General features: G+C 39.4%; 7 protein-coding genes, 2 long non-coding RNA genes and 3 pseudogenes across 51 annotated transcripts; 8 read left to right on the top strand and 4 right to left on the bottom strand.

Moving 5' to 3' along the window:
• The first annotated feature begins 23,630 nt into the window (after positions 1-23,630).
• Positions 23,631-27,276, top strand: LOC116268846. Its single transcript, XR_004176022.1, has 3 exons — positions 23,631-24,342; positions 26,951-27,056; positions 27,183-27,276. It is a non-coding gene; the product is annotated as an uncharacterized LOC116268846 (long non-coding RNA).
• Positions 27,277-120,206: 92,930 nt separating this feature from the next.
• On the top strand, positions 120,207-167,167 carry KRAS (KRAS proto-oncogene, GTPase). 5 transcript variants are annotated; one of them, XM_031650355.1, is made up of 7 exons: positions 120,207-120,392; positions 125,780-125,902; positions 145,412-145,590; positions 146,576-146,735; positions 156,824-156,939; position 160,303; positions 162,542-167,167. In XM_031650355.1, exons 2-7 carry the CDS (start codon positions 125,792-125,794, stop codon positions 162,656-162,658), a joined length of 684 nt encoding a protein of 227 aa, XP_031506215.1. In that variant the 5' UTR covers positions 120,207-120,392; positions 125,780-125,791; the 3' UTR covers positions 162,659-167,167. The 5 variants fall into 5 exon arrangements, with proteins under 5 accessions (XP_031506215.1, XP_021777812.1, XP_003906170.1 ...); XM_021922120.2 differs by lacking the exon at position 160,303 and having other exon boundaries at positions 156,824-156,947; XM_017945745.3 differs by lacking the exon at position 160,303 and having other exon boundaries at positions 120,214-120,379; positions 156,824-156,947.
• A 232-nt stretch (positions 167,168-167,399) lies between these two features.
• ETFRF1 (electron transfer flavoprotein regulatory factor 1) lies at positions 167,400-177,206 on the bottom strand. Of its 7 annotated transcripts, none has more exons than XM_017945746.3 (5): positions 176,988-177,097; positions 173,644-174,016; positions 171,142-171,335; positions 168,427-168,514; positions 167,400-168,343 (listed from the first exon to the last, which is right to left on the bottom strand). In XM_017945746.3, the coding sequence occupies exons 4-5, from the start codon at positions 168,475-168,477 to the stop codon at positions 168,122-168,124; spliced, it is 273 nt and encodes a 90-aa protein (XP_017801235.2). In that variant the 5' UTR covers positions 168,478-168,514; positions 171,142-171,335; positions 173,644-174,016; positions 176,988-177,097; the 3' UTR covers positions 167,400-168,121. The 7 variants fall into 7 exon arrangements, with proteins under 7 accessions (XP_017801235.2, XP_017801237.2, XP_017801236.2 ...); XM_017945748.3 differs by having other exon boundaries at positions 176,984-177,086; XM_017945747.3 differs by lacking the exon at positions 171,142-171,335.
• CASC1 (cancer susceptibility 1) lies at positions 177,164-257,904 on the top strand. Of its 13 annotated transcripts, none has more exons than XM_003906117.4 (16): positions 177,169-177,248; positions 181,809-181,826; positions 205,985-206,069; positions 208,942-209,033; positions 211,496-211,597; positions 212,441-212,578; positions 216,243-216,389; positions 218,977-219,080; positions 221,090-221,402; positions 243,394-243,469; positions 244,763-244,923; positions 247,048-247,204; positions 251,453-251,667; positions 254,349-254,516; positions 256,061-256,174; positions 257,504-257,904. In XM_003906117.4, the coding sequence occupies exons 1-16, from the start codon at positions 177,246-177,248 to the stop codon at positions 257,777-257,779; spliced, it is 2,169 nt and encodes a 722-aa protein (XP_003906166.2). In that variant the 5' UTR covers positions 177,169-177,245; the 3' UTR covers positions 257,780-257,904. The 13 variants fall into 13 exon arrangements, with proteins under 13 accessions (XP_003906167.2, XP_009178659.2, XP_021777806.2 ...); XM_009180394.3 differs by having other exon boundaries at positions 177,172-177,248; positions 254,349-254,546; XM_003906118.4 differs by lacking the exon at positions 181,809-181,826 and having other exon boundaries at positions 177,164-177,248.
• An 86-nt stretch (positions 257,905-257,990) lies between these two features.
• LRMP (lymphoid restricted membrane protein) lies at positions 257,991-314,759 on the bottom strand. Of its 10 annotated transcripts, none has more exons than XM_031650343.1 (22): positions 313,749-314,758; positions 305,116-305,177; positions 303,877-303,957; positions 302,956-303,052; positions 300,155-300,302; positions 297,201-297,282; positions 287,177-287,223; positions 287,005-287,069; positions 286,698-286,805; positions 282,882-282,952; positions 278,228-278,285; positions 276,744-276,807; positions 276,631-276,658; positions 276,222-276,362; positions 269,348-269,482; positions 265,030-265,177; positions 264,114-264,157; positions 262,474-262,536; positions 262,318-262,367; positions 261,915-262,016; positions 259,266-259,373; positions 257,991-258,497 (listed from the first exon to the last, which is right to left on the bottom strand). In XM_031650343.1, exons 4-22 carry the CDS (start codon positions 302,978-302,980, stop codon positions 258,254-258,256), a joined length of 1,731 nt encoding a protein of 576 aa, XP_031506203.1. In that variant the 5' UTR covers positions 302,981-303,052; positions 303,877-303,957; positions 305,116-305,177; positions 313,749-314,758; the 3' UTR covers positions 257,991-258,253. The 10 variants fall into 10 exon arrangements, with proteins under 10 accessions (XP_031506203.1, XP_031506204.1, XP_031506209.1 ...); XM_031650344.1 differs by having other exon boundaries at positions 302,956-303,049; XM_031650352.1 differs by having other exon boundaries at positions 258,189-258,396; positions 313,749-313,798.
• On the top strand, positions 272,583-273,763 carry LOC110740787 (annotated as a pseudogene).
• LOC101019445 (lymphoid-restricted membrane protein) lies at positions 278,259-363,948 on the bottom strand. Of its 5 annotated transcripts, XM_021922122.2 has the most exons (26): positions 362,513-363,948; positions 362,070-362,183; positions 355,537-355,717; positions 352,220-352,299; positions 352,052-352,130; positions 350,181-350,339; positions 346,606-346,723; positions 343,211-343,261; positions 339,914-339,991; positions 336,826-336,882; positions 334,957-335,016; positions 334,786-334,850; positions 333,173-333,272; positions 331,345-331,479; positions 330,462-330,563; positions 329,028-329,191; positions 313,749-314,469; positions 303,877-303,957; positions 302,956-303,052; positions 300,155-300,302; positions 297,201-297,282; positions 287,177-287,223; positions 287,005-287,069; positions 286,698-286,805; positions 282,882-282,952; positions 278,259-278,285 (listed from the first exon to the last, which is right to left on the bottom strand). In XM_021922122.2, the coding sequence occupies exons 1-17, from the start codon at positions 363,147-363,149 to the stop codon at positions 314,286-314,288; spliced, it is 2,364 nt and encodes a 787-aa protein (XP_021777814.2). In that variant the 5' UTR covers positions 363,150-363,948; the 3' UTR covers positions 278,259-278,285; positions 282,882-282,952; positions 286,698-286,805; positions 287,005-287,069; positions 287,177-287,223; positions 297,201-297,282; positions 300,155-300,302; positions 302,956-303,052; positions 303,877-303,957; positions 313,749-314,285. The 5 variants fall into 5 exon arrangements, with proteins under 5 accessions (XP_021777814.2, XP_031506198.1, XP_031506199.1 ...); XM_031650338.1 differs by lacking the exons at positions 278,259-278,285; positions 282,882-282,952; positions 286,698-286,805; ... (1 more) ...; positions 287,177-287,223; positions 300,155-300,302 and adding exons at positions 290,144-290,522; positions 293,764-293,796; positions 305,116-305,177; XM_031650339.1 differs by lacking the exons at positions 278,259-278,285; positions 282,882-282,952; positions 286,698-286,805; ... (1 more) ...; positions 287,177-287,223; positions 300,155-300,302 and adding exons at positions 290,144-290,522; positions 293,764-293,796; positions 305,116-305,177 and having other exon boundaries at positions 302,956-303,049.
• Positions 363,949-369,761: 5,813 nt separating this feature from the next.
• On the top strand, positions 369,762-372,034 carry C9H12orf77 (chromosome 9 C12orf77 homolog). The gene is given in 4 exon segments (XM_021923225.2): positions 369,762-369,941; positions 370,994-371,222; positions 371,351-371,526; positions 371,528-372,034. Coding segments are annotated over 4 exon segments (696 nt in total). The 3' UTR covers positions 371,639-372,034.
• Positions 372,035-397,324: 25,290 nt separating this feature from the next.
• LOC101016099 lies at positions 397,325-400,001 on the top strand (annotated as a pseudogene).
• Positions 400,002-419,229: 19,228 nt separating this feature from the next.
• On the top strand, positions 419,230-575,855 carry BCAT1 (branched chain amino acid transaminase 1). Of its 8 annotated transcripts, none has more exons than XM_031650335.1 (12): positions 466,612-466,886; positions 467,941-468,027; positions 475,869-476,069; positions 488,967-489,077; positions 492,065-492,184; positions 519,211-519,374; positions 529,085-529,227; positions 534,448-534,533; positions 538,143-538,283; positions 541,236-541,310; positions 552,480-552,544; positions 575,758-575,855. In XM_031650335.1, the coding sequence occupies exons 1-11, from the start codon at positions 466,668-466,670 to the stop codon at positions 552,519-552,521; spliced, it is 1,389 nt and encodes a 462-aa protein (XP_031506195.1). In that variant the 5' UTR covers positions 466,612-466,667; the 3' UTR covers positions 552,522-552,544; positions 575,758-575,855. The 8 variants fall into 8 exon arrangements, 7 of the variants coding, with proteins under 7 accessions (XP_017801228.1, XP_017801227.1, XP_017801226.1 ...); XM_009180383.4 differs by lacking the exon at positions 575,758-575,855 and adding an exon at positions 555,290-559,127; XR_634562.4 differs by lacking the exon at positions 575,758-575,855 and adding an exon at positions 555,290-559,127 and having other exon boundaries at positions 466,615-466,886; positions 552,480-552,601.
• LOC108580928 lies at positions 451,369-453,811 on the top strand (annotated as a pseudogene).
• Positions 520,183-540,711, bottom strand: LOC116268845. Its single transcript, XR_004176021.1, has 3 exons — positions 540,517-540,711; positions 534,403-534,567; positions 520,183-520,261 (listed from the first exon to the last, which is right to left on the bottom strand). It is a non-coding gene; the product is annotated as an uncharacterized LOC116268845 (long non-coding RNA).
• Positions 575,856-576,716: the final 861 nt, after the last annotated feature.

Genomic DNA, 576,716 nt, shown 5'->3' with positions numbered 1-576,716 from the left:
TCATTGGAATGTAAGTGAGTATGCCTGCAAGCCTTGTAGTGATAAATAGAAATACTTCTGCTTTGGTCATCTTTTCATTTTTTAAAAAATAAAATTACTATCTCTTTCAATGGCAAGTTATAAATCAATTTTGTTATTAATTAGGGTTGAAGCCCTTCCTTACAAGTCTTAATGCAAATATACCTCCAATGATATTTTTATATAGGATTAAATATTACAATGGCATGTAATTATCTGTGATGAGTATTAATGAATCAATTATGTTCTCATATAATGATATATGAGCATCTGCTACACATATTACATCTAAGTAGACACAGTAGAGATTGAAAAAAAATAGACACGTAGCACATTGCTATTTTCGTCAAGCAACTCACACTAAAATGGGAAACAGAGATACACATGGAAAGATGTGCCTTCCAATTAAAAAAAAAATCTGGGTTCAAATCTCTGCTACTTTATCTTTCAGATGTGTAACATTGCCATATATATGTGTATATGCCAGATATACACATATATCAATACAGAGAGAAAACTTGGTAGCTAGAATAGCTAAAACTTAGTAGGCCTTGAATAAACTATAGCTACTAAGGAGTTATAACGATAAAAAGCAATACAGAAATTACAAGAGGATACAGTAAATGATTGTCATCAAGTGAGTGATGAAGGTAAGTATCTCATAAAGCATTCAATCATTTGTATTGTAGAAGCTAATTTTAGCATGAAGTGTTAACATTTTTATCTAGACTGATCCATGGAGGTTTGCTCTTGTCAAGGTGAGCTCTGTTAGGGTCACTGCAGTTTTTCTTGGTTTTTGCCCTCTTGTACTCTACCAGTGGCTTATTTCCCTGCCTTGTAATCCAGGTTCTTTCTCACCAAATTCCCCCATCAAATGGACAGGCCATTGAGGGATGGATGGGGTTGTGCAAGGACAGGCTGTTGGGCCAGCATGGGGCAGGTTTGGGGTGTCTTTGGCAAGACCGAAGCCAAGCAGATGTCAGAAACAACAGAAATTGGTTTGCCTGCCTTTAAGGCGGAGACTACTATATGTCTTCTCTGGATAGGTATTCAATATTCTGACAATAAAAACAAGGCCACCTTGCCCATGTGTGTTTGTTTACCATGATATTATCCCCACTGCATATGATTTTTAAAATGAATTTGAGTCTGTTTCCTTGATGCAGATGCCTCTTTATTGTTTGTAGAGGGAGCACACCACCCACATTATAATTTTCCCTAATGTAAAAACTGATAATAGCTAATATTTATCCAATGCTTACTATGTGTCAGTCACTTTTACATACTTTGTTTACTTTATCTTATTTCATTTTAATTTAATGAAGTAAATGAATCCTGATTTTTACACATGAAATAGATTATGAAAAAGCCCATCTTGGAAAAATATTTAATGAATTGAGCTATTTCACTCATGTATACATGTATGTGTGTCTGTTTTATGTGTGTGTGTGCAAAAAAATCTCTGCAAAAACCACGTAAGAATTATACACATGGGTGACATATAAAAAAACTAAGATGCACTCAAAAACGACCCAAAAATGTTTTCTCTGGGTAGTGAGATTTTTGTTTTAGAACCTTTTTCTCATCAAGTTTTCTACAACAAAAATTTTAAAAACTTTTGGTAACTATAAAACTTTCAATAAATGCAGACCATTTTTCTTGACGGCACAGTATAGTTTTCACATCATATAGTTAACTCAAACAGCATACTCTTTGACTAGTTAAATCTAGTACTCATAATTATATATTTATATCAGATTTTGAAGCATAATGTATTTACATTAAAATTCATCCCCTTCTAATGTACAGTTCAATGAGCTTTGACACATGTCCAAAATCATGTAGTGATAACCACAATCAAGATAAAGAACATCTCCATTCCCCAGAAAGTTCCTGCGCCTTTATAGACAGCCCTTGGCAAGAACTGATCTGTTTTCTGTCCCTGGTGTTTTGCCTTTTCCAGAATATGATATAAACGGAATCGTGCCGTCTTTTGTTTCTGGCTTCTTTCATTATAAATCTATTTGATTATCTTTCATTACAATATGAATCTGGGATGTTTAATCATAATAGGTTTCTTTTATTAATTTGAACCGTATAAAGTTGTAATTGGGGTGCCTTTAATTATCTTTAGTCTTTTACTTAAAAACTTACCTTTTTTACCCAAAAGAAACTTTCATATTACAGACAGCCAACACATTCTAGCTCATAGATTGAGGTTTATTTGCTAGATTGCCAGAAGTGAAAAACTGAACAAAACAAAACGAAACTTACATCCACCGTTGTGTACATTTAAGGTAATCTATAGGAAAACAATTTCTTTGTAATCCTTTGAAAGAATTAAAGGCAAAATGTCTGATATAGTTGTGGTTGCAGAAGTCTAAGAAAAGCATGCCTTTCTACTTACAAGAGTTTCAGTTTTCCAATGTAGATTTGTCTTGATAATAACCGCAAATGACTGTTATTAGCCGTTCAGTTCTGACAGTAAGTTCAAAATCTATCAAATTTGTTGTCTGAGCACATGGTGAAGCAAACCTTCAAAGCTCAAAAAAAAGCCTCTTAGTTGTATTTCTTGTTAGAGAGTTTTTTAAACATACCGTTGGGGTGTCTAAAAATTTGATGTGAACTTTAGCTCTGCACATGTAACTGCTTCGATGTGGGAGGAAAGCATTTGAAACATAACCATTCTTTTGGTTACTTTTTGCACATTGCTAATCCTTTAGCTGACTATTTTCAAGGTCATCAATTCCAATTTTTAAAAACAGCTTCATTGAGATATAATTAAATGATCACATATTTTATCCATTTAAAATGTACAGTTCAACAGGTTTTAGCATATTTACAGAACAGTGCAATCATCATCACAATCCAGTTTTAGAACATTTTCATCATCCCAAAAAGAAACTTTCAACCCATTAGCAGTCATTCTCCTCCCTCCCACCCCCAGCCCCAGGCAACCACTCATCTACTTTCTAAATGACAATGATTTTTAACTTGCAGGGTTTTGGTTTCTGTTGCTGTTTTTTTGTTTTTTTGGTTTTTTTTAAATCCCTGTAGTAAAGGGGGGGGGGGCATATTTCCATATTTACTTGATGTTGAATTTTTTTTTTTAATTTTAGACACTAACTTAGGGCAATTCATCATTACCTTTGCAAGCATGCCTAGATCAAGTTAAAGTTTTCTAAAAATGGTTCTCTTTTTAAAAATAGATCTTTTCCTTTCTTCCCCCATTACAATTTTTAACACTCTTTCTTTTCAATCCTTTGAACGTGTAGCTAACGGACAGTTGGTGCTCAGGAAAGCAAATATTAGCATGAGTGGTTCGAAAAACCCCTTCCTTTAGCAATTAACAGGGAGTTTACATTGCTAAAAATATTTCAATAACACACATTTTCTCAACAGGTTACTTAGCACAAGTAAACAACAAAAGTTTTTAAATATATGAACAGCAGCACTTTTGTTACATGTGTTTTTTTAAGGTCTAGGTCTGTTTAGCATTTAAAGGAAAACTCAGTTGGGTGGGGGTGGAGAGATACTGCCTCTCCGCTACTTTGTATTATTTTGCTAGCGACCTCAGCTCTTGCCTGAGTTTCTACTACTGGTGAAGAAAAGCAGTGTTTCTAGTCCTCCCTGCAACAAAGATCTCACTGAGTGAAGACAAATGTCTAACTATTAGAAACACAGTGCCTTAGAGATGCATACTTCTCAAAATAGTACACTCAATAAGAAAAAAGAACCAGAAAATATATTCCATTTGTAGTAATGTGGTCTAATTTGGCTTCTTAAGGTTGACTTCGCATTTCAGAAGAAAAGGTTGCTGTTAAGTTTACTCAGAAATATTTGCTAGATTTTTCTTGTTGGTTTATATATTAGCTCTGCATTGCTTTATAACAAATAATCCAAGAATTTAGTGACTTAAAATAAGGGCATGTATTATTTCTCACTGTAACAATGCGCCAGAGGAATTAAGGAATGGCTTGACTGGACAGTTCACGCTTGGTCTTCTCATGAGGTTTGCTCAAATGTCTACTGAGACTGACACGTGAAAGCTTTATCCAGGTACAGATGGCACACTCACATAGTTGGAAAGTTGGTGGTGACTATAGGTAGGAACTTAGTTTCTCTCCATGTATGCTGCTCTGTAGATTTATTTAAATATCCATAACGTGGCATCTGACTTCCTTGAGAGTAAATAATACAGGAGGACGAGGCACAGCTGCAACGTCACCTAGCTTCAGAAACTATCTGTTTTTACTGGTCCCACACAGCAGCCCTGGCTCCATGTGGGAAAGACTTGATAAGGGTATGAACACCAAGGAGGTGAGAACTGGGGAGGGGGGTTCTCAGAGGCTGGCTACCATAGCTTACACTATAAAACCTTACAGCTAATTCTTATTTTATTTTTTAGTAAAGATGGGGTCTGTGTCCGTAATTGGTGGGTTCTTGATCTCCTTGACTTCAAGAATGAAGCCATGGACCCTCCCAGTGAGCATTACAGTTCTTAAAGACAGCATGTCTGGAGTTGTTCACCCCTCCCGGTGGGTTCGTGGTCTCGCCGGCTTCAGGAGTTAAGTTGCAGACCTTCACCGCGAGTGTTGCAGCTCATAAAGGCGGTGCAGACCCAAAGAGTGAGCAACAGCAAGATTTACTGCAAAATGCGAAAGAACAAATCCTTCCCAGCACACAGCAGGGCCAGAAATGGTTGGCGGTACCGGCTCCCGCAACCTGTTTTATTCCCTTATCTGACCCCCCCACCACCACCCCACATTCTGCTGATTGGTCCATTTTACAGAGAGCTGATTGGCCCATTTTACGGAGAGCCAATTGGTTCGTTTTGACAGGGTGCTGATTGGTGAGTTTACAAACCTTGAGTTAGACACAGAGTGCTGATTGGTGCATTTATAAACCTTCAGCTAGACACACAAGTTCTCCAAGTCCTCAGTAGATTAGCTAGACACAGAGCACTGATTGGTGTGTTTACAAACCTTTAGCTAGACATAGAGTGCTGATTGATGCGTTTACAATCCTTTAGCTAGAACACAAAAGTTCTCCAAGTCCCCACCAGATTAGCTAGATACAGAGTCCTGATTGGTGCATCCACAAACCCCTGAGCTAGACACAGAGTGCTGATTGGTGCATATACAATACTCCAGCTAGACATAAAATTTCTCCAAGTCCCCACCCAAGTCAGGAGCCCAGTCTGGCTTTGCCTGGTGGATCCTGAGCTGGGGCCACAGGGGCAGAGCTGCCTGCCAGTACTGCGTAGGCACGTGCACTCCTCCGGTCCCATGGACTGGGCACAGAGGAGTAGGGGGCAGCAGCCGTCAGGGAGGCTTGGGCCACACGGGAGCCCACCAGGGTGGGCAGGGCTTGGGCATGGTGGGTTGCAGGTCCTGCGCCCTGCCGTGCGGGTAGGCGGCTGAGGACCGGCAGAATTCGAGGGGCACGGGCGGACCGCAGTGCTGGGGAAACCCGATGCACCCCCTGCACCTGCTGGCCGGGGTGCTAAGCCCCTCACTGCTGGCGCTGCCACGCCCACACCTACTGGGAACTCACGTTGGCCTGCAAGCCCTGTGCACAGCCCTGGTTCGTGCCCACGCCTCTCCCTCCACACCTCCCCACAAGCAGAGGGAGCGGGCTCAGGCCTTGGCCAGCCCAGAGAGGGGCTCCCAAAGTGCAGCAGTGGGCTGAAGTGCTCCTCAAGCATGACCAGAGTGGGCGCCGAGGCCAAGGAGGCGCCTAGAGCAAACAAGGGCTGCTAGCACATTGTCACCTCTCATCACTGTGTTGCCAAGGCTGGTCTCAAACTCTTGGATGCAAACAATCCTCCTGCTTCAGCCTCCCCAGCAGCTAGGTACAAGCGTGCACCACCACACCCAGCACAGTTGTTTTTTTTTTTTTTTTTTTTTTTTGGGGAGACCGTGTTTCGCTCTTGTTGCCCAGGCTGGAGTGCAATGGCCTCATCTCGGCTCACTGCAACCTCCGCCTCCTGGGTTCAAGTGATTCTCCTGCCTCAGCCACCGAGTAGCTGGGACTACAGGCATGCGCCACCATGCCCAACTAATTTTGTGTTTTTAGTAGAGATGGGGGTTTCACCACATTGGTCAGGCTGGTCTTGAACTCCTGACCTCAGGTGATTCTCCCACCTCGACCTCCCAAAGTGCTGATATTACAGGCATGAGCCACTGTGCCCAGGCCAAATTTTTAAACATTAGCAAAATGCAAAGGTATTAATTTCTTTTCAAATATAAAAATCTTTTTAGGTATATATTTTTATTTTTAAAATATAAAAATCCCTAGTGAACAGCAAAAACCTAATGAAAACACATACCTATTTTAGATTCCAAGGCAAATAATCAATTATTCATTGAGAATATGCTATATCCTCAGAACTGCTGGGAACATATCTTATGAGATGTGACAAAGGCATCTCGGAATTTTATCTGAAGGGTATCTTTGTAACACCTTTTCAGAATCATGTTCTGTGCCAAAAATTAGGCATGGAATTCAACCCCAATCCCCCAGGATATACCTATACCTCCAGCTTTCTTTGGTGAATTGGTTTTCTCTTGGTCCTAAAAGAAAGTAGAATGCCACCTATTAGAAACAGAGAAGCGCCCCGCGTAGTGGTTCATGCCTGTAATCCCAACACTTTGGAACACTTTGGGAGGCCGAGGCGAAAGGATTGCTTGAGCCCAGGAGTTCAAGACCAACCTGGGCAACATAGGGAGACGCTGTCTCTTTGAAAAAAATTAACCAGGCATAGTGTTACACATTGATAGTACAAGTTACTTGGGAGTCTGAGGTGGGAGGACCACTTGAACCCATGAGGTTGAGGCTGCACGTGAGCTGTAATCACACCACTGCACTCCAGCCTGGGTGACAGAGTGAGACCCTGTCTCAAAAAAAAAAAAAAAAAAAAAGAAGTCTAGATTCTAGCTATGCGTTTTGTTGTTTTGTTTTTTTGTTTTTTTTAGATAGAGTCTCCCAAGTAGCTGGGATTACAGGTGTGCATCACCACGCCTGGCTAATTTTTGTATTCTTTTTTTTAGTAGAGACAGCGTTCCACCATGTTGGCCAGGCTGGTCTCAAACTCCTGACCTCAAGTGATCTGCCTGCCTCAGCCTCCCAAAGTGCTGGGATTACATGCATGAGCCACTATGCCCGACCCCATGCTTTGTTTTGATTATTGGAGTGCCTCCAGCATTCATTGAGATTTTTTCTTACATTTCTAAGTTTGCTCACAATTGAAAAAAACAGTCTGGAAGGAAATGCACCAAACTATTAACAAAGGGAATTGTGAACATTTATTGGTATTTGTTTCACACCTTTCTCTCGAAAGTAACCCTCTGTATCTGAAAAACTGTTCCTCTTTCTACTCTTGTCAATTAGTTCAAATGGGGATGACCATCTTTCTTTCAATTCTATTCCTCTAGCTGCAGCAGTCGGCCAATTGTGCCACCCAAGACCTTCTGGTCATAGTGATTAGTCTAGAGATTAGCATGTGACCCAAGCCAGACTAGTCAGAGTGCTTTCTGAGGGTTCTGCCAACTTACTTCTTCTAAGAAGGAGAGGAAGACTTCCTCCTTCTATAGTCACTAAGATGATCCTTGAGCTGCTGGTGGTCCTTCTTATTCCCAGTGGAAGAGAACCTGTCTAAGATAATAAAGCTAACCTGCAGAGACAAGTGAAGATGACACAGAGCCAGTCATGAGTCCCTGCTTCCCAGGGAACCAGGTCCCACTCTTACCTTTCTGAAGTCTTGGTTATGTGAGCAAATAATTTTCCCTATTTGTTTAAGATGGATCAAACTAGGCTTTTGTTACTAGCATCCTTAAACTCTGACCAGTACGTTTGAGAAGTGGTTGGGAAAATTTCACTTTCAACTTTAAACATGAATTGTACTAATCAGAAATTTTTGGCTACAAATGAGAGGAATGCTATTTGAGCTAGCAAAAGGAAGCGGGAATTTATTAGGGCATGTACCCAAAAGTAGGAAGGCCATAGGTGAAGCTGTCCTGAGGCATATCTAAAACCAAGGATCTAAATGCCATCAAGACTCATTGGTACTTTTCTTTCTAGCTTTCAGCTTTATTCCTCCTTAACTGTGGGCTTACTTTTTTCACCCAGTGGGGACATGGCCACTGCTGGCAGATTCTAGGCTCACATCTTCACAGCATTTGAGAAGAAAATTCTTCCTACCCATGATGAGTTAGTAAAAATCTCAGGAAAGGATTGTGATTGACCTGACTTGGGCCACAGGTCCATTTCTGCCCCCAATTACTGTGGCCAGGAATGCAAGTACTCTCATTGCCCAGACTGATTCACATGCCCTCTCCTTGATCATTCCCTGTGGCTGGGGTTGTGGGGTCAGGTAAAAACAGGGCAGTTCTGACCTAGAAGCAAAATTGAGAAGGAAATAAATGGTTCTTCAAGAAAGGGAGCAAGAAACTGGTTTTGACATGGTCACCGAGAAAAATCTGTATGAAGTAGAGCATCTACCCTAATTTTTGTGTTCACCACATTTTATATTCTTCATATATTTTATAACAAATAGATAGCATTTGATAAGATATTAAAACTGGGTTGGGCGCGGTGGCTCACACCTGTAATCCCAGCACTTTCGGAAGCCAAGGAGGACGGATCATGAGGTCAGAAGATTGAGACCATCCTGGCTAACACGGTGAAACCCCATCTCTACTAAACCCCTGGGCAAAAAATTAGTCGGACATGGTGGCAGGTGCCTGTAGTCCCAGTTACTCAGGAGGCTGAGGCAGGAGAATGGTGTGAACATGGGAGGCAGAGTATGCAGTGAGCTGAGACTGCGCCACTGCACTCCAGCCTGGGCGACAGAGAGTCTCCGTCCCCCCCCAAAAAAATGATATTAAAACGATAAATCTATTTTATATATTATCAAATCTTTGTTTTATATGTAATATATGTTATATACTACATAATATAGATAAAATTACATATATATCATGTATTATATAGATTTATTTGGTTTTAATACTAAATGCTTTCCCCCTGAAGTTACGTCAAGTTTATAAGAAACCTCAGAAATCATGTGGTTTGCAGCCTGACCAACATGGTGAAACCCCGTCTCTACTAAAAACACAAAAATAAGCCGGGTGTGGTGGTGGGCACCTGTGATCCCAGCTACCCAGGAGACTGAGATGGAAGAATTGCTTGAACCCAGGAGGCGGAGGTTGCAGTGAGTGGAGATCACGTCACTGCACTCGGGCCTGGGCGAAAGAGCGAGACTCCATCTCAGAAAGAAAAAAAAAAAAGAAAGAAATAATGTGGTTTGGCAACTACTAACGCAAAATACCCTCTCATGTTGTCCTGGATCAGGAACGTGAATACCTTCCTATCTTCAGTGATGATGTGAAGAATGATGAGCATAGATTTTCTCTGGGAAACAAAGAGTTGAGACATAACAGCAGAGTTGACTAAACCAAGAGTTGTTAATTGATCTGTAATCTTCATATCACCTTGGAAAAATTGCTATCTCTCTGATTTCCTTTTCTTATTAAAAAATTAGAGTAGGCCAGGTGCAATGGTTCACATCTATAATCCTAGCATTTTGGGAGGCTGAGGCAGGAGGATCTCTAGAGTTCAGGAGTTCAAGACCAACCTGGGCAACATAGTGAGATCTCGTCTCTGCATTTTTTTTTTAAATTAGCCAAACATAGTGGCACACACATAGTTTCAGGTACTCAGGTGGCTGAACTGGGAGGATTGCTTGAGCCCAGCAGGTCGAGGCTGCAGTGAGCAGTGATCATGCTACATGCTAACCTGGGTGACAGCTACTGCACTCTAGCCTGGGTGACAGAGTAAGACCTGGTCTAAAAAAAAAAAAAAAAAAGAGAGAGAGAATAATAATAGTAATACTACTCATATGTTAAATATACCACTGGAAGTGGGGGTAATGGGGAAGTAAGGCTGTACTGTCTTACAAACACAATCTATAAGTGCCAGCTTTAATCATTTTCTTTGTGTTGTTATTAAGATGAAATCCGACTGGGCACAGTGGCTAACACCTGTAATCCTAGCACTTTGGGAGGCTTAGGTGGGCAGATCACTTGAGGCCAGGAGTTCCAGACCAACCTAAGCAACATGGCGAAACCCCGTCTCTACAAAACATTAGTTGGTGTGGTGACGCACAACTGTAGTCCCAGCTCTTCGGGAGGTTGAGGTGAGACAATCACCTGGGCCGGGGAGGTCGAGGCTGCAGTGAGCCAAGATTGTGCCACTGCACTCCAGCCTGGGTGACAGAGTGAGACGCTGTCTCAAAAAAATAATAATACTTTTAAAATAAAATAAAATATAATTCATCCGGCTAAGCTATAAAATTATTCTAAAATGCTGAATGGTAATTTAAGTTCAATTGATGTATTATTTAGTGTTTATTAAACACCAGCTTCTTCCAGAACCTTTATAGGTTACAAAATGTGGTCTGTGTTCTCCAGGACTTCTGAGTTTTTCAGCAAGAGTTGTGTTTGGTGTTCTGGGACACTGCAGTCTTTGGTCAGTGAAGCGCTTTCCCCTAAAGTAAACTGAAATGTTAAAAATGTGAGTGGTATTATGAATTGTGAACATTTGAAAGGATATAGATCGACTATATTTGTCATAAGTGTTTAGAATAATATGACATAAAGTATAAAAGTACTAAAAAGGTAAAAATCAATAAGAAAGTAAAAATTAAAGAGAGCAATTTATTCAAAATTGTGTTTTTCCTGCTTAGTAACGAAAATGGTGATGATAATGATGATGCTAATAATAAATGACCATCTCTGTGGGTAAAAACTGTTTCATTCCTGCGTTTCCAGAGAGACACATCTTAGACAAGCTTCTCAAAAACTGGCCTGGGTCTGAAGTAAGAAGGGCACTAGTTGGCTAGGAATTTACCCGAGTGTGCTCTTCTACCGTGGTAAAGTGGTGAAGAACATTGAAAACATAAATTCCAATCCTGGTCTTCCACCTATATGCTGTGTGACTATTGACCTGTGTTACTTCACTTTCATAGACCTTAGTTTTCTCATATAAATTTGAATATAGCCAGATGCAGTGGCTCACGCCTGTAATCCCAACATTTTGGAAGGCCAAGACAGGAGGGTCATTTGAGCCTCAGGAGTTTGAGACCAGCCTGGGCAACAAAAAGAAGATCCTGTCTCTACTTAAAATAAATAAATAAAATTAATTTAAGTATATATTTATGATATTAAATATAAATATATATATTTTATAACAACAACAACTAACCAATCTGCAGATTTGTGCAGATTACAGGAGATGATTAAGTGAACATTTGAAATTGATGATTAAGTGCACATTTGAAATTGATGATCAAGTGCCTGGCATGTGGTGGATGTTCAACGGTTATTAGTTGAATTGCATTTGTATTATTTTGTCACAAGACAGCCTCACCATTGAGTGATAATGTGGTTTAAAAAGCAAACCATGGGAGTGTGAAGATGGGGAGACTGGGAAAACTGATGGTTGGTGGAGCGTTCCTGGAAGAAGGGTTTCAGGCAGTGGTGGTAGATATTCCTCCCCTTGGGTGGAAAAAGGTGAGTTTAGACTCCCTTTGGTCTGTTTGCCTGGGGCATTCTATGTTGCCTAGTGATCTTCTGACATTGCTAAGGTCTTTTGGTCTGCTACGTGGAAAACCAGTGCTTCATCTGAATGGAGTCTGTCCTCAGCCCCCCACCCCTCACCCCAGACCCTTAGGTCTCCATCTAGCTTTAGCCCTGTCCAGCCAGCTTTGACAAGGCAGGGGGCAGAGGCATTGGGAGATACTGCTTAGCACATTGTTGATGTAATGATTTAGTTGCTACTGGTTTGTATTTTGAAATAACTTTAAAACCAATAGGATGTGCAACTTGGGTTGTAAAATTAATTATGGCTGATAAGCAGAAGGATGCATTTTATAATGATTATAATCTGAGGGTTACAAGAGAGAACTCTCATTTAGGGATGGTTTGTGGGGTACATCTCCTTTAATCTAGCAACACCTTGGTATAAGATTTCTATGTTAAACAGAGCGATAAATTCTTCATTTTAATGTGAGAAATGTAGCTGACAAATGGAGGAGAATCTCTAATTCATTTGCTCAGTGCATTCTTTCCCTTTGAGCAGCCAAATGCAGAAGTGAGGACAAGAAACCCAGCAAAGAAGGAAGTCAGGCTTGAGGGAAGCGTCCATCCAGGCCCAGGTGAGGCCGATGAAACACACCTGTCCCTCACAGAAGCACCAAGTCTTTCTTAACTGAAGTGCCAAGTTTTTGCTCTTCAGACACCTCTTTCCAGGTCCCCACCCGCTTTTGTGAAAAAGTCTTTATTCATTGTATATCCACAATTGTCCATTTTGTCTTTCTTAATTATAATCACATCCATTCATATGCTTCTTAAATAATACTTTAAACACCCTGACGGGTAGGTTTGTACATTTTTCCCCCCAAAACTCTTTTTTTTTTTTTTTTTGGATGGAGTCTTGCTCTGTAGCCCAGGGTGGAGTGAAGAGGCGCAAATCTCAGCTCCCTGCAACCTCTGCCTCCCAGGTTCAAGCAATTCTCCTGCCTCAGTCTCCTGGGTGGAATTACAGGTGTTTCACCACCACACCCAGCTAATTTTTGTATTTTTAGTTGAGACAGGCTTTCACCGTGTTGGCCAGGCTGGTCTCGAAATCCTGACCTCAGGATCTGCCTGCCTTGGCCTCCTGGGTTCAAGCGATTCTCCTGCCTCAGCCACCCGATTAGCTGGGACTACAGGCGTGTGCCAACCCGCCCGGCTAATTTTTTGTAGTTTTAGTAGAGACGGGTTTTCACCGTGTTAGCCAGGATGGTCTCAATTTCCTGACCTCATGATCCACCTGCCTTGGCCTCCCAGTGGGATTACATTCATGAACCACTGCGGCCTGGCCCTTTTTTTTTTTTTTTTTTTTTTAAATGCAGGGTCTGTTGCCCAGGCTCAAGTGTAGTGGCACAATTATAGCTCACTGCAGTCTAGAACTCCTGGACTCAAGCCACCCTCCCGCCTCAGCCTCCCAAGTAGCTGGAACTACAGGCAGATGCCACTATGCCTGGATAATTTTTAAAATTCTTTTTAGAAACGGGGTCTCACTATGTTGCCAAGGTTGGTCTCAAACTCCTGGTTTTAAGTGATCCTCCCACGTAGCTGGGATTTCAGGCATGAGCCACCATGCCCTGCTCTCTCTTGGGTTACTCTTATTCATCACTAATATCATCACCCATTCTTTAGAGTAATAAATTAATGTTATTTTTCTAGTTTCTAAGTTTTTAGAGGAACACCTTACTTTCCTCAATCTATCAACATTAGTAATAAGCCATGTTAATGCTTGTTCAATCTTCAAGGCTCTAAAAGCCATAATTTCCTATTTCTAGGTCTATAAATTAGTGTGAAATCAAAGTTTACCTTATGGATTCAAGTTTTACCTTATAGATTTGCCATATAACAGCAGGATTACCATTCAGGTGCCTAGAGTCACTGTTGTAAGCAAACCCAGACAATTTTAAAAATGATTTTAATGACTTGGTACTAAAAGCTTTCACCACTTGTGACTATATAAAGAGGAAGATTTTTAAATTCTACTTATTGATAATGATTATAATCACATAAAATTGTCTTCAAACTATAGATCCAGTGACCTCAGTATCAAAAGGACCTCAATTCTAGGGGCGGTTCTTGAAGGTGCTCAGCTGAAATTACCCTCTTACCAAAATATGTATATTTTTTTAAAGAATTTTATCAAAACTAGGAATTTTTAAGCGTTAGATTAGCAACTAAGAAAGAAACTCTTATAGTCAGGTGAGGTGGCTCACACCTGTAATCCCAGTGCTTTGGGAGGCCAAGGCGGGTGGATCACCTGAGGTCAGGAGTTCAAAACCAGCCTAGCCAACATGGTGAAACCCCGTCTTTACTAAAAATACAAAATTAGCCGGACGTGGTGGCTGGCACCTGTAATCCCAGCTACTCAGTAGGCTGAGGCAGGAGAATTGCTGGAACCTGGGAGGCGGAGGTTGCAGTGAGCCGAGAATGTGCCATTGTACTCCAGCCTGTGCAACAGAGTGAGACTCCATCTCAAAAAATAAAAAGAAAGAAATAAACTTGCTTTACAAATTGTGAGAAACTTTAGGAACTAATATAATATGTGCCCTATAGTAAAGTAAGCCAACGTCTAGAGGTAACGTTATTGTGACATAACAATGCAATAAATATGCATTCTACTGCTGCTATTTATTATTCCTCATTTCCCAATCTTGCTTTTGTCTTTTTATATACTAATACATCATTTTGCCTATTACATAAATACATATCTTCATTTGTAAAATTGGAGATCTAATAAAATCCCACAGATCTCTCCCAGGTCTAACATCCTGTGGTTTCTTAGTCTTTTCCTCAGATCACTCAGTATCTCTTCTTCATAGCAAGATACCCAGCTTGAATTCAGAGAATCTTTAAGGGGTACAGGATACTATGCAAACACAAAAAGTCACTGTTCAACAGAGGAGAAATGAAATGCTAATAATAAATGGGCGTAATTCATGACAACCATTATGATTCGTATGAGCGAATCATGATGGCAAAACCAACTTAAACCTGTATGGGAACTATGCTTGTGTTCTAGTTTTGATAGACGATAGAGCCACATTCTCTTTTTTTGAAACATGGTCTATGTAAATCAGTGATATCAAGTGATAAACTCAATGGCTCTTTGATGCACATTTACTTTTAAAAAAATTGCATCTAACTTTTTAAAATGTAGCTTTGATTTTGAAATAATTGTAAATTCACAGAAAGGTAGCAGAATAACATAAGGTAACTGTTATATATGCTTTACAGATTCACCAACTTTTAAAATTTTGCTATGTATTATTCTTAACCATTTGAGAGTAGGTGGCATGCATCTTCTCCCTTTATCCCTTTATCCCTTTATACTTCAATGTGTATTTTTTTGTTTTTGTTTATTTGTTTGTTTGTTTGTTGTTTGTTTTTGAGACAGAGTCTTACTCTGTCGCCCAGGCTGGAGTGCAGTGGCACGATCACTGGTTCAACCTCCGCCTTCCAGGTTCAAGCAATTCTCTGCCTCTGCCTCCTGAGTAGCTGGAATTACAGGCACCCACCACCATGACCAGCTAATTTTTGTATTTTTAGTAGAGACGGGGCTTCACTGTCTTGGCCAGGCTGGTCTTGAACTCCTGACCTCATGTGATCCACCTGCCTCAGTCTCCCAAAATGCTGGGATTGCAGGCGTGAGCCACTGCACCCAGCCCAATGTATATGTTTTAAGAACAAGGATATTCTTTATGTTGTCACAGTACAGTTAACAAGTTGAGAAAATTCAATAGTGCCAGAATATTTCTACTTGAGAATCTGTGTTCCAATTTTCTCCATTTATTTAACAATGAACTTTATAGCATTTTCCTTCTTCGGTACAGAATTCATTCTAGGTTCATGTGCTGCATTACAGCTAATTCTTCCTTAATCTGAAACAGTGCCTCGGTCTTTGTTTTTCCTGATGTTGACATTTTTCTTACAGATGGTTGCTTCGTGGAATATCCCTCCACATGGGCTTGTCTGATGGTTCCTCATGATTAGATTCAGACTATGCATCACCATATAATGATGTTATGTCCTTCTCAAGGTATTTCTTCTATAAGCACACGATGTTAATCACCTCACTGGCAATTTCTTTTCTCTTTTCTAATTTTTATTTTTATTTATTTTTAATTTTTCAACTTTTATTGTAGGTTCGGGGATACATGCACAGGTTTGTTACATGGGTAAATTGCATGTTGCTGAGGTTTAGTGCACAAATGATTTCATCACCCAGATAGTGAGCATAGTACCCAATAGGTAGTTTTTAGACGTTCATCCTCCTCCCACCCTCTACCCTCAAGTAGACCCGAGTCTATTTCTCCCCTCTTTGTGTCCATGTGTGCTCAGTGTTCAGCTCCCACTTGTAAGTGATAACATATGGTATTTGGTTTTCTGTTCCTATATCAATTCACTTAGAATAATGGCCTCCAGCTGCATCCATGTTGCAGCAAAGGACATGATTTCGTTCTATTTATGACTGTGTAATATTCCATGGTGCATATGTACCACATTTTCTTTCTCCAGTCCACCATTGATGGGCATCTAGGTTGATTCCATGTCCTTGCTATTGTGAATAGTGCTACAATGAACATAAGAGTGTGTGTGTCTGTGATGGTTAATATTGTCAACTTGGTTGGATTGAAGGATGCAAAGTATTGTTTCTGGGTGTGTCTGTGAGGGTGTTGCCAAAGGAGATTAACATTTGAGTCAGTGGACTGGAAGAGGCAGACCCACCCTCAATCTGGGTGGGCAGCATCTAATCAGCTGCCAGCACGGTTAGAATAAAGCAGGCAGTAGCTGGAAAGAGAAGATTTGCTGAGTCACCCGGCCTTCATCTTTCTCCCGTGCTGGATGCTTCTTGCCCTAGAACATTGGACTCCAAGTTCTTCAGCTTTTGGACTCTTGGACCTACACCAGTGGTTTGCCAGGGGTACTCAGGCCTTTGACCACAGGCTGAAGGCTGCATGGTCGGCTTCCCTACTGTTGAAGTTTTGGGACTCGGACTGGCTTCCTTACTCCTCAGCTTGCAGATGGCCTATTGTGGGACTTTATCTTGTGATCGTGTGAGTCAATACTAGTTAATAAACTCCCCTTCAGATATAATTCTGTCCTATTAGCTCTGTCCCTCTAGAGAACCCTGATGAATACAGTGTCTTTTTGGTAGAATAATTTATATTCCTTTGCGTGCATACCCAGTAATGGGATTGCTGAGTCAAATGGTGGCTGTGTTTTTTGAGAAATCTCCAAACTGCTCTCCACAGTGGCAGAACATTCCCACCAGCAGTGTATAAGCATTCCCTTTGCTTCACCACCTCACCAGAATGTTATTTTTTGACTTTTTAATAATAGCCATTCTGACTGGTATGAGGTAGTATCTCCTTGTGGTTTTGATTTGCATTTCTCTAATAAGTGATGTTGAGCATTTTTTATATGCTTGTTGGCTGCATGTATGTCTTTTGAGGAGTGTCTGTTCATATACTTTGCCTGTTTTTTAATGGAGTTTGTTTTTGCTTGTTGATTTGTTTAGGTTCCTTATAGATTCTGGATATTAGACCTTTGTTGGATTCACAGTTTGCAAACATTTTCTCCCATTCTGTAGGTTGTTTATTTACTCTGTTGATAGTTTCTTTTGCTATGCAGAAGCTCTTTAGTTTAATTAAGTCCCTCTTTTCTCTTCTTTTCTTTTATTTTCTATTTTATTTTATTTTATTTTTTTGAAGTGGAGTTATGGCTCTGTCTCCCAGGCTGGAGTGCAGAGGCATGATCTCGGCTCACTCCAACCTCCACCTCCCGAGGCCAAGCAATTCTCATGCCTCAACCTCCTGAGTAGCTGGGACTACAGGCGCCAACCGTCATGCCCAGTTAATTTTTACATTTTTAGTAAAGACAGAGTTTCGCCATGTTGGCCAGGCTGGTCTCGAACTCCTGACCTCAGATGATCTCAACCTCCCAAAGTGCTGGGATTACAGGCGTGAGCCACTGCGCCCAGCCTGAGCCACTGTGCCTGGCTGAGTCCCACTTTTCTGTTTGTGGTTTTGCTGCAATGACTTTTGGAGACTTCGTCATGCAATATTTGCCAAGTCCTATGTCCAGAATGGTATTTTCTAGATTTTCTTCCAAGGGCTTTATAGTTTTAGGTCTTACACTTAAATCTTTATTCCATCTTGGGTTGATTTTTATATATAGTGCAAGGAAGGGGTCCAGTTTTAAGCTTCTGCATATGGCTAGCTAGTTATTCCTGCACTGTTTATTGAATAGCGAATCCTTTCCCCATTGCTTGTTTTTGTCGGCTTTGTCAAAGATCAGACGGTTGTAGGTATGCAGCTTTATTTCTGGATTCTCTATTCTGTTCTATTGGTCTATGGGTCTGTTTTTGTGCCAGTGCCATGCTGTTTTGATTACTGAAGCCTTGTAATATAGGTTGATGTGGGGTAGGGTGATGCCTCCAGCCTTGTTCTTTCTGCTTAGGATTGCTTTGGCTATTAAGTCTCTTTTTTGGTTCCATATGAGTTTTAAAACAGTTTTTTCCAGTTTGATAGGAATAGCATTGAATCTGTAGATTGCTTTGGGCAGTATGGCCATATTAACAATGTTGATTCTTGCAATCCATAAGCACAGAATGTTTTTCTATTTGTTTGTGTCATCTCTGATTTCTTTGAGCAGTGTTTTGTAGTTCTCCTTGTAGAGGATTTTCACCTCCATGATTAGCTGTATTCCTAGATATTTTATTCTTTTTGTGACTATTGTGAATGGGATTGCATCGTTGATTTGGCTCTCAGCTTGGATATTATTGGTATATAGAAATGCTACTGATTTTTGCGCTTTGACTTTGTATCCTGAAACTTTACTGAAGTTGTTTACCACTGTGAGTCTTTCAGCAGAGCCTATGGGATTTTCTAGATGTAGACTCATATCTGTGAAGAGAAATAGTTTGGCTTCCTCTCATCCTGTTTGAATGCCTTTTCTTTCTTTCTCTTGCCTGCTTGCTCTGGCTAGAACTTCCCTCACTGGCGATTTCTTTCTGGTCACCTGGTTATGGTGTGGTCTTGTCTCTATTACTGTTTAGCTATTTATGACTAATAAGCAATTTATGGGGTCACATCTATTTTTTATACTAGTGTTTGCCCCAAATTTGTAAAATTAGAAGTCTAATAAAATGGCAGGATCATCATCATAGTTTTTTAAATTTTTTAGACAGTCTCACTCTGTCGCCCAGGCTGGAATGCAGTGGCGTGATCTCAGCTCACTGCAACCTCCACCTCCCAGGTTCAAGCAATTCTCCTGCCTCAGCCTCCCGAGTGACACCTGCCCACCGCCACATCCAGCTAATTTTCGTATTTTAGAAGAGATAGGGTTTCACTATGTTGGCCAGGCTGGTCTCAAACTCCTGACCTTAATCCGCCCACCTCGGCCTCCCAAAGTGCTGAGATTACAGGTGTGATCCACTGTGCCTAGCCAACAAAGAAATTTTTTTTTTTTTTAACTGTCTCTGTCACCCAGATTGGAGTACAGTGGTATGATGTCGGCTCATTGCAACCTCCATCTCTCAGGTTCAAGCGATTCTCCTGCTTCAGCTTCCCGAGTAGCACCTGCCACCATGCTCGGCTAATTTTTGTATTTTTAGTAGAGATGGAGTTCCACCATGTTGGCCAGACTGGTCTCAAACTCCTGACCTCAAGCGATCTGCCCACCTCAGTCTCCTAAAGTGCTAGGATTACAGTCATGAGCCACCACCAGAATTCTTTTTAAAAATATTTTCTAAGTATGTGATTGAGACTGTAAACTCTAAAGTCAAATGCCTTAAGTTTAAATCCAGTTCTACCACTTTCTTGCTGGAAAACATGGTAAGTGACCTTACTTCCCTTTGCTTCAATTCCCTCATCTATAAAAATTTAGGAGATAAAAATAATGTCCCCATTCATGTTGTTGTTACAGAATTAAATGAGCTAATAATATATATCTGGCACACAAAACACAAAATAAATCTTGGATTTTATATGTAATATATTTATATTTTATATGTAATATATACTTTTTAGGGCACTCTTAAAAATACAGAATAATAAATAAAAACCCAAATAATGAAGTGATTATTTTATTTCTTTATTGTCTCCCAAATTTTATTAATATAGACAATGTATAAGTGGACATATTTGAACCAAATCATTCAAATATAATGATCATTTAGGTATGAATCATGACCTATGATTAATTCCACAGGGTAAACACCAAGATGTTAAAAAAAAAATGAGTTAAAATATATGTATACATTTAAGATTCTCAATGCATACTACAAACCCCCCAAATTTTGTATACTTTCTCAGCAACGAACACAATTATCAGTCTCTTGATACTTACTTTAATTTTAGATTTTTTTTTTTACATATGTGTTTTAAATTGTTTTCCATAGGTTATTAAGTTATAGGTGGCATTTGGTTACATGACTAAGTTCTTTAGTGGTGCCTTGTGGGATTTTGGTGCACCCATTACCTGAGCAGTATACACTGCACCCTATTTGTAGTCTTTCATTTCTTGCCCCTCTCCCACCCTTAAGTAATTATTTTAGACGCAACTATTATTCTTCTACCACTAGATCTAAAACATAAATTTAGACAGATATATTTTTATGAATTACTTGCAAGTGTTTTGATGTTTTTTGTCATTCATTTCTCGAACATATTTGCAACAAGCTCTTATAATGTGCCAGGCACAGATGTATACAGTGCAAGGCACTGGGTATATACAGTGGTGAACTAGATGGCTCTCACGGAGATTTTATTCTACTAGAGCATATAGTTAAGAAATAAATATATAAGTTAGATAATTCCAAGTAGTACCAATTATTCCGAAAGAAACAAAACAGGGTGATGTGATAGAGAGAGCCTGGGTGACTCAGTCAGGGAAGACATTTTGGTGACATACGTATTTCGTGTCTCTTCACTGCTTATCTAACAGACTTTTTCTTTTCTTTTTTTGGAGTAGTCACATCTATCGCCAGAGCTGGAGTGCAGTGGCGATCGGCCCTACAAGCTCACTCAGGTTCTTGCATGCGTTCTCCTGCCTCAGCCCCTCCCGAGTAGCTGGGACTGCAGGCACCCACAGCAGCATGGGGCTAATTTTTTTTCTATTTTTTGGTAGGGGGCGGGGACACGGTGGTCTCGATCTCCTGACCAGTGATCCGCCGCCTCGGCCTCCTAAAGTGCTGGGATTGCAGAGGCCACAGCCCGGCCCTAGCAGACTTTTTCATAGAATTATGGTTTGAATTGAAACAACATGGAACAAATCCTTCCTAGTACATTACGCTCTATAAGAGATTATCACGGTTGTGTAATGTTTTTACTATTGCAGAACATGTATCAGTTCAGCTGATCTTGCACAGTGCTGCTCTTAATTGAAAATGTGCCCCCTTTATCATCATCCCTTCCTAATTAAGCTGCTGATGTCATTGATTATATACTTCCATTTAGAAACTAGTTGCATGAATACCTCTTCCTTCCCTCTGCCGTATTTTCTATCCTAGCTGTTCTGGATGGAAGTTGTCCTTTCAAATATGTTTTGCAGGGTCCAAAAGTAAAAACCACATTGAAATTTACCTCATAGCTTCATCATTCCTTAATTTCTCCACAGTCTCATTTGCCCAACCCCGTGCTGCACTGGCCTCAGAGATGCTTAACATTCAAGGATTATCTTTTGTGCCTTTTGAGATCTTACTCAAGGTTTCTTGTGTAACCCGCCTTGGACTTGAGGTATCTGGGGCTTGAAAGTCAAACAGACTTTCCTTTGAAGTTTTCATTTGCCATTTACCACCTGTGTGACTTTGGGAGGGTTGCTTAACCTCCCTAGTCTCATCTCTAACATGTAGAGTAATTGCGAGGTTTAGATAAGGTGAAGTGAAATTATATATGTGAAAGGCTAGCATAGCCTCTTGCCTGGGGCTCAAGCTGTTCATCAACTACGGTGTCCTCTTCCTCCACTCTTACCCCTGGTGAACTCTGTGGAGCTAATGGAGCTAAGGAATCTCTCCACGGAGTTCCTGAAACTGGCCAACTCCCTTCAAGGCAGAATTTCTTATCCTCAGAGGACAACAAATACCTAGATGATGAGGTAGCTTCCAAAACTACCTCAACAGGCTAGTCCAAGATTTCTTAACCTGGGAACCGTAGACCCTAAAGCACAGGAACTCGGGGTGTGCCAAGAGAGAGCCGGAAGATGGAAAGGCCTAAAAAGCAAGCTTCGCCCATTCTGATTTGTGTGATTTGTGTCCCCAGTAGCCACAACAGACATACTTGCCCTTTCTAGTTCTGCTCCGTAGGAGTTCTGCTCTAGTTCTTGATCAAGTATTTATATAGCGTTGCCATTTCATTTCTAATAAATTAGAATGTAATGGCTTCTTATAGTCCAGAACAGTATTTCTCAAAAATGTGATCTGCTTCAAAATCTACTGATTGTTTGTTAACTACGCAACTCTATGAACCTTCCAAAAGTACGAAATCAAAATCTCTGAGGGTGGAACCCGGAATCTACATTTAATAAACGTCACAAGTGACTCTTAAGGCAGATAAAAGTTATATACCTGGACTCTTACCATATATTTAACATGTACCTTACCCTTCTACGACTAATTTTTTTCATCCAAATATAGAAAAGCAGATGAGATTCTGAAAATGTCTGCTTTGTAAAATGATTTGTAAATTTCTGTAAAACAATTTTGCAAGTTTCTCATGAATTAATGCTTTGCCCAGATAATAATCTTTCTACAATAGGGTGAGTATAAAGTATAAGAGAAACACTGATCAGCCCAGTGCGATGGCTCACACCTGTAATCCCAAAACTTTGAGTGGCCAAGGCAGGCAGACCACTTGAGCTCAGGAGTTCCAGACCAGCCTGGGCAACATAGAGAAACTCCATTGCTACAAAAACTACAAATTAGCCAGGCGTGGTGGTGAGCGCCTGTGGCCCCAGCTACTTGGGAGGCTGAGGTGGACAACTGCTTGAGCCCGGAAGGTTGAGGCTGCAGTGAGCTGTGATTGTGCCACTGCACTCCAGCCTGGAAGCCTAGGTGACAGAGTGAGACCCTGTCAAAAAAAAAAAAAAAAGGAGGGGAGGGGAGGGGAGGGCAGGGGAGAGGAGGAGAGGAGATGGGAGGAGAGGAAAGGGGAGGGGAAGGGAGGGGAGCAGGAAGGGAAGGGAAAGGAAAAGGGAAGGCTGATCAGTTTAGAAATTAGCTATCAGTTTCTGTAAATTCACGAATGAACCCTGCCTCCATCTACTTGGGAAAACAGTGATCTTAAAGGGATGCTCAGTGAGCTTCCTTGCCTTAGCTCTTTTGCTTGGCTTTAGTTTCCATATACAAGGTGTACAGCTAACATGCACATATGCAGTCCTCATATTTGGGAAGCTGGGGCAGACTCGACGCTCTCCACCCCAGCCTGAGGTGTATGATTTCTACAACCACAGACCCCCCTAGTGTTGCTTATGGGTCCTATGGCTTTAAAAGAGGGGTGGCAACCAGGTGGAGATTCTGCACATCCACAGTGGCCAGGATTATACCTATAGGTGTTTCTTTGTCTCTGTGGATTTTAAAGACACCATGTATTATACAAGTATGATCAGGATTCTTCTGACCAGAAATGGTTGGCTAAGTCTGAAGTTTTTTTTGTTTTGTTTTGTTTTAATCTTCTAAACAGAGTTGCATAAAGGTAAGAAATTTAAAAATGGGCTTTCGGGTCCAAAAGATCTGACTTCAGTTCTGACCCTACCATTGCAAACTACATGACCTTAGGTCTCAGTGAGGATTAAATGTCATAATATATATAAAGTGTATGGCATGTAGTAGTCTTAATAAAGGCTGTTACCAGGAGTATTCTTTCACTTAAAGTGGAAACACTTATTCAAATACAAACCTGAGAAGGGAGGAAGGGTGGGATGTACCTAACACTGACAAGGTGTTCTTGCTTTTGGAAGGAGACTGGGAGTCAGTGTAAAGGTGCTTGTCTTTTGGTTAGATTTGGGAGGCCACACCTAGATCCAGGCTCTGCAGCAGCTAAGGAAAGACTTCCTAGAACTTTCCAGACTTAACCGAAGGATACTTAATGGTGGAAGAGATGGAGGAGAGGAAATCTCTGAGGATCTAGGGAAGAGCCCTAAGCAATTGTGCCAAACATAAAATTTCATTCTCTGCAACACACACACATTTACTTTTGTGTAAAAATGATGCTTTGCCCCTGCCCCCCCAGAAATCTTTATGGCAAGTTGGTAGTCTGCAAAGTTACACTCTGTGTATCCTAAAACCTGAAATGCCCCTGGGTGAGTACATACAGAGCAGTTTGAGAAACAGGCATTGAAAGTCGAAAGGATAAGCCCACATCCCTTCATGGGCCCTTCACAGTCTGAGTGCCAGTTACCTACTCTGCCCTCTGTCCCTTCCATCACTTCCCACTTCCCAGACATAGAAGGCCCTTTAGCTGCATGAGGCCTTTATTTCGGTGCTTCTAGCCTGCCTGAAATGAAGGGCCTTCCTTCCAACTCTCCTTTAGGAATTTGTGCTGCTATAATGACATACTACAGACTGAATGGCTTATTAACAACAACCATTTATTTCTTGCAGTTCTGGAAGCTGGGCAGTTCAAAGTCAAGGTGCTGGCAGATCCAGTGTCTGGTGAGGGCCAGCCATGATACGTTCTTGCTGGAAGGAAGACCTGAGGTAGTTCCCTTGGGCCTTTCACAAGGGCACGAATCCCATTCAGGAGGGCTCCACCCTCATGACCTAATCACCTCCCGAAAGCCCTGTCTCTTAATACTATCACTTTGGGGGTTAGGATTTCAACATATGAATTTGCGGGGGACACAAACATTCAGACCACAGCACTCTTCTTCCCTACTTCCCCCCACAGTCTAACTCCCCCTCCCAGATCCAGCTGAAAAACGCTTTTGTGAAGCCTCCCCAGCTTCCCTAGGCAGACAACAAGGCTCCCTCAGCACCCTTCTGGTACATTCCTGTAATTCCTCTCCTGCTCAATAAGGAGATGAACCTAGTCTTATTCACCTTCATATCCCCAAGTGCAGGGGATATTTAGCAAGCATTCAATAAATTACTATAGACAACTAATTAATGAAAGAAAGGCAGTTGGAAATAGAGCTGTTTTAAAAAGATTTTTTCCTTACACCCAAGATTGTCCTTTGGGCATGGAGGATGAGTCCAGTATTTTAAAGAGAAACATCCCGTATGATGTTAACTCATATGCATTAACATGGATCTGGTATATGCAAAAAGGCTGTGCATTAAGTATATAATTTTATTATACTTCCTCTTCATGTAATGTATTTCTAGGGAAAGATAATTTTTGAGTGAAAATTTTTAAATTTTATAGATGGATTTGTTTGGAAAGTGAGGTAAGAGATGGTTTACCAAAACTGTTTTTTTGGGTTTTTTTGTTTGTTTGTTTGTTTTTGAGATGGAGTCTCACTCTGTCGCCCAGGCTGGAGTGCAGTGGCGCCATCTCACTGCAAGCTCCGCCTCCCGGGTTCCCGCCATTCTCCTGCCTCAGCCTCCCGAGTAGCTGGGACTACAGGTGCCCGCCACTACACCCGGCTAATTTTTTGTATTTTTTAGTAGAGATAGGGTGTCACTGTGTTAGCCAGGATGGTCTTGATCTCCTGACCTCGTGATCTGCCCACCTCGGCCTCCCAGAGTGTTGGGATTACAGGCGTGAGCCACCGCGCCCAGTCAAAACTGGTTCATTTTTTATTTCATATTTTTAGTTCGTCAGAGCAGGCTAAATTCAGTCCTCCTGTGATTTTTCTCAGAAGTTTTCCCCTTTAAATAGATAAGTAATGATGTGAAAAAGCGCGCGCACACACACACACAAGCTCACACACAGACACACAGCTGTTAAGAGGAAATAAATTATGCCATTATAGGAATCCAGTATTCTGGGAATCTTGCTATATTTGGCTTTAGATACACAATAAGCACTGAAAATTGTTAGATGTAGCAGCAGTTCAGTTGATTTAATTGCAGATACTAGAAATAACAACAACCAAGAAAAAAGCCAAAAAAAAAAAAATCTACTTATGAAATATGCTGCTGCCCTGGAGGCCTGTGTTAACTTCTAACTATTAGTACGTTAGTAATCCCACATACAATAGTGTTAGGGCATATCAATATCTTAAAGAAATATAGGATCAGGGTTATACGTTTATTTTTAATCTTCATTTCTACTCTATTGATCCATACTATAATCGCCTGTAGGGTCTGTTTGAGAGTCAGTTCAAGAATTATTTATTACGCTTTCACTATCTGTCAGTTCTATGCACACTTAATGCTTTGACTACAACAATGAGTAGGACATGGTCCCTGATCTTTAGGAACTCACAGTATAATCAAAGAGAGATGTAAAGAAATACATGCAATACAGCTCTTTTATTAAGCCCAGGGACCTAATGCCTCCCTTCATGAATTGATCTAATTAGCATACGCTTTACCTTATTAACAAAATTGTAAGCATACATCCTTCTCTACACATCGTGAATTCACTTGAAAACGTGTATCGGTTGAAGCACTCATGAGCACCCACACACCAGCATGCGTGCTGAAGACACTGATAACTACAAAGGCAACAAGAGCATGCAAATTTGAATGCTAAAGTGGTATTTTTTAATCGGGAAATAAAAATGATGAATTATTAGTCACATTATAAGCTTAGCTTTAAAATAAATGCTGCTCTATTTTAGGCAAATATAGTAAGAATTCTTTCCTATTTAAATGGAAATTTTATCTCTAACTTTATTTTTTAAAAAACATGAATATTGGGCCAGGCAGGGTGGCTCACGCCTATATATTCCCTGCACTTTGGGAGGCCGAGGCGGGAAGATGGCTTGAGCTTAAGACCAGCCTGGGCAACATGTCGAAACCCGATCTTCATAAAAAAAATACAAAAATGAGCCAGGCGTTGTGGCGCGTGCCTATGTTTACAGCTACTTGGGGGCTGAGGCTGGAGGATCACTTGGGCCCAGGAGGAAGAGGCTGCAAAGAGCCACTGCACAGCAGCCTGGGTAATAAAGTGAGACTGTGTCTCAAAAAACAAACAAGCAAAAAGAGTATCCTTCTCCAAATTTTGCCCCTAATTCAACCTTATTAAATTAATTCATGTCTTCCAAACTCTAAATTGTCAGCCTTTTCTGGGATGTTTTCTGAGGTTACTCATTAATGAATAACCAAGGAATTTTGAAGACAATTGCTTCCGACTAAGTATTGATCATTTCTAGGTGGTTCCAGCTGAATTTTAATTATGTGTTTTCTTTTGATATAGCATCAGCTGGTAAACCTCCATGAGCAAAGATCACAGAGATGTCTATGGCTGAAAATGGATCAAAGAGAATTCACAATGTCCAGAAAGAGGGGAGTGAGACTACAAGGTGATCATTATCAAACTCCTTACCCCTGAAAACCCAGATATGTAAGCACTCAATAAGTATTGAGGGAGGCTGGCAATCTCCCTGGAAACTCAAGAGAAGAATAACCACTGTGAAATGCTTTTACAGGTTTTCACACACAGGAACCATTGTGTCCGGAATTGGTTCCTTCCGGTGGGTTCTTCGTCTTGCCGACTTCAAGAATGAAACCACGGACCCTGTTGGCGAGTGTTACAGTTCTTAAAGATGGTGTGTCTGGAGTTTGTTCCTTCAGCTGCTCAGATGTGTCTGAAGTTTCTTCCTTCTGGTGGGTTCATGGTCTTGCTGACTTCAGGAATGAAGCCACCGACCCTCGTGGTGAGTGTTACAGCTCATAAAGGTAGTGCAGGCCCTAAAGAGTGAGCAACAGCAAGATTTATTGTGAAGAGCAAAAGAACAAAGCTTCCACAGCACGGAAGGGAACGCGAGGGGGTTGCCACTGCCAGCTCAGGTGGCCAGCTTTCATTCCCTTATTTGGCCCTGCCCACATCCTGCTGATTGGTCCATTTTACAGAGAGCTGATTGGTCCATTTTACAGAATGCTGATTGATCCATTTTACAGAGTGCTGATTGGTGCATTTACAATCCTTTAGCTAGACACAGGGTGCTGATTGGTGTGTTTTTACAGAGTGCTGATTGGTGCATTTACAATCCTTTAGCTAGACACAGAGTGCCGATTGGTGTGTTTTTACAGAATGCTGATTGGTGCGTTTACAAACCTTTAGCTAGACACAGAACGCTGACTGGTGCATTTTTACAGAGTGCTGATTGATGCGGTTAGAAACCTTTAGACACAAAGCGCCGATTGGTGCATTTTTACAGAGTGCTGATTGGTGCATTTACAAACCTTTAGCTAGACACAAAGTGCTGATTGGTGCATTTTTACAGAGTGCTGATTGGTGCATTTACAATCCTCTAGCTAGACAGAAAAGTTCTCCAAGTCCCCACTCAACCCAGGAAGTCCAGCTGGCTCCACCTCTCTCCATGTCTGGTTGGAGATTTTGCTTCCAGGAGTCACTGAATGTAAATACTCCAGGAAGAAAATCAAAATGCTGTTACCTCATTGATATGATTTGGCTGTGTCCCCAGTCATATCTCATCTTGAATTCCCACGTGTTGTGGGAGGGACCTGCTGGGAGGTAATTGAATCATGGGGGCAGGTCTTTCCCATGCTGTTCTCATGATAGTGAGTGAGTCTTCAGCCACATGAAAACCAACTAATACAGTGAATTGGTACCAGTAGAGTGGGGTGTTGCTGAATAGATACCCAAAAATGTGGAAGCAACTTTGGAACTGGGTAACAGGCAGAGATTGGAACAGTTTGGAGGGCTTAGAAGAAGACAAGAAAATGTGAGAAAGTTTGGAACTTCCTAGAAACTTGTTGAATGGCTTTGACAGAAATGCTGATAGTGATATAAACAATAAAGTCCGGGCTGAGGTGGTCTCAGATGTAGATGAGAAACTTCTTGGGAACCAGAGCAAAGGTGACTCTTGTTCTGTTTTAGCAAAGAGACTGGTGGCATATTTCCCCTGCCCTAGAGATTTGTGGAACTTTGAATTTGAGAGAGATGATTTGGGGTATCTGGCAGAAGAAATGTCTAAGCAGCAAAGCATTCAGGAGCTGACTTGGGTGCTGTTAAAGGCATTCTGTTTTACAAGGGAAGCAGAGCATAAAAGTTCAGAAAATTTGCAGCCTGACCATGTGATAGAAAAGAAAAACCCACTTTATGAGGAGAAATTGAAGCTGGCTGCAAAAATTTGCGTAAGCAACAGGGAGCCAAATGTTATCCCCAAGACAATGGGGAAAATGTTTCCAGGGCATGTCAGAGGTCTTCACAGCAGCCTCTCACATCACAGGCCCAGAGGTCTAGGAGAAAATGGTTTTGTGGGCCGGGCCCAGGGTCCCTCTACTGTATGCCGTCTAGGGACTTGGTGCCCTGTGTCCCAGCCATGACTAAAAGAGGACACGGTACAGCTTGGCTGTTGCTTCAGAGGGTGGAAGCCCCAAGCCTTGGCAGCTTCCATGTGGTGTTGAGCTTGCAGGTGCACAGAAGTCAAGAACTGAAGTTTGGGAACCTCCATCTAGATTTCAGAAGATATATGGAAACACCTGGATGCCCAGGCAAAAGTTTGCTGTGGGGGGGGTTGGGGAGGTCCTCATGGAGAACCTCTGCTAGGGCAGTGCAGAAGGGAAATGTGGGGTCAGAGTTCCTGCTGGGGCACTGCCTAGTGGAGCTGTGAGAAGAGGGCCACTGTCCTCCAGATCCCAGAATGGTAGATCCACTGACAGATTGCACCGTGTGCCTGGAAAAGCTGCAGAACTCAATTCCAGCCTGTCAAAGCAGCCTGGAAAGGGGCTATACCCTGCAAAGCCACAGGGGCGGAGCTGTCCAGGACCATGAGAACCCATCTCTTGCATCAGTGTGTCCTTGATGTGAGATATGGAGTCAAAAGGGATTATTTTAAAGCTTTAAGATTTGACTGCTCTGCTGGATTTCAGACTTGCACGGGGCCTGTAGCCCCTGTGTTTTGGCCAATGTCTCCCATTTGGAATGGCTGTATTTATTCAATGCCTGTACCCCTATTGTATCTAGGAAGTAACTAACTTGTTTTGATTTTACAGGCTCTAGGTTGAAGGGACTTGCCTTGTCTCAGATGTGACTTTGGAATGTGGACTTTTGACTTAATGCTGAAATGAATTAAGACTTTGGGGGACTGTTAGGAAGGCATGATTGGCTTTGAAATGTGAGGACATGAGATCTGGGAGGGGCTGGGGTGAATGATATGGTTTGGCTGTGTTCCCACTCAAATCTCATCTTGAATTCCCTTGTGTTGTAGCGGGGGACCTGGTGGGAGGTAATTGAATCATGGGGACAGGTCTTTCCTGTGCTATTCTCATGATAGTGAGTAGGTCTCATGAGATCTGATGGTTATGATAAGAGGTAGTTTTCATGCACAAGCTCTCTTTGATTGCTGCTATTCATGTAATAAGTGACTTGTTCCTCCTTGCCTTCACCGTGATTTTGAGGCTTCCCCAGTCACATGGAACTGTAAATCCAATTAAACTTCTTTCTTTTGTAAATTGCCCAGTCTTGGGTATCTTTACCCAAATGTCTTTATCAGCAGCATGAAAATAGACTAATACACTCATTTGATTTCCCTGGAGGAAAATAAGGCTGATGTTTTTTGTTGTTGTTTGTTTGTTTTATTTTCATTTTTTTAGACGGAGTCTCGCTCTGTCACCAGGCTGGAGTGCAGTGGCACGATCTTGGCTCACTGCAACCTCCACCTCCTGGGTTCAAGCGATTTTCCTGCCTCAGCCTCCCAAGTAGCTGGGACTATAGGCACGTGCTACCACGCCCAGCTAATTTTTTGTATTTTTAGTAGAGACGGGATTTCACCATGTTGGGCAGGATGGTCTCCATCTCTTGACCTCGTGATCCACCTGCCTCGGCCTCCCAAAGTGCTGGCATTACAGGCGTGAGCCACCACACCCGGCCAGTTGGCTGGTGTTCTTAAGCAGAACATGTATACTCTCACACCTTTACAAAAAGATCTATTGAGAGATAATTTACTCATTGAAACTGTGATTCAAGCTTGACTGACAAAATGACTGTAATACCTGTTCTTATTGTAGCTGCCATGCTTGGGTTAGGATCAGGCATTCATATTCACACTTCCGACTGTAGAAAGGAAAAATTCTGACTATAGAAAGGAAGAAGGAAACTGTAATGATACGAATGATGTCTTTGATTTCAAAGGTATGTTTGAAATCATCTGCTACTCATAGAGTGGAATTGTAACATCAGAATCTAGACCCCCATCCAAAATTAAATTGCCAGTAAGTTATGGCACATTTTAGGAAAAATCATGGTGCTCTTCCTCTCACATAGTGCTCAGCTTAGTCCTCTCGACAAATTTGCCATATTTCACTCTATTCTTCAGTCTCACTATACATTATCTTTTTGAGGGCACAGATGGTGTCTTCCTCACCAACAGATTTCCAGTAGCTAGTACACTACTGGGTGCACGTTAAATCCCTTAAAAACGGTTGTTAAAGAAATATAAGGATGTCCATTAAAATGCCTAGATTTTTATTACCAGTCTGCAAAATTAACATAAATGGCTAATCATATTATTAATATAACTGAGGCTATATATAAGACCTGTTGCAATGATGCAAAGCAGCACAGTAGTTCCTTATACATTACCAAAGAGGAGATTTTGCATTCAAATCTTTTCATATGATTCCGACATAATCTTGAAAATCTTTGAACATACTTTCTTTTATAACTGCAGGCGCCATTGGCTAATTTTCTGGAACACACCTTTATACTCTGGTCCAACAGATTTTTTAAGATGTCTTCAAGACCATATCTGGAAAAAGAAATAAGCAAATGAACATTTATGAATGTTACACTATGCTCCCACATGCTGTACTAAATGCTTTCTTTATTTCCTTTGAAATGGTCATTAAAGTTATCTTGTGAAGTAGCCATTAAACTCTCATTTTAAGAGTAAGGAAATCAGTGTCTTTATTTGTAACCTCTGAAGGGATGGAAAATACCTAGAATAGAAGCCATCCAGAGAAAAACTGTGCTCAGTCCTGAGATATGCCAGTACTGGAAGATATCCAGAGCAGATGAAATAGACAAAACACTATTCCTCAAGGAATAACCACATGTCACAGCATCGTCTGTAATAAACACACAGTATTGTTGAGTATATTCCCACAGGGCCTTTTAAAGTAATTGGATGAATCTAGAATTTAGCCTTGTGCGTACAGTTGCTAATGAATGGGTAAGTCTGTTGTCTTTGAGGTCAAGTTGGCCTATGTGGGTCACAACAAAATGCTGGAGTCCTCCCTAAGGCTCTGTCCTTAGACTTATTTATATACACCCCAACCATGTCCATAATTTGGCTATATATATCCTAGATGTACATCTCCAACTTGGACCTCTCTTGAATTTCAGCCTCAGATAAACTGACTCCCTGACATCTCCAAAACATGTCTTATGTTGGGCCCTTGATATTTTCTCCTCAAATCAGCTTATTCTCCATCAGTGACAAATCAACTGTTAACGCTCTTCGTGATCTGGCCCTTCCTTACCTCCCTGACTTCATCTCCTACTGCTCTCCTCTTTGCTCACTCTGCCACAGTCACGTGGCCTTTATTGCTGCTCTCTAAGCACACTTGGCAAGCACCTGCCTCAGGACCTCTGCACTTGCAGTTCTCTTCTTGGGATGCATTTCCCCTAGATACTGACATGGCTTCCTCCTTCACCACCCTCAGGTCTGTGCACAAATGGCACCTTCTCAATGAGGCCTTCCCATCTAAAATTACAACTCCCTTCCCACCCGCCCTTCCAAGTCACAAGCAGTTTCTATCCCCTTCCATCTCTTGCTTTACTTTTCTTAAAATTAATTTATTCTCACTCATTTTGGCAGTGAAAGTTGCTTTACTTTTCTCTTTTGCACTTAACACTATCTAACCACCTACTTATTTTTCTTATTTTCAGTAAAAAACACTTCATGAAATCTTAGATGTCTTTGATTATAAGATGCAACATTATTTTTGTATCGCAAGAAAAGAAAAGCAGCTGCCATTACAAATGTAAGATGGTACTAAGTCAGATTACAATTTCAGAGATTTTGAAGTGTAAAAAATTGTGCATCTTACATTTGATGAAATAAAGTATTTTCTTTATTGTTTTTCTATCTCACTAAAATGCAAACTTCCATATGGATGTGGATTTTTTTTTTTTTTTTGAAACGGGGTCTCACTATGTTGGCTGGGGTGGTCTCAAACACTTGGTGTCAAACAATCCTCCCGCCTTGACCTCCCAAAATGTTGGGGTTACAGGTGTGAACCACTGCACCCAGGCTAGATATGGATTTGTATGTTTGGTTCACTGCTGTATTATCTGGCGTGTGGTAGATCTTTAATAAATATCTGTTGACTAAATGTTAAAGAGCTGATGGAAAAAATGAATAAATAATAGACCCCTATATGAGCAGAGTGTATCTGTTCTAATTGCCTTAGAAGATTGAAATCTAAGAAGAAAAAGATCATAGAGGATGTCAAAAGTTTGATCTGAATTTCCTAGAGTTTTCTGAAACCTCTAGAGAAGATGAGAGACCAATATTAATTCCATAAATGCTACTGATGTCCTTGGGTTGAATGCATGCAAAGGCCATCCAACCTCAGTTAAAGATTTTCTTAGAGTACTCTCTGCCCCCAAAGCTTAGCCTAACAAGCTCCATCTTACTCAGATTCTCAGCTCAAACATCACCTTCTCAGAAAGGAGGTCCAAGATTGTGCAATCTAGAAAAAGTAGCCACCACCACCACCTATCACAGCTCTGCCCATTCATCTCTATCTCATCACTTTGTTGTCTTTTATTCATAGTACTTATCACTATATGAAGTTATAGCATGTGCCTAGAACGGTGTCTCAACAGAAAGTGCCTAAGAATTAGTTGTTGAATGAATTTACATGGAGTGTTGAGATCCCTCAAAACTCTTCTCCCTCCTATCCTGACCTAAAAAAGTTCTAGAGAGTTCTATTGTTAAAGTCATTCCTTTTAGTAAAGTTATAAATATTCAAGAAAACTGATTATAAAGTAAATGTGATATTTGGACAAAGATAACATAAGATACCCATGAACACCTTGATAAGTGCGACTTTTCCTGATGAGCGATTTCTATCTAATCAAAAACAAAGCCCTGAGGGATGGGGAGAAGTTGGTTAGGTGGCTCAGAGTGGAGTTCAGAGCAGCAACTGTGAAAGTGAGAATACCAAGAAGCTGGTTTCCTGGACCTGAATGTGAGAAGGGGCAGGGGTATTAAATGGCTGAGTTTGACCTCTCTAACCTTTTACCTAGGATTTGACCAAGTCCAATGGCTACTAATCCTCCCTTCTCTTCTCTGTGTCTTCACCCTGTGATTTTCTCATCACCTTTTACATTCATCTACTAAGAAAGGATGTTTTTGATGCACTTTAGTTTCTTTTTCCTTCCAAAAAGGATCAACCAGTATATTATTTGTATAATGCAATCTTAAATCTACAAATTTTTCTAATGTCGACCTACAATTTTCTTGCTGTAGCTCATTTTTCCTTTGCTCTATCTGTAAAGGAAAGAAAATGTCTGTTTAGCATAAAATTCATAGAATATCTCTTCCTATATTTAAAGATCCTTAAATTCTACACTTCATAGGTCAGCTGAAGAATTTTTAAAATTAGCTTTATTTGCTTTATAAGGGGGCCAGTTATTGGAAGAACTTCAACCAGTATTTAAAAGCCAACTTTAGTCAAACCACTTTGTCTAGACACTTCACCTCAGTTTTCTGCAGTTTAAATATCCCAGATCTTAAGCCTTTCCCTACGGGGCCTATTTCACAGAACTTTAATTAGTTTTGTGGTTCTTTCATAAAGTCATCTCAATTCTTTTTTCCCCCTCTAGTAATGAAAGCTTTTTTCACTCTAACATAAAAGCTTTCCAACCAGTGGATTTCTTTTGAATCTCTGGATATCCAAAGCATGCATTTGTATCTTCACTGAAGAAAATTATATAACCTTCTATTTTTCTTCTATGTACCTTTAAGTGATTTATTTTTTCACCTGTAATTTCATTATGCTAATCAGCTCATAAACATGGTCAGAGTGTGTGCCCTAGACCTAGACTATTCAAAATTCAGTAAGAAGAGAAAAGAGAGAGAGAGAGAGAGACAGAGACAGAGACAGAGACAGAGACAGACAGAGACAGAGAGATTAGAAAGAAATATTTAAAATGTGTGGTTAAGATAACTGTTTGTGGTTACTCAGGGACAGAGAATTTAAAATTTCAAATATAGACAGCCCAATAGGTACTAAAAGCCTAGAACTGTGCATTTGTATTAATCCTGTGTTAAAAGTGAGTATTATTTTTTGGTATCTTTGAAAGAGAATTTTGTGTGTAGAAAAGATTATTTTGAACTTTTAAATTAAAATGACAAGTTCTAAACAGTAACTCTTCATTAAGGTGTTAAATTCAAAGAATTATTCATAGTCTAGTAATTAATAACGATTATATTTAAGGGCCATCAATTATGTTTGATCTCATTTATAGAAAAATGGGCTCCTTCAAATTCCTTAAACTCTACTTATAGATTTAAAACATCAATTTTCTTTTCAACACTGTAATTGTCTGATCTAACAAACAAACTTTCCTGGTACCAAATAAACCATGAATCTAATAAGCTTATAAACACAGTAAGCTTCAGGATCGTTTCACTATTTTAATACATAGATCAACTCAATAAAATTTCAACTTAAATCGCAAGTCTTAATCCATTAAGCATTACATACATGTTTAAAATAGAAACTAAGAAACTAATCTGTTAGCTGTAATAGGCTAAATTATAAACATTGAAAGTACACATGGTGAAACCCTGTCTCTATTGAAAAGTACAAAAATTAGCTGGGCATGGTGGTGAGCACCTGTAATCCCAGCCACTGGGGAAGCTGAGGCATGAGAATCTCTTGAACCCAAGAGGTGGAGATTGCAGTGAGGTGAGATTGTGCCACTGCACTCCAGCCTGGGTGACAGAGCGAGACTGTCTAAAAAAAAAAAAAAAAAGAAAGAAAGAAAGAAAGAATGAAAGAGAAAAGAAAAAGAAAGGACCAAAAATACTAAGCATACATAGATTTCCTAACACAAAATATGTTAATACCATGAAAAACTTTCTAAATCTTCATAGAGTTGGAAGAGGCTTAGTCATCAAGGAAGTGATGATGTCATCCTTCACAGTTTGGAGGATTACCTCCCTGTGTAATTTATGGATTGACTAGCTGAAGCTTTGTGGGTGCTAGGTGATACAGGCTGAGACGACACTCGATCGCTGTTTATGACACTGAAAGGGCATACTGGCATATTGAGCCCTATTTATAGCCTGAAACAGAGATTTCATCATTTGAAACAAAAGGCCTTAGATGTGAGTCATCTTATTACCTAATTTTCAAATCATATTGGGATCTGTAACACTCACTTTTGAAGCTTTCTCATTTGAATAGATTTTATATTTCTTTGGCTTTTGAGATGTTCAAATGGCTTTTATTTTTTTGAGATGGAGTTCTGTTCTTGGCTCACTGCAACCTCCACCTCCCAGGTTCAAGCAATCTCCTGCCTCAGCCTCCCAAGTAGCTGGGATTATAGGAATGTGCCATCATGCCTGGCTAATTTTGTATTTTTAGTAGAGATGGGGCTTCACCATGTTGGCCAGGCCAGTCTTGAACTCCTGACCTCAGGTGATCTGCCCACCTCGGCCTCCCAAAGTGTTGGGATTACAGGCATGAGTCACCGCACCCGGCCATTTAAATGTCTTTTTAGTCAAACTCCTGAATTCTTTACATGTACTTTTAAGTTTTAGAACCACTCAACTACTATAGATAATAAATCAATAATCCATTAAATTCTGGCTATGTCTTCTGATTTGTCTGATTATTTTATAAGTTCTAAGATCATGAAGCTGACACCTTGCACATCTCCTTTTAAAAATGAATCCTAAGGAAATATTCAGAGATGTGCAAAAGAATTCAACCACAGGGATTTCATCACAGCATTATTTTTAGTAGAAAATGACCTAAATGTCAAGCAAAGTCTTCTTTTGTTATTTTAAAATCCCATAAAGCTGGGAACCAAAATTTGTTCATTTTTGTTTCTCGTTTTGTCTAGGATTTACCTTATGGCACTTCACACAGAAGGTGTTCAATAAATACTGATTAACGGAGTAGGTAACTAAATAGTCTTGTGGACACCCCTCTGCAGCAGTTGAGGCACTAGGAGTGTAGCTTGGGAGGGCTTTATCTTTCAAAATCTCTCTGCGAGCCCTTCTCCAGAATGAATAATTGATGTTTTTCAGGTCTTATGTCACGTGCTATACAAACTCACAGCTTTAATCCTCTCTTTGTAACAAGACATGACTTCTAAGCCCCTCTGTGTAAAATTCTAGATCTGATACACCTCTGTAAGATACAGTCTTGAAAGGAGGGAAGGAAAAGAAACTTCTTGATACCCTTTGTTACATTTGTTCTCTCATAGGAGAAAATGATGTAGAAAGGAGAATGGACCCCAAACCAGCTAAGAGATAAATGCCTCTGCTCTGTTATCAATCATGTCAAATTCTTACATTTTCCAAAGTTTATGCAATAAACATGTATTCCTTTTGGAATAAAGAAACATCACGCTTTAAAAACTATGCTTAACTAATTCTATAATCTGCTTTCAATTTTTACTTATTCAATTTATTTATTTTCTGCCAGCGATCTAAAAGCTTTTGTTGTGCATTGTTCAATGGACACCTTATTACAGTTGCACACCTGGGCAGAGTGCTGAAATTCACTGTCATTGCAAACTTGACTTATACCATATTAAGAGTGTAACTGCTAACTAAGAGTAAAACACAGAAAATAGTCCAGAAAATAGCTCAAAGCTTCAATGACAGGGCTGGTCTGCTTCTTGCAGGCTCTGCTCCCCTCCTCAGAGTGGAAAAGTTCACAGGTTTGCAAATTCAAGGTCTTTCCCAAAGCATCTAGTAAACAATTAGAAAGTTTTTTTTTTTTTTTTTTTTTTTTTGAGATGGAGTGTCATTCTGTCACCCAGGCTGGAGTGCAGTGGTATGATCTTGGCTCACTGCAACCTCTGCCTCCCGGGTTCAAGCGATTTTCCTGCCTCAGCCTCCCAAGCAGCTGGGACTACAGGTGTGCGCCACCACCCCCAGCTAATTTTTTTTTTTTTTTTTCTGTAGTTTTAGTAGAGATGAGGTTTCGCCATGCTGGCCAGGCTGGTCTCAAATTCCTGACCTCAGGTAATCGGCCCACCTCTTCCCAAAGTGCTGGGATTACAGGTGTGAGCCACCATGCCCCGCCTAATTAGGAGGTTCTGATTTCCAAAGTGAGGCAGATAACCAGATAACACTGGACTATAAAGGGGGAGTAGAGAATGTTGTTAACATTGAATTCAAGGAAAGGGTTTACTATGAAGAAAAAGAAAGGCCAGTAGCTGCACAGAGTGACAGGTGAGAGTGAGTCCCAGGAGGTTACTACTGTCCACCCTTGAGGGCTGCTGGGAGTAGTGACAGACACCCTTACCTATAGTCCTGGAAGGCTTACTGGAGAAGACGATTTTCAGTAGCTGCTTTCTCAGACACACATATCAAAGACATTGGCGTGATATCAAGTTATGCTAAAAAAGAATTGAGACATCTAGCAAGTAAAAGGGAAAACAGGAAAAAGGGTTTCAGCATTTCTGGAGTCTCACTGGGAGCCCCAAGGTTGGTGAATTAATGCTCCTTGGACAATTATCTTAGAGTTTGGTTGCCTGATGGTCTGTGGTCTGCTCCCTACCCACTCCCCATTGCAATCTCATGGTTTATGTGCCATATATACCCCCATCTCCACTGTAAGAGCACCTGTATCACTCCACACTTCAATCCCCTCACCCTCAGTGCCCTCTCCCTCAGTTACCTACTTGAAATTTATGAATAACAGCAGAAAATCACTGTGATATGTGATCTGTAGGAGCTGTGTAACATGGTGTAGTTACAGGCAAATACAACCCGGGCTCTGATGCTGGCTCTACTGGGCTCTTTAAGGCCTTTTCCTCATATTTACAATGAGGATAGTACGCACACTTTCCATCATTGCTGTCAGGGTGGAATGAGATAATGTCTGTGAAAATACCAAGTCTAATGCTCAACTTGCTGTGTGATTGGAAGATAAACTAGTGTATTTTTCAAAATATGAAAATATGGCCAATAACAGATGAGTTTGGATGCAGTCTGATTATTTTCCTTCTTTAGTCTTGCAATAGGTCTCCCCTCAGCTAAATAAATTTCAGTAACAATAACTATATCCAACTTAAAATTTGCATTAAGAATATGCCACACTATTGAGTATGAACATGCAGGTTTTGGATTTATAATCCTGCCATGTGGCTTTAGCATCTAGGGGCTTCAGTTCCTAAGTAAAGCCAAAGAAAGGCCCTCTTCTAAACCAAGCTTTGGCTGGTAATAGTTACTCTTCCCTTTGGCTCTCATCAATTATCTATAATCTACTCTCACTCAGGTCTCACCTCTGCAAGGATAAGACCCTTCTGGCTGTTCTAAACAACCCAACTTTTCCCTTGTTGAGTATTACTTAATGGCTGTGAAGCTCCAGTGGAGATTTGGTCATGAAGATAATATTCATTACACAGTCCCCATTTATAAAACACATTGTATTTGTCCAATTTTTACAACAACCCTGCAAGGTAGCTATAATTATCTCTATTTTGCAAATGAAGGCATTAAAGCTAAAAAAGATTAGGTAACAATCAATAGTAGCGCTTAGATTCAAAACATGAGGTTTCACTCCACTAAGCTACCTTCCAAATCTGTTTATTATTCATTCATTTTGGTTTTTTAAATTTGTAGGCTAATTAACTTGTGTCTGTTCCATAAGCTACTAATCACGGTATCTCTGAGTAAAAGACTTACATTATTACACTGCTGATTACTTCTGTTTCATCTGCATTTCTAAGTTACAATCACCTGTTAGACAAAGACAATACCCTCCAGTTCGTAGGTGTTGTCATTGTATACTTTCAATACAAGGCTAGGAATGCTAAACACTCTCTATACATACTTTTTTAACTAACTGCATTAATGAAAAAGAGAGATCATAATGAGAACTCCAGATCATTACTATCCATCAAAATTTGAGCCCAAGATCACCCAAGGTCAGGACTTTGAGACCAGCCTGGCCAACATGGTGAAACCCCATTTCTACTAAAAATACAAAAATTAGCTGGGCGTGGTGGTGCATACCTGTAGTCCCAGCCACTTGGGAGGCTGAGGTGGGAGAATCGCTTGAACTCGGGAGGCAGAGGCTGCAGTGAACCAAGATTGTGCCACTACACTCCAGCTTGGGCGACAGAGCAAGACTCCGTCTCAAAAACAAAACCAAACAAATAAACAAACAAAAATTGAGCCCAGAAACGTAAGTCAGTATGTATTGACCTATGGCAACACTACAGAGGCAATGGAAATACCTAGTATCCAAAGAGGTCAGATCCTCAAAAAGTCTAGCTCAGTGTCACCAGTTTTCCAAATGAAGGATTTGAGTTATTTGTTTTTCATGATGAGGGGAGCCAATGTAGAGCTAACCCAAATCCTTGCCTCTCAAATGTTTTTTTAAAAATAAATTTTAAAGTTGATATTTAGTTATAGCCAAACACGTTCAAAAAGTGGCAATAACAACCAATGTTTTTGTCACCCAGTTTTTAAAAATAGCTTACCTATGTGTTACTCTTTTAGACATTCAGATATTACTAAATATATTCTCTTACTAAAATGTTAACTGCCAAGATTCAACCCACAGGCATATTTTTATAGGCAAGTTACATATCCTTGAAAAATTATAGAAATACACAATAACGCCTACATCCCCAGGGCCAAAATCCACAAGCAGCTTCTACAGACCTTGTGCTACAGGAGGCAGCAGTTTTTCCCAACTAAAAAGGACTCATAAAAATCTCAAAGGAGGTGAAAACACCTTTTTGAAACATGAAGCATCAAACCATCCAGTCCTGTAAAAAGGGAAAGGCACCAGCTAAAAATATATCCCATATTCTTTTCAATCATGTTTATTGTATTCATAAATAAAAATGTCCTACCATATATTTTATTCATGCATATACCATGAATATTTATTCATATTTATTCAACAACAACAACAAGGCTAGAGGTTCCCAACAGTACTCTGGCTTTGTCATTTGTGTTCATTTGCTTCAGTCTCTATGGATGTGGTTATTATCAACAAAAATCATGCCTGTGAATTACAATTAGGGCTTGGAGAAATTGCATCATCAGTCAAATATTAAACATTTGGTGAGTGTTTACGACATGTAAGACACTGCACTAGGCATTGTGCATGTTCAAACTGAAAGATAAAATTCCTCTTTTTAAGATGAGAGTTAAATTGAATACAGATATTACTATGTGTGCTTAATATCGTATAAACAGACATCCGATTTCTATAGACCTTTAAAGACTGAGCTATGGAAAAAAAGAAAAAGAAATTTTGGAAAATCTGAGCTGAAAGCAATTTGCCAGTCAATATTTTGAGATGATTTGTCTTTGAAGTTATGTGGTTCTCTCTAGATGAACTGATTCTAGTACCTAGTGAATTGTTGTTTACATTGGCATTCGCCAAAATACATTGTAGTTTGAACTGAGCAAAACAAAGTTAACTGGAATTTCTCAAAGTTTTTATTATGGTAATGGTTTCCTGGACATATTCAACAATGAAAGTTTTTAAATTTTGTTTTGTTTACAGCATGCCTCCTAATATCTAACAGAACCTATATTTGTTTCCATGTTTGTCTTCTCAGGAGTATAGAAGTCAAAGATAATTGTTTTTTAATTTTGTGCATTTTATTGTTGTTGTTTTTAATCTAAAACAATTAAGATAAGCACGCTGTGAATCATCAGAATAACTATCTTATAGCTGAGTAGTGTCACGTGGTTTTGGTGTCCTCGTTTGCATTTCTGCTTATGAGCAGGTTAATTGCAAGCCAAATGACATCATGCTTTGTTGCACAAGCAAAGGTTCCCAGCAATGTGAATAGAGGAAAGTGGTAGGAAAATGGAATCATTACATTGAGCATGATTTACAGGCTTGTTGAACTCAAGGGAAAATGTGCTGTAGTGGACAACTCTATGCTAGAGCAGGAGTCTGGACAGTACATATTATGTTTTATACGGTACCTCTTATGGCAGTTCATTAACATTAGCATAGTTACAATTTTAAAACTTTAAAAAACTATTATCTTGTTCTTTAATAAATTTATTTATTTATTTATTTATTTGGAGACAGGGTCTCACTCTGTCACCCAGGGTGGAGTGCAGTGGCACGATCTTGGCTCACTGAAACCTCCGCTTCCTGGGCTCAAACGATCTTCCCACCACAGTCTCCTAGTAGCTGGGACTACAGGTGTGAGCCACCACACCTGGCTAATTTTTGTATTTTTTTGTATAGATGAGGTTTCACCATGTTCCCCAGGCTGGTCTTGAACTCCTGAGCTCCAGCAATCCACCCACCTAGGCCTCTCAAACTGCTAGGATTACAGGCGTGAGGCTCCGTGCCTAGCCAAAAAACTATTCTCATGTACTGTATTTTGCAGGAAACTATTAAAATTGTTGGCAGAACAAGATAATAAATGATAAATATTAAAAAGAATTTCAAACACCAAGACAGTGGCAGTGAGTCAAAGGATTCCTCATGCGAGAAAGCAAAGGAATCATGTAGACAAAAACACAAACACATTGTTCTACTATTTAATTCAACATTGACAACTTAGTTTCAGCAGAACAACATCAATCATCACATTAATGTTGTAGACGTACGTTGTAATTTGGTTCTGATTTGTTAATTTTCTTTGGTTTTATTGTCATATGAGAGCCACAATAATTAAGGAGTTTTCCCTCACCTAGTATTTGTATGTATGTGATTTTAAATAATATAATAAAACAATTTAAGTTAATATTTAGAGTCTTCACAGCTCTCTCTCCCTCTTTACTCAATTTTGAAAAACACTGATATTGTGAAAATAACCTTCAAATTGAAGTAAAAAAAGGCTTGAGTTCTAAGCCAACATTTAAATCTGAGTCTCAATTTACTCACCTGTAAAACTGAAATAACATTAAAGCTACTCTTTCACTGTTGTTGAAGGTACCTTGATCAATGTGTGACACATAATAGGAGTTCAATAAATAGTAGTTCATTTTCATCAGCAACATACTGTCAAAATCTGTAACTGTACAGTTTTGTAGCCAAAATCTGAAAATTACATTTTCTGCTGGACTATTTAAGACAGTTAAGTTGGGCAGCAAAGATAACCAACCTGAGAGCAGAAGAATGGCTTAGCCAGTAAGCGCATCATGATTCTGTACAGAAAATAAACATAATAAATATATATATTGCCATATATAGTGTACCAAATACACATTTTTGTGCCTTATGTTAAAATCAATATTCAGCAAAGATGAATGCTATTATCATCATGGCAGAGTCAACTTCTGGGATACAAAAATAAATCAGAAGTATTATTCTTTAAAACTGTATTATGATTGCAATTATATTGTTAAAAATTAGACAAATTTTCAGTTTGATATAACAGTTCAGGAACAATCATTTCTTAGCAAAGTTGGCTAAGATGGTTTTAGCGCCTGCATTTGTATTATTGGAGAGACACCCCCTTTCAAGTTGCACATATCATAGCAACACTCACCTTTTCTGTGCAAAGCAGAAAATAATTTTCAGTAACATGTTTTCTGGAAGAAATTTTATACCTAGGACTCACAGCTTGGGTAAGTCTAAAATATCCTTTATCTTTACATGGTTAACAATCTGTAACAATCATTTTATCAAGCTTTTAAAATATTTTTTGAATCCATACATTCAAAACCCTAAGAAAGTATCTTAAATCTCTCTTATAAAGGCTACTGCTTTGGAGTTTGAGTAGTGAGTACAAGGTATGTTTTGAGTGACTTCTCTTTCTCTAAGATTCTCTTCTTTCCATCATGTGCCTTATCTTTTTTTTTTTCTTTTTAGTTTTTCTTTGGCTATCATATGCTTTATCTTTGAGTGTTATTATACATAATTTTGGAACTTTTCATTTTTGTGAAATTTGTAGATGGTAACACTGTATTATTTTAATTCATTCTGCAAGGCTTAAAGTAATCCCAAATAGGGACTTTTTTTTTTCCCTGAAAAATGTGGAATTAAATGACTACAATTAAATGCAATCCTAAAAGTTTATTTTTGTTTAATGTTGAAAATTTCACTTCACAAAACAACTCTTAAGATTGGCATTATGGTGTAATTTTAACAGTATCTCTATTTTTCTGTCTTATGTTATTATTTTTATGCTTACAAACATTTGTTTATAAATAATTTGTTATTTTTCCCAAAGTTATCTAGGAATGCCTCCCTTAAAATATCCACGATCCTTTATGTCCAATTTAAACATCCAAAGCTCTGAGAAATGGAAACATTTTCATACCTCATTTGGCCACAGAATCTGTGTGATCTGATGTGAGGCTTCGTGGGAATGGTCACACATTTTACCATATAGTAATGCCCTACATCAACTTGTTTGCTAAACCCCCGACCTCTGGGAAGGTTGATAAATACAGTGCATGCAATCTACTATCTTCCTAAAATCTGAATAGTTCTGCAGTTCAAAAGATATATGGTCCCAGGGAATTCAGATAAGGGATTATAAATCCATTTTCATAGTAACTGTCAATCCTATTCTCCTACTTAACTATTTGAAAGCTGTTAATAATTGAGGGACTTTTTTGGTAGATAAAATTAGTAACTTTATAATCATTAATTATTATAGCATCTTACTCTCAGAATAGTAAAAATGCATTTATACTTCAACTGTCAAAACTTGAACAAAGCACACAAGTGAATTTTTACTCAAAGTACTATCTGGAATACTTACATTATAAGCAATATAACAGAAATCTTATGTATTCATATGATGTAATATATATAATATTTTAATCACATATTTAAAAGTGAATATTCAGATATTAATATTGATCAGAATAACAAACTTTGTGTTACTGACATTATATTATAGGATAGGCATTCAACTATTCTGCCTTTCAAAAGTCAAGGTCAAGTCTGAAACTGAAACCAAATAGTAAATGTTGTCTGAATTGGGAGGCTGAAGCCAGATTTCAATGTATCCTGAATTATATATGTATGTGTATTTTCCAATTTTGCTCAAAGACCATTACTACATTTTAAAAAGTGGTTTAGATTCTCATAAAAATTTAACAGAGTGAACATTGGAAACATTGGAACTTACCTTTCAGAAGTCAAATCTTAGAGCTCTCTTCTTCAGGACTTTTTAAGCCTAAAATTTAGAATTATTATTATTAATTGTTTTTTGAGATGGAGTCTCACTCTGTCACCTAGACTGGAGTGCAGTGGCACAATTTCAGCTCACTGCAGCCCCTGCCTCCTGGGTTCAAGTGATTCTCCTGCCTCAGCCTCCCAAGTAGCTGGGATTATAGGCACATACCACCGTGCCCTGCTAATTTTTGTATTTTTAGTAGAGACGGGGTTTCACTATGTTGGCCAGGCTGGTCACGAACTCCTGACCTCAAGTGATCCTCCCACCTCGGCCTTCCAAAATGCTGGGATTACAGGCTTCAGCCACCCCGCCCTAGAATTATTATTGTTTTTTTAATCAAGAGAAAAAGTAAGATGATCTCTGGATGGAGGGCTATAGTATATGTGTGGGTAAGGGTAGGGGGAGTCCACGGATAAGCTTCCTTTGGTGGAGCATGGGCTTTGCATCCACACGATCTGCGTTCAAATTTCAGTTTCTCTGTTTTCTAGCTAAATGGCCTTGGGAAATCAGCTTATTTTCTAGACAGTCGGTCTTCACTTTTAAAATCGAGGCAACAAAATGAAGCTTTCAGAGTTGTTGATAATATTACATGGGTTAATTTATGTAACTGTCTAACATAGAGTTACACTATGCATAATACAGAATTCACTATCGCCTAGTAAACAGTAAAACAGTGCATGGCTCTTCCTCAAGGGAAAAAGTTTTGAAGAGGGAAAATGCAAGTATGTGATTAAACCTCTGCCTTTCCTAAACAAACTAAATACATCACTGAGTGCCTCTTCTGTCTTTTCTTTAATCTTGTGCTAGTTACTATGCCTGTCCACATACAGAATTATCTGGAGGCCAAAAATATCTGAGCTCCTCAAGATGAAAAGTGTTGTTCTAACCAGTTCTTTCAGCCGCATCAAAAATGGGCCACACATGAAAGTTTGATCTCACCATCCCCCTCTCACTTTTTCCCCTTAGCTTTCAGCTAAGACGGCTGCTGGACTCAGCCCTTTTCTGTGTCCCTCGGAGAGCTATGAGAACTGAACCAGAGCAGCTACACACCAGTCATTTCTCCATGACTAGGAAAATCCCTGAGCATGCCCACGGCACTAAGCATATCTCTGGAAAATAGATGAGTAGGGAAGCATTTTGCAGTGGGTGGGCTGGAATTCATCCCATTCTGCATGAATTTCAGAGTCTTCCCTTTGAAGTTCAGTCCCTGACCTACAGTTTGGAAGAACTGGGAATGTTTCTATTACCGTTATCATCAGCAGTGGTTTTATTGTTACTTACATTATGAAAGATATTTTTTCTTATCTTGAAACAGGGCAAATGAAGTATGAGGAACAATTCTTGAAAGTAAAAATATGCTTCTCATTTTTCTGGGATAATGCTTAGAAAATGTGATGGCCATCTAAGACAAAGCTTACTTAAGTGATTTAACTATCATTTTAAGGAATTCATTTTTAAAAAATCTCATTTATGGTTCATCACTTCAGTATTTTTACGCTAAGTTGTCATATCTTATTTATTTAACTAATTTACTTATTATTTTGTGATGATTGTATCCTCTTTCGATATTCTCACTTTTTACATGAAATAGTAAGTATATTTCCTAAGTGCCAGGAAAAAAATGAGAACACTTTAAAGAGCTGGAAGTATGCTATATCTCACGCTGGATGCCAGTAAAAACAACCCACAAGCCAATAAAGAGAAGACAAAGGAAATGCAGTGTCTGCAATGAGTCACTTAACAATATGGCAGTAAAAGGTAAGAGAGAAAGCCTTGGACTGTTTACACTCTTCTTCTGCCCCTCAAATACCCCATCGAAGCCCTTCAACTTTAGCAGATCATTATTTACATCTACTTTTTTTTAAGGAAAGGAAGATCAGGCAACACGAGTTTCCTTTACTGCCTCTACCCTGAATTTCTTCAGATCGCTAAAGAGGAAGAGACTAAACCCTTCTACAGGGAAAACTCCTCACCTATGCCCTGTTCTCTTTCTTTCCACTCTTCTCCACGGCCTTGCCCTCCATCAGTCATCCTTCTACGAAGTGTCAATCACTCTTGATTCTCCTTGATTTCTCCTTGACCTATTAATGGAAACATGCTGGGTGTTTCCCATACTCATTTTAACATCCCCTCTGCTTTTCTACCTTCATTACCAAATAGTTACTTTAAATCTAGGTCTTCCACTCTACAAAAATGGTTCTCCTAAGGGTCCCCAGTGGCCTCCCTAAACACAAATTCATTGGACTTTTCTCTATTCTTACCCTCTGATCTCGGCAGCATTCGACACTGCTGACACCTACTCCCTCTTGAATTCTCTTCTCTGAAGTCTTAGACTCCCCTCTCTGAACCTTTAACCTCACCTCACAGATTTTCCTTCACTTCTACTCATTAAATGAAATACTACTAAGAGTCTTTCTTGACCCTCTTTTTATCTTACTCTCTTTGGTGATCTTTTTGGAAAGCTTATTTATTCAACTTTTTCAACTTTCTGCAAATGACTCCAAAATACGTGTTTCCAAGCCTGACTTCTCTCCTAATTCAGCATCTGAATTTCCAATTGCCTGCTAAACACTGCCGTATCTCCAAAACAATTAAAATTTTAAATTTCAAAGCCAAATGAAGCATCTCATCTTTGAAACATTCTCATCTAAACTAATACATTTTCAGCCTCCAAGAGCATTTGGGAGCACATTCAGCCTCTCCCTTTGTCTCACACCCTACATGAATTTAATCAGTGAAAGAAAGATGGGACTTTGAAACCAGACTGACTTGGGTTGAATCCCTGTTGTACCACTTTCTAGAACTGTGACCTCAGGTTAATTGCTTGATCTCCCTGAGTTTCTTCATCTGAATTAATCAGGCACCCATATTTACTCAGCCCAGGTATTGCACCAGTTAAATGAGACAATGTTCACAAAGCACCTTGTATGTGCCTGACATATCACAGCCAGGCAAATAATTTTTATACATTTTTAGTTTTGCTTACAAATAGTCTCTTTTATTGTAACATTTTCTCTTTTGATATTACTGACATTGTCACCACCTTTGTTTTGCATCTCATTACCACTTGCCTAGAAGATTGCAACTTTTCTAAAAATATTTTCTTTCTTATCTCCCAGCCTCCTGTCCATCCTCGTTACTACTGCTAGAACTCCTTCTAGAGCACTCTATCAGCCACATGGCTTACAGAATAGATGATAAGCTCCCCATCTTGGTATTTAAGTTTCTCCGCAACTGTTTCTTTTCACCTTTTAAAATCACTACTACATATGCAGCCCCCTGAGCCCAGTGCTTTGGCCAGACTGGACCCTTAATTTGACATTCTTTACTTTCCTAGCTCCTTACTTTTGGTCACTCATGCTCTTTGCCAACTGGTGGTGTCTGGTTAGGCCATGTGGCCACGGGGCCAATTGCCTGCATTTATTAAAATGATACCAAGAGGAAACCACAGGAAATAGCCTTTATTTGACATAAAAACTATGTGCCAGAAACATTTATAAGTGCTTTGGAGATATTAACTCATTTAATCCTTATAACAACCTTATGAGTTAGGCACTATTAGGATCATAATTCAGAAGATTAAGAAACTGAAGCATACACAAAAAGTTATGCCAGATGCCCAAGATCATTAAAAATAGCACAGCCAGGCTTCAAATACAGGTAGTCCAGATAGTCAAGAGTCTGTGCTTAACTCATCACTATGCTGTCTCTCCTAAAGGTTTGTCCAGGGCAGCACCAATGTAAGTAGTTTTAACTAAGGTTGCCAGTCTACGTGAAGCTAGACACCAATGGTTAGGACCAAACAGGTCAAGAATGAGATGCATTGATGTGTGAGGAAGTTCAAGGTTGACAGTTACAAGATGAGCAAATGGGAATTACCTGAGCCAAGTTCAGGAGCTCATGACAGCTTTAAACACAGTACCCATGACCTCTGTGACAGCCCAGTTGGGAAAGCTAAGGGATCTGACACAAGCAAGTCTGTCTTGTTAACAGTCATCTGTCTTACCCTGTCCCCATAAGGTGTGAGCTTCCCAGGAGGAGGAATTATGCATTCCTAGCCTTTGTGGCCTCCTAGTATCTGACATAGCACTCATATTTAGTCAGCACACATCAGGAGCCTGTGTGTGTTAGGAACGGCATGGGGGTTGGGACATTTCATGGTTTCTTCCCCTAGACTTGCTACGGTACTTTTTCTCTGATTTGATCTGTAAATTGTATTTGTACAAGACATGTGATTGCCAAGAGCTTTCTCCACAGTCTTTGCAGAAGCAATATAAATCACCTTAAAACCACAGGGCTTTCTGGAAATGAATTAGGGTTGAGACTTAAAGAACCGACTCTGGGGAATTTTAATTAGAACTGCAAATTCATCACATAGATTCTTTGCCATTTGGTGAATCAAACCTATCCCAATAAAATCGCTGTGCTTGGCTCAATTACAAGTGCTGCGCCTTCTCCTCTGTATTCCTTCTGGTATCCTGCATAGTGTCTAAATATAGTAGGTTTGCTATACATGCTAGATGAATGCATGTTTGATAAGAAATGCTAGTGAAACTTTCACATCTGAGCACTTCTCGTTTTTGTCTCTGAAGTTTAAAGTTGTTTTCCTCAGGGGGAAAGTTGGCTGGTACAATGGAGAAGTGTCTGGGCTATTGATCACAAGTCTCTAACTCTAGAATTTAGCAAACAACAAAAAAAGTTTGAGATAAATATCTCTATTTTAAAAGCTTACACAGCGTAAAGTTCATTCTGTACACTATTGACCACCAACCTAGACATTCAATGTTTTCTTCCACTTGGGATTAAAAAAAGAGGTTTTCACTGCATTTTCTCCTAAATTATATAATTATAGGGTTTTTGAAATTACTGGATCTAGTCTTTGCCCTTCAGGCAGAAAGTATGTTTAAAAATTTCCCTGAGTAAAAATCATTATAGTTGTGTCTTGAATTTTGTATGTAGCATTAGTTTGTACAGACATAGAGGGCGTAGGTACTGGCTTGCTTTATTTGCAGTGTCATGAAGAAGTCAGATGTAGCTAAACTTTTTCTTTTGTGTAGTCCTTGAAGTGGCATAAAAAAGGAATTGATGTGGTTTCATCAGTTCTAAAGCAGGATCTGTCCCCAACACTGACCCATTGAGCAAACAAGAAATAAGTCAACTTGGTTGCTTCTTGTCCATTTATAACCTGAACACTTTTTTAATGGTTAGGGACAACTTTTGATGAAGTAAAGACAAATTTCAGTATCAGCAGAGACTAGATTAACACATGCTTTATAGTAATTAAAATAAATTAATGGCAATGATATAATAAAACTCCACTGTTCTTTAAAAAAAAAAAAAAAAAATTCCCTGAGCAGATTAGTTTGTCTTGTTTTTTAGATACGTTTAGAGATTGCACAACTACCACCAATAGCCAGTTTAGTGTTTAATAGCTCAAGTCTGTCTTTCTTTCTTTCTTTCTTTTTCTTTCTTTCTTTCTTTTTCTTTCTTTTGAGATGGAATTTTGCTCTTGTTGCCCAGGCTGGAGTGCAATGGCGTGATCTCAGCTCACTGTAACCTCTGCCTCCTGGGTTCAAGTGATTCTCCTGCCTCAGCCTCCCGAGTAGCTGGGATTACAGGCACACACCACCATGCCCAGCTAATTTTTTTGTATTCTTAGTAGAAACAGGTTTCACCATGTTAGCCAGGCTGATCTCGAACTTCTGACCTCAGGTGATCTGCCCATCTCTGCCTCCCTGGGATCACAGGCATGAGCCACCGCGCCCAGCCTCAAGTCTTATTTCAAATCGAAACTTTCCAATATTTCTTTCTCATCTCTTCAGTGGAGCTGGAGAACAACTGGGTAACTTTGTGTAATTACTTTATGAAGTCATTTCTCTTTCTCAAGAAAAGACATTTAAAAATTTAGAAAATGTAGTTAGTGAACTATAAACCCCTACATTGCAGGACCTTCCTGTACATAAAAATGCTTATATTAATATAAAGACAAATAATATGGATATATGTTGTAACTAAACAAATATTTGAGATTGAGTCTTGGTTCTAACTCTTACTAGCTATGTGGTTTTAAAGGAATGTAATATCATCTTTATGAAACCCTATTTCTTTATGTAATTTATCTTTATGAAATTCTGTTTCTTTATCTGAATTAATGTGCAAAATGGAATCACAATAACCTAACAGAGAGGTTTTCTTATACCATGAAACCATGTTGCTTTGGGGATGGGAGCATGCCAGTTTAGCAATAATCCAATACTACTCAATTATCACAGCAGAATAGGCAATTAGACTTGTATGCCTACTTTCTTCATGAAGCTGTAAATTCTTCAGGATAGGGATTCTGCCTTATTAATCTTCATAGCCTCTGTTACCTGTGCAATGTACAGTGTAGGTATTTAGCAAATATGTATGGGATTTTAAAATTGTCTGATTGAAATATTTATAATACTTTAAATATTCGCTGGGCTGTGCAAAGTGTCTCATGCCTATAATCTCAGCACTTTGGGAGGCTGAGGCAGGAGGATCACTTGAGCCCAGGAGTTTGAGGTCAGTCTTGGCAACATAATGAGACACTGTCTCTACAAAAAATGGAAGAATAAAAAATTATCTGGGTGTGGTAGCATGTGCCTGTTGTCCTAATAACTCAGGAGGCTGAGGTGGGATGATTGCTGGAGCCTGGGAAGTTGAAGCTGCAGTAAGCTGTAATCATAACACTGCACTCCAGCCTGGGCCAAATAAATAAATAAATGTATGTTAGCTGGTTAGCTGAAGGGAGACTTGATATACCAAAATAACTCCTTCTCATCTTCAAGTGTATAGAAAGACATTTTCCTTCTTGTACTTCATATATATCAGCATGAAGATTTTAAATTTAGCAACAAACTAAACCCAAATTGAGTAATATAACATGTTCTAAATCCTGGAAACGCTTCTTTGCCCTGAAACTGTATGTTCATTCTAAAAGGAGAAAAAAAAAATAGATCATACAGAGCAACAAGATTAAATATTAGACAAAGAAGCAAGTAAGATATTTGAAAACTGACATGACTGAAGGAAGCAATGCACATTTAAATGGCAAATATTTTACTCCAGGGACTTGGCTAAAGCATTTGAAAATCTAGGGGCCAATTATGTGAACTCTGGAGACTGTCGGGAGGGTAGTTACGACTATGTGGGTGCTGGAAAAGAATATGTCTTTTCTTTGCACAGGCTTCCAGAACTAGTTCTCATGAATGCCTAAAATATTTGTTGTGGTGTTTTATAAAGTCATGTCAGGAGCTTTTTTTTTTCCCCCTTGCTTTTAGAGAAACTATTGTCCTCTTGAGCTTCTTTTCAAACATAGTGTATATTTTTGGATATTTGTAGCAACTTCATGAATTCTTTTAACTTTTTTAGTTTAGCCATGTGATATAAAACTTTTCCATTTAAAATGCAAGTTTACCAAAAGAGAAGGTGTTAGTAAGGAAATTTCAGTTTTTCCTCTTCCTTCTGGTTGACCTTGTCAAACAAAAGAACTACTTGAGTTTACCTTCCAAGGCCTTGATTAGAGAATGAATAGACTTTCCTTTCTAGACACCCACATACACGCACACACACACACGCACACACACACGCACACACCCACATACATGCGCGCGCACACACACACACACTCACACCCCCTCACACTCTTTAAACACACAGATATTTAGAAAAAGAATTTTTTTTTTTCGAGATGGAGTCTCGCTCTGTTGCCCAGGCTGGAGCACAATAGCGCGATCTCGGCTCACTGCAAGCTCCGCCTCCCGGGTTCACGCCATTCTCCTGCCTCAGTCTCCCAAGTAGCTGGGACTACAGGCGCCTGCCACCACACCTGGCTAATTTTTTTGTATTTTTAGTAGAGATGGGGTTTTACCATGTTAGCCAGGATGGTCTCGATCTCCTGACCTCATGATCCGCCTGCCTCGGCCTCCCAAAGTGCTGGGATTACAGGCGTGAGCCACCTCGCCCAGCCAGAAAAAGAAAATTTTTTGAGACAGCTTCTCTCTTGCTCTGTTGCCCTGGCTATGATCTTAGCTACCTGCAGCCTCAACCTCCTGGGCTCAGGCAATCCTCCCATCTCCACCTCTTGAGTAGCTGGGACCACAGGAGCATGCCACCACACCCAGCTAATGTTTGTATTATATGTAGAAACAGGGGCCTTACTATGTTGCACAGGCTGGTCTCAAACTCCTGGCCTCAGGCGTTCCTCCTGCCTTGGCCACGCAAAGTGCTGGGATTACAGGCATGAGCCACTACACCCAGCTATAAAAGAATATTTTCCAAAAGGGCTTTTTCTTCTAAAACTCCCTGGGATTGGGTATCTTGTGCCTTTGTTCCAGATGGGCTGATGATCAAAGAACCTGAGGCGATACCAGAACCCACCAACTAGACAATGCTTTTAGGGTGAGCACAATCTATTCATGACACTTGGGCTACACAAGGCCATTCAGACTCGGCTGCAGGAATTTCTGTCCAATCGTAGAGGTTCTTTGTTACTCATCACGAATGCCACTTTATCACTCCTCACTGTATAGCAATCCAGGCAGGAAAGCCTCTTGCTATCTCGGGTGCAGAAAATACTGACACAAAGTATGTGAACTACAGATTCAGATGACAGGTATTTTGCAGAGGAAAATACATTCTGAGAGATGCTTTTCACAGCAACGGGCATCCTGTGATTGGAGCCTGTCCTCCAGAAACTTCAAACCCTTTTGAAAGTTCTAGATACCATTTGTATACTTAGCGCAAACCAGGGAGATACAGCCAGAGTTAAATCTGTGAGTGGAAATTAACTTGGAATCTACTTGGAATCACTTTTTGTTTGTTTGTTTGCTTGTTTGTTTCAATAGGTTTTGGGGGAACAGGTGGTATTTGGTTACATGAATAAGTTCTTTAGTGGTGATTTCTGAGACTTTGATACACCCATCACGCAAGCAATATACACCATACCCAAGGTGGTCTTTTATCCCTAACTTCCTTTCCACCCTTTCCCCTGAGTCCCCAAAGCCCACTGTATCATTCTTTTTTGTTTTGTTTATTTGTTTGTTTTTTATTGAGACAAGGTCTTGCTCTGTCGCCCAGGCTGGGGTGCAATGGTGCAATCTCCGCTCACTGAAACTTCTGTATCATTCTCTTTTTTTCTGAAACAGAGTGTCTCTCTGTCACTCAGGCATGATCTCTGCTCACTGCAACCTCCACCTCTGGGTTCAAGCAATTCTCTTGCCTCAGTCTCCCGAGTAGCTGGGATTACAGGCCTGCTCAACCATGCCGGGTAATTTTTGTATTTTTAATAGAGACAGGGTTTTGCCATGCTGGCCAGCCTGGTCTCGAACTCCTGACCTCAAGTGATCCTCCCACCTCGGCCTCCCAAAGTGCTGAGATTACAGGCCTGAGCCACTGTGCCCAGCCAAAAACTTGTATCAATCTTATGCTTTTGTCTTTATAGCTTAGCTCCCCCTTAAGAGTGAGAACATATGATGTTTGGCTTTCCATTCCTGAGTTAATTCAATCAGAATAATGGTCACTAATTCCATCCAGGTTGCTGCAAGTGCCATTATTTTCTTCGTTTTTATAGTTGAGTAATATTTCATGGTATATATATATACAGCACATTTTGTTTATCCACTTGTTAATTGATGGGCATTTGGGCTGGTTCCATATTTTTGCAGTTGTGAATTGTGCTGCTATAGACATGCGTGTGCAAGTATCTTTTTCATATAACGACCTCTTTTCCCCTGGGTAGGTACCCAGTAGTGGGATTGCTGGATCAAATAGTAGTTCTACTTTTAGTTCTTTAAGGAATCTCCACACTGTTTTCCATAGTGGTTGTACTAGTTTACATTCCCACCAACAGTATAAAAGTGTTCCCTTTTCACCACATCCACGCCAACATCTACTATTTTTTGATTATGGCTATTCTTTAAGGAGTAAGGTGGTATCGCACTGTGGTATTGATTTGCATTTCCCTGATAATTAGTGTTGAGCATTTTTTCATATGTTTGTTGGCCATCTGTATATCTTCTTTTGAGAATTGTGTATTCATGTCCTTAGCCTACTTTTTGATGGGATTGTTTGTTTTGTTCTTGCTGATTTGAGTTCCTTGTAGATTCTGGATATTAGTCCTTTGTCGGATATGTAGATTGAGATTTTCTCCCACTCTGTGGGTAGTCTGTTCGCTCTGCTGATTATTTCTTTTGCTGTGCAGAAGCTTTTTAGTTTAATTAGGACCCATCTATTTATCTTTGTTTTTGTTGCATTTGCTTTTCAGTTCTTACTCATTAAGTCTTTGCCTAAGCCAGTGTCTAGAAGGGATTTTTCCGATGCTATCTTCTAGAAATTTTATGGTTTCAGGTCTTAGATTTAAGTTTTTGATCCATCTTGTGTTGATTTTTGTATAGGATGAGATATGAGGATCCAGTTTCATTTTTCTATATGTGGCTTGCCAATTATCCCAGCACCATTTGCTGAAGAGGATGTCCTTTTCCCACTTTATGTTTTTGCTTGCTTTGTCAAAGATCAGTTTCCTGTAAATATTTGGCTTTATTTCTGGGTTCTCTATACTATTCCATTGGTCTATATGCCTGTTTTACACCAGTAGCATCCAGTTTTGGTGACTACAGCCTTATAGTATAATTTGAAGTTGGGTAGTGTAATGCCTCCAGATTTGTTCTTTTTGCTTAGTCTTGCTTTGGCTATGTGGGCTCTTTTTGGATTCCACATGAATTTTAGGATTTTTTTTCTAGTTCTGTGAAGAATGATGGTGATATTTTGATGGGAATTGCATCAAATTTGTAGATTGCTTTTGACAGTATGGTCATTTTCACCATATTGATTCTCCCCATCCATGAGCATGGGATGTGTTTCCATTTGTTTGTGTCATCTATGATTTCTTTCAGTGGTGTTCTGTACTTTTCCTTGTAGAGGTCTTTCACCTCCTTGGTTAAGTATATTCCTAAGTTTTGTTTTGTTTTGCAGCTACTGTAAAAGGGGTTTAGTTTCTTACTTGATTCTCAGCTTGGTCACTCTTCTAACAGAGCTATAGCAGAGCTGCTGATTTGCGTACATTAATTTTGTATCCTGAAACTTTGCTGAATTCATTTACCAGTTCCAGGAGTTTTTTGGATGAGTCTTCAGGGTTTTCTAGGTATATGATCATGTCATCAGCAGACAACAACAGTTTGATTTCCTCATTACCAATTTGGATGCCCTTTTTTTTCTTTCACTTGTCTAATTATTCCAGCTAGGACTTTCAGTGCTATGTTGGATAGAAGTGGTAAAAGTGGGCATCCTTGTTGCATTAGTTAGGGTTCTCTAGAGGGACAGAACAAACAGGATAAATGTACATACGAAGGGGAGTTTATTAAGGAGTACTGACTCATACAATCACAAGGTGAAGTCCCACAGTAGGCTGTCTGCAAGCCGAGGAGCACAAAAGCCAATCTGAGTCCCAAAACCTCAGAAACAAGGAAGCCAACAGAGCAGCCTTCAGTCTGTGGTCAAAGGCCCGAGAGCCCCCTGGAAAATCACGGGGTAAGTCCAAGAGTCCAAAAACTGAAGAACTTGGAGTCTGATGTTCAAGGGCAGGAAGCGTCCAGCACGAGAGAAAGAAGAAGACCAGAAGACTCAGCAAGTCTAGTCCTTCCAACTTTTTCTGCCTGCTTTATTCTAGCTGTGCTGGCAGCTGATTAGATGGTGCCCACCCAGATTGAGGGTGGATCTGTCTCTCCCAGTCCACTGACTCAAATGTTAATCACCTTTGGAAACACCCTCACAGACACACCCAGGAACAACTCTTTGCATCCTTCGATCCAATCAAGTTGATACTCAATATTAACCATCTCAAGTCTACCCCTTGTCGACTTGAACTCATACACATCTCCTGCAATCATACATAATTTTCAAATAAAGGCAATAATAAGGTCATAGTTACACCTAACGTAATATGGCTATCCTTCATACAATCAGAAGTACACTAATCCTTAGTCTAAATGCTATTATATAAAGTTAACAATACTTAAATACTGATATGAAGTCAATAAATATTATGTCACAGGATAAAGAAAAAAGAAAGAAAATAAAATGAAGATATTTTCTTAGTACAAGTGCACAAACATGTTCCTAACAAAATAAGGAGGAAATACTTATGACAATTACAGTCCTTGTTTCTGCAACTGGTCGTGTGGTTTTAGCTAGCACTGATGACTACCTTCTTCTACCACCCATTCTGTATTCCCTTTGCCTTCAGCAAGCACCTCAGTGGGTTACGGTTTTTTACCTGATGGAGTGGCCCAAACCTTCATTCCTAAAGGGTCTGGGCCATTTGTAGTCCTGCCTGAATTGGGTTGTTGTAATTTCCCATTGACCTTAATCACAGGGTATGGTAATACTAAGAGACACCCTAAGAGATCTCTTGTATTCCACACATGCTCTTCCTTACCTCCACTGTGGACTTCCTTACCTCCATAGTAGACCGATTTCATATTGGTAGTCTGGGTCAGTCACCCCAGCCAATACTGTAATGCCCTTCTTAGCCTGTTGACTTAGGGATAGGAGGAGCCCAAAGTGTCCAGGTGGCAATCTTAACTTCCAGTTTAATGGAATCATTGTGTCACCTGGTGGCTGCATTCCTCCTTCTGGAACTAAGACCTCTAGACTAGCAGAACACAATGTTGCAGAACAGGAAGCAAAAATTTTGCTAGTGGGTCACTAGGGGTAATGGTGAGTGATGGCATTTCCACTTCTACCCCCTGATTCCTGGACCTATGAATCCTGGCTATGAGAGAAACAGTACCATATATTAAGTGCTGATTCAGGGCATACACAGCCTTCTGGAGAACTCTGCTCTAGGCCTGCAAAGTATTGTCACCTAGTTGACATTGTGATTGTGACTTCAAAAGGCCATTCCACCGTTCTATCAATCCAGCAGCTTCAGGATGATGGGGAACATGGTAAGACCAGTGAATTCCATAAGCATGAGCCCACTGCTGCACTTCTTTAGCCGTAAAGTGAGTGCCTTGGTCAGAGGCAATGCTGCATGAAATACCATGATGATGGATAAGGCATTCCATGGGTCCATGAATGGTAGTCTTGGCAGAAGTATATTGTACAGGATAGGCAAACCCACATCTGGAGTATGTATCTATTCTGGTGAGGACAAATCTCTGCCCTTTCCATGATGGAAGAAATCCAAGTAGCTGACTGATTACCTTGAGGAATGGTACAATATTGAGGGCTCCATGTTGGTCTCTGCTGCTGGCAAATAGGGCACTCAGCGGTGGCCATAGCAAGGTCAGCCTTGGTGAGTGGAAGTTCATGTTGCTGAGCCCATGTGTAACCTCCATCCCTGCCACCATGGCCACTTTGTTCATTGGACCATTGAGGGATGACAGGGTGGCTGAGGAAAGAGGCTGAGTCATGTCCACAGAATGGGTCATCCTATCCACTTGATTATTAAAATCCTCCTCTGCTGAGGTCACCCTTTGTTGAGCATTCACATGACATACAAATATTTTCACAGTTTTTGCCCACTAGATAAGTTCATCCACATCCCTCTTCCCCAAATTTCTCTGTCACTGATTTTCTAATCATGCTTCTTCCAACTCCCTGACCATCCAGCCAAACCATTAGCTACAGCTCATGCATCAGTATATAATCGCACATATGGCCATTTCTCCTTCCAAGCAAAGTGCACAACCAGGTGCACTGCTCAAAGTTCTGCCCACTGGGAAGATCTACCTTTGCCACTGTCCATCACGATTGTCCTAAAAAGGGGCTGTAGTGCTGCAGCTGGCCACTTTCGGGTGGTGCCTGCATATCGTGCAGACTCATCTGTAAACCAGGTCCTAGTCTTCTCTTCCTCTGTCAACTGATCAGAGGGAACTCCCTATGAGGCCATGAGTTCAGGCTGGGGGTGAGAAGGCAGAGTGGCAGGAGTGGAGACCATGGGCATTTGAGCCACTTCCTCATGTAACCTTGTGCCCTCAGGACTTGCTTGAGCCCAATCATGTATATACCACTTCCATTTGATGATAGAATGCTGCTTTGCATGGCCCACTTTATGGCTATATGGCTCAGAAAGCACCCAGTTGATGATAGACAGTTCAGGTTGCATGGTCACTTGATGATCCATAGTCAAACGTTCAGTTTCTACCAAAGTCCAGCAACAGGCCAAGAGCTGTCTCTCAAAAGGAGGGTAGTTATCTGCAGAAGACGGCAGGGCCTTGCTCCAAAATCCTAGAGGTCTCTACTGTGATTCACCTATGGGGGCTTGTCAAAGGCTCCAAACAGCATCCCTGTCTGCCACTGACACCTCAAGCACCATTGGATCTGCTGGGTCATATGGCCCAAGTGAAAGACAAGCTTGCACAGCATCCTGGACCTGCTGCAGAGCCTTCTTTTGTTCTCGGTCCCACTCAAAACTGTCAGCCTTTCATGTCACTTGATAAATGAACCAGAGTAACACACCCGAATGAGGAATGTGTTGCCTTCAAAAACCAAATAGGCCCACTAGATGTTGTGCCTCTTTCTTGGTTGTAGGAGGGGCCAAATGCAGCAATTTATCCTTCACCGTAGAAGGAATATCTTGACAGGCCCCACACCACTGAACCAGTAGGAATTTGTCTGAGGTAGAAGATTCCTGAATTTTAGTCAGGTATTTTTCCCATCCTCTGGCATACAAATGTCTCACCAATAAGTCCAGTGTGTTTGCTACTTTCTCGCTCACTGGGCCCAATCAGCATAATATCATCAATGTAATGGACCAGTGTGATATGTGGAAAGGAAAAGTGATCAAGATCTCTGAGAACAAGATTATGACACAAAGCCGGAGAGTTGATATACCCCTGCAGTAGGACAGTAAAGGTATATTGCTGACCTTGCCAGCTGAAGGCAAATTGCTTCTGGTGGGCCTTATGGATAGGAATAGAGAAAAAGGCATTTGCCAAGTCAATGGTTGCATAACCCGTACCAGAAGCTGTATTAATTTGTTTCAAGCAATGAACACATCTGGTACAGCAGCTGCAATTGGAGTCACCACTTGGTTAAGCTTACAATAATCCGCTGTCATCCTCCAAGATCCATCTGTCTTCTGCACAGACCAAATAGGAGAGCTGAACAGGGATGTGGTGGGAGTCACCATCCCTGCATCTTTCAAGTCCTTGATGGTGGCACTAATCTCCGCAGTCCCTCCAGAGATGAGATACTGTTTTTCATTTAGTGTTTTTCTAGGTAGAGGCAGCTCTAATGGCTTCCACTTGGTCTTTCCCACCATAGTAGCCCTTCACCCTACCAGGCAGGGAGCCAATATGGGAGTTCCGCCAGCTGCTAAGTATGTTATGCCAATTATGTATTCTGGCACTGGGGAAATGACCAAAGGATGAGTCCAGGGACCCCCTGGACCCACTGTAAGTCAGACCTGAGTGAAAACTCCACTAATTACCTGACCTCCATAAACCTCTACTTTAACTGGAGGACCACAATGACATTTGGGTCCCCTGGAATCAACATCAGCTCAGAGCCAGTGTCCAGTAGTCCCTGAAAGTTCTGATCATTCCTCTTTCCCCAGTGCACAGTTACTCTGGTAAAACGCTGGAAGGATCCTTGGGGAAGGATGGGAGAAAGATTAACAGCATCAATTGTTGGTAGTGTAGTGTGGTCCTTCCTCAAGGGGATCCTGGCCTCCCCTTCATTCAAGGGATTCTGGGTCTGTAAATTGTTTCAAGTCTGGAAATTGATTGAGGGGCCATTATTCTTTATTTTTATAATTCAAATTAGTTTTGTCCACTCGGCCTGGAAGCTTTTGCTTATACAAATTACTATAAGTCAGAATGAGGTAGGCTTCTTATCAATTTCACTTCTAGGAACACCATGATTAGCCAGTGCCAGAGCTCTTCACGAGTCAGACTATTCTGATTGCTGCTTTGCCTCTGCTGTCTCTTACGGTAACTACACCTTGCCTTTGAAGGTTGAATGCCATCACTTGGCCCCTGCCACCTCGACATTCGATTATTTCCATTGCATTGAATTTTCTTATTAAGTGGCTGTAGTTCCCACTGTAAGACCCGGCCTACAGAGAAGGGCAATCACAGAGCTCTTCAAGGATGAAGGTGCTGCCCTCACAAATCTATTTAGCAAAGTATTGGTGAAGGGTATGTCTTCTGTACACTCTAGCTGGGATGAATAGGTCTAAAACTGCTAATCCATTCCAGCATCCCAATCTCCCTAAGCCTTTGGATCCCTTCCTCTACATTAAACCAATGGAGATCGGTCATTTCATTTCCAGCTTGCTCACAGTGGGCCATCTTTTGATCCATATTTCAGCTAACCAAGCAAACGAACTATTAGAACTGTTTTTAACTCCCTGAGCTGCAACATTAAATGCAGGATCCCTGCTTAGTGGACCCATGTCAATAAATTCAGTCTGATACAACTTTATGTTCCTTCCACCATTATCCCACACCCTTAATATCCATTCCCATGCATGTTCTCCAGATTTCTGCTGATATAGATTAGAAAACTCAAGCAGTTCTTTGGGAGTGTAGCGTACCTCCTTGTGGGTCACACTCTAAACCTTACCTCTAGGGACCTGCTGTGACTTGAGTCTAGTTACAGGCCTAGAAGCAAATAGAGGTGTTGGGAGTGGGTCCTGAGGAGAATAAGTATTTTTTTGCCTGGCAGCTTCACTGTTGCTTCAGGCAGTGCAGGATTATCTCCTCAGACAAAGGTAGAAAGGCTGATGGCAGTGTGGTGAGGGAGGGGATATTGCCACTACTGGGTATCAGGAAGCTGTTCCTTCTGGCAAAAAAGGTTCATCAGAGTTTATGAGCTGCGTCTCTGGCTTCATCAGGGTCCTCCCACCTGACCCTATTCCAAGTTGCAGGGTCCCATTCCTTTCTTTTTTGTTTTGTTTGTTTGTTTGTTTGTTTGTTTGTTTGTTTTTTGAGGCAGAGTTTCACTCTTGTTGCCCAGGCTGGAGTGCAATGGCATGATCTCGGCTCACCGCAACCTCCGCCTCCCAGGTTCAAGCAATTCTCCTGCCTCAGCCTCCCTAGTAGCTGGGATTACAGACATGTGCCACCAGGCCCAGCTAATTTTGTATTTTTAGTAGAGACAGGGTTTCTCCATGTTGGTCAGGCTGGTCTCGAACTCCCGACCTCAGGTGATCCACCCGCCTCGGCCTCCCAAAGTGCTGGGATTACAGGCGTAAGCCACTGCGCCCGGCCTGGTCCCATTCATTTCTAATCAGTGCCCTCATTTTAACAGTAGACACCTGACAAGACTGAGCATGCACCTTCCGTTGCAGGTCAGCCACCCTCGTGATAAGAGCTTGTGTCTGATTTTCTGCAATTTCAGACCTTTGTCTAGAGGAGATAAGACACTCACTAAGGGAAATCTCAGAAGACTTGAGGCTCTGTATGTGCTTCTGGAGTCAGGAGTTAGAATTCCTGAGCTCATCCTTTTCTTTCATCACTTTTCCAGCAAGCTTATGAGCAAGCAACCGTCTTCATTATATTCCTTGGTTCTCCACATATGGTCAAAGGTATTATGTATAGAGTCACTAAATTCCTTGCCGCTCATGAGCAGTGAATCAGGAGTATCAAATGCATTTATTTTGCATAACTCTCTAAACAGTGCATGCCAAGGACTATCAGTGTTCTTCATACTATTAGAAGTAGAGTGCTTAGCATTTTTGGGTTTAATCAGATTAAACAGCCAACTCCAGAAACCTCCAAACCAACTAAAGAAATCCGTTCTTAAAATTCTGTTCCTCTAGAGCCACTCCTGGTACTAAAACCTGCATTAGTCCGGGTTCTCTAGAAGAACAGAACTAATAGGATAAATGTATATATGAAACGGAGTTTATTAAGGAGAATTGACTCACACAATTACAAGGTAAAGTCCCACCATAGGCCATCTGCAAGCCAAGGAGCAAGAAAGCTAGTCTGAGTCCCAAAACCTCAAAAGTAGGGAAGCTGACCATGCGGCCTTCAGTCTGTAGTCAAAGGCCCAAGAGTCCCCTGGCAAATCACTGGTGTAAGTCCAAGAGTCCAAAAGCATAAGAACTTGGAGTCTGATCTTCAGGCAGGAAGCATCCAGCATAGAAGAAGGATGAAGACTGAAAGACACAGCAAGTCCAGTCCTTCCAACTTTTTCTGCCTGCTTTATTCTAGCTTGCTGGCAGCTGATTAAATGGTGCCCACACAGATTGAGGGTGGGTCTGTCTCTCTTCGTCCACAGACTCAAATGTTAATCTCCTCTGGAAACACCCTCACAGACACACCGAGGAACAATACTTTGGGTTCCTCAATCTGGTCAAGTTGACACTCAATATTAACCATCACACCTGTCTTGTTCCAGTTCTCAGGGGGAATGCTTTCAACTTTTCCAAGTTCAATATAATGTTGGCTGTGGGTTTGTCATATATGACCTATATTACGTTAACATATGTCTCTTCTATGCTGATTTTGCTGAGGGTCTTAATCATAAAGGGATGCTGGATTTTGTCAGATGCTTTTCCTGCATCTATGGAAATGATCATGTGATTTTTGTTTTTAATTCTGTTTATATGGTGTATCACAATTATTGATTTGAGGATGTTAAACCATCCCTGCATTCCTGGTATGAAACCCATTGATCACAGGGGATTATCTTTTGATATGCTGTTGGACTCAGTAAGCGACTATTTTGTAGAGGATTTTTGCATCTAGGTTCATCAAGGATATTGGCTTTTGTTGTTGTTGTTGTTGTTGTTGTTGTTATATTCTTTCCTGGTTTTGGTATTAGGGTGATGCTGGCTTTATAGAATGATTTAGGAATGATTTCTTCCTTATTTTTTGGAATAGTGTCAATAGGATTGGTACCTAATCTTCTTTGAATGTTTGATAGACTTCAGCTGTGAATCCATCTGATCCTGGATTTTTTTTTGTTTGTAACTTTTACATTACCATTTCAATGTCACTGCTTGTTATTGGTCTGTCCAGAGTTTCTATTTCTTCATGGTTCAGTCTAGGAGAGTTGTATATTTTTTACATTTCCAGGAATTTACCCATCATCTCTAGGTTTTCCAGTTTATGCACATAAAAGTGTTTTTAATAGCCTTGAATAATCTTTTGTATTTCTGTGGTATCTTGTTGTAATATCTCGTGTTTCATTTCTAATTGAGCTTATTTGAATCTTCTCTCTTCTTTGTTAATCTTTCTAATGGTCTATCAATTTTATTTATCTTTTCACAAAACCACCTTTTTGTTTTATTTATCTTTTGTGTTTTGTTTGTTTCAATTTCATTTAGTTCTCTGATCTTGCCTATTTATCTTCTTCTACTGGATTTGGGTTTGGTTTGTTCTTGTTTCTCTAGTTCCTTGAGGTGTGTCCTTAGATAGTCTATTTGTGCTCTTTCTGACTTTTTGATGTAGGCATTTAATGCTATGAACTTTCCTCTTAGCACTGCTTTTGCCATATTCCAGGGCTTATGATAGGTTGTGCCATTACTATCATTCAGTTCAAATAATTTCCATCTTGATTTCATTGTTGACCCAATGATCATTCAGGAGCAGGTTATTTAATTTCCATGTATCTGCATGGTTTTGAGGGTTCCTTTTGGAGTTGATTTCCAATTTTATTACACTGTGGTCTGAGAGAGTAACTGTATAACTTATAAGAGTACTTATATAATTTATATAATTTTGATTTTCTTAAATTTGTTGAGACTTGTTTTGTCACCTATCATATGATCTTCTTGGAGAATGTTCCATGTGCTGATGAATAATAGAATGTATATTCTGCAGTTGTTGGGTAGAATGTTCTGTAAGTATCTGTTAAGTCCATTTGTTCTAGTGTATAGTTTAAGTCCATTGTTTCTTTATTGACTTTCTGTCTTGATGACCTGTCTAGTGTTGTCAGTGGAGTGTCGAAGTCTCCCACTATTATCGTATTGCCATCTGTCTCATTTCTTAGGTCTAGTAGTAATTGTTTTATAAATTTGGGAGCTCCAGTCTTAGGTGCATATATATTTAGGATTGTGATATTTTCCTGTCAGACTAGTCCTTTTATCATTATATAATGTCCCTCTGTGTTTGATTAACTGTTGCTGCTTTAAAGTTTGTTTTGTCTCATATAGGAATAACTACTCCTCCTCGCTTTTGGTGTCCATTTGCATGGAATATCTTTTCCCACCCCTTTACCTTAAGTTTATGTGAGTCCTTATGTGTCAGGTGAGTCTCTTGAAGACAGCAGATGCTTGGTTGGTGAGTTCTTATGCATTTGCCACTATGTATCTTTTAAGTGGAGCATTTAGGCCATTTACATTCAACATTAGTATTGAGATGTGAGGTACTATTTTCTTCATTGTGTTATTTGTTGCCTGAATACCTTGTTTTTGTTCATTGTGTTATTGTTTTATAGATCCTGTGAGAATTACGCTTTAAGGAGATTCTATTTTGGTGTATTTTGAGGATTTGCTTCAAGATTTATAACTCCTTTTAGCAGTTCTTGTTGTACTGGCTTGATAGTGCCTAATTCTCTCAGCATTCATTTGTCTGAAAAAGATTGTATTTTTCCTTCATTTATGAGGCTTGGTTTCACTGGATACAAACTTCTTGGCTGATAGTTATTTTGCTTAAGGAGGCTAAAGATAGGACCCCAATCCCTTCTAGCTTGTAAGGTTTCTGCTGAGAAATCTGCTGTTAACTTGATAGGTTTTCCTTTGTAGGTTACCTGATGCTTTTGCTTCACAGCTCTTAAGATCTTTTCCTTCATCTTGACTTTAGATAAACTGATGACTATGTCCCTAGATGATAATCTTTTTGTGATGAATTTCCCAGTTGTTCTTTGATCTTCTTGTATTTGAATATCTAAATCCCTATCAAGGCCAGGAAAGTTTTCCTTAATTATTCCCACAAATATGTTTTCCAAACATTTAGATTTCTCTCCTTCCTCAGGAACACCGATTATTCTTGGATTTGGTCACTTAACATAATCCCAAACTTCTTGGAGGCTTTTTTAAGATTTTTTTTTCTTTGTCTTTGTTGGATTTGGTTAACTCGAAAGCCTTGTCTTCAAGCTCTGAAGTTGAAGTTCTTTCTTCTGCTTGTTCATTTCTATTGCTGAGACTTTCCAGTGCATTTTACATTTCCTTAAGTGTGTCCTTGATTTCTAGCTGTGATTGTTTTTTATTTATACTGTCTATTTCACTAGAGATTTTTCCATTCATATCCTGGTGTTTTTTGTTTGTTTGTTTGTTGTTGTTGTTGTTTTTCTTTAAATTGGACTTCACCTTTCTCTGGTACCTCCTTGATTGGCTTAATAATTGACCTTCTGAATTCTTTTTCTGGCAATCAGAGATTTCTTCTTGGTTTGGATCGATTGCTGGTCAGCCACTCTGATCTTTTGGCAGTATTAAAGAACCTTGTTTTGTCATATTACCGGAATAGTTTTTCTGGTTCCTTCTCATTTGGGTAGACTATGTCAGAGGGAAGATCTGAGACTCAAGGACTGCTGTTTCGATTCTTTTGTCCCATGGCTTGCTTCCTTGATGTGGGGCTCTCCCCCTTCCCCTAGGATGGGCTTCCTGAGAGCCAAACTGCAGTGATCATTATTTCTCTTCTGGATCTAGCCACTCAGTGGAGCTACCAGGCTCTGGGCTGATAATGAGGACTCTCTGCCAAGAGTCCTGTGATGTGATTCATCTTCAGGTCTCCCAGTCGTAGATATCAGCACCTAATCTGGTGGAGGTAGCCAGGGAGTGATATGGACTCTGTGAGGGGCCTCAGCTGTGTTTTTGTTAAGTGCACTGGTTTTGTGTTTGTTGGCCTCCAGCCAGGAGGTGACACTTTCAAGAGAGCATCAGCTTGCAATAGTATAGGGAGGATCAGGTGGTAGGTGGGACCATAGAGGTCCCAAGAGATTATGTCCTTTGTCTTTGGCTACCCAGGGTAGGTAGAGAAAGACCACCAGGTAGAAGCAGGGTTAGGCACGTCTAAGCTAAGACTTGGTGGGGCTTGCTATGGCTGCAGTCGGGGATTGAGATGTGGTTCCCAGGCAAATGGAGTAATGTTCCCAGGGGAATTGTGGCTGCCTCTGCTTCCTCACACAAGTCACCAGGGAAGTGGGGGAACCCCGGCAGTCACAGGCCTCACCCAGCTCCCACACAGCCAGCAACCTGAAGGCCGGTCTCACTCTCACCGTGCCCCACAACAGCACTGAGTTATATATTCAGGCAGCTGGTGAGCAGGGCTGAGAACTTGACCCAGGCTGCAAGCCTCCTGGCTGAGAAAGCAAATGGACTCACAGTTCCTTGGCTGTCCCACAGAGTCTGCAGCGGCAATCCACCTCCTTCAAAGGGTGTGTGAATTCTCTTGGCTTTCCTGGTATGTTTCTGTGGCAGTTTTTGGAGCAAAAGTTTATGATGTGGGTCTCTCTACATGCTCTGTTCACCTGAGTGGGACCTGCAAGCTAGTCTGGCCTCCTGTCTGCCATTTTTCCCCATCTTTCTACCCTTCATTTTTGAAAGCATGTCATGTTCAATTTAATGCCAATCCTAGCAGGAGAAACTAAATAAAATAAATCTGTCAAAATGTTGTTGTAGCTATTTTCTGATTAACTCTGGGAATGATCCTCTCAGTATGGATTGGATTGACCTGAAATTACATGAAAAATTAAAATAATTAAACACGGTCATAGTTTAAGAAAACAACTTCCAGTTTCTGTATCACTTATGTGAATATTGGGTTACTGCACTTGTTGAGAAATGGTTATCAGGTTAAATCTGACGAGGACAGAGCCACCATTCTTTGGGTTTGGAAGTAGTGATTCCCCTAAAGGGCAGACAGGTCTTTCCTGGTATATTCATGAGAAGAGGCAATTCCTAAAGCAGAGAAACTGTGACCTCTAGGTAAATAAGAGAAAAAAGCTCCGCCTCCCTTCTTGCTAAACTGTGAAGAATGTAGGTGTCCAGGAAAGTGAGCCCTACAGCCTGGGGTTAATAATAGCCTTTTCCAGGTGGATGCAAGGAGGTAACCAGTAAGCACAGACTAGCATTCAAAGTGCCATACAAGATGAAAGTCTCTAAAGTACTTTGTTTGCTAGATTTTCTACATTTGTTTTACTCTTTTGTTAGGTTTCTTCATAATTGTCTAGCCTTGCAGTAAAATCTGGTTGGACTATTCCATATTTGTGAGCCCTACTAAAGATTATAAAGAGAAAGTATGAGTGAGAGTGTTGGAGATGGTGTCAGAAAGCTCTAACAGCAGACCGGTGTTTATTCAAGTCAAGTTTTCAGAGGCTGAAGTCTTGGCTGTTTTTCTCTCTTTCTTTCTCTCTTTCTCTCTTTCTTTCTCTCTTTCCTTCCTTCCTTCCTTCCTTCCTTTCTTTCTTTCTTTCTTTCTTTCTTCTCTCTCTCTCTCTCTCTCTCTCTCGGGTTCACCATGTTGCCCAGACTGGTCTTGAACTCCTGGACTCCAGTCCACCTTCCTCTGCCTCCCAAACCGCTCGGATTCCAGGAATGACACCATGCCTAGCCAGTCCTGGCTGTTATTGTGACTGGAGTCTCATGCAAGACCCTGAGCCAGACCATCCAGCTAGATCACTTCAGATTTTTGACCCTTAGAAACTGTGAGGTAACAAACGTTTGTTGTTTTAAGCTGCTAAATGATGGAATCTTTGTTGCACAATGATAGATAATGAAAGCATCACAGTAGAGAGCTAAGAAGTCCGGGAAGAATGTGAACCAGAAAAGGGAGACTCGGATCTTACCAATAACCCAGCTCCTTGCCACCACATCTTTCCTTGGGGACTTTTGGTTGGACTCTAGTTGGGAGATGAGATGGTGGATTCACTTTTATCCTCATCAGACTGAGGGAAGAAAATGCCCACTCTAGACCATAGAAACACAACTGGAAAGAGCCAAGTGGAGTCAGGGTCTAGGCTTAGAGAAGATCTAGGAAATCTGTTCAAGAGTAGAAGGAAGTACCTACCAACACGAAGCAGGAATGGGTTAGTGGAAAAACTTGCTTTCCATAAATCCTCCACTTCAAAAGGGAAAGAAAAATGACCATTCAGGACAAGAAGGGCCTCAGCGTGTTAAACAGTCAGAGACCCTTTGGGGAGGCCTGAGAGCTACGTATCCACGGCGAGCCTCGCCAAACAATCTTTCTGCTTTCTGGGAAAAAGAAGTGCTGAACGGCTTCTCATATGAACAGCCTCATCATATCAGGGAGGGATTTAAAAGCCCGATTTGAAGGGATCATTCTCTTTTTTTGATTAATAACTTTCAAATTTCCATATGGGTGAGATGGACAGAGCAGTGAATTGAAATACTTGTCTTGCTCGAGGATCCCTACCCAGCTAGATAGACGACTCCATGGAAATATTGAAAGCAAAATTTAAATTTATGGCCGAGCACAGTGGCCCAGGCCTATACTTGCAGCACTTTGGGAAGCCACAGCAGGAGGATTGCTTGACACCAGGAGTTTGAAACCATCCTGGGCAACATAGCAAGATCCTATCTGGTGCTGAAAAAAAAAAAAGAAAAGAAAAGAAAAATTACTTGGGCATGGTGGTGTGGCACCTGCAGTCCTACCTACTTGGGAGGCTGAGATGGGAGAATCACTTGAGCCCAGGCGATTGAGGCTTCAGTAAGCTGTGATTGCATCACTGCACTCCAGCCTGGGTGACAGAACAAGACCCTGTCTCAAAAAAAAAAAAGAAAAAATTAACATCAGAATTACAAAAATCAACCCAAGCAGAAGCACGTGGGATGAAATGCTTGGAAAACTAACACAACTCTGATCAAGTAGGAGCTGGCTGAGGGCAGGTTGGCTACTGGTTGGATTCTGAGACATCCAACAGGTCCCTGTGAAATAGAGGTGGTGGTAATGGCAGTAAGTCTGCCTCTGAGATCGCAATTAAAAGATGATAGTTTAGGAACGTCTCCCACGCTGCTAAGAGAGGAGTAGACTCCTTCTGAAGCCTTCCCCCCTGAGGAGGGTGATAAAGTGGGAGGAGCTGAACTGGAGGGAAGAGGGTTGGGGGAAGGCATTGAAGACTGAGCTACAGGGCTCTGCCTGCTCCATTCCCAGCCGGAAACTACCTCAGCAGACCAGCAGGGCATTGGGGAAACTGAGGAATGAGTACTAAATAGTAATCTATGGCTATTCTGAGAGGAAAAAATGAATAACACAAAAGAGTTGGAACAAGTTTCCTTTCAACATCAAAATGTGAATTCTAGATTTATTTTTATTAGAGAGAGTAGCATTGCATTACAGGGTTCCTTGTCTATTTTTCACATTTGTCAGTCACTTACTTAGGCTTTAAACAAAGTAATTAATTAATTATATTGTAAAACAATATGAATTACATACTGTTAAGTGGGAAATAAAAAGTACATTACAAATAGTGTATGCAATACAATTCTACTTTTGTTTTTAAAATGTATGTATATTACATTAAAAGATGCTCAATATCATTAGTAATCAAGGAAATGCTAATTAAAACTATAAATGAGATACCACTATATACCTATTACATTTTTTATTTTTTTTATGCGAAAATACCAAGTGCTGGCAATAACCTGGAACTAGAACTCTCATTCATAGTTGGTGGGAATGAAATTGAAAACAGTTTGGCAGTTTTAATTAATAAAGTTTTTTTTAACTTTATAACATTAAGAATTTTAAAAATACTTTATAAAGTTAAACACACATACTATATGATCTCGTAGACTCACTCCTATGTATTTACCGAAGAACAATAACAACACTGGTCATATATGTTTATAGTAACTTTTTTCATAACTAACAAAACCTAAATGTTCTTCAACTGGTGAATGAGTGAATTGTAGCACATACAATAGAATATTGCTCAGCAATAAAAAGGAACTAACTACCAATACATGCAATAAAATGGAGAAAACTCAATGCATAACATTAAGAAGGTTAAACACTCTATCATCCTGTTTATTAGACATTCTGGAAAAGGCAAAACTATAGGGGCAGAAAATAGGTCAGTGGTTTCCAAGGGCTAGGGTGAAGGATAGGTTGGCCTTAAGGGGGAACAAGGGAACTTTTGTTGATGCCGAAAATATACCATATCTTAATTATTTGGTGTATGTATTAGTAGTGGTCTATAATTCAGTTTTAGCTTTTTTCTTTTCTTCTTTAATGTTTACATATTTTATTTTATATATACCATGGAGTAAAAGAAAAAATAAATTATCTTTATTCAGTTCTATAACTTGTTTTGACAAAGGCATATGGTTGTGTAACCACTACCTTATCTAGCTTTCTAAATGCCATTCTCCACTAAATAGAACAAGAGACCTACCAAAAAAAAATTGATTCCAATGATTCCAATGATTGAGCGGAGAGATATAAGATGAATCTGGAATATCTCACTGCACCAGAAAGCTAGGATTCACTCAAAGAATGGAGGGACTACATTAAAAGGACACAGGAGACAGCTGGAAAGAGTTCCCCACTGGCCAAATGCGGGACAATTTAAACGTCAAAATACATAAATAATTATAGCAATGCATTATAACCTACTGAGCAAAATAAAAATCTGTGAGCTCATACTGACATACATGCATACATGCAGGAAAGCGCTTCCTTACAGTAGAAAGTTGACTAATAAATATAAAGAAACAAGACTTTTTAAATGTTTAATGGATGCTAAACCAAGAACACAAACTTTGATCTGGAACAGAATATTTGCATGGTTTCACAGTGGAGAAATCTGGAGAGCACCACCCTATCCAAGTCATCATAGTCAATATTACCAATGCTATGTGCTACTTGCTATGATTGCTACAAAACAAAGGCCAAACCGTGACTTCCATGGTTTTCCTGGCAAAATGCATAACCGAAATCTAAACATGAGGAAACATCAGACAAATACAAGTTGAGGGACAGTCTCCAAAGTAATGAGGGACAGTCTCCAAAGCCATTACTTTGTCTCTTCAAAAATAACAAGGTAAAAACAAAAACAAACACAAACAAACAAACAAAACAGAAAAGCTGGGGAGCTATTCCAAACTTAAGAAGACCAAAGAGACATTACAACTAAGCACAATGCCTACCATTGGACTCCTAGATTAGGAAAAATAATAGCAATGATGTATATTAGAGAACCGTTGATCCAATTTGAATACAGACTATGGATTTGGCAATAGTGTGACAGCTATGTTAAATATCCTGATTTTGATTACAGGAAATGCACAGTGAAGTATTTAGAAAGAAAGGGACATGAGGTCTCCAACTCATTACTATGTTTCAGAAAAAAAATGCGTGTATGAGTTGATACAGTGGTGAAGCCAATAGGGCAATATGTAAAAATAAATAATTAAATAAAAAGATTGGGTGAATCTGGAAAAAGGGTATATTGGAGACTCATCTACTACTGCAGCATTTTCAAGTTTAAAATTATGTCAAAATGGTAAGTATTTTTTAAGAAAAATATTAAGGATATGCTGGAGTTGTTTTGTACCGATCATCTGCTCCCCGTGAGCAAGCAGAGATGCAACTGGAGTTTTCAGAACTGTTTAAGGGAAAGTTACCAGAATATCTACAGGAGCTCTGAATGCTTCTCAAATCTGGTAGCATCTTTATTTAGCAAAGGTGGTATTATACATTGGTGTACATTCCTTCGGGAGGTCTATATTCAATTAGAAACATGAGGGATTACTGCATTACTTATATATCCTTCTTCGTAACTTTCCTTATCTTTTGCTATTTTAAGACAAAGCCTTAAAATGATGATTTATTGGTTAGCATATATACCATCTACACATTTAAGTCCTCTGCTGCTACCATATTTTGCCTGGCCTCAAGTGTATAGCACAAAAATTAGGCCAGAGGAGGTGTAGGAATATTAATCAGTGGAGAAAAGGCTGCATGAGTGGCAAAGTTGGGAATATTTGCAAAATATCCTTCTACCTCTGGCTGAGGGCATGAGGCACGTGTGGGAGCTTTGTGAGCTTTTCTTATCCTTAAGTACCACCACCTGCTTCTCCACACCCTTAAAGCTTTGTACTACATCAAGTGATGAGGAAAGGTCAGTGACCAAAATAAGTAACAATTTTTTTTAATAAAAAATTGACATTAGCATGGTATAATGGAAATAATGCAGACTTTGGTGTCAAATATCTAGATTCAAGTTTAGCAAACCACTCCATCTCTCTCTGTCTTCATTTTTTCATCTGTAAAAAAAACATGGCTTCCTGTTTTGGGGGCAAAGAGTTCTTATACAACAAAAAATACTAGTCATAAAGGAAAAGATTCATAAATTGGACTACATTAGAATTAAGAACTGTTCAAAGAAGACACTATAATGAAAGTGAAAAAACAAGCTGTTAGCCTACAAAAAATATCTGTAATATAACTGAATTACAAAGGAATGTATCCAAGATATACAAAGAAACTCTCTAAGTCAATAAAGATAAGGACAGATAATAGAAAAATGGGTGTGGGATTTCAACACACACATCACACACACGCAAATATCCAAATGGCCACTAAACACATGAAAAGAGGCTGGATCCCAGTGATAGTAATCAAGGAAATGAAAATTAAAATTACAAAATGACAGTTCTACATACCCACCAGAAAGCATAAAATTAAAGACCAGCAACAGCAATATGCTAGTGAGTGGCCAGAATGAGGAAGTGTGAATTGGTACAACTGAATGAAAACAATATGACATTTCCTAGTAAGTGCATAATCTATGACTCAATAATTTCACTACTCCATATCTACCCTAACTGTGCACATGTGCACTCCAGGACACATGTACAAGAAAGTTCATAAAAGCATTATTTATATTTGCCAACTTTGAAGCAATCCAAATTTCCATCATTAGTAAATGGAATCTAGGCACAGTGGCACATGCCTGTAGTCTCAGCTACTTGGGAGGCTGAGATGGGAGGATCACTGGAGCCCAGGAGTTCAAGGCCAGCCTGGGCAACACAGCAAAACTATGGGGAAAAAAAAAGTAAATGGATAAATAAATTATGACATATTCATTTAATGAAAATACTCCATAGCAATGAATATGGATGAACTATAGCTGAAAACAACATCAATAAATATCAAAAAACATTATCTCGGGTCAGAGAGGCCAGGTGCAAAAGAATACACATAGTACAATTCTGTTCAAATCAAGTTAAGGCCGGGCGCAGTGGCTCACACTTGTAATCCCAGCACTTTGGGAGGCTGAAGTGGGCAGATCATGAGGTCAGGAGTTCGAGATCAGCCTGGCCAACACAGTGAAACTCCATCCCTACTAAAATTACAAAAAATTAGCTGGGCATGGTGGTGGGTGCCTGTAATCCCAGCTACTCGGGAGGCTGAGGCAGGAGAATCGCTTGAACCCGGGAGACAGAGGTTGCAGTGAGCCAAGATTGTGCCACTGCACTCCAGCCTGGGCGACAGAGCTAGACTCCGTCTCAAAAAAAAAAATCAAGTTAAAAAGACAAACAAAAACTACAGAGTTTAGGGATGTATCTGTGGGTGGCAGCACTGTAAAGAAAAGCAAGGAAGTGATGGCCATACGTGTCAAGCCATAAACATACCTACCTGTGGTGTAGAGGTTGGGATAATTGTTGAAAAGGGCGCGAGAGGCACTTTTGGGACCTGACAATGGTCCTCGATCTGGAGGTGGTTACCCAGGTTATTTTCTTAAGTCCTTGAACTGTACATGTTTTGTGTACCTTATTGTAAGTATATTATATTTTATAATGAAGAGGTTAAATTTCATTTTAAAAGATGTAAATCTATCAGCCTTATCTATGTCAAATATTTGTTATGAGTCAAATAAGAAATGTAAAGGCACTTTAAGCCTATGACGTACCATACATTTATACTGCTGTTTTTTCTATTAATAACAAAATAAATAACTACAAAGGACCAAAGAGACATCTTCACAATGAAAATACTAAAGCAGCATATCTTAAATTGAAATATCACATTTCTAAGGGCAAAATGACTACCAGCCTAAAACTGTGCTGAAATGAATTCGTCCTGTCTAGACCAACTCAGCATCAAAAGTGAAAACAGATGACTTAGCTATTTCCTTTTCTTTTTAAATTTGACTAGTAATGCTCATCGAGATGACTTTGGGCCTATGTGAAGATTAAATCAGAAAACTCGAGGTAAGAGTTGAAAACCAAGAAGGAAAATTCTAAGTGAAGACTTAGAAGCACAACTTATATTATCACGTTTCCTCTAGCTTCTTGTGTAGAGCTGATATTTTTAAAAATTACTATTTATTATTATCAATATCATCTATAAGATTAATAGTAATAAATAATAACTATATATGCTGAATTTCAGAGAATGTTTTATTTAAAATTATTCACTTTGTGAGCTAGGTGGAAATCTTTTCTTCAATGTACCCTACCATGTCTAGGATTCTGTTATCTGCTACTATTAATAAATTAGCAATTTATTCATAAATTAATTTCATAATACTCTTCTTTCTTCAGTAATTTAGTGATATACATAAAGACAGGAGTTTTTATGGAAGAAATCATTTGTAGATCTCCTTGGACTTTATACTACCTGCATAAACCTAGGAATAATCTTTAACTTCCCTTTTTCTCTCTCCATAACTAACCTGGTCCTCCTGATTGTGCTTTCTTTCTATTTTTAATTGTCTCCAGATTCTGTATTTACCTCCTTCCCCCTGGAAATGGTTTTACTTCAGAAAGCCACCATTCCCTCTGAGGAACTAGTAAAATGACCTCCTCACTGACTCCTCCTCTCTCCTCTGCTTCTAATTCATTCTTCCTCCACTAATTCATTCTTCCCATGATATACGATTTAATCATGCCAGTTCCTCTCTTTGAAATCCTGATGGCTCATTCCTGCTTCTAGTTTCATCTCTTTCCACCAATCCCTCCTCTCCACCCGCCACCCCACCTCCCCATGGACTCCAGAGATACATTACAATTATACTGAACCTTTGAGCATTCTCCCAACCCGGCCTTCCTTTGCCTGTAGAAGCTTCCCATTTCTTTCTTGCCGGTCAAATGCCTACCATGGGCACATTACTAGTCATTTTATAAATATTCATTGACTGCAAAGCTGTTACACCTTAATGGAAATGCACCTGGCTCTCCCAGGCAATTAATTGCTTTCTGTTTTGGGAATCCCGCAGTGATTTGTTCCTGTCATGATTATTGTTTTGTAACTCTTTATTCTTCAAGAACAGCAGCCCTGGTTTATTAATTGTTGTATTCAAACAGTACCTAGCATATAGTCAGTGCTCAATAAAATGTAATGCTTTCTTCTTATTATTTTTCTAATTTTTGTAAATGGCAAAACCCACAAGGGCAAATGAATAAGGAAACTCTTTTGGGGGTTGTGAGAATGGCTACTCTTAAAGGAAAATTAACCCTTTTATTTCAGCCTTTCAACTGCATGGATATCCAATAAATAACTATTGTATACGTCCTCTGTACCAGTAACTATGGTAGGTATTGTGCACAATGACTCATGATTGCTTTCTCATGGTGCTTTATATCTGGTGGAATAACAGAACTACCATGACTAGTCTGAGAAAGGTGTTTCCCACTTGCCTTCACTCATAGGAAATGCCTGGAATGTCCTATATGGAAAGGATCAGCTTTTCTTTTGTATCTTAGCCTTTAAAATAGCTCCTTTCATCATAAATGCTCATAAAAGCATTTCTCTGCTTCTCTGTCACTTGACCTGAGGTTTTCAAAGTATCCCCCAAAGAATCTGATTTGAAAGAAGAAATCTTTAGTCATGATGATGTGAAATTGATCCACAGTCACATGCTCTCCTCACTCAGACAGCAATATTAACCACCATCCAATTAAGTGGCACCAATTACGTTTGAAAGCCCATCATGTGATCATAGTGTTGGCTAGCCCCTATTTCAACATAGTCCTTTAGGTTTTCAAGCCTTGTAGAAAGTAAATAATCACAGACTGTCAAACAAGCTTTACTGTTAGCAATTAGTTCTTTGTGGGGTATGCAAGACATGATAATATTCATTTTGGTTAGGAAAACGATTTTCCTTCCTTTCTAATTTAACTATATTTTGTATATTTTTAACCCTAATGAAAAAGACTTTAGGGAGTGGTTTTATGTTAATTATTTAACACACACACATTAAATTCTTACTTTCCATACCAGGTTGAAAATAAAAATTAAAGATTCCAGTTAATTATATTCCTATATCTGCCATTCACAGATGATCAGCTGTCCAAGATTTAGAGTTGATAAAATCCACATAACATTTTATATATGTTTTTAGCAGTGTATTAGTCCATTTTCATGCTGCTCATAAAGATATACCAGAAACTGGGAAGAAAAAGAGGTTTAATTGGACTTACAGCTCTACATTGTTGGGGATGCCTCAGAATCACGATGGGAGGTTAAAGGCACTTCTTACAGGGTCGTGGCGGCAAGAGAAAAATGAGGAAGAAGCAAAAGTGGAAACCCCTGATAAACCCATCAGACCTCATGAGACTTATTCACTATCACGAGAATAGCATAGGAAAGACCGACCCCCATGATTCAATTACCTCCCCCTGGGTCCTCCCACAACATGTGGGAATTCTGGGAGATACAATTCAAATTGAGATTTGGGTGGGAACACAGCCAAACCATATCAAGAAACAAGTAACAGAAAACTTCGGTTAAAATAGGCTTACACAGAGGTAAGGCAGGTTACAAACACATAGAGTCTAGGTCCACTTCTCTGTAATCTCTTGCCTTTGCCTTCTCTGTATGCTGGCTTTATCTTCAGCTTTGTAGCAAAGAGACTGTAACAATTCCAGATGTCAACTTCAGATGCAACACAACAATATCCAGAAGAGGATGGCATTGTCTTTCTTCGTGTCACAATGGATGGCTAAACCCTTCCCCAAAGCCCCCAGCAAGCTTTCTTCTTATGAGAATTATGTCACAAAGAGGTGCCTAAGCCAATCTCTGGTCAGAGACTAAGAATGTTATGATTGCCTCAAGATCAACAAGAATTTAGCCCCTAGAGCTAACTTGGTGGAGCCAATATCCCTTGAAGTCCCTAGCCCCATGGAAGAGAATGGATACCTAAACAAAACTAGAGTTCTGTTAGTACAGAAGAAGCAAGAAAGTTGGTTGTTGATTAGGAATCAGCATCTGCTACAAGCCTGAAGGATACATTATTCTTTGAAGTGGAGAAGACCTGGGAAGACACTCTAAATACAAAATTCATAAGCTTCAAATTTTTGCCTGGGGTTCTAATCTGGTTTTAAATTCATTGTTAACTAATATCTATTATTGTTGTACATCAGTCCCAGAAACATGTGTCAATAGAGATTTTCTAGTTACCAAATACTTGCTAATAGAAACAATCTACTAATAGAATTATTGAGTATACTAAGTCATCATGCTTTCCATTATGGAGTAACTAAGGGATCCATCATGCTTTCCATTCCCCACCAAAGCTGGTATAAAGCAACTAACTTTTGTGTTAATGATTTCATGGACAAAATACAACATGCATCCTGTAATTTACTGAAGGGTTATTTGATAACATACATGGGTGTCTAATGTTTTATGCTTTAGTTCTAAGAGGGGAGTATATGTTAGCTTAATATTTAGATTTATAACCATTAGTTGTATTGTCTAGTATTTGGGTAGTCTGGTTGTTGTTTACTCATTAATTTATTTATTAAAATTATATTTGTTGTCTAGATATATTTCATGTCAGGCACTAGACAAAACTCTGGGAATATAAAATTTAATAAAGATGGACTAGATTCTCTTGAACAGATAGATGTTTTACTCAGTAGGTTTAGAAAAGTAAATCTCCTGAGGGATACCCATACTTTAAAAATCACCCAAATCAGAAAAGATTCTACAAGAAGAAAGAAAGAAAAAGAAAAAAGAAAAATAAATAAAAAGCCAAATTTTCTTCAAAGGGAGAAATGGTCTGGAACATAATTAATACTGTGTTTTAAGAATTATTTTCTTAAAAGCTTTTTGTGGAAGAGAGTTTGCAGTTTGGAGGGAACTGTTGGGAAATAGAAGGCTTGCTCAGTCCTTTTGTTTTATCTCCATAGATGGTAAACACTTAATGTGCCCAAACCTATGATATCATCTACCATTACACCTTTGCAAATAGTTATCTCATTATCAAATGGGAATAGAAAAATGAGAGGAGGGAAACCCACAGAATCTAGCAAATACATGTCTTTACAGCTAACAAAGCATAAATTTCAAAGAATTCTATTTGCGTTTCATAAAATGTACGTATTGTGACTGTCAAAACCTTGGAGGCATGGGTTATTATTTATAATTAGGAACTTTCTGCAACTCCCTAGTGTTTATTACAGTCTTTTGTATTCAACATTTGCTTAAATATTTTATACTGAGAAACATAAAGTGAATTCATTGCTCATTACCCATTTGCAAAACTTACATGAAGTCTGCTCCTTGCTTATTTGGGGATAAATTCAAAGTAAGGCCCCAAGGCCTAGAAACAAAGATGCAATTTGGAAGCTACCCTCCATTGGAAATGCATTCAAACAGTAATTTCTATTTACATGCAAAAAAATCTCAAAGTTGCCTGACATTAAAGCAGGAAAAATTATGTAAACTCACAGGAAATATAAGTGCATCCTTTGTATCTTATTCAGTTCAATCCAATTTGATAAAATAAATACATTGCAAAAGCCCAGATGAAGGTTAATGAGGGTATGACTGAAGATGGTAACAACGAGAGTAGAAAGAGTTGAGCAATATTGCTGCACAGGATAAAATACAAATTCCTAAGCATGACATGAAAGGCCCTTCACAATCAGACTTCTGATTGTCTTTCCTGCTTCATCTTTTGCCAAACTACTTCATGTTCCAGCCACTGAACACCACCTGAGATTCCCCACATCCTTCACATCTCCATGCTATTTTCCCCAACATATTATTTTGAATATTTTCAAACAATGTTTTAAAGAATGTTACAGTGAGCATCCAAGTGTCCACTACCTAGATTTTATTTTACTGCATTTACTTTATCATTCATCTACCCTTCTATCTATTCTTCTATCAAAGTAAGTTGCAGACACCAATGGTCTTTCCTCTAAACACTTCAGCATGCATATATTTAACAAGAGATCAGTATCTATGTTGGCCTTTTATCTTCTTTTTGCAGTAAAAATTTACATGTAGTAAAATGTATAAATCTTAAGTGTACCATTCACTGAATTTTGACAAATATACACAGCTGTGTGATCCAAATCTATGTTGAGATATAGAACTTTACCATGCTTCTAGGATTTTCTTCATAGCCTTTTCCAGTCAAACCCGGTCTGTCTTCCAGAGGGAACCACTGTTCAAATTTTTGTCCCAGAGGTGAGATTAGTCTCATGTAAAAGGAATCACACAGAATGCACTCTTCTCTCACCTAGGATAGTGTTTTTGAGTACAGTTGAGTGTATCAGTTTATTCCTTTCTAATTGCTGAGTTGTATTCCTTTGTATGAATATATCAGAGTTTGATTATCTATTCTCCTGTTGACAGATACCTAAGCTGTTCCCAGTGTTTGGCTATCACAAATAAAGCTATTATGAAAATTCTTGTACACTTCTTTATTTGGACATATGTTTTCATTCTCTTAGGGTAAATACTAGTGAAATTGCTGGGTCATATGATAGGTTTATGTTTAGCTTTCTAAGTAATAACCAAACCTCTTCTCAAAGTGGTTGTACTATTTTACACTTCTCTGCCAATGTATGAGAGTTCCAGTTGCTCCACATACCCATCAACATTTGATGTTGTTAGTCTTTTCAATTTTAGCCATTCTGATAGGTATGTGGTGGCCTCTCATTATTGTTTAATTTGCATTTCCCTGGAAACTGACAATGTTGAGCTTTTTCTCATATACATTTATTATGTATTTGTATACTTCCTTTCATGATGTGTCTGTTCAAATCTTTGCCTTTTTATTATTGAGTTTTAGGATTTCTTTATAATCCTGGTTACCAGTCCTTTGTCAACTAATTTTAAAAACATTTTCCCCAGTCTGTGACTTGCCTACTTATTTTCCTAATGATGACTTTTTTTAATAATTGAAGGTTTCTAATGTCATAAAGTCTAGTTTATCAAATTTTTATGTTTGGGTTATTGCTTTCCATATCCTGTCTAAGAAACCTTTGTTTCTAAGGCACAAAGATATTCTCCTGTTTTCCTTTGAAAGCTTTATGGTTTTATCTTTCATGTTTAGAACTATAACCCAACTTAATTTGGTTTTTGTGTATAGTGTGAGGTAGAGGTTGAGATTCATTTTTGCTATATTGATAGTTATTTCAAAAGTTGGTTGAGAAGAATTTATTCCCATAATATTGCTTTGGTCATTTTAAAAAATGACTCTCTAAACGTAGATATATTTCTGGGCTTTCAATTTCATCCCATTGATCTATTTGTTGATATTTATGCCAGGACCGTAATTTACTGATTATTGTAGCTTTATAGTAAGTATCTAAATCATGCAGTATAAATGCTTCAATTTATTTTTCAAGTTTACTTTGATTCAAGATCTTTTGTATTTTCATATAATTTCATATAATTTTAGAATCAGATTGCCAATTTCTACCAAAGAAAAAAAAACCCTGCTGGGATTATGATTTAGATGGCATTCATCTATAGATAACTAGGTTCTTTTAAAAAAATATATTTTTTTTCTCCATGCTTTTTTGCATGCTAGTTCAACTGCCTGAAATTCACTTTTCCTATCTCTATTAAAAGGCAGCTCTTGCTCATTTTTTAGGACTCAGTTCAAATAGCACTTCTGTTAAATATTTCAGTCAACCTTCTCTGGGGGTACAATGAATTTATTCCTTCCTCTGAGATCCATAACTAGTTGCATCCTGTATATTTCAATACCATTTATCATTTTATGTTATGATTGTTTTGGGTTCCAGTATCTTTCTTCTCAACTAGCCTGAAAGGTCATGAGTAGGGGCTAATACCTTATTCAGTGTTATTTCCTATCACATAGCACAGTAACTGGTACATCGTAAACTTTCTTTAATTTTTATCCATGAAACTCTTCATCATGTGTCTACATATACCAGAGATTACATCTTACCTGGGGAACACAGAAACAAACCTACATAGATAAATGAATAAAATAATTGCAGATAATGCTAAGTGACATAAAGATAATAAAACCAGGGAAAGGGGTAGAGGACATTGGAGGATATGTTGCAACTGCTTCACCTCAGGTGGTCATAGAAGGACTCTGAGAAAGTGACATCTGAGTTGAGAAAAGTAATGAAAATGGAGCATTTGTAAGGATTTGTGAGGGGTCAAGAGCCTTTCAGGCAAAAGGAACAGAAAATGCAAAAGCCCTGAGGTGAAATCAAGCTTAGACCAATGAAGAACAATTACTGAGCAACTGAGTGTGTCTAGCAAGAAGGGTTTATGAGAAAGGTTCACAGAGTTCAGACTTGAGAAAATAAATAGATGTTATTCTGTCAGTGAAGCCAGAGGGAAAATATTCTAGGCAAAGGCAACTATATATGGCAAGGAGAAATATACAGTCCAAGGAAAGAGTGGTAAGAAATGCAATTACAGAGGTAGGCAGGAGCCAAATACTACAGGTCTTATGGACCACAGAAAGGAGTTTGGACTTTATTCTAATTGCAAAGAAAGTTATTAAAATCACAATATGATATAGTAAGACTTGTCATATATACTATAGATGACATAGTGTATGCTTTGTAAAGACCACCATGGGTCCTAAGTGGCAAATAGACATGGGTGGGTGGGGCAAGAGAGGGAGCCCTGAGACCAGTTGGGAGACTGTTTCAGTGGTCTGAGTGGGAGAGAAGAGAGACTTGGTTCAGAGTTCCTCAGTAGAATGGATAAATGGTGGTCACCTATGGGCTATATTGGAGGTGGCATAGACAGGTCTTGTCTATGGATTGAATAAGGTATAAGGAATAAGATCAGGGGCAGTTACCACTTTTTTGGGCCTGGGTGTATGATGGGGCCATTTACTGAGATAAGAAGGAGGAGCACATTTGGGCAGAGGGAGTGGGAAGGAGGAGAGGCCAAGAATCAGGAGTTCCATTTTGGAAATGTTAAGTTTGAGGTGCCTGTTAAATATTCAAGAAGAGATGTTGAGTAGATAATTGGATATATGAGTCTGGAATTCAGGGGAAAGGTCAGAACTGGATGTACTTTGGAGTCATAAGCATATGGCAAGTATCCAAAACCATGGGCATGGATGAGATCACTAAAGAAGAAAAGAGGACTGAGGAACAAAGAAGACTAGAAAAAAGAAACTATTATGATAGGATAAAGCCAGGAGCCTATGATGTGAAGGAAGCTTAGAGAAGAAAAAAAAAATGTTTCAACAAAGAAAGACTAGGTAAGAGATCAAGTCAAATGATGGGTGGAAAGTTGACCTGTAGAAATTTTCCAAGATAGAATTATCTGATGACCTAATAAAAGCCATTTCAGTAGAGTGGTCTTCACAAAGGTCTGTTTATAGTGGATAGAGGAGTGATTACAAGGTGCAAAAGGAGACGGGTAACATAAATAACTTCAAAAATGTTGTCCTGAATGTGCAGAGAAAGATTGAATGAAAGGATTTGTTTTATTCATTAATTTTTAACTTGGGATGATATTAAGGCATATTTGTATGCAGATGGAAATAAACTAGCCATGAGGGAGAAAGTGAAAGAAAAAGGAAATAATTTATGAAATAAGATCCTTATTAAAATGACAGGTTGAAATCAAGAGCACAGAAGGAAGACTTGGCCTTAGGAGCAGGAATCTTGTTGCAACAGGAAGGGAAGCAGAGTACATGGGTACTAGTGTATTTCACTATTACATGGGTAGTACTACATTAGTACCATGTCCAATGTTAACACTATAGGATGGTAGATTTGCTGGAGGGAAAACATAAATAAAATATATGAAAGGATGAAAAACTTGTGAGAGACTCCTTAGGATATAAAGATTGATTGGATTTAATAAAAGAGTGAAAAGCACTCAAACATTTTCAGCTTTATAGGTAAATGTGGTAGGGAGGGGTGTCGCTGACAACACTTTTAAGCAATTCATTCATTCATTCACTCATTCAACAAAAGGCAGCATGGACAGAACTGATGCCATCTCTGTCCTCAAGAAGCTTGCCGTTGAGTTTACATAATAGTTTTTGAGGACCCCATTATTGTATGAGACACTAGAAGAAAATGGATGGCTAAAACATTGCTCCGTGGTCATGAATAAAAACAGGGGCTATTTGTTGTTCCTGAGATACATTCTTCAGGTAGGCTATCTACAGATACTCTTTTTTAATTATTAGATTGCTTTTTATCATGTCTGTACTACAAAACTTAAAGTCCATTGGCCCCAAATGTTTGTCCCTATACAATTATAGGGTGGGCACAGTTACTCTGTCCTTTTGAAAGGACAACTTTAGACACGTAAAGTTGTGCACATATTTGTCGTTACAATCCTTCTTTAGATATGCTGATATAAGCATTCAAGTTATTGCAATGCACTACAGTAAAGATTCATAATTGAGAGTATGGACTCTGGTACCAAATTGCCCAGATTTAAAGAACATCTTCACCATGGACAAATTCAGTGACCCTTCTTTCTAAGCCTTTCTAAGCCCGGTTTCCATCTTCTGTAAAATGGAAATACTATATAGAGCTAGATATATGTACACAAATAAGTGTTTGTATAAAAGGTGAAGTCTGAATAAGCTCTGTAGGTTGCACCAAGATTAAAATCTTGGTTTTGGTATTATGTAATAGTTGTGTAAATGTTAACATTGAATCGGGAGAAGTGTGCTTGGGACTTCACTGTATATTTCCTTGTAACTTTGTGTGAATTTATAATTATTCAAAATAAAAAGTTAGAAAAATGGTCGAACATGGTGGCTCACACCTGTAATCCCAGCACTTTGGGAGGCCGAGGCAGGTGAATGGCTTGAGGTCAGGAGTTTGAGACCAGCCTGGCCAACATGGTGAAACCCTGTCTCTACTAAAAATACAAAAATTAGCCAGGTGTGGTGGCAGGCGCCTGTAATCTCAGCTACTCGGCAGGCTGAGGCAGGAGAATCGCTTAAATATGGGAGACAGTGGTTGTAGTGAGCCGAGATCGCACCACTGCACTCCAGCCTGGGTGACAAAGCAAGACTTTGTCTCAAAAAAAAAAAAAAAAAAAAAAGTTAAAAAAATGTGAATGATAACAGTACCTACCTCATAGAATTTCAGAAAAATTAAATGATTTGATATATATGTGTGTAAAGGTTTTAGAATAGTGCCTGATATACATTAAGCATTATATAAATGTTAGATATCATTTAAAAGTAATTTTTATTGTATCTGCTCTCATTTATTTTTATACTTTAACTCTCTGGGGATAACCATTTTTTAAAATTTAATAGTCCTTGGGTGAGCTATATGTAATATGAATATTACATATACCATATACAAATGTATAATATATACACATTTACAATTTAGTATAATGTCAGGCACCCAATAGGCTTTCTACAAATGTTCATTTTACTTTCTCCAAATGTTAACATCTTACATAACTATAGTACATTTGTCAAAACTATTAACTACAGACATTATTCTGTTTCACCAGTTTTTCCACTAATATTCTTTCTCTGTTCCAGGATCAAGTCCGGGATCCCACATGACATTTAATCATTGTGTTTTCTTAGCCTCCTCTTATCTGCCTCAGTCTTTCCACGTCTTTTTTCTTTTCTTTTTTGAGATGGAGTCTCACTCAGTCACCCCGGCTGGAGTGTGGTGGCGCAATCTTGGCTCACTGCAACCTCTGCCTCCTGGGTTCAAGGGATTCTCCTGCTTCAGCCTCCTGAATAGCTGGGACTACAGGTGCACGCCACCACTCCCAGCTAATTTTTGTATTTTTAGTAGAGATGAGGTTTCACCATGTTGGCCAGGCTGGTCTTGAACTCCTGACCTCAGGTAATCCACCCGCCTCACCTCAGCATCCCAAAGTGCTGGGATTATAGGTGTGAGCTGCTGTGCCCAGCCTCCATGTCTTTCGAAGAGTATCAGTCAGGTAGTTTGTAGAATGTTCCTCAATTTAGATGTATCTGATGTTTTCTCGTAATTAGTTTAAGACTGTGGATTTGGGGAAGAATTCCACAGAGGTGAAGTTCCAGTTTCATTATGTCATGTGACAGCATGCATAATATCAGCACGACGTATCACTAATAAAACTGACCTTGATGACTTGGTTAAGGTGGTGTCTTCAGGTTTCTCCACTGTAAAGTTGCTGTGTTTTTTCTTTTCATACTTATTTTCCTTTCCATACTTTGAAAGCAAGTCACTAAGCCCATACTGAAGGGGAGAGGAACTACGCTCTACCTCCTGGAGCAGCAGTGTCTCTCTGTATACTATTTGCAATTTCTTAGAAGAAAGATTTGTCTCTTACGCACGATTTATTTATTCAGTCATGTATTTATATCAGTATGGACTTGTAAATACTTATTTTTTTCTTTGAATTACAATCCAATACTATCATTGTTTATTTTGGAAGCTTCTTTTGGGTTAACTCATCTGTCTTTTTAATTTTTAACTATCCTTTTTCATTTTTAACTATTCTTTTAAAGCATAATAAATGACAACACACAAAAAAAATGTATACACTTTGAGCACACTGGCAATCTTTAAAACTGTAAAACTTTGTGTCGGCAAGGACCTTTAATTATGGCATTCTGGCAATAGATGCCTTCTGATACCACTACATAGATTTAAACTTTTGTTTTAAAACATGAAATTCCGGCCGGGCGCGGTGGCTCAAGCCTGTAATCCCAGCACTTTGGGAGGCCGAGGCGGGTGGATCACAAGGTCAGGAGATCGAGACTATCCTGGCTAACATGGTGAAACCCCGTCTCTACTAAAAATACAAAAACCTAGCCGTGCGCGGTAGCGGGCGCCTGTAGTCCCAGCTACTTGGGAGGCTGAGGCGGGAGAATGGCGTGAACCCGGGGGGCGGAGCTTGCAGTGAGCCGAGATCGCGCCACTGCACTCCAGCCTGGGAGACACAGTGAGACTCCGTCTCAAAAAAAAAAAAAACATGAAATTCCTTGAAAATGTTCACATATTGTTCCACTACAAAAAAAGAACTTGAAAACAACTGATAAAACGTTGAGTATTTCCTGTACTTTTTCACTTCCTGCTTCTCACTCTTCTAGAAAGTGAGAAATCTGTGAAAAGAATTCTTTCTTTTTTTTCCTATTAAAAAAATAATAATACGGTAAATAGATCCGCTTGGTTGGGAAGTATGACGTAGTGAGGAAGGCCTCCTGATCGCGGTATCTAGCTGCTTTAGAAATTCTGGAATAGCACTGCCAAGTGCTCTCCTAATGCCTTTCTAAATATTTATCTGAGGTGTTCTAGCAGAGGCTTTTCTGAGCCACCAGGCGTTCATGAACATGACTATACTGGCAGTCAGGCAATTTTCTGGGGAGAGATGCAAATGTGATGAAGATATTTGTATCATCTATAAGTAGTTCTGAAACAAGCCAGAAAGCTGAGCTAGAGGAGGAACAAACAAGTTTATTTAGAAACTCATGGAGTTTAGTGGATTTTAATATACTTTTAAAAATTCTAACAATATGAAGTGCTTATTTGTACAAGGCATTAGAATAGTCACTTTCACCTTTGATTCTTATAACCTTAGAGGTTAAATCTTTACTCAAGGTCATTGTATTAGAGTGCTTGCTGTGACAGAAAATCCAACATTATGATGGCATAGATAGAAGTTTACTTCTCCTGTGGAAAAGTCTGTGAGCTGATATGGTGTTTTGAGACACGCATGGCCTTGACTTTCTGGTCCAAGGCGGTAGCATCTGCGTTCCAAGCAGAAGGAAGGAGGAAGTAAAACAGGACACACACACTGCTCTTTAGGAAGGCTCCCAGAAGCTTTCCCGTGACACTTCTGCTCACATTCTATGGGCCAGAACTTAGGCATGTGGCCATATCTAGCTGCAAATTAGGCTGAAAAGCATAGTCGTTCTTTTTCTAAGTGACTTTGTGCCAAGTTTTCTATGACTACAGAAGGGGAGGACAGATATTAGGAACAACTAGAAGTCTCAGCAGTAGTCATAAGTAGAAAAGATGGGATTTGAACTCAGATGTGTCTTGCCCTCACGCTCTTTCTAAGCCAGATTTGTTTATGAAGAAAGGTCTAGAAAATATGTTGAATTGGCCCCTTTAGCATTATGAAGTTAACCAAAAGGAAGGAACATGTATGTGACATGGGATGGAAAGGAGCTGAGAAATCAGAAACTGGGGTTTGTAAAGAATCACAGCTCTGCCCCTTTTACATGGGCAAGAACAATCTTGCTAAGTCTTCAGGTCATCCTGAAAAAGAAAAACAATATTTTGAGGACCTCTTTTCTGTGACCTTAGACTCCAGCTATGCTGTCCAGTACAGTAGCCACTAACCATTTGCGGCTACTGAGCCCTTGAAATGTTACTAGTTACAATTGAAATGTACTAAGTTCAAAACACACACTGAATTTCAAAGACTTAGTACCAACAAAAAATAAAATGTATCTCAATAATGTTTTATACTGGTTACATTTGAGATGATAATATTTTAATATATCATAAATAAGCAAAAAATTGAATTAATTGTACTTATTTATTTTAACCTTTTAAAATATGGCCACTAGACTTCAAATTTCATATGCGGCTTGCATTTGTGGATTGCATATTTCTATTGGAAACTGATTTGTCTAGAAGACAAAAGATTGTCCTATGACTTCCCTGTCATGAAAATCGTTTTCTAAAAGTCTCATGGGATGTATGAGAAAGTTTTCTCTCTGAAGGTTTCCTAAAAGAGGGATGTGGCAAGTCTAGCTCAAGTAAATGACCCCAGGTTCTTTCTGAGGTCCCTTTCCCAGCTTCTGTGAAATGTGGATGATGTTGACTATCCCCTGGGCAACTTGTATGGACTGAGTCCAGCACTTGAACTGTACTGAACCTCTCTCTAGGTCTCACCTCTGAGGTATACAGCCCTTGTTATTACTAGATGGATGAGGTGCTTTATTGCTTTACCTTTTGAAGGCACTCTGGTTTATTCACATCCATAGTAGGAAATGCTTCTGGATTTGACTCAGGAATAACAGTTGGTCAGCATAACCTACTTGAAAAACCTCATGATTTCTGAAAGATTACTGAAATCGAGTTTTCAAGCACATTTGCAAGATATGTAGTAACTTTGTCTCAGCCAGAAGTATTGAATAGATTAAAGTAATTAGATGTTTTCTTCTTACTCTCTTATCTATCTTTGGCTTCAGGTTTCTTTTTTTCTTGTTTTGAGACAGAGTCTCGCTCTGGCACCCAGGCTGGAGCACAGTAACGCAATGTCAACTCACTGTAACATACGCCTCCTGGGTTCAAGCAATTCTCATGCCTTGGCCACCCTAACAGCTAGGCACATGCCACCACGCCCAGCTAATTTTTGTATTTTTTAGTAGAGACGGGGTTTCGCCATGTTGGCCAGGCTAGTCTCAGACTCCTGACCTCAAGTGATCCACCTGCCTTGGCCTTCCAAAGTGCTGGGGTTACAGGCGTAAGTCACCGCTCTCAGCCAGCTTCAGGTTCCTTGTAGCAATGATTGATCTACATTTTCCAGTTGAAAGTTCAGTGTTCTCTATGTAGAAGAAAGAAGGAGGGTTTGAGGAGTTCTGTATTTTTTAGACCATTAATATTTCACCATATAGTGTCAGCAGTGAGTATATCTTTTCCTTGTTTGTTCTGAATACATTGTAGGATTATATGTGTACATACACACATATATGTAACCCACATGCATGTACACACATATGTAAATACTCATACATGTATACAGCACATAAATACGTATGTATTTGTAAAAACATATTTAAGTATATAGATATATGTTAGTGGGTATACATGTGGTATCTTCTTACTTCAAATATTATCAAAATGTAGATAGAGAACCAATTTTGACGTCCTTAGCATTTTCTTCAAATCTCATCTTCTTCCAGATTTCAAATATTCTGTTTGTTCCTTCTAGCATTATAATTATCTTTTGTTGACATCATATTATTCAGCACCTGCACTGTTCATTTGAAACATTTGCAAATCACACTGATATCAAATTAAACTAATGTATAATCTATAACTTTTAAAACAAAACTTTGAAATAAAATTTAAAAGGTGTTTTTGTTTAACAAAGATTGTACCTGATAAAGAAAGAACAGTATATTCATGGTAAAATTTAGTAACAGGAAATTGTGGCAGGGAGGAGAGGTATTTGTTGCCTGCTCACAGCAGAGTAGTGAAAAAATAAAGGTGCTAAAGTGCTCAGTTTTTATGTAACTGATGATATTTAATTTTTGTAGACCACTATGATTTGATTGTCTCCCAATCCTTCCCTTCTTCTGGGAATAGCACTACTTACTTCAGGAAACTTCTCTGCCTTGAAGTCTAACTAGATGATTCTGGGGGAAGAGATAGCCTAGTACCCAAACCAATGGCCATTGGAGTGATCACATGAGCAGGTTGGGCCAATGAGAGTTTTTCTCCAGGACTCTTCTAACTGGAATTCATGGAAAAGAGTCAGTTCTTCTCCAAAGGCAAAGGTGAAAAGGATAGACCTCACCATAAGATGGCCACGTGGAAGCAGGCAGTTTGAGAGCGTACCACTGACATACAAAGAGCAGTATGTGCATGGAACGGACAGAGAGTTCTCAGGGTTTCTTGTTTCATTAATATTCATGGCACACATACATGCCACCTCTAATGACAATTCAGTTATGTGAGCCAATAAGTTCTCCTTTGTTTAAATAAATTTGAGTTGTGTTTCTGTCAATTGAGAACCAAAAAGAGTCCTGGCTAATACACTGTCTTTTTGCTAGCCAGGCTATAAGATAGCAGCCAATGGTCCTCAACTCTGGTAGTTATATCCTTGTGTAGAACCCTGATTGACTAAATGGGAATGTGGAAATGGCGGTGTGTGACTACTGAAGCTAGTCACAGAGAGTACTGAGGCTTCATCTTGGTCTCTTGGATTGCTTCCCGATGAGAAAGCTGGCTGCCATGTTGTAGAGACACTAAGGTAATCTCATGTAGAGACCCACATGGAAAGGAACTAAGGCCAAGTGCTAACAGCCAGTGTCAACAAGCCACCTTGTGAGTGAGCACCTTGGAAGCAGACCTTCTAACTCTAGTGAACGCTTTGAATGATCCTAATCTCATGAGAGACCAATTCAGGATCAATTGCCAAGCCACCCTCACAGTCCCTACCCATAGAAACTGTAGGAAATAGTAAATGTTTATTGTTTATTTCAAGCCACTAGATTTGGGGGTCAGGTTTTGCCCCAGGAATATTTTTTAGCTATGTAACAATAAGTAAGTCATACAACCTTGTAGGAATATTACCAAAGAGATAAAGGAGAGTGAGAATCCTAATACAATAAAATGGTTATTTCCCAGGGAGATGGTAGTGACTAAGTGGGCAGCCAGGGCTACCCGGTACTCCAATTTCCTATCTGCTTTATACACTTACCTGGTTATACATATTAGCATTAACCATCATAGAAACTAATGTCTCATAATAGATGAAAAATAGCAAATTGATTCATTCAAATTGCATTTCATGACAAAGAATAATCTGACAAAGAATAATCTGTTAGTTTAATTAAGATTCTATATTGACACTTACTTAAACATATTAAATCTCAGTCACTGTTACTCATAGAAAAATAAATATTAACTTCTTGTAGAAATTTAAACACATTTTCCCTCTGGTTAATATAACGAAGGCAAGACTTTCTCTAGATTAATGATTGAAGATTTCTGTTATTATTGTCTAAAGAGGACTCTAATCACTGAATTTTTAAATTGGCTTCTCTACTAGAAGATTGGATTTTTACTTTGATGTAGAATATTATACAAATACAATACAATTTTTTAAAAAAGTTTTCATGTGGCGTTTTAGGCTTGTTAAATAGCATTAATTTTTTTTCTTTTCTTTTCTTTTCTTTTTTACTTTTATCCTTCAAATTTTCTAGTTTTGATAATTGGTTCATACTTTCTTTTGGGATCCATTCAATTTCACATTCAAATGCTTACTCAGCAAATGATGCAGGTGGCTGTTCCACTGGTCTTGATGTGAGGCAGAGCTCTGTGAACCAGCAGATCAATGCTTGATCATGGCCCTAGCCTGAGTGGTGGTGTACCATCATGTAACTTCTTGGCACTTGATTTCCCTCATCTATCAAATAAGCGCCTTGAACAACTACATCTTAAAATTCTCCAAAATTGAGAAAGTCACTGAATTTTTAATATTCAAGTTACCCATCTTATAAACCAGTAAAACAGAAACACATACACTTGTTGTATGTGTAAAGCAATATATTTTTAGTCATGTTTGCGTTCTTGACACCTGGAGTTGTACTTTGCATGATAATTTCACTGCTGGAAAGATTTCAGAAAGGAAACATTATCAAGAAGGTAAAATTAATGTTTTAAAATGCTGTTAAGAAAAAGTACATAGAAACCAGGAGTGAGCCAGAGTTATAAAACAGATAATACCTTGTATTTGAAAAACAATCGTTTTCAAGGAATTATGATTTAAATTACAACTAAATTGTATCTTAGTTAAGGAATGTGAATAATCGAATGAGGTAATGTCTCTTCCTTATGTTCTTCTTAATTATTTGATCCTGTAATGAAAAATTTCCAAAACACTGGATTTTTACAATAAAAGTGTATTTAAATAGCTATAACATAAATATTTATACAGCAAACACCATATGTAAATCTCAGCCAGCATTTTATTTAATGCTGCTGAAAATTCCTCTAAATCAGCAATGAAAGATTAAGAAATGACCAGTAAAATTTTACTGTTATTTATTTATTTATTTATTTATTTTATTTTATTTTTTTTTTTGAGATTTAGTCTTGCTCTGTCGTCCAGGCTGGAGTGCAGTAGCACAATTTTAGCTCACTGCAAGCTCCGCCTCCCGGGTTCACGCCATTCTCCTGCCTCAGCCTCCCGAGTAGCTGGGACTACAGCCACCACGTCCGGCTAATTTTCTTGTATTTTTAGTAGAAATAAGGTTTCACTGTGTTAGCCAGGATGGTCTCGATCTCCAGACCTTGTGATCTGCCCGACTTGACTTCCCCAAGTGTTGGGATCACAGGTGTGAGCCACTGCACCCAGCTGTGTCTAGTATTTAATGTAGACTGGAGCTAACATTTACCTAGGTACAATAATCCCCATGCATTGTATGCTATATTTCTTTAGATCCACACATCAAATCTATGAAGGAGTACCGTTATGCCCATTTTTTAAACAAAGAAGGACTGGCAAAATAAAGTAATTAACTTAGGCATTTTGACATGACAAGAAAGAGGAGCAACTGGGATTTGAACACATATCTCTAACAAGAGTTTTCAAACTTTTTGTTAAGCTATGGAATCTTTTCCAATAGGAAAACCTTCTGTTCATACGAAAAATATAAAACAGACAAACTCCTGGATGCTCTGCTTGTGCAGCTGGTTTTGCTGTTTCACTTCTCTCTCTGTCTCTGCCTCCCTCTGCCCTGCAATACCCCCCAGTTTGAAAACGAGTGCGTTTTGCCTTGATGCGGTCTTTTCCTAGTTTTTCTAAAATCAACAATCCTCATTTAGTGTACCAAACCACTCTCTATAAACAAGAATACTTGACAAACCAGAGTGACACATTTTTGTAAGATAACATTTGTGATGCTGTAGATACTATATAAGGTAGATATGGTGGTGGTGACGACAACGATAATAATGGTAGAGTTTACTCTGTGTAAACACTGCACATTTGTTTAGTTTCAAAGTTAAATAACAAACTATGTGCAGGTCTTTACAGTTCCTAGCCAGTTTCATTGCTCTGTTCTGAAACTGAAAAGCATCAGAGTGGTTTTTTTGAGAGAGGTTCCCTGTTGTTGCCATATCACCCTACTAATTAAACATGACCTGAAGACTAATGGCCTATGATGAAGCCTGGCACAAGAGGAGAGCCCTTTCTTCTGTCTTACAGGGTCTGAGTGTGAAACATCCAAGGAGGGGTCAGCATTGGGTAAATGCAGAAGTGGAGAGAGGGAAGACAGGAAACAGAAGCCGTGAATAAGCAAAGCCATGAGGCAGAGAGAAAGTGAGTGAGTACAGTCAGTAGCAACGGTTGGAAAAATAAGCAGGTACAGAGAAATGGAGACAGAAGAGCTGAGTCATGTGCATGGCAAGGAGCCAAGAGTTTGTGTGAGGTCACCAGGGGGTAAGTTATGCTACTAGATCAGAGCTATTACTCAATAGTGGCTTAGTGACTATAGTGCAATTCTAGTTTTCCATGAGCCTGTCAATAAGACCTTTATACATTTTTTTACTTTTCCACACTATATTCTTTTTTTTTTTGAGAAGGAGTTTGGCTCTTGTGGCCCAGGCTGGAGTGCAATGGCGCGATCTCAGCTCACTGCAACCTCCGCCTCCTGGGTTCAAACAATTCTCCTGCCTCAACCTCCCAAGTAGTTGAGATTACAGGCATGTGCCACCATGCCTAGCTAATTTTGTATTTTTAGTAGAGACAGGGTTTCTCCATGTTGGTCAGGCTGGTCTCAAACTCCTGACCTCAGGTGACCTCAGGCCCGCCTTGGCCTCCCCAAGTTCTGGGATTACAGGCGTGAGCCACTGTGCCCAGCCATTATATCCTTCTTAATAAACCTGCATTACTTGAGCCAAGGGGTCATTTCTCTATTCTTTGCACTCTGAAAGAATCTAATTGACACAATATTGAAAGAAGCTTGCACAGCACCTGGAACACAGGGTGTGCTTATCAGGATTTTAAAGAGCTCCTATGAGCAAAAGCAAACCTGCAGACTAACTCTCAAATCCGAGTCACAGTTGGTTTGGATTTTCAGTTTGGTAGCATTTTTCCCCTCTTGCTTTAAAGGTTTTTTTAATTCTAGGAGAAAGCCCAAATTGGATAAATTTAGGTGTGGAAATAAAACACATGTTCTCATAATTTGGGAGAGATGGATGTATCTCTTGGGATATGGGGTTTCACAAAATATTTCAATATTTTTAAAATATTATGGGCTTGGCAAAACCAAAATGATTTTCTAAAAGAACTTGTCTTCTTAACATTCAGATGGGCTCAAGGGAAATGTAACGTACATATTTCTGACTCATTTTACATAACTCAATATTGTTTAATAGGAATTGATTGATGTTTAAAAATTCAATAAGTGTTTGAACTAAAGTATTTTTGGATGGTAAAACTGTCTTCTGAGAAAAAGGTTGAATTAGATGTTTTCTTAAAAGGGTCTCGGTGCTTGGCCTCAAACTTCCCCAAATATTTTTTCTTCCTTTGTATAACAGAAAAAAGTAATTCTGAATAATCTCCCTTTTTTTTCCCAGTTACAAACAAAAAGACAGTAATTTGAATTCCAGAATATTAATATATTATTAAGCAACAGGGAAGAAACCAACCATGTAATTAATATGGGTATAAAAAGAGAAGAGAAAAGGGGAAACTGAGAGAGAGGGAGGAGAAAGAACTACTGAGATGTTAAAGGATTATATGTTGGTGAACTAAATGACATATAATCAACAACCCAAATTTCTCTATGGAATGCATTAAGTTTCAGAGCGACCCGGAGACCTCAGCTGGTATAAAATTCTACTTTCACTCTACTCTCTTAACACCCTATTCTTTTCCCATTGTAATACTTATCAAACTTCATTGAAATTACTTCCTAGTTGTCTGTCTGTCCTCTGCATTGTAAACTGTATGAGGGTAGGGTTTGTGTCTGTCTTGTTCTCCACTATTCCCTGAGCCAGTATAATACCTAACAGAGTTGTTACCACCTATTCCGAGCTCAGAAGTATGTGTTGAATCAAACTTTATAACACAGTCATGTGTACAGGTTAAAAGCACAGGCTCTGAAATCAAATTCAGTATCAGTTTTGACATCTGTTTAGTGGATACGTTAACGGCACCTACCTCCCTGAGCTGTAGGGAGAATTATATGAGGAAATACGTGTACAGCACTAGGCATGGCATTGGCATATTGTTGGCATACTGTTCCAAAAAATGTTGTTCATAAAAATAATAACTAGGGCCGGGCACGGTGGCTCACGCCTGTAATCCCAGCACTTTGGGAGGCGGAGGCGGGTGGATCACCTGAGGTCGGGAATTCAGGACCAGCCTGACCAACATGGAGAAACCCCATCTCTACTAAAAATACGAAATTAGCCAGATGTAGTGGTGCACGCCTGTAATCCCAGCTATTTGGGAGGCTGAGGCAGGAGAATCACTTGAATCTGGGAGGTGGAGGTTGCCGAGCCGAGATCGTGCCATTGCACTCCAGCCTGGGCAACAAGAGCAAAACTCTGTCGCAAAAATAAAAAAAAAATTTAATAATAATAATAATAATAATAATAATGAGTATTTCCCCTTAGCAATGAATCCAAGCATTTTTCTCTCAGCAAAATAAAGATTATACAAAAATAAAAATTGATTTTTTTTTAACACACACATTGTGATTTAGTCATGCACATTTTATCAACACAGCCTGAAACATTACAGGTAGTACTCCTAAAAATCTTTTTTTGGCCGGGCGCGGTGGCTCACACCCATAATCCCAGGACTTTGGGAGGCCAAGGCGGGTGGATCACGAGGTCAGGAGATCAAGACTATCCTGGCCAACATGGTGAAAACCCATCTCTACTAAAAATACAAAAATTAGCTGGGCGTGCTGGTGCAACTGTAGTCCGGCTACTCAGGAGGCTGAGGCAGGAGAATCACTTGAACCCGGGAGGTGGAGCTTGCAGTGAGCCGAGATCGCGCCACTGCACTCCAGCCTGGTGACAAAGCGAGACTCCGTCTCAAAAAAAAAAAAAAAAAAAAAAAAAAAAAACCTTAATTGTTTTCCTCCCAATTGGCTGATTGGCCATTCTCCCCATTAGTGAATCATTTGATCTTACTCATTTCTGGATGAATTCAGCTGGCTGTGGAGCAGCATGCTGGAGAATATGAAGGTTTGTGATTCTACATTCTTTCGGCCTAATAAGTATGTCAGTCATTTAAAAGAATGACTGTGATTTAACGGTTACATAGTTAAGAATTCCTAGAGTAGGGTTTTTCTTTTTTTAACACTGGCATGACTCTGACCCTAAACAGAGTATAATCAGGTCGGTAAATGTGGCCACTGCCCAAGTGTCCCTTGGGCAGATGACACAGAGATTGAAAGGCCATAAATGACTGACATGTACATCCAGGAATGACAAGCTTAAACAGAACCCAGCAACACGGCTGGAGGGCAATAGGGAAGAGCTAACATTGACTGAACACTTACCAAATACAGATGTTTTACATATAGTGTTTCTAATTCTGAAAACAAAACTTATGAAAACAAATCTATATTTCGCATTTCACAGATGAGAAAACTGAGGCTCAAATAGGTTGAGTCTTTGCTCAAAAGTTCACATAACTAAAATCACAGGACAGTATTGTTTTCACAATTTGTATGTAAATGCAAAACTGCTCTAAAATATAAAGCTTATTTTAAAAATAAAAATGTTTTCTTTGTAAATGGAAATCCTTAGAAGAAAAATTTGGTTAAAAAATAAATTTCTAAGGAGGCTGAGGCAGGAGAATCGCTTAAAACCTGGGAGGCAGAGGTTGCAGTAAGCCGAGATGGTGCCATTGCACTCTAGCCTGGGCAACAGAGGGAGACTCTGTCTCAAAGAAAATAGTAAATAAATAAATAAAGTAAAATAAAATAAATTTCTAAAACATAGAATCTGCAAAAAAAAAAAAAAAAAAATCACTGGGCCTGAAATAAACCCACTTCTTTTTAAAAATTAATTAATTTTTAAATGAGGTCTTGATCTATTGCCAAGCCTGGAGTTCAGTGGCAAGAACTTGGGTCAATGCAGCCTCTAGCTCCTGGGCTCAATCGATCCTCCCACCTCAGCCTCCCAAGTAGCTCTAAGTACCGGCACATACTATCATGCCCAGAAAATTTTTGTAATTTTTTTTTTATAGAGATGAGGTCTCACTATGTTACCCAGGCTGGCCTCAAACTCTTGGGCTCAAGCAATCCTCCTGCCTCAGCCTCCAAAAATGTTGGGATTACAAGCATAAGCCACTGTGTCCAGCCCCCAGTTTTGTCTTAATCTTAATGCAAACAGCCTATGTTTTGTTGCCTTCCTAGTGGGTGTAATGGGATTTGTAAAAAGACAGAAACCATTACGCAGATGGGGTCTTTATTTTGCTGGTAGGCTGTACACTTTGTAAGACCGAGGTGTTGCCTGTTTTGTTCACTGTTCCGTCTTTGCCACTCAGCCCAATGCCTACCATAAAATAGTGCACAATAAATGTGTATTGAATGAATAAGTAAATACCTCTTTCTCCTTGGATGCCCCTGGGAAATAGAATGGTAGGTATCATTAATTAATCAAATGTATTGTCAGGCGTTGCTTTCATAAAGATCTTCAATCAGCACATAGTACAGAGGTTTACTGCTCTAGGGGCAGGAGTGACCTTGTGATGGGTGAGTCATTGAGGAATGCTGCGAGTGAGCCCCTGCATCTCACCCCCATGGCCCTTACACACACACACACACACACACACACACAAATTCTCCCATTCACTAGCCATTATCATCTAACTTGCATCACTTTAAAAATTGCTCTCAGTGAGTAGATGCTCATTTAAGGAAGGTAATAAGGAGAAAGTCTCTTACTGGATAGTTAGACTTAGAGGGAAGAAGAACTTGAATAAAGGGAGTTGTGGCAGCTAAAAAAACCCCAAAAAACAACCTCCTGGGGCCCAGACAAGGAAAGCCAAGGAGTATCATGCTAGAAAGTAGGTCAGAGGAGTTTACGCACCAGTGGATGTCATGAGACCTGAACCGCAGCAACTGAGTTCCTCACTTGGTGGCTTCCTAGGCAAAACGCTATACCCACTTCTGCCTGATTCCAAAGCTGGGCCATGTTCGGCTCCATTATGGGATAGATGGTGGCAAACTGTTTGATGGTTCTACTCTTAGGCTCCCAATTCAGTAAGAGGAGGTACTTGTGTGCCCTGAGCATTTAACATGGTACCTGCACCAAGTAGGTGCTCAGTAAATATGTGCAGCTTGACCAAGTAAGCCATATTTTGCATTAAGGATTTCATTCCTAATCACTTTGAGGAAAAAAAAATAGATACATGAAAGGGAACCCCCAAAATTGGCTGCTATAAACATTACAAAGCCCTTTAAGAGCGATTTTTATTTCTCATTTCCTTTGCTTTTTATTTCCATTTTTATAAGCCATGCATTGTTCTATTATTTGAAAAGTAACAAAGTTATTGTTAAAATTTTTAAATAATTAAAAACTTTTCATTTCACCATCCACCATATGCATCATATTCATCATTACTAGTTTAATAAATAACCTTCTAAACTTTTTCCATACGCATGTGTAAATATTTCTCATTACAAAAATGGGATCATGCAATTTTATAATCTATTATTTTCACTTAACAATATATTGAAAATAATTATAATAAATATACTTTTATATCACCATTCTCAGTGGTCATATGGCATTCTTAGATGGCTATATACCATACTTTATACTAAAAATCCCTGGTGTCTGCTTTTTTTTTTTTTTTCGCTAGTACAACTATGTTAAATACGTATCTTACTTGTTTTTAAACATCAGCAAGGCTTTATGGACAGCTAATTTTTTTTTTTTCTTTTCCCGAGATGGAGTCTCACTGTGTTGTCCAGGCTAGTGTGCAGTGGTGTGATCTCAGCTCATGGCAACCTCTGCTTGAAGAGTTCATGTGATTCTCCTGCCTCAGCCTCCCGAGTAGCTGGGACTACAAGCATGTGCCACCACACCCAGCTAATTTTTGTATTTTTAGTAGAGACAGTGTTTCATCATGTTGGCCAGGCTGGTCTCAAACTCTTGACCTCAGGTCATCCGCCAGCCTTGGCCTCCCAAAGTGCAAGGATTACAGCTGAATTTAACAGAAGAGAATAACAACACAGAAAGCTTAAAACTGGATGCTGGAGCCGGTAACTCTCAGAGTCTACAGACCCAAGGCCATACACATGGGTCCCCCAAGGGCCTAAAAGCCATTTCTCACTTTAGTCATAGCCTTCTGCCCCACTGCAGAGTCCCCTCACTCTTATCCATGTTTTATTTATCTTTAGAATAGCCCTCTACCCTTTATTTTTTAGGAGAGCCTCACGGTCTATTGCTTAGCTCTGCCACCCTCCTCCCTTTACCTCCATTCCCAGCCAGAAGACGTAATCCTGGCAGGATAGGAGATTTTCCATTACTTTAAGACAAACATTTGTGTCTCTTAGAGTGGCCTACCTATTTACAACCAGCTCATTGACCTCTGCCTACCTCTTTTCAGCTTACACATTTAGGCAGTGCTATGGTTTGGATGTGGTTTGTTTGTTCCTGTGAAATCTCATATTAAAATATGATCCCCAGTGTGGCAATGTTGGGAGATGATGCTTAGTGGGAGGTTTTTGAATCATGTGGGTGGACCCTCATCAATGGCTTGGTGCTGTTCTTAGGGTAGTGAGTGAGTGCTCACTCTCTTGAGATCGAACTGGTTCTCTGGGGAATAGATTAGTTCTGCAAAAATGGGTTGCTATAAAGCCAGGACAACCCTCAGGTTTGGTCCCACTGACTCATGCCCACTTCCCCTTTTACCTTCTCTGTCATGCTTTGACCCAACACAAAAACCCTCAACAGAAGCCAAGCAGATGCTGATGCCATGCTTCTCGTACAGCCTACAGAACCATGAGCTAAATAAACCTCTTTACTTGATAAATTATCCAGCTTCAGGTCTTCCCTTCCAGTAACATCCAATGGACTAAGACATACAGTGAAAGGGAGTTTCCTGGTACCTCTCAAATTCCTCTTCTATGCCACCAACCCCATCTGTGCTCAGTGAAGACCCTGAGCCCATCTTGGACAGGCACAGGCCATGTCACCACGACCCTATGCCACTCCTTCTGCTTGCCACACCTGAGTCACCCCCAAAAGTCATTCTCTCTTTTCAGGTCCCACGTTACCTATGAATGGGCCGCACAACAGTATATTGGTGTCTTTCTAACTCAAGGAATGTTATAGGCTACATCTCCATTGAATGCAGAGAAATAGTTATTCAATTCAACACATGGTTATTGACCACCAGGCTCTAAGATTGGATTGGAACAGGGTCAGGGAGTAAAAACCTTGAGGGCACAAGAGACATGAAGGCAAGGAAAACACCTGATTGAGAAGGTCTGAGAAAGAGAACACAACGCTGAGCCTCTGATGCTGCATGAAGGCAGGGACTTGTGTGTGTGTTTGCTGTTGCACTCCCAATACCTGATACAGTGACTGGTACCGAATAGACATTCAGTTAATATTTTACAAATCAATGAATGAACAAGATATGACTCTTATCCTACAGAAGTGTTCATTCTGGTAAAGTAAAAACAAAGGCAGTGCTCCCATAGGGATAAGCAAAATGGGAACAAAGGTACCAGATCCAGGCTTGAGGTGGTTTGAGAGGGTGGGGACTGCAGAATTTGGTCTCCCCAGTTTGCCATAGGCTGTAGGAAGACTGGGAGGATGATAAATGAGAAATCAATGGTTCTACCTCCTAGCCAAATATGTTGAGCCGAGTCAAACTTTTTATTCTCAGTCAGTTTGCTGCTAGTATGTATCTAAGACCTTAGCTTTTCTTCATGACTGGCCTTTAATACATCTATTTCCATTTTATTAGCTATCATGGCGTCCAAATACAAAATTTGACAAATGATTTTAGTATTAACCTTCCTTTTTATCATGGATGTAGACATTGTCCTTTCTGATCGAATATTACAGTGAGGCAGAGAAGGAGAAGAGAAAAAAAGCAGTGTGGGTCCTTAGGAACAACAAAACCAGAGGTAGGGCGTCTGTGGGTCCCTGAGTTACTAGGGGGACCTAATTTCTGAAAACTGCTCTGAGAACTTAAAGGGAAACCTTCCCTTCAGAGAACAAACTAGAAAGTAAAAGTAAGGTTGTCCAGTTCTTTCACTACATCTTTCTACTCTAAAATATAAATGAGAAAGCTGAGGGACAGGCTCAGTTACTACCTGTGCTTCTACTTTAGGCTGTTATAAAATAACTTGTGTTCCACCTTTAAAGTCACTTGGCTTGGAGCCTGAAAAGAAAAAAAGATTATTTTTTTGGCTAGCCACGGTGGCTCATACCTGCAATCCCAGCACTTTGACTTAAGGTCAGGAGTTTGAGACTGGCCTGGGCAACATGGTGAAACCCTGTATCTACTAAAAATTCAAAAATTAGCTGGGAGTGGCGGCATGTGCCTGTAGTCCCAGCTACTCCAGAGGCTGAGGCAGAAGAATCTCTTGAACCTGGGAGGAGAGGTTTGCAGGAAGCCGAGATTGTACCACTGCACTCCAGTCTGGGCGACAGAGTGAGCCTCCATCTTAAAAAAAAATAATAATAATAAAATAAAATAATTAGGAAAGAAGATTATCTCCTAAAATGAAAGCAAATGATGCTGTTGAACATCACAAGTCCTCGTTCCCAAATAAACGCAGAAAATGATTTTTTTAAGAGAGATTTTCAACCACAAGGGTAGTTCTTACTCTAAAATATATTGTTAGCTCCTACAGAATCCTGCAGGAGCAATGCACAGATGGTGTGTGATACTGAGATCTGTGAAGGGCTCTCTGTATGTTGATGATATTAGTTGATGCACATGATCAGCATTGCTTAATCGGCAAATAATAGACAACAAGAACATTTAGTGATAAAATAGAATGCCATTTGGGCTATTAATGTTTTCATTATGCAAAATTCAGGGTAATATGTAAAGCTTTGGATAAATATGTTTATCTTTGTTAACTGTATGGATGCTTTGTGACAAAGACTTGCTGAATAGAAATCAAGGCTAGTGGTGGTGATATATTATGTATAATATTGGAGAGCTATATCACAGGAATCTGAATTTCTTGGGTAACAAAACATTGAATATGGAAACTATGTATATAATTTATCAAGTCAACAGAAGAGGTTAAAACTGATGGATCATAATATACTGAAATAGAGCTGCCTGAAGAATTCATCCTGATTTATTTTTCCAGTAGAAAGGCAAAATATTCATTTATTTAATTTGTTAATGTTTTAGACTAGAATTATTCTAATTTAAACATAAGTTACTGCTGTTTCATATACCCATAAAAAAATTCTTACTGGGCATGTAACGTTCATTCTTCTCATTCTTTCAGTTCAAGCAGCAATGTTTCTAATGAAAAAATTTCAAACTAAATGTCTAACAAAATGATTTTGTGTTTCTCTTTTCACATACTGAGGTAATCATGCAGGAAAAGCAAATAAATCATTTTCTTTGGGGTGAAAGCATTCATATTTGGTAAGTGTTTTGAAAGTAAAATGAGATTTTACATAAACATTTTACATTTTTTATGGACTTATCTTTATTGGTATTCTTTTCAGGAAAGAATCATTACTAAAAGAAATATGCACATATAAAAATATGTATGACAAAGTACAGTTATGAATAATTTGTGTTAGAGAAATAAAGAAATCTTGCAGAGTATAAACTCAGAACTTAATGAAAGAAGAATATGAGAAAGAACCTAATGATAAATATGTTCCAGGAGAATAGTATTAAAGACAATAAAAAAAAGTTTTGTTTTATATAAAGATAGGACTGCTACCTAGAAATACAATCCAGAAGACATAAGAGGAAACAACAAATTACTGAGAGAGAAAAACATAAAACAAAAAACATGTTAGTAAATCTCTGTTTTAAAAAATGTCATCTACATCTTTTTTTTTTTTTTTTGAGACGGAGTCTTGCTCTGTCGCCCAGGCTGGAGTGCAGTGGCCGGATCTCAGCTCATTGCGAGCTCTGCCTCCCAGGTTCATGCCATTCTCCTGCCTCAGTCTCCCGAGTAGCTGGGACTACAGGCGCCCACCACCTCACTCGGCTAGTTTTTTGTATTTTTTTAGTAGAGACGGGGTTTCACCGTATTGGCCAGGATGGTCTCGATCTCCTGACCTCGTGATCCGCCTGTCTTGGCCTCCCAAAGTGCTGGGATTACAGGTTTGAGCTTAATGTGGCCCCTCTGGATGGCTGCCAAGTCAGAGTTAGACTAGAAATGTGCTTCGGAGACCTAAGATAGAAACTTTGTTTCTCATTCTTGCTCCACCCTGAAATTTTTTTTTTTTTACTACATTTAAAACATCACTTGGTAATTACTGCAGCATTTCTTATGTATGCAGGGGCAGTAGGCTCTGGTGAAATCTTATAAAACTGTTCATAACATATTTTATAGTGGATAAAAAAAGCAAATGACAAACTACCCCCACCTCTACCCCTACGTTTGGTTGCAGCTTTGTACCCTTCTGGCTAGAATTATATATGAAATAGTGAAACTCTATTTTAATATGACTGTTACTGAGAACAGGGGTAATAAATAACCACCATGAAGAATAACCAATGCCAGATTATACTTCACATTATTTTGTTGGGAGGGATTGGGTTTATATTCAGGGTATAATCTGGGTACATGTTAATATATTTTTATTGAGCATATACTCTGTGCTGGGTACTAAGCTACTCTCTATGAAGGATGCAAAGACAAATGGAACGTGATTGTATCTTTAAAGGGCTTACGGTCAAGTAGGGGTTATAAAACAATACATACAGCTATAATAAAGGTCTGCCCTGACAAGCAATGCTCTGATTGTCTAATATATTCATAGTCAGCTGCTATGGTTTGACTGTGTTAATCAAAGTTTGTGTGTTAGAAACTTAGAGAGTGTATCAAAAACCCACTCCTGAGATAATGGCATTCATTGTATCAGGAGTGAGTTTTTGACAAAAGTATGCACTTGGCCCCTTTCTTCTATTGCTCTCTCTTGCTCTGTTACCTTTCTGCCTTCCACAATGAATGACACAGCAAGAAGGCCCTTGAAAGATGATGGCACTGTGATAGTGGACTTCCCAGCGTTCAGGACTGTGAGAAATTCATTGTTTTTTATTATAAATTTTCCAATCTGTTATTCTATTATAGCAGCATAAAATGGAGTAAGATTTTAAAAAATTGGTATCAAGAACTGGGGCTGTTGCTATAACAAATGCCTGAAAATGTGGAAACAGTTTTGGGACTGGATAATGGGTAGAGGCAGGAAGAATTTAGAGGAGCAGGCTAGAAAAAGTCTAAATTTCCATGAGTGGAGCATTAAGGACAATTTTGGTGAAGGCTCAAAAGACAAGGGAAGTTGTAGGGAAAGTCTGGAACTTCTTAAAGATTACTTAAGTGGCCATGATCAAAATGTTGGTGGAAATATGTACAGTAAAGGCCATTCTGATAAGGTCTCAGATGAAAACGAGAGATAACTTATTGAAAGCTGGAATAAAGGTCATTTTTGTTATAAATTGGCAAAGAACTTGACCAAATTGTGTCCATGCTCCAGGGCTTTATGGAAGGTGGAATTTAAATGCAATGAGCTACCACATCTGGTGGAAAAAAATTTCTAAGCAAAATATTGAAGAAGCTGCGTGGCTACTTTTAACAGCATACAGTAAGATGCAAAAGGAAAACATGACTTAAAGACAGAATTTATAATTAAAAGAGATGCAGAATGAAAAGATTTTGAAAGTTTTAAGCCTGGCCATGTAGAGAATAAAAAAGTGTATTCAGAAGAACGAGTTGAGGGTGTGGCCAAGTGACTGTTTTCTTAGGAGATTAATACAGATAGAAGGGAGCCAGGTGCTATTCATCAAAACAATAGGAGAATGTGCCCAAAGGCATTTCAGAGCTCTTAGAGGCTGCCCCTCCTATCACAGGCCCAGCTTCTAGAAGGGCACAGTGGTTTGAGGGAACAGGCCTGGGTCAGTTTTCATGGACCCACTGCCGGAGCCACACTGAGTCTCTGTGGATTCTGGTGCAATGCTCCTTGGCCACCCCAGCCATGGCTCAAGTGGGTCCAGGTGCAACTCGACCTTCCTCTGTGGAAGGTACAAACCATAAACCTTTTGGCATCCTTGTGGTGCTAATTCTGCAGGCAGGCGAAATGCAAAAGCTATGGGGGCATGCCTTACCTCACCTAGTTTTTTTTTTAAGTTAGAATTATTTAATGTATACATTATGCATCTTAATGCTTAGAAGATTGGATCTGAGATGAGCAACCTATTTCCAGAGCTGGTCTGGGGCATCAACTCTGTCCAATACAGGAGTTCAATGTTGGTAAGTCACTCACTGGCTAGCTCGTTCAAAATCACCCTCCAGAAATTTGAATGAGACATGCAGACAGAGTAAATTTGTTGATAATGTTGCTGGAGTTGAGAAGCAGAGATGGAAGGTTGCTAAGTCATGGTGATAGTGGAAAACTAGAACAAGGGGTAAGTGATGATGTGTTGTTTGAGTTGAAGGGATGAGGATGGCCAGCTGAGGCAGATAGCTAGTGCTTCTGAGCCTGGAGTGTCCCAAGCATGGCTGTGTCCTGGGAAAGGTTCTTTTCTCAATGGATGTGGCTATTGAGACAGTTTCTTGTTCTTTCTTTCACTTCCCTGCAGAGCTTCACAATATATTCCTATTGATTAGGAGCTAGCCTGGGTGTGCCTGTTTTTTGCACACTGAAAAGACCCTTCCAAACACAACAAACACAGAAGAGGGTTAAATGCTTAGCAGCAGGATGCTTCTTAGTCTTGCAGTTTCAGCACTAGACACTCAGAGGCCCCACAGATGTTTGAATGAATAGGAGAAACAGATAAAGTATAATGAGAGTCAAGAAGAGTGGAAATTATTTCTTTTTTTTTTTTTCCTGTAAACTCTGCAAAGAAGTAGAAAATCATTTCTTACTGAGAGAATCAGAGATGAGGCTTTATGATGACAGTGTCATCTGAGAAGAGCCTTGAAGTAAGAGGGTGCCAAGTTGGGTGTGAAGGGGGGAATTGCTTCCCCCAGACATATTCTGGAAAAATGAGACTTTTATAGTGTTTTGAAGGTATTATGTTGTCATGAAAGTTTTTTTCTTTTTCTTTTTTTTGAGACGGAGTCTCGCTCTGCCGCCCAGGCTGGAGTGCAGTGGCCGGATCTCAGCTCACCGCAAGCTCTGCCTCCCGGGTTCACGCCATTCTCCTGCCTCAGCCTCCTGAGTAGCTGGGACTACAGGCGCCCGCTACCACGCCTGGCTAATTTTTTTTGTATTTTTAGTAGAGACGGGGTTTCACCATGTTAGCCAGGATGGTGTCGATCTCCTGACCTCGTGATCCGCACGCCTCGGCCTCCCAAAGTGCGGGGATTACAGGCGTGAGCCACTGCGCCCAGCCTGTTGTCATGAAAGTTTTTGAGGCTATGATAAAAACACATCAGAGAGAATATTGTAAAACTAGTTTAGAGTTTTGCACTTTTGGAAAGTTTTCACTTCCCTATAAATGGGAATAGGTATAAACACACAGGTCTAGAACCATCTCCCCATTAGAATCTGCTTTGCTAATGCTTAAAAATCATGGAGGATTCTGACATGAAGCAAGAATTCCATGCAGTGGGCAATCCACAGTGGCAGGACAAGTAGAGGATGAGTAAGTTTAGCTTCGAGTAAGGCACCTTAAGGGAAAGGGTAGTGGCAAATAAGGTTGAAATAGCAGACTCCAGTTTGAACTTTATTCCATAGATATTAATGCTGTAGGCACTTATGATTTCTAAAAGGAGGGATGTCAGCAGTGTACTTCAAGAGGATTAATCTGAAAATGATATATGAAGTGGATTTGAAGAAGGAAAAATCATAGTTGAGGGGACCAGTTAGGAGCCCAGTGCAAAAGCCTAGATGAGAGATTATGTGTATTATCATTATAAAACTACATATACTTTTCAATGTTAGTATTGAGTATGTGTGTCAGTGTCTTGCATTTATACACATCATTATTTATTTACTATAGCTCTCTCTGGTAAGCTAGTGTCACAGCAATACTACACATCTTTCTTTAATCTATAGCAATGGAATCACATATAAGATGCAGTTCCCTAACAGCTTGTTTCTTTAGCACATAAGGAAAAATAATAACTACTCTACTACATATTGTTTACTATTTTGTATAGAGATGTTACTGGAGGCCTAATCAGCCCCAAGTTCTCTTACAAAGTAATACTTTTTGTTTTTTTCTGATGCTCTGAGAAATCTTAGATTTTAAAGAAAACCAAAAGTGATCTACCTTTGGATGTAGAATTTCATATATTAATGAAACAATGCATAACACTGCACCATTTGGAAATTTTGAAACTCCCATTTCACCCTGTGAACTTACATGCATTACAGCAGCTTGCTTCTAACCCCATCTGAAACCATGGTCATGATGAATGACTTTCGAGTGTTTCACTCTAAAATTATTTGAAAATGATGACCCAACAGCTTATTAATGATGACATCAAAGCTTTGCTTGCTTTCTTCTTTATTTTGTAGGGTTTCTAATTTTCCTTGGAAAATGAATCAGACCAATAAGTCTCAGTCTTTTCTCTCTGAGACACAAATGATTGAGGATAATCACATTCATAATATACTCCCATGGGAACTAACTGCAACTCCCACTCAAGAAAGCCATATGATAATTCAAACCAGCTTGAAAAGCATTGTGCTAGGGGTAACCTTGAGCATGAATTAAAAATTTTAAAGCCAACTGAAGTGTGAAGTACTTTAACATTAGTTACAAATGACTTGTAGATATCCTCACAGTTAAATACATCTCAACAGTTTGCTAGTTCAGAGCTGCTAGACTTGATGCTACCACCACTAGGCATTATTGAGGGTTGGTAAGGTCTACACACACAATACACTCCCCCATCATCCACACACATGTGCATATTCCCAGTATTAATTATACTCTGTCTTTAGTCCCTTTTATCTTGCTATAAAAAAAGATGTTGAACTGGGTTATTTATTTATTTATTTATTTTTTTGAGATGAAGTCTCGTTCTGTCACCCAGGCTGGAGTGCAGTGGTGTGATCTCAGCTCACTGTAGCCTCCGCCTCCTAGGTGCAAGCAATTCTTCTGCCTCAGCTCCTGAGTAGCTGGGATTGTAGGCACCTGCCACAACACCTGGCTAATTTTTGTATTTTTAGTAAAGACAGAGTTTCGCCTATATTGGCTAGGCTGGTCTCAAACTCCTGACCTCAGGTGATCTTCCTGCCTCGGCCTCCCAAAGTGCTGGGATTACAGGCGTGAGCCACTGCGCTCGGCGGAACTGGGTGAAGAGAAATTTATTATCACATGGCTCTAGAGGCTGGGAAGTCCAAGATCAGGGGGCTGGCTTCCGGCAAGGGCCTTCTTGCTGCACCATGCCATGGTGGAAGGGCAAAGAGAGAGGAAGAGAAAGAGACAAAAGGGAGCCACATTTGCTATTTTATAAGAAACCCACTCCCTAGATAATTCTATTACTCCATTCATGAGGGCAGAGCCCTCATGGCTTAATCACTTTTGAAGGTCCTGCTTTTTAATATTGTTACACTGGGGATTAAGTTTCCAACACATGCTTTCTGGTGGACACATTCGAACCAGAGCAGACTCAGTTTTTCATTCATACCTCTATTTTCTGAACTTTGATTCTTCAAATTCTATCAAAAATGATATACAATTGCCTAGTATGTGCTCTTTGATTTTTATAATACATAAGTACCTTTACTCATAACACATTTTCACTTAGAAAATTAGATTGGTTATTGAGGATTTGTTTGTTTTGATAAAACTGATTTTAGGCCAGTGGCTTTCTTAAACTATAAAGAGAAAATAAGAAATGTACAAAAATAGGTTCAAAGGTAGTTAAGTGCCTTCTCTCATATAATGTTTTGAGGAGAATTTCCACTCAGCTCACAAATTTATCTATTAACAGAATTCGTTTTGGTAGTCCTGCCATTGACTTTTAAAAAAACAATACAAGTTATATAATATTCTGAAGCCAGCAGAAAAAGTTCAATGGGATATCCATTTATCCTTGATTGTTGATGAAATAGCAACTTTAGGATGATTTTCTGGAAATACCTGTTTATTACACTTTAGCATGTTTTCTTAGTTGGCTACATTCTTATTAATTCTGACACATGTCAAAGTGCATTTTAGGATTTCTTTTTTTTTTTTCATTTAACAAATATTTTTTGAGTGTCTATTATGTATTCTAGTGATGGGAAATCCACAGTGAATAAAACAGACACAAATCCTAGCTCTTGTACAGCCTAATTTCTAATTGGGGGAAGACAGACTATGAACAAATAAATAAGTGAAACATATTGTGTGACAGATGGTGATAAGTTATATGGGAAAATATGCAAATAAAGAAAAGAGAGTTCTGGGATGAAAGTTTCATTTTTTAAGAATAAGGTGGTCAGAAAAGTCCTCAATGAGAAAGTGGCATTTCAGCACAGAGCTGAAGGAGGTGAGGGAGCAGATCATGAGTTATCTGGGGAAAGAGCCTTCCAGGTAGGGAGAACAGCAGGTGCAAAGGCCCTGAGGTAGGTGTCTGCCTGGTATGTTCAGGGGACAAGAGGTCAGTGTGACAGTGAAAGATCAAACCAGGAGGAAAGGAGTAGGATATGGAATTGGAAAGGTAAGAGGCCCTTTGTAGGTCATCTGAGGTTTTTACCTTTGAATGAGATGGGAAGCTATTGGAGGTTTTGAACAGAGGAATCACAAGATTTTATTGTGACTTGAACATCAGTGGATGGGATACAATGAGTTTAAGGTCACTGAAGTGATGACTTCTAGAGAGCTGGATGTTTCATGGAGGTGGGTTAAGATTTCATGATTAAGTTTGGAGGAATTTTATGGTTTTGGTATTTTTTTCTGAAAAATATTAAGGAAGGAAAGATGGAAGGAGACAGGAGGGTAGGAAGGAGGGAAGAAGGGAGAGAACAAGACAGGAAGAAAAGAAGGCGTAAAAAACAAAATGAAAGAAATCAAATATTGTCAACACATTGAGAGTAGTAACTTTCATTATAACAACATAGCCCATTCTCCTGACAAACATGGTAAATTAAAACAGTCTGGGCCGGGCGCGGTGGCTCATGCCTGTAATCCCAGAACTTTGGGAGGCTGAAGCGGGCAGATCACCTGAGGTCAGGAGTTCGAAACCAGCTTGGCCAACCTGGTGAAACCCCATTTCTAATAAAAATGCAAAATTAGCTGGGCGTGGTGGTAGGCGCCTGTAATCCTAGCTACATGGGAGACTAAGGGAGGAGAATCGCTTGGACCTGGGAGGTGGAGGTTGCAGTGAGCTGAGATTGTGCCATTTCACTCTAGCCTGGGCGACAACAGCGAAACTCCGTCTCAAAAAAAAAAAAAAAACCAATTCTGGAGACAATATAGTATGTTTACAGTCACAATAAATACACAATAATTCTTTGGTTTTGCTCACAGCTTTCCTTCAAGCTAGGACAAGCCCTGTTACCCTGTCAAACTGTTTACAAAGTGCACAAAATTGTATTTGGAAACGTTTTATTGGCATCCTGGGAAGTTCAATTCATTAAAATTTGTAAAGTACTTCAAGACACTCAAGAACACAAGACTGACCTAAAAACAAGAAATTTCAGTTATTTCAAAGAAGTGCATTATTTGGGGCATCTGTTTTACTTTATATATTATCTTAACAATAATTTCTCCTGGTTACCATTATCAATAGATACTGTCTAATAGAGAACCAGATAACCTGTTCTAAGGAGTAAACAATAATTTTGGAAAACTTAATTATTGCCTTGGTCTTTATTCAATTTGGCCCTGTTTTATTAGCCAAAAAAAAAAAAAAAATTAATAAGTTCTTTAGAAGAGTAGTTCTCAAAGTGTGGTACAGGTACCCTTGTTGAGGGGGGTGGGGGTTCTAAGACCTTTTCAGGAGGTCTGGAAAGTCAAACCTCTAATCATAATAATACTGAGATGTGAGATGTTATTTTCCTTTTTCATTTTCATTTCTCTCATGAGTGTACAGTGGAGTTTTCCAGAGGTTATATGTGATATCTAAACAGATAGAATACAGGAGCAGATTTGAGAGTCTACCTTCTTCTATTAAATAAGGCATTAAGGATTTGCAGATATGTGAAAACAATGCCACTCTTCTCATTATACATTTTTAAAAATATAATTATTTTCATAAAAATGTTATTTATGTTAATATGTGATGGGTTTATTATTGTTATTCTAAATAAATAACTTCTAAATATGTGAAATGATCCTGACATCAAAAAGTCTGAGGAGCACTGCCTTAGAACGTGAGTTTCAAGATGGCAGAGATAATGTGTCTGTTTGGTATATTGATGCATCCTGAATATCAAAATGGTGCTGGTAGATTAGCTAATATTGAATATTGGCTTCCTTTTTTTTTTTTTTTTTGAGACAGAGTCTTGCCCTGTCACCCAGGCTGGAGTGCAGTGGCACAATCTCGGCTCACAGCAACCTCCACCTCCTGGGTTCAAGTGATTCTCCTGCCTCAGTCTCCCTAGTAGCTGGGATTACAAGCGCCCATCACCATGCCTGGCTAATTTTTGTATTTTCAGTAGAGACGGGGTTTAACCATGTTGGCCAGGCTGGTCTTGAACTCTTACCTCAAGTGATCCACCCTCCTTGGCCTTTCAAAGTGCTGGGATTACAGGTGTGAGCCACCATGCCTAGCCTGCTAATACTGGTTTCTTAAGGGCCTGTAACAAATGGCAATGTTTGAGTTTGTTGAGGTTTTCATACATTAAGATAGAATTAATTTATGCAGGCATTAGAATTATTTATGAAAGTAATTTAGACTAAAGTGAAATAGTCATTTATATCTCCATTTACCACCTCTCTACATTTATAGACTTCTAATATAAAAAATTATTTGACAAGGCAGAACAATCTTCCAAAAAGAACTGAGCTCAAAGGTGCTTCATTCAACTGAGGACGTATGGATCCTAAGTGAGATGTCTGGTCCCAAAGGGTTAGTGCCCCAGACTCCATAATGTTAAACTGATGTGCACAAAAAAGCTCTGTTTGAATACATATTACCATGAATGAACTAGAAGCACCTGACAACATGTCCAACAACTGTGATTACAGACAAGAGACAGAAAGTAGGAAAATCAGGCTTGTAATCAGTAGGGAGTCCAATTAGCACATCCTTGGGGAATTAAAAGGAAATGATTTTTTAAAATACTTCTGATTTCTGATATCCTTAAAAACAAAACCAAGCATTAAGGCATTTTTTTTTTTTTTTTTTTTTTTTAAATAGGGTCTCACTCATTGCCCAGGCTGGAATGCAGTAGCATGATCTCAGCTCCCCTTAGCCTTGACCTCCTGGGCTCAAGCAACCCCCTTCCGCAAAGCTGGGACTACAGACGCACGCTGCCATGCCTGGTTAATTTTTGTATTTTTTATAGAGATGGGGTTTTGCCATGTTACCACATTGCCAGGCTGGTCTCAAACTCCCAGACTCAAGCAATTCTCTTGCCTTGGCTTCCCAAAGTGCTGGGATTATAGGCATGAGCCACTAAATAGTGAATTTAGTGAATTCACTATTCACTAAATGAAGTACTATTGTATTATGTAGATAGAAACAAAGCCAAGAGATCTAAATTGACTTGCAGAGACCTCACTTAGAGTGGATTATTAGTCCTATTATTTTCTTTATGACAACTTACCAACAAATCTTTATTAAGTGACTACTATGTGCCAGGCTCTCTCTGGACATTGAGGATTCAGTGGTCCCTGGCTCATGAAATTTGTATTTCAGGGGAGGAAACAGGCAGCAAATGATCAAGATAATTTCAGATATGGTAAGCATTAAATAAAAGAATAACTTAGTTAGGAACTAAGGTAAGGATTGCTGATTTAGACCTGGTGTTGGGGAGTCTCTCACTGAAGCAGTGTCTTTCAGCTGACACCTGAAAGACAGAAAACCTGGCTGGCAGGGGCATGCCTGACTGAGAAAAGAGCAGTCACAGGCCCAAGGAGGGAATGAGCTTTGTTGTACCAGGAACAAAAAGGTGGTGGGTGAAGTCGAAGCCTAGTGCGGATAAGGGTCTTGCATGGTGCAATCAGAGGTAGGCAAAAACTAGATCATGAAATGGCTTGAAGGAGTGTGAATTTTATTGTAAGTGCAACAGAAGCCAGTGGAGAGCTTGATCTGGTCACATGACCCATTTTGCATTTTTAAAAGAACCAGTCTGGCTGCTCTGTGGAGAAGAGATTGTAGAGGAACAACACCAGAAGCAAGGATACCTGTTAGCTGCTATCTGCCTGCCTAGGGGAGGGATAGCAATGGCTTGGACTACACTGGGAGCAGCGAAGAAGTTAAGTGGATTTGTGGGATAGATTTGTTTGAAATAGTGTAAATCTGCCCTGGTGTGGTGGCTCACACCTGTAATCCGGCACTTTGGGAGGCTAAGGCCAGCAGATCACCTGAGGTCCAGAGTTCGAGACCAGCCTGGCCAACATGGTGAAACCCCACCTCTACTAAAAATACAAAAATTAGCTGAGTGTGGTGGCAGGTGCCTGTAATCCCAGCTACTCGGGAGGCTGAGGCAGGAGAATCGCTTGAACCCAGGAGGTGAAGGTTGCAGTGAGCCGAGATCGTGCCACTGCACTTCAGCCTGGGCAACAAGAGCGAAACTCCATCTCAAATAAATAAAATGAAATAAAATAAAATAGTGTAAATATTGTCTGGCTCATAGGAGGAGTTTTAAAAATGGTAGTGGTTATTGCATTACTCCATTCTTAAACATGAATCTTGAAGGGATTCTGAGATTTGTTCTAGCTCACAGGACCAGTACATTAAGCCAGGGCACCATACCCACTGCTACTAGGTACTGTTACGCTATCCACAAAATACTTTACCTGAGGTCTTTTTCCTTCCAATCTTTTCTGCATGTAGCCACCATTCTAATCTTCCTCAAACATTGCTTTCATCATGTTTACCTTGCTGATAAGCACATTATGTGTATTCATGTGGTTACTGAGTAATTGCTATGAACTAGGCTGTATGGGTGAGTGGGGTTCACACACCTGAGATACGACTCTTACCTCTAGGATTTTAGAATTTACCTGGGGAGACATGATTAGCCCACATAAAATAATAGAGAGAGAGATAAAGAAGAGGCAGCATAATCAACAAAGCATTCATGGAGGAAATAGGTCTTATTCTACATCTTGAATGAGAGAGAACTGTAGCAAAGAGAAAGGCAAAAAGGTGCTGGGTGAGAAAAGGAGCAGAGACATAAAATATCCAATTTTAATGGTATAGAGAGGGGATTCACTCGAGGAGAGGAGAGCATCTATCTGCTTTGAGAAGCTGGGAAACAAAGTCATAGGGTCAGGACGGTGCCTGACTATGGATGTTCTCAAAAGTTAGGCACCAAGGATTTGGACTGGATTCAGCTGGATGTAAGAAGTTACTACAGACTTGGAAGCAAGATTAAGTCTCTGGGAAGGGGAGACTTAACTGGGACTAGAGATCATTTTCCCCTATAATTTCAAAGGTACTTATCATCTTTAGGTACTTATTAGGTATTTAGCTTGTAACTCTTTCCACTGTTCAAATATATACCCAGTATGCATGTAGCCTATACGGAGCAGGCACAGAGTAAATGTTTGATGATGATGATGAAAGACATGTGGAAGAAAGGTTAATTTGGCAACATCATAGACCTGAATTGAGACAAAGTAAGCCAGGAGGTAGGAAAGTCAATGAAGAAGTTGTTCCAGAAATGTACCTGAGAAGGAAGGAATACAGAAGAGGCAGATATGGGAAAATACTCAGGAAGTATAATTAAAAGGAGCTGTGACTAATTTTAATAAAGAGTGGGTTAAAAATTAAGTTTTCAAGTCTAAATGTTCTGGAGGACTATGTCACTCAGGTAAGATGGAGGAACTGAGAGAGGGAATTTGTTAGAGGGAATAACATGGGGAATTTGGCTTTGGACAGGTATTTGCCGTGATAACAGAATATTCATTTAGAAATGGTCCAGGAAATTGGTTCAATGAGAATGAAGTGCCTATGAAGAGAGAGGACTGAAACTTGTTATAATTTCATTCACTTCAACAATATTTACAGAGGAGCCAGATGTGCTAAGAACTATGAAAACACAGAATTAAAAGAAACAGGGAACTGGAAGAATATACATCTAGTAAAACAGTTACGGGAAAATGTACTTGCCAAAAAGGTATACAAAGTGAAATGAGTGAGTGTCCAGTAAGGATAAAGTGCTGAGTAAGTGAATTAAGCAGCACCCATTTATCTGTTCAGATTCCTGCCAGAGTCAAAAGGTTGTGCTGAAGTTGAGTCCATGAAAGCACCGCAGATGGCTCCTCCTGCTCAAGTTCCCCTGCTCTGCATCCTGCTACTGTGGCCACAACTGTCTGGACCCAGGGTTGGCACACAAACACACACAATAATCTTTTAGCCAGACATAAAGAAGGCCAGCCACCAATCAGGAAAATTGTGTCCCATAAAGGCCCTTCCTATTGAACAGTGAATGTCAGACATGGCCAGATCCTCTCTCTTGGAATGCTTTCAATGTTAGTCACAGAGAGTGACCACTAGAAGCATAGATAGCAGTAGAAGCTGACACTACATGAAAAAGCAGTGGACAGATGGTGATTTATGAGAATGGCAAAATTACTAGAGTTATAGGCAATGGATAACTGTTAATGAAGGGACGAGCAGGGCCCCACAGCCTGCTGCTGGATCACAAGTGCAGTTGATTCCCGGACTGAACAGCAGCTCTCTGGCTGATGACAGTGTTTTCTAAAGTGTCCTTATTGCCTTAGAGTAAATCCTTTGCGTTTGCAGTGCTCTGAGGGTGTCCTAGCATTTTATACCTTTTCTAAGAGCCCGGGTAACATAAAGGTACTCCTGTTGTTCTGGATTTAATTTTATCTGCAGAAGAAGGTTTGTGAAAGAAAGGGTCAGTACATGTGCACCTTTGTACGTGGCTACCTTCCCAGGACAGTCTAACAGCAGAGGGTAGAAACTTCAGTTTTAGCTTAGAGCAGGCCTGGAATCCCCACGCTTATACTTTCTATTTCCTCCCCCTTTTCCCACTGTGATCACAGTCTGGTTCAGTGTGCTTGTCCTTGGAGAGAGCAACAGAAGGAAGAGCCAGGGAGACTGTTCAAGGGAGCCACCAGGCTTGAGAAAGAGGAACCCCTGAAGACAGCAGAAAGTGTGGGTGCCAAGAATTTGAATATCTACATCAGAGTTTCTCAATGTGCACACAGTGGACCACCAGTTTAGGATCATTTGATTTGCTAAAAGTGAAGATTACTGATCTACCTTAGACCAACTGAATAAAATATATGGGTGAGGGGCCTAGGAACTTGCATTTTTGGTAAGCATGGCAGGTGATTCCTAAAGCATTTACCCTTGAGACCTCTATGGTAAGGAAAGAAAGGGAATGTTGCAAGGAGGTGGTGCTGGCTTCTAAGTAAGTACCCAGGACTGAACGGCAGAAAGACCTGACATACCATATGTATAAATTGCTTTGGAAGTGAAAAGGAAAGAGAAAGTGTCTGAGATAAAACGGGAGTGTGGGGTGCATGGAACAAATGGTTGGATGCAGATTTGCTTTGCGAATCATGAGCCTAGATGATAAATGAGACCATGTGGATGGATAAGGTTTCTGCTAATGCCAGAATTGTCATAATCAGCATAAAAGTGCTATATAAAGCTTTCCCCTCTTCAATATTATAGTCCTTTTAAGATGTATGTAACACCAACTATAGGAAGAACATCATATTCACAGCTGTAAGAGGAAACAAGAACTTATCATGCACTTGATGTTGCACAAAATAAATCTGTGATTTATGCTTGAGTGACCACAAGGTAGCATACACATAAGTGCAAATTCATTCATTTAAGAATTCCATGTGTCTATTGTGTACGAGATAAGTATCTCTCGGCTGCATAGAATGTGGCTTATCAGAAGGTGACCTAAGTTTCAAAGCAGATTGTTGTTAATATGAAGACAGAGATTGACAGGAGGTTTAAGACACTCTGTCTAAGTAAGGATTTAGAGTCACAGAGTTCATGGATTAGGATTTACAATCCACAGAGGGTCCATAGATTCACTCATTCAACATTCCATAAATATTTGTTGAATGCCTTTTTGTGTCAGAGACTGTCTTAGGTGCTGGAAATTTAGCAGTAAATAAAACAGATCAAAACCCATGCCCTCATGGAGCTTACATTCTGGTGGGAGAGAGACAAGAAAACAAAATAGTGTATTATTGAAGGTGATGAGAGCTCTGGAGAAAAAGTAGGAAAAGAGATCTGGGACAAGGGGGAAATTACAGTATCAAAGATGATCTTTTTAGGGAAGATCTCATTTTAAAAACACTTTAGAACAAAGATTTAAATGAGGTGCCAGACAGAGGGGTAGCAAGTGCGTATTCCCTGAGGAAGCAGCCTGCCTGGCATTTTCAAGGAACAGCCAGTAACCAATGTGTACCTACGGACAGTAGGATGAGAGTTCAGGGAAGTAAGAGGGTAGGGGATATCAAATAATTTAAAGCCATGTAGGATTTTTGAAAATAATTTCGCTTTTATGTCAAGTGGAATGAGGGCCACTGATGATCTGGGAGTAGTGACTACGATCTGACATGAAGGACACTCCACTTTTTAACGATGTGAACTTGGGCCCAGGTTTTAACCGCTAAATCTGTTTCTTCATTTGTAAAACAGTAAAAAGTATTTTACCTCATAAGGTTGTCGTGATGATTAAATAAGATGATACGATACGTGCAAAAGATTTAGCTTGTACTTAACATAGATTAGGCACATTTTCTCCCCTTCCCTGTCTTTCACTTCTCTCTTCTGCCCCTTCCATCTGGCGCTAGCAGGGGGAGACTGGAATAAACCTTGCAGAATACAGCCCGTACAAGAGTAGAAAAGATGACAATTAATGTAAAGCCTTGGTTAACAGACCTAATAGCTCGGATTTAAATTCAGCTTTATTGGTGGTTTATGATGTGGACTAGAGAAATGGAACTGAAAGTGGAGTCTCGGAGGAGGGGCGATCCTATCAGGCACAGGCGTTGGTTTTCCACCCCTCAATCCTCAAGTCTTTCCCAACGTACCTTTCTAGGTAGTTTATCAACACAGACTCCGGGTATGCTAGCATGTTTAATTGCCCCATTGTTTAATATCTTAACTCTACAAACGTTAACTGATTAATCTGTCTTCTAATTAATGTTTGAATGACTCTCCTCAGGTCTAAACTACCGAGGGCACCTCTACTTAACAACAGTTGTCTTTTGTTTGTGATTTCAGGGGCCATGGGTATATGCGAAGTCCCTGTTTAGAGACCTTGTGATGGGTTCAAAATATCAAGAAAGATAGCAAAATATCACACACCTTCTACCCGAGATTAGCGCTGAAAGGGTCTGTCGCGTTTGTTTGGGCCTGGGGCTAAATTCGCAGCCCGAGTGCTGAGGCTGATAATAATCGGGGCGGCGATCAGAAAGCCCCGGTGTGGGAAATCGTCCGCCCGGTCTCCCTAAGTACCCGAAGTCGCCTCCCACTTTTGGTGACTGCTTGTTTATTTACATGCAGTCAATGATAGTAAATGGATGCGCGCCAGTATAGGCCGACCCCGAGGGCGGCGGGGCGCTCTTCGCAGCTTCTCTGTGGAGACCGGTCAGCCGGGCCGCTCGTGGCGTGGCCGCTCGCGGCGTCTCCCCGGTGGCGTCCGCCCAGCCCTCCGCGGTCGGGTCCCGCTCAGGGTCAGAATCCGCGGCTGCGGGGACCGCCTTGCGGCGAGGCAGGGGGCGGGCCGCCGCGTGGGTCCGGCAGTCCCTCCTCCCGCCAAGGCGCCGCCCAGACCCGCTCTCCAGCCGGCCCGGCTCCCCACCCTAGACCGCCCCAGCCACCCCCTCCTCCGCCGGCCCGGCCCCCGCTCCTCCCTCGCCGGCCCGGCCCGGCCCCCTCCTTCTCCCCGCCGGCGCTCGCGGCCTCCCCCTCTTCCCTCTTCCCACACCGCCCTCAGCCGCTCCCTCTCGTACGCCCGTCTGAAGAGGAATCGAGCGCGGAACGCATCGATAGCTCTGCCCTCTGCGGCCGCCCGGCCCCGAACTCATCGGTGTGCTCGGAGCTCGATTTTCCTAGGCGGCGGCCGCGGCGGCGGAGGCAGCAGCGGCGGCGGCAGTGGCGGCGGCGACGGTGGCGGCGGCTCGGCCAGTACTCCCGGCCCCCGCCATTTCGGACTGGGAGCGAGCGCGGCGCAGGCACTGAAGGCGGCGGCGGGGCCAGAGGCTCAGCGGCTCCCAGGTGCGGGAGAGAGGTACGAGGCGGACCACCCCTCCTGGGCCCCTGCCCGGGTCCCGACCCTCTTTGCCGGCGCCGGGCGGGGCCGGCGGCGAGTGAATGAATTAGGGGTCCCGGGAGGGGCCGGCGCGGGGCGCGGGCGCGGGGCCGGGGCGGGCGGGGTGAGGGGGCTCTGCAAGGGGAGGCGCGCGGACGCGGCGGCGCGGGGAGTGAGGAATGGGCGGTGCGGGGCTGAGGAGGGTGAGGCTGGAGGCGGTCGCCGCTTGTGCTGCTTCCTGGACGGGGAACCCCTTCCTTCCTCCTCCCCGAGAGCCGCGGCTGGAGGCTGCTGGGGAGAAACTCGGGCCGGGCCGGCTGCCCCTCGGGGCGGTGGGGTGCGGTGGAGGTTACTCCCGCTGCGCCCCGGCCTCCCCTCCCCCTCTCCCCGCTCCCGCACCTCTTGCCTCCCTTCCCAGCACTCGGCTGCCTCGGTCCAGCCTTCCCTGCTGCATTTGGCATCTCTAGGACGAAGGTATAAACTTCTCCCTCGAGCGCAGGATGGACGGATAGTGGTCCTTTTCCGTGTGTAGGGGATGTGTGAGTAAGAGGCGAGGTCACGTTTTGGAAGAGCATAGGAAAGTGCTTAGAGACCACTGTTGGAGGTTATTGTGTTTGGAAAAAAATGCATCTGCCTCCGAGTTCCTGACTGCTCCCCTCCCCCATGTATGGGCTGTGACATTGCTGTGGCCACAAAGGAGGAGGTGGAGGTAGAGATGGTGGAAGAACAGGTGGCCAACACCCTACACGTAGAACCTGTGACCTACAGTGAAAAGGAAAAAGTTAATCCCAGAAGGTCTGTTTTGCTTGGTCAAGTTAAACCCCGAAGAAAACCCGCAGAGCAGAAGCAAGGCTTTTTTCTTGCTAGTTGAGTGTAGACAGCAATAGCAAAAATGGTACTTGAAGTTTAATTTACCTGTTCTTGTCCTTTCCCTTATTTCTTATGTATTACTCTCATCCCTTATTTCTTCTATAATATCCTCATTTTGCAGATGTGTTCTACATCTCACGAGTTATTACAGTACTCCAAAACAGCACTTATGTGATTTTTTTACATGATTTTTTAAACTTACAGAGGAATTGTAGCAATCCACCAGCTAACCGCCTGAAATAGACTTAAACATGTGCATCTCCTTTTTTATTTTTTATTTTTTTGAGATGGAGTCTCGCTCTGTCGCCCAGGCTGGAGTGCAATGGCGTGGTCTCGGCTCACTGAAACCTCCGCCTCCAGAATTCAAGCGATTCTCCTGCCTCAGCCTCCTGAGTAGCTGGGACTACAGGCGCACGCCACCATGCCCAACTAATTTTTGTATTTTTAGTTGAGAAGGGGTTTCACCATGTTGGCCAGGATGGTCTCCATCTGCTCTGTTGCCCAGGCTGGAGTGCAGTGGCGCCGTCTCGGCTCACTGCCACCTTCGCCTCCTGGGTTCAAGCAATCCTCCTGCTTCAGCCTCCCGAATAACTGGGTTTATAGGTGTCTGCCACCATGCCCGGCTAATTTTTTGTGTTTTTCATAGAGACAGGGGTGTCACCATATTGTCCAGGCTGGTCTCGAACTCCTGACCTCGTGATCCGCCGACCTCGGCCTCCCAAAGTGCCTTATGCATCTTCTAGCTGAAGTCTAAGCCTTCTTAAATCTTGAGCTCTATCAAAACAGAAAGGTTTTCTAATTGTTATACAATATATACGTTATGTTTATAATAGAAAGCATTTAAAAACTAAGTGATAAAGGGGAAAGGTCTATTTGTAATTATCAGCTCAGAATTAACCATATAACTGGTGTCACTGAAGTGACTAAGGCCCAAAGTGCTGACTCCTACATGTGATAGACTACAGATATCAAATATGGTTGCTAACATTAGTTTACTTTGAGACTGTAGCCATAGACAGTGTACTTGCTTTTAAGAGATGGTGGATGGTAATTCAGTTTTATGACAAATAAAAATGAATTTTCTTCCATAACAAAATTGTTGGATTTGAGTCCAGTCCACTCCTTATTAGCTTTTCTAACTGTGAGTAAGGGAGCTCCTCCCAGCCCATGATCTTCATTTGATAAGACTACTTGGGAGCCCAGTTCTCTCTAGTGAATTTAAATGTGACTTGGTTTTAAAAATCTCATTCAAAGAATTATTTTTTTGTTCTGGAAACAACCACCGCATAAACAAGTAAACCAGAAGATATATGTGGCTGTGAATTCGTACATTTACACAAACTCTAATCCAGTGTCTGTCCACAGTATTTACTAGGCTGGTAAACTTTTTGGCCTTAAGGACCCCTCTACGCTCTTTTTTTTTTTTTTTGAGAGAGTGAGTCTCACTCTGTCACCCAGGCCAGAATGCAGTGGCGCTATCTCGGCTCACTACTACCTCCGACTCCCAGGCTCAAGCGATTCTCCCGCCTCAGCCTCTCGTGTAGCCGGGATTGCAGGCTCCCGTCACCTGGCTAATTTTTGTGTTTTTAGATACGGGATTTCACCATGTTGGCCAGGCTGGTCTCGACCTCCTGACCTCAGGTGATCCGCCCGCCTAAACCTGCCAAAGTGTTGGGATTACAGGCGTGAGCCGCCATACCGGGCCTACACTCTTAGAAATTAATTATTGAAGGGGCCGGGCAAATTGGCTCTTGCTTGTAATCCCTGAGGCAGGAGGATCGCTTGAGGCCAGGAGTTGGAGACCAGCGTGCTCAACGTAGTGAGACCTTGTTATAAAGAAAAAAAAAATTGAGAATTAAAAAAATCTTTGATTTGTGTGGGGTTTATTAATATTTATCATATTGGAAATTAAAACAATTTTTAAAAAATGTATTAATTCATTTAAAAATAGAAATAATCCCATTACTTAGTAACATGAATAAAATATTTTATGAAAAATAACTATTTTCCAAAACAAAACCAAAACTTAGAAGAGTGGTATCGTTTCACACTTTGGTAATACCAATCTCTTTAATGATGTGGCTTAATAGAAGACATGGATTCTTATATCTGCATCTGCATTCAATCTATTATGATCACACATCTGGAAAACTTGTGAAAGAATGGGAGTGAAAAGGGTAAAGGACATCTTAATGTTACTATGAAAACAGTTTTGACCTCTTGCATACCAGAAAAGTCTTAGTAACCTGAGGGGTTCCTAGACCACCTTTTGAGAACTGTTTTAGGCTATGCAAACTGGTTGGGGGGAGGTTGGGGTAGGCAGAGAGCTAGAGGATACATTTTAGTGTAATTCTCCTCATCCATTCCTAATTGCTTTGGCCTACATTTGAAATAAAGCATGGAGGCAAATAGGATAAGATATATGTTTGTAGTGGTTGTTAACTGACCCTAGACAAGCAGCCAGTAAGTCTAGGTAGAACAGAGTAAGGCGGGGAACTATACTGTGACTGTGTGTGACACAATTTTTCTAGCCTATGGTGCTTTTTGAGGCAGGGCTTAGGAGTAAGGTTAGTATGTTATAATTTGGAAAACCAAATTATTATTTTTGGTTTTCAGTAAATAGGATATGGTGTATATTTAGTGGTTTTTTTCTTTTTTCTTTTTTTGAGACGGAGTCTTGCTGTGTCGCCCAGGCTGAAGTGCAGTGGCGTGATCTTGGCTCACTGCAAGCTCTGCCTCCTGAGTTCACACCGTTCTCCTGCCTCAACCTCCCGAGTAGCTGAGACTACAGGCGCCCGCCACCACGCCTGGCTGATTTTTTTGTGTTTTTAGTAGAGACGGCATTTCACTGTGTTAGCCAGGATGGTCTTGATCTCCTGACTTTGTGATCCACCCACCTCGGCCTCCCAAAGTACTGGGATTACAGGCGTGAGCCGCCACGCCCGGCCTATTTAGTGTTTATCTACAATACATGCACATTCATTATATGGAGCTACTCATCCATAATAAATAATTGTGCAGTTACTCCCGTTTTTTCCTGCATTTCTCTCCTTATTTGTAATTATGTGTTACATGAGGGAAAGGAGATGAAATTAAACATTCATATTATTTCAAAAAATTTGAAACAACTGACTAGAAAATATGTTTTATTTTCTATGTGGTGCTTGTTATACAAGTTGTCAGTATTCATGCACCTGTGGGGAGACAGTGTAGGAAAAGCAAAGAGTAACAGTCATGTGGATTACTGAGACATATTCACTTGCATCTCTTAACAACTGTTTTACTAAAAACAGTGTTTATCTCTAATCTTTTTGTTTGTTTGTTTTGAGGCAGAGTCTTACTCTGTCACCCAGTCTGGAGTGCAGTGGCTCCATCTCAGCTAACTGCAACCTCCGCCTCCCGGGTTCAAGCGATTCTCCTTCCTCAGCCTCCTGAGTAGCTGGGACTACAGGAGAGCGCCACCACGCCTGACTAATTTTTGTATTTTTGGTAGAGATGGGGTTTCACCATATTGGCCAGGCTGGTGTTGAACTCCTGGCCTCAGGTGATCCACCCGCCTTGGCCTCCGAAAGTGCTGGGATTACAGGCATGAGCCACTGTACCTGGCTTTCTAATCTTTATCTTTTTGTGTGCAGCAATGATACAGGATTATGTATTGTGATTGATGATCACATCACCTGGACTGAATAGTTAATTTGGAGTTCTCTTAGTTTTTACCTTTATTTTCCCCAGAGAGTTTTTTTTTTTTTTTTTTGAGACGGAGTCTTACTCTGTCACCAGAATGGAGTGCAGTGGCGCGATCTCAGCTCACTGCAACCTCCGACTTCTATTTTCCCCAGAGATATTTCACACGTTAAAATGTCGTCAAATATTGGTCTTCTGCCTTAGTGTTTAAATTTTTATTTCCCCATGACACAATCAACTTTGATACTCATTCTCCCAACCCTCATCTGATTCTTACTGTTAATACTTATCCAAGAGAGCTACTGCCATGATGCTTTAAAAGTTTTTCTGTAGCTGTTGCATAGTGACTTCTAACTCTTAGAGGTGGGGGTTCACTTGGAAAACTAACAATAGGAGTGGAGATAGCTGTCAGCAACTTTTGTGAGGGTGTGTCTACAGGGTGTAGAGGACTGTTCTAGACACTAGCATGAGTGAAGTCATGATCTTTTGAGAGCCTTTAGCGGCTGCAGAACAGCAGTGTGGCTGTTTAGATACAACAACTTGAATTTAAAGATAAAAGAACTATCTATGTAGCAGTTATGTATTTTTCTTAAACGTTGATGGAGGAGTTTGTAAATGAAGTACAGTTCATTACAATACACATCTGTAGTCAACTGGAATTTTCATGACTGAATTTTGTAAGGTATTTTGAAATAACTTTTCATATAAAGGTGAGTTTGTATTAAAAGGTACTGATGGAGTATTTGATAGTGTATTAACCTCATGTGTGACATGTTCTAATTTAGTCACATTTTCATTATTTTTATTATAAGGCCTGCTGAAAAATGACTGAATATAAACTTGTGGTAGTTGGAGCTGGTGGCGTAGGCAAGAGTGCCTTGACGATACAGCTAATTCAGAATCATTTTGTGGACGAATATGATCCAACAATAGAGGTAAATCTTGTTTTAATATTATGCGTATTACTGGTGCAGGACCATTCTTTGGTACAAATAAAGGTTTCTCTGACCATTTTCATGAGTACTTATTACAAGATAATTATACTGAAAGTTACTTTAAGTTTTCTGAAATGTACCTTGGGTTTCAAGTTATATGTAACCATTAATATGAGAGCTTTCCTTTCCTTGGGAGTATGTCAGGGTCCATGATGTTCACTCTCTGTGCATTTTGCTTGGAAGTATATTTCAGAGTTTTGTGAGAGGGTAGAAATTTGTATCCTATCTGTACCTGAAAGGCAATCTTTTTAATGTAACTTTTATTTTTATGGGTTTCTTGGTATTATGACATCATATGTAAAGGTTAGATTTAATTGTACTAGTGAAATGTAATTGTTTGATGGTTGATTTTTTTAAACTTCATTAGCAGTATTTTCCTATCTTCTTCTCAACATTAGAGAACCTACAACTACCTGATAAATTTTACAAAATGAATTCTTTGCCTAAGGTGTGATTTATATAAAGATGCTATTACCAACTTTACCTTTGCTTTGTTGTCATTTTTAAATTTACTCAAGGAAATGCTAGAATTAAAAAAAAATTCCTTGACTAAATTTAAATTATTATGTTTTGAGGATTATTTTCAGCTTTTTTTAGTTTAATGAAAAGTAACCAAAGTAAAGGCCAGCAGCAGAATAAGTAAAGACCTGTAAGAGACCTTGAGAGGTCAGGTAGTAGAATTCCCTTCCATCCCAAGCAGATGAGGATTTATTTAATCTCAGAGACCTGCAGGAGGGGACATTCCCCAACTGTCCTTGTTAACCCATTTTCAGAACATACTTATTAGCATATTTCACACGTAATTTGAATCTTCATGTTAAATTTAACATCAGTGGAGATGGAAAATAAGCATATCACCTTGTTTTTGAAATAGCCCTATATTGTCAGATTATTTCTGAGGCTTCTTTACCCTTGATTAAGCAGTCCTAATCCTTTAGCATTTATTCTACATCTGATGTACTAGTTTAAAAAAATTGGCTCTGAAAAATTTCTGAGAACTTTCTTCAAGTCCCAAGCTGTGAAATCTAGAACAGGTCAAAGTGCCCTATTAAGGTACTGTACTGTGTAATGTCTTGAAGAAACACTTTGCACTGAGGCAAGTTCTGAGGGCATTGGTGGCCTTGGAAAGATGTGTATGCAGTTTAGAACCTGGAGAATTGATTAGATAACTAATCATAGGGAAATGTCACATATTTTTGGTACTATAAAAAAGTGAAGAAATAATGCCTATTAGCAAAGATTTGATTTAAACATAGAATCAACTTTATTTGGCTTCCAATTCTGAGAATTTACAACAGTAAAGGGGAACAGTCTAATTGAAGTAGACTGCCTATGCAGTAGTCTCTGTATATTTACTTTTGACAAGTTAATTCAATGTATACTACAGTTTTGTTTGTTTCTTTAAGGAGGTTTGAATAGTGCACCCATTTCAATCTGTATTGCAAATTCAGGGTTACTTGGCAGACTCTACTATTTAAATCAGATGTAAAAGGAAGTTTTAATAGAATTCACTTTATGCATGAAAGTTTTCCTGGGATTTTGGAAGGTAGTTTTACTGGAAATGCTGTCTGTCTTCCCTGAAAATCTGAGAAATTCCATTACACTTTGTTTCCAATCAGAGGTCATGAATGCTATATGAGTGTATATATAGCATGACGTCATGAATATGATAAAGTGGGTTAGGACACCTTTTGCTAACGATTGTTAAAATGCAATATAAATCTTGAAGAAACAAAGCTAACAGTTAAGACTTTATTTGTGGGGAAGGTTGAAAAAGTTTATAAACTTAAACCTATAACTCTGATTATGATTTCTGTCAAACCAGAAGACTTGACTGTGGGAAGCATTGATTACCTGTGAACTTTGAAACTGACAGTCCCTGACGTAGTTTAGTCACCTGGGAAAAGGTATCAGATTATCTGTTATCTCCCAAGTTACAATGAGTCTCTGAGGGAACTGACGTATTACATTAAATTCTTGGTATAAACTGTAAGAGAGGCAAGAGAACTTAGTAGTTTAATAGTTGGCTGAATGGAAATGCTGACTCCATGTTATTGTAAAAAGTTAAAAATTTAGGAGGATATGGGGATTTCACTGCCATTGTAGGTTTTGATTGGTATTCACCAATCAGTGTGGGTTAGAGAGAAAATTAGAAAGGATATGACTGCACATTTTGGAATTATTAGCAGTTTTTCTACATTTAAGATGGAAATACATTTTTAAAAAATTTAAATCAAGTAATACTATATTTTTTGGTGACTTAGATTTTGCAAAATTTACACTAAGAGGTAGTGAGGAGGGTGACTATTGTTTCTTTCAATAATGTATCTGAGAGGTGGTAACTCACCTAAGGATACGTAGCTAATGAGTGGTGGGATTTGAATTTAAATTCTCTGAGACTAAGTTAAATTTCCACTATTCTCTTGTGTAACTTTTTAAAACTGAGAATCAGCTGTCTTTCAAGTTAAGAAAATATTTACTTATGGAGACTAATTCAGATTTGTCAGTATATCAAAATTTGAACTTAGCCTACTATCTAATGGCAACTTAGTGGCAGAGATATGATGTAAAATCATTCAGGCATGACACATAGATGGAGTACGTTTGTATTTGAGGCTGTCTTACTATGAAAACCCTGAAATTTTTTTTCTAAGGTAAAATTGGGTGGAACAGGAAGAGTCTCATTTTAAAAAAATGTAGATAGTTACAGAGATCAGAATGATTAGTTGATCACTTACCAAGTATATATTAAGTATCTACTGTATATAATATGCTAGTGAGAATAAATATAGCAAGATGTATTTTTTCCCAGGCTCTAATTGTTTGACATCTGCATGCTTTTATTGTGGCGCTTATAATTCAATTCAAGTATTATGCACTTCTTTGATGGAACAGTTTCCTATTCAGTAAGGAACACCAGATTAATAATTGGATTGGTTTGTTTCATCTTTAGTGTTCTAAGCTGTAGAGTATTTATTTACCAAGGTTTATCAGTTTTCAGTTTCTTTTGTTTTTCCATGTTCATTATAGAATTCATTTTACCTACGAATGAAGTATGTAGATTATAGGGAGAAAATTTGTAAAATTAAACTGACACTGAAGAGTGGTATAAGAAATGCCTTATGTGATTTGTAAGCTGTTATTCTTTTGAGTTTATACATATATCTGTAGTCATCAGTGAGGGATGGTTGGGTGACTGCCCTCCAGGGGACATTTGGCAACATCTGGAGACATTTTTGGTTGCCACAACTTGGGGAGAGAGGGCTGCTACTGGCATGTATTGAGTAGATGCTATTACTTTTAATGGCAAAGCTGCAATTACCTGTGCACCAACCTAGTATTAAACTTCCTGCAGTGCACAGGAAAGCCCCCACAACAGAGTTATCTGACCCCAAACCTCAATGGTGTTAAGGTCCAAACCCTGCTATGTTAAACTGTAGCTTTAAACATCCTTTGAATTGTCAAATTCATGTCCCTGACATAAGGTTTATGTCAGATTTTCAAGCATAACAAAGATTTAAACTTTACCTTTTGTAAATTAATAATATGTTAGCTTACTCCAGTGTTCTATTAAAACATTCTGTTTTTAAAATCAGAGACACACAGCAATTTTATGTCACTTCTCTTCAAGGCTGTGAAGCTCTCCCCACTTTTGTGAGTGCCCTCTACTGGTCAAATTCTTTGCTTTATAACAAGTAACAATGAAATCCTAAGTTTGGGTAGTTTCCCTATTTAAACTATGGGTGTCATCAATTTATAAATATATCTGTTTTATTTAAAAGTCTTATTTTATATGATTGATTTTTAAAAACTTAAAGTTATCAGTTGTACTTTCTGCTAATATTAATATAAACATTACCGTGTGTATTAGTTAGGTACTATATTTAGGTCAAATTAAGAATAAGTATTTATTTAGACCTGAATATAAAACTTCACTGGTCATGGTTTTTTATACCTTGGGTTTTTATAAATCCAAAGCTTTATAAACATACAAATGGAAGTTGGTAATGGAAATAAGTGAAAGGAAAAAATGATTTTATGGTTTGGAATCTCCTAAGATTCTGGTTTTAACAATACAGCTAATTCCTTCATCCCAGAAATGTTCTTCACTGCCACTTTGTACCATGCAGTCTTCGTATGGATTAGGCATACACTGAGGCCTAAAACAGACCAGATTCCTGCCTTCATGGAGCTTACTAGTTTTAGGTATCTCTAGATTTCTTATAATACCTATTACAGTGGCTCACATTAGTTCATTTGTGTGGGTTCAACATAGTAGTAAGTACATGGCAAATTCAAGTTTTACTTTTGGGAACTTCATGAATTTTTTTCCTCAGATATCTTCTATCCTCAGATATCTTGGTTGAATTCATAGATGGGGTACCCGTGGATATGGATGGCCAACTTTATTTTGAAGAGCAATGTTTCTAGGCACTCATGCTAATTATGTATGACTTAATTTAGAGGCTTTATACTTAAGAATATTACATTTCTTGCGTCTCTTAACCATTATTATTTCATAATGTGTACGTTATGGAACAGTTAAATTATTGGGATCTTACCATATAAATTAGTAGAAATAAGCCAGGTGTGGTGGCTCATGCCTGTAATCTTAGCACTTTGGGAGGCTGAGGCAGGCAGATCACGAGGTCAGGAGTTCGAGACTAGCCTGGCCAACATGGTGAAACCCTGTCTCTACTAAAAATACAAAAAGTAGTTGGGTGTGGTGGTGCATGCCTGTAATCCCAGCTACCCAGGAGACTGAAACAGGAGAATGGTTGGAACCCGGGAGGTGGAGGCTGCAGTGAGCCGAGATCACGCCACTGCACTCCAGCCTGGGCAACAGAGCGAGACCCCATCTCCAAAAAAAAAAAAAAAGGCAGAAATAGTGAAAATAAAATACTTGAAAGAATTAAGGAGGGACACAGTAACTACCTTAGATACTTTTTTTTCAATGTTTTATTTTGAAAAAATTTCAAACCTATAGAAAAGTAGTAAAAAAATAGTACAGCGAATAGCTGTTACTCTTAAACTAGATTCACTAACATTTTGCCATAGTTGCTTTCTCTATGCTTTCACAGATCTATTCATCTGTGTATATAGGTATACACTTATGTGAATGTATATTCTTTATTTTTGCTGAACTATTTAAGATTAAATTGCACGTGTTGTGACCCTTCACCACTAAACTTGGTATAACTTCTAAGACAGGGGTCTGCAAACTATGGGCTGCTTGCTGGCCAAATCCTACCTGCTGTCTTTTTTTTTTTTTTTTTTTTTTGAGACAGAGCCTCACTGTGTCACCCAGGCTGGAGTGTAGTGGCGCAGTCTCGGCTCACTGCAACCTCTGACTCCTGGGTTCAAGCAATTCCCCTGCCTCAGCCTCCCAAGTAGCTGGGACTACAGGTGCCCACCACCATGCCTGGCCAATTTTTGTATTTTTAGTAGAGATGGGGTTTCACTGTGTTGGCCAGGCTGGTCTCGAACTCCTGACCTCATGATCCTCCCACCTTGGCCTCCCAAAGTGCCAGATTACAGGCATGAGCCACCACTCCTGGCCTCCTGCTGTCTTTTTTTATATGATTTTGTTGGAGCACAGCCATGCATGTGTGTTTACATACTGTGTATGGCTGCTTTCACACTGCAGTGGCACAGTTGAGTAGTTGTAGCCAAAATGACCAAAAGCCTGAAATATTTACTATCTTTAGATCTTTATAGACTTTTTACCTTTACAGAAAAAGTTGGCTGACCTTATTCCAACAACAGGAATATTTCCTTGTATAACTACAGTATTTTCTTGTATAGCTACAACATAATGATGAAGTTTAGGAAATTCAACATTGTTACAATACTTTGTCTCATATATGGTCTGTATTAAAATTTTGTGAGTTGTTCTAAGAATGTCCTTTTAGCAGTTACTTACTTTTTTTCTGATTCAGGATCAAAAATTAGTTGTCCTGTCTCCGTCTGTTTTAATCTAGAACCATTTCTCAGCTTTTGTCTTTTATGACAATGATACTTTACAAAGAACTCAGGTCAATTGTTTTGTAGAATGTCCTCTAGTTTAGGTTTGTCTGATTGTTTCCTCATGATCAGTTTTAGGTTAAACAATTTGGGCAGGAATGCTCCATAGTGATGTCGTGTCCTCCGCCTTGTATCACAACAGGAGGCACGTGATGGTGGTTTGTCCCATTATTGGTAACATTGATTTTTTGGTTAAGGTGATATCTATCAGATTTCTCTCTGCAAAGTTGCCTTTAATTGCTTTATAATTAGTAAGTACTCTGTGGGGAGATACTTGGAGACTGTAAATGCCCTGTTCAATATATTTGCATCCAGTAGGATTTAGCATCCACTCATTATTACTACCTTAATGGTTGCAAAATGGTAATCTTCTAACTCTGTCATCACTTCTCGATTAATTAATTGGCATCTGCCATTAAAAAGGGCTCTCTCTTTTCTCTTCTCTTCCCTTATTTATTTGTTTGGTTTGTTTTATTTGTATCAGTATGGATTCATGAACTCTTTAATTAATGTGTTGAAGTCTGTTATTGTAATTACTGATTTTGTTGCTCAAATTTGTTTTGATATGGCCAATGGAATCCCTTTTAAGCTGGCTTCTGTATGCTTTTAACATGTCCCCTTCAGTTTTTTAGTTTCTTCATACTTTCTGGCACTGTGTATTCCAGGTTGACCTTGTTCTTTTCCTGTCCCCACCCTGGATTCAGCCATTTGTCTAAGGATCCCTAGTTCCTTTTAGTGGGGAATGGTGTTTAGAAATCAAGATCTGGGTCTTAGGTGCATTTATATAATGTGTTTATATAGTGACAATGGGGTGTCACTGCTTCTAGACCCTTTTCAAGGCACAGAGCTCAGAAATGCATGTTTTTAAGAAATCAAGAGTTAACTGTTCTTCACCTTCTTTCTCCCACAGTGAGAACCATGGATCTACCCTGTTTCTCCTTGTGTAAATTTTACTGCTAAATTATACACTTGTGAAATAAAAATGATAATGTCGTTCTTAAATTATGGATCTTGTAGTATTATCTAAGTAACATAGATTGAGTGACTTAACTTTAGGTTTCCTTATTTGTGGAATTTGGATTAAGTATTTTTCTCCCTTGAGAAAAGTGAGAATCTTTTCTCGTTATCAGAGTATTCTTAAACCATTAAGGCAACATTTGGGCAAAAATTAAGCTATCTGGCCGCATAAAAATTAAGTTATCTTTAACAAAGATAGAAGACAAATGAAAACCTAGAAAAACCATTTGGTTCATGTAACAGGAAGCTGTCTTATATATGAATTAAAAAAAAATAAACACACAAATAGAAAAAAAGGGATGGGGGTACTAAAGATATAAATAGCTTGTCTACCAAAAAAAGAAATAAAATAAATAACATAAACATATAAAAAGATACTTCATGAATATGATGCAAATTCAAGCAATAAATAACATTTCTGTACTTTCATATTGGCTAAGGTTAAAATGATAACTGCTAGGAAGGGTATGGAGAAATGTGCGCCTTGCACTGTACTGGGAGTATAGACCCTCAGACTTAATCAGTCTAGAAATATGTTTCAAAATGTAAACTACATGTCCTTTGACCAGGTAATTCAGCTTCTTGGAATTTATCCAAGGATTTAATTGCGTAAATGTTTAAGATGTATATATAAGAAGGTTTATTGCAGTGTTGTTCATGATTTTAAAAAAATGGAAATAATCTTCATGTCTACCAATAGAGAATGGGTGAATAAATTATGGTATCTTTGTACATATAAGTAACATAGTTGTTGGAAAGATTAGGTAGATTTAAATATACTGACGTTCAAGAATGTCCATTATGTAAGTGAAGCTGGGTCACAGCACCTTGTGTTGAGAATGATTTCATCTAAAAACAAAATTACTCCCTCACTCTTTGTAGTGTTTTAGTTTTTTAACATAAGCTTATACTGTTGGAGCTGGGGGAAAAGTAAATACTCATTTTGGAGAGAGAAAAGTTTCAGATACCATTAGATTATTTCATGCTTCTTTTTCAAGCCTCAATAAATTAGATAATTCACACGTAGTCTTGGATTAAGGAAATTGCTATTAAGGCTAAATAAATATCTGAGAGGTATATAATATAAAATGTGAACATTATATTGGCAGCTGTAATTATTAAGATTGGATCCATGGTCATTCCAGCCTCTCATTCTTACCTAGACTTCAAGTGATCACTTGTGGGCGAATGCCACGTGATTTCAACAGGTTACATATGTATGCTCATAATATGCTTAGTTTCAAAGTTTGTCATATAAATTTTCCTTGAGCTCATTTAGATTTTTGAACTAGTTTTTTCTCTTGGGAGTAGTACACATTTAATTCTCTCTAGTGCTAAACTAATGTTCACCATTCTTATAATTTTAAGTATCCAGCATTTGGTAAAGAAGTCTTTGTTTTCTTTATCCTTATTTTTAGTGAATGTCTTAGTTTTTAATTGAAAATTCTGCCATGAAAATAAGCTCTTTAACATCTTCACTCCCTAATCAAAACAGAAATCCTTCATAACCCTCAGTTTTAGCTCTCCTTCCCTTTGATTTGTCCAGCTCCATAATACTTATTTTGAAATATGGTGACCAGTTTTGCAAAATTATTATTATTATTATTATTATTTTGAGATGGAGTCTCGCTCTGTCACCCAGGCTGGAGTGCAGTGGCCGGATCGCAGCTCACTGCAAGCTCCGCCTCCCGGGTTTACACCATTCTCCTGCCTCAGCCTCCCGAGTAGCTGGGACTACGGGCGCCCGACACCTCGCCCAGCTAGTTTTTTGTATTTTTTAGTAGAGACGGGGTTTCACCGTGTTAGCCAGGATGATCTCAATCTCCTGACCTCGTGATCCGCCCGTCTCGGCCTCCCAAAGTGCTGGGATTACAGGCTTGAGCCACCGCGCCCGGCCTGCAAAATTATTTTAACTATAGATGCCCAATGATTTTGTAAGGACAAGATACTGTTTCTGAACAGTTCCCAGTAGCCAGTGGCATGCCCCTACTTTTTGTGTCTGCGTGTAGTATATAAAATAATGCAGTTAACTTTTTATAGCACTTTCCATTTTATAAAGAGATTTTCATGGTCTTTAATACTAATCTATGTATAAAATCCTTTATGCAATTTTTTGCCTACTTTCACAGCTGAAGGAGCAATATCTTAGAGAAGATGTGAGATAAAGTAGTTTGCCCAAGCCCATAGCACAAATAAGTGAAGTTCTTTGGCTGTCCATAGATTGAAGACTCCCAAGTCTGTCTCTAGCCTGGACTTCTGTCCTGAGCACCAGACACGTATGTATATCAAGCTGCCTGCAGGTCATACCCACCAGGACAACCCATGAGTATAGGGAATTCAACATGCCCTGTATCACTCATCTTTTCAACTTCGCTCTCCCCTTTGTACTCATCCCCTGTCAGTAAACTCTGTTATTTTAAAAAAAAATTGAAATGTATTCACATAGCATACAATTCACCCTTTTCAAGTGTATGTGGTTTTTAGTATATTCACACGGGTTGTGCAGTCATTACTACTAATTCCAGAATGTTACAATCACCCCAAAAGAAGTCCCACATCCATTAGCAGTCACTACCCAATCCCTTCTCCCACCAGCCTCTAAAAACCACTAATTTTTCTGTCTCTGTGAGTTTGCCTACTCTGATTATTTCATATAAAGAGAATCATACAGTACATGACCTTTTGTGTCTGGCTTCCTCCACATAGGATGATGTTTTCAGGTTTCCTGTGTGTTTGCTTTTTGATCATTCCTTTTTCTGGTTGAATAATACTCTGTTATATGGATATACCTTATTTTGTTTATCTGTTCATTTGATGGGCATTTGAGTGATTTCCTCTTTTTGGCTATTTTGAATAATGCCATGTAAACATTTATGTACACGTCTTTGTGTGACCGTATATTTTCCGTTCTCTCGGGTATGTATCTAAGGTGGAATTGCTGGGTTATATGGTAGCTCTGTCTTTGACTTTTTGAGGAACTGCCAAGTTGTTTTCCACAGTGATTGTACTACTTACATTCCTACCAACAATTTTACCTAAGTATTTCTCCAGTCTGTTTAATCTCCTCGATCCATACTGCTGTTGCTGCCTTAGTTCAAGTTTTGTCATTTCTTGTAATAATTCCTAGATCATCTCCCAGTCTCTGCTCTCCTCCTTCTCTCCCCTCTTCTTCTCTCTATTTCCTCCCATTTTTAACATTTATAGAAGTCAAAAGTCTAGTCCAGAAAGCAGAAACCACACTAGATATTTCAGCATGGAGAACTAATTAGGTGTTGGAAGACTGAAAGGCAAAAAAACACTGAAGTAACACAGTAACATCAAGAATGGCCACTACTCCTAAGATTCAGGGAGTGCTGGGAAGATTTGGGGGTTATCAGAACTGGAATCTCAGAGGAGGGGCCCGTTGTCGCTGAGGCTTAATCCCTGCAGAGGTGGTGCCTTTGGCTGCTACTGGTGCATCTGAGTGGGTATGATGAGGCAGTGTCTGGGAAGGGCCAAAAAATTTTGTCCCTTTCTATAATTTGTCATAAAAATGCTAATAGTGAATCTGATCTCCCTTCCTATTTTAAAAACCTTTTAGTGATTTTTTGTAGGATAAAGTTTAAAACTCCTTAATATGATACGCATGATCCTCCATAAACTGGCCTCTGCTTGATTGTCCAGTTTCACTTCTTAGTGCTTATTCTAAGGCCTCTAAACCAGGGATCCCCAAACCGTGGGCTGCGGACTGGTACCCACCTGTGGCCTATGAGGAACTGGGCTGCACAGCCGGAAGGAGGGGTGAGCATTACTTGCCTTAGCTCCTGTCAGATTGGTGGCATTAGAGTCTCATAGGAGCGTGAACCCTGTTGTGAACTGCCCGTGCAAGGAACTAGGTTGCATACTTGTTAGAGAATCTAATGCCTAATAGTCTGAGGCGAGACAGTTTCATCCCGAGAGCACCCCGACTTTGTCCATGGAAAAATTGTCTTCCACGAAATCGGTCCCTGGTGCCAGAAAAGTTGGGGACTGCTGTTCTAAGCTGAAGTTATATGGAGCTCCTTGGTTCTGTGTCCTCAACATGTTGTTTTATGTATTTTACATTCTCTTTGCTCCTTTCTGCTTGGAATGTCCCTCCCCTCCCGTCTTTCTTAATTCATACAAGTTGATCTCTCCTGTGTGCCACCATTGTACTTTATCTTGCATATGGTGTTACATTCATTTTATTTTAATTATTTATTTATGTTCATGTCTCTTCCACTCACCTTAGTTGCTTGAGGTCAGAAACTATATAATGTGTGACACAGAACGTGACACCTAGATTTTCAGTAAATGTTTCTATGATACAAGGGAGACTGATGTGAGTAGGTGGGAATGAACTCATCAACCTCTGTTTACATACCCTAAATTCCCTGTTTCTTCCCTGTTATAATTCTGACAGTCTACAACAGTCTTTGATGGCTTATAAACTAAAAGTGTGGAACACATCATTCTATAATGGATTTAAATAACCTTTCAGAAGAGTAACTTAAAGTACTTGAGCATTAGTTGAGTAAAAGTTTCTCATCTTTTGCTACAGGTGTTATTAAGCAGTATGTGAAAAGTTCTTAGAATACTTAATACATCAAGAAAACTTACAATTTCAAAAGGAAATCACCAAGTAATACATTATTGACATTTTCAGCAGTTCTAGTCATGCTGAGAAGAGCATCTCATGGAATTGGCAGCATGAAGGTGGAGATCAAATGGGATGATGTTTGTAATATGCTTGTGACAGTATCTGGCATATAAGTAAGGGCTCAGTAAATGTTGACTGCTGTAATTGCTATTAATAGTAATATGATTACCTTTAGTAAAAGTTATTAGTTTCTTTAGGTTTTTCGTTTACTACAATATAGTAATCAAAATCTATACTTGGAATGTATATATTGTTTTGTTTTGATACATGGAATATGTCTTTCGGTGTCAGGGTCACTGCCTGAGTTGGAAAACCCATACTCGAGTATGTTAAAAGGTGAACACACTGAATAATTTTGTTATTAATTATAATAGAAAAATGACAAACTTAATGTTCTGGTTAATGAGGTTATCTTATCTTGAATGAGTTAGCTTTTAAATTCCTCAAAATAAAGGCATTTAGTAAACCAGGAAACACTTCATTAATATGCAAATCAGTGTAAAAGAAGATTAAAATTCCACATGGGCAAAGGACACACGTTGGCAATAAATATGAAGATAAGAAAAAGAAACCTATATAGCATTATTACTCCTCAAAGAAATTGGTATGAAAGCAATAAAAATTTGTAGCTTTTCAAACCAACAGAAATTTAAAGAAAAATACAAAATCCTTTTTAAGTAATGATAAAATGGGTGCACTCTTAGTGCTTTATAGAAAAGTGGTATAATGAACTTCATGTGTGTACCAGCCAGCTCTGTCATATCTTAACATTAAGCTGTATTTGGTTTAGCTCTTTTTTTTTTTTTCCAAGATAGAAAAGTTAATACTGTTGAAGACTCCTACATTCTTTTCCCTAGTCTTACTCTCTTCCCTCCCATAAGTGTATTAAAATCTCTGTGTGTATTGTCTTGATTGTATTTTTACATAAAACTTTACATGTTATATACAATTTAATTGAAGTTAAGAATATTAAATTATTCTTAATATATGTTGTAATTTAAAAATTAACAGCTTGTCTTGGTAAAATTTATAGTATCTTAAACCTATGCTTGTTTTCCTAAGATAAGAGAACATTGCGACATAGATTTTAAAACAAATTGTTGAAAGATTAAAAAATCCACCTTTGCAAACTATTACATTGAAAGTGGGGCATTTGTTGTGAGCGTTCATTTCAAATATGTAGTATCTTCAGACTATTTGAAAAGGATTTGTATTACATAATTGAAAAATCTGTTAAATTGTGTTTATGTTAACTGTTTAATTGTAATAAAAATTTCCATTTATTTTTTAGTATCTACATATATTTACATTGAATGGATTAATTCACTTATTTAAGAGGCAGTACTGATTGCCTGTAGTGTTCAAGACTGTTAGGTACAGGGTGTGTAGTGGTGAGTAAAACAGGCGTGAGTCCTACCATCATGGAGTTTAAAGCCTAGTACGGGATATAGACTTAAACAATTTCACGAGTAAATACATAATTACAAATTATAATACATGCTATGAAAGAAACATAGGAGGTACCAGGGAAGGAGGAATGCTTTGCATTTTTATTTTTAAGACTGAAGAGTGCTATTGGAGGACTTTGAGCAAGTGAATGACATGATCTAACCTTCATTCATTCGTTCATTTATTCCTGGCTCAAGCGATCCTCCCACTTGAGACCTCCCAAGTAGCTGGGACTACAGGCATGCACCACCACACCTGACTAATTGTTTTTTGTATTTTTTGTGTTTTTGATGGGATTTTAGCATGTTGGCCAGGCTGGTCTTGAACTCCTGACCTCGGGTGATCCACCCGCCTCGGCCTCCCAGAGTGTTGGGATTATAGGCGTGAGCCATGGTGCCTGGCCCTAACCTACATTTATAAACTATCGTGGTGCCTGGTCCTAACCTACATTTATAAACTATCACTTGCTGCTGTGTGGAGAATATATTGTAAGATTAATAGCAGGGATACCTGCTAGGAAGCAATTGCTGCAGATTGCCTGAGACAAAATAGTTATGGACTAGGGGGATGGTGGTGGTAGGTGGTTGGATGTAGGATATATTTTGAAGATAGGTAAATGGTGCAAGATTGTGGGTCAGTTTTAAATGCTTAGGTAAATTTTCTTTGTAAGACGTTTTAGGATGCCATGTTAAGAATCACTTTATAACTGTCATTTAATTAAAAAAAAAAACGTATTTTCTTAGCATAATTTCCCATAGCGGCATTACTGTGTCAAAGGCTATGAACATTTGAATGACTTTCTTTGGATAAATACTGTAATTGCTTTCTAAGAATATTGTGCTTATTTATTATATCACCAGAAATGTTTGAATTCTGTCTACAGTTCAGTCTTGGCAGTATAGTACATTTCATTTAGAAATTTTTTTTATTACTTACGTAGATGGAAAAAATAATATTTTAGCTGGGAGTGAGGGGACTATGGGGAATCACTTTCCTTCATTTAATATTTTATTGTGAGTTAGTTTAAGTTACTTTATTTTATCCTAGTTTCGTAAGGCTACAAATTAGTAACTTTGGTAACTTATGTACCTAATTTAAAAGTTTACTTTTTTGAAAGGCTGGAAATACTAATTAAAAACGTAATACCTTCATGCTTGTCTTTGCTCCATTATTAAATAGTTTCATTATAGAATCTCCGTGTTTTAAAATCATTTTGGTTTTCATAACCAGTACTTCCTCAGAGTGGCAAATTTAAAAATATATATAAAGACAATGAATAATATGTGTTGCGAATACTTCAAATATGTGAAGAGTTATTAACTTACAGGAGGACTTGGCAAACTGTTCTATAAAGGGCCATATGGGTCTTTGTCACATAGTCTTGGGTTTTTGTTTTTGTTGTTTTAAACAGCTATTTATTCCTAGCTAGTGGGCAATACAAAAACAGTGGGCAAGGTTTGACCTGTGGGCAGTAGCTTGCTGAACCCTTATTTACACTCTGATTATTTTGAAAGAGTCTACATTGATGCATAGCTTTTTTGTCCCTCCAAGTACAGTTGACCCTTGAACAACATGCGTTTGAATGACATGGGTCCACTTACACAGTTTTTTTCCCAACCAAATGCAGATATGGAGGGCTGACTTTTCATATACCTAGATGTTCCTGGGCCAACTGTAGGACTGGAGGCTGGGGGGTCTTGGAACCAATGCCCTGTGTATACCAGGGGATGACTATTTCTTATGGCCTGACCTGAAGTTGGAACAGAATCTTTATTAATATATAATTTTTGTTGCATTCGTTTTCTCTTTATATTATCCGTTCTTTTTAGATCATATTTCATTTAACACTTTTTCTTCTTTAGTTTTTACCAAGTTGCGCTGAAAATAGCTCAGTGACTAATTGCACTTCTAAGAATAAGTACCCTAGTTAAAATTAACTCTAAAATACTGAGTTTTTAACCTAAACCTTTTATTTCTAATCAACAGTATTGTTTGTGAGTAGGTTGTAGATTACTTTGAAACTGAATGTGTCTCAGAACACTGCTATCGGTATTTTTAAGGTCTGGTAGGGAAAAGATAATAGGAATGAGATATATCAGTGAATAGGGGACTGCTTTCCCAGTTTCTCGGTCCCACTGGTTTAATCACCATGGAAGCATCTTATGAAATATGTGCATAAACTGCTAATATCCCACATTACAGGTTGACTATTCTTTATCTGAAATTCTTAGGACCCAGAAGTATTTTTGGATTTTGGTTTTTCAGAGTAGGGATACTCAGCCTACCTTGGTAAGTAAAGAATGTGAGGTGACAGGCTGGGCGCGATGGTTCATGCCTGTAATCCCAGCACTTTGGGAGGCTGAGGCAGATCACCTGAGGTCAGAAGTTCAAGACCAGCCTGGCCAATATGGTGAAACCTCATCTGTACTAAAAATACAAAAATTAGCTGGGCACAGTGGCACGTGCCTGTCGTCCCAGCTACTCGGGAGGCTGAGGCAGGAGAATTGCTTGAACCCAGGAGGCGGAGGTTGCAGTGAGCCGAGATCATGTCACTGTATTCCAGCCTAGACAACAGAGCAAGACTCCATCTCAAAACAACAACAAAAAAGAATGTAAGGTGGCAGCAATAGGTAGGAAAAGTCTTTGGTCAGCTTAACATGCTCTGTAGCCATGCCTGGGTAATGGGTTGACTCTAAGACTCTGTACTTTGCTCCCACCTCCTGCTTTTTCATTACTCTTTAGAATGAACAAACAACAACAGAAAAAGGATACATTAATACTATAGCCCACATGTGGAACATGCTAGGCTGGAGTGCAGGTTTTTGATTTATGATCTGTAGGAGTTCTTTCAAGTATTTAATTAAAAGAATAGGCTAAAATAAGTAAATGTCAACTGAATGCTCAAATCTCTACTAAAGAGCCTCTTATTTAGAAAATAAATAGCCATCCTTTTTTTCTGACTGGTGAGATAATTAAATTTTATTGTAGACAGTTTGGAAAATACCATATGCTTTAAAAGACAAGCACAATATTATAGTCTAATATGGTAGGTTTTCACACTTTAAAAAATTGAAAACCAAAGAAAAACATATTTAACATAGCATCTAGTACAAAGAAAAGAGATAAGCAAGAGATAAATGTCTTTTTTTTTTTTTTATGGAGTTTCGCTCTTGTTGCCCAGGCTGGAGTGCAATGGCACAATCTCAGCTCACTGCAACCTCCACCTCCCGGGTTCAAGTGATTCTCCTGCCTCAGCCTCCCGAGTAGTTGGGATTACAGACATGCACCACCAGGCCCGGCTAATTTTGTATATTTAGTAGAGATGGGGTTTCTCCATGTTGGTCAGGCTGGTCTCGAACTCCCGACCTCAGGTGATCTGCCCACCTTGGCCTCCAAAAGTGCTGGGATTACAGGTGTGAGCCATTACACCCGACCGAGATAAATGTCTTTTAAATTATCTCCATCAAAGACATAACCTTTATAACATTTTGATGTATATATTAACCAATTTTTAAATACATAATACATTTATATAAATACGTATTATTGTGATCATGCTGCACTTACATATTTATGTTCTCCTTATACTGTAAACATTTTGAAATATTTTACTAACAACATTTGTAATGACCATTCTTTCTTTCTCTTTTTCTCCCTCTGATAGAATGGTCTACAGAGTAATTCATGAACTAAAGATACTTTAGAGGCTGGGCACAGTGGCTCATGCCAGTAATCCCAGCACTCTGGGAGGCCAAGGCGTGTGGATCATGAGGTCAGGAGTTAGAGACCAGCCTGACCAACATGGTGAAACCCCATTTCTACTAAAAAAAAAAAAATACAAAAATTAGCTGGACGTGGTGGCATGCGCCTAGAATCCCAGCTACTCAAGAGGCTGAGGCAGGAGAATTGCTTGAACCCAGGAGGCAGAGGTTGTAGTGTGCCGAGATTGCGCCTCTGCACTCCAGCCTAGGCAACAGAGCGAGACTCCATCTCAAAACAACAACAACAACAAAAGATACATTAATACTATAGCCCACATGTGGAACATTAAGAAAATAATTGTTTTTATGTTTATGCTTTATACCTGTTGTTAGCCCTACCTCTTATTTCATGGCTTCACATTGTAACATCCCTGTACCGTATTTTTTGAGAACTGTTTTGGCAGAATGTGTGAAATCTTAGGCAGAAGTATTAGCCAAAAGTCGGAAGAAAATCAGATTTTTATTTCAAGATTCTGTTAATGTTACCCACTCCCTTCTGTTACTCAATCTTATAGTTACAGTTCTCTCTTTCTCTTTTTAGAAAAGAAAAAAAGAGGTCCCTCAGGATTTGCAGATGAAACAGTATTGCTCTTTAGAGATATCCATCTGGCTGTTAGATTCCTTTTTCCAGTTTTCAGAGGTGGATGAGGGCATTAGAATCTTGAGTATTGACCATTTCCTTATGTATGCCTTTGACAATAAATAAAATAGATGCATGACAATTATTTATAAGTTGATTGATTTTTCTTGTCATTTAAATCATCTTCAATAATAGAGTTGGTAGAGCTATCCCATTTTTGAAATTATTTTCTTTTGTCGATAACTTTTTGTTACCAATATGTACACACGCATTGTTGACTCTCCATATAATACCTTAAAAACATTTTTTCTTGTGGTAAGATATACATAACATAAAATTTACTATGGTAGTTTTTTTTGGTTTGTTTTGTTTTTTGAGACGGAGTCTTGCTCTGTTGCCAGGATGGAGTGCAGTAGAGCAATCTCTTACTGCAGCCTCCACCTCCCGGGTTCAAGCAATTCCCCTGCCTCAGCCTCCTGAGTAGCTGGGACTACAGGCACATGCCACCATGCCAGGCCTATTTTTTGTATTTTAGTAGAGACGGGGTTTCACCATGTTGGCCAGGATGGTCTTGATCTCCTGACCTCGTGATACGCCCGGCCCATGGTAGTTATTTTTAAGTGTTCACTTCAGTGACCTTAAGTGTGTTCATAATGTTGTGCAACCATCACCATGTTGTCTAACCATTAGCACCATCTGTTTTGAGAACTTTTTTTATCATCCCAAACTAGAATTCTATACCTGTTAAATAGTCCCCAGTAATCCTCCCTCCCCCAGTCCCTGGTGATCTGTAGTCTACTTTTCATCTTTTTGAATTTGCCTGTTTTAGGTTCCTCATATAAGTGGAATTATGTCGTATTTGTCCTTTTGTGTCTGACTTATTTCATTTAGCATAATGTTTTTAAGGTTCATCTGTGTTGTAGCATGTAAATACAGGTTGAAGCATCCATTACCCAAAATGCTTGTGACCAGAAGTGGTTTGGATTTCAGATTTTATTTTTTTTGATTTTGGAATATTTGTAGATACTTAACTGGTTCAGCATCCCTAATCCAAAAATCCAAAATCAGATGGAGCCCAGTGGCTCATGCTTGTAATCCCACCATTTTGGGTGGCCAAGGCAGGAGGTTCACTTGAGCCCAGGAGTTCAACACCAGCCTGAGCAACATAAGACCCTATCTCTCCAAAAAAAAAAAAAGATGAAGGAAAAAAAAAATCCAAAATCAAATGCTCCAGTGAGTATTTCTTTTTAGCATCATGTCAGGCTCTAAAAGTTACAGATTTTGGAGCATTTTGGATTTCAGATTTTTGGATTAACCTGCATTAATGCTCAACCTATATGAAATTTTATTCCTTTTTATGGCTGAATAATGTTCCACTGTATGTATATACTACATTTTGTTTATCCATTCATCCGTTAACAGACACATAAGTTACTTCTACATTTTGTGTATTATAAATAGTGCGCTGCGAACATCGGTGTACAGGTATCTGTTTGAGTCCCTGTTTTTGGTTCTGTTGATTATATACTTAGGAATGGAATTACTGATCATATGGTAATTCTGTGTTTGACTTTTTGAGGAACTACCACTGTTTTCCACAATGGCATCACCATTTTACATTCCCACCAGCAATGCACAAAGATTTCAGTGTCTGTATCCTTGCTAACACTTATTTTCCGTTTTTTGAGTGTTTTTGTTTTGTTTTTTAATAATAGCCAATTCTAATGGGTATGTGGTAGCATCTCATGGTTTTGATTTTATTTTCCTGACGATTGATGATGTTGAGCAGCTTTTCAGGTGCTTAGTGGCCATTTGTCCGTCATCTTTGGAGCATTGTCTTTGGCAAGTCCTTTGCCTGTTTTTAAATTGGATTTTTTGGGTTGTTGTTGAGTTGTATATAACACCTTTTTTAAAGTAAAAGGTGCACTGTAATAATCCAGACTGTGTTTCTCCCTTCTCAGGATTCCTACAGGAAGCAAGTAGTAATTGATGGAGAAACCTGTCTCTTGGATATTCTCGACACAGCAGGTCAAGAGGAGTACAGTGCAATGAGGGACCAGTACATGAGGACTGGGGAGGGCTTTCTTTGTGTATTTGCCATAAATAATACTAAATCATTTGAAGATATTCACCATTATAGGTGGGTTTAAATTGAATATAATGAGTTGACATTAAGGAGTAATTATAGTTTTTATTTATTGAGTCTTTGCTAATGCCATGCGTATAATATCTAATAAAAATATTAAAATAATTTTTGTGAGGTAGGTAATATCCCTGCTTTATAAATGAAGTTCTTGGAGGATTAGAGCAGTGGAGCAGCTTACTCCAGACTGCATCAGTAGTGGTGTGCTGGGATTCAAACCTAGGCCTGTTTGACTCCACAACCTTCTGTACTCTTGACTCTTCTACACTGAAAAAGCAAGACTTTAAAATTTTTAGATGCATCATTAAAAAGGAAAACCATAAAAAAGAATATGAAAAGGTGATTTGAGATGGTGTTACTTTAACATTCTTAAAAGCAATCGTGTGTATAGTGTAGAATTGCTTGGATTGGATAAAGAGTGGCATTATACATTTTAAAAAATAAAAGTTTTGAAAGATTGAAGAATTCGGGCATTACAGTTTTCTTAAATCTGACAAAGCTGCATAAAACTATTAAAATAATCATTATTGTACTATTTTATATTCTGCTTCTTTGAGGGTTTAGTTTTCCTAAAACTACATATTAAGCAAATAAATTACTCACTGGCTATGTCATGTAATAATGAGTTAGCCTAGTTATAAGAAGTTTAACATTTTATTTAAGAACATTGTTATAGCATGTTTACTGTGTAGTCTAGTAATAGAGCAGAAGACATTCGGGTGGGTGGTAGTGGTAGTATTTTTATAGAGGAGTTACCAAATTTCACCTCTATTATCCAAGCTTACCCAGCTAATAGTGGAGGAACTGGGAATTTGAGCCAATTCTGACTCTGTTGTCTGCTCTGCTCCTTCTTTTGTGCTGCATGGAAACCAGGAATTACATTGTTTTCTTTCACCCAAATTTTATGACAAAAGTTATGGACAGGTTTTGAAAGATACTTGTGTTACTAATGCCTCTGCTATAACTTTTTTTTCTTTCCCAGAGAACAAATTAAAAGAGTTAAGGACTCTGAAGATGTACCTATGGTCCTAGTAGGAAATAAATGTGATTTGCCTTCTAGAACAGTAGACACAAAACAGGCTCAGGACTTAGCAAGAAGTTACGGAATTCCTTTTATTGAAACATCAGCAAAGACAAGACAGGTAAGTAACACTGAAATAAATACAGATCTATTTTCTGCAAAATCCTAACTGTTATGTCGTTTAATATATCAGTTTTTCTCTCAATTATGCTATACTAGGAAATAAAACAGTATGTATTTAGTAAATGTTTTTGTCTCTTGAGAGGGCATTGCTTCTTACAGTGTCCTTGATACTGCTTTTGGCTTTGGTTTCTTTCTACATTGAAAATTTCTCTTCAATTCTGAGCACATGTTAACATTTAGAATTCAAGAGATGTGGGGATTTTTTTTCCCACTGTTGTGTGTTTGTGTGTGTGTATATATATATATACACACATATACACAAACACACACAAAGAACAGGGCAACACATTTTTGAATTTTCTATTTCAGTAGTACTTTTAAACCATTATGTCGTGTTTCTAGGTTAAATGTTGTTGCATTTGAAGAATTTTATTTTGGCAGAATTTTTTTGAGGATATGTTTATTTTTGGAGAAAGGTCTCATTAAAGAAAGAAAATACCCAGAAAGCAAATAGAAATTCTGTTATTCATTTAATGCATTTTTCTGACAAAAATTGTTGTTAGAGGGAATTTTGTTTCAAAAATCATCTTTGTTTTAAAAATGACTTTTTCTTTAGGTAAAATAAAATAATTTCAGTTAGTGTTATTTAACCTGTTTGTATGAAGAGTTTAACATACAGGAAATGAATACATAAAGATAGGAAGGAATTAATTGTTATATATAGTCATATGTCTCTTAATGACAGGGATATTTTCTAAGAAATACATTGTTAGGTGATTTTGTCATTGTGCAAACATCACAGAGTATACTTACACAAACCTTGGTGGTATAACCTACTATACACCTGGGATATATAGTACAGTCTCTTGCCCCAGGGATACAAATCTGTACGGTGTGTAACTGTGGTAATGACTATAGGCAATTGTTAACACAATGGTAAATTTTGTGTGTATAAATATACACTTGGGCTACCCTAAGTTTATTTTTTTTTTAAATTTCTTGTTCAGTAATAAATTAACCTTACTTTCCTGTAACTTTTTAAATAAACTTTAAAATTTTTCCTAACATTTTGACTTTTGTAATACAGCTTAAAACACACATTATACAGCTATACAAAATTTTTCTTTCTTTGTATCCTTATTCTGTAGTAAGTTTTTTTCCATATTTAACATTTTTTATTTTTTTTTTACTCATTAAACTTTTTTGTTAAAAACTAAGACATGCATGCACATTAGCCTAGGCCTACACAGGGTCAGGACCATCAATATCATTGTCTTCACTTCCACATCTTGTCCCACTGGAATGTCTTCAGGGGCAGTAACACACATGGAGCTGTCATCTCCTATAATAACTTTTGGAATACCTCCTGAAGGACCTATCCAAGGCTGTTTATAGTTAACTTTTTTTTTTTTTTTAAAGTAAATAGGAGTACACTAAAATAACAATAAATAGTATAGTAAATACATAAACCAGTAATAGTCACTTATTACCATTATCAAGTATTAAGTATGGTGTATAATTGTAGGTGCTATACCATTATACAACTGGCAGTGTGGTAAGTTTGTTTACACCAGCATCACCACAAACACATGAGTAATGTGTTGTGCTACAATGTTAGGATGGCTATAACATCACTAGGCAATAGGAACTTTTAAACTCCATTATAATCTTATGGGACCACTATCACATATGCAATCTATTGTTGACCAAAATGTCATGTGGCACATGACTGTACTAAGAAATTGATCCATCTATATTCCATAAGTTTGTTTAGGGCTTTTTCTGGTTACATTTACCTGTGAGCCTAGAAAACCAGTTTTGTAGAATTTCTGTAATGCTAGGAGTTAAAAAAAATTGATGAACAACTTTTACGTTGTTAAACATAAAAACAAGCATTCTAGAAGTTTATCAAATTTTATAAAGGTGCAAAAATGTAAATGTAAATCATTATCCAGCTAATATATATGTTATATTTCCCTAGTAGGAGAGCATATGTACCTCTTCCTAGTTATACGAATTTGATACATAGTAAAGAAAAAAATTCTACTTCGAGTCATTTTTGGGGGATTAAAAACTAAATTTCTCTAGTTTGACCAGTATACAAATTTCTCTGGCAGTTTTACTGAAACCTCATTTATAGGTTAAAATTGGTATAGATCATATCACTTTACTTTAGAGGAATTAAGATTTCACTTAAATCCATTTCCATGTCCTGAAGACTAGGAAGAGGCTTTGTTTTTGGTTTTCTTTTTACTGGTCTCCTATAACCAGCCTCCTTGATTTTTCTTAGGACAGAAGATACTGAGAATACATGATTTGTTACTTTTTCTTCCAATGTTTTCTTATGAAACATTTTCAAATACAAAATTAAGTTTTATTTAAAACATTTGCAAATATACTACCTAGATTCTACCATTGTTGTTTTACTATATTTGCTTTACTTGTAACTTTTAAAAGATGCTTTTCATACTACTGAACATACTAGCCTACATTTCACAAAAAAAAGAAAAAATTTAAGAGACTTTGCATAATGTTTTAAGGGGTTGCAGTAAAGAAGTGCTTCTTACATTTTCTTATGCATACAAATCAGCTGGGCTTATTAAAATCCAGATTCTAATTCAGAAGGTTTAGGTTGGGATTGAGTCTGCATTTCTGACAAGCTCCCAGGTGGTATTTTTCTTGGTACTTGGACCATACTTTGAGTAGAAAAGCAGTAGAGGACATAAAAAGAGTCTTGTTAGTCCCACTTGTTGCTGTCCACTTCTCATTTGATAAGATCCTAAAATAGCTGTGTCTCCTTTTTGGTGATTGTATGATTACTACCTCAGAAGTACTAATTGGTTCTTGCTATTTGACCTTAATACTTTAATACAACACAGCATTCATATTTGATCAGAAAACTATCTGGCTTCCTTTTATAAGAGATTTTTAGGTTTTTTACAGTTCTGTGGCCTTGAGTTTTTTGTTTTGATTTGTTTTTTGGAAGGTATATAATATGTAAGTAGATGAACTTAAATTTGCTTTGTAGACATTTATATGTGGATCATCTAATTAAAATATGGAGGGATGTAGTATAAAAGAATACTTGTACTCCTTAACAGAGCACTCAACCTTTCTTTTATATCCTGTTTCACTGATGTTATTATATAATTTATGCTGCTAAACTATAAATTAGATATTTAATTTCTATTCTTCGATTTCCTTTTATTATTAAATGGACTTGTTGATTTGCCTAGAAATTAATTTTCCTTTCAAAAGTCTATTAATCTTCCTCTATTGAAATTAATTTGATATTTGCATGCTTCTGGAAGACTTTAAAGAGCTATTCTAAGTAACTAGAGATTATAAAATGAAATATGGAAATTTTAATAAATGTTACATCTCCAATTACTGGTGAAATGTCAAGCCCTCCTTTCTGGAGAGTATTTTGTTACTTATCTGTTATTCAGCTTATTTATTTATTCTTTTTTTTTTTTTTTTTTTTTTTTTTTGAGACAGAGTCTCGCTTTGTTGCCCAGGCTGGAGTTCAGTGGCACGATCTCGGCTCACTACAGGCTCTGCCTCCCGGGTTCACCCCATTCCCCTGCCTCAGCCTCCCAAGTAGCTGGGACTATAGGCACCCACCACCACGCCTGGCTAATTTTTTGTATTTTTAGTAGAGATGGGGTTTCCCGTGTTAGCCAGGATGACCTCAATCTCCTGACCTTGTGATCCGCCCGCCTCAGCTTCCCAAAGTGCTGGGATTACAGGCATGAGCCACCGCGCCCAGCCCTTATTTGTTTTTTAAACAAAATTAGTGTGCATATCCTTGTTGTATTTTATGAGCAAGTTGTTTTATGCCCTAATTTTTAGGGTCTTGATCATGAGACTAAAACACGTAAACACTCCCAAAAAATTATATTCAGGTTAAAGGAACAAAACATTCATTTAGAAGTTCTCATCTGTGTAAATTAGAGGCTGGCAAACTTATTTTCTGTAAAGGGCCAAGATAGTAAATGTTTTAGGCTTTGAGGGCCACAAGTGGTATCTGTTGCATTTTTTTTTTTTAAATTATAACCCTTTAAAATGCAAAAATAATTGTTAGCTTGTGCATAGTACAAAAATAGGCTGGCCGTGCGCTGTGGTTCATGCCTGCAATCCCAGAAATGAGGTGGGAGGCCGAGGTGGGCCCATCACCTGAGGTCAGGAGTTCGAGACCAGCCTGACCAACATGGTTGAAACCCCGTCTCTACTAAAAATACCAAAATTAGCCAGGCATAATGGTGGGTGCCTGTATTCCCAGCTACTCAAGAGGCTGAGGCCATAGAATTGCTTGAATCTAAGAGGCAGAGGCTGCAGTGAGCCAAGATCAAGCCAGCCTGGGCAACAGAGCGAGACTCGTCTCAAAAAAAAAAAAGCTGTTGCTGCATTTGGCCTATGGGCTGTAGTATACTGATTCCTAATTCTCTGGGTAACTTTAGTGTTTGATTAGATACTAGAAGTTAGGTTAAACCTTTGTATTTTACAGGCTAACCTTAATAATCTTAAAGTAAAACTTACGTATTTCATGAAAAGGAGATAGAGATTTTACCCTAGTACTCTTTTTTTTTTTTTTTTTTTTGAGGCAGTGTCTCCCTCTGTCACCCAGGCTGGAGTGCAGTGGTAGGATCTTGGCTCACTGCAACAACCTCCTCCTGGGTTCAAGCGATTCTTGTGCCTCAGCCTCCTGAGCAGCTGGGACTACAGGCATGCGCCACCACACCTGACTAATTTTTGTATTTTTAGTAGAGACAGGGTTTCGCCATGTTGACCAGGCTGGTCTTGAACTCCTGACCTCAAGTGATCCTTCCATCTGAGTCTCCCAGTGTGCTGGGATTATAGGCGTGAGCTACTGTGCCTGGCCCCTAGTACCTTTTCTTTTCTTTTCTTTTCTTTTTTTTTTTTTTGAGACAGAGTCTCACTCTGTTGCCAGGCTAGAGTGGAGTGGCATGATCTCGGCTCACTGCAACCTCCACTTCCTGGGTTCAAGCAATTCTCCTGCCTCAGCCTCCTGAGTAGCTGGGACTGTGGGCGCACACCACCACGCCCAGCTAATTTTTATATTTTTAGTAGAGACGGGGTTTCACCATGTTGGCCAATATGGTCTCAATCTCTTGACCTCGTGAACCACCTCCCTCGGCCTCCCAAAGTGCTGGTATTACAGGCGTGAGCCACTGTGCCCTGGTGTACTTTTTAAGACAAGAATTGCAGAATATATATTTTTACCAAGTTAATAACTTATAATTTTAAAAAGCTAATTACTTGACTAGAATATAATGCCTTACATATTCTTTACACTCAGTTCAGTCCATATCTGAAAGGCAAATAGAGTTATTTTCTGCTAGTACATTGTGTGGTCCCTATGTTCCTAGTGTATAAGGACTGTTACCTAGTTCACATTTATCTGGGTTGTTGACAGATTTTCCTGGTCCCTTTGGACAGTGCATGGCCATGTTGGCAAAAGCTATCAAAATTGAAACATTGACACCATGAGAATTGTGTATTTTCCAGTCTGCTAAAATCAAAAGTGGGAAGGTTCAGTAAGGTGAATGACAGAAGCAGTCTTCGGGGTATCTATTACTCCTCATCTGGCTTTTTTGCTTTCTGGGGGTCTCAATTTAAGTATAATGTGAAAATTAGTTTTACGAACCTAAAAATGTTGAGTGATTAATTTCCTGGGTTTGTTGTTAATTTCTAGGTATTTAAATTAATTGTTAGAAGAACTCCATTAAAGAAGGCTTTGCAATACAACCTCCTTATGTGCTATGTCTCTGTTTAATAGTAGTTGAGTTTGCCTACATGAGATCAATATTTTGCACTTTAGCTTTTTATGAGTTAAAAATTGACAGAACAGTTACTGTGCACTTGGTGTGCACCATGGTAGTCTCCCAAGTAGTGGTTTTTCTGCATTTCAATAGTACATGAGATAGGCTGTGGGTGGCAAGGTTTCTTGAGAAAGTCAGGGATGCACACAGTTGGGTTTTAGAATACAGCTTGTTCCTCCATGCCCTTCTGCCCCAAAAGGCTGGTAGTCTTACATCTGTATATAGTTAGGGTATTTGGTGTGTTGTTTCCTTGACAGAGTTTTGCAAGAATTTGCAGATTCAACAGGAACAAAAACTTACTTAAACAAAATCTCTTAGTAAAAGCATAGCCTAGCAAGATTTAGAATACTTTTGGTTAACGGTTCTTTCTCTTTATGGAGTGCTTTGTATCCATGGCCTCACAAGTATGTTTTCAGATAATAGTTGAGTTGAAAATGTTGTCAGTCTCTTGATTTTAAAAAATTTACGTATTTAAAGTTGTATACTTTTATTCCCACGTATTTTCAGTTGTTCTTAAAGTTCAATAAGTGACATTTGAAAATGAGTATATGTGTATAAAAACAAAAGTAGGCTGGGCGCAGTGGCTCATGCCTATAATCCTAGCACTTTGGGAGGCTGAGGCAGGCAGATCACATGGTCAGGAGTTTGAGACCAGCCTGGGCAATATGGTGAAACCCCCCTCTACTAAAAATACAAAAATTAGCTGGGCGTGGTGGTGCATGCCTGTAGTTCTGGCTACTCAGGAGACTGAGGCAGGAGAATCACTTGAATCCGGAGGTGGAGGTTGCAGTGAGCCAAGATCGCACCACTGCAGTCTAGCCTGGGCAGCAGAGTGAGACTCCATCTCAAAAGAAAAAAAAAAAAAGAAAAAGTTAAAAAACAAAAACAAAAAACACAAAATGAGTATATGTGGCAACAAGTCCTATTCTCAGAAAAATCATTGTGTGCCACTTAAGAGCTTAGTGAGTAGTCAGTGGATATTAAATACCTGTTTCAGCTATATTTTATCTTTAAAAATTATCTACAAATTTCGGAATGTGAAAAACCAGTGTTTTGTTTCATAGGTATATACTGTATGCATTTTAAAAAATAAGAGCCAGTGCCAGTGGTTTACAGTGTACACAAGGATAATGTTCTCATGTTCTCTTGATGTCAGTATGACTTTAAAGCATATTATGAAGAAATAACTAAGTCTGAAAAACTGTGGTAAATAACGGATACTCTAAAACCTAAATTTCTCATTACTAAAAATTAGAAATGGAAAAAGTCACCCTTTGCTGTTAATTATATGAACCACTGAGGTCCTGACACTGAATTCTTGGTTGTGGATAATAATCTCTTCTTTTTAATTATTGGCTTCCAATTCTCTCTCTGCATTGCTGGAAACAAAAATCATGTATTTCACTATTGGTGGTGGGGATGCTGACGCTGCAAAAGTAGACACATTCAAACTGATTTTAGAAATAAGTTAAAATCAAAATTTGCTTCTGCTAAATTAGTAGAGGACCAATACTGTTTTTCTCCTTCATAGTATGTTTTGGTTCTTCTACATTGACCTTATAACTTTTTTTTTTAAAACAGGAATAGAAGTTAACATTCTTAGAAAATTTATGAAAATATGAGCTTTTACCTGGTTTGTGTGTGTATATGTATATACGTATTTTTAAATTTTTTACATTGATTTTCAAATTGAAAGAGAATCATTTGTGAAAATATCTTACAGAGCTCATGCTTTACATTTTACATGCTACAAAGTTATTTCAGTGCCTTTATGTCGCTTATTAATGAAAATTTTGGATACATAATATTTTGAAGACAAAGGTAAAAATAATAAACCCTTTCCTTTTGAGGGTTAATGATAAATATAAACTGTAAAACGATTAAAAAAATTTTTTTTTAGAGACAGCATCTTGTTCTGTTGCTCAGACTGAAGTGCAATGGTGCAGTCATAGCTCACTGAAGCCTCAAACTCCTGGGCCCAAGCAACCCTCCTGCCTCAGCCTTTTGAGTAGCTGGGACTTCAGGCTCATGCCAACATGCCTAATTTATTAATAGAGATGAGGTCTCAAACTCCTGGCATCTCTTGCCCTCTCAGAATGGTACTAAAATGGTACTAAAGCATGAGTCACCACACCTGACACTTAAAATCTTTAATATACAGGTTTAAGTAGGTATCTAATTTAAAGTGCCAACAAAGGTAGTTGAAAATTTGTATTTATACTTGGCTTAGCGAACTAGTTCACTAAATTGATTCCATTAAAAATAAGAATGTTCTTAGAATATAATGATTTTCATTATTAAATAGAAATATATCACTGGATGGTATATGTTAATGACTTGAGATACGCATTTTAATATATAATCATGTTACTTAAATGCCTGCTTTTTGAACTGAAACTTAACATTATGAATTTTAAATTAAAGTTTGACTTTAGAGGTAAATTTCTGTACTTTACTAAAGCAGTTCTTAATACACTTCTGAGATTTCTACAAATTAGTATGCCTTAAAGAATTGAGGTGTGTAACTACCGCAGGCAGTAGATGTACAGATGACTTCTGTGTGCAAAAATTAAGCCCTAGCCATTGGTTGACTTCAGCTAATACTTAGTTGCCAATTCTCTGTGTGTGATTGAGTTTAAGACTACAAATGGTACTTGTGATATATTAACTTTTTAGGTGTTAGGTCCACTTTGTTACATTTGGTTCAGTAGAAACATTGATGTTACGGATCTCAGAAAGTTAAAATATGTATGCCAATCCCCAAATTAGGTAATTCATTCTTAATTTTAAGATAAAAGAATAGAATTCCCTTAAAATTAAATGTGGAATAAAATATACCAGCTTCAAAAAATATTTACCTCCCTTTTAGAATAATAAACACAATATTACATCTTTTAATTTGCACTACATATAGATTAATATTTCTGTGCATTTCTCTGTGCTCCTACTTTGATGGTATGCTTTTCTGAACAAACTAGCAGCACAGTTAAGGAAGCCCTTTTCCCCTTTGACGACTGCCTAATTTTCTAGATTGGAAAAGATTAGAAACTTTTATCTCCATATGGCCAGTATATGATTGTGCCTGTTGTCATAGCTTTCTTATCATAGGCTTAAGCAGGAAAAACTCTATTAAGAGTATTTAAATTAGAATAGAAGGTACAAAACCAGTATGATTGAACACTGTTCTAAAAATTATTTTTAAGACTTGTAGTAAGGCCAGGTTTGGTGGCTCATGGCTGTAATCCCAGCCCTTTGGAAGCCAAGGTGGGCAGATCACTTGAGCTCAGGAGTTTGAGACCAGCCCCGGCAACATGGCAAAACCCTGTCTCTACAAAAAATACAAAAATCAGTCGGGTGTGGTAGTGCTTGCCTGTAGTCCCAGCTATCTGAGAGGCTGAGGCAGGAGGATCACCTAGCCTGGGAGGTCGAGGCTGCAGTCATGATCGTGCCATTGCACTCCATCCTGGCAACACAGTGAGACCCTGTCTCTAAAACAAAACAAAAAAAATAAACAACAACAAAAAAAGAGCTTGTTGTAAGGATACAAAATGCTCCTATTTTGTGTGTGTCCTTTAATTCATGATGTTTTTATATTATGGTAAGCAGCTCTCATTTAAGATTTTAATTTAATAATGTAGTTAAACATGTACAGAAGACCCAGTCTCAGCTTTACTTGTAGACTCTGGAAATAGATTGGAAGGTGTTAAAATTTAAAATAAAACTCAAGATTCCAGTTTCTTGACTCATCTTTATTTTGATATTCTTTTATGTTTTTGTTGTTTTTTAACAAAGGTTGCACGTCCATATTTTACTATTTTTCTTCTCATTCTCCCCTGGGGGAAGGTGTGGGAATCAGTAGTACATAAATCACCTTTTCCCTAAGTCAAAGAAGTAATTTAAAGCTAACTTCAGTTTAGTCTTTAATTCCAAGCAAACTAAAATGGTTGCATTAATTGACAAACAGATGCTAATAAATGTGTTTAGGCTTGTCATAATCTCTCCTAATTCCTAATTTAAAAATTTTTAAATTTAATTCCATTAGAAAACAAAACTGACTTTTAAGAACAAACCAGGATTCTAGCCCATATTTTAAAACTGCATCCTCAGTTTTATTCAAACAGTCTGATGTCTGTTTAAAAAAAAAAAATCTCAAGCTCATAATCTCAAACTTCTTGCACATGGCTGTCCCAGTAAATTACTCTTACCAATGAAACAGACTTTAAAGTTGTGTTTTACAATGCAGAGAGTGGAGGATGCTTTTTATACATTGGTGAGAGAGATCCGACAATACAGATTGAAAAAAATCAGCAAAGAAGAAAAGACTCCTGGCTGTGTGAAAATTAAAAAATGCATTATAATGTAATCTGGTAAGTTTAAGTTCAGCACATTAATTTTGGAAGAAAGCAGATACCTTTTAAAGGTAACAAGGTGGCAACCACTTTAGAACTACTTAGGTGTAGTATTCTAACTTGAAGTATTAAAAGATAAGAAACTTGTTTCCATACTTAGTACATTTATTTTTAATCTAGTGGGAATTATAATTGAGACAATTTTGATGGCTGTAGTAGACTAATCTATATTTGGCATAAAGTCTAATGATTTAATGAGTCTTAAGTAAACTAAATATTTGGGAACTGATATTTACCTTTATTTTTAAGGGAAATCATACTCAAGTTTTGAGATAATAAGCAGCTTTTTGTTGTTGTTGTTGTTAGGTAGCAAGAAAAAAATATGAGAGATAGTAGAGAGCAGTAATATTGAATGGTCCAGAAGGTGGGAGAAAGCCACTCTTAAATGTATTTTTTCTTTTGGATATTTTACAAGCAAATAACCATTCTTCTGCCTAAGTTCTCCAGCTCAGTGGCATCAGCAGCACAGCACTTTCTTATTCCAGTGAGAAACTTGGGAATTTTAGGATGACTCCTACTGCCCTCTTTTCCGCCTGGTCCCCCATTTGGAAGTATCCACAAATTCCTGTGATGTTACATTGTGTGTCTTTTATGTCATCATTAATTCAGGCCCCTATCATTTCTTGTTCGACTGTTAGAACCTCCTATTTGATTTACCAGTTGCTGCCATCATTCATTGTGCAACCAGGGAGATACACTTTAAATAAATGTCATTTTCAGCCGGGCGCGGTGGCTCATGCCTGTAATCCCAGCACTTTGGGAGGCCGAGGCAGGTGATCACCTGACGTCAGGAGTTCGAGACTAGCCTGGCTAACATGGTGAAACGCTGTTTCTACTAAAAATACAAGAAATTAGCCGCGCGTGGTGGCACATGCCTGTAATCCCAGCTGCTCGGGAGGCTGAGGCAGGAGAACCTGGGAGGCGGAGGTTGCAGTGAGCCGAGACTGCTCCATTGCACTCCAGCTTGAGCAACAAGAGTGAAACTCCGTCTCAAAAAAAAAAAAAAAAGTCATTTTAGCTATAGGATAAAATCTCATGTTCCACAGCATGTCGCAGATAGTCCTTACTACCTTCCCACCACTCCAGCTCTTTTTTGGTCTTATATCTAAAAACTTCATCTTGCCTGAATTTCTTTTGTTCTTCTATAAATAAATAACATGTTATTTCTTACCTTCCCTTGAGTTTGAGTCTTGGCTCTTGTTTGGAATGCCAGTATTTTTATCCCTAGTCTTACTAATTAGCTAACACTCTCATGATTCCCTAGTCTCCTACTCTCTAAAAATCTTTCTTGAAACCCTTAGACTAGGCATGGAGCCCTTCCTGCGTATTCCCAGAATACTATTCTTAGCTATTATATGCTTCCCATGTTATGTTGAAATAACCTCTTCTGTTTCATTCCTATATTATTTGACAGCAAAATCTTAGCCAGAATTACATATTTTTAATCTTTGCATGCCCATTGCCTAGTAAGGTTCCTGGCACATAGTAACTACCCCGTAAATATTTATTGTGTGGAATTCTCATTTTCATTTCTAAACCAACCCATATTAAACTCTGTCTTGCTAAGAAAATACTTCACTAGGTATCATAAAGTTCATGGCGAAGCTTAAGCTTTGGATGCATATTGTTTGTAATATATCATGTTCTTAATAGGCAATGAAATTACAATTTTCAAAAACTAGCATATCATTTATTATATTTATTGCAAGTTGGTGTTCTTTATTATATGAATTTTAGGTATTTCACAAAAGTATAAAATACACATTTGAATAGTAGACTCAATCCCGAAAGATATCATGTGGCATACTAATTTACTAAACTCGGAAACAAAGTATGACTGGCATTAATTTTTATTGAAATTTATGAACTCTTAATAGTTTTTGAGTATCATTGTGTAAAGCAGTATTTTGCAATTAAAGCAATTTTGCATGTTAAATTTTACCACAACCTTTAAAATACTGCAAATTTAACAATGCAGTTTGAAAAGTTACACATTTTAAATAACAGTACCATGACCAGATTTAGGTGGTGGTTTTAAGTTTTTATTTTCTCCTCCTATTGTCTCACCATTAGATGATTTTAAAAATAGAACTGTTTAGAGTAAAATAAGAAATAAGTGTTATGCTCTAATTTATATTTAAAACAAAGGTGTAAGCATATACTATTCTAAAATTTCTAATTTGTACAATTATGTTTTATACAGTGACTGTAGGTGAATGTCTCACAGTTGTTTGATGTGATGATTCCTTGTTTTTTCAGTACACATGGAAGTAATTTATGTAAAAGAGAAGTATACTTGGTAATTAAAAATTTTAAATGAAATACAATTTAAAAAAATTTATTTGACAAGCTGGCTGTAGTGTGTGAGTCTGTAGCATCAGCTGCTTGGGAGCCTGAGGCAGGAGGATTGCCTGACCCCAGGAGTTTGAGGTTGAAGGGAGCTATGATGGTGCCATGGCACTGTAGCCTCAGGCAACAGAAAGAGACTCTATCTCTAAAAAAAAGTAAAAATAAAAAAGCTTTGGCCCAGGGACAGTGGCTCACACCTATAATTCCAGAACTTTAGAAGTCCAAGGCACGAGGATTGCTTGAGGCCAGGAGTTCAAGATCAGCCAGGGCAACGTAATGAGACCCCACCTCTAGCAAATAAATAAACATTTAACAATGACAAACATATATAAATTAGCTTTTCTTAGTCCTGAAAAAGATAATGTGTAACCAAAATAATTACTGGGCTACTTACGTGTATGTGTGAGAATGATTAGTTCTCATAAGAGAAAAAAAGAATTCATTGCTCTGTGTAGGTTGTGACATTTCCTTCATGATTGAACTTAGTTACTTAATTTGTCTGTTTGTTTATTTATTTATTTGTTTTCAAAATAGAGACAGGTTCTTGCTGTGTTGCCCAGGCTGGTCCCAAACTCCTGGCCTCAAGCAGTTCTCCTGCCTCAGCCTCCCAAATTGCTGTGACTGTAGGTGTAAGCCAGTGTGCCAGGCCAAAATTACTTAATTTTAACAAGATGATGTAGAGGAGAGTTCAGTGCAACAGAAGCCTAGAATCTTTGTTAGAATCTTAGAAAGTAATGTTATCAAATTCTGTGTTTTCACCATAAAATGTGTCTTCTCTGTATCCATCACATGGTTTGTCATTGTTTTCTGCTTTACCATTTTAGTACCATTGGCATTTTTCTTCATTGTAAAAGTAGTAGAAATGGAGTAGATTACATAAGGATCTGATCAGAGGGAATTAATTCATGCAGTACGGTAAGGGAGTTAGATTAGATCCTCTTTTAAGATTCCATCACATTCTAAGGGTTTATGATTCTAAACTGTCAAGTAAATTGTCAAGTGCTGGCAAGCTACAGAATAATTTTTATTATATCATTGGAAATTTTCCCCTCTGTGTGTTAAAGAGTTTAGCCTGAAGGGACACATACACATACATATATGTAATCAAACCTTGATGATATTGTATTGCTGATAGATTATTTCTTACCACTTTTCCTTTCTCCTTTGGGAGAGACGGAAGCATATGTTTGTGTGGTATCAGTAATGATGTTAGAGACTGGGAAACATCAGTAAGTGCAGTTTGGGGACTTTACTGGAGACATTTATTCACTAGTGCTCAAATAAATAATGCTGGTTTTTATCCTGCTGTTTGCTTAATGTGCACAAGCCTCTCATTCCCATTCTGTGTTTACCTCTCTTAAAATATTGGTCATGCTTTCTTGAATTATAGATCTATTAGGAAAATTCACTAACTGCAGCCAATTTTCATTGTTCATGCTCCAAATTTTATTATTTTGAAATATTGTTCATCTTAGTAGTACAGTAAAAGAGAAATACCACTTAACATTTTTTGTTTCTTTTTCTTTGAGACGGAGTCACGCTCTGTCACCCAGTCGAGTGCAGTGGTGCGATCTCAGCTCACTGCAACGCACTCCGCCTCTCTGGGTTCAAGCAGTTCTCCTGCCTCAGCCTACTGAGTAGCTGGGATTACAGGCACCTGCTACCACACCCAGCTAATTTTTGTATTTCTAGTAGGGGTTTCACCATGTTGGCCAGGCTGGTCTCAAACTCCTCACCTCAAGTGATCCACCCATCTCAGCCCCCCAAAGCGTTGGGATTACAGGCATGAGCCACTGTACCTGGCCCACTTAACATTTTAAATTAATTTCAAGATAATATAACTTGAATATTTTTACACATGTAATTTTTATAATATATTTATTTACATAGTTTATAATATCCAACAGAAGGGATTACAATGAGTAAAAACCCAGTTTTTATTGTTCTTAAAGTGGCTTGATTTATACAACTTAATGTGTTGGGTATTTGTTTCTAAGACTCCCTCTGCTGTCTAGGTTTGGAAGTATTGTGAGGTTAACAGATTTTCTTTTTATAGTTACTACTCAGTTGAACAGGCTTTAAAATACAGAGAGAATCATATTTTTTTTTCATTTTTTGCTTTTATTTATATTTTTTATTTTAATTGGAGACGTGACAAGAATTGACTTCTGTATGGATCTTGCATAATTTAAGTATTGCAGGTTTGAAATCTCTTCTGCCACTTTGAGAGTGCCGTTTTTCACATTGTATACTATTAGGTTGAAAATTATTATGGCTTAAAATCATTTTTAGCCATTAAATTTAAATAACTTTGCTTTAGTCATAAATAGATGGTGGTCACAATGACTGTTAAACTCTTTGAAGACAGGATATTTAGCTTTATATGGCAAGCTTTAGAATACCTAATATATTAAACAGAAATTAAAAAACTTTATGGGATAAAGAGAGAATCTCCTCCAAATTGGTAAACTATAAGATCTTTCAAATGATTTAGCTAATTTCTCCACAAATCTGAGGTATTAGTTTTTGTTTTTTTTTTTTAAGTGGTATTCTCCTGTATTGGGGTCACTTTAAACCTTTTTCTTAATGATAAATATATGAATTGAAACTAATCCCTTAATACATATTATTTGAAAACTGAAATAATATGTTTAGATACTGTTTACTTCTTGATAAATTTATTGGAATAGGATGTTCGAATACTGTTTACTTCTTGGTAAATTTTTAAATCCAATGGATTTTACGTAAGTATAGAACCAGAGCTCAAATACTGTTACTGTGTGTGAAGACTTATGAAAACAGTTCACAGTTGCATGGCTTATATCTAAAGTTCAGAAACATAAGGACAATTAAGTGTGCACACACACACATGCGTTTGGATTTTGGTGACTTAGGTTTGCCAATGTGGAAAAAATAGCAAATTAAGTTCTCCTGTGAAAAAGTCATTACCTTATTTAAAATTCTGTGCCATTGGTTATCCTTGTCTTTTGTGAATATTGAGTGTTCCTGTTTATAATACTGACATCTATGCGGATGACTTAGGAATTCTAAAAGTCTAACATATGTAATATATATTCAGTTGCCTGAAGAGAAACATAAAAAATCCTTTCTTAATATTGTTTCCATTAATAATGGAAATTTGTTACCTGTACACATGAAGCCATCGTATATATTCACATTTTAATACTTTTTATGTATTTCAGGGTGTTGATGATGCCTTCTATACATTAGTTCGAGAAATTCGAAAACATAAAGAAAAGATGAGCAAAGATGGTAAAAAGAAGAAAAAGAAGTCAAAGACAAAGTGTGTAATTATGTAAATACAATTTGTACTTTTTTCTTAAGGCATACTAGTAAAAGTGGTAATTTTTGTACATTACACTAAATTATTAGCATTTGTTTTAGCATTACCTAATTTTTTTCCTGCTCCATGCAGACTGTTAGCTTTTACCTTAAATGCTTATTTTAAAATGACAGTGGAAGCTTTTTTTTTCCTCTAAGTGCCAGTATTCCCAGAGTTTTGGTTTTTGAACTAGCAATGCCTGTGAAAAAGAAACTGAATACCTAAGATTTCTGTCTTGGGGTTTTTGGTGCATGCAGTTGATTACTTCTTATTTTTCTTACCAATTGTGAATGTTGGTGTGAAACAAATGAATGAAGCTTCTGAATCATCCCTATTCTGTGTTTTATCTAGTCACATAAATGGATTAATTACTAATTATAATTTCAGTTGAGACTTTCTAATTGGTTTTACTGAAACATTGAGGGAACACAAATTTATGGGCTTCCTGATGATTCTTCTAGGCATCATGTCCTATAGTTTGTCATCCCTGATGAATGTAAAGTTACACTGTTCACAAAGGTTTTGTCTCCCTTTCCACTGCTATTAGTCATGGTCACTCTCCCCAAAATATTATATTTTTTCTATAAAAAGAAAAAAATGGAAAAAAATTACAAGTCAATGGAAACTATTATAAGGCCGTTTCCTTTTCACATTAGATAAATTACTATAAAGACTCCTAATAGCTTTTCCTGTTAAGGCAGACCCAGTATGAAATGGGGATTATAGCAACCATTTTGGGGCTATATTTACATGCTACTAAATTTTTATAATAATCGAAATAATTTTAACATGTATAAAAAATTCTCATAGGAATTAAATGTAGTCTCCCTGTGTCAGATTGCTCTTTCATAGTATAACTTTAAATCTTTTCTTCAGCTTCAGTCTTTGAAGGTAGTTTTAATTCTGCTTGTGACATTAAAGAATATTTGGGCCAGTTATAGCTTAGTAGGTGTTGAAGAGACCAAGGTTGCATGGCCAGGCCCTGTGTGAACCTTTGAGCTTTCATAGAGAGTTTCACAGCATGGACTGTGTCCCCGTGGTCATCCAGTGTTGTCATGCATTGGCTGGTCAAAATGGGGAGGGACTAGGACAGTTTGGATAGGTCAACAAGATACATTCTCACTCTGTGGTGGTCCTGCTGACAAATCAAGAGCATTGCTTTTGTTTTTTAAGAAAATGAACTCTTTTTTAAAAATTACTTTTAAATATTAACTCAAAAGTTGAGATTTTGGGGTGGTGGTGTGCCAAGACATTAATTTTTTTTTCAAACAATAAAGTGAAAAAGTTTTACAATCTCTAGGTTTGGCTAGTTCTCTTAACACTGGTTAAATTAACATTTCATAAACACTTTTCAAGTCTGATCCATATTTAAGAATAATGCTTTAAAAATAAATATTAATAAAAATCCTTTTGATAAATTTAAAATGTTACTTATTTTAAAATATATGAAATGAGATGGCATGGTGAGGTGAAAGTATCACTGGACTAGGAAGAAGGTGACTTAGGTTCTAGATAGTTGTCTTTTAGGACTCTGATTTTGAGGACATCACTTACTATCCATTTCTTCATGTTAAAAGAAGTCATCTCAAACTCTCAGTTTTTTTACAACTATGTGATTTATATTCCGTTTACATGAGGATACACTTATTTGTCAAGCTCAGCACAATCTGTAACTTTTTAACCTATGTTACACCATCTTCAGTGCCAATCTTGGGCAAAATTGTGCAAGAGGTGAAGTTTATATTTGAATATCCATTCTCGTTTTAGGACTCTCCTTCCATGTTAGTGTCATCTTGCCTGCCTACCTTCCACATGCCCCATGACTTGATGCAGTTTTAATACTTCTAATTCCCCTAACCATAAGATTTACTGCTGCTATGGATATCTCCATGAAGTTTTCCCATTAAGTCACATCAAAATGCCCTATATCTTCCTTCCTCAGGGCTCGAGAATCTGACAGATACCATAATGGGATTTGACCTAATCACTAATTTTCAGGTGGTGGCCGATCCTTTGAATATCTCTGCTGCCCAATCCATTAGCGACAGTAGGATTTTTCAGACCTGGTATGAATAGACAGAACCCTATCCAGTGGAAGGAGAATTTAATAAAGATAGTACTGAAAGAATTCCTAAGGTAATCTACAACTAGGACTACTCCTGGTAACAGTATACATTCCATTGTTTTAGTAACCAGAAATGCTTTTTTTTTTTTCTTTTTTCTTTTTTTTTTTTTGGTGTCAGAGTCTCACTCTGTCACCCAGGCTGGAATGCAATGGTGCCATCTCGGCTCACTGCAACCTCCATCTCCCAGGTTCAAGCGATTCTCGTGCCTCGGCATCCTGAGTAGCTGGGATTACAGGCATGTGCCACCACACTTGACTAATTTTTGTAGTTTTAGGAGAGACAGGGTTTCACCCTATTGGCCAGGCTGGTCTCGAACTCCTGACCTCAAGTGATTCACCCGCCTCAGCCTCATAAAGCTGTTTTGCAGAACTCATTTATTCAGCAAATATTTATTGAGTGCCTACCAGATGCCAGTCACTTCACAAGGCACTGGGTATATGGTATCCCCAAACAAGAGACATAATCCTGGTCCTTAGCTAGTGCTAGCGTGGTCTGTAGTATCTGAGTAAGGCTTTTAGCCCATGGCCCAGAGATAACACAGTGTGTATTTTAGTTTTGCAAAGAGGGGTTTGGTCCCTGTGCCTGCTCTATAATTGTTTTGCTATGATTCCAGTGAAACTCTTTGATCGAGCTACTTTATGTAAATCACTTCATTGTTTAAAGGAATAAACTTGATTATATATTTTTTTTAATTTGGCATAACTATGTGATTCTATTGAGACAGTTACTGTACACATTAAGGTGTATGTCAGATATTCATATTGAAATTCCCAAATGTGTAATATTCCAGTTTTCTCTGCATAAATAATTAAAATATACTTAAAAATTAATAGTTTTATCTGGGTACAAATAAACAGGTGCCTGAACTAGTTCACAGACAAGGAAACTTCTATGTAAAAATCAATATGATTTGAATTGCTATGCTAAACTCCAGATCTTTGGAACATTGTTTAGATAGGGTGTTAAGACTTACACAGTACCTCTTGTTTCTACACAGAAAGAAATGGCCATACTTCAGGAACTGCAGTGCTTATGAGGGGATATTTAGGCCTCTTGAATTTTTGATGTAGATGGGCATTTTTTTAAGGTAGTGGTAATTACCTTTATGTGAACTTTGAATGGTTTAACAAAAGATTTGTTTTTGTAGAGATTTTAAAGGGGGAGAATGCTAGAAATAAATGTTATCTAATACCGCCTTAAAGATAAAAATCCTTGTTGAAGTTTTTTTTTTTTTAAAAAAAAAGCTAAATTACATAGTCTTAGGCATTAACATGTTTGTGGAAGAATATAGCACACATATATTGTATCATTTGAGTGAATATTCCCAAATAGGCATTCTAGGCTCTATTTAACTGAGTCACACTGCATAGGAATTTAGAACCTAACTTTTATAGGTTATCAAAACTGTTGCCTCCATTGCACAATTTTGTCCTAATACATACATAGAAACTTTGTGGGGCATGTTAAGTTACAGTTTGCACGAGTTCATCTCATTTGTATTCCATTGATTTTTTTTTTTCTTCTAACCATTTTTTCTTCAAACAGTATATAACGTCGGGGGATTTTTTTTTAGATAGAAATCTTTGTCAAAAAGTAATGATTTCTTGATAATTATGTAGTAATGTTTTTAAGAACCCAGCAGTTATTTAATAACTTCTGTGTTAATACTGGATAGCATGAATTCTGCATTGAGAAACTGAATAGCATACAACTGATAGCTGTCTGTCAGAAAATGAAAATTTCTTTCTAAAGATACCCACATGAGTTCTTGAAGAATAGTCATAACTAGATTAAGATCTGTGTTTTAGTTTAATAGTTTGAAGTGCCTGTTTGGGATAATGATAGGTAATTTAGATGAATTTAGGGAAAAAAAAGTTATCTGCAGAAATTTTGAGGGCCCATCTCTCCCCACCACACCCACATAGAGCTAACTGGGTTACAATGTTTTATCCGAAAGTTTCCAATTCCACTGTCTTGTGTTTTCATGTTGAAAATACTTTTTTGCATTTTTCCTTTGAGTGCCAATTTCTTACTAGTACTATTTCTTAATGTAACATGTTTACCTGGAATGTATTTTAACTATTTTTGTATAGTGTAAACTGAAACATGCACATTTTGTACATTGTGCTTTCTTTTGTGGGACATATGCAGTGTGATCCAGTTGTTTTCCATCATTTGGTTGCGCTGACCTAGGAATGTTGGTCATATCAAACATTAAAAATGACCACTCTTTTAATTGAAATTAACTTTTAAATGTTTATAGGAGTATGTGCTGTGAAGTGATCTAAAATTTGTAATATTTTTGTCATGAACTGTACTACTCCTAATTATTGTAATGTAATAAAAATAGTTACAGTGAATATGAGTGTGTGTTTATTCATGGAATTTGAATTGTTTGCCCCGAAATGGATATGGAATACTTTATAAGCCATAGACACTATAGAATACCAGTGAATCTTTTTATGCAGCTTTTAAGTTAGAAATATCCTTTATTTCTAAAAGGTGCTGTGGATATTATGTAAAGGTGTGTTTGCTTAAACTTAAAACCATATTTAGAAGTAGATGCAAAACAAATCTGTCTTTATGACAAAATAATAGATAACATTATTTATTTCCTTTTATCAAAGAAGGTAATTGATACACAACAGATGACTTGGTTTTAGGCCCAAAGGTAGCAGCAGCAACATTAATAATGGAAATAATTGAATAGTTATGTATGTAATGCCAGTCACCAGCAGGCTATTTCAAAGTCAGAATAACTCCACACATTATTTCTATAACTATATTTAAATAATTGTCAGAAACTTTGTTTTGGAGTGAACCTTGAGTATGTGCTGTTAATGTATCAAATTGGGTCAAAAAAAAAAAAAGGGATTCCTTTCAAAAGTTAAGAGAAATAAGAAATTATTTTGCTGATTAAATATTCAGTAAATGGCATTCTCTTGTCAGTAAAATGGAGAAATAAGCTAAAAATAATTGGCTAAGTCCTATTAAGTTACAGGATTAAGTGTATTGTATTTTCATTCAAAATTGGGTGTTCATTAATTTATAATCGGTAATATAGCTAAATTGCTATGTTTGTATCAAAATTGAGCATTAAGTTGCTGATAATTTCTCAGCATGAACAGAAGTTGAAACCTATTTAGTTCAGTAGGGCAGCTCAGGGATTTTTTACACAATATGTATATCTTCCCATTTTAAGTTAGAATTAATTCACATTATCTGGTACACATAAACAGCTGGCACTGATTGTCAGCTAAATTAAAGTAGTAATGATCAATGGCTGTTTGTCAGCTAAATTAAAGTAGTAATGATCAATTAGTTTTGTTGGTATCTGAATAATAGCGTTGTTTCATAGCTCTGTATTTCCTAAGGAAGTACAAGGCTTCTAGCTCTTTCATTACAAATTCGCCCTGTGCAATAAGTTCTTTGATCTTCTCTGGATTCTTCACATCTTTGTTTTTAAGGAAAATGTTCTTCAAACGCTTTTTAAAATAGTCTGCTCCTTTTGGATAGTCTCGTCCAAGATACAGCAGCTTCAAAAAGAAAGATTATGTATTTCTAAACAATCCATGTCAGATAATAACATTTTAATAAAATTGGCAACATAATTACTTACATTTTTATAAAGTTTTAGTACTTCTCCTCTTAAAGAATTGGCCATTTTCATTTACCATGTAAATTATCCACTTTTATGCGTAACATGCCTAAAGAAAGGAAAATTTTTTGCAGTTAGCTGCATTGTAGTCTTAAAAAAATCAAAAAAGGTTATATACACTGAGAAAATAACTTCTGAAAAATTCAGTAAATATTTCTTGAACTTTTTTGTTCCACGTACTGGGATATAGTTATAAACACTTCAGATAAAATAACCTGCTGTCACAGAATTGACTTTTTCCTACGAGACACTAAGCAAAGACGACGATGATTATGAAAGGTCAGATGAAGGAAATAAGATGAGAAAGTGGATTGTTACAGATAGGTACGTGTACCCCCTTTTATGCCACAGTGGAATGAGCTACATTTAAATCCTAGTTGCATAACGTACAGATTAATTAACCATGCTGAGCCTGAGTTTTCTTTATCAAACGAGACATTATCTTTACCCTGCTCTCAAGGCAAGGCCAGATCCACTTGAAGGACATTGAGCAGAAGCCTGATCAAATCTTGATGGCTGCTTATCCAAAGGGAGGCTAAAAACTAGCAGAAACTGGGTGAGTTAAACAGGTTGGAATAGATGGGCAGTAAGATTGGTGGTGAACAGGCCAAATGAACCTGTAAGAGGGTGTCCCTGAGGAACAGGTGACATCCAATGGGATAAATCATGCTTCTTTATGTGTAATATGTTAATGCTACTGAGTAGAGGAGGCTCCTTAAAGGCATCCTGACAGCCTAAACCTGGAAAATAATTCCCACTACCTGTTACAGTTGAATAGTAAGCTCTTAACATTGCATCCCATCAGGTGGATGCAACTGAAATTTGTTCCATTGTGATTGATGTTAATTTTGATTACCCAATTAGAGTCGTATTTGCTAAGATTGTCCATTATAAAATTGTTTCTCTGAGGAACCTAGTCCTTTTAATGGAGAATAGCATTTAGAAACTATAATCTGGATGGAATGTTTTAGAAACCGAGGTCTGGGTGCTAGAAATGCTAATCACCATGGGACTGTCACTGTTCCCAGGTCCTCTAAGTGACAAAGCTGCAAGTGTACATACATGCAGATTTAGATGTTGTGTGTGTGTATGACTTTTATATTAATTTCCATATAATCTACTACCTAACATTCAATTGCAATACTACAGGGTTTATTTTCATTTCCCCTCTTTACATGGGTTTAATACTCTTGCCTAACAATGAGAAGTCTGGTTCCCACTTGTCCTTAATAAATTTACTTTTTATAATCATCACCCCTCCTCTCACTATGTAATCAAATTCCTCTTGCTCTCACCATTCAGTGCACACACACTACTCTCTGAGCTCTGCCACCCAATGCCAGAGTGCCACTGCCACCATCTCACATGCATGGTCTTCTCTTCATCCCCCTTTTTTCCAACCTACCCTTCTTGGGCTCAAGCAATTTATACTGCACCACTTCCTCCCTCCTGGATAAGGCTCACCTTTTGTTCCCATTCCAAAAACCTGTGCCACCATTTCCTTCACCCTAACAAGATGCCCTCCTCATCCCCTGCTAGGCTGCTGCTGTGCACAAGTCCCTACCCCCAAAGGCCCTCATTGCATTTGGGCTCCAGTACCCCCTCTCTGGGCTACTACCTTGCCAGTCTTTCTCTCGCCCCCCACCCCCCTTCCCCAGATGCCTACCTTGCTCAGTGCCACATAATGACTTTTGGGCTGAATTACTCTGAAGGGCAAGCAGGAAACAACTTTTTTTTTTTTTTTTCTGAGACGAATTCTCGCTCTGTCACCAGGCTGGAGTGCAGTGGTGCCATCTCAGCTCACTGCAACCTCCACCTCCTTGGTTCAAGCAATTCCCCTGCCTCAGCCTCCCAAGTAGCTGGGACTACAGGTGTGTGCCACCACGCCTGGCTAATTTTTTTTTGTATTTTAGTAGAGACGGTGTTTCACCATGTTGGCCAGGATGGTCTCGATCTCCTCACCTCCTGATCTACCCACCTTGGCCTCCCAAAGTGCTGGGATTACAGGCATGAGCCACTGCGCCCGGCCGCAACTTATATTTTTAAAATAGCCTTTTAGATCAGTTTTAACGGTTATTTTATAGTTAACTAGCAGAAAGTGTGGATTAAAATGACAGTACCATACTCAGTTAAAAATCATTATGGATTAAAATTGCAGTACCATACTCAATTAAAAATCATTGTGCTACATAATTTAAGTTCTCCTGTTACTCTCCTGTTTTGGTTGGACCCCGTAGTACAATAGTGTAGATTCTCATTGTGACTTCACCTGCCCCTTTAGGCGTTTTGCAAAATTTACACCTTTTACAATTTTAAAGTCAGGGTACCAGTGCCTTCATGTATTTCATCTTAAATTTTTATATGTATTAGACATAGAAACTGCATAAAATATGAATGTACAAATATACATCTGGGTACCCATCGTTCAAGTTATGAAACAGAAAATTAGAAGTCTTAGAAGCCCCCTGTGCCCCTCTCCAATTGCTTCTCCTTCCCCATCTCTACCAAGATAGCCTCTAGTGACTTCCTGCTTATTCTCTTTAGTTTTCCCACCACTCATGAACATTGCCCTAAATATTTAATTCCAGCAATTTGAGCAGCAAGTACGAATCTAGCAAGGAAAGGGGCAACAATACTGCTGTTAATTAAAAGCAAACAGTCCTAGTCTGGCTTTACCTTCTCCAGGCTTTATGAATCCCTTCTGGAGATGTTAATTTGCAATGTCATGAGTGAATACTGGGGTCCTCACAACTGAAGCATGTGGGAAGATCAGAGTGTAGAACTGATACTTGATTTCCAGCCAATACATAGCAAAAACGGGAAGAAGGAAGACTATTTTCTGCTTTAAGCTCACCAACGCCCAACATCAGCTTTCAGGAATAGGTTGAAAAAGAAGGGTAAAAGTAAGTGTCCTCAGTTGGTCCAGTCAGCATAGCACAGAAGACAGCAGGAATTTCATCACCACATGGTCAAGGCAAATGGCGGTAAGAATCTGAGCCAGGCTTGCCTAGGCATAATGTCCTCAGGTTAAAAAGATGGTACAATGGCAGCAGGGATCTTGGTGGTAACCACCACCAATGTGAGTCATACTGCTTGATTCTGGACTGACTGCTCTCTACATCAAGAAGCACAACTGTAGTACTGGAATCTCACTTGACCATGCTCCCAGAAATTCATTTTGCCTATCCTCTATGTTGATTATCCCATTTTCTACATTTCAAAGTGTTCCATTTACTGGTTTTATTTTTGTTTCTGCGGAGCACATCCTAACTTCTTGAAAAGGGTACATGGAAGGTAAATGAGACCCTGGATGTCTAAAAATGGCTGGCTCCCTCTACTTGTTTGATAGCTTGTCTGAGTATAGAATTGAAAGCTGGAAATAATTTTCTTTCAACATTTTTAAGCAGTCGCTCATCTGTTTGCTTTTACCATTGCTATTAAGTTCAAGGCAGTCCTGGTAAGTGATCCTCTGGATGGATGTATTTTTTCTCTCTCCCCAGAAACTTACAGAATCCTCTCCATGAAGATTTTGAAATGTTAGTGATGTGTTGATAATGGATTTATTTTCATCCATTGTGCTGGACACTCAGTTGGCCCTTGCAATCTGGACGCTTGTTTCCTTCAATTTGGGAAAAAATTTTAAATGATTTCATTCATGATTTCCCCCCTCCTCCATTTTCTTTTTTCTCCCTTCTTGGAACTTTTATTATTTGGATGTTTGAACTTCTAGACACGTTCTCTTCCTTTTTTCTCTACTATTTTCCATTTGTCTTTTTTTTAAGCATGGAGTTTTGCTCTTGTCACCCAGGCTGGAGTGCAATGGCCTCATCTCGGCTCACTGGAACCTCCGCCTCCTGGGTTCAAGCGATTCTCCTGCCTCAGCCTCCCGAGTAGCTAGGATTACAGGCATCTGCCACTAAGCATGGCTAATTTATGTATTTTTAGTAGAGATGGGTTTTCACCATGTTGGCCAGGCTAGTCTCGAACTCCTGACCTCAGGTGATCCACCCTCCTTGGCTTCCCAAAGTGCTGGGTGGGATTACAGGTGTGAGCCTCTGTGCCCGGCCTTTTATTCAGTTTTATGGGGGATTTTCTCATTTTCATCTTTCAAGTGTTCTATTGAGTTTTTCACTTCTGCTCTTCCTGGACAGTTAATTTTGACCATTCAGATTGCTCTCAGCATAGCTGGAGACTACTACAGAGATGTTAAAAATACTAAGAAGTTAATAATAGAGTAGCCTGGGAATGGGAGTACGGGCTGGAGACCAGGAAGGAATCAAAGATGCACGAGGCAACCTTTGTGGATAACGGATATATTTATTGCCTTGATTGCGGAGATGGCTTCATTGTGTGTGTGTGTATACATATGCGTATATGTGAATATATACATATCTATATAGTTAGAATAGATACTATATAGTATATAGTATGTAGTTTTCCCACCACTTAGCCCTGTTCTTAGACTTTTGCTGGCATTTCTATTCTTTGCAAAAATATATTAAAATATATATTTACAAATAGAGGTAGCCATTTTCAGTATATAGTATACTATGGTATATATATATCTACTATGTAGTAGATAGTAGACATATATAGTATATAGTACATAGTAATTCCTTTTATTTTTGTTTCCATGGAAACAAAAATTATATGTATACTATATATGTATACTATAGGTAGTATATATACTATATAGCACATATATATCTATAAATATGCATATATAGATGTGTATATATGAACCAAATTTATCGAATTATGCTTTATAAGTGTAATTCAGTGTCAATTCTATTTCAGCAAAACTTAAAAAAATAATAGAAATGCCAGCCAAAGTCTAAGAACAGAGCTAAGAGATGCTGAGGTAACACATGGAAGTAGAAATCGATCTAAACCACAAGGCTACCAATTCGTGGGTAGGAGAGGTGACTCTACCTGCCCCCAGTCAATGGCTGCACAGAACTTGGGGTATGCCTCGCTGGGGAGGGAACCCTGGGACTATACACTTGAATCAGTGAAAAAATCTGAAAGGCACTTGCCACCAGCATAGCAGTGAAGCCATAACCTTTTCTTGCTGAAGGTCATACATGTACTGCTTTTCTGGCTCCTCTTTCGTAGGGAAAAAAAATCACACAGGAACCAACATTACTTCTACATTAATACTGGTAAAATTGTACTTACTACTAGTTAATGAGCTAATTCATATAACAAGCATACTATGTAGGCATTTTTTTCTTTCCAAGTGCACTGATTCTTGCTTTCTTGAAATTTTCTGTTGTTTTACTTCAAATAGCTTTTCTGCTTGCTTTCGTCTCTATCACTTCTGAGCTTTCTTCCAAAGTCTGGTCATTCTTTTCTGTCTACTCTTATGAGTGAAAAGACACAAAAGCTTTTTACATCTGTATATATGGGTGAAGCATACAGACTCTGGGCTTCACTTAGGGTGCTCTGAGCGGGCCTTTACTGAGGAACGTCTGATGTCAGTATCTTGGATTGCTCCTCCTGGGCTGGGCAGTTCCTCAGAGTTCAGTCTTCCAGTCTTCTAAGCATTTGCCTATTAAACATTAAAAAGTGAAAGAGGAATGCAGGCCCTGTATCCAGCATTATTATACCTAAATTCACTTAATTTTGTTTCCAGTGTGCTTCTCTAGAATGCCTGAGGGTGCCCCCGTCCAGGGACTAGTATTACTTTGTCCAGAAACCTCTAGTCTTTTATGGGAGTAAAGGGGTAGAGTTACTTAGAGGTGTTTCTCAAATAGCTTTCATGTAGTCCACTTCCAATTTCAGGGCCCCTGTTTCAGTGCCTTTTGAGAATTCTGCAGAGTAAATTGGGTTTTTCTGGTGTGCTAAGTCACATTCATTCACCTGTTTTCCAGCTTCTGAAGTTTTATTGCTGTTATCTCCTGTACCAATTTTTCCAATTTATTTTTATATCATTTTACTATAGATTTAGTCATTTTGGAAGGGAGTAAAATTAGATGAGGGTATTTAACCCACTATATTAACTACTTCATTTTTTAAACTTCTTTTTCTTTTGGCAGACAGCCATTAGCAGTGTGAAATAATCTTACTAAGAATGATTCTTAGGCTGGGCATGGTCACTTGTACCTGTAATCTCAGCACTTTGGTAGCCCAGGGCCGGAGGATGGCTTGAGGTCAGGAGTTTGAGACCAGCCTGGGCAACATAGTGAGACCTTGTCTCTACTAAAAGTAAAAAAATATTAGCCAGGCATGGTGGCGTGTGCCTGTAGTCTCAGCTATTTGGGAGGCTGAGGTGGGAGGATCGCTTGAGCCCAGAAGGTTGAGGGTGTAGTGAGCCATGATTATTCCACCACTCCAACCTGGGCAAAATTCATTTTGAGACCCTGTCTCAAAACAAAACAAGCAAGCAAACAAAAAACACCTCTTGGGAGCCATGTTCTTTTCACATAATTTAAAATTAAATCTACATAGAAGTAATTTCAAATTGCAAACTATAACCTGTTTAATGCCTAACAGCACACCTTCATTTAATTCACAATTTGTAACTTGTGAAAGCTTTTAGGGACCTGGCTTAAGTTGTCCTTTTTAGTTGTTGGTCTTTTTACAAATTATGTATTATAAAAGACTTGCCTAGCAAAAATGTAACTAGTGTGGCTAACGTAAATTTGTTCTTCTTTGATATGTTAACTTACATGAATTAATGCAGTTTATCTTTTTTTTTTTTTTTTTGAGACGGAATCTTGCTCTGTTGCCCAGGTTGGAGTGTAGTGGTGTGATCTTGGCTCACTGCAACCTCCCTGTCCTGGGTTCAAGCGATTCTCATCTCAGCCTCCAGAGTAGCTGGGATTACAGGTGCCCGCCACCACGCCCGGTTAATTTTTCGTATTATTTTAGTAGAGACAGGGTTTCAACGTGTTATCCAGGATGGTCTCGATCTCCTGACCTCGTGATCTGCCCGCCTTGGCCTCCCAAAGTGCTGGGATTACAGGTGTGAGCCACCATGCCAGGTAATGCAGTTTATCTTTATGCAGTTGACCTTGAAGCATTTAGGTTTATTTTAGCCATTAAGAGAAACAGGTCTCCTTGGGTTCACAATGTAGTGAATAAACAATTTGAGTTCAGCAGGGCCTGAGGCTGCTCCTGAACTCTGCACGAAGTCATGGAGGTTACTGTTTTAAGTAAAGAGCCAAGAGTTAAGGACTAAGAGAAGCCCCCTATTATTCTGAAAACTTGGATGTGTGCGCTGGATGAGACAGCGGTTGCAGTCCCCATTGATAGTTTTTCCCCGCTGCCATTCTAGGCTAAGGAGTTAAGACTTTACCAGTTTCAGTTCTAGGCTAGTGGAGAATTGTCATTTTACTGGGGGTTATGTGGTGCTCAAAGTTGTTAACCATTCTTCCCCACGGGGTAGATACAGTGAGAGCTTCAGTAAAGCCTTTCCTCTAAAAGCCCACTATTTTAAGGTAACTTGGGATTACTGTACTGTCTCCTTACCCCCAAGAATCCTAATTTGAGTTGACTGAGGTGTTTTATCATTAAACATTAGTTTTCCTGAAACTAATTTAAAAGGAAACCTTAACTTCCATACCAAACAGCCACGGCAAACTGAGTAAGAACTCTGTACGAAGTCGCTATTAAAATGTTTTTATCTTGCTACCAGGATACGGATGTAAAATGCTAATAACTATTACACAACCTGTAACAGTTACAGGTTACAATGGGGATAATAACACTTTAACCCATAAAGACTAGCTTAGTCCTACTACTTATCTATGAATAATGCATGTAGCCAATAACACTGGAAGGGATCGAGCATTATAAACTTAGAATTCAGAGATGAGAAATGGTGCCAGTAATTTAAAAGTATTTTCAGGTCTCATAATGCTAAAACAGGGTGCCCTACAATTACAGAGAACTCAGTCGGGCTTGAGAACAGCCTCACTTAATTGTAGTTTTCCTGGCGGTGTAAGGTGCCAGCGTTTCTTCGTGTGGGAGGAGACTGAAATTCTGAAGGTTGTGCTACTCATTAGTACAATTAGTCTGTGACCTTGGGAAACTAATGAGTATTTGGGGCCTCACCGATCTTCATGTTAAGGAATATTTTACCCAGGAATTGCTTCATTTTCTATTCTTGTTTAGGGCGCTCTTAGGAAAAAGGACACGTACGCTGCACAGAAAGTAAACAATAGAGCAGAGAGAAGAATCCGAAGGTCAATAATCTTAAAATAAACAACCCTCTGGAGTCAACTTACTTCCCTCTTTAAATTGCCGAATGAGCCCCATCCCCCTGCTGGCTTAAATCGCAGTGGCCCGGGCCGCCCACCGGGTGTCCGCTGCTTGAACCAGTCCCATGCCGGTTCCCTTCTCGAAACCCTCCCAGAAAGACTGAGCCCCAACACACTCTAGGAAATAAACCGTCAAGGTCAGGAGACGCTCAGAACCCTCTTCCCACAGCCGGTGGTCCTCGCCCAGAGCGTATTTCGCCTGCAGACCCCAGGATCCGGGAAATGGAACAAAACTCCCCGGCGCCGGCACTCACGCACTTTCCGGCACGCCGGAGCCGCAAAACCTTCGACCGCTTCGACTCCTCTGTACGTCTACTGCGAAGCGCGGTGGGGTTTGGGGAGGAGGGCAACCTGTCAGTAAAGGGGGCGGGGCGCCGGCCGGAAGAGTCTGCTGCGGCTGCGCTCTTTTCTTGGCTCGCAAGTGGGCGGGACCTGTCGTCCGGACAACCCGGGAGCATTTGTTCACATAATTTCAGCTTCGACTCTGCTGACTGCTGCGGTGGAACTTGACTCCTAATGGTGAGCAAGGCAAATGAGGCAGACAGGTGGAGGGGCGACCATTGATTCTGCCTCACCAGTGTTAAATGATGTAATAAGAGCCGGTCATATTTTACAGAGAAGCGGGTCGGTTTGGGAAATAACTCATACCTCGGGGTGGGTCGGCCCTCTTCTCAGCAATAGCTTTCCTTACCTGGATCGGGCGGACGGGTAGGAGTCCCAAACCGGTTTCTGCAAACGGGAGATGGTCAAAGCTGTCACACGGTATCCTGATCTCGAATGTTGCTGAGCTTGAAAATTGGTCCCAACCTAGTAACTTCCAGTAATGATAGACGTTCCCACTAAATTCTCTTATAGCAACTTGGCGGAAATGTGTTAGTACCTCTCCAGCAGTTAATTAAAAGCTAATGCAGTTTACTCTGCTTTGGAAAGATACTTTATGTCGTCTTTTGTGGGACTATGAATTGTTTTGTGATTCAAGGTACTCATCCTGCGTTAAATATGATAAAGCTTCTCATTTTGTTTTTCTGCACTCTTCAACTGCCATGTTTTCACCAAGGAGACAGGCCAACATGTAGCTATGAGAGTATCTCGGTCTGGTTTTCTTAAATGTGGTTTCCATCAAGACATTTTCTGTAATTAAAACCAGAGGAAGTGGAGAATGTCATTACTTAATTATTTAATTCATTAATTAAGGGAAAATATGGAGTGCATTCTTTATACTTGGCACTAGGCTAGAAGCCAAGAATTCCAAGAAGAACATGATGACAGCTCTGCTTATGGGATACAGATTAAACAAATTAATTACGATACAGTTTTACAACTGTAACAATTGAAGTATCTAAAATGGGGTAACACAAAGTTGGAAATGATGAAATCAGTGAGGGGAAACAAGGTAAGGAAAGAGTGGTGCTTTTCAACCTGTTTTAAAGTATAAATACGAGTTTCCACGAATGGTGGGAAGAAATAGGAATGGAGGCCTGGCGCGGTGGCTCACCCCTGTAATCCCAGCACTTTGGGAGGCTGAGGCAGCGGATCACGATGTCAGGAGTTCGAGACCAGCCTGGCCAACATGGTGAAACCCCATCTCTCCTAAAAATACAAAAATTAGCCTGGCGTGGTGGCGCGCGCCTGTAATTCCAGCTACTCAGGAGGCTGAAGCAGGAGAATCGCTTGAACCCGGGAGGCGGAGGTTGTAGTAAGCCGAGATTGTGCCACTGCACTCCGGCCTGGGCTACACAGCGAGACTCAAAAAAAAAAAAAAAAAAAAGAAATGGGGAGTGGAGAGCATTCCTGGCAGAATACAAATGGAACCTAAGTCAATTTACAATTGCTAATAAATTGGGAGAACAGTAAGCACTTACTTGTTACCTTCCAATTTGTTACCTAAGTTTCTTCTTCGTCTTAGATTCTTCTCCCAGTGTTTCTCAAAGTGTAGCCCCTGTAAGCACTTACTTGTTACCTTCCAATTTGTTACCTAAGTTTCTTCTTCTTCTTAGATCCTTCTCCCAGTGTTTCTCAAAGTGTGGCCCCTGGAACATTTACTTCTAATGCACCCAGAGTACTTGTTAAAAATACAGATTCCAGGAACCCACTCAACTCCAAATCTACTGTATTAGTTTCCTAAGGCTGCCAAGTAAGGAATTGCCACAAACTAAGTGCTTAAAGAAAAGCATTTTATTGTCTCGCAGTTCTGGAGACTGGAAGACCACAAGACCAAAGTGTCAGTAGGTCTGTGATACCTCTGAGGGCCTTAGGGAGAGATCTGTTCAGACCTTTCCTGGCTTCTGGTAGTTCCTTGGTTTGTGGCAACAAAACTTCATTCTTTACATGGCATTCTCCATCTGAGTATATATATCCAAGTTTCCTTTATTATTATTATCATTATATAAGGACACAAATCATATTGGATTAGGGGCCCACGCTATTCAGTATGGCTTCATCTTAATTTAACTAATAAAATCAGTAATGACCTTATCTCCCAGTTAGGTCAAATTCTGAAGTACTGGGGATCAGGTTTCAACATATGAATTTTTTTTTTTTTTTTTGAGACTGTCTCACTTTGTCACCCAGGCTGGAGTGCAGTGGCACCATCATGGCTTACCAAAGCCTCAGCCTCCCTGGTTCAAGCAATCTTCTCAACTCAGCCTCCTGAAGAGCTGGGAGTACAAGGCACGCACCACCACACCCAGCTAATTTTTAATTTTTTTTCAGAGATAGGGTCTCGCTTTGTTGCCCAGGCTGCCCTCAAACTCTTGGGCTCAAGTGATTCTCTTCCACTTTGACGTCCCAAAATGCTGGGATTATAGGACTAAGCCAGTGCACCCAGCCAAAATAGGATTTTTTTTTTTTTTTTTGAGGCAGAATTTTGCTCTGTTGCCCAGGCCAGAGTGCAATGGCGAGATCTCAGCTCACTGAAACCTCTGCCTACCGGGTTCAAGCAATTCTCCTGCCTCAGCCTCCTGAGTAGCTGGGATTACAGGCTCATGCCACCACACCCAGCTAATTTTTGTATTTTTAGTAGAGACAGGGTTTCACCATGTTGGCCAGGCTGGTCTTGACCTCAGGTGACCCACCCGCCTCTGCCTCCTAAAGTACTGGGATTACAGCTGTTAGCCACCGCACCCGGACAACATGTAATTTTTTGAGGGATACAATTCAATCCATAACATCTACTGAACCACAATGTAGGAAGAGGAGTGAGAGTATACACGTTTAGTCCATAAATATGCATTTCTAACAAGCTTCCCGTATGATTCTTATGGCCTCTGAACTTTGAGAACTACTTCACTACATAGTGAGTAGCTCTTATGACATATAGGAGGAGTGAGGATATGTACTTACCCCAAACCTGATTTATATTAAAAGCACAAGTGAGAAGTGATAATTTGCCCCTCTTTAAAATATGGCTACTTGAGAACCGGAGCAATGCTATTTACATATTCAGCTGTTTAGTACTTATTTCACGATGGAAGTATGTTAACTCTTAATTGATAGAAACTATGATAAAAATAGAATCTATTTGTAAAAATTATATGGCAGCAAAGTCTGTACTATTCTATCTCCAGTGCCTCAGAGTGCCTTGTGTGTAAATCATTAATTAATATCTGCTGAGTGAATTACTGTAATATATGCACTCTTCAAGAAGATGGAATCTACTGATCTGTGTTAAACTTCAGTTTTACATGGTATAATCTTGTGGGATGAACCAGTATTTCCCACCTATAACTCTTTAAATATGTAAAGTGTCTTGTATTCACATGATCTCCTACATATTCCTTACCAGAAATCTGATAAACACGTGAGCCTAATCAGGAAAGTGTAAGTGGTATTATTGTAACTATGAATCTTTTTTGAAATGCTGTGCTTTCCAAAATAATTTCCAGAAAAGAATAGATTTGCCTTAAAACACGTTGCTGAATAGAATCTTCATTTTATCATAGCTTTGACTGCTTTATTTATTTGTTTGTTTATTTATTTATTTATTTATTTATTTATTTCTGGGTCTTGCTCTGTCACCCAGGCTGGAGTGCAGTGGTATGATCTTGGCTCACTGCAACCCCCGCTTCCCAGGTTCAAGTGACTCTCCTGCCTCAGCCTCCTGAGTAGCTGGGACTACAGGTGCATGCCACCACGCCCGGCCAATTTTTTGTATTTTTAGTAGAGACGGGGTTTCACCGTGTTAGCCAGGATGGCCTCCATCTCCTGATCCCGTGATCCACCTTCCTCAGCCTGCCAAAGTGCTGGGATTACAGGTGTGAGCCACCACACCCAGCCGCCTGCTGTATTTATTTATTCATTTTTTGGAAATGGGGTCTTGCTCTGCTGCCCAGGCTGAATGTCATGGCTCACTGCAGCCTTGACCTCCTGGGCTCAAGTGATCTTCCCACCTCAGCCTCCCAAGTAGCTGGGACCATAGGCATGTGCCTCCATGCTTGGCTAATTTTTAAAAATTTTTTGTAGAGACAGGGTCTTCCTGTGTTGCCTGGGCTGGTCTTGAACTCTTGGGCTCAAGTGATCCTCCCGCCTTGGCCTCCCTGAGTGCTGAAATTACAGGAGTGAGCCACTGTACAAGGCTGCTTTGTGTGCTTTAAATAACTGATTCCCTTTCTATAAAAATCATCAATCTAACTTTACAGAAAGGTTATTTCTTTATGAGATCATTCCCACACTTGCAAATTTGACATTAGCGCATATAATTGGTCAATAATTTATTGTCCTTTGAACCCTTTAAACTAGTGCCTTCTTGACTAGTACTCTGTTTAGTAACAGGGCATTTCATTAAACATAGATCATTGATTGACCTAAGAAATAGTGTAAAATCTACATACAAAAAAAATGCTTCAGTAGGTGAACTTAGTTTTCCTATACTTATTTGTAGTTTTGTCTGAACTGTTTTTAAAAAAGCATTTTATTTTGGGATAATTTTAGATTTGCAAGGAAACTTACAAAGATGGTACAGAGAGTTCCCTTATGCCCTTTACCAAGTTTCTTCTAATTTTAACATCTTACATAATCATGATACTTTTGTATCAGAATTCTCTTTAAAATTGATCAATTCTTTTGTTTTCCAACTTTTAGGGTCCTAAAGCAAAAAAGGTATGTAGAATTTTTTTCAAAATAGATAGTTGTGTAATCACTTACAGTGTGTGAACAGAATATTTACAGAATTATAGTTTTAGTTTGTACAGTTTACTAAGCTTGCTTTTTAGACATTAATGTGGTTTAAATCATGGAATCATCCTTTATAACAATAGGACACATGTCAAATTTGACATAAGAGAGTTTAATTTCACGAATACTTTAAAAAATAGCTTTTAATTTTTACTTGTGTGTAGATTTGCACCTTTTTGTTAATTCTGCTCTAGAAAATGTTGGATTAGGAACCCCTTTTTCTTCACTCCAGATACATATATAAAATTTTAATTATAAAATGTGCTATGGCTTTAAAGTGAAACCTAAGGTAATACGACTTTAAATGGGTTGCATGGTAACACATACTTGGTGTTTTTTTAAGAGCGAGATGCCGTCACCCAGGCTGGAGTGCAGTGGCATGGTCTTGGCTTACTGCAACCTCCACCTTCCAGGTTCAAGCAATTCTCCCACCTCAGCCTCTTGATTAGCTGGGATTACAGGCACACGCCACTATGCCCGGCTAATTTTTGTATGTTTTGGTAGAGACAGGGTTTCACCTTGTTGGCCAGGCTGGTCTCGAACTCTTGACCTCAAGTGATCCGCCAGCCTCAACTTCCCAGAGTGCTGGGATTACAGGCGTGAGCCACTGTGCCCGGCTTTTACTCTGTTTTCATAGCACATGCATTCGTGCATACCTCAGTTATAACCCTTCTATCATTTATTGTAATTATTTATAATGGTGAGCTTTTCATGGTCAGGAGCGTGTCATATTTTTACATCTATAATGTTTAGCACAGTGCCTGGCACATAGTAGAAATTCAATCAATATTTGTTGAATGAATATGTGAAACCCCATTTAATCTACCACCCTTAAAAACACTTGGGCTCTTTAAAGGAGATTATATAAAGTGTATTCGGTATTTATACAGTCAAACATTTCTTCAAGAAATACCATTGAATGCCTTCTTTGTTTGCTTCTGTCAGTCACTTGGACCCATGACCAACCTGATATTCTTTTAGGAACTGTGGATATAACGGAACAAAATTTATGAAGGCTCTGGAAGCATTTTTATGGGGGAAGCATTCTGGAGGGCCTCTGTGTCTCTATAATCATTCATGGATTTGTATGGACGTTCATTTTGTGCTTTAGACTGTGAAATCTTAGAGGGATCATTTTAAACCTGAAAACTCATTGTTTTAAATTACCTTGGTGCTTCATGATATACATGGGTGGGCTATTATGTCGATGGTATTGTTTCTCCGAAAGAATGACGAGATTCTTCCTATGAAATTTGCAACCAAACCCAGAGAAGAAATCATTTACTTTTTTTTTTTTTTTGAGACAGAGGCTCGCTCTGTTGCCCAGGCTGGAGTGCAGTGGCACAATCTCGGCTTACTGCAACCTCTGCCTCCCAGGTTCAAGCAAAGAAATCACTTACTTTTTAATTATTTTACTTTTAAATATCGCAGTTTGGAGATGAGGTGTTCTATAAAGGGAACTTACAGTGTAGGTAGGAAAACATTGAAGGATATATTTTATACTTTCTGGCTTTTTAAAGTTTTCTTAAGGGAAAATTAATAAATATACATGGTACAAAATTAAAATAGCATTAAAAAATTGAAATTTTTTTCCACCCAAAACATTAGATCTGCCTTCTTAGAACCACTGCACATCTTTTCGTACATTTTCTAAATGTTAAAGGGTGCACTTATGTACACACATACAGACCCATACAGACCCCCTTTCTCCCCGCATATGGGAGCATTCTGCACCTTCTATTTTTCACTTAATATTTTATTAATTACAGGATACTCATCTTTTTACATTTTAACATTACTGAAATTGAGATGTGTCTTATGATAGTATCTTACAATCATTGTAGTCCTGGATTGACATCCACTTCTTCAACAGAGAATGTTTGCTTCTATCTGTCCCTTGGGCTTCTTACCAGTCTGATACTACTTAAATTCTATACTTGAGGGTTTTGGACCACACCAACGGTGTGAGTCAGACTGCAAATCCACATGAACTGCCTTGTGGTTTAAATTCTCAGGAATTTTTTTTTTTTTTCTTCTACCAGTGTCAGAGTTGAGATATGCAAGTTTTTGTTTGTTTGTTTGTTTGTTTGCTATGCATTACTGTGTTGTGGGATTGTTTTTTCTTCTACCAGTGTCAGAGTTGAGATATGCAAGTTTTTGTTTGTTTGTTTGTTTGCTATGCATTACTGTGTTGTGGGATTGTTTGTCTTTCCCTATATCCAGTTTTATACAGGTGTCGCCTTTAACTGCCATCTTAGGCATTATTTCCTTTTTTGGGACATAATAAATACATCTTACATCTGATGACGTCTTAGGTTCAATGGAGTAAGTATACCTTGGGGACCTTTATGTTTTGGTGTATTGAAATTACCTCACTCTTTTTCATGACGGCATCATATCCCATTGAAAGTACGCAGCATGATTTTTATGTTAGCCCTTATTTTGCTATCACAGTCAAGGCAGGAATGAAGATCCTTATATATAAGTTCTTGCAAACATGGAAGAATATTTATTTCATTGATTTAGCAGTGTTCAAGGCATTAAGTGAACAGCAGCAAGACCAAGTTCTTGCCTTCATGAAGCTTACATTCAACTTGAGGGTGGGAAGTGAGACAGGAAAATAATAATTTCAGGTAACTTTTAATACATAGAAACTAAGAAGTCATGAAAAATGTGGAGTAGGGCTAATGATGATCCTATTTCTTAAAATATGATTAAGGAATAAAATTTAAGAAGAGATCTGGATGAAGCAAGGCAATAGGTCAGTAATTACCTGGGGGAATGAGTAGCCTAAGCAGGAGAAACAGCTGTTGCGAGTAATCATAGTTTAGAATGACCTTGGTGAAATGCCGGTGTGGTGAGAACAGACTGAGTGAGGTAGAAAGTGAAAGATAAAAACACGGCATGGAGATCGTGGTTAATCAGGAGCTGGTTTGTAATTCATGGCCAAGTAAGCCATGGTAAAGTATTTGGGTTTTACTGTGAGTGTGATGGGCAGCCTGGGAAAGTTGTAAACAGAAGAGTGCCATGATCTGATTAACATTTTTAAAGGATCCGTTTCATTGCCATGTGGAAAATTCACTGTAGGGGGACACAAGGGTAAAAGTAAGAGTACCCTTTAGGAATCCATTACAGCAGTCTAGGTTATAAATCCTCAAACTGAGAAGTAAAGCATAGTCTGACAGGTGTACAAAGATTTTCTAAGGACACAGTTTTATGGAAATCAATCTTCAGATGATTGACTTCCATATTTACCTTTTCCTGAGAAAATGTAGTTATAAAGTCCTGCCATTTTACCATTTCATCCTCTTCTGTCACAATCACCCTTCTTAGTAAAGTTTATCTGTTATCTACTCCCATTCTCACTGTGATTCTTTGCCCTTGCGCCTGGGATGTGAAACCATCAGACAATTCAAAACGCTGATGTTGGCAAAGCTTTCTTTAATCAAGACACCCAAGGACCTCCTGGTTTTGTCTGCCTTACCTGTCTTTTTGGAAGTGGTGAAATGTGTCATTAGAAGTATTGAGATACTGTGAATTTATACATATTGTAGTGTGAAGTGGTGATCATTTTTGTTTAGTTACATTGCCCCTGAGATTATTATCAAATTATGGTACCAAAAAATTTATCAAGTTACATTGTGAGAGACTTTTTGGTACTATCATTTGATAACAATCAATGTTTTGGTACCAGACTACAAAGATAATAATTTTTTAATGAAGAAAGATTAGCGTATTCGTAAAAATGTGAGTGTAATATTTTTACGCAGATTTCAAAGTTTTGCCTTTTGAAACTTCATGTAATTTAAATTAGTATTGTTCATTGCAAAAGTTAGAAAATTGTGTAAGACTATAGAAAAGGTTACGATACCTGATGTACTGTTAAAAAACCCATCACTTCCTTTATATTAATATATTTTTGTCAGAAACCACTGTACTTCACAGAATACATGAAATACAGAAAACTGTGATTAGACTATGAGAAGAATTGCCTTACAAATTGATGAATACATAGATGATTCCAGTTAGTCTCAGTTTATGAGTTTTCTTCCAGTGAAGAAAATGGCATTATTAATACAAATTTGATATTCAAATTATTGTTTAGGAATACAACTGTGAAGAGATTTTATAAAACTTTTAATACTTTTATTTGAATTGATTGTATTTTATTTGATTAAAATCGTGCTCAACTATCTCCAGAAATGGGAGTGTAATGAATGGGCAAAAGGGGGTGCTTATTGCTATAGTCTGTACTTTAAATTCTATTTTCATTTAGGAACACTGTCTTCACAAACAGGCTTCAGTTGCCAAAGAGTTAGTCCTGGTTTTTATGGAACATTCAGTGCTGACACTAAAATATAAATGGTATTAAGTTCAGGACATTAAAATTACATCTTTTTAAAACAACATACGAGGGAATTAAATCAATTTACATCTGACTCATAATCAAAAATGAGATAGGTTGCCATGAAGATGCATATCAACATATTTATTTGTCCAAAAAAATGAAGTCAGACTGTCTGATAGAAAGCAAGTCTGATATGGCCATTTAGTTTAAGTTCGAAAACAGTTTTGCCAATTAGGTAAATGGTAGACATTTTTTATACTTCAAATGAGCTAAATCTGTAACTTTAAGATTTTGGTGAAAGTGATAAGATAAAAAATTATCAAAAATAATATTTTGATCTTTCGAATTTCATTAATATTAGGCTTAAGATTTTTGGGACCGCCATTTCTGCTAAAAACAATAAATAATGCTCACTACAATATATACATACAGATCAAAGCTCTCATCTTAAAAGCATTTAAGAGGCGATAATATAGGACGAAATTATCAGGAAAAAACCTGAGTGAAGACATGAACCAAAGAAGTAATGGAAGCACTACAACTGTTTTTGGTTTTTGTTTATTTTATTTTATTTTAGAGACAGGATCTTGCTTTCACCCAGGCTGGAGTACGGTGGTGTAATTACAGCTAACTGTAGCCTCAACCTCCCAGGCTCAAGTGATCCTCCCACCTCAGCCTCCTGAGACTACAACCATGTGCTACCATGCCTGGAAATTGTTTTTTCTTTTTCTTTTTCTTTCTTTTTTTTTTTTTTTAGAGATGGGATCCCACTGTGTTGTCCAGGCTAGTCTCAAACTCCTGGGCTCAAGCAATTCTGCTTTGGCCTCCCAAAGTGCTGGAATTGCAGGCATGAATCACCATGCCCAGTCCAAAGCAATTTTTATCATGAGGGTATTTGCAGAGCTGGGCAGAACTTGAGCTTTGGTCTTCATAGCAAAAATGAAAGCCAGACAGTGGAATGATGTCTTCAATGTGCTGAAAGAAAATAGCTGCCAACTTAGAATTCTGTACCAACTTAAATAAGTTTTCAAAAATAAAGGTGGAATAAAAACATTTTCTCACAAACAAAAACTGAGTTTGCCACCTGCAAAACAGATTATATATGTATGGTATAAAACAATAATCATAATTTTAAAATGTGGGTTTAACAGTAATTAAGATACATGACAACAAACAACCCAGATGTTCATCAGTTGATTAATCAATAAACAAAATTTGGTATATCTATGCATTGGAATATTATTTGGGCATAAGAAGAAAGTACTGATGCATGATATAGCATGGATGAACCTTGAAAGCATGCTAAATGGAAGAAGCCAGTCACAAAAGACCACTTTTTATATGATTACAGTTATATGAAGTGTCCAGAAGAGGCAAATCTACAGAGACAGAAAGTAGATTAATAGTTTCCATGAGCTAGGGATTTGGAAGAAGTGGAGAGTAACTACTACTGAGTATGAGATTTCTATTTCGGGGTGATGAAAAATGTTCTAAAATTGATTGTGGTGATGGTTACACAACTCTGTGAATATACTACCACATCTAGCTAATTAAATTGTGCACTTTATATGGGTGATTTGCATGGTGTGTGAATTATATCTCAATAAAACTATTGTTAAAAACATGCATGATAATACTAATGTATAATTTGGTAGGGGAAGGATGGATTGAGTTAAGACATTCTAAAGTCCTTGGGAAAGAGGATACAGGTCTTGATATAGTAGGCGTATTTGTTGACTTTCTATAGTAGCCATTAAAATTACACAGTGTATAACTTCTAAACTGGTAGAGAGAACATAGTGGAATAATTAAAAAATCAATCAATTGAAAAGTTACCAAGAAATAATACAGAATAACACCCAAAAGTAAGATAGTATATTTAAGCCCAAATATATCAGTAAATATATGGAATATAAATGGATCTATTACTCTTGTTAAAAGATAAAGATTGTCAGATGGGATAAAGAATGAAATCCAACAATAATCTTTTTACAAACAGCCACCTTAGGAATAAAGATTCCAGCAATTTGGGAGACTGAGGCAGGAGGATCACTTGAGTCCAGGAGTTTGAGACCAGCCTGGACAACATAGACCCATCTCTACAAAAAGTAAAATATTAAAAAAAAATTTAAATACAGAAAAGTTGGAAGTGAAATGATGGAAAAAGTCATACTATGTAAATTACTAGAAAAACAAGAGTTGATATAGCTGTATTAATATTAGACATAATAGACTTTAAGACAAAAAGCACTTCTAGAAATAAAGAGGGACATTTTGTGGTGATCAAGATTTTTGTTTGTTTTGTTTTGAGCATTGGTTTCACCAGAAGCCCAAATCCCAGCACTACCCAGTATACCAACGTGCAGGTTGTTACATGAGTATATTGGATGATGCTGGGATTTGGGCTTCTGGTGAAACCATTGCTCAAATAGTGAACTTAGTCCCAGTACGTAGTTTTTCAACCCTTGCCCCCTGCTCCCTCCCCTCTTTTAGAGTCCCCAGTGTCTATTGTTTCTACCCTTATGACCATGTGTACTCATTGTACTTATAAGTGAGAACATGCAGTATTTGATTTTCTGTTTCTGCTTTAATTCACTTAGGGTAATGGCCTCCAACTGTAGTCATATTGCTGCAAAGGACATAATTTCTTTCTTTTTATGGCTATATAGTATGCTATGATGTATATGTACCTCATTTTCCTTCTTTCCTTCCTTTCTTTCTTTCCTTCCTTTCTTTTCTCTCTTTCTCTTCTTCTCTCGTTCCCTTCGTCCCTTCCTTTCTTTCCTTTCTTCTTTTCACTTTGTTTCCGGGGCTGAAGTGCAGTGGCATGATCTCGGCTTACAGTGGGCTTGACTTCCTGAGCTCAAGCGATTCTCCCACCTCAGCCTCTCGGGTAGCTGGGACCACAGACATGTGCCACCATGTCTAGCTAATTTAAAATTTTTTATTTTTTAGAAATGAGGTCATTCTGTGTTGCCCAGGCTGGTCTTAGACTTTGGGGCTCAGGTGATCCTCTTACTAGGGCCTCCCAAAGCACTGGGATTACAGGCATGAGAGCCACCACGTCTGGCTTTTGTGTGTGTGTGTGTGTGTGTGTAGACAATCTCACTCTGTCACTCTGGCTGCAGTGCTATGGCACTATCACAGTTCACTGCAGCCTCAACCTCCCAGGCTCAAGCGATCCTCCCACCTCAGCCTCCTGAGTAGCTGGGACTATAGGTGTGTGCTACCACACTCTACATTTTCTTTATCTAATCCACTGTTGATTAGGTTGATTCCATGATTTTGTTATTGTGACTAGTACTACAATAAAATATGAGTACAGGTGTCTTTTTTTTTTTTTTTTTTTGAGATGGAGTTTCGCTCTTGTTGCCCAGGCTGGAGGGCAATGGCACTATCTCGGCTCACTGCAACCTCTGCCTCCCAGGTTCAAGCGATTCTCCTGCCTCAGCCTCCCAAGTAGCTGGGATTACAGGCATGCACCACCATGCCCGGCTAATGTTGTATTTCTACTAGAGATGGGGTTTCTCCATGTTGGTCAGGCTGATCTCGACCTCCCGACCTCAGGTGATCTGACCGCCTCGGCCTCCCAAAGTGCTGGGATTACAGGCGTGAGCCACCGCGCCCAACCTACAGGTGTCTTTTTGGAAAAAAAAAAAAAAAAATTCTTTTCTTTTCAGCAGATACCCAGTAGTGAGATTGCTGGGTTGAATGGTAGGTTTATTTTAAAATCTTTAATAAATCTTCATACTGTTTTCAATAGAGGTAGAACTAATTTACATTCCCACCAATAGTTCCCTTTTTTCTGCATCCTTACCAACATCTGTCTTTTTAAAAAATTTTTTAATAGTAGACATTCTGACTAGTGTGAGATGATACCTCACTGTGGTGTTAATTGATATTTCTCTGATTAGTGATCTTGAGCATTTGTTCATGTGTGTTGCCTTTTTTGAGAAGTATCTGTTTGTGTCCTTTGTACACTTTTTAATGGGGCTTTTTATTTTCTTACTGATTTAAGTTCCTTATCGATTCTGGGTATTTGTCCTTTGTCAGATGCATAGTTTGAAAATATTTTCTCCTATTTTGTAGGCTGTCTGTTGACTGTGTTGTTTCTTTTGCTATGCAGAAGCTCTTTAGTTTAATTAAGTTCCATTCATCAATTTTTGTTTTTGTTGCAATTGCTTTTAAGGTCTTAGTTACAAATTATTTGCCTAGGCCAATGCCCAGAAGAGTTTTTCCTGGTTTTCTTTTAGGGTTTTTATAGTTTGAGGTCTTGGCTGGATGCAATAGCTCACACCTGTAATCCCAACACTTTGGGAGGCTGAAGCAGAAGGATTGCTTGAGGCCGGGAGTTCAAGACCAACCTAGGAAACATAGCGAGACCCCCACCTCTACAAAAAATGAAAGTGAAAAATTAGCCAGATGCAGTGGCATGCATCTGTAATTCTAGCTACTCCTAAGGCTGAGGTGGGAGAATCGTGTGAGCCCAGGAGTTTGAGATTACAGTAAGCTGTGATTGCACCATTATACTCCCATTCTTTCCTGAATGACAAAGTGAGACCCTATCTCTTAAAAAAAAATTATAGGCCAGGCGCGGTGGCTCATGCCTATAGTCCCAGTACTTTGGGAGGCCAAGGTGGGCGGATCACTTGAGGTCAGGAGTTCGAGATCAGTCTGCCCAACATGGCAAAACCCCATCTCTACCAAAAATACAAAAAATTAACTGGGTGTGGTGGCAAGTGCCTGTAATCCCACCTACTCAGGAGGCTGAAGCAGGAGAACCTCTTGAACCCGGGAGGCAGAGGTTGCAGTGAGCCAAGATTGCACCACTACACTCCAGCCTGGGTGATAAGAGTGAAAAAAATATATATAGTTTGAGGTCTTGTATTTAAGTTTTTAATCCATCTTGAGTTAATTTTTATATATGGTAAGAGTTAGGGGTCCAGTTTCATTCTTCTGCAAATGGCTAGCCATTTTTCCTAGCATCATTTATTGAACACAGTGTCCTTTCCCCATTGTTGGTTTATTTTTGCTAACTTTGTCGAAGATCAGTTAGTTATAAGTGTGTGGCTTTATTTCTCGGTTCTCTATTGTGTTCCGTTGATCTATTGTTGTACCAGTGCCATGTTATTTTGGTTGCTACAGCCTGTAGTATAGTTTGAAGTTTGGTAATGTGATGGCTCTAGCTTTCTTCTTTTTGCTTAGGATTGCTTTGGCTATGTGGGCTCTTTTTTGGTTTCATATACATTTTAGAATTGTTTTTTCTAGTTCTGTGAAAAATAACGTTGGTAATTTGATAGGAATTGCATTGAATCTGTGGATTGCTTTGGGCAGTATGATCATTTTAGTGAAACTGATTCTTCTAATCCGTGAGCATGGATTGTTTTTCCATTTGTTTGTACTATCTGTGATTTCTTTCAGCAGTGTTTTGTAGTTCTCTTTGTAGAGATATTTCACCTCCTTGGTTAAATATATTTCTATTTTATTTTTGTGTGTGTGGCTATTATTGTAAATGGGATTGAGTTCTTGATTTGGTTCCCAACTTGAACGTTGTTGGTGTGTAGAAATGCTACTTGTTTTTGCATGTTGTATCCTGAAACTTTACTGAATCGTTTATTAGGTCCAATAGGCTTTTGGAGGAATCTTTAGGGTTTTCTAGGCATAGGATCGTGTTGTCGGTGAACAAAGATAATCTGACTTTCTCTTTTCCTATTTGGATGCCTTTTATTGCTTTCTCTTGACTGATTGGTCTGGCTAGGATTTCCAGTACTATTGAATAGGAGTAATGAAAGTGGATATCGTTTTCATGTTCCAGTTCTTAGGGGGAATGCTTTCAGCTTTTGCCTATTCAGTACGATGTAGGCTGTGGGTTTGTCATACATAAATTGTTCTTATTAGTTTGAGATATGTTCATTCGATACCTGGTTTTTTGAGGTTTTTTTTTTTTTTTTAATCATGAAGGGATATTGGATTTTATCAAAAGGTTTTTCTGTGTCTATTGAGATGATCATACGGTTTTTGTTTTTAATTCTGCTTATGTGGTAAATTACATTTATTGATTTGCATATGTTGAAGCATCCTTGCATGATGATAAAGTCTTGATTAGCCAAGGAAATCTAATTTTAAATTTGTGTATACCTAATTACAAAGCCTTGAAATATACAATGCACAAATTCAGAGAACTACAAGGAGAAATAGACACATCCACAAATAGACACATCCACAATCATAGTGGAAGATTTTCTCTTTCAATAATTAAGAGAATAGTGTTTAAAAAATCAGTAAGGATTTAGAAGATTGGAACAGCATGATAAACAAATCTAATGAATTAAGCATATTTAGAACACCACACCAAACAAGTAGAGGATTCTAAACGCACATACGTTTCCCCCCAAAATTGCTAGTATACTATGATACAAAACTATTCTCAAAGTTCAGTGCATGAAAACAATTCAGAGAATGTATCAGAATGAATATTATATTGAAGCTAAAAATAATTCAGTAGTAAACAGGAAGGCACAATATGCTTGGAATTTTTAAAACATGCTAAAGTGAGTCAAGAAGTAATATAATAGAAATTAGAAAATATTTTAAACTTATTGTTAAGGAAAATACTTAAAAATTTGTGGAATGTATCTAAAGTAATACTTACAGGGAAATATGTAGACCTAAATATTTATATTAGAAGAAGAAAAAAGGCTAAAAATTGATGATCTTAGGTATCCTTCTCAAGAAGTCAGAAAAAGAATAAAACCCAAAGGAGAAGGAATGAAATAATAACAAATGTAGAAGGAAGGAGAAGGAAAGGGAAGGAAATAATATGAACAACTACGGACATTAGGCCGGGCGTGGTGGCTCACGCCTGTAATCCCAGCACTTTGGGAGGCTGAGGCGGGTGAATCACGAGGTCAGGAGATCAAGACCATCTTGGCGAACACAGTGAAACCCCGTCTCTACTAAAAATACAAAAAAATTAGCCGGGCGTGGTGGCGGGCACCTGTAGTCCCAGCTTCTCGGGAGGCTGAGGCAGGAGAATGGCGTGAACCCAGGAGGCGGTGGAGCTTGCAGTGAGCGCAGATCGTGCCACTGCACTCCAGCCTGGGCAACAGAGCGAGACTCTGTCTCAAAAAAAAAAAAAAAAAGGACATTAATAGAAAATACAAAGTAGAGTGGGTCAGTAACCTCATATCCTTCAAGTCTTCACCCAAATGCTGCCTTCCCCATGAGGCCAATCCAAACCACTGTATTTAAAATTGTGATTTCATCCCTTTCACAGCTACACCAGCCATCTGGGGTCCCCCTACTTTCTTCCATATCACTTATCACTCCTTAAAATATTTTCTAATTTCTTTTAAATTTTAGTATATTGTTTTTGCCTCCCTCTTTACATTTGAATTGTAAGTGTGAGGATTTTTGTTTACTTATATGTCTCAAAAAAGAGGCACATGTTAGCCTCTCAATATTTATCGAATAAATGAACAAGCCACAATAGATTTCTTTGAAAACTGATAAAATTGACAATTATCTGATATGTCAAGAAGAACAAAAGGCATAAATAATAAATATTAGGAATAAAAAGGGAGACATGACTTTAACAATAAATGACATTATTTGAGCAACTTTATATGCCAATATATTATAAAACTTAGATGAATTAGACAGATAGCCAGAAAAAAAATTAAACTGTCTTCATGAAGAAGTAGAAAATCTGAATAGTCCTATAATCATTTAAGAAATTAAATCAGTGGTTATAAATATTCCCAGGAAGAAAATTCTAGGTCCATAAGTCTTTATTTGCTAGTTTTTCATTCAGAGGTAAAGAAATAATTTCATACTTAATACAGATTCTTCTAGAACATGACAAAAGGGGGAACACTCGTTAAGTCATTTTGAGTTACCTGGGTAACCTGAAGATATTATGAGAAAGAAAAATGGAAGCTCATTCATGACACAAATACAAAAGTCCTAAACAAAAATGTTCCCAGGCTCAATCTGGAAGATGATAATAAATCATGACACAATTCAGTTTATCCCAGGAAGGCAGAGTTGATTTAATATGAGAAATTAAATAGATACAGTTAGATTGAGTTAGAAATTCATTTAATGCACTTTACCATTTCATAGGTTACAGGGCACTTTCTTAGTCTGATAAAGATGTCTGTATTTTTTAACACCTTTTAGATAAGCAAAAGTGCTGAAATCAATAAACACTGACTGGGATAATAATTGTGGGAGTGTACATTGGAAATAATGACTGTGGGAGTGTAAATTGGAATAACTACTCTGGATAGTTCATCTTTAATAAAGTTGAAAATGTACGTACCCATCAGTTTTATTTCTAGGTACATACAATAGAAAACCCCTTGCAGACGGACAGCAGGGTAGATATATTGAAAGTTTTATAGCAGCATTAATGATAGTAAGAAACTAGAAACAATCCAATGTCTAGCAATAGAAAAAAGGATAAAATCAATGGATTACTATTCAGCAGTGAAAATATACAGCCATAGCAATATCTATCAACGTGAATGAATTTTACAAACCATAATGTATATCTAAAGAAGTAAATCACAAATAAGGGCAAATACCGTATTTTTCCACTTAGATATCTAGAGTAGTCAAACTCATATAGACAAAGTAGAATGGTGAGTGACAGGGCTGGGGGCAATGGGAAGCTATTGTTTAATGTTTAATATCGTTTAATGGTATACAGGGTTTCAGTTTGGGATGCTGAAAAAGTTCTGGAGGTGGGTTGCGGTGGTGATTATACATCAGTGTGCATGTGCTTAAAACCACTGAATTGCACACTTGAAAATGGTTAAAATGGCTGGGCAAGGTGGGTCACACCTGTAATCCCAGAACTTTGGGAGGCCAAGGCAAGTGAATCACTTGAGGTCAGGAGTTCAAGACCAGCCTTGCCAACATGGAGAAACCCCATCTCTACTAAAAATTAGCCAGGCGGGGTGGTGGGCACCTGTAATCCCAGCTACTCAGGAGGCTGAGGCAGGAGAGTTGCTTGAACCTGGGAGGCGGAGGTTGTAGTGAGCCGAGATCGCGCCATTGCATTCCAGCCTTGGTGACAGAGTGAGACTCTGTCTCAAAAAAAAGAAAAGAAAAGAAAAGAAAAGAAAATGGTTAAAATGGTATATTTTATGTTATGTATACTTTGCCACAATTAAAAAAAAGCAAATCACAATAATATACATAAAGTATCATTAAATTTATGTAAGGTTCAAAAATCTGTATTTTTGAGATATATATACGTAAGAAAACTATAAAGAAAAATAAGGAAATGATCACAAAGTCAGAGATTATCTGTAGGGGTAATTTTTATTGTAAATCAGTATATAATTTTTGGCATGGGAGGTGAAGGAATTCAAAGAATTGCATGATGTTACTATAACCTATTTTGATTGACTTTTTAATATAAACCAGATTTCTCTCTCATGTATTTATAAAAATTAAAAATAAAAATAGAATTAATCTGAATTTCTGTTTCGTTCAGCAATAGCTAGCATTTATCCATGGATTATGAGCTAACCAGAAAAAAGAAAAAGCCCAACATTTCATCAAGAGATGTACATCCAGGAAAATGTTAGTTTTTATGTTTAACATTTAGTTATCAAAATTTATAATATGTTACTTTATTCAGTTGTATAGTGAAAATAAGATTAACTCAATCTAGAGCAGAATTTTTAATACTTAGAGACAAGGGAAATAAATTTTTTAATTTAAATTTTTATTCATATTTTTATAACAAATATAAAAGGAGCAACAAAAGTTTTTCAAGTATATTAATTAGGATAAGATTCCGTGAGGGAAGTGGCATGGAAATATGAACTCAAATAGAAACAGATTAACATTTTTCTTTTTAAAAAGCTTGTTTATATTTTAAATTGGTCATTAAATCGCTATGATATGTAGATTCCATTGGATATATCTTTTTTTGAGATGAAGTCTCCCTCTGTCGTCCAGGCTGGAGTTCTGTGGTATGATCTTGGCTCACTGCAATGTCCGCCTCCCAGGTTCAAGCCATTCTCCTACCTCAGCCTCCCGAGTAGCTGGGATTATAGGTTCCTGCCACCATGCCTGGCTAATTTTTTATATTTTTAGTAGAGATGCGGTTTCACCATGTTGGCCAGGCTGGTCTCAAACTCCTGACCTCGTGATCTGCCCGCCTCAGCCTCCCAAAGTGCTGGGATTACAGGCATGAGCCACCGCACCCGGCCTACCATTGCATATATCTTAAGCAGTGGTGGATATACTTCAAAGAGTACTGTAAAAGTTTTATTTTAAGCATCATATACTTGAAAGGACAATATTCACAGCTATTTAAACTCGTGATAAAAAGTTTTCAGTGACACCTTAAAAATGTGTAGGGCCGGGCGCGGTGGCTCACGCCTGTAATCCCAGCACTTTGGGAGGCCAAGGTGGGTGGATCACTTGAGGTCAGGAGTTTGAGACCAGCCTGGCCAACATGGTGAAACCCCATCTCTACTAAAAATACAAAAAATTAGCCTGGAGTGGTGGCAGGCACCTGTAATTCCAGCTACTTGGGAGGCTGAGGCAGGAGAATCCCTTGAACCTGGGGGGCGGAGGTTTCAGTGAGCCAAGATTGTGCCAGCCTGGCACGACAGAGCTAGAGTCCGTCTCAAAAAAAGAAAAGTTTAAAAGAGAAACATATTGTTCATCCACTGCGATGGGAAGGAAGGCAGACGAAAATATAGATAGGCTCAAAGATTTGGTGTGTAAAGATTTTTCTCTTCTGAAAGCTTCTATTTTTTCAGTGACAAGAGGTAAAGTCAACAGCTGAGAGTAGTGGAAGAGAGGATTTTGGAGGTTTGAAGTGAGAATGAAATAGTTGTGGGAATTCTGGACAGTGCTTAGAGTCTATTTTTTTTTAATTTATTTTTTAAATTTTATTTTTCCATAACTTATTGAGGTACAGGTGGTATTTGGTTACATGAGTAAGTTCTTTAGTGGTGATTTGTGAGATTTTGGTTCACCCATCACCCGAGCAGTATACACTGCACCATATTTGTAGTCTTCTATCCCTTGCCCTCCTTCCACTCTTCCTCCCAAGTCCCCAAAGTTCATTGTGTCATTCTTATGCATTTGTGTCCTCATAGCTTAGCTCCCACATATTAGTGAGAACATACAATGTTTGGTTTTCCATTCCCGAGTTACATCACTTAGAATAATAGTCTCTAGTCTCATCCAGGTCACTGCAAATGTGTTAATTCATTCCTTTTTATGGCTGTGTAGTATTCCATCATATATATATTTATTTATATATATTTGTATATGTATGATATAATATATATATACACACACATATATGTATATCACAGTTTCTTATCTTTATCTACTCATTGATTGATGGGCATTTGGGTTGGTTCCACGATTTTGCAGTTGCAAATTGTGCTGCTGTAAACATGTGTGTGCCAGTGTCTTTTTTGAATAATACCTTCTTTTCCTCTGGTTAGATAGCCAGTATAGGGATTGCTGGATCAAATGATAGTTCTACTTGTATTTCTTTAAGGAATCTCTACACTGTTTTCCATAGTGGCTGTTCTAGTTTGCATTCCCACCAGCCTTGTGGAAATGTTCGCTGTTCCCCATATCCATGCCAACATTAACTGTTTTTTTTTATTTTTTGATTATGGCCATTCTTGCAGGAGTAAGGGGGTATCACATTGTGGTTTTGATTTGCATTTCCCTGATCATTAGTGACACTGAGCATTTTTTCATATGTTTGTTGACCATTTGTATATCTTCTTTTAAGAATTGTGTATTCATGTCCTTAGCCCACTTTTTGATGGGATTGTTTGTTTTTTTCTTACTGATGTGCTTGAGTTCATTGCAGATTCTGGATATTAGTCCTTTGTCAGATGTATACATTGTGAAGATTTTCTGCCACATTGTGGGTTGTCTCTTTACTCTGCTGACTGTTTCTTTTGCCATGCAGAAGTTCTTTAATTAGGTCCCAGCTATTTATCTTTGTTTTTATTGCATTTCTTTTGTGTTCTTGGTCATGAAATCCTTGCCTAAGCTAATGGCTAGAATGGTTTTTCCAATGTTAACTTTGAGAATTTTTATAGTTTCGGGTCTTAGGTCTAAGTCCTTAATCCATCTTGAGTTGATTTTTGTATAAGGTGAGAGATGAGGATCCAGTTTCATTCTCCTACATGTGACTAGCTAATTATCCCAGCACCATTTGTTGAAAAGGGTGTCCTTTCCCCCACTTTGTTTTTGTTTGCTGTGTCGAAGATCAGTTAGCTGTACGTATTTGGGTTTATTTCTGAGTTCTCTATTCTGTTCCACTGGTCTATGAGCCTATTTTTATACCAGTACCACACTGTTTTGGTGACTGTGGTCTTATAGTATAGTTTGAAATCAGGTAGTGTAATGCCTCCAGATTTGTTCTTTTTGCTTAGTCTTGCTTTGGCTATGTGGACTCTTTTGGTTCTATATGAATTTTAGAATTGTTTTTTCTAATTCTGTGAAGAATGATGGTGGTATTCTGATGGGGATTGTGTTGAATTTGTAGATTGCTTTTGGCAGTATGGTTATTTTCACAATATTGATTCTACCCATCCATGAGCATGAGATGTGTTTCCATTTGTTTGTGTCTTCTGTGATTTCTTTCAGCAGTGTTTTGTACTTTTCCTTATAGAGGTCTGTCACCTCCTTGGTTAAGTATATTCCTAAGTATTTTATTTTATTTTTGCAGCTATTGTAAAAGGACTTGAGTTCTTGATTTGATTCTCCGCTTGGTTGCTTTTGGTGTATAGAAGAACTACTACTGATTTGTGTACATTAATCTTGTGTCCAGAAACTGCTAAGTTCTTTTATCAGTTCTAGGAGCTTTCTAGGGTTTTCAAGGTAAACTATCATATTGCCAGCAAACAGTGACAGTTTGACTTCCTCTTTACCAATTTGGATGCCCTTTATTTCTTTCTTTTGTCTGATTGCTCTGGCTAGCACTTCCAGTACTATGTTGAAGAGGAGTGGTGAGAGTGGGCATCCTTATCTTGTTCTAGTTCTCAGAGGGAATGCTTTCAGGTTTCTCTATTCAGTATTATGTTGGCTGTGGGTTTGTCATAGATGGCTCTTATTACATTAAGGTATATCCCTTTTATGCTGATTTTGCTGAGAGTTTTAATCATAAAAGGATGCTGGATTTTGTCAGATTCTTTTTCTGCATCTATTGAGATGATCATGTGATTTTTGTTTTTAATTCTGTTTATGTGTTGTTTCACATTTGCATATGTTAAACCATCCCTGCATCCATGGTATGAAACCCAGTTGATCATAGTGAATTATCTTTTTGATGTATTGTTGAATTCAGTTAGCTAGTATTTTGTTAAGGATTTTAGCATCTATGTTCATCAAGGATATCGGTCTGTAGTTTTCTTTTTTGGTTATGTCCTTTCCTGATTTTGGTATTAGGGTGATGCTGGCTTCATAGAATGAATTAGGGAGGGTTCCTTCTTTCTTTATCTTGTGGAATGGTGTCAATAGAATTGGCACCAATTCTTCTTTGAATGTCTTGTAGAATTCTGCTGTGAATCTGTCTGGTCCTGGACTTTTTTTTGTTGGTAATTTTTAAATTACCATTTCAATCTCACTGCTTGTTATTGGTCTGTTCAGAGTATCTAATTCTTGCTGATTTAAGCTAGGAGGGATGTATTTTTCCAGGAGTTTATCCATCTCTTCTAGGTTTTTTAGTTTATGTGCATAAAGGTGTTTATAGTAGCCTTGAATGTCTTTTGCATTTCAGTGGTGTCAGTTGTAATATCTCCCATTTCATTTTTTAGTGAGATTATTTGGATTTTCTGTCTTCTTTTCTTGGTTAATCTTATTAATGATCTATCAATTTTATTTATCTTTTCAAAGAATCAGCTTTTTGTTTCATTTATCTTTTGCATTTTTTTGATTCAATTTCATTTAGTTCTGCTCTGATCTTGGTTATTTCCTTCCTTCTGCTGGGTTTGGGTTTGGTTTGCTCTTGTTTCTCTAGTTCCTTGAGGTGTGACCTTAGATTGCCTGTTTGTGCTCTTTCAGATTTTTTGATGTAGGCATTTAGGGCTATGAACTTTCCTCTTAGCACCACCTTTGCTGTATCTCAGAGGTTTTGATAGGTGGTGTCATTGTCATTCAGTTCGAAGAATTTTTCAATTTTCGTCTTGATTTCATTTTTGACCCAATGCTCATTCAGCAGGTTATTTAATTTCCATGTATTTGCATGGTTTTGAAGGTTTCTTTTGGAGTTGATTTCCAGTTTTATTCCACTTTGGTCTAAGAGAGTGCTTGATATAATTTGAATTTTCTTAAATGTATTGAGGCTCATTTTATGGCCTATCATATGGTCTATCTTGGAGAAAGTTCCATGTGCTGTTGAATAGAATGTGTATTCTGCAGTTGTTGGATGGAATGTCCTGTATATACCTGTTAAGTCCATTTCTTCCAAGGTATAGTTTAAATCCATTGTTTCTTTGTTGACTGTCTGTCTTGATGACCTGTCTAGTGCTGTCAATGGAGTATTGAAGTCCTCCATTATTATTGTGTTACTGTCTGTCTTCTTAGGTCTATTAGTAATTGTTTTTATAAATTTGGGAGCTCCAGTGTTAGGTGCATATGTGTTTAGGATTGTGATATTTTCCTGTTGGACAAGGCTTTTTTTTTTTTTTTTCTGAGATGGAGTCTTGCTCTGTTGCGCAAACTGGAGTGCAGTGGCGCGATCTCGGCTCTCTGCAACCTCTACCTCCTGGATTCAAGTGATTCTCCTGTCTCAACCTCCTGAGAAGCTGGGATAACAGGCACCCACCACCACGCCTGGATAATTGTTGTGTTTTTATTAGAGACAGAGTTTCACCATGTTGGTCAGGCTGGTCTTGAACTCCTGACCTCAGGTGATCCACACCCCCCTCCGGCCTCCCAAAATGTTGGGATTATAGGCGTGAGCCACTGGGCCTGGCCTGGACAAGGCCTTTAACCATTATACAGTGTCCTTCTTTGTCTCTTTTAACCACTGTTGCTTTAAAGTTTATTTTGTCTGATGTAAGAATAGCTACCCCTGCTCGCTTTTGGTGACCATTTGCATGAAATGCTTTTCCATCCCTTTAAGTTTATGTGAGTCCTTATGTGTTAGGTGAGTCTCCTAAAGGCAGCAGATAGTTGGTTGGGGAGTTCTTATCCATTATATGGTTCTGTATCTTTTTTTTTTTTTTTTTTTTGAGACAGAGTCTTTCTCTGTCGCCCAGGCAGTGGGCATACAGTGGTGTGATCTCAGTACCCTCCACCTCTGGGCTTCAAGTGGTTCTCCTGCCTCACCCTCCCAAGTAGCTGGGATCAGAGGTGCATGCCACTACACCCAGCTGATATTTGTATTTTTAGTATAGAGTTTCACCATGTTGTCCAGGCTGGTCTCGAACTCCTCACCTCAGGTGATCCCCCTGCCTTAGCCTTCCAAAGTGCTGGGATTATAGGCATGAGCGATTGCTTCTGGCCTCTATGTCTTTTAAGTGGAGCATTTAGGCCATTTATATTCAATGTTAGTATTGAAATGTGAGGTACCGTTGCTTTCATCATGCTCTTTGTTGCCTGTATACTTTGGTTTTGTTTTTTGTTTTTGCTTTTAAACTTGCATTTTTGTTTTATAGGTCTTACGTGATTTATGCTTTAAAGAGGTTCTGTTTTGATGTGTTTCCAGGATTTGCTTCAAGATTTAGCAGTTGTTGTAGTGGTAGTTTGGTAATGGTGAAATGTCTCAGCATTTGTCTGTCTAAAAATGACTATATCTTTCCTTCGTATATGATGCTTAGTTTCGCTGGAGACAAAATTCTTGGCTGACAATTGTTTTGTTTGAGGAAGCTGAAGATAGGTCCCCAGTCTCTTCTAGCTTGTAGGGTTTCTGCTGAGAAATCTGCTGTTAATCTGATGGGGTTTTCCTTTATAGGTTACCTGGTGCTTCTGTCTCACAGCTCTTAAGATTCTTTTTCATCCTAACTTTGGATAACCTGATGACAATGTGCCTAGGCAGAGATTTTTGCAATGAATATCCCAGGTCTTCTTTGTGTTTCTTATATTTGGATGTCTAGGTCTGTAGCAAGGCCGGGGAAGTTTTCCTTGATTATTACCCCGAATATATTTTCTAGCCTTTTAGAATCCTCTTCTTCCTCAAGTACACCAATTATTCTTAGGTTTGGTCATTTAACATAATCCCAGACTTCTTGGAGTCTTTGTTTATATTGTCTTATTCTTTTTTCTTTGTCTTTTTTGGATTGGGTTAATTGGAAGACCTTGTCTTCATTCTCTGAATTTCTCTCTTCTACTTGTTCAATTCTATTGCTGAGACATTCCTGAGCATTTCGTATTTCTGGAAGTGTGTCCGAAGTTTCCTTAATTTTTTATTGTTTTTTCTTTAAGCTATCTATTTCCATAAATATTTCTCCCTTCACTTCTTGTATCATTTTTTGGATTTCCTTGCATTGGGCTTTGCCTTTTCTCTGGTACCTCCCTGATTAGCTTAATAACTAACCTCCTAAATTCTTTGTCAGGTGAATCAGGGATTTCTTTTTGGTTTGGATCCATTGCTGGTGAACTAGTGTGATTTTTTCCAGGTGTTGAAGAGCCTTGTTTTGTCATATTACCAGGGTTGGTTTTCTGGTTCCTTTTCATTTGGATAGGCTCTGTCAGAGGGAAAGTCTAGGGCTGAAGGCTGTTGTTCAAACTCTTTTGTTCCATGTAGTAATATCCCCCTTTTCCTATGGACGTGGCTGCCTGTGAACTGAACTGCAGTGATTATTGTCTCTCTTCTGGATCTAGCACCCAGCGACTCTACCCAGATCCGGGCTGGTACTGGGGGTTGTTTGCACAGAGTCCTGTGATTTGAACCGCCTATGGGTCTCTCAGCCATGGATACCAACACCTGTTCCAGTGGAGGTGGCGGAGGGTGCAGTGGACTCCGTGAGGGTCCTTAGGTTTGGTGGTTTAATGCTCTGTTTTTGTTCTGGTTGGCCTCCTGCCAGGAGGTGGTGCTTTCCAGAGAGCCTCATCTGTGGTAGTATGGAGAGGGACCAGCGGTGGGTGGGGCCCTAGAACTCCCAAGATTATATGCCCTTTGTCTTCCACTACCAGGGTGAATAGGAAAGGACTATCAGGTGGGAGCAGGGCTAGGTGTGTCTGAGCTCAGACTCTCCTTACGCGGGTCTTGCTGTTGCTGCTGTGGAAGATGGGGTGAGATTCCCCGGTCACTGGAGTTGTGTACCTAGGAGGATTATGGCTGCCTCTGCTGAGTCATGCAGGTTGTCAGGGAAGTGGGGGAAAGCTGGCAGTCACAGGCCTCACCCTGCTTCCCTGCAAACTGAAGGGCCGGTCTCACTCCCACTGTGCCATCTGAACAACCCCGAGTCTGTTTCCAGGCGAAGGGTGAGATGGACTTAAAAACTTGCCCGAGGCTATCTGCCTCCCAGCTGCGAGAGAAAAGGACTTTAGCTTTCCCCCACTGCCTGTGAAGTCTGCATGCCAATTCATGCCCTCCCCCAAGTTCTGGCCAGGAGGCTTTTTGCCCCATTCAAATTGTTACAAAGTTCAGCTAGAGAATTCCTTCTCCCTATGGAGTTTTACCGTCTGCTTCTCTGGCCACCCTCCCAATGGATCCCTGTGGTGCCAGGCAGGAATGGGCTGCTTGGGGACCCAGCGAGCTCCCAGGGCCTTTCTGCTGCTTCCTCTACTCCTGTATGTCGCTCGGCGTTCCAACTTGACTCAGCTCCAGGTAAACTGGGAAACTTCTCCTGCAAATAGACCCTCAGCTTCTCCAGTGGGAGTGTGTGTTTGTGAGAGGAGGGTCTGCCTTGCCCACTCACACAGTTCGGGCACTCACAGTATTTCGGGTGTCTCCCAGGTCCTACAGGAGCAGTTCGCTTCCTTCAGGGTGTCTGTGGGTCCTCTTGGGATTGCTGGTTTGTTCTTGTAGTCGATCTGGAGCTAAAATTCACAATCTGGAGTCTATTTTAAAATTATGGTGATAAATTTGAGCCCATGTGTGTTTTTCTCTGATAAGGTTCTGCTGCTCGTATTGCTAGCACAGAACAAATGTAAAGTTGAGTTTCACTAGAACTATGATTTAGCCAACTGAGCTTTTTAGAGGAAGAGGAGAACAGAGGAAGTGGAGGTATATAAGTTAGTGATAAGGGCGATGAACTGTGAAATCTAACCTGGGAAAGGAAGAAATGAAGGTGTGGAGGAGGTAGATGAACAGTGAAAAAGTGGTAGGGGCAATAGATTAGAGATCCCAGTGGAGCTAATGGAGTCTATGATCATCTTAGAGAAGGTGAACCAAAAAGGGAAGATCCAAGAGTCTATACATCCCAACAATTAACCACTCTTTCTATGGCTTCTTCTCAAATTTAGATGGTGCTCTTCTTTTTAGCTTTCCCCTGTGAATATGGAGGAGAGATCGTTATCACAGAAATTGCTTTCATAGCTGCTTCTGTAGCAATGACCTCTTTGCTAAACCTCAATTCTACAGTTCTAGTGCCTGCAAGAATTGCCTGAATGCTCTACCAGCATTTTCTACTAATTATATGTAAATTATTTTTAACAATTCTTCATTCAGATTCACCTGTTCTGGATGCCATTCTCCCTCTAAGTCTCTCTCCTGACTCTTTCCTCTCCTTGCCTCCAATTTTAATCATTACTAAGTAAGTTAGCTTGTAAAATATTTATTGGATCTTCTCTACATTTCCAGGGCCTACCGACCTTGTTGGCCCATCCAGTGCCCATTCAGCTCCCTATCTTGCACCTTTGTTTCCCTCTTTTTGGGATATCTTCCCTTGAATGTTAAAATCCTTTGGCCACAAATTTAAATGACATCTATTCTATAAACACTGCCACGACTTCAGTTTATTGGATTTTGTTAATTGTTGCCAAAATGGTATCCTCTTTATGTTTTTTTTCTCCAATACCAGGTTAATTTTCAAAATTATATTCTTTATAGCCACAGCCCTTCTCAAAAACTTTTAGGAGTTTTCTGTTTCTCCTAGAATAATGTCCAAACTCTTTAGCATAGGCTCTAGCCTTCTTTCACATTCTCATTTTCTTCACCTCTTCTTGGAGTCTTTCTAGGGCCCACTGAACTTGTTGGCCCATCCATTGCTCTTTCGATCCCCTATCTTGTACCTGCATTTCCCTCTTCTTGGAATATGTTCTCTGACTGGTAAAAATCTTTTGAGCACAGATTTAAATACCACCTACTCTATAAACATTTTACACGCTCCTCACTGTTGAAAATAGTCTCTCCTTCCTCCAAACTTGCAAAATAACTCTGTGTATACCTGTTAGTCATAAGAATACTTTTCAATTTTATAAGCGTACAGTTTTCAAACTGCTTTTACATATGTTTTACTTTATTCTCTACAACAAGAGGAGGTTTTCTTTAGCACCATTTTAAAGATATGGAAACTGGGAATGAGAATTATTTAAATTACACGTACTTGTCACTGTCACCCTTTGAATAATTTATATTCTTATTTTTCTTGTTCCCAGACTTTGTCCTTCAATGCACTGAATCAAAGCTTTCACTAATAGGCAGTCTTATTTGTTGAATGAATGCATGAAAGGCTGGTTTTATGAAAGCAAAAATGTTTATCATAATTAGTATTTGAAAAGATGTGTTTTTCAAGTAACTTGCATGTTAATGGCTTTTTTTAATGATGTGGACTTTGTTAAGTCTGGCAGTAAGAAAAAGAAAGTCACCAAAGCTGAACGATTGAAGCTGCTACAAGAGGAGGAAGAGAGACGACTGAAAGAGGAAGGTACAAAATAAATAGTGATACTATATACATATACAGGTAACAGTCACGATAGGTTGGCCTTCTGTAGTACAGTCAATATTTTTTTCAAAGTTCTTTAATTTTAAATTTTAATCTGTTTTATAATAGATACCTATCATTTAGAAAGTATCCAGAAAGATGTTAGTACATGCCAGTCTCTTTCAGATATATATTGAAATAGGGTTGCCAGAGATAAAATACAGGAGCCCAGTTAAATTTAACTTTCAGATAATCAAATGGATAATTTGGGATAATTTGCCCCATGCGATACTTGGGACATACTTAACTTTAAAAAAAGAAAATTGTTTAAATAAAGTTTCGGTGCTGTAGAAGAAATAGCACTCAAATATAAAATTTTCTTTTTAATTCTCAGCAAAGCAAGGTACTTCTATAGAAGGGTACGCTCTCACCAATGGAGCAATGGTGGGCACACACCTGGACAAGGGAGGGGAAGGGGTTCTTATCCCTGGCGCATGTGGCCCCTGCTGCTGTGTTGTTCCCCTATTGGCTAGGGTTAGACCGCACAGGCTAAACTAATTCCGATTGGCTAATTTAAAGAGAATGACGGGTAAGCGCTTTGTCGGGAGTCAGCACAGAGCAGGTAGCAGGAAACCGGAATGAGTTAGGGTGGAGCAGGTGATCAGAATGAGTCGGGGTGGAGCAGGTGATCAGAATGAGTCGGGGTGGAGCAGGCGATCAGAATGAGTCGGGGTGGAGCAGGCGATCAGAATGAGTGGGGGTGGAGCAGGTGATCAGAATGAGTCGGGGTGGAGCAGGTGATCAGAATGAGTCAGGGTGGAGTAGGTAGTTGAAAAAGGTTGCTTTAGGAGGAAGTTTAATTTAAAAGTAGAAAGCAAAGAATTGAACATACTGACTTATTCTTTGAAGAGAAATTTAGAATTCATATTCAGCAAATGTTTATTGTTCATCTAAAATTCAAATTCAACTGAGCATCCCATGTTTTAATTTGCTAATTCTGGTAACCCTATCTTGAAGTGTTTATATTTACTGATGAAATTAGGAGCACTGGTGCTGATTGTTCGGTAAAAATTCTGAAACTCAAATTCATTAAATGTGGGAAATATACACTAGCAAGAAATATGTAGAGCAGCCTAAATTTTTACAGTTTAATAATATTTATTTACCAAATTTAAAATACTAATTTTATTTGTTAAAAAATTAAACATTGATAAAAGTGTTTATTAATTAAAGTACCAAAAAGTGGTTTTTAAAATCTGAGTATTTAGATATAGGTTTTTAAAAGACTGTTCCTAGGTTCCATATTGATTTTTTGTGTATAATTTTATACATCCTTTTTTTAGGTGACTCCTGATACAAATACAGTATCAGGATCTATATCTTGGGGCATGTTTTATTTATATTGGATTAAACTAATACTCTTCAATATGTACTTCACATTTTGTTTTTAATAGTGAGAGCAGGAGAAGATTAAGGTAATTGCATTTGAAGATGTAGATGTCACAAGATTATGGAAGTCTTCTGAAGACTTGACTTCCTCTTCATTGCCATGATAGGTCTGCCGTACTTTATTGGTTAAAATCACTATTGGATTGCTATAAACCTTTTGGAGAAGAAAAATATTATTGTGGACTTTTTTTTTTTTTTTTTGACCAGAAAGTTTGAGTCATGTTACTTTTTTTTTTTTTTTTTTTTTTGGGAAACGGTAATTTCAGCCTTTATTTTAAGATTCAGCAGTAGATGATGGATGTTTTAAATTACTCTTGATAAGAAGCTATCAGTAGGAGTTATTTTGTTTCACAGATACCTGGCAGGTCAAAAATATACTCAAATTGAATAAATATTCTCAAGTAGGAGAATAGTAAGCCCGAGTAGCTGACGCTGCAGAGAGGAAGCACATCTAAAGCTACAATGAGTGCTCCAGGGAGCCACTCCTACACCATTTCCACAAAAAGCAAAGAAGAGACAACGGCTGGGAGTCATGTGTGTTTATAGCAGCGTGATTTATAATCCTTTGGGTATATACCCAGTAATGGGATTGCTGGGTCAAATGGTATTTCTAGTTCTAGATCCTTGAGGAATCGCACACTGTCTTCCACACTGGTTGAACTAGTTTACAGTCCCACCAACAGTAGTGTTTCTATTTCTCCACATCCTCTCCAGCACCTGTTGTTTCCCAACTTTTGTTTTGTTTTGTTTTTTTGGTTTTTTTTTTTGAGATGGAGTCTTGCTGTGTTGCCTAGGCTGGAGTGCAGTGGTGCAATCTTGGCCCACTGCAAGCTCTGCCTCCCGGGTTCATGCTATTCTCCTGCCTCAACCTCCAGAGTAGCTGGGACTACAGGCGCCTGCCACCACTCCCAGCTAATTTTTTTGTATTGTTAGTAGAGATGGGGTTTCACTGTGTTAGGCAGGATGGTCTCGAACTCCTGACCTTGTGATCCACCCACCTCAGCCTCCCAAAGTGCTGGGATTACAGGCGTGAGCCACCATGCCCAGCCGTTTCCTGACTTTTTAATGATCGCCATTCTAACTGGTGTGAGATGGTATCTCATTGTGGTTTTGATTTGCATTTCTCTGATGGCCAGTGATGATGAGCATTTTTTCATGTGTCAGTTGGCTGCATAAATGTCTTCTTTTGAGAAGTGTCTGTTCATATCCTTCGCCCACTTTTTGATGGGGTTGTTTGATGTTTTCTTGTAGTTACTTTCTCGAAGAATGGAGAACTGACACTTTTCTCATATCTACCATGTAATAAAGACTGTGACTTCTATAAAAGATTCCACCACTACATCTTGAAAATATTAGGAGTAATTTTAAGGGCTTAAAAATGCAGTGATCTGTTCACTGAGAAAAAAAAATTTTTTTGGTTCTTTAGAGGAAGCCCGTTTGAAATATGAGAAAGAAGAAATGGAAAGGCTTGAAATACAACGAATTGAGAAAGAAAAATGGAATCGACTTGAAGCAAAAGTAAATAAACATTAATAATGTTCTTAATGAATACTTTAAACTATGCCTATCAGATCTATTGTCATTTAATGTCCTTCTCAGTCCATAGTTACCAGTAATATTTAGGCCTACATGAACTTATTCCTATCATAGAATAAGTGACATTGTTATCTAGATTTCACTGATGAGGAAATCGAGGTACGGAGAAATTAAGCATCTAATCAGTGGCATAGTCAAGACTTAGATCTAAGCAGGTCTTGCTAAAGAGCCTATACTTATAACCTTAAAGCATATGTGAATTCATTTTATAGACAAGTTAACAGCAACCAAAAAAAAAAAAAGCAAAATATTCAAATTTTACCTCTCCTTTTTTAGTTTCACTTGTCTGTTTCACTAGAATCTTTTAGATCAGTAATTCTGAAATATTCTGGTCTCAAGACCAAACTCCATTACTATTAAAAACTGAAGACCCCCCCACCCCCGCCAAGGAGCTTATGTTTATGTGGATTACATCAATCAATATTTTACCATATTAGAAATTAAAACAAAAATTTTAAACTGCTTACATTAACAGACATTACATGTTGATAAAAAAAACTTTATTAAACACAAGTAAATACATGAACATTTTTAAAGAAACAACTTTTTTATTAAATTGAGGAAATGAATGGCATTGTTTACATTTTAAAAATTTGATATCTGACTTAACAGAAGACGGCTGGATTCTCATATCTATTTCAGTATTCCATCTGTTGCAATGTGTTGTTTTGTATGAAGCATATAAAGAAAATCTGGCCTCATACAGATACGCAATTGGAAAAAAAGTAATATTGTAGTAGCCTTTCTGATAATTGTGGATATTCTTCTTTGATACTATATCAAAACTCTACAAGTCATAGTTTCTTAATGTGGAATATGAAACCATATCAATGAACTATTCATACTCTTATTTTAAAACATTGATCTATCTTACCCTCTGAATAGATCTTGTTTTCATATATGATTTAGCATTATCATGTGTTGCTTGCTTGAAAAGGTTTGGTTCACTGAATTATTTGCTTCCAAATGTTGATGTAATTTATTATTCATTATCAGAAATCACATATGTTAGTATAATCACCAAACAAATCAGAAGTTTTTTCGTTTTGTTTTGAGACGGAGTCTTGTTCTGTCACCCAGGCTAGAGTGCAATGGCATGATCTCAGCTCACTGCAACCTCCACCTCCCAGGTTCAAGTGATTCTCCTGCCTCAGCCTCCTGAGTAGCAGAGATTACAGGTGCTCACCACTGCGCCTGGCTAATTTTTGTATTTATAGTAGAGACAGGGCCAGGCTGGTCTCAAACTCCTGACCTTGTGATCCATGCACCCCTGCCTCCCAAAGTGCTGAGATTACAGATGTGAGCTGCCATGCCAGGCCCAAACCAGAAGTTTTTAAAGATTGGAATACTTTTAAGCTTACAGTGATAGATACAAGTTTTCTAAAATTTGAATTTTTGCCTGAAAGCTTGAATTTTATCATTGGCAATACATATTTTGAGTTGTATCCTTGAAGTAACACACTCCATTCATTCATTTTTGAGAGAATGTCTGCCAAAATAGTCAAATAATTGCACAAGTGGCATTTCTCGAAATAGTATTGTCATTTGATATGCAACAGAAGAGCTTTGTGCTTACTTCCCATTTTATCCAGCAGGATATTAAAAAGACATGTACTTAGGGTTGAGGTTTAATACAATTAATAATTTTTCACCTCTTCATCAGGGCATTCTTTTTTTTTTATTTTTATTTTTTTAATGTGATTCAGAGTCTTGCCCTGTTGTCCATGCTGGAGTGCGGTTGTGCGATCTTGGCTTAGTGGAACCTCTGCCTCCAGGGTCAAGCAATTCTCCCGCCTCAGCCTCCTGAGTAGCTGGGCTTCCAGGCACACGCCACCATACCTGGCTAATTTTTGTATTTTTGGTCGAGACGGGTTTTCACCATGTTGGCTGGTCTCGAACTCCTGACCTCGTGATCTGCGTGCCTCGGCCTCCCAAAGTGCTGGGATTACAGTTGTGAGTCACTGTGCCCGTCCATCCGGGCATTCTTTTGTGAAGCTGGTTCCTTCCCCTCACCTCTCCCTGTAGAAATAGTACAGTTTGGGGTCACTGTCTGATTTGTGCTAAGACATCAGCACTTTCACATCATCTTGCACAATCAGTGCAAATAGGTACACGATGAAAAAGTCAGATAATGTTAATATTATTATGGAAATAGATTTGACCTCACAGATCCCAAGTTCTAGAGCCACCAAGAGTCTGTAGATCACACTTTGTAAGCCACTGTTTCAGATGAAACCTTTTGGAGATATCAGTTATATTCAAACTAATTTTAATGTTCATTTTGGAACTACAGTTATATATTTAGCCACATGTTTTAGATGCTAATTGTGAAACAAAAAGCTAAAATTAAAGAGCAGATCAATGTATCTGTCCTTGTGCAACAGGATCTAGAAAGGAGAAATGAAGAACTCGAAGAACTTTATTTATTAGAGAGGTGTTTTCCTGAAGCAGAGAAATTGAAACAGGAGACTAGAATGCTTTCTCAGGTAAGACTGGTTTCTCTTTTTTAGCTAATACTTTTGTCACCACAAGAGGGAGTTGTAGTCCAATTTTGATGCCAAGAAACTAAATTTATCTGTTTTAAAAAACCCTCTCATCTGACAAATTGATTGCTTATGGCAAAGTAAAGTAACATAACTTTGTAGAAAGCTATTTGTCAGTAATAACGTCCTTGAAATGTTTATATTCTTTGACACTGACTCAATTGTTGGGAATGTATACTAGGGAAATTATGCTAAATTAAAACGTAAAAGCTTTGTGCTTAAGGCAGTCTAGTCTTGCTCACAACAGCATAACTTTGGAAATAATGTAGGTGAATATCAGAAGAAAAATGAAAAACTATTATATGGCTAAGGATTGTGGTATAATCTTAAGTGAAAAATTCTAAGTACAGTACAATATGATTACAAATGTGAAATTTGCATAAACCACAAAATGAATGGAAGGCCTTGTACTAAAATGCCAGTCGCAACTAGACATTAGTAATAAGGGAAGTAGAAATTAGCCCAAGTGTTGGCCTTTGCAAATAAGCAGCTCTATGATTAGAGAGGAAAACTAAGCAAAACAAAAACTACTTATAAATAATGCTTTAAAAATAAAAATCTGAAAGTAATTAGTGCTTCTATGTATCTGAATGTTAAGGATTAGAAATTACTTGGATAAATAAGAATTTGGTTATTTTGGAGCTCCCTCAAGTTAATGGTTAAAGCCATCATGTTTTTATCTAAGTTGGTTAAACTAGGTTATAAGAATATACTTCAAAAAAGAAGTCATTTAATCTTTGGTTGAATCTTCATCAATGTGAACCTTTAAACATTTTTATTCCACAGTGGAAACACTACATTCAATGTGATGGGAGTCCTGATCCTTCAATAGCCCAAGAAATGAACACGTTTATTAGTTTGTGGAAAGAGAAAACAAATGAGACTTTTGAGGAAGTGATTGAGAAGAGTAAAGTAGTGCTAAATGTAGGTGTTTTATGTATTTTCCTATAAACTGGCTATTACAGATAGTCTGATATTAACTCAAAATAAAAATAAATTAATAGATTACTTGCCAAATAATAACACTACTGCTTCTGAACCCTTAGCAAAAGAAGTAATTGGTCAGCTTTTTCATTTTCTTTTTACAAGTCCTAAGAATTCCTTACCACATTAGCTAAGGTCACCATATCATAACACATTATTTGTCTGTCTAATCAAGAAAAAAAATCAAGTTGCATGCATTCATGTAGATAACACAGGTGGGGGTAGTGGGTAATTTTATCCCCAGTTGGAATATCCACTGTTCAGTAATTTAGTACCCATGATTTTTAATGTTTACTTAGTGCAACCTCTGCCTCCTGGGTTCAAGCAGTTCTCATGCCTCAGTCTCCCGATAGTTGGGATTACAGTCATGTGCCACCACACCCAGCTAATTTTTGTATTCTTAGTAGAGATGAGGTTTCACCATGTTGGCCAGGATGGTCTCAAACTCCTGCCGTCAAATGATCCACCCACCTTGGCCTCCCAAAGTGCTAGGATTACAGGCATAAGCCACTGCACCTGGCCGAGAATTTTAAATCAGGAGTGAATCAAAAGTTGGATTGGAAAAATTTACCAGAAGACAGCGCAGAGATGAAGAGATAGAAAATATGAAAGAGCAGTTGACAGGCATGTATGATAGAGTAAGAAGGGCTAAAAATATATGGAAAAGAAGGGATACGGAAGAATGGAAGAGAGATAATATTCAAAGAGATAATGGCTGAAAAATTTCCAGAATTGATGAAAGATGTGAATCCTCACATTCAAGAAACTCGACAAATTCTAAGTAAAAAGAAAAACTAATGTTTATACTTTTAACACTTCTGACACCAAATGTATGTGGGGTTTTCTCACACCAACCAATTATCCAACTCTCCAGATACCTGCTAAGTGTCCTTCGATCCAGTGCTGGTACTGAGTACTTAGAGCTAGTGCAGACCCCAGTCCCACAAAACTGCCTCTTCCTTCACTTCCAGTCACAAGTCCCAGCTTGTCACCTGTACTTCTGATCAGCCTGTTATAAATCAGCCACAAGCCATTGGTCAGGTTATTTGCTATAATGGCTCACAAAACTCAGGGAAACATTTACTCGCCTCTACTGGTTTATTATAAAGGATATTACAGAGGATACAAGTGAACAACTAGATGAAGAAATACAAGGGGTGAGGTCCGTAGGGAGGAATGTAGAGCGTCCATGCCCTCTTGGGGCACACCACCCTTCCAGCACTTCAATGTGTTCACCAACCAGAAAGTTCTCTGAACCTCGTGTTTGAGTTTTTTATGGAAACCTCATTTATGTAGGCATGATGGATTAAATCATTTGCCACTGGCGTTTCAGTTCATCTTCATCCCCTCTCCGCATCCTGGAGGCCAGGGAGTGGGGCTGCAGGCTTCAGCCCTCTAATCTCATGGTTGGTCCCTCTGGCAGTCAGCCCCCATCTGCTAAGACTCATCATACTAGCATAAACTCAGATAAGGTTGAAAAGGGCTTATTATAAATAACAAAAGTTGTTTCTCTCATTCCTATCCCTCAAGAAATTCTAAGAAGCTTATACCAGGAACAAGGGGCAGAGACCAAATACTTACTTCTTTTTATGTCACATCAAGTTAGGATAAATAAATTCACATTTAACACATGTACATGATAATAGAAACTAGAAGGAATTCACTACTCTTATTCCTGTTATTATCCTTTAGTGCTTTTTTGGTCTAGCTCCTCACAGTTTTATGCTTCCTGTCATTGCTGCTATAGTTTAACTTCTTCATGTTGTCATAAGAGAGTATAACTGTAGACTCTTTTAAGTTCATACCGTGCATTGCATGATTTAATCTGAACAACAAAGTTATGAGAGTCCTTTAACAAATAAAGAAACATAGATGGTGATTTGCTTACAGTCCACTATGAGACCTTAGATGGACCTTACTCTGACTTTCCAAAGGCCCAAGGAGTCTCCCATACAGTCTGAGCTATTTAAATGCCAGTGGATTAATCATACAGTGTTCTTGCTACTACACATCCTCTTTACCAGAGAAGCTGCCATGGCATAATGTCAGCTTAGGAATCTGGTATTTTGCAATTAGCAGGGAGGTAGTGGGAAGTAGTACTAGAGTTCACCAGTGATGAGCTGCAAGGAACATCTTCCTGTTACAAGAATGAGTCAGAAGTAGAAGTAATAAAGAGCAAAAAAGATGAGAAAAGGATAAGTTCAATAACACGGGAGACAGAAGAGGGAGTAATCACAGCAATAGGAAACGAAAGCAGAAAGCTGCAGAACAAGTGGACTTGGATAGCAGTAACAGAAGGAAATGGCCCCATAGTAAACACCGATTTCCAAATTTTCAAATTTATTTAATAAACTCTTATGTAGTACTTAATCTATGCCAAGCTTTGGAAATACTAGCTTTCTGAGTTCTCATGATAACACTAGAAGATAGGTACTATAAACCCCATTTTTCCAATGGGGAAGTTAAGGCACAGAGATGTTAAATAACTTGTCCAAAACCACACTGCTAGTTGAGAGGTGGCCAGGATTGAAGCCTAGCATTCTTGCTTGAGTCCATACTACCCTACACTACGATGCTGCCTGTCTTAATTCAGAAAATTTCTGTGTATTATCTGTGTCAGTGTTCAAAATTTAATTCTGCCACTTACTAGTTGTTCCTTCATCACACTGTGCCTCAGTTTCGTCATCTATAAAATATATACCATAACAATATCTACCTCATAGAATTATAATGAAGACTAAATGCATTAAAACATATACAATATTTAGAACAGTTCCTGGTGCATAGTAAGCATTCAGTAAAAATGGTAGTAGTTCTATTCCACCTCCTTCTCCTCATCGTTGTTATATTATTGTTGTTTTTTCTATTGTCTCTCAGTCTTAGATAATGACAAGTTGCCACTCATTTATTAACTTGCTAATGAAAACTCTGTCACACATAGTTAACTGGTAGGTCCGAGGGTTTAATTAGATTCAGAGCCACCATTTTCAGCAAGAAGGCATCATAGGTTATGTTGTGTTCTTCATACTGCATCCTATCAGAAGCCATATGATCTTCCATTATTAATTTAATGATGCGAATTTGATCACATGGTTAAGGTGTTTGCCATTAAATCTCCACATTGCAAAGTACATTTTCCCCAATCTGAGGTCAGATACTTTGGCACTGGGAGAATTATGTATTCCTCAACAGCTTTTCACCTAATCATTTAGATAGTCATTGAGGATCTTTATCTGAAGCAGTTACTACACTGGGGATTGAAAAATGGTGATTTGCTAACTGATAATTGCATCCACATTAGATAGATGGCATTCTTCTGTAAAGAACTGTTCTTTCTTCACCCCACCTTCCCCTTTCATTTCTGAACGTCTAATACTATATACTCATGGATTTTTATTTATTCAGTGTGTTGTAATTAATTTTAAGGGAGTTTGGGAGGAAATTTTTGTTTATGATCTTAAATTACATAATAAATACTGGAAAGGATTTCTATATGTTTTGCTAAGTATGTGTTCTTCAATTCAAAAGGGATAGAACATTCCCTTTTTCACTTGTCCTTGACTATTTCTCTGAGAATTAATGTAAATATTATTTTACTTTACAGTTAATTGAGAAATTGAAATTTATTTTATTGGAAACTCCACCGTGTGATTTGCAAGATAAAAATATAATACAGTACCAAGAATCAATTCTACAACTGCAGGAGCTCCTTCATCTTAAATTCAATGTAGCCACAGAAATACTTCTGAGAGTAAGTGTGATATTTTGCTTATATATTAAGTTTTATAAGAGCTAACATTTTATGTTATATATAAAATAATTCAGTATTTTTTAAACTGAAAAATCAAGAGTTTATGGAAAAGTTAGTAGAATAATTTAAAGTACATATATTTATTCAGATTTAATAACTGATAATATTTTATTTTTAAATGTAGTTTATTTTGTTTTGGTTTGATTTGGTTTTTTTTTTACAGATAGTAAATATGGAATCTCCCTGTGTTACCCAGGCTGGTCTCAAACTTCTGGACTCAAACAGTCTTTCTTCCTTGACCTCCCAAAGTACTGAGATTATATGTGTGAGCCACTGCTCCCCACCAGACATTTTATTTTTGAAGAAATAGAATATTATTTCTATTTGCCATTAAAAGTAATGGCAAAAACCACAATTACTTTTGCACTCACCTTATATTATTATTTTTATTCTTAGGATAATAATATATAAGGATAGGATAAGAGACCTCATCCTAATATATATATATATTAGCCAGGCATGGTTTGCCTGTGGTCCCAGCTACTTGGGAGCCTGAGGTGGGACCATCGCTTGAGCCCAGGAGGTCAAGGCTGCAGCGAACCATAATCGCGCCACTGCACTTCAACCTTGGCAAAAGAGGCAGACTCTGTCTCAAAAAATAATAATAATAAATAAAAGAGGAAGAAGAAGAGGAAGAAGAGGAGGAGGAGGAGGATTAGAAAAAATACTATAATGTGATATTTCAATTTGAAATATCAGCATGAACCAGATTTCTTTTTATTCCATAAATAGGATTTGGGATTTCAGTTCTGGGGCAGGAAAAGTGAAAGATGAGGCTGGATTGTCTTCCTGTGCTAGAAGGCAAGCAAACGCTCAGAGACTAATGACATTGTATGAAAGCGATGCCGTTAGCTAAGAGGCTAGCTTAGAAGTCCCACTGATCAACTTTGGAATAATTTGAATATCAGAATAATGATTATAATCAATTATAAAAAATTGAATATATAAAAATTTTTGAGTTTATAGTGATATTTCAGAAACAAAGGGGAAGGTGGAGTGAAGAAAGAACAGTTATTTACAGTAGAATGCCATCTATCTAATGTGGATGCAGTGATCAGTTAGGAAATCACCATTTTTCAATCCCCAGTGTAGTAACTGCTTCACATAAGGATCCTCAATGGCTACCTAAGTGATTAGGTGAAAAGTTGTTGAGGAATACATAATTCTCCTAGTGCCAAAGTATCTGACCTCAGATTGGGGAAAATGTACTTTGCAATGGGTAGATTTGGTGGTCAGCACCTTAACCAAGCAATCAAGTTCATATCATTAATAGTGGAACATCGTATGTCTTCCGATAGGATGCAGCATGAAGAATACAGCATAACCTATGATGCCTCCTTGCTAAAAGTGGTGGACCTGAATCCAGTTAAACCCCTAGACCTTCCAGTGTACAAAAATAAAGAGGATAGAGGAGCAAGTTAAACAATGCCATGAGGAAACAATAATAGAAATCCACAATGTGGGACAATTCTACAAGATAACTGTCCTGAACACTTCAAAAAGTTAGTTACAGAAAACAAAAAGTGTGCAAGAATAATCACACTTAAAAAATAAATGTAGTCTTCAACAGTTTAAAGTTTTACGTTCTAGCAAGCGCATATTGACTTATTCAAATCCTTTATGACAGCTGATTTCTTGAGCAATAGGCATCAAACTATGTTAGTTTTTATTTTAAAATTCTTAAGAACATACTTGAATTTTATGGTTAATATTGGATATTAAAGTATTAGACTAGTGAAAACATGACTCATCTGGATTTTATAAGCTGTATATTTTGTTTTCTAAACTTGATGTGTTCTGAGATAGGTTAACTTTGCAGTAGAATAGTCTACATTTTAATAAGATACAGATAAATCAGCATGTGTATAGTTAAAATGAAAAGTCATGATTCTGATGTTATGACTGAGAAAGGTAACATAATATTAATCCACAGGTGCTACCTGGAATTATAGAAGTAACTTTATTTTTTACTTTTCTGAGACCCAGTCTCACTCTGTCACCCAGGCTAGAGTGCATGGTGCAATCATGTCTCACTGCAGCCTCAACCTCCCAGACTCAAGCAATCCTTCCACCTAGGATCCTCCCAGCTCCCAAGTAGCTGGGAGTACAGGCGCACACCACCATACCCAGCTAATTTTTTGTAGAGATGAGGGGTCTCATTATGTTACCCAGGCTGTTCTTGAACTCCTGGACTCAAATGATCCTTACAACTTGGCCTACCAAAGTGCTCAGATTACAGGTATGAGCCACCTCACCCAACCTAAGAGCTACTTTAATTCTTAGACACCTTAGGAGAAACTGAATGGAAAAAGGAGATGCATGTTTAAGTAAGTAAATACATTTGCATCCTTTAGAGAATTTTTTAAAACAATCCTTTGTCATGTTGATTGAACCTGATTTTTACCCAAGTTACTCTTTTAGGTGGTTAATAAAGGGAATCCAACACGTAAGTGATAAAGTAACTTATCTAAGTTGCATTATTTATGAGGCCTGTGGCCCTTTGTAATGTTTTCTTTTTCTCTTACAGCAAGCTAGTACTTTGGCAGATCTGGACAGTGGAAATATGGAAAAAGTCATTAAAGATGAAAATGTTACTCTATATGTGTGGGCAAACCTCAAGAAGAATCCAAGGTACCCTTGTGGATAATACTTTCCCTGTAGGTGGAAAGACATTGAACCACATCATGATTGCCAGACAGATGCCTACTGCATAGCAGCATGGTGTGTTTGGAAAAGCCCATTTTAGGAAATTAGCCCACTGAAGGTTGAATCACGAACCTGCCATTTACTTACGCAAGTTACTTAACTATGTTGAGCTTCAGTATATCATCAGTAAAATGATGATTATGTCCCTTAATAGGATTGGATTGAAGATTAAACATTAGTGCATGTAAAAGTTATAGCATAGTGTTTATTACAAATATATAATCATTAAATACCAGGTCTTCCTCTTCTCTTTACCCACTTAACCCCTCTACCCTCCAAAAAAGTAGAAGTGGTAGGTGCTTTCTTTTTCTTTTCTTTTCTTTTTTTTTTTTTGAGACAGAGTCTCGCTCTGTCATCCAGGCTGGAATGCAGTGGTGTGATCTCGGCTCACTACAACCTCCACCTCCTAGGTTCAAGCGATTCTTTGTGCCTGAGCCTCCTGAGTAGCTGGGATTACAGGCGCACACCACCACACCTGGCTAATTTTTTTTTGTATTTTTAGTAGAGACAGGATTTCACCATGTTGGCCAGGCTGGTCTCAAACTCCTGACCTCAAGTGATCAGCCTGCCTTGGTCTCCAAAAAGTGCTGGGATTACAGGCGTGAGCCACTGCACCTGGCTGATAGGTACTTTCTACATGGCAATCTGGATTTTTTTTTTTATGAATCTTTGTGAACTGTTAAAAATAATAGATTTTCATATGTGTATTTCTTGGACATTTAAGTGCTGTTTCAACAAAGAAACATCTCTGAGAAATGACAGTGATGATGGCAAATTCACGACCACTTGGTTGCTGCTTGATCTTTAAACATTTTAAGTTACTTGCATTAGTATAGCAGTGAGTTTTAGAGAAAAATAACCAGAATAAAAATTAGGAGGCCTAGGTGTGGATCCTACCTCTGAAAAGACTAGCCATGTGACATTTAAAAAAAAAAAAAAATTGGACTTTATTTTTGATGTTTAGTAAAAGGGAAGAACAAAATATTTCCCAAGTTCTTTCCATTTGTTATGAAAAAAAAAAAAAAAAACCTCCGGTTCACATCTAATCGGGGACAATATAGTAACCTTTCTTATTGTAAAATATGTCAAGTACAGAAAAGTGAAGGAAATTAATCTGTATAATTTTAAATGAATAAAAATAAAATGAATAGCTTTGTACTCACTACCCAAGTTTAAGAAGAGAATTAGTTGGTGTCTTTTACGAGATAAGGAATAGTGCAGGCAGAACAAGTTTCATTTTGATGACGATTGGGGTGGGGGTTGTAAGGATGATGAGTTCAGTGCTGAACTGGCTGAGTTTGAAGTACTTATAAGATACCAGAGTGCAACTGGCTGAAGGCATGGAGAGAAATCTGAGGTGTAGTATATTTTGAGGAGTCATCAGCATGTAGACCAATGGTTCTTCACTTTTTGGGAGTCATAGATTCTTCTGAATGTCAAGTAATTACAGATGCTTGCACTTGTGGAAGGGCATTTTTGGACCTCTTAAAGTCCATTCAGAGATGCGTCATACCCCTACCCAACCCTAGGAAAAATAAAGCTCATATTAAAAACTTCTGATAGTATAGATAGTAATTGAGGCCACAGAAGTAACAATACCCAGAGAGTGTGTGTTGAGGGAGAGGAGAAAGAGGGCTTAGGATGGAGCACTGAGTAATATCAACATCGAAGGGATGGTCAGGAAGAAGGCCGTATAGAGGAGACAGAAAGAACTGCCAGAGATGGAGAAGACTGTGGGGTTATGGATCCCAATAAACTGTTTTGAGAAGGATAGCATCAGCAACTGGGTCCAAATGCTGCAAAGAAAGCACATGTGATCAGACTAAAAATTGGAGCAAAATTAAATGAAGAGAAATACTGCTTAGTTATAAATTTGACGCAGATCTGGAGTTTTCTAGGGTCTCATCTTTTTTGTTGTAATTAATTATTAACAGGCACAGAAGTGTCAGATTCTCTGAAACACAAATTGGATTTGAGATTCCAAGGATATTAGCAACAAGTGACATTGCTGTACGACTCCTGCATACTCACTATGATCATGTTTCTGCACTGCACCCTGTTTCAACACCATCAAAAGAACACACTTCCTCAGTAACTGAGCTTGTCAAAGATGATGTTGAGAATGTAGAAAAAGCAATCAGCAAAGAGGTCGAAGAAGAGTCCAAACAACAAGAAAAACAGTCTCACTTAATTCAGGAGGAAAAATTAAAAGTTGAGGAGGAACAAGATGATATTGAAGTGAAAATGGTAGGACACATTTAAATATACACATTTTTTTTTCTTCATGCAACACATGTTATTAGATTCCCTTAAAGTATTCTCAAGATTTTTCCTAAACAAATAGAAATTGTCTGGGAGCCACTTTCTTGCCAGTGCTTCAATTTTTAATGTGTGTCTTTTTCTTGTCTTCCATTAATAGTCAATTAATAGTTGAGCCACTAGCTTCAACATCCTAAAGTTCAGCACAGGAATTGCTCTTTTTTTTTTTTTTTTGACACGGAGCCTTGCTCTGTCGCCCAGGCTGGAGTGCAGTGGCCGGATCTCAGCTCACTGCAAGCTCCGCCTCCCGGGTTTACGCCATTCTCCCGCCTCAGCCTCCCGAGTAGCTGGGACTACAGGCGCCCGCCACCACGCCCGGCTAGTTTTTTGTGTGTTTTTTAGTAGAGATGGGGTTTCACTGTGTTAGCCAGGATGGTCTTGATCTCCTGACCTCGTGATCCGCCCGTCTCGGCCTCCCAAAGTGCTGGGATTACAGGCTTGAGCCACCGCGCCCGGCCGCTCATTTTTATATTAGGTGCACAACCGGGCAGCTTTGATGCCGTTTAATTTTTGTGTGTTTATTATATATTTCAAACTCACTCAAGGGAACTTGCCATTAAATGGAAACTTTAGTAAATAATCTTATATTACCCTGTTACTTCCTCAGTTTTTGGTTTTATAAGAAAGAATTTTATAAAGTAAAAATTTATTTTCTCAAAATATCACTCTTCTCTGAAACATTGACATCTTTAGATATAGCTTTTGACCAATTTAATAATCATATTCCTTTAGTTAGCTTCTGCTCTTTTTTCTGTTGGCAAGATTGTCAAGCTTATTTATGTTAGAAAAAAATGTCTCTTAAGAATTTAGTAATACTTTCTCAGAGCCAAGCAGATTCTTTTTTTTTTTTTTTTTTTTTTTTGAGGCGGAGTCTCGCTCTGTCGCCCAGGCTGGAGTGCAGTGGCCGGATCTCAGCTCACTGCAAGCTCCGCCTCCCAGGGTTACACCATTCTCCTGCCTCAGCCTCCCGAGTAGCTGGGACTACAGGCGCCCGCCACCTCGCCCGGCTAGATTTTTGTATTTTTTTTTTAGTAGAGACGGGGTTTCACCGTGTTAGCCAGGATGGTCTTGATCTCCTGACCTCGTGATCCGCCCGTCTCGGCCTCCCAAAGTGCTGGGATTACAGGCTTGAGCCACCGCGCCCGGCCCAAGCAGATTCTTTAATAGCCTATTTGCATGTTATGAGGGACCAAAAAATCTCAAGTTTTCTAACAAGTGCTTAAGACATGAAATGTATTAGTTTATTGATTTATTTTCTTTAAACACAGGAGAGGATTAAGGATTAGATTGAATACAAATTTAAAATCAGAATAGGAATTATTAGATACTCTAAGAACACCTGATTTATTAAGAATTCAATTTAAAATATTACATTGGTATCAAAAATTATAGACTGGGCATGGTGGCTCAAACCTGTAATCCCAGAACTTTGAGGTCAGGAGTTCGAGACCAGCCTGGCCAACATGGTGAAACCCTGTGTCTACTAAAAATACAGAAAATTAGCTGGGTGTGGTGGTGTACACTTGTAATCCCAGCTATTTGGGAGGCTGAGACAGGATAATAGCTTGAACCTGGGAGGCGGAGGTTGCAGTGAGCCGAGATCGTGCTATTGCACTCCAACCTGGGTGACAGAGTGAGACTTCATCTCAAAGAAAAATAATAATAATAATAATAAAGACTGTAGCAATGTAGAAAAATGGATATGACATAATGCTAAGTATAAAAAAATTGTATTTAGACTCTAATGACAAGCACGTGAAAAATTTAAAGGCATAAGGAAATGAGAACCCAGAAATCTCTGCATACCTGATATTTTAGAGAGGTGGGAAACGAGTGATTTATTCCTCTTTAAAAATTTGTCATTTTTGTTTAAATGTTTTTTGGGCAATAAGATCGTTTTTAAAATAAAAATTTCATTTGAACTCTCAGGTAGTGTAGAAGCTTTACTAGAGATAATAGTATTTCTAGTTCTCTTCCCTTTCCTGGAATATGGAAGGATTATACTCCTCTCCACGTTGAAGCTAGGCATGACCATGTGACTTACTTTAGCTAATGAGATGTGATTAGATTTGACAAACTCATTTATTTCCAAGGGGGAAAAAAAAGAATGGGTAAATAGGTCTCGTAAATAGGTAATAGGTAACATTGTTTCAATATGGAGTAAAATAAAGTAAAATAAAATAAAAAACCCCATTAACGTAAAATAAAATTTGGGAGGATTTGTGATTTTAAATTCCTGAAAACAAAGAACCTGTCAGTGTTTTACATGAGAATTTCATATTATTGATTTTAAAACTGTGATATAATAATTTGAAACCATTTAATTTGAACTATTGCATTTACACGGCTAAAGCAATTTTTTCTTATGCATCTATCTCAAAGTGGCCTCATATGGTAATAATTCATTATAGTTCTGTTAATTTTGGCAGTAGTTTTATTTTATTTTTTTATTTCAAAAGGTTTTTGGGGAACAGGTGGCATTTGGTTACATGGATAAGTTCTTTAGTGGTGATTTCCAAGATTTTGGTGCACCCATTACCCGAGCAGTGGATACTGTACCCATTGTGTAGCCTTTTATCCCTCATCCCTCCCCCACCCTTCCCTTGAGTCCCCAAAATCCATTGTATCATTCTTATGCATTTGCATCCTCATAGCTTAGCTCCCACTTGTGAGAACGTGTGATGTTTGGTTTTCTACTCCTGGGTTACTTCACTTAGAATAATGGTCTCCAATTCCATCCAGGTTGCTGCAAATGCCATTATTTCATTCTTTTTTATGGCTGAGTGGTGTTCCGTGGTACATATATACCTCATTTTCTTTATCCACTTGTTGATTGCTGGGCATTTAGGCTGGTTCCATATTTTTGCAATTGCAAATTGTGCTGCTATAAACATGCATGTGTAAGTGTCCTTTTCATATGACTTATTTTCCTCTGGGCAGATACCCAGTACTGGGACTGCTGGATCAAATGATAGAACTACTTTTAGTTCTTTCAGGAATGTATTAGTTTACATTCCCATCATCAGTGTAAAAGTATTCTCTTTTCACCACATCCACTCAAACATCTATTTTTTTTAATTTTTAAATTGTGGCTTTTTTTTTTTTTTTTTTTTTGAGACAGAGTCTCGCTCTGTCACTCAGGCTGGAGTGCAGTGGCATGATCTCAGCTCACTGTAACCTCCACCTCCTGGGTTCAAGCAATTCTCTTGCCTCAGACTCCTGAGTAGCTGGGATTACAGGCACGTGCCACCACACCTGGCTAATTTTTTGTAGTTTTAGTAGATACAGGGTTTCACCATGTTAGCCAGGATGGTCTTGCTCTCCTGACTTCATGGTCCATCTGCCATGGCCTCCCAAAGTGCTGGGATAACAGGCATGAGCCGCCACATTGTGCCTATTATGGCCATGTTTGCAGGAGTGAGGTAGTATCATATTGTGGTTTTGATTTGAATTTCCTTAATAATTAGTAATGTTGAGCATTTTTTCTTATGTTTCAGGACCATTTGTATATCTTCTTTTGAGAATTGTCTATTCATGTCCTTAGCCCATTTTTTGATGGGATTATTATTTTCTTGCTGATTTGAGTTCTTATAGATTCTGGATATTCTGCATCTGATAATCTTTGTCAGATGCATAGTTTGTGAAGATTTTCTCCCACTCTGTGGGTTGTCTGTTTACTCTGCTGATTATTTCTTTTGCTATGCAGAAACTTTTTCGTTTAATTAGGTACCATATATTTATCATTGTTGTCTTTGCATTTGCTTTTGGGCTATTGTTCATGAAGTCTTTGCCTAAGCCAGTGTCTAGAAGGGTTGTTCCAATGTTATTTTCTAGAATTTTTATGGTTTCAGGTCTTAGATTTAAGTCTTTGATTCATTTTGAGTTGATTTTTGTATAAGATGAGAGATGAGGATTCAGTTTCATTTTTCTACACATGGCTTGCCCATTATCCCAGCACCATTTGTTGAATCAGGTGTCCTTTCCCCCACTTTGTTTTTGCTTGCTTTGTCAAAGATCAGTTGACTGTAAGCATTTGCCTTTATTTCCAGGTTCTCTATTCTGTTCCATTGGTCTATCTGCCTATTTTTATACCAGTACCATGCTGTTTTGGTGACTATAGCTTAGTATAGTTTGAAGTCAGGTAATGTAATGCCTCTAGATTTGTTCTTTTTGCTTAGTCTTGGTTTGGCTATGTGGGCTCTTTTTTGGTTTCATATGAATTTTAGGATTTTTTTCCTAGTTCTGTGAAGAATGATAATAGTATTTTGATGAGAATTGCATTGAATTTGTGGATTGCTTTTGGCAGTATGGTCATTTTCACAATATGATTCTACCCGTCCATGAGCATGGGGTGTATTTCCATTTGTTTGTGTTATCTATGATTTCTTTCGGCAGTGTTTTGTAGTTTTCCTTGTAGAGGTCTTTCACCTCCTTGGTTAGGTATATTCCTAAGTATTTTATTTTATTTTTTATTTTTTTGCAACTATTGTAAAAGGGGTTGATTTCTTGATTTGATTCTCAGCTTGGTCACTGTTGGCGTATAGCACTGCTACTGATTTGTGTACATTGATTTTGTATGCTGAAACTTTACTGAATTCGTTTATCATATCTAGGAGCTTTTAGGATGAGTCTTTAGGGTTTTCTAGGTGTACAGTCATATTATCAGCAAACAGAGTTTGACTTCCTCTTTACTGATTTGGATGCCCTTCATTTTATTCTCTTGTCTGATTGCTCTGGCTAGGACTTCCAGTACTATGTTGAATAGAAGTGGTGAAAATGGGCATCCTTGTCTTGTTCCAGTTCTCAGGGGTAATGCTTTCAGTGTTTCCCTATTTAGTATAATGTTGGCTGTGGGTTCGTCATAGATGGCTCTTATTGGCCTAAGGCATTTCCCTTCTATGCCGATTTTGCTGAGAGTTATAATCATAAAGAGATGCTGAATTTTGTCATATGTTTTGTTTTTAATTCTCTGTGGTATATCACATTTATTGACTTGCACATGTTAAATCATTCCTGCATCCATGGTATGAAACCCACTTGATCATGGTGAATTATCTTTTTAAAAATTTATTTATTATTATATACTTTAAGTTCTGGGATACATGTGCAGAACGTGCAGGTTTGTTACATAGGTATACATGTGCCATAGTGGTTTGCTGCACTCATCAACCTGTCGTCTACATTAGGTATTTCTCCTAATGCTATCCTTAACCCTATTCCCCCACCCCCCAACAGGCCCCAGTGTGTGATGTTCCCCTCCCTGCGTCCATGTGTTGTCATTGTTCAACTCCCACTTATGAGTAGAACATGCAGTGTTTGGTTTGCTGTTCTTGCGTTAGTTTGCTGAGAATGATGGTTTGCAGCTTCATCCATGTCCCTGCAAAGGACATGAACTCATCCTTTTTTATGGCTGCATGAATTATCTTTTTGATATGCTATTGGATTCGGTTAGCTAGTATTTTGTTGAGGATTTTTACATCTATGTTCATCAGGGATATTGGTCTGTAGTTTCTTTTCTCCTTATGCCCTTTCCTGGTTTTGGTATTAGGGTGATACTGGCTCCATGGAATGATTTAGGAATGATTCCCTCTTTCTCTATCATTTGGAATAGTGTCAATAGGATTAGTAACAATTTTTCTTTGAATGCCTGATAGAATTCATCTGTGAATCCATCTGGTTCTGGACTTTTTTTTATTGGCAATTTTTTTTATTACCATTTCAGTCTTGCTGCTTGCCATTGGTCTGTTCAGAGCTTCTATTTATTTCTGTTTTATTCTGGAAGAGTTGTATACTTCCCGGAATGTATTCATCTCCTTTAAGTTTTCTGGTTTGTGTGCATAAAGGTGTTCATAGTAGCCTTGAATGATCTTTTGTATTTCTGTGATGTCAGTTGTAATATTTCTCATTTTGTTTCTAATTGAGCTTATTTGAATCTTCTCTCTTCTTTTCTTGGTTATTCTTGCTAATGGTCTATCAATTTTGTTTATCTTTTCAAAAAACAGATTTTTGTTTCATTTATGTTTTGTATTTTTTTTTGTTTGTGTCAATTTCATTAGTTCTGCTCTGATCTTGGCTATTTGTTTTCTTCTGCTTGGTTTGGGTTTGGTTTGTTCTTTTTTCTCTAATTCTTTGAGGTGTGTCTTCAGATTATCTATTTGTGCTCTTTCAGAGTTTTTGATTTAGTTATTTAATACTATGAATTTTCCTCTTAGCATCACTTTTGCTGTATCCCAGAGGTTTTGATAGGTTTTGTCACTATTATCGTTCAGTTCAAAGAATTTTTTAATTTCCATCTTGATTTTATTGTTGACCCAATGATCATTTAGGAGCAGATTATTTAATTTCCATGTGTATGCGTGGTTTTGAGGGTTCCTTTTAAAGTTGATTTCCAATTTTATTCCCTGTGGTCTGAGAGAATACTGAATATAATTTTGATTTTCTTAAAATTATTTATTTATTTGAGACCAAGTCTTACTCTGTTGCCAGGCTGGAGTGCAGTGGCGTGATCTCAGCTCTGCCTCCCGGGTTCCAGTGATTCTCCTGCTTCAGCCTCCTGAGTAGCTGGGATTACGGGCACATTCTACCATGCCCAGCTAATTTTTGTATTTTTGTAGAGACAGAGTTTCACTATTTGGCCCGGCTGGTCTCAAACTCCTGACCTAAGGTGATCCGCCTGCCTCAGCCTGCAAAACTGCTGGGATTACAGGTGTGAGCCACCATGCCAGGCCTGATTTTCTTAAATTCGTTGAGACTTGTTTTGTGGCCTCTCATATGGTATATCTTGGAGAATGTTCCTTGAGCTGATGAATAATAGAATGTATATTCTGCAGTTGTCGAGTAGAGTGTTGTGTAAATATCTGTTAAGTCCATTTGTTCTAGGGTATAGTTTAAGTTAATTATTATTTTTTTAATTTTGTGTCTTGATGACCTGTCTAGTGCTGTCAGTGGAATATTGAAGTCCCCCACTATTATTGTGTTGCCATCTATCTCATTTCTTACATCTAGTAGTAATTGTTTTATAAATTTGGGAGCTCCAGTGTTAGATGTGTATATATTTAGGATTGTGATATTTTCCTGTTGGACTAGACCTTTTTTCATTATGTAGTGACCCTCTTTGTCTTTTTTAGCTACTGTTTATAGTCTGTTTTGTCTGATGTAAGAATGGCTACTCCTGCTTGCTTTTGGTGTCTATTTGCATGGAATATCTTTTTCCACCCCTTTAAGTTTATGTGACTGTTTACATGTTAGGTGAGTCTCTTGGAGACAACAGATTCTTGGTTGGTGATTTGGTTTTTTTGTTTTTTTGTTTTTTTTTTTTTTGAGACAGAGTCTCCCTCCGTCAACCAGGCTGGAGTGCGGTGGCACGATCTTGGCTCACTGGGTTCACGCCATTCTCCTGCCTCAGCCTCCCGAGTAGCTGGGACTACAGGTGCCCGCCACCACGCCTGGCTAATTTTTTGTATTTTTAGTAGAGATGGGGTTTCACTGTGTTAGCCAGGATGGTATTGATTTCCTGACCTCATGATCCATCTGCCTCGGCCTCCCAAAGTGCTGGGATTACAGGCGTGAGCCGCCACACTTGGCCCTATTGGTGAATTCTTATCCATTCTGTAGTTCTGTATCTTTTAAGTGGAGCATTTAGGCCCTTTATATCCAATGTTAGTATTGAGATGTGAGGTACTATTCTATTCATTGTGCTAGTTGTTGCCTGAATATCTTGGTGGTTTTTTTGCCTTTTTTTTTTTTTTTTACACTGCATTATTGTTTTATAGGCCCTGTGAGATTTATGCGTTAAGGAGGTTCTATTTTGTTATATTTTGAGGTTTTGTTTCAAGATTTAAACTCCTTTTAGCAATTCTTGTAGTGCTGGTTTGGTAGTGGTAAATTCCCTTAGCATCTGTTTGTCTGAAAAAGACTTTATCTTTCCTTCATTTATGGAGCTTAGTTTTGCTGGATACAAAATTCTTGGCTGATAATTATTTTGTTTAAGGAGGCTAAAGATAGGACCCCAATCCCTTTTCTAGCATGTAGGGTTTCTGCTGAGAAATCTGCTTTTAATCTGATAGGTTTTCATCAGATTAAACCTGGTACTTTTGCCTCACATTTCTTAAGATTTTTTCCTTTGTCTTGACTTTAGATAACCTGATGACTGTGTGCCTAGGTGATGATCTTTTTGTGATAAGTTTCCCAGGCATTCTTTGAGCTTCTTGTATTTGGATGTCTAGATCTCTAGCAAAACCGGGAAGTTTTCCTTGATTATTCTTTCAAATATATTTTCCACACTTTTAGATTTCTCTTTTTCCTTGGGAACACCAGTTATTCTTTAATTTGGTTGTTTACATAATCCCAGACTTCTTGGAGGCTTTGTTCATTTTTTAAAATTCGTTTTTCTTTGTCATTGTTGGATTGGGTTAATTCAAAAGCCTGTCTTCAAACTTTGAAGTTCTTTCTTCTATTTGTTTAGTTCCATTGTTGAAAACTTTCCAGTGTATTTTGCATTCCTCTAAGCGTGTCTTTCTTTTCCAGAAGTTGTGATTGTTTTTTATTTATGCCATTTATCTGGAGATTTTTTAATCCATAGCCTGTATCATTTTTGCAATTTTCTTTAAGTTGGTTTTCACCTTTCTCTGATGACTCCTTGAGTAGCCTAATAATCGACCTTCTGAATTCTTTTTGTGGCAATTCAGAGATTTTTTTTCTTGGTTTGGATCTACTGCTGGTGAGCTAGTGTGATATTTTGGGGGTGTTAAAGAACCTTGCTTTTTCATATTACCAGAATTGTTTTTCTGGTTCCTACTAACTTGGGTGGACTGTATGAGAGGAAAGATCTGGGGCTCAAGGGCTGCTGTTCAGATTCATTTGTCCCGTGAGGTGATCCCTTGATGTGCTCTCCCACTTCCCCTACAGATGAGGCTTCCTGAGAGCCAGACTGCAGTTATTATTATTGCTTTTCTGGATCTAGCCACCCAGTGGAGCTACCAGGCTCCAGGCTGGTACTATGGAGTCTCTGCAAAGAGTCCTGTGGTATGACTCATCTTCCAAGCTCTCAACTGTAGATACCAGAACCTGCTCTAGTGAACGTAGCAGGGGAATGAAGTGGACTCTGAGGGTTCTTGGTTGTAGTTTGGTTTAGTGCACTGGTTTTCGCAAATGCTGGTGTGCTAGCTGTTCACTGGCCTCCAGCCAGGAGGTGGCGCTTTCAAAAGGGCATCAGCTGCGGTAGTGTGGGAGGATACAAGTTTGCCCTAAGGTAATCTGGATAAGTATTCAGGTTTCTCAGGTGATGGATGGGACCATAGAGCTCCCAAAAGATTATGTCTTTTGCCTTTGGCTACCAGGGTAGGTAAAGAAAGACCATCAGGTGGAGGCAGGTATGGGCATGTCTGGGCTCTGACTCTCCTTGGGCGGGAGTTGCTGTATCTGCTCTGGTGGATGCGGGTATGCTTCTCAGGCCAGTGCAGTTATGCTCCCAGGGGGATTATGGCTGCCTCTGCTGTGTCATACAGGTCGCCAGGGAGGTGGGGGAAAGTCAGCAGTGATGGGCCTCACCAAGCTCCTACACATCCAGCAAGGCCAGTCTCGCTCCCACCATGCCCCACCAACAGCTACTGAGTTTATATCCAGGCAACCAATGAGGAGGGCTGAGATCTTGCCCCAGGCTACAAGCCTCCCCGCTGAGAAAGCAAGCAGGGCTTTCAGACTCTGCCCTCCCTGCCCTCTGTGGCTTCTGTGCTTGTGTCTGTACTTCCCATTTCCCACTGCCCCCCACCACCCTTGATCCCCCGTTCCTGGATCCTGCCCAGGAAAATTTGTACTTGGTGGAAATTATTGCAAAGTTCAGCTAGAAGTTTCCTTCTCCCTGTGGTCCTTCCCCAGTTCCACTGGCAACTCTCCCCAAGGACCCCTGTGAGATAAAGTCAGAAATGGCTTCCCTGGAGACCAGGAGCACCTCCCGGACTCTTCCCACTGCTTCTTCTACTTCATTCGGCTTTCTAAATCCACTTCCGTTCTAGTTAAGGTTAAATCCTTCTCCCATGATCTGGATTTTCAGGTTCCCCAGGGAGGGTGTGTGTTTGGAGGCAGATTATCCCCCCTCACACTTTGGACACTCATAGTATTTCAGCTGTCTCATGGACTTTGCAGTGGCAAGCGCTTCTTTCAGAGTCTGTGAATTATTTCAGTTTTCCTGCTGTGTTCCTGCAGCAGTACCTAGAGCAAAAGTTCACAATGTGAGTCTCCATACACTGTTCTGTCTGTCCAAGTGGGAGCTGCAAGTTAGTCCCGCCTTGTATCTGCCGTGTTTCTTGTAAGTCTGGCAATAGTTTTATATTAAATATATAAGCATATGAACCTACTACAATACTGACTGAATAGTGAATTTGTATCTTCTTCTCAACATTCGTCATCAATTACTGTAGAGAGCTAGTGGGCCTGAAAGTACCGAACTAAGCTTTTCTTAGTTTGAATGGCCCTTACCGATGAATTTAACTACATCCAGTTTTTGTTATTATTTAATGTTGTATTGAACCATTTTAGGTTATAATGATGAATAAAGATATGCAAATGATGATGTTGAAAGTGCCACAAAAGTACACCAAGGAGGCCGGGCGCAGTGGCTCACGCCTGTAATCCCAACACTTTGGGAGGCTGAGGCAGGTGGATCACCTGAGATCAGGAATTTGAGATCAGCCTGGCCAACATGGTGAAACCCCATCTCTATTAAAAGTACAAAGATTAGCTGAGCATAGTGGCATGTGTCTGTAATCCCAGCTGCTCGGGAGGCTGAGGCACGAGAATCATTTGAATCTGGGAGGCAGAGGTTGCAATGAGCCGAGATCGTGCCACTGCACTCTAGCTTGTGTGATAGAGTGAGACTCTGTCTCTAAAATGTATGCCAAGGAAAACCATTATAGTGAGTGGTAAGATGCACATTTTATCAAATTTGAGTCTATGTTCAAATACATATTCTAGGCTGTTATGGCTCAAGCTTATAATCTCAGTAGAGATTATAGGCAGGCCTAAACAAGAGGATCCCTTGAGCTCAGGAATTCAAGACCAGCCTGAGCAACATAGCGAGACCTCAGCTGGACTAAAAATAAAAAAAAGTAGCCGGATGTGGTGGCATATGCCTATAGTTCGAGTTGCTAGGAACCCTGAGGTGAGAGATTGCCTGAGCCCGGGAGGTCAAGGCTGCAGTGAGCAGTGATCATGCCACTGCCCTCAAGTTTAGGCAAGACTGCAGGACCCTGTCTCAAAAACAATAAAAACAAAACAAATACATAGTCCAAGAAACCTCAAAGATCAGCAGGCAATTAGTGATATGGCAGAAATAATTTTACTTTATAAAAGGCAATGAAAACTTGTCCAAAGTCTGTGAATGGTAAGAATTGTGTGAATGGTAGATACAGGAACCTGGCTGGAGGAACCGTATATCAGGGGATTTAGAAAGAGACAGGTGATTGCCTAGAAAATGAGAGTAACATTGACTCAGCACCCTCATTTCTAGGAACAAATCTTCTGACCAGCACCAGACACATGTGTAGATGCTTATGCTTATGTACGTGTGCTCTATCCTTCTGCCGAAAACCCCACAGCATTCGGAAAATGCGAATATGAATAAGGCTGAAGTATGTATGATTTCCACAGAAGCAGAAGAACCCCATAGTACTGGTGAAGTATGCCAGGGCAGGAGGGGGAGGCCATCTCCTGTGCTGAAGCGGGAAGGGTGGTGGGTGACTGCCTAGAGCAAAGAATCCCCCAACGCAAAACTACTTGTCGGATGGTCCTACACTTTCCACAGATTCTGAACAGTGTAAACTGTCTTTTGTAAGTGTGAGTAGACTGCAGGAAGCAAAAATCACTAGATTTATAAAGACAATCAGCAGCTCAAGAGAGGAAGACAGAGATCATTTGATGGGATTTGTCAGGGAAAAAGAATGAGAGATGATGGTTAGAAATAGGAAGTGTAATATCTGTATAAAAGAAGCTTCAGAAGCCGAGAATGGACAGGATGAGTTTGATATAATAATTGGTGCTGGGGCAGCTGACTACGATTTAAAATAAATTTGATTTTCACTTTACCCTAAAGACTAAAAAGAAAACAACAAACCATAGTTTCCAATATAAAAACAAACTAAACTATTCAAAAATTATAAAAATAATGAAAGTATTTGAAGAGAACATAGGAAACTTATCTTTACTAACAAGATCTTTCTTATCAGTGCATCAAAACCAAAAGCATGAATGAAAAAGAGATTGGATTCAAGTATTTGTGTAGCCCCATACACCTCATTATAAACAAAGCTGAAAGGCAAATAACAGACTGAGAAAAATGTTTCAACATACATGACAAAGGGTTCATACCCTAATATAAAGAATTTGTACACATCAGTGAGAAGACAATTTCTTAATATAAAATTAAGCAAAGGACATGAGCAAGCAGTTGAGAAAGGAAATACAACTAGCCAATAAAAATATAAAAATGTACTGAACCAAATAAGTAATCAAATTAGAAAAAAAAAAGGTCATTTGTTTTCCTATCAGATTAAGCAGGCAGGCATCTTCACATACTGTTACTAGAAAAGTAAATCTGTACAATCCTTATTTGGCACCATGTAAACATGCCTATGATTAGTGATTTTTACTTATAGTAATTTATTATTAGAAAATAATAGAACAAAATAAATAAAAATGATTGTGCCAAGATGTTCATTGAAATTTTTTTATAGTAGCAAAAACAGTCCACAAATTAAAAAATTATAAAATATCCAAACAGTACTAGTTGGTTTGGATATTTGGATATTTTATCATTTAAAATGACAAAGATTTTATATACCTTTCTATAGAAAGATGCCTAGGATGTATTGTTAAATTTTTTTTAAAGTTAAAACTCTATTATCAATATGATTGTCTTTTTTTGAATGCACAGAAAAAATCTAGAAGCCTCTCTACCAAAGAGTGGTTATCTTTTGGTGGTGGGGGAAGAACAAGAGAAGGATGGGATGGTGGTATATTATCAGTGATTTTTTTTATTCTCTGTACTCTATTGTATTATTTGGATTTTCAATAAATGAGTACTGAACACACATTACTTTCCTCATAGGAAATGAAACAATGTATTTGCCATTTTGGCTTTAAAGGGGGGAAAGTTCATGATAAGCCTCTGTGCTGAGGTGAAATGCCCTTCTTCCCATCACACTAATTCCTGTACCTAACTTCTACTTGTCTTGATTCAAAACTTACCTTAAATTTTATCTCCATAGAATCCTCCGTTTCCTCAGATTAAATTAGATGTCCGTCCACTATGCTCTTGTCATTCTGTTTAATTATTAGAATTCTTACCTTAAACACTAAATTATGATCTTGAGGACAAGAACTGCTTGATAGACTTCACATTTAAGCAGAGAGAATAGAGCTCATAAGGGCTCAATGAATGTTTATTGAATGAAGGAAGAAGTGAATGAATGGATGTTTAAGTGATGAAAAGCAGGCCCTGACTTGAGTCTGATTTGTTGTGAGCAGCCTACATAAATTGGGGATTTCAACCACTATCCTCCTCAAAGTTATCCTGTCTATTGAGAGATACTTAAGATCCTCTTCATTACAGTTGGGTGTGCTAGAGATCATTTCTGCTACCTTTACGGATTCTGCAAGCTGGTCACTGGGGATTCTTGGGACTCTTCTCCTCTGCAGTTCTGATCCTCCACCCCTTTAGTGATCCGGCATAGTATGTGGTGATAGGAAGATTCTTGCTGTCACTACAGCAGCCTTAGGAAAGGTGTGCTCTTCCTATTCCAGTTGGAACTCAGTGTGCATTTGAAGCAATAGTTACAGACAGTGGTTAAGTTTGTATTCCTATATAATCACGGCTACAGGGGAACTAACATAACCCTAAATTTCATTTGTGACATATAACAATTTGTGTGTGACAAAATGTTTTCTAAATGTTTTAAACTGCCATATAAACTCATGATACTCAACTTTTGTGTGTATGTGTAAATTAGGGACTACATGTAAGATCAGTAGGCAAACTTAACTATGTTTTGGATTTGGAGAAAAAATTCTGTATTTTTCCAGGTTTTTTTTTTTTTTGGTTGGGGGTAAAATGCTTACCTCACAATTTTAGGTTATCATATTTTATTATAAATCTTATATTTTTTATATCTTTACATTGACTTTAGAGACTGATACAAGGCAAATATGATATAATAAGGCAGGCAATTATGGCCCGCAATATTTGAGTTATGTTTGATGCGTCAGATAATCACAAATAACAAGTATTTAGTATTTTGGTCATTTAAAAATTTAAATCTCTTACATTAGAAGATGTACACATTGTTTTCTTTTTCATGAGTGCAGCAAGAAGTGTGCCACTAGAGGGCTCTTAATACCACATTTTAGATCATTTAAATGTGTAATACTAATAATATTATAGGTATTGGGTAATACTGTCTTCCCAATTACTATATCATGCGAACTTTTTAGAAAAACCTAATTTAAGTGTAGCACATTTGCGAGAAATTAATTTTTAATGAGAATTACCTTCAGAACTACATTAGTGATCTAAAGGGCATGCATGATAGTATGTGGGTCTTTGAACTTTTAAAAGTTAAAGTAGTCTCTAGCTTTAAGATAGTTTAAACAAATATATACAGGATTAAACATAAATATTTTATATATGTAATGTATATGTTATTTGTCAAACATTTACTAAATACCTGCTATTGATAAGGGATTCAACACGATCTTGTTTTTAATGAGCTAACAATCTTGTGGATTAGAAGAGTTACCATATATTCTAATATGTGCAATGAAAGAGATTCTACTTGGGGGTTAAGATATCAAAATAGGCTGGGCACGGTGGCTCATGCCTGTAATCCCAGCACTTTGGGAGGCCAAGCCAGGGGGATCACCTGAGGTCGAGAGTTTGAGACCAGCCTGACCAACACGGAGAAACCCCATCTCTACTAAAAATACAAAATTAGCCGGTGTGGTGACAGGTGCCTGTAATCCTAGCCACTCAGGAGGCTGAGGCAGGAGAATCATTTGAACCCAGGAGGTAGAGGTTGTGGTGAGCCGAGATTGCGCCATTGTACTCTAGCCTGGGCAACAAGAGTGAAACTCCATCTCAAACAAAAACAAAAACAACAAAAAAGGAGATCAAAATAAACCCAAAATAAAAACAAATGAACAGATTGGAAGTCTTCTCTCGTGAGGTAGCATGAGCTGAATCTTTCAGTGTAGCATGGAGAAGTTTAGCTAGGAAGGAAAGGAAGTTATTCTGGCCAGAGGGAAAAGTATGGAGACATGAAATAGCCTGAGTAATTTGGGATGTTTTGTGATAATCATGGATAAATTAAAAATCCATGGGAATAGGTTATATAAAAAACCTAGCATCAGAGCTCCTTAACATTCAACAACCTTTAACCTGCCACAAATGTATGTTTTCAGTGCATTTCCAGGTCATACCCTGGGAGTTGTTCTCATTTCCTTACTCACTTACTGAATATTTATCATATGCCTACCTCTATGTGGTAGGCACCATTCTGGCCCTCAGGGGAGGATGGCCAAAGGACAAATAAGGCTCCTTCTCTCATAATTTACATGCAAGTTAAGAGAAATCAACAATAAATAAGAAAAAGTAGCAAATACCATATAGTAATCATTTATGCACAGAATTAAACAGGATTAAACTGGGAGTGACTTTACATTTCGTTGTTAGGGAGGGCCTGTTTGATGGCGTATTATTTAGCTGAGACCCAGATGACAAGAAAGAATCAGCTATAAAATGATGAAGGTAGGCCGGGCGCGGTGGCTCAAGCCTGTAATCCCAGCACTTTGGGAGGCCGAGACGGGCGGATCACGAGGTCAGGAGATCGAGACCATCCTGGCTAACACGGTGAAACCCCATCTCTACTAAAAAAACACACAAAAAACTAGCTGGGTGTGGTGGCGGGCACCTGTAGTCCCAGCTACTCGGGAGGCTGAGGCGGGAGAATGGCGTGAACCCGGGAGGCGGAGCTTGCAGTGAGCTGAGATCCAGCCACTGCACTCCAGCCTGGGCGACAGAGCGAGACTCCGTCTCAAAAAAAAAAAAAAAAAAAAAAAAAAGATGAAGGTAAAAGTAGTCTTCAGTCACAATTATTCCAGAAGTCATAAGACAAGTGAGAAGGAAGGCCAGCGACTGATGTATGATGGGCAAGAAGCAAAGTGGTAGGTAATAAAGTTGGAAAAGGAGGCACAAGCCAGATAAAGTCAGGCTTTGCAGGCCAGAGTGAGAATTTAGGCTTTTATTATAAATGCAGTGGGGAGCCATTAGAGGGTGGTAAGTAGGAGTGTGACATGATGTGATGTATGGTTCTGAAAGGTTATTCTGGCTACTGTATAGAGAAAAAATTGTGAGGAGCCAGAATAAAAGCACAGTATCTAGTTCAGTAGTACTGGTAAGTAATAAGAAGCCATGGTGGTTCTGACAGAGGTTGCAGTAAGAGCTGTAGAAAGATGAATATGTTTGGGAGATGTTTTGGAGGTAAAATATATCTAACTGAGTTTTTATTTTGAGAAATGAGGCATGTGGTCGTACAGTTTACAGAGATGAACAGGAATAGAGTGAAACAGTTGAGAGTGGCTGTGAAACAGAGTTCTGTTTGGGTCATGGTAGGTTTGGGGGACGCAAGTGGAAATGACAGGTAGGCAAATGTGAACCTGGAGTACAGAGGAAAGTCAGGCACAGCTCCACGTACATGTTCATGTGCAGGTTATGTTCTGAACTTGTGCAATCAAGCAGTACACAATGTGTGTGACCTACAGAGCATCACTAGCTTATGTTTGGGTACTATTGGTCTATAGATAGTATTTAAAGCCACTGGAATGAATGAGACCAGTAGTCTCAGGATAATTATTCTTAATTAATGCTGTATTTTCAAAATTCATTTTCAATTCCTTATCAAGAATCAGTTCCAATAATTTATTTTGAGTTATAGTAAAATTGAAATTATCTTCTGATGAAAAAGTATATTTCAGATCAATGAATTTCTTTTGCATAGATCTTCTGTTGATGGATAATAAAATTCAAGACATTCTGTCAAACTTGTGTTCAGTGCTGACATTTTGCAGATATTATCAAGATCATTTACTTCATTAATAATTGTTGGCATCAGTTTCCTATATTCTCTTCCAATACTTTCATGATTTTTGTAGCTTTTGATTGGTTTAGTTTTGTTTTTACATTGGAATCTTACCATCTGGAATTTATTTTAGTGTAAAGTGAGAAGAATGAATCTAAATTTATTTTATTGCAAATCTTAGCCAGCTGTCTCAGAACACATACCATATAAACCTAGGCTTTTTCCATTGATCTGAAATGCCATATGCTAGATTTTCAAGTGGATCCTATGATCTATTTCTGGAATCTATATTGTTTTTATTGATCTACCTGTTAATGATAGGTTATGTTTTTATATCAAATTCAAATTGCACATTTACTAAGGAATTTCTGTGTTATCTGTGCATTTATCAAGTTGCAATGAAAATTATTTGCTAGTGTCCCGTGACATTCTTTCATGTTATAAACCAGTTCTTGTATACATTGAGCCAAGATATTATTGAAAAGTTATTTTAACTTCCTTCTCTGATTCATATTCTGTCAAAATTTCCAAGCAAACATCTTTTAGAAATTGTTATTTACTCTCAATCTATTATAAGTCTATAAATTTGATACAATTGAGGTAAAAATTCCAGTTGTCAATTTTTGAGGCTTGACAAAATACTCTTAAAGTTTATCTAGAAGAAAAAAATACTTGGAAAACACCCAATTTTGTAAAAGAATTATGATGAAAGAGGACCTTCATTACCAGATGTAAAACATGATGAAAATAGGAATAAAGAGGTATTTTTTTGGCTTCATTGCCAACAAACACAAGGAGTTTATTATTATTATAACATACAAAACTTATACATTATACCCGTATTGTCAGCAAATGAGATTTGAAGTTTTTGTGCAGGAGCACGTTCTGATGACACTGTTGCAGTTACCGGAAGACATTCTAGAGTAGTTTTCAGAATTAAGGAGCTTGTGCTAGAGTGTAAGTTCACTCATTGCATCTTTCTAGAAGTCTAACTTCAGAAAAGAGTCAGTTGAGCTAAAGACTAGTACAAATTTTTAAAAAATTGACTATGTAAAGGCAATGTGTCATATGCAAGAATATCCTCTTTATGATGTGGTAATATTGAAAGTGATAAATTCCTGTTGTTGTGTGCTGAGGTGAAGTACTCATGTTTATCAGGGGAAAAGTTCTGGTGAGAAAGTCTGAATTCCTGGTGTTCCTGCAAGATAAGAAGCCAGTTAGGTCTAAACTCTTTGAAGAGTTCTCAACTTTTTGAAGATATAAATTAGACTGACTTGCCTATTGGTCTGATATCTTTGGTATTTTTATGGGTCATAATCCTCCCTGTAAGAAATAAATGCAACTTGGTTTTTAAAGGTAAGTAATGCCAAAGGCTACCTGGCTCTCCCACAGGCACCTCAAATTCAGCATTCCACAATCAAATTCATTACTTTTCCCCCAAACCTGTCCTTCCTCCTCCTTTTCTTTTTCGTGCTAATTGTTATCACCCTCTACCTTAATTACCTAAATCCAACACCTGAACATCAGCCTTAGCCTCTCTCCCTTGCTTTACTTTTATATCCAGTCCCTCTTCAAGTTAAGTTTTTAATTCCTTATCATCTCTCCTATAAGCTCCATCTAGTGGCCCTGGTTGCTTCTGCCTTGGGTAGGTCCTGATCGTCTCTACATTGGACTTCTAGCACTTCACTGAGCAGCCCAGTGATCAGGTGGCTGCCAGAATACTCTTTCCAAATGCAAATATCTTCACATTAGGTTCCTACTGAAGGCCTTTTATGAGCTTTCCTTTACCCATAGGAGAAATTCTAAAGTCTTTAGAGTGGCATTCAAAGCTCTCCACAATCTGGCATTTCTCCAGCCTCAGATCTTTACACCCTCCTGGCATGCCTCACTCCAGCTATACCTGACCACTTGGAGTACTTGGAACCCTGTTTTGCTTCATGCCTTTCACTCACATTAGAATTCTCTCCCACCATTTTTGGGGGAGGATCTATTAATAATTCTCTTTCAATATTTAGTCCAAAAAACCTGGAAGCATCATGTTACCTGACTTCAAAGTATACTACAGGTCTACAGTAACCAAAACAGCATGGTACTGGTACAAAAACAGGCACATAGACTAATGGAACAGGTAAGAGAGACCAGAAATAAGGCCACACATCTGCAAACATCTCATCTTCAACAAAGCTGACAAAAACAAACAATGGGGAAAAGACTCCCTGTTCAATAAAAATGGTTCTGGGATAACTGGCTAGCCATATACAGAAGATTGAAACTGTACCCCTTTCTTATACTGTTTACAAAAATCAGCTCAATATGGATGAAAGACTTAAATGTAAAACCCAAAACTATAAAAACCCTGAAAGACAACCCAGGCAATGCAATCCTGGACATAGGATGGGCAAAGATTTCATGAAAAAGACACCAAACGCAATTGCAACAAAAGCAAAAATTGATAAGTGGCATCTAATTAAACTTAAGAGTTTCTGCACAACAAAAGAAACTATCAACAGAGTAAACAGCCTGCAGAATGATAGAAAATATTTGCAAACTATGCATCTAGCAAAGGTCTAATATCCAGCATCTATAAGGAACTTAAACAAATTTAGAAGAGAAAAACAACCCTATTAAAAAGTGGGCAAAGGACATGAATAGGCACTTTTCAAAAGACATATGTGTGGCCTAGAAGCATATGAAAAGAAGCCAAATATCACTGATCGTTAGAGAAATGTAAATCAAAACGACAATGAGATACCATCTCACACCAGTCAGAATGGCTACTACTAAAAAGTCAAAAACTAAAAGTTGCTGGTGAGGTTGTGGAGAATAGGGAACACTTATACACTGTTGGTGGGAGTGTAAATTAGTTCAACCATTGTGGAAAGCAATATGGTGATTCCTCAAAGAGCTAAAAGCAGAATTACCGTTTGACCCAGCAATCCCATTACTGGGTACATACCCAGAGAAATATAAATCATTCTACCATAAGGACACGTGAACGTGAATGTTCACTGTAGCACTATTCACAATAGCAAAGACACGGAATCAACCTCTAAATGCCCATCAGTGACAGATTAGATAAAGAAAATGTACATATACACCATGGAATACTGTGCAGTCATACGAAAGAATGAGATCATCTCTTTTGCAGGAACATGGGTGGAGCTGGAGGCTATTATCCTTAGCAAACTAATGCAGGAACAGAAAACCAAATACCACATGTTCTCACTTATAAGTGGGAACTAAATGATGAGAACTCATGAACACAAAGAAGAGAACAGCAGACACTGGGGCGTACTTAGGAGTAGAGGGTGGGAGGAGAACAAGGAGCAGAAAAATAACTATTGGGTACTAGGCTTAATACCTAGGTGATGAAATAATCTGTACAACAAACCCCTGTGACCTGAGTTTGCCTATACAACAAGCTTTCAGGTGTATCCTCGAACCTAAAATAAAAGTTTTAAAAAAAAATTAGTTCAAACTTACTACCTTTAGGTAAGAGAGGTGTTGCCTGTCTTCATCCACCCATTTTCCCACATAATTAACTCTTCTTCCTTGTGCTCCTATTGTGGATCCCTTACTTTCTACTACAACACTCACACAAATACAACCATTTGTTTACTTGCTTCCCTAATAGACTGGAAGTTCCTTACGTCAGGGACCTTGTCTTTTATTTGCCAGTGTCTAGCAATGCCACTACTATTTAGGAGCTCCGTAATTTTTTTTTTTTTTTTTTTTGAATGAATAAACAAGGGAGAAGGTTCAGAGGCGTGATGGAAAGGGTTTGCAGAGAATGCAATAGTGTTAAAGCTGGTCAGGAGGAAGACACATGGGGCAATATGGTGATGAGAGATGGGAAAGACTAGTTTACTGTGGGGGACTTGTCTGTGTATGATGGTTAAGAGTCATGGGAATAACTAGTTTTAAATATCTGACTAGAACCCTGGTATAAGGTTATTCTGTTGCTGCAGAAGTGCAGGTACTACCTGAAGTCAAATGAAGTTTACTGGATGTCATTCAATTTGCAAGTATTAGCACGCATACACACACACAATTTTTGTACTAGCAACACTGCATTTGTCTAGTGCTTTACATTACCCAAAGTTCTTTTATTTCCATTATCTTATTTGACCCTTAAAACAGTTATCTCCCTCAGCTTCAGTTTCCTTATTCTTCGGATTGTTTGCAAGATGTGTTATATATCTGATACACAGTTAAATACCAAATATGTTACCATTACATCAGGAATTTGAGGCTCATAATAGTTAAATGACTTGCTCAAGGTCAGAAAAGTAAGTTAGTGGCAGATTTAGACATAGAGTCTAGATTATTTTTACTGCACTAGAGTACAGTGAGATACTATCTTCTACATTACTTGAGGTGCAACATCTTTAATTTCCTTGAGAGACTTACCCCAAAGCAGGCTTTGGGATGACTCTATCAGAGCTGATTATCAAATGTAAGCAAAATCTACCTCCTGGATAAACCAAAATGCAAATATAAATATTTTTTATAGCTTGTATTGCTTCCTAATCTCCATCTTTTACACTTAAGGGTTTTCAGCAGAGAATCTGAGCAGGATAGCTTCTTGCCCTTGTGAAGTTTTGTGGAGATTTTAGTTGCTCTTTAAAATATTGCTTTTGAGTCCAGTTTTATGGTAGAGCAAGTATCAGTTTGGGGTTTTCGGCCCTAGAATTAAGGTACCAGACATCTGAAGTGAGTACTGGAACACAAAGACAATAACTGTGCTCTGTAGACACTGACAATCACACCCATATGTCTGTGGTTTTTTACAGAGTTCTGCTGAGGAAGAATCTGAAGTCATAAAATGTGAACTAGAGATGAAAGTATTAAGTGAAACTGTTTCAGCAGGTATTCTAAATTACATTTTAATAATTTAACTTTATTGAGATTTTCTTCTTACAGAAGAAATACAGGATCATGGTTTAAAATATTCAGACATTGCAAAAATATATTTAAAGTGAAATTCTTCATAGTCCCTTTTCTAACAGTGTTAACAGATTTCTTTGCTCAATTTATCCCTGTCTCTCTTAATTTCTGATAAAACCATGGGATTATATTATACAAATGTTTTTGTTGAGAATACTTTTCTCCCACCTAACAATAAGTTACATACATAGAACTCAATATATATTTCATATAAATGAATATTAAACATTATTCTAAGAATACATTGGTAACCTCACTTTTTAAAGTAATTGTATAATTCCATCCAATAATGGAACACTATTTAAATCCCTATTGATAGGTTGTTTCTAATTTTGTATTATTACAATGTTGTAATGAACTTTCACGAGTGCACATACACAACTGAAAGTCTCTCAACACTTCTGGGTATTCACAAGTGTTTGCATTCAGTGTAGTCCTGGCAAATAGCAGTTGGATATAGTTTAGAAATGTCAAGGAAACGTGATTTAGAAATGTGATGTCTAATATGTCAGTCTTTTAGTTTGAGATTTATATACATCTTTTCTGTTAACTTTATGTTTCTTTCCCAATAACTTCTAGGAATCTATTTCTATATATTTCTTAGCATATTTTTTCATAACAGGCCTTTTCTCCTTCACTTTTTCTTTCTACTTCTTCTTTTTTTTTTTTTTTTTTTTTGAGACGAGATCTTGCTCTGCTGCCCAGTAGTGGTGCGGATTATGGCTCACTGCAGCCTCAACTGCCCAGGCTCCAGTAATTCTCCCACCTCAGCCTGCTGAGTAGCTGGGACCACACAGGCATGCACCACCAGGCTAGCTAATTTTTTTAATTATTTGTTGAGATGGGGTCTTGCTATGTTGCCCAGGCTCATCTTAAACTCCTAGTCTCAAGTGATTCTCCCACCTCAGCCTCGCAAAGTACTGGGCATGAACCACTGCCCCAACCTGTTTTCATTTTAATAATAACACATGCTTATTGTATGGTTTTGTAGATGAAATAAAAATTGTGTCCTCCCCTATGCCCCACCATTACCCATGCCTATTTCCACTTCCAAGGTCAGCTCTATGAATCATTTTGAGTTAACCACTTTTTGAAAAGTCTTAGTAGCTAGTTGAATAGAAACATCCTTTACCAGTATTAGAATTTTAAAATTTCTTTCCTAAGAGCATACTAAACTGTAATCTATTTGAAACCTGTTAATCTGATTAATTTTAGCACAGTTGTTGCTGGTAGAGAATTCTTCTGAAAAGCCAGATTTCTTTGAAAACGATATGGTGGATTTATTCCAGTTCACAACTCTGGGTGGAGTATACCACTTGGATATTTTGGAGCTTCCTCCACAGTGTAAACCAGTGAAGGGATGGATGATTGTGGAAGTAGGTTGATGCTTGAATCAAAACTTATGAGTAAAATAATTGCTCATGCTTTTACTTTATTTCATATTATCTAACATCTAAGTTTTAACCCTATTAAACAAACACAAAGGAAAAAATGTAATTTTAAACTGTCTTAAATGTATTGGTATTGAAAATTTGAATCAGATACTAAAAGAATGTAAAATAATGTGAAGTTTATACTAGAATTCATATATGCTAACCTCATTGTAAATTTACATCATTATGTTTTGTTAGTGCCAATTTTGTCTTAATAATAATATTCTAGATCAGAGGTTGGCAAACTTTCTCTGTAACAGGCCAGCTGGTAAATATTTTCACCTTTGCGGTCCCTACCAGCTCTGATGCAACTACTCAACTCAGCCATTGCAGCACTAAAACTGCTGTGTATAAACCAATGGGCACAGCTATGTTCCAATAAAACTTTATTTACAAAAATCGGTGGTGGATGGGATTTCCCAGGGATGGTAGTTTGCGGACTCTAGTCTAAATCAGTGGTTGTCAATATGTGTTCCCTCTAGCAGAGGCATCACCATCCTCTGGCATCATCTGGGAATTTGCTAGAAATGCAAATTAATGAGCCCCACCACAAACTTACTAAATCAGAAACCCTGGAGGTAAGGCTCAACAATCTGTTTTGGAAAAACACACCCTGAAGTTTGAAAATCACTAGTCTGAATCCTTGATATACAAAATATGGTCCTAAATCAACAGCATTGAACCCAACAGCATTAGTGTCAGCTGGGAACATGCAAGAAATGCGTAATGTTGGGCTGCACCTCAGAGCTACTGAATCTGCAGTTGAACAAGATCCCCAGGTAATTCCTATGCACATTGAAATTTGAAAATCAGTCCACGTGATGCCAATGCTGCTGATGCACTGACCACACTTTGGTGATAACGGTTGTTAGATCATCTTTCAAGGAGTTTCTCGCCCCTGTTTTATAAGTAGTAACACTTGTGCTATTATTGACTTGGTTTATTTTTAACTTAACCTCATGGTGGCTTGCTTCCCATAGAATGCTACCATACATACCCAGTTATGTTGTCATAGGCTGCCCCTTCCTTCCTCTCTCTCTTTCTCCCCCTCTTCCTGTCTCTCTCTCTCTTTTCCTCTCACCCTCTCTCCCCTAACACAACCTGTACACAGATTGCTGGGTACTTCTCACCCACAATCCTATCCATTAAGGACCTTGGTGCATTCTTGTATTTGAGAAGTATTTCCCAACCTTTTTTCCCCCCTGTTATTGCCCTAATCACCTCCCACTCCAACAAAATTTTAATATTCTCTTTATCCATAAGGTCCCAGACTGAGCTGGGGTCTTCAAGAATCCATCTAAAGATCTGTTGTTGTTGACTTTTGTCACAGTGTCCTGAGACCACTTCATGCTCTCCCCTTGAACCCAAGGAATCCTCCTTCATAGCTGTTTTTCTCTCCTGCAACAAAGAGGCTTTCCTCATTTTCAAGGCTTTTTCAATAACTTTCCACCTCTTCTAGAATCTTGCCCTAATTTTTCTTCTATTTTCTAATATTTTTTAATCTTTCTTCCTTCCCTAGATCCTTGTCTGCTGCATTCAGATAATGCACAAATCTTCCTTATCCCAGAAACATCTGCTGTCTGGTTAATTCACTTGCATTCATTCATTTCCATTCTTCTCAAAAGGTCGTCTATGTTTCTGTCTCTTTACCTGCACACCCTTAGCATGGTATTAGAGCATGTGATTTAGGGTCCCATGCACCTGGTTTTGAGTTCTGGTGCCCCTTTGAAGTCATTTTGTAATCTTTGTCAAATTACTTGATTTTTCCAAGTCTTAGTTATCATCTCTGTTAAATATAGGCCTTTAGGATTGCTTAGAGGAATATAATGATGAGGAAGCCCCACCACACAATCTGGCCCATAGGAAGTTCTGTACATTCATCTTTAGTAACTTTTTTTCTCAATCATTTATCTTTTAAATTTTGTTGTGACATTTTGTTAATCTATGTATAAATGGGATCAAACTGCAGTGCTTATTAAAAATAACTATATAGCTTATTCAGTACTATTTACATTTTTCACTGTTACCAATCAACTAACTTGATGTTGTTTTGGTCATTTTTAAAAGATACTCAAAGAAGGATTACAGAAATACACATATCCTCCAGAAACTACAGAAGACTTTGAGACAGAAAATGCTTTCCCACCTATAGAGGTCACTCTTGAGGTTCATGAGAATGTCATCTTTTTTGAGAATCCTATGGTTGTAAGGTGGGATGCTGAAGGTACAGCTTTTATAATTATGTAATAAAAAGAGGGATAACAATAAAAACCTTAAATTGAAACAGGAAGTGTAGTGTATTAACTGAGCTTATTATTTTACATATTTCTTTGCCAATTCGAGGGTCTCGTTTTGTTTGTTCTTAATGGAAATGAATAGGGGTTGGAGCTTAGAATTTGCTGAGTGTTGTAAATATTAACTCCTAAAGTATCTATATCTGCCATTGTCTATGAACAGTTACTTTATGGTTATACCGTTATGTTTCTAAAAAACGAGTTAAAGGCTGGGCACGGTGGCTCACGCCTGTAAATCCCAGGACTTTGGGAGGTCAAGGCAGGCAGATCACCTGAGCTCAGGAATTCAAGACCAGTCTGGGCAACATGGTGAAACCCCGCCTCTCTACTAAAACATTACAAAAATTAACCGGGCATGGTGGTGTGCACCTGTAATCCCAGCTACCTGCGAGTCTGAGGCATGAGAATCGCCTGAACCTGGGAGGTGGAGGTTGCCATGAACTGCCATGGTGCCACCTGGGCGACAGAGTAAGACTGTCTGTCTCAAAAAAACAAACAGGCCAGGCGTGGTGGCTCATGCCTGCAATCTCAGCACTTTGGGAGGCCGAGGCGGGTGGATCATCTGAGGTCAGGAGTTTGACATTAGCCTGGCCAACATGGTGAAATCTCGTCTCTACTAAAAATAGAAAATAAGCAGGGCGTGGTGGCACACACCTGTAATCCCAGCTACTCCGCAGGCTGAGGCGGACAATAGCTTGATCTCGGGAGGCGGAGGTTGCAGTGAGCCAAGATGACGCCACTGCACACCAGTCTGGGCCACAGAGCAAGACTTGTCTCAAAACAAAACAAACAGGCAAAAATGAGTGAAAATATTAAAATCAGGCCAGGCACTGTTGCTCACGCCTGTAATCCCAGCACTTTGGGGGTGCCAAGGCAGGCGTATCACCTGAGGTCAAGAGTTCGAGACCAGCCTGGCCAACATAGTGAAACCCCCATCTCTACTAAAAATACAAAAATTAATGGGGCATGGTGGCGCATGCCTGTAGTCCCAGCTACTTGGGAGGCTGAGGCAGGAGAATTGCTTGAGCCTGGGAGGCGGAGGTTGCATTGAGCCAAGATTGCACCATTGCACTCCAGCGACAGAGTGAGACTCCCTCCATCTCAAAAAAAAAAGAGGAAAAAAAAATATCAAAGTAGTTTAGCAAATCAAAAACAGATAAAAAGTCTACTCTTCTGGAATAACCAAATAGTTCAGATTTGGATAATTAATATTTGATTAATGTTATTTATAAATTGTACACAAGTATTGGGGATGAGGAATGGGCAAATGGGAAACTTGAGAAAAGGAAAACTAGCCACTTTTGTATACCTTTTTATACCTTTTATTTTTGAGCCGTGGGACATTATTGCTTATTCAAAACTTAAATATTAATAAAATTGTAAGTATCTACAGTGATGTAAGCTAATGATTTGTTAATCTTTAACAAATACCTCCTTTGGAGTAGGCTTGCTGAATTTTGAGAGATCTTGGTCTGATGAATTAATATATGCCATTTTAAGGATCCTGGATGAGAGTGCACCTTTGTTTTTAAGGTTTTTCTATATTCATCTGTTGGTGAAGGGATTTATATACTTGGTGATAGGCTGGGAACAAATATCACTAAGGCATAGAGCTTTTATATAATCTACTTATTTAGTTATGGAAAATTTAGGAATAGAGAATTTAGGAATTTATACCAGGAAGTTTAAATATTTTGTTTTTAAAATTTTTTAATGAATGCCCTGGTGCTCTACATTTTTGTCTATATAGACAGACATACAAGATGTATTATTTATATTCTAGAAGTAGTCTATGTATTAAAAACAGTAGGCCAGTCGCAGTGGCTCACACCTGTAATCCCAGCACTTTGGGAGGCTGAGGTGCGTGGATTGCTTGAGCTCAGGAGTTCAAGACCAGCCTGGGCAACATGAAGAAACCCCATCTCCACCAAAAGTACAAATATTAGCTAGGCATGGGGGCATGTGCCTGTAGTCCCAGCTATCCCAGAGGCTGAGATGGGAGCATTGTTTGAGCCCAGGAGGTTGAGACTGCAGTGAGCTGTGATCGTGCCCCAGCACTCCGCGGGTGACAGAGTGAGACCCTGTCTCAAAAAACAAAAAATAAGTTAAAAAATCTAGTAAATTCTTACATATTAAACTATAAAATACATCAACATGAACAACTTTATCTCTTTTGATATTGTTTCACAGGTGTCACTTTAATGATAATATTCCTAAGTATTTATCACATTAAAAATTATTAACATGGCTGGGTGTGGTAGCTCACACCCAAAGTAATCCCAGCACTTTCGGAGGCCGATGCGGGCAGATCACCTGAGGTCAGGAGTTCGAGACCAACCTGGCCAACATGGCGAAACCCTGTCTCTACTAAAAAAAAGCCAGGCGTGGTGTCACGTGCCTATAATCCTAGCTATTCAGGAGGCTGAGGCAGGAGAATTCCTTGAACCTGGGAGGCGGAGGTTGTAGTGAGCTAAGATCGCACCATTGCACTCAAGCCTGGGCCACAACAGTGAAACTCCGTCTGAAAAAAAATTATTCACATGAAATTAGAATTAGACAAGGTAAATTATTCCACACAATTCAGGAAAATAAACTTGTGCAAAATTTCACTCTACAATTTCAGCAATTAGACAGCAGTAATTTACAACTCTAGTAATTTTTAAACCATGGGGAAACATTTTGCCTGGAAATACTAGCAATTTGGAGAATTTATTTATAGGTAATAACTTTTTACCTTATAAATTAAAATTATTTGCTAATGTAGAGACAAAAAGAGGAATTCAAAATAATTCTGTGAATGTAATTGTATTTATTAGATGAAATCTAAGAGTAAAAACTAGTCAACAGAACCCTCCAATTGAGAACAGGAAAGAGAGCTAAGTAGAAATGGAGAGCACATACAGGAAGAAAATGGTTCATTTATTTGTCCTATAAAGATGACCCCTCTCCCACCCAAAAAAAAAGAAAGAAAGAAATATAGAGATAAATGAGGCATAGTTTCTTCCTCTTGGAGTTTCAAAGTTGTAGGAGAGGCAGACAGGAAAACACCATATTGTAATACAACGTAGTAGGGTGCTAGCATAGATGTAAAGCGCTGTAGAGCACGACAGAGATGGCTCAATCTTTAGAGTATTGGAAGGCTTCTCACAGGATGGAATGTTGAACAGGGCCCTCAAAGATGAAGAGAATGTTCGCATGCAAGTCTCTGTGTGGTCATGTTTTCAGTTCAGTATGTACCTAAGAGAGGAATTGCTGGATTGAGTACTGAGTTTATATTTAACTTTCAAAGAAACTGCCAAATTGTTTTTCAAAGTAGCTGTACCATTTTACATGTCTGCCAGCAGTATATGAGGTTTTCTGTTTGTTCACAACATTTGTTATCTTTTTGATTATAGCCATTCTAGTGGGTGTGAAGTAGTATCCCACTGTGGTTTTATTTCCCTAATTACTAATAATGTTGATCATCTTTTTAAGTACTTATTAGCCTTTCATATCTCTTCTTTGGTGAAATGTTTATGCAGATCATTTACCCACCTTTAAATTAGGTTGTGTTTTTTTATTGAGTTGTAAGAGATACAAAAGACCACCTACAGGAAGTACGTTAATCATTGCCTGGGGCTGGAGGTGGGAATGGGAATTAACTGTAAATGGACATAAGGATCTTACTGAGGGGATAAAAATGTTCTAAAACTGGATTGTGGTGATGATTGCACAACTGGGTAAATTTACTAAAGATAATTGAAGTGTATACATAAAACACATGAATTTTGAAGTCATTTTAAAGCAAAGATGATGAGAATTTCCTGAAAGATTAGGGAAGAGTATTGTAGGAGGAAAGAACTATATGTGCAGAGACCCAGAGGTATACATACAGTGTTAAGGAAAGAAAAAAAGTGGGGCTGAAAAGAGAAAAACTTTTTCCCTTGAGGAGTGGCAAGGGATGGAGCCAATAAAGTGAGTCAAGGCGTCATTCTGAAGGTCTTACCATGCTGAGGAGGTGGGACTTGATCCTGTAGGCAGGGGAATGTCTCAGCAAAGCTGGCCTTCTTTTGAGTGTCTGTTCTAAATATGAACAATCAATTTATACACAAAGCATTTTTTTTGGTGGTTTCATTTATCTTCTTTTTTTAAATAGGGAAAAATTGAAACTAGTGTCACTTTCTTCATTAATTATAAAGGTAAACATTGGAGAACTGATGGCATCAGCAATGTATCCTACAAACCAAACGAAAGACTTGTAACATTCAGCCTGGACACCTTTGGCCCTGTTACCTTGATTCAAGATGCTCATATTAACATGCCGTACCAGTCATGGGAACTAAGACCACTTGATGTAAATAAAGTACTTTTAACTGTGACTACAGTATTTACTGAGATTCAGATACAAATTAAGGTGAGTTACTATTATAGTTGTTATATACTGTCATATCAGAGGTAAACCATTTTAATGGAATACTAGTTTGTCAAAAGCAATCAATGACTTCTGATTTATATATTGAAATATGTGTCTTATAATCATTTATATAATGAAAATGTGACTTATTGAAATATGTGTCTTATAATTTATACATTGAAATGTGTCTTCAATTTATATATTGAAATATGTGTCTTCTAGCATCTAGCGTAGTCCTAGAATATAGTAGATACTTAGTAAACATTTATGATATATGAAGACACAAAGTAACTTCTAATCATGAAAAAATGTACCTTGAGCTATATTTCTAAATGAAATATTAGTAGAATAATTAAATAGGCAATAAACATGTAAATAGCAAGGCTCAAACTTAAATTTGTACCTTAAAGTTACTAGGGATAGATCAACTGATGAACCAACAACCCTGGTTGCAGTATGAATTTCAGAGTTTTTTTATCCACCCTAAAGGGGCTACCTGATCTTTATCATCCAGCCATTTGAAATCCTTTTTGAGATTGGTTTCTCTCTCAATGATCCCCTATTGCTCATCAGTCAGAAATTATGTAGCCTGAGCTGGGGGCGGTGGCTCACGCCTGGAATCCCCACACTTTGGGAGGCCAAGGTAGGTGATCACCTGAGGTCAGCAGTTCGAGACCAGCCTGGCCAACATGGTGAAGCCCTGTCTGTACTAAAAATACAAAAATTATCCAGGCATGGTGGCATGCACCTGTGATGCCATCTACTCGGGAGGCTCAGGCAGGAGAATTGCTTGAACCTGGGAGGCGGAGGTTGCTGTGAGCTGAGATCGCACCGCTGCACTCCAGCCTGGGCAACAGAGTGAAACTCTGTCTCAAAAAAAAAGAGAGAGAGAGAGAAACAAAAAAAAAAGGAAAGAGAAAGAAAGAAAGAAAAGAGAAAAGGAAGGAAGGTAGGAAGGAAGGACAAGGAAGGAAGGAAGAAAAGAATTCTTGAGAGAGAGAGAAAGAGAAAAAGAAAGAAAGAAAAAAGAAAAAAAAGAAAAGAAAAAGAAAAGAAATTACATAGCCTGAAATGTATGGAGACAAAAGGAGATTAGCCATTGCCTGGGGCTGAGGGTGGGTGGGATTAACTGTAAATGAGCATGAGGGATCTTATTGGGAGGGATGAAAATGATCTAAAATGGATTTATGGTGATAGTTGTACCACTGTGTAAAGTTACTAAAAATCATTGAATTATAACTTGAAATAGGTGAATTTTATGATATGTAAAATATATCTTAATAAGTTGTTTTTAAAAACAGAGATAACCTAGAATTCATTATGAATACAGAAAGCCTAGAATATTATTAAACTTTGCTTTTAAAACTAGATGAGGGCTGGGTGCGGTGGCTCATGCCTGTAATCCCAGCACTTTGGGAGGCTGAAGTGGGTGGATCATGAGGTCAGGAGTTCGAGACCAGCCTGGCCAATATGGTGAAACCCCATCTCTACTAATAATACAAAAATTAGCTTGGCATGTTGGCACGCGCCTGTAGTCCCAGCTACTTGGGAGGCTGAGGCAGAAGAATCACTTGAACCCGGGAGGCGGAGGTTGCAGTGAGCCAAGATTGTGCCACTGCACTCCAGCCTGGGTGACAAAGCAAGACTCCGTCTCAGAAACAACAACAACAACAGCAACAACAAAAAACTAGATGAGATGGGAGATGGAATGCCTTAGAATCATTAGTGTGCAAGTGCCCTTAAAATGCTTCTGGTCTACCCTCCTGTTGTATATATAGAGAAACTAAGGCCCATAGAGATTAGGGGTTACATGACCTTTCTGAGATTGTGTAAGGGCATTGTATTGCTGGAGCCTCCTTTCAGGCTTCCCTGCACCATTCCAGCAGCCCTGATGACACTTGTGCAAAGGTTCTTCCTCTAGACTCATGGAAAAATAACAAGCATCTTCACAAAGTTCACTTATTAATATGATGATCGAAACACCCAAGACTGCTCAGTGTGCATTTTCAGGTTAGTAGATCTGTGCTGTCTAATGCGGTAGCGACCAGCCATATGTAGCTACTGCATGTGACTAGTCCAAGTTAGCACATGCTCTAACTGTAAAATAAACACAAATTTTGCACACTTGGTATGAAGAATGCAAACTCGCATTAATAACTTCTATACTGATTACATATTGAAATATTTTAGATATAGTGGGTTAAATGAAATATATTATTAACATTAAAAAAATGAGATGTGAATTCTACACACCTTCAAACTGTCACTTTGCGAGACTTTAAAACTGGATAATATTGCCTGATTATGTTAACTTTTATGAGTGTGAAAAGAATGATCCCTAAAAGTAGAATCATAATTGTTACCTAATAACTGTTTTAATTCAATGTGAACATGTGCATATTCTTATAACTTATAAAATAGGAGGCTTGAGAGATGCTGTAGCCCATTCCTTTGATTGTTCTGATGAAGCCCAAAGAGTTGGTCAACTGCTTAAGGTAACATGGGGACTTTGTGTCAGAGCATTCAGATGAGGCCTAAGATATACTTGCCCTGCATTCTTTCTAGTATAGAGGGATAGATGATTTTTAAAAATGTAGAAAGCATCTAAAGGCTGCACCTGGAGTGATACTGAGGTAATGGTTTCTTTAACCTACATAAAACCTTCTTTTTTCTTAAACTAGGAAAACCTCTGCATGTTATCTTCAGTCAAACTGAAAGACAAGAAACACATCTCTATTTTGGAAGGGACATGGATGACTCCTATTCCTTTCATTATTGCTTTGAAAGAAGCTGGACTGAATATTTTTCCTACTAGATACTCTCATTTTTATGTTGTGATAAACAATAAGGCAAGAATGAATCTTTCCAAATTTAATGTGGTAGGCATTTAAAATGTTAGCAATTACTAAATGTTATATAATTTAATATTATATACACTGTGTTTTATATGTTCATTTATACAGTATTATAGTTAGAAAGAAATAAGTGAAAAGATCAGAAATCCAGGGTTCTCTCAAGTTTAATAATTTTCCCTAAGTAAGCCTGTAGTACGATCTTCATATTGACAAATGGAGCATATCCACAGATGGTCAGTTTAGTGAAAAGGTAGTTTAAGCAATTCTCATTTTGTATACTTTGTTTTTGCATTACTGGATATTATATAAGATTTCTTAAAATAGTAAATAACTCTGCACTTTCCCAAACATGGTAAGTTAGGCAGAATTAAGAATACAAGGACCACCAATGTACAAAACCCACTTCCTTTGGTTTCTTGGCAGAGCCTCCTTGTCTATGTACTGTTTCATGTTCCTCATAAGGCTTTAGTTCAGTAAGATCCTTCCAGGTTAAACTGTGAGCTTCTTGAGGATGGGGGTCATTTCTTAATCAACGTTGATTCTTCTAGCATCTAGCATAGTCCTAGAGTATAGTAGATACTTAGTAAACATTTATGATATATGAAGACACAAAGTAACTTCTAATCATGAAAAGTGAATTTGTAGGCAGAAGAGTTCTATACTCAAGAACATTTATGAATGTATCAGAAAATGACAATATAAGTAGATATTCATATAACATTTAGAAATAATAAGTGTATGTACATATATGCATAGGAAAAAAACCCTTGGTTTTAGTAACTCAAATTGCCTGTTACTCTGTAATGTTGAATGTAGTGTTCTGTTCATGCTTTCAGAATATTCTACTCAAGGAAATACTATTTTCTGAACACTATGTGCTAGGCACTATTTTAGATGATTAGGATACATCAATGAATGAAACAAAGGTCCTTACCTTTGTTTTCCTTCCCAGTCAAAGGAAAAAATTTTTAAATAAATGATTAGTATGTTAAAAAGGTGAAAAGTGCTATGGGAAAAAGAAAAGATAGATCAGGAATAGTGAGGCTGAGGCCATATGACACCCATATTAAATAGGGTGTCAGGGAGGGCAGCTCAATGAGAGATAACACTTGAGCGAAACTCAAAGGTGGGGACTTTAGCCACGTGCCTCATCTGGGGAAGCAGCTTCCTGGTAAACAACTGGAGCAAGATCCCTAAGGGAGTGGCCTGGGGTGCTGGAGGATTGGAGGAACACCAGGGAAACCATGGAGTCTGGAACTGAGAGAGCAAAGGGAGAAGAAAAAGAGGTCAGCAGGTAATGGGATATACATGGAGTTGGGAGTAGGGATGTCAGAGGGCCGTGCAAGTCATTGTTAACTTTGGACTCTATTCTCAGAGAAAGGAAAGCCGTTGCCCAGTGTTGAGAGAGGAGTCATGTACTCTGATTTACAATTTCAAGTGGATCCTTCTGTGTTGAGAATAGACTGAAGGAGGCCAAAGATGGAGGAAGACTTGTAGGGAGGCTCAAAGATCAATTCTATTTGTTTTTACATTGACAGGTTCCTCTGGTAGAAGTGAAAGCTTATCGACAGATGGCCCTACTAAGTTCCACTTTTGCGTTTGGTTGGAGCAAGTGGAACCTACTATGTAATTCTACGAAAGTTGTATTTAAGGTATAATATGTAGAAACCCATAAAACTACTTTGTCCTCCAAAAGAAGATAAAGTACTCTAAGACTAAATGAATGTAGACCATGGTTTCCCCTCTTAGAAAAGTAAAAAAAAATTATTCAATATGAAGTTTTAAAATTTCAAATTTTTGGCCAAGCACGGTGGCTCACACCTGTAATCCCAGCACTATGGGAGGCTGAGGCGGGCGGATCATCTGAGGTCAGGAGTTCAAGACCAGCCTGACCAACATGGTGAAACCCCATTTCTACCAAAAATACAAAATTAGCCAGATGTGGTGGCACATGCCTGTAATCCCAGCTACTCAGGAGGCTGAGGCAGGAGAATCGCTTGAACCTGAGAGGTGGAGGTTGTGGTGAACCAAGATTGTACCATTGCACTCCAGCCTGGGCAACAAGAGCAAAACTCCATCTCAAAAAAAAAAAAAAAAAAAAAAAATTTCATCAAAAATATAAATCCAAATTATATAAAATTTATGCCTTTGTTGTCCAAGCTCTTGACTTCAAGCCAGGCCAGAGTCCTTGTATCTCCTTACAAATTGACTCAAGAACAAATGGAAGTCTTGCCGGGTGCAGTGGCTCATACCTGTAATCCCAGCCACTTGGGAGGCTGAGGTAGAAGGATCGCTTGAGCCCAGGAATTTGAGGCTGAAGTGAGCTATGATCACACCACTGCACCCCAGCCTGAACAACAGAGTGAGACCCCCATCTCTTTAAAAAAAAGAACAAATGGAAGCTTTTAACATGAATATATCTGTGACTTACAGGCCCTCTCCTCTGAGAGGGTTAGTCCTCCAACTTAACTTCCTGATGCCTTGTTATCAGGTAGCAGTAACTATATCAAATTCTAAAAGCTGACTGATGAATGTTTTGGCCTAAAAAGGCCACCATATTTCTGTTTTTTATTGTGTGTTTCCCCCCCCCGACTCAAATATAAGCTCCTTGAGGGCAGGGCTTTGTTGTTGCAGTTGTTATTTCTATATGTTGTATGTCTATATGTTTTCTGTGTTTTCTTTCCCTGTTATATCCCCAGCACTTAGAACAGTACCTCACACATGATAGGCACTCAATAAATATTTGTTGCATGAATTAATACATGTGGATAGACTCCATAATCACCAAAATATAAACAGTGTCATGGTTTTTCAAAACCCAGTAATGGAACATATAGACTGTTTCTTTTAACCTTTGCAATTTTAGGGGATAAATTGAGCCCTTCAAATAATAATCTGCTATCAAAATACTGAATAGAAGAGAAATTATTAACAAGTTGCTTGAATTTCCTTTATTTTTTTTATTTTTTTTTTATTTTTAGGTGAGGGAACACCTTCCTGAAGAATGTACTGAGAATCCTAATTGGGCCCTTTTAATGTTTAGTGGTGACAGAGCACAAAGACTCAAGATCAAGGAAGAGAGTGAGGCATTTTCTGAAGCGCTTAAAGAAGAAACTGAGTTTCATTCTACTTTATATCACATGGTGAGGGATTTTGCTTCTAAAGAAGCAATGGAGAAAGTCAGGAGTTCCAACTGTCAGTTTGTCAACTCTGTGTGCCACATGCTGCTCTCTACCAGATTGCTCAGCTACTCCTAACCTCCACTTACAAACTGTATTCAGTATGAAGAACCAAGCATGGTGAAAGACAGGTATTTCTGCAACAGAATGTAATGAGTGAATGAATACATTTCACATCAACTATTAAAATTTTGTAATCAGCATTTTCTACTCAAGTTTTATTTTAAACACAGTATGGCTTTTTTTCCTTTGAATACTTGGCCTGTTAAGAATTTCAACTTTCACTCTATGAAGATTTAAATGATTCTTTATTTCAATAAACTTTAACAAACAATATATAATAAAAGCTCATTCAAAGATCATAGGCAGACTTCTTCCCTGTTGTATTTTAGTTGGGGAGATAAAGGCAAAAAGAGGAAATGTAAGCTATCTTACAGTCATTCTGAGAACCTCTGGTTTCATGCTATACTTTCCCAGCTAAAAGTTACTAATTTACGAAGTTCAGATACTGAAACTTAAAAATCAAGATCCATATATTAGGATGTCCTGCTGTCACACTGGTGGTGGCCCATTGTGTCGGAGTCTGGTAAATGGCCACAAGATGTGTTCTAGAGACGTCCATGAGTCCTCTTGCTGTGTGGGAGCAGCATCCACAGACTTCTGGAAAAATCGGCCTGTGAGGAAGCTCATCAAAGCTGCAAACAGTACAATGAATGCAATAGAAAGCCAGAGGGCCTTATTAGCCTTTCTGATGGAGGACTTGAGATTTGTTGCCCAGGAAGCTATTGTGTCATAACTATAAGGAAAACACAAACAGAATTTGATAATTGGTAATTTGTCATTAGAAACATTCCTTTTGCTAACACCACCAATCAGTGATCTGTCCTCCATACCCACAAAACTGCCTTTTAATCTGCATATTATGATTTATCATTTTAGTTTTGGAAACAATTTGCCTCCCACCCTTTGTAACTATTAGGATTAAAGAAATGATGTGCTATGATGAGAATCTGAAAATTACGTGATGTAGGCATATCTTCTAACAAGTACATACAAGTATCTCATTCTTTCAGTAAGGTAAGGCAACATACTCCTACAGTGGAAACAAAATGTTCTTTGCTGGGTAGAGTGGATGTCTGTGTATGTACTTATGTGTGTGTACAGTAGTCCCCCTTTGTTCTTGTGGGATAGGCTCCAAGACTGCCAATGGATGCCTGAAGCCGAAAATAGTACTAAACCCAGTATATACTGTTTTTTCCTATGGATACATGCCTATAATAAAATTGAATTTATAAATTAAGCACAGTAAAAGATGAACAATAACTAACATAAAATAGAATAATTTATAACAATATATTACAGTAGAAGTTATGTGAATGTAGTCTCTCTCTCAAAATAGGTAACATAGGTTCAAGGATAACTAGACATACAAAGTTTGTTGTTCATCTTAAATATAACAATTTGGTAAGTCTTTTAGTAATTTGGTTAAGATCAATACTGTCAGCCCTGCCTCACCCTTTCCCATTCCACTAAAATGGTAGAATCTATCAAGTAGATAACTTACACTGAAGAGACATCCCACTTTGATGGATTATTTTTCTTTTCAGAAAGACTTGGCTTCCTTGTCCTTTCTACTATTTCTTCTCCAGGTGGCTCTGAGTCATCTTTAGTTCTGTAAATAAATATTGTTTTTAATATTTGAAACTAAGGATAATATGCTATAATTATTCATAAAATATTGGTAAATCTTACTGTAACTCGAGACAAATGTTCTGTTTTAGGGAAACTTGATAAATATCTAACTCTAAAAATCAAATCACCAGATTTATAATGTAAACCTTTTATAGAAATTTAATTAAAAATAAGTTCCTCTATTTAGAAAAATAATAAATGTGTAGAAAGTTAGAATATTAGCCAAGTATATACAAAAAGGGGAAATTTAAAAAGAACATTCTGAAGTTAGTCTCACCACTCATCATTAACCAATGTTATTACTATGATTTCTTTGTCTGCATGCATATATATATATGCATGTTTAACCATACTTTATTAAACACTTTAATCTCAGCACTTTTGGAGGCCAAGGAAGGGGACTCCTCCCAAGGATCTCAGGATTCCAGGGATTGCTTGAGCCCTGGAGTTGGAGGCTGTAGTGAGCTATGGTTGCACCACTGCACCCCAGCCTAGGCAACAGAGTCAGACTCTTGTCTCTTAAAAAATATATATATATATTCTATATACACATTTATAGATTATATACACATTTATATTGTACATTATGCATATATGTATTTATATAATACATATTTATACTCATATTTTTATATACTACATAACACATTTATATTTTTTATGTGTGCATATATTATATATAAATATATGTATGTATAATATATATTTTTTTAAGAGACAGAGTGACTCTGTTGCTATACTGGAGTACAGTATATATAAATATATACTATATATAGACATTTATAATATATACATACACATTTACATATATGTACACATAATATATACTATTCAAGCTTATAATATAGAATATGTATATATTATATGTGTATATATAGTATATATATTTTATGTATAAAAATATGTATATATTATATATGTATAATACATATTCATAGGTATATATATTTTATATATGGGTATGTACATACACCTGTGTGTGTGTGCGTGTGTGTATGTGTATATATAAAACAAATGTGGACACCATATTTCTTCCTTTTAAATTTGATTGTATTTAACATTAGTAAAAATCTTTTCTCATTATTATTGAATGTATTCCTTTCTCTGTATGATTTCCAATCAGTGCTAACTTGGAGTAACATCAGAGTTTATTTTTTTCTCTGAAAATCTTAATAATTTAAAAAGTGTTTTTGAAAATATTCTCAATGTAAAACGAGTTAAAATAAAAGGTTAAAATAAATTAGTATTCAGTGAACTGGGAAATAGCAATTGATTGACTGCATTTTAAATCAAATCATATTATTTAAAGAGGTGTTCCTCCACTTAAGCAAAACGTAATTGTTCCACTATATTTGCTGATGAGTTCCGAGTTGGATTGGAATTTTGAAATCTCAAGCTCATAATACCCTGAGAATTGCCAAAGGGAAATGTGTCTCAAAGATCTTTTTTTTTTCATTCAAACATCTATAGGAAATAAATATGATAGACTTTAGTTTTTAAAGAAAACAAGACCCAAAAGCCAGGATAAATTGCATTTCTATAAGATTCTCAAGGTTTCAGTCTTTTGTTTACAAAGACTTCTCAGTGGAAATCATACCATACTAACAAAAAGCAAAAACTAGATAATCTTTTGAAGGAGACTCTTGAACTGATTTTTTTTTTTTCCCAACCAGCTCAAAAAAGATTCATTATGTTAACTCTAAATCTGAAAAGAATTGTAACACATGCAGTAGGCAACCAGGACTTTAAGGGAAAAAAAAAGAAAAGAAACCAAAACAGATTATCTGAAGTTTGCACCATGTCATGCTCATCTTTATATTCCTTAGAATTAAGCAGAGTATTCATCACATGGTAGGCACTCATGAAAATGTATAAAATAAGCATAAAATCATCTCCTTAAGATCCCTCACTTTAACAGATATGAAAACTGAGAGCAACTAAGGTTAGGCACTTTTTCTAATGTCACCCAAGGACTTAGAGGTAGCATTTCTGCATATCCCTCCTTCTTGCCCTCTACCTTTCACTATAGGAGTATATTTGTTTAGTTTGCTAGGTACAGAGATAGCAATTCAGTATTCCTCTACTCTTCATTTACATAAATGGTAGATGTACATACATGTTACATATGTGCCTATATGTTATATAATACATATGTTATATATCTCATGTTTTAAATATATATATAAAAATAGATGGACATTTTACTTCTGTGGCTCTTTATTGACCTTTCCCCATTATGGACAGACACCTGGACAGGAAAAAAATTATCTTCACAAATATGGCAAATTCCAGGGTCTTTTCTAACTTAAAACCTCAAACTTTGCCATTCTGAGAGCTATGAGAGTGAATGTATTACTATTCAGAAATCACATTTCTATTGTGCTTTAGTTAATAAAAGCATTTTACAATGAATTATCTTTTTAATGATACAGCATTATTGCATCTCCGTGGAATAAAAGTGATTCCCACTGTTTATGTCCCAGTTCATGTCAGATTAATAAACACACTGAGCTTCACCTACTTTAGTTCACATTTTTCTTCTTCAGCATCTGCCCAGGAATAGGTGCTAATAAATCGAGGTAATGAGGGACGGTGTTCACTCTGCTTTGACCCCAAAATACGCCTAAATAAAGATGATTATAGCCACTTGTCAAATCAAATACATCTGTCGCCATTATCAATTTATTTCCTACTGCTTAAATAAATACAAAATTATATGTCCTAATTTTTTTTTCTTGGCACATTCACAGATTTCCTACTTCATGATAAAAAACTTCATAATTATATACCAATTTACATAATTATTCTGTTTACACTTTGTACAAATCAAATATTACTATATCACTTAATTGAAACACTCATTTAGTTTAGCCCAAGTGTAAAATAGTAAGATTCCCAAAGAGGAACCATAAAATTACACTTACCAACTGCTTGACCTCCTACTGAATCGATCATTATTTTCCATCCCAGCCACCTTTAGAAGTTCAAATGTTAAAAGAAATGATAAAATATACGTTTATATTTTCTGTCATATGAAAATGAATTTACCTTTGACTAAGAACACTTAGGAATTGTCTTACCATTCCTGCATTTCCAATATTTCTGGGTAAAGAGGCAATAGTCACTCTTCGAAGAGAAGGTGGCTACCAGAAGGAGGAAAGTGTACATTTAGAAAACTCTCAATAATTTATCATTGTATGCAGCACCAATGAATATCCTTCCACATGCACATTCATGCACTTGACCACTGCTGAGTTAAACAGTAGACATATCTTATAGGATCCTCTTGTGGCCAAATTGTCTTCCAGAACTATTTTACCAGTTTATATTCCACCTAACTCAATGTTGGATTATTATAATTTATGCCAATCAAACAAATATAAGATTTCTTGTTTGGGTTTGCAATTATTTGACTTCTAGTAACATTGAACGTTGCTTTTTTACATTAAATAATCATGTGTTTATCTTCTCTGAGAACCACCTGTTTATGTTTACCACCTTTGTCTAAATTTTGTTTATATTGAATTTTGTCTAAATTGAATTTTCATATTTCTGGCAGAAATGTTTTATTGTTAATCCAGCCAAATCTGTTCTTCTCTTTTGCCACCATTGCTTCTATGCTTAGAAAGATTTCTCCCAACTCAAGAGGAGATAAATATGCACCTACATGTATAGCTTTTTTGTTCATAGTTTCATTTTTTCCATTTAACACATTTAAGGATTGTCATGATGTTTTAATGAATGAATGTGTTTCTTGAGATTTGCACAGAAAAGCATTATGTACAGAAAAGTATTATGTGGTTCTTAAGGTTTAAATAAGTACATCAGGATACAAAATTTTTAAAAATGTAATAAATAAACTAAAGGGGTTCCATGTGAATCATTTTCTTAAACCATCATCCCTACTTTAATTTCATAGGTTAGTTGAGCATCAAGAATATGAAATCGTGGCCCAGGAAACTTGGTTTCTAATCATGCTCCTACCAATACATGATCATAACTGATCACTTAACTTCTGTGTTTCTCTTCCCTCGTCTGAAAAAGAGGGATTTGTATGGAATGATTTTAAAATCACTTATTGAAAAATTCTGTATATCTATGAAACCCTCATTTTTACACTGTGACAAAACCTGCTGGTGACCTTTAGTATCACATTCTTCCTTCTTAGTAATAAGCCTCCCAAATACAAACTGTATTTTCCAGTCTCATTCGCAACAAAGAATGGAAAGAGAAATGTTATTTTGGACTTCTAGGGAGTGTCTTTACAGGGAGAGGGAACGCTTGTCATTGCTTCTTTTTTTTCTCTTGGAATGAGATGATGTAATGATGGGGGCTTGGTGCCTGGATCTGAAGTAGCCATTTTAGACCCTGAGGCAGAAGCCAAGGGTTGAGGGTAGTGAGGCAGCAAGAAAGAAGGAGGCTGGTCCCTCAGGATCTTGTGAAGCTGCTGTGCCATTGTTGGGTTACCCACTTCCAATTTCAGTTTTGCAAAACAGAGAGAAACCATTGTTATACTGACTTTCTTCATGCTGCCAGGCACACTTAATTGATACAGAAATATAGCAGAGAGTATAAAAGCATACTTAGATAAACAAATACATCTATATGAATTAAAATCACTATTTGGTTATTTACATATAAAGGCCTGAAGCTTCGAATAACATTTTAAAACCATCTTACAAGTGTTTGCTAGACATTTGTTAAGTGAATTGCTAATTACCTTGGAGTTTAGAGAAGCTGAACGTTTTTTAATTTGGCAGTCATCTGAAAGGAAAAACAATGGACACGTTTTAGCTATTACACATGCCATTTATGTTAAAGCAATGTTTTAATTCTTTAAAGGTAAAGCAAAATTCAGAAAATATTTATTAAGACTTTAGAGACTACCGAGCAATATAAATATCTGTTTATCATTCATTTAATGCTTCATAACAATTACAATCTTAACCAATGTAATACAGTCCTCTGTGTCACTGTGATGTCCACAATGCCTAGCTAGCACAGGGTAGGCACTACATGTGCGTCTGCTGGAGAAAGGAATCCAAAAGTACAGTTCAGAAGAGTATCAAATAAGGTTACTGTTCTAGAACAGGGAACAGATTCTCGAAATAAGAATTCTGCTCAGAAAAGTTCATATTGCTTATGTTAAATAAAACTATTGTAAGATTTATAGAAACCACATGTTATTCCCCATGGCCTCATATGTTTCTCTCTTTTCCAGTTCATCAATCAGCTTACTGTGCCAGGGTCATTCCTTCCGTGAGGAATCAAAACCATTGCTAATGGGAGCACCCATTTCAGTTATTTCTCCTTACTTTTTACATGTGGAAAAATTCGAATGTATTCTAAATAGGGGAACACTAAGGTCAACTTCATGAGTTGGATTAAATATATTCTGTCATCTCAGTAATCTACATTGAGTTAATAAATTTTTGGTGTCGTTACCAAAGAATCCTTCATGTGCCCCAACCTGTTTTCTGGCACCTTACTTTTAGCTATATAAATAACAAGAATGAGTGATTTTTCTAATATAAACTTAGCCTAAGAGTTTTATTATACTAAAGTCATAATAAGACTTAGCAAAAAAGAGAACGTAGAAAAACACAACTCATACTATTTTCATAAACTTTTATTACCATCATCTTCAAGAGGATTGAAAGACCTTTCATTCTGCAGAAGAACCTGTTTCAGTTCTTCTAATTCAGCATGCTCTTTGGCATACATCCTCTTCAAGTTTTCTACATGCTGAATCATCACTTCAACTGCTTTACTGACCCGGCTTTCCTAGCAGGAGAAAAACAAGCACATTTACATTGAAAATACTACTCTGAATTAAAAGATGGCAATTAAACACATTTACCTTCACTCCATTCCTAAATCCCATTAAAATGGCAATAAATGGTTTTTTTAAAAAAAGACATGCATCTACAGGGGCAAACAGAACAGAATATGACAACAAGACTTTGAAAGCTGGATAGAAGGACTAGTGGCAAATGACTAAGACCTGGAAAAGCTGAACCCTAAAAAAGGCAATAAGAAAAGCCTAGAAGCAATCTACATTGCACCTCAGTAAGGTTGAAGGTGGGTGTGTGAACAGAAGAAATAGTTGAAAGTCTGTGTTTAAAAAAAAAAAAAATTAGGTCCAGAGATCCCCTTCCTTGCTCTGGCCAGCAGAGCAATTTTCCCCACTATTTTGGTGAAAGACTGTATACAGGTGGATATCTAGAGAGAGTTGACTTGAGGTTCGTGGACTGGGAAAGAACAGATAGCTGATGATGGATCAATCATGCTGAAAACAATAGATTTAAGCAAAAATCTATATGCATATTGAATATTGAGATCCAGCCTTATTCCTCCTTCCAGCTTCCAAACACTGGCAGCCAGAGTTACACCCTCAAGGCAGGCAGTTGGAAGGTTTTTCTCTGGAGATTCTAATATTCTAAGAAAAAAGTCCTATAACTAATGACATTAGGAGTACCCCCCAGTGAAACATTTGAATGTTCATAGTCCTGTGAATATTTGTTTACAAGTATCTGAGTGTCTGTTTTTAATTCTTTTGGGTATACATCTAGGAATGGAATTGCTGAGTCATATTAAAAGGTAAACATATTAGTTAAAAGTTAAACAAAACTAATATGTTTAACTTTTAACTATATTCTTAAACTTTTAAACATATTATTAGTAAACATATTCTATGTTTAACTTTTAAGGATCCACCAAACTGTTTTCCACAGTGGCTGAACCATTTCACATCTCCCAGCAACGTACAGTGTTTGCAGTCTCCCCACATCCTCACCAACACTATTCCTTCTTTGCTTCCTCCCTCCCTCCTTACTTCCTTCCTTCCCACCTTCCTTCCTTCCTTTCTTCTTTCACAATAGACATCCTAGTGGGTGTGAAGTGGTATCTCATTGTGGTTTTGATTTGCATTTTCCTAATACATATAAGCATCTTTTTACCTGCTTATTGACCATTTGTGTATCTTCTTTGAAGAAATGTCTACTGAAGTCTTTTGCCCTTTTTTTTTTTCCAGACAGTTTTGCTTTTGTTGCCCAGGCTGGCATGCAATGGCACGATCTTGGCTCACTGCAACCTCTGCCTCCCAAGTTCCAGCGATTCTCCTGCCTCAGTCTCCCGAGTAGCTGAGATTACAGGCACGTGCCACCACGCCTGGCTAATTTTTGTATTTTTAGTAGATGAGGTTTTGCCATGTTGGCCAGGCTGGTCTCAAACTCCTAACCTCGTGATCTGCCCGCCTTAGCCCCCAAAAGTGCTGGGATTACAGGCGTGAGCCACTGCACCTGGCCACACATCCTTTCAAACCACAGTAAGACATTGGGTTTTACTCCAAGTAAAGTGAGGACCTTTAGGACACTGAACCAAAAAGTAACACAATCTAAGTTTTAAAAGGATTACTGTGGCTCCTTTATTAAGAACAGACTATGTTGGGAGGAGGGATTGGAATTGGATGGAAGCAGGGAGACCATATAGGAACCTATTGCATTAATCTGGACAAAATAGAATAGAGGCTTAGATCAAGATGGTAACAGTCGAAAGGGAAATAAGTGGTTGAATTCTGAATATATTCTGACAATTCAGCCAATAGGGTTTCTGTAGGATTTAATGTGAAGTGAGAGAGAAAGGTGTTGAGAATTACTCCAACTCCCTCTGCCCCTATTTTGGCCTGAGCAACTAAAAGGACAGAGCTGCCCTTGAGTGAAGTAAGGAACTTATGCATGGGGTAAGATTTGGCGGGGGGACCGTGAACACTTCAGTTTTGAATGTTAGGTTTGAGGTGATAAAACATCCAAGTGGGATTGTTGAGTCAGCAGTAGCATACCCTGGTCTGGAGCTCAGGGGAGTGGATTAGGCTAAACATAAGAATTTGAGAGTCCTCAGGTGACTGCACGGGATCACAGAGGGATGGCGTGCACATGGAGATCAGATGCGCACGAGTGGAGTCCCGCGGCTCTTCAATACTCAGAGGTCCGGGAGAAGGGGTAGGACTGCAGGAAGCCTGGAAGGAGCAGTGCATGATGTACAGAGAAGCCAGGGGGCGTGACGTCTGGAAGTTAAGTGAGGAAAGCGTTTCCAGGAAGAGGAAGACATCAGCCATGCCAGATGAGGACTGAGAAACTGAATTTCATAATGTGGAGGTCACTAATGACCTTGGAAAAATCTGCTTTGTGGAAGCAAAAGGCTGATTTAGATTGGGTTTGAGAGAATATGGGAGGAGGAAGACTGAACACAGTGAGTACCATTCTGTCGAGGTTTGCTGTAAATGGGAGCAGAGAAACAGGGTGGTGGCCAGAAAAGAAAGGATGAAAGGTTATTTTGTTTGTGTTTGTTTTGTGTTATTATTCTCATCTAGAAAACAACATATTATTTGTGTGCTGACAGAAATGGTTCAGTAGAGTGGAGAAAATGTAAAAGAAGAAAAGTCAGGAGAATTTGGTCCCATGACTCTGAGTAAATTACTGGGGAAGGCTCTCATCTACAGAGGGGATAGGGTTAGAGACAATGCATCTTCAGGAACAAGAGCAAGGGAGTGTGTAAGGGTTCACACGCCGGGAGGCTTTGCGGCAGTTTCCTTTGATTGTCCCAGTTTCCTCAGTGAGGTTGGAAGCAAAGTCATTACCTGTGTTTGAGAGAGAATATGGGGAAAGACATGAGAGTGGTTTGAGGAGAAAGGAAAGGCTGGGAAACTGATGTTTAAGAGAGAAGGAGGGTGATTGAGGGGAAGCCCCACGAACCCACTTGAGGCTGGTGATAATGAATTCAAAGAGAAACAGGTCAGCATGGGAATGTGACATTTTCCAGCTCTGCAGGCATGAGAGGGAGAAGCAGATTTACTTGTAGATTCACCAAATGAGTAAGACAAAGCAAGAAAGGGAAAAGTGTTGAGGGGTCGTGCAAGGTAGTGAAAACTATGTTTAACTGTGGAGTATAAGCTTGGCCAGGAAAGCAGGGTGGCCAACAGTAGCGTGAGGGACAGTGAAAAGGTGTGAGGGGCCAGAGATTGATACAAGAACTAAATATCTTCATAGCAGAAGAGCAACAGATAATGCCTAAAACTGAAAATAAATCACTAAATGACTGCATGAGCATGTTATTTAAAAATGTGAATGCAAATACAAAACAAATAAGACAAAAGAGTTGAAAGTTGTTTCTCTGGATCATACAAAATTAGTAAGGCTTATAGAGCTGATTGACCTTTTAAAAAACTATGTGCATATATAACTTTAGTAAAAATGAAACAAAGAATAACAGTATTCTCTAGTGAGGGGTTAAAAAGGAGCTAAGTTGTAAAAATGTATAACAAATGATCAAACTAAAATTACCACCACAATTAAATTTCTCCTTAAGAAAATATATTTTAACAAGTCTGCTTAGGTATAGATTTTAAAAATTTATACCTCCCCAGGTTTGCCTACAAAGAAATTTTGGAATTCTACTTCTCTAAGGACAAGTACACACAGATGCATATACAAGGATATTTACTGTAATATTGTTTATATCAGAAAAATATCAAGAACATCCTGAAATGATTGAATACAAAGAATTGGTTAAATAATTTATGTCTACTCAACCAGTAGAATACCATAAAATGGTGATATGTGCATATATATTTATATCACACAGAAAGTTACCTATGTTATATGATGAATAAAAAGCAGATTATAATACTATATAAGGGATTATAAACACTATATATAACACTATACATCTTGAAGAATTTATCACAAAATTTTTATGATTGTCACTGGCTCGTGTTATTAGATTTTTTTTACATTTTTTATTTGTACATTCCATTTCTTTCTATATTAAACACATATGTCTTATACAACAAAAATATTTTTAAAACTTATTCCTAGAAATGAGAAATCCATAGTCTCAGGAAAAATGAATCTTTTTTGTAATTTCATTCTAACCAGAGAAATGAAGACAGGTTACCTGATTGATGGCTCCCAACATCTCAGCCCTACTGGCCACTCGTGCTGTGCACTGGCTAAGAAACTTTATACTCTTCTCCAGCTTCTTAATGATTTCCTGTGCCTGGTTGTCATCTTCACACAGAGATGTTAAAGACTGTACAGAAAATAGCATATTAAAAGATATCCAAAACAAGCATTCAGCGAGTGATTCTAACACTAAGTTGCAAATGTGGATGACATTCTAATCTCAATTATTTTGGTGGAAGATGAAAAGCAGCAGCAAAGGCCAATAATGAATGATACTGATATATTATTATCTATGTTGGGTACTGGGTAGATATATGCAGGTGATCACAAATCTTTCATGTCTATTCTTGATCCCTTTTTTCTTTACTTCCCAAATTTGCCACATCTTTCTTTCTACAGCTAATAGGATGGGCTACAATTAATTGACAATGGTAAAGAGATTATGCTTATAAAAGAGGTGAATATCATATAAGGAGCATAGGTTGGAATTTTAAGAAACGTAACCAAACATACTGGAATTAACAATGTCTCTGACAACTATGCTTGTTCTTCCATGAATGATAAAGTATGATTGGGATGGCTAGGTGAATATGCATTCATTGCCTTATGAATTTTCCTCTCAATCCTGTGCCCTTTACACAATATGATGCCCTTCCTGATGAACATCCTTCTCACCAGAGTATAGACAGGATTAAGTGAATAACAGATTTGGAAGCAGACATGACACTGCTCATTACCTATGTGATTGTGAGCAAGTTTCTAAAACTTTCCCAAATCTAAAACAACATGAATTATAAGAGATACCATGATTTTTGTATATCATTAAGAAAGAAAAGGCTGTCAATAAAACCATTAGGCACCACCAACTATAAATTGCATCATAATTTTAGAAATGTTAAAAAAAAATTCAACCTTTCTGATTTTCTGTTTCCTCATCTGTCCAATCGGGACAGTCACATATCCTCTCCAGGAATACTGTCATATGAGAGGTAAGAGATGCTAACTGCTTGTTGCACATTTGGTGCTCAATGAAGGACAGGCACTTTTGAAACAGACAGATATGGATAAGTTGTAGTCAGAGAGTTGCTAACCAACTAGAATGGCAATTGTCAGACTACAGTTTATTAAGTGGTTTAAACCACTACCTGCAGTCGGGAAGGAAAGAGCAGATATTAATTGTTAGCAAAACAGAGTATGGTCACCCAGGATTAAACCATGAAGAAATAGAGAATCTGAACAGGCCCATAACTAGTAAGAAGATTGAATCAGTAATCAAACATCACCCAAAAAGAAAATCCATGGCTGAATGGCTTCACTAGGGAATTCTACCAAACATTTAAAGAATTAATGCCAGTCTTCATAAAACTCTTCCCAAAAATTGAAGAGGAATACTTCCAAGCTCATTCCATGAAGTCCACATTACCTTAATGCCAAAGCCAGAAAAAGGCATTAAAGAAAAAAAAACTACAGACCAGTATCTCTGATAAATATTAATGTAAACATTCTCAACAAAATACTAGTAGCCTGAATTCAACAGCACATAAAAAGGATTATACATCATGTACAAGTAGGGTTTATTTCTATATTATAAGGGCGATTTAACATATGAAAATCAATTAATATAATATACCACATTAACAAAAAGGAGGACAAAAGCCATATGGTCATTTCAACTGATGCAGAAAAAGCATGTGATAAGATTGAACACACTTTTCTGATTAAAAAACACAAAAACTAGGAATACTAACAAAAAGGTGTGAAAAACCATACAGATTATTTTTACTATGTCACTGAAGTGCTAATTAAGAAAACTAGAAATAGAAGAAAATGTCCTTAACCTAATAAAAGTTATATATGAAAACCCCACTACAATTATACTCAGTGGTGAAAGACTGAAAGCTTATTCCTTAAAGTCAGGAACAAGGTGAAGATGCCCACTGTCACCACTATTATTCAACATAGTACTGGAAGTTCTAGCCAGAACAATTAGGCAAGGAAAATAATGAAACGTTATCCAAATCAGAAAGGAAGAAGTAAAATTATTTCTGTTTGTAGATGATATGATCTCATACATAGTAAACACTAAAAATTCCACCAAAAAATCTGTTAGAACTGATACACACATTCAACAAAATTGTAGGGTACACAATTAACACAAAAAATTAGTTGTCTTTCTACACACTAACAATTTCCAAAAAGGAAATCAAGAAAAAAATTCCCTTTACAATAGCATCAAAATGAATAAAATACTTAGGAATAAACCTAACAAAGGAGATAAAAGAGCTGTACACTGAAAACCACAAAACATTGCTGAAAAAAATTAAAGAAGACATAAATAAATGGAAATACATCTTGTGTTCAAGGGTTGGTAGACCTAATTTTGTTAAGATATCTATACTACCCAAAGTGATATACAGATTCAAGGGTGTCTCTATCAAAATCCCAATGGCATTTTTTTTGTTTTTTTTGTTTTTTTTTTTGCAGAAATAGAAAAATTTATCCCAAAATTCATATGGAATCTAAAGGGACTCTAATAGCCAAAACACTTTCGAAAAAGAAAAAGGAAGAGGGCTCAGGCTTCCTAATTTTAAAACATATTACAATGCTACAATAATTAAACAGTGTGGTACTGGCATAAAAACAGACATATAGACCAATGGAATAGAATTAAAAGCCCAGAAATAAATGTATATGAAATGATCTTCAACCAGGGTGCCAAGAATGCACAATGAGGAAAGGATGGTCTCTTCAACAAAATATTGCTGAGAAAACTCAATATCCACATACAAAAGAATGAAGATGGACCCTTACCTTACATCATATATAAAAACCAAAAATGGATTAAATACCTAAAAGTAAGACCCCAAACTAGAAAACTTCTAGAAGAGAACATAAGGGAAAAGCTTCAGGACATTGGTTTTGGCAATGATTTCTTGGATATAACACCGAGAGCACAGATAACAAAAGTGAAAATAGACGAATGAAACTACATCAGATTTAAAAGTCTTTATGCATCAAAGGACCCAGTCAACAGAAAAGGCAACCTATAGAATGGGAGAAAATATTTTCAAACCATACAACTGATAAATTATGGGTTAATAGCCACAATATGTAAAGAACTTCTGCAACTCAACAATTAAAAATCCAAATAACTCAATTAAAAAATGGAAAGAGAGTGGTCTGAAGGCCCTGCCACATTGAGTGCAGCCTCCCGGGCATGCAGGTCCATGATATTCAAGAACATTTTATGAAGAACACATTCTATGAAAGATAAAGCTTGTCAAAAGTGCAAGCCTACCAATGTGTTTGATTTCCCTATGTAATTCTGCCGTCTGAAGAATTGGCAGGCTTGTTGAAAATAAGAAAGATGAAGAACCTTATGAAACCTTTGATCCTTCTTTACACAGCTCATCTATGTATGCCAATGAAGAATTCTCCAAATATTGTGGATTATCTATCACTTCAACTCCTCTAGGAAAAGAAGCAAAAAGAAGCTCAAGCACTTCTGAAAATGAAGGAAGTGAAAATGAATCTGCAAAAATGAGTGCAAAAACGCCAGGAAGAAAACTCAAACCCATTAGCAATGAGTCTGAAAGCACTGAAGAAAGTGATGTGAGAAGAAAAGTTAAATCAGTGGAGAAAATAAGGACCCAACAACACAAGGCTATTCCAACTGCAGCATCTTCAGACCTTTCAGAGAAACCAGCTGACTCAGTCACTTCCAAAAAGATAGGACCCATTAGTGCCCAGCCATCTGTTGAAAAAGACACACTGACAACAGAAAGTCGAGCAAAAACTCAGAAAAAAAGGGAATACATCTTATGGCAAAAGAAAGTTATCAAGAAGTGAAGCCATAGTCTCAGATATTTCCAACATTGTGCATATTTAGTGTCTAGAAGGAAAGAAAACCAACAACATCATGGAATTGAATATTGTTTTGCCTGCATTTGAGAAAACCCTCGTCCAGTATAAACATAGAATAGAATCTAAAATTTGTAAGAAAGCCATCAATAAATTTTATTTTAATAGTAAATAATAACTCAACAAAATGTTTAAAAAGTCCAGATATTGAAAAATCTGAAAAAGAAGAATGCTAAGGTAATTTCAGATATCAAAAAGAAATGGCAGTGTTTGACTGATGTCCAGGATGAACTGCTTTGGTTAGAGTCACCAAATGAAGCAACTACAAACAAAATATTATGAACATAAGGAGAGAACAGTCTTCCCTTAGGAATGCAGCTATTTCATCAGAAGTATTCAGATGTTCAGGAGAAAGAACCAAACGTAAAGGAAACATATGATTCATCCAGAATTCCAGGTGTTATTTAAAGCAGGAACACTTTTGGGAGCTGAAAACCATCTGTAAAATATCAACCATCAATGAGAGAAGTTCCTCCACCAGGAATGAGAGACCAGTCTACTAAAATACGCCTCTAGAAAGATTACTTTTATGCTACTATGTTACCTTCTAAAACTGTACTTTTTTTTTTTTTTTTTTTTTTTTGGAGATAGAGTCTTGCTCTGTCGCCCAGGCTGGAGTGCAATGGCGCGATCTGGGCTCACTGCAACCTCCACCTCCTGAGTTCAAGCAATTCTCCTGTCTCGGCCTCCCAAGTAGCTGAGATTATAGGTGTGTGCCACCATGCCAAGTTAATTTTTTTTTCTTTTTTAAGACGGAGTTTCACTCTTATTGCCCAGGCTGAGTACAGTGGTGTGATCTCAGCTGACTGCAATCTCTGCCTCCCAGATTCAAGTGATTCTCCTGCCTCAGCCTCCCAAGTAGCTGGGACTACAGGCGCCCTCCACCATGCCTGGCTAATTTTTGTGTTTTTAGTAGAGACAGTGTTTCACCATGTTGGCCAGGCTGGTCTCAAACTCCTGACCTCAGATGATCTACCTGCCTTGGCCTCCCAAAGTGTTGGGATTACAGGCGTGAGCCACCACGCCCAGGCCCAGTTAATTTTTGTATTTTTAATAGAGACAGGGTTTCACCATGTCCAGGCTAGTGTCAAACTCCTGACCTCAGGTGATCTGCCCACCTCAGTCTCCTGAAGTGCTGGGATTATAGGAGTGAGCCACCGTGCCCAGCCCTGAAACTGTACTTTTATAAATAAATTTTTTTTCTGCAAAGAAAATAGAAAGGGACTTTAATAGATATTTTTCCAAAGATGATATACAAATGGCCAACAAGCACATAAAAAGAGGCACAATATCATTATCCATTAGAGAAATATAAACCACACCACAATAAGATACTACTTCACACCCATTAGGGTGGCTATCATAAAATCAAACAGAAAATAACAAGTGTTGGTGAAGATTTGGAGAAACTGGAACCTTTGTGCACTTGTTGGTAACAATCTAAAATGATAGAGCTGCTATGAAAAACAGTACAGTGGTTTCTAAAAAATTAAAAATAGAATTACTATATGACCTAGCAAGCCCACTCCTGAGTCCAGATATACTCAAAAGAACTATAAGCAAGGTCTCCAAGGGTCTCCAAGAGATATTTACACACCTATGTTTCTAACAGCACTATTCACAATAGCCAAGAAGTGGATGCAACCCAAATGCCCATCAATGGATAAATAGATAAGCAAAAATTGATAGCTACAAGAGAATTTTATTGAGCTTTTAAAAAGAAGGAAATCCGCTCACATGCTATAATATGGATAAGCCTTGAAAACATTATACTAAGTGAAATAAGCCAGTTACAAAAGACAAGTAATGTATGAATCCACTTATGCAAGTCCCTAAAGTGGTCAAATTCATAGTCAGTAGGATAGTGGTTGCCAGGGGATGGGGTAAGGAGGAAAAGGGAAATTAACAGGTACAGAGTTTCAAGATCTGTTTTGCAACAATGTAAATAAACTTACATTGAACTGTGCACTTGAAGATGTTCAAGATGATAAATTTTATGTTACATATTTTATCACAGTAAAAAATAACATGATTCTTTTCCATGGTTTCTGAATTTTAATGTCCTTCATCCAAAACTAAGCCTACTAATTTTCCAGCTCATCTCTAAATGTATGGTAACTTCACTATACGGAAGGATAACAGTAGTTGTTACACTCCTATGCACCCCCATTCTTCTCTCAGTACCCTACAGCAGGCTTGCCCATCATCTGCAAGACTGAATCAGTTACCATTCCCTTTCCTCAGTTAATCATAAATGGAAATAAACTCGATTCTCTTCTTTGAAGCTTAAAATTGATATTATTTCCTATTGCTCAGTTTTTTGCATGATTCCTCTTCTGCCTGAAATTTGAAAATCCAGAGAAAAGGCAGATGACTCATGCAACCTACTTTAAAAAGACATTTTTCATTTTATTGCTGATACTCTTATTAGTGAAACTTTTATTTCAGCCTGGTCCTGCTTTTTTACTTTCTATGATTCACATTTGGGTCAGGCAGAGCTTGGTACCTGGTAGCGGTTTGGGTCATACAAGTAATTTCTTATGTACTTACGAAAGTGTTATTAAAAATATGACCAGATGTTTTCTGTGGGTGTTTTTTGTTTTGTTTTTGAGACAGGGTCTCACTTTGTCACCCAAGCTGGTAGGCAATGGTGTGATTATAGCTCCCTGCAATCTCCAACTCCTGGGCTCAAATGATCCTCCTGCCTCAGCCTCCCAAGTGGCTGGGACTACAGGTGCACAACACCGCATCTGGCTAATTTTTTTTTTTTTTTTTTTTTTTTTTTTTGTAGAGATGGGGTCTCACTATGTTACCCAGGCTGATCTTGAACTCCTGGCCTCAAGTGATCCTCCTGCCTTGGCCTCCAAAAGTGCTGGGATTATAGGTGTGAGCCACTGTGCCTGGCTTAGACCAAATGTTTATATCCCAAATGTTCTGATTCTCACCTCTAATAGTTTTAAACAGTTAGTGATTTCTTTCTTCAAATTTTCTTCTGCCAAGTCACGGGACCTCTCTTCAAGCTTCACTCTCTTCTCCAAGGTAAACCAGTCACACTTAAATCCCAAAGATAATCTGAGAAATTCTGCCTGTTGTCAAAATAATGTGAGGGTGAGGAGGAGGAGAGAAAACTGGATGTGGTGAGATGTTTCAGTTTAATACTGTTTTATACAGAGGCATTTCTTTCTGCCCCCAACAACATAATGCTGACATACACAGGGTTCACCTGCACTGAGTCACAGCCAAGCCAGACCGACACCGAGCACATGAGAGCTTGTGCCAAAGCATGAAGTGACTGTAGCAGGTGAGTCTGGAACACTTCTTTAAAAGGAAAAAAAAAATTTGCTTTAAACTCACCTCCACCTCCTTCTCATTAGCAGAAGTGCTGTAGGATAAGACAAAAAATATATTTGAACATAGTCCAACAGAAAAATAAAACACGTTAACCTGCTACATGAAGAAGCACTTACTTCTCACTTTGTCTAAAGTTAACCGATTTCACAGTGGTTACAGGAAGAGGGGAAACCACAGAGTCTATTAAAAGACAATAAAATATTATTTGGTTAAAAAGGCTTAACATATAAAAGCACATTTGATCTAATGTTGTATCTCCACTAAACAAAAGTATTTCATTTAAATATGTCTGAGATGATAGCCAGCTAATAATGTGTGCACTTAAATTATAATGTTATGCTAAGCTATTGGGATCACAATGACATTAAAATCATTGGTTTATACCTCAGCATGTGAATAGTCTTTCAGACTTAAAGATGTTTCAGAATCAAGCAACAGCCCAATTTGTTCTCTTTGCATTTGCATGTTTGTCATACTTGATCCCATGGCTAAAAGCCTAAACTTCCTACTGGTATCCTGGTTCTTCTTTGGATCGAGGCTTTATTAACAGTAGCAGGAACAGTAGTAGTAATAATAGTTGTAGTAATAATAATACTGGTAACAATAACAGTGACAATAAACATGGCATCAACCATGGCTTTATTATATTGCCAGTCCCACAGCAAAGCATTTTACACATATGATGTTATGACAACTTTACCAAGAACTATGTATTAGTTATTAAGAGCATTGGATTTAAAGTCAAACAAACTTGGTTTAAATCTGAGCTTTGTTTGAATCTTACAGTTATGTGATCTTGAACAAGTCACAAACTCATTAAGCCATCTACAAGATGATTGATAATTTTTTTTATCATATTAACTAACTTTTATGAGAACTTTGGTGCCGGACACTTTTCTAAGTGCTTCATACATATTAATTTATTCAATCCTCACAGCAAATCTTCTGTTGTAGATACTTTTATTGTCCACATTTTATAGGCTAGGCAACTGAATCACAATTTACCACCTCACATAGTATTTGGAGGACTAAATAAAACTATGCACACGGAGTTAGCCTAGTTCTTAGCATAGAATGTATTCTCAGTTAAGCGTATTTTCCTTCTCTTCATTTTCCTCTTGCAAATGAGAAAATTGAGACTTGAGGTTAAGTAACTTTCCAAGATCACATAGCTAGTCAGAGATTGATCCCATGTAGACTCTCTATTTCTCCAAAGCCTGAACTCTATCCCCTATTCCATCCTAATGGGGGTAGGCTAAGGGGGAAGGCATATTAGCACTTATTCTGTAAATAGTGGCTTTACTTTTAGATGGGATACTGAAAAAGAACTCAAAGTAGACCATAGCATTTGCTACCAATATTGACTTGGTTCTTAGTTCAAAATAGAGCACCAGTTATTACAAATTTTCTGGGATCGAACAGTCAACACAATGCAAATGTGGCTTTTTGAAAATGATACAAATGGAATCAATAATTGGTCCTATTAACCTTATCCAGAGATGCAGAATTTGTGATATACCTTTATTCGGACAGATTTCACCCACACAAATATCAGTAGAGAACAAAAATTCACATGGGGATTGACAGAAATATTCCTTACCTCCTGAAGCACGTTCTTTTTTATGTTCTTCTATTGTTTCTGGCTCCTCTTTGGCTTCCTAAAATCATAAGATTTTACCGCTGTACATAAGTGGAAATACTTCATAACCAGTCATTTTCCTACTTCCTGTCCTCTCCTAAGCCTACTCTGACAAAAACACTCTATAACAGCAGTCCCCAACCTTTTTGGTCCCAGGGACCAGTTTCCTGGAAGACGGTTTTTCCACGGGGGTGGAGTGAGGGGGAAATAGTTTCGGGAGGAAACTGTTCCACCTCAGCTCATCAGGCGTTATTCTCCTAAGGAACATGCAATCTAGACACCTCGCTTGCACAGTTCACAATAGGGTTCGTGGGAATGTAATGCCACCGCCGATTTGACAGGAGGCGGAGGTCAGGTGGTCATGCTCCCTGGCCTGCCGCTCACTTCCTGCTGTGCGGCGCAATTCCTAACAGCCTCGAATGGGTTCTGATTCCTGGCTCAGGGACTGGGGACCCCAGCTCTACAGTTTTTAATGCTGTTAAGAAGGAAATAAAATTGGCTGCAAGGGGCCTTCCAATCTAGTTGAAGCCAAAAGGACGTAAATACCCGAAAATATGCAAACATGCTGCGAATTACCACAATGCAAACTAGGATTAATTGCCAAATAAATGAGATAAACAAGTGCTCTGAAAAGGAAGGAGACGGCCGGGCGCGGTGGTTCACGCCTGTAACCTCAGCACTTTGGGAGGCTGAGGCAGGTGGATCACCTGAAGTCAGGAGTTCAAGACCATCCTGGCCAACATGGCGAAACCCGGTCTCTACTAAAAATACAAAAATTAGCCAGCAGCGGTGGTCCGGGCCTATAATCCCAGCTAGGCTGAAGGCTGAGACAGGAGAATCACTTGAAATGGGGAGGCAGAGGTTGCAGTGAAACGAGATCACGCCACTGCATTCCAACCTAGGCAGCAGTGCAAGGCTCTGTCTCAATTAAAAAAAAAAAAAAAAAAAAAAAGGAAGGAGAGTGGCACCATGACAGCACGACTTGAGTAGCATGGAATTTCTGCAGACAAGAAACATGCTAAAGTTTGATGAAGAGGTAGGACTGGATGGATGAAGAGGTAAGGTGTGGGTGATATGGGGCTAGCACATGAGGCTGTCTAGATAGTTTTTGGAGAAACTGTGACAAAGATGGCTGCGTCTTTAAGACAGTGTTATGTTAGGCTTTTACTGCATACAGATATGTTTTAAGGTCACACATAAGGAGCTGTGTGTGGCTGCTGTTTCCAGTTCTTCCTCTGCCATTCGTGATCAATTAACTGTTCTACTCCCTTACATAACACTCCAACGAAAGTGTTCTCACCAGCTATCTGAACTCCCTATTGCCAAATCCAGTGGATAATTTTCAATCTTTATCTTACTGACCTTACTATAGCATCTAAAATGATCGATACATCTCTTCTTCTTGAAGATTTTTTTTCCCTCAATTTCCCTCTTCTGATGCCCCAGCCTCACATCACTACAACAGCCACTTCCCAGTCTCCTCTGCCTTCTCCAGCAGATATTGTTAGCCATATCCTCAGTGCTCCCTTCCTTCCTGCCACAGTCCTTGGGAAATCTCATCCACACACTTGGATTTTTGCTGATAACACACAAATATATGTCAGGTTTCAAAAACCGCACAGGTGAGTTTGTGAATATGGGTGTGTAGCTGTATATAAAATCTCCTTACAGACTATCAATGTCTCAGTTCAGCCTGAAATTTGACTTGTCTCAAACTGATCTTATTTTGCCTCACAAATTCTACTCTCCTTCCTCCTTCCCTACTGTCATGTTATTCTATTCATTCTGGAAGTTAAGCCATAAGTCTGGGTATCTACCTTTTCCCATACCCCTGACATGTCATCATCCTCTGTGAATTCTACCCCTAAATATTTCTCAACTTTATCTCCTTTTCTCCACCTTCACTAAATTCATACTACCTTCGTCTCATCTGAATTATTGCCATAGCATCCTAACCAGTCCCACAACCTCCAATGGCAAATTGATCCATTATTTTAAAAAGTGTCTTTATGTCTATATATTTTTTGAGATGAGAAGGAATTTTCTTTTCTCAGAGGATTCTCCTATGAAAGACTAAAGGACTTGAATCTTCTTCTGTTCGTTTTTTACTAGGGGCAACCATGTTCAGCATATATACTAGCCAACACTATATCCTACCTATACAGCTGGCCCTCTGTATTTGTGGGTTTGCATCTATGGATTTAACTAAAAAAAAAATCTAGTTAGGCCTACAATGGTTGTATCTGTACTGAACACACACAGATTTCTTGTCATTATAACTATTTACATAGCATTTATACCGTATTAGGTATCATAAGTAGTCTAGAGATGATTTAAAGTATATAAGAGGATATGTTAGTGATACGGGAGGGGGCAAGGAAGTGCTGGATAGAGAAAGGCAGGGTGCCCGGTGAGGGCTCCACCCTCAGGCCTGTGCCCACAGACCTAAGTGAGAACAGGCACTCCTGTTCTGTGTCTGAATGTTGTATTTTCCAAGAATACTCTGGCCTACCACGCCCCTCATCATGTGCCAACATAAACCCGAGACCTTAGCAGGCACACAACACAAGCAGCTGAAGTGAGCACACAACACTGGCAGACCAGCAGACTGGCAGACTGGCAATAGTGGAACGACCTGGCAGAGAAAGAGAGAAGAGGCGGGATGTCTGGATGCCAAGGGGAGCTTAGCCTGGGGCAGTCTTTGAAGAGTATGGCCTCTGGGCAGCCTGACTCCAGGGGAATGCCACCTTCCCATTCCATACCACCTTCCCACTCCATCCCCCTTTCCAGCTCCCCATCCATCTCACTGAGACCCACCTCCACCACTCAATAAAACCTTGCACTCATCCTTCCAGCTCATGTGTGATCCAATTCTTTTGGGACACTGAGCAACAGCTCAGGATACAGAAAGCTGTCACACTGGCCCTCTGCCCTTGTGATAAGGCCGAGGGTCCATTGAGCTAATTAACACAAGCTCTCTGTAGATGGCAAATCTGAAAGAGCTTTGTAACACACACCCACTCGGACTCTGGGAATCACAGACACTCACCCCCAGATGCTGCCAGTGGGGCAGAGCCCAAAAGCGCTTGCCCTGGCCTCTGCACCTGCTGGTCTGCATGCTCCCCCTAGGGGTTTGAACTATGGGGTGACCAAGCAGGTGAGCCACACCACTGCTGCACATCCTGCAAGGGGAATCAGGGAACTCTCCCATTTCATTAGGTTATATGCAAATACTATGTGATTTTTATATAAGAGACTTGAGCATTCTCTGATTTTGGTATCTGTGGGGTTCTTGGAATCAATCCCCTGTGAATAACAAAGGAAACAAATGACATCATGTCACCATTCCAAATCACAAATCCAATCATTAACTATCTTCAGAATGAAATGCTGAAAATTTTCATCTACTTTTTTGCCCCAAGTCTGCGCCATGGCCCCCTCTTGAGTTAGCTTGCATGGGTCTCTGTTTCTTGCAACCAAATGCTTAACTAGAACAATGCTTGTATATTGAGGAGAAGGAAACAATAGTACATACACACACACACACACACCCCTCCACGCATACAACAGAGGGACCAAGACATAAGCAAGGCCTTTGAAGAATCATGAAATTAGGTCCGTAGTTACTCTTTAATGATTATTAATTCATCAAGTAGAAATGAGTCTTCTCTCTCTCTCTGTTTGTTGTTGTTGTTGTTGTTGTTGTTGTTTTCCTTTTTGAGACAGGGTCTTGCTCTGTTGCTCAGGTTGGAGGGCAGTGGCATGCTTATGGCTCACTTCAGCCTCAACCTCCCAGGCTCAAGCGATCCATCTGCCTTGACCTCCCATATATCTGGGACAACAGTCAAGCACCACCATACCCGGCAGATTTGTTTTTATATTTTGTAGAAACAGGGTCTCCCTACGTTACCCAGGCTGGCCTTAAACTTAGCCTCAGGCAATCCTTCTGACTCGATCTCCCAAAGTGCTGGGATTACAGGCATGAGCCACCACTCTGGGCCTAATGAATTTTCTCTTTAAGGAAGGAATTTAACTCTTTTCTCTAATCATTTCCAGCTATCCTTATGTTTTCTAGAACTTTACCATGCAACTGTAAAACATTCAAGGCCACTCACGTGGTACTTCCTCCCTGACATGTTTTCTGGCCTGCCATCTCAAGCATTTTTTTCTTTCAAATCACTAAGCACACTCGAATTATTCAGTAATTATCTGTTTCTTCACCTGATTAGAACACATCATTAAGGTAGATATCACCTTTTTATTCAACTTATTAATATATTCATTTATTTAAGCAGTCCTCTAATGAGAAATATTTAGCTTGTTTCCAATTGACTTTTGATGAATAAATGAGTGAGCGAATGAATGAATGAATGATAAATTAAGGTGGAACTAGGAGGTCCCAGCTCTGACCCTGTTGTGTGACTTTAGACAAGTCACAAAAACACTTTGGCCGAACTACTTTGCCTATAAATTATTAATTAAATTATATGAACTTCATAATATTTTGAAAGGATAAATGAGATAATACTTTAAAGACTACTTTGCAAACTTAAAGGGGTAGTTCTACCATTGTAAGATATCACTACCTTTGTTGTGAACATATGTATTTCCTTACCAGATTTAATGTGGTTTTATCCTTACTCGCAGAGTCTTGGAATGCAGTATTGTCATGAGCTGGATTCGTGCCTGTGAGAAACAGGAAACACACACAACAGTTAGGGGAGCAGGAGCAAGTAAAAGAGGAGGTAACAGTGAGGGTGGCAATATGGGCTGACCAGTAACTGACAAAGGTCTTAACATATGAGACAAATGATGAACTACAAAAAATGTGTACGTGCCCACTGACTCAGAATTGGGAGGGAGCCGCTAAGGCCGTAGAAGATTTCTTAAAAGAAGTGAACATCTGTAAAAATGGCCTTCTAATAGGATTTTTTAAAAATCATTTTTTAGGCTGCTGCTGCTTTTTTTAATCGAACACATCACTGGTGCAATAATAGAAAATGGAGGGCGGAAGGATGAACAATTAGTAGCTTAGCAGCTTTTTTAATAGCTTAACAGATTTTCTTTCAAAATTATATATGCAAGGCTGATAACAAAAATATGATATCCTTCTAAAACATGGTAGCTTTCTAAATTAAATGTCATGAAACCAAGAAGAAAAGATGCACTTTTAACTTGTGCCATTCCTTTTGCTAATTTCTGTTTATTTTTATGTACTTTATTTGTACTGAAATGTACCGGATAATTATTCTCCTGTTGACTCAGTCCATTGTCTTACATTTAGTTCAGTACAGGCACAAAGGTCAGCAGATACAGACAGGCTTTGTTTCTTTCTTTTTAAGAGAAACAGTATTTAAAGCATGTATGATAGTTGTACAATTTATATGGAAATAAGAACAAAATGGTAAGCAATTTCTTCACAGCTATACAATCAATTTTTTCCCTTATGAAAATTTTATTTTAGTTTTTTTTTTTTTTTGAGACAGGGTCTTACTCTGCCACCCAGGCTGGAGTGCAGTGACACAATCTCAGCTCACTGCAACCTCTGCCTCCCAGGCTCAAGCGATCCTCCCCGCTCAGCCTCCCAAGTGCCTGGAACTACAGGCATGCACCACCACGCCCAGCTAATTTTTGTATCTTTTGCAGAGACGGGGTCTCACTATGTTGCCCAGGCTGGTCTTGAACTCCTGAGTTCAAGCAATCCTGCTGCCTCAGCCTCCCAAAGTGCTGGGATTATAGGCATGAGCACTGTATCCAGCCCTTATTTTAGCTTTAAAAAAATTTTTGGACAAGTAGTAGATTCATATGGGTCATAAATCAAAAAGCATAAAAATGTTTTACAGTGAAATTTTTTCCTCGCATCCATGACTTCCAGAAATCCAGTTTATCTCCCTAGACACAATGTTATTAAATTTTGTCTAGTTTTCCAGGGATATTTTATGCATACATAAAAACTTTTTCTTTGAGATCAGCCTAGGAAACATAGTGAGACCCCATTTTCACAAAACTTTTTTTTATTAGTTGAACGTGGTGGCTTGCACCCGCAGTCCCAACTCCTGAGGAACCTGGGACAGGAGGATCGCTTGAGCCCAGGAGTTTGAGGCTGCAGTGAGCTGTGATTGTAACACTGCACTCCAGCCTGGGCAACAGAGTGAGACCGTCCCTACGTGCACCAAAAACCAACTTTTTCTGTCCTTTTTTTCCCCACAAAATTATGTACACCATACATAACATTCTGTACTTTTTTCCCCAAGAAACAGTAGTCCTTTTATGTTATTGTAAGAAAAAAGTCTCCTTATTTATGTTTTATGCCTGCATATTAGTATTCTATTATATGGATATGCCAAAATATAATCTTCTATTGGTAGAAGTTCTAACTTGTTTCTAATATTTTGTTATTACAGACAATGCTGCAATATGTAAGCATTTGCATGTGTTATTTGGGATGTGTGTACACATTATCTATAGGATAAATTCCTAGAAAATGAATAGTTGTATCAGAGGATATATACATTCAACATTTTGATAGATATTAGAACATTTTTCTCCATATTACAGTAGTCCTCCCTTATCCAAGGTTTCACTTTCCATGGTTTCAGTTACCTGCTGTCAACTATGGTCTGAAAATACTACATACAATAATATATATATTATAATATATATGTATATATTATATATATGTTTGTTTTGTTTTGTTTTTTGAGACAGAGTCTTGCTCTGTCGCCCAGGCTGGAGTGCAGTGGCGCGATCTCCGCTCACTGCAAGCTCCGCCTCCCGGGTTCACGCCATTCTCCTGCCTCCGCCTCCCGAGTAACTGGGACTACAGGCGCCCGCCACCGCGCCAGGCTAATTTTTCATATTTTTAGTAGAGACGGGGTTTCACCGTGTTAGCCAGGATGGTCTCCATCCCCTGACCTCGTGATCCGCCCGTCTCGGCCTCCCAAAGTGCCGGGATTACAGGCTTGAGCCACCACGCCCAGCCGCAATAATATTATTTTGAGAGCGAGACCACATTCACGTAAGTTTTATTACAATACATTGTCAAAATTGTTCCATTTTATTACTAGTTATTGTTGTAAATATCTAATTAATAAATTAAACTTAGGTATGTCTATATAGCCAAAAACATCGTGTATATAGGATTTGACACTATCATTAGTGTTGGGACTCCACTGGCGGTCTTGGAATGTAGCTCCAGTGAATAAAAGGGGACTACCATATTTACAAAAAGTTACATTCCCTGCAGCACTTTTCTTTTGTCCTTACAACTTTACCAACAGAGTGTAATCAAATTTGTGCATCTTTGTCTATATGATAGGTCACAAATGGAACCTCGATGTATTTTTAATTAAAAGATTTACTTATTAGACGTAAGGTGGAGTATAAAGACATTCTGTAATTAACCCATGAAATGGATTCGATTTCTGCAATTTTATGGCTATTCTTTTCTAGCACCTATATCTCAAACTTAAATGTCAAGTTCAAACAATAGAATGTATTTTCCTTGGCCGGGCATGGTGGCTCACGCCTGTAATCCCAACATTTTGGGAGGCCAAGGTGGGTGGATCGCGAGGTCAGGAGATCGAGACCATCCTGGCTAACACGGTGAAACCCCGTCTCTATTAAAAATACAAAAAAATTAGCCGGGCGTGGTGGCGGGCACCCGTAGTCCCAGCTACCCGGGAGGCTGAGGCAGGAGAATGGCGTGAACCCGGGAGGCGGAGCTTGCAGTGATCCGAGATGGCGCCACTGCACTGCAGCCTGGACGACAGAGTGAGACGTCGTCTCAAAAAAAAAAAAAAAGAAAAGAAAGAAAAAGAAGAAGAATGAATTTTCCTTGACTGATTTATTACTATTATTATTATTATTATTATTTTGATGGGGATTAGAGCCTATTCCTCCTATGAATGTCGACTAAAGTGGTGTCTCACTGGGAATGGTAGAGAATAACTATGTTGTTTTCAGAGTCAAGAAGTAGAAAAGGACCTAACAAACCATCTGGTTAGTTCTCTTGCCTCTGGGTGGACCATCGCTAATTGCTCCATCCTTCTAACCTGATAAATTCGAACTAGGATTCCAAGAATTTCCTAAGCAGGTGATGTCACTTCTGTGCTACAGTTGAAACCCAGTAAATTCCAGTCAATCTTTGCCATAGGAAATATTTGTCCCATTACAATATATCATAATTTTTGTTCTGGCTACAAAATCGAAAAAAATTGATACCATCCTTATGTGTGAAGGGCCATGGTTAGTTACCACTTGGATTTCTTTTCTGCAGACTATATCTTCAAAATTGTTTTATAAGAATTATTTTACAAAAAATTAATAGTAAATAACATTATTGAGCTAGTGTGGATAGTTACTTCACTAGCTTATAGACTTGCTTAGTGTTTTAGAATGAAAATCACGCTTATACCTGTCAACATTGTACCTTGGGCCTCTGTCATGGGAGAAGCTGTTCTTGTATCCTCCTCTTTCTTACAGAGTGAGTTACTGTCAAGGTCACAAGAAGCCATATTCAGAATTTCTAATCCAGGATCTGTCAAGAGGAAGAAACAAATGGTGTGAATACTATGCACATACTATTATAGTATAGTATATTTAACTATACTATACTATGCAAAAAGAGTTTTGCCTATGTTCTTCTCATTTGCTCACACCCCAGCAGGTCACAGAACATTAGGCTGAAAGCTATAATACTAACAGTCTATTTTAATATTATTTCCAAATCCACTTACCACTTGAAGTTATAGTACTGTCTGTCGATGAAGTGTGTCTGGGGAATGGTAGTGAGGAATATTCCCTGCCAAAAAGATAGCAAACATATTTTGGAATGTCAGGTCCAAATAATTCTCTTAAAACCAACTAAATATGCATACAAATTCACACACACAACACAAACAAGCAAACCTGGACTGCAGCAGGCTCTCAGAACACACACGTTCAACACCATTCTCCTTAAGGAAAAAGAAAGGAGACATAAGTTCAACAATTTGACATTTTCCATTCCAAAGAGGTTGTTTTAAGCAAACATTTTCATACAATTCTAAACGAACCCATATTTACTCTGCTCTTTTGGAAAGGATATGGGAATGGGATGGTATAGGGCAGATGGATATACACACTTCCTCAAAGCTGTACTTACCCAAAAATACAATATTAAGTATATTTACAAGTCTCATATTTAAAGAAAATCTGATAAAATTTTGGGCAAAACAAATTCTAAACTCAAATGGCAGACAGGGTTTATTTCATATGCTTAAGTCAAGTTTTCTTTAAACAGAAAATTCTACAAGGGCAGGAAACAACATTTCTATGTGTGGGAATAGTACTCAACCTAAAATTTTTGACCTGGTGATTTTAAAATTGCTCTCAGTTTTCTAGCTAGAAAAATCATGCATTTCAAACTTAATCCATATCTCAGAAATCTGAAGAATTACATCTAAGTCAGCACCTATTGATGATCAAAAAGAGGTTAACAAAATTGTAGTCCCAGCCTGCCAAGGCAAGTGTTTGAAAGTTTCATATGAACCTCTTAATTTCTACAAGGAATTCTTATTTTGGGGGTAACTTTAGGGCATTAAAGTTGTACAGCTTTCTTTTTCAAAAAATACAGTGAGAACGTAGTTTCGTTTCTAATAACAAGATTTTCTAGTATATTATTTTAATTATTTAGTTCAGAAAAATAAATTAAAATTCAATAAATGAAAACTGAAACCATTCAGACACATCAAAAACCTGCACAAAGTAAAAAGAAGGCATTTAGTTATTCCATAATCAAACAGAACTTATTAACTGTCACAACCAACAATGGGTTCCCATGGGGGAATACTGTATATCACACATGGTATTTAGAATCAGTCCAAGAAGGTAGCTCCCACAGTCACAGACAAGTAAAGTACAGGTTTACTAAGGGTTTGCTGAATGTGTATTTATCCAGTACAATGACAGCAGCTTATATATGTTTAGCACATTATAATTTACAAGAACCCTTTAATGTATCATCTCATTTAATTCTCCCAACAACCTTAGCAGTAGATTTTAGAAAGGAAAGATTTACTTATTACAGGTAACGAACTGAAGGCCAGTTAATAAAGTAATTTCCTGAGACCAGTCAGAATGGTGGAGTCAGCTTTCAAACACATATTGAACTAAATACAGTGTCCTCTCCACTGTAAACAAAACCAACTTGGGCATACCCTAACTTACGCTATTGGAGAGGAGAAGACTTCCCAATTATTGTCTTAGACTGGTAGGTGATTTTAATGTGAACTTGTAAGATGTTCACCTCAAATGTTTAGAAAAATCCACAAACTTGCAAAGCAAGGATTTATACCTAACACTCCTGTATCAATGATGTTGGTCAACTTTTTCTCTTTTTTATTTCATTTTGTTTCTGCCTTAAATGACTTTGAGTCAGATCATATATGACTGAAACCTCTCATGACACCAGTTTAATTTAATTCAACAAACTTTCATCCAAAGTCCACTTTGTGCTAGGAACAGTGACAAGGGCTAAAGATTATATACAAAAACACAGTTCTTATCCTGAAGAAGCCTGTAGGCCAAGCATGGATTGAAATATATAATACAAATCCTACTCTATAATTTATAAGCAGCATGCCACAGAGGAAAGTAATATGCACAGGGCAGAATTAACAGAGTGGTGATATCTGAATTCAATTTTAAAGAGAAATTATACCTTAAATTGTAGTTAACTGATAATGGCCCTATTTTTTAAATATTTAAATAAATTATCTTAGTAATTTTTATATGTTTAACTATACTATCATATATATATATATATATAGAACCAGGCACGGTGGCACACGCCTATAACCTCAACACTTTGTAAGGCTGTGGTGGAAGGACTGTTTGAGGTCAGGAGTGTGAGACCAACCTGAGCAACATGGCAATACCCCATCTCTACTAAAAAATTAGCAGGGCACAGTAGTGCACACCTGTGACCACAGCTACTTGGGAGGGTGAGACGGGAGAATTGCTTGAGCCCAGGTGGTTAAGGTTGCAGTGAGCTGTGATCATACCGTTGCACCCCAGCCTGGGTGACAGGGCAAGACCCTGCTTTAAAAAAAATAAAAAGAAAGAAAGAAAACAAAGGAAGCTATAAAGTGGAGAAAATTAAATATCCTTCAGTTTTATTGAGGGTAACACTTCATAAAAATCAATAAGAATTGATTTATTAATACTAAGGTATAATATCCTAACACATATAAAAACATTGTTACTATATGTAGCATGAAATAACATTTATTATTGCGCTATAACTAAAAAACACTACACATTGTCAGAAAAGGCTTCATTTTGTACCTGTCAAAATCATGGATATTCGCATTTAAGAAATATAAATGAGAATGCAGTTCTTATTTCCTATTCCATTATACCAGCTTCCAATTTGGGGAAAAGGGAGAACACCATTTCTGAAAACCTTTTCAACAAAGGTCTAATTATTATTTAAAGCCAAAGTAATAAATACAGTAAAAATACAGTTTGCCTCCATTATGTTACATATCAGTCTCATTTGCCCTAATGCTCTGTGTAAGGCCTTCTTTTGCCCTATACCTTAGATGTGAAACATTGTAATTAGAAGTCTTTCAATAAATACAACACATTTATTGATTAAACAAATATGTGATTTTGGAGAAACTTCCTGTTTAGTAGCCATATACCACCTTGTTCTGGAACAGTAGCAAAGCAAGCAACTGCACGTTATTCTCGAAGTACTCATCTTTATAAAACGCAGTGATCAGAAAACAGCCCAATATACAACATATCCGAATCCTAAGTTTTCATAAGTTTGGTCTAATGACAATTTTTTTTTTCTTCTTGTGAGAATAACTAGAGTAAAGAAGATTTTGGTTTTTTTAAGTCTGGTTTCAAATTTAGGATGATGGTTCATGAAAGTTGGAGATGAAACCCTCAAGGGGTTGGGACAAAAACGTTCCACATTTGGTTTCTTTTCTTCCAGCTTCTAAAGTCACCTCTATTTAAACCAGCAACCCAGGCCCACAGCAGAACATAACCAGCACGCACCAACTGTGACACCTGGACAGATCAAGTGAAAGATAATCTACTAGATATAATTTAAAATCAAAGAAAATAAAGAACAAGAAAAAGAAAGTTCAGATGAGAGATTCACTTACATATAGAAGATTGGCTCAAGTCAATGAATCTAACACATGCCGATAGCACAGAGCAGGAAGAATGCTCTTTCTGTCCAAGCCATTCAAATATTAACCTGCATAACATTTACATGAAAAATCCATGGTCCAGCCCATTTGCTTTTGACAGCAAGAGTCTAATGTAGGGTGGGGTAGCAAAAGTACTCATGGAAAATATGAAACAGATTCTCCCATGGGCTGGGTCAGCAAACACAGGAGACACACACACACACAGCAATATTATTTCAATATTTAGATTGAACAACATAAAGAACAATAAAAAATAACTTTTAAGATTAATTGGCCTAATCTCCCAGGATTATTTTATTTTTGCTCTTTTATATGAAATACTAAACTACAGATTTTGTGATCAGAAACCTTCTACTAATAAACATTTATGGTTCCAACATAATGTTTACTATTTGACCCATTTTAGATAATTGTTAAGTAAATTAATGTGATTTTCTGAGAACAAAAAAATAACAAAAAGAGTCTATATAGGCTTACTTCTGACTTGACCCAGTGTCTGTTTAAATGTTCCCCAAAGAGGAAGAACGCTAAGTTGAATTTTAAAAGATTAGAACTACTGGAACCTAAACAAAGCTAAATTTGCTTATAGGTTTGCATTTATTTTTTCTCTTTCTAACTAAAGGTATACCACACCCTCAGATCTACAGGTCACACCCACTACTTTCAGGTTCATTTATAATATAGTTATCAGTCAACTTCTACACATTCCAATTTTGCAACTGGCAATGTTATTTATTCTCCAAGGTTATTAATGCTGCACCTACACACAACTTGGAAGAACAGGACAGACAATAGCCAGAAAATCTTCCGAGATATTTTTAAATTGATCCTGTTCTTGGCCTTAATAAATCACCTCCCAGTGATAGTATATCTTAGACAAAAACATGTAATAACATGAAGGATAACTCAAAGAGAGACAAGACACTTAATACTTGGTCTATGGAAATTTTTTAAAAACCAAAAGAAAAACAGAGAAATTCATCTCCAGATCATTGGCTTGTTTCAAGATATCCTCTGCCTTCATGCTACCGATAATTCTGATTGTAGGTAATATAAGCAGCTAATTTTCTTTGTGAGTGTTCACTATGATCCAGGTATTTTGCATATGTTACAGAGTATCTTGGTAGGGTCAGAGCTGAGACTGAAGTAAGATAGAAGGAAGAATCAATTCTGTTGTTATAGGACAGTGTGGACAACGACCCAAAAGAACTGCAGAGATGTGAGTGGTGAAACCAACTTCTTGGCCCCACAATTTCTCGAGAGGTTGAAAATCTACATGGAAGCCACTAGTCGGTGAGGCCTGAAGAACATGGGGATATATTTGGTATGCACATCTGGTGATCACTGGAAATTTGGGAAACGACTCCATGAAAGGAAAGGCCTTCTTAGTCATCAGCAAGTGGGGAAACAAGGCATTGAGAGGCAGTGTCTTGCCTCTAAATATGACCTACTTGGTTTGTTTCCATGGACAGGTTAGGCCAGAACTCAGTGATATAGATATGTGGAAATATATGTATATATGTAATATATTTGTGTGTGTTTATTTGAATCCTCAAAAGAACTATGAAAATCAATGTCTATTTCACAGGGGACACAGCAAATTCAGATAGGTTAGGCCATATGTCCAAATTCACACAGCTAATAAGTAATAAAGCCAACCTTGCATCTAGGTGTGCTTCATTCTACAGCCTATGATATGTGGGGCTAAAGATTCTAGAGCATTACTAGGAAAATTTTCAGATAAATACAAAAGTAGACAGAACAAAGAATCTAATGAATCCTGGTATATCCATCATGCAGATTCAACAATTACCAACCTATGGCCAATCTTGTTTCAAACTCTGACCCTCTAAACCTACACCTGCCTTGTTTTGAAGCAAATGCCAGATATCATAACATTTTTGTCCATAAATAAATTTCAGAATGAATCTCCAAAAGATAAGGACTAGAAATATTTTGTTTCCTTCTTTCCTAGCTACACCAAAACATCCCAAATAAACTAATTTATTGGGTCAATAAAGAAGTTCTTTTTTTCTCAAGAATGTCCCAAACAGGGCTCCAAATTATTTTACTATGAGATGCTCTTCTTGAGACATTAATCTTGTTAGCATTCTTTGCTCTCTCAAAGACCTGTTTATGAATAATGATGTTCACTTTTATCTTGCACTGTGCCTTCTGGGAAAGATATTAGAAGACAGCTTCCTCTGTGAATATGGGGAAGGAACAGAAAGTAAATCTCAAGTTCTTAGGAGCACCAGCCAAAAGAAATGAGTCAGAAAGCAGTAAGCTAATTGAGTGCTCACTCTCAGTGTTTTAAACAGACCTTCTAGTGAATACAACCTAAATAAATAGGCGTTCAACAAATATTATTGGGCAGCTACTGTATGGAATCCTATGCAGGGTGTTACATGTGCATTGGTTAATGGCCAAATAAGGGTACTGTACAGCAATTTTATCACCTAATACACAAATAAATATAAGAAAATAAATAACTCCAATGCAAGTCAGCATACAGGTGACAAGAAATGGGGGGAACAGAGAGTTACAAGGGTCTCAAAGAAGGGAGTGAGCTTAGTTTTTTTCTGAGTGGGATCATTGAGAAACGAGAAACAGGTCTGAAAACACAACTTTCCCAGAGTCACACAGAGACCAACCCACAGAAAAACCTCGTCTCCCCACTCTTAATCCATTATGATTTTCACCTCAAGAAGGACTGGAGATGCTTGAATGTCAACATTGTGTGCTACCACAAAAAAATGTTTTTATTGGTTTTTGAAATGGGCCTTGACAGTCTAATAGAATTTTGATAAATGGAAAAGCATACATTGTTCTGGGCAAAGAAAACAGCACAAACAGGTTTGTGTGATATATTCTGACAATACAGGCTACCTGGTTTGGCTGACGTACAGGCACAATCATACACAACAATGGGGAAATAAAGGTAAAAAGGTAGACTGCAACCAGTTTAGAGAGGGACTCGAACACCAGGTCAAGTTGTTTGTTATAAGGCTGTAGAGATTGACAGAATCTATCATGTAGAGACAAGGAGTTAAGAAAACACCCATCGTTTGGGGGTTCCACTGGGATGATAAACATATATTATGTTTTTAAAATAATTTATATCATATATTTTACTCTAATTCCCTGTTCTTATTACCAATGACAATGCTTAGAAAAGCATTTTCTAAGGAGAACTTTCTATTTTCTTAAAAGATGATGTGAGTATAAAATGATGGTAGGTGGGGAGTTGCTCAAGGGACAAGGGGTGGAGGCAGAGAGTACAGTTACCAGGCTGTCGAGATTCTCCAGTGGAGTAGAAACCTGGAATGGGAAGGTTGAGAATTGGCGGGATCAGTCAGAAGGTACAGCCAACAGACTAATTCCTGGACTGTTGCAAACTACAGAAGACACAAGAAAAACTTCAGGGAACCTACAGGAGCATGTGACTGGAGGCTCGATTGTGATGTCTGTTAGCTCCTATTCCTTTTTTTTCTCTTTTCTTTCTTTCTTTCTTTTCCTTTCTCTCTTTTTCTCCCTTCCTTCCTTCCTTTTTCTTTTCTTTCCTTCCTTCCTTCTCTCTTTCTCTGTCTCTCTCTCTCTCTTTTTTTCTTTCAGATGGAGTTTTGCTCTTGTCACCCAAGCTGGAGTACAATGGCACAATCTCAGCTCACTCAACCTCCTTCTCCTCCCAGATACTTTCAAGTGATTCCCCTGCCTCAGCCTCCCAAGGAGCTAGTTTTACAGGCACCTGCCACCATGCCTGGCTAATTTTTGTATTTTTTAGTAGAAATAGGGTTTCACCACATTGGCCAGGCTGATCTCAAACTCCCGACCTCAGGTGACCCACCCGCCTCGGCCTCCCAAAGTGCTGGGATTACAGGCGTGAGCCACCGCACCTGGCCCAGCTCCTATTTCTTAATGGGTGTCAGGACCATAGACAAAACCACACAGTCACATATCCTAATAAGACTCAATATGGAGGTCCTTTTAGATGAGAAAGGCAGTACATTTCTTAGTCAAAAAAACACTTTCAAGGTAATGCTAAGTGATAATGATTAAAATGTCTAAATTCAGTGTACTAAGAGTGGCTATGAAAAAGACCCGTATCATTTGAAGCTAGACAAATCTGAATTTTAATCCCAGGTTTGTTATTTATTAATTGAGTGATCATGGGCAAGTTATTTAACTCCCTCAACTTCAGTTGCCTCCTTTGTAAAAAGCAGAGACGTGTGGAGAAGATTAATCACATGGCATGTGAAAATGCTTTTGTACAAAGTTCCTGGCACACAACTGATATTTGTTTTTTCCTTCTTCTTAGTAAACTCAGTGCCAGATAAAAGGGAAATTACTAATAACCAAACATCCTGTAAGCTTCCAAGTTCAACGTCCTTTACTAAAACTTTATAAGAATTGCTAGGTAAGAGCAAAATATATTTTTTAAATTTTTAAATTTTTTCAATTTATTTTTATTATTTGAGATGGAGTCTTGTTCTGTCACCCAGGTTGGAGTGCAGTGGGGCAATCTCGGCTCACTGCAACCTCTGCCTCCTGGGCTCAAGCAATTCTCCTGCCTCAGCCTTCCAAATAGCTGAGAGTATAGGTGCCCGCCACCTAATTTTTGTATTTTTAGTAGAGGCAGAGTTTTACCCTATTGGCCAGGTTGGTCTTGAGCTCCTGACCTCAAGTGATCCGCCCACCTTGGCCTCTAGGTAAGAGCAAAATAGATTCATTTCCTTTTTCTTTCTTTTTCTTAGCTACTCAGACAGGTATTTATAAACAACAACAACAACAACAAAACGCCATACACACACTTAACAGGAAGAATAACAACTTGTACAATTCAATAGTAAAAAGAAATATAATCCCATCTTTAAAATGAGCAAAGGATCTGAGTAGACATGTCTTCAGAGAAGTTATACAAATGGCCAACAAACACACGAAAAGATGTTCAACATTATTAATCATTAGAGAAATGCAAACCAAAAATGCAATGAGGTGTCACTTTGCACCCACAAAGATGGCTTTAATAAAAAACAGACAAATATTTAGTGAGGATACAGAGAAACTAGAATCTTCATACCTTGCTGTTGGAAATGTAAAACGACAAAGCCACCCTGGAAGTCTATTTTGCAGTTCCTCAAAAACATTAAACGTATAGTTCCTGTGTGATGCAGTAACTGCCACAAGAACACACCCAAAAGAATCAAAAACATGTTTACACAAAAACCAATACTCTAATGTTCATAGTAGCGTTATTTTCAATAGCCAAAAAGTAAAAACAACTCAAATGTCCATCAGCTGATGAGTGGAGAAACAAAATGTGGTGTGTATCTATACAGTGGAATATTATTCAGCCATAAAAATGAATGAAGTACTGATATCATGCTATGACATAGATGAGTCTTAAGAACCTTATGCTGAAAACCTTGAGAACCTTAACTGAAAGAAGCTGGGCACAGGTGGCCACGTATCGTATGATTCCATTTATATGAGATATCCAGAATAGGCAAATATATAGGACAGAAAGTAGATTAGTGGGCCGGGCGCGGTGGCTCACACCTGTAATCCCAGCACTTTGGGAGGCCGAGGCGGGCGGATCACGAGGTCAGGAGATCAAGACCATCCTGGCTAACACGGTGAAACCCTGTCTCTACTAAAAATACAAAAAATTAGCCGGGCATGGTAGCGGGCGCCTGTAGTCCCAGCTACTGGGAGGTTGAGGCAGGAGAATGGCGTGAACCCGGGAGGCGGAGCTTGCAGTGAGCCGAGATCGCGCCACCGCACTCCAGCCAGGGCGACAAAGTGAGACTCCTTCTCAAAAAAAAAAAAAAAAAAAGAAAGTAGATTAGTGGTTGCCTAGAGCTGGGGGTTGCAGACAGGAGGAAATAGGGAGAGACTACCAAAGGGTATGCAGCTTATTTCTGGGGTGATCAAAGTATTCTAAAACCGATTTTGGTGACGGTTGTACAACTCTGTGAATATACGGAAAGTCATTTAAGTGAATAATTTAAATTAATGAATTGTCTGGTGGGTGAGTTATATCTCAATTAAAATGTAAAAGAAAGAAGAATGATGTTCTGCCAGATCCTGAAACAGAACTGCCTGCTCCATTTGATTGAGAAGATCACGAGGCTCAGGCTGCAGACTGAGGAAGGCATTCCAACCACATCTCGATGATAGAGAGAGTGACCTAAGTGACCTTCTCAGGTCATTTAGTATTATTCTTTTCTTGTGGGTAGAATAGTGGCATTAGCACCTAACTTTGTCAATTAGTACCTGACTACTCTCCATGGGCATGGCCCTGCTTTGTGGTCTTTGACAAAGGGTACCAGCCCTTCAAAGATTATCCAGCCTTGACCTCAATTCTTGGAGAATCAACAGAATCTGAGGCTTCTTACAGTCACTAGTGAATTTAAGTCCCACACCAGCCTGCCTCTCAAACCAAAAGTCTAGCCCACTTCATTGAAATCTATTTTTGGTTCTATAACCCACAGAGTATACTAAACACAGGGTAGAAAGCCCTCAAATTAAATAATTTTAATTTCTTGACTTCAAAGGTTGCTATTTCTCATGCATCTGAGTTTTGGAATAGCAGACTCAGACTTGCTACAAGAATATCCATAATACTTAAAAAAATAAAAAAGACAGGGAAAAAGAATACCCATAGAAGAAGAACAGGATATGCAAATACTGAAAATGAAACCAAAATCCAGTCCAACACTCACTTCCATGCTTGGGTCATCATTCATCCTGATGTAGCCTGAGAGATTTGTTCCTGGGTTGGGGCCACTTGTGGGGCCTGGGCACCTGGCAGTAGAAAGTAGAGTTATCTACTACAGGTGAAAAAACTGCAAATCTTAGCAGACACTAAACAATAACACAGTTCTCACTCCCCTATGCCCAGTCCCAATTTTATCAAATTTCTAATGAAGTTCATGGTTTAAGTAACACATAATGAAAGAGAGCTCCCACCTCCATCAGAGAGAGGTTACAAACAACAGAGAATCCAGCCAAAGATGAAAATGAAGCATTTGCAATTCAAAGTCATTCTTCCTCACCCTCAATACAGAAGGGAAATTTTATTGAGGTAGATTAGTTCCTCACAAAATGCACTGACGTTTTTGAATGTTTCCTAAGGAAGATGAGTCTGTATACTTTGAAAGGCAGGTGCAAATGAGCACCGAAGGAGGATGAGGGCAGGGACAGGTATAGGTTCCCAAAAGCTTGTTAACCTTGAGTGTGAAAGAAACAGAAATAGGATCAAAACCTGTCTAAGTTAACTTAGCAGGATGTTGTTGATATTGTGATCTATGCCCCCAGTTCCTGAGACAGACCTCCTAAAATCCTTGTAGACAGAGGTGCTAGGGGAATCTTTAATATTTGGTCTCTGATCCTGGTTCCTGATACAGTGTGTCTAAGACCTTTGTAATTCCCTGAGTGATAGGAGTGTTTGACACAGAGCTCCTGAATCTCTTGAAATTTTCTGAGTATTACGAGCATCTGTTCTAAAGAGGTGTCTCTTGGTGGGCTTCTGGATAGCCTCAGGATGAGGGGCTGGTTGCCGGGGAACCAATCTGTGGTTGGAGGGTTGGAACTTTCAACTCCACCCTGCCAAGCTCCTGGGAGGGGAGACGGGCTGAGATGATCACCAATGGCCAATGATTTAATCAATCTTGCCTAGTAAAGCCTCCATAAAAACCTGAAAGGACAGCACTTGGAAAGCTTCTGATTTGGTGAACTAAAACATAGCCATGTGCTGGGAAGATGGCACACCCCAACTCCACAAAGACAGACCCTCCTGTGCTTGAGACATTTCCAAACCTTTCCAATGTATCTCTTCATCTGGCTGTTAATTTGTATCCTTTAAAATACACTTTGTCACCTGGTACAGTGGCTCACGCCTGTAATCCCAGCATGTTGGGAGGCTGAGATGGGAAGATCACTTGAGTCCAGGAGTTCAAGACCAGTCTGGGCAACACGGAAAAACTTTGTCTTACAAAAAATACAAGGCCAGGTGCTGTGGCTCACACCTGTAATCCCAGCACTTTGGGAGGCTGAGGTTGGTGGATCACCTGAGGTCAGGAGTTCAAAACCAGCCTAGTAAACATGGTGAAACCTTGTCTCTACTAAAAATACAAAAATCAGCTGGGCGTGGTGGCAAGTGCCTGTAGTCCCAGCTACTTGGGAGGCTGAGGCAGGAGAATCACTTGAACCCGGGAGGCAGAGGTTGCAGTGAGCTGAGATCATGCTGCTGCACTCCAGCCTGGGCAACAGAGTGAGACTCTTGTCTCAAAAAACAAAAAACAAAAATTAGCGGGGCGTGGTGGCAGGCACCTGCGGTCTCAGCTACTCAGAAGGCTGAGGTGAGAGAATCACCTGAACTCAGGAAGTCGAGGTTGCAGTGAGCCCAAATCACTATCGTACTCTAACCTGGGTGACAGAGTGAGACCCTGCCTCCAAAAAAAAAAAATTTAAATAAATAAATAAAATAGACTTTGTAGTAAGTGGATAAATGTAAGGAAAGTGTTTCCCTGAGTTCTGTGAGCTACTCCAGCAAATTATTTGAACCCAAGAAGGGGGTCTTGGGAACCCCCAATTTATAGAGAGTTGGTCCGAAGCACATGTCACAGTCTGGAACCCGCAAGTGGCATCTCAAGCAGGGACCGGCCTTGTGGGACTGAGCCCTTAACCTGTGGAATCGGATGCTATTTCCAGGTAGATAATGTTGGAATTGAACTGAATTACTGGACGCCCATTTCATGTCTGCTGAAGAAGTGATTGGTGTGTGGAAAATTGCTTGGAGTGTGGGGGAAAAAGCCCCCACACATCTGGTATCGGAAGTGTGGTGTTGAGACCACAGTAGGAAAAAACACTCCACTGGTGAGTGTGCTTTTCCTTTAGATTGAAAGATTAGTCTGTGTACTTAAAGAGGAAGAGGGTAGGGTGCAGGGACAAGGACAGGTTCCCAAAGATGTGTTAACCTTGAATGTGAAAGAAAGAGAATGATGATCATTCTCTTTCTTATGTTAACTTATGTTAACATGTTACCTATGTTAACTTAGCAGTCTATGGTATATTCCTAAAAACTGGAAACATTTTACGTAGTCTAATTTGTCTTTTAAGCTTTAGAGTGGCATTATGAAATTCGAGGAAAGCAAGAAAACTACACTCCAAGAAAACTACAGCAATAACTTTATCTCAAAGTTGTAAATTTTCAGCTGGGCGTGGTGGCTCACACCTGTAATCCCAGCACTTTGGGAGGCCGAGGAGGGCAGATCACTTGAGGCCAAGAGTTTGAGACCAGCCTGGCCAACATGGCAAAACCTCATCTCTACTAAAAATACATAAATTAGCTGGGCATGGTGGCGTGTGTCTGTAGTCCCAGCTACTTGGAAGGCTGAGGCATGAGAATTGCTTAAACTCGGGAGGCAGAGGTTGCAGTAAGCCGAGATCGCATCACCGCACTCCAGTCTGTGCAAGAGAGCGAGATTCCATCTCAAAAAAGAAAAAAAAAAAAAGAAAGCAAAAAGAAAGAAATTGTAAATTTTCAGGAAGTTAGAGAAGTTCCATAATAAAGATGTGATCTCACGTTATGAAAAATCCAACCAATTAAAATGTTAGGCAATGGGAATAGGCCACCCATGAGGAGTAGAGTAAGTAAATTTTGCTCTTAACCTACTTGTGTTGTCTTGTTATATACAAAACACCGTCCTTTACTTCTCCATACGTGGGCCTTTCACACAGAGCGTGGGTTTGGTTGGCTACACCTGAGAAAGGTGTTGATTCCAGGGTTGGAACTGCTGTAAAACTATCCAGAGATAAGGCATCTGCAGTAGAACAGAAAAAAATAAAAATAGAGACCAATTTCTGGTTCAAACTATCTTGAAGCATAAAGTCTTTCCCTCTTGAGAGACTGAAAAAGTGAAAGTTGACCCACTTCTAGTAACATTTTAACATAAACTCCCTTGATGCCTAATCACAGAGGGTAAAAATGTCAAACGCTTAATTTTGACAAAGCATTTGCGAATGACAGTAATATTTATATAAAATAAGAATTTTAGTTCTAATAATAATATTTTAAAAGTAATAATTTCAAAAAAGCTTTTTTAAGTGTGGGAGAGACCAGAAAACCCCTGTCCACTAAGCAACTAGAGGGATTAACAATCTATAGCCAGCAGGCGAAAATAATCCAGTAAGCTGCCTGTTTTTGTCAAGTTTCACTGTGACCAGGTGTGGTGGCTGACGCCTATAATCCCAGCACTTTAGGAGGCTGAGGCAAGTGGATTGCTTGAGCTCAGGAGTTTCAGACCAGCCTGGGCAACATTTTTTAGAATTACAAGTTTTGTAACTCTACAAAAATTACAAAAATTAACTGGGTGTGATGGCATGTGCCTGTAGTCCCAGCTACCTGGGGGACTAAGGCAGGAGAATCACTTGAGCCCAAGAGATTGAGGCTGCAGTGAGCCGTGTTTGTGCCACTAAGTGACAAAGTGAGACCCTGTCTCAAAAAATAAATAAAATAAAGTTTTACTGGAACACGTCCGCACCCATTTGTTCCTATATTGTCCATGGCTGTTTGTGTGATACAACAGTAAAGTTGAGTAATTACAGCAGAAACTAAAATATTTACTATCTGGTCTTTTACACAACAATTTTGCAGCCTCCAGAAGAGAAAAGCATCAGACATGGTCATTAGAACCCATCAAAGACTGGTAGGGGAAATAGGTTGAGATGACAAATCATTTATTAGGGAAAACCATCTTGTTATGTGTGTTTCTGAGTATAGGAGGCAGCAGAGTTTAATAGAAGAAACAGAGTTTAGACTCAATCAGAAATTTTTGGTTCACATCCTGGCTCTGCCACATACCAATTGTGTGATGTTGAATAAATAACTAAGCCACTCTGAGCCTCAGTTTGCTTATGTATAGTGACAGATGACCTGAGGCAAATTATTAACTCAATGTTCCTCTGTTTCCTTATCTTTTGAATGGTAATTATATTAACATCTACCTCATAGGGATATGGTGAGGATTAAATGAGTTAATAGATATGTTAAGAGCATAGAACTGTGTCTGGCACATAGCACTCGTTCTCTTTTTTTTTTTTTTTTTTTTTTTTTTGAGACGGAGTCTCACTGTGACACCCAGGCTGGAATGTGATGGTGTAATCTCGGCTCACTGCAACCTCCAATTCCCGGGTTCAAGTGATTCTCCTGCCTCAACCTCCCGAGTAGCTGGGACTACAGGTGTGCGCCATCATGCCTAATTTTTGTAGTTTTAGTAGAAATGGGGTTTCACCATATTGGCCAGGCTGGTCTCAAACTCCCAACCTCAAGCGATCCGCCCACCTCGGCCTCTCAAAGTGCTGGAATTATAGGCATGAGCAACCACACCTGGCCAGCAAGCACTGTTTAAGTACTCCCACTGTTGGCGGTGGTTATTAAGTTATTGTGAATAATCTCTATAAAGCACTAATCTATATTGCCTGACACAAAATAGACACTCCATTAGAAATAGTTTTTCCTTCTCAAATTTAAATGATCACCAAATCACTCTACTTTTCTCTTTATTCCTTCTTTTTTTTTTTTTAGAATAATTAAATCAAAATTTATTAAACATAAAAATAAACATCTCTGCATGTGACATAGAAAGTAAATTTTAGTATCCAGCAAATGTTTCTTAAATTTACTTTGACAATCATTTCTTTTGTCATTTCAGAACTAGACATTAATTTTGGCTTTTAACTGCATCCATGTTATGCTGAGAGGTGTCACTACTTTGACCATTTCTTAGAATAAAGCTCTTTCTCTTGGCATTGACTATAAATTTGGCCCACACCCCACTTTTCCTTCTCCAAATATCTCTTCTACTGTATCTGAACCCGAATCCTCTTGTTTTCAAAATGACTTGCCTACCTTTGGCTCTTTTTCAAACACTTAAGGCTTTTGATTCTTACTTCTCTTCTTATTTTTTTGTTTTGTTTGCTCATGTTACTCTCACCCATTAGAATACTTTTTTGACGCTTTTTGCTTTTCCAAAGCCAACTAATCTTTCAAGGCCAATTCAACTCTAACCTCTTCTATGGAATCATCTTTGACTTCTCTGAGCCCAGGTCTTGTCTCCTTGCTAGTCTGTGACCTACTTTAAGACTTACTCTTTTTTGTTTGTTTGTTTTATAGATGTTGCCCAGGCTGGTCTCGAATTCCTGGGCTCAAGCAATTCACCTGCTGTGGCCTCCCAAGGTGCTGGGATTATGGGCGCGAGCCACCGTGCCTGGCCAGGACTTATTCTTTATCATGCATAATATGGCACCTTGCACAGAGTAGGTACTCAAATATATATTGATTGACTGAATTCAGGGATAAATATCCAAGTATTCAACAATTTTTCCTATACAAATGTAATAACAACTAGTTATTTTCCCTTTCAAATAGAATTCTACCCCTACTTGTGTCTAAGCAGGTATAGAAGGGGGGCTTACCCAGCAGAGGTGTGTACCAGCACATATGTTTCAAGGTCAGGGGTGTCTGATGTATTCTTCCTTCTTGACCACCATATAATTTGTGGCAACACTGCTTCTGAACAGAAAACCAACTATTAGTAGCCATCTAAAGGAATGTAACATATATTTCATAATCTACTACCTCCATTTTCAAAGGTAGAAAGAATATCACGAGCCTCAAATGACCCTGTGAGAGACATCGAGAAGAAAATAAATGATGTCAAGTAAAAAAGCTTTCAAGTGTTTGATCAAAAGGTATACATGAGTAAATTATAATTCTTATTTAAAATTCACAATTTAATAATCTAACAGAATGCTAACATCATCAACTCCAAATAATTGACACTTTGACGTAAACAAATGCTTTGAGGAAAGAGGTATAGGTGAGGAATAAACTTAGTTACATAATTCTTCATGATACTGCAATTTAAAAAAGTAAAACAGGCTGGGCGCAGTGGTTCATGCCTGTAATCCCAGCACTTTTGGAGGCTGAGGTGGGTGGATCACTTGAGGTCACCAGCCTGGCCAACATGGGGAAACCCCATCTCTACTAAAAATACAAGTAGAGTGTATTTTAGTGTGTGGTGGCGTGTGACTGTAATCCCAGCTACTCGGGAGGCTGAGGGAGGAGAACCTCTTGAACCCGGGAGGCAGAGATTGCAGTGAGCTGAGATCGCGCCACTGCACTCCAGCCTGGGCGACAAAGGACAAACCAGGTTTGTGTGTATGTATGTGTACATTTACGAAAATAGCTATCTGTTGCCTCATTTGATAATCTCTTGATAAAAGCAATATATACAGTTCTAAGGTTACTGATACATACTGGATTTAGCTTTCTATTAGAGGATAGCTGTTGATTCACAATTACTACCTAAATACTTTCAAAAAGCTTGCAATTACCAATTTTTCTTGAAGAGGTTGTTGAATTGCATCTGTGCAGGACAGGGAATCATAGTGAGGAAATTCCTCATCTAAAAAGCTCTGTCAAGAGAAAATGGTAGAGTGTATTCAAAGACAGAATGATGAAAGGGTCAAAGATCCCAAATATATTAGACTTAATAGAAGATATGACACTACCTAAAGTGGGTGAAATTGACAAGTTTTTTATCTTGTATTCTACTCCAAGGGAACACATTTGTAATTGTAAACCTCCTATTGTGTTTTCCCCATTACTTGATCTAGGAATGAAATCCGAAGATCAGGAACAAGAAACAGAATGGCTTTGTCATTGAAATCTTGAGGCAGAGGCTAAAGAAGCTTGTTAGAGATGTAACTCAGAGTAGTGAAAATGGTGTCTGTGGAAATTTGATAGCTATGAAATTATTGCCTTAATCCAAGAGGTAGATTCACATCTATCATAGTTATATTATAATAGAAAATGTTGTTGGTGTTCTTGAGATGATTAAAGCATCTTTAGATATGGAGGTTTTTCCAGCTCAACTTATTGCAGAGGGCTTTTTAGGCACTCTGCCTAGCTTCATTTTTTTTTTCCTGGTTTAACAGATGTGTCTGCATTATGCCCTGGAAACAGATACATGCAAATATCACCCTTCTTTCTTTCCTCCTCCATCATCTTCCTCCAGTGCCAACCTTGCTGCTTTGCTATTCCCTTATGTTCTTCATTTCTGAACAAAAAGGAGATTCACCAACTATCATAAGGGAAGGAAATACACTTAACTCTACCGGGGATATCTTAAGATGACCCATACAGAAAGAAATAGAAAGTTTAATTTAAATATGAGAAAGAAAAAAGAGACAGTAACTATCAAAGCCTATTCAAGAATAGTCAAAATTTCAGCATATTATAAATTGAATGATATGCCCTTACTATCAGAAAGGAGGTCCCCAAGACTGAAAAACTGGCTCTTTGCTAATAGATATAGCGGTGGGGCAAAGAAAATTCTGAAATGCTTCCTCTTTAGAAGATATTGTCAGTAGCCACTCACTAACGTAAGATCTCCTTTCTTGTTTTGCTGAATACTTTAAGTGCACAAGAGAACAAAGTACACCAAAACATTTTATTCTAAACTGGTTAACTTAATGATTAAAGTCAGTGTCTGTTATAAATTAGCTTCAAAACCTTACATGAATTGAACATTTTCCTCTACAGTAACTGAACATATATCAGAGATATCTTACCTGAAACAGCAAGCCATGGTGTTCCCCTTCAATTAACCTCTTTTGAAGTGACTCAATTGTTGCTACAAAGAGAATTTATAACCAGCTCAATACGACTATTTTTATTTAATTAATTAATTTATTTATTTCCAGACAGGGTCTGGCTCTGTTGCCCAGATTGGAGTGCAGTGGCATGATCTCACCTCACTGCAAACTCTGCCTCCTGGGCTGAAGTAGTCCTTCTGTCTCAACCTCCCAACCTCCATGTGCCTGGAATTACAGGCACATGCCACCGCACTCAGCTAATTTTGGTATTTTTTGTAGAGATGGGTTTCACCATGTGGTCTAGACCGGTCTCAGACTCCTGAGTTCAGGTGATCCACCCACCCCAGCCTCCCACAGTGCTGGGACTACAGGCATGAGCCACCGTGTCCAGTATGAGCATATTTAGCCTTGTCTTCCTTAATTCATTTCATTGCTTCATAAACTTTTAATGGCTTTAAATTTGGGGCCTGAAGAAAAGAAAATAATGATTTCTGAGAATGGCACTCTGAACTTATGACGGGAAAAATGGAAAAGCAGGCTAGAACAGATAAGCCATTATCTCCCTTGGGTATTTAAATTTTACTTTGATAGATACTTGTGAATTATCTTCTAGAAGTGAGTCACAGAATTGTCTAATCTTAAGAATACACCTTAGACCTGGTGCAGTGGCTCACACCTGTAATCCCAGCTCTTCGAGAGGCTGAGGTGGGTGGATCATTTCAGGCCAGTACTTCGAGACTAGCCTGGCCAACATGGCAAAATCCCATCTCTACTAAAAAAAAAAATATGAAAATTAGCTGGGTGTGGTGGTGCGTGCCTGTAATCCTAGCTGCTCAGAAGGCTGAGGCAGGAAAATCGCTTGAACCTGGGGGGTGAAGGTTACAGTGAGCCAAGATCATGCCACTGCACTCCAGCCTGGGCAACAGAGCGAGACTCCCTCTCAAATACATACATACATACATACATACATACATAAATACATAAATAAATAATACATCTTAGAGGTCATTCAGTCTGACCTCCTACTGATAAAGAAATCCTCTCTCCAATACGCCTCCGCTTGAGCCCTCAAATTATAGCCCTAGGATCCCAGAATCCTACAAGTAGACCTCAGGATCATGAGAACACTGACGTGCACAGGATTGAAAAGGTAATTGGTAAGTCATGGAGCTGAGATTAGACTCATGGAACAGAGCTTAACTCAGGGTATCATTCAGTGAAACTAAAAATATTTGTTTTTCTGCTTAAGTAAAATCTCCAAAGGTCTTATGGCTGGAATAATGGAAATGGGGGGAAAGTACCTAATATTTAACTAGCTCTTTGATGTACATAATAACACATTATTTATTTGACAAATCCTACTCTCTGAAACATAGCCAAAACCGGAAAATAAACCCAAATCTTTTGAACAACTAGAATAGATACTGATATTTATGCCCTTTATTCACGTGGCAAATCTCACACTTCGACTCGGGCAGTGGGCTCTGGGTATACACATAATTCTCAGCAGTTTGACGGCCTTCTCAGCCCACAGAAGATTAAAAGCAAAACTTAAACAAGGATAAGGAGCTCTATGGAAGCATATTAATAGCTACCGCTTTTTTAAAAAAATCACTCACAGCCAGGAAAATTATTAACAGCAGATAATCTGGCATCCAAAATATATAGAAATCTGGTGCTGCTTATTTTATAAACCAACTGTTTTATATCTTAATAGCCTGAAGAAATTCTGAGTCATGAGCATAACACTAATGAAAAGAAGTACATAATCTAATTTTTAAAACTTTTTCAGGAAAAAAGGCTCTAAAAGCTTCAATTATGTAGAAAATTACCTATGTAAATTTTTTATTTTATAGGACTATTGTTTTGGTAAAAATAACTTATTTCTCAATCAAGCTTGACATAGTGTTACTAGGCCCACTACGAGCAAAACAGATGTTTGTTTTTCAAACATCTCCCTTACATAGGAAGAAAAGCATATTTTAAAAAATGTATTTCTAGGCTGGGTGCGGTGGCTCACGCCTGTAATCCCAGCACTTTAGGAGGCCGAGGCAGGTGGGTCACCTGAGGTCAGGAGTTCGACACCAGCCTGACCAACATGGTGAAACCCTGTCTCTACTAAAAATACAAAAAAATTAGCCACGCATGGTAGTGCACACCTATAATCCCACCTACTCGGGAGGCTGAGGCAGGAGAATTGCTTGAGTCCGGGAGGTGGAGGTTGCAGTGAGCCAAGATCAAGCCACTGCACTCCAGCTCTTGGTCACAGAGCAAGACTCCATCTCAGGGGGGAAGAAATGTATTTCTAACCTACAAAAGTCATTTAAAATTTATTTCTTATTAATACTTAGGACTCTGGTAAAGATGAAAATTTTAAAAAATTCTGTCTTAACTGTATTAAGAAGGAAGGCCCTGTCTTCCTTCTGACCTATGTCTAAACAATAGAAACCAAAGCTATAAGAAGTGGCCATGGTGTGCTTCTGAAGGTCGTGTATCTCCAAAATACAAATTCAGAATACTGTCTTACAATTGCCAATGAAGCCGTGTTTCAGAAGCAATGATGAGTTAGTATAAGATTGTCTAAATTGTCCATCTGCTTGCTCACCAGGCAATCTTGGTTTTAGAAACAGTCTATCTCAAAGCATTCAAATTGAAAGCCTTATTTCAACAGATGTTTTGTGCAATGTGTAGCAACTATTTCCATATTTTCCACATGGCAAAACAAGTTGGCTTATGACCACAATTTGCATTCACCTTTGCATTCTGCTTTACATGTTTGGAGTTGGACCTGTAACGCCTCTAGAACAAATATATGCTTCATATAGAAGGAGGTAAAACAATGGCCACTGTATCCCCTGCTGTTGCCATCTGCCATGTAGGATGGGACCAGGTGTCTTGGATGCATTGCCTCTGAAGAAAGTTGAGACAAAGCAACTTTCTAAATGACTATGCAATGAGGTCTCAGGCAAAGGCCCCACAATTAATTGGCTATTGAAAATGAAAATTATAACATTATTAGAGCCGTAATCATGTTAGCTATCAATGATGGATGACATTTTATAGAGTACAGGACTTGTATAATACTATCTATATGTTACTGGAAAAAAACCTCATGTTCTGTAAAATTGTATATTAAAAATATCAGGGTTCATTAAAGAACCCCAGACTAAGATCAACTATTCATAGCACATATCTGTCAAAGGACTTATATCCAATAATAAAAGGACAGAAAACTTAATTTTAAAATGGGCGAAAGACTTAGACACTTCACAAAGAAGATATACAATGGCCAATCAGCACATGAAAAAGGGCCCAACATCATTACATCTGAAAAACATATATTAAAATCACAATGAAATACCCATTTAGTAGAGTGGCTAAAATGACGAAGATTGACACTACCAAATACTGAAGATGTGGAACACTTAGAACCTCCCACACTGCTGGTGGGAGCGTTAAATGCTATCAACACTCTTGAAAACTGTTTGACAGTTTCTCAAAAAGTGAGAGTCACAGCTATGCTATGACCTAACAATTTTACTCCTAGATATTTATTCTAGGTGACATGAAAACTTATGTGCACACAAAGACTTGTACACAGATGTTCATAGCAGCTTTGTCCATTGTAACCCCAAACTGCATATACTGCAGATATCCAATAACAGCAGAAAAACCAATCAAATTTTGGAATATTCATACAAGGAAATACAACTCAACAATGAAAAAATACTGCTAAGAAATACAACATAATCCCATCATGCTGACAGGAAAAAGACCAACATACAAAAAAGTACATACTGTGTAACTGAGTTCTAGAACAGGCTAAGCTATCAGACCAGTGGTTGTTCCTTAGGGTGCTAGAGGTGGGGGCGGGGCATTGACTGGGAAGTTGCACAAGGGAAGTTTCTGGGGTGATAGAAATTCTGTGTTTTGATGTGTATTTATCTACCTAGTTGAATAGCATACTCGAGATCTGAACATTTTATGACATGTTAAATACACTAATAAAAAAGAAGTTAAAAGCATAAGAACAAAATAATGCCGGGATTATGAAATAGGGTTAGGAAGAAACCACTAAAAAAATACATGCAGCCGGGCAGAGAGGCTCACACCTGTAATCCCAAAACTTTGGGAGGCTGAGGCAGGAGGATTGCTTGAGCCCAGGAGTTTGAGACCAGCCTAGGCAACATTGTGAGATCCTATCTTTACAAAAATTTTAAAAATTAGCCAGGCATAGTGGTGCTCACCTATAGTCCTAGCTACTCAGGAGGCTGAGGCAGGAGGATCACTTGAGCCCAGGAGGCTGAGGCTACAGTGAGCCATGATCCCACCACTATAGTCCAGCCTGGGTGACAGAACGAGATCCTGTCTCAAAATAATATAATAATAATAATAATAAAATCTGTCTACTTACCTACCTACCTGTGTGTATGTGCAACATTGTAACCAGAGTACTAACAAACACAATTATTGAATTATTAGTACTAAGAAGATTACATGCATCACTCAGACATGCATCTTTAAATGCCTTGCAGGATATCAGAAATACACAGAAACAAGAGAGTGGAAATGCTGGTGATGCTTTCACTAGAACAGTGTTGGTGGGGATGAGAAGCAAATGCAGATGGAGACAGCGAGGCTAACAAGGTGAACACAGGAAGGAGTAGGATTGGACACAGACTATGGCTCTACAAAGCTGGGGCAGAGCCCAGAGTGGCTCTGGGGAGGGAGGCCCAGGTGCAGACACTTATTTTTAATTTTCTCAAAATAAAGCTGAAAGGGTTCCTGTTGCCTGTTCAGCAGTCAAGCTAAGGGCTTTTTCCTTTCCTGAGGAAGGTGAGAGTTCTGTTCCTACCAATCCAGATCCAAGTCCCAAGAAAATCGTGAATGAAACAATATAACTTCTATACTATATAACCACAGCATTTCCCATTTACAAATCACAAATGAGATGATTCATGTTATAGAAACGTGTTCCAGCAGAACACAAATATCAACCATGGCCAAGCGTTAGCTACTATTTTGCATTTATTATGTTATTTATATAATTCACAACAACTACATTTAACAGAAGAGGATACTGAAGCTCAGAGAGGCAATGTAATTTGCTCAACTTTACCCAGCCACTCTTTTGTAGACTTTGAGTGAGAACACAGGTTTGTTAATTTCAAATGCCACGTTCTTAATCATTATACTATACTTCCCAGATTACTTCTCCATATCTGCATTTTTCATTTGGGAAAACTGGGGTCCCTATCCCACCAGAGTTGTTGAGCAAGCCATATCTGGCTTTGGTTTTCTCCTTGGCCGTCATCCCAAAACCTTCTGTCTTTAAGTATCTCAATCACCTGGATCCCTGCGCCCGCCTTCTTTGGCTCATTTCCCTCCTGTTTACTGACTGCTTAGGACACGGCTTTCATCCTGAATCCATGCTCCAAGCCCTAAGGGTTTTACCTCTCCCATACCTCCTGCCCTCCATGCTAAGAATAGCAAGCTAGAAGAGTGTTTGCAGTGATATCATCTAGGTGAAAGCCTCCTCTAAATGATGAAGTTCTTATTTGAACATAAGAAATTATGCTATATTGGAGCTTCCCAGGATCTGTCTTCAAGCAAAAATTTGTGATGCTTAAAGGTAATTCTCTCATTGTCTGTTAGAGGACTGACTCCATGAAGATCTTATGTCAGATGGGAACAAGAGATGGTGAATAGTAAGGGGGTGATAGTTTTGGATTCTATCAATTAGTCCATGATTTCTGTACATAAAATTCACCCTAATATGTTATATACACATCCTATAAGCTTTTAAACATTTCCTTTGTAGATGAATTCATGTCCTTTGTAGTGACATGGATGAAGCCGGAAACCATCATTCTGAGCAAACTATTGCAAGGACAGAAAACCAAACTCCACATATTCTCACTCATAGGTGGGAATTGAACAACGAGAATACTTGGACACAGGGTGGGGAACATCACACAGTGGGGACTGTCGTGGGGTGGGGGATGGGGGAAGGATAGCATTAGGAGAAATAACTAATGTAAATCACGAGTTAAGGGGTGCAGCACACCAACATGGCACATGTATACATATGTAACAAACCTGCACATTGCACACATGCATCCTAGAACTTAAAGCATAATAAAAAAATTTCCCTTTTAAAGCAAACACCAATTATAATCCAGTCATGTATATATTAACAAGATACTTAGATATAAACAAAGTTTAGATGCAGAAGAAAGAAAATATATCAGTAACCTTTCAAGCAGTTGAACCGTTTTCACGGCACATTTCTTGAAGGACATCATGCACACGAATTGCCTTATAAATCAGCCCAGTTCTGATGGCAATTGAAAACTTGAACAATATTATTTATTCAAGATAAAGTTCAGGATTTCTGATCAAATGTCATATATAAATTTCCAGTGCTAGTGTGAACATTATGCACACTGATCTGAACATTTGGACAAACCAGCTGCATCCCCACCCAATGTGCTGATGCAACTTAGATGGATCAGAAAACAATTGTCTGAAATACTTTGTGAATTTATTAAACTAGCCAGAGAGTTTCAGAAAAGCTAAACAGATATAAATATGTTTTGTTTTCTGACTCAGAATCAGATGTCTGACTCAGAACTCAAATAGCATGGGGTGGCAGTGGTCACGGTGGGATGTGCGTGGACGTGTTTGTGTGACAACTGTACTCACTGACATTTGTTCGCAGTCTATCTGGAACATCTGCTACATAGACCGTTTTGAAAATATGTGCTATCTAAATTTCCCTCTTCTTTCAAAGATTGAATTTAAAGGGCATTGTTAGAAAGATCATAAGCAAATGGTCATACGAGCAAAATCCTGGTTTCTACGGGTTTTTGGGGCAGCAAAAGATACAAGTAACAAGTAAGAGATTTCATAAATCTGGACAGGTTATAAATAACTCAAGACAGAAAGGAAGTGTCCACTTTACTTTATCCAAGCAGAAAAAAATACACGTATTAACCCAGGGCAGCTTTCATATTTGACTTTTAAGTGTATTTGAATCTATTATGCTGTGAAGATAAACTGGGAAGACAGCAATAGCAAGTTCATAATATCAAGAACGTGTACTTTGGGATAAGTTAGAAAAGTTAGCTCTTCTAAGAAAATACTGCAAGAAAATCGTAGTGAGGAAGGGGAACAAATTCTTAGCAGTTTATAAGACTCAGATTTAATGTTGATTTAATCAAAAGCCAAACTGGAGCAAAAGAATAGTCCTGGGCACAGTGTCTAAAGCAGACACACCTCAAACCAACTTTGGAATGCCTGATGATTCATGTCTCAACATGAATAGTTCTAATCACAAGGGAACCTTCTCCAGTGCCCTCTGAGCAGTAGTAAAATAATACATAGACTATGCAATTTAAAGACTGCCTTGCTAGCCTAACAGAGTGAATCACAATATTTAGAATTATTGAAAACTGGCAACTTCATAAAGGTTTAAAAATTATGACAATAACATATTGAATAACCATTGCTATTTTGACATTTTATTTATTTATTTATTTGTAATTTTTGTAGAGACGGGGTTTTGCCACGTTGTCCAGGCTGGTCTCAAACTCCTGAGCTCAAGCAATCTGCCCACCTCGGCCTCCCAAAATGCTGGGATTACAGAGGTGAGCCATCGTGCCCGGCAAACCATTGCTATTTTAAAACTAGACTATTTCTTAAACTCCTAAATAGCTTTCTCGGATAATAGTAGAAAGGGTACAATAAATCCAAAATAAGCACAAGTCTGAAATTTTTCATCTCTAGCCTACCTTAAGCTTATATTTAATTGTTTATTTCTCAAACCAAATAACTTTCTATAAAAAGAGCATTTATACTGCTAGAACAAGAAACTGGCTGAACAAAAGCAATTGTCTGATAAATGACTAAATAAGTAAGGTTTATTTTTACCATATTATGTTTCTAGAATGAAACAATTTTATACCTAATCTGACATGTGTAATGTGACAATTGTCTTCTCACATAAATCTCTGGTAAAAGTTTATACACTTTTGGGTAATACAGAAAAATGACAAATATTCCAATTTTTAAAATGCAAAATATGTATGTAGAGAATGCATTAAAACTTTAAAATAATTTTCACACGTTTGATATTTTGATAAACATTGAATTCATAATTATTTTGCCCAATCCCCCAAGATTACCAAAGAAAATAGACGAGCAAGGCCTTTTCTACCATATGAGAGGAAAAAATTAGCTAATAAAATCAGAGAATAATATATAACAACTCGCAAGTTCAAATATACCATGCATACTAGATTTTTCTCCCTTTTTACTTTTAGAAATTTTGAGAAGTTTTATTTAATTTTAAAAGAAAAAAACAGCCACAGACAAAACCAGCTTATAATAAAAAAGCAAAAAGGGAAGTTAATGGTTAAACCCATGCATGCACCTAGCTACTCAGCAAACCTCTCTCTGAAAGCCTCACAATATTGCCTTCTCAAACCATTTCATTGTCATAAATTCAGGAATAATATCCTAGCTGTAATCTAGAAAAACATCTGGAGTCCTATGCCCCGCCTCAGGGTGAACAAAAACTGGGGCATAAATGAATATTTGCTACTCACTCTTCAGTTTCCTTGTCTTCTGCTGAAGTGCCTGGCAAGTGTTCGATAATTCAGTATTTATAGTTTGAAGTTTCCGTTGTTCCGAAATTGCTTCCTCTAATTTATGCAGTAAAGACGTAGCTTTTTCACTGGCAGAGTGAGCTTCTCGATCTCGATCCTTGCCCTGGATATGGACAGTTAGTACTGGGTTGTAGCAGTGTGGCCAGGAAAGAAAGCAATGGAGTGCTCACTCTTGTGATGCAGGCGAAACTGAAAATGTGTTTTTCTTCTCAGGGAAGTGATAAGCCTCTCCTGAACTTCTGCAATTCTGTGTTTGCATGGGCTTGGTATGCCTGAGCTATTTCTACAGCGGTTGAAGTCCTGATATGTCAAGTTGCCTCTTTCTGCAGAGTCGCCTCTTTCATCAGCAGGCTGTTGACACCGCCTCTCTCACAACTCCCCCTTTACTTCCTCTGCTCACTGTTAGTCGCTAGGGACTGAACTTGCAGTTCCTCTTTGCTTTCTTTTTTGTTTGTTGTTGTTGTTCCTCCTCCATTTTTATTTCATGGTTTGCAGGGCATCTAAGGAGATGTCCCCTGAATCTAATGTAGCCATGAGCCACCCTACCTGCTCCTTCGCATCCTCCAGCCATTGGCTGGCTTCTTGGAGTCTCTTCCTAAGGATGCCTTCCTGGTTGACAGCATCTTCTTGCAGTTGTTTAATGGCTTCTAGTTGTTTCTGACTGGAGTTAAAAAAAAAAAAAGTCCAAACCACAAGTCGTCAGTGACATTTCAACTAAGAGTCACCCTGTGAAACTGTGACAAATTCAAACTTAACACCACTTCCTTAGAGATCAGAGGAAAAAGTGAAAGTATTTACATATAAATGCTTCACAAATATAAAATCTTAAGCAAAGCATATTGGTCGCTTAGCCTGACACCCTCACTTTACAGATAAGGACTTCCAGTTTCATCTTTTACATTGGTGTGTTCGGTTCCCACCCGTTGCATTCATAGCACTTAACATCAGTTGCCAGTTGCTCAGAAGATGGCTCTACAATGAGGTCAGGGTGACAGGTGCAGTATTTACACATCACAGCTAGCTTTTACAGAAAAAGAAAGGAATGGGGTAAAGGTGGGGGGAGGGAAAAGAAAAGGAAAGAGAACTTTGTTTCATGACCTTAAACTTTCTCCTTAAGGGTTGCCAATCATAGTATAAACACGTGCCACGAGCACAGGAAGGACCGCCCCCAGGCACAGATGAAAGCTGGCGGTTGATATTTCCACTTTAGTCCTCTCTTTGCTGAAGCTCTTCTCCCCACCACCCTTCCCCACCACAAATCTCATGGTGCCATTACACTACACCTCATTTGGGTCCAATTCTATAGAACATGTAAAAATGCACTTACTCTCTGTTCGCAGATGAGATTATTTAATGTGTGTTACATGCCAGCACATCAATGATTATCTGGAAACAATTTGACTTGAATATGGACCTTAACTCAAAGTGGTGATAAATGTTGGGAGTTGCAAAACAACAAGGAAGACATTGTCAGCTGTAGGCCTTGTGCATGCCTCTCAAACGTTAACATTTAGTCAGAATGCCACTGCACACTGGCACAAATCCAGCCCTGGTTTCAAGAAGGACCACGTGAGAGGGAAGAATGTTCTCACAGAATGCTTACCATACTGGTAAACAAGTAAACAAAATCCTAAGCAAAAATAAAAACTGCCTACATCACCACACATTCCACTGAGCATCCTTCAATAGCTCATAGTTGTCACTCTCTCTCTCTTTTTTTTTTTAACTGTGGTAGGAACATTGAACAGGAAATTTACCCACTTAACAAAACTTTAAGTGTACGATACAGTGTTAATAACTATAGGCATAATGTTGTACAGCAGATCTCTAGAACATCTTCATCTTGCATAACTGAAACTTTATACCTATTGTATAAAGTTTACATGAGTAGCAACTCCTCATGTCCCCTCCCCTAGCCCCTGGCAACCACCATTCTTCTTCTATTTCTAGGAGTTTAACTGTTTTAGATACCTCAGATAACTGGGATCACGCAGTATTTGTTGTTCTGTGACTCACTTATTTTACTTGGGATAGCGTCCTCCAGGTTTATCCATGTTGTCATATGTGGTAGAATTCCCTTTTTTTTTTTTTTAAGGCTGAATAATATTCCCTTAAAAATTTTCTTTAATCATCCGTGGACATTCAGGTTGTTCCCAAATCTTGGCTATTGAGAATAATGCTGCAATGAACATGGGAATGCAAATAGCTATTCCAGGTCCTGATTTTAATTATTTTGAATAACTACCCAGAATTGGGGTCCCTAGATCAAATAGTAGTTTAATTTTTAATATTTTGAGAAAACTCTGTAACTTTTTTTTTTTTTTTGAGATGGAGTCTTGCTCTGTCTCCAGGCTGGAGGGCAGTGGTGCAATCTCGGCTCACTGCAACCTTCACCTCCTGGGTTCAAGCGATTCTCCTGCCTCAGCCTCCTAGGCAGCTGGAACTACAGGCGTGTGCCACCAAGCCCAGCTAATTTTTTGTATTTTAGTAGAGATGCGGTTTCACCATGTTGGCCAGGATGGTCTCAATCTCCTGACCTCGTGATCCGCCTGTCTTGTCCTCCCAAAGTGTTAGGATTACAGGCATAAGCCACAGCGCCTGGCCCTCCATAACATTTTCTATAGCGCCTGCACCACTTTCCATTCCCACAACTGTGCCCTCGGACTCCAGTATTTCTACATCCTCACTAACACTTTTTTTTTCTTTTTATTTATTTATTTATTTATTTATTTATTTATTGAGACAGAGTTTTGCTCTGTCGCCCAGGCTGGAGTGCAGTGGCACAATCTTGGCTCACTGTAAGCTCCACCTCCTGAGTTCACACCATTCTCCTGCCTCAGCCTCCTGAGTAGCTGGGACTACAGGCGCCCACCACCATGCCTGGCTAATTTTTATTTTTTGTATTTTTAGTAGAGACGGGGTTTCACCGTGTTAGCCAGGATGGTCTTGATCTCCTGACCTCGTGATCCAACTGCTTCAGCCTCCCAAAGTGCTGGGATTATAGGCGTGAGCCACCGCACCCGGCCATCTTTTAAAATAATAGCCATCCTAAGAGGTATGATACAATATCTAATTATAGTCTTAACTTGCATTTTCCTAATGATTATTTGAGTATCTGTTCGTACACCTGTTGGCCATTTATTGTCTTCTTTTGAGAAATGTCTATTCAAGTCTTTTGCCTATTTTTAAATCTAGTTATTTGTGGGTTTTTTTGTTTTTTTGTTGTTCTTGAGTTGTAGGGGTTTCTTATATTTTCTAAATATTAACCCCTTAAGTGAAAGACCTCTTCAAGGAGAACTACAAACCACTGCTTAAGGAAATCAGAGAGGACACAAACAAATGGAAAACATTCCATGCTCATGGATAGGAAGAATCAATATCATGAAAATAGCCATACTGCCCAAAGTAATTTATAGATTCAATGCTATTCCCATTAAACTGCCATTAGCATTCTTCACAGAATTAGAATAAACTAGTTAACAATTCATATGGAATCAAAAAAAGAACCCAAATATCCAAGACAATCCTAAGAAAAATTAACAAAGCTGGAGGCATCATGGTGCCTGACTTTAAACTATACTACAAGGCTACAGTAACCAAATAGCATGGTACTGGTACAAAAACAGATACATAGACCAATAGAAGAGAATAGAGAACTCAGAAATAAGACTGTACACCTGCAACCATCTGATCTTTGACAAATCTGACAAAAACAAGCAATGGGAAAAGGATTCCCTATTTAATAAATGGTGCTGGGAGAACTGGCTAGCCACATGCAGAAAATTGAAACTGGTTCCCTTCCTCAGACCTTATACAAAAATTAACTCAATATAGATTAAAGACTTAAGTGTAAAACCCCAAACTATAAAAACCCTGGAAGAAAATCCAAGCAATACATTTCAGGACATAGGCATGGGCAAAGATTTCATGATGAAAACACCAGAAGCAATTGCAATAAAAGCAAAAATTGACAAATAGGATCTAATTAAACTAAAGAGTTTCTGCACAGCAAAAGAAACTATCATCTGAGTCGACAGACAACCTAGAGAATGGGAGAACATTTTTACAATCGATCCATTGGACAAAGGTTTAATATCCAGAGTCTGCAAGGAACTTTAACAAATTTACAAAAAAAAATAAATAAAAAACATTAAAAACCACTTTTTTAAGCCAGATGCAGTGGCTTACACTTGTAATCCCAGTGCTTTGGGAGGCTGAGGTGGGCAGATCGCTTGAGGTCAGGAGTTAGAGACCAGCCTGGCCAATGTGGTGAAAGCCTGTCTCTACTTAAAATACAAAAATTAGCTGGGCGTGGTGGTGCGTGCCTGTAGTCCCAGCTACTCAGGAGGCTGAGGCAGGAGAATTGCTTGAACCTGGGAGGTGGAGGTTGCAGTGAGCTGAGATCAAGACCATGCCATTGCACTCCAGCCTGAGCAACAGAGCAAGACCCTGTCTCAAAAAAATAAAAAAAATAAAAAGTGGGCAAAGGACATGAACAGATACTTCTCAAAATAAGACATTCATGCAGCCAACAAACATGAAAAAAAGCTCAACATCACTGATCATTAGAGAAATGCAAATCAAAATCACAATAAGATACCACCTCATGCCAGTCAGAATGGCAATTATTAAAAATCTCAGAAATAATAGATGCTGGCAAGGTTGCAGAGAAAAAGGAATGCTTTTATACTGTTGGTGGGGTATAAATTAGTTCATCCATTGTGGAAGACAGTGTGGTAATTCCTCAAAGATCTAGATAGAGGTAGAAATACCATTTGACCCAGCAAGCCCATTACTGAGTGTATACCCAAAGAATATAAATCATTCTATTATAAAGATACATGCATGCATATGTTCATTGTAGCACTATTCATAATAGCAAAGACATGGAATCAACCAAAATGCCCATCAGTGATAGACTAGATAAAGAAAATGTGATACATATATACTATGGAATACTACACAGTCATAAAAAGGAACAAGGTCACGTCCTTCGCAGGGACATGAATGGAACTGGAAGCTGCTACTCTCAGCAAACTAGCACAGGAACAGAAAATTAACATCACATGTTCTCACTTATAAGTGGGAACTGAATGATGAGAACACATGGACACATGGAGGGGAACAACGCACACTGGAGCCTGTCAAGTGGGTGAGGAGGGAGAGCATCAGGAAGAATAGCAAATGGATGCTGGGCTTAATACCCAGGTGATGGGTTGATCTGTGCAGCAAACCACTGTGGCACATATTTACCTATGTAAACCTGCATATCCTGCACATGTACCCTGGAACTTAAAAGTTAAAGGAAAAAACAAAAACAAAAAACAACAAAAAATTAACCCCTTATCACTTGTATAGTTTACAAATATTTTCTCCCATTCCATAGGTTGTCTTTTCATTGCATTGTATTCTTTGCTGTGCAGAAGTTTTTTGGACTGATGTAGTCCAACATGTCTATTTTGCTTTTGTTGCATGTGCTTTTGGTGTCATATCCAAGAAATCTTGCCAAGACCAACATTATGAAGCTTTCCCCCATGTTTTCTTCTAGGTGTTTTCAGTTCCAAGTCTTACATTTATATCTTTAATCCATTTTAATTGATTTTTGTTTATTGTATGAGTCCAATTTCATTCTTTTGTCTGTGGATGTCCAGTTATCCCAGCACCATTTGTTGAAGAGATTATCCTTTCCCTAGTACCTATGTTGAAGATCAATTGACCATCTATGCATTGGTTTATTTCTAGACTCTCTATTCTGTTTCATTCTGTTTCACTGGTCTATATGTCGGTCTTTATGCTAGTATCATACTGGTTTAATTACTGTAGCTTTGTAATATATTTTGAAATCAGGAATGGTAATGTCTCCATCTTTGTTCTTTCTTCTCAAGATTGTCTTCGGCTATTCAGGATCCCTCATGGTTCTGTAAGAATCTTAGGGCCAGGCGCAGTGGCTCACGCCTGTAATCCCAGCACTCTGGGAGACTGAGGTGCGTGGATCACGAGGTCAGGAGCTGGAGACCATTCTGGTTAACACGGTGAAACCCCATCTCTATTAAAAATACAAAAAAATTAGCCTGGTGTGGTGATGGGCACCTGTAGTCCCAGCTACTGGGGAGGCTGAGGCAGGAGAAAGGCATGAACCCAGGAGGTGGAGCATGCAGTGAGCTGAGATCATGCCACTGCACTCCAGCCTGGGCAACAGAGCGAGACTCCGTCTCAAAAAAAACCCCAAAAAACCAAAAACAGAATTTTAGAATTTTTTTTCTATTTCTGTAAAAAAATTCCATCAGAATTTTTGTTAGGGATTGCATTGAATCTATAGATTGCTTTGGGTACTATGGACATTTTAACAAATTAACTCTTCCAATCTATGAACATAGGATGCCTTTTCATTTATTTGTGTCTTCTTTAATTTCTCTCATCAATATTTTGTAGTTTTTATTATATGTGTTTTACCTCTTTAAATTTATTCTAAAGTATTCTTTTTGAAGTTATTGTAAATGAGAGTGTTAATTTCTTTTTCAGATAGTTCAGTGTTGCTCATATATAAATAAAACTTACTATTGTATGTTGATTTTGTGTCATGCAACTTTACTAAATTTTATTCTAACAGGGTTTTTTGTGAAATCATTAGGGTTTTCTATAAATAAGATCATGTTATCTGCAGAGATCATTTTACTTCTTCCTTTTTTTATTTACATGCCTTTTTTTTTTTCTTGCCTGAATGCTATGGCTGGAACTACACTGAACAGAAGTGGTGAGAGTGGGCATTCTTGCTTTGTTGCTGATCTTAGAGGAAAAACTTTGTCTTTTACCATTGAGTGATGTTCACTGGGTTTTTCATATATTACTTTTATTATGTTGAGATAATTTTCTTCTATTCCTAGTTTCTTAAGAGTTTTTACACAAAATACTGTTAAATTTTATCAAATGTTTTTTCTGCACCTACAGAGATGATCACACACAATATGTATCCTCCATTCTGTTAATGTGGTATATCACAATAATCAGTTTGCATATGTTGAACCATCCTTACATCCCAAAAATAAATCCTATTTGGTCGTGGTATATAAGCCTTTTAATGGGCTTTTGAATTTGACTTATGTTTGCTTATATTTTCTTGAGGATTTTGCGTCATCAGGGATACTGGCCTGGCTTTGGTATCAAGGTAATGCTGGCCTCATGAAATGAATTTGGAAATGTATCTTCCTTTTCTTTTCTTTTCTTTTCTTTTTTTTTTTTTGTGTGTGTGTGTGTGTGTGAAGAATTTCAGAAGGATTAGCATTAATCTTCTTTAAATGTTTGGTAGAATTCACCAGTGAAGCCATCTCATACTGGGCTTTTCTTTTTTGGGAGGTGTTTAATTACATCTGGCTGGTTGTAGATCTTTTCAGATTTTCCATTTCTTCACGATTCATAAAGAAATATGATGGGGTGTACGTTTCTGGGAATTTTTTCCATTTCTTCTAGGTTATCCAATTTGTTGGCATAAAATTGTTTATACTAGTCTTTTATGATCCTTTGTATTTCTGCAGTTCTAGTTGTAATTTCTCCTCCTTCATTTCTGATTTTGAGTCCTCTTAGTTTAGCTAAAGGTTTGTCTGTCTTGTCTTTTCAAAAATCCATCTCTTAGTTTTGCTGCTTTTTAATTGCTTTTCTATTTTAAACAACTTTTTGCTCTAACTTTTATTATTTCCTTTCTTCTGAGAAGGAACTTTGGGCTTAAGTTGTTCTTTTTCTAGTTCATTGAAGTGTAAAAAGTTAGGTTTATCTGAAATCTATCTTCTTTTTTAATACGTGTTTATCACTATAAAATGTCCTCTTAGTACTGCTTTTTCTACATCCCAAAGTTTTTGGGATGTGCTTTTGTTTTCATTTGTCTCAAGTGTCATTTTAGTGTCATTTTCTTTATTTCTTCATTGACCTATTTGCTGTTCAGGAATCTGTTGTTTAATTCTCACATATTTGTGAATATTCCGTTTTCCTTCTGCTAGAGATTTCTAGTTTGATTCCATTGTGGTAGGAAAAAGATAATTAGTATGATTTCAATAATCTTAAATTTGTTAATATTTGTTTTGTGACCTAATGTATGATATATCCTGAAGAATGTTCCATGTGCATTTAAGAAGGATGTATATTCTACTGCAGTTGGGCAGAATGTTCTATGTTAGGTCCATTTACTCTCTAGTGCTACTCAAGTCTGCTATTTCCTTATTTTCTGTCTAGATGTTCCATCCATTATTGAACATGAAATACTAAAGTCTCTTATTATTGTATTGCTGTCTATTTCTTCTATTTCCCCTTTCAGTTCTGTCAGTGTTTGCTTTATATATTTAGGTTCTCTAATGTTGGGTGTGTAGATATATTTTCCTGGTGAGTTGATCCTTTTATTATATAATGTTCTTCTTTGTTTCTTATGACAGTATTTGACTTAAAGTCTATTTTGTCTGATATAGTTACCCATACTCTCTTTTGGCTGCCATTTGCTTGGAATATCTTTTTTCATCTCTTCACCTTCAGCTTATATATGTACTTAAATCTAAAGTGAGTCTCTTGAGCCAGCATATAGTTGAATCTTGGCTTTTTAAAATTTAATATGTTCAGCCCTCTATGTCTTTTGATTGGTAAGTTTAATCCTTATATTTGAAGTAATTATTGATAGGGAAGGACTTACTACTGCCATTTTATTATTTTTCTGTCTTGTAGTTATTTTGTCCCTCTTTTCCTCTCTAGTTGCCTTCCTTTGAGTTTTGTTGACTTCTCTGTATTGATACTCTGACTCCTTTCTTTGTGTGTGTATCTGCTCTATAGGTATGTTCTTTGGGGTTATCATGGAGCTTACATAGCTCCATGTAATTATAAGATCTTATAATTATAATATTATCATTATATTATTATATTATTATTATATTATTATATTATATTATTATATTATAATTATAATTATATTATATTTATAATTATATTATATATAAATATATATAATATAATTATACCTTATAATTATAATAGCCTATTTTATTATAATTATAATTATAATATCTTATAATTATAATTATAATAGCCTATTTTATTATAATTATAATTATAATAGCCTATTTTAACCTAACAACCTAAATTCCATCACATATAAAAACTCTATACTATGTCTTCTCTCCTTCAAACACTTTGTTATTGATATCATAATTTACATATCTAACTAAATTTAACATAATTTACATAACATATTTAACATAATTTACATATGTAAACTAAAATTTACATATTTTAGTTATGTATCATAAACATTTTATAGTTTTTTTACTTATAATACTTTTAACTTTTATATAAGAATTAAAACTGATTTAACCACAACCATTACAGTGTTACAACATTCTGTGTTTGTATTTTCTTTTTGTTAAAATTCTAACTTTGCACAGGCATTTTCTTCTGACCTCGAGGATTTCTGTGGGATTCTCTGTCAGGTAAGTCCTTTATCTGTTTCATTAGGGTCAGTTTCTGGAGACTTATTTTGTCCCTTTGTTTGCAACATATCTTGCTACTTCGTTATTTTCCTTGACTCTTTTTAACTGTGCATGAGAAAAAATAGCCAACTCTCTCAGTCTTCACATACTGGTCTCATACAGGCGAAAACCCTTAATCAATCCAGGAAGAGATTCTGGAGGCCAGCGGTGGTCTCAAACATTCACACTAATCCAAACCACTATTTTTGTTTCTAGCAGCCCCAAGGCATCTAGAGCATGCTGGGTCTCATAGTACTCTGAGACAGGGAAGACAGAAGCCAATTCTTTGGACAGCATCCAGAAAAATTGAAACATTGGATACACAGTCCAATTCTTCCATCCTTTCATCCCTGGAAAGAAGCTGAGACCTAAGGCTTTTCACTGAGCTGGGAGTAGGGGCTCCAGCAAGCTCATGCATGCTAGTTCAAACTACCTTCTTCATTTTCAGTGGTATCCAGGCACCTAGAGTATGCCAGGTCCTATTAGCACCGTAAGACAAGTGAAACAGAAGCTAGTATCTTAGGCAGCCCCCAGGAAAGTTGAAATGTTGGTTGGACATGTGGTTTGATTCTTCCCCCCACCCCACCACACTAGGGAGAAGCTGAGACCTGGAGGTTTCTTTCCACTGACATGGCACTGAACTGGGGATAGGGATTATGATGAAGATTCCTCAAATTTTCCTACCAGTCTTGATGAAGTTGGATTCACATTCACTCAGGATTCAGAAGCCTCTCAACTAGTTTCTGGGTTTCTCACAATAGGAATTTGTTCATGTATTGTTGTTGAATTCATGTGTTCCTGGAGAGAAGGAGAGTCCAGAGCTTCCTATTCCACCATCTTGCTGGAATCATTTTTTTTTTTTTTTTTTTTTTTTTAAATTTTAAAGACATCACTTTTATCTACTTTTCTCTCTTCTAGGAATAGTCTATGTTCTCAAGAGTGTCCATTATCTTCCAAGAGAAAGCAAGAGGACTTTAAGGACCATCATAAATCCATATTTATTAATACTCATACTTTCAATTACTTATATGTATTTTCACCAATAGAACAACATGTCTTATGAACTTTATGAATCCTAAGTCTTAGAAATAGCTTTTTAAAAATGCCAGATGGGGGCCAGGTGCAGTGGCTCATGCCTGTAATCCCAGCACTTTGGGAGCCTGAGGCAGGTGGATCACGAGGTCAAGAGATCGAGACCATCCTGGCCAACACGGTGAAACCCCATCTCTACTAAAAATACAAAAAGTTAGCTGGGCGTGGTGGTGTGCACCTGTAGTTCCAGCTACTCACGAGGCTGAGGCAGGAGAATCACTTGAACCCGGGAAGCAGAGGTTGTAGTGAGCCAAGATTGTGCCACTGCACTCCAGCCTGGCAACACAGCGAGACTGTCTCAAGAAAAAATTAGATGGTATCATCTGTTAAAGATATTCAACAGATGATAAACCTTTGAAGATTTTTCTCCTATATAATTTTTTTTTTTTTTTTTTTTTTTTGAGACGGAGTCTTGCTCTGTCGCCCAGACTGGAGTGCAGTGGCCGGATCTCAGCTCACTGCAAGCCCCGCCTCCCGGGTTTATGCCATTCTCCTGTCTCAGTCTCCCAAGTAGCTGGGAGTACAGGCGCCCGCCACCACGCCTGGCTAGTTTTTTGTGGTTTTTTTAGTAGAGACGGGGTTTCACCTTGTTAGCCAGGATGGTCTCGATCTCCTGACCTCATGATCCACCCGTCTCGGCCTCCCAAAGCGCTGGGATTACAGGCTTGAGCCACCGCGCCTGACCAGAAATTTTATTATCATGTAAAGAGGTATACATTAGCTTGTGTGTATGTTTAAATCTAACAGTTCTCTCTGCCAACATGTTCTAATGATAAATCTTGATTTCTATTCCAGTCTACATCTTTCCCAGACTTTGCGGTCTAAATAGCACACCATTTACCTGGTTTTCAGATCAAAAGCCTCTAAGTCAAGGATGACTCTTCTCTTTCTCCACACTATAACTTGCCACCATGTTTGATCAGATCCACCCTCAAAAATACAATTCGAATTTAATAATTTCTTACCACTTCCGTGACTATTACTCTGACCCACACTACATCCCTCGTCTGGACTACTGCAATTGTTCTTAACTCTATAACTTTTTCATCATGAAATATTTTATATTTCAATTCAGTATACAAACAGACACACATACACACACACACATAGCTGAAACAAAAATTCAATTCGGCACTACTTATTCTTATTATATGTAATGCACTCTATTATTTTATATCTTACTTTTTAAAAAATGAGTCACAAATCAGTAAATTGATATCAGAATATCTAAATGATTATCTGTTGTTGAAAATCTCTTCTCTGGCTGGGTGCAGTGGCTCACACCTGTAATCCCAGCACTTTGGAAGGCCTACGTGGGCAGATCACTTGAGACCAGGAGTTTGAGAACAGCCTGGCCAACATAGCAAAACCCTGTTTCTACTAAAAAAAAAAAAAAAAAAAAAAAAAAATTAGCTGAGCATAGTGGCACACAGCTACTTGGGAGTCTGAGACAGGAGAATTGCTTGAACTCGGGAGGTGGAGGTTGAACCGGGAGGCAGAGGTTCCAGTAAGCTGAGATCGCGCCACTGCACTCCAGCCTGTCTTGAAAAAAAAGAAAAGAAAAGAAAATTCTTCTCACTGGTCTCCCTGCTTTCACTTTTGCCCTCTATAAATAATTCTTCATCCAGCAGATCTTTCAAAACACAAATCACAAAAAAAAAAAAAGAAGAAAAAAATAAAAACAAACAAAAACAAAACACAAATCACATTTCTTCTCTGCTCCTAACCCTCTGATGGCTTCTCACCACACTCAATAAAATCCCAACTCCTAAACATGGACTGCAAAGGCTGTGTGTGGCCTGGCCCCTGTCTATCGCTCTGGCCCCACATCCTACCACTGTCCAGCCCCCACCCCGCCCCAGCCACACCGGCTTCTTGCTGCTGCTCAAAAACACCAAGCTCACTACAATCTCAGGGTCTTTGCACCAGCTCCTTCCTCTGCCTGGAACACACCCGGATGGTCACATAGCTCACTCCCTCACCCCACTCAGGTCTCCACTCAATTCATTACTCCTCAGGCAGGACTTTCCTGGCTATTCTCTCTAAAATGCTCCCAGTCATTCTCTGTCTTCTTATCCCGATTTAATTTTCTTTATACCACTCCCTGACATTATATGTTTATTTGTTTGTTATTTGCATCCTTTACTAGATGTTAGTTTCAAAGAGGCAGAGATTTCTGTCTTATTTCCTATAATTCCTTAGCACCTGGGTTTGGGGAAGGGGTGGCAGACTGGCGAAGAGCAGACATCCTGACGGATGTTGTACGAATCAAGATTTGCTTTCCTCGCCAAGCCTTCCGAGAGAACTTTCCTGTCCATGCCTCTCTTTGGCCCACTCACTGATTTCCATTCTCCAGCACGAGGGCCCAATTGTCCCACAGCAGAATGGGAGCCTCTCTTCCTCAGCAAATAGCCCCTAAAAATTTACCTTTAATAAACATTTCCTACCTCATCTAAACAGAATTTCTCTCTCATCCTCACAAAATACTCCATTTTCTTTTCTCTTTTCGTTTCTCTTTCTCTCTTTCTTTTTTTTTTTTTTTTTACGAGGCAGTGTCTTGCTCTGTCTCCCAGGCTGCTAGAGTGCACTGGCACAATTATAGCTCACTGCAGCCTCAAACTCCTGGGTTCAAGCAATCCTTCTACCTCAACCTCCCAAGTAGCTGAGACTACAGGCATGCATCACCATGCCCAGCTCATTAAAAAGATTTTTTTTGTAAAGACAGGGTCTCGCTATGTTGCCCAGGCTGGTCTGAACTCCCAGGCTCAAGCCATCCTCCTGCCTTGGCTTCCCAAAGTGCTGGGATTATAGGTGTGAGCCAGGGCACCCAGCTATTTACTTATTCATAGCTGAAATCCACAGTCAAATTATTTTGTGTGTAGCCTTTATGTGGCTTTGTGAGTTTTAAATTGTGTCCAGAGGCCAGAGGTTATAACCATCTTATGCTGATAAGGAGTATTTTGCCCAATGCTAGGTTCCCAGAATATTTTTAAAGAATCTTGTATCAGATTTAACAAGTTGATGGTGGGAGATAAGCCATTGAAAGGACACAGGTTTTGGAGTCAGACAGAACTAGGTCTGAATCTCAGCTATCACTTAATCCCAGCTGGGTGACCTTGGGCAAATGATGGAACCTCTCTGGAGATAAATAGATGTCAAATTCTTAGCACTACATCTGACACCGTAGCCTCTAGACAAATGACAACTACTGTTATTTAACCAGGCTGCTTGTATGTCTAAGTAGGACAATACAAAACATTCACTCATTTTGAGATGACATTAGTGAAGACCTCTCTCCAAATAGTTCTTTGTTGCTAAATAGAAGAATGTTGATGCTGCCTTTTGTGGAGATGGTATCTGCGTAAGGAAGCTGCGTGTCCACTTAGCCCACATCTTTTACCACTATGGGGAAGTGTGGGTTCTCTGCTTCTTAGGGAAAGCAGAAGACCATTTTCTTGAGAGTTCCTCTGGTATTCTCTCTCTCTGGTATCTAGTTTCCTTATATTTGGGGGGAATAAAATAGTTTCTTCTGGCTATTTTCTTCAAGCTTTCCTCAGTCTCTAATTACATTTTAAAATTTTGTTCAAGTGCAATATATACCTATGTTCATTTGCTCATTTACTCCAAAAGTATTTCTTAAGTGAGCGCTAAGTATGGTCCTAGCAGCTCTATAAATGGTGGTTAACAAAAGATATAATCGCTGTGCTTATTGTTTCCAGGGCGTAAAAATTTCAAGAATTTCACCATTATCATAAGAATTGAGGGTACAGAAAGGATAAGAAGGTAAGTTATTTTATATTTGTTATCATCTATTCCCTATGACTTCATTTAACTGACATTTAGTTGCCCAGTGCCCAACATGATACACTGAGGTCAAACATAAAACCCAATGGGGAGTAGCCAACAGACTGGCTTCAAGTTCCAGAGCTTCCATTAATAAGTCTCAGGCCTTTAGTTCACTTTATCTCCTCATGCCTTAGTCCTCTGTAAAATTATGAGATTACTAGAGGATCTCTAAGGCGTCTTCTGGTAAAAGACTATATTTCATAATTACAAATTTCTTCTCCAGGGAAAAAATAACTCATTATACTAGTTTCTACAGAATATTTTTTTTTTTTTTTGAGATGGAGTCTCACTCTGTTACTCAGGTTGGAGTGCAGTGGTGCGATCTCAGCTCACTGCAACCTCTGCCTCCCCGGCTCAAGCAATTCTCCTGCCTCAGCCTCCCAAGTAGCTGGGATTACAGGCATGCACCACCATACCAGGCTAATTTTTGTATTATTAGTAGAGATGAGGTTTGACCATGTTGGCCAGGCTGCTCTTGAACTCCTGACCTCAGGTGATTTGCCTGCCTTGGCCTCCCAAAGTGCTGGGATTACAGGTGTGACCCACTGCGCCTGGCCAGTTTCCACAGATTTTATAGTTTGTCATTTGCAATTTTGAACATGTAAGTCAATTTCATACTGTTTTACAATTCAGAATTGTCAAACAGGATGTCTTCTCTGAAAAAAAGTCTCCTCTGAAATCAATGTATACAACTTGAAGAAAGTAAACTGAATGCAGTGGCATGATCATAAGCATGTCATGTATACAAAGCATGGATTTCTCATACATAAATGATCATCACCTGGTAAGAAATTCTTTTCTGAAATAAAAATATTCCTGCCTGAATCTCTTCAAAATCTCTATTAATTTGGCAAATTCTTGATCAAGAGACTCCTTGTGATTTCCCAAAATGTTCAGCATTAATATGCAAAGATCTAGCTTCTCTTCCATGATATTGTTGAATTCCTACAAGAAAAGTCACAAAACAAACCCCAGTACTCCAATGTTAAACACAGACAAATGACAGAGGCAATCTAAAAAGCTGTGGACATTCCATCTCAATGGCATCACTGTACGTCAATGAATACCAATTCTCAATTGTATGTCAATTAATACCAATTCCCAATTGCCCAGAGATTGACTACCCTATTGGTTATGTCAATGTAACATGTATGTATAAAGTTCTTATTGTGTCCCTAAAACTGAGCTTCGCTTTCTTTTTCTTAAATTAGTCCCTGACAACTTCAGCAGTTATCACAATTGTTTTAGAACAGGATGGGACAAGATAATGCAATAATATCAGTATTTATTGATTATCATATTCACATGTTACCTTAAAAAAGTTAGTTTGACTATAATCCCAGCACTTTGGGAGGCTGAGGTGGGCGGATCACCTGAAGTCAGGAGTTTGAGATCAGTCTGGCCAACATGGTGAAACCCCATCTCTACTAAAAACACAAAAATTAGCCGGGCGTGGTGGCGCATGCATGTAATCTCAGCTACTTGGGAGTCTGAGGCAGGAGAATTGCTTGAACCCAGGAAGTGGAGGTTGCAGTGAGCCTAGATCACGCCATTGCACTCTAGCTTGGGCAACAGCGAGATTCCATCTCGGAAAAAAAAGAAATTAGACTGGCAAAGGTGTTGAAATCATATTACAGAGTTTACTTTTTTTCTTTAGCTTAACTTAAGCGGCTGATGGATGCAAGAAACTGGCTGGCAGTCAAGAAATAGAGGTAAATATGTGATGGACAGATGAAAGGGATACCTTCTCATGTGCTTCCTTTCTAACAAAGCTGGGAACAGCTACCTAAGAAGTTGCTGCTTTTCCAATGTTCTGCAAGTTCCTGAGTTAATAAAACCATCAAAGTCTCAGGAATAAGATTCTTTTACACAATCATCATTCTTTCAAAGTTAGGCAATTTTAATAGGCTAAGGAAAAATCTAAATTTAGACTAGCCAATTCTTACAAGGAGATAAATGCATTTTTTTCATTAAATCATCGTATTTATTATTTGTCTCTCCATCGTATCTCACATGTCTGCACACTCACTCTCTCTCACATTCTTTCCTTACTCTCACACTCGTACACACCGCTGGATACACACTCTACACTCATGATCAGACTAAGATAGCAGAAGACTACAATAAAGTCTTAGAAATGGTACTGTATACACTATTACCTGGCTTAACAAAGTAGAAGAAAAACCAGGAAAATCACAAAATATAGAACACTTACAGTAAGCTGCTCCTCCCACTTTTCTTTCACAGTTATTTCTGGATTATTTACCCACCGTCGACAGCTTTCAGTGAGGGTTGCAATTTTAGAAATTTCTTCGTGCTGTAAAAAGAGTTCCACATCTTCAACTAGGAATTCAGATGAAAGACACATGCTATTATACAATCAGAATCCATTGAGACCAAAGTTCTACTCTATAGGTAATTCAGGAAAATACCAGAGTACGTTCGTTTGCATCTAATGCCGCCAGTGACTTTCTTTTATTCCAGGATGTTGCCATGTGTATATGCTATATTGTCAGGTGCTCTATACATGTTGAATGTATACAGAGATAATCATTTTCCAGAACAAAACCTATCTTTTTAAATAGAAGAAAACAACCATTTTCACTTATTTTTACCATTCTAAAATGTACCAAAATGTACCAAACTAAACGCTACCTACTATATGCTAGGCACTGTGGAAGGGACTGGCAATAACAGCATGAAAATGTTGTTCCCTGATTTCTCCAATCATCCAGAGTTTCCAGTGAAAAATCAAAACAGAGAAAGAAATACCAGCCATTAACCAAAGAAAATTGAAAGAAGGAAACTGTTCAATAGATACCATGTCTTCAGCCCTTTGATTCTAAAGATTAGCCCACAGGAAAAAATAGCCTCAAGCAATCCATATCTAATGGTCAATCTGTTAGCCCTGATTGACCCAGAACTAACAGGCCAGCTTCAGAAAAGTTTGAGAAAAACCTTCACTTTTCAGAGTGTATTAATTTGGGTCTCAGCAGCACACAGATGCATTTGGACTCAGCAAACAGGTTGCAGGTCAGTTGTCTGCAGATATTCCCAGCCAAAGCGGAACACCACAATACAGGTATATTACACGATACCAGCTTCTGAAGAGTGGCTGTGAATTCCACTCCTTTTTGCTCAGGCTCTCTCAGTAACACCAGCATTTCTTGATCCATCATGGCGTCCAGAGATGACAAGTTGATTGTATTGCGCTGCCTTTCAGTGTCAGTGTTCTGAAACAATGATCGAAATGCCCACAATTGACATCTGAATAGAGAACATTCATTATTTTTACTTAACAAAAATGATGCTCATGAGTTAATGTCATTATCATTTGGTTCTAAATAGTCTTGTGGAATTCTCTTACATCCTAAAAATACTGTTGACATTTTCTCTCTAGGATGGCTTCAGCTGAACATTTATTCTGTCTTAAGGAAAACTCATTTATCAACAGATGACATTTACATGCTGATGATATAAACTGTTATGGCTCTAATTTTAACATAAAAATAGGTAAAGAAATACCCAGTGGGGAAGAATTGGTGGAGAAGGGCTGCTCAATCCATCCCACTGAAAACAGGTTGGCTTCTTTTGTCTCCCTTCCATTCATAAAAGACGATATGATGTTTCACAAAGTACATTCCCTATACTTCTCTCAAAGTCTCTGCCTCCTATCATATTTTAAATATATGACCCAAGCCTTCTCTTTTTGCTGCCTGTTGAAAAGGCCACAGGACTCTTATTTCGAGATTCTAGTTAGAAGACAAACTTCCCAACTCATCATCGGGTCAACCTCAGAGCCAGAACTTTGCTGGCTGATAACCCCCGCGTTTAGAACTATAGAACTTTCTGGGCTGGCATCTTGACATCATTATTATCTCAGAGGACTGAGGATAAAAACACACTGCTGTGGCAGATTTGCCACAGTTTCATTCAGTCTGGCAGTTTGGCTTGGTTTCAAAAACACAGTGAAATGATGAGTATTTGAAACAGAATGTCAGGAAAGCACAGCCCTCAGCAGAATGTCCAGGGCTGCCGGAGATGGCTTCAGATGAAGGCAGCATATGTTGTCCCTGCATCCTTGGCAGAAGCAATTCAAATAGCATTTGCCCAAAGGCATTCTTTCTCTCCCTTCAAGGTCGCATCACAGCTGTCAACAGGAGAACATTGTGACATATCCATCGTCCGCAGATAGGAAGAGACCATCAAATGGTGAAAAGAAAGCATTTTTCTAAATAAAGCATTTCTGAGCATAACAAGCATAAAACTGGAAAATACAAAGGGATGAAAATATAGCATAGTGGAGTCAGAATGTCTTTATCTACGAGAAGGTTTTTAAAATATTTCTTCCCATGTTATAAAGTACTGGGTCTACCAAACAAATGGAAATTATTTAAACTAATACATTCATTTTGCCACTTATTAACTGAAACACAGGTAAGAAAATGCTTGTTTCTGATCAGAATGTAATAATGTCATTAATTTGGGTTGACACAATTATAATCTAAAGCAAATAAATTTGGTATTGTTTCTGGGCATCTTTATTTTTTGATAAATATATTTACTTTGAGGGTTTGGAAAATTCTAAAAAATAACTCATGGATATCTACGGCTACCTTTGTTACCCTAGGCTGGGGATCAGCACAGGTTGTCTGTCCTGTCAAGAAAATAAACATTTCTAAAGTCCCAAAGTCCCTGAATGCACACTTCCACAAACCTTGAACCTTGCTGTAGCTTTCGGCCGTAACTTGAAAATGGTCCTTTCTCCCCAAGCTAAGAAATTTTAGACTTGGATTCTAAGAACTATCAGTACATTCTCTCAGTGTCCCTGGTAGTTTTCGGCAAGCTGTGAACCTTCGTTTCATCATAAGCTATCACATGGAGTAGTTCTCTTTCAAAACTTTCCATCTTCTTATAATGACCTACCTCTGCAGACTGAGCAAGAGTGAGTTCATAAAGTAAAGATTTTTCTCCTTCAGAGATGATACTGTTACGCTCTCCCTTAACATTCAACTGGATCCCATTTCTTGAAAAAAACAAAAACAATAGTCTAGTTAGGTGTGTCTCCAACATTACATTTGAAGTCAACAGAATATAGGGTCCATTTACCACCAAACAATCAGTCAGCACCCATGTGTGCCAAGGATTGTAAAATGTGCTTGGGAATAGGGAGAGTGGTCAGAAATCGTCTCTATCCTCCAGGAGCTGCACAGATCGGTGAGTCTACGAGGTCATAAACCAGGCCACATTTTTTAAAAAGAATTGGTGCCAACAGTTAAAAATCAGAGAATGCCACTTAAAAATCTGGATTTCTGGCTTTTCTTCCAAAATCAGAAGATATAGCCAGACTAGGTCCATAGAATTTTGATGTCACAATTAGTTGAAGCTAAACAGAGTAGCCCCCTCTACCTTTATGTGGGTAATGCACTTATCTCCTTTGCCATTTGCATAATGTAGGTGTGTGCATATTCCATTAGCTTTACTCATTTTTGTTATCTGAGTGACTCCTATGGATCCCGGACTAGCATATTACTCACATTCAGAAACAAATGATTATCATACACAATGATGTGTGTTAGGAGAGAGGTGAGAACAAGGTGCCATGCTTACATTCAAAACAATTACTTAGGCCAGGCACCTTGGCTCACACCTGTAATCCCAGCACTTTGAGAGGCCGAGGCAGGCAGATCACAAGGTCAGGAGTTCGAGACCAGCCTGGCCAACATGGCGAAACTCCATCTCTACTAAAAATACAAAAATTAGTCGGGCATGGTGGCACATGCCTGTAGTCCCAGCTACTTGAGGGGCTGAGGCAGGAGAATTGCTTGAACTCAGGAGGCGGAAGTTGCAGCAGGCCAAGATCGCACCACTGCACTCCAGCCTGGGTGACAGAGCAAGACTCCACCTCCAAAAAAAAAAAAAAAAAAAAAGGAAGAAAGAAAGAAAAAAAAGGGTTACTTAGTTCCAGGGTAAGGCAAAAGCAAGCAAGGGAAAGTCAACACAATGGACTGAATGTTTATGTGCCCCCCAAATTTCATATATTGAATTCCTAACCCCAATGTGATGGTATTTGGAAATGGAACCCTTGGAAGGTAATTAAGTTATGAGGGTGCAACCCTCATGAATGGGATTAGTGTCCTTATAAGAAGAAGCCAAAGAGTTAGCTAGCTGCCTTTCCTCCATGCTTGTACAAGGATAAGTCAGCAATCTGCAACCTTGTACGGGGCCCTCACTAGAACTCAACCCTGCTGGCACCCTGATCTTTGGAGTTCCAGCCTCCAAAACTGTAAGAAATAAACGAGTATTACTGAAGCCACACATTCTATGGTATTTTGTCATAGCAACCTGAGCTGTCTAAGACAATCAGGGAGGTTGGGGTCATAGGAAACTCATAAAGAAGTTCTCATGGAGAAAAAGAGAGAAAATGTCACACACAAAGGTATAGAAGAAAAGAATGTGGCACATACAAAGCTCAATTTGCCAATAATGTAGGGTAGAGGAACAAGAGAGGAGTCCGGCAAGGGTTGCCCTCTACTTACATGATGAGTTCCTGTTGCAAGTGCTGTAACTCATGAGCCAGTTTATTTTTATCCCCTCGTAAATTCTGGAATTGCACACAACATTAGGCTGTACATGTTACTCTAGTGGGGAATTTACATTTAACAAGCCTACCTTGCAAGCTGTGAGATTATTAATAACAACAGGTATACCTCTATAATGCTTCCATATTCTATGATGGTTGATTTAAGTTCTTCTATATATAAGCCTTTCTGAAAAGTAGAAGAGAGAAATAATAGCAAAAAAGTAATGGGTCCACCAAATCATATTTATTAGACTATCGATGTGAGCCACAGAAGAATTGTAAATGCCCAATCATCATGCGATTCTACAAGTCTCACTATTTGAAAACTGAACCAGTCAGTGTTTGTGATTAAAAACACACAAGGATGGCTGGGTGCAGTGGCTCACGACTGTAATCCCAACAATTTGGAAGGCCAAGGCAGGCAGATCACCTGAGGTCGGGAGGTCCAGACCAGCCTGACCAACATGGGGAAATCCCGCCTTTGCTAAAAATACAAAATTAGCCAGATGTGGTGGCACATGCCTGTAATCCCAGCTACTCGGGAGGCTGAGGCAGGAGAATCACTTGAACCCAGGAGGTGGAGGTTCCGGTGAGCTGAGATCACGCCACTGCACTCCAGCCTGGGCAACAAGAGCGAAACATCGTCACAAACAAACACACACACACACACACACACACACACACGGACAAAAAGGCAGCAATATGTAACTGGTGTCAATATAATCTGTGTTTGTCCGATCCAGTGGAATCAAACTCTAAAAGGTGATTTTTAAGCCCAAATCGAAATTATATTTATCATCATGATGTGTTAAAGAAAAATCAATCTTGCAAGTGACCGATGAAATTAAGGCATCTGATTTTTTCCAGTTCTAATGATACCTCCTTAAAATCATTGTTTTGTTCTACAAGACCAAAAGGTACAGGTAGTGAGTACCTGATCTCTAATTTTATCCCATGGCTAGCATGGTGGCTGGCACATGGGAGATGATCAATCAATGCCTGATGAACCCTGAGCAGGAGTGCAGAATGGTGGGAAGATCAGAGTTAGGGAGAAACTGAGTAGCCACTACTATCGCAATATCATTACACAGAGAACACGCACAATGAAGACATCAAGTTAGGACAATATTCAGTATCCCAGTCAAAGTCCACAGCCCTGCATGTTTCTTTTGAAACTTCAAAATGTGCAGGGAAAAGATGAGTGGCAAATATCATGCTTTCTTCACTTCCCTGTCTTGGACTGTGAAAGATTATTGTAGAAGATTAGGTTGTGTTCCTTCCCGTGTCTCTTAAAGTCACTGTAACCAGCACCTTTGTAGCCTTGGCTACAATCATAGGATACAAGAATAGAATGATATCTATCTACATGTCTATCTAATCAATCAATCAAATTAGGTTTCAAATAATTTGGGTATATATTCTTCTTCCACTCTTAAATGAATGGCTGCAGACTCATTTATGTTGTTAGAAATTAAAACAACATCACCAGTATCTAGCCAGTGACTGGTAGACTGGCACACTAATATTTGTCACATATGTGGATGAACACCACCAGAATTTACAGAAGATAAGTTCAAACTTATTTTTATAAAGTACTATAAAGGAAAGTCTCATGACATCATATTAGAATCCGATTTTTTAGGCTGGGCACGGTGGCTCACACCTATAATCTCAGCACTTTGGGAGACTGACACAGGTGGATCACCTGAGGTCAGGAGTTCAAGACCAATCTAGCCAACATGGGGAAACCCCGTCTCTACTAAAAATGCAAAAATTAGCTGGCGTGGTGGCACATGCCTGTAATCCCAGCTACTCAGGAGGCTGAGGCAGGAGAATCGCTTGAATCTGGGAGGTGGAGGTTGCAGTGAGCTGAGATCACGCCACTGTACTCCAGACTGGGCAACAGAGCAAGATTCCATCAAAAAAAAAACAAAGAATCAGATTTAGAGAGAGCTAGCCAATTCCATGGGCCTTTGTGGTAAGGAACAATACCAACCTTCTGCAAACTTGTATCTTTATTAAGCAAAGTGTTCTCATATGTGTGTAACTGCATCTGAAAAGAGACGGATTTAGGGAAGGCTGTCGGGACACTGCTTTGGTGAAAGGACAGTGCCATAAAATCATTCCAATAAGGTGTTTCTGAAGCACCTCTAACACGCATGTATTTTTCACTTTACAAAGAACTTTCACATCCAACTCTAGAGGCCAACTCACTTTACCAATGAGGAAACCAAAGCTCCACACTACCCAGAAACTCACCCACCCAATGTCACACACTGTCAATGGCAGAGCTGAGCCTGGAATGCAAGTCTCCAGCTCCAGCCAAGTGCCCTTCCCACCATTCCACACTTAACATAGTAAGGGAATGTTCAGAATCTTCACTTTTTTGGTGAAAATAAAAAGTCTACATAGAATATGAACATAGAGATTCCATGAGGACACATAGAAGACTCTTCCCCTTTTAAAAACAATGTAGCCCGGCGTGGTGGCACATGCCTGTAGTCTCAGGCACTCGGAAGGCTGAGGCTGGAGGGTGGTTTGAGCCCAAGAGTTTGAAGGTGCAGTGAGCTATAATTACACCACTGCACTTTAGCCCAGGTGACAGAGCAAGACTCTCATCTCTAAAACTAAAATTTAAATTAAAAAAAAAAACAACGTAGTTTAACAATGCTTAAGATTTCTTTTAGCTAAGTGAATATAAAGGATATATCAATTTATTCAAATCAAAAGCAAGCTTGTTGGCATATGCTGCTACATATTATAGAATGAATAAAACATATATTGACCGAATTGAGAACCTGGAAAAATAATCATCATGGTCAGAAGCAGAATCATCACCATAATCTTATACACTGGATATAATCACATCATCATCTGAGTTTATAACAAGCTTGTGGGATAGGTACGAACATCACATCCATTTAGTAGATGTGAAAATTTAGACTTAAAGCTTGCTTGAGGTTATAAAATTTTTAAGTACAAAAGACAGGATCTGAACCCGTGTCTTCTGGCTCTTTCCACTAGTTTATCACAGTTGTGTTTTGCAAAGACAGCCACTCCTAGTGTAGAATTAATTTTAATGTCTAAGAAGGCTGGGCATGATGGCTTACAGCTATAATCCTAGTGCTTTGGGAGGCCAAAGTAGGAGGATCATGTGAGGGAAGGAGTTCAAGATCAGCCTGGGCAACATAGCAAGACTTCATCTATACAAAAAATTTAAAAATAAATTAAATGGGCATGGTGGTGTGCATCTGCAATCCCAGCTACTTGGAAGTTTGAGATGGGAAGATCACTTGAACCCAGGAGTTCAAGGCGGCAGTGAACTATGATAATACCACTGCACTACCACCCAGGTGACAGAGATCCTGTCTTTAAATTCATAATTAACTAATTATTTGTTAATTTTTAAAAAAATTGATGTTTAAATTATAACTGTTGTTTTATATATATATATGTAAACACACACATGAAATGTTAGTTTCTGCTAGGAAACTGGAAAACTCTACATATAGATATGAAATTTAACTATATCATCATTTCAGACACATACAACAACAAAATATCTCAAATAAGCCATTAGAGATGACAATAAGAATGACACAAATTCATGAATTAACTAGTCATTGTCATCTGTTTCCTGATGAAAATGTATGACAGATAACAAAAATATGTATGAAATATAGACTTTTTAGACACTATCTAGACAAAAAATATTTTTGTAAAGTATAATTTCTTAATTTAATTAAGGATAAATTTTTCCCATCTCTCCTCATTTTTAGCATTAAGAAGGTACAATATCTCAGGCTGAGGTTGGTAAACTACAAAAAATAAAAATAAAAAGAAGGTACAATATCTGAAGTATTTCCTGAAATTCATAAAATCAGATACAATTAAATTAAAAATTGCCATATAATATTAAAAGATAAGAAATTTGGGCAAGAATGTAGAGAAATTTGAGCCCTCATGTACTGCTGGTGGAATATAAAATGGTGCAGCCACTTTGAACACAGCCTGGCAGTTCCTTAAAAGTTTAAACATAGAAACAAGGCCGGGTGCAGTGTTCCACCCCTGTAATCCCAGCACTTTGGGAGGCCGAGGTGGGCAGATCACTTGAGGTCAGGAGTTTGAGAACAGCCTGGCCAACATGGTGAAATCCCATCTTTACCAAAAATACAAAAATTAGCTGAGCATGGTGGTGCACGCCTGTAATCCCAGCTACTCAGGAGGCTGAGGCAGGAGGATCCCTTGAACCTGGAGGCAGAGGTTGCAGTGAGCTGAAATCGCACCATTGCACTCCAGCCTAGGCAACAAGAGCAAAACTCTGTCTCAATAAATAAATAAATAAACAAACATAGAAACATCAAGTGACCCAGTAATTTCACTCCTAGGTATATATCCAAGAGAAATCAAGACATATGTACACATAGAAATTTGCATACAAATGTTTATAGCAGATGATTCATAATAGCCAGAAAGTGAAAATAGCCTGAACGTCCATCACCTGATGAGTGGACAAACAAAATGTGATATATCCATATAGAATATTATCCAGCCATAAAAAGAGGTAGTAATACATGCTACAACATGGATGAACCTTAAAAACATTATGCTAAGTGAAATCAGCCACACGCAAAAGGCAACATATTATATGATTTCATTTATATAAAATGTCCAGAATAGACAAATCTATAGAGGCACACAATAGATTAGTGGCTGCTTAGGGTTGGGGTGAGGACGGTGGATGGGGGGTGGTTCCTGTTAAAGGGATTTCTTTCGGGGTGATGAAAATGTTTTAAACTTGATTTTGGTGATGGTTGCACAACTCTCTGAATGTACTAAAACACACGGACTTGTATACTTTAAGTTGATGAAATTTAAGGCACGTGAATTACATATCAGCAAAGCAGTTGCCAAAAAAAAAAAAAGGAAAAGGAAACTAGCTTTTATATAACTCAAATATTTTGTAGACAAGTTTCAGAATTTATAACCAAAGCTTAGTTTGTCAATGAGGCATAGACATTTTCATAAAGTCATATTGGTTTGACAGAAAAAAAATATTTTACCAGTATTTGGGAAGTGCTTACTTGGTGCTCTGTCTCAGTTTTAGACAAGTCTTCAATCTTCTTTTCCAGTCTGTCTATATCCATGATGTTCTTGATATTCTAACGTAAAAGATAGTATTCTTGGATTTAGCACCAAGAAAAATAAAACTGAGGACAATCAAAGTCTCTTTTAGGAGGTGGTATTTCATCACTCTCAGTATTGCCTTTTTAGCTTCCATTCAACCTCAGCTGCTACTCCCATAGTCATAAATTCAAACTTGTTATTACCAGTCACTGCAGCCCCTCCATTACCTTAATTGCAAGCATCCCGCTCTTCAAAAACCACCTCTTGCCTTTCCAGATTACTTCCTCTATACCCACAAACCTTCAATCCCCTCTGGAACTTGCAATCCATTGATCCGACCACCTTTTCATTATCCTTCAACCTTCCCATGAACTCAGACCCCTCTTTATTTAGCTTCAGTTCTTCCCTGGGCAATCATTATAATCATTCTCTTCCAAATGCCATTAGGCCATTCCCTGCCTAACTCCTGCTTCTTAGCATTTACCTAAATTAGCTTACCACCCACTCCAGCACCCTTTCAGAAGAACATGCTTAAAGAAAGCATGAACAGACAGGTCACACGTTTAATTCATGGTCTTTAACCTCAGTGTTTACTGGTGATCATATCATATCATCCTGGTATACCTATACTGCCTTTGACCTAAATCAGGGGGTGGCAAACTATGCCCAGCCCCCTCACTTCACCCCTAAAGGCCAAATCTCCACCCCTGAAGGCCTAAAGGCCAAATCTACACCTGTTTTTGTAAATAAGGTTTTATCGGAGCACAGCTGTGCCCATTTGGGTACATACTGTCTATGACTGCTTTCACAATACAAAGGCAGAGGTAAGTAGTTGACGCAAAGGTGACTTTTGTGGCTACCAAAGCCTAAAAATATTTATAATCAGGCCCTTTACAAAAAATTTTCCAACCCCCAGCTCATTTCATTCCTTCTCTTTCCTCAAATTTCCAATACCCCCTCCAACATCCTCTCAGCTGATGATTTTGCTTTGTATTTCACTGAGACGCTAGAAACAACCAGAAGAAAATTTCCTTCTTAACTGAAAACGTAATAAATATCTTTGGATATATTACAAAGCATTTCCTGATCCAAACACTTCTGTCCACCTCCACTGCAACTGCTCAGTCCAAGCCCCCATCAGCTTTTGACTGGATCATTTCAAAGGCCTCCTAATTGGTCTTCCTGCTTTTCCTCTTGCCCCACTACAGTGGGATTCTAAACCCTGCAGCCAGAGTTGTCTTGTTAAAATGGAATTAGATCACACTACTCCTTTTCTCGAAACACTTCAATGGCTCCCATCTCACTGAAGTGTGTGTGTTTTTTTTTGTTTGTTTTTTTAAAGCCAGAATCCTTAGGATGCCTGTGTAAGCCCCTTGTGTCTGGACCCTCCAGCTCTTGGCCTGCGTCTCTTGCTACTTGTTCACTTTGCTCCAGACACTCTGGCCTCGCTGTCCCTCCACAATAGCAGGCAGGCTGCAGCCTCACGATTTTGAGCTTACTATTTCTTCTGCCTGGAAGGTTCTTTTACAGATAAACCTCCTTTCCCAGTTTTGAATCAAAGGATTAGCTTCATAAGGCTGCTTTTCCTAACCACCCTAGTTTAAATTGCACTCCTCTCTGCCTTAATTCTGTTTTCTGCTTTTCCTTTCTCCATAGCTCTTATTACCATCTAACACACTAGTTCCACATGAGCTATTTTGCTAAGCTCATATACTCAGCACTTACAATAGCTCTAAGGTCTTCCAATGAATATGTGTTGAATGAACGAAATGAATGAATGAATAAAAGTGAATCACTACCCAAACCATTGTGATGTTACTCTTCACAATGCATCAGATTTTTACCTCCCAAAGGAATCTTAGCTAGTGACATTTATATATTCATTTTCTAATGTAAGTCAATAATTGTAATGCTATTTCATGATGAAGGGCTTTCAGTCTTCCTTCTATCTCAATTCTGAACTGGTTTGGTACAATTCTTTGATACTTGTCACTCATTTAAACAAGAGGAGAATCATTTAAATAGGAGGAGAAAAATATCTTACATCAGAAATTTAACTGTAAAGCACTAGTTTCACAAAAGCCTGGCCTTGTGGCTATACCAGCTCTGAATCTAATGTAGGCTTTCTTTCCAGTCTTTAGTTGTTCCTTTCCAATCCATTATAAAATTTTAAAATACCCACCTGGCCCACATTTTGAATAACTCTCCAGATTGTGCAGCACAGCTTCATAAATACTTCTGATAGCCTTATATAAAAGCAAAATTTTTAAACTGGCATACTACTTGATATTCAAATAGTATCTATTAGAAAAGGAATTTTCCCTGCAAAATAGTAACTTACTAGTAGCTTGTTCCCTGTTCTTCCAATGCTTCAATTTTGTTGCTTTAAAAAAATTATACTCTTTTTCTTTGAGATTGTACTAATATTTCCTAATACTTATAAGGTACATTGTGGTTTACCAGATGGCTTCACATGAATTATCCTAGTTAATCTCGAAAATAATTCCATGGCATAGGTACTGTTAGCCCAGAAAAGGTAAATGGTCTTTCCAAGGTCCTTTTTTCAGTGAATTTAAGATTTGAATCTTAGACTTAAGACTTTTGCCACTTTGTTCAATGGAATTAAATGGAAAATCATTGGCCGGGCGCGGTGGCTCAAGCCTGTAATCCCAGCACTTTGGGAGGCCAAGACGGGCGGATCACGAGGTCAGGAGATCCAGACCATCCTGGCTAACATGGTGAAACCCCGTCTCTACTAAAAAATACAAAAAACTAGCCGGGCGAGGTGGCGGGCGCCTGTAGTCCCAGCTACTCGGGAGGCTGAGGCAGGAGAATGGCGTGAATCCGGGAGGTGGAGCTTGCAGTGAGCTGAGATCCGGCCACTGCACTCCAGCCTGGGCGACAGAGCTAGACTCCGTCTCAAAAAAAAAAAAAAAAAAAAAGGAAAATCATTAGATAACATCCATATTTTCCTTCTTCATTTGGATATTTTTTAGATGGGTTCATTGTATTTCATCTTAAATTTGAATTTCTTAAATCCCATTTCTTCCAAGAATAATTGCAAAAGTAACAGTTCCTCTGTTCAGACATGAAAATCCCATCCACTCCTCCTCACTTGTAATTTGACAAGTCAACCTGCTCTCTGGCCTATAGAGCCTGACCATTTACATGATTTTTATTTAACCCACAGCCATAAATCACGATGATATGATTTGCATGTTTGTCTATGCCAGTGTTTAACGATTCTGACATACCTCTTCCTGTAGAATCCGAATCTTAAGAATCAGAGCCCGGTTTTCTGTCTCCTAATTCATTGTGAGAAAAATAATTAAAACGTATTTAAGATGTTTATGAAAATACCACATATTTACCTCCAAGGCTATTGACGTTCTTTACCAACTTTAAATGTGGCATTCACCTATCACAAATGAGCCTATTCTGAAAATATTTTCAATGTGGGGTTAAGCCTTGGCTAACAGGTTCTTGGGGATCTAAATGAAGTCGTTCTCCTCCTGGACTCTTTGTAACTATGGTTGTTAGGGAGGAAAGGGCAAAAGAAACAAAAAGTAACAACCTGCAACCTGCCTTCTTTCCCTGCTACTTCATTTATGACAGGTAGTGGTAAACTCAGCTATTTAAACAGCACCTTGAAATTACAGAGCTCTAGCATTCTATTTGAAGCTGTGGATATTCTCAGATTCAACATCATCACAACATATGAGCATCAAAATTGTTTTATAATTAACAGCCTCAAATTCAGAACCATCAGAAAAAAAAAAAAAAATCAATATATTTCAGGACAGGTTATTTGCCAAAATGTTAACAGTAAATTTCACAGGTAGGTTAAGAATGTTGTAGGCCGGGCGCGGTGGCTCAAGCCTGTAATCCCAGCACTTTGGGAGGCCGAGATGGGCGGATCACGAGGTCAGGAGATCGAGACCATCCTGGCGAACACAGTGAAACCCCGTCTCTACTAAGAAATACAAAAAATAGCCGGGCGAGATGGCGGGCGCCTGTAGTCCCAGCTACTCGGGAGGCTGAGGCAGGAGAATGGCGTGAACCCGGGAGGCGGAGCTTGCAGTGAGCTGAGATCCGGCCACTGCACTCCAGCCTGGGCTACAGAGCGAGACTCCGTCTCAAAAAAAAAAAAAAAAAAAGAATGTTGCAAAACTTTTTATTTGTTAATATGCATTTTTTTTAGTTTTATAAAGTAAATAGGCATTACCCTTATAATATAAAAACGAAAGAAAAAATATCTCAAGCTAGGATTTCATTGACACAATAATAAACACCCGCCCCAGCCCCGTGTACTTAAAATCTGAATACCTGAGTTCAATTCTGGCCCTACCTTTTTTTTTTTTTTTTTTGAGACGAAGTCTCGCTCTTGTTGCCCAGGCTGGGGTGCAATGGTGCGATCTCGGTTCACTGCAATCTCTGCCTCCCAGGTTCAAGTGATTCTCCTGCCTCAGTCTCCCAAGTAACTGGAATTACAGGCGCCTGCCACCACACCCGGCTACTTTTTGTATTTTTAGTAGAGACGGGGTTTTACCATGTTGGCCAGGCTAGCCTTGAACTCCTCACCTCAGGCGATCCACCCACCTCAGCCTCCCAAAGTGCTGGGATTACAGGCATGAGCCACTGTGCCCAGCGGCCCTACCATTTTTTTTAACAAATTGACAGATAAATAACATCATATGCTTTTATCATGTATAATATGATGTTCTGAAGTACATATACACCACAGAATGGTTAATTTAGATCTATCATTTATTAGACAATGGACTTTGAACAATTAAAAACTTTCTCTGAATTTTATTGCTCTATTATATTTTTTAGTATACAAAAATACAGCAACTTCTGTTTCTACCTTACAGATTTTCTATTATTACCTATGAGATGAAGTATGAACTAAATCTTTTGAAATTATAAAGCACTACAAAATGCAAATGATTAGGGTTCTGTATCTAGGACTCTGCACTTTCCTTTTATTTATTTATTTATTTTTTGAGACCAAGTCTCACTCTGTCACCCAGGCTGGAATGCAGTGGAACAATCTTGGCTCACTGCAGTCTCCACCTCCTGGGTTCAAGCGATCCTCCCACCTCAGCCTCCCAAGTAGCTGCGATTACAATTGTGTGCCATCATGCCCGGCTAATTTTTGTATTTTTAGTAGAGACGGGGTTTCACCATGTTGGCCAGGCTGGTCTTGAACTCCTGACCTCAAGTGACCCACCTGCCTCAGCCTCCCAAAGTCCTGGGATTACAGGCATGAGCCACCGTGCAGGCCAAAATTCTGCACTTTAACCAATAGCAATTTCACATTATCAACACCTAAGAGGAAAAAAAGGACACTGAATGCTTTACATGCCCTAGCTCATTTATCCCTCCCAGCCTTAGGATAAGTAGTATTGTTATCTCCATTTTATCTAGGAGGACCCAGGGGCTTAGAGTGATTATGTAGCAGGGTTAAAGTCACACAGCCCTTGGAGCCAGAACTTGAATGCAGGCAGTCTGACTCCCAAGCGTGGGCTCTTGACCAGTTCTCTCCATTGCCTTCAGTTAGAAGCTCCTCAGTGGTCCCAGATGGAGTCTTTCCTATAATGCATCCATGTAGACTTGCAGGGTCACAGAAGACCTGGCATTCAATGGGCTAGTCCCCACATTTTACTACTGAGGCAAGAGCTAAGCTAAACGAGGTTATTTTGTTTGTGGGAAGTCATAAGGGACCGCCATAGGGCTGGAACCAAGTCTCTCCGTGATTTAGAGACTAACAACAGTTTTGCAACTGACACCTGAAACAAATTAGTCGGAATGACTTTCAGCCACTTCTTACCACAGTTAACCATGCTAGAGTACTGCTGGACTCTATCAGGATTATGAAGATTATTACTAATTCTCTATTCAACAGTTGAAGCTTCTCAATAAAAATGATCACTTCTCTGGCATCTGAGTTAAAGTTTAGTCTAAATGAATCTTTTGCTCTGAAATTACAAGCCTGTGCTTATTTAGCGTAAGGAATGATTTATGGGGCTTCTCAGTAACCTGTAAGTACTGAGAGAACTGACTTTTTTTTAATCTGAGAAAAAAGGTGAAAGTTTCACAGATTTTTTTTTAATTCAAGTGGTTTTTAGTATCAGATATTTTTGAATTCTCCTATTGACTTTAGGAGGCATTCCAAATATTTTCTGGATTTTCACAAACTATTGTGAATGTGACTGAGAAACATGTAAAAAATTTAAATCTTGATTGAAAAGGAGGCCAAGCACAGTGGCTCACGCCTATAATCCCAACACTTTGGAAGCTGAAGCAGGAGGATCCCTTGAGCTTGGGAGGTCGAGGCTGGAGTGAACCATGATCCTGCCACTGCACTCCAGCCTGGGCAACAGAGCAAGATCCTGTCTCAAAAAAAAAAAAAAAAAGAAAAGAAAAGAAAGAAAAAGAAAGAAGAAAGAAGAAAGAAGAAAGAAAAGAAAAGAAAGAAAAGAAAAGCACAGATTTAAAAAAATCCTACCTGCCTTTACTTTTCTAAAGTATTACCAATTCATTCATCAGCCTATTGACTTCTGATGTTCCACCAGATAAGTCCTCTTGTATATTTCAGTTATGTAAATTATATGCCAAATTCAAAGTACTATAATAGATGACTTACTAATTGTTTGCTCTGGGCTACAATCATGCTCTTCTGCTCTTCTGAAGCATTCATACTAAGTTTCAGTTCCTCCAGTTCTTCTTTTAACAGATTTGTTCTCATAATAGCTTGGTGGGCACTGTGGGGGTGGGGGGAGAAGGCCATGAGCAAAACCTCAAATATAACCGTCAAAGACACTAAGAACAGCCAAGGACTATTTTGGACCCAAGTTGAAAACCACTGAAGGCTTAAACCAGATGCCCACAATAGTAAAAATATACCCATGATCTTTCAGTCCTTGGAAAAGGAAGGAATTTGGAGAAAGTGGGGAGTGGGGAATGGAGACTAGGGGGAAAACAGACAAATGTATTCCTGAAGCTAAAGATTTAGAGGATCCCTTTGAAATTCATCACTGGCTGAATCACCTGGTTCTTCCCCCTACTAAGACGTAATGTTAGTTAATGCTGTTCCACAAATATTTATTGAATAATACCATGTTCTCGGTGCTCTACAATGCAGGCTACAATGGTGAACAAAGGGACATGGTCCTTGGCCTTATAAAGCTTACATACTATGGAGAGATATGACAACTAAACAAATAAATAATTACCAAGTCTCTATATGACATATCCTATAAAGAAGTTTATCATACTGTTGATTATAACAAAGCATTGGAAAAAAACCTAAACATCCACCAACAGGAAACTGATTAAATGAATTATGGTAATCCATATCATGAAATTACCTATTTGCAGCTCCCACTAGATTATAGACTGTTCCCTTAGGAACAAAGGCTTCAAAGAAGATATACTTTTTTTCCTAAGAAATTACATTGATCATTTAACAAATACTAATTGAGGGCTGAACCTGTCCCAGGCACTGAGCTAGGCATCAAAGAAGGGAAGAATGACTGAATCCAGAGAACTCTACTCATCTGGAGTTTCTAGCCTAGTGGAGTAAATAGACAATCATAATGACAATACAGTATGATAAGAATCAAAAGAGATAAGGGTTTCTGGCTTGTAGGCAACTGGAAGGAAGGTAGTGCTGTTCTACAGTAGATATTCTACTAAGCACTAGGCTAAACAGGATGAATATGACATAGTTCCTCCCATCAAGGAGGTTACAGTGATATAAACAGGAGGCAGGGAAATACTAGGTAGAAAAGGGCAGGGTCCCTGGCAAGGGCTCCATCCTCAAGCCCGGACCCATGGCCCTAAATGAGAACTTTGCATCCCCGTTTTCCCACCTGAATGTTGCCTTTTGGCCCACCACGCCCCCATCCTGTACCCATAAAAACTCCAAGCTCCACTGGCAGAGGAGCAGAGCAGCATGAAATAGAAGGAGAAAAGAGAAGAAGCTCTGAATGTCAAGAGGAGGAGAGGCAGTTGGACATCAGAGACTAAGGTCAGAGAGGAGTTTGGCCAGGGACTGTCGGGCAGGAGTTTGGCTGGGACAGCTAAACTCCAGGGGAAGATTATCTTTCCAGGCCATCCCCTTTCCAGCTCCCCATCCTGCTGAGAACCACATCCACCACTCGATACAATCTCCACGTTCACCATCCTTCAAGTCTGTGTGCCCTGATTCTTCCTGGATGTTGGACAAGAACCCAGGTACCAAGAGGGCAGGATGAAAAAGGCTGTCACCTTGATCCTCCACTGAGCTAGTTTAACTCTTAGCTGTCCATGGACGGCAAATGCTAAAAGAGTATTACTTGTAACACATGCCCTCTGGGGCTCCAGAGGTTGTGGGCAACCCCTAGATGCTGCCACAGGCTGGTACAGGGTTTGTGCCTGCTGGCACCCAAAGGCACTCACGCCAGCTCCTACACCTGCTCACCTGCATGCTCCCCCTCCTTCAAGGGTTTGGAGCGTAGCAGCTGTGCAAACAAGTCCCACAAGGGGGTCAAGGGAACTCTCCTGCCTAAACATTTAATACAGAAAACAAATTACACTATGACGGGACAACTAGACAGTATCAAAACTAGGTTGCGGGAACCCAAAGGAAACAGACACTCTTCAGAAAGGATTAGGGGAAGGAGAAAAGAGAAAGACACATGGCTTAATTTTGTAGACAGTGGCGTTCTGATTGCCCATCTGGATTCTCCAGCCTTTCTGTCCATTATGTAAGTTACTTAATTCCTTTCAGATATCTTTCTTGACTGCTTATTTAACCAGAGTTAGATTCCAGTGCTTCCAACCAAAAATCCTGACCAACACATTCATTCAAAGCAGTTTTGTTAAAGAAACTTTGAATTTTTATATTTCCATTAAATAATAAATAAGCCATTGTGAAATGAAGAGGACTTGAGGTAAACAACTTTTTTAAAGATTAGTTTGGAGACTGGACTAGACAAGGTCAAAGATTCTGAGGATGAGAATGCTTTAGTGAAACATATGACTGGGCATGGAGGCTCACTCCTATAATCCCAGCACTTTGGGAGGACGAGGTGAGCAGATTACTTGAGACCAGGCATTCAAGACCAACCTGGGCAACATGGCAAGACCTTGTCTCTACAAAAACACAAAAATTAGCCAGGCATGGTGCACGTGCCAGTAGTCCCAGCTACTTGGGGGAGGGAGGGTGAGGCCGGAAAAGCACTTGAGCCCAGGAGATGGAGGTTGCATGCAGTGAGCTGAGATCATGCCGCTGTACTCCAGCCTGGGTGACAAAGTGAGACCCTGTCTCCAAAAAAAAAGAACGAAAGAAACATTTCCAGTCAAAAACTCATGCACGAATGTTCATGGCAGCATTATTCCTAATAGCCAAAAAGTGGAAACACCCCAAATGTCCATCATCTGAAGAATGGATAAACAAAATCTGAAATATCTATACAATTGAATATTATTCAGCCATAAAAAGAAATGAGGTAGTAATACACACTATAACATGGATGAACCTTAAAAACATTATGCTAAGCGAAATAAGCTACATACAAAAGTTCACATATTGTATGATTCCATTTATATATAATGCCCAGAATAGGCTAATCTATAGAGACAGAAAGTAGAATAGAGGTTGCCAGGGGCTAAGAAGAGAGGAAATGGAGAGTACCTGCTGATAAGTATGGAGTTTCTTTTTGGAGTGATGAAAATATCCTGGCATTGGATAATGGTGATGATTGCACAACCTTGAGAATATACTCAATTTTTGTTTGTTTGTTTTTTGTTTTGAGACAGAGTCTTGCTCTGTCACCTAAGCTGGAGTGCGATGGCACAGTCTTGGCTCACTGCAACCTCCGCCTGCCAGGTTCAAGCGATTCTCTTGCCTCAGCCTCCGGAATAGCTGGAATTACAGGATCGTGCCACCATGCCCAGCTAATGTTTGTATTTTCAGTAGAGATGGAGTTTCACCATGTTGGCCAGGCTGGTCTCAAACTCCTGACCTCAAGTGATTCACTTGCCTCAGTCTCCCCAAGTGCTGGGATTACAGGCATGAGCCACCATGCCCAGCCAGAGAATATACTCTAAAAACACTGAATTGTATACTTTAAGAGAGTGAATTTTATGCTATGTGACTCTCAATTTGTAAAAGGTATTTTTAAAAAGAAAAAAGAACTGAAAGTTCCCAGCACACCGGACCCTACTGTGGCTCACCTTTTTACCTGAAGGCGCAATTCGGTACAGTCCTCTGATAACTGGCTGTTAGTTTCTTCCAGGTTTTCTAAAGCCAACTTAAACTTATTATTTTCTTCTTCAAGTTTTTGTTTGTTGAAATGAAGGTCTGCTACGTAGGCAATCAAATCAGACACCTCTCTGCAAGTGAAATAATAGATGAAAATAACCTTCACGTCACTAATGCCTTCTAATAAAATAAGGTATATGGTTAAACAAACCAAACTTTGAAGTTCTGGTGAGTTTTTTTTTTTAATTTTACCCTCATCTGTCATCATAAACATAATTGATTGATATAATAGTTATTCAGATGTTTATTACAATAGCGTCAAAGATGTTTCCCAAAATTTCCAAGTAGCCACCATTTGCCAGTTGTAAAATCAACTTCCACAGTTTTTGTTGATTCTTTTCCCCCTCACTCTCAACATCTGTCTTCTAAACTGAAGAGTTCCTATTTTTGCCTGGAATATGAGAGATCCTGAAATAAATGGACACGATATTCTTTTTTTTTTTTTTTCTTCATTTTTTGGGACAGAGTCTCGCTCTGTCGCCCAAGCTGGAGTGCAGTGGCACAATCCTCTGCCCCCCAGGTTCAAGTGATTCTCCTGCCTCAGCCTCCAGAGTAGCTGGGACTACAGGCGTGCGCCACCACACCCGGCTAATTTTTGTATTTTTAGTAGAGATGGGGTTTCACCATGTTGGCCAGGCTGGTCTTGAACTCCTGACCTCAAGTGATCTACCCTCTTCAGCCTCCCAAAGTGCTGGGATTAAAGGCATGAGCCACCCTGCCCAGCCTATATTCTTTCCGTGAAGGAATCTCGGCAGGTTTCCCTAGGAAACAATTCCCAGAGTCTTATCATTGTAGTCTGTGGCTCACAATTCAGTACTCATCTTTCCTAATGTTTTGTATAACTTGTCAATGTTTATGAGCATCATTTGCCATGACATCAGTTCACAAATCCTTTCAGAGTCCGGACTGTGTGTTTCATGGAACCCCAGGCCTCCTTTTCTTTTTTGCTATCTTATCCCAGGGCCTAGCTCAGTGAGAACATAGTTCCCACTGCACTTTTCTTTTCTTTTCTTTTCTTTTTTTTGAGATAGAGTCTTGCTCTGTCGCCCAGACTGGAGTGCAGTGGCACAATCTCAGCTCACTGCAACCTCCACCTCCCAGGTTCAAGCTGTTCGCGTGTCTCAGCCTCTCAAGTAGCTGGGATTACAGGCACGTGCCACCATGCCTGGCTAATTTTTGTATTTTTAGTAGAGATGGTGTTTCACCATGTGGGCCAGGCTGGTCTCAAACTTCTGACTTCAAGTGATCCATCCACCTCGGCCTCCCAAAGTGCTGGGATTACAGGCATGAGGCACCGCGCCCAGCCCACACCACTTTTCTTTATGGATAAACCCGAAGTGGCAAAGATAAAATAAGGGAGAGGCAGAACCACTCTCCTTAATATCTAAAACGTACACATGTCATGGGAAACAGCTTTTCTCATTCATGTCTAAAAGATTCTACTAAAGAAGTGCTTTAAAATAATTTCCAAAAGAGCTTAAGGTCAATATCATAACCCTACTTCAAGTGGAACTTTTTCCCTACAAGAAGCTCATGAAATTAATGAAGGAGAAGGGCTTCATGAGAGAGCAAGTGATTTTGGGATTACTAGTCACACGAGAATTTGTGTTCCTAGTGAAACTGTAATGCAGGCGTTATTAGAATCAGTTAAGAATTTAAAATCAATTATGTTAACTCTACTGCAAAAAAAGAGCAAAGTGACTTTATCGTAACTGAAATACATAGATTTATATAAACAAGAAAAATGAAGTTGAAACACTTGCGAAAGCAGAGTAAGGCTTACAAGACTCCCTTAGATGTGTCTCCTCCCAAAGCCTCGAAGCTCCCCGACGTAGAATCTGTTGTATCTGTGCTCATCTTCACTGAAACACATACAAGAGTTTTATGAAAAGAAAATCATTTTCTCCAAACCGTAAGAAAACAGAACAATCCTGAAGAAACACATACATACTTGTTCCATCTGATTTTATGCCATCCTGTTCAAAAACAGAATCATCAATGATGCTGCTTAATCTATGATTCACTCCTTCCCTGTAGCCAAAAAAAACAAAACCAGTGAGCTAGGATTCTTTGCCTGACCACAGTTTTGTCCTCTTTTTTTTTTTTTTTTTTTTTTTTTAGATTTATGCTCTGTACTTTCCTTTTCAGGTATTTCCTTCTGAGTTAAAAAAATACATATTAATTCAACAACTATTTGGAGCCCAGTCCTATGCTAGGTACTTAGAGTGACAGAAAAGAATTTGTGTTCCTAGTGCAACTGTTTCTAATGTAGGTGGTACATTAGGCATTCCTCCACCATCCATACACTTTTAGCTAATATGAAAAAGAAAACACGTAGGCAGCATATGATTAGGAGATGTGGGGTCTTGGTGGATTAGGAAATAGACATAGGTTGGAGTGGTAAGTGGAGATTTGTGGAGGTTGCAAGATCATGGGGCTTAAGAGATTGAGAAGGAAATACATGAACAACGAATACTTTGGGATATATTGACAGGGATACATTTTCCCTTTCTCATGGAGAACCAAATAGAACCTCGACTAATTTTACTTCGAGCATTTTACTTCTGGAATCTGGGAAGCCCTCTGTACAGGGTGTGCAGCACACACACTCTAGCTTGAACTGCAAAATAAACATATTAACATTTCAACCATTTCCTTTCAGAGTCTTATAACTCAAGTTTTGTTACTTGACCTAAGCACCTCTCTGGAGCAGCCACAAAATTCAAAAATATATGTTTACATCTCATTGTTTGTCATTGTGAGATATCTGTCACACGTTGGGGGAATGAAAGAACTCACAGTGTTCTGACTTCCTGTGTTCACGTCCATCCCCATGTCTGAGTTTCTGCTCTTCTGTATTTCTACCGCCCATGTTTTTTCCTTTATACTTGTTATAAAAATGGTTTTCTTTTTTCATGCTGTTTTATACTTATTAATATCTTTATTATACAAACCTACATATTTTAGAAATATTAAATTCATAAGAAAACAAAAAATTAAAACCATTATGCAAAAATAATCATTTTGGCATAAATTCTTTCTAACATTTTCCTATGCATATTTTTATTTCTTCCAAAAATGGGATTATACTACATGTACAGATCTATGACCTATTTATGTGAAGTAATTACATATGAATTTCTCTTATCAAATATTATTACTTTGAATGACTAGTATTCTAGTGTATGGAAGTACTATAATTTGTCCAATTGTTTCTTTTTAAATATCTAGATTGCTTTTATTTATCACTGTCATAAACTACCTTCTACCTTCTATATTAGTGTTTACAATTAATTATCTTTCTTAAAGTTACATTACTTCTCAAAGAGGCTGCCTTTGGTTTTGGTTTTTGTTTTGGAGACAGGGCCTCACTCTCTTGCCCAGGCTGAAGTGTAGTGGCTCTGTCACAGCTCGCTGCAGCCTCAAACTCCTGGGCTCAAGCAATCCTCCTTCCTCAGCCTCCCAAGTAGCCTGGACTGTAGGCGCATGCCACCACACGTGGCTGATTTTTTAATTACTTGTAAGACAGGATCTTGCTAAGTTGCCCAGACTGGTCTGAAACTCCTGGCCTCAGGTGATCCTCCCACCTTGGCCTTCCAAAGTGCTGGGATTACAAGCATGAGCCACCACACCTGGCCAAGACTGCATATTTTTAAGGGCCTGATACACATTCCTAAATTGCTCTTTAAAAAAGCTATGCCAACTTGCACTACTCCCAGTGATATATGGGAGGGCTTATTTCTCCACCCTTTTCACAGCCCACAACATGGGATACAGTCATTTTTTAAAATCTTCATTAAACCCATGGGTAAAAATGGTATATTATCTGTGTTTGCAGTTTTTGATTACACTAACATTACTTATTTCTATATCTTTATCTTGCCTTCATGAATAACCTGTGTATGGCATGCAACATTTCAGTCATATTTTCTTATCTATACATCCTAATCCTACCAGAAATCTGGTAAGTTTTTCCATTCCTTGGGCTTGACATTTTCTCTTTTTTGAGATGGAGTCTCACTCTGTTGCCCAGGCTAGAGTGCTGTGGCACAATCTCGGCTCACTTCAACCTCCGCCTCCTGGGTTCAAGCAATTCTCCCACCTCAGCCTCCCAAGTGATTGGGATCACAGGCATGCACCATCATGCCCAGCTAATTTTCGTATTTTTAGTAGAGACAGGGTTTTACCATGTTGGCCCGGCTGGTCTCCAACTCCCAATCTCAGCTGATCCACCCTCCTCAGCCTCCCAAAATGCTGGGATTACAGGTGTGAGCCACCGTGCCCAGTCGACATTTTCTTCAAGCAAATCCTAGCATGCATCGGCAGATAGGTGAAGATTGGTGGCTGAATAGGAGGCATAGGAATTAGGCTTCTTGACCAGGTGCAGCAGGTGGCTCACACCTGTAATCCCAGCACTTTGGGAGGCCAAGGTGGGCAGATCAGCTGAGGTCAGGAGTTCGAGACCAGCCTGGCCAACATTGTGAAACCCCATCTCTACTAAAAATACATGAATTAGCCAGGCATGGTGGCGCACACCTGTGATTCCAGCTACTCTGGAGGGTGTGGTGGGAGAATCACTTGAACCCAGGAGGCAGCGGTTGCAGTGAGCAGTGATTGTACCACTGTATTCCAGCCTGGGCAACAGAGTGAAACTCCATCTCAAAAAAAAAAAAAAGAGGAATTCACTTTCTGTGGAAGAAGATACACATCTCCAGCATCTGCCAAGGGCACCTGAGATCATGGATGCTCTTCTCCTCCTTTACCTTTTTCTTTTTCCAATTCTACTATTCTTTCTTTTTCCCCTTAGCCTCCCTATATTCTAGGATTCCAAATTACATTCACTGACTAGTCCCACTGCTCTTAAAAAGGAGTCTATTATTGAATTTAAATACATTTGAAGATTTGAGAGTATTAATAATTCACCTGACTCATGTATCAGCTCAATTCTCTGTGAGAATATAACATGTGCTCCCCACTAATCACAAGAAATGAATGACAGCAGTGGTTCCCAAAGCATGTCCAGCCCACTCCCAGCATCAATATCATCGGAAACTTGTTAGAATGTAAATTATCAGGCTTCACCCTGGATCTACTGAATCACAGTGGTGGGGCCCCAGCAATCAGGTTTAACATCATTCAGGTGATTCTAATGCACGCTAAACCACTGGATGATAGTATTTCCATCAACGCAGGAAACAGTGATTAGCATAATTATAATCAATTGTTAAAATAGAACCTTAAACTGCATCCCACTAGGACTCTGATTACCATTTTTTTCCACAGTAAGCCATCCATTCTTTCATCATGGCCTGGAAAGTTTCCAGGTCCACATGTGGGTCTCTCTTCTCAGGATCAAGCATGTTCCACAACTGCTGAAGGCCACTGTCTTCAGAATTTTGGCCAGTTGTCTGTCTCAGGAAATCAATTATTTTGGCCACTCCTACTGAGCCTTTGGAGAAAGAAGAGCAGATCAGTTCTGAAAGATGGAGAAAGTTATATTTTTAACAAATGAAGTACCTCTTTTATGTCTCCTGATCCTAGAAACATGCTATAGAACCCTGGCAGTCCTGTGGAGCTGGCATGTTACAGTGTAAAGAACACTGGCCTTGGGCTAAAGTCTAATGGACCTAGGTCAAATCTTGGCTCTGAAGATTACCAGCTGTGTAGCTTTGGGACCATTACTTAACCTCTCTGAACCTGTTTCTTTATCTGAGATGGGGACGATGATACCTATCACACAGAGCTGTGAGCTTTAAATATTGATGATATACGTAATCAATAATTTCTCGTGAGACGTGACCAAAATAACATTACATTTTTTTCCTTTCAGTTCCTTAAAAAGCATTCAATGAAGGAAGTTTTTTCTCTGCTGTAGTTAAAATTTCAATCTCAAGTGAAAATTTCTACTTTTTAGGGGGTGGAGGTGGCATTTTTAGACAGTCATCCCTACTATCACATTCAGAAAATAAAATCATCCACACTATGTTAGTCATTGAAGCACCAATCTTTTTTAAACATAAGACTTTTCTTTTACTCCCATCAAAGGCCTGCCTTGGGCTGGCTACTTGCAAAGGAGAGGGAAAAATTAAGTAGAAGTTTGAAAAGGCATATGCCACAGAGAAGGTTCTTCCCTTAAGGAAATAAGGATAGACCATGACATCAGAAAAAAAAAATCTCATAATTAGAAGGAGGAGATACTCATAAAGGAGGCTGAATAACTTCAAAGTTATTAATAACTTTAATGTTATTTAAACTTCAGCATGTCATTTAGATGTGACAGTATTAGAAAGATAAATAGGCCGGGCGCAGTGGCTCAAGCCTGTAATCCCAGCACTTTGGGAGGCCGAGACGGGCGGATCACGAGGTCAGGAGATCGAGACCATCCTGGCGAACACGGTGAAACCCCGTCTCTACTAAAAAATACAAAAAAACTAGCCAGGCGAGGTGGCGGGCGCCTGTAGTCCCAGCTACTCGGGAGGCTGAGGCAGGAGAATGGCGTGAACCCTCCGGAGGCAGAGCTTGCAGTGAGCCGAGATCGCGCCACTGCACTCCAGCCTGGGCGACAGAGCAAGACTCCGTCTCAAAAAAAAAAAAAAAGAAAGAAAGAAAGAAAGAAAGATAAATAAAATGACTAATACAGTTATTTAGAGAGAGAACTGTACTTTTTTTTTTTTTTTGAGACAGGGTCTTGTTCTGTTGCTCAGCTGGAATGCTCCCGGCTCACTGCAACCTCAATCTCTTGAGCTTAAGCGATCCTCCCACCTCAGCCTCCCTAGTAGCTGGGACTACAGGCATGTGCCACCACACCCAGTTAATTTTTGTATTTATTGTACAGATCGGATTTTGCCATGTTGCCCAGGCTGGTCTTGAACTCCTGGACTTAAGGGATCCACCTGCTTGGGCCTCCCAAAGTGCTGAGATTACAGGTGTGAGCCACCGTACCCAGCAGCGAATTGCATTTTTTATTTGTAGAAGAACGGAAAGCAAGCTGGAAAGCCAGCAATAATCCATTTATCATATTTTCCTCCACTAAAACTCTAAGCCCTCTGTCATATCAAAACTAGAAAGGCTTCCTGTGATGGTTAATTTTGTGTGTTAACCTGAGCCACGGGGTACCTAGATATTTGGTTATACATTATTTTGGGTGTCTCTGTGAGGGTATTTTTGGATGACATTAACATCTAAATCTATAGACCAAGTAAAGCAGATTGTCCACCTAATTCAGGTGGGCCTCATCCAACCAGTGGAAGGCCTGAACAGAACAAACAAGTTGACCTTCTCCCAGGTAACAGAGAATCTCTCCTGCCTGCCTACCTTCAAACTGTGATGTTGATTTTTTTTTTTTTTCTGCTTCTAGACTTGAATTGAAATGTTGGCTCTTCCTTGCCTCAAGCCTGGTGGCTTTTGGATGGGAACTACACCAGCAGCTCTCCTGGTTCTTAGGCCTGTGGACTTGGAATGGGACTAAACCACTGAATCTCCTGAATCTCTGGCTTGCTGACACCCTGCATATCTTGGGACTTGTCCGCCCCCATGATCGCATGACCCAATTCCTTATGACAAGTCTCTTTAGCTAGCTAGATTAAACTGATAGATACAAATATAAATATCTCTTCCCACCGGAGAGCCCTGGCTAATACACATCCTATTTCCCTTCAGTGAAGCTTTCTTATTTTCTTCAGAGAATTAATTTCTTAAATCCTGTCCAAGCAGAGGAGCTCTCTGGGAACAAATAAGCCCCACTCATCCTAAAGAAATAAATAAGGGTACAGACAAATATTTTGCTACAGATGCTCAATATAGTGATTTTATATGTAAAATATTTATTACAGTTTTGGGATTTTTTGAGACAGAGTCTCACTCTGTTGCCCAGGCTAGAATGTAGTGGCATGATCATAGCTCATTGCAGCCTCAGCCTCCTGGGCTCAAGGCATCCTCCCATCTCAGCCTTCCAAGTAGCTGGGATTACAGGCATGTGCCACCATGCCTAGCGAATTTTTACAATATTTTTTGTAGAGACAGGGCCTTGCTAGGTTGTCCAGACTGGTCTTGAATTCCTGGCCTCAAGTGATCTTCCCGCCTTGGCCTCCAAAATCGCTGGGATTATAGGCATGAGCTACCATGCCTGGCATATTATAATTTTTAAAGCAGAAAAAAAAAAAATATTCAACTGAGATGGATTGGTTAAACATGTTACCTCAAAAAACGGTATAGGATATGAAGAAAATTTTTTTATGTGAAGACAGGTACTCAAATTATTAAATGAGAAAAAGCAGATTATAAAACAAGTTTGAAAACATTCTCACACATACCAGAGAATACATTAGTATATCATTTAAAACAAAAAAAGGATGACCAAGAAAATATCTCAAACTATCTTTAGCAATTATGTTGCTCAGCTAATTTTTCTTTTATTTTGAGATGGAGTCTGGCTTTTTCTCCCAGGCTGGAGTGCAGTGGCACCATCTCAACTCACTGCAGCCTCCACCTGCTGAGTTAAAACGCTTCTTATGCCTCAGCCTCCCTAGTAGCTGGGATTAAAAGTGTGTGCCACCATGCCTGGGTAATTTTTATATTTTTAGTAGAGATGGGGTTTCACCATGTTGACTAGGCTGGTCTCAAATTCCTGGCTTCAAGTGATCTGCCCACCTCGGCCTCCCAAAGTGCTGGGATTACAGGCTTGAAGCACTGCACCCAGCCTAAATTTTTCTATTTTTAGTAGAGACATGGTTTCACCATGTTTCCCAGAGTGGTCTCAAACTCCTGGGCTCAAGCAGAGCCTCCACCTCGGCCTCCTAAACTGCTGGGATTACAGGTATGAGACACCCCACCTAGCCTCAATTTAGTATTTTTAAAACTGGTAGATAAAGAGAATCAATCAATCTTTTATCCTGCCTCTCTCCTTCAGGACACCAGTATAGCAAAATAGTTGATAAAGCAGAGTAGAATTTCTCATTATAGATGTATTTCAGGTGATACATTTGGAAGGAATGATAGAATATTACCATTTGCAACATCTAATGAAAATATAAGTCTAGGCCTTCATCATCAGTAGTTAGCCTTCTGTTGAAAACACATAACACCATCTATGTATTTAGGTTGATGCAAAAGTAGTTGTGGTTTTTGCCATTACTTTCAATGGTAAAAACTCCAGTCACAATTGTACCAACCTAATAGAATTCTTGCCCCCCTACAAAACAAAAAAAATAAAAAATAAAAACCCTCAAACTTTTATCTGATTATATTTCTAAATATAGGAGACAGAGAAACAAGTTGTGTTCCTACAGATACACAATCACCAAATTTCAGATTGTGGTAAACTATGAAATAAAAGAATGGGCTGGGTGCAGCGGCTCACGCCTGTCATCCCAACACTTTGGGAAGCCGAGGTGAGTGGATCACCTGAGGTCAGGAGTTTGAGACTAGCCTGGCCAACATGGTGAAACCGCATTTCTACTAAAAATACAAAAATTAGCTGAGTGTAGTGGAGGGCACCTGAAATCCCAGCTACTTGAGAGGCTGAGGCAGGAGAATCACTTGAACCCGGGTGGCAGAGGTTGCAGCGAGCCAAGATCACACCACTGCACTCCAGACAGGGACACTCTGTCTCAATCAATCAATCAATCAATCAATGGATGGGTTTCTTTAACAGACAACAAAACACAAAAAACAAATGGAAAGCGAAACAGAGATAAGGCAGACAACCAACTGCAATGAACAAATCTTTCTTGGATATTGGCTTGAACAGTAAAACTGTTTAAGGAAAAAAGGATATGTATCTATCACACAAATGAGAAATTTTGACTACTAACAAGACTTTTGATAATATTAGAAAAGTATATGACTTTTAAAATCATGATAATGGCATTGTAGTTGTGTTTAAAATTAGTCAATTATCTTTTAGAATTATCTTTACTGAAATATTTATGGATAAAATACTGTGATCTCTGGGATTTGCCTCAAAATAATCCAGAGTAGAGGAGAGGAAAATGAGCAGGGTGAGAAATGAGACATAATTGGTTATGACACATATATAAGGGTTCATCAAATAATTCTACCTCTGTATATGTTTAAAATGTTCTATAACAAAAAAATTATGAATTCAAATAAAACAAAACCATATTGACAGGAGTTGTGGAAAGATATACAACAAATCACTAACAATGGTTACTCAGGGGAACAGGATTACCAATATTTTTCCTTCTTTTTGCTTGTCAGTATATTATTAATTTTATTACAATGAGCATGAATCATTTATATACTTAAAATTACTTGTGGAATTCTTTTTTCTGTCTCAACTTTTAGGTTCAGGGGGTATATATGCAGGTTTGCTACATGAGTGAATTGCGTGTTGCTGAGGTTTAGTGTACAAATGATCCCATCACCCAGGTACTGAGCATAATACATGATTGGTAGTTTTTCAACCCATGCCTCCCTGCTCAAGTAGTCCCCGTATCTACTGTTCCCATGTATATACAATGTCTAACTCCCACTTAAAATTGAGAACATGCAGTATTTGGTTTTCTGTTCCTGCATTAGTTCGCTTAGGATAATAGCCTCCAGCTGCATTCATGTTGCAGCAAAGGCCATGATCTTGTTTCTTTTTTTTGGCTTCCGTGGTGTGTAGGTATCACTTTTTATTTATCCAGTCTTCTGTTGATGGGCATTTGGGTTGATTCCATGTCTTTTCTATTGTGAACAGTGCTGTGATGAACATATAAATGTATGTGTCTTTCAGGTAGAATGATTTATATTCCTCCGGGTACATACCCAGTAGACAGATTGCTGGCTCAAATGGTAGCTCTAAGTTCTTTGAGGAATCTCCACACTGCTGTCCACAGTTGCTGAACTAATTTATATTCCCACCAGCAATGTGTAAGTGTTCTCTTTTTTCCATAACCTCACCGACATCTGTTGGTTTTTGACTTTTTAATAGTAGCCATTCTGACTGGTGTGAGACAGTGTCTCATGCAGTTTTGATTTGTATTTCTCTAATAATTAGTAATGATGAGTATTTTTTTCATATATTTGTTGGCTGCATGTATGTCTTCTTTTGAGAAGTGTCTGTTCATGTCCTTTGCCCACTTTTTAATGATGTTTTTTGTTTGTTTGTTGAATTGTTTAAGTTTCTCATAGAGTCTGGATGTTAGACTTTTGTCACATGCATGGTTTGTGAATATCTTCTCCCTCTCTGTACATTGTTTACTCTGTTGACAGTTTCTTTTGCTGTCCAGAAGTTCTTTAATTAGGTCCCAGTTGTCAATTTTTGTTTTGTGGCAATTGCTTTTGGGAACTTATTAATAAATTATTTGCCAAGGCCAATGTCCAGAATGGTATTTCCTAGGGTTTTTGTAGTTTTAGGTCTGGAAATTTTTTAAAAAACACATCTCAAAAATAAAAATTAAAGAAAAACAGAAGTGAAAGCCCAAAATTAACCAAAAATTCTAAGTTAAACTTGTATAGTGGTTTTACATATTTGAAAAGCATATTTCCTGTGGGGCACCACCTGTGACATGTAAGTAGCTTCAATAAATAAAGATGGTAAGTCAGCTGATAAGCTCAAAAAGAATCATTCAAGTCACTGTTAAAATATGCTGATGCAAAACAGGTACAGGGAAATTATAGCGAAATAACCAAACCCTACAGAGCAAACCTTATTCCCAAATTAGGTGGCATCCATCACATATGCAGACACAGACAGTGAGCCCCACACACGAATCATTTCCCTTTCTCTCACAACAGAAAGTTCAGATGACTTGGCGAGTCCTACCAAACATTTGAACAGATAATTTTCCGCTTACCTTTCCGTTTTATGTCACATGCATTAAAAATATTGGTGAGTGCCTCTTCTTTGCAGGCCCTGTTGATGCTGTATGTTACATCTTCTTTACTATCATCAGCTTCTTGTTTCCATCCTATTAGAAGAAAAAGTTTGTAAATCCTGATGCTTTCTGTGCTATAATGATTACTTTTCCTTTTTGTGGTTTAACAAAGAAAACCTATCACAATAAATGGCCTTCCCCTTAGATATAGGGAAATACTCCCCTATATCTAAGTAATCCCATCATGACGTTCTGTTTTGTTCTGGAAACAAACATAGTTAAAACAGAAAGGGAAAGATGGATGATTCCATCCAAACTTTAATAATGTAGTTTTTTTTTTTTTTTTTTTTTTTAGTTTAGGTATTCTAAAAGTATATATGCTTATTGCTCTACTGGAAGAACATTAAAAGATGAATATTTACCATGTCCATTCAGAGATAATTTTTTTACCACTGAATCCTGAGGATCAAAACACTTCAAACTTTGACCAAAGGTGGAATCAAAGTCAGGTGTTAAGGTACTAACGTTATTTTCACTACAATAGTTATTCAAATCCTTGTTAGAGAAAAACTCTGCTTTTCTGATCTGTGACATCAAAGATGTATAATTCTTGTTGCTCTGTGACTTCAGCTTTAAGACGTTTTCAGAACTTGTGAGAATAACAGAGTATGTTGCAGTCTCAGGGGAGCTGAGGTGAGAGATGGATGGGGTTCTTGGGGATATTATTTGAGGCGATGAAATGAAGGCATCCACTTCCTCAGAACTTGACCAATGAGAGTCAGGCGTAGGAACACAAGCAGCAGTCATTTTCCTCAGTACCTCTTCAAAATCTTTCTTGGTGTTGGTCTGTGGGCTATCAAAACTGCTAGACTGGTATTTGATAATCTGCTGAACTGGATTTGAAGTTGCTTCTCTCTTGTGGATGGCTCTGATCTTTCTACAAATGCTTTCCACTGGGTTATGCCGCTTCTCAGTTGTCTTCCTTGGAGATGCCATTGTTGACTTTCCTCCAAGTATACAGATGAAGGGGCTAAAGTGTAAGCAAAAGTAGATAAACATATTTAAACGTCGGCATTTTCCTAACAATAATTTAGCAATAGGTGATTTATTTCCAAGTCAGCTTTGGAGGGATCACAACAAGATGTTCAGTTGCTCTAAGCAAATTTTCCACGCATTTAACTGTGGCCCCCAAATTTCAGGAAAATAACAGCTAACATATATAAAGTATTTATCAAGTACGAGGCATGGTACTAAGCTCTTCATACCCATCAACTCATTTCATCCTCAAAACAACTTTTTGAGATATACATTCTACTTTCTCCATTCTCTGGCAGAAAGAGAATAAGCAACACACCCCAAGTCACCCCAATAAGTGCCGCAGCTCAGGCAGTCCAGCTCCAGAGCCTAGATAACCATATTGCTTTTTAGTTTTTAATAGGGCAGGTGACAATGATGCTAACAACTCTCATTTGAATACCTACCATTGGTACTGTACTGGTTGCCCTCTATTCAGAACTTAATATGCCCCATATTAGGTGTTTTATGTGTATTACGTCTAAACTTCACATAAACCCTATCAGTTGTGTGGAAATATCCCCCTTTTATAGAAAGAGAAGCTAAGACTCAAAGAGGCCAAGTAATTTGCTAATGGTCACATCTCTAAGATTTGAGTCAAAGGATGTCTGACTCCAGCATCGTTTTATTGCATAGCAAGATATATGACCTTTAAAAAAAAAGAAGCATAATCTCACTTCTTGGAGTAACTCGGAAATTTGGAAATACACTCAAAATTTTCCCTAAACTAGTAAGAGTTAAAATAACACAGGCTGGGTGTGGTGGTGTGTGCCTGTAGTTCCCGCTACTCAGGAGGTGGGGGTGGGAGGGTCACTTGAGTATGGGAGGTCCAGTCTGCAGTGAGCCATGAAGGTATCACCACATGTACTCCAGCCTGGGCAACAGAGGGTTGGATGGATAGATTAGATTAGATTAGATAGATATTTTTTAAATACTCTAGGAAAATGGTTAAAATAGTTTGAATAGTTACAAAAGAATAGTTGAATAGTTATGGAATTACTGATTTCAAAAACTATGATTTTTTAGGACATTAACAGAAATTTCCATGAATCTTTTTTTTTAATCCCCTAATAGAGAATGAACAATAATACAGAAATTTTAAAAGCACTATAATTGGAAGGGGTATCTAGAATTACTGGGAAGAAGAAAACACTTAAAATCCTCTGAATCTGACTTGATCTTCCTTCAATATGATGACCACCAGTTCTGGCCAGTGTAGTTTCCACCAACAGAATCCTTTACCACTTAAGTTAATGACCATCTCTCAACCTTTACATTGCTTCCTGACAATACTCTCCTTTCCCTCTATTCAAGAATGATCTCTTGGCTGGGCATGGTGGCTCACGCCTGTAATCCCAACACTTTGGGAGGCTAAGGTAAGTGAATCACCTGAGGTCAGGAGTTCAAAACCAGCTTGGCCAACATGGCGAAACCCTGTCTCTACTAAAAATACAAAAATTAGCTGGGCATGGTGGCAGGCACCTGTAATCCCAGCTACTTGGGAGGCTGAGGCAGGAGAATTGCTTGAACCCAGGAGGCAGAGGTTGCAGTGCGCCGAGGTCATGCCACTGTACTCCAGCCGGGGGGACAGAGCAAGACTCCATTAAAAAAAAAAAAAAGAATGATCTCTCAATGTGAACCCTAAAACACATTCCTCTCTTGAAATTCTAGAATCAGTTTTTAATCATGGACTCCATTCTTTCTGATCTCTTCTAGGATTTATAATTGTAACATACATTTAATTAAATGTCTTCTATTCTTGGATTATTTCCAATGTGTATACATGCCTTTTCCTCAAAAATACCTTTTAATTCTTGTACTCAAAACCATGATGTTACTTTTTCTAGATACTCAATATATTATTGTTGGCACAACTGATAATCTACAATTATATATAATGTATATAATTACCAGGCTTACGGACTTATCCCCCAGCTGCTGTGATTGTTGGCTCCCAACTACTTTCAGGACCACCTTTTCTGGAGAACTTCCCACCTTGAATACATAAGAGCTGCTCAGTTGCTCCAGGGGGAAGGTACAAGTGCAGCAGTAGTAATGACAGAAGAGACTTCACCCTTGAATACAAAGCATTCGAAATCTACAGTTGACTGACTTAGCAGGAATACATCTGACTTCCCTATGTTGAGCAAAGAGCCTTATAAAACAGTAGTTAAGGCCGGGCACAGTGACTCGCACTTGTAATCCCAGCACTTTGGGTGGCTGAGGCGGGCGGATCACAAGGTCAGGAGTTCGAGACCAGCCTGACCAACACGATGAAACCTCGTCTCTACTAAAAATACAAAATTTAGCAGAGCGTGGTGGCACATGCCTGTAATTCTAGCTACTCAGGAGGCTGAGGCAGGAGAATTGCTTGAACTGAGGAGGTGGAGGTTGCAGTGAGCTGAGATTGCGCTGCTGTACTCCAGCCTGGGCGACAGAGCAAGACTCTGTCTCAAAAAAATAAATAAATAAATAAACAAACAAACAAAAAAACCCACCAAAACAGTAGTTAAGTATCTGTCAATGTTCTCAGTGTGAGTTGACCGTTTTTCCCTTATAGAGCCAGAAAATTTAGACACAGGTTGGGCATGAGGTTAAAAGAGGCCCCAAAACTGGAACCTCAGGTTCCCAAATCCTGTCTACTCCTGTCACTGAATGATGACGTGGTATGCTGTTCAAGCCATAACAAACAGTCTCGCTTTGTAGGCATTTGTAACTGACCTAGATTAATGTTCCTAGTATATAAGGCACATGTTTCTACTTGCATTTCCAAGGCATTTTTTCTCCTTTAACCATCTGTTTTCGTTTATTTATTTTTGAGACAGGGTCTTGGTCTGTCACCGAGGCTGGAGTGCCGTGGTGCAATCATGGCTCACTACAACCTCCAATTCCCCAAGCTCAAGCAATTGTCCTACCTAAGCCTCCCAAGTAGCTGGGACCACAGGCGTGCACCACCATGCCCACCTTTTTGTATTTTTAGTAGAGACAGGGTTTTGCCATGTTGCTCAGGCTTTCTTCTACTGTCTGTTTTCTGAACTTTCCTGACTTGCCTAAGTGAACCCTGCTTGGTGGTTAAGGCTAAACCTTACAAAGAATGCACTTAAAACAAAGGCTCTTCATGAGCTACCAAAGCTGCATGTGATTAACTTGTTTTGCTTCTTCTAATTAGAGCAGAACATGGTGGGAGTTTAATAAATAAGATGGGGTGATAAAGATTTCAAAATTTGTGTCATCTTCTCCATATGCAGCTTGGAAATATCTCTTGTCTCTTCTGTCTAAACCTCTTAACCTCTATTTTAATTTTAGATCCTGGTAGAAAGGATTAGCTGCAATCTGCCAGAATACTTAAAAATACAAGCCCAGTTTGCTTTGTACAGTTAACTGCCTTTGAAAAGGCATTAAGTGAAAATTAAGAACTGAAAGTGAATTGTACTAGGAGAATCAGTTGCTTGGAGTCTATCTCTTTTAAAAGGAATTTCCCCCTTAGCGATCTTAGCTGATTATTTACTACATAAAGATGGTACACTTGTAGATATCCCAATGGAAAGAAGTGCTTCTTTTGCTTTCAAGTTCTATGAACCTCAGTTGCATTTTCCATGTTTTTTTTTTTTTTAATTATTTTTAATTTTGTAGAAATTGGTCTCTGTTGCCCAGGCTATAGTGCCGTGGCTATTCACAGGGGTGATCATAGTGCAGTGCAGCCTCAAACTCCTAGGTTCAAGTGATCCTCCTGCCTCAGCCTCCCAAGTAGCTGGGATTACCACACCTGGCTCAGTTTGTATATTTTAATTAAAATACTTTTTTTTTTTTTTTGAGATGATGCCCCCTCTGTCACCCAGGCTGGAGTGCAGTAGCACAATCTCAGCTCACTGGAACCTCCACCTCCCAGGCTCAAGTGATCCTCCCACCTCAGCTTCCTGAATAGCGAGGATCACAGGCACGTGCCACCATGCCCAGTTAACCTTTTGTATTTTAGTAGAGACGGGGTTTACCATGTTGCCCAGGCTGGTCTCGAACTCCTGAGCTAAAGTCATCCACCCACCCCAGACTCCCAAAGTGCTGGAATTACTGCTGCGAGCCAATGTACCTAATACAGTAAAGTAGTTTTAATATCCATTCCTTTAGGCAGTCAGCCAATATTGATTGAATTCCTGCTAAGTGCTAAGCCCTGTGCAAATACTGGGGATACAATGATGAGGAAAATAGTATCCTAAAACTTATAGTGTGTGGAAGATACAGCTATGAACAAGTAAGCCACTAGAGCTGCCAGGTTAAATTTAGGAAGCCCAGTAAAATTTTAATCTCAGATAAACAATGACTAATTTTTTTGTGTAAGTATGCCCCCAAATGTTGCACAAGACATAGTTATACTGGAAAATTATTTGTTGTTTATTGGAAATTCACATTTTACTGGGTGTCTTGTATTTTTTTTTTTTTTTTTTTTTTTTAGCTAAATCTGACAACCTGAAAAATGTCAAATAAATAATTACATAGTCAGGAGCCATGAGAACCTAAAATAGGAGATTATCCCAGCTTGGGAGTGAGGCTAGGGAAAAATTTAGGAACATCTATTATGTGGCTATTATATGCAGTGCACAGAATGTTATACATATTGTTTGCTATTTCTAGGGTTATAAACAGAAAATTAAGAATTGGAACTATAACTGTTATAGGAATTTCCACTTGGATTCATGTGAGCTAAATGTAACGTAAAATGATGTTAGAGATCATCGATACTGTGTATGTGGCTAATCTTTTTTATTTCTCCTTTTGATTGAACTATGCTTCATTGCTTTGGCTTACAGATTCTGAGTCCCATTATTATTATTGCCTCAATTGTCTTGTTCTATACAGTCAAAGCTCTTGAATCAACACTTTTCAACCATCTGCCTGATCCAAAACTATAAAGTAACAAGTAAAATCCTCTAACACATGGCAACATCTGTAAAACAAGTCTGATTTGATTCTTACCTAAAGTTATTCGTTACATATTTGATTTTCACCACTGGTGTAACTGCAGACTTCAACATCAACCTCTAAGACATCCATACTCTTTGGGACTGATAGAAATCTACATTTGTTCTGACTTCAATAAGTTCATCTACGATGTATGTATGATGAATATTGTCTAATATTTCTTATTCTTTAGGAATGTATATGTAAACAACATGACATAATTTGTGTTTATCAACATCTGTATTCTTCAATCACTGAGAAAGTTCATTTTATTGCAAAGAAAGGTGTCTGATATATACAGAGGTACAAAAGCAGCATCCTTGAAAAAACTGGCAGATTTCAGGGTGATTCAAAAGGCTCTCTAGAAAGCTTTCTGAATCAAATTCTAATTCCAAACAGATTATGTTAATAATGTAATTATCTTTCCTTACTGTTTTTTTTCCTTAAAAAATGTTTCCTCCCTTTACTAAAGTTAGTTATTGAACATTAAACTTCCAAACCTTAGATCAGGCAGGCTGATTTTTAAAATCATTCGAAACTTGATTATGAAAGCTAGTCAATCATCATAACTCACCTATGTGAGATCCTATTGGTGGTTCATTAATGCAAAATCCTTAATATATGTAAAAAATTTTAATTATGTGTGTAGATAGACAAGAGATTCCTTTTGCCAAAGCAACCCTTCGCTAATGATTAGATGCCACTAAACTCTTCATCAAAACCTAAGAAGAAACATCTGTTCACCAAGACATTCCCAGGAAACCATCTTTAGTGAGCTCAGTGGGAGGGCGGAGCACGGCTTTCTGCTTCACCAGTGAATTTTAGATCTGCCAGATTAAACTGTTTTCATTCTCTTTGTGAAGACTATTTTATGTGATAAAATAATAACACTTCTTCCTGCCATTTCTAGGATAGATGATAGCAGCTGTTAATAAAATGATTTGCAAACCACAAGCACCAGATTTAGTAAATGCTCAGCAAGTCTTTCATCCGCAACCTTTCTGATTATTAATAAATGCAAGCTGGTATAGACTAGAGCCTTGCCTCCCACCATTCAGTTCACCTTGTTATATTAAGCTTCTTGGCTGGGTCACACCAAACTTACTATAAACATCTCTTATTGGAACAATTCCTAAAATAGCAGAGTGACACATGCTTCTGAAAACTGTTCTTCTGTCTCACTTCTTGTTATATGAAGTCTGGTTTTCTTCTCAGAGAACAGAAGACCTACCATGAATCTCTAAGAATTCAGGTGCCCCCAAGATTCTTACGGTCTATAAAACTACATCACCGCGTTTCACCAACGCACATTCCAAACGACCGAGCCTGAAAATGACAGGGCTAATTTAAATTTCCAAAAGCTCCATTGAAAACAATTTGAGATTTGCCTGTGGTGATGGCAACATATCTGGGGAATGAATCTAACTTTATCATCCTCAGCTACCCATCTTTTTTCCCTATTTGTAGAGTTTTTCTTTCCAGATTTGTTTCAAGTTTTCAGTTAACTCTGTTGAACCCCTAATATAGACGGATTGGAGGTTTGTCCCTTTTGCCACAAGCATTTTGAGGTTGAGGGACAACAGAACAGCCTACGTCTGATATTGCTTTTCCCTGGTTAGGGCGGTAATTTCTTGGCATTCGATGACTAAAGGCCAGCATCAGCCAAAGTCTAATTATTTAGTGGGGGAGAACTCACCACCGTATTTTCGCTTGACTTTCCCAGCGCTCCAAGAACCATCTGAGAACTGGGGAGAGAGAGTGGAGACCTACAGGTCAGATGATGTGGGTGGAGCCCTTTTCTATAGAGTGGCTTGGGCTGAGGTAAAAGAAGCTGAAGAAGAGAGTGCTGATGCACTGCACCTGCCTAGGTTGGAATTAAGATACTAATCACAGTAGCAGTGCCGGGAAAGATGCGTAGGAAGGATGAGGATGACAGGCACCATTTTGGTGTGCTCCCCACCACAGCAATAACAGAAAAATAGTCCGGGTGCAGTGTCTCTCACCTGTAATCCCAGCACTTTGGGAGGCTGAGGTGGGAGGATCGCTTGAGCCCAGGAGTTTAAGACTAGCCTGGGCAACATTGTGAGACCCCCGTCGCTACAAAAAACAACACACTAAATCTCACCCTGCGTATACTCTCTAATCAGATGAAGGAAAATTATTTTTAAGTTAAAAGTTAAATCTCATACTTTTTTATTTTTATTTTTTGGAAATGGAGTCTTGCTTTGTTGCCCAAGCTTGAGTGCAGTGGCATGATCTCAGCTCACTGCAACCTCTGCCTACTGAGCTCAAGCCACTCCCTCACCTCAGCCTCCCAAGTAAGTGGGATGACAGGGGCATGCCACCACAGCCAGCTAATTTTTGCATTTTTTGTAGAGACAGGGTTTTGTTATGTTGCCCAGCCTGGTCTCAAGCTCCTGAACTCAAACGATCTACCTGCCTCATTCTCCCAAGGTGCTGGGATCACAGGTGTGAGCCACTGTGCCCGGCCTGGTCATCATCTTTTCTATTACCAGGTGAGAGCAAAGGGGAGTCAAATACTGGGGAATAAGAGCTGGGGCTCTGAGTTTAAATAACCTGAGTTCAAATCCCAGTTCTGCTGCTTACTAGCTTTGTGATCTTGGACAAATTATTTAGCTATATGTGCTTCAGTTTCTTCATCTGTAAAATTGCATCAATATCATGCAATGACCAGGTGGGTGTGCTGCAGGGATTAAATGAGGTAATACACAGACGACCCTCAGAACCATGTAGCACATTCTGAGCTCTCAGTCATGTTGTTATGATGCACTTTCTGAAACTCCTTTAACTTATCCAATACTAGATGTTCTCTTAAAACACCAAATAGCACCTAGAAAGAAATGACCAAGTAACCTGCTCCCTCATTAGACTTGCTGTGTTTAATTTCCCATGAAATAACCTATTATAACATCTATGCTTGCGATCTGCTTATCAATCCACAGATACTGAAACTAGCAACACCCAGAGATATTTCCCTCCTAGTCATAAAGGAAGCCAGCAGCAGAGCCAGAAATAATATTCAAATTCTGGATCCACTAGACCACATCGCCTGTCTGATAAATTACATGCTTACTTCCTGCTCAGGTGAGTCTATTATACCTGATGTTTCTCAGAGCAGTGAAAGGAATAACCTGAACAATAAATTCCAACGGACCTGTAATGAATTGCATTAACATGTTATTTCATTACTTATGTAATATTACCTCCTGACAGTTCTAATAAGGTACCCACAATGCTGGGTTCTCTGCCCACTGGGAGCAAACAAGGGAACGTGCAGACGCTGGACAGCGTACGATGGATGTCTGCAACTCTTGTACCTACCCCTGAACGCCGTGAGAAATATGCCGTCTCTACTGAAACAGCTTTTCCAACCCTGAGCACGTTTAGTGAACACAGAAAAGAGTGTAAAGGGGTCAGATGCAGACTTTACAAAAAGAAACCCAAGATGGAGATTCATGTTCGGTTATATACTGCAGGAAGGGTTCATAACAACATAGTCCTTTACTTGCCAAGTAATCCGAAAGCAACTAATTAGAGAACCTGTAACAGATGCCAATCCCAGTTTTCAAAATGGCGTTTCAAGGAAATTAAATCTTATCATGTAAATAGGTCAAGAAATTCGTTTAAATAACATCTGCTTCTCTCTAGGTAATCTTCAATGTTGTTAGACTATCAGGCCAGTAGTTTTAAATACGTGTTGGAGCTCCAGGATTAATCTCTGGTTGATCCGAGGGAGTCACTTTGTCTAACCAAATATAAATGACGTGGGAGGTATATGGTTGAGAGGCACTATTAGAAGAAAGGGGCCAGGTGCAGTGGCTCGTGCCTGTAATCCCAGGTCTTTGAGAGGCCCAGGCAGGTGGATCGCTTGATCCCACGAGTTTGAGACCAATCTGGGCAACATAGAGAAACCCCATCTCTACCAAAAATACAAAATTAGCCGGGCGTGATGGCGCATGCCTGTAAACCCAGCTACTCAGGAGGCTGAGGCAGGAGAATCACGTGAATCCAGAAGGCAGAGGTTGCAGTGAGCCAAGTCATTGCACTCCAGTCTGGGCAAAAAGAGTGAAACTCCGTCTCAAATAAAATAAAATAAAATAGTAAAAAATAAATTCGCCACGCATGGTGGCACGCACCTGTAGTCCCAGCTGCTTGGGAGGCTGAAGTGGGAGGATCAGGCTTGAGCCTGGTAAGTTGAGGCTGCAGTGAACCAATCGAGATTGCACCACTGTGCTCCAACTCCAGCCTGGGTGACAGAGCAACATCCCGTCTCAAAAACAAGCAAACAAACAAAGGAAAGAAAAGAAGAAAACCAGATAATGGAATCCTTCTCCTCCAGTATATGCATGGCCAAACATAACTTGTATTTTTCAAAACCCACTCTCTGTAAAATGCACTATTCGTTTCTCATAATATACTCTTTAATGTGCTTATACTCTAGGTGTCATTGTCTTTAAATTGCCTTTATAATGGATTGTTATTATTATTTGAGACAGATTCTGGCTTTGTTGCTCAAGCTGGAGTGCAGTGGTGTGATCTTGGCTCACTGCAACATCTGCCTCCCTGGTTCAGGCAATTCTCATGCCTCAGCCTCCCAGGTAAGTGGGACTACAGGTGTGCGCCACCATGCCCAGCTAATTTTTGTATTTTTAGTAGAGACAGAGTTTCACTATGTTGCCCAGGCTGGTCTCGAACTCCTCAAGTGATCCGCCTGCCTCGGCTTCCCAAAGTGCCTGTGCCTGGCCTTTTAATTGGACATTAATGAGCAAATGCAGTGTCTTCGGAAAGCCTTTTATTTTTCTTTTAATCAGCCTATGTAATGCTATGACAATTTTCATATAAAGATGCTTTCTCGGAAAGAAAAGAATTGGGAATTTGAATGATCTCTGGCTTCCATTCCAAAAAGGAGTACCTCAGAAGTAATTACTTTGAAAGAAAAAGTGATAATTTTTTTTTTTGGAGAAAGGGGGAAATGAAGCAAGGCCCTGAATGTACTACCAAGATGCATATTACACTGAATGAAATCATCCGTTGCCCTTCCAGATCTACCCCGTGGGTGCAGAGCAAGAGCGACCCATCTTTGTTCAGCGTCCCAGGAGACCGGCCTCTATTGGCAGCATCAGTCTGGCTCCTTTGGCCTCTGATTTCCCATTGAATGTGGCCAGTGGGAGGCCCCAGCAGATGGAAGGCCAGGAGGAGGAAGGGCCTGCAGCGTTTGTTCTCCTGGTTCTCACCCTGCCAGGCCTCTGTCTGACAGTAGCTCACGCTTTTCCACAGCTCCTGTCAGGTGGCCTCTCCTAAAGTGACAGTGCTCACTTGGTTCTGTGTTTTCTCCATTGCCTCTTGCCAGGGAGGGTAATGGCTTCCTAAAGTCAGATGCCAGCACTTGAGGGTGTGCACCACCCCGTGCTGTTTCCTTTAACCCTGCCTACACCTTCAAGAATTGAAACTCTTTGCAGCCTCCCTTTTTTAAAAAAAGTACTATCGATTTCCTAAAGGACCATGAGTGATATACACTCAGAGATTCTTTTGTCATGTTACTTTCCATATCTCAATATGGTTGTTATCCACATTATACAAAGAACATAATACCTACCTTAAATTTTTAATATTTTGTCTTTATTCTTCAATTCTGTGTAGCATTTCCTTCTGATTAAGAACATGCAGATAATCCAAATAAAGAGATTTGACTAAAAGAAAAAACACTCTCCAAACTTTCATGTAATTTTTTTTTTTTTTTTTTTTTTTTTTTGAGTTGAGGATCTCACTCTGTCACCCAGGCTATAGGTGCAGTTGTGGCTCACTGCAGCCTCGACCTCCTGGGTTCAAGCCCAATCCTCCCACCTCAGCCTCCTGAGTAGCTGGGACTACAGCCTTGCTACACCTAGCTAATTTTTGTATTTTTAGTAGAGATGGGGTTTCACCATGTTGCCCAGGCTGGTCTCAAACTCCTGAGCTCAAGAGTCTACTGCCTTGGCCTCCCAAAGTGTTGAGATTACAGTCGTGAGCCACCAAACCTGACTAGTTTTAAAAGTTTGCTAGCTGATGCCAAATTGGTTTCCATAGAGGTTGTACCAATTTACAGTCTCACCAACAAACTGTGAGCCTGCTTGTTTCCCCACACCCTCACGAACACAATATGTTGGTCTGTGCCAATCTGATAGGTGAAATCTAGTATCTCACTATTTTAATATGCATTCCTCGAGGGGCGTGGTGACGCACACCTGTCATCCCAGCATTTAGGGAGGCAGATGCAGGAGGATAGCTTGAGTGCAAGACCTGCCTGGGCAATATAGTGAGACCCCCCAATATTCCACAAAAAGGATAAAAAAAAAAAAGACCAAATAAAAGTGTAATTTGCAATTTCTCTCCTTACGAATATGGTTTCATATGTTGAAAGCCATTTGTATTTCCATTTCAATGTTTTATTTGTTTGTATGCTTTGGTCATTTTTCAGTGGGGCTTGATTTTATCAATACACAAAAACTCTTTATATATTACAAGACTTAGTTCCTTGTAGGATGTGTTACAAATACATTTTTACCAGGGGTTATTTGTATTTTTTGTTTATGGTGGTTTTGCCACACAGATTTTTAAAAATATACAGTCAAATTTCAATCTCTTTCATACACCTTCTGAGTTTGTGTTAGCCTTAGAAAAGCTTTCCTGACTCCAAAATCACAAATTCTCCTGTTTTTCTCTAGTGTCTTTGATTTAATACATTTGGAATTTATCTTTGTATAGAGAGATGAAACTATACCTTCATTATTTTTCAGACGGCCAGCCAATTTTCCCCAGGAAATTACCCTACAGATATACTTGCACATATTTACAAAGAAAAATGTAAAAATACACTTAATTTACTAATGTTTGGAATTGCAAAATATTTAAAATAACCTTACCGTCTATCAACAGAGGACTGGTTACATAAATTTCTGTTTATTTTACACAGTGGAATAAAATAGAGCTGTTTAAAAGAAAGATGTTCTGTAAGTGCTGACGTGGAATCCCAAAATGATGGGCTTGTTTATAAATTAACCCTAAGCTGAAGAGTGGCACTTACAGCATTTCTGATTGAAAACACAAAACAGAAAACCCATACAATACAAACACAAAACATAACAGACACACACATAAATGCAGAAGAAACTGGACACAATGATAACCTTGAAAGAGAAAATTGAGGAACTAGAGGACTGGGGTAGAAGAAAGAGTTAATTCTTTCTGTATATTTTTGTACCATATTCATGTACAGGATCATCTATTTAAATTCACAAATAAGGAAAAGAAAATTATAGATTTTTTAAAAACTGAAGGTATTATGTTTATGTCTGGGTGGCTGATTCATGATCACACAATACAGATTTGTAAGATAGTGTCATTTACAGTACTGAAGCCTGCCCATGAGTTCAGCAAAACAGGCTTTATACATGTGAAAATATGGATAAGTAGCACCCTCTGCTGGTAACTAGTTGGAAGTCATTAATAAACCTACCTATGATTTATCTTATTCTCAATTTTGTGATTACTGGTTCGTGAGCTCCAATTGTGTATCATGAGAAAGATTTTTTTTTTTTTTTTTAAAAGAAGGCCGGGCACAGTGGCTCATGCCTATAATTCCAGCACTTTGGAAAGCCGAGGCAGGTGGATCGCTTGAGCTCAGGAGTTCGAGATCAGCCTGTGCAACATGGTGAAAACCCCACCTCTACTAAAAATACAAAAATTAGCCAGGCGTGGTGGGTGTATGCCTGTAGTCCCAGCTACTCGGGAGGCTGAGGTGGGAGGATTGCTTGAGCCAGAGAAGGTCAAGGCTGCAGTGAGCTGTGATCGTGTCACTGCACTTGAGCCTGGGTGACAGAGTGAGACCCTGTCTCAAAAAAAAAAAAAAAAAAAAAGATAATATTTGGTATCATAATATTTAAAATGTCACTGTGGGGACTTTTTTTAAGTTACAAAAATCACACATTTTAGTCGCAGTCCACAATTCCAGTGCCTTAACTCTTGTCTGGGTGCTGAACTCTATTTTGATGATGTGGGAACACTGAGGATAAAATAAGAACTTTTTAACAATAGTGGCAACTTACAATTGTCACCAATGTGTATCAAAGTAAGCATTATTGTATGTGTTTGCCTTGTCTGTCTGCATATTTTCATCATGCCCATCACCATTATAATTCATTCATTCAACAAATACTGAGTACTTGGTAGTAACAGGCATGTTGTAGTGCTAAGGACAAACAGTGAACAAAACAGACAAACTTCCTGCTCTCATACAGCTTACTTTTTACAGGGGGAGACAGAAAATTAACATAATAGGCCAAAAAATATAGCTTGTTACGGGCTGATAAATGCCAAAGGAAAAACATAAAAATACAAAGAATGAGTTTGGTGGGAGGTTTGCAGTTGTAGATGGGGTAGCCCAGGAAGGGCTCTCCAGGAGGCACATTTGAATAAAGACCTGAGGAAGTGAAGGAACTGGGCAGAGGACACCCGAGGAAATGTATTCAGGCAGAAGGAAGGGCAGATGCACAGGACCTGAGGTGCAAGTGTGCCTGACATGGCCAAGAAACAGCGAGGAGGTCAGCGTGGCTGGAGTGACCTGAATACAGAAGAGAGTGGCAGGAAATGAGGGCGCAGCACTAATGCCAGGGGAAAATTATACAGGATCTTAGGGTTATAGGACATTGGCCTTTGCTCTAAGGGAGATGGGATGCCTCTGGAGAATTTTAAGCAGAAAAGAATTGTGCTCTGAATAAATGAATAAATTGAAGAGAGTCTGAAGAGAGTTAATGGCAGAAATAGTGAGACAAGTTAGATGTTTACAGCAATAATCCAGGGCCAGGCACAGTGGTTCATGCCTGTAATTCCAACATTTTGGAGGCCAAGGTAGGAGAATCATTTGAGCCCAGGAGTTTGAGACCAGCCTGGGCAACATAGTGAGACCCCATCGCTGCAAAAAATAAAAATAAAAAAATTAGCTGGGCATGGTGACATGCACCTGTAGTCCCAGCTACTCAGGAGGTTAAGGAGGGAGGATCCCTTGAGTCTGGGGGGTCGAGGCTGCAATGAGCCATGATTGTGTCACTGCACTCCAGCCTGGTTGACAGAGCAAGACCCTATCTCAAACAAACAAACCCAAAAAACTCCACAATAATTCTAAAGGATAAATGATGACAATAAATTGTAGATAGATAGATAGATAGAGAGATAGAGAGATAGAGAGGTAGACTGTTAAATGAGACAGAATATGCCAGCAGACCAAATGTGGGTATGAGAGTAAGAGAGTAATAAAGAATGACTTCAAGATTTTGACCTGAGCAACTGGAAAAATGTAGCTGCCATTGATTGAGATGGTTTAGGAAACAGGAGGAATACTAGGAACTGTTTCAGAATGTGAAGTGTGAGATGCTATTAAGGCCAGGCATGGTGGCTCAAGCCTATAATCCTAGTACTTTGGGAGACCAAGGTGGGAGGATCACTTGACCTCATGTTTGAGACCAGACTGGGCAACATAGTGAGACATTGTCTCTATTAACTTCAAAGAAAAAAAAGAGGCTATTAAATATTCAGGTGAATGAAAAGCCCCTTATGGTTGCTTTTCACCCTAATTCACTCAGAGTAATTTGTTTTTCTTTGTTTTAATTGAGAAGTCAAAATTGCATGCATTTGTGGTGTACACCGTGGGGTTTTGATATATGTACATATTGTGAAATGACTACATCAAGCTATTTACCATATGCATTATTTCACATGCTTATCATTTTTGTGTGTGTGACTAGAACACCTAAAATCTACTGTCTTTAGCAATTTTTAAGAATACAACATATTGTTGTTAAATATAGTCACCATGATATACAATAGATCTCTCAAACTTATTTCTTCTGAAATGTTATGCCCTTTGACCAATATCTCCCCCAATCCTCCCACCAAACCCAGAATAGTTCTTTATTGTCCTATTTTATGTATTAATCTTGCACATAAAATGCATTTGTAGGCCAGGCATGGTGACTCACACCAGTAATCTCAGTACTTTGGGAGGCCGAGGTGGGAGGATTGCTTGAGCTCAGGAGTTTGAGACCAGCCTGGACAATACAGCGAGAACTTATCTCTAGAAAATAATAAAATAAAAATAAAAATAGAATGCATTTGTATAAAGTACAAAGTCAAAAAAATGAAGTGGAAATGTCAAATAGGCACTTAGATATATGTCTGGATTCAAGAGAGAGGTTTGGGTTGAAGATAAAAATCTGGGAGTCCTGAGCCTACTGGTCAAGCTGTGAGAGCTCTTGAGATCACCCAGAGTGTGAAGGCAGACAGAGAAGAGAAGTCCAGGGCTGAGCCCTACTGCACATCAGCGCTTACCAGTCTGAATGATGACATGAGGAGGAACTACCAAGAGACTGAAAAGGAACAACAGAAAGGTAGGTGGAACATCAGGTGAGTGCGGTGTCCTGGAAGCCAAGTGGACAAAGTGTTTCAAGGAGAAGAAAGTAATTGGCTGCTGATAGGACAAGTAAAATGAGAACTATGAAACAACCTTGGATTAGTAATGAAAGAGGAGGTAACTGGTGATCTTGATGAAAGCAATTTTGTTATAATTTGTTTAAAAGTGAATCCGGGGAGAGAAATGAGAAACTGCAAAGATGGATACTGCTTTTTAAGAGTTTGCCATGGGCCAGGCACGGTGGCTTACGCCTATAATCCCAGCACTTTGGGAGGCTGAGGCAGGCGAATCATCTCAAGTCAGGAGTTCGAGACCAGCCTGGACAACATAGTGAAACCCTGTCTCTACTACAAATACAAATTAGCTGGGCGTGGTGGCTCATGCCTGCAATCCCAGCTACTTGGGAGGCTGAGGCAGGAAAATTGCTTGAACCCGGGAGGCGGAGTTTGCAGTGAGTGAAAATTGTGCCACTACACTCCAGCCTGAGCAACAAGCGCAAAACTCTGTATCAAAAAAAAAAAAAAAAAAAAGTTGCTGTGAAAGGAAGGAAAGAAATGAATACTAGCAGACAGATAAGGGGAGTTAATGGAGTTTTAGTTGGGAGAAATAACCGCATGTCTGCATGTTTATGGGAATTCTCCAATCAGGAGGGGGAAACTGAGGATGCAGAAGCGAAAGATGAGAATGGCAGAACTTGTCCATGAGCGTGAGTCAGGGAATGCCTCTTAGTGCACAGGTGGCAGGACTTCGCCAGCAGCAGAGACAGGTGATTCCCAGGAAGAAGCGAAGGTCCGAGTGTGGGCACAGGTGCAGATAGGCAGGTATAGGGGAGGGAGGTGTGGATGGTTTCTTCTGATTGCTTCAACTATCTCAGCAAAGCCGTAGAGAGGAAGTGTTAAACAAGGGAGAGGAGAAAGTATGAAATAATCTAGGAGAGAATGTGAGAGAGAAGGGATTAGGGAAACACTGTACAATTGCTGGGCAGTATGAAAGACTGCATGAAAATTCATGGTCCCAAATTTAACAGGAGACCAGCTAGCACAGTTATATGTCTTTTAACTGCATGGCTGCAGGCACGGAGCAGGCGGAGAGTTGCAGTTAACTAGGGTTGTGATCTATCCAAGCAAGTATGATGTGAGAAGAGGGGCTTAGTAGAGTTGAATGTATGCAAAGCAGTGACTCTACTGATGGCCATAGGATATAAACTAGGTAGGGAGAAAACAAATGACACAATGGTGGGGATGATGGACATTATAATAGTAATAAAGTCATTGGATTAAAGATTCTGGTAAGATAGAAGGCTGGTGAATTTGAGATACTACAAGGAGTGAGCTGGAAAGTTAGCAGGTGTTTGTCAAAATGTGGAATACAGCATTTGAGATAGGACAGGGCTGCAGCTATTGGTAATAAGGTTAAGGGTTTACGGCAGTATCTATGTGGTGCTAATTCTGTAGGCATGCAGAAAGCAAGAGTTGCAGAGGCTGTGGAGTGAATGGCTGTATGCGCACTCTACTTACCTCTGCTGGTTGCCATTTCTTTCCTTTCTTTCACAGCAAACTCTTTTTGAGAGAGAGAGAGAGTCTCTATCGCTCAGGCTGGAGTGCAGTGGTGCGATCTTGGCTCACTGCAAACTCCGCCTCCTGAGTTCAAGCGATTCTTCTGTCTCAGCCTCCAGAGTAGCTGGGATTACAGGGGTGCACCACCATGCCCAGCTAACTTTTGTATTTTTAGTAGAGACAGTGTTTCACCACGTTGGCAAGGCTGATCTTGAACTCCTGACCTCAGGTGATCCGCCCGCCTCGTCCTCCCAAAGTGCTGGGATTACAGGTGTTACCCGGCCCAGCGAACTCTTAAAAAGCAGTGTCTGTACTCACAGTCTCTAATTTCTCTCCACCCATTCACTTTAGAACATTATAGTGAAATTGCTGTCATCAAGATCACCAATTGCCACCTCATTTATTATTATATAAATCCAAGGTCATTTAATAGTCCTTATTTTACTTGTACCCATAGTGTATGTTCTTTCTCCAAGAGGGGGCCTCATAAGGCATCTAGTGACTGAACTATATGATTTAGGTGCACTGTTTATACATCTGTGTTGTGTGTACTTTTGAAAATAGTTACTTGGGTGGTTCATGTGTCCATATTATATACTAGACTACCAAATAGAATGCATAATAGGATTTTTTAAATGAAAGAGGTATTTCATTCTTCCCAAATGTGCAATCATAAGTGCTTGAACTAGAGCCCTATTTAGTTTGTAAGACAAACGTGTTTTTATTTTTCCTGCCTGGTAGGTAAGAATTAGTGTTATACAAGTATTGCGTTTACTTTCTTATTTTTTACAATGTGCAAAATGGAATTACTTAATCACCATGACTTTTTCCCCATAAAACTACTCACAAAGTAACTAGCACAAAGAGTTGTATAATAAATCAAGCACCCTACATAAAATCTAGATATTTTCTACATACCAAAATTAACAGACTTGCCTTTGTCATTTTCATGGAAGCGAGGAAATTTGCCAGAGAAGAACTTCTAGTCCTGAATATATGGATTTGGAAATCAGAAGCCCAGGGTGAAGTTTTTATAATGGAAGGATGATCCTACTACTGTAATATATATCAGCACCATGTAGGTTATGAGAGGAAGACAGCATTGCTTATACCCGCATTAAAATTCTTTCTTCCAGTTTGCATGTCCATTGTCTACAATATATTACTAGGACAACTTTGCTGGGTGTCATTCCCTGACAGTCAACAGGGCATTTTTATCAGCAACGACCAAAGGATGCTGGGGACTTTTTTTTTTTCTTTTACTTGTTCTTTTTAGACAAAGTCTTGCTGTGTCACCCAGGTTGAAGTGGGGTGGCGTGATCTCGGCTCACTCCAACCTCCACCTCTCCAGTTCAAGCAATTCTCCTGCCTCAACCTCCCAAGTAGCTGGGATTACAGGCACCCACCACCACACCCCGCTAATTTTTTTTTTTTTTTTTGTATTTTTAGTAGAGACGGGTTTTCACTATGTTGGCCAGGCTGGTCTTGAACTCCTGACCTCGTGATCTGCCTGCCTCAACCTCTCAAAGTGCTGGGATTATAGGCATGAGCCACCACACCCAACCAGACTTATGTTTTTTACTGATCAGGCCAGACAGTGCCCAGAGTAAAGACACCAGGAATCTCTTGGTGTCATCTGCAAGGGCAGAACTGGGGTGCAATGTATTAGGCTCTGCTAAGACTCCCAGGTGCCTTCTTTCTTCACACCATTCTAAATGCCAGATATAGGCATGTGAAAGTCACTATGGAAAGGAAGATAAATAAAACAAAGTAGCCTATGACTTTCAATATTTGTTTGTGAAAAATTGCAATAATAGATTTTATTTTATCTTGAAGGAGGGCCATATGGATCAAACTGTTGGTGAGTTTATTTCTCTTGAGTAAATCAGTTGGGGTGGAAATGTCAGAACATACAGCATCACAAAAGAGTATGGATGGATATATCTGTTGTGTCTATTACTTGGGCTATATACCTCCTTTGAAAAGTGCCCTTCCCAGCCAATAGAGGCAGATTTCCTCATAGCCTGCTAGTTGTTCTGAGTGGGAATAGGGTGCTATGTTGGCATGTGCAAAGTTCATGCATTGGAAATTTAATCCCCAATGCAACAATATTAGGAGATGGGAACTTTAAGAGGTAATTAGGTCATGAAGGCTCTGCCTTCATGAATGAATTAATGTCATTATCACAGGAGTGTGTTAGTCATCATGGAAGTGGGCTCCTGATAAGTTCAGTTTTCTTCTTCTCTTGGTCTAGTGTGCTTGCTTCCACCTTCCTGACTTCTGCCATGGGATGTCCTTCATGAGATACAGCACCATGTTCTTGAACTTCCCAGCCTTCAGAAACGTGAGCCAAATAAACTTCTTTTCTTTATAAATTATCCTGGTATTAGGCCGGGCATGGTGGCTCAAGCCTGTAATCCCAGCACTTTGGGAGGCCGAGATGGGTGGATCACGAGGTCAGGAGATCGAGACCATCCTGGCTAACACGTTGAAACCCCGTCTCTACTAAAAAAAATACAAAAAACTAGCCAGGCAAGGTGATGGGCGCCTGTAGTCCCAGCTACTCGGGAGGCTGAGGTGGGAGAATGGCATAAGCCCAGGAGGTGGAGCTTGCAGTGAGCTGAGATCCAGCCACTGCACTCTAGCCTGGGCGACAGAGCCAGACTGCGTCTCAAAAAAAATAAAAAATAAATTATCCTGGTATTTAAATATTCTGGTATTTTATTTTAGCAATAGAACATGAATTAAGACAGAAAATTAGTACCGAGGGTGGAGTTGTTACTATAACAATTACCTGAAAATGTGGAAGCAGCTTTGGAACTAGGTAGTGAGGAGAGGCTGAAAGAATTTAGAGAAGCAGGCTAGAAAAAGCCTAGATTGCCATGAATAAAACACTAAGGAACATTCTAGTGAGGGCTCAGAAGATCCCAGAACTCAGGAAAGTCTGAATCTTCATAGAGCTTACTTAAGTGTTGATAGAATGTTGATAGAAATACGGACAGTAAAGGCCATTCTGATGACATCTCAGGTGGAAATGAGGAAAAAGGTATTGAAAACTGGAGTAGGGTCATCTTTGTTATACCATTGCTAGGACTTTAGGTAAATTGTGTTGATGTCCTAAGGCCCTTTGAAATGTAAAATTTAAAGAGCAATGAAGTAGGATACTTGGCAGAAGCTAAAATGATTACCATGGATAGAAGGGAGCCAGGTGCTATTCATAAAGACAATGGGAGGAAGATCCCAAAGGCATTTAGAGTTCTTTGAGGTTGCCCCTCCCTTCACAGGCCTAGGGCTCTAGGAAGGCAGAGTTGGTTCAGGGGATGGGCCAGGGGCCTCCTGCACAGGCTCATTGCCCGGAACCACCTTGGGTTTCTGTTCCCTGCATTCCATCTAAGCACCCCTTGGTGGCCCCAGTGGTGGCTCAAGCAGCTTCAGGTGCTGCTTGATTCAGTACTCTGGGAGGTATAAGACTTAAGCCTTGGTAGCATTCAGGCATGCAGAATGCAAAAGCTGTGGAAGCATGGCTTCCTCCACCTAAATTTCAAAAGATGCCACAGACCTCCTGGAAGCCCAGGCAGAAACCTGCCACAGGGATGGAGGTACCACAAAGAGCTCCTATTACAGCAATGCCAAGCAGAAATGTGGGGTTGGAAATGCCACAGAGAGTCCCCACCAAGACAATATCTAGTGGAGTTAAGGAAGTGGGGCTACCTCCAAGACCACAGAACTGTAGGGCCAGCAGCATGCAATTCCAGCCTGGGAGAGCTGAAGCACAGCTGAGCACAGAAATGCTATAGGGGTGGGACTGGCAGAGGTCTCAGGGGCTCAACTCCTGCCCCAGTGTGCCCAGGATGCAGGACATGAAGTCAAAGGAGATTATTCTCCAGCTTTAAGATTTTTTTTTTTTTTTTGAAACAAGTTCTCACTATGGTACCTAGGGTGGAGTTAGTGGCTGTTCACAAGTATGATCATAGTGCACTACAGACTTGAACTCATGACTTCAAGCAATGCTCCTGACTCAGCCTCCTAAGTAGCTGGGATTATAGGCACACACCACCACACCTAGCTTAGCTTTAAAACTTACTGTTGTTTTCCCTTATAGGTTTTGGACTTACTTGGGACCAGTTACCCCTTTCTTCTTGCCTATTTTTCCCTTTTAGAATGGAAATGTCTATTTTATGCCTGTCCTACCTTTTTGAAAGTAGATAACATGTTTTGATTTCACAAACTCACAGTTAGAGGAGGAGTTTGCCTTGGGATGAATTGTGTCTCAGATTTTACTCATATCTGATTTAGATGAGACTCTAGACTTTGAACTTCTGAGTTGGTGCAGGAATGAGTTAAGCCCTTTGGGATGCTTGAATGCAATTTACACTGTGAGAAGGACATGAGTTTTGAGGACCAGGGGCAGAAAGCTGTGGTTTGAGTATGTCCCCTAAAGTTCACATGTTGGAAACCTATCCCCAGTGCAGCAATATTGGGAGGTGGGAACTTCAGGAGGTGATTAGGTAATGAGAACTCCACCTTCATGAATGTATTAGTGCTGTTATCACAGGAGTAAGTTAGTTATGACGGGACTGGGCTCCTGATAAGTCCCCATCTTTTCTTTGTCTAGTGCACTTGCTTCTGCCTTCTGCCAGGATGACATTCACCAGATAATAATGCCATGCTCTTGGACTTCCCAGTCTCCACAACCATGGCCAAATAAGCTTCTTTTCTTTATAAATTATCAAGTTTGTGGTATTCTGTTACAGCAACAAAAAACAGACTAAGACACAGGGAATAGGTAACATAATTTATATAGATTCTTCTTATTAAATTTAAATTTAGTTTTCAGTGAGCTTTTTCAACTTTTTATCTCTGTTCTTGCACCTGTCCACCCCTGCCCATAATGGCCTTTTAACAGAATTTGATTCACTTCATCTGCCATAATGGACTGTGAGGAGCAGCATAGCAGGGGTTAAGAGCATGGACTCAAAATCTAGATTGCCTAGGTTTTCCTCCAAACTTTGCCTTTGGTCAAGTGATTTAACCTCTCTATCTGTAAAATGGTGATCTAATAGGATCAAAGTTAGGATAAAATGAATTGCTATATGTAAAATACATAGAACACTGCTTAGCACATACCAGGTACTCTGAGGTGTTAGCTATATTATTGCCAAAAACATATCAGACACTGAATAGTTTCTCTATGTCTTACCCATTTTTATTATCTACTAATGTGAAGCAAATTGCCCCAAGATTTAGAGATCCAGATCAATAAACACTCATACTCTCAGTTTCTGTGGCTTAAAAATCTGGTACTGTTTAGCTAAATGGTTCTGTTTCCAAGATCACTCCCATGATTATTGGCAGGTCTCAATCCCTTTCTACATGGGCATCTCTGCAGGGTTACCTCACGGTTTGGCAGTTGGCTTCCCCCAGGATGAATGCTCAAAGAGAAGGAGACAGAAAAAGAGAGAGAAGAGGGGAGAGAAAGAAAAAGTGTGCAAGAATAGTAACAATCTTTTAAAACCTAATTTTGGAAGTGACATTTCATCACTCTGCTACATTTTATTCATTATGATCAAGTCACTAAATTCAGCCTACACTTAAAAGAAGAGATTACACAAAGACAGGCATCTTTGGGGCCAACCCACCCTACCATAGATTGTGACCTGATTTAGGGAGTGTCCCTAAATTATTTTACCTATACATGTATAGAGAGAGAATATTATTTTCACCAATGAGAGTCAGTTTTCAGCATCTACCCTCCTAATAATATACAGACACTAGTTCTGCCAATAAAACCCATTTTTGACATCCAATATGCTAATTAACCAAAGCCTGGTTGGTAGAGGGGATGGGATAATGGAGAACCTTGCAGGAATCATCTGGGCCTGGCCTCTTCTGTGCAGTGTTAGATGACCATGTTGGAACACATCCTTGATGGCAGGTCAGCTGGTTGCCCCTAGAGTTATAGCTTAAACTAATTGGCATGATATAATGATATGCCAATGACACTAAAATTTTTTAAGTAAATTATAGCTGGGCACAGTGGCTCACACCTGTAATTCTAGCACTTTCCAAGGCTGAGGCGAGAGACAGGATTGCTTAGGCCCAGGAGTCTGAGACCAGCCTGGGCAACATTGGGCGACCCTGTGGGACTAAGTGGCTCACGCCTGTAATCCCAGCACTTTGGGAAGCCAAGGCAGGTGGATCACTTGAAGTCAGGAGTTCGAGACCAGCCTGGCCAAAATGGTGAAACCCTGTCTCTACTAAAAATACAAAAATTAGCTGAGAGTGGTGGCAGGTGCCTGTAATCCCAGCTACTCAGGAGGCTCAGGCAGGAGAATCGCTGGAACCCGGGAGGTGGAGGTTGTAGTGAGCCTAGATCATGCCACTGCACTCCAGCCTGAGTGACAGAAGAAGATGCTGTCTCAAAAACAAAACAAAAACTAAAACAAACAAACAAAAAACCTTGGGTGACTCCACCTCTGCAAAAAAAATATTTTTAATTAGCCAGGTATGATGGTACATGCCTGTGGTCTCAGCTACTAGGGAGGCTGAAGTGGGAGGATTGCTTGAGGCCAGGAGGTTGAGGCTGCAGTGAGCAGTGCTTGTGACACTGCATTCCAGCCTGGGCAACAGTGTGAGACTGTCTCAAAATACATGCATACATACATACATACATACATACATACATACATAGCAGACTATATAATGCCTTCCTCTATGATTTTCTGTAGGTCTTACCAACTCTGAAAACCTCCTCTCATTTTGAAAATATATGGCTACGAATAAAAGAATAAATGAAGGATATAATAAAAAGAAAATGGTTGAACTTGCATATTTTTCTAACTTACATGAGTCTCAAAATAGAAAATCCAGACAAGTGGCATGTCTATGTTGAATCCCACTGCCTGGTGACTGAAAGCTGAGAAAGTATTTTGTTGACTTAATAAAGCCCTCTCTGGCAGTTCCAAAGGCTGTTGTGGCATTTCTGCTTCACACACTTCAGAGAAGTTGATCTTCCATCAACGCCGAAGTGCAACTGAAAGAAAGGGAGCATCCGAAACTGATAACATAAGAATAGTACAAAAATTATCTTTAAATTTTAAAATGGAGGTTTTAAGTGAATAAAAACAAATTATATACACTATGATCTCAAATATATAGACCGCGGGAAGAAAAGCCCCAAAAATATTAGTAACAAAGAACGTTCTAGTAGTGAAATTGTGGATGATATTTTACTTTTCTTCAACTTCTGAAATTTCCAAATTTCCACAATAAAGCCTTTTTGGGATGCACATGTGTGTGTGTGTCCACATATCCATGCTTTAAGTAGGGTTCTTCCATATTGAATTTTTAGTGTTAATGCAGAAAGTTCATTCTAGAAAGCTAAAAAGGCAGAATTCAGCTATCCTTGAATCATAAAGAGGTTAACATCTGGATTAGTCAGCCCCGATTGCCACCACAAATACCTCAGTCTGGGCAGCTTCAACAACAGAAATGTATTTTTGCACAGCTCTGGAGGCTGGAAGTCCCAACTCATGGTGCCAGCTGCTTTGGTTCCTGGGGAGTCCTCTCTCCTTGGCTTGCTGATGGTGGCCTTCTTGCTGTGTCATCCTGTGTCTTTTCCTCTGTGGCGAGTGGAGAGAAAGCTGTCTAAGATCCCTTCCTCTTCTCACAAGGACAGCGGTCCCAGAGGATGAGGTCCCCACCCTTATGACTTCGTTTAACCACAGTTACCTCTCTACAGCCTCTATTTCCAAATACAGTTGCGTTGGTGGTTAGGGCTTCAAGGTATAAATTTGGGGGGAGTGAGATGGACACAATAGCAACATCTAAACCTAGAAAATTCCTTCATGGCCTTTTTTTTTTTTTCTTGATAAGGTCTTGCTCTGTCTCCCAGGCTGGAGTGCAGTGGCATAATCACAGCTCACTGCAACCTCGACCTCCCAGGCTCAAACATTCCTCCCACTTCAGCCTCCCAAGTAGTTGGGGCCAAATGCCACCATGCCTGGCTAATTTTTTGTATTTTTTGTAGAGATGGGGTCTCTCCATGTTGCCCAGGCCAGTCTCAAATTCCTAGAGTCCGGAGATTCCCCTGCTTAGCCTCCGAAAGTGCTGGGATTACAGGCGTGAGCCACCGCGCTTGGCCCGTCACATCATTATATAGGCACCCTGTTCTGTTCTAGGACAAACACAGTGACCATCTAATCTCTCTCAAAATCTATAGCCCAACTAAGAACCCGTGTCTTTTCCAGATTTCGGGTTGGTTGGTCATTCTTCTATGGACCCAGCATGTCTGAAATGCTGCCTATTTTTCAAAGTGTTTTCCCAAGTGGCAAAAATTAATTAATTAAATAGGAATTAAATATGTTCTCAAATCTATCATTCCACCTTTATATTTCCTAAGCTTGAGGAAATTGCTGTGACAGTCACTTCCAGACTAAAAGCAGTTCTACATTGGCCCGTCTGCGGAGTAGTGCCCAGTCCACACACCACCCATTATCTGGAACCACACCAGAGGTTTGGAAAGAATTGAAATTCATGTAACAGTCCATGCTGCCAAGTGTGGCTATTTAAATTTAAATTAATTAAAATGAAATAAAACTGAAAATTCAGCTCCTCAGTCACACGAGCCACATGTCAAGTGCTCCACAGCCACACGTGGCCATTAGTGACGCAGTGCAGAGTAGAGAACATTTTCACTATCACAGAAAGTTTTACTTCACAGAGCTTCGTTCTATTATAAAAAGATTGCCCGCTATCAGAAAATACTGGTTACTTACTCTCTGACACAGATGTGTACATGATATAGGAGTTTTTTCTTAGCTCTTGGAACCGAGACTGCAAAAATGAAAGAGACTTCAGGAACGCCTTCGGGGCGTTCACTGTCTAGAACTGTGATGTGAATTATAGTAATCTGTTACCTTACTTTTCACTGGCGTTCCAAATTTCCTATAGACCCCTTCAGTGGAGGTTATGACATGAGTGAAAAATAATAATGATGTAGGACTTCTGTAGATGCAGACGTTTTCCTGCCGTTTTGCATAAAAGGAATTACTCTTTTAACATAGGATTCTGCTTTTATAGGGAGACTCTGTTTAAAGACCAGTTCTTGGCCAGGCTTCGTGGCTCATGCCTGTAATACCAGCACTTTGGGAGGCCACGGTAGGAGGATTGCTTGAGCCCAGGAGTTTGAGACCATCTTGGATAACAAAGTGAAACCGTGTCTCTACAAAAAATTTAAAAATTAGCCAGGGATGGTGGCTACATGGGAGGCTGAGGTGGGAGGATCGCTTGAGCCCAGGAGGTTGAGACTGCAGTGAGCTGTAATTGTTTTAACGCACTCTAGCCTGGGCAACAGAGCGAGACCCTGGCTCAAACAACAAAACAAAACTAAACACAAAGACCTGTTCTTTCACATGGAGCTCCCTGATTCCACTTCTTCCTGCAACTTCCTTCCTTCCATGATGGCAGAGCACGGTGGCAAAAGTCCTGACTTGCAATGCCTGGTTTCAGATCTCAGTTATGCTATTAATACTTTCTGGCTGTGTGATTCTGGGCAAGTTACTTAACCTTTCTGTGCTTCAGCTTAATCATCAGTAAAACAACAATAATGCTACCAATATTAAGATGTTCTGTAAACATTTCATAGCTTAAAACATAAAGTGCTTAAAATGGTACCTGCCATGGAGGTAGTGCTGAATGAATGTCAGCCAAAATTAAGTTATTCAAGTTTTTGCAGCAAGTAAAATATCAAATGTCTTGAGCTAAAAGCACAAATCTCTCTCTCTTTCCTAACCTTCTAGAATGCTTCTTTATTCAGCAGGTATCAAATCCTGCCATCTATTAGAGAGGTCTCTGCATATATCTATCTCCATTACCTGATAAACTCTTGGAAAGCAGCTTGTCTTTTTCATCTTAGCAGTCTGAGTACCTAGTGTAATGCCATCGCCATTCATTAATGGGTTTTTAACTTTTTTTTTTTTTTCCTAAAGATAGGGTCTCACTATGTTGCCCAGGCTGGTCTCAAACTCCTGAAGTCAAGTGATCCCCCTGCCTCAGCCTCCCAAAGTGCTAGGATTACAGGTGTGATCCACGCCTGGCCATCTGTTAAAGAAAGTGTAATATCACATTCCTTCCTGAATATCGTGGATCATCAAAACCCCCATATCAAATTATATTTCTATTTGAGAAATTATTTTGCTATGTTATTTATTTATTTTTTTTTTGAGATGGAGTTTCACTCTTTTTGTCCAGGCTGAAGTGCAATGATGCTATCTTGGCCCACTGCAACCTCTGCCTCCTGGGTTCAAGCGATTCTCCTGCCTCAGCCTCCCGAGTAGCTGGTACTACAGGCGTGCACCACCATGCTTGGTTAAAATGTTGTTGTATTTTTGGTAGAGACGAGGTTTCATGATGTTGGCCAGGCTGGTCTTGAACTCCTGACCTCAGGTGATCCACCTACCTCAGCCTCCCAAAGTGCTGGGATTATAGGCATGAACCACCGTGCCTGGCTATATTTTTATTTTTTTAAAGACAGGGCCTCACTCTGTCACCCAGAGTGCAGTGGCATGATCATAGGTCACTGCAGCCTCAAACTCCTGGCCTCAAGCAATCCTTCCTCCTTGGCCTCCCAAAGTGCTGGAATTACAAATGTGAGTCACTGCACCCAGCTGGTATTCTAGTTTAAACTTTAGTTTAAATAATCATGCCTGGGTGACATAAGTTGAAGAGAAGGTTCCTGAAAGAGCCCCAGCAGCTTCAATTTTGCAACAATTCTTTTCAGGCATGTTCTCTCCCTAAGTATTTAATTTTTGTTACAGACCCACAGGCTCTTAGGCTCCCCATGTAATGGAAAATAACGCGGGACGAAGTACATTTCCCAGACAAGGCTCTACTTTGGGGCTTGTGCTCAAGCACAAGGATGGCAGGAGAGGCACAAGGGTTCTCTGGCTGGCAGCCTGAAAAGAGCCAGTAAGGAATCTTTTACGAGGCAAAGTGTGGGAATCGACATCAGGGGTAGGGTAAGCAAGGCGAGGCTGGGCTAGAGTGTGCAGGTCAGCATATCTGGTTGCCATGGTTATCTTGAGTAATGGGCCATCTGTGGTCTGGCTGGCAGCAACAAGGCCATAAATCAATTGTTCAGCATTGTTTTCCAAGGTGGGACACTCAACAACCTTGGTTTGCTATTTGGCTAGCCTAATGACAGTTTCTAGAGTTATTTAAGTAACAGGCCTGGTTAGACACTATGAGAGCACAGAGGAATGGCGATTTTCCTTTTATGACTAAAGCCTCAGGGTTAGCAGGTACAGTGTCAGCAAGGTACTAGTGTAAAGGAGGTTTTGTAAAGAGAAGGAAAAAGAAAAAGAAAAAAAATATGTAAAGGAATAGCCGCATCTCACTCCAGTTCTGTCTCATTACGACACAAGCCTACCTTAAAAGGCACCAATAGGACAGAATTGGGAGCAGTAGCTCTCTTTATAAGAGTGTACCCATGGCCGGGCGTGGTGGCTCACGCCTGTAATCCCAGCACTTTGGGAGGCCAAGGTGGGTGGATCACCTGAGATCAGGAGTTTGAGACCATCCTGGCCAACATGGTGAAACCCCGTCTCTACTAAAAATAAAAAAATTAGCCGGGCGTGGTGGCGGGTGCCTGTAATCCCAGCTACTCGGGAAGCTGAGGCAGTAGAATTGTTTGAACCTGGGAGGCGGAGGTTGCAGTGAGCCACGATAGTGCCACTGCACTCCAGCCTGGGTGATAGAGTGAGACTCCAGCTCAAAATAAATAAATAAATAAACAAATAAATAAATAAATGCAGATTTTAAGCTGTCCCAAAATGAAGAGAAATATTGTGTCTTACAATTTATACAGCTATTTTCATAGACTTTTTATTAATTTTATAATGCTTCTGATATTTGTCTATTCATTCTGCAAAAACATATTGGGTTCATCTATGTGCCAGTCATTGTACTAGGCACTGATAATACCATTGTCTTACCCCTCCTGCTGCCTTCAGTCCAACGGAGGGACAGGTTTTAAATAAAATTATATAAGTAATTATTTAAATTACTATTGTGAAAACTGCTGTAAACAAGTGTTAAGTGGAATAATTCATTTGGCTAGAACCAGGATTGGCTTTCCTGAGACATTAACACTTCTTATTATGTCTTAAAAGGTGAATAATTACAACAACCAAAAATTTTCCCCTGGGTCATCATTGTCTTGTTAAATAGGAACTTAAGCAGGATTAGATGTCCAATTTGCCTCTTTCCAAAACATCCTCAACAACATACCTCCACTCATTAGGTTTTCACAAAAATTCTAAATATTTTACAACTGAAGAGCTGAGATAGCGAATTACGAGGGGCCCCTCATGCTCACTTGTATCTTCAGAAAATTTGCACTTGTTCTGCTAGTTACACATTAAAATTTAGACTTGTAGGCTCTTAACTGCATGATAAATAGGCTGGTGTTCCAATGTCTCACCAGAAAGCCATGGAGGTGGAAAAAGTATAATTACCTGAGTCCAGAACCTAATTCCATTTTATATCCAAACTCAAAATATGTTGTGCATCATTTAATAAACAATTTCCCAGGACTGTAACAACCATGCAGCAGAGGACAAATTTCAAACTTCGGAATTTGGAAAAGGCTTTCACTCTTTGGAAAAACACACCACTTAAAGGCAACACACTTGGGGCCAGGTGCAGTGACTCGCACCTGTAATCCCAGCACTTTGGGAGGCTGAGGTGGGCAGATCAATTGAGGTCAGGAGTTAGAGACCAGCCTGGCCAACACAGTGAAACCTGATCTCTACTAAAAATACAAAAAGTCAGCTGGGCACGGTGGCAGGTGCCTGTAATCCCCAGCTACTTGGGAGGCTGAGGTGGGAGAATAGCTTGAACCTGGGAGACAGAAGTTGCAGTGAGCCGAGATCGTGCCACTGCACTCCAGCCTATGTGACAGAGCTAGACAACATTTCAAACAAAACAAAACAAAACTATATATATGTATGTGATCATATATATCTGTTCCTTTCACTATCCCCTACATTTTCTGATGACCATCTTATGGCCAGAAACTATTGTGATTTCAGTGTCCACATTTAAGTGTGTATACTTTATTCCTGTTTATCTTTTAGCTCCTGAAGTCTCTCTTTGGTTATTTATAATCTTCTGTTATTTATGATCACATGATTGAAGGATTCACCTTAAGTAACAATGTTTTAATTTTTGATATGGTTTGGGTCTCTGTCCCCACCCAAATCTTATGTTGAATTGTAATCCCCAACATTGGTGGTGAGGCCTGGTGGGAGGTGATTAGATCATGGGGGTGGTTTCGAATGGTTTAGTTCCATCCCCCTAGAGCTGTCTTGTGATAGAGTTTCACAAGATCTGGTTGTTTGAAAGTGTGTAGCATTTCCCTTCTCTTCCTCCTGCTTCAGCCACGGAGGAGGTAACGTGCCTGTTTCCCCTTCCTCTTCTGCCGTGATTGTAAGTTTCCTGAGGCCTCCCCAGGCATGCTTCCTGTATGGACTGCAGAACTGTGAGTCAGTTAAACCTCTTTTCTTTATAAATTACCCAGTCTCAGGTAGTTCTTTGTAACAGTGTGAGAATGGACTAATAAAGCTTTTAGTGAAGTGTTGCTAAAGCTCAAACATTCTTTGTGTGTGAGTTCAAATTTTGATAAACACTGATCTATTCCATATTTTTCTACAATCTCAGTCACTGTTAATAACAGAAACCAGATACATCTACAAGGAAAAATAGCTGTGACATCATCTTTGTATACAACATCCCAATTAACATTAACATTATTAGAAGCTAATTTTTTTCTTTTCTCAGGGGTAGGAATCTATGGCAGAATGAATATTTTTCTTCTCTTCTTTGCCAGGGTCCAGCTCAGACAAAGTAGAGATGCAAGAAACAGACTATTTAAACAAGGTTATTCAAGTGAGATAATAATTACAGCTATTATTTACAGCTTTCATAGCTGATGAAATATTTATTTTCCCATAGGCCCTGTAGGAAATTGACTAGTTTGTATCCAACTTTGTAATCTTATTTTTGCATTTTTTCTTTCATTGACTATAAATATTTCTGTTTCTTCTATACTTTTTTTTTTTAGGCGAAAGCAAGTTTATTAAAAAGCAAAGTAATAAAAGAGTGACTGCTCCACAGGCAGAGCAGGGTGGGAGGGGGCTAGTTGCCTATTTTATAGCAATTTCTTGATGATATGCTAAACAAGGCATGGATTATTCATGAGTTTTCTGGCAAAGGGTAGAGGAGCTCCCCACACCTGGGGTTTCTCCCCATCCTCACCATATAGGATAACTTCTGGACATTGCCACAATATTTGCAAATTGTCATGGCACTGGTGGGAGTGTTTTTTAGTATCCTGATGCATTATAATTAGCGTATAATGAGCAGTGAAGGTTGCTGTCATCACCTTCTTGGTTCTGGCTGGTTTGGGCTGGTTTCTTTACTGTCTCCTCTCTTATCAGCAGGGTCTTGTTACCTGTTTTTTACTATCTCTTGTCTTACTAGCAGGGTTTTGTGACTTGTTTTTATCTGTCTCCTGTCTTATCCGTAGGGTCATGTGTCCCATTGTCTTGGGAAACAGTCCTTGCAGACATTATTAAGCTATTTCTTTAGCTGTAAACATCTTATAATCATGGGTTCTGACTGGCAAGGAATGTGCCTTGATGGTTTTAAGATGGAGTTGATTTTAAAATGGTGTCACCTTGGCTCTCCTATGCTCTTGTTTCCCTAACATAATCCCCCCTCTACTTATGAGACAATTCTTCATCTTAAAGGGAGATGAAGGGCAAAGGTTGATGTTGTTGTTGTTGTTGCTAGTTTTTTTGGTTTGTTTGTTTTGAGACAGAGTCTCACTCTGTTGTTCAGGCTGGAGTGCTGTGGCGTGATCTTGGCTCACTGCAACATCTGCCTCCCAAGTTCAAGCGATTCTCCTTCCTCAGCCTTCCGAATAGCTGGAATTACAGGTGCGCCTGCCACCATGCCTGGCTAATTTTTGCATTTTTAGTAGAGACAGGGTTTCACCATGTTGGCCAGGCTGGTCTCAAACTCCTGACCTCAAGTGATCCACCTGCCTTGGCCTCCCAAAGTGCTGGGATTACAGGTGTAAGCTCTTGTTGCTGAGACAAGGTCTTACTCTGTCAACCAGGCTGGAGTGCAGTGCTGCAATCACAGCTCACTGCAACCTTGACCTCCTGGGCTGAATCCATCCTCCCACCTCAGCCTCCTGAGTAGCTGGGACCAAAGGTACACTCCACTATGCCTGGCTAATTTTTGTATTTTGTGTAGAGACAGGGTCTCGCTATGTTGCCTGGACTGGTCTTGAACTTGTGGGCTCAAGAGATCCTACTGCCTCGGCCTCCCGAAGTGTTGAGATTACAGATGTGAGCTAACACACCCAGCTGAAGGTCATTGTTTTGTAACTTCTTCTTGCTGACAGTGAACATTGACCTTAGGGACAGGATTCTCTCATAAGAGTTTGCAGTCAGCCTCTAGGGAGGCAGGGGAACTTCTTGTTTGTGTGATGGCCTGATGATTTGATGGGCATAGGCCTTGCCTAGTATTGGAGGTGTAAAAATCTCTGGATGCCTGATCTAAGGGACCCAAAGGCAGGATATCTTTACTTCTTGGGTCAGAAGATGGCATGTGTTAGAAGCCTTGTGCCAGCATCATCTTTATGTGGAATTGTTTTAATCTAGAAGACACAGACTTTTACCAAGAGATTAAACAATCAAGGACCAGATTAGTAATAATAAGATGGCTATCAAAGGTACTAGGAAGGGCAAAAACCAAGTGAGACTTGGGAGAATGCTTTCAATGGTTGACCAGATATAGTTGGAATGGTACCTTGGTTATATTTATGTAAAATTTCTTCTATATGTCTTTGAATGAGCTTGACTCCCGTGTTGGTTTTCTCATTGATAAATTGAAAAAATTTTTTGACACATATTCATTCTATATTTATGTGAGAGTCATGTTATTAGTTTTTGCAATTTATACTTTAAAACCAGTTTGGAGGTCTCACTGAAATGTCCCGGTATACTCACTAGGCAGAGCCAATTAAACTGCCTACAAATTTACCTTATGGGTTGCTGAAATCCAGGTATGTGGCAACAGAAGTTTGGGCTGGCTGACTGTTCCCCTGCTTCCTTTTTTTTTTTTTTTTTTTTTAACATTCTATGTTTTTGTTTTTGTTTATTTTGTTGGACAACTGTATTAATCTGTCTTATCTAATTTGTGATTTGGGCCATTTCTTTTTCCATTACCAGATTCAGGAACTAGTCAGTAAAAGAAAATAATATGCAGGTAAATGTTTAACAATTGGTTCTTTCATGAGAGGAGAAAGGAAAAAACCCAGTCAGGCAGGCAGTAAGGGTGGGTCCTCGGTTGCATTCTCTCAAACAGAAGAACAGCCTGCAGGCACAGATAAGGGAGCTTATACAGCAGGACTTGCCTAAGACGTGCCCATAGCCACACAGATAAGAAAGGCTACACGAGTGACTTGCCCAGGTATGCCCACAATGGAAAATTTTGTCCCCTAACACGTGCACAGCAAGGGGAACAAAGGAATATGGAGTAACTCAAGCTAAGGGCCTGTATGTGCTTTAGGAGGATGGGGTGGAGCCCCCAGAAGTTTGCACCTTATGCAAATGAGATGCCCAACCCTCATGGGTTTCTTATCAAAGCCTTTGCATTCAACTGTAAAAAATGGCAACCCTTTTTCCTGGACCCCTCTCTATTGCAGAAAGCTGTTCTTTATTTCACCTATGAAATTTCTGCTGTAAACCTCACACTTGGTGTGTCCACATCCTTGATTTCCTTGGCCGTGAGACCAAGAACTTGGGGTGTCATCCCAGACAACATGGCTGCTTCACTTTGAGGTGGCAGCAGGGGCTGATTTTCAACATTTATTAAATTCTGTGGTATAAATACTGGTAACATGGACCTTTTAACCTACCAATGTGACGTCACTGAATGCAGAGTTAGGAAGAGCTGAGCATAATCGTCTCTCATGAGCCAATGGGGCCCAGCCACAGCACACCTCTGCTAATGAACCAGTAGGCCAGTCTTGGCTTCATAATCAAGAGAGCACCTCATATATTCATGTGTTCTTAGAAAACAGTGCTGTGAGCCATGCCTTTTTCTACAGCATGGTCAAGGAAGTTGTGTGTAATGCACTACCAGGCTGGTCATCAGGCACCCGCTATGTGTATGAAAACCTGAGCCTCTCTGGGTTCTGAACATGACTGATAATTAATTCCTCACTGTTGGCAGCAATAATTAAGAGTCTGGTTTTATTGCCTATCCCCTTGGAGATCTCTCTTAGGATGAGGAGGAACTATTTTCCTTTGGGGGAAATATGACAAACAGAAAATATGGTTTATTAGTCTTTTTTTTGTTTCTGTTTGTCTATTGTGAGTGCAAGTCAATTAAAACAATATTTAATGCTCACTGGAAAGGGGAACAAGTCTTTGAGATCTAGCCAGAATATTATTGTGTTACCATGTTGACTTTTGACCTGTGGATGAGATTGTAAAACTCAACTGCGTGCTCTCTGATGTCTATGTGTTTGCAATTGAAACAGCCTTTATCTCTTTTGAATGGAAGATGAAATATTAGTAAATTAGGGTAAAAAGTATTATTAAATTAAATTCTTTTTGAAAAAATGAGCTCTGATTTTATTGGTTTATGGAGAATAGTAAGTGCTTATATAAATTTAATATTCCTAGAAGTCCTTGAAAATAAAGAAATGAAACTTGTAATACATTACTCAGGAAGTGCCAAGAAAAAAAAAGTATTCTCATAGAAGGTTTTGCTCAGGAGCCTTTTGATATAAGAAGCTGAGTTCAAAGATCACCAAAATCCTTAGACAAATTAGTATGATAATGGCTTAAAAAACAGCATTGTCTTTCCACAATTTTATCAGTATGGAGTATAATACAAATGTATAATTTTTAAAAATAAAATTGAGTTTGTTTTCTAATGGAGAGACTGGTTAATCTGAGTTTCCTAAACTTATTCTATTTATAGATCAGATAACATTATACCCCACATAATGTTTAAGAATACTGAAAATATAAAATAATACAATCAATGACATTGAATTATAATATATTTATTTATTTTTTTGAGACAGGTCTCACTCTGTCACCCAAGGTGGAGTACATTGGTGCAATCTCAGTTCACTGCAGCCTCAACCTGCCTGGGCTGAACTGACCCTCCCACCTCAGCCTCCCGAGTAGTTGGGACTACAGGTACATGCCACCATGCCCAGCTAATTTTTGTATTTTTAGTAGAGACAAGGTTTTGCTATGTTTCTCAGGCTGGTCTTGAACTCCTGAGCTTGAGTGATCCACCTCCCTCAGCCTCCCAAAGTGCTGGGATTACAGGCATGAGCCACTGCGCCCGGCTGAATTATAATTCTGATACATGTTTTTATATCAGCATTAATTATATTTTGTATTGTGTTAGATTCAGCATAATACCTAAAATCTTTAGTTAAATTAAGCCTTTGGACTGTAGTAAATTGAATTAATAGATAATCTTTGGATAGCTGGGGAATTTTGAAGTAAGATAAAATATTGAAGCATAAATCACCAAATGTAATTGTGAGAACTAATATATACTTTTGCTCTTTATTTTTATGAAATAGGGTGGCTATTAATTTACATTATGTAATTGTGCATGTACTCAATGTTACCTCTTTAAAAGGCATAAAAAGCACATATCCGATGGCGGGGAGCAGTGGTCATATTAGGCGCGCTTAGCAGCTTTGCTGTCGTGCCAAAATGCTTATTTGTGACAAATAGTTCTAAATTACTGGCCACCCCAACCCTGCCCTCACACCTAGTACTTTCTGTAAAAAAGATGGAGTAACAAGACCAGATTAATTCTCTTGCCTTAAATAACTAAAACACCAAAAAGTATGTATTTGAAACAATGGTTTTCAGACACTGAATAACAGAAGAGAGCAGTAATCCCTGAGAGCAGGAAAAACAAATGAAGTGAGCCTAATGATGGACCCAGCTTCCTGCCTAGAGTCTCCAGACTACAGCATAGAGAATACACCTGGGTTGTCAATAAGTTGAGGAGACATTGTTGGGAGTATAGGGAGGCCAAGGCAGCCAGGATTTGCAGAACACAGTGCTGAAGAGGAGTGGGGAGAGAGAACTCTCGAAATCTGCAGTGAGTGGATCCCTCCTCCCTTATGTAGGTACTGGTCAGCACACATCTGTGAGGAAACTCCTCAAGATTAGGGTCACCACTGGGGCCGACCGAGCTCAGTGGGTCAGCCGTGGACCACAAGCCCCTGCTGCAGGAGCGGCTGTTGGCCTACAAACTGCAGGCCGTCCAGGGCAACTGTGCATGCACCCTGCACAGCTATGGTGCCACCCTTGCCAGCCCCCGCCAAAGCCCTACCCCTACCTCATCACAGGGGTACCCACCCGCCACCCCAGGGTCTACAACATCTACAGCCGGACTGCCACCCAGTACCCTGCCAACTCCATCACGGTCGTGGGAAGCTGTCCCCTCTGCAGGGTCAGGGGTGCTGGAGGACTGCTTCACCTTCCTGGGCATCTTCCTGGTCATCATCCTGTTCCCCTTTGGGTTCATCTGCTGTTTTGCCTCGAGGAAGCGAAGATGCCCCAACTGCCGAGAGACCTTAGCTTAAAGGGAACACCACTCCCGGCTTTCCTACACCCAGCTCTCTTTTTCTAATGTAAATTTCGTGTATAATAGTTTCATTTGATTAAGCTTCAGAACTGTTTTGTTGTTGTTGTTGTTGTTGTTTGAGTCAGAGTTTCACTCTTGTCACCCAGGCTGGATTATAATGGCGCAATCTCGGCTCACCGCAACCTTTGCCTCCCAAGTTTAAGCCATTCTCCTGCCTCAGCCTCCAGAGTAGCTGGGATTACAGGCACCAACCACCACGTCTGGCTAATTTTTGTATTTTTAGTAGAGATGGGGTTTCACCATGTTGGACAGACTGGTCTTGAACTCCTGAGCTCAGGTGATCCATCTGCCTTGCCCCCAAAAGTGCTGGGATTACAGGTGTAAGCCACCGTGCCCAGCCTCAGGACTGTTTTGTAAAGCAAGATGGGATAGATGTGTCACATGCGAGCCGCGGTTTCCTGGAGCGTGGAGAGGCAGCTCTGCTGCTCCCTCCCAGGGTTAATGACAACTCAATAAAGCACTGCTTTTATTATTTGCAGTCTTCAATTTGAGAAAGGTGAGAAATAATATTTTTAATAAATGAGATTCATACCATTAAAAAAAAAAACAACAAAGGCCAGGTTCAGTGGCTCACACCTGTAATCCCAGCACTTTGGGAGGCTGAGGTGGGTGGATCACAAGGTTAGGAGTTTGAGACCAGCCTGGCCAATATGGTGCAACTCTGTCTTTACTAAAAATACAACATTTAGTCGCATGTGGTGGTGGGCACCTGTAGTCCCAGCTACTCAGGAGGCTGAGGCTGGAGAATCGCTTGAACCTGGGAGATGGAGGTTGCAGTGAGCTGAGATCACGCCACTGCACTCCAGTTTGGGAAACAGAGCAAGACTCTGTCTCAAAAAAACAAATAAACAAACAAACAACAAAAAAACACAGAGCCTAGAATAGTGGACATTCTCACCAATTAGAGTGGGAAAACTTTGTAATACATGGAATTTTGGGTATGGAACTCAGAAGAGTATTTCCTCAGAAGTGGGACAAAATCACTCTTGACTAAAGACTGCTCTGGTTACATCTCACAAAGTTTAAAAGTAAGGAAAGATAGGCTGGGCCTGGTGACTCACACACCTGTAATCCCAACACTTTGGGAGGCTGAGATGCGCAGATCATTTGAGGCCAGAAGTTGGAGACCAGCTTGGCCAACATGGCAAAACCCCCATCTCTACTAAAAATACAAAAATTAGCCAGGCATGGTGGTACATGCCTGTAATCTCAGCTACTTATGTGGCTGAGGCACGAGAATTGCTTGAACCTGGGAGGCGGAGGTTGCAGTGAGTTGAAACTGCACCACTGTACTCCAACCTGGGTAACAGAGCAAGACTGTTTCAAAAAAAAAAGAAAAAGAAAGGAAAGGTAAAACTGGTTCCAACTGACAGTTGTGTCCCAGGACAAGGCACAAGAATATTGAAACGAAAGCAATACAAGAATTCCTATTACTCAACAAGACAAAATTCACAATGTCTGGCATCCAGCAAATATCATGTGACATGCAAATAAGCAAAAAAATATGACCCAAAGTGAGGAGAATTATGAATAACTGAAAGGGATCCAGAAATGAGATGGAGAATAGAATTCATAAGCAAGTATATTAAAAGTTATAATGAATATTTATATTACATTATAAATTATATTTTACATGTTCACAAAGGTAGAGGAAACATAAGTATGTTAAAATAAAGAAGATATTTAAATGACTCTTTCATCCCTGCAAGTTCTGAGGAGAGAAAAAAAGACTCAAATGAAACTATAAGAAATAAAAAAGATAATATTTGAGATAAAATAGAGACTATGTTAACAGTGGATTAGATGCTACAAAAGAAAAAATGTTAGTAAACTTAAAGAAATAGAAACTATTGAAAATGAGACAAAGAAAAAATAATGGAAAATAAATACAGTATTAGCTATGGGACAACTTCAAAAGGCCTAACATATATAAAATTATAGTCTCTGAATTATTCAAGAGACAAGGGCATTCAACCTCGGAAAGCTGAAAGAAAAACTAAAAAGCAAAATAAAGACAAAAATTAAGAAAAAATAAAAATATGCCAGGTGTGGTGGCTCACACCTGTAATCCCAGCACTTTGGGAGGCCAAAGCAGGAGGATTGCTTGAGCCCCAGTTTTGGGGGAACCAGCCTCCAATATTTCAATGTAGGTTCTTTTCTATTTTCCCTAAGTGTTGGCCGGTCTGAGAAATAGAGAGAAAGAGTACAAAGAGAGAAATGTTATAGCTGAGCCTCCAGGGTGACATCACATATGAGCAGGTTCTGTGATATCCACCTGAGCCACAAAAACAGCAAGTTTTTATTAGGGATTTTGAAAGGGGAAGTGTATACAAACAGGGAGTAGGTTACAATGATCACATGCTTCAAAGGGCCATAAATATCACAAGGCGAAGGCAAAATTAGAATTACTGATGAGGGTCTGTGTCCTGCTTTGCATGCATTGTCTTGATAAACATTTTAACAGGAAACAGGGTTCAAGAGCAGGCAACTGATCTGACTCGGATTCACCAGGCTGGAATTTCCAATCCTAGTAAGCCTGAGGGCACTGCAGAAGACCAGGGTGTATATTATCCCTTATCTCAACTGCATAAGACAGACACTCCCAGAGCAGCTGTCTATAGACCTAGCCCTGGGAATGCGTTCCTTCCTTATCAATTATTAATATTCCTTGCCAGGAAAAGAATTCAGTGCTATTTCTCCTACTTGCACATCCATCTATCAGCTTCCTGCAAGAAGAAAAATATGGCTCTATTCTGCCTGACCCTGCAGGTAATCAGATTTTATGGTTATCTTTCCTTGTTCCCTGAAAATTGCTGTTATTCTGTTCTTTTTCAGGGTGGGGTGCACTGATTTCATATTGTTCAAACACACATGTTTTACAAACAGTTTGTACAGTTAACACAATCATCACAGGGTCCTGAGGCAACATACATCCTTAGCTCACAAAGATGACAGGATTAAGAGATTAAAGTAAGACGGGCACAAGAAATCATAAAAGTATGAATTGTGGGAATGAATAAATGTCTGTGAAATCTTCACAATTTATGTTCTTCTACCGCAGCTTCAACCAGTCCCTCCATTTGGGGTCCTTGACTTCCCACAACACCCAAGAGTTCAAGACCATCTTGGGCCACAGAATAAGGCCCCATCTCTACAAAAAATGAAAACCATTAACCAGGTGTGGTGGCATGAACCTGTAGTCCTAGCTATTTGGGAGGTTTAGGCAGAAGGATTGCTTAAGGCCAGGAGTTCAAGGCTACAGTGAGCTATGATTGTACCACTACATAAGCCTGGGCAACATGGAAAGACCTTGACTCTATTTATAAAAAGAAAGAAAGAGAGAAAGAAATAAAAAAGAGAAAAAACTGAAAAAATGTTAAAAAATAATTGCTAAAAACTCCAAATTTGACAAAAACTGTAAACTCATAGATTGAAGAAGCTCAACAAACCCCAAGTGAAAGAAACATGAAGAAAACTATGCCAAGGCTCCTCATAAGCAAATTGATTAAAATATGTGACAAAGAGAAGATATTAAAAATGCAAGAGAAAAAAAGGCATATTACATACAGAGGGATAAACATAAAAATTACAGCAGATTCTCAGTGTAAACATTGCAAGCCAGCAGACCACAGAACAATGTCTCTAAAGTATTAAAAGAAAAACAGTGCAGGCCCAGTAGCTCATGCCTATAGCACTTTGGGAGGCTGATACAGGAAGATGGCTTGAGATGGGGAGTTCAATACAAGCCTGGGCAACTTATCAAGACCTCTGTCTCTATAAACACATTAAAAAAACAAAAAACAAAAACCATTTAACTGGGCATGGTAGCATGTGTCTTGAAATCTATTTTATCTGATGTAAGTATAGCTATTCCTACTCATTTTTGGCTTCCATTTGCAGGGAATATATTTTTCCATCCATTTATTTTTAGTCTATATGTATATTTATAGGTGAAATGTGTTTCTTGTAGGCAACAGATCACTGGGTTTTGTTTTTCAATCCATTCAGCCATGGTATGTCTTTTGATTGTAGAGTTTATTTCATTTACATTCAATGTTATTTTTGATAAGTAAGGATTTATGCCTGCCATTTTGTTATTTGTTTTCTGGTTGTTTTGTGGTCTTCCTTTTAGTGAATGTGATTTTCTCTGGTGGTATCTCTTAATTTCTTGCTTTTTACTTTTTATGTATTGTGAACTCAAAGTGTCTGAGACAGGCCTCAATCAATTTAGAAAGTTTATTTTGCCAAGGTTAAGGATGTGCCCTCAGGAGGCTGTGTCCTGGCAACATGTGTTCAAGGTGGTCAGGGTACAGCTCACTTTTACACATTTTAGGGAGACATGAGACATCAATCAATATGTGCAAGATGTACATTGATTTTGTCCAGAAAGGCAGGACAACTCAAAACAGGGCAGGATGGGTGGGGGGGCAGGGAGGGGACAGTTCCAGGTAGATAAGGTGTGGTACCAGGTAGATAAGAGACAAAAGGATGCATTCTTCTGACTCTTTGATCAGTCTTTCACTGAATATACAATTTACATGTTGGGGAACATAGAGGAATAGTCACTTATGCCTTAGTCTGGCTCAATGAATCTGCATTTGTCTCAGGTGAGCAAAGAGATGACTTTCTGTCTGGCACCTGTGAAGATAAGGTATCAATTTACATCACAAGGGTGAAATTCAACAGAATTGTTTTAGGGTAAAGATTTTGAGGCCCAGAAGGAATTTCCTTGTGAGTGAATTGTGATGGAGGTATATAGCTTTTAAAACATCTTTGTAGTTATATTATTTAGGAATAGAATGAGAGGCAGGTTTCCTGATTTAGTTCCCAGCTTGACTTTTCCCTTTAGCTTAGTGATTTTGGGATCCCAAGATTTATTTGCCTTTCACAATGTCTGTTATATTGTCTTTGATTTGACATTACCATAAGGCTTGCAAATAGTACTTATAACCCATTATTTTAAACTGATGACAACTTAATACTGATTGCACAAACAAACAAGCAAAGAGAAAGCAAATAAAAGCTCTACACTTTAACTTCATTCCTCCACTTTTTAACTTTTTGTTTTTTCTGTTTATGTATTATTTTACTGTCTATATCTTGAAAAGTTGTAGTTTTTTTTTCTTTTGAATGGCTCATCTTTTAGTCTTTCTACTCGAGATATGAGTACTTTATACAGCACAAATACAGTTTTATAATATTCTGTTTTTCTGTGTACTTACTATTACCAGTGAGTTTTGTGCCATCAGATGATTTCTTATTGCTCATTAACATCCTCTTCTTTCAGACTGAAGAACTCCCTTTAATATTTCTTATAGGACAGGTCTAACATAGATGAAATCCCTCAGCTTGTCTTTGTCTAGGGAATTCTTTATTTCTCCTTCATGTGTGTAGTATTTTTTGCTAGATATACTATTCTTGAATTGAAGTGTGTGTGTGTGTGTGTGTGTGTGTGTGTGTGTGTTTCCAGTTTAAAGACATCATGCCACTCTCTACTGTCCTGTAAGGTTTTTACTGATAAGTCTACTGCCAGATGTGTTGGAGATTTATTGTATGTTACATGTTTCTTTTCTCTTGCTGCTTTTAGGATCCTTTCTTTATCCTAGACCTTTGGGAGTTTGAATGTCTTAAGGTAGTCTTATTTGGGTTAAATCCGCTTGGTGCTCTATAACCTTCTTGTACTTGAATACTAATATCTTTATCTAGTTTTGGGAAGTTCTCTGTTACTATTCCTTTGAATACACTTTCTATCCCTTTCCCTTTCTCTACCTCCTCTTTAAGGCCAATACCTCTTAGATTTGCCATTTTGAGGCTATTTTCTAGATCTCTTAGGTGTGCTTCATTCTTTTTATTCTTTTTTCTTTTGTCTCCTCTAACTGTACGTTTTCAAATAGCCTGTCTTCAAGCTCACTAATGTTTTCTTTTGCTTGATCAATTCTGCTATTAAGAGATTGTAATTCATTCTTCAGTATATCAATTGCATTATTCAGCTCCAGAATTTCTGCTTGATTCTTAACTATTTCAATGTCTTTGTTAAATTTACCAGATAGTATTCTGAATTCCTTCTCTGTGCTATCTTGAATTTTGTTGTTTCCTCAAAGCAGTGATTTTGAATTCTCTGTCTGAAAGGTCACATATCTCTGTGTCTCCAGAGATATGTGCCTTATTTCATTCATTTGGTGTCTTCATGTTTTCCTGGATGGTCTTGATGCTTGTGGATGCTTATTGATGTGTGGGCATTCATGAAAGTTAGGTATTTATTTTATTTATCATAGTCTTTGCAGTCTGGGCGTGTTTGTACCTGCCCTTCTTGGGAAAGCTTTCCAGGTATTCAAACAGACGTAGGTGTTGTGATCTAAGTTTTTGTTTACTGCAGACTTATCTTCATTAGGGGACACCCCAAGCCCAGTAACACTATCGCTCTTGCAGACTCAAGAGATACTGCCTTGGTGGTTTTGTATAAGATCTGCAAGAATTATCTGGATTACCAGAAGGAGCCCTTTTTCTTTTCCCTTACTTTCTTTAAAACAAATGGAGTCTCTCTCTCTGTGCTGAGCTGCCTGGAGCTGGGGGAGAGGTGACATAAGCACCCCTGTGGCCACCACTGGGACTGTGCTGGGTCAGACCTGAAGCCAGCACAGCACTGGGTCTCACCCAAGTCTCACAGTAAGCCTGCCTGGTGACAGCCTATGTTTGTTCAAGACCCCAGGGTTCTACAATCAAGAGGTGGTGAAGCCAGCCAGGCTTGTGTCCTGTGTTATCTTGAATTTTGTTCAAGAGTGACTAGCTCTCCAGATTCCAGGCAGGACTAGAGAATCTGGGAGCCAGGTCCTAGAGTTGGAAACCTGGGAATTTACCTGGTGATCTATTCTACTGTGGCTGAACTGACACCCAAACTGCAAGACAAAGACCTTCTCACTCTTTTCTCCCCTTTCTACAAACAGAGGAGTCTCTCCCCATGACCACCACCACCCCAGGCCCATGGCAAATACTGTCTGGCTACCATCGATGTTCACTCAAGGCCCAAGGGCTCTTCTGTCAGCTTTTGGTGATGTTGGCAGTTCTGATTCTGTCCCTTCAGGGAAGTGAATTCCCCTCTGGCCAAGGACAGGTCCAGAAATACTGTCTAAAAGCCAAAACCTGGAATCAGAGACCCCAAGAGTCTAGTTAGTACTCTACCCCACTGTGGCCAAGCTGGTACCTAAGGTACGAGACAAAGCTCCTTTACTCTTCCCTCTCCTTTTCTCAAACAGAAGGAGTCCCTCCCTGTAGCCACCACAGATGGGAATTTGCTGGGTCATATCTGAAGCCAACACATCTCTGAGTCCCACTCAAGGCCCATGGCAAGTATTGCCTGGGTAACACTACTAATTATTTAGGGCCCAAGAGTTCTCTTTTTGTTTTCCAAGACAGAGTCTTGCTCTGTCACCCAGGCTGGAGTGCAATGGCATGATCTCGGCTCACTGCAACCTCCACCTCCTGGGTTCAAGTGATTATCCTGCCTCGGCCTCCCGAGTAGCTGGGATTACAGGCATGTGCCACCATGCCCAGCTAATCTTTTGTATTTTTAGTAGAGATGAGGTTTCACCATGTTGGTCAGGCTGGTCTCGAACTCCTGACCTCATGATCCACCTGTCTCGACCTTCCAAAGTGCTGGGATTACAGGAGTGAGCCACTGCACCCAGCCTGGCCCAAGGGTTCTTTAGTCAACAGGTGTTGAATTCTGCTAGGACTGGGCCCTTCCCTTTGAAGTAGTGAGTTCCTTTCTGGCCCAGAGTGTGCTAAAAATGTCATCTGGGAGCTAAAGCCTGGAATGGGGCCGTCAAGACTCTGCCTATCCTATTGTAGTGCCCAATCCTATTGCAGCTGAGCTGGTATCCAAGTTGCAAGACAAAGGCCTCTTTACTCTTCCCTCTCCTCTCCTCAAGCCTGAAGGAAGGAGTCTCTCCCAGAGCTGCAAGCTGTGCTGCCTGGGGTTAGGGGAGTGGTAGCACAAGCACTTACTTGGCTGCCCTGGCTGGTTTCTCACTAAGTCACATGCTCCTTAAGTCCACTAGCTCTGAGCCCAGCACAGCACCAGGACTTGCCCAGGAATTGCAGTCCTTGTGGCCTAGACTGCCTTTCACATTTATGTAGAACCCCAGAACACTTTCACCCATTGTGGTGAGGCTTGCTAGAACTCAGATTCCAACCCCTGGGGTGGGTGATTCATCTTTGGCTAAGGCTGATCTAAATGCTCCCTCTGTTGGTGCTGGCTGAGTTTTGCCCGGTGTTGTTTTCTGCTGACAGGGCAGCACTGAGTTCCAATGCAAAGTCCCACAATCTCTATGTTCTTCCTCCCCTAAGCATATAGATTCTCTCTCCACACCATATGGCCTCTGCCAAGGGATGAGGAAAGGGTGGTGTTGGCAATTCCAGACTGTCTTTCTTTCTTACCCTCTTCAGTGCCTCTTTCAGTGATGTGAAGTTAAAACCAAGTACTGTGATTTCTCACCTGATTTTTGGTTCTTATGAAGGTGTTTCTTTGTGTGGATAGTTGTTCGATTTGGTGTTCCAGTGGGCAGGACAATCAGTGGAGGCTTCTATTGAGCCATCTTGCTCTGCCTCTTCTTCCCGAAGGATAACATTTTAATGAAAAATTTAGAGATATAGTAATTCTGGGAGATGAAAAGATCTAGTTCAGTTGTGTTAAACTTCGGTATGCACAATAATATATCAGTGTCTCAGGTGATTACTAAAATGCAGATGTTTGTGTTTTACCCCTATACCTCACTCCCTAGTAATTATGAACCAGTAGATCTTGGTTGGGACCTGGGGGAGAGCATCTTTAGCAGAAGTCAAGTGTATAACTATGGAAAGGAATGGTTTATGTAGAGTAGAAATAAAGATCATCCAGATTCTAGGTGTTGGTCCTCACTTGAAGACCTAAGATAATGGCAAGGTTCTGGATAGACAGGAAACTTGTGAACCAAATAAGGAAACCTTCATCTTTTTCAAACAGAAAACCTAAGTAGGTAATAAATAATAGTATGGAGAGGACATAAAAGAGAGTGACTTGAACCGAATTCAGTATGCTCTAAGCATTATCTTTAGAGCCATCAGTAAATTGGATTTGGGTAAAGGGAAGAGTATTTGGGCAATGGTGATTGAGTGAAAAGTGCTTTATTTTATAGAAAGAAAACCTCATAGAATAATTTTTAAAAATTATGATCAAAGATGATAATAATAGCTAATATTTATTGAACATTTACTATGTGCAAGGCACTATTTTGATTACTTCATGCATATTAAGTCTCAATACTCATAAAAACCATGGGGTTTATTTTCCCCATTTTACAGGTAAGAAAGATAAGGCTAAGATAGGTTAATACGTCAAAATATCGGAGAGGATACTAGTTAGGTAGCTAATGTCTGGGCTGGGTGCAGGGGCTCACGCCTGTAATCCCAACACTTTGGGAGGTCAAGGCGGGTGGATTGCCTGAGGTCAGGAGTACAAGATCAGCCTGGCCAACATGGTGAAACCCCGTCTCTACTAAAAATACAAAAATTAGCTGCGCATGGTGGTGGGCATCTGTAATCCCAGCTACTCGGGAGGCTGAGGCAGGAGAATTGCTTGAACCCAGGAGGTGGAGGTTGCAGTGAGCCAAGATGGCACCACTGCACTCCAGCCTGGGCAACAGAACAAGACTTTATCTAAAATAAATAAATAAATAAATAAATAAATAAATAAATAAATAGCTAATGTCCAAAGGAGAGGTGACAGAAGTTTGAAATAAGACATTCTAATGAGTGTGAAGAGCGAAAGACAAATTTAAGAAATCATAAAGGAAAACGTTTGTAATAATAAAGGGACATCATAAATGATCAGATCGGAAGAGTTCAGGAAAGGTAGAATCTGATGCTGACTGACTGTTGTTTAGGATACTGGTGTAATAGTGTTGTTATTAAGAAAGATCGAAGGTTGGGCCCGGTGGCTCACGCCTGTAATCCCAGCACTTTGGAAGGCTGAGGCTGGCAGATCACCTGAGGTCAGGAGTTCAAGACCAGCCTGGTGAAACTTCATCTCTACAAAAAAATACAAAAACCAGCTGGGCATGGTGGCGTGTGCCTGTAATACTAGCTATTAGGGAGGCTGAGGTAGGAGAATTGCTTGAATCCAGGAGGTCGACGTTGCAGTGAGCTGAGATTGCACCACTGCACTCCAGCTTGGGCAACACAGCAAGGCTCTATCTTAAAAAAAAAAAAAAAAGAAAGAAAGAAAATTCAGGAAGAGTCTACCAAGCATGCAACACATAGTAGCAAGACACACACACACACACACACACAAACACACATGCATACACACAGAGAAGGATTTAAGAGTAAATATAAGTTAATTATATATACGATAAAAGTCTACTGAGTTACACATGGCTTTGGGTCAGACATGTGGAAACGTACATGAGTCAGAATTATGAGTAGAGCACTCTTGAAGCAGGTGACACTGGAGTATGTGTGTTATTGAAGCCAAGAAATGCTTCTGGTGATAGTAATAAAATATTCAACCAGAAGTGGCAAAGCAGTAAAGATTAATTATGTCATATAACAAAACTTTTGAAGGTAGGCAACTCCAGGTTTGGCAAGGTGGCTTAGTGATGTCCGCAACAGCCCAGTCTCTTTCTTTTTTCTTTGCCATCCTCAATATTTGGTTTTTGATCTTGGGCTTGTCACTCATGGTTGCAGGATGGTTGTTGGCAGCACTCTGAAACATGTATCTATACACAACATTTAAAACAAGAAGAGAAGAAGGTGAGAAACAAAGAATAGAATTGTGATTGCCAGGGCTAGGGGAAGGGGAAAACGCTGCTAACCAATGGCAACAGGTATAAAATTTCTATTATGCAAGATGAGTACGTTCTAGAGATCTGCTGTATATCATTGTACCTATAAATAACAATACTGAATTGTACACTTAAAAATCTGTCAAGAGAGGCCAGGCATGGTGGTTCATACCTATAATCCCAGCATTTAGTGAGCCTGAGATGAGAGGGTCACTTGAGCCCAGGAGTTAAGACCAGCCTGGGCAACAAAGTAAGACCCTATCTCCACAAAAAATACAAAAGATAGCTGAGTGTGCCGGTGCACGCCTTTAGTCCTAGCTACTTGGAAGGCTGGGGCTGAAGGATAACTTGATCCCAGGAGTTCAAGGCTACAGTGAGCCATGCCACACCACTGCACTCCACCCTGGGTGACAGAGCAAGACCCTGTCTAAATTAAAAAAAAAAAAAAAAAAAAACCCTTGGGCACGGTAGCTCACGCCTGTAATCCCAACACTTTGGGAAGCTGAGGCGGGTGGATCACCTGAGGTCGGGAGGTCAAGACCAGCCTGGCCAACATGGAGAAACCCTGTCTCTACTAAAAAATACAAAATTAGCTGGGGGTGGTGGCGCATGCCTGTAATCCCAGCTATTCGGGAGGCTGAGGCAGGAGAATCATTTGAACCCAGGAGGCGGAGGTTGTGGTGAGCTGAGATTGTGCCATTGCACTCCAGCCTGGGCAAAAAGAGCAAAACTCCATCCCAAAAGAAAAAAAAAAAGAAAAAAATCTGTTAAGAGGATAGAGCTGTTAAGCATATTTACTATAATAAAATTAAGAAGAAGGCAGAAAGAGGAAAAAGAAGAGAAAGGGAGGAGGAGGTGGAGGTGGAGAAGAAGAGGGAGTAGGGGGAGGAAAGGAAGAAGGGAAAGAAGGAGGCATCAGTAAGCTCTCCTTGCCTGATTTATGTTTTCCTAATCAAAAGGGAAATCCTTAAAAGCTCCTCGGGTGACTTTCCCTTAAGTCTCATTGATCCCAACTTGATTACTTGATCTTCTATAGCTCAAGACAGTATGGGAAAGTAAATATATTGCCAAGTACAATGAGATTGTCATCACTGCCTTAGATTAAATATTCATCCCCCAGGACTAGGCATATTCTGTATCCTTACCCTAGAGAAAAGAACCAGGGCTCTATTAGAAGAAAAAAGAAAAACAATGGATTTTTATTATTTTTATATTTATTGTTTGAGACAGGGTCTCTCTGTGTCACCCGGGCTAGAGTGCAGTGGTACAATCACAGCTCACTCAACCTCCCAGGCTCAAGTGCTTCTCACACTTCAGCCCCCTGAATAGCTGGGCCTATAGGCATGCATCACCATGCCTGGCTAATTTTGGTATTTTTTGTAGAGATGGGGTTTCACCATGTTGGCCAGGCTGGTCTCAAACTCGTGGGCTCAAGCCATCCACCTGCTCTGGAACCCCAAAGTGCTGGGATTATAGGTGTGAGCCATCATGCCTGGGAAAAATGAACTGTTGCTACATAAGTAAGAGTATTAGCCAAGGAGTAGATGGATTTCCCTATGGAGAGCATTTTAAATGAATTAGAAAAAAAAATAGCCAGCGCGGTGGCTCACGCCTGTAATCCCAGCACTTTGAGAGGCCAAGGTGGATGGATCACCTAAGGTCAGGAGGTTGAGACGAGCCTGGCCAACATGGTGAAACCCCATCTCTACTAAAAATACAAAAATTAGCTGGGCATGGTGGCAGGCACCTGTAATGCCAGCTCCTCGGGGGGTTGGGGGGAGCCGGAGGGGCGAGGCAGGAGAATCGCTTGAACGTGGGAGGCGGAGTTTGCAGTGAGCCGAGATCACGCCATCACACATCAGCCTGGGGGACAAGAGTGAGATTTCGTCTCAAAAAAAAGAAAACAAAGAGAAAAATTAAGGCCATGAGATGAAACCCTAAGAGAGAACACTATTTGAAGAGATGTTAAGAGGTAAAAGAGATTGTGAGGGATTGAGAAGGCAGACTCTGCGAGGTAGTCAGTAGGCTAACACCATGGTCATGACAAAGAAAATGGTTCTGTGTTTTCACAGAATGTATCCCAGAGAAGAGTAACTAAGACTTACACACCAGTAATTATAGAAACAGTACTGTATTAGTCTGTTTTCATGCTGCTAAGAAAGACATACCCAAGACTGGGTAATTTTATAAGGAAAAGAGGTTTAATGGACACACAGTTCCACATGGCTGGGGAGGCCTCATAATAACGGCAGAAGACAAGGAGGAGCAAGTCATATCTCAACATGGATGGCAGCAGGCAGACAGTGAGAAACAAGCAAAGGGGATTTTTCCTTATCACACCATCAGATCTCATGAGACTTACTACCATGAGAACAGTGTGGGGGAAACCACTCCCATGATTCAATCACCTCCCACTGGGTCCCTCCCATAACATGTGGGAATTATGGGAGCTACAACGCAAGATGAGACTTGAGTGGGGACGCAGCCAAACCATATCAAGTACAAAAGTTGGTGTGGGTCTATAAGCAGGGTTTCTCAACTTTGGCACTACTGACATTTAGACCAGATAATTTTTTTTTTTTTTTTTTTTGAGACGAGTCTCGTCATCCAGGCTGGAGTGCAATGGCATTATCTTGGCTCACTGCAACTCTAATTCTCCTGGGTTCAAGTACCTCCTGCCTCAGCCTCCAAAGTAGCTGGGATTGTGCCTGCCACTTCAGCTTAATTTTTAGTTTTAGTAGGACGGGTTTCTACCTATGCTGGTCAGGCTGGATCTCGAACTCCTGACTCCTGTGGTGATCCTCCTCCCACTGGCTTCTCCCACTGGGATTACAGGGGAGCCACCTGCCTTGGCCCAGGATAATTTTTATTGTGGAGCCTAACCTGGTGGCATCGAGATGCCTGGCAGCTTCCCCTGGCCTCCTACCCAAGCAGGGCAGTGCCAGTGCAGCAACATCCCTCCCTAGTATTGAGGCCAAAATGTCTTCAGACATTGCCAATCTCCTGTGGGGACATAATCACTCCTGATTGAAGGAACTCCATTTGAGTAATAAGGATGCTTCCAGGAAAGCCAACAAAGAGCAACAGTTCGAACACCAGCACTGGATATCATTTAAGCAAGCAAAGTCAGAGGAAAAGAAATTCCAAAGAGCATTTGTGCAGAAGCAATGATGGAAAATTTCAGGAGTGCTTAGGCACACAACATGTACTCATGTCAGGCTCTCACCAGAGCATCTGAGTGCAAGTTGCATGATTTTGAACAGGAGAAAAAAATCTAATCAGAACGGAGGACTAGGGAGATTACTAGCCATCTGTGTGTTGGGTGGATTAGGGCAGGGAGAGATTAAAGGCAGGGATAACAGTAATCCAGGGTGAAGGTACAATGAATGACCAAACTAGGGCAGTGACAGTGGTAACTGAGGGGGATGACTGTGAGAAATTTTGTGTAGATAGAATTGGGACGGCTTAATGATTACTGGATGGGGGAGGCTCATATCTTTCTCTCTTGCTTTAAGTACTATCTATAAAGATAGGGACTATATGAAAGTTTGGAGGCTGGATAATTGGAAACACATTAATGACATCAGCAGAGAGAAGGAAGCAGGTTAAAGAGGGAAGATTATGTGCTTGGATTCAGATTAATTGGGCTTGTTAGAATAGAGATGAACGAGAGATCTAGTATAGCTTTAGAAGTTATCAGACTAGAGGTCATAGTAGAGACACTAGAGAACAGTATAAAGAGGAGATTCAAGATGAGATACAGGTGGATGAACACCTTGCATATATTTACAGGGCATGAGGTGATCATAAATAAGGTATAAGTACCTGCCAGAGAGGCTGGAGGAGATTCAGAATCATATCATGGAAGGGAGGAGTTTCAAGGAGAAGGAGGACAGCTTTGCAGGTCAGAGTGGGAAGTACCCTGAGAGGTTCTAGAGAACTAGCAGAAAGAAGACTTTTACAATATCCTTTCAAGATAGATAGGAATTAATTTATTTTTATTTTTATTTTTTTGAGATGGAGTCTCGCTCTGTCGTCCAGGCTGGAGTGCAGTGGCACAATCTCGGCTCACCACAAGCTTCACCTCCCGGGTTCCCGCCATTCTCCTGCCTCAGCCTCACGAGTAGCTGGGACTACAGGCGCCCACAACCACGCCGGGCTAATTTTTTTGTATTTTTAGTAGAGACGGGGTTTCACCGTGTTCCCCAGGATGGTCTCGATCTCCTGACCTCGTGATCTGCCCGCCTCGGCCTCCCAAAGTGCTGGGATTACAGGCATAAACCACTGTGCCCAGCCCGGTGAGTCTAATTTTATGTGGGGATTAGGTACTAGAGTGTGTACAACAAGGCTAAAAATAAATCCAATGAGTCAAAATTGTCGTGGGAAATCTCCCAAAAAGTATAGTATAAATGATTTTCTAGTATTGAATTTGGTGTGTGTGTGTGTGTGCCTGTGTGTGTGTGCATGTGTGTGTACACATGTATGTAATGGGCAATGAATGCAAGTATTGTAGGAAATATAAAAACGATACAATTTTGAAGTCTTTTGTGATGAGAAACAGAGAAAGAGAATGACATTGTTTTCTGAGTGTGCAGAGTAGAATTTTAGAGTAGATTTTCCTCTTTAAGACAGAGTATCATTGCCTTATGTAAACTCTCCTATTCAAATTCCAGGAACTGTTAATAACTCAAGGCAGAGAATATTTGTGTTTCTGCTTTCCTACAGAAAATTTAGTAAGATACAGGGAAACATTCTGCAGGTAGTTGGCACATATTTTTCATAATGGTGGCAATAAAAGACTTTGTTAATAACAGTGAGGACAAAATGAAGCTGGGCTGTCTGGGGCCCTGAAGTCAGCCTCAAAGTTAGTGCCTATTAGAAATGTTAGAAATGCTATCTCTTCTTCAGTAAAAGACACTGCCTGCAAATAGGTATATGGTATATATCCAGTTTGGTGAATTCTATTTCCTTAAATATCTTTTACTGTGACTTGTCTGAAGTACAGTGCCACTGGCAGAGTAACAACGTTGGTTGATGATGACCCTCATCATTTGGGAAAAGCATGTGTGTTGTATGGGAGAGAAGCTTTGGGAGTTTACAGTTGACAATGAGGGAGAACTGTGGGGCCTTTCTATCAACACTAGAGGGAAATGGGAGGAGAGAGACGTAGTCACATTGTTCTTATATTCTTTTTTTTTTTTTTTTTTTTTAGATGATGTCTTGCTCTGTTACCCAAGCTGGAGTGCAGTGAAGTGTGAAGTGATCACAACTCACTGGCAGCCTGGATCTCCTGGGCTCAAGTGATCCTTCCACCTCAGCCTTGGGAGTAGCTTAGACAGCAGGCACATACCACCACAACTAGCTAATTTTTGCATTTTTTATAAAGACTGGGTTTTGCCATGTTACCCAGGCTGGTCTTGAACTCCTACTTTGACATCCCAAAGTGCTGGGATTACAGGCATGAATGCTGGCCCTCATATTCTTCCGTGGATGTTACTTCCCTAACTTTCTCACTTCCCTTCAAGTTCTTTTTCTTTTTTGTTTCTTTCTCTTTCTTTCTCTCTCTCTCTCTCTCTCTCTCTCTCCCCTTCCTTCCTTCCTTCCTTCCTTCCTTCCTTCCTCTCTCTTTCCTTCTTTCTCTCTCTCTTTCTCTCTTTCTTTTATATACTACCTTCTCCCTTCCTTTGTTGCTAACATCAAAAGAATCCTTATATAGGGGTGACAGTGACAGGGATGGAGGCAGAGGTGAAATCGTACCTTCAAGCCAAAAACAGCCTGAAGGCTGAAAGACCAGACTGCTGGTCCTGGATGAAATCCATGATGCAGAGTAAGAATTTCTGTTCCTGTTTGCCTGCCCCTCTCCTATTCTGAGCCCATAAAAAGCCCCAGGACTCAGCCTCATGGAGGGGACTTTCCTGCCTTCAGGTAGGGGGACCACCCCTGCTTCCCTCTCTGCTGAAAGCTGTTTCATCACTCAATAAAACTCCCTGCCTTGCTCACTCTTGATTGGTTGTAGCACATCTTTCATTTTTTTCTGGGCATGTGGGATAAGAACTCAGGGAACCTGGCGTGTACAAGGCAATGGATCAGGCGGATACCAGGCAGGGCGCCCCTGTGGCAGGTGTGTGCCCCGCCAGGGCCTCCATCATGCCGGCCTGAGATCCCGACCGGGCGTGGACTGAGAAAAATCCTATGGCCGGGCGCCGTGGCCTGCCAAACTCACACTTTGGGAGGCCCAGACGGGTGGATCGGCCGAGATCTGCACCATCCTGCCAACACGGTGAAACCCCGCCCTACTAAAAAATACAAAAACTGGCCATGGTGGTGCCCAACAGCCACTCGGGAGGCTGAGGCAGAACATGAACCCCAGGAGGCGAGCCTGCAGACATCCGCCACCGTGACCCAGGCCTGGGCCACAGAGCCAGACTCAGTCCCCAAAAAAAAAAAAAAAAAAAAAAAGAAAATCCCTGCTGGGGAAGCTAGTGAGCTCACTTGATCTGTGGGAGAATTGCCAGGCTTGCTCTAGAACTTGTTAATGCATTAATGCATTTATGTCTATGACTCCATCATTTTCTATCCCCTTATCACTCTTTCTCATAACATTTACCACATGTTTTTTTGTTTTGTTTTGTTTTGGTTGTTTTTTGAGACTGAGTCTCACTCTACTGCCTAGGCTGGAGTGCAGTGGCACGATCGCAGCTCACAGCAACCTATGCCTCCTGGGTTCAAGAGATTCTTGTGACTCAGCCTTGAGAGTAGCTGGGATTACAGGCACCCCACCACCACGCCCAGCCAATTTTTAGTAGAGATGGGGTTTCACCATGTTGGCCAGGCTGGTCTTGAACTCCCGACCTCAAGTGATCTGCCTGCCTCAGCCTTCCAAAGTGCTGGGATTAGGTGTGAGCCACCATGCCCGGCCATAAAGTAACATCTTTATTGAGATATAATTCACAAAACATACAATTCACCTATTTAAAGGGTATAATTCAGTGGTTTTTAGTGTGTTCACAGAGTTGTGTAACCATTACCACAATCTAATTTGAGAACATTTTGATCAATTCAAAAAGAAATCCGATGCCCATGAGCATTCACTCTCCATTCCACCCTGTCCCTAGATTGAAAACGACCATGTGTTTTCCGTCTCTATGGATTTTCCTGTTCTGCACATTTCACATAAATGGAATCATATAATATGTAGTCATTTGTGAGAGGCTTCTTTCACTTTGCATAGTTTTCAAGTTCATCCATGTCACAACATGTAATCAATACTTCATTTCTTTTTATTGTGGAATATAATAATATTCCGTTGTATGGATTATACCATGTTTTATTTACTCATTCCTCAGTGGATAGACATTTTGCTACCGGATTTAAAGTGTACTTTCTGTTTCTCACGCTAATATATAAGCTTCATGAGGGTAAGAACATTTTTGTTGTTTCTCACTCAGTCCCTAGCATTTTGCACATTGCCTGTCTCATGTCAGTGTCAGGTTCAAATCTATCTAGCTGTGCTTACGCTGACGGGGGCCAGGAGGGTTCACAAGGACTCAATGGCTGATTAAATGCTTACAGATTCAGAGTTCTCAGGGGAGAACTTCTGCAAGCATTTTGGCTGTGGTCAGTTACTTTCAGGTTTTCATTACTTTTCGGTTTTCACAGCCGTCTGGACGTGCCCATAGCCATTATCTCAGCTGCCTCTCTCTTTACTCTCTTGCCAATGGTGCCAGGCCACAGCAGGTGTTATCTTATCACCTCAGTCCACCAGACATATGCTTATCACTTTGAGGGGTCAACAATTTCACTGGAGGCTGAATTCCCTTGTCATAAATGGCTCCATTTTGAGACATTTCAGATTACACACCACTATTATACATCAGCCTAGCATGTAGAAATCACTCAGTACATTTGTTGAACACATAATTTAACCATTCATTCACCTGACCAACAGTCATTAAGCACTGACACATTTGTTTTCAACACTCCCTCTCTTCCAAGGCAGGCCACTCAGTATGGGAGATAAATATGACAAAGGATCTGCCCTTAAGAATCTCATAATCCACTGAAGTGACAACTGTGCAAACAAATAATTAAAGTAAAATTAAGAAGCTGGGCAGAGTGGCTCACATCTGTAATCCCAGCAATTTGGGAGGCGGAGGTGAGGGGATTGCTGAGGCCAGGAGTTCAAGACCAGCTTGGCCAATTTAGTGAGACCCCATCTCTATTAAAAAATAATAAAATAAAATAATTGATTTTGAGAAAGGATATGGACAAAGTGCAGCACATAGACAAAGGGCCCAATTCTGTTTGAGGGCATCAGAGGCAGCTTCCACAGCAAAGGCTTGGGTTGAAATTTACAAAAATAGGAGTTTGCCAGCTTGACAGAGAGGGAGCGGAGGTCAACCAGCTGCACACTTAAGCAGTCATGGAGGCTGACCTAGGAGCTGGACATGGAAAAGTAGCAATCCTGGAGCTTTGTATAGATGTGGGGAGGGAACATACAGCGGACTTTCACATTATAAAGAATTTTATATGCTCAAATTAAAGGATGAAAAATGTTCCCCCATGTACATAATAAATTGGCAAAAATGGTTATATTTGAGGGTGGACTAAGGAACTCCAGGAAAGAGGTTGGCAAACCAGGCACATGTTCTTGACTATTGCAAAAGTACATTTAAAGTAGCCGCGGGGGATACATGTATACTTTTGGGCAGGATTGTGCTGTGGTCCTATCAACATGCAGCAAAGTGACTTTGGGGACAGTAGGGAGGTGGGCAGGAGCCAGTGATGAGGGAATGGCAATCACATTTGACCTCTGATCTGTTTCTTTCCTCCTTCTCCTTGACTTCCCCATATAAATGTTACACGGGCATTCCCACACTCGGGTACGCACCTACAGAGACTGATTGGGGGTAACCGTGTCACTTGCTTGCAACGCTGGCACCTCCGCCCTGCATCCCAGGAGTGAGCAGTGAGTGAGGCTCGGGGCTGGGCCCTGGCTCCGAATCTTCGGGCTGGGAAGAGACTCCACCATCTGGGGGCGGCCTGGGGGAGTAGCCTCAGTGTCTTCCTGCTGATGCAATCTGCTAAATCGCGAGTCTCCGCCGCGAGAGGGCGGGTCTGCAATCCCGCCCGCCACGTGTACTCGCCGCCGCCTCGGGCACTGCCCCAGGTCTTGCCGCAGCCGGAACCGCGCTCTGCAGCCGCAGACCGGGTCCACGCGGTCAGGGGCTGCGACCCTTGGGATCTGCCCTCCGCTCAGCTCCAGCTTCCCTCGTGGCCGACGGAACAATGAAGGTAACTACTTAGGATTTTGTCTGTGTTTTACAAAAATGTATGCATGAATCGAACCGGCGATTTCTCCAAGAAACACCGTTGGTAGGGAGGGGAGGAAGGCGAGACAACCATGGCTTATACCCCCGCAAACGTCTGCAATATCTTTTTTATCAGTCGTAGTTTGCAGGGACAGTGCATTCTGTTCAGATTTCGGTTTAACCTCCGCTCGCAGGATGTGCTTTCTCGAACTTTTTCACATTCGCTTTTGGGAACGGAGGTAAAAGGCTGCCACAGCTCCCTCCCCTGCTTGTGAAGTTTGGAAAGGAAGTGGGGGCTTCTCTCAGTTTCTCCTATGCACAGGAGGTGGGGAAGTTTGGAGAGGAGGTCTGGGGATGTCCCGGGCTGTAAATGGGCTTTCCTGCAGCGTGTGTGTGATGCAGGAGGGAGCGGCTGGAAGAGTTGACCCGGGTGGAGAGGGGAGGAAAAACCGTCTTTTCGCTGTTAAAAGCAGAAGGCTTGTCTTATTTTGTTTCTTGTGGAAATTAAAGCTTCTTGGAGTTACAAATGATAGACGCCTAAGGGCATTCATTTGTTAAACCAGTGAGCACCCTTACGGCTCTGATCTTGCTAATCAAGGATAATTAGCCTAGCTGCCTATTATTTCTGATGATTTAGGTGTAGGTATGTACATCGCTGAGTGTTTTGCTTTCCTGGTTTCACACACTGGAAAACTGCAATCGCATGTAAAATCCGAAGAACAGCGTTTTCTAAGGAAAGTGAAGGATGGGCAGATATTCTTGCCATCTAATATTTTGGAATTGAGATGACCATAATGCAATCTGAACTTGTGGTAGAAATAAAGCCACGTTTCGGAGTTTCGAAGGAGGGAGATGAAGCATGGTTCTCAACTGCTCTTATCTACAACCCATCCCAGACCATAGTTTCAGTTAGAAGAAATAATATGTAAATAGTGCGTTTGTTCCAAACAAAAACTTTCACTACAGTTAAACAGTAACCGAGTGGAAACTGTGTATTTTGTATTCAACAGAGATCATGCAGCCTTTCTTCTATAGTTAGAGGTTCTATTTCTGGCTTCCTCATGCTTGTTTCATTTTAGATGAAAAACACACTTTAGTTGATTATAGCTTTAGTAAGTAAAAGGAGAAAACTAAAAGAATGAACAGTCTTGCTTTTGCAGCTTTTTCCTGTCCATGTGGAGTTGTGGCTGATGACGCATTTTTGTAGGTCCAAAAACCCCTGTCCCTTTCACAAGGTATTTTTATAACATGGGAAACTAGATACCTACAAGTTGTCTCTTTTCTGTTCCCTGATATTTCCTAAGATTAAGAAAGAAACGATTGTATTCTAGGTGTGATCGAAGAAGTATGGGAGGTTCCGTTAAGTTAGTTTTATCACAGTATTTCAAACATCTTTCCACTTACCTCTTAAATATGTATTGCTATCACATGCTTAATTTTTTTTTTTTTTTTTTTTGAGACGGAGTCTCGCTCTGTCGCCCAGGCTGGAGTGCAGTGGCCAGATCTCAGCTCACTGCAAGCTCCGCCTCCCGGGTTCCCGCTACTCTCCTGCCTCAGCCTCCCGAGTAGCTGGGACCACAGGCGCCGCCACCTCGCCCGGCTAATTTTTTGTGTTTTTAGTAGAGACGGGGTTTCGCCGTGTTAGCCAGGATGGTCTCGATCTCCTGACCTTGTGATCCGCCCGTCTCGGCCTCCCAAAGTGCTGGGATTACAGGCTTGAGCCACCGCGCCCAGCCCACATGCTTAATTTTTTAAAAAAATGTTATTTGCACATGGCATCTTGACTGCCTTTGTCCTCAGCAAATTCTCCAGGCTTGAGTCATGCATGAGCTTGTATTTTAAGATGGACACATACAGAATGGGCAACTGGATAAGAAACAGCATATACACTGAGTAGCATGTGTACCAAAATGGTAAGTCTGTATTATGACTTAATAAATTTAGATGGAGATTTAAAAATAATACACATGTGAATGGGATGGAGGCAAGGGAAGTCTCTGTGTGTGTGTGTGTGTGTGTGTGTGTGTGTGTGTGTGTGTGTGTCTAGGGAAGACCGGAGGCCTAGTGGGAAGAGGGGTTTTACATTCCAGACACAGGATGTGGCCCCTCAGGCTAGGCTCAGAGATATAAAGCTAGTTAAGCTGGCCTAACAAAGGGGTGGTGGTTAGAAAAAAGAAAAAAAGAGGTGGGGGTTGAGGAGGACAAGAATTTAATGCTGGTCGATATTTTCTTCTGATAAGTGTCAATAATGAGTAATTTCATTTGATTTCAGAAGTACAGAGAGAAAGGGGGAAAAAGAGCTTTTCCCATTTGTACGCAAGAATTTCTCTTGCTTTTCAGCTCATTAGAACCAGATCTAGTTATATGAAATGAGTTTAAAACCTTATTATGAAAGGAAGTTGAAAACATTTGATCACAACTGAGGTTTGGACTGTGAACTAAAACCAAGATGTGCTTTCTGACAGTAGTTGCGCAACTCTCTGAAAAAAGAAAAATAGCTCAGAGCGATCTGAGCTTTGTGAAGGCTACACAATTTATCAGGCCCAGAGACACAGGAGTGTGAGACTTCAGCCACACCCCCTGTAGCCGTGCTTGGGAGCAATTATTTAAAGACGTTTTGTTCCTGACTGACTGCCTCACTCATTATGTTCCTGGAATTTGTGATACAAAAAACAATGTTTAGCCTATCAATAGTTTATATAGTTTATGTTATTTTAATATAAATTCTTCTCAAACAACTTAGAAACTGCCTCTTTTTTCTTTTAAAAACCCACTAGTAACTGCTGTATATATTCAGGGCAACTTGATTTGGTGTTTCCTTGGTTGCAGTCCTCAAATATGACTTCAGTATACTCTCTCCTTATATAAATTTTGTCTCAGTTTTGTCTGTAGGCTGACATTCCAATTGTTTTCATAATTATATATTTTGTTCCTTATTCTCCTTTCTAGAAATAAAGCAAGGGAAGTAAACAGCTGGAAAGCTGAGAGTGGTGTTATTAACCTAACTGAGAGGGCTGGGCTTATGAGTAAATTATTTCTGTGCGTAAATGAAAGATTGTTTCTAAATGGTGGCTATCTTGAGCCTTTCGACTAGTTACATCTTTTGGGGTTTCAGGTTGCCAGCTTCTTTAAATGGCCTCTTCTCAATTGGTATAGGAAGTTGGAAAATAAACAACTTTCTCTGTTTCCCTTTAGTGTCGATAACCACAATTTCTTTAAATAACAGACACCCACCCCAGGGAAACCCAGTGGCATGATCAACCTTATGCTCAGGAAGGTTTGGTTACTATATTGGAGAGTGAGAATCTGGGACCTTCCACTACAGACATAATTGTCCCGGATATCCTCTAGTTTCTATCTGATGCTGTCATTCTTTTTTCTTTCCTTTCTCTCTCTCTCTCTCTCTTTATTTATTTATTTTTTGACAGAATCTCACTTGTGTTGCTCAGGCTGGAGTGCTGCAGAGTGATCTCTACTCACTGCAACCTCCACCTCCTAGGTTCAAGCAATTCTTGTGCCTCAGCCTCCTGAGAAGCTGGGATTACCACCACACCCAGCTAATTTTCATATTTTTTTGTAGAGACAGAGTTTTGCCATGTTGGCCAGGCTGGTCTGGAACTACTGGCCTCAAGCGATCCGCCCATCTCAGCCTCCTAAAGTGCTGGGATTACAGGCATGTGCTATCATTCTTTTTGAGCACAGAAGGAAACTGTCATGCACGTCTGTGTGAAGAGACCACCAAACAGGCTTTGTGTGAGCCACATGGCTGTTTATTTCACCTGGGTGCAGGCGGGCTGAGTCCAAAAAGAGAGTCAGCGAAGGGAGATAAGGGTGGGGCCGTTTTATAGGAGGTAAAGGAAAATTACAGTCAAAGGGGGGTTGTTCTCTGGCGGGCAGGAGTGGGGGTTACAAGGTGCTCAGTGGGGGAGCTTTTTGAGCCAGGATGAGCCAGGAAAAGGAATTTCACAAGATAATATCATCGCTTAAGGCAAGGACCGGCCATTTTCACTTCTTTTGTGGTGGAATGTCATCGGTTAAGGCGAGGCAGGGCATTTGCACTTCTTTTGTGATTCTTCAGTTACTTCAGGCCATCTGGGTGTATACGTGCAAGTCACAGGGGATGCGATGGCTTGGCTTGGGCTCAGAGGCCTGACAGAAACGATGGCTGATCTGCTCATTTTATGGTCAAAAATATAGGCAGCCTTTGTATTGTAACATTATCCCCTTAACAGCTGTCCAAACGCTCTATACATTTCACCTAACATATGGTAAGTGTTCCTATCAGTTCAACTAAGGCCACGGTAATGGGATTGTATGCAGTTCAGCCAAGACATAAATGTGAGGTGCAACTCACATTTTTTAAATGTTTCAAATTAAGCATTTACGCGCTTTTATTCATAAACTCGACTTTGCAAATATTGGTAAACAGTTTCATCATAAGATCTTGTCGGTGACTCACAATGTCAATGGTGAAGGCAAAGGAGAATCTATCTTTCCTGGCACACCAGGGTTCAGGCATCAATTTCAACTATGCTTATAATTTGTCCTCTGAAGTCCACAAAGCTAAATTATCTTTCCCCTAAAAATTGAGTACTCATATCCTTAAAATAGCTTAGAAATTAGACTACCTTATGAATACAGCATAGCATGTCACATAAACATTTTTCTACTGTCATACCTTTTTGGTGGGAAAGACTATTCTGCAAAACATTTTTCTTGTGTTCAGTAATTAATGGGAAAAATAAAATCTAAAAGAAAGAGACAGTTACGTCGCAAAAATACAGGAAAATGGAAGAATGGAAACAGGGAAGACCAATAAAGAAAAAAATAGAGGAAATTACAAGTAATAATCCGAAGTCATACTGAAAAACATTGGCTCTTTTTGATTGAAAGTTGTGAAATACTTGTGAAACCCAGCTAGTTCCATTGAGAATAGTCTTTAGTCTAAAAAGAACCAATTCATTTGTCAGTTCTTTATTTCGATGTGTAGATTTGAATGTTTGATCAATTGCATTTACAGTTTGTCTCTCAGTGTGAGAACTGTTTTTGCTGTTTTGACTATAAATGGATATCTGCTTTAGGAAGACTTAGGAAGCCTGGACATACGATTACAGATCAAATTCTATTTGACTCCATAGAAATCGAGACGGAAGGAGCACCTGTTGGGATATTCTAGACCAAACATTCCACAACTGTCTCTTAACGTGACTGACGAAGAGACACAGTTGAGACGAAGTTTGGGTATATCCTGGGATGAGGCCAAGGGTGGATTTGCACAGGATGGTCACAGGGCAGTTGTTAGCATTCCACCACTACATGAAAGGGTGATTTTGCCGAGTGCATTTCATTTCATTTCAGTTGATTTAGATACCAAGTTATATTGTTTTGACTTTAGGACTACATGTGAGTTCAGGAATTTGAAATCATAATAAATGTTTCCTTGAACTTTGAAGATAAAAGGTAGAGTTAAAAGACAGCTGCAAAGTCTACATGGGGAAGCATAACACATGACTCAGGGTTCCATGGTTTTCAGTGTCAGTGAGTGCTCTCTATACGTACAAGAATAGTGCTGGTGTTTATAGAAGAAACACATGCAGGTTTGAGGCAGGACTTCCTTGCTTAACTGGTGCTTTTGCTTTCCATTTTCTAAATGTCATGCAAACTACTTTTTATTTATTTATTTTTTTTAAGACGGAGTCTTGCTCTGTTGCCCAGGCTGCAGTGCAGCGGTGCGTTCTCGGCTCACTGCAAGCTCCGCCTCCCAGGTTCACGCCATTCTCCTGCCTCAGCCTCCTTACAGGTGCCTGCCACCATGCCCAGCTAATTTTTTGTATTTTTAGTAGAGACGCGGTTTCACCGTGTTAGCCTGGATGGTCTCGATCTCCTGACCTCATGATCCACCCGCCTGGGCCTCCCAAAGTGGTCGGCTTACAGGCGTGAGCCACCGTGCCCGGCTGCAAACTACTTTAACTGAAAACATTCTTCTAAGGAAAGCATCAGAAAACTTACTAGAATTGCTTAATAATAAATAAATAAATAATACAAATAAAAGAGCAAAATGAGAAAGTAGACAGACTCCTAGTCTATTGTGCTATTGATCTCTCCAGGTTCTAGGCTTTCTTGGGTCTGACACCGCTTTGTAATTTTTTTTTTTTTTTCCCCAGTTAGGGTCTCTTTCTGTCACCTAGGCTGGAGTGCAGTGGTGCAATCATGGCTTACTTCAGCTTCAACCTCCTGGGCTCAAATGATCTTCCTGCCTCAACGCCCTGAGTAGCTGGGACCACAGGCATGTGCCACCACGCCCGGCAAATTTTTGTATTTTTTTGTAGAGGTGGGGTTTCTCCATGTTGTGCTGGCTGGTCTTGAACTCCTGGGCTCCAGTGATCCACCCACCTTGGCCTCCAAAGTGCTGGGATTACAGGCATCCGTCACTGCACCTGGCCAGTTTGTAAATCTTGTGAAAAGTATGGCCAGTCTTTTGCGAAATGTACAAACACATTTAGACACAAAGTTTTATATCTAAATTACTGGTTATTAAAGCCAGGACAATAGAGTGCATATAGCATGGAAGATAGGTAGAAAAGACTGAAATGATTTATTTTTCAGAGCAGTGGAGAGCTATTGGCTCTTGCCTTTGCAATCAGCTTAGATATGAAACTATATAAGCAGAAGCTTCACGCCTTCATTTGAATGTTGAAAATCTCCAATCACTTGCCTTTTAGTTCGAGATAAACAACCAATGGTTTGTTTGTTCACAGCACGTAAGTTATCACTTTCTTCTTTGTTTCATCTCATCAAGATCTAAGGTGTATAGTCACAGAATAGAACTCGGTTCATACCATCTGCACCCCAAATTCTTTGATCTTCAACTAGTTTGGAAGTGTGTGTGGGTGTTTTCTTAGCCAAGGTTAATATGCAATTTCTTAGTGGAGTGTAGGAGTTTGGGGTGCCTAGCCTTCCTACTTCCCACTTAGATAATTTCCCCTACCTGTAGTACCCGTCTAAGGAGAAGGCCAATATGGCCATGTTCCTAGCAGGTGACCCCACCTTAGCCACGGCTGATTGTAGGAAGGGTGTATATTTGGCCCAAGACCAGTCATCCTTTTTTTTTTTTTTTTTTTTGAGGCAGAGTGTTTCTCTTGCCCCGGCTGGAGTGCAGTGGTACGATTTTGGCTCACTGCAACCTCCATCTCCTGGGTTCAAGCAATTCTCCTGCCTCAGCCTCCCTGAAGGGGTGGCCTGCCCCTCCACACCTGTGGGCGTTTCTCGTTAGGTGGATCAAGAGACTTGAGAAAAGAAATGAGACACAGAGACAAAGTATAGAGAAAGAAAAAGTGGGCCCAGGGGACCGGCGCTCAGCATACAGAGGACCCATGCCAGCACCGGTCTCTGAGTTCCCTTAGTATTTATTGATAATTATCTTTACCATCTTAGAAAAAGGGAAGTGACAGGATAATAGGATCATGGTAGGGAGAAGGTCAGCAGTAAGACATGTGAATAAAGATCTCTGTGAAGTTTAAGGAAAAGTGCTGTGTTTTGATATGCATATGCAAACATCTCCATAAACCTTTTTAGTGCATAAAGAGCAGCATTGTGCTAGCAAGTCCCACCTTTCACCCTAAGGCGGTTTTCTCCTTTCTCAGTAAACAGAACATACAATCGGGTTTTACACCGAGATGTTCCATTGCCCAGGGACGGGCAGGAGACATGCTTTTCTCTATCTCAACTGCCAAGAGGCTTCTTTCCTCTTGTACTGGTCCTCCTCAGCACAGACCCTTCATGGGTGTCAGGCTGGGGGACGATCAGGTCTTTCCCTTCCCACGAGGCCATATTTCAGACTATCACATGGGGAGAAACCTTGGACAATACCTAGCTTTCCTAGGCAGAGGTCCTTGCGACCTTTGGCAGTGTACGTGTCCCTGGGTACTTGAGATTAAGAGAATGGTGATGACTTTTCACAAGCGTACTGCCTTCAGGCACTTGTTTAACAAAGCACACCCTGCACAGCCCAAAATCCTTTTAACCTTGAGTCACCACAGCACATGTCTCTTGCAAGGACAAGGTTGGGGGTAGGGTCACAGATTAACAGCATCTCAAATACAGAACAAAATGGAGTCTCTTATGTCTACTTCTTTCTATATAGGCATGTTATGCCCAGACCGTTTATTCCCCGAAGAAGACCACCAGAGTCCAGAGTCAAAGCTAAGCAGCAAGGATCTTTATTACAGGTTCGAACCTGGAACTCTCACTCGCTCGCGAAACGAGACGGGCAGGAGAGCTCCCCTACTGAGCTCCGAGCAGTGTTATATAGTCTAAGAAAAGTGGGCATAGAATTATTATACAAATCAGATATATGATTGGCTAGTGTTTGAACAAGGTGATTTGGCTAACTATGATTGGTTCCCGCCATTTCTGATATTTCGGTTCAACCTTTGAGGCGGGAGAGCAGTTTTACGCAAAGGCAGTTAATTATATTGCGTCAGGTTGCCCAACTGGTTTATGGCAGCAAGAGTTTATCTTACTTAAACACATCTTGTGACCTTGCCTCAGAACTTACAAAATCTCTGGTACATGCAGAAAAACAGGTACTCACAGAACTTACGAAATCTCTGGTATGTGCAAAGATTAGAGAGCAGAAAAAAGGGTTTAGCAATAGGGTGTAGCGGGGGGGGGGGGGCGGGGTGGGTACACATCTATCTTTGTGTCCTTTCAGGCACAGAACAGTCTGATCTTTCTTTTCCCCACACCTCCCCAGTAGCTGGGATTACAGGTGCCCACCACCACACCCGGCTTTGTATTTTTGTATTTTTAGTAGAGATGAGGTTCACCATGTTGGCCAGTCTGGTCTAGAACTCTTGACCTCAAGTAATCCGCCTGCCTCGAGCTCCCAAAGTGCTGGGTTTACAGGTGTGAGCCACCACGCCCAGTCAACCATCTTTTACTTCTTTCTTATTCTCTTATTCTACATATTCAATCAGGTACCATGTCCTGTGGACTCTGTCTTCTCTGAAACTACAAGTTCGCTCTTTCCCATTGCCGTGCATACTGGTTTATGCTCTCACTACTTCTTGCTTGAATTATTCCAGAAGTCTCCCAACTGGTCTGAAGCTTAATTTTCATTACGTGCTGTTCGATCTCACTCCACCACTCAAAATCGATGGCTTCCCCGTTGTCTCCTGAGTTTAGCTTAGTGCATGAGACCTTTTAAAATCCACCTACACCTCTTCTATGTGCATGCATTTCTCTGGTCATAATAGAGGATTTGATCTACCTCAAAATGAGTTCTTATATTTACATTTACTGGTTTTTAATTCCCTCCATCCTATCTATAATTTGCACCACATTGCTCACCATGCAGCCCACTCCCCAGACACCTTGTGAGAACAGTGATCATGTTTTTGCAGTGGAATGAACATGGGCGAAAGGTGAGAAGGTGTGCATAGATTTACATTTTGAAGTCAGGAAATAAGATACTGATCAATGCTTTCATTCCACTGTGCTTATTATCTTTTCCTCTGTTCTAGCATGAACCTTGCACTAATAAGATATTGATCATACGCTGCAACTCCTCAGCACTTACCTTTTCTTCTACTCTGCCATGAACCTTGCACCATTGTTGGTGCTTTACAGATACTAGTTGAGTTAAATCAAGTGCCTGTTTCTGAACCTTTCAAGATTCAGATTAATTGATTCTGTTTTATACTTCTCTGTTTTTGAACGGTACATATATCTTTCCACACTTGGATTTCGTTAAAGCTTTAATTGATTTCCAAAAGATAGAGTATTATAAAAACACAGAGAAAAGTAAAGTATTTACATGGTCTTAATGCCTATTGCCAAACTCATATAGCTGCTATATGTATCTACTGGCAAACTCACACATCTGGTTGATTTTAAATTGATTGTGGGAAAATTCATACAAAAAGATGCTACATAGGAAGGTAAACTGAACACCACAAAAATCATAATGAACAAACTCAGTAATGCCAGACTGTTAAATCACTAGTTTTCAGATTAAGGCAGTATGTAAAGGCAAACATCCTTGGAATGGTCTTAGAATCTAGAACAAAGTCATGTGTTTGGGAATCTTAACCAATTCCGATACTGTTCAACATGTTTTTCTTTGTTGCAAACAATGCAGTTTTTAAGCAAACTAATGAATGCATACCCTGACAAACAAATCCAACAAAAGAGGCACTTAGAGCAGTGTTCATTGAATCCTAGAATTTTGAAAGAAAAAATCTATTAGGTCATTTTGAGCTTTTACTTCTGCTGAAGAAGGATTGTTCTTTTGAGTTTATTTTTCTAGCTTTCGGTTCTATTCCATTTAAATGCCTCGAGAAAAAGGATTTCTCAAACTCCCTGTGGAAAGTTCTGGCACCTACTATATTCACTTTCAAAAGTCTCCTGATAACTTATTTCCTTTTTCTTTTGGTTATACACATCAACCATTCATGGTTCTGCTGATAGTTTTCCATGAGTCTTTATGCTTATTTAAAAGAAATCATATAACATTAATCATATAACATATAACCATTACTTGGTTATAAAGCATGATATTAACTAAACTGGCTTTTAAAAATTCAGTAACATTAGAGCAAAAATTTTTTTATTTGTTTTTTTGAGACGGAGTTTTGCTCTTGTTATTACCCAGGCTGGAGTGCAATGACGTGATCTCGGCTCACCGCAACCTCTGCCTCCCGGGTTCAAGCGATTCTCCTGTCTCAGCCTCCCGAGAAGCTGGGATTACAGGCGTGCACCACCACGCATGGCTAATTTTGTATTTTTAGTAGAGACAGTGTTTCTCCATGTTTGTCAGGCTGGTCTCGAACTCCCGACCTCAGGTGATCTGCATGCCTCAGCCTCCCAAAGTGCTGGGATTACAGATGTGAGCCACCACGCCCGGCCATACAGCAAATATTTTATTAATAACATCAGTAGTTCCATGAATATATAGATGTAGGATGTCAATAAAGTCTATGCCCCTTAATAACTGAGTGTGTTAATGTTGTATTTGCTGGTTAACTGGCACCTTCCTTCTTGATCAATGTTCTTAGAACAGTATGTACAGGAGTACTTCAGTCTACTACTTGATATTCAAGGACAACACTTCAAAGCTTGAAATGAGAGACTGTTTTAACCATATTAACGTAACTGCATAGTTTGCAATAGATTTAATGATTCAACATCATTGTTAATATTTAGTTTAATCAAAAGTGACTTTTTTTTTTTTTTTTGAGGCGGAGTCTCGCTCTGTCGTCCCCAGGCTGGAGTGCAGTGGCGCGATCTCGGCTCACTGCAAGCTCCGCCTCCCGGGTTTACGCCATTCTCCTGCCTCAGCCTCCCGAGTAGCTGGGACTACAGGCGCCGCCACTACGCCCGGCTAATTTTTGTATTTTTAGTAGAGACGGGGTTTCACTGTGTTAGCCAGGATGGTCTCGATCTCCTGACCTCGTGATCCGCCTGTCTCGGCCTCCCAAAGTGCTGGGATTACAGGCTTGAGCCACCGCGCCCGGCCCAAAAGTGACTTATATTAACTTGTACACATGTGAAATGACTTATGAACAAGATTATTTATTGCAGCATTGTTTGTGATTACAAAGATTGGAAGTTATTTGCATAGTCATTGGGTGTAAATAATAATGACATTAAAAGAAAACAATTGAGGAAAGAACCAGTAAGCTCTCTCAGGTAGAGATAGAAAGAAAGTCACCCTGAGCCTTTCACTGTATATATTTATATATTTGATTTTTGACACATGTGAGTTTATTATAATCAAAATTGAATTAAAATTGAAGCCTTATAATGAAATTAGCTTCACACCAGAGCCATTATCAAGAAAATCTGAAATACTGGTACCTATGCAAATTTTATTTTATTATTTTTATTTTTATTTTTTTTTTTGAGTCAGAGTCTTGCTCTGTCACCCAGGCTGGAGTGCAGTGGTGTGATCTCAGCTCACTGCAATCTCCAGTCTCCCGGGTTCAAGCAATTCTCCTCAGCCTCCCGAGTAGCTGGGATTACAGATGCCTGCCACCACGCTTGGCTAATTTTTGTATTTTTAGTAGTGACAGAGTTCTGCCACGCTAGCCAGGCTGATCTTCAACTCCTGACGTCAGGTGGTCCACCTGCGTCAGCCTCCCAAAGTGCTGGGATTACAGGCATGAGCCACTGCACCCGGCCATTTAAGCAAATTTTAGTTAAGACCAGTAACATATTTTTTGACAATATTTCCAAAGTGTTGTATTTAATTTAACTAACTGAAAATTATCTATTAAGAAAGCAAGTTAAATATAATATGTATACTTCACAGTATACACACTGTAATGATTCACAGTAAACATTATATGAAGAATGTCTAAACTTTTCTTGAAATCTACCATATATATAGTACAATAATGACCAGCAAACAATGGCTAAGTTTTACTTAATTAAACATTTATGTAGCTCCTACCAAGGCTACCAGACTTTGTACCCAGTAATAGGAAAACAGAAATAATTCAAGCATTATTCTCACTCTTGAGAAACAATTCTATTTAGGGAGAGATACAAAAAAAGCAAAGGTGGCCGGGTGCAGTGGCTCATGCCTATAATCCCAGCACTTTGGGAGGCCGAGGCAGGCAGATCACTTGAGGCAAGGAGTTCGATACCAGCCTGACCAACATGGTGAAGCCCCGTTTCTACTAAACATACAAAAATTAGCTGGGTGTGGTGGCGTGCAATGCAATCCCAGCTACTCGGCAGGCTGAAGCAGAGAATTGCTTGAACCTGGGAGGTGGAGGCTGCAGTGAGCCGAGATTGCACCACTGTACTCTAGCCTGGGTAACAGAGCAAGACTGCATCTCAATAAATAAATAAATAGTAAAGGCAATAGAGTGCATATAGTAGGTGCTACAGTAGAAGTCTGCACAAGGTTCTGTGTATGTGGAAAGGCAAGTCAGAAAAATTAGGAAAGGCTGTATTGGGAGGTGACATTTAAGCAGAACCACGAGAGGAGACCGGATGAACATGGCGGTAAGAGCACTTTTACACAACCCCACACTCCCGGGCCCAGACTCAGTTGCTCATTCCCTAATCATAGAAGACTTTGAGGAAAAGCATGCTGGGCTTCCCTTCCAGCCCATTGGTAAATACAGAGAGGCCTAAGCATCCAACATCGCCCACGGAATGCACTCTTGGGACTTAAAGCATTGGCAACCCAGCACCCAGTTAAATTCCCCATGTCACTGTTTCCACATTGTCCCCATCACCTTTACTCTCTTGATGCTCTGCATTTTCTCTCTTAACTCGACCCACAATAGACCCTCCCACTCAAATCTGCCCACAATACCCTTTGCAACCAATATTACCACACTCCACTTTATCTTCCCTCAATGTTTCCTGCTCCTCCTGGTCTTAGGCGAGGTCATTTCTCTGCCAATCTTTAAAGTGGAGGCTGCTCATTTTCTCTGCCCCTCATCCAGGGCTGGAGTGGAGCTGATGCCCTTCACCCTGCCCAGTACTGTTTCCACATGAGACTCCTCGCATAGCATCTGCTCTCTGCTACTCAGACCAGCAGTCTGTGCTCTCTCTTCCTCTAACCATCATTGGAAAACATCCCAGTCCCTCTGGCCCCATTATCCACTGTAGATTTTAGCACTTACCTCCTCTCTTCCCTCCCATGTGCTGTTTTCCCATTTATTTTAAGGTGCATGTGGATGGCCCGTTCCCATTCTTGGCATCTTAGTCCCTTTAATTTCTCATTTCCGTTAATTTGCTACATTCCTCACATGCCAGCTACCCCTATGGCCATATCCCAGACCTTTGAATCATACACGAAATTCCTTCAAGTCTTATGAGTCACTTTTGGCCCAAGACTTATCTTACGTCTATGCAGTCCTATCTATTTTAACTACTATAATGTGCCCAGTTTAGGCCACTGTCTTCTCTTCACTGAATATATGTGTTTCCATTTTTTCTCATCCCCATTTGTCTCTCAGACCCAATTTGTTCTCCAGAGCAGAGGGATCACATCAGTCACCTGCTTTAAAACTCCTCAACCCGGTGGGGCATGGTGACTCACAGCCCCAGCACTGTCATCCCAGCACTTTGGGAGGCTGAAGTGGGAGGATCACTTGAGCCCACGAGGAGCTGCAGTGATCTGTGATCACGTCACCGCACTCTAGCCTGGGCTACAGAGTGACACCCTGTCTCAAAAACAAACAGACAGACAAAAACCAACAAAAAAAAAATTTTTTTTTTTTTTTTTGAGAGGGAGTCTCGCACTGTCGCCCAGGCTGGAGTGCAGTGGCCGGATCTCAGCTCACTGCAAGCTCCGCCTCCCGGGTCTGCGGCATTCTCCTGCCTCAGCCTCCCTATAGCTGGGACTACAGGCGCCCGCCACCTCGCCCGGCTATTTTTTTGTATTTTTTAGTAGAGACGGGGTTTCACCGTGTTAGCCAGGATGGTCTCGATCTCCTGACCTCGTGATCCGCCCGTCTCGGCCTCCCAAAGTGCTGGGATTACAGGCTTGAGCCACCGCGCCCGGCCCAAAAAAAATTTTTAAGCAAAAAACCTCTTCAACCTCTTCCTGTTAGGTTTTGAATAAAACCCAAAGTCCCCACTGTGCTCCAGAAGTTCCCAAGGGATCTGGTCCTTCTCATCTTTACAGTCTCATCTTGTTTTGCCGTTTCCACCTCCCTCATCCTCCAAACTGTTTTTCTTCAGGGCCTCCGCACTTGCTGATGCCTCTGCCTAGAAGGTCGTCTTCTGAGTCCCCATCCAGCGGTGCCTTATCACCCTGCCAACCTCAGATTGGATGCTACTTCCTCAAAGAGACTCCTGGGACTCCCGTGTTTCCCAGGCCTTCAGCGCCCTCATCTCAACTTGCAATGATTGTATTGGGATGATTATTTGTATGATTTTGGGATTGATATCTGACTCTTCCACTAGACCATATATTTCTTGAGAGTTGAGAGCATGTCCAGTTTTTTACCACTGTGCAACAATATGTCGTCCAATGCTTGGCCCATAATAGGGGGTTGGTGAATGTGGTAGTCTGAATCATAGCCCCCAAGGATGCCCATAGCCTCATCCCTAGAAGCTTTCCTGGTAAAAGGGATTTTGCAGATTGTGATTAAGTTATGGAGAGATTATCCTTGATTATCTAAATGGGTCCAGTACAATCAGTAGGGTCTTTGTAAGAGGGAGGCAGAGGGTCAGCAGCAGAATCAGAGAAGGAGATGCCACAGTGGAAGCAAGGGGTGTGTGTGTGTGTGTGTGTGAGAGAGAGAGAGAGAGAGAGAGAGAGATTGAGAGATTGAGATTTAAAGAGCTCCATTACTTGCTCTGAGGATGAGGATGAGCCAAAGAATGCAGGCGGCTTATAGAGGCTGGAAAAGCCAAGAAAACAGATTCTCACTCTAGAGCCTCCAGAAGGGAATGCAGCTCTGCTGAAACTTTGATTTGGAACTTCCAGAACCATAAGATAATAATTTTGTGTAGTTTCAACACTGGGCTTGGTGGCTCATGCCTGTAATTTCAGCACTTTGGGAGGCCAAGGTGGGTGGATCACTTGAGGTCAGGAGTTTGAGACTAGCCTGGCCAACATGGTGAAACCCTGTCTGTACTAAACATACGAAAATTAGCCAGGTGTGGTGGTGCACACCTGTAGACCCAGCTACTTGGGAGGCTGAGGAAGGAGAATCACTTGAACCCGGGAGGTAGAGATTGCAGTAAGCTGAGATTGCACCACTGCACTCCAGCCTCGGCTACAGAGTGAGACTTTGTCAAAAAAAACGGAATAATTTTGTGTACTTTCAGGCCACAAAGTCTGCAGTCATGTGTTACAACAGCAGTAGTAAACGAATACAGATTTTGGTACCTGGAAATGGTGTGCTACGGTAACAAATACCTAAACAATGTGGAAGTGGCTTTTGAATTGAGTGTTGGTCCACATATGGAAGAATTTTGAGGAGCATGATAGGAAAAGCCTAGCTTGCCTTAGAAAGACTGTTAGTAGAAGTAGGGATATTAAAGGTGCTGCTGGTGAGGACTTGGAAGTGAGCGTGGTAAAGAAAATGTGTTTCATTTTAGAGAATATCAAAGTCATTGTAGAAGGTTGGTAGAAGTGTAGGTTTTCATAATGTGTTGTTGGTGAAGGCTGAGAAAGGTTTGTTTAGGGACCCTTTTTAGGGAACATGTTTAGGGAAACTGGAGGAAAAAGGATCCTTGTTATGCAGTGGAATGAAACTGTGGAATTGTGTCTTACGGTTACATGGAAAGCAGAATTTGTTTGAACTTGGATATTTGGCTTAGCTTTCCAAGTCAAGTATTGAAAGTGTAGCCTGGTTTCCTCTTGCTGTTTTATAGTAAAATGCCAGGGAAAAAGGGATAAATTGCAGTAGGAACTGTTAAGAAAAAGGAACAAAGACATGATGACTTGGAAATTCTCAAGATACCTGATTTGTAAAAGATGCTAAAATTAGGAGATTCACTGTCAGGAAAGTGTGCTCTGGAGAGGAAGCCAAGGGTGAGTTCCTTGTGGCGTAGGCTAGGGGCTGTGGCAGGGATGCAGGGAAGAGACGATGGTGACTTGGACTCGGGGCCTGGCGGGGTGTGGGAAAATATAGAGGAATGAGTTGATTCTGTTGGGACTTGGTATTGAGTTCCTTAATTCCATGAGTGGAAACACATGGAGAGCTCTGTTTCCTGGTCACCTAAGCTCTCTGACCATCTCCCTGACTCTCTCCAGAATGCCCTGCCTTCATATCCACTCGAGGACAAATCATCCTTTTCTGCATTTTTGCAGGCTGGATTCCTCTCTGGACTAAAGAGCTAATGAGGGGTGGTTTCTAGCTTTCTGCTCTTTCCCACAACACTCCGTCAGTGAGTCTTCTGGATGTCCTACAGGCAACTCACTGGATCCACTTGGTCCGTGGAAGAATCACTACCACATCCATTTCACCTTGGGCACAGACCAGAGGGTGGGGCAGTCATGTCCTGCAGTCACTGGGTAGCTTACAAGTGCTAATACAGCAATAGCTTAATTAGAGAGAGAGAGAGAGAAGAAGAAGAATGTTATGGAGCCTTGTTTCTATAGAGGAAACCAAAATATCTTGATCAAAAGACCCTAAAACTGGAAGAACCAGAGCAGCTGGTGCCAAAATGTAGGAAAAAACTGAGATGTGGCAAGTGGTACAACTGATAGCCAAGCAGGAAAAATTCGTATCCCCCTGTAACCAGCATTTTGGGAGGCTGAGGCAGGTGGATCACCTGAGGTCAGGAGTTCGAGACCAGCCTGGCCAATATGGTGAAACCCTTTCTCTACTAAAAATACAAAAATTAGGCTGGGCGTGGTGGCTCATGCCTGTAATCCCAGCACTTTGGGAGGCCGAGGTGGGCAGATCACGAGGTCAGGAGATCGAGACCATCCTGGCTAACATCTCTACTAAAAATACAAATAAATAAATAAATAAATAAATAAATAAATAAATTAGCTGGGTGTGGTGGTGGGCACCTGTAGTCCCAGCTACTTGGGAGGCTGAGGCAGGAGAACGACTTGAACCTGGGAGGTGGAGCTTGCAGTGAGCCGAGATTGTGCCACTGCACTCCAGCCTGGGCGACAGAGTGAGACTCTGTCTCAAAAACAAAAAACAAAAAACAAAAATTAGCTGGGCATGGTGGTGTGCACCTGTAGTCCCAGCTACTCAGGAGGCTGAGGCAGGAAAATCGCTTGAACCTGGGAGGCAGAGGTTGCAGTGAGCCAAGATCGCACCACTGCACTCCAGTAACAAGAGTTAAACTCTGTCTCAAAGAAATAAAAAGAAAAATTTGTACCCTCTTCTTTTCTGTTGCCTCAGGATAACTGAGATTCTTATAATGCATTTATTGAACAAATATTTGAGGAGTACCCATTATGTAGGCATCAGACACTGCTCAAGGTCTTGAGGCTGTGAGGGTGTATTAGTCCATTTTCACACTATGAAGAACTACCTGAGACTGGGTGATTTATAAAGAAAAGAGGTGTAATTGAATTACAGTTCATCATGGCCAGAAAGGCCTCAGGAAACTTAAAATCATGACAGAAGGTGAAGGGGAAGCAAGGCACATCTTACATGGTGGCAGGAGACAGAGAGAGAGAAGGGGGAAGTGCCACACTTTTAAACCCTCAGATCTTACGATGATATAGGAGTTAAGAAGAAATCACTTAGGCAGATAGTGAGGATACAGGAGTCCTTGGTAAGGCTTTTCTTTTTAATGAAAACCTAAATTATTTTCTAACGAAGAGCAGCCTGTAAAGTCGAGCTGCATACATAGACAAGCAAGCTGGGCGCTTGCACTGGAGAATGCCGGCAGAAACTAGAAACCAGACACGTTCAAGATGGCGTCTCCATCTTCCCTTCTCTGCCAGTGAAGTGTACAGTAAGGTGCAGACAAGCTGGTGCCCGCCAAGAGGAGAATTCATGTGCATAATAAGATTAGGGTGGGGCAACCAGCCTTCCCAGTGTGCTATGTAAACATCATACCTGATTGAACCAATCTGTGAGCCCTATGTAAATCAGACACCACCTCCTCAAGCCTGACTATAAAATCCGGGGCATCCGCCACCCGCCGGTCTTTCTTCTCAGAAGTTCCCCTCTCTTACTAGAGAGAGAGAGAGCTGTTTTCCTTTTTCCTTCTTCTGCCTATTAACCTGTGCTCGTAAACTCCCTGTGTGTGTCTATGTCCTGAATTTTCCTGGTGTGAGAGGATAAACCCCTGGTGTATACCCCAGAAAACAGCCACTTCAAGTGAGAACTCACTCACTGTTCACCCCCATGATCCAATCACCATCGACCGGGTTCCTCCCCTGACACGAGGGGATTAAAATTCCACATGAGGTTTGAGTAGGGGCACAGAGCCAAACCATATCAGAGGGTGAAGAGTAGGTAAAGTTGCAGCTCTCCTGCACCTTGCAGGGAAAGGCCATATAACACATGGTTACAAGCACAAACTAGGACTGGACTGCAGGTGTGTGAGCCCCAGCTTTGCTATTGAGTGACCCCCAGCAAGTTATTAAACTGTGCCTCAGTTTTTTTGTTTGTGAAATGGTGGTAATAGTATAAGCCACCTCTCATGGATGATGTGAGGATTAAATAAAATAACAAATGTTGACAGGCACAGTGGTGTGCACACCTGTAATTTTAGCACCTTGGGAGGTGGAGGCCCGAAGTTTACTTGAGGTTAGAAGCCTGAGACCTGCCTGGCCAACATAGGGAAACCCCATCTCTGCTAAAAATACAAAAAAAAAAAAAAAAAAAAAAAAAAAAAAAAAAAAAAAAAAGCCAGGCGTGGTGGCTCACCCTTGTAATCCCAGCACTTTGGGAGGCCGAGGTGGGCAGAGTTTGAGACCAGCCTGGCCAATATGGTGAATCCCCATCTCTACTAAAAATACAAAAATTAGCGGAGCGTGGTGTTGAGCACCCGTAGTCCCAGCTACTCGGGAGGCTGAGGCAGGAGAATCACTTGACCCTGGGAGGCGGAAGTTGCAGTCAGCCGAGATTGCGCCGCTGCACTCCAGCCTGGGCGATGGAGTGAGACTCCATCTCAAAACAAAACAAAATAAAACAAACAAACAAACAAATTAACCAGGCGTGGTGGCACACACCTGTAATCCCAGCTATTCAGGAGGCTGAGGCATGAGAATCATTTGAATCCAGGAGGTGGAGGTTGCAGTGAGCCGAGATTGTGCCATTGCACTCCAGCCTGTGCGATAGAAAGAGATTCTGTCTGCAACAAAGAACCAAAAACAAATATAAATCACTTATAACAGGGTCCGGTCTGAAATAAGTAGTATGTAAGTATTGTAAGTATTAACTAATATTATTATAATTTATCCTCATATAGTAACATATCAAATATTTTCAATCAGTGATGCAATATGAATAAAATGAAATGATGCAGTAGTTACAGAGCTGAGAGAAACTGGTACTAAGTTTTATTGACTGGTCAGGGAAAGCTTCACAGAAAAGGTGAACTTTCAGCTGACACCTGAGTACCATGATCTGGAGGTAAGAGTGTCCCATGCGTATGGAACAGCAAATGAAACTTCCCAGAGGATAATCCGAGAGGGGGGATTTCAGGAGTGGAGTCACGTCATTGAAGTTCCTTAGTCCTGGTAAGTGTGGATTTTATTCTAAATGTGGTGAAATGCCCCTGAGAGGTTTTGAGTAGCAGATGGAATTCCATTTTTAAAAGTCACTGGCAAGTCAAGTAGTGTACTGTGGTTACATTTTTTTCCCCTTATACCTCATTTTGTTTTTCCTGCAGTTAATTCCTGCATTATTTCCTTTTATTTACTTACCTTACTGTATATTTTTTATGAATTATTTCCAATTCCCAACTTCCTGACAGCCTCTCAATGTAATTTTGCTTAGGTTAGATATATCTGACAGTTCGTTTTCTTTTTTTTCTCTGTACTCTTTCTGCCACCATTCTCATTCTTGCACTAATTTGTGCTGGTTTCTCTCTGAGCCAGCTGCACAGCTGCCTGCCTAAGACTTCCTCTTGGCATCTTTTACCCTCTCTCTGTGTTACATCCCCGGTTTTCTGAATCTTGTGGTGTTCTCCTTTTTACTTACTTCCTCATTTGTGTTGCACATATGCTCCAGTTGTTTTTAGATTAAGAGCACATGAGAGGTAGATGTTTTGATTCTTTACATACCTGACTTTTTGTTCTACTTTTGCTCTAGGTTAATACTTGATTTTGAATAATATCCTAGGTTAGAAATGGTTTTTCACCAGAATTTTAAGGGAATTGCTTTACTGTTTTCTAGTTTCCTGTGTTACTGATGAGAAGTCCAAAGGGGCTCGTATTTCAGGTCCTTTTTATGTGTAACCTATTTTTTGTTCCTTGAGGTATTCAGGGTCTCTTTTTATTGCTAATTTGGGGAGCTTTATCATAACATGGGTCCTTAGTCATTCATCCTAGAAAATTTTCTTTTCCTATATCTTTACTGATTTCTTCTCCTCTGCTTTCCCTCTTTTCTCGTTCTTAAACTTCTATTTGTTTAATATTAGACCTCCTTGATTGATCCTCTAATTTAATTTTTCTCTCCTAGTGTCCAATTTTTGAGGTGGGAGAAAGACTTCATCAATGTTATCTTTCAACCTTTCCCTTGAATTTTAAAATTTTACTCTTCATATTTCTTCTGATTAATCCTTTAAAAAAATAGCATCCTGGGCCGGGCATAGTGGCTCACACCTGTAATCCCAGCACTTTGGGAAGCTGAGGGGTTGGATCACCTGAGGTCAGGAGCTCAAGACTAGTCTGGCCAACATGATGAAACCTTGTCTCTACTAAAAATACAAAAACTTAGCCAGGCGTGATGGTGGGCTCCTGTAGTCTCAGCTACTTGGGAGGCTGAGGCAGGAGAATCACCAGAACCTGGGAGACGGAGGTTGTAGTGAGCTGAGATTGTGCCATTGTACTCCAACCTGGGTGACAGAGCAAGACTCCACTTCAAAAAAAAAAAAAAAGAAGAAGAAAAAGAAAAAAAGAAAAAAAGGGCTCTGTTCCACTGAGACTTCAGTGCTGAGCACAGAGGGATGCTACCTCCAAATTCCAAACACGTTTGACAAATCTAAAGAACTTTCTAAAGGATGACTAAACTAATTCTGCAAGCTTTAGCCTATAACTTATCTCCATTGTATATTTAATAGAAGACTGGCGATTGAACAGAAAGGAAATAAGAGTATTTGGAAATAAAAAATTGCCAGCCAATCAAGGAGAGCTTGGCATTTCTGGAAACTTCTTTACCCTGGAAGAGGTAAACAAGTGATTCTCCCATTCTCCCATCATAGCATTCACTAAAAATTAAGTGAGAAGTGCTTTGCCCAGAGGATCTGTAGCTTGCGAACACTTGACTTGTGCCACTGGTGTATGGGACATAGCAGTGTCAGCTCTCCCCTGGGACAGTCCAGGCTGGCTGGTGCTGCCTGTGGTTAGAGTCAAGAGAGGGGTCTTCGGTGGGTGCAGTTTGCAGTTCCAGAGTTTAGTAGGGCAAAAATGTCATGAACTATGTGAACTCTGAGGAAAGGTGTCATAGAAACACCTCAAAAGGACGCTGTCTAAGAAGGCTGCTTGCTGGGGCAAGGAGACCCCAGGGTTCAGAGGCTGTGTAGGGTATAATGCCAGAGCTGTGGTTGAAGGAGAATCCTTAGAGGTGAGACAGAATGTGCATCATTGCAGTGGGGCTATGCAAGGCAGCGGTCTCCATTGGAGGTGGGAACAAGGGGGAGGGGAGGTTGTAAAGAATCCATAAGTGACCATGATGCAATAGAAAGCCAGAATTTGGGCATTTGCCATAGGAGAGGGTCCCCCGTGCCAGATTATAATGGTCATGGACCAATGAGATTGTTAACCATTTCCTCTAATTCATGATCCACACTTAACTCCGTGAGTCCTGGAAACAGCAGCTGGGGAGTGGAGAGGAAAGTCATGTGGGAGAGAGAAAACTTTCTTTACCCTTTTCATAAATGAGTTAATGAAGTAAACTGACAGTAGAAAGATAAATAGGAGAAAAGACATAGATGTATTTTGTGCATACACATGGGAGTCCCGTAAAATATGAGACTCAAAGAAAGGCCAGAGGATTGAAGTTTATGTAGTATTCCTGAGCTACAGAAAAGGAATCAGGGCTTGGGGCTTATTGAGGGGAGGAGGTGACAGGTTGTAGGAGGGTGAGGAGAGGAAGTGTATAGCAAGCATAGGTTGTCTTGTTATGCAGATTAAAAGTCTCTCAGGTGATAAAAGTTGTCTCAGAGTCCCCCATCAGAAGAATAAGTAATAGCCTGTGACAAGGTCTACCTGGGCAGGATGTCCAGTCTTCTCCCTGATGATAAAATCTTCCCTGGTTGATGAGATTCTTATCAAAAGTTTTTTTCTTTATAGATATCAATTTTGTTTACAAAAAGACAGTTTTTCAGAGCTACTCCTGTGTCTACAGTGTCTCAGAATAACTAACTGGAAATATGTCAAATAAGTATAATCTGATGTGGCATATTCTGGTCATATTTTGGGATGGTGTGTCCTGAGCTCCAATGCTGAAAAAACAGGAACCCCATTTCTGTTGGATGTGCCAACCTAAAATAATCAAAAGGATCAGAATCTAGTTTAAAGAGAGTTTATTCAAGTGCAAAGTTTAAGGACAAGTGCTAGGGAAACATGGATCCCAAAGAATGGAAGTCAGTGTTCTGAACTGTAGAAGTTTGGGATGGTTTATATAGAGAAAGTTTAGGTAAGCTTAACAAAATTTCAACATCTTTCTGTGTAAGGCTTAATGCCTACTTACAATGATCTGATTAGTCAAGGTAGTCTTCTTCATTTGGGAAAGGCATATTTAACATTTCACGGGCCGGGAGCGATGGCTCACGCCTGTAATCTCAGCACTTTGGGAGGCCGAGGCGGGCGAATCATCTGAGGTCAGGAGTTCGAGACCAGCCTGGCCAATATGGTGAAACCCCATCTCTACTAAAAATTACAAAAACAAAAACAAAAACAAAAAAATTAGCCCAGCATGGTGGTGCACACCTGTAATCCCAGATACTCGGGAAGCTGAGGCAGGAGAATTGCTTGAACCTGGGATGTAGAGGTTGTAGTGAGCTGAGATTGCACCATGGCACTCTAGCCTGGGCAACAAGGGTGAAACTCCATCTCAAAACAAAACAAAACAAAACAAAAACCATTTAGCACTTAAAGTGTGACAGTCATGGGTTTGTATTTTTGTTTTTTCTTTTTCTTATTTTTTATTATTATTATTTTTTTTGAGACTGTCTCACTCTGTATTGCAGGTTGGCATGGCACAATCACAGCTCACTGCAGCTTTGATCTTGTGGGCTCAAGTGGTCCTACCACCTCAGTCTCCTGACTAGCTGGGACCACAGTCATATGCCACCACGCCCGGCTAATTTTTTTTGTTTTTTATTTTTTATAGAGACTGGATCCCCCTTTTTCCCAGGCTAGTCTCAAACTCCTGGACTCAAACAATTCTCCTGCCTCAGCCTCCCAAAATGCCTGAATTACAGACATGGGCTACCGTGCTTATCCCAAGGGGTCTTTTGTGTCATCTGGTGTGAGTTAGGTACAGGGCAATAAAGGAGGCAGTTAATCCATTAATCCATAACAAAGATCAGTGAAGGGGGAAGGTCTGATCTCTGGTCTCTCCTAGTCATTTACAGAACTAGAACGATGAGAAGAGAGTGAATCCATAACCTAAGAAGCAGAATTGCAAACATGCTATGTGACTCAGTTTCCAGGACTTAACTTCTCCCTTGGCATAATAAATAATTTTAGAGAATTTTGAAATTTTGTTTTCTTTTACAGATGTTACCACCCTCAGCTTGTTGGGGGCTGGTGGTGGTGGCTGCTCAGACAGTAAAGTATTGAATGCAATGTGAGGTCAAAGTTTTATTACAGATCATACTGGTCTTTTAAGTACTTGCAGCAAGATTTTCCTAATACTTAAAAGTGACTGGAAACTCAATAGGATCAGTGTGATCATCTCCAGATGGGGATGGTAGATTTTTGAAAGTGGGTATAAAGGGCAGTAATGAGAGAAAAATAAAACTATTCCTGGTCGTACTCTCCCAAGACAATGTCATTCAATGAATGGTTATATAGATTGGCATCAAAAGTCCCTTTTTTCAGCCTTCCCTTTGGAAGCACCTGGATCTTCTATTCTGAGCCTTTCTGAGATGAGGGAAAGGTGGCTTCTCATCAGTATCTCCTTCTTTGTGCAATACAGTTTCAGTTCTTTCTAATCTACAGAGTTAGTTCCTTCTCTGCTATCAGCTTTCTAACTTTCAAAATGTTAATGTCACTCATTACCATGTTTCCCATTCTCTTTCTCTTATGGATTAAACTTTAAAAGACAATGGTATTAGTTTAGGTGAATATCTAAAAAGATGTGGAGAAAGGTTCATGTGTTCAGTCTGCCATGTTTAACTGGAGCCACTGGCAGATTTTTAAGGAAAAATAACATTCTAGGTTTTTCCAGCATTGCTATGTAGCTTGTCTATGTAGATCACCTTGCATTCTTCTCTTTCTCTCTTACAACTTGATTTTTTTCTTTTCTTTCTTTTTTTTTTTTTTTTTTTCGACAGAGTCTCACTTTGTCACCCAGGCTGGAGTACAGTGGCACGATCTCGTCTCATTGCTACCTCCGTCTCCCGGGTTCAAGCGATTCTCCCACCTCACCTTCCCAAGTAGCCGGGATTATAGGCATCTTATAACTTGATTTTTACTCATTTCATTATCATCCAAGAGGTGAAATCTAACTCAAAGCAAATGACTATTGCTTCAAATATAAATCTCAATCAGGGAGAAAAGCTTGTAACTTATAGTTGAACTGGGGTTTGGAGATGATTTGTGTTTTTAAAAATTATTCTGTCCCACATTTAACAGACAAGTGAAGATTTTAAAAATAATTTCTCTGCAATTTTTTATTTAGCAATTTCCAAACCTATTGTGTTAGGCAGGGTTCTCCAGGGAAATAGAACCAATAGGGCATATCTGTATCTATATTTATATCTTTATCTATATCTATAATCTTTCTAGCTCTCTATCTATCAAGAGATCGAGAGAGAAAGAAAGAGATTTATTTTAAGGAATTGGTTCACGTGATCGTGGGAGCTGGCAAGTCTGAAATCCATAGGGCAAGTTGGTCAGCTGGAAATTCTGGTAAGAGTTGATGTTGCAGTCATGAATCTGAAATTTGCAAGGCAGGTCAGGTACAGTATCTATTGCAATTGCAGTCCTGAGGCCAAATTCCTTCTTCAGGAAACCTGCATCTTTTTTGCTCTTAAGGCCTTCAACTAATTGGATGAGGCCCTCCCACATTGAGGGCCATCTGCTTCACTCAAAGTCTGCTGATTTAAATGGCAATCACATCTAAAAAATGCTTTCACAGCAACATTTGAACTTGTGTTGTCTAAGCAATTGGGCGCCATAGCTTAGCCAAGTAGACACATGAAATTAACCATCACACTTACTGTAGAGATGAAAGAACTACTATTTCAAAAAACAACTGTTTTTGAATCTGTCATTTATCAACTGATTCACCAATGGTTAACCTTTCTATATGCTTTCTCTTTCTCCCAAGTACTGAATCATATGAAAATAAATTATGGTTGTGATATTTCCTATCTAAATACTTCATATGGGACATTCTCCTCCATAGCACACCTGAGAAGATTAATATTAATTCAGTGAGATCACGTCATATCTAGTTCATATATAATTTTTCCCTAGTTGACCTCAAAATGTGTTTGTTTTGTTTACACATTACTCTTCATAGTTATGTCTCTTTTAATATGGATCAATATTTGTGTGTTTTTGCTGCTATTGTTTTTTAATGACATTGTCTGTTTTGAATAATTCAGGCTCATGGGCTGTTTCACATCCTGAATTTCTCTAATTTTATCTTTATGACTAGAGCCAGGCTCTACTTCTTGGCAAGAATACCACTGAAGTGAGGTTGTGTACTCCTAATTGCCTTGCATCAGGAGACACATGATAAGCATTGGTTCCTGCATTAGTCATGTTAAGTTTGGTCACTTGGTGAAGGTGGTGGCCACCATTTCTCACCCTTGTAAAGGGACATTTTCTCCTTTTAAATTAATATGTAATTTGTGGCACAAGACTTGAGGCTGTGTAAACATCCCATTCTCTGACAACCTTTCTTCTGATGACTTTAGCATTAATGGATCTAATTATATCATTCTGGGCACTGAGTAGCATTCTTGTGTAAAGAAGAGGTTCTCTTTCTCTGCCTCCTCTCATTATAATTTGTTACTGTTATTTTCTTACAAGTTACTAAGAATTACTCAAAGGCAGTATTTTTCAATAAATCATTGGTAATTTATGGTCTTCTCACTCTAGAAAAGGGAGGATGGGTCAGAAAACTGAGGGGGGAAAAAAGGGAGGAAATGAGAATGTATATTATCGACATAATCGGTTGAAAATGTCTAGTGCTATAATCATGCCATCATGCAGATTAAAAAGTCACCTGTGAAAAATCAACTTGTATTGTTTTGTTTTGTTTGATTTTAATAAATCCTTATAGTGTATGAATAAAAATTAAATTGATTGATCGGTATCTTCACTAATGGCAGAGAAGGGAATGGACTGAGCAGATTCTGCTTTTCACTCTGATATTTGTTAAGTGCCCTGTGTGGTCTGAAGACCTGGGTTCTAGAACCAGCTCTCCCTCTGCAGGTGTGTTACTTCAGTCAAGGCAATCAATCTTCTTGATACTGAGTTTGCTTCTCTCTGATGTGAACATAAGAAATATACTTGAAGGCCGGGTATGGTGGCTTATGCCTGTAATTCTAGCACTATGGGAAGCCGAGGTGGGAGGATTACTTGGGCTCAGGAGTTTGAGACCAGTCTGGGCAACATGGCAAAACCCCATCTATACAAAAAAACCAAACAAAATAATTAGGCAGTCATGGTGGTGCATGCCTGTAATCCCAGCTACTCAGGAGGCTGAGGCAGGAGAATCGCTTGAACCCGGGAGGCGGAGGCTGCAGTGAGCTGAGATTGCACCACTGCACTCCAGTCTGGGGGGCAGACAGAAACCCTGTCTAAAAATATATATATATAATGTGTATATATAATGTATATATAATGTGTATATATAATGTATATATAAAATATACAATGTGTATATATAATGTGTATATATAATGTGTATATATAATGTGTGTGTATATACACACACACACACACACACTTGAATGCTTCATGTCCCTTGCTCAGTGACAGCCCCGTCCTCTGCCTCTGCACAGTTGACCAAGGCTTCTCAGGCTACTCCTGTGTAGAAAAGAATTAAAGTAGGCCTGAGGCTGCTAGTCTTAGAAAGGCTTGCAAGGCTGGCCCTTGTCTGGTGTCTGGGAACTTGAATTTCTGGAGGGTTCTCACCATTCCCTGAGAAGAATGGCTCACGATGCCTAAAATACTTGTACAAACAATGAAGTTTCTGCTGAATATCTGCTCCCTTCTGGGAGTCTGGAATTTTAGGATGTGCTAGGTAAGAGTGTTTACATGACAGCCCCACATAAAAACCTTGGGCATTGAGTGTCTAATGAGATTCCCTAGTAAGTAATGTTTTACACGTATTATCACAACTCGTTGCTGGGGGAGTTAAGTGCATCCTGTGTGACTTCACTGGGAGAGGACTCTGGGAAGCCCATGTCTGATTTCCCTTTCCCACACGCCTTTTCCTTTTGCTGATTTTTGCCTTGTAAAAAAAATTTTTTTTTTTTTTTTGAGACGGAGTCTCACTCTGTTTCCCAGGCTGGAGTGCAGTGGCCCCATGTCGGCTCACTGCAGCCTCTGCCTCCTGGGTTCAAGCCATTCTCCTGCCTCAGCCTCCCGAGTAGCTGGGATTACAGGCACACACCAACACACCCGGCTAATTTTTGTATTTTTAGTAGAGACGGGGTTTCACCATGTTGGCCAGGATGGTCTTGATCTCCTGACCTTGTGATCCACCTGTCTCGGCCTCCCAAAGTGCTGGAATTACAGGCATGGGCCACCACGCCTGGCCATAATTTTTATACTGTAATAAATTATAGTTGAAAGTATTGAGTCCTGTGCATCATCTTAGAGAATCACCAAACTGCTTGCAATTTTCTCATCTGTAAAATGGGTTGCTATAGTAATGATGATATCTACCTTATAGGGTTGTTTTAAGTATGAAAAATGTGGTGAAATGTGTGTGAAACTAAGGGCCTGATGTAGGATGAGTTATACAGAGGGTGGTTATTATTATGGATTATATTAACTCTTCAGGTAAAAAACATCTTGTAACTGGGCAAGGTGGCACATGCCTGTAGTCCCAGCTACTTGGGGGACTGAGGCAGGTGGATTGCTTGAGCCCAGGAGTTCAAGTCTGCAGTGTGCTATGATCATATCTATCAGCAGCCACTGCACTCCAGCCTGGACAACATAATGAGACCCTGTCTCAAAAAAAAAAAAAAAAAAAAAAATCTTTTGTTTGTGTGTATACTTATGTCTTTGTTGGAATAATACTGACACATTCACTCAAATTAACTCTCAAATCTTTGATGATTCATTTGATGGGAACAACAGGTTTATGTGCCAGCTTATCAGGACCCCTAGGTCTTTCTCTAAAGTGTGTATGTGTGTGTGTGTATGTGTGCGCATGTGTGCTAGTTTTCTTATCTAACAATGAAATCTTTTGGGAGGTTTACTTTTTCTTTACTATTTTTTTCATGCTTTCCTTTGATGTGCACCTGGCAATTTGTAGAGCCAGTATGTACTACATATTCTACTGCAGAAAATTACAGAAGTGAGGAAGGAGCAGGAAGCAGATTTAGAAAGGAATGTTACAGTTTAACAAGTTGTGACTAATAAAAGCTATTAAAACGAAAGGTACCAACCCATCTTAAATATTCACTGCCTGTACAGCTATTTTTTCTATAACTGTTGTTCTTTGTCAGCTCTGGGGTGGATGGAATATTCCCGAATATTTTATTAAGTAATTCAGAGATCTTCCTAGATATGTGTATTAAAGATCCTGTGATGTATCTGTCTTGTAAATTGAGACTGGAATATATTGGGCTTACATTGTTGGGAAAAATGCCTGTCATCATCATTGGTGAAAAAGAGTTTCCATACCAGTTTTTTCTAAGTAGAGAGACAAATGAATCAGACTTTTGGAGGAGGTACATTTTAACTCACAGGAGGATCACACCAAGTCTGAACATCTAAAGAACCCTAGTAGAAAATTGGTTTTCCTGTATGCTGCTCTAGTGATCTGAGGAAAGGCCTCAAAAAAGCCAATGGCCCTGTGATATTGTGAAATACATGTATTTGGTCTTTGTTCCTGTTTCCTGGCATATGATTACTAAAAATCCTTGAATCTCCAAAGGCTGTCTTTTTGTATGTTAGTGTTGACTGATAGCTTCACAGTGGGGCTGGTCAAGTTAATCACCAATGGCCAGTAGTTTAATCAGTCATGCCTATGTAATGAAGCCTCCATGAAAACCCAAAAGGAATGGATCAGGGAGCTTCTAAGAAGTGTTTTTTACCTTCCCATGAGTCTCCTGTGCTGAACACATGGAGGATCATGGGAAGGTAAACAAAAACTCATTCACATGCTGGCAGGGTGACACATCCCCACTCCACGAGGACAAAAGCTCCTGTGCGCAGGACCCTTCCAGACTTTGACCTTCTTGTATCCCTTTCATTGGCTTTTATTTGTATTTTAAAAAATACCCTGAGTGATAAACTGGTAAATGTGTCTTCCTCAGTTCTGTGAACCACTCTAGCAAATTAATCAAACTCGAAGAGGGGGTCATGGCAACCCCACCTTGAAGCCTGTTGGTCAGAACTTCCAGAGACCTGAACTTATGACTGGTTGGAAGGACAGGGTGCTCTTGTGGGACTGAGCCCTCAACCTGTGGGATCTGATGCTATCTCTGGGTAGACAGTGTTGGAGCTGAATTAGAGGACACCTAGCTTGTGTCCGCTGCAGAACTGATTGCTTGCTTCCTGCTGGGGAGAAATCCCCATATATTTTGGAGTCCAGAAGTCTTCTATGTTGATTGTTTTTGTGTGAGAGCAGAGGAAAAATAGTTTGAGAGTTTTTCTGGAAACAGCCTCTCTTAGTATAGTGGTAGAAGCACTCAAAAAATAAAATATGCTACTCCAAAAATAAAAAATGAAAGTAAAAATAAAAATCTGGAGTGGTCAGTTTGCCAAGAGGATTTATGGAACATGTAAGGTCAAGTATTACTTCTCAGCCCTGCAGCAGGCCTCTAATTAAGCCATGCCACAGAGTGCAGTTTATAGAGAGGTGGAGTTCTGGTGGATTCATTTTTCTCTCTAAAATTATAAATAACTCAGCTTCCAAACAGGCCGTATTACCTCAAAAGGCCCACACACTTAATACAAATCTTCAACTTAACAATTATAACTGACATAGATTGAGATCTTCCTGGATGCTAAAATAGGCTTTACATGATTTATCTCATTTAATCCTCATAAAAACTCTATTATTAATATTATTTTACAGATAGAGAAATGGAGGCACAGAGAGGGTAAGTGTATTAGTCCATTTTCATGCTACTAATAAAGACATACCCAAGACGGGGTAATTTATAAATAAAAAGAGGTTTAATGGGCTCACAGTTCCACATGGCTGGGAGGCCTCACAATCATAGCGGAAGGCAAAAGGCACTTCTTACATGGTGGTGGCAAGAGAAAATGAGGACCAAGTGAAAGGGGTTTCCCCTTATAAAACGATCAGATAACGTGAGACTTATTTACTACCACAGAAACTACGTGGGGGAACTGCCCCCATGATTCAATTATCTTCCACTGGGTCCCTCCCACAGCACATGGGGCTATAATTCAAGATGAGATTTGCATGGAGACATAGCTAACCCATATCAGTAAGTAATTAGATAAACCTTGCAAAGCTAGTAAGTGATATTGCTGGAATTAAATCTGCCAGTGTCACTCCAGAGTCTATGTGATTTACTGGTGTGTTATAGGGTCCACCTATAAGCTTGATAACCTTATGTTAGAACAAATAACCATGACATATTCTGTTCAGTAGTTTGCATTTCCTTTTGACTTCTATAGGGGAGGAAGCTGAGGTTCAGGGACATTAAAGTGGGGTTTAGAGACATTAGGTGGTTTACCCAAGCTTTATCTACTAGATACTAGATAATTATCTATCTGATAATAAAGCTAGAACTTAAACACAGCTAGACAATGGAGCTAGAGCTTAAAACAAAATCTTCTAATGAGCTCAGAACTCATGGCTTAATAAGATTTAGGAAAAGTCCTGGGGACATTTCACTGTCTATCCAGAAATGTGAAGAAGTTAGGAGAAAAGGCAAAGTATCTCATAAATAGATAAAGGCAGTTCAGTAAGTAGCCTGAATCAATAGCCATATTTAAAATATAATTTGGTTCTTTTGTGCCTAACACAATTGACTTTATGCTGGTATCTATTTTCTGCTCTCTCTCTTTCTGTCTCTCCGTATGTGTGTATGCATGTGTTATAAAATATATCAGCCCATTGATCAATTTTTAATTTAAGCAAAACATGGTAGATTAATATATTCAATCAATTTATTGAGTAGATATTTATCGAGGCTCACACATTTACCTGATTGTGTACTAAGCACTGGAAACCCAAAGAGAATGAAGTCACTGCCTAGACAGGTGGAGGCTGATACATAAAGGAGCAGGGTAATAATCAAGTGTCATAACTAGCCTATTACATGCAGTGTTAAACTAGCATCTCTACCATGCAAAACTCATGCTCTTGGGGATACAGGAAGACTTTCCAGAGAAGTACACAGGACAGGAAGGTGTTAGGAAACCAGTCAATTTCCAGGTCCTCGATCAGGTCACAGTGACTTGTGATTCTATTTTGAACGTGGGTCTTAAATCTTTCTTATTTTGATAGCAAGGGTTTTAAACTTTTGATACTTGATATACTTCCTAAAATCAAATTTCATATTCTAAAATTAAGTATTTTTGCCCCTAACTTGAACATAATCTTATAATACATTAACATATGTTATTAATAATAAATAGGACCCCTGGAAGTCCAAGAGAGACATGAGGCTTATTTGGTATGTTAAAATCATACAGGAAGCGTTGTTAATTAAGAAATGGTGTTACACTTTCTTTGAGTTATATTTGTATGGATATGTTGTTAATATGTGTTCCAACATTGTATGAGATTCCTAAAAATCTGATATGGACATTTGGTGTGGTTACTGGGTCCTCTACGAACCTAGGGAGCGCTGGCCGGTGTACCTTGCAGCCATTCATGTCAGTGCCAGTAGTGTCAGTCACTTGATGGTTCTTAGAAGAGTACTTGAGCTCTACTCTGTAGTGTCTGAAGTTGCTGGATATATACCTGCTATATATACTGTTGACTAGGGCGCTGCAATTCACTTACTGTCTTCTCATGGGGACCTTCCCCTTCAACTCTTCCCTCTTGGGTTTCACATCTTGTGTGGGGAGTTTCATTGTAGCAGTTTGCCTGAGAATACAGGTGAACCCACAGAACAAAGTGGACTTCGAAGGCATCTCCTTGGAGTGAGACTTTGCTTCTTTCTTTTTGCTAGCACCATCTTGCACCTTATCGTCATGAACTTGGTGGGCTGAATCATTCCCATTTATTTAATTGAAGAGTAAGAGACTGGAACAAAGTTCACTTTGATTTTCCTGCATAAGAGTTCTTGAGATAGCAGCTTGTTTGACACATGGATTTTCTTCAGATTTGTACTTACTACCAACTCTGATTTGGTACGCAAGTGGAGAGCCCAGAGAAGTTCCCTCTCTCTGTGTCAGAACAACTTTGTAACGAACATTTATTAACCTGACCTCTGCCTTCAATTAAGTGTAACCTTTTGCCTTCCAAATTAAAAAGTTCCACGTTACTCCAAAAATAAAAAATGAAAATAAAAATAAAAGGCTGATATGTCATGGTATATACAGTAAATTGCTTTATTCTGATGTTTTTTTTTTTTTTCTAAAAGCCTTTTGCAAATCCTAGAGTGCTGTGTCTTCAAGGAAATTCATGAAAAGAACCTTGACAAGTAGTCTTAAATACAGGTTTCTGATAACTTTGGAGATCACACCTTTGGATTGGTAAAAACATCCAAAGCTCATCAGGGCGAGGTGGTTCACACCTGTAATCCCAGCACTTTGAGAGGCCAAGATGGGTGGATCACGAGGTCAGGAGATCGAGACCATCCTGGCTAACACGGTGAAACCCTGTCTCTTCTAAAAATACAAAAAATTAGCCGGGTGTGGTGGTGGACCCCTGTAGTCCCAGCTACTCGGGAGGCTTAGGCCAGAGAATGACGTGAACCTGGGAGACGGAGCTTGCAGTGAGCCGAGATGGTGCCACTGTACTCCAGCCTGGGCAACAGAGTGAGACGTTGTCTCAAAACAAACAAACAGAAAAAGTCCAAAGCTCTAATGAAAAACTGATGCATTTATGCAGATTGCTAACCCAACATCAAGGAGAATGAGAATTACATGGGACTAAGTGGATGAAGGACTGAAATTATTTTTTTAAAGCGCTTTTTGTTTGAAACATTACTGATTTTTTTATGTTTTGTTTTCCAGACTCAAGGACATTTTTTTTTTCTTTTGAGCTATATTTATAGCTTACAGCATTGGGGTAAAGTATACTTCTGTGGGCAAAATGGAAACATTTACCTTTCTTTCTACCTGAATTCTTCAGAATTTGGAAACTATTCATCAGTGTTCTTACTTTCTGGCAATATAGTTATTTGCATAAGTTCAATAAGGAACATATTTTCGGCCGGCCACGGTGGCTCACGCCTGTAATCCCAGCACCTTGGGAGGCCTAGGCCAGTGGATCACAAGGTCAGGAGTTTGAGACTAGCCTAGCCAAGATGGTGAAACCCCGTCTCTACTAAAAATATAAAAATTAGCCAGGCACGGTGGCAGGCACCTGTAATCCCGGCTACTTGGGAGGCTGAGGCAGGAGAATCGCTTGAATCTTGGGCGGAAGAGGTTGTAGTGAGCGGAGATCGCACCACTGCACTCCAGCCTAGGCGACAGAGTGAGACTCCATCTCAAAACAAACAAACAAAAAAACAAAAAGCAAACAAACAAAAAGAGCCTATTTTCTTTTGTAACTGGACACATTGGAAACAGTGGTTATTTTACCAAGGCTTTCACTGCAGTATCATTTTTTGAATGCAACCAGACTGCTTCAAGGGATTGATGTTGACTTTTTAAAGCCAGAATATTGACTTGGAAAAAGACAGGCCTGGTATCTTGCCCACACAATTCCTTTATAGGGTTTCTAACTTTGCAATAAGTAAAGAATGTCAGGAACCTCAAGATATTTTGGAGACATTGAAAGGAGAGAAATTCACCAATTCATACAGGTTTTATAGGCACAGTCTGATGGTGAATCCTTGCCTTGGTTTCATTGCCTCAAGAGTTTGTTTTTTTGACCCGGAATCTCACTCTGTCACCCAGTCTGGAGTGTGGTAGTGTCATCTTGGCTCATTGAAACCTCTGCTTCCTGGATTCAAGCGATTCTCCTGCTTCAGCCTCCCGAGTAGCTGGGATTACAGGCACATGTCGCTGCACCCAGCTAATTTTTTGTATTTTTGGTAGAGATGAGGGTTCACCATGTTGACCAGGCTGGTCTTGAATTCGTGACCTCAGGTGATCCACCCGCCTCGGCCTCCCAAAATGCTGGGATTACAGGCGTGAGCCACTGTGCCTGGCCCTTGAGAGGTTTCAAAAGTCTTAATCTGAGATTCCTTATGAAAAAGTTCCAACAAAGCCAACTTAAGAGCCATCCCTGCAGAAAATATATTTAAATATCGTCTGTTTTATCCCACAATGTTTGTTTTGCGCTGCAAGTCATTATCTCCTAGGTGGGGGTAATCCACTTTGAGAGGAAAATCCACACCTCATTGTGCCTAATTTGCTGCCACCTGTGTTTTGCCGGATCTTGCCAGTATTAGCTTCATTTTCTTTCAACTGGCAAAATTCTGATAAAGCATGTAGCTTCACAGTAGAGCAAAAAGAGTAATTTTTTTTTTTTTTTTTTTTTTGAGACGGAGTCTCGCGCTGTGTCACCCAGGCTGGAGTGCAGTGGCGATCTCGGCTCACTGCAAGCTCCGCCTCCCAGGTTCACGCCATTCTCCTGCCTCAGCCTCCGAGTAGCTGGGACTACAGGCGCCCGCCACCACGCCCGGCTAGTTTTTTGTATTTTTAGTAGAGACGGGGTTTCACCATGTTAGCCAGGATGGTCTCGATCTCCTGACCTCGTGATCCGCCCGTCTCGGCCTCCCAAAGTGCTGGGATTACAGGCTTGAGCCACCGCGCCCGGCCGCAAAAAGAGTAATTTAATTGAAAGTCATGACTTTCAGGAGTCTAATGATGCTAATGTTATATTTTCTTCTAGAGAGGTGTCTTTATTGTATGTAATTCCCTGAAGAAATGTAAAGATTTATGTAATTCCTATTGCTCTGACAGTTGTGCTCAATAGAAGCACTGAAGTAAAATAAAAATAACCTTTTTAATCTGTGTATTTCTGTTGCCCACCAAGATACTGAATTTTTTTCTTGATCTTTGCTTTTGTTTATGTGAAAATATTTACATCGATATCATTTCTGTATATATCACAGAAAAGTTTTCAGTTGCTGGACATTTTATCCTACAATGATTTTTAGTTTAAGTTTAATGAATGTCTACATTCAGATTTGTTTTCACAACTATAGTCCTGCTAATCTGCCTTTGTTGAAAACTCAGTTTGTATAATAAATAAAAAAATCAAAGCAAAAAAAAAAAAAGAGAGCCTTTATGGTAAATCACCATTCTTACTGCACTTTAGCAGATAATCATGTCAGAGACTAAATTGACTTTGCAAATAAGTTAGTCTTATTATTATTATCTTTGTGATAAAAATTGGGATGACTGTAGAAGATGAAATTATATTTCAGAAGAAAATTACACCATACTTGTTATTAGATTCTAGTCCTGACCATTGTTTTTTTGAGTTTTTATTATTTGCCTACAATTTGGACTGAATCCTGAATTCCTTCCTGGTTACGAGTCTCCAAACTCATGTTTCCCAATTTTTCTATTGTTTTTCTGACTTGGAATCACCAAGCCCTACAGGCTTTAGCTAGACAACTTGATACAAACTTTGGAAGAAATAATGACAGCAACTTAATATATGAGCAGCGTTCATATCAGCTGATGTATGGATTACTCAGAAAGTTTACTTGAACACCTGATTCAAACTATAATCCAGAAATATCTGTCAGATTGCCACTGCAATCTGAAGCTACTTCAGAGACTCTAGGAAAACTAGTTTATAGACAACTTCAGATGTTAATCTTTGTTTTTCTTTTGTTTTCATAGAAATGCCTTTTCTTAAATATCTGATTGCTTGATTCATGGGGAGGCCTGACTTTGGTGGAAGCCCATCTGCGACACCACTGCCTGAAATGAGAGATAACTGTTAACCGTTTAATTGGACTGGCCTATTCTCACGATTGCAAGACTAGTTCAATGGCTTATTAAATAATCCACCCGCTAGGCACAGTAGCTCACACCTATAATCTCAGCACTTTGGGAGGCTGAGGTGGGCAAATTGCTTGAGCTCAGGAGTTCGAGACCAGCCAGAGCAACACGGTGAAACCCTGTCTCTACCAAAAATACAAAAAATTAGCTGGGCACAGTAGCGTGTGCCTGTGGTCCCAGCTCCTCGGGAGGTGGATGTGGGAGGATTGCCTGAGCCTGGGAGGCAGAGCTTGCAGTGAGCTGAGATTATGACACTGCGCTCTAGCCTGGCCAATACAGTGAGACCCCATCTCAAAAAAAAAAAAAAAAAAAGATAATCTACCAACCCAGTTTCTCAACTGGGGAATGTTGGGCTCCTGCTCTCCTGTCTCTGGCCCTTCATTCTCCCTTGAGGCTGGCCATCGAGACTACAATCCCTCTTCCCCAAGGTGGGCCACAGAAACCAAACCCCTTTTCCCCAAAACCAACCATAAAACCTAAAAATAGTACTCTAACTTCCCCCACCCCCTGCCTGTCTGTGTAAGGCCATAAAGAAATTATCTGACTCACCTTGTCTGACTGTAGGTTATAAGACCCCCATTCCAGAGAGGGTCCAGCACCAGAAGGAAGAAATGCATGCTCAGAGAGGCGAGGAGGGTCCAGACAGACAGGCTGGGCTGGATTTCCCTGCCCAGTCTATTAGCATTAGACCATACGTTTTTTATCCAGTCATATTTCTACATGGCTCTACATGACTCTCCATACTAAGGGGGCTCAGGGTTTTGGCCTGGGCATCGCCTGTTGGGGAACAGAGTGAGTCATCCGCAGCTCATGGGTTTGCATCTGGTTCTTGTTGTAAAAGGCCCAAAGCCTGTTGGATGGCAACCCTGAGCCATCGTGGAATGGGGGTTCCAGTTAAACAAATAGATACGCAGACAGCCAAACTACCATCTTCTTGGTGCCAACGCTTGCACTGTGGTCAAAGACTTACCTAGCACGGACTGAACAAATCTTCCCGTCTGTCACGTAAATGTCCCCAAGCAATGTTGAAGCACATGCCAGGATCGGCCCTGCTAGGTCCTGCTTGATAGATAAGCAAATGGCTTCCTTGTGGTGTTTTTATTCTCTTTTGTCTCACTAACACTACAGCTTTGTGTTATCTATCTGATAATCTGTAATCGTAAATACATACAGGATTGTGTAATTTGTGTAAATACGTAATGACAGACTTCTGAAAACTCGTATTTTTTTACTCGGTGTCCATTTGAAACTGCTTTAGGTTCTGTGGCACATGAACCAATGGCATTTAAAAAACATACTCTCCTTGCTCTTAAAAAACAAACAGCTGGGCACGGTGGCTCACGCCTGTAATTCCAGCACTTTGGGAGGCCGAGGCAGGCAGATCACGAGGTCAGGAAATCAAGACCATCCTGGCCAACATGGTGAAACCCTGTCTCTACTAAAAAATACAGAAATTAGCTGGGCCTGGTGGCACGTGCCTGTAATCCCAGCTACTCGGGAGGCTGAGGCAAGAGAATAACTTGAACCAGGGAGCCGGAGGTTGCAGTGAGCCGAGATGGCGCCACTGCACTCCCACCTGTCCACAGAGCGAGACATCTTAAAAAAAAAAAAAAAAAAAAGGTCCATAAAATTTTTTGTATTTTTAGTAAAGACAGGGTTTCACCATAAAAATGGACAGTTTCCCCTGTATCTTTGGGTCTTCATTCTGAAGGCTCTTGTATCACATAAAATTATGATCAAATAAATTTGTGTGACTTTTCTCCTATTAATCTGCCCCTGGTCAATGATTTTGAGTAACCTTCTGAAGAAGGTGATGGGGAAGTTTTCCCTTTGCTGCCACAAGGGATATATCGGATAAGTCAGTCTGTTTTCTTGAACATATGTCACATTCATAGGAAAAACACTTTTTCCAAAAGATTACTGTCTTCCCAAATACCCACTTTTTTTTTTTTTTTTTTTTTGAGATGGAATCTCACTATGTTGCCCAGGCTGGTCTCAATCTTCTGGACTCAAGCAAACCTCCCACCTCAGCCTCCCAGAGTGCTGTGATTACAGGCATAAGCCATCATGCCTGGCCCCATTTTCTCCTTTTGGTGTATGTATTTTGCTGGAGTGCAGTGGCACGATCTTGGCTCACTGCAAGCTCTACCTCCCGGGTTCACACCATTCTCCTGCTTCAGCCTCCCGAGTTGCTGGGACTACAGGTGCCCACCACCACGCCCGGCTAATTTTTTTGTATTTCTTTTTTAGTAGAGACGGGGTTTCACCATGTTAGCCAGGATGGTCTCGATCTCCTGACCTCGTGATCCACCCGCCTCAGCCTCCCAAAGTGCTGGGATTACAGGCGTGAGCCACCGTGCCAGGCCTTTTTCTCATTTTTAAAATTTACCATGTATTTACTAGAATTGGTTTATTTTCATGGGCGTATGTTGTGGATTCTACTATAAATAATGCACTTAATAATCAGTAATAAAAACTTAAATCCTTTCTGTCTTGATTGTGGCCTTTTCTTTTTGCTATTAATTTCCTCAGCATAGATTAACCTGAACTCTTAAAAGCTACTTAGGTACTGGTGTAAAACAAAATGTTCTCCAAAGCAATCCAGTATATAATATCTGGATTTTAAAAAACCAGCCTCATTTAATTAGGATTCATTTCTCCTCTCAGAAGTTAAGCGATTCTATTACTGCAAAATGCAAAATTATAAGCTTAATTATTTTCCAGACAGGAAATGAAATTCTTAATCTTTTTATCCAGAATATTCAGGTGTTTGTCTCTCTGTCCATCTGTCACTCCTTTTTTTTTTTTTTTTTTTTTTTTTTTTTTTTTTGTTTTTTTTTTGAGACGGAGTCTCGCTCTGTCGCCCAGGCTGGAGTGCAGTGGCCAGATCTCAGCTCACTGCAAGCTCCGCCTCCCGGGTTCACGCCATTCTCCTGCCTCAGCCTCCCAAGTAGCTGGGACTACAGGCGCCCACCACCTCGCCCGGCTAGTTTTTTGTACTTTTTAGTAGAGACGGGGTTTCACCGTGTTAGCCAGGATGGTCTCGATCTCCTGACCTCGTGATCCGCCCGTCTCGGCCTCCCAAAGTGCTGGGATTACAGGCTTGAGCCACCGCGCCCGGCCCATCTGTCACTCCTTTTTAAGGTACTTGGAGATGACCTAGAGGCTTGCCACGCTTAGGGTTTCCTCCCTGTGCAGAAGAAAACTGGGAAGGGCAAATGAGGAGGGGGGGTGGGGAGGGAAGGCGGAGTCAGGTGATTCAGAAAGTGCAGGAGCCCACAGACGAAGCTCAGGAATTTGCACTTTGTCTGCTGGCAGAGTGGGTTTCATCGTGGTGTGTATATATTGAGATATGCAACAGACTCCACTGGAATGTCAGAAGAACTTATGTTTGTTTTTCCTCTAACATGTGGGAAAAATTAAATTGTATTTGTATTTAACTCACATAGATTGGCATGTGCTCATTCTGCGTGTCACCCTGCCACACTGTCACAAATTTCGAGCGGGGTCCTGAGGGGAGAGGAGGGCCTAGCTCCCGCTCCCACAGGGTCGCCTACATGAACGCAGCCCTGCGCATTCATTCTCTTCCAGAGGGTCGTGATTTGTGGCGGTTTGTGTGAGAGTTACAGACTGTGTCATCTAGTGTTAATTCGTAATCTTTGCAAAAGGGACATTGGCTTTAAGAGATTTCTGCAAAAAACCGTCAAAACAAGCATAAATACAAATTTAAAGGGATAAAGCCAGAATAATGAAATATTAATAATAATAATGAAAATATTAGTAATGTAAAACAAGGAAATGTGTCATGTTTTTCAGGATAACTAATATTTTTTCGGTTTCTTTTTTTTTTTTAAAGACTGTCTCACTCTGTCACCAGGCTGGAGTGCAGTAGTGTGATCTCGGCTCACTGCAACCTCTGCCTCCCAGGTTCACGCAATTCTCATGCCTCGGCCTCCTGAGTAGCTGGGTTTACAGGCATGTGCCACCACGCCCAGATAATTTTTGTATTTTTAGTAAAGACAAGGTTTTACCATGTTGACCAGGCTGGTCTCAAACTCCTAACCTCAGGTAATCGGCCGTCTTGGCCTCCCAAAGTGCTGGGATTACAGGCATGTGCCACTGTGTCTGGCCCCGGTTCTTATTATAAGTTCTCCATTAACCATATCATGAGATTAAAAAAAAAAAAACAATGGTTTCATCAGAACTGACAAACAGTGGATGACACAATTTTGATCATTAAGAAGACTTTAAAAGAAGGATTTGTGTCACTGTCATTACTGATTACTAGGCCCTTGTGTATACTGAGCCATTAGCTAGGGCTGGTACAATAAAATAACCATAGTTAGAAAGATATTTTAAAGTACTACTTATTTCATGTTTATCTCACCTTTTTATCCCTATTTTTGGGCATGACTTATTATTACTAGGTTTTTAAATAAATAGTGAAATAAGCGTGTTAGGTTTGCATGCTGCTTTGGTTAACATTGCTATATAACCAACCGCCCCAAACTTTGTGGCCTTAAAACAATAATTAATTAATTTATTTATTTTTGAGACAGAGTCTCGCTATGTCACCCAGGCTGGAGTGCAGTGGCACAATCTCGGCTCACTGCAACCTCCACCTCCCAGGTTCAAGTGATTCTCCTGCCTCAGCCTCCCGGAGAGCTGGGATTACAGGTGTTTTGCCACCACACCAGCTAATTTTTGTATTTTTAGTAGACAGGGTCTTGCTCCAGCCCGGCCACAATAAAGCTTTTTAATCACCTGGGTGCAGGCGGGCTGAGTCCAAAAAGAGAGTTAGCAAAGGGTGGTGGGATTATAATTAGTTCTTATAGGTTTGGGATAGGCGGTGGAGTTAGGAGCAATTTGTTGTGGGCAGGGGGTGGATCTTACAAAGTACATTCTCAAGGCTAGGGAGAATATTACAAAGTACCTTCTTAAGGGCGGGGGAGGATATTACAAGTACCGTCTCAAGGGTGAGGAGGGTGTATTGTACAAAGTACATTCACAAGGGAGGAGAGTATCACAAAGTACGTTACTGCGAGGGCGGGGAGGGTGTACTGTCACAAAGTCAGTTGATCAGTTAGGGTGGGGCAGGAACAAATCACAATGGTGGAATGTCATCAGTTAAGGCAGGAACTGGCTATTTTCACTTCTTTTGTGGATCTTCAGTTGCTTCAGGTCATCTGGATGTATATGTGCAGGTCACAGGGGATATGATGGCTCAGCTTGGGCTCAGAGGCCTGACAGACATGAATTTCCCATCATAAAATGAGAAGAGCATTAATCAAATGATTAGAATAAAATATTACCATTATTTTGACATGGCAAGCATTGTATGTAAATAAACAGCAGAGGGACGCACTGTAGCCTAGACAGGGTTCAGAGATATTCCTGCCAAGGACATGGCACAGGAACTGAACAAGGAAGGATGACAGTGCCTTGCTCTGTCTGGGAAAGGCAGGGGAATGTTACAGGTATTTGGGTATCTGTGAGAAGGCCTGATGTCCGAAAGGACTGAAACAAATTAAATGTTTGGTGGGGGAGAGAGAGAAAGAGCGTAGCAAAAGTTGAGCTGGGGAGTCAGAGGCAGAAGGCAGAATCTGGGATGGGTGGGGAGCTTTCCAATTATTTTGTCAAATGGGTGATGTGAAGCCTTGAAGGTTTTTTGACCAAGAGGAGATGTCTTCAGATTTGCATTTTGAGACATTTTCACGGGTTGTTATGCTAAGAATGGCTTAAAGAGAAGCAAGGCTGGAGTCAGAGGAGCTACGTGGAAGCTGTTTAGTACTAGGATGGGGATAATGTGGTTGGAGAAATGGCAACTGTCAGGGTATTTGGAGCAAGAATGGATAGACATTGGTGATCATCACTTGGATGCATTTGAGGGACACCCCTATGCTTCTACTAGAGCAACTACACAGAGCAGGAGTAAGCAACTTACAGCCTACAGAGCACATTTGCTCTGTCCCCTGTTTTTCAAATACAGTTTAATGGAAACAGAGCCATGCCCATTCTTTTACCTATCCATGGCTGATATCAGGCATGGTTCTAAGTAATATACATAGGTTTCATATACTAATGCTCATCTATCCCAGTTGACAAACATGAAGTGTTGCTATTGTCTCATTTTACAGAGGAGAAAACTGACATACAGAGATTCTCATTCGCACCCATAGCTTCAGTTACCACCTCTATGCCAATGATTCAATAATACCTCCAAATCTAGACCTCTTCCCTGAGCTTCAGATAGGCGGATCCCTCATAGTCAGTCTTGGAGACACTTAAGAACTCATGGGACCCAAACTAGACTTCTCCTTATCCTCTCGAACCACATTCTCTTTCAACATTCCTTTTGTCTTAGTGAATATCACCAAATAGATGAGCAAGTCAGATCCAAGGAGGCCTCCTTAGTACTTCTGTCATCCTTGTCCCACCTTATATCATCCATTTTTTTCTCCCTTTCTTTCTTTTTTCTTTCTTTTCTCTTCTCTTTTCTGTTCTTTTCTTTCTTTTCTAGATGCGGTCTCACTGTGTCACCCAGGCGAATGCAGTGGTGTGATCCTGGCCCACTGCAGCGTCAACCTCACCAAGTTCAGGTAATCCTCTCACCTTAATCCCATGAGTAGCTGGGACTACAGGCACACACCACCGCGCCCGGCTAATTTTTGTACTTTCATCAGAGACAGGGTTTTACCATGTTGCCCAGGCTGCCACCTTATCTCCATTCTTGCTGAAATCTGGCTGTTTCTCTCCACTTCTATTACCAACCACCAGCCAAGTCCAACTTACTAAAAGGATCATCTCGTATATGGGTTCTGTAATAGCTTCTTCCAAATCCATTCCTCACCACCCAGACCAATTTCCAAACTGCAGCCAATACCTTCAATTCTGTCACCACTCCCGCATACTCCACCTAATCCTTAACCTTTCAATGGTTTCTCTTGCCCCTAGGTTAAGCTACATTGAAAACTGCTAAAGCTACAGCTTCTTAAGGTAACTAGTAAGTACAGTGACTACTATGTCTGGTTTATTCCAGCTGTTGCTGACTAATAGCACTTCTTGAATGAAGAAATTATATTACCTTACTGTAGGGAAAAATTTGTACTTCAGTGGAAAACTGAATTGTTTAGAGCAAACCTTTAAGGTTATCTGATTCTGATTCCATGGGCTCTTTCAGTGGGTCTTACATCGTTTCATTGTTTTGAGTTATTTTACAGATAACTGATAGAAATGCAAAATAATTATTGCATGTAGCCATGCAAGTAAATTCTGAAGGTCAGGGTTCAGTTAACTTCTCTTCCCTACTGTGGAAGAAGCCAATTTCATTTGCATATTCATTTCAGCATTTCTGACCTATAAACATGCCTGTTCTTTGAACCAGTTTTTATATCTGCTTGGTAACTTCATTAAACAATTTAAATAAACTCTATAATTTAGTTTATTTTATACCTGTATGACAGTCAGGCTTTTACCTTACTTTTGCTTTTTAAAATTATTCTTTAGCTCTCCCCAAGGCACTACTTGACTGGCCCTTTGGCTACTCACTAGCCCAAGCTCCATCCTCTTCTGCCTAAGGCAGCCCCAGGCTCTCTTTTGGTCCTTTGTTCCAGCCCTCCTTGGAGAAGTTCTTTTGTCCTGGAACTCACTTTCATACCAGGTGCTCTTCATCCCTTCTTCCTTTAGTAAATTTCTTTAATCTTTCAGATTTCTGCTCAAGGATCACTTGCTGAAAGCCTTTCCAGGCCTTTCTGAGTCAGTACAATCCATTATTAGAGGCTGTTAGAGCACAGGCAGCATTCGTTATCATTTTACATCTGTCTGTGGGATTCCTTAGCACTTTCTAACACACTTAACACTCTTCTCTCTGGCTGGGGGCAATGCATGATAACAGGATGATGGTATGCTCTCAATCCTCCCCCAGCAACTAGCCCAGTGCTTCCAACATGGTGGAGAGATACACCGTTTATAGTTTAGACAGATTTTTGAGTAGCAAGTACCTACTGCTCAGGAGACAGTTGGACTGAAAAAATATATTTGGGAGTCATCAGCACATAGGTGCAGCCATGAAAATGCTCAAGAAGCAAAACCATTGGCAGGAACAAAATGAAGGCTATTAGAGACCTTATTTAGGTGGAATAATTGGACAGCAGCCCTTCATAGGAGGAAGGAAATAGAAGCAGTTAATACAGATGGAGGCCGGGTGCAGTGGCTCACGCCTGTAATCCTAGCACTTTGGGAGGCTGAGATGGGTGGGTGGCTTGAGTCCAGGAGTTCGAGACCAGCCTGGGCAACATAGCAAAACCCGGTCTCTACAAAAAATACAAAAATTAGCCCGGCCTGGTGACGCGTGCCCGTAGTCCCAGCTACTCGGGAGGCTTAGGTGGGAGAATTGCTTGAAGCAGGGAGGCAGACAGTTGCAGTAAGCCGAGATCGGGCCACTGCACTCCAGCCTGGGTGACAGAGTGAGACTCAGTCTCAAAACAACAACGACAAAACGTATTTTATAAGCGACCCTGGACTTCCAGGGACACTCACCACTCTATGGTGGCAAGTGACCTGCCTGGACTCAGGTCTTTGGAGCTTGGGACCCCACCCCAGCCTAAGAGGCCTTTTTGTGCCTTGTATAAAGGAGAGGAAAAGTGTAGGTTTTCTGAGTTGATAAGATTAGAGCTACAGTATATTATCAGTGGTGCTGTATGAAACCATTTCAAAAACCAGACCGGATTTAACCGCTTTCACCCAGAATAAACTGCCCTCCCCCTCTTTCCAAGATCAAGTCAGCCCCGGTTACCACTTCCTCTTAATTTAAAAACCAGGAAGGCTCATAATTCAGGCTGACGTTGCCCCAGGAGAACACTGTATATAAGACAATAGCTATTCCAATCCCCCTTTCCCTTTCTAAACCGAATAGTATTTCTAACATCACTTTTCCAGTCCTCTTTATATTGAGATCACGAGTCTCCGTCGGAAAACTGTGAAAACAGTATGATTGGAGCTCTTGATGATCTGCTTTGCCTGAAAACGATGAAAGGCATTGAGATCTTTGGGCAGAAACGGCCCTTAGAGAATGCGAGCCTGGTAGCCGCGTAACACCCCGAATTACAAATTCAGTTTGGGTAGGTGGCGCAGGGAAATCTAAAAACTGGATTCACGTTCTCCCCCTTCAGTTTGCACATAGGGGTCGGTGGCAGACAAGAGCAGACGCACAAATGTCAATCCCCGCCCGCAAACTCTCCAGGGCAGAAACTGCTTTTTGTCAGTTGGATTTGGAGTCGATGGAAAAGCTGCCCTAATGTAGTTTCTCCGAGGTTTCCTTAACCTTGACCGAGGGGCGCTTCCCGGCCGTTCACCTAGAGGTTGTTTAATAAACAAGGATGCCCGCGAAGTACCTGCGCTTGGAAAAGCGCTCGTTCGCGGCGCGCAGTCTCGGGCGACCGCAAGCGACCCCAGTGATAGGGACAACCGCTTGGGTTTTCGCGACTGCAGACAGACTGGGACCAGACGGTTGGAGGCTCCTCCCCAAGGGATGCTGGAGGGGTTGCGTCGTACCCTGCGCCTGGCCCTGGCGCGCGGCCCCGGGTCGTGGTACCCAGTGCCCTACGGGCCGTGCGCCGGGGCTTGGCCACACCGCCCGCTTTCGCGTCCAGCCGCGCGCTCCGTGCCACCGCCGCTCTCTGCAGCCCCGCGTCCCCGCAGCCTCCCCATGGCCAGCCCGCTTCGCTCCGCTGCGGCCCTTGCCCGCCAGGTACCTCGAACCCGGGCGTTTGAGGAAGGGGGGAGGATTGGAACCTGGGTCTCGGTAGCTCGCGGGCCTGGGCGGGCGCCTTGTCGCCGTTTCCTGCACCATCCTTCTTCGCCTCGCCCTCCATTCCGCCTGCAGCGAGGCGTCTCCTCTTCCCCCAATCCCTTCCCGAAATCTGGAGTCCCAGCCTGCAATCTCCGCCTCGGCGAGGTTCCCGCTATCCAGGTCTAACACTCTCATGGGTGACCCCCTCCGGAGTGCGGCGAGGACCGCCACGGGAGACGTGAGGGTAGCCATGGACTCGCTCTGAGGGAGGAGGCGGGAGCTGAATCTCTGGGCTGCCACACAGCCACATCCTACGTGCCTTTGCCACCCCAAAATATTTTGACCGCAGCCTTCTGCCTCCTTGGATCTCTTTCTTCCCCACCCCCACCCCCGTAGTTATTTAGCAGATTGGGCATTAAAACAAATGTTTGCAGGTTTTCCCAATTAGTCCCGCTTCCCTGTGTCTTTATCTTTTAAATTGCCCCTAATACCATGAGGTTTGAGGTGTGGGGTGGGTGCTGCAGCATTGGAGGACCCTGCTGGTGGAGAAAATGGTTCACGCCGGTCCCCTTCCCCTTTGCAGGCTTGCTATTGTGCGTCTGTGATTGACAAGACCACGAGGCTGAGCGCGCCCTGGAGATTTTTCTATAAATGGCTTAACACCCCAGTCTAGACTATTTGCTCGGATATAAAGGAGACAATTGTTTTTTTGTTCTTTGCTGGCGAACCCTGGCTCTGTAGGGCTGACCTGGAATGTAACCAGTCTTCCCTGAGCCGGCTGAGGAGGACAAAAACCGCCGCGACCCCGGCAGGGTGGGAAGTGCAGGGCAGCACTCCCAAGACGCGCTTGTTGGAGGTTCGGGCCTGGGTGCTTGGTTGTTTGAGCCTCCTTTTTGTGTTTGCCTGGGTCCTGGAGAGAAGCGCACGGTATCATGGTGAGTGTCATGTAGGTTACCCCGGGCCCCGCTCACCGACCTGCATTTACTTAATGGTGGTTTGATTCTTCTTTCAGGATTGCAGTAACGGATGCTCCGCAGAAGCAAGCATCAGAGAAGGTACGGGAGAAGGAGGATCAAAAGAAGTGGTGGGGACTTTTAAGGTAAGTTGCTTGCTAGGGGCTAAGTGTCTAAAGCAACATTCAACTGAATAAATCCATTTCTTGTTGAGATTTGGGGAAATTTTCACTGTGTGGGTTACCCAGTTCCTAGGTTGTGTTGCCAGACATTTAAAATTCCTCTCTTAGAGGAAGAAAAGCTATTTAGAGAGTGACAGTACATTCATCACAACAAAAATTATCTAATAGCTGATTGCTGATTTTGAGTCATACATTTTTCTTGAAAAATAGTCAATTCGTAAATATTAACCTAGATGTTTATCTGATTCCATACTAAGTACAACCCTTCACTCTACTTGTAGAAAAAGTTAAACTGTGATTTTTCTCTTTCAGCAGCACGTAACACTCTACAGTGAAAGTGTTGCATTTTCTTCTTTTCTATCTGAATTGTGGGGTTTATATAGCTCACACTTCAAATAGTGAGAAACAAATAAAGCACGTTGAAAATTGTACAAAACCAAATGTAAGATATAATATTATTTTTTCTATGAGTCATTATCTCCTATCCTCCCTCCTCGTGGAGGTTTTAACTTCTTTTTCTGCCTAGTGCTGCTCTTCTGCCTGTTTGAGTCACTGTCAATTGTCATCCATAGCACAGAGTGTCCTAATGATCTCACATCCTGGCGGTTCAGAGAGGGAAGGAAACTTGACTCATCAATTTCTCACACATTCAGCTCTCTCACAGTGTGCTAGAGACTGTGCCATGCATTGGACATCCAAAAGTGAATTCAAGATTAGGTCTCTACTTGCAAGGAATTTTTATTTTATTTTTCTTTCTTTCTTCTCTTGCTGTCATCTTAGCAAGGATATTTTAAAAAGTAAAATTAGAATATTGCAATTTCTTTTCTGTTTTTTTGAGACAGGGTCTCACTCTGTCACCCAGGCTGGAGTGCAGTGGCGTGATCTCAGCTCGCTGCAATCTCTGCCTCCCAGGTTCAAGTGATTCTCCTGCCTCAGCCTCCTGAGTAGCTGAGATTACAGGCATGTGCCATCACACCCGGCTAATTTTGTATTTTTAGTAGAGATGGGGTTTTACCATGTTAGCCAGGCTGGTCTCAAACTCCTGGCCTCATGCAATCCACCTGCCTCAACCTCCCAAAGTGCTGGGATTACAGGCATGAGCCACCAAGCCCAGCCTGAAGAATTCTTTGCAAAGAAAAATATCAACTCAAATATAAATACTCATTTTCTTTCTTTTTCTTTTTTTTTGAGACAGAGTCTTGTTCTGTTGCCCAGACTGGAGTGCAGTGGCACCATCAATTAGGGATCACTTTCGGCCTTGATCTTTCAGACTCAAGTGATCCTCTTAGCCTCTTGAGTACCTGAGACTATAGGCTTGCATGCCACCAGGGCCAACTAATTTTGTCATTTTTTGTAGAGATGAGATCTCCCTGTGTTGCCCAGACTGGTCTCCAACTCCTGGGCTTATGCAGTCTTCCCAGCTCGGCCTCCCAAAATGCTGGGTTACAGGCATAAGCCACCAGGCCTGGCCATAAATAATGTTTTTATTGTTAATTTAGATTTCTGTATATTAGGTTTTAGTTAGGGGAATTGCCCGTTGACACTCATGTATTTACACATCAAAACATGAGTTATGGTGGATGTATTCACAGCACATATGTAATAAGGCATGTGTAAAAATGATAGTGATAATTTAGGGAAGAAAAATGGTAGATTTTGTAGACCATCTTGGTTTTTGATATACTTTTCTCTCTTTTTTGATTGATACATAATGTGTGTACATATTTATGGGCTGCATGTGATAGATATTTTGTTATATGCATAGACTGTGTAATGATCAAGTTAGGGTCTTTGTGGTGTTCATCACCTTGAGTATTTAGCATTCCTATGTGTTGGGAACATTTCAAGTTCTCTCTTCCAGCTATTTAAACATATGTAAGGCCAGGCACTGTGGCACACCCCTATAATCCCAGCACTTTGGGAGGCCAAGGCGGGTGGATCACTTGATGTCAGGAGTTTGAGAACAGCCTGACTAACATGGCAAAACCCCGTCTCTACTAAAAAGGCAAAATTAGCCGGGTGTGGTGGTGCACATCTGTTATCCCAGCTACTCAGGAGGCTGAGGCAGGAGAATCGCTTGAGTCTGGGAGGCAGAGGTTGCAGTGAACCAAGATCACGCCACTGCACTCCAACCTGGGTGACAGAACAAGACTCTGTCTCAAAAAAAAAATAAATAATATATATATACACACACACACACATACACACACACATATATACACATATATATACATATATAGAGAGAGAGCCCACATTGTCGTTAACTATAATCACCCTACTCTGCTGTGAACAGTAGAATTTATTGTTTGTATCTAACTGCATGTTTGTACTCACTAACCAACCTCTCTCCCTCCACCTACACCCTCCCCACCCCATGCCATCTTCTGATATCTATCATTCCATTAATACTCTCTACCTACATGAGATCAACTTTTTTTACTTCTCACATATGAGCGAGAACATGCAGTATTTGTTTTTCTGTTTTTTTTTTTTCTTTCTGTGTTTGGCTTATTTTACTTACCATAATGACTTCCAGTTCCATCCACATTGCTACAAATGACACAATTTTACTTTTTTTTTAAATGGCTGGATAATATTCCATTGTGTATATGCACCACATTTTGTTTGTTGACGGACACTTAAGTCGATTCCACATCTTGACTATTGTGAATAGTGCTGTAATAAACATGGGAGTGCAGATATCCCTTTGGTATATTGATTTCCTTTCCTTTGGAGAATATCCGGTAGTAGGATTGTTGGTTCATATGGTCATTCTACTTTTAGTTTGTTTTTTTTTTTTTGGAAAACTTCATACCATTTTCCATAGTAGATATACTGATTTACATTCTTACCAACAGTGTATAAGAGTTCTCTTTTCTCTGCGTCCTCATCAGCATCTGCTATTTTTTGTCTTTCTAATAATAGCCATTCTAACTGTGGTTGCTTTTGACAGATTTTTCTACCTTTTTGTTAATCTACATCATTTATAACATTTCATATTGCCTTTTGGTTCTCTCTTGGGTAGCTTTCATATTGCTTCTCCCCTCCCCAATTATGATGCAGTTATATTACAATGAGGATGCAGGTTTGCAGCAGGGCCTAGCAATGAGATACATTGTTACACATCCTGGCAAATCTTTCTGTGGACTCTAGGATCCTCCTCCTTTGAAAGAGGTCAGCCATCTTTTTTTTCCAGTTCCTCCAGCTTCACGTATCTCCACAGAATGCAACACTGCAAATCGGTAGTTCTCTTCATGATCATCTTTATTAGATTTTAAAAGAATATCTCTAAAAGATGAGCATGGTGCCTAAGGCTTTCCAAATGGAGTAAGAATAATACATAGGAACCTAGAATAAAGTTATGAAATGTCCGATACAGTTGTAATGCAGACTTGATTTTTGAAAAGTGTGGCCAATGAAGAGAAGAGCAAATGTGCTATACGATGGTGAGCAAAAGGTGTTGACAGGCCGGGCGTGGTGACTCACCCCTGTAATCCCAGCACTTTGGGAGGCTGAGGCGGGTGGATCATTTGAGGTCAGGAGTTTGAGACCAGCCTGGCCAACATGGTGAAACCCCGTCTCTACTAAAACTACAAAAATTTGCCAGGTGTGGTGACACATGCCTGTAATTCCAGCTACTTGGGAGGCAGAGGCAAGAGAATTGCTTGAACCAGGGAGGTGGAGGTTGCAGTGAGCTGAGATTGCACCACTGTACTCCAGCCTGGGCAACGGAGCAAAAAAAAAAAAAAAGTGTTGACTGAACCCTGGCTGAAACAGTTCTCAGGTGCTTTCAACAAATTTACACTTCCCTACCCTGAGCCTCCCTATTTCAGAACAAATGATTACCCAACTGCAAACTTTGAATTAGGAAGTTGTTTTTTATATGCCCTGTTTTTGTCCTTATTTCTTGCCATTTCACAATCAGTTATTGTGGCATTCCAGATTCTTCCACAAACATATGATGTGAAACATCCTGACTTCGATGTCATCAGGGAATGTGGAGCATGGGAAAGAGACAGATTAATTATGCAGAAGAAAGTATCATTTGACAAAATATTTTTATTTATCTTTGGAAAGGAAATCTAGAAAAAGAAAATAGTTTTTAAAGAACACGGATAAAAATTGTTTATAAAATTTGTTTCCTTTAGGAAAGGAATCGTTCCCTTAAAACTACATTTCATATCTGCCCCAAACGAGTCACACATCTTCAGCTAATATTGCTTGCTTACGTTTGACCTTTATTCAACTCTATCACCTAGTAATTTAGTATTCCTAGGTAATTTCTCTTTGAGCTCAGGTTAGAAGTTGTTATTTTTAGTTTCCAGAGTTGCAGAATTTTTTTTTTCAAATAGAGGGAAGTTCATGATGAGATTTTGAAGCCACCTAATCGTATATTACTTTGAAAAACTGGATATAGACTGGGCGCGGTAGCTCACACCTGTAAGCCCAGCACTTTTGGAAGCCAAGATGGGTGGATCGCCTGAGGTCAGGAGTTTGAGACCAGCCTGGCCAACATAGTGAAACCCCGTCTCTACCCAAAATACAAAAATTAGCGGAGTGTGGTGGCATATGCCTGTAGTCCCAGCTACTTGGGAGGCTGAAGCAGGACAATCACTTGAACCTGGGAGGCGGAGGTTGCAGTGAGCCCAGATCACATCACTGCCCTCCAGCCTGGGTGACAGAGTGAGACTCCGTCTAAAAGAAAAAAACAAAACAAAACAAAACAAAACTGGATATAGGGCAGTGCTTAGGTACAAATCAGAAAGTTAGAGGTTGCTATTCATATCATTAAGAAATAATGTGTCTTATGAAAGAATGTAGCAGTTTACTGAAATAGAACTCATACCTAGTAATGTAATAATTTTATCTTTAATTGTCGGAAATTTAACTGATATTATGAAGTTCTAATTATAAGAACACTTATTTGAGGTTAAAAATGATCTTATTCTATCACTGCTTTGCCAGTAATTTGATCTCTCTGGAATAGTGGATTATTGTTGGTCCTGTGGGTATTTTAAGGAGAGGTCTCAGAAAACTGAAAATCGTGTATGCTGGACCATAATCATTCTTGTCACCCACTCTCATCTTTCTGTTTTTGTTTTGTGTTTTACTACCCCTCCCCTTTTACTAAGTAGTCTTAGTAGAAGGAAATTTGCATTAAGTTTGTCTTACTGTATTGATATGGCTCCAAATGTTTCTTAGCTCAGGGTCCTCCCCATTCACAGATAAAAGCTAACTAAGGCAAATCAGGTGTTTATTGCCCAAGAGTACTGTGAAACTATTCATGTAATAAAAAATTTGTGTTAGAATTTCACTGTCTTTAAATCCTGAACATCTTCTGTGAGTGTATCTGAAAGCAGGCAGACATCTTCAGTATTTAAGAAACCCTTTGCTATTCTGTGTGGTAGGCACTGTGTTAGTTGGAATTCAACTGTGAATACTCTAGCCAGACTTCTTGTCTGAATAGTCCAGAATAGGGGTCGCTAAACTTTCTTTCTTTTCTTTTCTTTTTTTTTTTTTTTTTGAGATGGAGTTTCACTCTTATTGGGGCGTCTCTGCTGACTACAGCCTCCGCCTGCCAGGTTCAAGCAATTCTCCTGCCTCAGTCTCCCAAGTAGCTGGGATTACAGGCGTCCACCACACGCCCAGCTAATTTTTGTATGTTTAGTAGAGACAGGGTTTCGCTGTGTTTGCCAGGCTGATCTCGAGCTCCTGACCTTTGGTGATCCACCCTCCTCGGCCTCCCAAAGTGTTGGATTTACAGGGTGAGCCACTGCGCCTGGCCTGCTAAACTTTCTTAAATGGCTAGATGTTAAATATTTTAGGCTTGAGGGCCATCAGGTTTCTGTCACAACTAGTTGGCTGTGCCGCCATTGAAGATACAAGAATGGTGTGACTACGTTCTAATAACATTTTAATTCCCAAACAGGCCAGCTGGTTGCATTTGATCTGCAAGTAAAGTTTGCCTGACGCCTTACCTCGTCCAGAGGATAACGGGAGAGAAAAGGGATTCAAAGATAAAAATAATTTAGCTGGAATATATTTCTTTAAGTAAACTTATTACATTCAGTAAAGAGTCTTAACATTTTTACTTGAATTAAATAGTGGTAAAACAGGCTGGACACAGTGGCTCACGCCTGTAATCTTAGCACTTTAGGAGTTCAAGGCAGGCAGATTGCTTGAGCGCAGGAGTTCAAGACCAGCATGGGCAACATAGTGAGTCCCTGTCTCTTAAAAAAATACTAAATGATAATAATAATGGTAGAACAAAGTCAATTTTTTATTGAAACTTGACATTTTATTGGCATATGACAAAGTAGCATTAGTAGACTAGCTTGAACAGTACAGTAATATTCTGTCCTTAATGCCTTTCGTGTCATTGTAATATGAGCTTCCTGGTTGTTTTAGAATATGTTTTCAGCCTGAATACTATTCTAAAAATATAATTTACTGTCATTCATAACATAACAAATGACTCAGGTAGCTGCAAGGCAGTGAATTAAGCAGAATTAGATCATTTTTAAAATAATGATAAGAGCTGATGATGTAAAGTGAAGGTCTGTATTTAATTTGGGAGGGAAATGCCTATTTTTGTATATTCAAAGAGATGGAGTTTGACATCCCATCACAACTTGTTACAGGTTGAATTTGCCCGTTTTTTTTTTAACAGATCAAAAAGTTCCTTCCCTTCTGTTTCTTTTTTTTCTTTTTTCTTTTCTTTTCTTTCCTTCTTTCTTTTTTTTTTTTTAGAAGGAGTCTTGCTCTGTCACCCAGGCTGGAATGCAGTGGCGCGATCTTGACTCACTGCAACCTCCACTTCCCGGGTTCAAGCGATTCTCCAGCCCCAGCCTCAGCCTCCAGCGTAGCTGGGATTACAGGTGCATACCACCACGCCTGGCTAATTTCTTGTACTTTTAGTAGAGACGGGGTTTCACCGTGTTAGGCAGAATGGTCTCAGTCTCCTGAGCTTGTGATCCGCGTGCCTCAGCTTTGCAAAGTGCTGGTCTCCTGTGTTTTTGTCAGCGTTCCACAGCTGCTATAAAGTGTAGTGGTGGTATTGCATGCAATTTGTATACTTAATGTTTGGCCATTTGCAGTGGGCAAACTGGCTGTGTGGGGAGCTGGTGAGATGCTGCTTGTGGGGAGTTGTTTCCTATTACTCTGATTTATCTGTGTTTAAATAAGAGTTCCTTTGTTCACTGTTTCCTCCACACAGAACAGAGGATTTATATCTTAGTGTTCATTCTCAACTTTCCTGTTTTCAAAGAGGAAAACATTTGCTTCGCTCGGCTCATTTCTTCTCCAGTGCACCCGGAGGATTTTGAAGGCTTATGCCAACAATTCTTTGGGGCAGTTGGAGTGTAACCATTGCTAAGTAGCAGTTCAGTACTAATGACCCTCATTTTAGTTTAACAAATCATTGTGAGTGTTGCCATTTTTTATTAGGGAAAACATCTCTTTCCTCTTTTCCAAATACTCAACATGAGTCCTATGATGAGAGTGAAAAAGGAGTGAAAAAGGGTTGTGTTCTTTTTTCGCATCATCTTACCCAATCTGCTATTTTGTCCCTCTTCTATGTGTCACTGAAATTTGGTTCTGATATGCTATTAGGCAGTGTACATTGCAGAGATTATGGATAACTGGCCGAATTCTGAATGCAGGCATGATTTGTTCAGCTCAGAGTGTTAAATTTCTGTGTTAACTGCCAACATTTAAAAGTCAATTGATTTCCCTTTTTGCCCTCCGTATCATCTAGCCAGCGAATGCTAACTTTTCTTTAAATAGTGATGATTTTTCTTCCCCAGGCTAAAGACCTAGTAGTCACACCAGCTACCATTTTAAAGGAAAAACCAGACCCCAATAATCTGGTTTTTGGAACTGTGTTCACGGATCACATGCTGGTGGTGGAGTGGTCCTCAGAGTTTGGATGGGAGAAACCTCATATCAAGCCTCTTCAGAATCTGTCATTGCACCCTGGCTCATCGGCTTTGCACTATGCAGTGGAAGTAAGTACATGGGAATTAAAGAGAGTGACATGCTTGCACTTCACTGTGGGTACTAAATAGCTTCTCCTGCTAAGATAGCTCTTGTGCAGTGTAGGGCTTTATCATATTTACCAGAGGAAGCCGAAAATGTCTTTAAAAATTTTCCAGTAGACAGTTGGATTGAAGATAAATCTTAGCAGCTAATTTTTCAGATAATCTTGTATTTTCTGTGATGTCAATAAAAAATTATTTAGAGCAAACAGAAGGGACAGCTGGTGGGAAAATTGGCAATTAAAAAGCCAGCACTGTTGATATTTTAATAAGTCACCTCTCTTCTTAGATCTTCTAATAATTGAGAAAGAGTCATTGAGGACCATATTATGATTAGATTTTAATGTTCACTCCATGTTTTCATGACCAGCAATAATGTCTAGTTATGCATGTTAAGGAACATGTAATTAAATGTCCTCCTTCAGGCATGAGTTGAAATAATTATAAGCATAAAATGTTTAGAGAATTCTTTCCCTGGTCCTTTTCAGGACACACAGTTAATCAGATGCACAATATATGTCCCATTATCTTGATTCTCATTGTATTTTACTTTTCAATGATTTGGACATCTTTCCCAGAATAATAAGGGTGCTGGAAATAATAATAGTCTTCCTATTAAGTGTTAAAATATGGTAATAGTAAAATATTAATAGATATAATGATAAAATAATGACTTTTGTTTATTGAATTCCTGTAATACATTCTGTATTATGTTCCATATAGAATCATCTCATTTAATTACCTTCAGTGAGAAGGCATGTGATTAAGCATTCAGATTCTAGCCGGGCGCGGTGGCTCAAGCCTGTAATCCCAGCACTTTGGGAGGCCGAGACGGGCGGATCACGAGGTCAGGAGATCGAGACCATCCTGGCTAACACAGTGAAACCCCGTCTCTACTAAAAAATACAAAAAACTAGCCGGGCGAGGTGGTGGGCGCCTGTAGTCCCAGCTACTCGGGAGGCTGAGGCAGGAGAATGGCGTGAACCTGGGAGGCGGAGCTTGCAGTGAGCTGAGATCCGGCCACTGCACTCCAGCCTGGGCGGCAGAGCGAGACTCCGTCTCAAAAAAAAAAAAAAAAAAAAAAAAAAGCATTCAGATTCTGAAGTCAGACTTCCTGGGCTCAAATTCAGTCTCAGTTGCTCTGCAGGAACCTTTATGACTTGGGGAATTTAATCATTTGTGCTTTAATTTCTTTATCTATAAAATTGGGGTAGTTATAATACCTATCTTATAGTGATCTCATAAGTATAAAATAAAGTAATTTAAGCATGTACAGTCATGTCTGGCACATAGTGAGAGCCCAGTTGTTAGCAATAATAATTAACCCTTGAAGCAGTGGTCTCATCCATTATAAAAAGAGGCTCAGAAGAGTTGCTTCTTGACTAATATTACACAGCATTAAGGGTGGAGCTGAGGTTCCAATGAGAAGCTTCTTTGTGTTATATAACCCCTAAATGTATACACCAAAATTACTAGGATGCTTTTGCAATTAACTCCTTCAAAATTATAAATTCATATAATTTTGGAAAGATATTCACAGTCCATGTATATCCACAAAATGTTGAATTTAGGAATCTAAGTTTCTGTTCCCATCTCTTCCTCTTAGGTCAATTTGAATGAGTTCTTTCATTATTTCCCACAAGCCCTCACCATGTCATAAGGTATAATAAAGAACATGTGAAATAAAGTGCATTCATTTCTTTCTTTCTTTCTCTCTCTCTTTCTTTCTTTCTTTCTCTTTATTTATTTCTTTCCTTTCTTTCTTTCTTTCCTTTCTTTCCAGACAGTCTCGCTCTGTCACCCAGGCTGGAGTGCAGTGGCACAATCATGGCTCACTGCAGCCTCAACCTCCTGGGCTCAAGCAATCCTCCTACCTCAGCCTCCTGAGTAGCTGGGACCACAGACACATGTCACCATGTCTGGCTAATTTTTATGTGTTTTGTTGAGACTAGGTTTTGCTGTGTTGCCCAGACTGGTCTCAAACTCCTGGGCTCAAGCGGTCCTCTTGCCTTGGCTTCTTCAAGTGCTGGGATTACAGCCATGAACCACTGCACCTGGCGACGTGGTTTTAAATTTGAAAGAAAGAATATGTCCAAGCCCAAGTCACTGGTTCTCACACTTAATATGCATCAGAATCACCTGGCTACACCTCCAGAGTTTCTCATTTCTAACACGTTTTCAGGTCACGTTAATTTTGTCGCTCCAGGGACCACATTTTGGGAATTGCTGGCCTATGGGAAGTAAATGAGAAGTGATTTAATGTCATTTCTGGAAGTTAAAAAAGATTTTGGTGGTCACTGGTTTTTGAAAACTCTTTGAAGACTGGGTGGGGTGGTTCATACCTGCAACTTCAGCAGTTTCGGGGAGATGGGGTTCTTGGGAAATGAGCCCTCGACCCACTAGATCTGGTGCTATTTCCACGTAGATAATGTCAGAGTCGTTCAAACCAGAGTGCCTCCATCCTGAATAGGGGCTGGGTAAAAAAAGGCTGAGACCTACTGGGCTGCAATATGGTGAGACCCTGACTCTATTAAAACAAACAAACAAACAAAAAAAAACCCTCCTCTTTGGCCATCTATTTAGATGAGTTGGAATTCATTCTACTTTGATTAGTTTTGCCAATTTAGATTTTTGTAATTAGGGTAGTTTTAAAAAACTCTCAAATTACTGTTATCCTTTGTTAAAAACCAAAATCTTTTATTATTAGTCTTCTGCTTACAATATAAGTAAAATAAATGTTTTGTATTAATAACTGGATTGTATATTGCATAGTTACCACCATGTGACAAAATTAATAGCTTAAAATTACTGGCATCATTTTAAAATTATTTTTCATGTTTCTAGGGTTGACTAGGATGGCTTGGGGTCTGTCACATGGTTGCTGTCAGTGGCTGGGGTTAGAGTCGGCTTACAGGCTTCCTAACTCGTATAGCACTGGTGGTAGGGTCTCTTAGCATGCTAATGATTCATAATTTGTGTATAATGAACAGCGAGGATGACCAGAGGTCACTTTCATTGCCATCTGGGCTGCAAAACTCAAGGAGTTGAAGGCTCTTCCGGCATTATTTGTTCTCCATGTGGCCTCCTCAGCATGGCGGTCAGAGTAGGCAGCCTTCTTATGTGCTGACCTAGGGCCCAAAATCCGTATGTCTCAGCTGACTGAGCCCAGATGGGAGCTCTATTGCTGTTTACGCCCTAGCCTCAAAATTACTCTCTCAGGAAAAATGGTCCAACTGAGTTTTCCCTCTACTCTCACACCACCACCACAATAGTCAACATAGGAGACTTCTGTGACCAAAGATGTGGGGATTTCTCCCCACCACCGAGCAGTGAATCCCAGCTGGGTGTCCTCCAATTCAATTCCCACACTGTTGTTACAGGAAAGGGGTCCCAATCCAGACCCCACGAGAAGGTTCTTGGATGTTGCACAAGAAAGAATTCAGGGCGAGTCCATAAAGTAAAAGAAAATTTATTAAGAAAGTAAAGGAAAAAAAGAATGGCTACTCCATAGACAGAGTAGCTCTGACGGCGACTGGTTGGCTATTTTAATGGTTATTTCTTGATCATTTGCTAAAGAAGGGGTAGAGGATTCATAAATTTTCCAGAAAAGGGATGGGCTATTCCTGGAACTGAGGGTTCCTCCCCCTTTTTAGACCTTGTAGGTTAACTTCCCATCATTGCCATGGCCTCTGTAAATTGTCATGACACTGGTAGGAGTGTCTGTTAGCATGCTAATGCATTATAATTAGCTTATAATGAGCAGCGAGGACGGCCAGAGATCACTTGCATTGCCATATGGGATTTGGTAGGTTTTGGCTAGCTTCTTTACCACATCCTGTTTTATCAGTGGGGTCTTTGTGACCTGTATCTTGTGCCGACCTCCTATCTCCTACTGTGACCTAGAATACTAACATCCTGAGAATGCTGCCCAATAGGTTTCAGCCTTATTTTACCCAGCCGCTAATCAGGATGGAGTCGCTCTGGTCCAAACACCTTTGACATTATCCGCCTGGAAATAGCGTCAGATCCCTTGGGTTGGGGACTCATTTCCCAAGACCCTAACCACCCCCACCCGGCCCAGACACCAGTCACAAGTCCTGGCCTCTGGAATGTCTGACTGACTGGCATCAAGTTGGAGTTCCCATGACCCCCTCTTCTGGTTTGATTAATTTACTGGAGTGGCTCACAAAACTCAGGGAAACACTTAGGTTTAGTGGTTTATTATAAAGGATATTGCAAAGTGTACAGATGAAGCGATGTGTAGGGGGAGGTATTGGGGGACGGAGTGCAGGGCTTCCATGCCCTCCCTGGGTGTGCCACCCTCTAGGAACCTCCATATGTTCCACTATCTGGAAGCTCACTGAACTCATTCTTTTGGGTTTTTATGGAAGCTTAACGTCAATATTCATTCCCCTGGGATATGAGGCAGGACCCTCACTGGAGAGGGTTTTATATTTTATTTCATTATTTTTAAAATATAAGATTGGGTCTTGCTATGTTGCCTTGGGTGATATTGAATTCCTTGGCCCAAGTGAGCCTTCCACCTCTGCCTCCCAAAGTGCTGGGACAACAGGCATGAGCCACCCAGCGCCTTTGGAGAGGATCTTAAGACTCACAGTCAGAAAGGAGGACAGGAGGTCAGAGAGATTCTGCTTCCTGCCCCTGAGGCCTAACACACCCAGCATTATAACAAAAGACTGTAACAAGGGCTATGGGAATTACCAGCCAGGAACTGTAAATCACACAGTATTATTTCTGCCTTACTCTTTTCAGTCATGATGGTTACAAAGGCCTGTCCAAGTTCAAAAGGAGGAAAAAAGCACTCCACTTCTTGATGAGGAAGGTCAGGGTTCTGGAAGACCCTGGGGGACTGGAAATACTGTATGGCCATTTCATGGAAAATACAGTCTGTGAGATACATGAGTGATAAATGGGGAGATATAGTGGATGTATCGTTTTCCTCTGAGTGCCAGATTGGGTTCTAGGATTTCACAGGCCAGATATTGAAGTGACTGCGTTGTCTAGGGTATATACCTTGGGGTTCGTCATTTGATGAGGAACAAATTTAGGACAAAGACTCCCACGAGAAGTTTAAGAGTGGAGGTTTAATAGGCAGAAGAGAAAGAGAAACAGCTCTCTCTGTAGAGAGAGAGGGATCTTCGAGTGGAAAAGACCATCCAGCAGCGGATGAGCTGGATTTTATAGTCAGGTTTGAGGAGGAAGTGTCTGATTTACTTAGGGCTAACAGATTGGTTTGATCAGGTATGACGTTTACATAGCGCACCGGGAAGTCTGGTTGCCCCACCCTAATCTTATTATGCAAATGGGCTTGCCAGTTGATTGGCGCCATCTTGTCTGCTCCTTACTGTACTGGTGGCTGACAAAGAAAAGGGAAGATGGAGCCACCATCTTGAACAGATTGACACAACTGTGGGTATCTATGTCTGCAGCTCGATTTTACAGGCTGCTCTTCGTTAGAAAGGGGCTGCTTTTCACTGAAACAAAAACCTTACTGAGGACTCTCATACCCTCACTATCTGCAGGTGATTTCTTCTTAACTCCTGTATCATCATTATTATAGTGTCATAGGAATCTAGGAAGTGTGATTGCCTTGTGGAGAGAACTTCAGGGTCCCTGGATTTTCTCACCAATCATATTCATTTCATTCCCTGTTTACCTGTTTAATAAATGTTGAGTGGCTACTATGTGCCCAGGACTGTGCAGGGTGCCCGGAATAGGATGGCAAGCAAACCAGCCATGACCTTGCTCTCAAAGAATTGTTTTCTTTCTTTCTTTTTTTTCTGAGACAAGGTCTTGCTCTGTCGCCCCAGCTGGAGTGCAGTGGCCTGATCTCAACTCACTGCAACTTCCACCTCCTGGCTTCAAGAGATTCTCCTCCCTCAGGCTCCCAAGTAGCTGGGATTACAGGTGCCCACCACCACACCTGGCTAATTTTTGTATTTTTAGTAGAGACAGGGCTTCTTCATGTTGGCCAGCCTAGTCTCAAATTCCTGACCTCAAGTGATCTGCCTGCCTCAGTGCTGAGATTACAGGCATGAGCCACTGCGCCTGGCCTGTTTTCTTTCTTTTTTAACCCCCACACGAAAAGTTAGGCAGGGATTTTATTTCAAAGAGTTTCTTCCCAAATATTGTGGTGAAACATCTATTCCATTTATGTTTCAGGCTTTTTCATAGATATTACTGTTTTTATTAGACTGATAGACTTAGGACATCACATGATTCAATGTCAACCTGACTTTTAAGTTCAATAATAGTTTCATTTTTTAAATGTAAAATTGAATAGGAGTAATATCCTTGAACATGTTTCTCCTCCAATCATCGGACCTATTGAGTCTAGAATCCATTTTATTTTGAGAGCTGCAACTACATGTGGTTTCTGTTAATATCTGAAAGTAATTTTTAATATCTGAAGGTTTCAAATGGTGATAATTGTGAAGGTTTCAAATAGCGGAGGAGAGACGCGAACTGTGAGTAGGGAACGTGGATTAAAGGAAATGAAAAGTTGATAATAGGCACTTCATTTTCAGGTTTAAATAAATATTTAGTGAAATAAAGCATAATTTTAAAAAATGGGTAAGACATGTATGTACTATTTAATGTGTACTAATAAATGAATGCTCATAGTTGCCATCCAGATAAAGAAATGGAACAGTTGAACATCACAGAAGCCCTCGCATGTCCCATTCAGATCACAAACTCTGTATCTTTCTACTGGTAACCATTATCCTTACTTTTGTGATAACCTTTCTTGGCTTTCCTTTATGGAGTGTGTGGATTCTTAACATTATAGTTTTGCCTCTTTTTGAACTTAATATAAATGAAAAAATAAATATATATATTGTGTGTGTGCGTGCATGTGTGTGTGTGCTTGTGCACGTGTGAATACCCCTTATTGTTTGAGCTTAGTATTATGTAAGATCTATCCAGGAAGGACCAACCCTAACATTTGTGGGGCCCGGGACCTACGTATAGACAGAGATGACATGGTCCACTCCATATCTCTTCCCATCCCAATTCTGCCCTGTGCTACAAGGGGTCTTGCAGACACTGCATAGATACCCATACCACCTGCAGGCAGATGACCTTTGCCTGTCCTTTGGACTTAGGCCTGGGTACTCTACTAGTGATGTCTGCTCTTGGGATGATAAACCTGAGGGGCCCATCAGGTTTTTATATATATATATATATATATATTTGTTTGTTTGTTTGTTTGTTTTGAGCTAGTCTCTCTCATTCGCCCGGGCTGGAGTGCAGTGGTGTGATCTCAGCTCACTGTAATCTCCACCTGCTGGGTTCAAGCAATTCTCCTGCCTCAGCCTCCTGAGTAGCTTAAATTGCAGGCGTGTGCTACCATGCCTGGCTAATTTTTGTATTTTTAGTAGAGACTGGGTTTCACCATGTTGGCATGTGAGCCACTATGCCCGGCCTCTTTTTTTTTTTTTTTTTTAAGAGACAGGGTCTCACTATGTTGCCCAGGCTGGTCTTGAACTCCTGGCCTCAATAGATCTTCTGTCCTTGGTCTCCCAAAGTGCTGGCTCAGTCATTATGTTCTTTACTGCTATCCATTGCAGTATAAAAAGAATAACAGTTTTCCCTCAGAATGTTCTTGGTGAAACAGTAACAATTATTATTTTTATTAAATCTTGGCTCTTGAGCAAATGTCATTTTAATATTCTGTGTGATAAAATAGCAATGTCACATAAAGTACTTTTACATACTTAAGTACTATGGCTGTCTCAAGGAAAAGCAGTTGTGTGATTGTCTTGAGTTTGTAAGTGGAACTATTTTCATCGAGCACCGTTTTTACTTGAAAGAACAAAGTATGAATATGAATGCAGATTTGGCCATTTGGCAGATTTTATTTATTTATTAATTTTTTCGAGACAAGGTCTTGCTGTGTCACCCAGACTGGGGTGCAGCTCACTGCAGCCTTTACCTCCTGGGCTCAAGTGATCCTCCTGCCTCAGCCTCCTTAGTTGCTGGGACCACAGGTGTACTCCACCGTGCCCAGCTAATTTTTAAATTTTTTGTAGAGACGAAGTCTCACCATGTTGCCCAGGCTGGTCTCGAACTCCTGGGCTCCAGCAATCCTCTCGCTTCAGCCTCCCAAAGTGCTGGAATTGCAGGCGTGAGCCACGGTTTCCAGCTTGCCTTTTCGTATGTTTATTGGGTTGCTAAATATGTTCTTATTTGAAGTGCCCACTTGTTCAAGTTTTTGTTCACTTTTTTATTGCTGTCTTTATAATTTTTTGATGACAAGAAATACATTTAAATTAAAGGCAGTTTTGTCAATCTGCCTTATGTTTGGAATTTGGTGTGTCTTTAAAGACTCTTTTTCTGACCTTATATTATAAAGACATCCTAGAGTATTGATGTTGTCATTCAGAGTTAGGTCTTTAATCCTAGAAGCTGATTTTTGTATGAAGTAGGAGCCCAATTTTTTTCCACCTATGTATACCCAGTTTTCCCAGGACCATTTAAAAAGACAGTTCTTTCCCTTCTGATACGTCACGATGATACCTTTGTCATGTACACATGAGTTTGCTTCTGGATCTCTGTTTGTGTTCAGTTGTTTTACTTCGCTGCATAAATGCCACAGTCTTGGTCTCTCAGTCATTGTAAAGAGCCTTGCCTGCTAGGAAAGGTCCTTCCACTTTGTTCTCCAAGAGCGCCTTGGATATTCTTGGTCATTTTCTTTCCATGTAATTTTTAGATTTAGTTTATCAAGTTGATAAACTTTTGTCATGCAGGTTGTTAAAAGAAAATAAAATGCCCTAATGTGATTTTTTTTTTTTTCATTTGGATTACATTGAATACATAAATCAATTTGGGGAAAATCAACATCTTTATAATATTGAGACTTTTTATCCATGAGCATGAAATTGCTTTCTACATTAATAATTTGGTAAAGTTTTATATTTTCCTTATGGATCTTTCACTTCTTTTGTTAGATTTTTCTCCACTTAAGTAGTCTATCTTTTAATTCTACTGTAAATAGTGTTTTTATTTTCTAACTGCTGCTGTTACATAGGAATATAATTTTGCATCTGGCCAGCTTGCCTAAACAGTTGATTTCAAAAGATTTATCTGTCAGATTTTCTGAGTTCTCTATCTCTGTAATTGTATCATCTATGTTTTATAATCTATGACAGTTATATTTTTTCATCTCCAAGCTGATATTTTAAATTTCATTATTCTTGCTTTATAGTGGTTGTACATACTTAAAGTGGTTGCCTTTACATTTTACCATTAAGTATAACATTTGTTGCGAGCTTATTATAACTGTCCTTTGTCACTCAGGGAAGTTATCTTTGCTTTTTAGTTATCTAGGAAACTTTAAAAAATCATAAAAGTTAGTTTAATTTTTTCAGATGCATTTGCTACATCTAATGAGATGATCATATAATTTTTTCCCCCATAAACTGTTAATATAATGAATCACATTAATTGATTTTTTAGAATGTTAAACCAATCTCCATTTCTGGGATGAATTCAACTTGACCATGTTGTATTAGCCTTTTGTGTATCTTGCATCTATGTTACTGAATGAGATTATCATAATCTTTACATGCATTTTGAAGCCATGTCATTAAGTGCATACAATTTTTATTAAATTTTTAGTTGACAAATAATTGTATTTATTTATGGAGTACAATATAGTGTTTTGATATATGTTTACATTGTAGAGTGACTAAATCAAGCTAATTAACATACTAAACACTGCACATATTTATCATTTCTTGTGGTGAGAACATTTGAAATTTAATCTCTTAGCAGTTTTGAAATATATGATACATTATTATTAACTATAGTCACCATGCTGTCCAATAAGTCTTGAAAACTTATTCCTCCTGTCTAATTGAAATTTTGTTCTCTTTGACCAACATCTCCCAATTGCCCAACCCCTAGACTCCTCTGGTAACCGCCATTCTACTCTCTACTTCTCTGCTTCCATCATTTTGACTTTCTCAGTCCACATATAAGTGAGATTGTGCAGTATTTGTCTTTCTGCACTTGACTTGTTTCACTTAGCGTAATGTCCAACAGGTTCCTCATGTCACTGTAAATGACAGAATTTTCTTTTTTATAGCTAAATAACATTCCATTGTGTATACATACCACATTTTCTTTATCCATTCATCTGTTGGTGGACAGTCAGGTTGCTTCTATATCTTGGCTATTGTGAATAATGCTACAGTAAACATGAGAGTACAGATACCTCATACTGATTTCAATTCCTTTGGATGGGGTCCCCAAACCCTGGGCTATGGACCAGCAGTGGTGTGTGGCCTGTTAGGAACTGGACCGCACAGTAGGAGGTGAGCAGCTGCGGGTGAGCATTACCACCTGAGCTCCATCTCATCTCAGATCAGTGGCAGCATTAGGGTCTCATAGGAGCATGAACCCTATGGCGAACTGTGCATTGCAGGGATCTAGGTTGTGCGCCTTTATGAAAATCTAATCCCTGATGATCTGAGGTAGAATAATTTCACTTGGCAAACCTCCCCACGCTCATCCCTGTAGAAAAATTATCTTCCACAAAACTACTCCCTGGTGCCAAAAAGTTGGGGACCTCTGCTTTTGGATATATACCCAGAAGTTGGATTGCTGAAGCATATGGTAGTTCTATTTTAATTTTAATTTAATTTAGTTTAATTAATTTTTTGCACCTAGGTTGGAGTGCAGTAGTGCAATCATAGCTCACTGCAGCTTCCAATTCCTCACCTCAAGCCATCCTCCCAACTCAGCCTCCCAAAGTTCTGGAATTACAGGAACGAACCATCTCACCCAGTCTTATTTTTAGTTTTTGAAAGAATCTCAATAAGTTTTCCATAATGACTGTACTAATTTACACCACTACCCTCAATGTACAAGGGTTCTCACATCCTCACTAATACTTATCTTTTATCTTTTTGATAATAGCCACTCTAAGTATGTATAGTTTTAAAATTATGAAGTTTAAATTGAACCTTAGGAAGTTGCCGCTCTGTTGCCAGGCTAGAGTGCACTGGTGTGATCTCGGCTCACTGCAATCTCCGCCTCCTGGGTTCAAGCAATTCTCCTGGCTCAGCCTCCCAAGTAGCTGGGACTACAGGCACACAGTACCATTCCTGGCTAATTTTTATATTTTTGGTAGAGATGGGTTTCACCATGTTGGCCAGGCTGATCTCAAACTCCTGACCTCAAGTGATCCAACAGCTTTGGCCTCCCAAAATGTTGGGATTACAGTCGTGAACCATCGCACCCAACCTTGAAGTTGCCTTTTTTATCTTCAGTAGGGCTTCTTGGCTTAAAGTCTTTCGTTTTATAAATAGTAATGGAACCTTGCCAGTTTTATTTTAGAAATTATTTGCAGGTCAGGTGCAGTGGCTCATGCCTGTAATCCCAGCACTTTGGGAGGCCGAGGCAGGCAGATCACTTCAGCCTGGGAGTTTGAGACTAGCCTGGGCAACATGGCAAAACCTCGTCTCTACAAAAAATACAAAAAATTAACTTGGGTGTGGTGGTGCGCACCTGTAGTCCCAGCTACTCTGGAGGCTGAGGTGGGAGGATTGCTTGAACCCAGGGGGTAGAGGTTGCAGTGAACAAAGATCTTGCCACTGAAGTTCATTCAGCCTGGGTGACAGAGAAAAACTCTGTCTCAAAAAAAGAAAAAAATAATAAATAATAAAAAGGAAAGTATTTGCATATCTTTTTCTGTCTTTTTGATTCAGATACTGTCAGCTGAGTCCAATCTAACAAACTTATCTTTTAACTGAAGCTTTAGTCTTCTTATATTTAATAAACCAATAATATATTTGCACTTAAATAAAACATCTAATTTTGTGCTTTTTAATTATATATGATTTGTATTTCTTTTTTTCTCACGTAAGTTTTTAGGGTATACATCTTTAAAGGCCTTACTTTTCCTTATCATTCAGTTTAACTTATTTTCTAATTTCCATTTTTGTTCTGTGACCTATGGTTTATTTAGTGGTGGATTTATTTTCCAAAATATGGATGGCATCCAGTCATATTTTTGGTACTGATTTCTGGCTTATCTTGTGGTTGGAAAATGTGTGAATTCTACAGCTGGTCTGTGTAAGAGTTCTCTCTATGTCATTTAGGGAAGTTTGTTGTTCCTATTGTTCATATCTTCCATATCTTTACTGAGGGTTAGCCTGTTTGTTCTATAAATTACTTAGAGAACCTGTGTTAAATTTTCCAACTAAAATTATTGATTTTTCTCGTTTCTCTGTATTTATCAGTATGTATCTACTGAAGTCTTTTCAAATCCCTGCTCAGTGGTTTGTTGGGGACAGCACTTTGTTTGAGGGAGGTGACATGGCCTAACGTAGTATGGTCTTGAGCTGCCTGATTTCTGTGATTTAGGGACTGAACCAGCTCTAGTCACATCTGGATTATCTACTATCCAGTATTCAAATGAACAAGATTAAATGAAAGGATATGGGGGTACTCTTTGGGGGCCACGGTGCCACAAGGCCTTTGGTTTCAATCTCCATTGCCTAGGGAATTAACCTGTGCTGCGTGATTCTAGAGTTTTCTTCCTGCTCCCTTAAATAACGCCTAAATGTGTTATTCAGCAGTGTGGCTCCTGCTAAGCGGAGGAGAACTCGGAATTCCTACCAAATTCTGATAATAAAACAACTTTCCCCCACCTCAACCATTGTTTTTACCAGTCCAGTCAGCTGTTAGCTTTCCTGGATTCAATGATCTCAAGTTGAGGTCAAGGTCAACAGCTTTATGGGATGAATAATATGAGCGCCCATAGGAAAGGCAGTCTCTTGAACACAGGGGTTGTTTTCGTGTAGTTACCCTCTAAGATTTTTTCTGTTTTATCTCCAGTTATTTGAAGGATTGAAGGCATTTCGAGGAGTAGATAATAAAATTCGACTGTTTCGGCCAAAACTCAACATGGATAGAATGTATCGATCTGCTGTGAGGGCAACTCTGCCGGTATGTAAATGTAGGAGTTTCTTTTGTGTTTCTTTTAATGTAATGAGTCATGTTGTTGACCACCAAATAATAATTTCTGAATAGTTAGATAAATATTCAGTCAAACCATATGAACCATATGAACATTAACATTATTTCTGATCTACCTTAGTTAGGTAAATATACAAGAAAATGGCCGGGCACGGTGGTTCACTCCTATAATCCCAGCACTCTGGGAGACTGAGGTGGGCAGATCACTTGAAACCAGGAATTCGAGACAGCCTGGCCAACATGGTGAAACCCCATGTCTGCCAAAAATACAAAAATTAGCCGGGTTTGGTGGCACATACCTGTGGTCCCCTCTACTTGGGTGGCTGAGGCATGAGAATTGCTTGCACCTGGGAGGTGGAGGCTGCAGTGAGCCAAGATAATCACATCACTGCCCTCCAGCCTGAGCCACAAAGACTGTGTCAAAACAAAACAAACAAACAAAAAACCAAGAAAATAATATCACTTGGCAATGCCACAATTTTTTAAATCAGTGTCAGTGGGGGATTCATATGCATGTGAGAGATGAAAGAATAAGGAAGAAAAATGTATCTCAAACTAAAATAACATTTGAAGACCACATGAGATTAATATTGAAAATGGAAAATATGGTGTGCAGCACAGGTAATTTGGGGATATTTTGCCTAATTGCTTTAGATGCTAGCAAGATATAGTAACTTAATTATTTCGATATTTTATCTTAAGTAATGTTTTGAGATAAAAATATATCAAAACAGTTTCTCATGGCCATTGAATCGTGGCTGTCACAGTGTTTGTTATGGAGCAGAAATCATTGTAAGATGGGTTAGATTTTTTTTTTTTTTTTTGAGACAGTCTTGCTCTGTCATCCAAGCTGTAGTGCAGTGGCACAATCTCGGCTCACTACAACCTCTACCTCCCGGGTTCAAGTGATTCTCGTGCCTTAGCCTCCTTGGTAGCTGGGATTACAGGTGCATGCAGCCATGCCCAGCTAATTTTTTATTTTTATTCTTAGTGGAGACATGATTTCACCATGTTAGCCAGTCTGGTCTTGAACTTCTGGCCTCAAGTGATCTGCCTGCCTCTGCTTCCCAAAATGCTGGGATAACAGGCATGAGCCACCGTGCCCAGCTTCAGGGATTTAGCCCAAGCTGCGCATTCAGGAAGCCCGAGGACAGCTAAATCCAAGTGCTCTTCATTCCTCTGCCTATTTTTGTAACCCGCATTTCACCCACCTCCTTTGGAGGCCATAATATAGTAGCAGAGGGGAAATTAAGGTAAATTCTTTGGACTAGGTCATAGTTTCGCTCTTCTACCCATTACAGCTAGATCACTGGGAAAAGATCTTTAAAATGGGGCCAGAAGGAAAGGGAAGTAATATTTGTTATACATCAATTTTGCTACCAACTGTGTTATGTGGTTTCACAATCCTTATCTGTGTAATCACAGCAGTAAGGCATTGCTAAGAAGGTTATTCGTTGTACAGTTTATTAGTGCCTTTGTACAGAGAAGAAAACAGTCCAGAGAGATTAAATGACTTGTCTGAAGTCACACAGAGCAAACGGACAGGGCACGAAATTAGATCCAGGTTTTTTTTATTTGTGGTCAAGTTCTCTTCTCACTGAATTCTGTCTCTAGACAGCAATACCAGGGGCTGAGGCAGGTGCTACAGGGTTCACCTATGTGATTGGCAGTCCCAGTTTCTATAACATTACTAGACTACTATTGCTGTTACAGGTTAATATTTAAATAGACAAATTCTGACATCATGAACTTTACTCAGATGCTTATAACTGACTCATTTCTACCTTAGGTAACCCATCACATCCCTGAAAGTACGTTTCTCTGCCTTGGAAGTGAGCAGAGACTATTTAAATTATTTTATAAACTATCACCCATCTAGTAGATGTAATTTTTTTTTCTTTAGAAATGAAGTGCTCTTTGCGTTTGCCCATTTTCCTATTGGGTTATCTATCTCTTCACTGACTTTGGGGATATCCAAATATACATACCAGTTAAAATCCTTTGTTGATCATGCTACCAATAACTTCACCCTGTTTGTTGCTTTCACATCTTTTGAAGAATAGAAGTCCTTAAGTTTCAAATAGTCACATTTTATCCATTTTTTCCTTTATGATTTGTGTTTTACAGCTCCTACTTAGGAATCCTTTCCTACCTTAAGATCACAGAGATATTTTGTGCTTTTTAATAAAAGTCTTAGTATGTTGTCACATTTAAGTATATCATCCAATCGGAATTGATTTGGGGATATGGTAAGAGGTAGGGATCTAATTTCTTATCTTTCACATGTAGATGGCTCATCATCCCATCACAATTTTTTGGGGGAAAATCACAGAAAAAATGGTTTGGTTTTTTTTATTACTTAAAAAGCTTTTTCTGTTGGTACCATAAATTTACATATTTATGAGGTACATGTGATGTTTTCATGCATGCATATACTGTGTAATGATTAGAATAAATATGAAATAAATAAATAAAAATTGGGCCGGGTGCGGTGGCTCACGCCTGTAATCCCAGTACTTTGGGAGGCCGAAGTGGGTGGATCACGAGGTCAGGGGTTCGAGACTAGCCTGACCAACATGGTGAAACCCCATCTCTACTAAAAATACAAAAATTAGCTTGGCATGGTGGCGGGCGCCTGTAATCCCAGCTACTCAGGAGGCTGAGATAGGAGAATTGCTTGAACCCAGGAGGCGGAGGTTACAGTGAGCCGAGATTGTGCCACTGCACTCCAGCCTGGGCAAAAGAGCAAGACTCCATATAAAATAAATAAATAAATAAATAAATAAATAAAAATTAGGATAATTAGGATATCCATCACCTCAAACGTTTCTTATTTCTTTGTGTTGGGATTATTATTACTTTTTTTTTTTAACAGTCTAAATGCTTCAGTGAGGATCATTTATTATTGTCACATTATGAGAAAATTCTGTCATTTGTTATGTTTTTCATTCTTTCAGGTATTTGACAAAGAAGAGCTCTTAGAGTGTATTCAACAGCTTGTGAAATTGGATCAAGAATGGGTCCCATATTCAACATCTGCTAGTCTGTATATTCGTCCTACATTCATCGGAACTGAGGTGCAAACTGACTCCTTATTTTGGGGTACTTTGCTGGGCAAATTATTATTGGAGGTAGCAAACACTTTCTGCAAAGAGCCAAACAGTAAACATTTTTTGGCTTTGTGGCCATATAATTTCTAATAAGAAATTAGATCCCTGTCTTTTACCATACCCCAAAATCAATTATAATTCGATTGTATACTTAAATGTGACAAAATACTGAGACGTTTATTAAGAAATACAAAATATCTCTGTGACCTTAGGTAGGAAATGAATTTTTTTTTTTTTTTTTTGAGACAAGGTCTCTCTCTCTTTTTATTTTTATTTTTTTTCCACTTTGTTGCTTAGGCTGGGGTGCACTGATGTGATCATGGCTGACTGCAGCCTTGACCTCCTGGGCTCAAGTGATCCTCCTGCCTCAGTTTCCCCAGTAACTAGTACTACAGGCATGTGCCACCATGCCTAGCTAATCTTTAAATTTTTTATAGAGATGATGTCTCACTCTATTGTCCTGGCTGGTCTCAAACTCCTGGCCTCTAGCAATCCTCCCACCTTGGCCTCCCAAAGTGTTGGGATTACAAGCATGAGCCGCTTCACCTGACCAGAAAGAATTCTTAAACTCTGCCATTTCAGTACTAAAGCAGCCACAGACAGCACATACATGAATAAATGCAGTGCTGTTTGCCTTGCCCGATTAAGACTAGTCATGATTTTCTAAGTTTACAAGTGCAGTGCCTCCCATTGTGGCAGCACTTCTCTGAGGTAGAAATGGTTTTAAAATTTCGGGGAGGGAGAGCTGCTACTTTTCATTTTCCTAAAGTCTTGGAATTACTTGGCACGGAGTGAGAATGGAGAAAAATGGTGAAAATAAAGTTCACATAGAAAAATGGTGAAAATAAAGTTCACAGTGGGAGTTAAGGAAGGAAATTGAAGAGCTGGGATGGTAGGTTTAAATAACATGACCTTATGATTTCCTGTTGGGTCACAGTCTCTTCATTGGGTGCCCTTGTGAACAAAGGCATGGATTGGGTATGCCTGGAGGAGCCAAGGCCTTTTGAGTGGATGAGTGTGTTTATATGAAGACCCTGTCACTTGTCTCTGGTATCTGCTAGGCAACGGTGGCTTGAGAGTGGGTGATATTGAGGGATAATTGATGGAAGGAGATTGAATGTGGCTGGCGGGTAAAGAGAGTGGGAACATATGGAGACATTTGGAGTAAGAGAGTGAGGTAGGGCGCTTTTGCTATAGCCTAGCCATTCTGTTCTCTACTAAGTGTTGTGGGGTTACCAGGTTTTCTACGAGGCTGTATGAATGCACAAGGTTGAGAGATGTATAGGGCCATGGAATAAATACCGAAATGTTTTCTTTGGTATCCTTGATACCTTTCGAAAGCCTTTTAAGGATCTAGATAATAAATTTTGTGAATTGCAGTCTCTCTGACAAGTTTTAAAGAATAGGGACAATTTTAAAAAGTCATCAACTTTCATAAGTTTTTGGACATTTTAAAATAATTGAACCTTTTTTTTTTTTCAACTTTTAAGTTCCAGGGTACTTGTGCAGGTGTGTTACATAGGTAAACGTGTGCCATGGTGGTTTGCTGCACAGATCAACCTGTCACCTATTAAGTTCAGCATCCATTAGCTATTCTTTCTGATGCTGTCCCTCCTCATGCCCCTCCCGACAGGCCCCAGTGTGTGCAACTTCCTGCATGTGTCCATGTGTTCTCATTGTTCAGCTCCCACTTAGAAGTGAGAACATGCAATGTTTGGCTTTCTTTTAATACTATTTTTAACTTTATGATAGGAAGAAGTACTTTTTAAAGTTGGTTGAAACATTGTTACTGATCTTAAAGCACTACCTTCCAGTTATTCTGAGATACTTTCTCAGTCTAAGATCTGATACTCCTATTCCTGGTTTGTTGAGAGTTTTTGTCATGAATGGATGTTGGATTTTTGTCAATTGCTTTTTCTGAATCTCTTGACATGATTATGTGGTTTTATACTTTATTACATTATTAATGAATGAATTATATCAATTTATTTTTGGATGTTAAATCAACCTTACTTTCCTAAGCTAAATCCTACTTGGTCATTGTGAATAATCCATTTTTTTTATCTCTTGCTGTATTCAGTTTGCTAATGTTTTAATAAGTTTTGTGTCACTGTTCATGAAATATATTGATCTAGTTTTCTTTTTTCTTTTTCTTTCTTTTTTTTTTTTTACATCTCCCTCCTCTTCCTCCTGATCTAGTTTTCTAATACAGCTGCACTCCAACTTACAATGGTCCTACTCAGGATTTTTTGACTGTATGATGGTGTGAAAACAATATGAGTTCAGTAGAAACTTAGAGTACACATACCATTCTGTTTTTACACTTTTAGTACGTATTCAATAAATTATGTGATATAATCAATATTTTATTATAAAATAATACAGTTTTAGATGATTCTGCCCTACCATAGGCTAATGTAACTGTTCCGAGCACATTTAAGATAGGATAAGCTAAGCTATGATGGATGTTTGGTAGGTTAGGTATATTAAATGAATTTTCACCTTAAGGATATTTTCAACTTAGGAAGAGGTTATTGACTTGTAACCCCATCACAAGTTGAGGAACATCTATGTATCTAACTCCATGATTTAGTAAATTCTTCAGACTGCCAAAATCCTATAATCTAAAGTTAGACAAGATCTTAAATCAGGTTTTGTGGTCCACCTTGTAGTCATGATCATTCCCACTATTAGGGAATTCTTAACTTTTGCATTTGAATCACTGAGGTGTTATTTAAAATACACATATGGAATCTAATCCCCAGAGACTCTGAGGAGATCTGGTGAGCGATTCTGATGTCCGCCCACATTCAAGAACCTTAGCACAAAAGCCCTGCCAAGTGGTTCTCTTTCACTATACACTCTATCAACTTAATGCACTTGAACATATTTTGGACCTCAAAATCAATAATTTTTAAAAATCGACTTCCTAAGTTGTGAGGTAAGAGTTGAAGGAAATAAGGAACATCGTTTGGGGAGTCAACATTATTTATATTTGGTGGTATATTTATATCAACTATCATTTTCTAATTAATGGTATAGGCAGAATAAACCATCACTTGTGATTCAGAAAGAAACATGATACAAATAACATTCAGTAATGTATATGGATTTAAATAGTTCTGCCCCCTACAGATGTTACACAATTTATGTTGGTAATGATCAATCATTAGGTTTTCATGGTGGCTACATTTGATATGTGAAGTACTGGCTGGAAGACTGGTGCTAGTAGCTCCAGGTTTGCTGGGATTCTTTCATCAGAGATGACTAGCTTTTGCTTGTGTTTTTATGTTACTTGTTTTTATGATGGGTGTATCCTGTCATTGTCTTTATTACAAGCTCAACTCTGTGTCAGTTTTTTTTTTTTTTTTTGGTCTTGTCTTGTTTTTGGCTGACTTCTATATGTTTTTCTTTCATGTCCTTTTCATAGTTAGATTAACTGGGTCTTACGTCCAAAAGATATTTTGGTTTCTTTGAATGAATAAATCTATGTTAGGCTACTGTATTAAGTTTTATAAATACCTAGTTGATCACTTGTGTCCGGTCTCTATTCCCTGGTATGGTAGTCACTGTGTGTATGGAACATTGAGGATTCTATAATGGATACAATTGTTTTGGGCCCCAGCCCAGACTCAAATCTAAATGTGTAGAGCCAGGATCAGAGACTCTGCATTCAACAAACGCTCCAGAGATTTCATAACCACTTTTAAAGGAATCACCATCCCAAACCTTGTTAAGGAATGAAATATATGTCTGCCAGTAATTTCAGTGCTTTAAATCATTGAAAGTTGAACTTTTAATGGCTCCAAAGTGGAAATATTTATGTAATTGAAAACTAAACTTTGTCCTAATGGCAGTGATGAGTTCACTTCCATAGGCCCTGATACAACAGTCTAATATTATTGTTTTTCACACTAAATAAGATTCAGTCGCTGCCATATAATTAGGGAGTGGCTCTGCTACTGGAGTTAAAATATTTCATTATGTTTGCCAAGCTCTGCCTCTTTACATATTTTATAGTTAACTGATCCTTCATTTTTATTTTATTTTATTTTATTTTATTTTATTTATTTTTGAGACAGAGAGTCACTGAGTTGCTCAGGCTGGAGTGCAATGGTACAATCTTGGCTCATTGCAACCTCTGCTTCCCGGGTTCAAGTGTTTCTCCTGCCTCAGCCTCCTAAGTAGCTAGGACTACAGATGCATGCCACCATGCCCAGCTAATTTTTGTACTTTTAGTAGAGACGGGGTTTCACCGTGTTGGCCAGTCTGGTCTCGAACTCCTGACCTCAGGTGATCTGCCCACCTTGGCCTCCCAAAGTGCTGGATTACAGGCATGAGCCACCATGCTCGGCCCCCTTCATCTTTAATAATCTTCATAGAGACATACTTGTGCCAATGTTTTTGTGCAGTTCCTCATTATCAGTAATTAAAACAATTACTAAAATCCTTACAGATTTATGATGATAATAAACAGAAGTGTAAATTACTAAACATGTTTAATTAACTGTTCATATATAACCAGTGAGTAGGGATTGTCAATTAAAAATGCCAGGTTACCAGTGCATGGAAAGTTGAAGAAAAAAACAACCTGAAATTCAGAATACTCCAAAATCTGAAACTTTTTGAGCACTGACATGATGCTCAATGAAAATACTCATCGGAACATTTCAGATTTCATTTTTTCAGATTAGGGATGCTGAATTGGTAAGCGTAATGCAGATTAATCCGAAATCTGAAAAAAATCCTAAATCAAAAACAGTTTTGGTCAGAAGCTTTTTGGATAAGGGATAGTCCAAGCTTTTTGGACTGAAGCTTTTTGGATAAGGTATATCCTATAATACATAAATACATAATACAGGATAATAACTGACCTGAATGTATAGCATCAGTATGGTACACAAATATTTAAATCCATGTACTTTGTTGGTTGTTATATTATATAAACTTCTTGTAAAAAGTTTAGAGAGTAAAATCATTCACAGTACCAAAAGATTTCTCATATTTATAAAAAGGATTATAGTAGCATTTAAATCAGTATCTCCTAAAGTATTTATTTATGGGTTGTTAAATCTAAAAGAGAAGCTACAGACTGGAGGGCTCTAAACTACTACTGATTACATATCAGTTGGGAATTAAGAGAAAATCTCAGATCATAATATTTAAATAAAAAACATTTACATGAATGATTTCTAAATTTTCACTTTACTAGACAAGAAACTAAAATTACATGACTGTCATGTTCAATATTGGATACCTAACAGCACTACATCCAAAGAAGCCAGCTTTTACTGATTTTAACCTCGCTCTGTTTAGTAACTCCATGCAAGTACAGTGGTATAAACACATGTGTACACATAGACCCAGACCTTTATTTCCTCGGGGATTCTGGTACGTGTAGAGGTGCCTTGACCATAGTCAATAGCAGAAATATGCACAACCACAAGCTCTGAAATTCCATTTGATCGTTGCTCTTAGCCTTCCACTTTTTAGGCATATCTCAGTCCCATTTCATCCCACTCTCTCCATTTGGGAGGTGGTAGAGTGAGACAATACTAAACTATACCAGGGGTGAGAATACGTGTCTTTGAAAAAGGTAGCATCTGATGCTAGAGATAGCCCTGGAAACTGTCAGGAGTTAGCCCACCCAGCACCTGTGACCAGATCCCAGCCTATCCACCACAGATTTGCAAGCTACCTGCAGATTTGACTTTTTCAAACATACTCAAAGACAAGCTGACTTTGGCTAATGCAGAGGTTGATTAATTCCTCAAATTCAGTAAACTTTGTACTCCTATGCTTGGATTGTCCATAAGTACGTTTCTGGAGTTGAGCTCAACTAGAAAGAAGCTGTCTGCATTTAGTTAATACCAGCACTGGATGCGCACAATACAATTTGAATAATGTAGAGCAACATTTTAATCATCTCTCATAAGCAGTTCCCCCATTTGCAACTTCCTGGGAAATCTTTCATTATGAAATGTTTGTTAGAAGTCCCATTTTAAAACCCTGCTGCCATTTTGTGAGTGGGCAGAAGAAAGGCTGGAGATCAGGTTTGTCAGTCTCAAATGGTTCACTCCTTCATTTCTGGTTCACTCCACAGGGAACTTAAGGACATGTGCATTTCATAGACATGCCTTTCTTTTCCTTTTATCACCTTGTTTTAAATCTTAAGATTGCACATAGCATTCAGCCTGTAATCATATCAATTCCCATGAAAAAGATTTTCTTTATTCGTTGCCTCTATTTGTGCTTTTACATCTAATCATCTTTTTCCTTTACAATTAGTTTCTATGAACAGAAGAATCTGAAAGATTTAAAGACTAGTTAGCACAGCAGCAATTTATAAATCATTAATTTGGGTACTGTCCATACCTTTAATGTGTTCTTTTTCATAGTCCTATTTGAAATACGTATACATATATATATTCCATTGTTTATAAACAATATTCAGTTTTATTTGCATAACTCAATATATTTTATATTAACAGCTCCCTTTTTAGTGTCTTGAGACATCGAGTCTGTGTTTAGAGATACAGCCCGTTTGCCTTGATTTTAGCCTGTTATAGTCAGCTTATTATTATCTGGCCACTCTTACCAATGAGTACCATCTTGAGGCTGTTCTTGCTCATTTCAGCTTTTACAGGGGATGTTTTTTACTCTTTGGAGTTTTGGTACACCAGGTTATTAATTATGCTCCTCATTCGTGGTACTTCCATCATGGAGCATATAAAGTCCCTCTCTTTGTTTTATTCTCTTCTGTCTTCATTCACCAGTCTCATTTCCTCTCTCTCCACTAGAAATCATTCTCATATATCAGATTAATATTACTTTGGCTTATATGTGTTTTTAAAAATCTCATCGCTTTTTATACATGTAATTTTAATTTATGTAAATGAATTTGTCCTACAGATTTCATCGTGTTTCTTCCCTTTTCCGCCCAGTGCTGTGTGTTCCATTTCTATCCAGTCTACTATGTGTACATCAAGTCCGTCATTTCTGACTGCTGCATAGTTCATGATGTGAGGCATCTTCTACATTGTATCCCAATTCCCTAACTGGAATCCCAATTCCCTGCTGCCTCACACAATACTCCAGTGAACAGCTGGAAAATCATACAACCCAAGGAATTATTGAAAGTGATTATATCCCAGCAAAAGGCTCAGGCCCATCTTACACTTCCACCCCAGTAAGGTACTGCTACTTTTCAGGAATGGCCTAGTTTCCTTGGTGAAACTGGCATTTGGTCTGTTGTCATCACTGTCCCCTGGCATCTGAAGTGACCCCACATGTCAGGCACTGTGCTCAGTGCTTTCCATGCACTAACTCTGATAACAATCTTTTTTTTTTTTTCTTTTTTTTGAGACAGAGTCTCCCTCTGTTGCCCAGGCTAGAGTGCAGTTGCATGATCTCAGCTCACTGCAACCTCCACCTCCTGAATTCAGGCGATTCTCCCGCCTTAGCCTCCCCGGTAGCTGGGACTACTGGCGTGCACCACTGCACTGGGCTAATTTTTGTATCTTTGGTAGAGACGGGGTTTTACCATGTTGGCCAGGCTGGTCTTGAACTCCTGACCTCAGGTGACCCACTCGGCCTCCGAAAGTGCTGGGATTGCAGGCATGAACCACTGAGCCCAGCCTGATAGCAATCTTGTCAGCAGGTGCTGCTGCACTATTTTAGGGATGTGGAATTGAGGTCCAAAGAGGTGAAATAAGAGCCTGTTATGCTTTTAACCTCCATCCTGCAACATCTCTTATATGTCGGTGCCTGCGTTAAGTCTAGGGATACTGTGCTGAGCAAAAACTATCTTCTTGCTTTCACAGAGCTCGGTGTCTGGCAGGGAGTCAGACTTTCGTAATATAAACCCACTAAATGAGTGCATATTGATGGCGGTCACTGCTGTGAAGAAGTGGAAGTGGTTAGCATGGAAACATAGCCCTGATGGGGGCGACTAAGTTCTTTCCCATCTCATTCTACTATGTCTACTTTCATTTCTACCTTTTTCTTTTCTGAGCTATCAGCTTTCTTGCTCTCAACTATATTTGATGTATTTAACCAGATTTTATATATTGTATTATGTATTTTATAACATGTATATATATCATATAACATATATACATACATACACACAGCCAGTGAAATCTCAAGTTCAATTACAATGCTTCTAAGTTTAGGACATCCATTTTCATTTTGGCAGAGAAAATATCTGGTAAAAAATTCGAGTAGAACCAAAGGTATACAATAGATGGGAAGTTTCCTTTTCACTCTCACACTCTCATTTCAATCCAGGGTTCTACAATTCACCTCCTTCCAAGCAATTCCTATTGCCACCTTTTCTTATACCCTTTCAGAAATACACACACACACACACACACACGCACACACAGAGACACACACACACCCCCTTACATGTATTTGTACGTTATCTCTTTTTTTACAAAATTGGCAGTGATTCTTTGTCCTGTTTTTGCCACTACTCAAAAATTTTAAAACAAATACACACCCATAAACATACAATTTAAAGAAAAGAATGAAAGTGAAAATCTATGGACCCAGCACATCATTAAGATGAGAGCATGATGGGTACAATGGAAAGCCTTTGTGTACCTTTCTCCTTTGCCTCCCTTCCCTCTCCAATAGAGTCAACCATGTTGGGGGTTATAGCAGTTCCTTCTTTATGTCCCCCCATCCCCCAGCTGGTATGGCATTCTATTTTACTATTGATGGATATTTTGGCAGACATATGTAGTTGCTTCTCTTTGGTGTTCACCTAGGAGTTGAATTGTTGGGTCACAGGGTGTGTGTATGTTTCGCTTTAGTAGATACTGCTGTTGTAGGACTTTCTCCTTAGTTTAGCTAAAGATGGGGTCCTTGTCCCACAGCCATGAAAAATTAGGCTCGCAGCTAATTTGAAAGGTGAGAATAATGGAATCTATTGGGAAAAAAGGGACACAGGGATTCTCCACAAAGCCAGGGTCCTGCTAGTGTGCTTCTTGCCTTGCAGATTGTATCCCAGGTACCGCCCAGGAAGAGGAGGGGCCAGGCTCCTCCCCACTCTGAACGGTGTGAACGTCTGTTGCGCCCCAGTGTGCAGTCCTCCTGGTGTGCAGGCCGGTTGGAGTTTCTCTGGGGATCCCTTCCCACCTGGCTCTCTCACTGCCATACTCCCAAAGTGCTTATACCAGTTTACTCTCCCGTCAGTGGTGTATGTATTTGCTTCGTTTCTTTGCCAATACTGATCCTGTCTTACTAGCTTTCTCATTCTGATGTGTACAGTCTTGTGTTATTTGTCGTTTAATTTCCCTGAGAACAAATTATGTTGAGTACCTTTTCATATGTTTACTAGCTACAGAAGTCCTCTTGTGAAATGCCTTTGCAAGTCTTTTGTCTTTTAAATTTTTTGCATCTTTGTATATTCTAGATATAAATCCTTTGTCTGATATGTGTATCACAAATAACTTCCTAGTCTGTGGCAAATGCTATGTTGGGTAAATGTACTGCAAATAGCTTCCCAGTCTGTGGCTAGCTTCTGTGTCTGTGTCTTGCTTTGTCACTTTCTTTCTGATATCTTTTGATGAACAGAAGTACTTAAATTTAATGTAGTTAAATTTTTATGTTTTATAATTTTTATGCATTTTAAAGACATTTTTTGTTACTCCAAGGTCATACAGGTTAAAGAAATTCTTACTCCAAGAACATTCTTTTAAAGTTTTGCTTTTTTTCATTTAAATGAAATCCATATGAAAGTGAACTTTGTATCAAGTAACGGATTCAATTTCTTTTTTTTTCTACTTAGAGACCAAGTTGTCCCATCACCGTTTATTGAGTGGTCTATCCTTTCCTCTCTGATTACAGTGCCAGTTTTGATATGTCAAGTTTCCATAGATGAAGAGTATTTTGGGGCCTCTATCTGTGCCTTCCTTTTTAAAAAATATAAACAGTGGTGATACTATGAACAATTTTGTTTGTATTGTTGTTTTTTGCACTTAAAATTTGTCTTGGAGATCTTTCCATTTTGGTACATATGGATATACCCCTATTTTTTTTTCCAATTTTTCTAGATGTGGGGTATCCATTGGACATATGTACCATACTGAATTTAATATAGAATGTATAAATTACAAGACGTAACATTATTTTATACACTGTAGTGGAGAATCAAACTGCCACACAGTACTTTCCTGATCATCCTGAGTGATTCATGACTTAGTTATACTAGCCTCTTGTTTCTTTGAGGTGTATGTTTTCTGAGGGAATCTGTCGTTTCTCCTGCCATCAGTTGCATTGCTTGGCTCGTGATAGGCATTTTTATTTTTGCATGTAACTTTGTAACAAATGCTAACACAGCTTTATCTTTCTTTTTCTTTTTGTTTTTTGAGATGGAGTCTTGCTTTGTTGCCCAGGCTGGAGTGCAGTGGTGCGATCTCGGTTCACTGCAACCTCTGTCTCCCGGGTTCAGGCGATTCTCCTGCCTCAGCCTCCCAAGTAGCTGGGACTACAGGCACGTGCCGCCATGCTTGGCTACTTTTTGTATTTTTTGTAGAGACACAGTTTCACCATGTTGGTCAGGCTTGTCTCGAACTCCTGACCTCAGGTGATCTGCCCACCTCGGCCTCTCAAAGTGCTGGGATTACAGGCGTGAGCCACCAGCCAGCTTTATCTTTTTAAAGGCTTCTTCCTATTGTGGGTTTCATTAGAGGGCTTGTTTGTTGCTTTGCAAGAAAACATTGACTTGCTTTTGTTTAATAGTCTTATAAATATTTGTTTCACTAATGTCAAATACATGCCATGCTCCTGCTTTTGTGCTTTTCTGGGCAGTAACTTTTCTTCTCAGTGCTAAATCATAAGTTTTTAAAGACATTTAGCATGGCACACTCAACGTGCATCACCAATGCCCATAGCATTGGAGGTATCATCAGTATCAACAGCTGTGACCATGTTTGGCAATGACCGCTTTGCTGTAACTGCTGCTTAGCCAATAACAATTGTGGAATGCTGAGTCCAGATTTCAAACATGTTAAAAGTAAAAAATAGATATATTTTAGAGTCTGTAAAACATGGTAGCATAAATTATATAACCAGTCTCTTACTGATCTTGATCAACCATATACCACAAATATAAGAACTGTTACTAGTAAATTGAGTAAAGCAGGAAAATTAAATTTGGTCTCTTGTTGATCAACCATTAGATTGTTGATACAACCATTATAATGTTGATCAACCATTATATTGTTGATACAACCATTATAATGTTGATCAACCATTATATTGTTGATACAATTATATTTGGTGTATTTAACCAGATTTTATATATTATATATTTTATAACATGTATATGTATCATATAACATATACATATACATACATACACACAGCCAATATAATTTCACTCTCAGTCTCTTGTTAACCATTATATTGTTGATACAACAAATATAGCAACTGTTACTAATAAATTGAGTAAAGCAGGAAAATTAAATTTGGGAGCCTTAAAGATGTAGGCTTTCTTCAAGAAATTTATGTTATAGTTATATCCCCTGTTGCGCATGAAGACATACATTCAAAAATACTTATTGCGGCTCCCACAATTTGCTGATAGGTTGGATATGGGTGTGAGAGGAGAGATGCTGTTTTCCTTCTGGGGGATGGCAACTGGATAGTAATCAGTTACTAAGATGGAGAAGAATGAGAAAGAAGGCTTTTTTGTTTGTTGGAGTGATATGGGTAGAATAAAGAGTTAAAACAGCCATGTCATGTAGGTACTATAGTTAGACGTGCAAGTCGATTATTCAGGGGAGAGTTTGGAATTTAAGGGATAGATTCTTGTCTTAGCGTAAAAATGCCTTTGAAGGTGAGAGACTAGATTAAGTCTTTAAGGGGAAAACTGTAGATAGAGATTAAAAGAAAGCAAGGACTAACCCCTGGGGCAGGTCAGCATTTAGAAGAAAGGGAGTTTGTAAAATGCTAAGCTGTCTGAGAAGTAGCAGCCTGCAAGGTAGAAAGAAAAACAAGAGGTTTAGTAGACTGGAAGCCAAGTGAACCTGAAAACCACAAGCACCTGTGGCAAATCCTACTCATAGGACCAGTGAGATGAGGCTTGCAAATTGACTATTGGATTTGTCAGTGTGGAAGGCCTTGGTGATCTTGATAAGCATGGGTTAGCAGGGTGGTGGAGTTGCAGTGTTTGGGATTTGAGAGAGAATGACAGGATGGGTAGCTATAATGCTGAATATGTACAAATGTCAGGAGGAATTCTGCACAGTGGGACAGAGAATGGATGCCTCTCTGGAATGGGACATATGCTAAATGGAGTGTGTGTCTTAGATGGGAGCTATTACGGCATATCTTTAAGCTAATAGTAATTAACCAGAAAGAAGGGAAAACTGATTGTTAAAATGTTCAGAGATTTCTCACACTCCTATCATAGTTCTCCTTCTGAGGGTGACCATGTAAGCAGGCAGTGACATGTGACTAAGGAGAGCAGCATCCAACCCCCACCTTGCACAGTCACACACATACTGCTCCATCGACACCATAGTGTCTTGGTGTGAGCTCTTCGTTACCTGACTCAATATCTTTTTCCTCATCTTCTCAGCTGGGGTTAGATTTGCCTCTGTTAGGTACATCTTCATTGCAGATATTAGCATCCTATGTGGTCTTATTTGTCTTTCTATTCTAGGGCCAGCACAGTGGGAGGCCTAGTCAACTGAACCAAACTGGATATAACCACAAGGTCAAAGTCAGGAGCCAGTGAGGAGATCTTGGTTTTGAGGTCATTCCTGGTGCAATAATAACCATCCAGTGGCATTTTCTTGTCACCAGAGAAGGCATCAGCAAACTTTTTTTGTAATGGTCTTATAGTAAATATTTTTGGCTTTATAGGCCATATAGCTATTCACCTCTGCTTTTATAGTACAAAAGCAGCCATGGACAATTCATAAATGAATGAACATGTTCCAGTAAAACCAATAAAAACAGGGAGCACGCTGAAGTTTGGTGCCTCCTGATCTGGAATCATTCCAGAAAGCAAAATAAAAGCATGGCTTTTTTTTTTTTTTTTTTTTTCTTGAGATAAGGTCCTGCTCTGTCACCTAGGCTGGAGTGCAGTGGTGTCATCATAGTTCACTACAACCTTGACCTGCTGGTCTCAAGCAATCCTCCCACTTCAGCCTCCTGAGTGTCTAGGACTACTGGAATGTGACACCGCACCTGGCTAATTCTTAAAGTTTTTGTATCGATGGGGTCTTGCTATGTTGCCAAGGCTCGTCTCAAACTCCTGGCCTCAAGTGATCCTCCTGCCCCAGGACTCCCAAAGTGCTGGAATTAAAGGCATGAGCCACTGTGCCCAGCCAAAGCATGGCCTTTCTAAGGGTGACTCATTGTAGCACCTCCTGAGTACTTTCCTATCAAGTATCCTTGATCACTTGTTTAGTCATTCATTCTAAAATTCATATTTAGGATTGATTCCAAGTTTACCAACCTGTATTTCCCAGATAACTGGCATAATAATTCTTACCTTTTTCCCAAATGCTCATTTTCCACTCTTCAAATGTTGAGTGTTGACTGAAGTTCTGTGGTCATGTTTAGAGTCATTTTTATGCTCTTTGTATTGTACCTATGGAATTTATTTACCATTTCTGTTAGCAATGATTTCTTGCAAAAACAATAACATTTGTTACTTTTACGTGCTTAAAAATCAAGCCCTGGCTCTCTCTACGTATTATCTAGTGTAATCCTTATATTAACCCTGTGAGTAGTCATTATCACTTCTTTTACACAGGAGGAAGTTAGAGAAGAGTATTAAGTGTTCTTTTAGTCTTTTCCACTTTGTCTTTAGTTTTCTCTTAGCTGTTCTTTTAAATTCTAAGATCATTCTTATCTAAAAACTAAAAAGAATTCATCAGCCTTTTTATCAAGTGTTAAATTTATACCATCTTTTTCTTTGAACAGGGCTGGCAAATAAACCTGGATTTATCCCTTAGCCCTGTTATAGCAAGTCTCAGAAAATTTGGACTTCAGCTTCCCCAGTGAAACATTTTCAAATGCCTATGTCTGGATTGCCTGTTAGTCTATTGGCTAGCACTAAAGGAAATCAGGCGAGAGACAAAGGGACATTTTTGCGAGGGTGTCAGTCAATGCAACATGTTAGGACTAGCGTCAGATTTTTTTTTTTTTAATGAAAATAATTGAAATGTGGTAGAGGGTCCTTTAGGTTGTTCTGGCAATCCTAAATACTGTTAACTGAAGAACGATGGGGCTCATAAATTTGGAACGGAGAGGCAGGGATAAAGAAAACAGGAATTTATGCTGAGCAGGGTGGCTAAGTATATATTTTTAACTATAGGAGGAGCTATTAGTATTCATGAAGGGGTGGCACACACATACGTAGTAGGCTAACGTGTGTGCAACATGCATCCCAAGTCCACTTTGGGGTGGAGCTTTAACATTTAAATGTATTACAGTTAGGGCCTATACATCAAAAGGTGAAGCAGAGGACACAAAGGCCCTCTTCTGTGTGCAGCCTCCTAGACTGGCCAGAACCACTCCATGGTCAGAGGTCTCTTATCAGGAAAGAATTCTTGTTATTGTGTTGAAACTGCAAAAGGGAGGGGCAGTGTCAGGCAGGTGGTTGATACCAGTCTTTCAGAAGCTCTGGTTTCTGTTTAACTTTTAGGGAAGAAAGTTTAATTAGAGTGTTACTGGAAAGGGATCCCAGTCTAGACTCCAAGAGAGGATTCTTGGATCTTGCACAAGAAAGAATTCAGGGTGAGTCCACAGAGTAAGATAAAATCAAGTTTATTAGAGAAGTAAAGAAAGAAAAGAATGTCTACTCCATAAGCAGAGCAGCACTGAAGGCTTCTGGTTGGCTATTTTTATGGTTATTTCTTGATTATATGCTAAGCAAGGGTAGATTATTCATGAGTTTTCCTGGAAAAGGGTGGGGAGTTCCCAGAACTGGGGGTTTCTCTTTCTTTTAGACCATATAGGGTAAGTTCTGGATGTTACCATGGCATTTGTAAACTGTCATGGCACTGGTGAGAGTGTCTTTTAGCATGCTAATGCATTATAAATAGCATAAGATAAGCTGTGAGGATGACCAGAGTTCACTTTCCTCACCATCTTGGTTTTGTGGGGTTTTGTCTGGCTTCTTTACTGTATCCTGTTTTTTCAGTGGGTTCTTTGTGACCTGTATCTTGTGATATCCTATCTCATCCTGTAAGAATGCCTGACCTCTTATGAATGGAGCACAGCTGATCTCAGCTCATTTTGTCCAGTCCCTATTCAAGATGGAGTTGCTCTGGTTTAAATGGTCCTGACATATTTCCCCCAATACTTCCAAAGGGACCCTTAATCCTAAAGTTTGCAGATGGATGAAGATCCAACTTCTGTAGCTTCTTCTGGCTGAATCCAGGTGATGATATTTTTGCCTAACTATTCAGGGTAGAGAGGAGCTCAGTCAGAAAGCGTCAGTATGGTCAAGGCCATTGCTAACACTTGAGTTCTCACAAAAGGTGATATCTGGAAGATTAATAAGTGTTCAAATTTAAGAAAACGTTGAGTAATCTTATCCTGTATTGCCACACAAAGAGTACAAGAGCAATATATTCTACAACACTAAAGCAAAGTAAGTATAATTATCCCAAGTAAACTAAATAATAAGCCTTTCCATGAACTAGGCAGTTGTTGGAACCAAGCTGATTTGGGGTTGCTAGCCAATTCCAACACATGTTCAGAATTAAAATACTGATGCAGACATTTATGTTACCCTTCTGTTTCTTCTGAGCAGCAGCTGGAGATCACTGGTTGGCTTATAGGAACAAACAGGGTCAATCTAAATGGCAGAAAAAACTCAAAACAATGAATGGGACTAGAATTGAATAACAAGTATACCATAGTTTCTGAAACATGATTTTTTCTCTCCAGTCTCCCATTTCTGTTGAAAACAAATCATGGTAGGACTGATTTGTTTGCACAGTAAGCTTTAGTCTTATTATGCTTGGCCTGGTTATCTGTATAAAGCATAGCAATAATAATTATTTGCCATATAGGCTTTTAAAAAATTGACTTTGATGTAACTTTGTTCCATAAGAAATCTCAGATTAGACTTTCTTAAGCCTTGAGCTGAGACACAGATTTATCTGTACGTGCAAATACTTGTATGAGTTGTGTGAATTCTCTTCTTGAGATCCCAAGATAACTGGAGCTCCTAGGCCTGTCAGAATGGGCATTCTTTACTTACCACAGGTCAGGAACCCTGTAAAGGAATTGAATAGACAAGGTATGAGGCCAGCTTTTCCGGGAGGCTTTTGTCAGCTCTGTAAGTCAACTTTGATTCCTTAAAGCAATCTGTTTATATTTGAAAGAATGCCATTCCAGTCAAAGCCCTGCTAAAACAGGCAGTGTCTCTAATTGTGTCCTGTTACAAAGGAAAACAGATTTTTATTGCACATATGCAAATTACTATGTTGTCATAAGTTAAGAATACTCACAAATAGTTTTCAAATTCTTAAGAAATCAGGTAGAAAGAAATGTGCTCCAAAGTTTGCTCATAGGAGTATAATTTACTCAATTTTTAAAAACTGTAAATAGCTCAAAAAAGGTTTCTTGACTCTGAAAAATGAAACAAAGGATCAGCAACACTTTAAGCAAAAAGTCACTAGAAGGTTATTTTGTTCTTTTATTAATTTAGTCCATGCTCTTAATTCCTGTTTGCTCAATATTTATGAACATATTAGTTTCCCAAGGGAGACTCTTGGAAGTTTTTTTCCTCTCTATTTTAATGGCACACTTTCAAAAATTTTCAGAAACCTGCATTTGAGAGTCCTCTATCTGATTATAAACCATCTTTTAAAGAGAATCAAAACAAGACAACAATTTTCTGTGGATAACATAAAGTCTTAGGGAAGCCATGGTTAAAGACACAATTGACTAGAAATTTTGGTTACTTCTGTGGCATACAACAATTTTACATAACAATTATTACTGATAACATATACTAAGTCATATCAGAATTTAGGAGTTTCCCGTAATTTTGGAGCACATACTAATAACATATTTATACAAATATAGCCCAAAGAAAGCTAAACACCGTTTCATATTTGACAATACTTCCTGTATGATTTTAATATACCAAATAAGCCAAATATGTCATTTTTGGACTTTAGGAAACCCCATATCTAAAGTAGTGACCAGATCAGAAAAAGGCATAATGTAGACTTTGATTTTGGAAAGTTTGTCAAATATCACAGATTTAAAACACTTGATATTATAAAATTGAATCCCAGGTCACTGTAAGTCATTTATTTAGCCAAAATGATAACACAAAGCTTTTCAAAAAGCAAAATCCTTTACTCATTGATAGAGGGAAGACAGCTTTCCGAACAACGTCTCACTTTTTCTTCTTTTTCTTGTAGTTTAATTCAAAAGGCAAACAAAAATCTTCCATTATCTTTTAATATTACACAAAAATTTTGTTCAAGAGAGAAAGCCAAATTTCATCTTTGTATTAATAAATGTCAAATCCAATTCTTGAGAAAACCTTGTAGACAAATCTGTTCAATCTTAATCAGTTTTACCATGAGGTAAGATTCTCATAAACCTTTTGTAGTCCTTTACAATTTTTGTTTGTTGTTGTTAAAGAGCAGATTAATGTTCTAAGAAAACCCTGTTGTGCTTTTATTCCAATATTCTATTTATGGAAAAACTGAATAATACCCTTTCACTTTAGCTAATATTTTCACACAGAATTTCTTTTACAAGAATAATTTTCACAGACCTCCCACAACTTGCTCAAACCTTTAGCTTTATCCTATGTGACTTAAAACAATCCTTTAACTCTGTCAACTAGGCAATAAGACCACATTCCCATGCCTTCATATAATCTTTTACCAACAATACATTCTATTTTCCTTACACGCCTTGCAGGTAACACTCTTTCTCTGGTAGCTTCAATTACATATGCTACAATGTTAACTCTTAGCAAATTTTGTTTGGTGAAAAGTCTGATAAGTAAGTGGTTTTAATTATGTACTGAGTGTGGAGCCTAGGACACCAGACAGAAGTGCAGATAAGGTCTGACTCTTTCCAGCATAGCTAGGGGGCATGGCCAACTCCACATGTCCCCAGGCCCTATCTAGAATCTAATGGCTCCAAAGTAGGTAAGTTGAACAATTTGTTAAAGAAGCATTTTATGGCATTGAAGCACTTAGCAAATCTAATTTAATCTGACCCAATTTAACCAGATATCTAAATTTTGAAGACATTTTTATTTTACCAATAATATTTAAGACTCTCTTTATTTCCCAAAGATTATTAAAGTCCCATGAATTAAAAGGTGTTAGTTTTTATTTTTCTGACAAAATATTCAATTTAAGTGCTTATTTTCCAAGTCAATTAATTAGAGCTCTTTTATGTACATATCTCACATACAACACATATAAATACACAGACAAACAGAAGACCTAGTAGTTGTTGATTTTTTCATTTGCCAACTTTTAAGTATCTTAATTGGATTACTGGCTTCAGGGTGGAGCAACGTGGGTACAGAGCCAGGAAAACATGCAGTTTCTAGGGCCTAATAAACAGGCACAGATAGAAGGTAAAACAGATTCCCCATTACAGATCCCATTTTTATATTGGATTCTGGATCCCAAAAAGAGAGAATCAGCCCATCCCTTGTGGGAGTTTTGGAAGGTATAGAAGGACATTTCCATACCTTCTCGGTGGCCAAGAGCATGCTTCTGTGATCCAAATGCACACAGAGTGCGGTATTCTCCTGTAACTGCTCTTAGCCTTCCCTTAAGGTATATTTCCTACCTAGTTATTACACTCCAAGGCTAAAAGCTCTCCCATAATGCAAAGTAATTTCTGATACCCCTAAAAGTAAAAAACATTAGGTAACACAATGCAAGTCAGAGCGATGCCTTGGATTTTGAGAGGGATCTGTTCGCCCCAAGTTCCTGGGGTTGCATGAGGAAAACAGAAATTGTCCTCAAAATGGAGCCTGTGATGCCTCCTCGGTTTTTTTCTAAGGAGTCCCATGCTGTTAGAAATGATCCTAGGTCCTCTCAATGTGGGCATCAAGAGTGGCAAGAAAACAAAATGAGAAAAAAAATTCAGTTGACTGAGAAGAAAAAACTTTTCTTTTTTCTAGAAAAAGATCCAAGAAGAGAAAAAAATAATATAAAAGCCTGCCAGATAGATAGATAGATAGATAGATAGATAGATAGATAGATAATCTTAGATATCACTTTTAATTAAGCTGACTTTTAACCAAATCTCTTATTACCAGACTCTAGCCAGGACAAACAGTCAATATTTCTGGCTTTTGAACTGTAACAAAAATAACCTCCCAGGTGAAACCAGTAAACCTTAATTAAGTTGATGATTTAACCACAGGTATGGGAGGTATTTTCAAAGAGGTGGTAAGCAGTTTTTACAAGATCTAGAACCTCCAAACATAGCTCAGAGGAAGGAAAATTCAAGACACGTAGTCACTAGTTGTTCATGGAGGCAAAGAGAATAAATGGCAAAGGTCACATAGATATCAAACCAGAAAGGACTCATTCCCGAAGCTGGGAATTGAATCCAGGCCACCACTGTGAAATAGCAAAGCCTTAGCTACTTAGCTGCAGTACTGCACAGTCTCCATTGCTCCTCTGAGAAGGAGCCTAGAGCAGCCAGTTTTGAGCTTGCAAAGGCTTTTAACTGCTCAAGATAATTTTTAGGACTGACAGGAACCCCAAATTCACACCCTCTAGATGGCAGAGATCAGGAGAAAGTACCCCCACATGATTACAAGGTCAAGCTTTCAAGGACGTAAAACAAGAAGAGAGGGAAACTTCGTCCAGGTTTTGTTTCAGGGACCTGCAGGAAAGTTTGTAACTGACCAGTTTGCTGGCCAGCTTGAAGAGCAGATTTGTAGGATCGCTAGGCCTGCGTTCTATCCTGTGGCTAGGGCTGCCATAATAGAATATTACAGACTAGGCAGCTTCAACCACAGGTGTTTATTTTCTCACTCTTCCAGAGTCTAGAAGTCCAAGATGAGGGTGCCTGCAAAGCTGATTTCGGGTAAGAGCTCTCCTCCCAGCTTGTAGATGGCCACCTTCTCCCTATGTCCTCACTGGGCCTTTCCTCTGTTTGGCCAAGGGAGCTCTCTCTGGTGTCTTTTCCTCTTCTTATAAGGATAGCAGGCCTATGGATTAAGGCCTCATTCTCATGACTTCATTTAAGTTTAATTACCTCTTTAAAGGCCCGATGTCCAAATACAGTCACATCGTGGGTTAGGATTTCAACATGGGAATTTCAGGGACACAATTCAATCCATAATAAATAGGAGGGCATTGGAAGGAGAGTGTTCCAGGCAGAGAAGTAGTGCAGTAGAGCATATAGAAGTAGGGAAGTGAGGAGCAATGGAAGGGGTTCAGTATGGTTTGAGTGTGGGGTATGTAGAGGGTGAAGGCTGTTGTTACTAAACCAAACTGGGGTCTTTCACCCAGTGCAGTGAGGTCTATCATCCACACGGGGGTTTTACAGTGGGAGAAAGGAGGGTATTTATTTGCAGGCCAACAAGAAAACAGAATCAGGGAGCTCATGCCTAAGACCTAAACTCCCCAACTCCACATGTAAGGTGGGGAGGCAGAGGTTACAGCAAAGGCATCAATCAACACATGGAAGCCATATATTAGTTTGGCCTAAAAAGGTGGGATATCTTGAAGTAGGGGCTTACAGGTTACAGGTAAATCCAAAGATTTTCTGCTTTGCGCATTGATTAAGGAAGGGGATCTTTGTCTAAAGATGGGATCAGCAGGCCAGGCATGGTGGCTCATGCCTGTAATCTCCGCACTTTGAAAGGCTGAAGAAGGAGGGTAACTTGAGGCCAGGATTTCAACACCAGCCTAGGCAACATGGCAAGACTCTGTCTCTAAAAAAAAGAAAAAAGAAAAAGAAAAAAAATAAAGATGGAAAGGAATATTAGGTCTGGCCCATGGGTGGACTTCCTCCAGGCCTCTCAGAAAGAAATTTAAAACAAAGAATGGTGCCAGGCGTGGTGGTTCACACCTGTAATCCCAGCACTCTGGGACGCCGAGGTGGGCGGATCACTTGAGATCAGGAATTTGAGACCAGCCTGGCCAACATGGTGAAACCCTGTCTCTACTAAAAATACAAAAACTAACCGGGTGTGGTGGCGCGCCTGTAATCCCAGCTCCTCAAGAGGGTGAGGCAGGAGAATCGCTTGAACCTGGGAGGCGGAGGTTGCAGTGAGCCAAGATTGTGCCATTGCACTCCAGCCTGGGCAACAGAGCGAGGCTCGAGACTCCATTTAAAAAAAACGAAACAAAAAACAAAGAATGGTGATAATTCAGTTCTCAGTTCCTTTTCTTTTTCTTTTTCTTTTCTTTTTTTTTTTTTCTTTTCTTTTTTTTTTAAACTGCTCCTGTGGAGCAGGGCTACCTCATAGCCAGTGTGCCCAGAGTTGCCTCAGTTCCCTCATATCTGTGGTCTGGAGGATCCATTTGATGGAGATCCAGGTTCTGAAAAACAACTCTGGTACATCTGTTAAGGTGTTACCTTTAGTTTCTGTAGGAAACCAAACATCTTCTGACTCTGACTTCCTTGGTGATTGTTTTAAGCTACTGTTACCCTTTTTTTCTTATCAAGTTGCTCATTTACTTCTCAAGGCTAGCCAGATGACTGGACTTTCTTTTGAAGGAACTCAAGATGTTCCTTTGTTTTATGCTCAGGGGCAGGGGGCACTCAGCAGGCCCCTAAGAGGTATCCCTGCTGTTGTCTCACCATGGGTGAAGGCTCAGGGGGAAGAAAGCTAGACACCAGTTTGAACTCTCTTAAAATAAGGAGATCTTGGGTACTTTAGTAATATTTTTTTTCAAGCTTTAGTAAAGTATGAAATAACTCTGGATTAAGAGGAGAAGAACTAGAATTTAATAACCGTGAAACCTGGGCAAATTGTTTGTTCGAAGCCTCAGTTTCCTCAACTTAAAAATAGGAATTATAACTTTTTGAATTGTTCTGTTATATGAGATATTGACAGTGAAATATGTTGGAGCCAAAAAAGCAAAGCATACTATTGAGGGTTATTATTATTTTTTAATCTTTCAGCCAGCCAGCTATAGTAGCTTTTCCTATATAAACACAGTATGAATTCAGTGCTCTCGTTTTCCTGACCCTCACAGCTTTCAAACCCTGTATGGACCACTGAGTTCTCTCCTTTGCAGCACCCCTTAGTCCAACCTTCTTTACCATTTTCCCCTTTAACAATTTCACCCTCTTTCAAAAGAACTGGCAGTATTTTTTTTTAAAAAAAGAAAACAGGCTACTCTTCGAATTAAAAAAACAAAAATTGCGTTGCTTTAGGAAAAATGCTCTTCTGTCTTATTTCTTCTGCCTCTCATCTGCCTTGCCTAGGCAGAATTATTCCCAAGCCTGCACATGCTGTTGTGCTTCTCTGCCTTCTGGACCAAAACATAGGCTAATAGTACTCTTCTCAGCTCACTGAGCTCTTTCCTGCCATCATTCAAATCACCTCTGAAATCCTGTCTTTCGATAAAGTAATTTCTGACTGACCCAGAGGGAAGTGATGATTTTCTCTGTGACATGTCTTTTTATTTTCCATCACACTCAGTGTCTTGTCCTTCCGTGCAAAATGTCCATGTATTTAAAATCCCTTGTATACGTATTTGCCGTTTATTTGTGAGGTATAGCCCCTGAAGTAAAAAAAAGTCTTTATTTTTTTTTAACACATCAGCATTTCAGTTTCAAAGTCAATGTGGTCTCTTGAGAAGTTAAACACGCTGCATTTGAAATTTTATATTTCTCATTTTTCATGGTTTTTTTTAAAGCCCCTTTCAATTCCTCATGTATTTGAATATTCCAGGAAGCTAGTAAAAAGCCAAAGTGTTAAAGTGTTTATAAGGAAATAGAACTCATCGAACCTGACTTACACAATTCATCAGCTGTTGTCATCCATATGTTCTCATTATTTATGTGGCTTTTGCTTTATTTAATCAGATGACTGAACTTATCATCGTGGAATTTTGCTAATAGTTGTTTAATATTAGATAATAACATACTCTTGTGTGAAACAAGTTAATTGACTTTCATTTTTTAATTTTAAAAAAATTTATGTGAGAGTCAGGAGTTACATGTGCAAGTTTGTTACATGGGTATATGTTGTGATACCGAGATTTTAGCTTCTAAGGATTTCATTGCCCAAGAAGTGAACATGGTACACTGTAGGTAGTTTTTCTAAACACTTTTCCCCTCCCCCTCTTTTGGAATCCCTAGTGTTTATTGTTCCCATCTTTGTGTCTATATGTACCTAATGCTTAGCTCTCACTTATAAGTGAGGACATGTGATATTTGGTTTTCTGTTTCTGTGTTAATTCATTTAGGATAGTAGACTCCAGCTGCATCTGTGTTGCTACAAATGACATGAGTTCATTCTTTTTTATGGCTATGTAATATTCCGTGGTTTATATGTATCACATTTTCTTTATTCGCTCCACCACTGATGGTCACCTGCGTTGATTCCATCTCTTTGTTATTATGGACAGGGCTGTGATAAACATATGAGTGGAGTTACCTTTTTTGTATAACAATTCATAGTAAAATGCTCTTAACAGCAGCACTAAATTGCTCTTAAAAAGCAATTTACATTGCTTTTCAGGCTAGAAGGGATATTTGAAACATAGAAACAAATAATGACTCCTAAGCACAGAAACCCACCCAATCATAAAGCTCTCTTCCTCTTTCTGCCTTGTGTTAGACCTTATTTATTCCGTCTTAAAGCACTGTGACCATTTTCAGTGAAATCGCAGAGTTTCATTCATGAAAAGACAATGAATTGGTGTAAGTAATCATTTAAGGATGAAGGTGACTAGTCTGTGATCAACACCAGTACTTGAAGTACTTGTAAAACATGAATTGACTTGGTTAAATTGCAGAAAATAAAGTATTAGTACACATGAACACATTTTCTCTCAGCATTGAAAAATTCTAGCCTATAATTTACCTGCTTGCTAAGAATACAAATATTACTTAGAGGTTTATCAAGACCTTTTTCTAGAAATGGATTTAATGTACAGAATTACTCCATTTTCTATCTGTGCTCTGTATACTACCACCTAGTGGAATAAAATGCAAATTTGCCTGTCAATATCAGGAAAAGAAAATAAATAAAGTGAAATTTATTTCAGGAAAAAATTTTCATAATGCATTATTGTTATTTCTTTTAGTATAATGTAGTTTGCATAAAATACATTAGTTCAGAGTGAAAAAAGTCCCAGCCGTTTTTGCGATAGCTATTAAAATGCTATTAGCTTGTCCACAAATAAGCTATTCTATTCAGAAACTTAGAAGCTAGGTAAATTATTGAGACTATGCCAGCATATTATATCTCTAAATTACGTTGAGAAGCTTATCTTAATTCCTCATCACTAGGGTAGATTAGTCCATTTTCACACTACTATGAAGAACTACCTGAGACTGGGTAATTTATGAAGAAAAGAGGTTTAATTGACTCACAGTTTTGCAGGGTTAGCATGACTGGGAGGCTTCAGGAAACTTACAGTCGTAATAGAAGGTGAAAGGGAAGCAAAGACCGCTTTTAAACAATCAGATCTCATGAGAACTCACTCACTGTCACCAGCACAGCAGGGAGGAAATTCACCCCCATGATTCTATCACCTCACACTGGGCCCCTCCTTCAATTTGACATGAGATTTGGGCAGGGACACAAATACAAACCATATCATAGGATTCGTTAAAAAATCTAACATATTCTGCTTCAAGGCACTCATGAAATGAAGGTGTCATTACTTAACTGAGAGGTTAAATAACAGTGCAGAGATAAGATGGTTCAGTTTTATCGTAGCTGGGAAGAAAAGCAGGTGTGTAGTATGCTTAGGTTTTTCCTCCCAAACAGTGAAACCAAAAAAGGCAAATGAAGCTTTAAGGCACTTTATCCTTTATTGGTAGGATGGTCCTCCTTGAATCTTCAGCCTCCGTTAAGGAGCAAACACAAGCTAACGATCAAAACCTGTTGTTGCTTGCTGACGGATTTCTCTGACATAGTCTTTTTTTTTTTTTTTGAGACGGAGTCTCGCTCTGTCACCCAGGCTGGAGTGCAGTGGCCGGATCTCAGCTCACTGCAAGCTCCGCCTCCCGGGTTTACGCCATTCTCCTGCCTCAGCCTCCGGAGTAGCTGGGACTACAGGCGCCCGCCACCTCGCCCGGCTAGTTTTTGTGTGTGTGTGTGTGTTTTTTAGTAGAGACGGGGTTTCACCGTATTAGCCAGGATGGTCTCGATCTCCTGACCTCGTGATCCGCCCGTCTCGGCCTCCCAAAGTGCTGGGATTACAGGCCCTTTGGTTATCATGTTCCCATGGAATGCTAATGAAATTAGACTCCCGTTTCCTAAGGTGGCATGCCTTTCAGATAGCATTGGTGTGCGCTTGTGCAAACACATTTGTTTATGCTCATTAATATTTTACCTGCCTGATTTTGGTGGTCTGAGTGTTGAGCAGTGGGTGAGGGACTGTGGGGCAATGGATAGTAAGGGGAAGTTTAATTGAAGTTCAGATAAAAATATCCCTCAAGAAACATTACAAAGCCACAAAATCAGCGCAAGTTGAGTCTATTGTAAAGATTCTCTTTCTTTTCCTGACAGATCCCCATTCCTATCCAGGTAGAACAGGCTCTAGTGAAGATTGGACACAAGTGGTTTATGGCCCAAAACTCTTAACCTAATAGTCCTGCCTTGTTTTTTTACTTCGTGTGGTCTTGAATTGCTGAGGATAGCCCAGTGATCATCTCTATCTTAATATGTAGCCTTCAAAATGTTGGGTCTCTCGGTTTTCTTCCTTAATAAACAATGAACCCTAATTACTTATAACTGCTCTTGTGCTGGAGGAATTGGCATGATTTTGCATTGTGGGCTACTGGCTTTACAGTGTTTGTGGGAAAGACGGCCTTCTATCTTTGTTATTTATAAGTCATTCATTCCCTGTTTTTTTTTTTTTTTATGATATTGTTAAATAAAAAACTTCAGCCAAATTAAATTTAAAAGGATTTAATTGACCAAAGAGCCATTCGCAACTTGGGCAGCCTTCCCAGCCAGAGTAGACCCTGTGGCTTCAGTGCAGCCTCGTGGTAGAAGAGGATGTATGGACAGAGAAAGGAAAGTGACATACAGAAAACAGAAATGAGGTTCAGAAACAGCTGGATTGGCTATAACTCAGCGTTTGCCTTATTTGAACAGTTGGCCACATTTGATTGGCCAAAACTCAGTGATTGGCACAAGGGTAGGCTACAGTCTGTTTATAATGTCCATTTAGGTTATAGTTCATGATGTACAGAGAAACCTTTAGGCCGAGCTTAAAATAATGTAATGAGGCAGCTGTAGGCAAAACTTGATTTAACAGTGCTTATCCCTCTAGTGAAGCTGTCCTCTTGCTACCTGCTAGTTGATGTGGGCAGGTGTGCTAATGGCACATTCCCCTCCACCTACCACCTGCTGAAGCCTGCCATGTCCTGAAGCAGTCACTTAGGCTGTGAAACAGAAGGACGAGTTAGAGAAGTAAATATTATATTTTACCCCCCCAAAGACTGAAACCATGTCTGGGTTCTCCCCTTTCTCAATTCACAATCAATGCAACCTTGAAAGGTGTTATATAGATAGTGGTTGGAAATATGTCTCTCCTCCAAAACCCTACTAATGCACAAAAATGGACAAATCCAGCTTTTTTGCTTAAAATCAACAACTCAGAAAGCAAAGCAAAATGAAATGTATGTGCTCCATTCTCAGGATTTCCTCCTTGAAAACCATTAGGCTTTGTGTAACTCGATTTTAAAAGTATGGTAATAGCTCCTGTCATTCGATGGCTCCTTCTGGGAGACAGATATAAATCTATCCTAGACTTTTAAGACCGGTGTCTACATTTTAAGTTACGGTTGTGTCTACTTCTGCTTTGTTGCAGCCTTCTCTTGGAGTCAAGAAGCCTACCAAAGCCCTGCTCTTTGTACTCTTGAGCCCAGTGGGACCTTATTTTTCAAGTGGAACCTTTCATCCAGTGTCCCTGTGGGCCAATCCCAAGTATGTAAGAGCCTGGGAAGGTGGAACTGGGGACTGCAAGATGGGAGGGTAAGTAAATCTGTGTCTCTGTCTAAAGGAAAGATCCCTTCATGACCATTGAGTTAGTGCCGTTTCACTTCAGTATGAACACATTTAGTACTTTTCAAACTTTAATGTTCATTGCGTTTCATGGTTAATTTTCAGTTTAATCTTTCAGCAAGCCAGCTATAGTAGCTTTTCCTATATAAACGCAGTATGAATTCAGTGCCGTCTCTTTTAGATGTGCTAGTTTAAAGGATAGCCGATGGCCCTTCATAAGGGAGAAATACTGGATATGATACCTAGGCAAGAACTGAAGCAAGAAACTAAAACAAGCATGACATCAGTGCTTTGGATAAACTGCCCCGGGCACTGGTCTCTGGCTGCAGGCTGATGGCTGGCATTAAAGAGCATCTGGTCCTGAGACCTAGGCTCTCAGTTGGCTCCAGGGAGTCCTGTCTGGGGAAGGTGCCCGCCTCACTGAAGTGCTGTCTTCATTGCCACAGATTGTGGCCACACCTGCTGCCAACTGGCTGCGGGACAGCCCTGCTTTGGCTCTGTCAGGCCAGTCTCATAGGCCATATGTAGCTGGCAGGGAATATAAGAGCATTTACAAAGTGTTGGACGATTTCAGGGGTGGACTTGGCCATGAGTTAGGAATGCCCCTATGGGTGAACGAGAATAACTGGATTAAGCAGCATGGGTTCTTGCTTTGCATGTATCAAATGGTGCTGTTCACATACCCAGGGCAGCAGCTGTCCAAAAAGGTGTCCATGGCAGTCTTGTGGGCCCTGGTAGGACCTGTAGGTTCAGGAGGCAGGAGAGAGTCACATGACATGCTGCTGGGGTATTAGAGGCAATGACCACTGGATTTGACCCTTCTGTAGTCTTGCTGTAGTTTTCTTTTCTCTCCTCACCTACCCAAAGGAAAAAAGAATGGTTATAAAAGTCATCCCCACTGGCAACTTTAGCAACTGCATTCCCTCAATGGGTAGAGAAATCCAAATGGAATGCGTTAAAACTAGGAAGTCTTTTCTCCTTCTGGCTTAGAGCACACCTTCCTGTGTCCTAGGCTAGCCAGGCTCAACACTCCTTTTGTGGACTCTTGATTTCTTTTTTTACTGGTTCAAACTTCTTCACAGAGCATGTGCCTATGTACCACTGCATACCACATATATACCATACAGAGTAAATAAACAAGCTGGATGAGATGTAATAAGGAAAAAGTTTCCTTTTTTAAAATATTGCTTTCTAGCTCCCCCTACCTGTCTAGGAAAACGATAACATGGGGACACAGAAATTGCAGGGCAATCTTTATTAACCGGTGTTTGGGCAGGTTGTAATTTATTTGTAAATGATGATTTAATGCATTGTCGCAGAATACATGATCACTGTAGGGCAGTTAAAAATTAATGCTTTCAGTGCAACACAGAGTGAACCCTAATGTAATGGACTTGTGGACTACACTAATGCAAGATGATAATAATAAGAAAAACTGAGAAGGTAGTCGGGAAGGGGTATAATAGGGGAATTCTGTTACTTTTTGCTCAATTTCTCTGCGAATCTAAAAGTGCTCTAAAAAAATAAAATCTATTATAAAAAATATTTGATTCATTAGGCTCAGGTGGACTATGATCAATGGAAATTGACTTGAAATCTCTTAGGAAAGGAAGAGACCAGAGAAGAAAGTATTGAAATCATAAATTAAAAATGGCAAGAGGGAAGGTGATAACCAAAAGGATGGGCATTTAACCTATATGCCTATCGCTTCCAAAATGTTCTAGGGCTGTCTCCTATGCTTCTGACCTGGAGAAGTACTAGGGGAACAAAAGATTCCACATTTAGTATTATCCTGTGGAGTTGGCAAAGAGATTTGGAGTCAACTTTAGTTGTGTGTATCATTACATCTGTAAACCTAATTAAGTCAACAATTACCCTTGAGCATTTTTTATGACAACCGTAGTCAGCTGGTCTTTTTAAATAACTATTGAGTCTCATAAGCTCAAGAGCTTTCTGCTTTCTATCTAAGTGAATCTGAGGAAAAGAGAGAAGCTTTTTTTTTTTTTTTTTTTTTGAGATGGAGTCTGGCTCTGTCACCCAGGCTGGAGTGCAGTGGCCGGATCTCAGCTCACTGCAAGCTCCGCCTCCCGGGTTCACACCATTCTCCTGCCTCAGCCTCCCAAGTAGCTGGGACTACAGGCGCCCGCCACCTCGCCCGGCTAGTTTTTTTGTATTTTTTTTTTTTAGTAGAGACGGGGTTTCACCGTGATAGCTAGGATGGTCTTGATCTCCTGACCTCGTGATCCGCCCGTCTCGGCCTCCCAAAGTGCTGGGATTACAGGCTTGAGCCACCGCGCCTGGCCTTTTTTTTTTTTTTTTTTAAATTCTGAGATTATGCCACTATTTTGAAGGTTTTGAGGTAGCATTATCCTTCTATTTCTAAATATACACAAGTGAGAAAAGCAATACAGTTGCACACAGCTGAAGGAGAGGCCCAGTATAATGGGCCTCACCTTGGTTACAAATTAAGATCACCTGGGAGTGTTACCAAATACTGATGCCTGGTTCCTTCCTCCAGAGATTCTGGTTTATTTGGTCTGGGGCAGAGACTGAGCATCAGGATTCTTTAGCATGCAGCCAAGCTTGAGAAGCCCTGAGCTAGAGAAAGGTCTTGCACTGTAGAAACATTTTTAGTCCCAGGTGATTCCTTAGTTAATTTGGGAGGAATAAGGCTTTCTGTCATTCTCTCTCTCTTTTTCTCTCTCTCTTGCACGTGCACACGTACACACACACACACATACACACACACAAATTACCTCTCTCTCTTAGTTTTTTCTTTTTTCATTGCATTCTGATTCTGCATTTAAGAGTACAAGCTTTGAAGTCAGAAAGACCTGGCTTAAAAACCTAACTGCCATAAGGGTGCATACATGTCATTATAGATTTGTCCAAATCCATAGAATGTACACCAGGAATGAACACTAATGAAAACTCTAGACTTCAGGTAATAATGGTATGTCGGTGTGGTTCATTCATTGCAGCAAATGTACCACTCTGGTGTGAGGCATTGGTAACGGTAGAAACTATTCATTTGGATGGGGAGAAGGGGATACAGGAAATCTTTGTACTTTCCTTTCAGTTTTGGTGGGAACCTAAAACTGCTCTGAAAAAACTTGAAGTCTTAAAAACAAACCAACCTACTTGCCTTGGGCATGTTACTTACCTGCTCTATGTATCAGTTTCCTCATGTATAAAGTTGAGGCAATAATACCTTGCACAGATTAAGTGAGATAATAGAAAGTGCCTAGGACAGGACTTGGCATATAGAAAGCTCTCAGCAAATGCAGTATGATAACCTAATGGTACCCTGATGGTTAAAAGCTTGGACTTAGGAGTCAAGTGTCTGGGAGTTACACACTTAACTATCTGTGAGATCTTCTACAACTGAATCCTCTCTTTCTCCCAAGTCTTCCAAAGAACAATAAAGTCTAGGGTTGTTTTTAGATGATGCAGTGAAATAACGTGGTTAAGTACTTAGTACCCAGTCTGGCAGGTATGGGTTACATATCTCTTATCTGAAATGCTTGGGATCAGATGTGTTTTCGATGTCAAATTTTGGAATATTTCTCTTTGAGCATCCCTAATCCGAAAAATTCGAAATCCAAATTGAGCATCATGTTGGCACTGAAAAGTTTCAGATTTTGGAGCATTTCGAAGTTTTGAATTAGGGATCCTCAACCTGTAGTAACCTCTCACAGTCACTGATGTTGTGAGGTTTTCTCACTGTCTCATTTCATTTCCTGGACTCTCTTTATCTTAGAAGAAATCAGTTAAGTTTTACATAATAGAATTTATTCTTTTGGAGGGATGTATTTAATATGTCTATTCTCCCAGATATCTATTCTATTTAAAACTATATTGAAATGTTTCTATGTCAACAGCTTTCTTACTTTTTCATTTTTCTGTTTCCTCCAAGAACATGTTTCTCTTATGAATATTGGCAGCACATGGGCGGGAACCCAACTATATTACCATGGTATCAGTTATCCTGTGGACATTAATCATATAGCTTACACCTGTGAGAGAACGTTGAGAAAATTAAAATTTGGGAGAATAAAGACCATCTATAGAATGTAATATATCAATCAATCAATCTAACACTAAACATAAGAAACCCTTTCCTTTTCAGTGCATTGAAATAATCACTATCTTTAATTCTCTTTCCCTGCCCAGTGCTTCGTGAAGCTGAGGAACTATGGTTTTAATTCAGCTACACTTACTTTTCCTTCCTGCCTCCCTTCCTTCCTCCCTCCCTCCCTCCCTTCCTTTCTTCCTTTTTTTGATGGAGTTGTTATGCCCAGACCGTTTGTTCCCCAAAGAAGACCACCAGAGTCCAGTGTCAAAGCCAAGCGGCAAGGATCTTTACTACAAGTTCGAACCTGGTCCCTCCATTCCACAGTATACAAGAGAGCCTCGAACAATGCTAGCGTTTGCTTTTTATAGCCCGAAAGTTGCAGGGGAACAAAGAAATTCTTTTGGCTCCCGCGCTTTCAGTAACCTTGAACGGCTGTCCCCTTATCGGAGACTTTCCAGGTGGTGTTTGTACTGGGCTCAGGGAGTTTGAGAGATACATGGTGGTATGTGGTGGGATGGGAGGATGGGATGTGTTTGTACTAGGCTCAGGGAGTTTTGAGCCCGGGGCTGAGGAATGTGCCCAGCTCCTTTCAGAGTCTTGCTCTGTCACCCAGGCTGGAGTGCAATGGCATCATCTCGGCTCACTGCAATCTCCGCCTCACGGGTTCAAGCAATTCTCCAGCCTCAGCCTCCCGCGTAGCTGGGACTACAGGCATGCACCACCACGCCCGGCTAATTTTGTGTGTGTGTGTTTAGTAGAGACAGGTTTCACCATGTTGGCCAGGATGGTCATGGTCTCTTGACCTCATGATCCACCTGCCTTGGCCTCCCAAAGTGCTGGGATTACAGGCATGAGCCACCGTGCCCAGCCTAATTCAGCTACGCTTTCTTTTTTTTTTTTTTTTTTCTTTGAGACAGAGTCTCACGGTGCCATCTCGGCTCACTGCAAGCTCCGCCTCCCGGGTTCACACCATTCTCCTGCCTCAGCCTCCTGAGTAGCTGGGACTACAGGCGCTCGCCACCTCGCCTGGCTAATTTTTTGTATTTTTAGTAGAGACGGGGTTTCACCGTGTTAGCCAGGATGGTCATGATCTCCTGACCTCGTGATCTACCCGTCTCGGCCTCCCAAAGTGCTGGGATTACAGGCGTGAGCCACCACCCCCGGCTCAGCTGCACTTTCAAAAGTGTGTGTCCATTTGTATTTAGACACTTCTTTGAAAGGCTAAATATTCATCTGGTAAGAATTCTCTATGTGTTTTTTAATACAGTCTAAAAGGCATTTTGTATATGAAAAATAATTTATTTTCAGGTATGGTCAAACTTCACAGTTGTGTCTATGAATGAGAAAAAATTCAAGTAAAATAGTTATTGTTTTTTAGAGATGCAGTCTCGCTGTGTTGCCCAGGCTGGTCTGGAACTTCTGGCCTCAAACGATCCTCCTGCTTCGATCTCCTGAGTTACTGGGATTCCAAGCATGAGCCATCACACCCCACCAAAATAGTTATTTTTTTTTAACTTAATTTCATTAGGATATTGAATACAGTCTCATGTAACTCATTTTTTGGCTTTTATTGTTATTATTTATTTTTTCCAAACAACCCAATGAGGTGTATAAAGCAGATATTTTTGTTTGCCAGATGGATTAAATGAGGCAAAGTGCAAGGGCTGTACCCAGGTCTGTTAACCATGGCCTATGGTCTTTCTACTGGACATCCCCTGCAATCTGGTTTATACTCATTATTAAAAAACATTTATAATTTATCTCAGTTATCTATTTACTATCAATTATGAATAAGGTTTTTTGAATTTTTTTTTTTTTTTTTTTTTTTGAGACGGAGTCTCGCTCTGTCTCCCGGGCTGGAGTTGCAGTGGCCGGATCTCAGCTCACTGCAAGCTCCGCCTCCCGGGTTCACGCCATTCTCCTGCCTCAGCCTCCCGAGTAGCTGGGACTACAGGCGCCGCCACCTCGCCCGGCTAGTTTTTTGTATTTTTTAGTAGAGACGGGGTTTCACCATGTTCACCAGGATGGTCTCGATCTCCTGACCTCGTGATCCACCCGTCTCGGCCTCCCAAAGTGCTGAGATTACAGGCTTGAGCCACCGCGCCCGGCCGGTTTTTTGAATTTTTATGGTCATTAAACTATAGCTTCCTATCTGTTGTCTTTTTCATATTTATTTATCTATTTATATTTTTAATAGCTTCCTGTCTGTATACCAGACTTGCTTCATCTCCACATTGGCCAAGAACTTACATTTTGTCATCTGTATTTAGAAGTGTATGTTTTAAGGGTCTTTTAATGACTCTTTTTTTTTTTTTGGTGGCGGGGATGGAATCTCACTCTATCTCCCAGGCTGGAGTGCAGTAGCGCGATCTCGGCTCACTGCAACCTCTGCCTCCCCGGTTCAAGTGGTTCTCCTCCCTCAGCCTCCCGAGTAGCTGGGATTACAGGTGTGCTCCACTACATGTGGCTAATGTTTTATATTTTTGGTAGAGATGGGGTTTCACCATGTTGGCCAGGCTGGTCTCGAACTCCTGACCTCAAGTGTTCCGCCCACCTCGGCCTCCCAAAGTGCTGGGATTACATGCATAAGCCACTGTGCCCAGCCCCTTTAATGACTCTTAACATTACCTTGGTGTGAGTCAACCTCATCATGTTCCAGTTGCAATCATCATGGTATGATGTCTGTTTTCCATAGTTTACTGGAATATTTCAGCTGTTAGTCAATATTCTTTCAGTTGCAAGTCAGAAAACCAACTTGAAATGATTTTTTTTTTTTTTTTTTTTGAGACTAGTTTCGCTCTTGTTGCCTAGGCTGGAGTGCAATGGCCTGATCTCGGCTCACTGCAGCCTCTACCTCCTGAGTTCAAGAGACTCTCCTGCCTCAGCCTCTAGAGTAGGTGGGATTACAGGCATGCGCCACCATGCCTGGCTAATTTTTTTGTATTTTTAGTAGAGATGGAATTTCTTCATGTTGGTCAGGCTGGTCTCGAACTGCCTACCTCAATTACAGGCGTGAGCCACTGCACCCAGCCTCAAAATGATCTTAAGCAGACAAGGGATCTATTGACTTATGAAACTAGGATGCTGGCAGTGGACTTGCTAGGGGTTAAAGAAATTATTTCCAAGTTTCTTGTGTTCTTTGCACATCCCCCTTTTTCTTTCCTTCTTCCTCTATCTCTGTCCTCTATCTCTGGTCAGAGCTTCTGGCTCCATGTTGGCCTAGGGCTCTGCTTCAGATGCTTTCTTCTGTGAAATGTGATCATGGACACAGCCGACCCCAGGTTTACATCATACCAAGTAAGCAACACCAGAAAGGAGAAAATGCCTGTATTTCAGGTTATAGACATTAAAATGAGTGAATGTACCCAAAGGAGGAATCATGTGACTATCTTAGGTTAAATGCCCACCCTGTAATTGAGCTGCGGCAGAGCAAGATCCTATATTGTCATCAGCTGCGGTAGGGAAAGATGCTATATTATCAATCTAAGCATAATGACATAGCTCTATAGAAAGACCATGTTTTTGTTGTTTTTGAGGCGGAGTCTTTGCTCTGTAGCCGGGGCTGGAGTGCAGTGGCGGATCTCAGCTCACTGCAACTCCGCCCTCCCGGGTTGTACGTCTCCGCCTCCAGCCTCCCGGTAGCTGGGACTACAAGCGCCCAGCCACCTGCAGCCCAGCTAGTTTTTGTATTTTTTTAGTAGAGCCCAGGGGTTTCACCGTGTTAGCCAGGATGGTCTCGATCTCCTGACCTGTTGATCAGCGTCGGCCTCCCAAAGAAGATGCTAGGATTCTAGGCTTGAGCCAGCGCCCGGCCTTGCTGTTGTTTTTGAGACAGAGTCTTGCTCCGTCACCTGGGCTGGAGTGCAGTGGCCAGATCTCAGCTCACTGAAAGCTCCGCCTCCCGGGTTTGTGCCATTCTCCTGCCTCAGCCTCCCGAGTAGCTGGGACTACAAGCCACCACCTCGCCGGCTAGTTTTTCACTGCTGTTTGCCCAAGTAGAGCGGGGTTTGCGTTTCACCATGTTAGCCAGGTTGGTCTCGATCTCCTGACCTCGTGATCCGCCTGTCTCGGCCTCCCAAAGTGCTGGGATTACAGGCTTGAGCCACCACGCCCGGCCAAGACCATGTTTTTATAAGAGTATGGAATATAGTGGGAAGGGAGGCTGTGCAGATGAAAACAGTAGATAAACATTCACATGTGGCTCTAATATTTAATTGTTGTTATTATTATTATTTTTGAGACCGAGTCTCACTCTGTCACCCAGACTGGAGTGCAGAGTGCAATCTCGGCTCACTGCAACATTTGCCGCCCCCCACCCAAGTTCAAATGATTCTCCTGCCTCAGCCTCCCTAGTAGCTGAGATTATAGGCGTCCGCCACCACGCCCAGCTAGTTGTTGCATTTGCAGTAGAGACAGGGTTTCACAATGTTGGCCGGGCTGGTCTCAAACTCCTGACCTCAAGTGATCCGCCCATCGCGGGCTCCCAAAGTGCTGGGATTATAGACGTGAGCCACTGCGCCTGGCCTCACGCTCAACTTTTATTTAGACAACAACACAAATTGTAATTTTACCCAGATGTAAAAGAGATACTCTAAGAGACCTAAACAGGTATTTTGTGTAGGAGTTTTACATTACTACATTTGTAGTCGTTTTAGTTGTTTTCATTGTTTGTTTCTGTGTATTTCTGGGGATTTCATAGTGCAATGGGGGGTCTAGAATTTATTCCTGACCCCTGACTGTCTTATGGCAGTACTTCTCATACTTAGTTATACAGCCAGGAGTGTATGGAGGCAAGCAGCTATCACATTTATTTGAGGACTCTCATGTTTTGTCTAAAATATTCATGCCTATTTTATAATATACTCCATAATTTTCCCATATAAGTTTAGATAAAAGATATACGTTTAAAGTATTATAACACTAAATTGTCATTCCAGAAAAATGTACTTTGTTCCTTTCATTTTAAATAATCTGGGATGAATGGTGCAGGCTGAGAAAAATAAGCTTTTGAAATACTTTTTGGTCAACATCAAGACTTTTAACATGTGTCCTATCTTTAACATTTAATATTTGTCCTATCTTTTAGGGGAATTGGGCATTATGTGTTCCTTGGATACATTAGAAGGTCTTAGATAAAAGTGCACACACTTGGTGCTCTTCTGCAGAAACTTGACAGAAGTTACTTCTCTAAACCTCAGTTTCTCATCTGAACAATGGAAATAATGACAGTGTCTACTTCGTAGTATTGATGTGAGATTGAAGTAATTCATGTAAAATTGCTTGGTGTGTGGAAACATACTCAGTAACTTTTAACTGTTCTCATTCACTTGGCTATTTACCTGTGTTCTTCTATTATTACTTCTTCAGTTAAGATTTCAAGGTTTCACATTGTTCTCTCTCTGATGAATGCAGTTAAATCACCTAGATTCCCTAAAGCGTTTTCCTTTAAGGTTATGCAACTGACTAGAGAGTGTATATACATTAAGAACATAATACCTTCACTACGTCCACATGTGAATTAAGAACTCGAGGCTATCAGAGTGTAGAAGATAAGGGAGTGGGGATGAAATACGTTTGTAACCTGCGTGTTTTCTCTTTCTTGAAGGAATTACGGATCATCTCTTTTTGCCCAGTGCGAAGCAATGGATAATGGGTGTCAGCAGGTCCTGTGGCTCTATGGAAAGGACCATCAGATCACTGAAGTGGGAACTATGAATCTTTTTCTTTACTGGATAAATGAAGATGGAGGTAATCCACTCAGATTTCACTCTGCACATTTCTCAGTCATTTTCAACAGACTAGAAAGACAAGAGCTAGAAATTTAGTGCAAGGGAGTAAGTAGCACAGTCCCAGGCTAAGTAAGGACTACTGTGCTTTTGCTGCACAAATAGACATGAGGTTTTTTGTTTGTTTGTTTTGTTTTTTGTTTTGGTTTTTTTTTTAAGAAGTGGAGTATCACTGTGTCACCCAGGCTGGAGTGTCATGGCGTGATCTCAGCTCACTGCAACCTCCACCTCTCTGGTTCAAGCAGTTCTGCTGCCTCAGCCTCCTAAGTAGCTGGGATTACAGGCACCTACCACCACACCCAGCTAATTTTTGTATTTTTTTTTTAGTAGAGACGAGGTTTCATCATGTTGCCCAGGCTGGTCTTGAACTCCGGAACTGACCTCAGGTGATCCACCAGCCTTGACCTCCCAAAGTGCTGGGATTACAGGTGTGAGCCACTGCACCCAACCGAGTTTCGATTTAAAGAAGCTCTAGAGGTTCTTCGTTTTTCGTTTTTTTTGTTTTTTGTTTTTTTTGCTCTAGATGTACTGATTATTGAGATATTGAGATGTCACATTAAGGGATTTAAGTTACCGTGATTGGAAGATTTGCTTCCTTATCCCTTCTGTGGTTCCCCAACGATTTTCCTATCTGAACACCTTGCATTGGGAGATAGGTCTCAGATCAGGTCAGTGGTCATTTACCATATACCGTATATAAAATGCTATAGTAATAAATGCAGTGTACTGATTCTACTGGAAGGATTTTGTGTACTATCTGGCTGTAGTTCTTTTAACAATTGTTGCCCTCTCTACATATTTTGAAAATGTATCACAGTCTCTCCAAATTTACTCTAGAGCCCAATTTGATTAAAGAACACCATTTTAAAAGACAAATCATGTATCTTGGGATTGTATCTAGATCCTGGTTCGTTCAAGACAATTTCATATATCCACTATAGAAATCGGTATTTCTCTATTATCTTTAATATCCTGACTACTCGTTACTTTTCTTTGCTGTTCTTTTTTATTAGTTGGCAGAGACCACAGGGGTTCAGTGAAGTGTTGGCAATGTGTATGATATTGAATTAAATGGCCAATGGTGGGAGGAAAGCAGGCATTTATTTCTATTAGAATTTTGATAATCATACCAAATTTAGAAACATATTTTTGGACTTGTTTACATTCTTAGGTTGTTCATTTCACAGTAGCAATTATAGAGACCAGAAATATAAATGATGTTTCCAAATACTTATGAAGTCTCAGTGGTTTCAATTAAATTTTTTAAAATGCAATTTATATTTGAAAGTAGCTACAGTAGCCTTTCTTGCTCTAGTGTTATTTGGCTATAAAAAGAGGAAAATGGTAATTTCGATGTGGCTGAATTCAGAGCTAAGTACTAATTTTAGTGTTAGTTGCAGAGACTAACAAGATGACTCTTATATTGCAGTCAGAGGTAGAATAAACAGAAGGTATGATGAGTACGCCTTGTCCTGGGCTTGGCCATTGGTAATCCTTGGCATATGAAAAACCAGATACAGATCATTCTCATCCTTCCATTCCTACTGTTTGTACTTGGCACTGTTTGAAAATAAAATTTATACTGGAATATTTATGATTTATAAATTTGAGTTACTATATGTGACATATAGCAAAAGCTACGCTTGGAAGATTGTAGCCAGCGTTGACCTCTGCACTTAGAAGATAATAGGCCGATTCAACTCTCCTTCCCATCTGCCCACTCTTACCCCCACCCCAAACTCCACCAAAAAACCACACAGCTCAAAACAAAAACAGTTACATCATTCAGAGGTGGTACCATCATTATTTTTATGGATGAGAGATGTCACAATTTAAGTACACTCTGAATCAGAGCTACATGATTTAACCAGAAACACCAGAAACTGTCCTGGTGGAAAATTGTTCTTTATCCAAACAATAATCATGAAACATTTCCACCATGTCTTTTAAAGGTCAGAATAGAAATGAGTGAATTTGTCTTCTGCCTCTTGCAAAATATACAAGACCTTAAGAGTGTTAGTTACTATTCAGGTTATGGTTGCCTGGGATAACTTTAGTTTTAATATACTCCTTCACTTTGGGGATGTTCATCTAACAGAAAAAATAAAATTCAGAATAAGGAGAAAGGAAATAGAATAAATATTTGAAGTAAATAGAATGTTAGGAAAAACTTTTGGGCTGAAAAAAAGACATGCAATTCTGAAATAACTTTGATTTATATCATATGGTTTTAGGAAACTACAATGAAGAGTGAGTTGAAAATCAGCACAATATTGATTTTCACAAACGTTACCGATAGGAGGTATGAGCAGAGTTCTTTGGTAACAGCCTGCCTTCTTTTCATGGGTGCCCACACACACTGCTCCTGTTGGTTGAGATGGCTGGTGCAGGAAGGTGGATGGGGTGGTGGATAGTGTGTGTTCAAAGCACAGTGCCATGCACAGTCACTATGTGTGGCACTCAGCTTGTAAGCCATGGGAGTTTTGATTTCAGTAACAGCACCCATGGTGGTAAGATCACACATCATCACTCTGTTGATGAGTAATTTAACCCATACACTTGCTATTCACCATTTGAACAAAGCATTGTATCATATCCTGGACCCTGGAGATACCCTGAAAAATAAGACCCAGTCCTCATGGTTGAGTTCACAGTCACTTTGGGAAAACAACCATGGCAATGAGTCTCAGTTTTGCTCAGACCATATCACGAGTCCTCTCGGACACGTCAGGCGCGAATGTGGACTCGACTTGGAGCACTCTTCCTCAGATGTCTGCGTCGCTTGCTCTTTGACATCCTCCAAATCTTTGCTTACAAATCCCATTCTGAGTCCGGCTTTCCTTGAGCTCTTAATCAAAATCATAAACTACCTTTCCCATTTCTCCCCAGCATTCTCCATTGCTTTTCCTTCTTTATTTCCCCCTCTGTAGTCTAACATACTGTCAACACAATAAATGTTTAGCTGTGTCTATTAGAAAGTAAGCAGGGAGATACGTCAATTTTGTTCACTGCTGTATTCAAAGAGCTTGAAACAGTAAACAGCACTCAATATGTATTTGTAGAAGAAATGGCTAATTGTGCTGATGGTGTTTAGGGCACTTATGCAGACTTACATTCCTGGTTTCCATTAGTGTTTGACTTTGGGAAGTCACAGATGAATCCTGCTGTTATTGCTTCTAAATTCCTCATCTCCTAAAAATGATTTCTTTGTCAAAAACAAGCTGCATTTGTAGGTTCTGTTTTCCTCATGTTGGGCAATCTGGAGTGAGTTCTGGCTCTTGTAAGTATGTTTGTGGTTGCAGAGGAAAATGAATATTTCTCACCCAAATGTTGTCATGTCATCATCTCTGTCTGGCAACCAGAGAAGCAGATGTTCTGTTCCTTGACCTCAGGCTAGTGGTTACAGTTCTGGGTGTTAAATATGTTTCACAAAACAGCACTTGCACATGCGGGGCTGCTGTTTTCATTTAACTTGATGCAGTCTCAGAACTCAGCAAGCTTTAGGAAAGGTCCGGTTTGGGGGCACTGGAAGTGTGTGTGTGCGCGCGTACATACATATACACACACAAATAGATCCATACATTTATGTATCTAGTTGGCTAGCTATTGCAAAACACATGTTTATTTTGAGATCATCAACACTTCTAAACACGACAAAGAGTAGCCCTAAGAACATTGCCAAGAACAAATTTTCTCCTTTCCAGAAAGCAATTTTCAGCAGATGATTTTCAGAAACAAAATTCAAAAAAGCCATACTGCTGTATCCTAGCGAAGATAACTTATTCATTTATTTTTTACTCAAAAACATTTATTATATACACTCTGGGCTAGGCACAATGCCCGATTTTGAGGATAGAAGGATGAAGATAGAGTTTGGTATTCCAGATAGAGCTTGACTGTTGGGCATGTCTGATGTAACCCCAGTGGAGTGGGCAAGCCCAGAACCACCGTGTACTGAGGGAGAGGGTGCTGGCCTCAGTGTCAGCACTCAGTAGATTCAGACTCCTGGGTGTCAGAGGTGGGGAGGAAAGGGAGATGCTGAGTGCCAGAGGGTACTGTAAGGAGAGCTTGTGCAGCTGATGGATCACACATGATGCCTGTGGACAACTGTCCTCCTAGACCTCACAGTAGTTAGGGATGTCTGCAGTCATCTCACAGTAGAGCAGTAGCTCAGCTTTGGAGTTTTGTTTCTTGAGTGTCTTCTTTTTTAGCCATATACATGCTTGAGCTCACTCTGAAGAGCACATTACATTTGAATCTCAGAGGGGGAAGGCAGCATCTTCATACTTGTTGCTGGTGCTCCACCAGGTTTGAAAAATCACTAAAGATAGACTCTCAGGCTGGGCACGGTGGCTCACGCTTGTAATCCCAGCACTTTGGGAAGCCGAGGTGGGCAGATCATCTGAGGTCAGGAGTTCGAGACCAGTAGAGACGGTGAAACCCCGTCTCTACTAAAAATACAAAAATTAGCTGGGCGTGGTGGCACACACCTGTAATCGCAGCTACTCAGGAGGCTGAGGCAGGAGAATCACTTGAACCTGGGAGGCAGAGGTTGCATTGAGCTGAGATGGCGCCACTGCACTCCAGCCTGGGTAACAAGAGCAAAACTCCACCTTAAAAAAAAAAAAAAATTAGACCCTCCAAGGGCAGTGTGGAAGCAGAGACAAGCCTGAGTAGGCACGCACACTTCTTGGTGATAGCCTCCTCCGTAGCATTCTTGGAAGGTTTAGTAATGACCAGTTTTTCTGAGTAAGATCTTATCTACATTATTCTAGTTACTTACCACCTTTCATCTGCTAAGGTAAATTTTCACTTCAGAATGTTCCTCTTAAGACCATGCAATAACTCTTACTGTTTGTTGGTGGAAAGCCATCTCATTATTTTACTGGTTAAGGGTAAACTGAAGATTAGATTTCCTTCTTTCCTTCCTTCTTTCCTTCCTTCCTTCCTTCCGTCCGTCCGTCCGTCCTTCCTTCCTTCCTTCTTTCCTTCCTTCCTTCTTTTTTAAATAAGGGTCTACCTGAAGTGTGAACTGATTTGGGAAATTTGACCATGCAGAACAGTAACATTTTCTTGATGTTTGTTACTACCAAATTGTGATTTTTTTTTTTTAATGGCTATTGATAATAAGGCATACCTAATGTAGTAAAGGTTTGAAAATATCCCAATTTCTGATTGACAGAAGAAGAACTGGCAACTCCTCCGCTAGATGGCATCATTCTTCCAGGAGTGACAAGGCGGTGCATTCTGGACCTGGCACATCAGTGGGTGGGTGCCTTTGATATGAACAACTTTTGTAAGCCTGAAATAAAAAATAATCAAAATAAGCCCAGCCAAGTGTTGAAATAATATCCTGTGGTTCCAACCAATGTTATCTAATCTTTAAATTCTAACATGAATGAAAAGTATTCTTCTAGAAGGGCTTTCTTGGCAAGACTATTAAAATAAGTATTCTTGTTAGTGAGGGCAGAGAGAAACCAGTGTAGCAAGATGTCTTAGTGGCGAAGTATTCTAGTAGTAGTCTCAATCTACCAGGTATCTCCTACCAGCTTTTATCTGCTTCATACTTGCCTCCATCCAGCCAGTCCTTCTTAAGTCTGTGTTGCTTCCAAATGGCAATGAAAGTTTTCCTTTCCTTTATTTATACCAGTATAACCATGCTTGTCATAGAAATGAAATAATTTCACTGACATATAAATGTTTACTAACATAACATTATTGGTTTGGCTGCCTTCTTTTTCTCTCTGTCCTACCCCCATCCTCCAAATTTCATATACATACCTATTTTAAAATCAGAACATGCAAGCAAATGTAAAGCTGTTTTCAGTAGACTTTCAAATTCGTGTGACACAGGCAAGCATATTAAACAATTTGGTGGACCGGGTGCAGTGGTTCATACATATAGTTCTAGCACTTTGGGAGGCCAAGGCAAGAGGATCACTTGAGCCCAGGAATTTGAGACCAGCCTGGACAACATAGTGAGACCCCGAATCTACAAAAAAATTTAAAAAATTAGCTGAACATGGTGGAACATGCCTGTCATCCCAGCTACTTAGGGGGGCTGAGGTGGGAGGATGGCGTAAGATCAGGAGGTCAAGGTCGCAGTGAGCTATGATCAAGCTACTGCACTACAGCCTGAATACCAGGGTGAGACCATGTCTCTAAAAACAAATAAATAAATAAAATAAAATTTAAAAAGATTTGGTTTTGGAAATGACATAACGTATTCAAGACAAATTATTGAATGAATTGGGTGTCTGGTAAAGGTTCTTGGATGGAACTTTTGACCCAGGTGTTAAAATGGTCTCCAAAGAACATGAAAAGACTTTGAGCTTACTGTGGTCAAAGAGTACTAGTAGTAATAGGACAAATGTTTAGAAACATACACGTTATCTAGGATCATACTAGCATGGTTTCTCTGGAAAAGACTTTGAAAATAGATGAAATGTGCTATAAATAATTCTACAAAACCCTGAAGTAGACAAGACCCAACTGCTACATGCTGGCTGGCACATTGGGCATGGCATTTACAAACTGTTGGTATAATTTCAAACAGCTTGCCCTGTCCTAAATATGTTTGCAATTGGAAAGATATTTTTGAAGCTCAGTAATTTTTGTTTTATTAAAGAAAAATAACAACCAAGTACAGAAGGTTTGATGACAAGTTGCAAGTGGAAATACTTTCCCACACTAAAGATTTGCTAGCATGAAAAATAGGTTATTATGGAGGAAATTTTTTCTTGACTTCATAGCTGTAATTTATTTTAAAAAGCTATTTTAAAACATGAGACGTGAAATGCCAAGAGGCATGTAGGGGTCACCACTGCTTACCAGATAGGGGAAATTGTCCAAAGATAAGTAAGGGTGAGCAGAGTAAAAATAATTCTGCTTATTTACAAAAGAGTTTTCTTTTCTTTTCTTTTTCAGGGCACAGAACTCAGCTTGTTTTCGATTAATCTGGCTGATTTTCTGCAGTTTATTTACCTTTGAACAATATAATTGCAATTGTAGACTGAGAGAAATTGAAACTTTCAAAGAGCCATATTTCTATTGCAGACATATTTTCCTGCCCTTCCAAATCTACTTACAGCATGATGAGTTCTTCTTTTAAATATTCAAATATTTTGAATATTTTCAAAATATTTTGAATATTTCCAAGAGCTTTGATTTCCATTTTTATCTCTTGTGGGTTTATAAATTAAAAGAAATACTCATCTTATTTTTTTAAACCTCTATTTTTTGTTGCCCTTTATTCAAATAACTTGTTGACAAACTGTGAAATTGAACCACTGAGGTAAAAGAATGAGAATTAAACAGACAGTTTAAACAGATAGCTTAAAAGAATCAAGATTTTTCTTTTTCCCATTTCCTATCCTTGAGCAAAGAATATATTCAGACACTTTGGCAGAAGTCAATGAGGTTATACCACTAATTCCATGATGAAAATCAACCGAATGTGATACTGAAAGAGAATTGTCACTGTAAAGTCAACTATTAGTCATATTAGGAAAAAAATACACACAATACAATTTCTCAAGTAAATGTATATTTCCCAAATATACATTCGATGTTTAAAAATAATGAGTATTTCAGATATTTGAACTCAGTCTGTTCTTTATTCCGTAAAAGATATAGGTAAGCTGTGCACAGTGGCTCACAACTATAATCTCAGCACTTTGGGAGGCTGAGGTGGGAAGATCGCATGAGCCCAGCCTGGGCAACATAGGGAGACCCCCATCTCTACAAAATAAAATATAAAAAATAAAAGCTAGTCGGGCATGGCAGCACACACCTGTGGTCCCAGTTACTCAGGAGACTGAGACAGGAGGATCACTTGGGCCTGGGAGGTCGAGGCTGCAGTGAGCCAAGATTATGCCACTGCATTCCAGCCTGGGTGGCAGGGCAAGACCCCGTCTCAAAAAAAAAAAAAAGACAAAGGTAGAAAGAGTACCATGTTTCGAGCCAATCAGGTCAGACCTGGGTTCAAATTGAGTTTCTGTCATTTACTTCCTTTGTGGCCCTGGAGATGCCCTTCAATCTCCTTGAACCTTAGTTTCTTCATCTGTAAAATGGGGATGATAGTACTTACCCTAAAATTATAGAACTTGGCATAATACCGGGTGCTTGATAAATGGTAGCTATAATTATTAATATTACATAATACATTATTCTCCTTTATGGTAAAGTAGGGTTTAAGACACTGATTTTGTTTTGTGTTTTTGAGACAGAGTCTCACTCTGTCACCCAGGCTAGAGTGTAGTGGCGTGATCTTGGTTCACTGCAACCTCTGCCTCCTGGGTTCAAGTGATTCTCCTGCCTTAGCCTCCTGAGTAGCTGGGATTACACGTACCTGCCACCACGCCTGGCTAATTTTTGTATTTTTAGTAGAGACAGGGTTTCACCAGGTTGGCCAGGCTGATCTCAAACTCCTGACCTCAAGTAATCCACTTGCCTCAGCCTCCCAAACTGCAGAGATTACAGGCGTGAGCCACCGCGCCCAGCCTAAGACACTGTTAGCATGGAGCATGCATCAAGCAGCTCTTGGGATGCATCAATTTTGTAAGACTTTATACAAGTTAAAAAATAAGAAGGCAAAAAAGGAGGCATATGTTAAAGTATACCATGTGTCTTGTGGTGATAATTTTATATTTTATATTCTGATAATCTCGTATATAAATCTGTGACCTTGAAGTAGGTTCCTTAACACCTCAGTGTGTTCACTGATAAGATGGTGTGCCCCTTCCAGCTTTCCCTTGAAGGATGGTTATGACCTTGTCTAAGTGCAATCAGAATGTTAAACAGAACCATAAGTATTGGCAATTGTTTTGCATGCCTTTTCCTTTAAAATATACTTGTTATTTTTTATATTCCGTGCAGGGTGAATTTAAGGTGTCGGAGAGATACCTCACCATGGATGACTTGACAACCGCCCTGGAGGGGAACAGAGTGAGGGAGATGTTTGGCTCTGGTACAGCCTGTGTTGTTTGCCCAGTTTCTGACATACTGTACAAAGGCGAGGTATGACAAGTATTTCCTCACTTCCTATCATTTCCAGTCACATTAAATTACATTTAATTTAAGTGTATGAATAAAATTGCATTTGGACCCAGACGCAAGGTGCAAAAGTTCTGTCGTTGTTGTTTTTCTTTATTGTAAAGAGTTGGAGTCTCGCTCTGTTGCCCAGGCTGGAGTGCAGTGGCTATTCACTGGTGTGATCATAGCTCACTGCAGCCTCAAACTCCTGGGCTCAAGCAATCTTTCTGCTTCAGCCTCTTGAGTTGCTGGGATTACAGGAGTGCACCACTGCACTCTGCTGGATTTTTTGTTGTTGTTGTTTAACTTGGCATTACAAAAAAAAATAACTGGGACAATTTATCCAGATGAAACTGTATTAGCATATATCTACTATGTTTCCAGTGATTTCATGTAAGCTCAAACATGGTGGGAAGTTAGTTTTGTCCTTGGACACGTGTAAGATCTGTCTTACCTAAATGTCGGGATTGGAGCTATGCCGATAATCTTCTACTCTTCTCTTTTTCTTCCTACCAGTGCACTAAGGAAGGCTCTATAGATAGTTACAGTTCAGTTTCTGGTTAACAAAAGTACTTCCAAACTACTGGATTAGAAATGGTAAATAGTTATGGAAAGTGCATTTGAATGGTCAATTCCTTGATTTTTTATTATTAATGCTGTTATTGTTAATAATAAGTAGACCACTTTACAAGAATTATTTATTGGCAAACCTGGTGCATTTACTAAAATTTTTTTTGTTGTTGTTGTTTTTTTTTGAGACGGAGTCTCGCTCTGTCGCCCAGGCTGGAGTGCAGTGGCCGGATCTCAGCTCACTGCAAGCTCCGCCTCCCGGGTTCACGCCATTCTCCTGCCTCAGCCTCCCGAGTAGCTGGGACTACAGGTGCCCGCCACCTCGCCTGGCTAGTTTTTTGTATTTTTTAGTAGAGACGGAGTTTCACCGTGTTAGCCAGGATGGTCTCGATCTCCTGACCTCATGATCCGCCCGTCTCGGCCTCCCAAAGTGCTGGGATTACAGGCTTGAGCCACCGCGCCCGGCCGCATTTACTAAAATCTTATAAAAGGAATTTGAGGATTTGGTAGGAAGAAATATTCTCCTCTTAGTAAATTAGTCTGATTTGATATGAGCCATACTTTTGTGTTCTTGTCAAATTGTTTTGCTTTCCACTTTATAACAAAGCTCCAATACTTATGATTAACATTGGCATCTAACTTTATAACTTAAAAGCTTGTAAGTATTATTCTTATAATGTGAACCGGCTTAAGTTATTCGTATTATAGTGGATCCTTGAACAACACAGGGGTTAGGGGTGTCAACCCCCATACAGTTGAAAAATCCACATATAACTTTTTGGTTTTTTTGAGACAGGATCTTTCTCTGTCACCCATGCTGGAGTGCAAGGGCACAGTCTCGGCTCACTGCAACCTCCGCCTCCCAAGCTCGAGCAGTCCTCCCACCTCAGCCTCCCAAGTAGTTGGGACCACAGGTGTGCACCACCACACCTGGCTAATTTTAGTATTTTTTGTAGAGATGGGGTTTCAAGATGTTGCACAGGCTGGTCTCAAACTCTTGAGTTCAAGTGATCCACCTGCCTTGGCCTCCCAAAGTACTGGCATTACAGGCGTGAGTCACCATGCCCTGCCCACATAAAACTTTTGACTCCCCAAAAACTTAACTACTAGTAGCCTACTGTTGACCAGAAGCCTTATCAATAACAAAAACAGTCGATTGGTACATATTTTGTGTATTATATATGTTATATATGTATTCTTACAATAAAGTAAGTTAAGAAAATCATGGGGAAGGGAAAATATATTTACTATTCATTACGTGGAAGTGGATCATCATAAAGGTCTTCATCCTCATTGTCTGTCATGTTGAGTAGGCTGAGGAGGACAAGGAGGAGGGGGGATTGGTCTTGCTGTTTTAGGAGTGGCAAAGGCAGAAGAAAGTCCATGTGTAAGTGAACTTGTGTAGTTCAAACCCATGTTGTTCAAGTGTCAACCGTAAATGCAAATTCTACTGGTTTTCAAATTTTACTTTACAGTTATTTTCTCTCAACTAATTGGAGTTTTGCTCAACTCCTCTGACTTTAGTGGTGGCTGCTTCATTTGTTGAGGTTTTAGAACTTGCTTTTAAGGGATTGCTCTTGACATAATTGCATCTACAGATTGACTATTTCATGAGAGAAGAATTATTCTGTTTTATGTCAATACTTACATTGATAATAATGCTGCTGTTTAATATCTTGCTATGGTAGCATCAAGGTAATGTGATCAATCCACTGAAGTTGTCATTAGGCCAGAGTTTTTTTTAAGTTTAATTATTATTTCACTTCTAGAAATAAGAAGTTTATAAAGTTTAGCATAATTTTAATGGTCCTGGCTTAGGAAGCATTTACAGCCAAAAAGTATATCTAATTATCCTGTTATACTAAAGAGTATAACATGAAAAGTGTTTGAGAGCACAGACTATCTCCTAAAATCAAACTATCAAAACCTGCAAGCCAGCAAGGCATGAGTAGGCATGACTCAGATACAAATTAGAAGCATGAAATCTCTTTCAGCCACACATTTATTCATGCTATCCAATATTGTGGAGGTAGTGGCCCCTGGAAGTTTAGCTTGGGCCAGAGATAGGTATAGAAGCCCCTTTTATGAAGTCATAGACTCGCTTTAATTTATGCTCCCAGAATGACTTGCATTAAATTGTGGCAAATTATCTTTGAGTTCTCATTCCTGCCAGAGAGTTAATATCTAGAAGACAATCATTCATCCTCACAGATTCTTAGAATCTTGGAAGAGGTAGGGTTCTTTAAGTTTAGCCACTATTTTAGGTACAGAATTTAGCAGAATTTAGCAGAATTGCTTCAGTGTCTTATCTGTTATCACCATATACATGAATACCCTCAAATTATCTTGTTTCCCTTTCTTTTGTAGACAATACACATTCCGACTATGGAGAACGGTGCTAAGCTGGCAAGCCGCATCTTGAGCAAATTAACTGATATCCAGGTAAAGGTTTCTTTTCTTTTCTTTTCTTTTTTCTTTTATTTTATTTTCTTTCTTTTCCTCTCTTCTCTTTTCTTTTCATGTCACCTTATTTCTGTCAGAGCTTACAACTAAATTGTATTTCAATGAAGAGGAGTAAATATTACAATTCGAGATCAATAAGTTAAATTTAAGGAAGATATTCCCAACACAATATGTGGGCATGAGCAAAGCAGAAGTGGGAAAGAAGATGTATCTTTTAAAAAAAGAAAGAAAATATTGTTCAGGACTCCACATTACTCAACATTAAAAAATAGATGTAAATTTTGGTAACATTTAAAAATCTCATTAAGAAGTATAACATAACTTTTGTTTAAAAAAAAAGGAAGAAAAAATTTGAAAGTAGAAGAAATTTCAGGAGGAAAATTCCAACACTGAGATATAATCACTGTTCATTTTTTATGTATTTTTATTTTTGAGATGGAATCTCACTCTTGTTGCCCAGGCTGGAGTACTAGTGGCACGATCTTGGCTCACTGCAACCTCTGCCTCCCGGGTTCAAGCAATTCTCCTGCCTCAGCCTCCCGAGTAGCTGGGATTATAGGTGTGCACCACCACACCCAGCTAATTTTTGTGTTTTTAGTAGAGAAGGGATTTCATCACGTTGGCCAGGCAGGTCTCGAACTCCTGACCTAAGGTAATCCACCTGCCTTGGTCTCCTAAAGTGTTGGGATTACAGGCGTGAGCCACTGTGCCCTGCCAATTTTTGATGTCTTAACCTTCAATATTTTGTAAGCATTTATATACTTTATTTATTTATTTATTTTTGAGACAAAGTCTCGCTGTGTCATCCAGGCTGGAGTGCAGTAGCTTGATCTCAGCTCACTGTAACCTCCGCCTCCCGGGTTCAAGCAATTTTTCTGCCTCAGCCTCCTGAGTAGCTGGGATTACAGGTCTCAATGCCACCATTCCCGGCAAATTTTTGTATTTTTAATAGAGATGAGGTTTTGCCTTATTGGCCAGGCTGGTCTTGAACTCTTCACCTCAGGTGATCCACCCGCCTCGGCTTCCCAAAGTGCTGGGATTACAGCCATGAGCCACCATGCCCAGCCAGTATACTTTTAGATAGTTATTTTTTCCTAACAAAATGAGATCATATTGTACATAATTTACATGTTTTTTCACTTAATAAATGCTTTGCTTTTTTATATCAATAAGTAGTTTTCTCCAACACAATTTATAAAGTTTAATTGAATTCCATTATGTAGATATACCATAATGTTTTAAAAAAATTATTCTTGAACATTTACATTGTTGGCAATGTTTATTTTTCACTATTATGAACAGTACATCCTCGATTATTTCCTAAGGATAAATCTCTGGGATCAAAGGGTATACATGTCTATTTTTTCATACTGCTAACTTTGTTTTGCCTATTTTTTGTCTGAGCAACAACCTACAGTAATGTCTCATCAGGCAGTTAAGCAGGCATGCTAAATACCAGATAACACTGGGCTACTTGGAAAAGAGATTATTCTGTAATTTGCAAGCATTTCACCAGTTAGAGGATTTTGTTGAACCCAGTTACTATCCTTGTCAATTAGTAAAAATATCTAAGAGGGCCTGAGACTTACATTGAAAAGTAAAATAAAGTTTGGTCATTTGAGTGATGTCAGATGGCATTGAGTCATGAAACTAAGTGAAACTTAAAGGTGGTTGAGAATGCAACAGACCTCCAGAGAGCAACAGAGGTGCTTGGGTAGTGATAAAAATGGCATTTCTGGCTGGGCGCAGTGGCTCACACGTATAATCCCAACACTTTGGGAGGCCGAGGTTGGAGGATCACTTGAGGCCAGGTGTTCAAGACTGGCCTAGGCAACATAGTAAGAAACTTCCCCTAAAAAAATGGAAATAAAATAAAAATAAAAATTTAAAAGAGCGCTTAAAAGGCAGTTTTAAAAGAGACTTACTCAGCAAGTTTTCCGTCAAATTTGCAGTATTAAAAAGAAAGAATGATTGTGTGTTTTTGTTTCTGTTTGTTTTGTTTTTTTTTTTTTTGAGACAGAATCTTACGCAATCTCAGCTCACTGCAGCCCCTCCCTCCTAGGTTCAAGTGATTCTCATGCCTCAGCCTCCCATGTAGCTGGGATTACAGGTGTGCACCACCATGCCTGGCTAAATTTTGTATTTTTAGTAGAGTCGAGGTTTTGCCATGTTGGCCAGGCTGGTCTCAAACCCCTAGCCTCAAGTGATTTGCCCACCTTGGCCTCCCAAAGTGCTGAGATTATAGGCATGAGCCACTGCACCTGGCCTTGATTGTGGTTTTTTAATCAATGAGCTGCCATACTTCTGCTCTCCAGCAAAGGTTTTCTGTGAGGATTTTCTGTCAGCTAAGTAAAGGAATATCTTAATATTGGAAGAAATAAAATTTAGTCAGAGTTGTTTTCTACCTTTGTACGCAGCAACAATTAAAAGTAATTTGAAGAGTAGCTAATAAAAATTTCTGCTTGGATGGCTTAGGCATTTTAATTTTTTTAAGGTTGCTTGAGTAAATCTGAAAATAATAAATTATTACAGTTTTGCTCAAATAAAGAACATAAATAGAACAAAAAATACATAATTGGCTAGATTACATGAAAGCCTTTTTCCAAAATAGGAGTTTAGAGGCCAGGGCAAATAGGCAGGAAAAATAAATAAAGGGCATCCAAATTAGAAAAGAAGAAGTTAAATTAGCCTTCTTAGCAGATGACATTATCTTACACTTAGAAAAACCTAGACTCCCCCAAAAAACTTGGAGAACTGATAAGTGAATTCAGTAAAGTTGCAGGATATAAAATCAACATGCAAAAATCAGTAGAATTTATGTAGGCTAACAGTGAACAATCTGAAAAAGAAATCAAGAAAGCAATCCCATTTATAATAGCTACAAAAAGTATGAAATACCTAGGAATCAATCTAACCAAAGACATGAGAGATCTATACAAGGAAAACTGTAAAACTGTGATTTAAAAAATTGAAGAAAACCCACAAAAGTGGAAAGATATTCCATGTTCATGGATTGGAAGAATTAATTTTGTTAAAATGACAATACCACCGAAAGCAATTTACAGATCCCTATTAAAATACTGATGACTTTCTTCACAGAAATAGAAAAAACAGTCCTAAAATGTATATGGAACTACAAAAGACCCCAAATAGCCAAAGCAATTTGAGCAAAAAGAACAAAGTTAGAATCACCACACTACCTTACTTCAAAATTTATTATAAAACTATAATAACCAAAACAGCATAGTCCTGATATAAAAACAGACATAGTAGACCAATGGGACAGAATAGAGAACCCAGATACCTAAGTCCACATATTTACAACCAACTCATCTTTGACAAAGGTGCCAAGAACTATAATGGGGAAGACAGTCTTTTCAATAAATGGTGCTGGGAAAACTGGATAATTATATGCAGAAAAATGAAACTAGATTCCCTTCTCTTGCCATACGCAGAAATGAAAGTATATTAATGACTTGAATCTTAGACCTGAAACTGTGAAATTACTTGAAGAAAACGTTGAGGAAATGCTTCAGGACATTGGTCTGAGCAAAGATCTCATTCCGTCACTCAGGCTGGAGTGTAGTGGCATGAACCTGGCTCACTGTGGCCTTGACTTCCCAGGCTTAAGCAATTCTCCCACCTTGGCTTCCCATGCTAGAACCGCAGGTGCATGCCACCACATTCCACTAATTTTTAAATTTTTTGTAGAGATGGAGTCTCACCATCTTGCCCAGACTGATCTCGAACTCCTGAACTCAAGGGATCCTCCCGTCTCAGCCTCCCAAAGTGCTGAGATTACTAGCATGAGCCACTGTCCCTGACCAGCAAAGATTTCTTATGTAAGACCTGGAAAAGCATAGTCTATCAAAGCAAATATAGGCAATTGGGATTATATCAAGCTGAAAAGCCTCTACACAGCAAAGAAAACAATCCACAAAGGGAATAGACTACCCAAAGAATGGGTGAAGATATTTGCAACCTATCTATCTGACAAGCAATTAATAACCAGAATCTATAAGGACCTCAAACAACTGTATAGGAAAAATTTAGTGATGTGGTCTTAAAATGGGCATGAGACCTGAACAGACAACTCAATAGAAAAAAAAATTTGATTTAAAATGGATAAAAGATCTGAATGGACGTTTCTCAAAAGAAGACATACAAATGGCCAGGAGGTACATGAAAAAATGTGCAACATCACTAATCATCAGAGAAATGCAAAGCAAAACCACAATGTAAAACCCACTTGCCCCAGTTAAAATGGCTTGTATTTAAAAAAAAACAGGCAATAACAGATGCTGAGAGGATGTGGAGAAAGCAAACCGTCATATATTGTTGGTTGACATGTAAATAGTACAGCCACTATGGAGAACAGTATGGAGAGTCCTCAAAAACTAAAAGTAGAACTAGAACTTCCATGTGATCCAGCAATTCTACCACTTGGTATATATCCAAAAGAAAAAAAAATCAGTATATCATAGAGATATCTGCACTCCGGTGTCTATTGCGATAGTATTCACAATAGCCAAGATAAGGAATTAACCTAAATGTCTATCAACAGATGAGCGGATAAAGAGAATGTGGCATATATACACAATGGAGTACTATTCAGCCATGAAAAAGAATGAAATCCTGTCATTTGCAGCAACATATATGGAACTGGAGGTCATTTTGTTAAGTGAAATAAACCAGGGACCGAAAGACAAATACTACAGGTTCTCATGCAGGTGCTAAAAAAGTGGATCCCATGAAGACAGAGTAGATTAGAGGTTACCAGAGGCCAAGAAAGGGAATGGGAAGGAGAAGATAAAGGAAAAAAAAAAACCAAGAATATAAATGTATTTATTACCACTATTAAACTGAACACTTAAAAATTGTACAGATGGTAAATTATATATGTGTATTTTATCTTACTTAAAATTTTTAAAATTAGGAGTTTGGAAATTTTTAAGAGAAGTGGAAGTGTGCCCATAGTGATAAGAAAGAAAGACCCTTTTGGAAAGTTTTCTTGAACAAATTGTACAGTATTTTCTTGAACAAATTGTACATTCTGTAGCAGGTAATACACCAAATAAGATTTCAGGGTTACCTCTTGGAGATTGTATGAAATAAGGAAATTTAGGTGGGTGTGATGGCTCATTCCTGTAATCCCAAAACTTTGGGAGGCTGATGCAGGAACATTACTTGAGGCTAGTACTTCAAGACCAGCCTAGGCAACATAGTAAGACCCAGTCTCCACAAAACAACCAAAAAAATTAGCAAGTATGGTGGCACACACCTGTAGTTCAGCTACTTGGGAGGCTGGGGCAGGAGGAACACTTGAGGCCAGGAATATTAGGCTGCAGTGAGCTATGATTGTGCCACAGCACTCCACTCCAGCCTTCACTGTAGAAAGAGACCCTGTCTTGAAAGGAAGGAGGGAGGGAGGGAGGGAAGGAAAGAAGGAAGAAAGAAGGAAGGAAGGAAGGAGGGAAGGAAGGAAGGGAATGTAAACTTATTTGATTTGGCTTAAAGGATTAATAGAAAAGGAAAACATAGTCTCTGGGCTGAGAAAAATTGAACTCTATTGAGTTACAATTGGAATAAAGATCTAAGTGGAGGTATTTGGAAGACATAATCATGAAGCTTTCACTGAGGAAGGAAACTCTAGGAGGCAAAAGCAGAAATGCAACTCATCAAAATTGAAATGATGACAAAATATATGCATTCAAACCTGAAAGTGACTGAAAGAGAAGCCCAAACACACAATTTTGGGGTAAGATGGGAAACCATTACCAAAGTTCTCAGAAAGAACATTTTTAAAAGTAAGATTATAGAAGCCAAAAAGATGTGTATTAGTCTGTTCTCACACTGCTCTAACGAACTACCGGAGACTGGGTAGTTTGTAAAGAAAAGAGGTTTTATTGACTCTTAGTTCTGCAGGCCATACAGGAGACATGGCCGAGGAAGCCTCAGGAAACTTACAGTCATGGCAGAAGGCAAAGGGGAAGCCAGTACGTATTACATGGTGGGAATAGGAGGAGGAGAGTGAGGGTGGGAGGTGCCACTCACTTTTTAAAACAAGCAGATCTCCTTAGAACTCACTCACTATCATGAGAACAACAAGGGGAGGTTTGCTCCCATGATCCAATTACCTGACACCAGGCCCTTCCTCCAACATGGGGGATTACAATTCCAAATGAGATTTGGGTGGGGACACAAATTCAAACCATATCAGAATGTTAGTGACTAAAGTAAATGTTCTTGATTAACTCTTTAATGTATATATTGAGTGCAAGCCATATGCAAATTTGAGGTTGTCAGCCAAGCTGCTGGATTGTCTGTTTCTCCAAGAAAAATAAATTTCAGTAATTATTAAGGAAGCAGCATAGAATTGCATCATGTTTTACATTTCATTACTTTTACCATTACATGGGAGCATGGATGTTTTCTACAAAGTGCTCTGATAAATTGAAGAAGAGGCCAACAACAGCCACCAAAAAAACCTTCAAGATTCTTGCCAGTATGGCCCAGGGGAAAAATTTCCCTCATAACCACAGATTTGACTTTTCAACTTCTGTACTTCTGCATATGAGTAATAATCTCTGAGGTTAAGTATTCATCCCATTTAGCTAATTGTCCACATAGCTCCCTGGGTCTTAGATTGCTCTATAAATACCTCCTAAGAGAAGAATTTTTCAAATGAAAGTTTCATTTTTCCTTTTTCTTCTTTTAAAGCAACAAAGAAAAACACGTCTGTGTTTATATTTAACCAAACTTAAACTTGGAGAGCATTGGCCATGTTGTCGACATGTTTCTTTTCTCTACTGTTAAACTCCTTACTATTCCAGTTACTCACCGTCATACTCACCTTTGCCTCCGCCGCTTGGGGTCCTCTGTTCTGCGCTTGTGTTCTGCTCTCTGATGCCCCCAGGTTTTGCTGTACCTTCTAGAAATTGCTCACCTGGATAAGGCCTTGGCTATCCTTTATGACTCATCTCCTTCAGGAAGCTTTTCAATTTCTCTTGAAGAATATTCCCTTCGCTCAGTCCAAATACACATTCACTCACTTGAATACTGCTTCTTCCTCCAGTTTCCCAGTGCCAGGGATGATCCCCTAAGGCCTTTAAATTACATTATAATTAGTCACGCACTTGTCTCTGCTCTAGGGCTGTTTGAATTGTTCATTCTCTTTTTATACCTCCAGTGTTCAGCACAGAGCCTAGGGTATAATACATGTGCAGTAATGTTTCTTGAAGGAGTGAATGGGCAAGTGAAACACCAAACAAATACTAAAGAGCAAAACATGGATTACTCTTGTATATTAACACAGTAATGGGAGGAAGAGATGGGAGGAAGGTCTTGAATAATGTCAAATTATTTCTTAAGAGATCTTGATTTGGATTTTTTTTCAAAATAAAATACGTGTTGACACTGCTGTCAACAAATAATCAAATTAAAGCTAGAGCCTGGGTGTTAAGTATCAGGGGGAGCATGTGTGAATAACCAGCATTGCTGCTGTTGAAGCTCCATAAAGTAGGAAGCAGTGACTGCAGAGATCCAGAGATGGACATCTGAAGCATAGGAAAGGGGCAGCTTGAATGAGATAGGAGCAGGATCTGTATTGATTGCAGGTCACCAGCTAGAATTTTAAAAATCTACGTTCTCACTGGTGGCTACAGTTTTCTAAGCACAAATGACTATTAGTGGTTATTGTGTTTTTCTTGTTTTCAATGGAGCAGCTCTATGACTTAGTTACATAAGAAGTTAAAGGCTCCACCCCTTTTCCTACTGATGTCCTAAGCTGTCCTCTATGTGCATACAAACTTTGTTTCCAGATTGCCCTGGTGTGACTCAGTGCCTGGACCAGCTTCCCAGCCTCTTCTGTTTTCAGCACATCCTCCTCCACGTGTTACAGGCTTACAAAGCTTTGCACAGCCTTTCAATGGGGTTTAGAGCAAGAATGCAGATTGCTACCTGGTAGGCAGCACTGACTATATTTTCATTGGCGCTACATAGAGTGACTGCATGACATGCAGGTTGTGCTTTTGTTTTGCCAGGAATTTTCAGTTGAATGTAAAAGGCATTTAGCAAAGGCCGTATGAAATTATCTGCCGTATGTAACTCGAATGCGAGGTAATGAACTTGTCATTAGTCGTGTTTTAGTTTAGTGTTCTAGCTGGAATTTGCAAAAGATTAAAATTCTGCACATTTCATTGAGTCTTCCACATGGGCTCAAAATACCATCCCACAGGCTCGACCTGACTTGCCACGTTGCTTTGACACCATCTTTGATTCCAGTGAACAAAACTAAGTAAGTGTGACTTACAGCCGCCCTACCAAACATTGAAGGTGTGAGCCTGTGCTGTTTCGTAATGACAATGACAAGAGTATAATGACATCCTAGTCCATGAAGACATGTTTTCTCTTTTCCCTCCCTCTGTGTACACTTACACAGTGTAGAATATAATATGATTTATATTTCTGCTTAAATCTGCCATCTCTACTTAGAATTATTTTCCCTTGAAAAATTAAATTGCATTATCCATCAGCCAAACGGAAAATTTGATTACTAAATACCTAGTTCTAGACATTATGAATTACCTGTAATATCACATTTCTTGGGTACTTCTCAGAAAGCTATGATTTTACATAAAAGCATAAATTACAGAATGAGAGGAGTAAAGTTTAGTGCCTATTTTGCAGGTTCGTAGAGTGATATGTGGCCTATGACTGTCATTATAATCAAAATTGATTTTTGATCATTTGTAAAACTAAAACAACTAATTGAAAGCAAATTTACTTTAACTGATGAAATTCAAGATGAAGTGACAGTGGTCATGAATCTCAGTTCTGTAGATCTGCTAAAATGCCAATACACTGACACTCAATTGTTATTAATGGCAAAAGTGTTTAATGTATTAATGGGAATCCAAATAAGGAAAATAAAACACATATTTTGACCTTACTTTAAGTCATGTTGACATTGTACATAAATCAGGTAGAATTTGAAGATGTTTCATCCAGCACTCATTATGAAGCAACAGAGTCAATAGTGGGCAGTTACAGTCTGGAGGCAATGCTTTCTGGTGTGGATTATGCCAAAAACTTAGTCATTTGACTTCCTTTATTCCCCTTTTCATGTAAACTACCAGGTGGTAGGTAGACCCATTCTTGGCTGTCAGTATTTTTACCACTTGGATAGATTCTGCTGTCTGAGATCTTGAAGAGAAACGCAGCACATGTACAATGTAATATAGGAGAAAGAACATCAGACAGAGGCAGAGAACTGGGCTTGTCAAAATTAAGGGTGACCTAGAGCCTTAGTGTCCTTATATGTAAGATGAGAAGCTTGGATTAAAATTCATTGCTCTTTACACTTCATTTTTATGCAGCAGAACTTTCTTCAAAAGAGATCATTCCTGGAATCCCAATATACAAAATGGATAAAAGTAGGATTGTTCTGATGTAAAGAAGTAAAATCCAGAGCCCCACTTATTTGAGTTATCTCTTACCTTTTAGATGGTCATTAACATTGTTTCTAGTTCAGAAATTCTAATGTTTTATATTAATTTAAACTAAAGTTAAATTAGGACTAGAGGAGCCATTTCTTGTGAAAATAGACATAGTCTGAGTGATTTAGGCAAACCCGTAGTGACAGATTTAGTGGACTGCTACACTGGGTTGGAAAGATCTGTTCCAAGTCAGTCTCAATACACAAGGCTCGGTGAACAGGTGGAGAGCAGTCTTGGTGGTGGTCAAGAACATGGAATTTGCTACAAGAGAGACCTTGGTTAGGGTGTCCCATTTGTTAACTGCAAACTTGAGCAAGTTATTCAATCTCCCTAATACTCAGTTTTGTCATCCATAAAATGGATTGATAATGATACCTTCTGTGTACAGTTACTAGGAGTATTGAATGAGGTAATAAGCCTGTAAATGATAACATTGGCCTACAATAATTGCTCATGGAGTGAGAACTTATTATAAACACAGGCATTTTTGTTGAATGACTGATTGATTGAATGAATGAATATAGAACTAGCTTTCTATTTGTGATGTATGGAATATCTCTGTTTCATTTAATTTCATTTTAAATATTAAAATTCAGGCTTGCTTTTAAACCAAAGTACTTGCTGATGCAAAGAATCTAATTCTGACTGTGATATAGTTTCATCACTTTTGAAGGAATAAGAAAAATGCTAACATAGCATGAACAACTTCGATTGAGAGAACAGAGTCTCTGTTAAAATCCATGGGACTTATCAACTTCATATTTTTGTTTATGAACATGAAACTCTCTCTAGTGTACATCAGAATCATTTGATGCTTGCTGAATCGCAGGTTTCTGGAACCCGTCCCCGGAGTTTCCGATTCAGTCTGAGATGAAGTCTGGGAATTTGCATTTTTAACTTGTTGTCAGGTGATACTGATGCTAGTGGTCTGGGAATACACTTTGAGGATCGCTTTTTCAAAGTCACAGTCATTAAACAAGCTAACTCAATGAGAAATGATAATGAAAAGGCATGTACCTAAATAGATAAAGGACCGATTGATACCAGCTATGAATTTGCGTTCAGCAATAATTGTAAAATTTGTAATTCTTTTCAAGTATTTGGTTGTTTAAAAACTCCCTATGTATGCTTTTATCTTTTTTTTTTTTTTTTTTTTTTTTTGAGACGGAGTCTCGCTCTGTGGCCCGGCTGGAGTGCAGTGGCCGGATCTCAGCGCACTGCAAGCTCCGCCTCCCGGATTCACGCCATTCTCCTGCCTCAGTCTCCTGAGTAGCTGGGACTACAGGCGCCCGCCACCTCGCCTGGCTAGTTTTTTGTATTTTTTAGTAGAGACAGGGTTTCACCATGTTAGCCAGGATGGTCTCGATCTCCTGACCTCGTGATCCGCCCATCTCGGCCTCCCAAAGTGCTGGGATTACAGGCTTGAGCCACCGCGCCCGGCGTATGCTTTTATCTTACTTGTTATATGGTGTCTCTCTTTTCCTCTCTTTCTCTCTAATCCAGTTTTTAATGTGAAAATGTTTAATGTGAAAATGTTGTTCAAAGCAGAAGCAAACCTTTTGTGTAACCTTGGTGGTATTAAATTTGTTTGTAAGCTATTTCTGCCCTGTTAGCTTTTGTACTGAAACATGTTTTCTTGCTTTTCTTGCAGTATGGAAGAGAAGAGAGCGACTGGACAATTGTGCTATCCTGAGTGGAAAATAGAGGATACCAACTGTATGCTACCGGGACAGACTGTTGTATTTGAATTGTGATAGATTTCTTTGGCTACCTGTTAGTACTTGTGCATAATGTAGTTTGTAGTGTCAGTGTGTTACAAGAGTGATTGTTTCTTCATGCCAGAGAATATGAATTGCAATCATCAAATGGTGTTTCGTAACTTGGTAGTAGTAGCTTACCTTACCTAGAAAAATATTAATGTAAGCCATATAACATGGGATTTTCCTCAATGATTTAGTGCCTCCCTTTGTACTTCACTCAGATACTAAAACAGTAGTTTATTCTTTAATGTAAGTTACATTCTGCTCCTCAACCAAATGCAATTTTTGTGTGTGTGTTTGAAAGCTAAGTTGAGAACATTTCATAGGTTACATTTCCTGCAGCCTATCTTTATCCACAGAAAGTGTTTTCTTTTTTTTTCAATCAAGACTTTTAAAACTGGATTTCCTCCCATCACAGTTTTTTGCAGGCCCTCCAAGTCCATCTTAAGGTAAATATCTCTCTTCTTCCTGACGTCACAGCCTGAGCATACTCATGCGTTAGGAAGACCTGAGTGCATTTCCCACCATTGTCCTTTCCACATTATATTGTAGCTTGCTGTCTGTCAGGCGACTACAAGACTGAGGGTCTTGTGCCTTATAGATCTTTGTATCCCCAGTGGCTGACACATAGTAGGTACTCAGTAAATGGTTTTATAATGAATTAATGAACATTTTGCTTCTATAGAAGTGTACCTTCTTTGTTTCTATATTATGAAACCTCTTTATTAGAATTTGTGATTGATTCTGACACTGTATAGATTTACCTTATATTGTCTTTATTTTCCATGAGCTACTAAGTCATTAGAGATACTCTGAAGCGTAGTCAGTTTAGGAAATAATTTCATATTGACTGTATTGGAATTGTCTTGGAATTGAAGATATATCCCTAGAGCAGGGGACCCCAACCCCTAGGCCACAGGCCACACAGCAGGAGGAGGTGAGTGGTGGGACGAGAAGCTTCATCTGTATTTATAGCTACTTCCCATCACTCACATTACCACCTGAGCACCACCTCTTGTCAGGTCAGTGGCAGCATTAGATTCTCATAGGAGCGCAAATCCTATTGTGAACTGTGCATGCAAGGGATCTAGGCTATGTGCTCCTTATGATAATCTAATGCCTGATGATCTGAGGTGGAACAGTTTCATCCTGAAACCACCCTCCACCCTGCAGTCTGTAGAAGAATTGTCTCCCACAAAACTGGTCCCTGGTGCCAAAAAGGTTGGGGACCACTGCTCTAGAGAGAGGTCATGATATCATACCAACCAAATGGAAATGACAAATGTTTTGTGTTAAGTGTTAATTACAGAAATAATTTTTTTTTTTTGGTAGAAAACAAAGAGGCATACTCTGATTTTTATACTGTTGTTGTAGGTGCTCTTTTCTTTGAATGGAGATTTGATGAGCAAGTGGTTAGGATACAGGGAGAGCTATTATGGGTGATATTTTCCGTGTTTAGGAGCTGTGAGTTAAAATTGTATCCTTTCTGGTTTATCTAGGGAAAGTCAAATCTTGACAGAAAACATTTTTCCTTGGAAGGTCAACTCTCAGACATTGTATTTTGGTTTCCCTCAGTCCTTATAACTTTCTTCTTGCTGAACATATTTTATTCTCTTTTCAGAGAAGGAAAAAAAAAAGGAATCCAAAAGTTTGATGCATTGGAAAAATTTCCTTGAGGCAGTTAGCACAAGGCACAGCAAATGGGCTTTGATTCTTTTCCAAAACTTTTAGCCATAGGGTCTTTTATACACAGGAATAGTAAAATGAAAATCGAGAAATATAAGATGAAAAGGAATGGTAAAAATATCTTTTAGGGGGCTTTTAATTGGTGATCTGAAATCTTGGGAGAGGCTGTTCTTTTCAGACCTGAGGTGCTCTTGACTCGCCTGCACACTGTGTACCCCAAGCAGCATTCTAAGGGTGTGCTTTCGCTTTGGCTAACTCCTTTGACCTCATTCTTAATATAGTAGTCTAGGAAAAAGTTGCAGGTAATTTAAACTGTCTAGTGGTACACAGTAACTAAATTTCTATTCCTATGAGAAATGAGAATTATTTATTTGCCATGAATACATTTTATACTTTGCATCTCCACTTTTATTGTGGCGAGACATGCCCATTGTGAAAGTTAGAGAACATTATGTGTGTATCATTTCTTTCATAAAACCTTAAGAGCATTTTTAAGCCCTTTTCATCAGACCCAGTGAAAACTAAGGATAGATGTTTTTAAAACCTGGAGGTCTCCTGATACAGAGAACATGATCCACCATTGTCATTTAAGGAATAAGACAGGAAATTGACCTTGACGCTTTCTTGTTAAATAGATTTAACAGGAACATCTGCACATCTTTTTTCCTTGTGCACTATTTGTTTAATTGCAGTGGATTAATACAGCAAGAGTGCCACATTATAACTAGGCAATTATCCATTCTTCAAGACTTAGTTATTGTCACACTAATTGGTCATTTAAGGCATAAGATAGTCTAGCACTGGGAACATGTGAAGCTAATCTGCTCAAAAAGATCAACAAATTAATATTGTTGCTGATATTTGCATAATTGGCTGCAATTATTTAATGTTTAATTGGGTTGATCAAATGAGATTCAGCAATTTACATGTGCATTAATATAAACAGAACTGGTGGCACTTAAAATGATAATGATTAACTTACATTGCAATGTTCTCTTCCTTTCACTTTTTTCAGTTTTTACATTTCAGACCGAATTTGTCAGCTTCTTTGAAAATACATTGGTAGAAACCAAGATTTTAAAGTGAAGTATCAAGACAAAGGCAAAACCTGAGCAGTTCCTAAAAAGATTTGCTGTTAGAAACTTTCTTTGTGGCGGTCATTTATTAAGGATTCAACTCATGATACACCAACAGAAGAGTTGGCTTCAGAGACGTGTTCCCTGCTCTCTAGTATAGGAATGAATACATTTATAACACCTGCTTTAGCCTTTGTTTTCAAAAGCACAAAGGAAAAGTAAAAAGGAAAGAGAAGCAAGTGACTGAGAAGTCTTGTTAGGAAATCAGGTTTTTTTTCTACCTGGTAAACATCCTCTATTCTTTTCTCAAAAGATTGCTGTAAGAAAAAAAAAGAGGCAGAGCCAGGCAGCAGCAAGAAAGCAGAGCGTAACATCAGCTAGATGGTGACATGCAATGTGAGCTCTCTTGAAGACATGGGAAACCTACGTTATACACCTTGGGTTAAAATTCTTCACCATATTAGTTTTGTTGCTTCATAAAATTGTACCTAAGCAAGTGATCTTGCTTGCCTCAAATCCAAGCAGTCTTGAACACCTGAAGGCGATTAATGAGTATATCTTAGTCAAAAGAATTGTTGGAGCTTTTTATTAAAGCTGCAGTTTCAGTTCTGCTTTTGGGGAATTGTGCTATGCAAGCAGCTGCCAAAATAAGCTCATTTATTTTTTCCAGTCCCACTCACTCAGTGCTCAGTCACTATATTCTGTTTCCTTTTTTTTTTTTTTTCAACTTGCATATTTGGTTTCCCCTTATGATTGGGAAAGATGAATTTTCAGCAGAAAACAGTATTTGTTCACTTTCAAAGAGTGATAGTTTCTAAAACATTTAGAGCAATAAGTATTCATCAGAGGTACCAAATGAGGCAGAAGACTTAAGGGTTAGAGAAACCCCTTATTTCATGTCTTGATTCTAAAATGATCAAAGGACTTTTCCTTGTAATGTGGATTTCTTCTTATGTGGATATGTAAAAACTTCAGTTATAAGTAGTAATGCTAGCAGGTAATTTTAGTGGACATTTTATAACAACTGTCACTTTGTTTTGCCACATGTAGTTTGTTCAGCTGTTTTCCAGATATTTCCCCCCAAAAGGAGGCAAAGGGTACCAGCTTTTCAATGAGCATTACCTATTACTTGGCAAAGATGATGAAGACTCTATTAATAGTTAATTTGATAAATGTTGACATAACCAACAATAGAGATTAGGAAGTTAGTTTTAGGAAATCAATGGCATATAGACATTACCCTCATGGAGTTTGTATTCTACTACTTGAACTGACTGTAGCTATAAAAGCAATAGTTAGATAGCTGAATAGTTAGATCATAAGCAAGGAAGGCCAGAGTACATCTCTTATCAAGAAATCAATGAATAGTTGATCTCATTTTTAAAGCAACGTTATCCTTCTTTAATTCCTTCCTTTCTTCTAGTGCAAAACTACTTAATAAGGTTGGTGTTTAGGTTAGTGTTCACACCACGCTCATCTGGTGTGAATTACCTCCTCCCTCTTTACTGTTTACTACCAACCTAGTACATGTGTTGACTGCATTCTTTTCAAACAATGTTGAGTTGTCATGGTGCATCTAATAAATTAACACCACGGATTACTGCATCCTTGCTGATCTTCTTAAATGCAAAGCCAGATTATATGGACATAAACAAAGAAAATGATCCTAGAGTGAATTTTTCTAGAAAATATCTATTATGAACCATGCTGTTTAAAGTGTTAGCTTGAAGGTGATGGATCCAGCTATTCAGAAAGTAACTTTCATATAACCATTATTTTGCGCAGTATGAGGTCTTAAATGTATTGAAAGAGATAAATTTTTATCATTACCAAAACCCCTTTTAAAGATTCAAAGGTGGAAGAAAGTGATTTATTTTTTCTCTTAAGCATACATATATAAAAGACTTCTCGGATGTTTAATTTGGGGAGGTTGATAATGAAACATATCAACAGAGTATAGTAGTTATAGCAGTGTTTGTGGATAAATAATTCCCTGGGGTCAGACATATATAAACATATTTGCTTTAGTAAATGATAAAGGCATGAAATCAGTCTAAAAAATTGAAGTGGAGGGTGATGGGGGAGAAAAAGAACAGAATTTGAAGCGCCCTTTCAAATCTGCTGGATACAAGTATTGAAGTTTTAAGTCATCTTATTTTGTCTGAAAGTGTGTTTTTCATTCTACAATAGACCCAATCAACAAGACCTATAACTTGAGTTGCATGATGTTCAGTTTATGTAATCTACTGTTGGGATGGTAAGAATTGATGCAGGCTGTGGTGTAGGAATGAATTAAAGTATAGTTTCACTGGCTTTTCTCTACATATCGACCATCACAATGGCTAGGTTTCCTGTTGCTCACTATTGGATTATGGAGAAAATTTTAATGAAAGGTGATATCAGAGGAAGAATAAGTGGAGGTAGAGAAGAAAGGAATGATAGAGGGGGGGAAAAACAAAACATATTTCTGTGTTATCCAAAGGAGCTTTTTCCTTATTCTGTCAAGCACTGAGATCTTCAGCTTTCAGTGTAGTTGCTAAAAACAAATTATGCTGCTAGGTAGTGACTAAATATAGCGAACACTTCATCAGATATTAGAATTAGGTCACACCATTGAGGTTATAATCTGAGGGTTGTGTTACATAGAAACCACTTTAGATTATTATCAATTTGGACTAGACTTTATTTTATAATTGCATAGTCAGTAATATCTATTGTGTCATTTTTTCAACCATTTTATTCTAAGATCCGTGAAGCTTCTTGAGGCCAAATAAAAGAATAAGTTTAGACGAGAAGTAGATTGTAACTTTTTTCCCTTGGAGATACCATTTACCACTATCTCCCTATCCTAATAGGTGGAAGGTTTACTGAATTGGAAATTGGTTGAATATTAGTTTTTAACTAAAATGTGCAATAACACATTGCATTTTCCTTAAACTAGTTTTGTATGATCATTAAAGTCATTCTCAGGGTTAAGAAAGGAATGTAAATATCTGCCTCAATTTGTCCTTCACCGGTAAGTTTTTAAAGGGTGCAGATTTTGAGTCAGGTCTTAAAACTAAGCTCACAAATCTGGATGCATTTCTAAATTCTGCAAATGTTTCCTGGGGTGACAACAACAATGAATAATCCCACAATATACCTCAGTACCTAATACATGGAACTGGGGCTCAACCCACTGTTTTTAAGAATTTGCGCTTACTTGTGGCTGAGGAAAAATAAGTAGTCTGAGGAAGCAGTTTTTAAATTCGAGCTTATAGATAGAAACAGAATATCAGCTTAATTATGAAACTGTTAGAACCTGTTCTCTTGTATCTGAATCTGATTGCAATTGCTATTGTAATGATAAACCCCAGCCATTGCAAGTCTCAAATATCTTAGCTGTGTAGCGATTCTTGAAATTCTTTTTAAGAAAAATTGAGTAGAAGGAAATAAACACTGTGTAAATGAGGCTTGGCTTTTATGAAAGATCATTTGCAGGCTATGTTAAAAGGATTTTAGCTCACTAAAAGTGTAATAATGGAAATGTGGAAAATATCGTAGGTAAAGGAAACTACCTCATTCTCTGAAGGTTTTGCCGAAGCACAATTAAACATTCAAGATGGCTTTGTTACACCAGAGCCATCTGGTGTGAAGAACTCTATATTTGTATGTTGAGAGGGCATGGAATAATTGTATTTTGCTGGCAATAGACACATTCTTTATTATTTGCAGGTTCCTCATCAAATCTGTAATTATGCACAGTTTCTGTTATCAATAAAACAAAAGAATCCTGTTTGTGTGGTTTCATGAAATCAGCATTGTTGAATGCATGAAGTAATAGTGCTTAATTAACATTTTTATGATGTCCCAAGGTTTCTGGTCAAGGGAAGTAAATGTAGGATTGTATTTTTACACCAAAATGACACAGAGAATTGAGCACACCAGAAAGACCAGAAACCACACCACTGGATAGAGGTTAAATATGTTTCTTTTTCAAACATTTGGACAAGAAAAAAAAATGGGCATTTAAAAATTCTCCTTTCCCCTGGTTATGGATTTATCTGTAGTCAAACTTAGCTTTGCTGTTTGAGATTTGCACAGAATGGGGGGAATAGATTACTTCTTCCCATTCGTTGTCATAATGGATCTACCTCACTGATAAACACCGTATATCTATATGTGGTTAACTAGCTTTAGAATAAAAGAAACTTTAAAAAGTAAAAGGCCTAGAGATTTTCAATGATGTGTGCCTTTTAGCCAAACCAGGCCTTGCAGAAATTGTCCTCAAAAGCACCAAGGGAGAATAAAGCCAAGTGCAGAATTACCCAAGGGTCACACATTTTGTATTCATTTTATATAATTTGCCTGAATGATTTGAAGTCCAGCAAAACCTAAAGTTTTGCAAAGAGTTACTGTAAACTGAACTTAAAAATGTCAGAGTGCTCAGTGACCCTCTTCTCCAGACCCTGTCAACCTGTGAAAATATTGGCCTTCATTCAGATCGCTCAAGAAGTTACGTGCAGAGTTTGGAAGGTCTAGGCAAAGGTTATTAGTCAAGTGTTCTTACAGTGTCAACGCTCAACTCCCACAAGCGTGAGAAAGAGAGACCTGTCATTCCTGAGGGTGATGACATACATTTACTGGAGCTTATATAATTTATCAGATAAGACAGCAGTCTCCTTCAGGCTAGAAAGTGTGTTTTCTACGTTGATTTAGTACAAAACAAAAAGAAAAAGGGAGATATTTCAAATTTTATAATTATTTTTCTGCTAAGCTGATTCAGTGTGATTTAAGCATATTTTTCAAGTCATGAATCTGATTCCACACACATGCCATATGTACCTTACATTGTGATAATTTATTTTTAAGTGAAATATGCTATTATAGTCTGACTTTATGTATAGTGGTGATCAACTTGCAGGATCGCATTTCTGTAACCAAACAGCCCACAGCTGAGATGTAGATGCTTCTTATGTCTGTAGAATAATCACTGAGCTTGTTCTCTAGCTATGTCTGTATGCAACAGGGACAGTGTTGATCAAAACCCATGATCACGCTCTCCAAAAGTCTTTGTCAGTAAGCCACTAGGGATTCTGAAAAGTTCATGAGCTGAAACAAATAGAGTTGGAAGATTCATGTTGATTTTTTGTATCCCAAATGCAGCATACCAGTTTTTGAAGCTGAACTGATTACATTAAAAAGAGATTAAGCTGCATTTGTTTTAAAGACAGTCACATGACCAAAAGGTGCTCAACATCATTGTTCATTAGATATGTGCAATGAAATCTGCAATGAGATATCATTTCACTCCAGTTAAAATGACTTATGTCCAAAATACAGGTAATGACAAATGCTGGTGAGGGTGCAGAGAAAAGGGAACCCTCTTACACTGTTGGTGGGAATGTAAATTCATACAACCACTATGGAGAACAGTTTGGAGGGTCCTCAAAAAACTAAACATTGAGCTATGATATGATCCAGCAATCTCACTGCTAGGTATGTATCCAAAAGAAAGGAACTCAGTACATCAAAAAGATATCTGCAATTCTATTTTTGTTACAGCACTGTTTACAATAGCTATGACTTGGAAGCAACCTGAGTGTCCAACAGTAGATGAATGGATGAAGAAAATGTGGTACATGTACACAAGGGAGTACTATTCAGTCAGAAATAAAGAATGAAATCCTGTCATTTGCAACAACTTGAATGGAAATGGAGATCATTATGTTAAGTGAAATAAGCCCAGCACAGAAAGACAAACTTTGCATGTTCTCACTTATTTGTGGGATCTAAAAGAACCATTGAACTCATGGAGATAGAGTGGAAGAATGGTTACCAGAGGCTGGGAAGGGTAGTGGTGGTGGGAAGGACAGAGGAAGTGGGGATGGTTAATGAGTACAAAAAAATAGAAAGAATGAATAAGACCTCATATTTGATATCACAGCAGGGTTACTATAGTCAATAATAACCTAATTGTACATTTTGAAATAACTTAGAGAATAATTAGATTGTTTGTAACTCAAAGGATAAACACATGAGGGGATGCATACCTCGTTTTCCGTGTTGTGCTTACTTCACATTTCATGCTTGTGTCAAAACATCTCATGCACCCCATAAATATATACACCTACTATGTACCCACAGAAACTAAAAATATAAATAGTTACATAATCTAGTAAACACTTCTCATGAAAAACTTATTTGTGATAATGATAAGCAAAAGTGATGCATACTTTAATCTCTGGCTTCTTCCAAGCCATTGTAGGATGTCACAAAACAGCTTTCTTACCATGCAAATAGCCCAATAATTAACAGGATGGTTAAGGGCCATTGGCTGATCTTGAGATCTTGAGTGAGTTTCTTAAATTGGCAAAAAAAAAAAAAAAAAAAAGAGAGATCATAATAGTACCAATCTTACTGGTTAAAAGGATTAGTGAGAATATAAATACCTTACAATAGTTCATGTGTAAAATGTAAACTGATGCAATTTTATTAAAAATAAATGAATGAGGCCGGGCATGGTGGCTCACGCCTGTAATCCCAGCACTTTGGGAGGCCAAGGTGGGTGGATCACGAGGTCAGGAGATTGAGACCATCTGGCTAACATGGTGAAACCCGTCTCTACTAAAAATACAAAAAAATTAGCCGGGGATGGTGGCGGGTGCCTGTAGTCCCAGCTACTTGGGAGGCTGAGGCAGGAGAATGGCGTGAAACCGGGAGGCTGAGATCGTGCCACTGCACTCCAGCCTGGGCGACAGAACAGGACTCTGTCTCAAAAATAAATAAATTAATTAATTAATAAACCCAAAGACAGAAAGGGGCTAATAGCTCACAAAAGTTCTGTGTGAAGAAGCTGTGGTGACAACTTGTAGGATGGCATTTCTCTAAGCAAACAGCCCACAGCCGAGATGTAGATGCTTCTGATGTCTGTGGAATAATCACGGGGCTTGTTCTCTAGCTATGTCTGTATGCAACAGGGACAGTGTTGATCGAAACTCATGATCATTCCTCTCCACCCAGTGGAGGTGGTAAATGTTCCTAGGTTCAGAGCGCAGCTACTTGGGACAGGGGCATAATCTAGCACTCCCAGACTGCTTAGAGTGAGTTAAAAATGTGTGATTTACTCAAGTCTGGAGGTAAAAACCAGGGCTGGATTAAGCAATGATGATCGATTATTGAAAAACACATTTTTCCTTTTTACAAATATGAGTTCTATGTTCCCCAAGAATACAGCAGTGATGATTCATTTCATGTGTCAACTAGGCTGCGGTGCCCACTTGATTGGTAAAACACTAACCTAGATGTTGCTGTGAAGTTATCTTTTAGATGTGATTCATACTTAAATCAGTAGACTGAGAAAAGCAGCCCTCCCTCCATAATGTGAGAGGGCCTCATCTGAGCCATTGAAGGCCTTAAGAGCAGACAGGTTTTCCAAAGAAGAGGGAATTTGGCCTTGAAACTGCAACATGGAAATTCTGCCTGAATTTCCAGCCTGCTTGGCCTGCCCTGCAGATTTCAGACTCAAGACCGCAACATCAACTCTTACCTGAATTTCCAACCAGTTGGCTTGCTGTACAGAATGTGGACTCGCCAGCCTCCACTATTTTATGAGACAATTGAATCTCTCTCTCTTCATGCATATATGTAGATAGATAGATACAGATGGTGGTATAGTTCCTATTTGTTCTTTATAGAATCCTGACAAATACAACAACAAACTGTATTTTTACTTACAGTTTCCTCTACTAAGTAAAAAAATCATGTACTGTATTGTTCTCTTTTGTCTCAGGCAAGTCTATGCGTTCAGAAAATTGTTCATCACATAAGAAACTAGTGATAGTGTACTCTAATCGCAAACATAGTATCTAAGAAAAAAATAAGAATTCCAGGACTGGCAGTGTTGCACAACCCAAACTAAATGAGGGCAGATATCAAAAGAATATTTTCAGGCATCAATGGGAGAAATAGTTCTGAGTGTTGGGCCATGAAATGCCTTAAATAATTATTATTATTGTGTTCAGGGCCTGAATCTATGCCCTGAGAATGCAACATGGCTAAAAGTAGACAGAAAAAGCTTTTGTGGTATAATTGAGGAATGGGATGATTTTGTCATGTAAGAGCCATCCTGATGATAAAAGTCAGCTTCATAGTTGTACTAAAATGTGTGGCTGCGGTGATCATCATGAGTGTCATCCAGACCTCCTGTCTACACAGTATGACAACCAGGTTCAACCCCAGACTTACTGGTGCTCCCACTACCAGGTTCAAGTTAAGAAACATCTTTGTAGTCATTTCGACTTTTGTATCTCTGTATTCCACGTATATTAAAGTTATCTTTTGCAAGTCAGTTTTTGTAAACTCCTGAATAAAGAGAACAAATTGATCTGCATCTGCAGTGAGATTTGACAAGGCAATTTAAAAGGCAGTAAGGAGCAGAACAAGGTTAAGTGATGGAGACAGGGATTATCCATAGCAGCTCCTCACCAGTTTGGTTCTCACAAAAGGAGAAGATGATCTCATATTCTGTATGAGGGAAAGGAAGAGAATTTTCCTTGGACTTGCTTGTTTCATAGTCATGAGGTTAATAGTTCCATTTTCTGCAAGAGCATTTTCCACCCAGTTTAATGCAAACTTTCTTTAACAGCGATCATCCTCCTCCTGATACTAACCAATAATTATTCTTCTTGCTAATCATCAATTTGAATGGCTAGATTTCACAGTCAAGTGTACAAAGTCTGTTAGATAATTTTGTTTTTGTATTTCCCTTTTATTCATATTCATTCAATTTCCCCATAGCCATCTAGGAGACTATGAGAACTTGTAAAATTATTTATGTCAGTGTTTGCCTCTCCCACTAGACTAGTTTACATAGAGATTACATCTAGCACATTTTTCTATATTCTCAGACAAAATTTTTTAATCACATATGAATAGTATGCATTGAGCCTCCAGCCTAGTATCTGACATCTAGTAATCACAAAATACTTGGCAGACCTATCTGAGCACCATTTATCTCCAAGGCTTGAAGTCTTCTGGTTTGCAAGCTCAATCTCACCCAGTGCATGAATTAATTGGCAATAGGCCTGACAGTGCATTAACAGCTGAGGCTCAGGGGCATGAGCTTAGCTTTACTGCCCTAATCCCAGCATCTGGTGTCTCTTGGATGAGTCCATGGGTTTCACCATGCTAGAGCTCTCTCCCTAACCCACCAGATGTGTGTCTGTCCATCCTGATTGACTTGATTTCTGCCCTGGCATAATTCTTTGTAACAGGCAGTGTGCTCAGTCTCAGCCCACTTGACCAGGGCCCAACTACCTTCTCAAGCCTGGACTTTGTGTCTTCCCACCCAGATATAGATGTGTCCAGTTTCCATCTAGATGGACATCTTTGAAACATAACCATGTTTCAAACCTCTTGCTCAATTATGGTTATTGCTAAACCCCATCAACAAGTCTGTAACTCTTCAATACTGAGAATGGCTTTCATTAGACCCATGTTTGCCATAACCCCTTGGATATGGTAATTTGAACTGATCCCTCCCTCCTTCAGCTTGCCTGGCTCTGGTCTGTAATGCTTTGTCTGCCAGTTTGCTCTCTAGGTCTCAACTTACAAGCACTCCCTCTTGGTCCAAAGAGACAACCATTTAGCTTGAAAAATCATGTATGTTAGCTTCTTGCTGTCTGGGTTTTCTCTCATTTAATTAATTTTTTTTTTCTTTAGAGAGTAATGTCTTTTAAAACCTAACATTGCAACTACTGGATAAGTTTTGAATGCTTTGCACTCAAAGAATTGTTACTAGACCAGCAGTAGCAGCAACTGCTGGTGTGGGTGCTTTTTAGAAATGCAGAATCTCAAGCCCTCCCCCAAACTACTGAATCAGAATCTGCATATTAACAAGATGATTTATTTGCATATTCACTTTTTTTTTTTTGAAACAGGGATCTCGCTATATTGCCCAGGAAGGAGTGCAGTGGCTATTAACAGGTGTGTTCATAGCCTGTGATATGATTTGGCTGTGTCCTCACCCAAATCTCATCTTGAATTGTAGCACCCATAATCCCCACATGTCATGGGAGGGACCCAGTGGGAGAGAATTGAACCATAGGGGCAGGTTTTTCCTCTGGTGTTCTTATGATAGTGAATAGGTCTCGTGAGATCTGATGGTTTTATAAAGAGCAGTTTCCCTGCACATGCTCTCTTGCCTGCCGCCTTGTAAGACATGACTTTGCTCCTCCTTTGCCTTCTACCATGATTGTGAGGCCTCCCCAGTCATGTGGAACTGTGAGTCCATTAAAACTCTTTTTCTTTATAAATTACCAAGTCTCTGGTATTTCTTCAAAGCAGTATAAAAATGGACTAATACAGCATGCTACACCCTGAAATTCCTGGCATCAAGTGATCCTCCTACCTCATCCTCCTGAGTAGCTGTGACTGCAGGTAAGCACATTCAAATTTGAAAGTGCTGATCTAAAAAATCTCTCAGCATTACATCAAATACAGGGGCTAAGGAGAAACTATTGTGAAGTTAGAAATAAGATTCATTTGGCTGGGTGCAGTGGCTCACACCTGTAATCCCAGCACTTTGGGAGGCCAAGGCAGGTGGATCATGAAGTCAGCAGTTCAAGACCAGCCTGACCAAAATGGTGAAACCCCGTCTCTACTAAAAATGCAAAAATTAGCCCGGTGTGGTGGTGCATGCCTGTAATCCCAGCTACTCAGAAGGCTGAGACAGGAGAATTGCTTGAACCCAGCAGGTGGAGGTTGCAGTGAGCTGAGATTGTGTGACTGCACTCCAGCCTGGGTGATAGAATAAGACTCTGTCTCAAAAAAAAAAAAAAAAAAAGAAAAAGAAAGACATAAGATCCATTTGAAAAACAGAATTAATTCTATAAATAAAAGAATTCATTCTGAAGCTGAAGCAATTTTACATCACAATACTCAATGTAGCCTTGTGTTTGCTCGGAACCCAACATATGCAGGTTTGATTCTGAAATGTTCCCAACCTGCCAATGCCTTCTTGAGCTTTCTCCCGGAACTTCCTTTCTGTCTGAGTTTTGTGTAAGTAAATTATCATGGTGGTCTTTGAAAATTACCACACAGGAAATAACAGGAAACTGTTAATTACTGAATTCCTGCACACTATTTATTCTTTATATTTAGAGCTACTGTAGAGCCTCTGGGCATATATGCACAATTAAAAAGATGAGAGTCTCAGCCAAGTTGCAGCTGTTCTTAAGTTTCTTGGAACACTAACCTAGATTAGTGCTCCTTTTATGTTAACCTATGTTCTCTGCCAATGACAGTTGGTTGGCTGATAACCTGAGGGATGTGAGCCCGTTAATGAGGTATCACACGTGCAGCTCTCAGCCCAAGTGATCCCAATGAGTTATCCTTCCCCAGTTATGAGTGTAGTAGTGACATAGGATTCTTTTGGTGCCACTTTGCCAGCCGGAAACCTCTGTGGCTGGCAGTACCTCTGCCCAGGCTTTGCGTGGGCAGGCTGCACTTGGCTCACTTCCTGGCCCAGATCCCACAACCACTGTGGCTGCATCCTCAGCCCAGGGAGGAACCATGTGTGCTGCAAGCAGCTTCCACAAATGGGTGCCCACATTCTGATGAGGGGGATGGAGTGGCACTCAAAAACTCAGAGATGCTAGCAACTGTGGAGCTCCAAGAGGGCATCACAGCTTCTATTCAGGAAGTCCCAAGGTTGGGGACCCCAAGAAGCACTACAGCTGTCTCTTGTTCCTGCCATTGCAGCCCAGTGAACAGGGATGTGTCACAACCCATTCCGTCCTAAAGCCTGCAGCTTGGCGAAGTAAGTTACAGCCCTTTTTGCTCCCACTCTTTGGAGGGTTCCCAGTTCCCAGTTCTTGTCCCACAACAAAGAAGAATGAGGTATATAGACACCAGAGAGGGACCAAGGCAGAGAAGAATTTTATTGAGCAACAGAAAAGCTCTTAACAACAAGAGGGTCAAGAGCTGAAATGGGTAGCCCTATGTGTGAGAGGGGGCCCAAAAGTGGATAGCTGTCTGTGAGGCTGAGTCCAGGGTTTTTATGGGTTCAGAATGGGGGAGTGTGTGCTGAGTGGTCCATAGGTGGTCCTGGAAAAAGCACCATTTGATTGGTTAAAAGGCATCATAGAAGTTCTCACTCTGATCATAGATTCTATACCGAACTGGCAGCTCAGTTTTCAGGCTTTAAACTGTCTTTAGTTTGAAGGTCGGGTCTCACCAGGATGTCCCTGTCTGCCTAGGAATTTGTCTCCTGCTGTTATCAGTAGGTTTCCCAGAACCTGAAATTAGGGTGCTGAGAGTCAAGTCAGTTGGGTTTAGCTCCTGCCAGAATCATAGTTCCTTGTTCTATTGTAGACCAGAAGTAATTCTTACATTGGACTGGACTCTGTCTAAACAAGCACAGATATGAGGAATTTTTTCTGTTTTAACTATCCCCAGAGGAGGAACTGTAACTAACCCTTTCAGGAAATCTTTTCTCTCAAGTCTAAATCCTTTTTGCTATTAAGGAAAAATATTTTCAGACCAGATTCTGAGGCTCATGCCTATAATCCCAGCACTTTGAAAGGCTTGAGGTCAGGAGTTTGAGACTAGACTGGGTAACATGATGAGACACTGTCTCTACAAAAAAATTTTAAAAAATTAGCTATGCAGGGTGGCACATGCCTGTGATCCCAGCAATTTTGGAGGCTGAGATGGGAAGATCATTCAAGCACAGGAGTTCAAGGCTGCAAGTGAGCTATGATTGTGCCACTACACTCCAGCCTGGGTGATAGAGCAAGACCTTGTTTCTTAAAAAAAAAAAAAAAAAAAAAAATCATATTCTATCTGTAGACAGGCTTGAAGAAAATCTGATTTCCATACAATAAAATATTATTATTTTGTTGTCAATAATTTTGCTTCTCTAGGTGAAATTACAAGGTTTCCTCTCTGTGTCACATTTTTTTCTTGTCAACCTTTGTATCTATCTGAAGACTCTCAGGCTCTGGGCTTTTCTCACTCTTCACTCTGTGGACCTGGACAATGCGCCTTGGTAATATCCTAGTCAGTAGAGAGGCCACAGTCCTTTCAATTGGTACTGCTGTGATACTTCTGGGTATGACGCTCATTCTGCTCGTTTGCTTTACTCCTCCTGGATAATCAATTCCAGTGATTTCTTCAGTGTCCTTTTCTTTTCAGCCATGATGGTTGTCTCTATGACCTCTCATTAGCTGGTTTAAGACACTTTCTCCAGGCCAGGTGTGGTGGCTCATGCCACTCACTTTGGGAGGCCTAGGCAGGTGGATCATGAAGTCAGGAAATTGAGACCATCCTGGCCAACATGGTGAAACCCCGTCTCTACTAAAAATATAAAAATTAGCTGGGCATGGTGACATGTGCCTGTAGTCCCAGCTATCCAGGAGGTTGAGGCAGGAGAATCATTTGAACCTGGGAGGTGGAGGTTGCAGTGAGCTGAGATTGTACCACTGTACTCCAGCCTGGGTGACAGAGTGAGACTCCATCTCAAAAAAAAAAAAAAAAAGTTTCTCCAATTTACCAATAAATATCAATTTGAAGTCTACTTTTTTTTAACTTTTTTTTTTTTTTAATAGGGCATCGTTCTATTGTTCAGGTTGGAGTGCAATGGTGTATCGTGGCTCACTGCAGCCTTAACTTCCCAGGCTCAAGTGATCCTCCCTCCTCAGCCTCCCGAGTGGCTGAGACTGCAGTAGTGTGCCACCATGCCTGGCTAATTTTTTAAAAGTTTTTTGTAGAGACAGGGTGTCACTATATTATCTGGGCTACTTGAGGTCTACTTCTAACTCCCAGGTGTTCCCTTAGTCACAAAAGTAAAATTCGGTGTTACCAGTGACTAAATGAAAAGGAAATTCAAGGCAGTTGTATTATAATGCTGAGCATCAGACTGGAGTCAGGATTTGAGAATGTTCCCCTCTCTGTTCCTGCCAACTCTACTCACTGGCTGCATAGCTTTGACAGATTGACTGCTGTAAAAAGAGAGGTTTCAAGTAATGACCTCTGAAGTCCCTTCCAATTCTAAGCTTTCTCAACTCTAGAAATCTGTCATTAATGGACTCAGATGGCCTTCTCCATCCCTGTCTTCCCCCATGATTCCCGGTTCTAAGAGGTGACTTGCTTAACAATTACTCTTAGGAAAGAATCTGAAGTGACTAACCTACTTCTTAAAAAGAAACTATTAGGAAATATATACAAAATCTAAAACACTGTAAAGATCAATACCTTCATCATGCAGGCAGACCCACCTAACAATTTTAATAAATGTTACTATTAACGTTTAATCCTCTGGATATCCTCTCATCTATTGCAATCTCCCCTCTACTCTTAGGAGATAACCTCTCTCCAGGATAGTTATTTAATCTTTAAAGTAAATTTAAGGCACAGTGTTACCCCTGCATGGACTATTGTACTCAAGCTTCATCTCTAATAATAAAATAAATAAGTTTTATATACCTTTAGTAGACTTTTTGGCAGATGGAGAAGATGTTGGGGGCAGAAAGTCCTTCCCAGTGGTAATAGCTGGCTGTGAGAATCATAATATACTTACATTCCATCCCATGTATCTCAACCAAATGCATCTACCCTGTTGCTGATGCTTTATTTACATTTGTAGGGCTCTAACAACAGGCTCTAATTCGGACTTTTCTTTGAAATTTTGTATCTGTTTAACCTTGTTCATCAGCTTTCTCACTAGAAACTGAATTTGGAAGGATATGGGAACAACAGTGACATATACAACAGAGAGAACTACTCTAAATTCCATTAGTTTGATAATGAATTTGTTCAACTTAGAACAAATATCAGTAATCATGTCAACCTTAGCTGCCATTCACCTGTAACAAAACGTGGAGTTCCTGTCCTGGACTTCTGCTCACAACATTTACAATGTCCTCTCTTGCCTTTCCTTGCTAACCACTTACCAGCCATATGGGCCAACTTCCAGCTTCTCAAATATACTCAGATCCACCTCCTCCAAATTCATTTGCATATTCTATTCCTTCTGCTTGGAATGATCCCAACCTGATTTTTAGGACACGAGTCATTTCTCCTACTCCGTTTCCTCAGAGAGCTCTTCTTGACCACCTTGGCTAGAGTGGCTCCTCACCTATGTCATTCTCATCCTAGCACTCTCAGTTTTCATCATGGCATATAGCGCAATTACAATTGTTTTATTTATTTGCTTGTTTACCCTCTCCTCCATTAAAATATAAGCACTATGCAGACAGACATCTTTTCTGTTTTATTTATCAATTGCCTACCATAGTCTTTAGCAATAGGAGATGTTTAGTGAATTTTTTTTAAAAAAAAAAAGAAGGAAGGAAGGAAAAAAAGAAAGAAAAAGGGAAGCAAGCTAGCTTTCTTTTTTAAAAAAAATTATATTTATTTATAGATGGGGTTTGGCCATGTTGCCCAGACTGGTCTTGAACTCCTGAGTTCAAGAGATCCACCACCCTTGGTTTCCCAGAATGCTGAGATTACAGACATAAGCCACCACCATGCCAATCTAGCTTTCTTAATGTATTAATCTTTTGCCTTTTATTTTAACTAATCCATAAAAATATCTATTGACTGTAAGTCCAAGCATCTTTTTCCCAATGATTTCTATTGCCTAGTAAATTGAAATTTTCTTCATTAGGTAATTGGCTTGAAAGAGAATCTTGTAATTTTTCAAGTCTTTTGAAGAGACTTCTAACTCCTGTAGTAGTAGTCAACCCTCTTTGGAGGGTTACTGTTGATTAAAAAACACACATACATCTTTTTATCTTGAGATAATTAGATTCACATGCATTGTAAGAAATAATTCATAAGGATTCTATGTATTCTTCCCTCGGTTTCCCCCAGTGGTACTCTCTTGTATTGCTGTAGCATGTCACAACCTGGAAAACTATTGTCTTTAATCAAGTGAGGTTTTTTTTTTTTTTTTTTCAATTCTAGTTCTTTATCACTCGCCACCTCTTTCACTAAAGGGCTTGAGGTCATTTATAAAAAGGACAAATAGAATTCATAAAATCAATGTAATTAATTTTAAAATTAATTACAAAGGAGAAATCAAGGTGAAAAGGTAAAAAACATGTTATCACTTGGGGCTAATTCAAAGTTTATAACTTGGTTCTCTGCAAAGTCAATGGATTATAATTAATTTAGATGTGGACATATGCCAACTCTTCAGAGAGAGAGAGAGAAAGACTTTCTTGCTTCCTAAAACAATAAAAAGTTTTTATAAGAGACCATTAAGTATGTTTCTTAAACAAATACTTTCCTTGAGTTGCAGCGAATGTGACAAGTAGAGAACCACAATGCTACATATCTACCTCCAGCATGACAGTAGACTTTATTATAGACCTTCCAGCCCCTATGAAACACTTAATGCTAAATTATCAAACTTCGCTAAATGACATTATATTATTAAAGTACGATCACAGGAAGCAGGCAATTATTGAGTCATTTACAAAATTCTCATTCTCCTCCTTCTGGGCCCTTGTTAAGATTGTGATTTCCTGGCCGCTTGAAGATAGGCTTGGCCAGTGACTTGCTCTGACCAATAAAATATAAGCAGGGGTGACATGTGCCATATCTGAGTGGAAGCATTTGATTGCTGGTGCTCAACTGCAAACTTCCTTTTCCCTACTTCAGTGGTCACAGAATCACAAGTTTCATGAAACGTCTGTCATCTTGGGTCTGTGAGTGACTAAATTAGGCAGAGATCCCTGCTGATCTATGTTTGACATGTTGCATAAATAAGAAAAAAAACCTGGCTGGAATCATTGATGTTTGAGGGTTGTTCATTATTACAAATGTTAAAATAGCCAATCTTGATTGGTATGGAAAATAAATCCCTTAAAATGTGTTTATTTGACTATTCTATCACATCAGGTTCTGATACTTGGGGCTAGGTATTGTCCATTTCTTCCCCTTATTGAGTATGGACAAGGCTGGTCCCACTATCTATCAATGGATCTCTCTGCCAATTTAGTCATAAGTAGGATTTACTCTTTGTGCTAAAAAGTAATCCACCCATGACAATCCACATGCAAATGACTCTAGAAACACATTGAAACTTTGGGAACATGACTAGCCCCAAAACAACTCATTAACTAGTTAAAGGAGAACAGCAGATTATTAAAACCCAAACCTAGAGGGTCAGGTTACAAAGTGATTGAGACTCAGTGAAATGGAAGGAGGTTGTCTGTGTTTGTTTTTGATACTCCTGAGACCTGCCATTGATGTGGCCTGCATCGAGCGCTTCACCCTTAAAGCACTGTGCTATCTTTGGTGATGAAAGGAAGAGAGAAAAGGTACTCATAGGCAGCATTTTTAATTATCTGTTAATTGGATGAAATGGCAACTAAAGTGCCTAAAGGCCATATGCATATTCATAGATTGTCTTCAAAGGGTACAATTACCAAAGCCAATGAAAAAGATTATGAGTTAATATTGGATTGTGATTTGGGGCAGAGCAGGGCGAGGCATATTCAGATATCTTTCTCCAAATAGTTACTAAGATTAATTTGTCTCCCTGGTTTTATATGAGGATGGCGGTACTACAATTTGCCTGGAAGCATAGCATGTTTGTCAAAGTAGCAAGTCCCACAGCGGGTAGTTGTTGGCAATTTTCCTGATTGCTCTGGGTGTACAATAGTCTTGAGGCGCAGGATAAATTTTTTACCCAAAATAAAAGTTTAGACAATGTTTTTCATGATATTCACGTCTAATATGATTTCCATCGGAAGCAATTATTTCTGCTTGTGGTAGACAGCAAATACAATATTCTCTTTGTGAATTTCCATGGGAACATGAAAATAATTTTTTTGTAAGCAGTAGCAATTTTTTTTTATTTTGACAGAGCTTCCAAGAAGAGTATGGAAAAGAGATTTTGGGATACCGTACTGAAATTCTTTCTCTGCTTTGCAGAATATTTTGACATTTAAGATTTAATATTCAAGTGACAATGCAGTAAGCATAAGTTCCAATTCCACAGGGCCCAGAATGGATGAGAATTACACACACTTTACTCTGTCTGTCCTGGTTCTGCCCTGCTGCTGAGGTCACTGCAGGGGAAGACGTGGAAGGAGAAAAAGCCACACACATCCCCAGGGCACCCTCTAAGTGCCTGAGGTTTTTTTTGTCACTATTTTCCTGCCACTTCAGATAACGCAAGGCAGCTGGCAAAATACAAATGCTCAGTGACCAAAGTTTGGAGATTTCCAAGATGAAAATCTTTTCACCTTGTTAGTTTCATCTTTGCTAGTTGGGTCTATCTGAATAAGCTATTGACTTAAAAAAGCTTTTTAAAATTAACAGACTTTCTTTTTTAGAGCTGTTTTACATTTATAGAAAAATTGAGCAGAAGGTACAGAGTGTCCCCATCTACTCTCCTCTCACTCCAACCTTCTTGCCAGATTCCTTTATTATTAATGTATCACAATGGCATCGTACATTTGTTACCATTGATAAGCTAATATTGATACATTATTCTGAACTAAAGTCCACTAGTGACTTAGTTTGCATGAGGGTTCACTTTTTGTGCTGTATGGTTGTATGGGTTTTGAGAAATGCATAGTCTTATCTCCATCATTACAGTATCATGCAGAATAATTTCACCACACAAAAAATACCCTATAAAAGACATTGAATTTTATGGCTATTTTAGAGGTGTGTTACCAGTCTCATTCCCTTGGGGATATAGTCTAGCTCCACAAGAGCTGTGTCATGTGCCATCAGATGCTCTGAAATAATGAGAAATGTGTGGCATGGTGGTGGCAGTTCCAGGAATTGGCTCTGCAGCAGGAATGCTCTGCCACGCCCAAGCCATTTAGCCTCTCTCATCTGTAAAATAACAATAGGAATATTACTTAACACATGAGATATTAAATGAGATACTACATGTAAGGGACTTAGAACAATGCCAGGCAGAGAGCAGGTACTCAATACATTTTAGCTGTAATTGTTATTATTCAAAATGAATATATAGATATAGAACTAAACACACACAAACACATGCACACACAAGTGAAAGTGAAACTAGAAAAATCAGAATATGATGGGTTGGTTGTAGCAATTGTCAATGTACTGCTTGTGATAGTATGCAAAAACGTTAACACTGGGGGAAACTAAGTACATGTAGGATCTATGTATTCTTTCTTTCTTTCTTTTTTTTTTTTTTTCAGAGACAGGATCTCACTCTGTTGCCTAGGCTGGAGAGCAGTAGTACAATCATAGCCCACTGCAGCCTTGAACTCCTGGGTTTAAGTGATCCTCCTGCCTCAACCTCCCAAGTAGCTGGGACTACAGGCGTGTGCCACCACACTTCCTCACTTTTAAATTTTTATTTTCATAGAGACAAGGTCTAACTGTGTTGTCCAGGCTTCTCTGTATTATTTCTTCCAATTGCATGTGAATCTATATTATCTCAATAAACATTTCAATTAAAAATGATTAAAGTGGTTGTGTGGGCAAGGTGTTGGAGGAATTGCTTAAGATTTACAAGAATCTTAGTGATGAGCAATGGTCATGTGGAATCACCCATCAATCCTAGCTAGGAACCAAAGTGGGCTGTGACAGCCTTTAGGAAAAGTTGGAGAAAATTGAATATGGAATGGGGACTGATAGGAAAGTTCTTAGGGAAATTTCTTCCTCATTTTTGTTGGGAGTGATCCAGGTATTACGGTTATAAAAGGGAGAAAGTGAATTTAGTGCTTCAACTCTCCCTGGAACCCCATAACAAAATGATTATTAGAAAATCTCCTTACACAACTCATCACTTTAGATTAACAACCATCCCCAGACTATCAACGTCCACTCAAAATTTTTAGAAGTGAGGCTCAATAACCCAAAGCAGGCCATTATTTTGCCCAAGATCTAGGCCGTTAGACACAGCAAACAAAAAAAATCTCTCTGTGAGAGAGTCACCAGCACCATGGGACACATTGTCAAGAAGGAGTTAATTAATCATATGTAATGTGCAGTCTTTCTCCCAAAATGGACTACCCAGATGTAAAATGGAGCAACAGGCTCTATTGAGGATTTGGTTTCCTTCCATTTAAATGCTACAGATGTAGTTCCAGCAGGAAAAATGAATGGGTAATTATCACTTAGCCCAGTGATGGGCTGTATGTTTTAGATGCTTCCTTTCCATTTACTTTGACAGAGGCATTTAATGTCCCGGTTTGTTAAACGCTTTGTTCACATAAACAGCTTTATCTTGGGAATTTCCTTACTGTCCACTTTCTACTTCTTGCAAATCATGAGTGCATTTCTTAGTAGGAACGTTTGCGGGGAATGCCTTTTCACCTACGAAGATATTCAGATTGCTTAGAAGTTTTATATAAGAACTGCTCTATCTCAGCTTCAAAGAGTTGTAATAACATATGCTTTTTTTTTCTTTTCTCTCAAGAGCTTTTGTCAACCCAGCTTCTCTCTCCTTGATCATTTCTGACAGAAATGTTACCAGCGTGAACATGCTTGTGGTATTCCTGGAACTGTTCTGTTAAACCAAATTTTTAAAGGTATTTTGAATTCAAATAGTATGAGAATAAGCTCCTGTGGGGAATTTTCACTGAATATAAATATATGTTATTTCCAGTCCTATTCTTAAAATTATAAAATTAGTTTAAAAATGTGTAGTTCACAGATCAGATATTTATGACATATATTATCCACACCTCCCCAAAGTAGTGGCTCTGAATTTTGTGGAGTATTTCCAATAGGCTAACAGTTAAGATCACATACAAGTTGCCAAGGCCATTGAATTGAGTTTTTTTTTCTTGCTTAGTATTATTTATTTCAACAACTTTATTCATCTATTCTGGATTACAAATGAGATTACTTCTCATTTGTTCTCAAAGAAAATATTGTCTCACAAATCAAAGGGTTTTGTTTGTTTTGCCTGAGAATGGGAAGATGTTTGTTTAGCTGATGATTTAGCCATCACAATATCCCCAGTTGTGAAGAAAAAAAAAAAAAGAGAGAGGCAGGGAAGTCTTGTTAACAAGTAGTCTCTGGGTCTCCTTCAGATTCCATATTCTGTGGATCAACTCATTGTCAGTTCAGAACACCCGGGGAACTAATGGCATCTAAACATCTAACATCTGTTTTTAAATGATAATTTCTATCTCTCCAACTACTCTTCTCAACTTGAAATGTCCCATTTGGTTTAGCTTTCCCCAGATTTAAATTTTCCCTGGCACAAAATTAAAGTTATTTTAGTAAATATTAGCTTGCTTGAAACCTACTGAAGCTTGAATGCAGTTATTTTCAGATAAATAAAATTTATCATTTTATCTATGAGTAAACAGACATGAAATGTTACTCTGAGAGATGAAAAAGGAGGACCTTATAAGGACATTAAGTCAA

Source organism: Papio anubis, chromosome 9 (genome assembly GCF_008728515.1).
Source record: "Papio anubis isolate 15944 chromosome 9, Panubis1.0, whole genome shotgun sequence".
In the NCBI taxonomy this organism is placed as follows: Eukaryota; Metazoa; Chordata; class Mammalia; order Primates; family Cercopithecidae; genus Papio; species Papio anubis.
The sequence above is the reverse complement of the archived record's forward strand: the minus strand, read 5'-3'. Positions and strand labels throughout refer to the sequence as shown.

Coding starts and splice junctions, on each gene's coding strand:
- LRMP (XM_031650342.1), bottom strand. CDS start 302,980: ATGTGCTGGTACACACCTCTGCTGG. Junction 265,178..269,347: donor TGTTGGGAGCCATCAATCAG/GTAACCTGTCTT, acceptor TTCTCCTGCTAG/GAAAGCCGGGTCAGTAAAGC. Junction 262,017..262,317: donor AGTAGGAGGTCAAGCAGTTG/GTAAGTGTAATT, acceptor ATCTTTATTTAG/GCGTATTTTGGGGTCAAAGC.
- BCAT1 (XM_031650335.1), top strand. CDS start 466,668: ATGCTGGAGGGGTTGCGTCGTACCCTGCGCCTGGCCCTGGCGCGCGGC. Junction 492,185..519,210: donor CTACATTCATCGGAACTGAG/GTGCAAACTGAC, acceptor GCTTTGTTGCAG/CCTTCTCTTGGAGTCAAGAA. Junction 519,375..529,084: donor GGGGACTGCAAGATGGGAGG/GTAAGTAAATCT, acceptor TCTTTCTTGAAG/GAATTACGGATCATCTCTTT.
- LOC101019445 (XM_021922122.2), bottom strand. CDS start 363,149: ATGTTTATCTACTTTTGCTTACACTTTAGCCCCTTCATCTGTATACTT. Junction 352,300..355,536: donor GCTTACTGTGGAAAAAAATG/GTAATCAGAGTC, acceptor TTTTGGCTACAG/GGAAGGAGTGAATCATAGAT. Junction 339,992..343,210: donor TTCGGATTCTACAGGAAGAG/GTATGTCAGAAT, acceptor CTTTTACGTTAG/AATATCAAGAACATCATGGA.
- KRAS (XM_031650355.1), top strand. CDS start 125,792: ATGACTGAATATAAACTTGTGGTAGTTGGAGCTGGTGGCGTAGGCAAG. Junction 125,903..145,411: donor AATATGATCCAACAATAGAG/GTAAATCTTGTT, acceptor CTCCCTTCTCAG/GATTCCTACAGGAAGCAAGT. Junction 145,591..146,575: donor GAAGATATTCACCATTATAG/GTGGGTTTAAAT, acceptor TTTCTTTCCCAG/AGAACAAATTAAAAGAGTTA.
- ETFRF1 (XM_031650356.1), bottom strand. CDS start 177,187: ATGCTCCCGGGTTGTCCGGACGACAGGTCCCGCCCACTTGCGAGCCAA. Junction 171,336..176,983: donor TCCGGCGTGCCGGAAAGTGC/GTGAGTGCCGGC, acceptor TATTCCTGAAAG/CTGATGTTGGGCGTTGGTGA.
- CASC1 (XM_009180400.4), top strand. CDS start 203,786: ATGCCCTCCCCCAAGTTCTGGCCAGGAGGCTTTTTGCCCCATTCAAAT. Junction 206,070..208,941: donor GAGACGACTGAAAGAGGAAG/GTACAAAATAAA, acceptor TTGGTTCTTTAG/AGGAAGCCCGTTTGAAATAT. Junction 219,081..221,089: donor AACCTCAAGAAGAATCCAAG/GTACCCTTGTGG, acceptor AATTATTAACAG/GCACAGAAGTGTCAGATTCT.